General features: G+C 44.0%; 9 protein-coding genes and 6 long non-coding RNA genes across 46 annotated transcripts in view; 7 read left to right on the top strand and 8 right to left on the bottom strand.

The window, feature by feature from the left end:
• Window positions 1-144,847, top strand: part of RUNX1 (RUNX family transcription factor 1) — a 174,336-nt gene extending 29,489 nt beyond the window's left edge. For 2 of the 6 annotated variants that reach the window (XM_080562436.1, XM_080562438.1), the window contains 6 exons: window positions 73,614-73,867; window positions 78,059-78,215; window positions 94,487-94,591; window positions 110,828-111,019; window positions 136,283-136,444; window positions 139,308-144,847. In XM_080562436.1, the coding sequence (XP_080418562.1) occupies window positions 73,614-73,867; window positions 78,059-78,215; window positions 94,487-94,591; window positions 110,828-111,019; window positions 136,283-136,444; window positions 139,308-139,801 (1,364 nt within the window). In that variant the 3' untranslated portion in view covers window positions 139,802-144,847. Of the gene's footprint in view, window positions 1-37,955; window positions 38,316-71,855; window positions 73,868-78,058; window positions 78,216-94,486; window positions 94,592-110,827; window positions 111,020-136,264; window positions 136,445-139,307 lie in introns of those variants that run through there. The other 4 variants (XM_080562441.1, XM_080562437.1, XM_080562439.1 and 1 more) reach the window with 4 other exon arrangements.
• Window positions 38,324-70,939, top strand: LOC308180615. The gene is made up of 2 exons (XR_013941078.1): window positions 38,324-54,465; window positions 54,498-70,939. It is a non-coding gene; the product is annotated as an uncharacterized lncRNA (long non-coding RNA).
• On the bottom strand, window positions 126,711-132,034 carry LOC308180614. Its single transcript, XR_013941077.1, has 2 exons — window positions 130,352-132,034; window positions 126,711-129,376 (listed from the first exon to the last, which is right to left on the bottom strand). It is a non-coding gene; the product is annotated as an uncharacterized lncRNA (long non-coding RNA).
• A 6,559-nt stretch (window positions 144,848-151,406) lies between the features above and the next one.
• Window positions 151,407-166,604, top strand: LOC308180571 (uncharacterized protein). Of its 3 annotated transcripts, none has more exons than XM_080562507.1 (5): window positions 151,407-151,458; window positions 159,366-159,489; window positions 161,394-161,428; window positions 161,616-161,742; window positions 165,830-166,604. In XM_080562507.1, the coding sequence occupies exons 1-5, from the start codon at window positions 151,435-151,437 to the stop codon at window positions 165,862-165,864; spliced, it is 345 nt and encodes a 114-aa protein (XP_080418633.1). In that variant the 5' UTR covers window positions 151,407-151,434; the 3' UTR covers window positions 165,865-166,604. The 3 variants fall into 3 exon arrangements, with proteins under 3 accessions (XP_080418633.1, XP_080418632.1, XP_080418631.1); XM_080562506.1 differs by lacking the exon at window positions 151,407-151,458 and adding an exon at window positions 155,690-158,482 and having other exon boundaries at window positions 159,361-159,489; window positions 165,830-166,602; XM_080562505.1 differs by lacking the exon at window positions 151,407-151,458 and adding an exon at window positions 158,490-158,758 and having other exon boundaries at window positions 159,361-159,489; window positions 165,830-166,594.
• Window positions 166,605-167,413: 809 nt separating this feature from the next.
• CLIC6 (chloride intracellular channel 6) lies at window positions 167,414-196,137 on the bottom strand. Its single transcript, XM_080562416.1, has 6 exons — window positions 195,046-196,137; window positions 173,309-173,418; window positions 172,741-172,866; window positions 171,527-171,633; window positions 170,574-170,755; window positions 167,414-169,372 (listed from the first exon to the last, which is right to left on the bottom strand). The coding sequence occupies exons 1-6, from the start codon at window positions 196,000-196,002 to the stop codon at window positions 169,211-169,213; spliced, it is 1,644 nt and encodes a 547-aa protein (XP_080418542.1). The 5' UTR covers window positions 196,003-196,137; the 3' UTR covers window positions 167,414-169,210.
• Window positions 196,138-206,182: 10,045 nt separating this feature from the next.
• RCAN1 (regulator of calcineurin 1) lies at window positions 206,183-248,499 on the top strand. 2 transcript variants are annotated; one of them, XM_080562481.1, is made up of 4 exons: window positions 206,183-207,687; window positions 241,494-241,667; window positions 242,626-242,785; window positions 245,824-248,499. In XM_080562481.1, exons 1-4 carry the CDS (start codon window positions 207,478-207,480, stop codon window positions 245,985-245,987), a joined length of 708 nt encoding a protein of 235 aa, XP_080418607.1. In that variant the 5' UTR covers window positions 206,183-207,477; the 3' UTR covers window positions 245,988-248,499. The 2 variants fall into 2 exon arrangements, with proteins under 2 accessions (XP_080418607.1, XP_080418608.1); XM_080562482.1 differs by lacking the exon at window positions 206,183-207,687 and adding an exon at window positions 239,056-239,333.
• Window positions 208,095-221,005, bottom strand: LOC308180603. Its single transcript, XR_013941054.1, has 3 exons — window positions 209,577-221,005; window positions 209,186-209,240; window positions 208,095-208,190 (listed from the first exon to the last, which is right to left on the bottom strand). It is a non-coding gene; the product is annotated as an uncharacterized lncRNA (long non-coding RNA).
• Window positions 245,821-273,047, bottom strand: LOC308180607. The gene is made up of 2 exons (XR_013941070.1): window positions 272,909-273,047; window positions 245,821-253,748 (listed from the first exon to the last, which is right to left on the bottom strand). It is a non-coding gene; the product is annotated as an uncharacterized lncRNA (long non-coding RNA).
• KCNE1 (potassium voltage-gated channel subfamily E regulatory subunit 1) lies at window positions 253,765-279,812 on the top strand. Of its 8 annotated transcripts, XM_080562528.1 has the most exons (4): window positions 253,765-260,295; window positions 262,683-262,804; window positions 264,778-265,387; window positions 278,892-279,812. In XM_080562528.1, the coding sequence occupies exon 4, from the start codon at window positions 278,942-278,944 to the stop codon at window positions 279,320-279,322; it is 381 nt and encodes a 126-aa protein (XP_080418654.1). In that variant the 5' UTR covers window positions 253,765-260,295; window positions 262,683-262,804; window positions 264,778-265,387; window positions 278,892-278,941; the 3' UTR covers window positions 279,323-279,812. The 8 variants fall into 8 exon arrangements, 2 of the variants coding, with proteins under 2 accessions (XP_080418654.1, XP_080418653.1); XR_013941030.1 differs by lacking the exons at window positions 253,765-260,295; window positions 262,683-262,804; window positions 278,892-279,812 and adding exons at window positions 260,440-260,456; window positions 260,780-262,639 and having other exon boundaries at window positions 264,778-269,589; XR_013941029.1 differs by lacking the exons at window positions 253,765-260,295; window positions 262,683-262,804; window positions 278,892-279,812 and adding an exon at window positions 270,639-272,914 and having other exon boundaries at window positions 263,823-265,214.
• Window positions 279,813-293,647: 13,835 nt separating this feature from the next.
• On the top strand, window positions 293,648-301,520 carry LOC308178820. The gene is made up of 2 exons (XR_013939979.1): window positions 293,648-293,704; window positions 297,377-301,520. It is a non-coding gene; the product is annotated as an uncharacterized lncRNA (long non-coding RNA).
• Window positions 301,521-302,155: 635 nt separating this feature from the next.
• On the top strand, window positions 302,156-313,799 carry LOC308199656 (protein FAM243B). Its single transcript, XM_080604117.1, has one exon. The coding sequence runs from the start codon at window positions 305,450-305,452 to the stop codon at window positions 306,209-306,211; it is 762 nt and encodes a 253-aa protein (XP_080460243.1). The 5' UTR covers window positions 302,156-305,449; the 3' UTR covers window positions 306,212-313,799.
• Window positions 313,800-317,330: 3,531 nt separating this feature from the next.
• KCNE2 (potassium voltage-gated channel subfamily E regulatory subunit 2) lies at window positions 317,331-430,504 on the bottom strand. 10 transcript variants are annotated; one of them, XM_080604138.1, is made up of 6 exons: window positions 395,741-395,877; window positions 395,127-395,173; window positions 379,490-379,637; window positions 322,757-325,267; window positions 322,263-322,324; window positions 317,331-317,415 (listed from the first exon to the last, which is right to left on the bottom strand). In XM_080604138.1, the coding sequence occupies exon 4, from the start codon at window positions 325,247-325,249 to the stop codon at window positions 324,872-324,874; it is 378 nt and encodes a 125-aa protein (XP_080460264.1). In that variant the 5' UTR covers window positions 325,250-325,267; window positions 379,490-379,637; window positions 395,127-395,173; window positions 395,741-395,877; the 3' UTR covers window positions 317,331-317,415; window positions 322,263-322,324; window positions 322,757-324,871. The 10 variants fall into 10 exon arrangements, with proteins under 10 accessions (XP_080460264.1, XP_080460263.1, XP_080460262.1 ...); XM_080604137.1 differs by lacking the exons at window positions 379,490-379,637; window positions 395,127-395,173; window positions 395,741-395,877 and adding exons at window positions 373,869-373,996; window positions 374,260-374,509; XM_080604136.1 differs by lacking the exons at window positions 379,490-379,637; window positions 395,127-395,173; window positions 395,741-395,877 and adding exons at window positions 326,842-327,886; window positions 330,500-330,585.
• Window positions 430,505-474,254: 43,750 nt separating this feature from the next.
• On the bottom strand, window positions 474,255-520,356 carry MRPS6 (mitochondrial ribosomal protein S6). 4 transcript variants are annotated; one of them, XM_080560476.1, is made up of 4 exons: window positions 497,158-497,218; window positions 489,993-490,093; window positions 486,104-486,243; window positions 474,255-474,884 (listed from the first exon to the last, which is right to left on the bottom strand). In XM_080560476.1, the coding sequence occupies exons 1-4, from the start codon at window positions 497,201-497,203 to the stop codon at window positions 474,704-474,706; spliced, it is 468 nt and encodes a 155-aa protein (XP_080416602.1). In that variant the 5' UTR covers window positions 497,204-497,218; the 3' UTR covers window positions 474,255-474,703. The 4 variants fall into 4 exon arrangements, with proteins under 4 accessions (XP_080416602.1, XP_080416601.1, XP_080416603.1 ...); XM_080560475.1 differs by having other exon boundaries at window positions 489,874-490,093; window positions 496,930-497,173; XM_080560477.1 differs by having other exon boundaries at window positions 496,930-497,162.
• SLC5A3 (solute carrier family 5 member 3) lies at window positions 498,653-521,973 on the bottom strand. 5 transcript variants are annotated; one of them, XM_080560438.1, is made up of 3 exons: window positions 520,215-520,357; window positions 510,712-510,845; window positions 498,653-506,896 (listed from the first exon to the last, which is right to left on the bottom strand). In XM_080560438.1, the coding sequence occupies exon 3, from the start codon at window positions 506,592-506,594 to the stop codon at window positions 504,453-504,455; it is 2,142 nt and encodes a 713-aa protein (XP_080416564.1). In that variant the 5' UTR covers window positions 506,595-506,896; window positions 510,712-510,845; window positions 520,215-520,357; the 3' UTR covers window positions 498,653-504,452. The 5 variants fall into 5 exon arrangements, with proteins under 5 accessions (XP_080416564.1, XP_080416566.1, XP_080416567.1 ...); XM_080560440.1 differs by having other exon boundaries at window positions 510,731-510,845; XM_080560441.1 differs by having other exon boundaries at window positions 510,712-510,842; window positions 520,215-520,233.
• Window positions 521,974-552,129: 30,156 nt separating this feature from the next.
• On the bottom strand, window positions 552,130-560,594 carry LOC308179758. Its single transcript, XR_013940513.1, has 3 exons — window positions 560,116-560,594; window positions 559,697-559,942; window positions 552,130-553,442 (listed from the first exon to the last, which is right to left on the bottom strand). It is a non-coding gene; the product is annotated as an uncharacterized lncRNA (long non-coding RNA).
• Between the last annotated feature and the right edge of the window lie 16,122 nt (window positions 560,595-576,716).

Below are 576,716 nucleotides of genomic sequence, written 5' to 3'. Positions count from 1 at the left end.
AGCTGACAAACTGTTTGTGACACTACATTTGTTCAGCTCATTAGAATCTCAACTCCAGGAAAAGCAGCGTGCTTGGGTTTTCTTCAGCCTGGCTTAGCACCCCCTTGGCAGTGAGCAATGCTCTGTGCCTCCCGCTCCTGTGGAGCAGCAGGAACGGCCGCGGGCAGGGAGAGCAGGAGCAGGGAGAGCAGGAGCAGGGTACAGCTCAGCCCTACCAGCCCAGCTGGAAACATCACTGCTTGGAGACTCCCCAGGAATCTCCTGGCATCCAGGAAAGCTGGAGGTTGCTGTCCTGGGATGGGGAAATGTGCAAAGAAATTATGCAGCAATTTAGTGTTTCTTTTCTTTTTCTTTTCTTTTTTTTTCTTTTTTTTTTTTTTTCAGAAAGTGTTTCAAAAGGAAAACTTTTTTTTTTTTCTTCTGAAAGTTTCATTCTAGAGCTGTATTTTTTTCTGCTTTCTCTTGTGTTGATCTGCCCCAGCACTGGGCAGTGCCAGAACAGCTTACAGGTTGGAGAGCCCCTGTGCTGCCGTTGGTGTGGGCTCCACCTCTGCTGCCAGAGAGGCTCACCCTCAGGCAATTATCAGAGTAGGGGCAGAGAGTGTTTTGCTTTTCCTGTATCTAACTTCTGAGCAATAACCCAGGCTTGCTGGTACCTTGCTTGCTTGCAGAGCTTCTGCATAGGATAGCCTAAGCAACCTTGAAAAACTGGAGGTGCTTCCTGAGGAGCCTGAGCAGCAAAGCGTGCTGCAGGGTTTTTGACATTGCTGGGGAAAATGGGCCATGGGAGCTGCCCAAAAGTGGTACCAGGAGCCCTGGCTCTGCCACAGGCTCAGGTGATGTGAGGTAGCATCTCCATTCGTCTGGTCCTGCCCCATACCTTTGGTCCCATCTGTGAGGGGGGACAGCACAGCAAAGAACCTGTGGTGTCCCCATCCCCACGGCCACCACACAATGGGACATCGGCAGCTGCTGTGCAGATCAGAGAGGAGGCGAGCAGCTTGGATGTGCCTAAATATTTCACAGGGATTTCCTTAATAACTTATTTTTTGGTGAAATAGTAAAAAAGCGAGCAAGATGGAAGCTCAGCCTTTCCTCTCCATCATGGCCAAGCCTGTACCGCACACTTCTTGTTTTGCTCATCGTCGGGGGGCTGCAGGAAGGAGATAGGTCTGTCCCTGTCCCCCCGTGCCCTGCCAGGGTGCACCTGAGCCCTCTCTCCCCAGGGACAGAGCGGGGCCGCCCCTCGCCCCCAAGTTACGGGGAAGCTGTCAGCCGAAATGGAGGCATCCTGTTTGTCGAAAAACAAGCGACGGTTGCAGGAGGGTTGCGAGAGCGAGCAAACCGCAGCCCCTGCGCGGGGCTGATAACAGCCTGCGCCGCGCTTGCAGCAGTTCCGTCCCTGCTGGGGGGGCCGCAGCGGGGAGAAGAAAAAAAAAAGACAGAAAAAAAAAAAAAACGAGTGTCACTGCCACTTTCCTGTTTCGCGCTTTTTGGCCCTGCCATTTCTTGCTGTTTGGTTCTGGAACATTTTTTCAGTTGCTCTCTTGTTTTTCCCCTTGCTGTGAACAGCACAAGGGGCTGCCCCATCCGAGGGGGCACAGCGGGCCAGCGGCTCTCAGTGCAGACATACACCCTGGCAATGCCCACATGTGGCTTTCTCACCGTGGCTGGCTCTGGTGGGAACCTTTTTGTGGTGGTGAAGTGTGTGCAAATGTCTGAGGTTTCTGTGTGCAGCACTGGGAGCCCCGATGTTGTGCACGGCTGTGTACGTGGTGCTGCTTGCGCCTGCACAGCTCAGCATGTGTCAGGCTTTCAAGGTGCAAGCTCACGGTTGCATGGGCTGCAAAGGTGCTGGGCATGTGCCTGTCCGTCTGCAGGGAGCTGGGGCGTTCCCTGTGGGGCTTTCCATGGCTTAAGTGTACTCAGATTTGGACGCCTCAGATTAAGGATCAGCCATGCGCTAACATAAATTGATTTCAGTTCTTTATCCCTGACCAATGCGCTCAGGCTAGCAGAAAAGGAGTTTTCTTTCTTTAACCAGAACCGGTGTTTTTCTGGAGTTTTGCATAAAATTCATGAATATTATCAGAGTGCTCTTTCTCCCCAAAAATATCTCAGGACATGCTAGTTTAAAACCACTAGACCAGTGCTCTTATCAGCATCAGTCACATAATCTCCCCCCCCCCCTTTTTTTTTTTTCATTTGCTAAAAGATGGTTTTGCCTAATTTTTAGGAAAAAAGTCCTTTGGAAAATTGCTTCAATAAAATATCAATGCACATTGTTCTTAAAAAAGAATAATAATATGAATAATATGAATTCTTAAAAAAAAATAATAATATGCCCACAAAATGTGGGCAGCACATTAATTTCAAATACAGCCCAAACCACTAACTTTTGAATTTCACAGTTTTCCCTGTGACTTCACCCTTTTTGTTTTCGCTCCCGCGCTTCACTGCTGAGTCTTGCTGTGCTGGGAGCTGTACGAATGTATGGGAGAGTGCCCCGGGGGATTTACAAGCAAGAAACCAAATGGAAGAAAGGCGAAGGGTACAGCACATGGCCTTGCTGTACCGGCACTGTCGAAACTTTGCTTGTGAGAAGCGTGAAATGAAATGAAAAGATAAAAACGGTTTCGGCAAGAGCTAACGTCAGTCGCAGCAGTGTGCGGAGGAAGTTGGAGAGCCCTCTGACAGGCGATGCTGTCTGCAGTCACCTCTCACTCCCCACTATTACTCCCCGCCCATGCTTTTACTTCTCTCCAGCTGCAGCAGAAATGCTCCTGTGTCTCTTTGTTTCCATCCCTGCTGCAGCCCGTCTCATCTCAGCCCATACACGGGGATCCCCCCAGCTCACGCACCTCCTCTCTGATCCTTCACAGAGCCAGATCCGTGCCAGAGCCCCACTCTTGGTGGGGACAGCTCATCCCGTCCTGCTCTGAGGCCATCCCCTGCCCATGCCCACCCTGTTGTCCCGCTGTGGAGGTGCCACGGCCAGTGCTGCCTTTGGACAGCTGCCTTTTGTCCCCTCTCACTCCCCTTGGGCAAGCATGTTTTCAACTCTCCCCTGTGCCCCAGTCCTGGGAGTGCTTGTGATTTTTCTTCACCTTGTAAGTGTGAAACCCCCACAAAATCTTCCTCCACAGCTCAGGCTCCAAACTTTGCTGATAACCATGTGCTAGCAAGCTTTGAAACTGGGATCTTCAGGGGAATGAAGGCAAGCCACCAGCAGTGGGCTTCAGGGTGGCCTGCACGTCCCACTCCCTCAGTGGCTGTGAATCTCAGGGCTTTGGGCCTTCCTGTGACACCCTCAGCACAGCAGGCTGTGATAAGGAAATGGAGCTGGGGCCTGCGAGCACCTGCTGCTGCGTCAGACTTAATGACTTGATCTTATTTACTGCTTTGGTCCATTTTTCGTATGATAGAAAATCAAAGAAATTTATTTCCCCATGTCATTTATTGGAAGTAATAGAAACATACATGACCTTCCGTATTTAGTAAACTTTTTCAAGTTTCTCTTGGAAAAAAAAAAAAAAAAAAAAAAAGATTGTTTTAGGGTACAGGGTACAAAAGTTTCTTTGCTTTTTCCGAGTTTCCTTTCTTTGGAACAGAGCATACCTAGAGATCAGGGCAAGTAGTGGGCAGCCTGCTTAGCTGTTGGAGCCAATTAGCAAAAGTTGCTAAGAAGGGCTCCTCTAGCTAGCATGGCACCTTTCCTGGGCTTACTTCCTTTGCCTTTAAATATGAAGTCAGGAGGAGAAAAACACATTGGTAGCTCACCACTCCCAGCCCTGTTTCTCCCCGCCCCATGCACCCCAAAAACCCCCATGGGGACCTGCACCTGGCTGCTCTGAGCATGCCAAACCCCCGCCCGTCCCAGGCTATGGCATTGCTGCTCTCACTTAATAGGGATGCTGTTGCATTATAATAAGTTATGGTATCTTTTTTTTCTTTTCTTTTTTTTTTCTTTTTCTGGCACAAAAAAAAATGGCCTTTTGGTGCATGGCTTGCTTTTGTTGGAGCCTCTCATGTCATCTCAAAGATAAAGAGTGGAGAAGACAAGCTTCCAGGTTATCCAGCCTAAGCTTTTACTGAGGTAGAAGTTAAGAGCTGTAGTGTGCTGGTTCCAATCAGTTTTGAATGTTGAATAGGGATGCTTTTCATCCCTTCCCCTAGGTCATTCACTAGGAGAACGTATGGTTAGGGATTTTTCCAGAGCATTCAGCAAGTTTCTCTTCTTTTCATCTAGGTTGCCTAGTTCCTGTAGACTATTATGAGTGCGTGTTCGCAGCATGCAATATACAGCTATATATGCACAAGTGTGTGTATGATGTGTACATTTAGGCATGTCCATGCATTATGTGTATGCACACTGTGCTTTACCTCCTTTACACCCTAAATAATACCCCTCCTATGTTTGACACCCTCCGAGTGCTTGCAGGATGTGCTCACCGTGCCACATCCGCATTGCTCATTCACGCACTTGCTCTCTCAGCTGTCCTCAGAAGCCAGTTCCTCTCCAGCATCTCTGGCCTGGGCGGGTGGCAGTGTCCCCTGCCCGAGGGCGTGTGGAGGTATAGGGGGGCACAGCGCAGAGCTGCTGGAGAGGAGGGGAGGTCTGGTATGAGGCCAGACAGGGTGTGGAGGTTGTCCTCGTGAAAGTGCCGTTGCTGTCTGACTGCTGGGCTGATGCTCTTGCAAAGTCACGAATACTCTGTTTGATGTGCCTCTGCCATTTGCCCCCTCTTTTTCATTTGCGCCTACCCTCCCACAATCGGAGCAGGCAATTATTGTGTTATTCTGAAGTCAGAGCCTAGGAGTAGAGCAGGACTCCTCACTGAGCTAGGTGCTGCATAAGAGTAGATGAAAGAAAGCATCCCTGCCTCAGACAGCTTCTGGGTTAAAAGAGAAAACAAAAACCAGCCCAGAGACAACAAATGGATGTGCAGGCAGGTGAGGCGGGCTGCCAGCTCAGCCAGCGCTCGGGCGCAGCAGCAGCTGGTGCCAAGCTTTTGTGGGTACAAAAGAGGACTCGGAGCAGGGAGTGGGACAGCACCACAGGTGTGCAGGGAAGAAGAGAGGGTAGAGGTGTTTGCTTGGAAACGTTGTAAGCGGCTGGGTAACAGCAGGGGCAGGACGGGCTGAGCCCTTTGATGCTAGAAAGCAGGCAACAGGCAGGGCTGCCAGCCGGGCTTCGTCCCCCCAGGGAGCACCGCAGGCACAGAGCCATGCCGCCCGCTGCTGTTTCTGCATGGGGATCAGAGGTACAGAGCCATGTGCCAGGTGCTGCAGAGTTAGCAAAGCAATGCAAGTGTTTCTTTACCAGTTTTCCCACTGGTGCCAGGGCAATCCTTGGCTGTTCCTGCAGCAATGAAGTGGCTGAGCTGTGTATGGGTACTGCAAATAGCCACTGGCTTTTCCCTGGGGCCCAGTAGAGGACAATACTTTTGGCATGCCATGAGTCAGTACCTGGTACCTCTGCCCTCCCCTAAAGCAGCCCACTGGTGTCTTTATCTCTTGCTAGCATCAGTTCGGTTTGCTTTTGTTCACCCTCTCTATCAGTGGAGGAGGCTGCTCCTTAGAAGACAACCGTAGTCGGCAGCTTTGACTTCACGGTGCTGTGATTAGCTTTGATTTCATCTGGTAATTACCAGAAGTGTGAATGCCATGCTGCTTGCCCCGATGAGTTTCATAGAAAGTGAAGCTGCAAAAAGCATTAGGTTTTCTCTTGCGGGAAGGCGAAAGCCACGTACACCACTAATTCCACCACAATCATTCCTTGGTTGCTGACGATAGGCAGAGTGGAGGTATATGGGGCACTCTGCTAGGCCGCAGATAGCACTCGCTGACCTCATTTCTTCCAACAGTATTTCAGATTTATTTTGTCTTACTCCCAACACGTCTTTTTTTTTCAGCTGACAGAGCAACAAAGAATTGCAGTGGTGCCACCCCTCACCTCCCAAAACCAGCAGCTGTGCAGGAGGCTGGGCTAGAGAGCTGGTGGCGCATGGGAAAAGCTCGTGTCTGCACTTGTGTATGGGACTTCCCTGGACGGAGCACATTTTATTTCATTTTATTTTATATTTTATTTTATATTTTATTTTATTTTATTTATTTTATTTTATTTAGTTTAGTTTAGTTTTTGTCTTCTTTCTACAAATCATTTCTTTACATAAATTCAGTAATAGAGCTGGGTTAGGAAAAAATTGTGGCACTTCTTAAAACACTAGAGTTCAACCAAAGCCCTCTGTAGGCAGGTGGCAACTGTCTTTGCTTTTGGCCAAGGTGTGCTGTACGGACTGCAGTTTTGTTTCATTTGAAGTATCATCCTAAAAGGGTTCCTGGATCTGACCAAAATCCTGCACTCCAAGGGGTGTGTTCAGCTTCAGGGGTTCAAGTTGGCAAGTTCAGATCAGAGCTTCCAGTTCAAGCTGGAGGGAAAAACTCACAGATGTTGTTTGATAATTCTGATGCCCAATAGAAAAATTGCCTGGGCATCAACTGTGAACTTCTATCAGTAGGTTTTCAAACAGACCATACGGTGGTTCGTTGTCTATTCCCTAGCATCTAATTTGCAACACAAATGGCTTTCTCCTGATAAGGGTTTTCCACTCAGACAACCACAAAAGCCATTATTTGTTAACTTGAACTACTGTCAAAAATAGGTCTGCTTCCTTACAGGACTAGCTAAAGGATAGGTGTCACAATTAAACACACGTGTAATGCGTTGCTGTCTCAGAGCTAGAGCATACATTTTAAAGAGTACCTGCAATGCAAGTGCCTGGATTCTGTGAATTATGGTGAAACAGCCTCCAGAAAGCTTGCTGCTGTGCAAGGCAGGCAGCACCCAGAGCTGCACTTGGCTACGTGCCGTGCTGCAGGCGAGTGCCGCAGGTGCCCAGGTGGCTCTGCAAAGGGGATCTCGTGGTTCACCCTCCTGCTGGCACAGTTTGCCTTAAGGGAAGGGTCCCGTGAGGTGTTGTGCCCTGGAATAATTGATCTGATGGCATCACCTGAGTAAGAGAACGCCTCTCCTGTTGTATGGGAGGAAACTGCTGGGGAGTGGCCTCATTTGCCTTAGGGACAGGTGCGTTGGCTTTGTTGGGAGGTGCTGGTAGGAGCTCCCTTCTTCTGTGCACTCACTCCCAAGCAAAATGGTGCAGCTGGTACAGGGAAGAGGGTCAAATGTTTGTAGACAGAGAAAGGCATAAAAGAAGTAAAGACAGATGGCTGTAAAACTAAATGCTCTTATTCCTATTTTAAAGCAAGCAAACAAAAAGTCTCTCCGACCTCTATGAAACAGTTTTCCTATTATGCTGAATTAGCTATCTTTTCTTATCGGTATGAAATAATTCTTTCCCTAATGCAAACAATATGCTTGGTATAAGAAAAACAAATAGCTGTGAAGCTCACACTGGAGAAATTTTTGGAGGATCAGCAATACTGACGTGACTCCTCCACTTATGAATTTGCCCCTGCCTCTTCAGGTCAAGTCTTCAAATTCAGCTCTTCAGATTCCGCATTTAGAGCAGACCAAAAAAAAAAAAAAAAAAAAAAAAAAAAAAAAGCAAGTTGTAAAACCAGAGCTATAAAAAGGCAAGTGGTAGTGGCTGGATGAGGTAGCTTGGGCAAAGCTGCTCCCTTGGGAAGGGGTGAGCAGAGGAAGTAAAACCACAAAGAAAGTCAGAGGGGGCTTTGTAGGGGCAAGAAGAAACCACAGAGGGTAGTAGGTAAAAGGAGCCCAGTTTTAGGGGAAAAGGGACAACAGCAGAGGAGGGGAAGTAGAAATGGAAAAGGTGGGGAGGAGAAGAGGGGAAAAGCTGCTGAAGAAGGACCCTGGGACCAGCAGGGAGCAGGGGCACACCTTTCCTCTCAGCATCTCCAGCACAAAAATTCCCCTCCGGGCTTTTGCTGCTTTGAAGTGGGAAGCCTGAAAGAGCGGGTTTGTCTGCTCCTGGCTGCGAGGGAAAGGGTCCTCCTGCATGTTTCCTTGTACTGCATCTCTTCAGATACACAGAAAGTTTGGTCTTTTCTGTGAATACGGGACTCTCGGTGAGCTTTCAATATACAAGCCCCCAGCTTGGGTTTTGCATGCTTGTACTGACAGGAGACTAGTTCCCAGTATTCTGCCTCTCCGATGCCACAGCGTCCTAGCCAGTACAAAAAATGGCATCCTATATTCATCAGAGCTGAGCTGCTGCTTTCAGTTAATTTCCCTTGGCTCCAAGCAGCAGAAATGAAGCAGTGTCCCTTATTTTGCTATAGCCCCCTTTGAATACAATGGCTCCTGTCAAAAGCAACTGTTGTGCCGGCAGATTTGAAGATGTTTTTGCTCAGTCCTCAGGGGAATTGACAGTACAATGTCATGGAATGTACTCTGAGTGAAAATCTGTTATTTCTCAACTGCATTCCAGAAAACAAAACTGGTATACAATTTTTAATGAAATATGAATACACACAGTAGAGAATATTTACTTAAGTAGTACAAAAAAAGCCCCAATTCAAAGCTTGTGCATGGCCCCCCTAATCCAGTAGCACCTGCCAAAGGACATCCAATAACCGACTCTTTAGCTGCACCTACGCACACAAAGGCAGTTCGCCGAGCGAGACTCATGTTACAGGCCAGCTGCTCTTTAGGATCGTTAGGCTTCTGAAGGGAAAAGGGTCCAGATCACTTGTGTGGCTTTCAAAAGAGTTTATTTAAGAGTTAAGAAAAAAATATATATATATTTTTATATATAAATATATATATTTTAAGTGGGGAAGGAGAGCTAATTTGTAAGCAAGGTGAGAAGAATGACTGGACTATGATTTTATGCACCTTGATCATTGGTATTATCAAGGAGTTTTAAATATTAGTTAGTATTAGTTAGTTAATACTTTGTGAAGTCTCTGATTAAAGATACAAGAGACTCATAATATGGAAAAATAGCCAATCAGGTCCCATCTAAAATCCAGCTGGTCCCGTATTGTTTCCTACAGAAAGGCAAGCCGCAGGTACTTAAGGAAAACATGAGAAACACAGCAAATATGATATGCTTTCCCTGACCTGGATAGGGGTTTTTTTTCCTGCCAAAAACTTGCATAATGGCTTTCAAAACTTTTGACACACCCAGCTGACTGTGACTTAAATGATGCATTGTATGAAAAACATAAACCCCTGAGATAGGTGGTGCTAAGGATTTACACGGCTGGTAGGATTTCTTCAGCTCAATCTGTCCTCCATGATTTTTCTTAAGGAACGTCTGGTTTTATTTCTCAAATAAATTGATGAGTGCTTGAACGGATGTGTCCTCTTTGGAGATATGAACGTATAATGAAATTTCATGTCAGGCAATGAAAAATGTATTCCATTTGTTTAGTAGAAAAGCCTCCTTTCTTGAGCCCAACTCCTTAGAAATGGTAGCTGCATAAGAAATGGTGGCTTCAAGGCTTCAAAGATGCCAGAGACTATCTAGAGTCAAATAAACGTGCAACTGTTTGACTTCTGTGAAAAAATAATGCTAAAAATATCCTAAATATATTTATTCATTTTTTTCATTACATGTCAAGAATTGAGGTTTTTTTTGTTTGTTTGTTTGGTTGGTTTTTTTAAGACTAGTCAATGTCTTGGGGGGGGTCTTTTAACTTTCTGTGGAATTCTACGTAACAATTTTTCATCCACTTAATTCCTCCACACACCAACACAAAATCCAGTGATTGGAGCTTGCCAGCTCTTCTTTCTCTCTCTCTTTTTTTTTTTTCCTCAAACTTTACACTGATGAGGTTTAGAAAGCTATGGTCCTAGAGACAGAGATGCATGTCTGCTTTAATTAATCTTTAACTTCTCAAATTTTAGCAAACTGACAGAATACCAAAAGAAGAAAAAAAAAAAAAAAAGGAAATGGGAGAAAAGAAATACAAGCTCATTCAGTTTCTTACACTCAACAGAAGGGGGAAAACTGGAGGGAGAAATTAAAACTTTAAGATATAAATTGCTTTTTTAATCTAGTATTGAGGGTGCCCAGATGTTCTGTTTCAACATATTTCAGATGTTTTGTGAAACTTTTCTCTATTTTTGACCACTTGTAATCCCCTGCAAATCAGTATGTTCTTTAGTAAAAGGATACACCCAATTTAAACCACTTGAAGTATGTTTAAGAAAAAAAAAACATTCTGATCTACCGATTACACTAAAGAGAAGGGGGGAAAATTTCAGGGAGAGATTACGAAAAAATCCCAAAGAAGATGGTTTGCCTGAGGTTAGAAGCAAGTGAATCCCAGTACATGTTCTCCCTGGGGTTTTTAGTTGAGACACCATCTCAAGCTGTAATCCCCATCACTGAGCACCTTGCAACTTTAAAAGAAATTATAATGCTGGTAGAGTCGATGTAACAGTAACACATTCTGTAGAAAACATCGAAAAAGATGGATTGATTTATATTTGCATTAATAGCTTGAATATAAATATTAATTTGAACTTCAAAAGTTAGCACAGTAAATACCAAAGGGAGCAACAGAATCATTTGGCTGAGAAACAGGTTCCTTTAAATATTTTATTTGTTGTAACACTTCATGGTAAACACCCTTTATGTTTATTTCACAGGCCAGTGCTTAAACATGAATAATCGTGGCTTTCATACCTTGGTCTTCCTTTAGGGTAGAGAGCTCAGGTGCCAGGTATGGTGAATAACTTCACGTTTCGTGGTGTGAGGCCAAAGGGGTTTTGTTGCGCTGGTTGTTGGGTAGCAGTGCTGTGTTGGTGTGGGACCCAGCAGCTCAAAAACACTCCCCATGCTTTCTCCCTGCTGCCTGGAGCATGGTGCCGCCCCAGCAGGGGGACATGTCCTGCTGGGGACAGCGGTTTTGTGAGCAAGGACATGTGGATGCTCTCTCACTCATGCTTCAGCCCTGGCGTTTCTCCCTTGGGTTTCTGGCCATCTGGTCAGAAAGGGTTCGCACTGGATAACTGGGCATGCACGGAGGCAGATGAGCAAAATTTTCCTTGACTCTTCACAACAAACTTAACTGAGGAAACAAACTGGACATTTTCAAAGGATTGAAAATGAGGGAGCGTTTTCCCTCTTGTAGATCAAGTTTCCAGTTGATGCACTTCTACGTTCTTCAAGGCAAACAGTAAAACCGCTGATAATTGCCTGTTATTCAATGCACACACGACCAACTTTCCCTCTGAGAGCAGTGCATCTGCCTCTCAATTACCATCATCAGATTTATATTTTTTTGGACCAGTGGCTCTTTTTATGTACGTGTCTGTTTGATGTCCTAAGACAGTGAAACTTCATCTTGCTCCCTAAGCCTACCCTGTTCATAACCATTAATTATCATGCCATAATCACTAGAGCCTGTTCATTTGGCTCAACAGCATGTGCTCACTTGCTATTTAGAGTATGCACTAATTATGTTATTACTTCATGAAGAATGGGTATTGGGGTAGATGAAGCCTGTGCTGGGTCTCCAAGGGGATGCTCAGGAGAAGGCTCGGTCCAGGGGGAGCGGGGATGCAAATGCTGCGGTACGCACAGCTGGTTGTGGCAGCAGGGTCTGCGGCCAAGGAGCTTAAGCAGAGGCATGGTGGAGGTGGATGCTGGGGCAAGGGGATAAACACCTGACTGTCTGCTTATTTCCTTGCAAGGGGTTTCACTCCTTTCCCCTCGACTCCTTGGAGATGGGGGTTGATGAGTTCGGGATTCTGTCCCCTGTGCAGCTGGGAAGTGTTGAAAAGGGCTGTAGGATAGGTTTTGTCTCATCGTGCTGGTAAGCCTGAGTGAGATGGACAGACAGCGAGTGGCAGGCGGGGACCCACCACCTCCTGTTTCACTGAAGGGGAAGTGAGACAGAGGGGATAACTGCCTTCTGCAAAGTCATACGGGAAGTTCGTGCAAAGCAGAGAGTTAAAGCTGAGCTGCATGATGAGGGCTCTCTGAAAAATATTGAAAGTGGTCAAAACCAACTCTTCTTTTAAATTCCACTTCAGGTTGCACCAAACTGTAACAGAGATCCAAGTATTTTATGTATAGCTTAATGTCATATTATATTTCTTTCCACCAAAGTAGAAGAAAAAAATCCCAAGCTTGAGTGAGACCTTTATATAGATCCCAAACTTTCCTCCCTGTTTTAAGTGGCACCGAGTGTTAGCAGGACCCAGGTACCATTGTCAGAGCAGCAGAGCAGGATGTGAAGGGGGTCTGTCCCCTGGAGGCCAGGTCTGAAGACTCATCTGGGAAATGCTTTTTGAAAGTCCTGACTCAATGGCTGGACGACTCCCACCCAGTCAGGTATTAAGTGTACAGCTCAGAATTTCACGCTTGTGTTTTTGTTTGGGTTTCCAATGAGCAGCTGAGGTGTGGGCTGCAGTCTGCACAGGCAAGGTTAGCCAGAAAAAAATATAAATAAATAAAAAAGAAAAGAAAAAAGGAAAAAAGAAAAGAAAAAAGGAAAAAAGAAAAGAAAAAAAGAAAAAAAGAAAAAGGAGTCATTGGGAATTATCAGGAGGCTTCAGCTGCTCTGTTTTTAAAAGCCCAGAGTGGATGTTTTCCTCTTGGCCTCATCATGTTTTCATAGCCACTTGGAAACTCAGCACCAGCATCGTCTGCAGTGAGCCAACCTCCGCTGCTGCCAGGGCAGGATAGTTTCCTACTCTGCCTTCTTGATCGTTTTGTCCTGTGTAGTTTTAAATGACTCAGGCTATGGTGCTTCCTACCACTTCCCCTGGGAGACAAGTTTGCAGTCTAAATAGGCTATATGGTAGCAAATTTTCCTCCTATTCAGCTTATTTTTTTTCCCTTCGTTTTCATCCCTTAATGCCTATTCCAGACAGAGGCGATGTTGTTGGAGCAGGGGGAAGCAGCCAAAAGAGCTGGCAGGACTTGTACCGGCACCCCTTGGTGATGGAAAATGTGACTGCTTTTTGTAACACAGGTGCATTTCTTGGGTGCAATGAAAGGTCCTGGGCTGCTCCTGGGTACTGAGGGCTGTGACCATGTGTTGGCGAGTCAGCAAAAGCCAAGCCCCCCTGTTACCCTCTCCAGCATCGTTGTAAGAGAGTAGCAGGGAGCAAAGCCAGGGCTTTCCCTACCACAGTCTTATATCCTCTCCTTCCAACAGTTTATTTTCCTTCAGTCAGGCAAGGGGAAGCAACTTCAGGCCTGTGGTGTGCATTGGCCTGCTGTTTTTAATTGCCTTCCTACTGTGAAAAAAGTTTCTCATTCCTCATCCTTTCGATTACAGCATCACCCCATCCTCTGCTCTCCCAAGCACATCACCTAATCCCTTCCCCAGACTCTGCTCTCTGCTATAGCCGTATAAAAAAGTTACTCCAGGTCACTGGTACAGGTTTCTAAAATATTTTAGCCTGGGGGAGGGGAAAGGAAAGGTTTCTCTTCCTTCATTTCTGTACTTGGCAGATTTCTTGTTTAAAAAAAGACACAGAGAGAGAGAGAGAGAGAAGCTGTCTGAACCGAAAGGGAGGGTGTTGCTGCTCAGAGGTGGTTCTAAAAACGGTACTTTTAAAGCAGGTTTCCTGCAAGTTGTGTGCTCCGTACAGAAAGCATGTCGATGAGGTGCAAGTGCGTTGTTAGTACTGGATGGAGACAACCTCAATCAATGGCTTTGCCGCTCAGGAACCGTGCAAGCTTTCTCACAATCAGCAGTTAATTTAATTTTGTATGCAATTTATTAGCATTCGTATGCATATATTATACTAACGTACTGCTATTATAAAGCAAGGAAAGCAGCTACCCCTTCACCCCCATCTTAAATCAGACCCTCAGGCCTGGCTTTTCAGTGCTGGTTATGAACAAAGTCCAGCAGCCTCAGGGCTGGATGGGAGAACTGCAAAGCCCCTGTGGCCCCTCGCCCCCTCACCCCGAGGAGGCCGGGAATGCAAGTGGAACTTTACCCTCCAAACCCTAAAGCTGATGGGTTTTCTGGGTGAACAAGCCACTAGGTGAGCAAACGGGCTTTTCTTATTCCACCTTGCTAATTTTTGCTAGAGTGAGTCTGTGGACTGAGGAGGGCACAAAGCGTGAGAAACCTTTCTGCCTTTGCATCTATGAGGTCCTGGTAGCTGGTGAGAATCTCAGTGCAAAGCTCACGCTGGCTTTGGCTGGACTGCCAGTAAAATCAGAATTTTAACTTTGGATATCTTCAGCTTAAATGGAATATCCACTTTCAAGAGCATGACATTGTGGAAATTGTCTTAGGTAGAAAGGGAAGGATGAAAACTACAAAGTTACGTCCAACTAATTCAGCTGTGTTCAAGGGAGAGCATGGGTCATGGGGAGGGAGAGCAACCTGCTAAAGCAAAACCATGCTTTTCAAGCTGCTTTATGAACGGGAGGCTGGGCAATGACATGTTTCTTGTACTGAAGTGAGTTTTCTGTGTTGTCTGGTCTGGTCTCGGGACGGATTTACATGGCCTGAAGTGCTGAGGTTGTGCAGTATCTGTGCTCCAGGAGGTGTTGCTTGTGGCGAGGTAGGACGTCTGAGTATGATGTCAGGACACAGCTGCACAACATATTTGCAGACACGTGTACCCCTAAAATGCCCACAGGTACCAGGCAACCAGTGTGAAGAGCAGCTTTGCCTTTCAGAAGTGAGACATGGGATAAATAACCATGTTATCTCTATGTCCAGTAAGTAACCAAGTGGATGTTTGTTGTAAAATGTGAGGATTTATTTTATTTTCTTCCTCTTTTTTTTTTATTTTTTTTTCCTCAGATGTGCAGACTAATTAAATTACTCAGAGAGGGGAAAAAATCAGTTTGATCTGACTTCAATTTGACTGAAGTCTGGAACTAAAAATGTGGTGCTTTGAAAGACAGAATAAGCAGTTTCCTGAGTCATAAATTGAGTCACACAGACCCCTAATGGTGTTTCCAGGACTGCAGACAAGCTGTTGCTCTTAAGACAAAAAGTAAAACCTTTAAAAATAAACTAGAGTTTGTGGCAGATTTCCAGGGAGATTTGTAATGTCCTGTGAGAGTCACTTCAAAGGTACAGCCCCAGCCCCTGCAAGCCCATATCTTTACATGGAGAGAGTGAAGGGAAAGTTCTGGCCATGTGCAGGAATGGGAGCTACAGAACAGCAGTGGCTTTGCGTCTGGGGAAGCCCAACAGCAGTGTATGTTACAGTAAGCCTGCAGAGAGCTTAAAAATAAGGATGTTATTCCCTGAGAGGGTGGTGGAGTTTGCTGTGCTGCAGACACGCAAGCCTTTGCACATTTGTTTGTGCGCACAGTAGTACAGCCAGGCTGAGCAGCCGTGCATGTTACTCTGGCTCACGCTCCTGCAAGCTTCCCAGCGATGGACAGGAGGTGACTGCTACTTGTCTGTCCAGCAGCTATTCCCAAATAAACAGATGGACCACACTGGATGAGGAGGAGAAGCCATAACAGCTCCTGTGTGAGTGGCTTAAGGCACCTGAGCCCAATCCAGTGAGTGTTTTAGGAGTGCCTGAGTGCCACAGGCTGCCTGCTGGATCAGGGGCACCTCCGTGGAAGGAGCAGGCTGCTTTGTACCCCAGTTGTGAATCTGCTTGCTGTTCTGCACGTCCTTTGGTGTCTCCTCTTACCTCTGAAGCCAGTCCTTGCGAAAGGAAACGCATTGTGGGGAGTGGAGAGTGGGAGACTTGTTTGCCTTCCCTCTTTTATGGATGAACAGAGGATCTCAGTCTCCACAGCTATCAGTGAGTCACCCTTCACAAGCAATAAATTCACACATCCACAAGAATGCTGCTTTATATTAATGCTTTGGTGCCATTGTTGATGATTTCTTACTGTAACCTGTGCCAACACCACAAACATTCATACTAACATGGGAGCTTCCAAGCCAGTTGATGGAAAATATTTAAGATAACAAGGAGAAAGAAAATGCCAGAACAAGCCCAGAGGCTCCATCTCTAATTAAAAATAAAAAATAAAATTAAAAAAAAAAAATAGAGCAACTATCTCACATCTCTGATTTATCTATATTTTCTGAAACAGATTTGGTCTCTGCTCTTAGCTGTAACTTCTTGATGGTCATTGTCAGTAAAATCCAAGAGGAAAGCTGTGGGAGGGAGCATCTCCACAATGTGGAAATAACCCACCACCTCATCTGATTTCAGGTACATCCCATGTATTTTCCTTGAGATTATGGTAAGAATTTAGTCTCTAGAGGAAGCTGCAAAGCAGCACCTGAAATATTGTCCTCTAGTGGGTGTCCCATGATGCAAGGGGAACTTGAAGTCTTGCAGCCTGTTCCCAAGGAAGGACAGCTCTAGAAGTGTTAAGAAAGCTTTGTCTACACCATGGTGTGCACTACTGGGTTTTCAGGCCAGGGTCCTTTCTGATCTCTCTGTTGCCCTTTCACCACCACCCTCTACCCCCCTGCCTTTTAGTCCACAGTGATTACCCAGCAGCTCTGGTCTGATTATGCACACATCTCTTACAGTACCTACAGTGTCAGAGTATCAGGTGTCAAGTGCAGCTTGCCTTGGTTTTGTGCCTGGAAATAGAAATCCCAACCATACTGTAAGGGGTTTCATTTTACTTCCTTGAATACAGTACACCACTCTTTGGCAAGAGAGAACACACTTAGAGAAGAATAGACTATACACACGGATGTGGACCTGTCATAAAATTCATTTTAGTTTCCAGTTGAAATTACCCCTGCTAAAAAGATCTCATTACCATGCAGTCTGACAGCATAAAGCCCAATAGAAGAAAAAGGCCACCACCGTGAGGCTGGGGGATGGAAGAAGACGGTAGATAAACCAGAATTTGTGTTTGCTGGGTTTTCACCAAACTCCTCCCAGCTGATGCTGAAAATCACATCAGCTGTATGGCCTGGGGTGTGGAAAATGGTCACTCTGCTGGCATTGTTCATGCGGGCTTGGGCATACGTGTCTGCCTGGCCTTGCCTGATGCCATGTACCTAGCTTAACCAAGGGGCATGGGAATGGACCTTTGGCAGCTTTCACTGTAGATGGGAAGGTTTGGGGAAAAAAAAAAAAGAAAAAAAAAGCCTGAAACTGGCATCAGCCCCCAGGAAGTCCTGTGGTGGCTGTGGTAGAGGAGGACAGGACTGGAGGCCTGTGTCACCCTTGTGGCCTTAATCAGCCACAAGTCTGTTTATTAAGAGCTGGCTCATGGATGAAGGAGGTGGTGCAGCAGCTCCAGCCCTGGGGCTGTGCGTGGTGGCCTCCTGCCCTCTGGTGTGCAGCACAAGGAAAGGGCACGGGCAGCCCCTGGGCTCGGGGAGAAGCTGCCACCAGCAGGTCATGGGGTGCCCCGTGGGATGCTCCTTCCCCACATCGGGCCACACTGGATCCTGTCCAAAAGTGGACGTTTCCCCAGGTGGCCATAATGGCTGTCTGACCATAGCATGTGTACCAGGCAGAAGCACCCGGTTCAGAAAACCCTTCCAAAAAGGAGTGGCAGCAACATGCAATGCCCCAGATGAGCTAGCTGGCACCTAAAAGCCAAGTTCGCAAAGGCCTTCAGGAAACTGTCCCAATGACTGTTTGGATTTCAGTTGTATTTATGAGTCAGTCCCTAAATGCATGTTTAAGTAAGTGCAGCCACTTAAGGTATTTCAAGATGAACTTGTCAGTTCTTCTGTTTCTGTGTGGGACACACACTCCTGGCTTCGTAGTTACTCTCTGAAATGCTACTCGTGCTTTCAAGAGGAATATAAGCTTTTGCCTCTGCACTTTTCCAAGGCTCTAAGACTATTTAGGACAGAAACATTGTCCAAAGTAAAGCTGAGAAGGATTTCCTGAACATCTTAGATTCTTTCCATACATGTTAAAAAAAAATAAAAAATAAAAATGGAAGGTTGGATTTTTTCTCAGGTATGTCAACATACCAAATTAGGCCCTCCATTATTTCCATGTCCATCCATGTGCCATAAATAGGATGTGCCTGGAGTTCAGCATCCACCAGTTCACCAGTTCCCCCCTGAGTTGGCTGTAAGGCTTTGGGTGCAGATAACGGCAGAGCTGTGACCCTGTCACTTACAAGAAAAGTATTCATGTATATTCCTAGTGTTGGTGATGTCATGCAGCAGCACTTTTTCACAAGGGTGTTTTTTTTCTTCTTTTTTTTCAAGAAAAAGAAATGGATGAGTCATTTCTTACAGGCAGCTTTTTCCCTTCTTGTTCACTCATCATCAAAGTGCAAATCATGGCTTAACTATGTGCAATTGCAAATTGTTTTGGCATAGTTGTGTCTAGATCTACTGAGTTTCCCACTTGTGGGAGTCTCCCATTACTCTTTCTCCTCTCTGACTCACTTGCATGTGTACCAGTGATTTCACTACCAGCTGTCTCACTGCTCCAAAAGGTCTAAAATGGGATCTATGTATATATTCCCTGAATTAGATATAGATCTCTGCCATTTTGGCATTGTGCATATAACCTAGGATACACCTCAGCCCGTTGACATTTCATTCTTTTTAATATTAAACTTGGGTGCAGTAACTACTTTTTGCAGACTGGAAAAATAATTAGGACACACATTTCCAAAGAAGTGTGTGGAGCATTAGCCATGCAGTTCCCATTGACTCTAATGGAAGGTTCATATCTAAAGCCTTGTGCAATTGCTTTGGAAGTTTTAGGGGAATTTATTACATTGCCTACTGGTTGAGAAGTTGTTATTGGTTTAGTGGTAGCTGTAATCACTGTAATGAAGTTAGGCCTTAGGAAGAGAAGGTCAGAAAACAAATGTCCTGTAGTCATTATACTAACACTGTTAGATCAGTTTGTACAGCTGCTGAAACAAACAAACAAAGCTAACAACAATAAAAATCCCTTGCATGTATGATAGGATAATAACTATTTCAGATTTAGGTCAGTCCTGCATATCTGGAAGTTGGGCTCCAGATCAGCGTGCCAGAAGATTGCAGGTTCCAAAAATGCACAGGAAAAGGTGACTGCTGCTCTGAGAGACTTATAAAGACGTGAGATGTAAGGGGATGAGGCTCATCTCACCTAACTATCTACAAGTCAGGCATCCAGCTCAAGTTAGTCTGTTCTCTCTTCTCTAGTTCATGGGGGGAGAGGAGGGGAGAGAGGCACCTCCATATAGGGTTTGTTCCCAGCACAAGATAAGTCTCTAAGATAAGCAGGTTGAATCACCCTCTGGCAGTGCCTTTCTAACCTCCAGTGACTATAAAGGGAGCATAGTTTAGACTGGCTTAGACAAGACAAAGCTAAAATTAGGTGAGATGAATCCCACCCTAAGCTTTGCACCCAGACAAATTGCTCTACAACAGCATGGCAGGGGAATCTGAGACTGTAGGTTGGGATTGCTGACTGTTTAGTTTCCATACACTGCCGTCCCTGGGCTACCATCTTGCTCTCAGACTTTTGCCCTGCCCCTTAGAGGTCATGAGAGTCCAGTGACTTTCCTAAATTTGAATCAAGTCTACGATGCTCTTCAGCAAGTTGCATGTGTAATTGTTCTTTCAGCTGTGAAAGCTGTGATATGCTAGAAAATGGGATTTAAATAGGATGATCATAAGGATTTTTACCAGCGTTTTCCCCTGGCTTTTAAAAAAAGGAAAAGTTTGGCAAAGACACAATACCCTTGAAGATTGGTCCACCTTCTTTCTCTCTCATCTTATCTACCTCTTCTACCCTGCAGGCAAAATGCATGGGATTCCAGAGGCTGACAGTTCCTCCTTAGTTCTAGGAAAGTAGTTAATTATCTAAATCACTCCATAATTGACTCACTTCCACTACTACTTCAGAAAGAAGCCATAGCAAGGCAGTAGAGTTGGAGAACTAAGACCCGAGGAGCATAACTAGGCAGTGAAAACTTGCCAGTTCCTATCAATGTTCTTCCAGGAAACCTATCTCTGTCCACTGCTTGGCTTTCTGACTTTTGTCCCCTCATTACTAGCTACTATCTTTTGGATTAATGCCTTTTGAACCACAGAATTGCTGTCAGTATGCAACTTTGGTTACGCTTTGGACAGTGTGTTTTTAAAAACAAGAAAGTGACACTGGAAATGTGTCTCTTTCAGTGCCAGCAGTCCTAGAAAGCATCTTGTCTGGGTACTTTATTCCTCTGCTTTCACAGAGCAGCTGCCATCCACAGGAGTGTCACTAGTAAATGATGAGTGAGCTGTCAGCATTTTTGTCGTCCATGTTTCACAAAATGCTTATCTGACATGAAAATAATTCTCGTGCCTCCAGAACTGGGCTGCAGCTTCCATGATGCAGGGATTTCACGTGAGCTCCTCAGAACTTCCCATGTGGGGAGAACTGGATCCACCAGGAGAACAGTCTGTGTCTATGGGTTTGGCACCTCTGCTTGAAACCCTGGCGAAAGCTCCCCATCCCGAGTTGTGCAAACAGCAACAAAAATAGCGAGATCAACTTAGTAATGTCAGCTTAGTGCATTAGGCTCATTTGCACAGTTAGAAAACCATTTCTCTGCACTTCCTATTGTTGAAATGTTGCAGAACAAACCAAAACTTTTATTTCATGATGGAAATGGTAAGATTTTTTTTAGATCAAAGGAAGTTTAAAACTATTTGTAAGATGTCAGCATTTCTAGCAATGGAGCATATAAACAAATCAAAAAGTCGTATTATCTGAATCCTCATAAACACATCGTTATCGCTTTCAATATGCTACTTTTAGGAAACCCTAGAATGAAGGAATGGATTTACTATCAATTAATCAATGTACTGTAAAAATGCCTAGTCAGTTAGGAATATCTGTGTATTACCTGTGGTGGACTGCAGCAATAACCACACCACTCTGGAAACTCTGTATTTTCACCACACATTTTTTTAAACAATTTTCATAGTTGACTGGTGGCCAGTCTTTTCATTTTGACATTGTAATAAGAAGAGATACAGCTTAAACTTACATTTATTTAGATGTCCACATTGAGATTATTGCAGTAGCCATTTGAGGAATCAGTCATTTTTTTACAAAGTACAGTCTGAAATTACCATGTTTACTCCAGTAATGTAAGTATGAGATAGCTGTGCTGACCCAACAACTGCCTAGTTGTTTTATTTATTTTCTTATCCTATAATAGCTTTAGATTTTCCCCCCATGCCAATCCTATTTACAACGGAGATAACTGTTGGGTAACTAAGGAATGAATTTACACTGCTTGTTGAAAGTGAAAAAAGCTGCCTTGTCCTGATGTCCATTGAGAGTATCCAGAAGAAGAAATTAGACTGAAACAACTTGTGCACTCTAAGTTCACATTCTGATTGCACTGAAGTTCTTATACAAAGTCTGAGACATGTTTAAAGAAAGCCAACTGCAGAGGCTTATTAAGATAATCGCTGAGTTATCTGAAAACTTTTGGTGCTTTCCATTTACCCTTGCGTTTTGCGATATGATCTCATAAACCAGACTCAAAATGTACTTCCATTAGCACAAGCTCATTAGCAGGGTGACTACAGTGTATATATATCAATAGCCTACTGGCTACCAGGGAGACCGACCAACCAGTTGTGCCTGTCCATAGAAAACAGAAGATTTTTTGTGGCCAGCCATTTCTTTTGAAGGAGAGAAAGAAGTCTGAGTCATCTGGATTTCCTTGATCAGTCCATTTCAGTGAGTAGCACAGGGTGAATTTTGTAAAGCTTATGGATTTCATACTCAAAACATTCTGAGCTAAAGAATTACTTTAGACTCCAGATGTTTTGAATTTTCTTTGTATTTATAAAAATAAAAAGATACTTTTGTGCTTAATGAAAGTAGATAAAGCTTTCTTAACACTTCTGAAAATGATTAAAGGCTTTTGGATGCACCTTCCTTTGTACAGGAAATTAGTGGCATTTACTTAGCTTTTCCTCATATACACCAGAACTACATTTTGGCTGAAGCTCCACTTGCTTTCCAGGTCAAGCTTGCCATGTTGTTAGGAGTTAGATCCCTCTCCCTTAGCTGCAACCTTTTTCCCTACATGATATCCAGCAGTTAGAGGGAGGTGGATCGCTCAAAATAACTGCTTCCTGAATTAAATGCTGGCAGGAGAAGGTTTCCAGCTAAGGGTCCCTGTCTGACAACTGCTGGATGCCCTGACTTATTAAAGTTAGCCTGCCTTCTTTGCCAGCCTTGCCATGAGCAGAGGAGTACGTAAGGAGAGCCGCGTGCATGGGATGGAAATATTTAGCTTTTCGTTGGGCTTCTTTCTGGACACCTCTGATCAACATTTTAATGCAGATTTATGGGTTGGGAAAGGACTCTGCATGAGGTTCTGATGGTGGGTAAGGAGGGTGATGCACAGGCAGCTTCTTTTCTGAGAAGGACCTCAATCTCCGTAGCATGTCACCTGCTAAGGATCGCCCTTGCTGAACAGGACTGAGCTCACCTTGCTTACCGTGCAAAGGTGTGACACCTTTCCTTCTTCCTGAACCAAGCAGGGAGGACTGCAGCTGGGGGCCTTGAGCGGGTTTCTGCCAGGAGTAGATGCTGGTGTGGGAGCCAGTTATTTGTTTGCTGTAATCCTGTTTGTTTACAAACACCATGCGAAGCCTTCTTTCCCTGAACGCAGCAAGAATCAAACAGACGATGGTTTCTTTGATGGTGGCTCCAAGCCCCTCTGAGCCCCACTGGTGCTGAAAGATCTTGTGGTTTTGTTTTTTTTTTTCTTTGCAGCACGGTGCTATTGCTCCATCTCCTATAGTCCCTCCTCTGTTGGCTCTGGGCTCCTCTTATTTCAGCCCTAAAGGAACATAATGCCGTCTTTGCATTTATCCTGAAAAAAAGGTTGCTCCCAAGCTCTCTGGGGTACACAGATCTCAACAGATTGCAGAGCCCTGCTGAGAGCTGCCACTGCACAACCCCATGCTGGCTCTTCCCTTCTTGGGGAACCTGAGGATGACGTTAACAGGGCCTGACACTGTGCATCCCACTGAGAGAAGGAGCTGAGGATGCCCCTCAACTCTTCTTGGGTTCATGTCCAACCAGCCCCAAGCCAGGGCAGAGGAGCAGGGGTCTGTCTGCATATGGGTCACATAGATGTTAATCTTGGTTGTGCAAAAAAGCAAGTGATTTTACAAACTTGTTAACAGAATTTCTTCAGCAGCAGCATCTTTTTTGTTTTCACTAAATGGAGTTATTTGCTGGCAATTATTACAGACCGGAATAGCTGGAGACTGTAGAGTTGTATTTGCATTTTTGTTCGAGTGCCTGCACATGTACTGCACACAGTGTTCCTTGCGAGGCAGTCATTTGTTGTCCAAAAAGCTTTGCTTTCCACATCCAAGCACTAGAGCAGGAACCTCACAGAGTGACCTGGCTTTGGAGAACAGAAACTGAATGGTTGTGCTGATGCAGAGCTACACTTCATTATGATTAAATTATTATATTAAGCAAGCAAACCCCAAATCTTCTGTAAAGTGGTTGTTTTTCTGCTCTTCTTCATTGCATGTCCTTAAGACTGCATGCCAGTCATACTGAAATCTGGCCCGAGCTCAGGACCAAGAAGTGGCCCCAGTGCTCCCTGAAGGCTGTTCCCCTCTCACAGCTCTGAAAGTGGCTTTCCCATCCAGCACCTCCCTGTGCTGCTCCAGGAGCTGCTGAGCTTCACAGAGGCAGTTCAGGAATCAGATGTACTGCACGTTTCTGTTATCCCCTGACACTGACTTTAACAAGTGGTCCTTTACAAGCCTGGGCAGGTACTGGGCACGGATCTCACTGAAGCTCTACTCAAAACCCTGGTTTCAAAATGCCTAACTAGAGTCCTACCTACTCATTCTCTAGGAAACTGTAGAAAAGTCTCCTGAAGACTGTGGATATGATTTTTCTTTTTGCTAGCATGGAAAATGCAGTGTAATCTCTGTCAAGTAGCACTTAGTGGTGGAAGACAGTGCCAGTTTTAGAGGAAACAAGAAAAGATCCAGAAAGAAGGTCTTCAGCTTGGGCTCAAGTAAGGGGTTCTTCCATGGGTGCTGATACAGGCTGAAGACCAGCAAGACACTGACAAACCAGAAAGTAAACATCCTAAGTGTGGTGGGAAGATTAAATCAAGAGCAAAATTCTGTCAAAATTCATGGTTTTATAAGCAAAATGGAGCAGTGGTTGCAGCATGTGTCTGAATGGAAGCACTCCTTGCTTGGGTTTGGTTTAGTTTTGATTTGTTTGGAGGGCGGGAGCCAGCAGAAATTTTCAGCTTGCTGTTAAAAGACACACATTCTTGGCTGAACTGGGTCCCCCAATCTTTTCTAGAGTCACCTCTTTCGAAGAAATAGCATGGGGATTCCCTCCTCTGGTGTGGGAGTTTCCAAAGGTAATCCCCCCTCTCTGGTCATCAGCCGGCAGCGACGCACCAGCCAGGCTGGAAGTCTGGGCTCGGTCTTTTTTTTGGAAGGCATCAGCCCCTAACCTGAGCTTCCACATTGAGGAATAAATATTTATATTGACCTGTATCCAAAGCACATTCCTGGGACATCAAATCAGCGCCTCCTGGTTTATGGGCCTGACAAAGCGCAGCATTTACAACCCCCCGAGCGAAACAGAGAGGGTTTGTGGCACGGGGGTGTCGCGTGGGAGGTGTCACCTCGCAGACCCTGCTGGGGTCGTGGTGGGACGGCTGAGAGCAGGGGTGCTCGGCGTCAGCTGCCGGCACTCGTGTCCAGAGGGAGTAACCTCAGCAAGGCGGGCTGAGTGGGCACGTGTGGTTTCATGGCGCTGCGGGGCAGGCTGAGCTCACGGCTGCCTCGAGCGTTTTGGAAAACCCCTGGTAGTGACTGAAATGCCTGCCTTGGGCAGCTTGACCTCAAAGCCTATGAACTAGATGGCAGCAATTTCAACCTCCACTCCCCCCCCCCCCCCCTTCTCTCTGCAGCCCCTGCATGCCTGAGGTTTAGCAGCAGCTTTAGATGAGGGCTGCTTTCCGTGTTGCTGTATTTTTTTTTTTTTTTTTTCCTTCTGGGAGCCCCCAAGATCTTGCAGGGACATGAGCGCAGCCACGAGGCAGGCTGGGCTGGCTTTGGTGGGCTCTTCACGTGGTGGTGCACCCCACACAGACCCAGCTGGGCCTCGTCCCACTTCCCTGGGAAAAAACAGCAAAAAGAGGTGAGGTGCAAAGCAGCCAGCCTGGGAGCCATGCACACACCAAAGTTCAGCATCTACTACCAGTTGCGAGCACCTTCTCTGAGGGCTGGGGGCGGGAGGAGAAAAAGGTGCCTGCACCCATGATACAGCTGGCGAGGTATTCGGGCACACCATGGTTTCCCTGTCTCCCTGATGCCGGCTGTAATAAGCCTGTGCTTGCTTTCAGATCTCTCCCTCTGGATGTGGTGCCCGGAGGAGGCTTTCCATGGACCAGAGCAGACTTCTGCACAGAGCTTGCTTGTACTTACAAGCCAGCAGAGCAAATAAACTATGTTGGTACAAAGCTACGCCTGTAAATTTTTCCTCTCTTTAGGCTTTTTCTTCTCATTCTACTTTTTTTTTTTCCTTCTCCTTTCTATGAATGCATTGTGGCTGGCTTGCAGCAAGCTGTCTCTGTAGCCAGGCCTTTTCAACCTGAAATCTGAGGCTCTGCGTGAGCTACCAGCTGGTAGCCAGCATCATTTCAAGGCACACACTTTGAGCAGAAAAGACTCCTCAGTGGCATAGAATTATGTGCTTCCTTCACTGCTTATCAGGGTCGTTTTGTGCTGTGCACCTTAGCCTCATGCTGTGGGAGGTGAGGAATCAAAGACACTTGCTGCTGTCCCCTGTTTAAATATTGTGCCACTTGGCTGCCCCAGGACAAGCAAATGAAGCAAAACCTCTCCTTCATCACAGCCCCCTCCCCACCCTCCCTGCTGCACACGTGAGCCTGCTGGTGGTTAAGAGCATTTAAGTCAGATGCCAGATAAACAGCAGAGTGAGCGGCGGCACCCGTGCTGGGGGGAGCCTGTGCGCACTCATAATGGTGTCAGCACTTGCTGCTGGAGAGCTGCGAGTGTGCCAGAGCCGTGCCTGTGCTCCCTTAGGGCCGGGGCTCGGCTCCTCCAAAAGCATCTCCCCCACCTCCCCAAGGCTGGTGCCCAGCCAGCGGGTCCCCAGGCCGGCTTCTGGAGACTCAGGGCTGCAGGTGCTCATTCGGCCGGCATAGCTCTGTCCTCACCTAGCTCTCCAAATCGCCTCCAGAGGGTAGATGATGTCTGGTCTGAATAAATACACAGGAGGGGCTGAGTTTCCTGCCCCCTTCTCCCCCTTCTAGCACATCTGCGCCGGAAGAAACCTAATTTAAGCTCTGTGTCTGTGGCACAAACAAAACGGGAGCTCCAAGCCCTCAGAAAGAGCGGACTAACTGAGCAACCTCAGAGGCGAATTTCACACGTTTTCCCTTAAAATTCTTGTTCTTCTTCGTGGTTTCAGATCTCGAAGCATTTGACAAGGGGGGCAGCAATGATGAAAACGAAATTACTTTTACTTTGTAGGCTGGAGAAGTCTCTGAATGGGAATTGTGTGCAGCTTAAGGTCCTGACATTTTGGACGTGTTTATTCATTGAGCAATCGCTAGGATCGCTCCAGCCCATATATCCATCAAGTGAGCTTGCCGTGGTTTGAAGTAGGTTTATCTCAATCTGCAGAGTGTGTGGCAGTACACTGGTGACTCATAAAGGCTCAGTCCTGCAAAAGCACATGTTTAAGCACATGTTTAACTTTCAGCACGTTATTATATCTCACAGAAGTCAACGGGACGACTCACTCAAAGTCAGGCTTGTTCTCAAGCTCTGCTCAGGGCTGGAGTCAGAGAGCCCAGCACCTCACAGGAGTGAGCCCATAATGATTTTCTTTTCTTGCCTGCGTAAGTAACATTCCTGAAAACATGCTCTAAAGGATCAAGTTCTGCTACTGTTGAATAGCACATATTCACAGATAGTCTGGTTTTAATCAATCAGTGGATGACTTTGAGCACACAAGATCCCCCTTCCTATAACTCAATTTCCCATGTGTAAAGTAGAGATAATGATGCTTGCCTTGTTTGCAGAATACTTAAAGGTTTACTGAGAATTCACTCTATAAGAGAAAGGATCTGTATTTGGCTCTGAATAAATCAATATTAGCACACTCTCACAGCAGCGAATACAAAGGCAGGGCTAAGAAGGTATTTTTAGTTTTTATGTGGTTGCTGTCTCTTAGCTGTAGGCAAACTATCTTTTCATGGGAAGACTGAAAAGCGACAGGCTGAAGTTTTGTGGTGCATCTTTTAGTACAAGAACTGCAGCCCTAGGGGAATAGGTTCTCATTTTCCCTATGTACATGCATGCTAAGGCTGTTACAAGGTGCCTAAGCAGTAAAATTTAGTCTTGTTGTAAAAGAGCAATATTTATGCTTGTGATTATCAAGCCTAAAGCTTATCACAAACCTTTCCATGGAGACTAAAAATTGTAAGGGATAGAGCATCCCTGCTGCTCCTGGAAGCTGTGCCTCTGCTATTAAATCTGTGCCTCTGCTATTAAACCTGTGCCTCTGCTATTAAATCTGGATTTCCTGGTGACTGGGAGAGGTTGAACATGTTTTCCACCTTCACCTGAACAAGGCAGAATGAAATTGTTCTCTATATCAGCTACTAGGGTGGGAATGCGTTGACTTGTCCTACCTGAGGATCTAGCTCTTACCTTTAATTGTAAACTCATGAGGTTTTAAGTAAAAGGAAAAGCCACCTATGAAGTGTATTTTGAAAATGGTGTTGAAAGGATGACATTGCTACTGTGTAGTCTAGTGAGTTGACAGTCAATAATTTCCAGCAAAATTCACATTTGCATCTTTATAATGACACCTGCATTCTTTTGTTTACCCTCTTGGCTACATTTAATCCGAAAGTTTCTGAAATACTCACATTTCACTCTCAATTTTTTGTCTTCATTTATTAGCATATGGATAATTCTTGCTTTCCAACCCTGCAGATACAGTGGTTGACTCTTAAACCTGTAAGTCCAGTTTCTGTATTTTCCACATCTTTGTGTTTTCTTTTCAGTGGAGATTTTGTCTGCCATGTAAAACAAAGTGATTATTCCATCCAAATCTTTGGAAAATTCTGTTCTTTGGCATAGTGTTGTGTTGTCTGATGCTTTTTTTTTTTAAGTTTTAAATTTCTGGAAGGGAAACCCTTCCTTTGAGGAGATTTAAGTTTCCATCAGTCATGAGAAAAACTGTTCCCTCTGGAATATTAGAGGTAAGCTTGGAAGACAACGTTAAACAGAAATAAAATTCCAGATTGCTTCATTTTGAATTTCAGCCCTTTCTCTTTGGAGGGGTTATTGTTTCCAAAAAACACCTTGTTTTTTGTTTTTAATTTTCTTGGCCTTTTCAAGTTTAGTGCATTGAATGTAATAGCCAAGAGTTTTGGATATGCAGCAGATAGGAGAAATGTACAGCATCTGTCAATAGACAAACATACATGTGTGTGTTATATAGAACATAAAACTTTGTGTTGTGCTGCTATAAAAGCAAAACAATCTTGAGATGTTGCAGCACTGATTTTCCCTCTCAGTTATTTTGCTTTGACCAAAAGAGGATCGGGGATTCTTGCAGAAAGTTGTTCCACAGATAGCTTGTGAGATATATTTAGAAAAAGTTTCATGCAAGTTCTCTGCCACTTTCATAATTTGGATAAGCCTATTTTCTCCCCACGGTATCTGAACCCTGCTCCTGTGTCCGTAATATGCAGTTCAGGCATATGCTATTTCATTCAGATTTCTTTTCAATGATTCTGCAAATTACATTCTGATCTTTCTTAAGACTAGCCTTAATTCCCTTGATCCTTGAGCTGTAGGCAAAAGTCTCTGTTCTGGTAAGCTGGCAGTGATGTGTGGCTATCAGTGACTACGCCTTGTCCAATTCAATAAAAGCTGAATCTTGCATTCTTCTTACATGGGCTGACAGGGTTACAAGTTACTTTTGGGGATGGGTGTCTCTAAATAAATATTTCCTAATGCCACCGGGGTCTCAGTTCCATTGCACATGGACACCTGGTGCCATTTGAGATGCCCTGGGGTTTTCCAGTTGGCCTCCAGTTGCTGCTTGACATGGCTTCCCCAGTGGCATGGGTCCCCTGTGGGTCCTGAAGGAGGTTTGCTGTCACCATGTGGACATGCTGGACTCCTTCAGGCCTCTCAAAGGGCACCAGGCACCTACTGGGGTTATCTGAATCCACTCCTCTAGTAGTCCAGCACAGTTACCTGCTGTCAGCCAAAGACTTCATAGAGATACGGGATTCAAAGAAAAAGCTGTCCACAAGCACAGGAACATTTCCATGGTAAATCGCCCCAGAATGGGCTTTGTGGCATAGCAAAATGCCAGCCATCCTCACTTCTCCAGGTATCATGGGACATTTCATGCTGTTTCAGAACAGCTTTGCTCTCTGCAGCTCTGAAGTCACTGCAAAGTATCAAACAGCATAGAGAGAGCACTGTACGGCTTCCTTTATGGAATTGATTCCTAAATATTTACTTTGGAAGAAAATAGCCTGGTTGTTTAATAAAAATGAAAATGTAATTTACTTCTCCTTTGATCAAGCTGAAGTCAGTCACATGACAGGAGTGCTGCTAACACACGCTGTGTAACTGCTTTTGTCTATTCCCACTAGGCAGGCAGAGATTGCTTTCAGTAGCGAGGCATCCCAGCGCTTGGGCGTGGTACAGAGGAGGGTTCAAGTAATGAGCAAGCTCTCATTTCTCTCAGAAGACCTGGCAGAAGGCCCCGTCTGTTCTTTAATTACATTTCAACAGCTGTTTTTTATATATTTGTGTTTCCTTATTCAAACGTGGCTTATGAAGAAAAAAAATAGCAAATGATGAGCATGCTTTTAACCAAGAAACACAAAACTCTGCAACACAAGAAGCTGTCATGGACTAGCCAAAATCTTTCCAAGAAAAATTATTTCCTTCCCAGACCCACGTCAGTGTTGATGCCACTATGGATGTGGTGGAAACTAAACAGAGCAGGTTGGGATCAAAGAGCTATAATCCATATTGACTTGCAAAGAATCAGACGTTGTTAGTTATCAGTCCATCATACTGACAGTGAAGTAATAGCCACGGTATTGGGCCAGTGGTACCCACGGGGTGAACGAAGAGGAACAGCTCTCCAGGACATTCAGGGGGCCTTCGTCCTTAGACGTCAGCTCCTGGATCTCAGCTGTAGAGCTGTGCTTGGTTTCAGGGGAGTGAACTGCAATGCTGTCACACATGCATGCCCACACCTTCCCCCAGACATCTGCTTCCAGCTCAGCTAGGCCATGGTGGGGCAGGGAGCTATAGCTGTGAACATCACCTCTCCTCACAGGGGCATCCCCCCTGTCCCAGCCACCAGAGCCCACGTGCTATGTCCCCTCAAGGTTGTGCCAGGCAATCTGCCAAGAGGTGCTAAGGACCCTCCAGAAGATTTCTTCAAGATTGGTCACTGGTAGACCAAACTTCTCCTCGTTAATTTGGTGATGTGAGCTAAGGGGGAGGTTTCCCTACTGTGATGTGATGATAGTCTTTGCTCCACTGAGGGGAAAACTGAAAGAGTTCATGCAAAGCCCAATGTGCAGAGGCAGACTTTTTCATTACTGAAAAGGGAAAGAAGGGTTCACTTTCCTTGGGCAAACTCAGACTCTAAAGAGCAGAGACTCTAAAAGCTAGGACATGAGAGGTTGTCTTGTTCAGTATGTCACATCTGTCTTGTCCCTTCTTCACTGCCCAAAGTTGTAAAAATGGGCATGTAGGGATGACACAAGGTTCATCTTGTCTCCAGCTCTGGTCAGAAGCATGCGCTTAAGAGAGGTGTGTAAGCCTTGGCACTCATGGCCTTTCACAGCTTCTAGCTGTCAGCAGCGTAGGGATTTCCTGGTCTGGAAATTGCATGTAGACTATTGTGCTTAGTAGACAGTAAGGCATGTTCTTTGTGAACATGTTTAAACCCCTGTGAATTAATTTATAATTTGGCTTCTACAGCATCTTGTAGCATAAGTTCCACAATTTAATTATAAGCTGTGTGAAAAAGTCCTTCCTGAGCTCATTACAGAAATGTTACCTGATATTTTTTGTTGTTTTTGTACTGTGAGAAATAGTGAATAGTTGTTGCCCTCACCTCCTTCACCCTATTTATGATTTTAGAGATCTCTTTCATGCTTTCCCTTCCGACATGCAGAGCACATGCAGAGTCTTTTCTGGTCACCAAGAAGAGGACAAAATAGAATACAAAGATCTCCGGAATATGTGTGGAATAGTTAAAACAAAGTGCTGTACATACCTACTTGTGTACATAATCTGTGCAAAGGGAAATTACAAAATTGAGAAGGCTCAGTTATCTTAGTTAAAAAGCAAAGAAACAATATGTTTAGACTCTGCTGAGACTATGTAGGCAAAATAGGAGTACAGAAAGTCCTAGTCTCTGTTTCCAAAAAGGCTAGCTGTGGAACAAGTTTAGGACCAAGACGGCCAAGTTTGGACTAGATGTTTCCTACTGAGGAATGTGGTGTATAATAATACAGTCCATTACAAGTGGCTTCCAGCCCAAAGGGAATAATAAATTCAAGAATATGGTTGTCTCCTGAAAACAAAGCTGGTACTACGCTCAGAAACATAGTTGTTAATGAAATGCATCAAAACTAAAAATAACTTAGAAACAAATGTGCCAAAGTGTCAGAATCAGCTGGTGAAAAATAAGTACTGGTATTAAAATCAAGTGCATTTCTTGTGGGAGGTAAGCGAGTAACTCCATCTTCAGAAGAGCCTAATATAAAACCTCTCAGAAACATTTGCCTCTGTTTTTGTTTAAAGGGATACACTTAAGCACAGTTAACTTACAGTTCTTTGCTTTTGTTTGCACAAGTGAAAGCAACATATGTTATTTTATGAACTGCCAGACATCACGGCAGAGGAACGAGCTCTACCCCTGCAGTGCAGAATGGAAGGGGCTCCAGTGCTTACCAGTAATACCCAAAGCACTGCCGAAAGGAGATGAAGAGGACACACACCTTTCATGGCATCTCTTGTCTCATTCAGTGCATGAATGCCACTGAGCCCTTAAAATGCCCAGACCCTGAAATGCCACAGCCTAGATAAAGGTGAAGATGCAGGCAACGTATCACAGTGCTATAGCTGTGCTTTGTCCTGGGTGTTTTTGGATTAATTTCTATAACAGATTGTTAGTCTCTGCAAAAAAAAAAATATCAAAATATCCAGAGAAGATTTGGATCTGAACGTTGTAAACTGATTGTTCAAAATAACTGTAATGGATTGCTTTTGCTAACTTAGCATGACACCAACCTTTGGACTTTCTTTCAGTTCTCATTCCTTTTTAGCTTATTTGTGGAAACTTATAATTAGATTTTTCTTTTCCTTCTTCTCCCCCCACCCCAGCTGATAAAGTGCCATAAATCCTGGACATCATCCATGAGTGTAGTCATTTATGAATTTTGCTATTTTTTGCACATTGCACCATATGTAAGACAAACTAACTTAGAGGCACAGTTTCTTATTCCTGGCATGCAGGAGAGTCACTGAGAGATATCATATGGTCTCCTGGCAAAAGTACAAAGTGGCTCTTGTTGTTTGATCTACTGTCTTAAACTTAAATGCAAAATCTGATAATTGGGTCAGGCAGGAGAAGAACCTTACTAATAAAGCTCTTTTCATTTCCTTTTCCTATATTTCCTCTTTTCATCTTTTCTTTCTCTCTTTCTTGGTTGGTCCAAGGAGCTGGAATCAGCTGTTAGCAAAAGGGTTAGAAACAGAGCTCGGTTTATGGAATTGCATCTTCTCCTCAAAATCCCTCTCTGTCTGTCATCTTTCAGCATAAGCTGCTCTCTGACTTCCCTGCCAGTGGATTTGCTTATGCTCCTGGACTTGCTGTGAATGTTTTCTTAGAAATGTCTCAGTCTTTACAAAACTGGAATCACTGAATGCATAGTAAACATTCTGCACAATCTTCCCCTCTTTAAAAACAAAAATTGTGTAGGAATCTTTTTTTCACCTAGGAGTCTCTTCTATGTTGTTTGTAACAAAGACAGAGGCTTGTACTCCCAAGGATACACAAGCTAAAAGGACCCTGAGCTTTCTTTGCCAGCCAAACATCTCCATAATACAAGAAGCTGAGACCTGAGCACTCACTCAGCTGAGTGGTTTTTTAAGCGGTAATAGAGAGCTTTTGTTCTCTGCTAGGAATAGCACAGCAAGAACATTTCATGGTTGGTTTCATGGGTGGAATTAGATACTCCATGGTTGCCCACGTAATGGGATTGGCTGCATTTCCCTCCATGATTTTGCCTAAATTTCGTCAAAAAATATGAAATCTCCATTTTGAAATAGCCGCCAGCACATTTTAGAAAAGCCCTCGGGATTCTGTAGCAACCAAACGTCCGCGGCCTCCGCCTCTGCAGCAAGCTGCCTGCCAGCACGGGAGGTGTCTGCCTGCAGCTTTGTCTGCTGGGTGGCCGCTGCTCCAGACCCATCAGCCTGACGTGATTGCCACAAAAGTGCTTTAAAGTCACACAGGAGAAAGTTGCTGGAGCTGGCGATTGTTGGCCAGCAGCAACTGAGTAAGTGTTTTAATTGATCACTGATCCCCAGCTGTAGCATGTTTAGCACACAGGCTGAGAGCTATGGAAATGATCAGTTTTACACGATTACTTTTAGTATAATATGAATTGTCATTCTACTTACTGTGCTCTTAGACCTGTGACTTTCCTCCCCATCTCACCTCCAGGAGTCTTGAGAGTTCTTTTGAGTGCAGAAAACATATTTGACAGTTTGGTGAAAAAACAAAGTAGGTATTTTTCTCCTCGGATGTTGAACGCAAACACAGAAGCTCCCCAGCTGTGACCAGGAAAAATGCTCCAAAAGCTGTTTCTCTATATCCAGTTGGGTATAGAACAGGCAAGGTTTCATGGGTGTAGCTGTGCCAGTGCCCAAAACTGCATCTTAGCTGGTGAATTTACGGGAGTAATTGCTCAACTGGACTCCTTACAAACCAAATTGCCTTGCTGGATAAGAATTCCCAAATAATTCCTTGCTTGGGACAGAATCTTAGCTTAAAAACCAATGACAACAATAACAACAACAAATAACCTTTAGAAAACACATACTAAATAATGTGTATTGGAAGAGTGTATTTTTAGCGAAGATCAGCTGTACTACATTTTCACTGTGCATTCCAAGTTGAGCCTTAAATTCCGCATCTTGATCTGTAGAAGGGACACTGGAGCAGCTGGGCAATTTCATAAAAGAAAACATCAGAGCCAGCAAATATAGAGTACTTGAGTAGAAAACAAAATTAAAAAGCTGTAAGGCTCCCTCAAGATATGTGCTGAAAATGGAGTTCAGGAAGAACACCAGGTTTTGCAATTGTTAAATAAGAAGGCAGAATAATAATGCAGGGGCTATGGGGTAATTTTTAATTGTTCCCAAAACACTTTTTTCCTGCCTTTCTCGCTTAGGAGAAAATTAGACAAACTCATGCAGTGAGGAGATAAGAACACAAGCAAGGACTGTCAGCAGGGCTTCTGGGTTATTTCTACTTTTGGCAGATATAAGAGTGTGCATTTCCTTGTCCGTTTTGTGTGATGACTTAGGCTTTTTGCAGGTTTGATATTTGGTCAAAGGACCAGATCACAGTGCCAATTTTCCCCACGTATCAGCATGAAGGCCACTGTGTTGAAGCACTGTCAAGCCTCAGCATTGCTCACCAGGGAATGTGGAAAGGGCAGCTGAGTGTCATGACATCACTGAACATCTTTATTGGCCCCCATTTTGCATCCTAACTTCATCCTGCTCCTACTTTGATTGCCAGTAGTTACTTCATGTCACATCTGTAAAGGAATGTACAATCCTGATGATGAGTTGAGCATATAATACCAATACCTAACAACTACCTTGTGGTGTGCCTTTTCAGTCATTTTACAAACCAAACACCTCCAAGTAGGTCACTGCTAGAGCTGGATGAACTCCTAAGGGCAGCAGAAGATGCTGGTGCTGCTCCACAAATCTCTGCACCCTTGTCTTTGACAAGTATCTTGTCTTCTGTCATTTGGGGTTATAGCACTGTTACTGACCTCTCTTCCAGTTAAAATAGCTGTATCATTACTGGCAAGAAGAGCAGCACATTACCAAAGCAGACAGATGTGTGGCAGGCTGGGGCCAGACCTTGCAGGCAGCCTTGGTGATCCTCAAGCAGGGAGTTGAAGTGGTGGACAGGAGCCCCAAACCACCCTGGGAGCAGTGCCCAGGATTTTACACTCCCAGGAAAGCCTAGGAAACTTTGGAAGCTTTGCACATCCACCCCAAGCCATAGAGAAGTACAGATGTCTCGCATGTAAGAGGGTCTATTGGTCTTGATTTTGGGGTTATCCAAGAGCTACCGTATCACTAACTCTAGTGTCTGTCACCTCAGGGAAGCAGACAGCTCACAGACAACCCTCAAGGTTCTGCTGGCAACACAGAGGATCAGCAGTTTTGGCACCCAGGGAGGGCTGACCACGAGGCAGGTGCAGCACGGGGCTTTGCAGCTCAAGGGAGCCTTCAAGGGTGCCGTGGGCTGGAGCAGGACAGTGGCTTCCGTCTTGGTAACACTGACATCCATCGCCCAAGCCCACAGTCTTGCTGAGACCAAAAGTCCCCTGGTGGTGCTCCAGAAGGGCAGCACTGTCGTGACTCCTTCCAACCACAGTGGTCAGCTGTGCTGCAACCGCTGCACCGGTGGCTGTGGGCAGAGGAGGAAAGAGAGACAATAACAATTCTTGGTTGTGCAAAGCCTGCCAGGAATTGCATGGCTTCAATTATAACTGGCTTGTTTTGTTTGGTTTGTTTTTGTATCTTTTATTATTATTATTATTATTATTACTATTATTATTCCAGATTCACTGGTTCAGCGTTTAATTCCACCCAGAACTTCCTTTGTCTGGTTCCTTCTTGCAGACTTGCTGAAGATTGTCCAAACTTTTCACTTGCATGTGTTTACTAGTTGACTTCAAAAAAAAACAACTTTTACTTGAAAGGGCAGACGCAGTAACAGTGTTGTTTTAGTTCAAAAATAAATGTGAACAAAACTACTACTGACAGTTAACAAATATGAAATGCACTTGACTTCTAGGCTATTAAACAAGAGCAGCAAAATGTTCCCAGCAGTTGCTTAATGCAATTACTTGATTAGAGAAAGGCATTTCATTTCCTAACCGCTACAAGAATAAGCAATATAGCTGTCAATAATTTTGCAGCGAGGTCTGAGGGCTGGTGGTCAGCCTTAGACCGCATCTTTGCATGGTCATTAGTGCATATCCATCAATGCACCCAGCACAGCCTTAAGATTCTTGAGGGATTTCAGCAGTATGCGAATGACCTTTTCCTTCATCAGTTTCCAGGATGTTTTCCATTACTGAATATGCAGCACATCATAATGTTTTACATCAATCCTCCATTTAAGTCATATCATGTTATTTTGAGACAGCGTACAATCCTGGCTGCCTTTTGCATTCAGGGGTTGATGTGTAAGCGGAGTGGCTCCCCATCTGAAAGCATTGTCAATGAGCTGCAAGACCTCCAAATGCTTATAAAAAATATGTACTCTAACAGGAGAAAGAGGGATTTGTCTTTTCAGGTTGCAGCAAGGGCCTAAGGGAGAGGTGATGGTCAATCAGATGGTGTGCTCAGCACCTGGGGCAATGTTGATCCACTTCCAACTTGCTTAAAAGGTTCCAAAGGCAAAACTGATTGCGTCCCCAAAAGACAGCTTTCATCTCCTGTAACGTTTGCTGGTGAGCAAGGGTGGGTCCTCATTGGTATTTTAGTGTGATTAGGATTGCACGTCTGAAGGGCATCTCCCTGTTGTCCCCCACCACGCTCTGGTGCGTATCATGGGGTGGTCTCAGCGAGCATGGGCTGGGTCCCTTTCTGCTGAAGCACAACTGAAAAGCAGGGTCTAAGCTAGCCTCAAGTCTAACCTCAGGTGAATACTCTGAAACACAAGTAGAGTATTTGTCAGGTCTATAGCACCACCGGTTTCTGTCTGCAGACCTACTGCTGCTGCCCAGCCTGACTTGCTACTGCAAACACAGCCAGAGTGTTACACCTCCCAGATTAAAGAGCTACCAGAGCACTGTGTATAAATGGGACACAGTAAAAATGTTCATCATTATTGTTTCGGTCACAACATGTGCAGCCCAACCGAGCACTAGAGCTAGGTGCTGGTAGCCCCACAGTGGGAGGTTTAAAGAGCCAAAGACCATATGCCTACAAAACTATACATGTGTGAAATCACTGACGTCCCTTTCCCTTGCCTAGAAGGCATCTTAGTAGGTGACTGTGGGGTGGTGGGGCTGAGTAGTCCCAAGTCAGAACAGAAAAATGCAGGAGCATTTTTGTTTCCATAAAAGATGGAATAGTTTCCCTCATTCATCAGTCTTACTTAAGTCATATTTATAAATACATTCTGTCTGTGTTACTAAAGCAGACATCTTGACCATGTGTTCAAAATTATAAGTGTGAACTCATAGTGTTCTGTTGTACATAAATATTGTCTGCCACGCTGTCATTCCTCAGCTTTATATTGACGCCTTTAAACTCATTTATGGTATAAATTAATAATGCTTCCTCTTAAGGGGGCTAGTTCCTGGGCTGAGTAATACACCATGCATGGATTTATTGAGAGCATGGGGCAGGATTAAAGGCAGGATTTTTTCTCATCCCCTCTCAAGGTCCAGGTCACACGATGCAGGAGGAAACAGCCAGGCCTGCTGTAAACTCTCCACCTCACTGAACTGTAGCACAACTGAAGGCATTCATCCCAAACAGGTGGATAGCTTATGAATTTGGGGGTTAACTTCCACGTTAAAAAAAAAAAAAATAGCTAACAGGAGAGAATGCACTGTAGCAAAATGAAAAACCTAAAAAATATTAGTTTAAGGTAGTGAAAAATATTTTAGTTCGACCTGAATGTAAATGTTTCAGTTTGGATTTGGTTTACCAGTCTTTTATAACTTTTTCTTTCTTTTTTTTTTTTTAATGTAGACGTCTTCAAACAAACAAACAAACAAAAATCATCAAAATAAAGAGTCAAAGTATTCATTTTAAGAATACCTTAGTGACATTTAAAAAATCCCATTTAGAAAATGTCAAAATGAAATTAACCACTTCAAAACAATTTCCCCATTTTTCTGGACTGAATCTATATGCAAATTTTATTCAAATTCATGAAGTGGTGTTCATTCTCCTGAAATACCATCTTTCACTGGAAAAAAATCATCTTCAGCTCCGTTCAGAGTTTTTCCATGATTTGAGAACTGGGGGTGTTTCCTGCTTTTTCTGCATCCTGCTGCACACAGACACCAAGAAGACCAACTTTCTTCGCCTGGGAGCAACTTTGTTACCTCTCTAAGGTATTACGATTTTGAGTGAACTCTCCTTTAGAAATAATGGTGGCTACTTGTAAAGTTGGATTTTTCTTGGCCAAGCTGAAGCACACAGTGCAGCTTAGCTTTTGCTGAGAATTTAGAAGTTTTCAGTGTTAGGACTACTGAACACAGTTTAGGGAGATATGAAATGGAGAAGGCATCCACGCAAAGGTTATCACTAACACCCTTGCTAGCACACTCATAGGACTGTTTGCATGCAGAGGGAGCCGGTGTCCATCAGCATTGCTGCAGCTGGTGTCCCTGCCCCGCTCTTCATCCTCCTGCCTCGTTCTTACCAGGGACTGAATTACTACACGTCGGGTCCGGTGTGACACGAGGGAATTACAGCACCTCTGTCTGCGTTCAGTGTGCTGACAGAGCGGGTGCTGGCAGGCGTGGGTGGCTTTCTGCAACCATGAGATGTGGAAAGGCAAAACCACCTCTGCCCCCGATCAGCCTCTGGTGTGGCCCAGCGCGCGCACCCGCTGCCTTACCACACGCCAGAGCTGCTTTCTGATTTTACTTCAAAAGGAGTTTGAGCACATGTATTGCCACAGTTGGGGAAAAACAATTCAGAAGCACTTTCCTTGATGTGTTATTCATTCTCCTACTTGGTGTATCAAGGGCAAAATTTTCTCTTCTTTCTGATCCTGAGCGTAGATCAAAAGGAAAGTAGGTCCCATATTTGCTGTTTGCCTTTTAGGGATCCGGCCTTTATACGCATATACACAACAGTAATGCTTGCAGCCTGTAGCTGAGAAAACTTCTGTTTGTAGTAGTTAGCAAACAGGTTAACGCAGCACTCGTTTCTCTGGAAAAACAATGCCTGCGACTGCAGCCCTGGCTGTGAAATGATGCTGCACTGCCGAGATGGACAGTGGTCTTTGTGTTTGTGACTCCAGAGTTAGATGTTGTGGTGGTAGCAAAGTGTCTGCTTTTTTATTCATCCAGCTCCTGGGCCTGCAAGTAATTTACTGGCATGAGTAATTTCTCTGAGTTTGCTTTCATACAGACGTTTTTATAATATCAAACCCATATCTTGCATTCTTTGTTGAGTGCTACACTTCATATGAAACCAGTGGGGAGCTCAGGCTTGTATGGCATTTCTTTTCTCGTAATCTTTCTAGAAATTTTGCAGTGTTATAGTCTTCGGTTTCTCTTTTTCTGTCTTTCTGGGTGTGTGCACATCCATACATATATGTGTGTATGTATGCATACATATAGGTAATGAGTGCTTGTCTGAGTTTGGGTGCAGAGAACACCTAGGTGCAATGCCGTCTATTTTTCATTTGCAATTATGGAACACAAGTGCCACGAAGAGTCATATATCATGCAAGAGGAAGTCATACCCTAGGAGACTGAATTCCATGTTGCTGTATCTCACCTACTTTATCAGCTACTCCCATTGCAGATACAAGAAGTGAATGTGAGGAGAGATGCTTCATTTCCATTTCACATACCTGGATATTGCACATTGCAGTAGCACAGTGACAGTGCACTAAAGCTACTGGAATACAAAGCTGGTTGCAAGGTGGAAAAGTATTCCTTTTGTGAACAGAAACTGCATTCAGATTTTTTTAAGAGGTTCTTTGAAGGAAACATCCCCTCCATTTCTGAAGCTGGAGATATTTTGGCCGGTGCTGCTGGGTGTCACGATGTCCTCCCCATCCCCGGTCCTGTACAGGGGCCCTGCGGCAGACCTCCCCCCAGCCTGGTGTGGCAGCTCCCCACCCCAAAGAGCAAGCAGTGCGATGCTTTTGAAGTGCTGAAGCCCAGCCCATTTCAATTTCAGAGGCTTTTCATCTCTGCCTTTCAACCGCGGGGTGCGTGGGTGTATCTCCAAACACAAACAGCAGGGCTGCCCATGCAGCCCCGCCAGCCGGGGAGCCGGACAGGGTCCCCAGCTCCCTGTGTCCCTCCAGGGGTTCATTTTCCCTTGTGCTGTGTGATGGCTGACTGTGAGAGGAGGAGAAAAAAATCAAAAAGAAAACGACAGTCTGAAACTGCTGCAAATATACAGGGTGGTTGCCGTTTGGGGAGGCGGAAGGAAGGAAGACACGAAAAAAAAAAAAAAAGATATCATCCCTTTGGGTAGTAGTCTTAAGCAGACCAAATGGCTGGAGAAAGAGTAGGGGGGAGAGGGGAGAGAGAACAAACTAGAAGCCTCACATGAGGAAATGCAATTGGATGTCAGAGTGAGGGCTTTGATGTCGGTGGAGGAGATTAAATGTCCACATAAAGGATTGGACTCGGGTGGTCTGTGCTGTTTCCTCTCACATGCACCGCCGTGTGACAATTGCTTTTCAAACATTAGAAATTTACCACGTTCTAAAGCAGGACTTAAAGAAAGGAGGAAAAAAAAAGAAAAGAAAAAAGACATCAAAGAGGGGTTCGAGTGCGGTGCAGTGGGTGCATTGCACGGCCCCGGGCTTCCCAGAGATGGGGCGATGCTGCCCACGCTGCCATCACAGTGGAAATATGGCCGGGCTGCCAGGCACTGCCGAGGCCCCTCACGGTGACGTGTCCTGAAAGGCAAGGTCGCCAGCAGTGAGTTATTCCTCCCAGATCCCCAGCCTGCACTCCTGAAATGACAGAGGAGCTCACAGGAACCAGAGCAGTCAGCACATAGCCTCGTGCACCCATGTTCTCCACCTCGGCACAACAGCGCTTTGCAACACTGTGGTTAAGGGCTCCCCTAATTTTAAGCATCTTCTAAGTCATACTGCCTCAGTGAAACCTTAGCACATCGTTAATTTTCACTTTTAAGTGCTCTGCTAGGTTTCGGCCAGAGCCCCCGCCAGTTTCTCTGAAGTCTTGAGATGTGAACCACAGTAAGGGAGGATTTATTAGACTATTATTATCATTATTCCTGAGCGTAGATAGTTAGGAACACTAACTTTGTAGACAGAAGCAACAAAAAGTCCTTGCTTGCTTCCTAAGGTTCAACAAAATACACAGAAACATGCAGAGTGGGTAGTGCAAATGCCTTCCCCCTTTGGTGTCACTACTGTCAGGGATAGCTTCAAACACGGTTTGTGCCAAAGTGGGTGTAAGCAGGGAAACTCTGATCGATTTTAATGAGCTTTGGACCAAGCCTAAAAATCAGGAAGAATGTACCACAAGTGACAAACGGCACTGCCACACTCCTAAATGGGACTCTGTGAGCTGAAATTTTTTACCAGTGAAGTTAAAGTTTGGATGTGTAGTAATTTGTAGTAACCGTGGTTTCATGCATTTCCTACTGCAGTCAGCATTTTTATTCTGCTCTGATTATAGGTACATTTGCAATTTTTAAAGAATTGGGTAGAGGGTGGATTTTTTTTTTTTTTCACATTGAATAATTATAGAATATTTACTGTTGTTCCCTCAGACATTTTTGACTCAAGTCACTTACTCTGTTATTTTTTTCTTCTGCACCAATTTTCTGTAATCTGTAATTTTCTGTAAGGATCAGTAAACTTAACACTTACTTACATATATTTTGATAGAGACAAAAAGAGGAAGCATTTCCGTTCGGGAAGATAATGTCATAAAAATCTGGTTGGATTTCTATGCCAGAAAAAAAAATATATATATATATATATCCTACAGATTAAACTGAACTGTGGAATCCAGCCAGCTTTTATCAGAAAAAAATGCATATACGCTAAGCATGCCACATGCACAGCTTTTAAAGTGAATATCCTGAAGTTGTGCCAGAAAAAAATTTGCATTGATACATATGCACCTCTTCATCAGGTTAATGAACTCACTTGAACAGATAACTCGTAATATAATCCTACCGTATTTTCTGTGCAATAATGATCATGGTTAGTGAGCTTTCACACCCTGCGCAGACCCTACCCTTAGTCTACCTTAGACCGTAAGTCTTCAGTCCTGAGGAGTTTATGCCTTTATGGTAAAAGTAGTATGGACAAGTGAATGGAGTGTGGTTACTGTGGTAATTAGTTAACATTTTTGTCACACTTAGAAGGAAAGCTTTCAAATCTCCCTAACAATAATGCAACGAGGGAAGGTTTGCTCATACTTGCAAGTGAAATATTTGAGTTTATTTGATGTATAAACTCTAAAGCCTTTCTCTCTCTCTCTCTGGTATCTCGAGAATGGGTAAGATAATTGTATTGCGTGGTTCAAAATACCATACATAAATCAAAGGATTTAGCGTAGTTTTGTAGGACACAGAGACAGTCTTAGCTTACTAAGCTTAAGTTACTGCATATGTTTTTCATTAAAGAATCCAATCCCTGATCTTCATAAAAAAACACCAAAAAATCATTGTCCATAACAAAACATCAAACAATAAAATTATCATTAGCTTTCTAGACCATTACGAAATGAGAATCCCTACATTAATCTTACTGTTATTTGGTTTTAGTAAAGTGACCTTCAAAAAGAGTTTGGGTGAATAAAGCACTGAAGCATTTGCAGCGGAGCAGACAGCCTGACATTTAAGAGAATTCTCTAGTTTTACTGTAATCAACATAGCATCACACATGCAGAAGCAATGATTTTAAAAGTAAGTCTGGGAGATAAAAAGGTCTGTTGCTCAGGGGAAAGAGCTTGAAAACATTTTCGAAAACATCCAGACCGTAGCGGAAAACACATCGGATCGACTTAAGACACTAAAGTCACCAAATGAAAGCATATTGGCAAAATGGCTTGTGAAGAGCAAACAGGCAGAGGCACGTCAGCTTTGAGGCAGCTCTGAGAATAAAAATAATACCTTTATAAGCCACCTGCAAGAGCCAGGCTTCGAGAGTTTTCCCAAGCAACATGTTTTAAACACAAAAGGGAGCTGCATCTGGCTGAAGAAGCTGCAGGACAGGGAGCGAGGAATAATTGATCCAGAGGCAAAGGGGTGAAAGAGCATGTGGGGCGAGGATGCCCCTGTACCCCAGGACCCCCTGCATGCCCCTGGGCAGGGAGCATCGGCGCCTCTGAACTTAGTGCAAACAACTTCCACCGGGCGGCCCTCGGCTCTATTTCTAACCTGATTATTTATTGCTTCTGATTATTTTTAGTTACTAATGGATATATACAATAAAATGCAGTACTTATGGTGTTTAGATATGTTTAATGCAGAACACATTTAACAAGGACATTCAAGGACAGGCAAATACTTAGCACATGGCAGACCACATGTTATTTTTTCCTTTCATCTGAAGGATTTGGAGCCTAAGCTAGAGTGGGCTCTACTATTGTTAATTACGTCCCAGATCATTAAAGTCCTCTTTTCCACTGGGCATTCCCAACTCATCAGCTTCCTGCCCTTGGTGCACTCAGGTGCTGGAGCCCCGGAGCGATCTGCCAGAGCATCCTCCTCCAGGGGGCTGCCAGCCCTACCCTCGAGGTCCCTCACCGGGATTTTACATTTCATCCTTTCGCCTAAGCCAGGCAAAGACTGCCCTTGTGGAAGCATCCTCCTGGCTAGAAGTGCGGCGTGAGTTTTTGTGAGTGCTTCAGCACAGGTCTGGAAGAAACACTGAATTTGCACGGGGCTCGTAGGGGTCCTGCCTTCAGCCAGCTCTGCAGCCAGGGGAGATGCTCCAGCTGACCTCGGTTCTCCCTGCAGGTTGCTGGGCACTTTATTTATTCCTGCTCACGTTAAAAACCACCTCAGATGTGGTTGCACTTACTTGGTGGGTGAAATTGCACTTCGAAACTCCCTGTGATCAGAAATGCTCAACAGAATTCCTTGGAATGAAAAGAGCTACATAAAGGAGAACTAGTATTGTGTATACTGCTAAAATAGGGGGCAGAGGAGCTTTAAGTTTGCAGAGGCAAATAACAAGGTATAGAAAATACAACCTGTATTGGCCTATGTTTTTTTCTTCAGGACATAAAGCAATAGCAAACTTGCCAACAAATATACAATTTGCATATGGAAAGAAGCAAAGCTGAACAAAATATGCAAGAATTTACAGCAGTGTTTTAGAGCCAATATTATTATAAGATGCAGCTCCAGAGAAATACAGTTCAGTGCTGTCAGTTTTTTAAAATTTAATTCATTAATTTGGGAAGGAAGATGGACATGTACAGCTTCGTTCCAGATTAGCTCACACTGTGAAGGAATCGCTTACTTTTTTCTCCATTCAACAGAAGTCTTCTGGATCCAAACTGAAATATGAGTGCAAAATAGATTATTGGCTCAATTCTCTCATACAGCCAAGTAAGAATAATTTTCCAAACAGAAATTTAATCCTAAATAATTTAATAATATAATCTAATTGCTTAGTTATTAGACAGAACATGAACCAAATTCAGCCCTGGTATGTACAAACTTGCCTTGATTGGAATTCTACTTGACTTGCTGAAAGGGCTGGGTTTGGCTGCACTTTATTTTCCCCAATCATAATATTAAAAGTTGGTGTTCAGTTAATGTGGAAAGCTGCACCAAACCAGTGGGAAACAAATTCCCAATTTTTGTCTTGTTCTCCGGGCATAAAAAGAGGTGAGAATCATGCTATGCTTAATCTTTTCAAAAACTTCTCCTAGTCCAAAAACAGGACTCAGAGAGCCTTTCACATCTGCAATATGGGAAAATCCTACCTCCCTTCATAAGTTCAAGAAATGTTTATTTTCAGAAGTGCCTCAGCTTTTTGTTTGGTTTCTATAGGCTAATCCTATAAGGCATGCTAACACATCGAATGTCTGCTGGAAAGTGCACAGTGTTTGACCTCTGCAGAGGTCTCAGAGACTTCGGGGGTTACTGGCATCATGCCGGTGACTCTTTGCTGTCCCAGTCATCCAGGTAAACAAAGAAAAAGATATTGATTTGTGCTTCCAAAACATATGAAATCACCCCGGCCATGTGAATAAGGAAACCAGTGCCTTAATTTTCCACTTAAATGCAAGAAATTGTTCAATTGGGTACGGGGGTGCTGGGGTTTTTGCACCTGTTTAGCCAAATAAAATTAAAAGCATCCCAAACAAAAGAATATGAAAGAGGAGAGGAATCTTAAGTTTAGACTTTGTGAGCATGGCAAACTGCGCAAGCGTTGCAAAGAAAAATATACACTGGCTCACACCACTGGGACGCTGCTCGCTTGGATGGTGGGAACTGGTCCTTTGTCTGCCCTTCGAAACTTCCCCTGTGCTTTGCTGTTTCCTATCTTCCATTGGTGTCCACTGCAGACATAATATTTAAATCCAATTTATTGTCTCTTTTAAAGTCTGAAATATGAAGAGGAGGGGAGGCAGGAGGAGAGAGGAAACCATATGTCAAGAGAAGTGAATCAAAGTGAAAGTGGTGTGTGTGCGCGCATCGGAGGGGGCTAAATTTGGCCTGCTGTTTTCTATTTTGACTATTGGAAAATTTTGGTGAGATGTGGGCTTGGTGCGACGTCTGTTTGGCTTTGGGGAGTGTGTGCGTGTCCGCGTGCGTGTGCGCGTGTGTGGCAGGGACTGATGTCTTTCTTTGTGCGAAGCTGCACAGTATCACATGGGGATATAAAACATGAACACCCACTTAGAAAATTCACGCAGAGCCCACTGCACGGTATTTCGCCTCTCTTCATGCTGGTGGGTTTAGCTCATGGGGCACGTGCACAGCCAGTCTTTTTCACCATCGATCTAGTGCTTAGGAAAGCTTGCTCCAGTGATGTTTTGTGAACTGATGGTCCAAAACTGGGATGTTTTTAATGCCTCTTTATGCTGATTCCATCCTACTGCATTCATTCAGGCTCCGAGAATGCATCAAGACTAGCACCTAGGGATGGTGCTGCAGCAAACATTGCATGTGTGGCTTCCTATCCTGGTCTGCTGCTTGCCTAAAGCCGGTGACAGGCACAAGCAGAGCCAGCTCACAGCTTGCTGCTTTGGTCAGCCCTGGAAATCAGGCCACACGTTTTCCCTTTTCTTTTCTCTCCTCATCACTAGAAAGGAGACAGACACCCAAGGGTCGGGCTGCTGTTGTTTTTTTCTACTTTCTCCATATCAGCAGTCCCAATATTTGTTTATAAAATAAGGAGGGTGAGGGGGACGACAAATCTATTTCAACAGAATTTATAGTATGTTATGTATGGCTCTACTGAAAACAGAGCCTGATACTTCAAGGGTAATCAAGTGCCTGCAAACCAGCTTTTCCACCACTGCTGGCAATAATTAGCCATTCAGACTGCACTAAAAGCTGCCTGAAGGCGGAGAGACATTGCTAGTTTGGGGAGATGTTTTTTTAAAAAAATAAAAATAAAATAAAATAAAAAATCTGCCAATATTTCTTGCTGCTGTTTTTCTTAAATTTCATCCCATTTTCTGTGGCGTTTCTGAACAACCTGGAAGTTTGTGCTGCCCAAAGAGCAACACACAGTGTTTGTCAGCTTTTCAGGCACTAAAGCATTTGACATTAGTGTAGTTTCTATTTTTGTGTAAAATCCTAAACATCTGTTCCACAGGAGAGGGGTTTGCTACCAAGCACTACTGTTAGATTTCTCGCCAACAAGTTTCATTGCTTCATGTGGTTTGTGTTTTGTTCTTTAAACAGTTAATTATGTTTTATTCTTTCTTCCATAAAAGCTAAATTTAGCCAAGATCTTCTCTAATCTGAAACATTTTATGGAAATGACAGTGTTGTTAAAAAAAGCATTCTGGGTAGAGATTACAAATGTATAAAATAAGTGAGCACAGTGTCCTTTATATCATATCTCTGTTCACCACCCTATCTTTGATGAATACGGGCAAAGGCTGCTATAAACAGAGATCAAGTAGCCTGCTGTACGTACACATGTGTACACTGGGATGCTCACACACGCCAGTGGACGTGCACTCCCCACACACACATGCACCCGGCGGTTTATATACTGCTGTCAGCAGCCAGCCCCTGATTCACCGAGCTAAAAGAGGGGGGGTCAAAACCCAGCCGATGGGATTTATAAGAAAGTTTCTCAGTGTTTTAGAACAGCAGGGCTGGAAGAGACCTCAAGAGGTCACTCCATCCATTCCATGTCCCTAGAAAGAACAGCCTCACCTACATCACTGCTGGGGAGTGTCTTTTACAACTAGTCCACGGGGACAGCCAGCACGGGAGATTGTGCCTCTGATCCCTTCTGTGGTAGGGGTTTGCTGCAGCCTTGCACGCCCTGCATGCTTTCTGTGCATCCCAGTAGCTGCCAGGCATGGGGCTGTGCTGGTGGTTCAGGAACCATCAGTCTGAGGCATCCTGAATGTACATGGTACCTCTCGCATGCTAGAGCATCGCCTATGTGAGGCAGGAGCTTTGCTGTTCTTTCGAATGGCTTCAGAATTTCAGCCAAAATATACATATTTACCATAGTGACACAAAATACAAGCACAAACTCATAAACTATTGCCAAGAGTGCTGGCAGTCTTACTTATCTGGCCCTCAGCCTTTATCAAACTGAAGATAAAGTCTGTTTACAAGAAAACTGCTGAGAAATCAGACTCTAATGAGCTTGCTTAAAGCAGTGTACCAGCTTCTCCAAACATTCAGCATCTGTATCTTAAGCTGACTCCTACATGTTCCACATTTTATATGTTCCTGCTTTTCCCTGTCTGTGTGGATACAATTTAATGCCCTTGTCATCTCTAGGATGACAAAATGGGCAGCAACCACTTTTGGTAAGTGAAACGTGGGTCCCTTGTCTTCAGCCCCGATCTATGTGCCGATTCCTCCTTCTTACACTACTTCTAATTGAACTGCTGCCTTGTTGGGCAGACCACACAGTGCTGTACTCAAGAAGCAGATACTTTTATTATGAAGGTTTTCATACTGACCTCCAGCAATGTGGAAATGGGGAGTATTCTTGTGGAAAAATGTGGGAAGCTCCCTGCTGTGTAGAACCTTAAAATGCTGCTGTTGCTTGTGTGTCCTCTATTTCATGGACTTGTGCCCAGGTGGCACTCAGCCAAGGCCACCACCATCATCATTTGCTGAGAAGGTGGTATTTCCCCGTATTTCCACAGAAACCGGCATGGTGAAAGAAAGCACACCAGCCCCTGCTAGAATTACATCCCCTTATCTGCTGCTGCTGCTCCTCGGCAGTGTACGCCACCACTGCAGGGAGGGAGCCCAAATAATTTGCATGGCAGTGAGACGGACCGTGCTCATCTGCCAGGCACCGCGAGCCATCGTGTGACAGAGGGAGTGCGGGCACCACAAAAATGCAGCAGGCAAAAACCGGTGTTTCAGTGCTGTGCTGAGCCCTTGCCCCTGCTGGGTTTTGCACAAGTGTTCCCACCGAGTTCATAAGGAGAGGAAGGAACAGAAGAAAAGAGGGCTAAGTTTGCTTGGAGCAGATGGGGAACCGAGCCCAACCCAAACAGGGAGCCTGGCAGTCACCCAGGGGTGTTTCGTGAGGCTGCAGCCCAGGTTGTGTATTTCTGGGGCTGTGAAATTCAACAAAGAGCAGTGCCGCCGTTGGTCCACTCTCTCGGTGATCTTGGTGGTTTTTTTGTTTTGTTTTGTTTTCTTTGTTTGTTTTTGTTTTGGTTTGTTTTTTTTTTTGTTGGTGGTGGTGGTGATTTTTTTTTATTGATACCATTATTATCACTTTGACAAGAAAAATACACTTTGACAAGAAATGTGCTCCATGCACTTGTGGCCTGCACACTTCTTTTACTTTTTACTTTTGTGTTTCACTGGTTCTTCAGAGCTTCAGCAGCTTTAGCCACCCACCTTCAGCTCTGTGGCCTTCAGCCGTCACTTAGACTTTGCCGAAGGGCCCCAGGATTTCGGGAGCAGGGACTTTTAGTCCCTCATGATGTACACCAGCTTCTGAGCAGGAGTTGTGCTGCCTGGGTCCAGCGCAGCAGGGAGGGGAGAGGGGCCAAAAGCAGGAATATGCTTTGTCTGATCTGTGCATAGTTTTTTTCCTGTTTGATTACACATGTGTAACAGGTAACAAACTGGACAGTGTCCAGGGGCAGAATTTCAGTCCATGGTGTCCTTGACACCAGAGTGTGTCCTCCTGTTTGCTTGTGTGGGACTGTCCTCCAGCAGCAGCATTGATACCGCCTCATTCTCTTACTTGTGATTGATACTGGTGTGATGCTGGGTGGCTGTGGATATCGTATCATGTTGTGCTTCATGGTTATGGAGGCAGTTAAGCAATTTGACATTTGTATTTCTCATGTCCAGGAATCATGTTTTCCCTGCGTCCTTTCTACATGTATGCAATACATGGGTTTCATCTTACATTTACAATGAGTGTGTGAAATGACATGAGGAAAACAGGCAGAAATGCTGTGGATATGCACATCAGCACCCTTTGTTTTTTTCCAGAAGTACAATATTCCTCTGTCCTTCCTCTTTTTACTGCTTTGCATGTGCTTGCGAACTCCAGCCCCTTGTCTTCCTGGGAATTCTGTAACACGTCCGTCTGAATTTTTGTTCAGTGTTATCGAGCTTCAGCCTCAGGAATACCTGTCACATCCTGGCTCTAATTTTGTTTGGGCTATAAAATAGACCACCCAGCTGGAGAAGGAAATATTGCTATCGCCGCACTAATTCTTAAATGATTTTTTTTTCAGTACTTTGGCTCTACTGGCAAGGAGCCAAATGTGTGGTAGAGCACAAACCACTAAGATCTGCACAAAGACCACCCTTCTACGGGCAGCCCATCCGCAACACGCAAACACGAAGCAGGCTGCATCACCTGCAACACGCAGTTGGTTGTTGCTGGAGTTCAGCAGCCTGCTTTGGAAAATTCTGCACTGGGCCACTCATCTTTCACTCAATGCTAAGGTATCTAACACTGTGTTGCACTCATACAGCAGATTTCAATTTAAAGTTGGCATTAATTGATTCTTCCAACGTGCTGTAAACTTTTCCTGTCCGTTCCTTGGAGTCGCCTCTTGTTGCCCAGCTCTGCCCTGCTTTTATCTGTCATCACAAAGTTGTCGACTGCCCACGCTGCAGATAAGCTCGCCATTGTTTGCAGCTGATGTCCCGGGGCTGGGCTCTGCAAATCCCTTTTTACACAAAGCTGTTGGTTGACAGCATCCCTACAGCTTCCTATGGGGGCCTCCGAGACCCCTTGCCTGCAGGAGCCACTGCCTCCCATTCCCGGTACTGGCAGCACAAGTGAAGGCATGCTATTCCCTGTTGCTGCCACCTCGTCTGATTCAGGACAAATCCGTATGGCACATGAGGGTGGTTTGCATCGCCTCACCCCAGGAAACATTTCAGCACAATTCTTAAGGCAGTCGAGAGTGCAGAGCACCACCGGGAGAAAAGGTCTTCCTCCCCACGCTTCTGCAAAGACAAGCCATTTCCCCTGAAATTAAATCCCCAGTGAAATATTTCATGAAATAAAATTAAGTATGAAGTGCCACTTATACCTACCTTCTGCTTTTAATGTCAAGCCACAGAAAATACTGTCATGAACCTCCTTTCAAAATATTTCCAGCCAGAAAAGATTTTATTTCCTTGAGAAATAAGGAAACACAATGTCAAATCCTAAAAATTCAGATTATTTTCAAAATATTTTCAAAGAAAATTGGCTGAAACAGACCCTTTTTGCCATGAAAAGATTGAACTTGGTAAATCAGCTGATGGTAAAATGTTGCACTGAAAAACTCACAACTGACTTCTGTACAGATCGTCATCCCCACTGTATCCACCAGAAGTTAGTAACTTTGGTCTGTCACTGAATCATGCGATGGAAGATCACCAAGAAGATGACAAATAATAAATTCTTTAAGAGAAGCCACATTGGAAACTGGAGAAATTAAAATATGAATATGTTGAATCCAAAGTGCTGGCTGTTACCTTAAATCTGACATTGTTCAGCAAATTTCCCATGTTTCTATAATCTCTTCACCTTCTGTTTTACAGCATATTGTGCTCAAAAATCTGTGGATAGATTTCCATTTTTCCATTCCTTTTTGAAAAAAAATAATAATAATAAAAAAAAAATCTTGCTGCTCTGGTCTCTAGTCTCCAAAGGCTAAAACAAGGAATATACCATTTTTCCCCAATAAAAGAGTGACATAATTGAAAAGCATTCAGTCTTTTTCTACATGTGCTGATCTGGAGTAAAAACCTTTCTGTGTGTCCTTCTATGAGTTTTGTCTTTGAAATAATAAACAAAGGTAAAGGCTTCAAAGATGTTTGGTTTTCACTCTGGCTTTCACTTAGGCTGGCAAGGAAGCCCTTCTCTTTGTACTGTTTCTTCCAGATTTGTGTTTCTAATTTAAGAGGAAGTAAGAAAGTGGCACTCCGAAAGCATGGTACCAATGGTGCTCAGCACCCCTGTTCTGGCTGCCAGGAGCAGTGTGCCAGGATGTATGAAATCAGGTGTTTCAGAAAGGTGAATTGCTTCAAGATAGAATGACTGGAGCTGTTCTGCCAGTGCTAGCTATATAAAAGAAAATAAAATTGTCAAAAACTTCAGGAAATGCTCTGCTCTGAGTTGACTCAAAGCAAGTCTTTAAGACTGTTGGCAAACTGCTTTGAAAAATTATTCTAGAACCAAGCAAAACCTTTAAGATCAAAGGTTTCAGCTGACAAGGCTTTTAGAACAATTTCAAAATAAGATTAAAAGTGAAGTGTTATTTTGGGTACAAATACTTGATTAAAAAATTCCATCTGTATATTTTTCACTTTCTTAGCAAAATAAGTTGAATAATATGTATAAATTCATGAAATACCTTTCTAACCTAAATCTGCATTGTTGTAGTGGGCAAAAGATTTTGGCCTTAACATTTTATGCGGCCCTATCAAGAAGGATTTCTTTAGTCTGTTTTCCTTTACTTATCCATCCACCCTATGAGACCTATTTTTCCCTCTCTTTCTTCCCAGTAAGTATTAGCGTGGGCGATATAATACGGCGTAATCAATGGGGCCCGAGCAGCACTAGCAAGCGAGAGGAGGAACGCCATTTAACAAGGGATCGTATATCTGACATCGCCATCCAAGTGGCTGCTCTCATGTCCTCTCAGTTGTTGTGTCAGAAAATCAATCTGTGACTTCAGCAAAATCTTGATGCTTTCTCCCATCCGCAGAGGGGACCGTTAATAATTCACAACTGCTCTTCTTTCTCAAAACTCGTTAATTCTGAACCTAAATACCCCACAAAATGTTCATTACTGAATCCACCGTGGTTCTCGTATCGCTCTTCTTCTAAAGTTAAAGTAAGCCAGAACAGGTATTTTTAACGACAAAATCTCAGAAAAGCATTGGTAAACAATTCTGAGTGCTGAGATCATTTCGCAGTGTGGGACTTTGTTCTATGCCTTGTATGCAGAATTAAGTCAGCTCATACTGCAATCACATAAACAGGATGGTCTTGGTAAAGTTAATTTCCTGTAGTGGCTTCTAGATTTTGCGACAAGGCTGAGTGGGTATCAGCAGTGTTCTCATATTCTCGACACACAAAAGATAAAAATGGAAGGTTTTCTTGAGGTAAATAGGGATATAAATAGCTGTAGAAGGGTTTGTGCACCAGAAAGCTTCTTGGTTTTCTCCAGCTTTTACAGCAGATAAATAAAAGCTCCTACTTCTCCCCACAAATATTTTAACATACCATAACCATAAAATACCTATAAAAAGAAATGATTGGAGAAGGACTGGCTTGTTCCTGAACTTGTTTTTCTGTGCTGTTTTGAAGTAAGGGACAGGGGGATTAAAAAGACTGTCTCAGAACAGAAGCAAAAGAGTGTTCAACACGTGAGGCATTCTGGAACATATAAAATTTAGGGGTTTGACCTTCGGAGTTATCTGTGATGGGATTACCTATATCAAAGCAGAGATCAGAAGCAAGTAAGCTCATATCCTCTATAATGAATGAAAATATCTCCAGTAATGCCCCCCACGCACTATCTACCCAGGTCAGAGTTTTCGAGCCTTAGCAATTAAACAGAAGATTTCTAAATCTGCAAGAAAGGAGCATAATAAATGCTTCTGAGTTCTTCAGATATTGTCATTAAAGTCAGCAAGAGCTGGACTTCTTTTATTCAGTTATCCAACAGAATTTGTCTCTTTGGAACATTTTGACCACAGTAATTTATTTAACCTGCTGTTGCCACCCAGCCCTGGAGTTTATCAGAACTGGTGACTTACTGTAAAGATAAAAAGCTGCATAAGCCACCGTTAATCTCGAGACACAGGTTCTGTCTCTTTGCCTTCTGGCTTCAGACTCATCCGTATATACGTCTGTAGGGCTCATGGGTTTACAAACAGGGCAGGCAGCTTATTGTGGGGTCAGGAGATGCTCCAGTGACCTCTCTCAGTTCAGCTGTACCTGGGCGCTCCTGCAGGCTCCGTTCTTCCAGCAGCTCGGCGTGTGCTATTGTCTCCAGCTGACAGAAACTGTGTTTTCATACCTGCCGGATGTTCTAAATTTAAATACTATCAGTCTACTGTAAATAACAGTTGAAATACTTTACTCTGACAGCATTGGAGGCAGCATATGGATTCAAGTTTTAGACAACACTACATGTAAAATGCCTTTCCCTTTATAGCAGAATATATTTAGAGTCTTTTAAGCTCAGCTCCTGAAGTGAGTATGATGCATCTAGTCATCTAGCCCAATCAACAGCAGAATCACAACTTCGTGTCAGTGCAATACATTGTTAACTGATATGTCAGAAAATCAATTAATTACTTTTAAGTAGCAGTTAAGAGTATCCACACAATACTGCCATGTGAATTATTAAAGAAAGCAGGGTTGAGTTTTCTCCACAATTGAAACCCTGTCTAAGAAGAAAGTGCAAAATGCTGCTTCTGCCCTGAAGCCTAATCAACGTTATTGGGTAAGCAACAGGAACCAAAGGAGTGGTGGAAGGCATGAAGCTGGAAGGGTGTTGCCTCCCAAAGCACAGGCACCGGCAGCCTGGGATGGCTATGGCTGTTATGATAAACCCTCCCTTCCATGGAGGTACAGCAACCTCCAGATGGGAATAATGGCACAAGCATGGCTCTGACAGATTAGCGAGCAGAGCAGTGCGAGAAGGGCAGAAGGGACTTTCTGTCTCCTTCTACAGCTTCACCAAGGGACCTGCTCAGACTGTGCACCCCCCATCACTGTCTGTTATAGATTTTTGCCTGGGACTCTCCCCTGGCATGCTGAAGGGAAACATAGCCTTAGCGGGACATCATCATGAAGCTTTCTGCTTTCTTCATGCCTTGGTCTGTTGGAGATGCTACATGGGTGAATAAATCAGTGGAGGTGGAGAGGTGACTGTGAATAAATCAGTGGAGGTGGAGAGGTGACTGTGAGGGGGGATTTAGTTTGGGGTTGTGATTTTCTCTCTTGTGTTGGGAAAGCTTCACAGAGCAGGGTCTGGCAGGCTCAAGCAGGCCTAGTTGGTGTGAGCACACTGGAAGGCTGTCCCACCACTGTCACCACCAGCAAGGCTGCCTTTGCCTGTGAAGGATGCTCCTCCTCCTTCTGCCAGGAGCTGCAGGAACAATTGGAGCAGGGACGAGGAGCAAACCCATGCTCATCCTGGGTTTTCTGGGGTCTGTCCTCTCCATAACCACAGCCAGGGAGCTCCTGTACCAGAGAGGAGGATACAGCAATGTGTCCGTAGTGCTGTGGTGCCACCACTACCCAAGTGCCCCAAGCACACAGAGGGCTTGGGCTCTGGGTCATCACAGCAGCACCTGCAGCACAGACACCACAGTTTGCAGTCCTGCCTTTAACCTGGTCACCAAATCTCCAGCAGCACCTGAGGCCTGACCAATTCCTACACGGAGACCTAGGAAAGATTTCCTCTGAAAGCTAATGAGATGTGGTGTCTCTGTGGTGCCTTTTTTCCCTTGTCTGCCTGCCCCATGGGGATTCTGGCTTTGCAGGTTCAGTAACAAAGGTCCTAGTTCTGGACCTTTTGTGATTTCCAAGCAACTACCTGGTGTTGGATAAGTCTAACAACTGCCTTTTGTACTCATGACCTGTATTTGTCAAGACAATATGACGTTGTTTCTTGGGCTCCTCTTATCATGTCTGTCCTTCTGGCTAGGGTGAGAAATGCTAGGAAATTTTACACATACACACCTTTTTTTTTTTTTGTCAGAAAATATCCATTCATCAAAACTAAGACTTTTTACAGAATCCTGTGCAATGGTTTTCACCAGAAAACATCCCTCAGCTCCTGGGGCAGGATGTCTGGTCAAACCAGAGACCAACAGATCTGCCAGGCTGCTAGGTGTGATTTTATTTGGCATGTTAGCATTTCATTTGTACTGTGGCACACATGCCTGATATTGTTTCCAGTCCTTTGTTTCAAACCAGGTTAGTCTACAACTGTTGGAGTCCATGGGCTGGTTTCTCCCCTGGTAAAACGCCAGGGAGAGGAGGGGGGCTGAGCATCAGTTCTGCAGTGCTTCTGGCTGGGAGAGCCTCTCTTAATGAATTTCAGTTTTGTCTAAAGTACATGGGTGGGTGGCTTGGGGTGGGGAGTTAATGGGCAGTCTCACCTCTTCTCCCTGAAGAGGTAATTACAGCCTGGGATAGCTCCTAGCGGTGGAGAGGGATGGAAACTGCTGGTTGGTGCAGATGAAGCTTCAGCAGACATAGCAGCGCAGAGGACCAGGCACACAGAGTGGGTGATGAGTTGGCATTTGGTTGTGGCACCAACCCAGTGGCTGGGCCTGCCAGGTCACCCCAAAGCTCCCTCTCCTGGCCAGCACCAACCCGAGACCCTGAGCATCCCTGAGCCTGCAGCAGAGCTCAGCACGGGGACCATAGCTCGATGCAGAAAAACCCCAGGTGCTGTGTAGGGCATGCACTGCCACTGCTGTCTGAGGTGGCGTGGTGCTCGGTGCTGGACTGGGGCAGCTCCCCACGGCTGTGCCCCCAAGCTCTGGTTCTAGCAGGACACCAGCAAATGTGTTCCCAGGTTGCAAAGGCCTGCCTTTTTCTAAAAGTAGCCAGTTCACAGCTCTGAGATGATGACGGAAGGATGGCTCGTGTCAAAAAGGAAAAAAAAAAAAAAAAAAAAAAAGATAAACATGCTTTTTTGATAGCTTTTAAATGTCTATTAGGCAGCTCCAAAGCAAATGAAATCTTAGCTGTTGTTCCAAATGTCTCACTGGGTTTGTTTTCAATGCGGACCACATCCAGCTTCAGCATGGTGAAAGTGCACATAAATATTATCCCTATCCAGAAAAGCACAGGCGTTTGAATTTTCCCAGTAGCCATGTGTATTTTTCAGAGAAATCCACCCATGTCCATGAGTTTGGCAATCTCCTCAGAGACATGGGCAAAACCGTGACATCCCTCTTCCAGGAAAACAACCTGCTTCAGAAGGGAGTTGCTAACCACCCTGCAAAGAGGATGTCATGCTTCAAAGCGAGTTAAAGATGGTGTGGAGTGTCAAAAACAGGACGTGTGCTCCATCCTGTTTCATTCTTACTTGCCTCTTTTTTTTTCTTTTTTTTTTTTGCTCTGTGTTATGCATTTTATAATGTGCCAGTCATTTAGTTCAGTTCAGAGAACCCTAAAAATATTTCTGTTCATAAAGCGAAACTCTGGGTACTTATTGGGTAATCTCTCTGCACAGTCCGAAAAAGAGATTGACAGAGGTTGGGTCTTAAGATGGGAACTTAATGTTGTGTCCCTTTCCCAGTGTGGCTTTTTGTATAACTCAGGCCACAGAATCCCATCGTTTCTATAAGGTTACCCTTGTGTTACTAAAGCGTTGCAAGATGCGTGAAGACATAAGGGAACCCACTCATTTCACATCGTTCCTGTCTTGCCTAGCAATTGAAGTAAAGGTGCTCTAGTTAACATGAAGTTGGTTTGCACAGGTGTCCTGCAGTGTGGGGGGATGTTAAGAGCAATATATAAGAAAAAAGAAAAAAAAAACACACTGCTTTCTTTTGGGAAAACCTCCTTTTGTTAACAGGGCTATTTCTACAATCAAAATTTTGGAAAGCTCTATGGCTAATGTTTCTCATTCTGAAAACAGAAGCTGTTCATTCCCATCACTTCTCATATCACCTGCTAATGGGACGCTGTCAAAAGCTGCAGCGTTCCCATCTACTTCCATCTTATTTCAGGCTGATGTTTACTTTATAAGCTTTAGTTATATGTTTACTCTATGATGTTTCCTTTATAAGCTTTGTAAGCTCCCCAAGGGCTAATCTTAAAATTCGTACAATGCTCCAGCTGACTTCCAGATGACCTGAACACCAGTAGTCTCACTGGAAGCCCATGAAGGTTGCTGGTCTTTAGCACCTCCAGAAACACAGGTGTCCATTTTTTTAAGCAAATGCCTTGCCAAAACTTGCATCTTCTTTAATGAGCATTGGGTCAGAATGTACCGCAGAAGCAATGTTTACTGTGTATAAGTGAAACTGAAGAACACATCTTCTCTTGGCTCTCATACCCTCCTCTCTGTCCCCTACCACTTGAGGCTAACCCTCTGGCATACAGCTGAGAAGTGGCCAGTCAGACAGGGAATGCAGTTAATGCAATAAAAAACGGCTGGGTTTTCATTTGCATGTTCATTAGGCCATCTTTGCACTGTTGCACACACACACATTGTGAGTGAAAAGCAGTCCCCTATGAGGACTGCTGACTGCTAGCTTTACCTAGAATTCCAAAATAACCAAATTAAAATAAGAGGTAAGGAAAGTCTTTCACAGTCTCCTCACTTCTCTGTCAGCTACGTTATTATATTAAGAAAGAAAAGTATGAAAGCCAAATCCATCCCAGGTCTTTTGTTTAGTTTTCCCTGGAGATCCATCCCTTCTGATGTTAACGTGTATGTATCTCGCACAGCCCCATCATTTCTTATCTTTACGTAAATATCTACAAGATGCTCACGCTCTGATAGACAGCCAAAAAGCAATAGGAAAAGGAAGGTGAAAACTGATAATAAAAAGCCATGAGAGAGTGAGGAACTAAAGGTCTGTAAGTTTCAAAAGCTCAAATCTAGTGCTGTATGGAGGGCTGGAAAGAAGGAACCTCTTTGGTGTAGTTAGCATCTGAAGATAGCAGCTAGCGGGGGTGCTTTATCTGGCCCCTCACAGAGGGGCTATTGCACCTCCGCTGAGCCACTGTCTGCAAAGCCCAGGAAACATCTTGCTGTGCAGTTGATGAAACATTTGCCCGAGGTCTCTCACAGTCCTCCTGTGGCGGTTGAATAATGTCATAACCCAGGGTTGTGCAACAGTTGCTGGAGTGGAAGAGATTGTGATGTTTCATTTCAGGGCACAGGGCTTTTTGTGGGGTGGTTTTTTTTTTCATGTGTGTGTGTGTGTGTTTTTCTTCTTTTTCCATTATTGCCCTTGGGAAAATGAGCAAGTTTTTTTTATGAGGGTCTCTTTGCTCAGGCAGCGCTAAGACGAAGTTTAAAAGACAGGAGAATAACATGATGCTTCTCCTTCAGTACAAGAATGACGGACCAACAACTCCAAACACTTTTTGGATTAGGCTTTCCCAGAAGCACATTATACTTTATTTTCCATTTCATACCAGCTGTGTTGCAAGTTTTTTTGTGATCCCAGGGAATTAGAACCTGCTCTCGCAGACGTATAGGTTTGGCCATCCCTGGAATAGCTTAAGCACACGCATAATTTTCCTCTTAGGCAATGTTATATGTGTTGAAGTGTTTGTAGGGCCTATAGGTTTGTGGCCATGTGCTGACAAGTGAGAATATAATATTTAAAACCTTAACAGTGGCTTCTACTTGAAAATGTGAAATTTGGCCAGCAGCAAATCCCTAGTAAATCTCACAGCCTTTTGTCTCTGCATGCATTCCCTGATTTCATTAGAAACATCCCATCTTGGAATCTGGAAAATACAAAACGCATCACACCAGCAGCTATATGTCTAGGCAACATTTCTTATTGTCCACATGGGTGAAACTGCCACTACTTGATTTTTTTCTTCTTATCACTGGCTGTGAGGACCTCTCCATTTTCTAGGAGGAGAAATAGATTACAAAAGTTGAAGTAAAAAAGTACAGGAAAAACATTTGATATCTTAGCCAACTCTTCTCTCCTTTAATGGAAAAAATAGTGAGGGGTTCACCATGTGAGCTACTAAGCATGCAGGGTTGTTACAGCATTGCAGTACACGGGATGCTCGGTAAATCTGCACTGCACACTAGGATACGCTTGTCTGCCAGCTGCCTTTCTCTCTCTTTCAGCAACTGCAGCATTTTGGCATGCTTTGAGAAACAACTGGACTAAACTTTGGAGTCTGGTGAAACGTTTTTGAAAATCCCTTTACCTGTCTATCCATCCATTTCTTCATTCATCCGTATACCTATTAATCTCTTCAAGAGCACTCTATGAAATTGCTGAATTTCACGCTTGGTGACAAATGCGACAGGCTCTTAAGGAGCATATAGCAACTCGTACACTTCTAGGAAGGATTATTTCCTCTTAAACGCTAGAAGACTGAGATGCATATCACTTTGCCTACATATGAAATTTCAAGCTTTGCAGATACTGACTCATGCTTACTGATTTATCAGAGCATAGCGGTTGACTCTTGTTACCATTTCTCACACGTGTTCCCATCCCAGGGATGTCAGTGCAATTATTTCCATGTGCAGGGGAAAAGAGAGCTTAAACTGCCTGGTATATTTACTGAAAAAAAAAAATCTCTTTGTAATCAGGGATGTTCCCATGATACCACTGTCTGGTGCTAATGACTGTAAAATACTGTGAGCAGGAGAAGTCTGCAGAAAGAGTCGGTACCAGTGTTGTTACTCTATTTACTGGTTGTAGACCCTCGTACATCTGAAGCAGGACCTCAGCTGAAACAGCAGGAGAGCAATCCACTGCACGATACCAACCTGGTTTCTAACAGCAAAGCTCTGAACTTAAATCTTCATCCGCTTCCACTCTAATTGGGCAGAGAAAAATCATCTGAGGAGCTAAATGAAAATTACTAGCCTATAAATGCCTGAGGCAAAAAAAGAGAGAGAGGAGAGAGAGAGAAAGATGGGAAGTCTCATGTGAGTTTGGTTAGTGGGGGGGGAAAAAACCCCACGTACTAAGTATGGCTGCATGTCATTTTTCAATTTGCTCATGTTAAATAATGATCTCTAGGGCAGAGAAGGAGTGGAGTGAAAAGGAAGAGCTCTCCCCTCATCTTGTTTAGTTTGTGCTCATCTTTTGCAGTGTCTGACCACTGCAAGGCTATCATATAAACTTAATCATGAACCACGGGCAGTTTGGTGTGTCTTCTCCTCTCTCCTGGACCATGTACCTGATGAGGAAAAACAGAGCAGCCCCTGGCTTTTTTGGTAAAGACTTCTTTATCTTCCTTTTCAAAAGTTTTTTTCTTTTCATTAATGCGATAAAAATCTTCATTGTAAAGTAATAGAAAGTATTTGGTGGAGAAAGCTTTTAAGGCAAAATAGTTTCTGTTGGAGCAAAATAAGGAAATCCATGACTGTGTGCATGTGTGTGTATTAACTTCCATGAGACAGTTGAATACCTACAGGAGCTTTCAGTGGTCTGTTAAATATGTTGCAAGCCTCTTTAACTGAATCAGTTTCTTCAGAGGAAATGCTTCAAAACAGTTTCCATTTGAAACGCTTGGGATGGGGGTGCTGCAGGGGCAGGAGGGTGTCCTGCTGCTGCTGAGCACGGGGGTGCAAGGGGATGGCTGTCGGATGGCAGCTACTGCTCCGTGCTTTGCAGTCCTGCAGAAGCAAAGTGATCGTGGAGGACAAGGTAGCATGAAGAGATGTCAGCTGTCTTAAGTCACGGGGTTATTTGTGGATTTGTACAAACTAAAGGCTTTGACCTATACACTAGATGTTTTTTTAATCCCTCAAAGATGAGAATGAAGTAAAAATGCTCCCATCAGAATTTCAGAGGTAACTTTTTATCACAAGGATATTTTGTTTAAAATTATACAAATTTTAATAAAACTTTGCCAGGTTGTATAGACCCTGCTATTGTCCATTATTCTGTGCCTCCACTGAGAATGAGATGCTGCCCTTTCGGCAACATCGGCACCTTTTGCACAAGCAGTGTGCCAGAGGAAAAGACATTATACCTCTTTTTTAATAAGTGACATGTTACCAAGTTTGTTTCTTTTCCATAATCCTGGACTTGCTTTCTGCTAAATATGTATTGAAATAAACAAATTGGTATAGAGGTATGAAAGGGTTGTACAGCAAGCTGATAATTATTGTTATGGTTTTGATTTTTAAAGCTCTGATGAAGAGGAAAGGCCAGAATGGAAGCTGGGAATGAGGGAAGGAAGTTACATTATTTTCCATTCACTCTCAACGATTCCCTTGCTTTTCCTATCTCACTCTGAGTTTTAGCAACCCTGGTGGCACCTTCCTCGGGGGGCTGCTGCTAGCATTCACTGTTGTAAAGTCTCAGTTTGCACCTAGGCAAAAGAACAGATTTTCTTCTTACGTATAGTCTGTGAACCCCTTGAACTCTGAATTCCATTCGCCCTAGATCAGTGTCAGCTTGAGGGGATTACACTTTGCTTCTGTTGCAGAGTATTTTGGAAGAGGACATTGAGTCATTCTGCCATATACCTAAGTGCTGGACAAAGCCCAGCCCTGGGGCTTTGCCACCGGAGCATTTAGGCACGATGTGCCATTCCCTGCGTTGCTTCCGAAGAGAATCACACTTAGTGAAAGCACTGGGAAAGCCTGGCACGCTGCTGCAGGCTCCGTGAGGCTTCTCAAAAACAGCCAAAAGAGTGTGGCATCATTTTACTGACCTGTCCACAGTACTACAGCCCATACCTAGAAAAAATCTTCATATCCTGGGTTTACCTACTGCTTGGTAAGGTATGGGAATTCTTGGTGGTGGCTATCTTTATGGTAGCATCTGAGAAATTAACATCTTAATCCAAGAAGATGGATTAAGTAAGTGTCAATTTATGGAACAATGAGAGAAAAGTGTTAGGACACAGGATCATAAGTCATGGTTGGTGTTTGTGCACTGTGTAACAGCAGTACATAAAGAAAGCTCTAGTAAAATGGTCAAGTTAGAAATACTTGCTATATTTTAAGCTGTTTTTTAACAGATACATATAGTTCTCACTCTGAGAGACACCGAAGAAAACTCTCTTTTGATACTATAGGTAAAACAGAGTGTGAAATGAATATCACGGTACTTGGTCTGAATAGTGCATAAACCAAATGAGCAACTATCTTTGCATAGTATTGTCCCGTGTATACTTGATTTAGTGGCGATAACTCACACCTAAAAAGCATGTAAGAATGGTTTGTGTTGGCTAAGAAAGGCTTACACATATTGCTACTTCTGTCTGTTACCTAAGAAAGCTAAAGCTAAAACATTTACAATCCCTAATTTCATAATAGTACAGACAAACCAAATGAAAAAGAGATTAAAATACCATGTTGTCTTTTAAATGAACTTGCCAGTTATAGACAGCACATTGTGCCACTAGCTATCATGGGCAACATCTGTAACTGGAAAGCAGTAAAGGAATGTGATCATAAGCTAATCTTGCTAAGCTTTTCTCACTCTACAGCAACTTTCCTTTTAGAAGAGTTGTGTATGGCAGCTGGTGTTCAGGGAGCCATTTATTACGACTTGCTGCCTTGGAAAGAATATTTCCTGCTCTCATGTGTTCTGTAAGGTATATTTCAGGGCAGATTTGCAAAGAGACTGAAGTTAAAGGCCTGGAAGTATAGCTTTTCTTCTCACCTACCTTGGCACAAACCAAGGCATCACAGTTAGACCTATAAGCAGAGGCCCAGGCCCAGGCCCAGGGAGGACTTTGCCACCCGATGTCCTCCTGCACCCCACCAGGTGGCCGCGGCACATTTCTTGGTGTCTCAGCGGGGTGATTTTGGCTGCTCCCTCCCTCTCCCCGCAGCACACGCTGCTCCCTCACAGATCTCATCTCGGGCAGATGAGCACGGAGGCTTTGATATGAAGTTGCACCTTATTATGACCCGAGGGAGATCTGCGGTTGAGATCAAAGGTGGTAGATGACATACCTGGTAAATTAAAAATGCTTAAGAAAAAAACCACCCAAGAGGAGCAGCGATGATTTCCATTAAAACAAAGTATCACTTTTGTAGCAATTATTTACATGTGTTTTAAGTCCAATTCCCTTAGGTGAGAGGTGCCAGACTGACAGTCCGGGACGTATCGCCTCTTCCCTCGGCAGGAGCGGCAATGCCCATCCATCCAGGTCCACCCCATGTCAGGGCAGCCCAGTGCTGGCCACAGACCTTCTCCCTCCATCACACAGCACCCTGCAGACCTCCTTCCTCCTGCTCACCTCCTGTGTCCCACGAAAGGTGCCCAGGAGTAGTTAAGCCTTGGTGTAATATCTGGCACTGGGAATGGGATGGAGTCTGCCCAGTGTGAACTGGTGCGGGCCCATGTGAGCAGAGGAGGTCTGTCAGACCTTGTAACAGCCCACCCCTAGTACCACTGCATCAGGGCATCTGGACCTGCTCTAGGTGATCCGTGGTGCTTTGAGGGTAGGCTTGGGGCCATCTGAATATCCTGAAATTGTTCTGGGAAAGGGTAAAATTTCAGAACTGGAAATAGCCTGTCTTGAACATGAGTGTGTTGAGATGTCCTCATTTAGCCAGGACTCACAGCCAGAGAAGGTTCCTGCAAGCTTTTGTATCACCCTAAGAGTCTCCTAAAGCAACCAAATTGTAGAAGGGTTGTGTAAAGCAGTTTGGTGGGTTTAAACTCTAATCATAGCACCAAAGCAAATAGGCACTGAAAAAGATACAAAAAAGAATGAAACAATTTGGAAAATATTCTTGTAATTAAACTAACAAAAATAAAACTTAGGTAAAATTGACTTATTGTGAAGACAATCATAAAGAATAAACCCACTGAGTGATTATGGTGCCTTTGGCTCTGGGCAGGACACACTTTGAATTCAGCCTGCAGACCTCCTGCTTCCCCTGCTCATGCCACTGTGGGCTTTGCCATGTTAGGTGTTAGAGCAGGGCAGCATATCTAGGTGTACTTGTCATTCACAGACAACCCGAGAAGGACATACAGAGAAAGAGCCCAAGACAGAGTTATTTCATCCAGTACAACCAGGTGTTGCTGCCAGTCGGTCAGCAGAGGTGCTGCTCTGCCAATGTTTAGCCAGACAAGCTGAGCATCGGGACGTTTCCCTACAGGGCCATGGCAGTTCAGTATGGGCCCGCACGAGCACGCCCAAGCCCAGACCTGCACGGTGCGGGCAGAGGCATTCGCAGGTGGGATGCTAATCAGGGAAGAAACAATTTAGGAGATTAGCTTGTGGCTTCATCTCTGGCTGTGAGAGGGCATTAGCGGTGCTGTGCGTGGTTAACAGCGCCTTGGTGTTTTGGATGGGCTTTTCTTCCTCCGTTCCCGGTTCAAACAAGTGGTGTTGATCGAAGTCCCAGGCATGATTTGCCCATAAGCAAAATCCTTTTCTGAGTGAAGGCCTTGCTGTGTGTTCATTGCAGGTTTGGGGAGGGTTGAGTATGAAGTGTGGTGGTGAGTGGACTGCAGGCTGGTGGGGAACTCGCGTGGCCTCCTGCAGCTGAGACCAGCCCTATGGGCTGAGATGGACACCGTCAGAAGCCTGGTTTCGGGCGAGGAGCAGCTTCTAGACAAAGAGACAGGCACGAGGTGCCTGGGATTTGCTACTCCTAATCACCCTGAGACAAGGAGTTTCATACGAGCTGTGGGTTGAGGGGCTCCCCGTGTCTGGTCAGCAGTGTCTGTCCCACAGACAACCCCTCTGCCACCACTGTCACCGGTGCTGAGGATCACATGTCAAGTCCATCACCTGCATTTCCCAGAGGGATTTCCCGAAGGAAACTGGATCCACTTCACACCACTGTGCTGTGGTATTGCCATGTTTAAAGGAACAAACTGGGTGCAAGACTAAAAGGCAGTTTCCCTCTCACCCAGTCTCGCTAAGCCTAAGCTCAAGGTGCAACAGCATCTCGCTGTGCCCCTCTGCAGTCTCCCTGGGGAAGTGGTTTCAGTCCTTTCTTAATGCCAGGTCATTGGGTACCTATTGCAAATGCTCTGCAAACTCACTGCATGGAGCACTACCATGTGGGCAAGCAAGGGCAAAGCTACCAACATTTCCCCCACCATCCTTGAAGAGCTCTAGGAAAACGGGGAAACAGACAGAGAGAGATACAAGCTGTCCTGACCCTTAAAAACAGGAACAGGAGGAACAGAGAAGCCTTTCCTTCACTGAATGTCTTCACCAGTAATACCACCCGCTGATACAAGTGCTACAGTGTCATACTGGGAATAATGTCATTATTTTCTTCCTGACTGCCTGTTCCATCATTCTAGCCTGTCAGTTTCTAAATGGTGAAAGTAGTGCAGGAATAAGAAAAAAGGAAGCAGTTAGCATCCTTATTTCTAGTTTTTAACTCCGGTCCACAGTGTTGCAAGACCACAGCCTTCCTTCTGGCAAGCCTGGGAGGAGGGAGCCTCCTTTGGAAGCTGTCTTTCTTCCCCTCTGTTACGTGTCAGGAGCTCCTTTTCCTGAGGATGGAAGCGTGTAACCCTGTATTGTGTCTCCACCTCTGCTTGACCTGAACAACCAATCCCTTATTTAGAGGGAATGAGGAAGGACATGTGGATTTAAAAGCCTTTCTGTCTTAATTTCACTGTTTCAAATTTGGGCCAAATTTAGTAGCAAATTAGGCTTTTGTACAAAGTTTTGATAACTCTTATTCATTTGCTGAAAACAATATTTATGTCACAGATTTGCCCTGTAGCTGACTTCTTTACTGGCGGAACAGGAGCCTCCCAGTAATGAGGCCATGGATAATGTCCCACAGCTTCTCCAGTCAGCGGCAAAGTGCTCTGGGGGTGTGTAGGGAAGGAGCTTTATTCCCAAAATATTTTGAAGGTTTCAGTCTCCTGCTTAGGACCCTATAGGAACTTTGGCAACCATTTGTAATTCATACTTACTTTTGACTGAAGATGAAGCAAACCAACCCTGAGTGAAGCAAGCCCATGCCAAGTTATTTGGAGCAGATGCAGCATGCATGCTACCACTACATTTTGCCTATTAGCATCATACATATAGTGCTTTTTTTTTTTTTTCTTTTCTTTACCTGGATTAAGTGTGCTTAGCAGCCTGATTCTCCCTTTGGTCAGTCACCACTAATTGCAGGAAGAAAGTCTGGGGTGCTGGAGGGGAACCTTTACCTGCACCACTTGGCTCCTAGCATCAGCTGAAGCACCACGGGGGCCTCTCCGATGGTAGTGGAGCTGTCTGGAGCACCACGGGCTGTTCTGACAGCCGAGCAGCAGTGCTGCTGCAGCTCCTGCTCCACGGCATGCCCTCGCCCTCAGAGGGGCAGGAGCAGGGAATAAAGCAGTTAGGTTAATTCTGTGCAATCAGTGGAGTCCTTCTCATGCCAGGGCTGTTCCCTGATGTCCAGGCGGGTTGGAGTTACTGCTCCTTTTAAGTGTCCTGCAACAAAAGGGAGCTGATCTCTTTTTATTATTATTATTATTTTACTTTTTTATTTTTCCATTTGCTGGTACAAGGTATCTGTAGTGTTCCTACCAGAGCAGAAGATCAAAAGCCCAAATGTTACAATTAGTGCTGGAGGTTGTTATGATGTGAACCTGAGTATATAAAATGCCACAGAAAATACTAGGTGTGGGTGATGTTATCTGCATTAATCTCGGCATGTAATGAGCATAGTATAATGGCACACAATGTGTATTTTTTAAGTCTCCAAACCAGCGAGTACTTATACCAGATGGCAGCTTTTCAACAATTTCCATTCCCTTCTCCACCCCATACTCCCAAGTATTTCAAGTAATTGGCTTCTCCTCTAGGGATTAGCCACAGTAGAATCATATTAAATGACTAATTTTCCTCACTTAGCCTTTTCTCCCCTCCTTTTAATTTTGAGCTGTGCAGAGAAAGAAATCATCCAAACGCTCTGAATATTTGTTTGTGTTTGTTTTTAGAAGCCCTCCAGAATGGCCTCAAAATCATTTGGGCTTTTAGGTCAGGCAGTACATCCCTGCGCTTCTTGGCTTCACTTCTACTATTTCTTAAACTTTCCCCTTCAAGGTGCTTGTCAAGCTCTGACTTGAAAAGTTCAAGTGATGTTGATTCTGCAGCTTCCCTGGGAGCGTATTCTCCTGCCTATTTGATCTTACGATCAACGTTGCCCCTGCTCTTAAAACTGAACTCGTTTTACTTCAGTTGGCATCTGTTACTTCTTGTCTTATCATTTTTAACTAATGAAAACAGTTCCTCCCCTTCCTCTTTATAGTTGTCTTTCATGTACTTGTAAACCGCAGTCATGCTGTCCCCTTGGCTTCCCTTTTACCCCAAATTATATGTATGTATTTAATTCCTTTAATCTTTCCTTATAGGTAGTTCCTTCCAGACCTTTAATCACTGCAGTTGCCCTTCTCTGTAATCTCTCTCGTTCACTGATATATAGCCAATAACACCGTGGCCAGGACTAAACCCGTTGCTATCCCTGGGATTCAAGTGCTGGGAAAACAAGCCCGCTTGCTCCCTCGGCTCTAGATGCGACCCTGCTCCTCCAGGAAGCTTCTCCCTTTTACCGTGCACCATTGCACTGAGTAACCAGCTTGCATTTTGGGGAAGGATCCTACATTAGGACGCATCCTAACGGCAGAGTCATGCATTTCACACACCCAGTCCACTGGCATGGGGAGGCAAGCCACTGGAAGGTATTTTTGCAGTGGCAACTTTAACCCAGTCTCCACTCCTACTCACAAGCTTGCCCGCAGCTGCATTGACACAGGCTGCTTCTGCATAACTTCATGGCCATTATTAATCTTCCCTTTGAGGAAATGGGAAATGGGGAAAAAAGTTGTGATGCAGAAGAGTCCCCAAGGTGGTGGCACTGGCAAGGTGCTACGGCAGCCCCGTAGTTGTGCCCCCCATGTTCCTGTGCATTGAGATCGTGTCCGTGCTGGTCCTTCTGGGGCTGTGCCCAGAGCTCCCGAGCTCTGAGCTCCTCCTTTGGCTGCTGCTTTAACTCATTCCTTCACCCAGTGAAGCCCTTGGAGGACCTGCAGCCACCTGCAGGCCTGCAACGCTGGGGTTAATGCTGGATGAAAATTCATAGTTAGCCTCCCCTGAAGGTTGTCCTTCTCCAGGTGCACCCCGCTCCCTGCCCATTGCCACCACCAGCCGATGGTTGGACTCGAGAGAGACGCAGCGCTCTGGTTTGCACATTCTGAATGGTCAGGGAGGAGAAATGGTGAAAGGAAGCTCCCTTCTTATGTCAGACCATGCCCTTGTCATCCATGCCTCAGGTAACGTGCCTACTATTTAGGCAAATCGTTTCCCACATCCTCAGAGTGGGCGTTACGTCCACCCTCTGAAGTATTTTGAGTGACAATACTGTGGATGGCTTTTCCCTATTTGAAAACTTGGGAAATTTTTCAGTGGTCAAGTTGGGTCACAAGTAATCAGATGCCCAGACTACAGGTATCAAATGAAAATGTGGTATTTCATCGTTCATCACAACCCCTCTGCTTTGTATAAACCGAGCTGCAGCCAGTTTTCCCTCTTCCAGAGAGAATAACCTTGGATCTGTTAACAGAGATCAAAAAACCCTGCGGGGTTTAGGCACTCCCCCCTCCCTGAAACAGAGCAAAGTTACACACCACACACCTGTGTAGTCCTGGCCCACTGAGCCAAATTCCCTGGCATCACACCGGCCATCTCACGTCTCTTTCTCGGTGGCATCATACCTGAGCCTCATGTGCTGGGATGAAACATTCGCATTTCACTGCACGAGAGAGATCACTGCAGGAAACAAGGAGCACCTTACCTTTTTACTTGCAGGCAGCTGCTTTTCTCTGTCCAATGTTTAATTACTGGAATAATGAAACATTATTCCAGTACCAAAATAATTTAATATATCACTACAGCAATTGTTTCCCTGTCAGTCACTGGAATTACCCGTGATGGTAACTGTTATGCTATAAATACTTGCAGGGGCAACTCAGAAGCCTGATCCTACAGATTTAATTTCCAAGCATTAACCCCCTGATTCACCACCAGCAGAAGCAAGGCACTCTCACACCACTATATGTATCTTCAGGAGGGCCTAAATACTTATATTAAATTAATTCAGGTGCAAGCGGTAGGAGCTGACCCACCGAATAATGCCATGTTAAGCCCAGATGTTAAGCCCAGTGCGTGCACGATTGCATTCCCTGATGAGATTTCTGTTGCATGCAGCAGGAAGGTTGCTAAGAATGAGGTTAGGCATGTTTCTAATTGTTGGCAAGATCAGGGTCTGTAGCCAGTTCTTTCGGTTTGCGTTCACGTTGTGTGTATGCCAGCTCCGTTATGGTCTGCATTTTTTCTCCTCTAACAAAACGTCTTGCTGCCTTCCTCGTTCAAGTTTTCTCTCGCCCTGCACAAATTCAAACCATTTCAAACAAGTGTCCACTTCTGCCTGTTTGGCCAGGGAGTGTCTGCATGTGCGGTGAGGTCAGGCTCTAATTCTCCCCTTGCAATTTAAGCTGTTTAAAATTCATCCCTAAATTGTTGCTCCCTCTCTCATATTTCCGAAGCTTTTGCTTTAACTGTGTTATGTAAAAAGCTCGGTGCTTTGTGGTCTAGTAATCCCGTATGACAGAGGCAATGCATGGTAGATAGAGATTCAGTTGTGGTTTGTTTACGGCCGTAATAAATTGATGTCAAAATACAAACGTGAGCAGTGCTGTATGTGAATGGGTAAAGGTGTAATACCAGTTGTGATTCCAGCTTCAAAGGGATTCTTGCACAAAGGACTGACTGTCCGAGCGCAAGTCTTGGCACTGGGGATGCTGAAAAGTCTTAGCATGTGAGAAGAAATACCGACTTTAAATACCCTGCCTCATTTCCTTACTTTGCCTAATGACAGGTATCCCTGCAAGCTGCTTCATTCATTAATTCCCATTCTTCCAGAGTGGCTGCTCAAGATACAGTAAGGGGGTAGCAAATCCCTGTGAGAGCTCTTCTCTTTGTCATGCAAAAAAAAAAAAATTATAAGGAAGATGATAGATTGTATTAGATTAAAAATAAATAAATAGACACCTCCCCCCACCTGTTGTAAGTGTTAACGGGTATGTAAAACAGATAGCTTGATCTGCATTGAAATATCATCTCCACTGTATTTTCCCTTCCTGCCCTCTCTTACTTAACTCCTTAGCTTCCCTTGGTGAAAGCGTGGTTCTGTGCAGTTAAAAAACAATATGGTCACCTTCAGCCGAGATTAAAGTCCCTCACCTCAGCCCTGGTAATGCTGCTAAGTTAAAAAACAAAACGTAAACTAAGTTACAGAAAAGTGTAAGCATGGAATCTTTTCTCCGTCTTCTGTTAAACTGGGGCATTTTGTATTTTTCAGACCATTCACGTGTGTAATAGAATGGCTTGATTTTGTATTTATATGAAGCTCAGATTGAGAAAGGATGCAAAGCACTGAGTGGGATTTATAGTTCATATATTGATTAATTTAAACAGAAAATACTCCCTACCTCTTAACTAAAATAGAAGAAGCAGAGCAGAAAGAAAGAAAAGGGAAAAGGGAAAATAGAAAAGGGAAATGGAAAGGGAAAAGGAAAAAGGAAAATGAAAAGGGAAAGGGAAAGAAAAGGAGAAAGAAAAAGGAAAAGAAAAAGAAAAGGGAAAGGGAAAAGAAAGCGGGAATAGAAAAAGAAAAAGGAAAAGAAAAAGAAAAAGAAGAAAAAGAAAATAAGAAAAAGAAAACCCAAACACTATATGCGTATTTTAGCGTTTTAGGCTATGTATATGGATGTGTGCGCATCACTGAAATAGCTCTTCTTATCTCTGTAATGCCCGTAAAAAGTTATCAGCCACTAACACACCCCAGACGGCTTCCACGCGGCAGTTTCCACCAGCCACTCGCCCGTACAATTTTATTTTTTTCTCCCACCGGCAGAAAACATCTCCGCAATAACTTAAACCCGAGGTTAATTTCCAACAAGCGAGCGCTCGGCGGGGCGCAACTGGTGGCGGGGAGCGCCCGTGCGGGAAGACGGAGTTAAAAAAAATATATATGTATAAATAATAATGATAATGATAATAATCACAGAGACGCACAGGCGTGACACGGGGGGCTTCCCCCCGCCGTGCCGTGCCGATCGGAGCCGTGCCGAGCCGGGCGGAGCCGTCCCGCAGCCCCGGTCCCCGCGGCGGGCGGCGGAGCGCCGAGGGCAGGCGGCGGGCCCCCTCTGCCGGCCCCGCGGCGGAGCTGCAGCGGGTGCGGGTACGGCCCCGTCCTCGTCCCGGGGGAGCCCCAAGCCCCCCTTCCCGGGGGATGGAGGAACTCCAGCGCACACCCCCCAGAAAAAAATAAAAATAATAAATAAGTAAATAATGATAATAATGATAAAAAAAAAAAGGCAGCCACGCCATCAGCCCGGTGTAACGTACCGGGACGGGGCTCACCGGGGAGAGGGGGGGAGGGGGTCTGCGGGGGTCTCGGGGACCCGGAGCCCTGCGTGCTCGGGGGCGCGCTCGGGGGCGCGCGCCGGCCGGGCGCTGCCCGCACAGTAGCGACGGCGGCGGCGGCGGCGGCGGCGGCGGGCGCGCCAATTCCGGGAGCCCCTGGCCCGCGGCCGCGCCCTGGCTGCCGGCGGGGAGGGCGCTGATTGGCCGCCGCGCCGCCCGTATGCAAAGCAGCCGCGGGGATGACATTCCTCCGCGCGCCGCCCGCCGCGCGCCTCCTCCATTCATCCCGGCGGCGCGCGCCGGAGCCGAGCGGAGCCGAGCGGAGCCGAACCGAGCCGAGCCGGGCCGGGCCGGGCCGGGCCGGGCAGACCACGGGGGGCAAAGGGCGGCAGCGAGCCGACGGGTGCCGGCGCCGTGGGAAGCTTTGCGAAGACCCCGGGAGCTCCCCGCTGTGGAAATGTGCTTTATCCTGAGCCGTCGTCTGGGCTGGAGGCTGTGACTTGTGACCCTGCCTGGGAACTTTCTCATTTCGTTGGCTTTCATTATTTTTTTTTTTCCTGTTTTCTATTTTTTTTTTTTCCCCGTTGCTTCCTCCCCGCCTGGGGGTTAGCGGCTCTGCCCCCACCCGCTCCCTTGGGTGCTTTTTGCCATCGGGTGTTTTTGGCTGCCGCCGCTTGGCCGGGTGCGGGGGCTCTGCCCGCAGCCAGCCCCCATCCACCCCGCTGGGGAGACGAGCCATGCTTCCCAAAGCAGGCTTCCACCTGCTGCGGTTAAAGTGTTGGTAAGCAGCCGGCTCCTGCGGCCGGATTAGAGGAAGGCTGCCTCAGATACCGAAAAAAAAAATAATACTAATTGGCAATGACTTTCGAAGTTGTTGCAGGCTGTTGGTTTGTCTGCTGAGGGGAACGTGAGTGAGAGAGAGAGAGCGCTGTTGCACACACAAAACCGCAGGGAGAACCCACAATTTAACCAACATCCCCAAACCCAACTTCTCAGATGTGGACCTCTCAGCCTCAGCGCTCGTGAGCGGCTGCAACCTTTCCTTGCGTTCATGGCAGGCGTTATACCAAAGACAAGTGCACAGAGAGAGATCTGAAGCTTGAATGCCATGCACTGAGCTTTTTATTTTTCTTTTTTATTTTTTTTTAATTTTTATTTTTTTTTCGCGAGAATTATTGAGAGGTCATGCCATGAGCACTCGCAAACCAAACTACTGAAGCCGATTTCCAAGGCTGCTTAAAACCAAAACCCTGCAGAGAACGTTAATGGATTCCCGGCGTGGTTAAATCCTCCGCAGATGATACTGTAAATGTTTGATGAAGCGCGGTGTACGTGGTGTGTGTGTGCCTGCGTGGGTATGTCTGTGCGGTGCCAGCCGGCTGACCTTTGAGCACAAAGCCCAAAACCGACCCCGCGTTTCGCTGCTTGTAAGAGCGACTTTCGCCTCCGCAAGACGCTGATGTGCTCCGCTTCCCCCCGGGACTGTAGAGGAGCCACCTGGAAGAAAGCGCTAGGCAGCTGCCTCCCCGGGAAGCCCGGCTTTCTCCTGCTCCCGGCTTTCACCCCACTCGCGTAGCTTTTGCTGGGGAGCCCTCCCGGAGCGTGCCCTGCGGGAACTTTTGGCCACGCCAAAGCCCTCAATGCCCGGGCGCGGCGGTGCGGCCCCGCACCGAAGACCCTTTCTCTTACTGGATTAACGCCGCCTCTGCCGCGGCACCGGGAAGCCAAGAGTTAAGTCTCGGCGTGCTCGCTGCCGCAGCCGCGTTCGGCAAAGAGGAGAGAGAAAAAAAAAAAATTAAACTTTGGGGACTGGCGTAGAACCGAGTTTCCCCCGGGTGCTCAGCCCGTATCCGTTTATGTTGGTCCCCAGAGAGCGGCTCGCCGAAGAGTTACGCTCGCTTGGCTGCTTGGTAAGAACTCTGTGGAGGTCCCTCACTCAACAGGCTTGTTGTGATGCGTATCCCCGTAGATACCAGCACCAGCCGCCGCTTCACGCCGCCCTCCACCACGCTGAGCCCGGGGAAGATGAGCGAGCCGCTGCCGCTGCCCGGCGCCGAGCACAGCGGCGCCCTGGCGGGGAAGCTGCGCAGCGCCGACCGCAGCATGGTGGAGGTCCTGGCGGATCACCCCGGGGAGCTGGTGCGCACCGACAGCCCCAACTTCCTCTGCTCCGTGCTGCCCACCCACTGGCGCTGCAACAAGACGCTGCCCATCGCCTTCAAGGTACGTCCTGCCGCCCGCCCGACAGCGCGATCCTGGGGGGCACGGGGCGGCCGGGGGAGGGATGGGACCCACGCGGCGGGGACGGGACACGCGGGACCCACGGAGGGGACGGGACACACGGGGGGAGACGGGACACACGAGGGGGGACAGCCCCGAGCCTCCCTCCCTTCGCCCGCCGCAGCCACCCGCGGAGCGGAGCGGGTGCGGGCGGGACGGGCGGGACCCCCCGGCCGCTGCCTCTCTCCCGTAACTCTGAAATTTTTTTTTTTTAATTAAAATTAAATATATATATATGTATATATAAATGTCCAAACCCGAAAAGTTTGGCCGCCCAGGGGAGCAGATGCAGGCGCTGCCCATCGCGGGCGGCCCGGAGCTCCGGGCAGCAGCCCCCGGTGGCTGCGGAGAAAAAAAAAAAATAATAATAATTATAACAAGTATATATTTTTATTATTATTACTATTTGGGGTGGTTTGAATAGTAAATCTCGGGGCCTACCCTCCGTTGCCTCCTGCGGCCGCTTCGTTGCACATCCCTCCCTCCCCCGGCCTGCTTTCCCGTTACCCGGCTTGAGGCAAAATTCACCCCCTCCCCTTGCTCGTTTTTTTTTCTTTTTTTTTTTTTTTTTCCTTTTCTTTTCCCACTTCGGCCTATCTCTGGCTGAATACGCTGCCCTTCGTGCTACTGCTGTAGCCGTGCGTCCCAGACGGGGAAGAAATAAGGTAATTGTCCCCTCGTCACCCCGTTCTCCCAGGAGGGAGCCCCGAAAGCCCCGGGTTGGAGTTGGGACGGCTGATGGGGAATCGTCAGCTTTGTGCTTCCCGCTCCCGTCGCTGCTGCACCCCACTGCCTCGGCACGGCTTTGCTGAAGGAGGGCAGCCCCCGGTCTTTCTTTTTTTTGGGGGGGGGGGGGAGGAGGAAAGGGAGAGAAGGCACTCAGCCCGGCTCCCGAGATTTTGGGAAGCGCTGCTTTAGGGAAAAGTTGTGCCGTGTGCGGAGAGCCTTCTGGTTCCCGCGGAGACAAGTCTGGGGGAAGGCAGGCACTCATCGGCAGGGCCAGTTCCTAAATTCCCGCGTTCCTGTTAATTAATTCCCTGTCACCCACGCAGCGGGCGAGTGCTGCTAATTGCTCGGGAAGCTCTCCTGCTGGAAGGCACAGCCGCTGCGTGCGAAACCCCGCTCCTCCAGCCCCGTCCCCGCATGTGCCCGCTAAGGGGGATCCCCCGCAGCCGGGGCGGGGTACTGCCACGCGTGGCCGTGGCCGGGGGACACGGGACACGGGACAGCCACCGCCCGACCGCAGCCTCGGCTCCCGCGGAGAAGGCGAGAGCGAGCACAGAGATGCGAGCGCGGAGAGAAAACCCCCAAAACGGGAGAGCCTCCCCGTAGGGCCGGCTGAAGGGGATTGCGAGGAGCTCCCGACCCCACAACCGCTCCCCTGGAGGGGGACCCCCCTTGCTGCCGGCGTTGAGAAAGTCGCGACTCAGATCGCGAGGCGATTCGAATCGTAAGAGAGTTTGGATCGTGCCGAAACGAGACAAGTCCGCTCGCTCCCGGGCTGCCAATGTCTTATTCTCACCTGACACCCAAAAAAAAAAAAAAGAAAGAAAAAGAAAAAAAAAAAGCGCTGAGCTTTATTAAGTGTTTGCTCACAGATATTGCATCGCTATGAAGAGGAAGAGAGAGTTTCCTCTTCACGTTTCCTTATCAAAATTCACTAGTTCTATTCGATCTGTAGGATCAGAGTATTATTCCCGACCAAAACGGTCATCTCCGTGCATTACTTTTTTCTAAAATAAAGCACGATTCTCGGAAACTTAGAGAAAAATGCATAACTCTAATAAGGTGCCGTACAGATTCATTTTCCAAGCGCTTCTTGGAAATAATCTAAATCTTAATTTAAAAGGCCAATTTTGTTTGATTGATGCACCAGCAGTAAGTAATTCAGATAGCTGTCAATGCTGCAACTTCCCACTTCTCTGGAAATCCGTATTTTTAAGAGTGCAACAAGGTACTAGATAATGCCAGTCACCAAGTCCCAACTTATCTGTTTAGTCTTTTTTCCAATGTAAATGTTTATATTTCTGCTTCTACTGTTTGTGACTTTTAACTCTAGTTTCTTTTCCTCACTCTGCATTTTTTTAGAATTTGTTTCTAATATTTTCTTCGCGTTTCTTATCGACAAGGTTGCCTTCAGTGTAATTTGAAAATGGTGGTTTTAAATATTTGTTTGGTAAGAGACAGCTGACCCTGGTTTTGTGAAGGTTTTTTCATCCCTAAAAATGCTAGCAGGTATTTCCTTAAGTGAGCAGGCACGCATTTGCATCAGAGGGAGGCGAGGGTAATGCCCAGGTTTTCCCCTTTCTCTTTCTTCTGTCTTTAATATACGTGCTTGAATTAAGGTTTTCTGATAACTTCCTATGAACCGGGAAAGTGCATCAGGTTCACGGCGGCTGATCTTGTGAGACAGCGTGCCTCGTTACACAACGCTCTGGAAGAGAGAATTTATTAGATTAAACGTTTCGAGCAGGGACTATTTTATGCGAAGATCAGGGGAATTGGAAAAGCAGAATGCTGAGCACAGAACAGGCCACAGGAGCAGCTTACGGCACGCAGAGGAGAACAAGAAACAAAAGCGTGAGCCGCAGAGGAATGGGAAAGAGGAAGCTGAAATATATACGTAAAGAGGGAATTTTGACACAGTGATTTTAACTTCGTATGTGGAAGTGAAAATAAGGGTTATAGGTGACAAATGACACTGAAGTGAGGGAGGCAGCCCCTGTATAAGGAGAGAGTCCAAAATACCCGTGGCTGAGGACCCCTGTCTTATTGGGGGAAACAGTTATTACTGGGGAATAAGCATCAGAGACAGATTAAGTAAAGGGGCTGCTGATCTTGTTCAGAAAACTAATAGCAATCAGACCAGGCTGTGACAAGTTGGAACCAATTATAACTGCATGGACGTAAGCTAGAAAATGCTAAGAGGAAGGAAAAATATCAAGCAGCAACTCAGAGGACCTGGTGCAGGACTACTTCCTCTTAGAATATGTAAAAGAGGAAATAAAAACAAGCTAGAGCCTTTTTTCCTCTTTTTTTTTTCTTTCTTTTTTTTTTTTTTTTGGTGATAGTGGTGCTGAGATCACTACTGCACTACTGTAGACTTAACTGGGGGAACTTCTTAGCAAGAGCAGCAGGTTCTAAGAAAAACTATGACAGAGGACCCGATTCAAGCTCTTACTTTTGCCAGAGCAAATCAAGAGATACTCCAGTCATCCATTCAATGCAGGGCAATAGCCAGGTAAAACTGTGTTGAGAATTCAGTCCTGCTCAAGTAGACAAGATAAAATTAAATTTTTATTAGTTTTACCAGTGTGAATGTTGCAGATACAAGCCAGACAGATTAATGTTAGAAATCCATACATCTCCCAGAGCATCATGTCAAAAATGCAGTGAATCCTGCGTTCCTGAATATTTGTTTGATAGATGCTGGTGCTAAGGAGCTACAATGCAAGCCTTTAGAACGAGGTGAAAGCGTCTGAGCTGTTGCAGGTTTCATTAGTTCAGATTGCAATTTCCATCCACCAGGCTACAGCTGAATTCTAAGTCAATGATTTGCTTTCATGCTTCCAAATGAAAAAAAAAATTGTTTAGTAAGTTGCAATTAAACATTCGGTTGAGGCCTGTTTCTTCATGCACTTATTCTGAATGTATGTATTCAGATAGGGGTGATGAGCAGAGAGAGAACTGGTGCAACTGTGGGGAATTTGACCCTCAGAGTCCGTGAGATGATTGCCTTGGTTTTGTTTTCTCTTGAATTTTACATTTACATGACTTTGCTGTAGCTTAAAAGTAGTGCCGCTGATGTAAATCAGGTCAAAATCAGTTCCTGTTACTTGAATTTGTTTATTGCCAATTACAGAAGTATATTTTGGAAAGTTGATTTCATGTATTTTTCATGCCGGGGTGCCCATTATACTTTGTATTTCGGGCGCGCATCAGTGTAAAAATGTGGCCGTAACTCTGGAAGGTAGTAGTGGAAGTGATTTCAGTTTTCCCCAAATGGCTTTTAGTCCCTGTTTATTTTTGTTGTTGCCGGTCTTTCCTATTTTATCACATTAAATTGTTGGTAATCTGTGCCTGAAAATAAATGTCGCATAAGGAAGCTGAGGATCCTGCGCTTTGATTCCATAGGTGGTGGCCTTGGGAGACGTGCCCGATGGGACGCTGGTGACGGTAATGGCTGGAAATGATGAAAACTACTCCGCAGAACTCAGAAATGCAACAGCTGCCATGAAAAACCAAGTAGCAAGGTTCAACGACCTCAGATTTGTGGGTAGAAGTGGAAGAGGTAGGTATTTGTTCACAGCTGCAGTTCAGTCATCTTTACCAGCTACGTCAAGTTCTGGTTACGCGAAGAGAATTTGAATGCGGGGTATGTAGAGTTTTCGACAGTAGGGAGATCTGATTTAGGCCAATTCCAAAGGTACAGAGCCAGCTGTGTGTTTTTCTTGTTTTCTTCTAGCCTGTCCTCCATGTTATTTCAATTTTTATACAGTAAGTTCTCATTTAAAAAAAAATACCATGCTCAGTGAACCTCGTTTTGACTACAGAATTCTCCCTGACAATTTAGAACAGCACAATATTACGCATGTTTAAGTTTAAATAACATATTTTCAATTTAAAATAGGAATTGTCAGCTTGTGTAGAGAACCGTGACTGTCTCAGGGCTCACAGGCAAACTCTGGAAAAGCCAGTCTCTGCAACAGCATGAGTCGACCTAAAATTACAAATAAAGCCCACATAGATCTAATTTTTTTTTCCAGCTCCATCACAATGTGATTAAGGGATAGGGCACTTTTTCTGACCTTTTTTCTCTGGAGTAGACATAGAGTCATATACAGTAGGCATTTAATGTACTACTACTGCAAGGTGCATAGGATGGGGTAGGACAGAACAGAGCCAAATAGATGAGCTTAATGTCAGACTTCCTGCATCTCTGTGATAACCAGGAATTACTGGTACAAATAGAAAAGCATTATGAGTCTGAATAACAAGAGTCAAAGCTGACTTAGACTGTAACTATATGTAAATGTTGTTAGAAAGCTGAAAATAGTGTCTCGCATGTGCAGTTCACGTATCGTGTGTGTAAACAGGCGTGCAAAGCGTGATCCAAAAGCCCGTAACATCGACAGAAGGACCCTTTGTAGTAACTTTGCTCTTTGGCTCAAGCCCATAATCTTGAAAACCATAAATTCCAAGCAATCGTGTTTAGGTTTCTGTTACAAGATTATTTGAAGCACTCCTCCTGCATTACTGCCCTTGCTCCTGTGAGCGGAGTGCCTTTGTGTGGCCAGGGTGGTTAAAGCAAACCTACTGAAACCGGTGAGCTGCTGCTTGGAAAAAGCACAGAGAAACAATCGGCCTCTCTGGTTTAAGGTCAAGACTGAAAAACTGTCACATCTTCCATGTGACTTCGTGTGGTATTTACTTATGTGTTTTCCTTTTGTCTAGTTTGTATCTTCAAGTAAAATCGGAACATAACATCACGGTGTTCCAAAGACAACATTGTTGTTTCGGGACAATTCAGTGCTGTAACATTCACAAATCAAAGCGATAGTATCTACAGCACCTAAATAGGTTTCCTTATACTGCCTTTTGGAGCAATTTGGGAGCTGCTGTCTCTCACGACCAGATTGAATACCCTGGGGTACGCTGACCCTTTCTCAGCACCTTCCGCTCCCATGTAGGCACTCTTTGAAAATCCGGGCCATGTCCTGGTGCATGGTGGCACGCGTGGCTCTTACAAACACGCACTGACTTACAACAAGCATGCTTCAGGAGCATTGCAAAGGTGACCCACTTCTGCTCTCTTTCTCAAAACCTTTTACTCCCAGTGGCAGATGGGTCAGGCTTTAGGCTGAGGAAGTCATTCTGATCATACGCAACAGCTTCTATTTGCCTTTGAAGTCAAATGCATTTGAGGATATTCTTCCAGTGTAAATGCAGGCTGCAATTTTGGAAGAACATGGTGCCGTGGAAACACGGATGCAAGCAGCAAATACATTTTAAGTATAAAATACCCATCCAATCCCTCAGTATCCAGCAGCATTTTTAGGTGAGGATACAGAGGGAGATGTCTTTTAAATCATGTTGTTTGGGCTGTCTTCAAAATGTACTTGTTGGAAAACACCCGCAGCTGAGAACGTAGCTTCGTAATGCTAGCAAAGAATAATAATAGGGTAATGCAGAGAAAATTATATCCATTTACTGAAAACATGAGAGATGCTGTAATGTCTAAAAGTATCAGTCATTAAATGTGTTCATTTGTTATATTAAAGGTTCCACCTTTTCAGTAAATGGAATTTGCATTATGATTCAGAGATGACTGTTTAGAAGATTCAAATGAATAGCTGGCAAAGTGGCTGAGAAGCTAATAAAAACAAACCTGTAGTTCAGTTCCTGGCCACGGCAGCGAAGCTAGGAATCACAACAGTGAACTGTGGGATTTTCAAGGTCAAAATTCAGCGGCGGAGGGAGGGAAGGAGGAGGGGAGAACAGTGGCTGTTCGTGCAGAAGGGCTTTGAGGGGTGCCTCGCTCAGCCCCTTGCCGGCCGGCACTCAGCCACAGACACATGTGCGTGCGGGCACAGATGTCCTGCGTTGTGTGGTGCTCTGGTGCTCGGGATCATCTCAGCAGCAGTGGTTTGGGAGCACTGCATGCTGTTAGTCAGTCTCGGAGGTCAGATCTCCCAAGCCCCATTGGCCGCCCATCTTTGGAGCCAGTGACTAATGTATGCCTGTGTTTACTCCTCTAACAGGGGATTGTTTTCCAAAGGTGTGGATTGTTTGCATTTGGTACATGATTTCTGGGGTGCTGTTCTGTTGAATTTGTATAAAGCCTGAAGCAGAAGGTGGCTGCTTCAAAGGGCATTGCTTCCTTTGATACTTCGCTAGAGGAAAATTAACCGAAACTTTGTTTGCTGTGTAATATTTGAGTTTGAATAAGTTCAGTTGCCACCAGTGATAATGTGATGCCAGGAATATTATATGAATAGCGACTGAAAGTTCACATCGGTTGCAGTCATAGTGGACATTATTTGTGTACCTTGGGTGATTTAAAATCACTGCTGGAGAATAAGGAATGGCTTTGCTGAGTGACAGTCCCGGTCCGTGCCTCGATTTCTTTCACTACATGTCGGCTGCCGCTCAGCTGTAAACAGCCCCATTAAAAGCCTTGCGGAACTGTCGGCAAGCCACTTCCCTCTCGCTTTTAAAAGAGGGGAAAATTGTCATTCTTGATAAATGGTTTAAATCTTTTTCTGTGAGCTTTAAATGAGCAAGGTCTAGCAAGACGACTGTTTCAAATGCCCTTGCATAAGACTATTGTCCCCAACCCCATCATAGCACATAAGTGGCTCTCCTCTCACCATGAGAGAGTTACAACAATTTACTCCATTCAGAGGTCTGATCCTGTGCGTCTGTCAAAGCATGAACCAAATATTGGCTGCAATTTAAAGAACTGATTAGTGTTTCGCTGCTTATTTCCTATTTACTAGCAAGCAGTGGCCCTGTGCTGCTCTGGCTGTGCCTAGAGTTCAGAATTGAAAAAAAAAAAAAAAAAGCACTTTATTTTCTTGACACCAGGACTGGGAGCTGAGAATATCACAGGTCTCCTGAAACAACGAGATGTTGTATAAAAGCAATTTGGCTGGCTTTCCTGAACAAAACAGATTTACATTGGAATTGGCTGGGGCCCAGAATTACTATTCCTCACCCTAGTTTGAGAATGCTACTGGGAAAACCTGCCTGTCTGGCTTGTAAGCCCGAGTAAGTAATTTCTGAAAGAAAAATGTAGTTTAAAACTTCAGCCAATCTCAGCCCCTCTTGCATGATTACATGGTTAAAAAAAAAAAAAAAAATCTTTATTTTTCTCCCTCCATTCATAAAAGTTTCAAACTTCAAAATGCTGCTAATGCAGAGTACCCTGTTTTCTTAATGTATAATGAACCAGTTTAGGTTACTATGATGAAATAAATCCAATGCAAAAAGCCTGGCACCAGGGAAGTTCATTGGATAAAACTAAAAATAAATAGTTATTTTGGAGAGGGCAAGCTTCGTGGCTCGGTAAGCATTACATATTTTCCTCATGGAATCATTAATCCCAGTAACTATCTTCTTTGTAAACGTAACGTTAAAAAACAACAACAACAACAACAACAAATAAACATGTTTTCCAGATGAAAATAATTTTTAATAGGTTATCATAACAGTAGCTGATGGGGAAGTGTCTTGGCTTGCTGCAGAAAATCTCAATCTAAAGCTGAAATCTGTAGCTGCAGCTTCGTGATGCAGCTAGCTTTCCAGCAAGGCCTTTTTAAATACTGAGTTTTGGAAAGAACTGAGCATTAACCCCACATATATATATTTTTTACCTGCTGTCAGGATTAAGCATATGTGAATAAATTTAACGATGTTTTTTTAATTTCTTCGTAGCCTAGGAAGTACCCCTTTTTCACAGGAGTAGCTGGTCGGAGAATATAAGAGGGAGATTACCAAGCATAACCATAAGTTTCTGCCTTTAGAACTCTTCCTTCTGGATATAATTTTGGGGAAGAAAAATCAGTTTAAGCTGGAATCTCAGAAATACTTAAAACACAAAAATTGCTGGCTGGATCCTGAGTCCAATTATTTTTATTGGTCTTCTGAAGTCAGAATTTTGCTCCTTCTGTGTAGCTTCAGCTTGTGCTTGTGTTACTTAGGCATTTTGTTAAAAATTGTTTTATTTTTACTTAAGTGCATTCGAAATTATAAAAGTATGTGCAAAACAGAGGAGGATGCTCTTCAGCAGGGTCGTAAAATCAGTATTAAGCAGCCACCCGGGTCCAGGTCCAAACCATTGGAATGCTTCAGGGGACGTGGTATCAGATACTGGAGTAACAACTCGCCACACTTGCCAGATGAGACAAAAATAGAAGAAACGCAGCAGAAATCATCAAAGCTGAAAAAGGGACAGTTGGTAGAGCTGCAAAACAACTGCTTAGTGATACTTCAGGCTGAAGGGTGTGCAGTGGTAGCGGATGCGCTGGCGGGAGGTTGTTTGGTGCTCTGGCTGGGTGTTTGGGGTACAAATTGATTTGGTTACAAATAGGTTTGTATCACAGGGCTTCTCTCTGTCTACCCATCAGGCCTGAGTGGAGAATTTTTCTCTAAAAGACAGAGGCTGGAAGTGATCGTTTAGTTTTTGAGTTACTTAGGGTTGCTTGGACATGCCGTTAATTTTATCAGGTCACCGTGCAGGCGTCCAGCGAGCGGACTCCTGACGGGTCAGTGCGTATTTCGAGTCTGACAGCACGGGTCGCCGTGCGATTAATTAGCAAACGCAGCCCTTTAAGCAGGACTGCTGTCCCGGTGCAAGCCTTTGGCAGAGGCTTGCTGGTTGGAGGAGGCGGGGGAGACGGCTCGCGTGTTACAGGCGTCCAGCCCGAGTCGTCTTCGGTGCACTCCCGGTACGTGCAGCCGTTTTTCTATGAATTGCTGATTGTGTAAGAAAGTATATGATACAGCTCGGCGAGGGTGTCTGGACTGAAAACATCATGTGGTCTGCGAGGCTGAGCATGACTGGAGCTATCTTTGCCAGCTCACAAACACTCTGCTGGGTTACTTAAAATTTGGTCTGGGCAAAAGAACTCTCAATCAGAAAGCGTCAACAGGAGAAAAATAATGGCAGAGTGATTTTGAGAACTTCCTGTCTCCGGGAGCATTACTGCTGTAAACAGTGACCATGCCAAGTGCTGAACCACTGCCCTCATTCCAATAACAATAAATCTATTTTTTGGTTGTGCAGAGCTGTGCTTGTACATTTTTTAAACTCAGGGTAACGATGAGGATGAGGCAGACACTATCCTCCGAGCATTTTCTTGTTTTCTGCAATGATAAAAGAAGTTGGGCTTACCAGGATACTGCCTCTGGAAGACAAAGTACCTCTCTAGATGAAGAGGTTACATAGTTTCAAGTGATCTGTTTGCCCTTCAACTTTTATTTATTTTTTTCGTTCTTTTTGTTTTGGTTTGGTTTGTACTTTAGTGTGCCTCCTTCAGTTGAGCTGTTTGAGTTCTGGTAAAAAAACATTTATTTTTGTGTGTAGGTATGTATGTATGTACGCACCTATGTTACAACCCAAATAAGAGCTTCTGTTCTGTGCTCAAAATGAGATCATTCTGAGATATTAATTAGGACCCGGGCTTCAGGGCTGTCTAGTGAACTTCAGATGACTGTCCTATGGCAAGCATTTCTTGTCAGCTCACTCAGCCTTAGCAGAAGTGAGGATGCTGCAAATTGCTGTCAGGAGAGCCTTCCTTTTCCAGCAGTCATGTGCATAAACCCTCCTCAGCCTGAATCAGTCTCTGTTCCCTTCCCAAAATCATTTAGCAACAGCAAAAACAAAAACAAAACAGACAAACAAAAAAACTTTTTTACCTTGATGCTGACTCCCCACCTCTTTCACTCCCATCCTGTTTCTCCCTTGTTTTCCCACCACACTGTTTCATCACAACTTTCTCAGCCTCTTCAGACTGACCCCATTCCCTTCATCTGTGTCTGCATCCACCTCCGTCTCTTGGCCCCTGTCCTCTGCTGGTGCTCCTCCTGCCTCTCTCTTTTGAGACGGTCACTGAGAACCCCTCGCAGGGACCAGGCTGCATCCAGCAGCACCAAAGCCCTGAGCTGCTACTGTTTATCACAGTGGTGCCTGTGGGTGAGGCACGGGTTGGGACTCATGTGCCAGCCTCTACAACCGGAGCTGGGTTTGGCCTCCAGCATGGTGCTAGGATGGAGGAATTAAATTCCTTCCACCCTCCTCCCGCGGGGAGCTACCTCCCATGCTGTGCAGGCATGGCAGGGTGGAGAGGGCCGAGAGGAGAGGCGAGGAGGAGAGCAGCAGCTGTCCCGAAGGCTTGATGCCATAAGAGCTCTTTAGCGGGGCGGTGCTTGGAGCAGTGCGTATGCACAACATCAGTTCCCTGAAGTTTAGGGAGGAACTGAAGGAAACGGTTTGGCAAGGCCGCAGAGTTTCCACAGGCTAGACTTTATGCACCACGGCTCCGACAAAGCCATGTCCATATCTGAGGCCTCAGAGGCCGTCCTGCTCTTGGAAGTCGTCTCTGGTAGAGCTTGGCAGGTCCCAGGCTCATAATGGCAGCGTTATCTCCCCGTTGCTGACGGCATGGATATCCATCAAGTGACCCCGGACTTCTGCCGAGCTCTGAAATCAATGCGCATTGCATTAGTGTAATGACAGCATGGAGGAGTCCTTCCTCCAAGAAAATGAACTGAGAGTAAACAGTCCCCATGTGCACTCCCACGCTCAGCGAGCTACTGACGAAGCGACTTGTCAGGCTGCCTTTCGGCCTTCACCTGCTTTGGGACACTGCAGACAGAAGTCCCTCCTGCTACAGCAGCAGCGACGATAATTGCTTGCCGTATTCAGAGCAGCACATTGCTCTTCCAGCCATCCCACACCTTACTTGTTCCCTGTGCCCGGTGCTCTGCCGGCAACCACACCAGTAGGCCATCATCTTCATGGCTCTGTAGGGCAAGGAGTGTGTTTTGTCCCAGCTCCAGCGGCGTGCCAGAGCAGGAAGGTGTGCCAGAATCAGCCATCACAGTGAGGTTTCCGCACTCTCAGGACTGACCATGCTGAGCTGCTCCTCCCTGGGGGCTGAGCTCGTGGCCGTGGTGCAGTGGGGATGGACAGCAGAGGCAGCACCCTCAGATAGCCAGCCACAGCTTCTGCTGCCGGGCTCCAGCTGTATGGGGGCACCGAGGGGTGTAATTTGGGGCTTAAGCACTTAAATCAAACCCGAATCCCACTTCAGGCAGCTAAATCCTCTTGTGAATCTGGGCCTTAACCTTTTCATGTCTGCCTCATCACCTGTAAAGTGTGGGTGATAATTTCTACCTCAAAAAGCTTATTAATGGCTTGAAATTATAGCTGGGTTAAGGTCTATTATTAGGCTTAAGGATCCCAAGGCATTCTCTGCGAAAAGGTGGTAGGTGGTTTTGCAGTTAAGTCATCTCATTTTGAACCGTCCTGTCCATTTTGTGTCCCCGGTGCTGTTTTCTTATTTCCCTGAGCTATTAGCGGTGACACAGTGCTCTGCTGAAAGATGGTGTTTATGTTCCACCTGAGAGCTGGACACACTTCTGGAGGCAAAGACACTTCTGAACACTTGTTCACATATACCCCAGCCTCTGGTATAGGGAAGCACTGCGTTTAAAAAATCCCTGATAAATGGTAAGCCACAGCCTGAAAGCAGAGGTTCAGTTTTTGGAGTGGCCAGTTCATACGGAGTGTCTAAAAATTCATATGGAGTTTCTGAAAGTCATCTTTGGGGAAAAAATAGCTCTACTTTAATTTCACCCTCCATAATTTGTGCTCAAACAGCTCAGGTCTTAAAAATATCGTAACAAGAAGCACTACATTTTACAACTCAAACTTCAATTTCTCTGTGCTGACACTCTGGTGCAGAAGCCAGGCAACCCGTAGCATCTCATTCTTCCTCTGCTGTAATTATTGTCTCCACCCAAGTTCATAAGAATTTTATAGTGGTTACTGCAGCAACTCCACTTATAGTTAGAGGCTGCTTGACTTTTCCATTAAAAGGTCTTTCCTCTGCTTCCCCCCACAACCCAGCGTTTTAATGCTTTAATCCATTTTGCAAACTTGATCCGCAGGCTTTCAGTCTAAGAAGGCATCACACCCCCAAAATTCAGTTAAAACAGGTCACTCAGGTTGTCTTTCAGAACAGGATGGAAAAACACTTTTTTTTTTTTATATTGTCAGACACTGTTGTGTCAGACTCTGGTGCCCATGCTCACTTGCACACATATGCTCATCACCTCCATCTCAAAGCCTAAACGCTGGTGTGTACATTGGACATAAACCTAAGCAAGCTAAAGTACAAATAACGTTCCTGCTGGCCAAATTCCTGCCACAGCTTGAAGCAGTCTCTCTTCAGAAGTTAGGCAACATGACAATATAGGGGGCATTCCTGGTGGTTTTGTGTATTTGTGGAGTGTTGACATTGCTATACAAAAGTGACTAATGTCTAAGCTACTACTGGATGTCATCTGAAGCTGACTGCTGCAGGATCCCCTCTGTTCAGAGACCTCCTTCCTGCGACCCAGATCCCAAATTACTTGTTTGTCTTGTGTCTTCAGATAGTTCATTTGTGCCCTTTCCCATAAGCTCAGAGATGTCCTCCTACCTGCTTTCTGCTGCAGCTCCCTTCCTGATAAATGTCCATGACCATATCTAAACCTGCTGTCTCCTGCTACTGAAGCACCACCATTTTGTCTCTAAACAGAATAAATTGTGCTTTTATGGCACATTCACAGCATTTGTGGGACGGAAAAATAACATGAAGGTAGTAGAAGTAATAACCTGAGGGAATCAGATTGAGATTGGCGACTAGTATGTAACATTTTAGACATCAACACAAGTTCCTGAAGCAGAGAAGGGCCACCAGGTGCCTTGCAGGCAGACATTGGAGCAGCAGCAGCAGTGGCTGCACTTTTACACACATTGCCAGACTGTCGACGAAGGGATTAGCACAGAGGCCCCTGCGAGGCTGGAGGAGGCGGTGGCCGGTATCATCATGACAGCACATGGGACTGGGAAGTGAAACCCATCATCAGCACAGAAGTGAAACTGCCTGCACACAAGCTCATCAAATTAAAATGTAAACAACTGGCCAAAAAAAAAAAAAAAAGAGAGAGAAAAAAAATGGGACAGTTTTAGTGAGCTGAGTCCTCTCTTGCAGCTCTTGAGAGCGTGAACGATCCTGTTCATGCAACAGAGAACCACTCTTCTGAGGGTTTCAGATCAAGTGCTGTGTTATTTGCTACAGTAATGGGTAAAAAGTAGCATTCAGGCAAAGATGTGGTTTTTGAACTGAGGGTGACACATTTCTGGGGTGCTTGGGGCTAGCATTTTTTGTTTACTCCAGCTGGAAGGCAATTTCCTTTTTTTTTTCTGAGGAAAGGGATCGATTGTCAGTACCTCTTTAGGAGATCAAAGTGTAGGGGAAAATCAGCTTTAGGATCTGCTACCTTCAGGGGCCCGAGTCAGCCTTATTTTAACAGCTGTAAGTTACACTGAGCACAGAACCAGCTTCTGTGTTGGCTTGCTTAAATATTTCATGTCAACAGCATGCGGGTGTGGGGTTATGTTTTTAACTTATGAAATAAGAAGATTGTTGGGGACAGTCCTCAGAAAGGTGTCAAGGACTATCCTTATCACCCAGATAATGCTTTTAAGGTAAATTTAGATGTTAGTACCTGCTCAGGTTGGCAGTGCCTCTATTAACGTTGCTCGATTTCGGTTACGTAATTTTGGTTGCTTAACGTGGTTCCTGTGTTGCCCTAGGTTAAATGTCGTGCATATGTTTCACCAGCATAATGCCTTGAAATGATTTCACCTGTGATACAACCTTTCTCCAGCCTTCCAGCACAGGGAAGTCGTGGTGAATAAAGGGTATGGAGAATGTGTGGGGAGGAGAAGAGAATGAGGTGCATGTCTTGCCTAAGCACTCGGTCGTGCTGCAGGGAGCTGGGAGGGAGGCAGAAGGGCAGCAGCATGTCTGCTGTGTCCTGTAGCAGCAAGGATGCTCTACTCAGCTTTAGGGAGCTGCTTGTGGCTTTTCTAGCACTTCCTGCACAGCAAATGAAGTAGCTCATGGCTGGGGCCAGGGGTAGAGCAGGGCTGCTTTTGGAAACTTGGCCCCATGTAAATCCAGAACAAAACACCTATTGATTTATTTAATGGGATCAAGTTTTCATTTGGGGTAAGTGAATGCCGTGTAAACACAGATATAAGAACTTCCTGGAGTGAGCCACTTGACAAAAATTTTCAAAAGTGTACCTTCATGCTGACCCAGTCTGGTTTGGCAGGAGACAGGTGGGTGTATTTCCCAAATCTTGAAGTTTCCACGCACACCCACGGAACATCCCTATAAGTATGCAAACAGATCAGTTGCCCTGCAGCTGATTTGCGTGCACAGCTCTTGCATTTCTTTGTGCACCCTGATTTGCTGACATCTCCCCATGTGCTTATTTATCCATTTGGTCCGTTGTTCTGTCGTGGTCAGAGTTTGCAAACAATTTACAGTGCAGTAGCGGATGAGGTTAATAACATTTTTTTTCTTATATTTAAATTAGGTGGCATTTGTGGTACTGATGGTAAACAAATTACGTTCTTTTTTTGATGCCGCTTACTTCAACTGCAACTCTTTTCTGATGAAATAGCCACTGGACCAAGCACAACAGGCAAAGCTGCATGCTTACCATGTGAAACTGTAACTGACAACAGGGCAAAACAGTTATCATCCAATGATAACAGTAGTTGTGCAGGTTTATTTGCAATTGGAAATACAATTTGAAGAACTACAAGAACATTTCACTCATATCATGAACAACAGTCAACTAACGAAGTGTCAACTTATGTTGGCCTGTCTCACCTTATTGATTACCTTTGAATTATCCAGCTAACAAAGTATAATGTGGCTTAAGTGATAAAAATGACAAAATTTCGCCTAAGTGAATAACAATCAACAGCTGAGAATGAATATGTGTGCATGTATTGCATCCTGCTCAGGGATACAGACAGATATGTTATTAAAATGCAGTAGGCATCTTTACTTTGGCAGATACCCAAAAGATGTTGTGAGAAATTGTAAAGATGTATAAAATTGATCATTTAGCATGGTTTAATAAAAGTAAGTACATAATCATTAAAAAGTAGAAGCTGGATAAAAGATAGTATCATAATCATTCTTACTAGAATCTGGAAGTCTGTCACTAATATCATAGAAATGTCTGTAATATAATTTGTATTGCATTTTTATATTACATTTCATATTTTGCCATCCATACCTTCTGTCCTTGTCAGCACAGGCATTCTTATCTCTTTTCCCTTTTCCTTCTTCTTTTTATCTAATATTTTACTGTAATGATTTAAAACAAAACACAACAAAACAAAAAAACTCTAATGACACATCTAAGATCAGCAGAAAAAAATGCCAAAAGAAAAATATAGTAAATGTGATCACAGCATCTGATGGCATCCCTTTCTTCCTCCCCACCATGTGGGCAGACTTCTGAAGCTTTAACTCCATTTTCATTCTGTCCTCATTTGGCTGACCCTTCTTCAGTGGAATCAACGGATCTTTTTGCCTAAGAAAGAGATAGAATAAAATGAAAAGATAAGTGTGAGGGGTGGTTTGTCTTCCCTAAAGTGTGTCTGTTCTCATTCCCCCTTGCGTCTGCCCATGCCACCACCTATATTTTAAGCATGCCTTCCCACCCCCAGATCCATCTGGCCATGACACGGCTCAGGGATGACTAAAGCAGCACGCAGGAGCTTCATGTGACCGTGTTGTCACTTGAGATTCATTTTCCCCCCTTGGTTCCTCTCGGACATTCCCAGGGGCTGCACTTTACAAGCCTATTGCTCCCTCTAGAGCCCTTCAGCCCCGTGCTGGGTTGTTCTGGGAAACCACTGACATAAATCCCTCGTCCTGCCGGGCATGAGCTCATGGCTCTCTTTGCTTCCAGACTCGGTCAGATGGGATGCAGCTGAATATTGCAGGGCAGAGCACGGGTACAACACCTTCGGATGCTTGGGAACTGGAGGCTGATCCTTCCCATTTGCTGGCCCAGGAACAGCATTGCTGGGCAGGCACTGGCCGACATTATGCTTTGCGCTTCCTCTTAAGTTCTTACAGCTTCGCACAGCATCCAGGGATCTCACAAGCAATCCTGTAAAGTCATGAGCTGGGGACAACAGACTTGAGCTGTCAAATCAGCAGTAACTCTCCAGGGCACTGTTGGTAGCCTGGTCTCTAGCAAGCCCTTTGGCAGTCTCTGGGTATCATTTCAAAAGTCAATATTGCATTTTGGCCAAAAAAGCTACTGTTTCCATTATTTTTTTTTTTCTGAAAGGGTACTGACATTAATGCTCCTGCAAAATAAATGTTACCAGGCAATTTTTCCTACCCTAGCTATGTGGGAATACTTGATGGAAGCAGTGAGTCCTGTGCTCTACCCATAAACATACGACAGTACGTCTGATGCCAGTGGGAAGGGTTTCCAAAGGCAGCACTCTGTCCCACATCTGGAGAATTTAATCCTTGTGCTCATCAGGTGCTCTGTGCCTGACATTAGGAGCTGCCAGGGATAGCTGCAGAGAGCAGCACTCTCTGAAAGGACTGGTGGACCCCAGCGAGGCACGGCTTGGTGTGGGCATCACCCTTCAGCCCTTCCACCATTGGCACAGACTCCCATGATGATACAGTAGTGATCAGCTTAGACACGTTGAGGCACACATCGTAGACCCAAAGTAAAGGTCTCAGATTTTGATATTAGTCAACGAAGGGCTACATGCTGGCTTGCTGTCACCACTGGGCCATAAACAAATTGTCATCATGACTGTTTGAAGCATCTGAACCAGGCCAGTATTTCAGAAGGTCCTCCTGGGGTATGTGATCCCTCTTTATACTCACTAGAGAGGTCAGTCTTTCACTTAGCCTGTGTGAGTCAGCTTTGGAGGCACCCGTTCCTTCCTGAGCTGAGCAGAGATGCACAGTGCTCAGCATAAGTCTTCTGCCCTTAGTCAGGAGGTCCAGTTACATAGAAATTAGAAATCATGGCATCTACTATATCCTCCAGTGCTAGGGAGTCTGAATATGGCCTGCAGTGACTAATCTGGTATTATTTCCACCAGTATAGTCTGCTGCATGTTGTATATCTGTGTGTGTGTGTGTGTGTTTGTGTGTCTGTGTGTGTGTGCTGGTGTATAGGTATATTATGCAAGGGTATGCTGAAAATAAAAATTTGTCTTGTATCTTGGCTGTATCATAATACATAAAAACAAGGAGGGGAAGTTTATTGTCATGCTGTCATCCCAAAGCAGGTACACCCATAAAACATATATTTCACTAACAATACCTCCAATCTAAACCTGCCTTTGTCAACCAGGCACATAAATGATGAATAATGTAGAAGCTATGAATAAAAATGATAAAACCACTTAATAAAACTAAATGTAAATGAAACAGAACAACCAGAGAAAAGCACAGCCAGAATTATTGGTAAGCAGCAACGAGTGACACGTAGGTTTATGGTTATATAGCCCTGTGGTTAACCAGTATGTGGTTAATGAATAGTCTTCTGTCAACAAGAAGTAAGCTAAGTATCTTCCTGCTTTTGCCAGCTTGTATCACAGACTTATATTGGTTCTGAGATCTCTGTTTTGTAGATCTTGAAAGTAACTTTGCTCCCCTCTTCTTTATCCTGGTCTTGTGGACTGATAATGTGGACACATCGTCCTTACAGTTCATAATTCTAATGTCTTTTTTTTTTTTCTGCATTTTTTTTTCTATGTGGAAACTCTTCAAAGGCCTTCTAAAGAAACAAATAGACTGTATTCTAGCAAAACAGCAGAAGCACCTTAGCTAACGCATCAGCAGTTGTCAAAAAATAAACTGTGAACAAGATGGAAGTACTGCAGATTAGTAAAGGGAATAATGCATATTTTCAAAGTCTCTCAGTCTTGGTGATCTAAGTGTTGCATCTAACAATATAGGGAAACTACATATATATATATTTTCTGTTTTGAAAGAAGAAAGAACTACAGGTGCCTCTCCGATGTTAGTTAAGTCTAATGCTAAGGGTGTTAAAGCTTGTTGGAAGGAAGCTTATTGAACTTTATTACTGATGCCTCGTAGAAAGATCTGGTGTGATGGTGGAAAAAGAATAAAAAAGCTTTATCACATAACCTGGTATTAAAAAATGTCAGGAACACCATGATCCTTGGTCAAGGTAGGTGTAGGACACAAGAGTTGGGGTCCAAAGTCCCTGAGACAGTGATCTAAAATTACTTTTGCTTCAGCTGGAATTCTTTTGATCTCGGGGACTGCTTTCTAGTAAGAAAGTGGAGGTGCAAAGATAGTGGCCTGGGATCTGGGAGGTTTGTATTTCAGCTTCTGTTTTCTCAGGGCTGTGATTCAGGATTATTGTCGGATTTAGTTGCAGCAGCCAAAGTGGTTAGCATCGCTGGCCACAGGCTTCCTGTGAGATCTTGGCCAAGACACTTTATCTGCCCACAGTTCCTCATCTGCAAAGTGGGGAGAATACCTCTCTAATTCAGAGGGATGCAATGAAGACAGTTTCCAGTAATAACTATGCGTGTGCGGTGCGCTCACTGTGCTGTTGATGCAGACCATTAGCACCACGGTAGGAATTGCATTAAGAGAAGTATTGAATTGCAAGTAAATGTGCATAGGGAGGGGGAGAATATTGCTGCTCGAGGCAGGCATTTATACTTGTATTTACATTTACATTTATATTTATTTATATAGATAAACCAAGCAAACTATAGGAGTGGGAGGTCTTAGGAGGGAAGAAACTCCTCCTTCAGGAGGACTGGAGCCAAGCGATGGAATGAGCAGGCAGAGCTGTACGGGAAGGGCACAGCATGTGTCCAAAGGAGAAGAACCTCAATATTCTTACAACAGTTCCTGGTTATCTAACTTGAGGTGATGGCCCTTGATGTCTCTGACTGATAATGAAGATTTCTGCCAGTGTCTGAATCCGCCATGATGCTGAGATAACGATGCTAAACCTGCTGACAGCCAATGTTTTTACTGCTGTCCAGGCCAAAGTCGTAATGAATACATACATGAGGTCTTATCAAAGATAGAGAAAGTTACTTCTGTTACTGAGGAAATGCCTAAAGTAATGCTGGCATTGGCCAAAAGCAAATCAGAGGTAGCAGGATTTGAATGCATCACAGTCACAAGGGGATACAAAACCATCCAGCCTCCCCAGCAGCCATCCAAATGAGCACTTTTCAGAACTCAGAGCTGTGGCATGCACACAACAGTTTTGAAAAGGCCTTCACAGTTTTCTTACTGAATAATAGAGAAACTGAGCATAATGCTCCACTATGTCTTCATAACATGTTTTAATTCTCTGCGGACAGGCAGCGGGGATTTTTTATTTTTTCCATTCCCTTGTTTCTTGGCATTGCAGTAGCAGATTATTTTTAAAGGGTTCATAATATGGAATTGATCTAACGCTAGCTTCAACACCAAAGCACAGGATTTTACGATCTGCCTAGGGGACCTGAGCACCCAGTTCTCTTTAATTTTAACAAGCACTGTTGATCAGATTCCTGTGGCAGTTTTGGAAGAGTCAGCCACAATTTCCAAGCCTCTCTGAACTAACAGCTTTTAGAAAGTACAGATAGTGCACCAGTAGTCAAGTAGATCAGATAAACTACAACTGTTAGGGGTAACCACCTTATTTTACAAACAAAATATAGATCATTTACATATAAATTAATTATTATTTTTTTCAAATGCTTTGAGCGGTTGCCACAGAGGGAATGCATCCAGCAGCAGACAGTGGTGAGGTTATACACCACGCTGTCTGTGCTTGTATCTGTCTTTAGATATGGACAGTTGAAGTGTTTTGGTGCCATTTGGAGTGTTCTGGTGCTATTGGAAAGGACGAGTACACCTTTTCTCGACGTATGTTCAGTAACCTTTTTTCCTGTTGCAGGGAAAAGCTTCACGCTGACCATCACAGTCTTCACGAACCCTCCACAAGTAGCCACGTACCACAGAGCCATCAAGATAACAGTGGATGGACCTCGTGAACCCAGAAGTAAGTGAACTAACAACAACATTTGCAAAAGGTGACGTTGATGGTTTAGTACAGGAGTTCCTCACCAGCCACATGAAATGCAGCAACATCCAGTGCATGTGGAGCAGTGGAGGTGCCTCAAGCCAAGGCTGTCCCATGAATGGTTTTAATTATGCCTTCCTGAAGCCTTATTTTTCAAGGGTGCCCAGCTGATCCAGAATATGAATTGCATTGCATTTATGAAGTATCTACCCAGGGATGATTTGGATCATACCCAAAAGCTGACAAAAGGGATGCTGGTAAAAGGTGGGCAGTGTATACCCTATGCATCATTTCTTGCTAGCCTCGCCTTTCAGATGTTAAGAGGGTTTTAAAGCATTGGAAACCAATATGTCATTGATCCAAATTTTCAAGCTCAGCCACCCTGCGAAAATAAATAAATGCCTGAGAGAGGACACCTGGTTGCTGCATTGTAGAGTTCACTGTGCCTCGTTCCTTGGTATAACTTGGGAAAACAGTAATTGTTGAGAGTAGTGCTTCCAACAAGCAGATGCAATTACCCCACTGGAACACCCATTCTCACAGACAGGCAATCTTTCCTATTTTTTTTTCTTTTTTTTTTTTTTTTAAGAATAAATTATAAGGAGAAGATGAATGATTTGGTATCTTCAGGGAATTGCCCACACTTTTCACACACGCAGTTGTTTTTGTGAGGTTGAAGAGGGAAGGTTGCTTTGTTTGGGATGGAAGTGGGGTGAGGGTGGAACAGATAGGCAGATGTAAATGCTCCTGCAGCACATGCTCTGCCTGTTACCAGAGGCAATCCTTAACCTCAGTCACTAGCCCGTGTGTGGAATTTTCATATTTTTATCAAAATGCCCTGATGCAAATTGAGGTTTGTGGTTAGTTTTTCACTCCTCCTGCACACTTGGCAGAAGTTCTGGCTGTTGCTTAAGTGGAGTCGTCCCGGGAGAAGAGAGCAGTAAGATTCAAACACCCACTAGAGAATGAGACTTACGGCTCTGGGCTACTTAATTGAGTGGTGGAAAAAAAGAATGATTTGAAACTTGAGTTAAAATAGCTTAGAAAACTCCTATCTTTCATGTACATTTTCTTCCAGAGCCTTCATTTGTCTGAGTTGTGTCGTGGTGCTGCATATATTTAATGGAAGTTTCTGCCCTATATTTTTTTGGATGTGAGGCCAGACTTTAAAACAAATACTGCTGTCAGGGCAAGGCTTCTTACTTAGTTTGCATTTGTTTTTCTGAAAATTGTGGTTGGATTGTCCGTGAAAAATATCCCCGGTGAACAAGGCAGCTGTGCACATAAAAAAGATATTTGTATATGCGAGCTACTGATTTGCATATGCAATTACCTGGGCATGTTCATAGTTTGCACACAACAAATAAGCATTAGTTGTTTGAATATGAGCCTGCTAGAATAGTAAGAAACAAAACCATCCTGCAGGCATACCTACTGTTTTAAATCAATTCTTCAGTTGCTATAGTAGTTAATATTTAATAAGATTCTACATTTTAAAAAGGAAGTAGAAATATAATACATTCTGAAGCAACACATGTATCTTCCTGACTCAAATGTATATAAAAGCTTCCTTGTAAATGATTTCACTTTGTCGTAAGCAAGTCAGAGGTACAAAGGACCTCCATAGTCGAGGAGGCTTTATGTGTGTTGTGAGCAGACGTCAGCCCCCCACCTTGGCAGGAATGCACAGCTCCTTTTATCGCTAAGTCACTCATGACACAAGGTAGAAGGGATTATGCTCCTTTCACTTGTAAGTGGGCTGCAAAGTCCTTCAGCTTGACTTCCCACCAGGGGGTTCTGAACTGTGGTGGCTGTTGCAGTCAGTCTGGACCCTGCTGTCCTCCTGGTACATCTGACTGAAATACGGGGTGGCTCGGAGGGATGTAGCACGTGCTGCGAAGGAAGGAAGAAATAGTACCCAGTGCTTTCGCCCTTCCTTGTTCCTCACATGTTTGGAACAACCCTTACCTCAGTTTTCCCAGCTAGCACCACGTCACCAATTTCTAGTAATTAAACTCAGAATTCATTCTCTCCAAGTAATTCTTGTGGCTCTGAGACAGTTCTGTCTGTTTTGGGCTATACATTTCTTTTTATGCCCTCGCTCAGTGGGTGTATCCTCTTCTGCACTGACCCGATTAGATCAAGGTGCATTTGCAGCCTGTACAAAACAGGGTTGCATGACTGCTACCTGTACAAACTCACGTGTAAGATTTGTGGCTGGTCATATCAGCACATGCATGCTGTGTCCTGAAAAGCTTTGAAATGATATCAGCCTTCTTGCATTCAGGCAGGAATCAAAATAAAAACTGCTAGATTAGAGGAGTGTTTCTTGATTCAGTGATCAATATTTGGGAACTTCCGTGCCTGGAGATCCATGACTCACTCTCTCTCCTGACCTGGAGGAACTGCAGAAATACTGAGCTGTGTTTTCTAAGATGTCCTGATTCGAAAGAAATCTGAGGAAGGTAGCAGTGGGATCAAAATTAGATACTGCTTTCTTGCAGACCTCTGGAAAAAAAAAAACATACTCAACTCCAAAACAAACTCCAGCAACTTACTTTTAATTCATTTACTTTTTTGTTGTTGTTGTTCATAACAGTTGCAGATAGACTGAATCTAGTGCCCATGTTGCCTGTAAAAAATACTGGAAGTTAAGGTGCCATTTTTGAGGGGAGAGGCAATCTGAGACAGAATTCAGCACTTCATACCAGGACAATTTTTAGTTACTCTGACAGGTTGTAAAAATACTTAAAACAAAACCAAACACCCTTAGACTGATTAACTTAAGAAATAAGAGAAACACTTTCTTTCTTTTGTCTTCTGAGAATGATAGATTAAGAGCAGTTTCTGAGACAGAATTAGAATGGTTCTAAAACCATTTTTTTTAATGAAAAAGGACAGCCTCTTCAGCTATGCATGCTTGGGGAAAAGAACTTCAAAATGTAATGCAAAGCAGGATTTCAAGACATTTTGGGAAAGTAGAAAAATACTCAAATTAAAGGCTCCAAAAACAAGTGTACAGAGCATGGACGTTTTGGCTCACTGTCATGTGTGGAGATGTCACGATATGTGATGATAGCACGGTGTGTTTCATCACAGGTGTGCACCTCCCCTGTCTGCAGAAAGGCCTGGCTGTCCAGGTTTTCAGACTATGGGTTCTTGCATTGTACATTAGGTCACAATGTACAAAGTATGGCCAATTCGTTGCCCAACAGCCTATTTGCATGTGTAACTACCACGCAGTTTGCATTTACAACTGTGATAATTACTTGTGTGCATTATTTACACCATTGCCTTTTTTTTGCCATTGAATTTCTGACTGTGCCTATCCAGATGATACTTCTCATCAAATTGTCATGGTATGTAGAGAGAGCCAAGGTACTTAAGAATCTGGCTCTTCCTCCACTGCATTCATTATGTATTTTTAAATCTCTTTTGAACTTAGTATTTTCATTCTCCAGCTTTACAGAAGTGCTTATTTTCAATTTTTTATTTTTTTTATAAAAAGAAATGATACTGCACTGTCAGGGAGAAGGGCAAGATGACCTAACCCATCATTTTCTTCTCCAACTTCTATGATTCTATGATTCATAAAGCAATTTATGTTTTTATGAGCTAAGTCCATGGGGGAAATCATTAGCAGTAACCAGATCAAGAGTAGTGCTCCTGATGAAAATACTTTTGGTTGGGAAACTTGGTAGAAATAGTATGACTCTTAAATTAAATATTTCCCTTAGGCCATTTGACCTACTGTGTATGTCTGCTCAAAAATTAGGTTTTTCTTCTTTTGACTGCTTCTTTCTGTTTTTCTCATTGAATTGTTTTAACCTACATAACTCTGAAAAAATCACTAATGGACCAGGTGCCTGGAAACTTTGCAGAATGAAAAGGCTGCATAGATTTAGCCCTGGTGGCCCTGAGCTGTCCAAGGTTAAGCTGTGCATTAAATGTGATTATCCCATATTGGATATGTGGTTTTCCCAAAAACATTTTTTGCATCCTTGTATCAAAGGGCATGATGCTGCAAAACAGAGAGAGAGAATAATTTTGCTGAGCAGGGTTGGAGAAGGTGCTTTAAGAGCTGCTGGCCCAAGAAGTGCCTTTCCAGGGACAGAGGTTGGCTTTTGCCTCCCAGCAGAGTTAGCCATGAGGTACACACGTGTGGTCAACCACAGTTGAGGGCACCCTCAGATCTTGGTCTGAAGTGATCCCTGCTTGCTTGTGAAGTTCCTGGGGAAACCCTTGGCCTGTAGCTGCTTGGAAGGAATGCCTTCACCTTCAGCTTCTCCTGCAAGGAAAAGCCAAACTGTTCTCCAACCCCGTCATCTTGGTGACCTGAAATAACATGAAATGCCTTCATTTCTTGCTTTCTGCTGCAAGCACCTCCATCTGCTGGAAACTGAGACTAACATATACCAAAGAACAGTTTAGAAATGGTGAGAACATGAGTCATTGTGGCATTGGAAGACACCCACCACATAAATTTCAGTGAAGGCTTACCAGATTCTTCCACTCACCTGGAGATGTACAGTGCTTAAAGCTACTCAAAAGTAGAAAGTATGTAGAGGGAAATGTGGCAGTTCAAGCTCCTTGTCTATATAACATGTCCCTGTACTGAAATGCGAGCGTGGCTGGGACTCTCTTTGCCTTTGCTAACACTAGCTGCATGCCACACACTCCACAGCACACTGCCCTCTGAGGATAGGAACCCAAATGTGCAAATCACTTTTTAAAAATCTTGGCTAAGACACTCACCCCCGAGAGGTTCCAATCTAAATAAATCTTGTGTAGACAAAAGAAAGGGATGGGCTGCAAGCAGAGCTGGTGGCGGAGCAGTGCTGTTTCTCTGCGTGTATTTGTAGCCCTGCGTCCCATTGTCTCATTGACACTGCCTGGTGAGTGGGTGGACGGGTGCTTAAATTATGAGCATGCTCTGGAGATGGCTGTAGTCAGCTTGTGCAATGGTAACGTGCAAGCCTACAGCAGCTGTGTGAAGTTACAAAACATTTCTAGCCCGAATTCGAGCAGCGTGACTTAGTGCATCACTGTCTCTGAATGGGTTCATGTGTTGTTGGTTGCCTTTGCATGCATATGTGTTCATCTCTATAGAGCAATGGATCCAGAGCAAGACCATCATACATTATAGGACCATTGTATAGCTTAGGATCATCTGACTTTGGATGTTAAAAAGCAGGCTACACAACAGAACCCACTGCTCCTAAAAACAGTGTTGTTTGTTCTCCATAAGATATGCAAAGGATTACAAAACATGTGAATGCTCAGCATTCCCTGGTGATGGAGGCATCCTTTTTGTCCTACTCAGCATTTCCCTTCTGGTTTTAATACCAATATCCTTGAGGTTTTGTGATGTAGACACTTCCTTTCAACCTGGAAAAGACGGTTTGGGGATTATTTTCCCTGGCATTTATCAGCCTCACTGCTGAGTCAGTGAGGAGAGTTGATGTTAGGTAACATGAGTAGGGAACTGGTCATTTTAGCCTAATGAAATTGCCAAAATACAAAATCTTGTGTCAAGTATCGCTATACAGACTGCTTTTCTGGGGGTGTGGTAGCTCATATATTTGCTTGCCTATTTATTGAGCTGTTTCTTTTAAAGTTAGATAGAAGTGTTGACAATACAAGCTCCTTCCTCACATTAAGCAGGTAAAGAGAGGAAATCAGAGTTGTTGTGGGGTAGGCTAGGAATGGCAATACAACTAGCCTGGTCCTCTAGAAATTATATTTCAGTTCCTCGTTCAAGTCACTTAATCCCACACAGCTCTTTTTCTTTCCTTCTTGAATTACGGTGATTTTAAATTGAGAAGAGGTTTGTAGGTTGTTGTGTGGTTTTTTTTCATTTCTTTCACTTTTTTTGTCTTTGCCAATTTATTTTTTGCATTGAATATTCATTATTTTATTGCTTAATGGCTGAGTGGCTGCAAAGACTATGGTGAGTATTTTTAAGTGTTTACCTATGTTTGCATGATGGATTTTCAAATATATCCAGTCTTGGTCTAGCTCTGCTGAAATCAGTGGGAAAGTCCTCTGTAGCTGTGACAAAAGCAGAATTAGGTGATTGTATATTACTTCGGAAAATGCTTCCAAAGCAGCCAGTAGGTCTGACGTTCATTACAGGGTTGTGACTATCTGCTGGTCTGGTCTCCACTGAAGACCCTAGCTCATTGACATGCCAATTTTCTTTCCAGTGAAGTGGGTTGGTGGTGCTCTAAGTCAGAGAATTGTGAGTCTGGGCCTGAATCCATCCCGTTGTCTTCAGCAAGGGTGGCCTTTCAATGGCAGGCACAAAACGTCAGCAACTGAATGGTTTGCAGCAGCTGCCGGGGCCTTGCATGAGCTGGGGAGTGGTGGATTTCTAGTTCAAACCTGCTGGGGTTTCGAGGGTGTCATATAACCCCTGCCCTTCCTCGAAGGAGGTTAGCCAGCCAAGCGGTGCTGTTGGAGCATCTGTTGGCAACCCCGCTGCCCCATACAGGGCTTGCCACCAAATGCCTGCTGTGCTGCCAGCAACAGAGGCAGTTTCATTCAGGGGTGCATGGGAGGGCAGCAGGACGTGAATGCAGGCCACCTCTGCAGCCTGATCCCTTCCACCCCTCCTTCAGCAGGATGCCACAGGGAGGGAGGTCTCCTCCTCAGGCTCCCGTGGGAGAGAGGGGAGGGAAAATGCAGGATGTGAACCCTGGGAACTGCAGCTTCCACTCTATGCAGGAGTGGTCAGGCACTCACGTTTGCCAAGCGAGCTTCTGGCATACAGAGCCTTTCTGAGGCCTCAGTTCTTGAGAAGTTGTCTTTCTTAGGGATTTAACAAAATGAGCACTTAAGAGAAATGCGGGATCAATCGTATGGCATTTCCACCCGTGCTGCAGTCCCTCCTCACTTTACCTGCCCTGGGTTATCTGAAGGTGCAGCAGTCCCATCCCTGTAGGCCCGTGTGAAAACACGGCAGGTTTTTGCTTCATCCTCTGTCACCCATTGTAACGAATGCAAAAAGGGCTTTTGCTCTGGATCTCAGTTTGTGCCCTTGTTTTTGCTTGTCTTTTGCAATCAGGAATTGTAATGAGTAAATGCATTATCTGGTAATGTTGTTGATGAATCTTGGTCAGACTGTCCGAACATCAGTGCTGCATGGGTCATTGCAAAGCAGGAGGGAAAGAATTGCTTGGGAGAGGCTGCGTCCACTGATTTCTGAATCGTAGGAGAGAGTTGTCTGTATCATTACAGCACGTTGTGCTTGTTAATGTCCAAAACATATCCTAAGGAAAGGGAAGTATGGAAACATCATCTCCCTTGCCTTCTTTAACTGTGGAGCAGATAAGGAACAGCTTGTGAAAATGGGAGGAGACGTGAAAAAGTATTTAATCAGCCACAAATGAAAAGTCCATACTTTTTTTTTTCATCAGCATCAGACCTTTGTTCTTCCCTGGCAGAGTGGTGTTGTTTGAGCCTATTAAGCAAAATGCACCAGGCCATCTTCTGCAGGCTGACCAGTCAAGAGGAGTCAGGCTGTGTCATAACCTCAGCACATAAAGCTGCAGAAAAAAATTTAGGCGACCATGTTGATTTAATTATTAAGGATTCTGTTTGTCTGAGTCCGTCTGCCTCTCCTACCTACACCCTGCATTATGGGCTGTTCTTCATTACCTGCTCTACCTATCTTCGCAATCTAGCCGCAAACAGTTTTGGTTGACCACACCACTTCCCTCTTGAAAGTTAATACTGTTTGACTCATTCTGCACTGCAAACACCAAGCCAAAGAAAACAAGCCAAAGAATAACCTGCTTGTATGCAGTTTGGAAACTTCTCAGAGGCCCTGCTTTCAAAATGCTATACAGTAGCTTACTATATCTCCCTGCAGCTGCAAAGAAAATGAGGAAAGCAAAAAAAAAAAAAATGGTTCAAGAACCTAAAATAAAGACTAGGCAGAACTGCATGAAATTTATGAGCTTTCAGTGAACTGCAGTTCTGTGTAGGCACAATGGAGCATTAGTAGAGAGGAAGGACTGCTTAGTAACCTACAGATAAAAATATTCAACCTCATTTATTTGGAAAAGCAGGTATTTTCAGCTATTGTGTGAAAACACCAGTCACCAGCCTTGTTAAAAGCAAAGGTCTTCAGTTCAAGGGAAGCACATAGCCTGGGTACATTTTTTTTTTTTGGACAGGAGCAAAGTTTTTCACAAGTCTTCAAAGCCTGTGCAGTCAATATCCATGGAGGGTAAATTTAGTTTTGTGTTGACAGATTCCCCTGCTTTATGTAAACAGTGAGCCATGGGACTTGACCATTAAGTTCTAGGTCTCTTGTTCAGCTCTATATGAGGCTGAACTGGGGAGTCTTTCTACTATCTGAAGATATTTCAGTAGGCTGATGAACTGAGTTTCTGCCCTTCAGTGCTACTGTGTTGGTGCAACTCACTTTTCTATGCATTTGTCCTCTCAAAGGCACTGCAAGGAAGGCAAATGCTAGCATCCCTGCTTTGCACAACTCTGGCTGAGAGGGTGGGGGCCCAGATTCATCCCACCTAAGTCTGTGCATTTAATTAAGGTGCCTGAATTAGGAAGCTCATCCCCTGCATTCAGTGGAGGGACAACCACCTCCAAACAGTGGATCAGTCCTTGCTGTCTGAGGCTTCTGTTTCTGCAGCTTTTTCTTTGGACAGAGGTCTCTTTTTGTGCCTATGTTTTTCTTGGTTGCTGGCTTAGTTGTTGGTTGGCTGGTTGTGCTTCATTCTGCACCTCCTCTCTCATCCATATCTTCAACTATTATGTCTCAGCCCATGTCTGGAGGGTATTCTTATGGCAGTTTGTACGTGTGGGAAGATGCAAACTATAAAGAAACAAAAGAGGCTTTTGGCAATGTGCTGCTTAAGTTGGGAGTCATTCAAACTTTATCAAGGAGTCAGGATTTCTGGATCGTATACATCAACAAGGGGGAAAGGGAAAAGAAGGTAAAGGGTATAATTTTGCAGACTAATTTAACTTCCATGAACAACTTCTTCCCTCAAAACTCCTAACACACACTTCCCTTACTTTTACTTCACTGAAGTGACCTAATTCCTGAAATGAACCCACAGAATAATTGCATTTTGACAACAAAAATCGAGGGCACCTGTATGTCAGGATCATCATGGCAGGGTGGATACATGGCAAGAAAAATAATTGTGGGGTTTTGTTGTTGTTTTTTTGTTGTTGTTGTTGTTGTTAGGATTTACGAAGAAGCATGTTTGTGTATTGCTACTTGTTAGTACAGCACGAGCTGTACCGGCAGAGCTGGAGGGGAGAAAGCATCTTTCCTGTCTTGCAGCAATTTCCAAGATTGCTTTTACTGGCTGTTGTAACTCAGGATGAATGTGAGACTTCTCAAGTGTTTGTCAGGAGCAGAGAGGTCCAGCCCTGAGCAGCCCATAGTCTTGCCCGTAGTTGTGCACTCAGCATGCCTGGCTGGAAGGAGGATGACCAAAAGGCCCAGGTTTTGCTTTTTTTTCCTGGATGGGTGCTTTCTTCACCCACCATTCCTGTTCTCAAAATGTGGGCTCTCTCACTGCAGCTGGAGAATGAAATACGGATAGAAATGGGGGGAGATGGGCTCCCAGCCTATATTTAGGGCTCTCATATGGAAAATAGGAAAATGAAGTTCATTTTTTATTGCAGATCAGGCAAGACGGACTTGATTCTGACTCTCCCATCCTGGAGAAGGACTCCTTGTTAGAAATTTGTAGCTTCCTCTATCCATAGCATCTATTTGTGAATTGTTTTTGTTTTTTTTTTTTAATGTTGTTTTTAAAAAGAAGCCGTAAGAAAAACAATATCGCTGGGAGTATTTAGCTACTTTTAAAAAATGTAGGAAAAAATGTACCCCAGCTGCTCAGCAGGAGCTGCCAGCGTGTGTGTCGCTACTGTGCAGTGAGTGTGGGGTGAGGAACCTGAACAGAGTTGCCATCAGCTGCCTCGCATTTCCCACAGGCGAGGGTCTGCACTGGGGGAGCTACTGGAGAGCAGCAAATGGGCCGCATGAATCCTGGTGTGCCTTCTTGGCAGCACCGGACACTTGTTTAACATACAGCCAAATTGGATTATCAAGTGGAAAAATTAAATGCTGAGCAAAGGATCACACCTGAAATGTCTAGTATGTCTGCAGTTACTGAGAGCAACAAACAGATTTTCCATAAAGGCACGGAAAGCCCGAGGTTTGCCAGGGAGCTGATAGAAGAAGTACAGCTGGAAACATTTCCTGGTGTCAGTCCGTCTGTATTTGGCATTACGCAGTGCTGGCGTTATTTGGTGTTCGGTTTTTGAAGGGCATCTGGATGTCAGGCTGTTCATTGTGCCGGGGAATGGTGCATGTGCATAATGTCCAGTCTCATTCATGTGTTTCCCAGTACCTCGAGCCTAAGGTCAGGTTGGGTCCGATGACCAACACTGATTCTGCCAGTAATTACAGACACAACACAGAAATGTTTAGCATAATATCCTGTCTGCCATGCTCTTCCTACTGTCTGGAAATAAGGCTTTCCCTGCACGGTACTTAAGAAAAACAGCCAAAAAATGTAATTGCTGATGAGTCTATTTGAAGCTCTAACTGCCATCACCATTATTTCTCCTCACTGCAGCAATATTTTTAACTGAGGAGGAGGAAAACATCCTACAGTGTGTCTAGTTCCTTTTTTAGGAACATTTTACACTATATTTTTAACACTGTACAAGAAGTTGGTCTGTTCCAGTGCTGTCCTGCAATGATCTCTGTAATGCCCAAATGTGGTATAAGTCCTTTCCAAACCATGGAGGCTAGGGAGGAAACCACTTTTCAGGCTGGTTTCATTTTCAAGCATCACTTTCTAGAATCCCATGGGCTGCCATATAACAATGGTTAGTGCATACATCTCTGCAGGATCAAGTCAGGTCTGCTTTAAAACACAGTAAATGGTGTTATATTAGTTGCTGCTCCTGTGCAGATAGCAAATCAGGGGAAAAGACTGTAAATTATTTTACAATTGGGACATTTGGGACATAGAAAAATATTATGCACTTAAGGCACTATTTCCATTGTTAGCAAAAAATGTGTTGTTTTTTTTTTTTTTTTTTTTCCAGCAGGATGGATGATTTTCAAGCATTTGCAGTACTCAGCTTTGTAGTAACGTAGAAGTCCTATACTTTAATTCAGTTTTGCTTGCAAGATTATATTATTTTTGCACTAAAAAGCATGTGCTCCCTTCCTACAATAATGTGAAAGAGCAGATTTTCTTCTCATTCCTCACTACGTACAAAATAATTGGATTTATTTTAACTCCATGGTACAAAACAATGTTTACCACTTTATTAGCTAGACACAATGAAACATGGCTTATTTTCTACCCAGCTAGAGCTGGAGCCAAACCAAAGCCCTGCACACAAACAGCCCTGAAAACTGGAGATGCTTGGATCAAGTTCCAAAATGGTTCCAAAGTGGCAAGATTTCATTAAACGAAAGCATTGGGTCTGGTCAGACACTCCCCACTTTGGCAAAGCCTGAACAGATATGACATTTTCCCCTTGGATAAACCACTTTTTGGGTTGCACAGGTTGCGAAATCCTCTATTTCCATCCTTGGAAAAAGGGATGCAGAGGAGTGAGAGGGAGGTATTCTGCTCCCTTTGGGGACAAAGGGCTCTGCTTAAATAAGCTCCCCTTGTGCTATCCACACACACACAAGTACAATCTGCTGATTTGGGGCAGAAAACTTGTGCATTATATACATGAAAACTTGAGGCTTCTCTGCCTGGTTGTGTCTCTGGCCCCAGGTCTGTACCCTGGGGTACCTCCAAACTGTGAGGTTTGTGCGTGAATGGGAGCAAGTGACAGAAGAGTGTGCTTGTCTCATCAAAACTGGAAAGAAAGAAAGAAAGAAGTGCATCAATTCACTACAGCAGTCTCCTACCGAGCATACACAGGAATTTCGGTAGCTTCGTCGGGCAGAATGGGAGCACCTAGGGCCTCACACCTTTCCTGGATGTGCACAGGATGGGGGCTGCCAAGACACGTCGTTCTGGTCGCTTCCATGTCCAGAGCTCCAAGCAGGTGGCTGCTGTCCAAGCCGAGCGCTCCACAGCCTCTTGAAGTCTATAAAACTGCGTTTCCCTCCCATTAAGAGGGAAAACACTTTCATGTCGTGTTGCTGTAAAAGTACCAGAAAAGCTAATGTTTTCTCTACACTCCTCATTTAATATTCTGTGTAAAAAAGTCTGCCTGACCTCAGTATTTGAAAGGGATAAGGAAAAAAGTCCAGAAGCTCCCAAGTTTATTGCCACATTTATTCTATGGAAAACCTCCAACTCTGCAACGCCAGAGAAGAGGGAGCAGAAGAGCAGGAGGCAAAAATGCCATCTCCTCTTGTGGCAACTCTTCTCCCTCACCCTGCCTGGTGCTGGGAGTGGTGGCATTAGGTGCACGGCTTTCCCGTCTGCCACTCTTCCTCAGCGTTCCTTACACGCCTCTTCAAAGATGGGAAAGGGGCTGGGAAGTTGCCTGGCAGGAAAAGACCTGGGGGTGCTGGTCGACAGCCGGCTGAACATGAGCAGGCAGTGTGCCCAGGTGGCCAAGAAGGCCCATGGCATCCTGGCCTGTATCAGAAGTAGTTGGCCAGCAGGACCAGGGAAGTGATCATCCCGTTGTATGCAGCACCAGTGAGACCACACCTCGAGTACTGTGTTCAGTTCTGGGCCCCTCACTACAGGAAGGGTATTGAGGTACTTGAGCGTGTGCAGAGAAGAGCAACAAAGCTGGTGAAGGGACTAGAAAACAGGACTTACAAGAAGCAACTGAGGGAATTGGGGTTGTTTAGTCTGGAGAGAAGGAGGCTGAGGGGAGACCTCATTGCTGTCTACAACTACCTGAAAGATGGTTGCAGCAAGGGGGGTGTTGGTCCCCTTTCACAGGTGACAAGTGTTAGGACGTGAGGAAATGGCACCAAGTTGTGCCCGGGGAGGTTTTAAGGATTTCTTCTGGAGGAGGGTGGTCAAGCATTAGAATGGGCTGCCCAGGGAAATGGTGGAATCCCCACCCCAGGAAGTATTTCAGAGCTGTCTGGATGCGGCGCTTAGAGACACGGTTTAGTGGTGGACTTGGTAGTGTTATGTGATGGTTGGACTTGGTTATCTTAAGGATCTTTTCCAACCTTCATGAGTCTGTGATTCTGTGAAGGCTGGTGTTGCGAGCGCAGTGCTGAGCTAGGAGGCAGGCGTCTGCCGCAGGTTCGCTGTCTGACCACAGGCAGGTCACCTCATTTCTCCATGATTCAGTTTTCCACCTGTAAAATGGGGATAATAATAGCCCTGTGCTTTACAGGGGTGAGCCGAGGACAACTTGCCTGCTCTTTAAGCAAGATATTTAAAGGATAACTTCAAAGTAAAGCTAATAAATGCAAAAATACAAGTCACCCTAGCAAAGCTCTGCCTGTGCATTTATAGTGGCTTGGGAAAACCATTTGTATTTGTTATATTTTTCTGACAGAGTTCTTCAATTTCCTACCACAAAAACAGGTTCAGTGCTGCTACCTGCAGCAGCCGGCAGGGGAGATAAGGTTGGATAGGTCTTTTGATTGGTGGTGGGGGGTGGAAAGTCACTTTTGGAGGTGACAATGTTTGGAGCTACAAGCTGAGGCACCCTCCAACAGTGCCCCAAACTGACAAAATCTGGGGCTGGGCAAGGGCAGGCGCTTCGCTTGGTGGATGGGCGATGCAGACTTGTGCGGTGGTAGGCCTGGGAGCAGCGTGCCCCGTGGTGGCCTCGGGAGGACGCTGCGCCTTTGGTTCATTCATTAATTCAGGCACAAATGTAGTGCCTGGGCGAGCTTCAGAGGGGAACGTTAATTGTTGCCTCACTGGCCTGAGCACAGCTCTTAGCGCAGGAACTGCTCGCCCCAGTGTGAGGCCGCAGGGCCGTGGGGTAGTCTGGGGCCAGGCCGGGCCGCCGCAGCGCGGGGTGCCGTGAGGGCAGCGCCTGGCCGGCAGAGGAGAAAGCAGGGTACGGGGAGGTCAAACTGCTGGCTTAAAAGCAGAAAATGGCTGACGTGAATTCAAAATGAGGAATAAATTACACTGGGGGTATGGATTTGGAAGGATCTGAGTCTTGGCTCTGCAAGCCCTTGGTTCAGCCCGCTGAAGCTTAAACTAATCCAAATGTATGAGGTATTTTACACATCTTGTATGACTCCGCATGTTCGCATTCAAGTCCGGTGTCAGGAGCCTGAGGCTTGGGGCAGTGTCCAGCTTTGCACTGCTGACAAATGAAGCGTTTGCTCTTGACCCACCAAAATGTCAGATAAAAGTCTTTTTCGTCTTTCTCCCCCCTGCCTTCTTTTTTTTTTTTTTTTTGGAAGCTCTAATGGGTCTCTTTAACGATGAAACCACTGCTATATAATATGTCTTTTTATATTTTAATTTTTTTCCCCCTCTTGGGATAATTTATAGCACAGTGTGGAATCTGAGACAGTTCAAGCTGTGCCAAAGGGCCTGGCAACAGGAAGAAATGCCGAGCCACTGCGATTTGGAACCATAATACAAGTTATAAAATTTAATTTTAGAAATGCAGCTACTGGGAACTGCTTTTAAATGTACGTTTTCCCCTTAGTGTATAAAATGGTCCTGTGTCTTGATTAAGCTGTTAGGGTGGCATGAAAGAGCACACTGTAGAGGAAGGGACATACAGACCTTTTCAGAGATCGCTTGTTGCTTATTCACCGATATGCAGAATTGGAAGCTGGGTGTTTATAAATGTTTAAACGTTAAATACTACAAGGACATGTGGATTATTTGGGGAAGTTTTGTGCCAGTCTGTTTCACTGCTGCAGCCGCGAGCTCATAGAGGACTTGCCACAGGAGCAGCATTGGCCATCTCCTTGTGTGGAGGGTTGAGAGATGCACAGAGAGTTGCCAAAGGCAACTCTTTGTTGAAAGACAATGAAAATCAGGAACGGACAGACAGAAAACTATGGTATTTGGCAGAAAACATGGATAATGCCATCTTCTTTAAGGGAGCAAGTAGAACTAAATTTGGCCTCTGGACTTGACAGTGGAGATATGTTCATGTCAGGGTATCAGTGCCCTTTCCTGTAGGAAAACAGGAGAAGGGACAAGACACAAAGGTTCGCAAGGAAGCTGATTTCTTGAGACAAATGCAAAGTGTGGAATTGGGACTGGGGGAAAAGGAGTTATGAGACATCTTTAGCGTATGCTCTGTACTCAGTCTTTGAGGTTACTGAGCAACGTGGCATTTTGTGACAAGGCTACACATGGGATCCCAGAGCAGAGAGCACTCACGGGCAGCAGTTAGAAATGCATTACCTTATTCCTTGCATACTGCTCATTGCTGCTAGCTAAAGCTTATCTTGAAACCAGTCCTGCTCATGACAAGACAAGGTCTCTGCCCTTCCAGCTGAACCTGGCCATGCCTTGATGCTGTGCTGCCTTCCAGCTCCTTCCCTGTTCCCCCATACTCCAAGGGCTGCCCTAGGGCATGCAGGTCCCCATAGTATGCACATGGCCAAAGCTAACTCCTCTGTGCACTGGCCTGCACTGTAATGTCAGCACCTGCTCTCTTAGAGTCAGATGTCTGGTGGGACCTCGTGTTTTGGAAACTCCACTAAGGGAGACTTCATGGCCCGCCAGCTGCAATTCTGCCAACTTCTGGTGTTTCTTGCCTACCTCTGTCTATAAAACCATTGCTAAAAGATCCAAAATTGGGATTTGTTTGGGTTTGCTATTTTATAGCCCCATAGTACTTGTCTAATTATGGTACTTCACAACAGTCTGAGATTGAATTTCTGATGAGTTACTCCAATGCAGATTTAGCACAGGGGCCACCACAACTTTCTTCCTTTTACTCATCCCAGCAGACTTTCCTCCTTCCGAAAATGCTTCCTGTCCCATTCTGAGGTGCAATAGGAAGGCATTGCACTTTTCAGTGGACCTGTTTTTTCAGAGTAGGCCATCTTGGGCTGCCCTGTGATATGGTTTCAATGTATGACTTGTTTGTGTCTCATGTTCTTGCAGAGAGGTGGTTTCAGTTTAATTTCAGATAGCTGCTAGCTGGTTAGGTACTTTGTCAGTGGATGAGGTTTTTTTTTTTTAAAAAAAAAAAAGGAAAAAAAAGAAAAAAAGAAAAAAGTCAATAGACCTCATGTATCAGTGAGATTTTCTGATCTTTTTCCCCCCCCTCCCACAATAGGACATCGTCAGAAACTAGATGAGCAGACAAAGCCCGGGAGCTTGTCCTTTTCAGAGCGCCTGAGTGAACTGGAGCAGTTGCGTCGTACGGCCATGAGGGTCAGCCCACACCACCCAGCCCCCACACCCAACCCACGAGCCTCCTTGAACCACACCACTGCTTTTAACCCTCAGCCTCAGAGTCAGATTCAGGGTAAGTACCCAAAATCCTCCCCCTGCTCGCCCAGCGCCTGCCTGGCCCTGCTGAGAGCTATGGGGCTCGGAGGCGTTCCCCCCCTTGCCCCTGTCTCTCTTTTTGGCTGTCCTGAGACACACGGAGGCCTTGCAAGTCTGTTTTCTTGCAAAGGTACATTATCATAGGCCTTTTCATATGTGTAGGTGTATTTCCTGATGGGTAGCTATCAATTAATTTTGTGCTTGAATGAGAGAGAAGTGATGTCAATGCCTTGCTTTGACCTTTCCCAGAGAGACAGCTGCAAAGAGAATTTTACAAAGTGCTTTGTCCCCTCTTAGAGACAAGATCTAAATATGGGCAGGCTGGTTTGAACTTATTTCTGGGGCCAGTGCTTATCCATTGGGTTGTATTTGAACGAAAACCTGCCAAACAGTGACTCTGGAGTCCGATTTCCTCTGAGATGCAGGCTTGGATGATGCCAATGAAACCAAGCAATTCAGTTTGAAACCTTATCTGCCACTGCTGGAGTTGAGTCTGTCACTAGTAAGATCAAATCTGCTACTGAAATCTGCTGGAACTTCGTAAGCAGAGAATCAGGTCGCTATGTAATGATAGCTGATAACACACTTTGCACAATGCATATCAAGGTGCAGGTTTGTAGTGAGATGCCTCCGAAGCGAAGGTGCAACATGGTACTTGTTGTAGTAAGAGCTGTTCCCAGTGGAGTTTTCTTCTGCTCTTCTTGTAGTTGAGGTTCTCTGCTGGTGCGCTGGGGGGAGAGGGTTACCATCAATTCCTGCAATAAGTTCTTTTTTCAACATTTATTTTTTAAAACCAGAGTTACTCGTTGCATACAGAGAAGGTTATCCCTTGCAGAATGCAAGGCTTGCTGCGTCTTTTTATTCCCAGGACCAGGAAGGTCTTTGGCCCAGTGACAGCTACCGCAAACCTGTTGACTTCACTGGGAGCAGAACCAGGCAGTTTTGAGAAGCTTGGGAAATAAACCAACACATTGTCATACATTGTATTCTAGAACGAGGCAGGGAAAAAGCAAACAAGCAAACAAAAAGGTGGAAGGACTACACAGTGTCCCTTCCTGGGTCTCATCCTGCACCTCGCCAGCCTCCCTTGGTTTTCTGATCTGTAGAGCAGACCACGTTGGGATTCCCCTCCATGCAGCTCAGCTCCTGCAAAAGCAAATGCCCGTGCTGTTGCGGCTGCTCGGCAGCCTGCAGCTCCGTGGGTGGAGGTATCGGTCGCAGACGTGCATTCCTCGACTTCTCGGGAACACTATATGCTTAGCAGAGTATCGGGTTCAGCAGTGCGTATCCCCCTTCCCTTGTTCCATGTGGAGGTCCCTCGCTGGGATGGCTTCACGCCCGTCTGGGGGCTCAGCTGCTCTCTCCAGTAATATATTTAGTACGTTGCTCTGCTCTGCTCTTCACGAACACGGTTTTAATGAGTTTTACCTGTCAATGTAGCTCGGAAGGCGGTACCAGTTGAACTGCTGGTGTTTCCTCATCGATACCCTCCTCAAAGTTTCCCCTGAGTTCCCCTTTGCTTCTGCCTCCCCAGTTTAGATGTTATCCTAAGACGCCCCCTGAGCAACTTGCTGAGGCTGCAGTCACTACTAGTGAAATAACCCTAAACCCAAAGCCTCTTTGATGTTGACTCTTTCTGCCGCAGGCACCTTTTGGCTTGTAGGGCTCGTCTTCATCCCACTGTTGCAGCAAGGCAAAAGGGCTGCAGTGGCAAGGAGCTCCAGCGCCATCGCGTCTTGCTCAGTGTTCAAAGTAGGGCTGGCTTTTGGGCTGGTCTCATGGGAGATCTCTAGGGAGTAAGGGTGTTTTCATGCCTTTTATTTTTACTCAGCAGCATCGTGTTTCAGAAGGGAGGCCCCCAAAATTAAATGCTTCTGACCCTTTCCACCCTATTGCCATACCGGCATGTACTTCTTCACATCCTGAAACACATTTATTAAAACTCTCACTGAAGAGAGTATGGGGTGCTTTGTATATGGCATAAGGCACAAAAAGCCCATACATTGCTAGCTTCTCAGTAGTAGCATTGCGCCGTGCTTTAACTCACGCTGGTATGAATCACAGGCTACTCCTCTGCTCATCCAAGTCCAATTATCTTTTTTTTTAAAAAGCAAAACTAACTCAAAATAGACATCTCAGACTAGTTCTTGGATTTAAAGGGGCAGGTTGCCATGCCACTAAACCGCTGTTTATTTGTTGAGGTTTTCATCTATAAAAGGATTGAGGTTAATTTTAACTTCCTATTTTACCAAGTCTTGAATTTGAGCATAAAGCTGCTTGTGTCATGGATACAAGTCCAAGCAAGTTAAGAGACCATAAATTGCTATAATCGAGTTTTATGCTTCTTTCGTATCACAAAAAGCGAGCAAGTACACCTGTTCATTTAAAAGATCTAACCATAACCAATTCACAGACAAAAGGGGAACCGAAGGGGAGAGAAGGCTTCCACCACATCACACATGTTTTAACTTGAAAGATTACTTTGTGCAAGTACCAAGCGTATCATGTCAAAGGATTTGACCTGCACTCGCAGAGTAAGGAAATTCAGTTAGAGCTCAAACGCCAGCTAACACTTCATCCTTAACTCACCCCTTCCTTTGCACAGAGAGGAAAAGAAAATAGAGCTATGCGAGCTACTCTGGGTTGTTATTTATGAAAGTTTAGGTAAAACCCTCGATGAGCATTGAAATTTATATGTGCCATAAATGTAAATCTCTCTGTGTATACATTACAGTTGAGTTTCTTCTAATACCAGTCTAAACCAGACGGTAAATACATAATTACTGGTTTTACAGTGGTTAGTGTTAACTGGAGTAGGTAGATCCATAATTCAAGAGTTTTAAAAATATGAATTTATATGGTTCCTTTATAGTACGATTTTTTAGGGCCAACAGAAATATTTTAAAGGTGTAAGTCATCAGCCTGAGAAGGTATTCTTTCTGAGGCAATAACATTGAGCTAATAAATAACATAAGTAAATTAGGGCATTAGGAATATCATCCAAAAATGTGTACAATTAAATAATTCCAATCTTTTTTTTTTAAAATTAGCCCAAGAATGCTTCCAACTAATGATTTATTAATTACCCATAGGTTAGAAAAATAAATAAAATAAAGTAATTTTTCCTGTCTGGGGAAAACAAACAATCATTGTAATCACGTTAAGCTGCATGCTTCTGTTTCTGTTTACGCTTTTATAGCCTTAAAAATATTTGAGCTTGCTTGCTCACTTTTCTTCTTTTTTTTTTTTTTTTCAATTTTGTAATCTTATATGTTAAGTTTCAGCTGGGACCACGCTTTTATGACCAAGTCTAAAATCTCTGGAAACAAGAGTCTGTAATAAAATTGCTGACAGATCTTTAACCAAAGCAGAGAACTAGCACCAACAGCAAAGTAACAGAGATCATGTCGAGATCAGCTCTTTGAATTAGCAAGAAACATAAAGACAGAGAGATTATTTTGTTACAAGCCAGCCTTTTGTCTTCCTCCAGGTGCAATACACTTTGTTGAGGAGACATTTCAAGGTCCTTGCTATCGTAATCTCTCTCCACCAAAACCAGCCAGAGTTTATCAGGGTTCCCATGAACCAGGGAAACGCAGTAGTGGAGTCAAGGGCGGTGTTTAAGCGTGGGGAATTAAGATGGCTTTATTCTTGCTACAACTGCATCCTGCCCCAACTTTTAATATTTCCACTTTTGAATCGGCTTAGCAGGCCATAGGTTAATAGAGCCAGAAGCGCGTGCAGGGCAGCCCTTCCCAGAGGCTGGCAGCAGGCACAGGGCTGTGGCTGTGCCTCCGTCTTTCATTGCTGCAAAATGCAGTTTTTAGGAGCTTTGAAGAATCCTAGCTGGTGTGCACACCTCTCCCTGCCAGGACAGATAAACAGGCTCCCAGGATCCCAGACTCGCCAGCCCTTCCCCTCGTGCATTGCTAAATGCCTACATTTTCACGTTCTCTCAGGCCGCGTCTGCCTCTCCCTGTTGTTCCCTCAGCACACGTATCTTCATCATGTTCCCACTTGACTAACCACCTGAACTCTCCATCCCAAAATACACTGCCCAGCACGTCAAGCAGGTGCCACCAGAGCTCAGCACCCTGCCTATCAGCACCTCTCCCACCTTCCTCAACCAGCAGGGTAGCGTCGGGTGGCCACTGGCAGCCCTCATGTCATTGCCAAGCAGCGTGGCCAGGGATCCAATGCCTCGGTGCTTTTTCCTGGATATGCAGAGCTCGCCTCCCCAGCCCCACAGTAACATTTCTGCACCATTAGGCAGGCTGCGTGAATTTTGTGAGCGACCAAGGGACATCCCTTTTGATGGAGACACCGGGGGTGGGCAGCCAACGTGCTGGGAGCATGTGGGGACAAGGCAGGAGGACACCGTGAGGAGAGGTGCCGTGGGCCCAGAACTTGATTGCCACGGCCACTGGGAGGTCGCAGGAGGTTTGCTGAACGAGCGGTGTTTTCACAAAATATTTTGCTAAGCTGATCTGTTTAGCTGGAATATTTCCAGCTGGCTCTGTCAAAAAGGAGATTTTTTATAGAGAGAAGTATCTTTTTACTGAAGGTACAATACATTTCTTTGATTCACATATATGTCTCAGCAGATAATACTTTAATATTGCCGTGAATAACCTCAGCAGTTTTTCTTTTTAAAGGGTACGGTGTCATCAGTAGCAGACTCACCCTGCTATTTACTTGTGTCATAAACCAGCTTGCATATGAAGAGATGTGCACACTGCTGTGTGAACCAGATTAGCTTACTCAAAGCAATTCTTCTCTCGTTCAGTCCAACAGAACTCTGCTCTGGGGAAAAAATCATTCCTCTTTCATGGCCCCTCCTAACAAATATAGGTGAACCTCCTACTGAATGGTGTCTGAGTCCATCCTGTAGCTCCACAGGCGCAGGTGCTACCGTTTTTGTCCAGAGCTACTCGTGTTGACTAAACTGGAGAATGTTTTAGGGAAGTTTGTTCAAAAGCATAAACTAAAAGGAAGTATCAGAAATGTGACACTGCCATTTGCAGAAGCAGAAAAGTAAGTTGTGTACCACTTCTGGCCAAGCAAGACTTCTCATTTTGTGTGAAACTAACACCCTCCATATCTTAGAGAACATTCACGAGGCTGTAGTATATACAGAATGTACTCTACATAATAGAAAAAGGTGGTTTGTAAATATCAGTATGGCAAAGATGTATGCAAGAGGTGTGTAATATAACTAAATAACCTTCAGCTTCACAGCACCCATTCTTTCTTGGCTGCAGCTCTTCGCGTTGCTTTTCACTTTGCCAGTTCACCCCATGTGGAAATCAGCTCCTTGCAGCGAGATGCATGGCTTTCATTTGATTTGCAACGTTCTTAAAACCAGTTGGGTCCTCTCCAAATATTAATTTTGACAGGGATAAAATTTTGTTACCGTGACGCATTACCTCTGCCAAGCCTTTGCTTGTCTGCAGGGCTGGTTCTTTGTGACATAAGAGAGGGGTTGTTATAGCCAGAAGCAGCCCAGAAACAAGAGCGGTCCTGAGGAACTCCCTCCATTTGGGGTTAGAAACATTTATTCCACAATCTCCTCCTCATCGCCTTCTCACCCGACAGAAGCAGGCCACCAGTTTTGCCATAGGTGGGGTACTGTATTCAGAGCAAGATAGAGAGTTTTAAAAAAAATCTCAGCTGAGGTTTGGATAAAGCCATGATCATCCAGTGTTCAAGAGAAATTAACTCAAATGGCACTGGGTGCAAAGGGGGCTGTTAGAATAACAGGAGGAACGGAGACCTTACTTGAAGAAGAGATTAGCAGAGCCAGGTTTAGTCAGGGCACCAAAACAAAGGCTGAGAGGGAAGGTAATTGCAGTCAATAAACACAGCAGAGAAGCTCAGCACCAAGGAGGGAGGAGCACCATTTGCGTCAAAGGACAATGCTGGCTTGGGAGCAAGTGGTTATTCTGTAAACTAGCCATCAGTGAATTTAGCCTGGAAATTGGAAGATGGTTCCCATGTATCAGCACAGCCCTGGCAGCCTTCCAGGGGGGTGATTACTGACAGAAAGATGTAATTTAAGATGGATCTTGCTATGTTATGTAAGCGCACAATATAGGATGTGGCTGGGCTGCTCTACCCCGGAGATGCTTTCCGGGCCCATATTTTGTTCTATTTGATCAGTTCCCTGCACCTGTGGCTTCACCAAGGCCAAACGAGAAACATTTCATTCTCCAGGACAGGCAGTGGGAGGCTCAGGGATGTTCTCAACGCTTTGCTCTGTTGGATCTCAGTGCTGAGACAAAGTCTTTGCCTGCAGACTCCCAGTGCATTCCTGGCTCCCACCTCCATCGCCAGGTCTCCAGCACTTCCCAGGACAGATCTCAGCCAGGTTCCCAGCGACAGCACCACCAGCACAACCTCCATTTCATGCCATGTGCAGGTAGCTGGGGCTGCAAACCTCATGCCTGGCCTGCTGAGGAGAAGACTTTCCCAGGTCGAGGTGGCAGGAAGCCGTCCAGCCACGAGGTTTCATCACCTCCAGCCACAGCTCACAGCCTGGTCCCAGCCAGGGCAGAGCAAGGTGAGGAAGCGAGCTCCTCGGCGCCTGCCCCGGGGGCACCAGCCTTGTCCAAGAGCTCTGCCTGTCTTCCTGCAGGCAGCTCTCGAAAAGAAAGGGCTTGAAACTGCTCAGCTTTTTCATCAACTTAACGCCCTAATGGAAAGAGTTATGTAATGGTGTTTAATCCAGAAGATTTCCAAGTGTCGATATATTTAAAAGATACCAATCTTCATATTCCAATTGCCTGGCACTTCCTGAGATTAAAAAAGCAGTAGATAAGGCAGCAAATATGTTCTCAGTCCCCAAGCAACATCTCCACTTACACAAATTTTCCTTCTGTTTTTGTTTTTTTTTTTGTTTGTTTTGTTTTGTTTTTTCCGTCCTCAGCATGGAGCATCCTAGAGGACAACTTTAACTAAAGAGAGGGAAACCTTGGCTTTAAAGCAGAAGGAAAGGAGCTTAGAGATCCCTGTTTTGTTCTAAGGTTTGTCCAAGCCATTCTCCATACCACTTGGCAAGCTGTTTGGAACTTGATGTTTCAAAAAGTTTTTAGAAAAATTTATCAAGATTTTTTTGGTAATGGCCAAGCATCTTGGCCCTCGAGAAATTAGTGACAACTACTGAGATGCCTTTGGAAATGCCTGTAGCTCTCTGGCTGAATATTTTGGGCACTGATAAAATTTGGCAGCTCATGCCCAACCAGTTTTATTTTTCATTAATCAGTCCATGTCTTTTACCACATGAGAACAATGTCGAGCTGATGGATACTGCTAAGAGAAACAGAGCTTGCAGGTAGGAACAAGTATCCCTGTTCCAGCTTTTAACTTGCACAGCGATTCTCTCTGTTTTGCTTTGGTCTGCCATTCCTGAATCAGTAAGGCAAACTCCACGCTCCGTTATGTCGCTGCAGAAGCAGAGACACCCTTTGACGCAGTGCTGGACTCTTGTAGGTGCGTTGAAGTTTCCAGCCCAGGGCGAGTGCTCTCAGTAGCTACCGTGATGGTCAGAGACAAGAGTGAACTCCCTGGGCTCACTTCTTGCTTCTTTGGCTCTCCCATGGCACAGCAGTGCTGGAGGCACCTTTCCAAGGTCTTGCCTGCCCATTTTGGGCAGCGGAGAAGTCTAAGCATCTCTCAAGAGCACAGCTTTCATGCAGCCTCCTCTGTACCTCCATGATGTTCCGTATCTGCTGTTGAGGCTAGCTGTGTTTCTGGGCTCTCCTGCTTTTCCATGGGAACACCTTATCCTGGCTCACTGCTTTTCTTGCCAAGCACCAAATCCCACCTGTTGCATTGGCGTGCTGAAGTCGTCTAAAGCAAATATCCCTGCCTGCCCCAGAGGCAGGTGCTCCCAGTGTCATGAACCTTGGAGGGCAGCAAGTGGCCATGCGCTTGATAGCATTTTAACATTTGAGGCAGCTACTCCTTGCTTTTGGGGTTATTCCTGACTGGCCCTTGAAGCGTATTCTTGGCCTTTGAATAGCCCAATTGTGACGAAGATTAAAAGCTCTGATTGCAAAACTCTGGTAAATAAAATCTCTCTTAGTTCTTTACTGACAAATCCAGTTTCTTTCCATAGCATTCTCTGCCTTAATCCCCTCTTGGCAGAACATGACATGTTTTGATACCAGAGCTCAAATTACCTCCCATGGTAAATAAAACAAACAAAAAATAAATAAGAACTCCTTACCCTAAAAACAAACACCCACTGAAAACAGCTTATTATTCAGCTGATGCTGCCCATGTGCCAGAAGATACCGCTTTGATTTTGTAATTGAATGTATTATTTTCCCTCAAATACTGAATTGAGCCTTTCCAAACCTGAACCGCTGGGGGGTTAGAGCAGAGCCATCTAGAAAACAAAGAAGGAAAAATAGGAGGAGAATAACACACGGGTTAGTCCATAAGCCCAGGCAGACCTGAATCCACCAGACCTTCTCATTTTTCTCCTCCAAACTGCCTCAGCTCAATGGGTCTGTGCGTGGATCTCCCGTGGGTTGTGGTGCAGATCTCTGCCTTCTTCACCCTTAGGCTTTTATCCACAGGGCAGGGGGCTTCCTTTGGAGCCCCAAGTGCAGGCATGCCCTTGCCTCTTCCACTGCCCTGTCTTTAACACAATGTTACATCAAGCAGGTCTCTAATGGTCCCATGTGTGTAGAGGGTTCACAGGGCTCCTCTTGCATGACTGACTACACAATACACCATTAGTAAACTTATTTATATGTGTTCCCTATGTGTTCAGTATATTGTGACCACTATAAAAGGAGATTGCTCGCATGCAAAGAACAGTGTGCTTGGATGTGCTCTGTAAAACAATCAATTATGTGGGGAAACACACATTATGTAGTCAAACAGATGATTGCCTCCGTCTGAGCATTTTCATTCTATATATACATCTCTTCACTTAAAAGCATTGAAAAACAAAGGCATGGGAAATAGATCCATTAAAAAATTGTGGTTTTGCTCTGAAGGTCAGCTCGATTTCTGACAGTAAATGCCTAGGCCTTTTTCAGAGGTTTACTCCGTTTATCTGTACTGGGCAAGATAATCAGTTCAAGATTGGTGATTCTGAGAGCTTCAAGGTTTTGGTGCTCAACCCCAGGCACTTTCAAGGAGCCTGGATTTCTGCAAAAAGGGATGCTTTCAGTGTCTTTGATTAGGTACCCAAAAATGGAACAGGATCACTAGGCAGGCTTTATAATCTAAACCGTTGTGGTTTACATCCTTTGCATTTTTAAATAATTACAATTACCAGAGCTTTTAGGAATCACTTGGCTGGTTCAGGTTCTTATTTCCTGAGGATCAAGTTCAGGTGATCATTACTAATGAAACATAGTTCAGCCAAAAATCATTCTCATAGCAAAAATTTACATACTCCCTGCTTTATTCATTGATAATTTTTCAGTATTCAGAGGTTGCTGTGGACTACTATATTCTTTGAACTGTAGAAAAGACAACATTTAATCAGAAATGTTTGTTTTATTATTGTAATGCTGATTTAGAGCCAGCTGAACTAATATGGTGTTTATGATGATTTGAGTTATCACTGCATATGCTTACTGAAGCACATTTAATTTTAAAAATCTCAACTCCAAATGATGATCCTCATTTTGCAGGAGAGCACGTGAATAACTGCTCAAACAAACAGTCTCTTTGATATCCTTGAGACCTATATATACATGAGCAATTTTACATGCAAAACCATTTGCAAATTCAGACTTGGTATTAATTACCTAATGGGAGAAGGTATCAACCAGAGAACAGTTCTGCTCTGCCATACGTTATAAAAGTGAGCACTTGTATTAACTTGAAAAAGAACCACACAAAAGGGACTGAGACGTTTCAAATGAGTGCAAACCAAGGCTTGCCAACTGACGCTCACCTAGGTACAACTGGATTGCTAGCAGATTGCCATTGCTCTGCAAACACTGTTTTGAAACCTCCTCTTTTCAGCTTTTAAACACATACCTGGGCATTTGTGCCAGGCTCTTGTGGCAGTGGCAATCCCCAGCCACCGCCTTGCAAGCCCTCTCCCATTGCCCAGGTAAGCCCTGCAGATGGATGTGGCAGGGGACCAGCCTGGGACCTGCAGCCGTGCCAGGGCCAGGAGTCAGCCCTGGCCCCAGGAAGCCTCTGCCCATGTTGGGAAATGCAGGAGCTGAGCGAGATCCCACAGGACACAGGAACTAGAGCCACCTGGTAGCAAGGTTTGCAGCCATCCCCGTGGGTCACCTACCTCCATCCCCAGACCTGCTGCAAAAACTGGGGCAGCTGGAACTGAGCAAGGGCAGAGGAGGCTGCTGCAATGAAACAGCCACTAGTCAGGGGCTTGGTGCTCAGACCTGAAAGCCTGTGGGGAGCATGCATTTCATGTGCCACCAGCGCAGCTGCACGCTGCTCTCCTCATACGGTGTGGGAGACCAGGGCAGGCTCCACCATGAGGAGCACAGGGAGAAACCAGGCAGAGCAGAGCTTGCCAGCAGCCTCAGGCACAGCAACAAGGCAAGGTCTGTCATGGGTCACCCCAGCATGACCGAGGTGGCGGGGTGGCATGTGGGATCGGTCCTGCGTGTGGCTGAGCCACTGCCTGCACCCGCACTGCCCGCCCGTGCCCTCACCGGGTGAGTAACCCAGCCAGACATAGCTCAGGGACCGTTGGGGTGAAGCAGGTGAGAGTAGTGAAGGCAGAGAGGAGAGAGTGCAGAAACAGGTTTTCCTGGAAAAGTGAAGGAAACACATCCTTAAAAAAGAAAAAGAAAAAAAAAAGAAAAAGAAAAAAAAAAAAAGAAAGAAAAACAGCTGTGCTAATTCTTGTGCTTGTTCGATCATGTTCAGAGGCTCCTGAACTCCCAAGGAAGGAGAATGGTTTTGTTTCTTGAGGGTGGTGCACACTGAAAGCGTGTCCATGTGATTTCTGTATTTGTACATTAAACATTTCCCCAAGATGTAATTCCTTCCCTCCTGTACTTGGAATAAAGCAACTTTACAAGAAGTCCTGACTCCAAACAGCAAGCAAAGGAGGGCTGTTGGGGCAAGATAGGGCAAATGTAAATGTGTCTGAGCTAGCTGCTCCACCCAGCCTCTCATCTTTATATGAAAAAAAAAAAAATGTTTCCAATAACCGAAACAGGCAAGGTCTGATCCGCACAGACGGTCTGCAGGCATCTGCCCAAGAAGCTGACGGTTGGCTGGTACATCCTCATCTGATTTATGTTGTGTGTGTGTTAAGCCTTAAATTGTTGAGTCTCTGGCTGGCTGCAGTGGTATTACTGGATGGTTGGTGTATGTTTTCAGCTCACAGAGCTGGCTCTGATACTGGGATTGCTGGCGCTGAATCAATTCCAATCTCACACCTGTCTGAGACAATGAGGGCCTTGTTGCACACATCTCCACCAAAGGCTGTCATACAACTTATTTTTCACATTTGAAGAAGGAGGAAAAAAAAATAAAGGGAGGGCTGAGGAAATGCTGTCTCCTTACAAGACACATTCCCAATGCTTTGAGGCAACATGCCCCTCTTTTCTTCAAGGGAAAACAGGTTTACAAAACAAAGGCAGTGGAGTGCTTGTGAAAAGTATAGCTTGATCCTGGCAGTTAAATGTGACTAAGGCTTGGTCTCTGAGGACTCACGCTGTAGGCCCATGCCTGGTGGATTAGGCATGGGAGATGGGCACCTAGTTTTTCACAGACTTTCTGAGAAGTTTACCTCCACATGGGTCAGCACTATTAATAGCTCCTTATCAGTTTGCCTAGCACCTGTGTCATTTACCCAGCACCGCAGGGCCACTTCTTGAGATCTTGGAGGTTGTGAAAGGTGCCAGGCTCAGATGCCAGCGTGGCCGAGATCCTCCACTTCCTGGCACTGAAGTGGCTTGGCCTGGGTGGAGGATCAGCCTGGCTCCAGGCACCATTAACTCCTGAGGTGAAGACAGGAGGCCGATTTTTGTCTCAGTCTCTGTCTTTGCTGTTGTGCTCTCCCTTCACCCACTCCTCCTCCAGTTCCTGTGCTCGGGCATCTCAGATGCGCATCCTCTGGAAACTCCGTTGTTGGCCCTCTCTTTCAAGGTGTTGCATCAAAATGAAGTCAGATTTGTTTCCTAGCTCTCTTCTGGTTGGGCAGTACTTCTGGTTGTAACCCAGAGCCCTTTCCTGACCTTTCTGTTGTGCCCTTCTCCCACTGAGGTGAGTGGCAAGGCAGGAAGGAGCTGTAGGCCTGTCCCACACAGGCTTTTCTGCACCAAGTATGTTAATGGTAATTTTTCACCAAGTCAGATGGGAGGTGTTTGGCTGAGCATTTCATTGGAGCAGGAGTTTGTACTACTGCTGAAACAGCCCCAAAATGCCAGTGGCCTTCCAGACTCTCTCCATGTAGCTGTTTGCCACATATAAGCAAAGGCTAGCTGGGCTTCCTCAGCTGGCAGATGTGCTGCAGCGCCAGCAGACGTGCACCACACAGCTCTTGGTGACCGGGGCCATCCCTAGGTGTAGAAGACCAGTTGTGCTTTCCCACATCCTTTTTTTTATGCTTTCCCTTCTACATCCCGATCCCCTCCATTTTTGCCAGGGCCACTGCTGGTCCCACCTCTGTGGCCTTGCAGGCAGGGGTAGGAGGGCAGCCCGAAATGCAGAGCAGCTCACTCATCTTGTTCCTCCTCCTCCTCTCGACTCTTACCTCATTCCTTATCCCCAAAACACCTTTTGAGGAGGGAAATAGGAAGGGGAAAGGGCAACACGAGAACCCTGCACACGTCCAGGGAGTTTTGAAAGGCACAGAACTAGACCCAGAGACAGATCTCCAGCCAGTGCAAGTTGGCATTGCTCTACTGAGTAGGCCAGCTGAGGATCTGCCCTTGCACCTTGTCGGGGTGGTCTTCAGCATAAAAATAAATGATTAACCGTGCAATGAGTGAACATAAAGACAGATGGTGAAGTATACTTCTGTTGGTACTTGCACGCCTTTGTTTCAGAATACAGAGAAAGGCCCTGCGGTGATGAAATGCAGACAGGAGTGTGATGTTATCTCACACCTATAAAACTCGCTCTGAGTCCACTGGTGGCCACTATCCAGAACTGCTGAGTTCAGACACACTCGGTTGTACTAAGTAGAAATGGCACTTTCAGTCTTTAGTAAACAGCATTTTCGCCCCAGGGCCCAAATCCTTCAAACATTTGCCTAGGTAATTGTCTGTTTTTGCCTTCTAGTGTCTCATCATTAGCTTATCTGTAAATTCAGACTGGCTAAACGAGCATGTGAAGATGGGGGAAGAGCTGCTGGAGGATGGGGGAATAAACCATTCCACATTTAATTCACTGGCAGGAGAGGCTAATGCAAGTGCAGCTAAGCAATCATTTTAGGATCACGCCGGGGAAAAAATGAGTAATACGGCATATTAATTTGAACAGATTAAAGAGCTGCACACATAAATGGAAGAGGTTTTTGTTTTGTCTTACTGGCGGTTCCAAAATATCAACAACTGCAAGACAGCAACAGCAAATTTATTATTTCTGTTTGAACTTAAATGTATTGTTCCAAGTGTTGCCTTTTTTTTTTTTAATTTTGAAAATGTAAATATATTTCAATTACAGCAATTTCCGAAGTTTTTTTTTCTCTGACCAAGCCAGATCTATAACCCAAAATAACTTACTTTCTTGCCATCACATTGGATTTTTAAGTTAAATGTAAAAGCCTTTGTTTTGTTTTATTCTTACTTGTGTTCTTTATGAAAGAAAACAATTATTTAATATTTGATTGCTTACATATTAAGATTATGTTTAGCTTTGAGACAGTTTCTGAAATGGAAAAAAGTTCTTTTTGCTTATAATAATGACTAGTGATCTTCCTCTCCATGCCTCAGTTATATAAAGCTGCTCAGTTCATCACGTGCAAGGGAGTTTAGCTGTGTTTAGCTAAGTCTCTAAAAACTTTTTGATGTGTCAGTGTTTTATAAATTCATAACTGCCAACAGAGAGAACAATAATTTTACATGATATTTCTGAGCAGGCTGGCTGGTCACCTGGTGCAATTTGAAATGAGGTTATAGCAAGCAGTATTTTTCAAGTCATTCCAAATTAGTTAGTACAGTAAAGGTATAGTGGTTAATTTTTATGATGGTTTATGCAGAATGTGAAACAAGGCTGCTATTTTTATCAAACATCACACATCTCCAATTCCCAGAAGAAAAATTCTTCAGCCTGGCAACACAGCAGCTGTTTGTTTTAATACTGCGAATTACTTTTTTCTTCCATACCGGGCCATTTTGCAACACTTGACATGTGTTGACACTTCTTTTCTATACTGGATCAGTTTTCCTTGAACGCCGTTCCTCCTTACTCCACCCATCCTGCTAGCACCACCTGCACACAAACCCGGGCTTACGGTCGGTCTTTTACAGGTCGTGGGTACACATTCGCTGCCCTGCGGGGAGTCGGGGAGCTTCTGGCTGGCATCTCACTGAAGTGAGAAGCACTTTTAGCCTCACGGCTTGGCTTGTTCCACCTGTACCTTTTGCCCTTCGGGTTTAGATCTGGCCTGCTCTGAAATCAAGCAGGGTAATGTTTAAATACATCCCGCAGAGCTCACACGCAAGCTGAGCCAAAATGAATGTATGCCTTGAGCAACTGCGGAGAGGGGTTGAACCAGGAGACGAGTCCTTAGCTTCCTTTTAGTCCTTCTTTAATCCCCCGGCTGCTCTCCTCTGGACTCCCTGCTTCACCAGAGGGCCAGGGGAGACGTCCTCAGGCCACCCACCGGTGCCACAGCTTGCGTGGGATCTGTGACGGCCGCCAGTGCAGGACGATGCATTCCTCGGCTAAACAGGAAGTGCCAAGGGATTTCGTACAGGAAGCAAAGCATTTCTTAAAAGGTATTTTAAATGTATTTCTGGACTGAATGCCCCTGACAATCCAGTGAGTTGGGGCTTTCAGCACATACTTCTGGGCTTAACTCATTTTCCATTTCGGTTTTGCAGATCTCCTCAAAACCAGCTTGACAGTTTAGAGGAACAGATCATTTAATAGAGTTTCCAACAAGTCCATTTTGGTTTAGTACTATAATGAGCAACAGCTTCTTAGCTACCTTCTTAAAAATAAAAAAATAAAAAAAAAATCAGTGCATCATTCTAAATCAAACTCACATTGCAAATATATGTTCGCATGAAGAAGACCTTACTTCACCTTGTAAATCAAAGCTGCACTCTGGAGAGAGGTTTCATACCACGGGGCTCAGTATCATTTTTCTCAAGGTGACCTCAGTTGTTAAGTATGAAGGTTGCATTTGATATGTCACTTCCTTTCTCTAAGTCAAAAAAAAAAAAAATGAACCCGTATGTCTTTAGATCATCAGAGATCTGCTTATGACCAAAAGTTGTTTTAATCCTGATTTGTGTTGGCATTTAAAAGAGTCCAAGCAGATTTCGTTTGCCACCCTGAATAAAAGTTTGGAGGGTGATACTCTGCTGCATGTGTAGAGTGCCCCTAGATGAATTCTACTTTATTAGTTTATAGGCTTTCTTCTGCACACTTGGGATGAGATCATGAAAGTGTAAATGGCTGTTATCTTCAAAGGCCTCTTTTATACTGACAGAACTCCACCTTACTGACTTGTATTAATAATCTATTGCAATCCTAATTAGTTCACATCAAGGTCAGTGTTTTGTGGTGGATAAAATGACTGTAAACTCCAGAGAGCAAGTTTTTTCTTCCAATACTTTCATGTGGAAAAAGGGGAGGGAGCACTGAAAGTATTAAAAGAGCGAGAGAGGGAGAGATTGATGAGGACTTTTTGTTTATCTGTAGGCTAAAGAACTTTAATATGGTGTAATTAGCTCACATCAGCAGCAGCAACCTTTAAGATACCTGAGGCCACGCCGTAGTCATTCCTTTATCACTCTGTCTCACGGTTGACTGCGGAAACTTCCTTGTTCATCTCTGCTCCTTCATTTATGGCATTTGTTTTCCAGCGGGAATAATCCGTTTTTCATCCTGGTGTTTAATTGTCTTGAACTGTAGTCAGAGAGCAAGGGAACACCTCGCTGTGCCGTGAACTCACCACCGCCCTTTTGAACACCCCAAGTCCTGGTAAGGCAATGGCTCAGGGGCTGGGCACCAGGCTATCAGAAGCCCCTCAGGACCAGCAGGGTCAGGTCCAGCCCCCTGGCATTGCCCTAGAGGGGAAGGCACAGGTAGTCCTATGCCTGCAAATACTGACTCAGTGCGACTTCCAGGTCCTGGCCCAGGAGATACCTTGACACTTCCTTTCGTCTTGTTCCGCCCATGAAAGAGAAACTTTGGAGGTGTAACCAGGGTGGGATTCATTTCACCCAGCTTGAGACATCCGTGTTTTGTGTGTCTCCATCTGACACAGTTGTCTGGAATCAGCAACTAGGGAGGGAAACAGCTGTTCCTCGGGTGTGATTCACCTGGCTTGGCTGAGATGTCTCCCTTAGCTGCAATGGCTTGCTCTCCAACAATGTCTGTTTTGCCCTGTTGGCAATAAAGGGAGTCTAGACAAGTAGCTCAGAGGTAGACACCTACATTGTAGATCTCTCAGGTGGGATGAATCCTCCCCCAAGAGCCAGGCCAACAGCAGGCAACATTACACGTTGTACACAATTAGCACCCTACTGCTACGTCTGCGTTTCCAGGGCATGACATACCTGCCCAAGGCAGGCTGAAAGCAGCATTTTCTCCTGCCAGCATCAGGGCAGTGAGATGGGCTGATGGACCTGCTTCTTGGGGAGCATTGTGCCCCACCTGAGCCCTGTGCTTCAGGTAGACTGCTTTCAGGATGTGAGCTAACTAGGATAAAGTGGATACATCCCCCCCAAGCTGTTTTTCCAGGTGAACTTTCCCTGCCGGGGTGACATCAGGTAATTCATATGTGCTCTGACTCAGCCAAGTGCTGAGCTCTGTGCCCTGACTACTCTGCTGAGCTGGAGCCTTGCTTTCTGCGTGCATCAGTTCTCCTCCTGCTAAAATGAAGGTTGTAATGATACCCTTCCTCGGGGGGCAGTGTGAGGATCAGGTAATTAATTAGCTGGGAGGCTTTCACATACTAGAGTGGTTCAGGGAAAGCGAGGTTCAGAGAGCAGCAGCCTGCACCTAGAGCAGCAGACAAAATCAAAGAACAATCAAAGAATCATTTAGGCTGGAAAAGACCTGGAGAGTGGGCAGCTGGGACAGGATCAGGGTGTCTCTCCTGTCAGGTGGAGTTTGCCATGTGGACAGGTCAGGGATTCCCCTCCAGACTCACAGAGATGAGATTTCTAGGTGTGGGTTTACCAAGACGGGTCAGGGAGCGCTCCCAGGAGCTGCCATGCCATACAGCAAGTAGACAAGTGCGTGCGTGTGTGCGTGCGTGTACACACGTGTACGTGCACACGTTGTCATCCTGCGTGCCTTCCCTCTCCACCAGTCCCACATCTCACGACCTCCCAGGCTGGGCACAATGGGACAAAGGGTGATGTTCGCCCACCGCCGCCACCGGTGTGCTATCTGTCCCTGATTCCCTCGCTGTTTCAGTTTGTGCCTTAGCAGTGTGCCTAGAGATAGGGGAAAACACCGCAGCGGCATCGAGTCTGGCTGCCTGTCTCTTACAGAGGAGCCAAAAGAGTGGAAGGTCAAGGCTGAATTCCTTTATTTCATTCCTTGTTGATGCGGGGAGGGAGGGAAGAGGAGGACAAGCGGTGGAATGGAGTCTCCCTCTTGAACAAATAGCTGCAGCTCTCCGGGGTGACTCACACCTTGCAAGACAAAGAACAATGCATCCTTAATTTGCAAATCTCAGCTTTCCAACTTCTGTGTGTCACTGGCACCGAGAGACTTTGCAGTTTGCCCATAATGCCATCATGTTCTTCAAAGCAGCAGTGACGCCAGCCCAGAAGGAGTGTGCTTACTCAGTAGGAGAGATGGTTTATATTTCATTTGAGCAGCTTATGTACTAACCTGCTAGGACAGCACATATGCTGATTGTGAAATCAGAGTTTTCACAGTTCAGTATTTGGAGCTGTCTGCACTTCCTGATACTGGCACCAAGTTAGCAATGAACCCTGAGTACTTTTTTGGGGGCCCCCTCCCCACAATCACTTACCATTCCTAAAATGCCACTTTGGTGCTTCTTCACTGTGTGTTGTGCGTATGCAGTTCTGCTAGTCCAGGCAGTTCATTAAGGAAGCTTTAAACTTGAAGGAATATTCATTGCTCCTTCTGTCCCCAAAATACACACAGCAGAACAGGTGCTTTCTTCTGCTGCCTTTGGTAGCACTTCCAGGCATCTTAATATCACCGGAGCGCTTAATTGCTTGAAATGGACACAAAGAGAGTGAAGGAAATTCAAACAAATTGTTAGGATGCACTGATTTGTTTTTTTCTCTTTCCTGCCATCAATTTCTAAAGAAAAGCTAAAGAAAAATGTTCATATAAGATTTCTGTTCTGTTGGTGTGGTCAGCACTGGAGGACTGATATGCTGAAAAGCACTGACAGATTTGCACCATTTTCTTCCTCAAGACCCTTTCTAGCACAGTGTTGAAAAGAAATGAGCTAACTTGCTAATCCGGGCCACAGAGAAGACCAGGGGGGGATAGGTTACACATAGAAACTGAATACAAGGGGGAGCAAAGAGCAAAACTGGTGCTCTGCACCCCAGCACCTGGTTACACCACTTTGTGTCCGTGGGTTCTCATGGCCTTCTTTACTTGATCCTTCTCAGGGGTTGGCACCTTCCTGTATGTCCATGCTGTACCTAGGATACTTTGGAAGTTCTTTGGAAGTTCATGGCAGCTAGAGCCAACAACGTCAGCAACTGGTTTGGGAAAGGTTTCTGCTTGAGGTTCATATTTGTCTCCTTTAGTCTCCAGAGTCTGATTCCTCAGTATGGGGAAATTCTCTCCTTCTCCTATCCCACAGGAGATTTTTTGGAAGCTCAAATGCCTCTAGATTTTCTCTAGCCTTTGTAATACCCCACAAAACCACAGTAATATTGAACTAAAATGAAAACAAACACAGGTAGGAGGTCTCTGCCAAAGATCTCTCTCTTCCAGAGAATAGCTGGGGATTTGGGTGGGTTCCCCTCCCCATAACTTACACAATTCCAGGCACACAACGTGTCCGTCACTGTTGTTCTCAACCAGAATAAGTTCCGTCACCTGTTAGCAACCCAAAAGGGGCTTTACAAGGCCGCGGGGAGGAGTGAGTGCTCATCTCCTATAAATTTTCCGTGGAAATTAGAAGGCTTTGAAAAACTTTGCCTGGGGGCAAATCAGAGCTCTCACCCACCTCGATGAAACCTCCTGGCTACTGTGCTGGGAGGTGGTTCTGCGGTGCCACAGCGGTTTCCACAGCCGGGCACACGGAGGGAAACCACCCTGCAGGCTGGAGTCGCTGCTGGTGGAATTTTACAGTTGGCTCTGTAATTTTCCAGCTCCTCGTGTTCCAGCGCTGAGAGGTACGAGAATACCAGCCTTGTGCGGCGGCTGCCACAGCTCCTGCCACTGCTGCTGCCAGTGATGGACTTATCCTTTGGAAAGCCCCCCTTAGTTACGCTACTGACTACTTCTTCCAGCTGCCGGCAGATGACACCTTTTCACGGTGCTGTGTTAGTGTCCTGGTTTCAGTCAGGATAGAGGATTTGCTGGGTCCCGAGGGAGGGAGGGAAATTGAATCGTTTCAGGGGCACTGCTTTAGAAAAGGGCTTGGTCAGACTCACGCAGGAGTGTGCGCTGCTCACACCTTCACCTGAAACTGCAGGGGCCAGGGAGGAAGAAGAGAAAGCAATCGGGAAGAAGAGTCAGGGAGAGACAGGCAGGTGAAAGATGCTGGAAAAGGGGGGGAGGAGGAAAGGACGAGCAGAAGGTTTTAGGCGGGCGGTATCTTTCTCCTGAGCATAAAGCTGCATGGAGTATTTCTGTGCTCGCAGTCCGTTTCCCCTATTAAGCAACACACCTCTCTGAATGAGCAAGTCCAGTCAGGACCATTCCTGCCTTACGCTCAAAGGAAGGCAAAGTCACACTATAAAAACTGTTTCCCTTTGGAAAGATTAGCAAATCAGACTGGGGAGGGGAGGCAGACGAATCCCAGACTCAGAAAAGCTGTTCAAAGCATCTAAGGATCCTGCTCTTCCCTTGTCTGCCTCCGAGTTGACACCAGGAAACTAATCCCAGCTTTCATTCACCCCGTCTCTGCCAGTTGCTGCCTTTATAGTGCTTGCCAGGACGGCGGGGGAATTGCAAAGCCCGGTGCTATGCGACTTTCGGGGTTTGTTGCGTATGACTGACAGAAATTTTTGCAACTCGAGAAAAAAGCCTGGCAACAGCGGCGGCTGTTTCGCAACGCATCTTCAGCTCGCCACGCCGAGGACGGCGGGATCCTCACCGATGCAGCCAGCGGCTAATTAACCGCTCGCTCCTCGGGGCCGGCTTCTTCATCTCCCCTGGCCGGGGCTTTGTCAAATCCCTGGCAGAAGGCGCTCTGTCCCCGTAGCGATGCTTCCCGAGGCGGAGGGGAGCTCGCAGGGCAGCTGGCAGGGCAGCAAGGGGAAAGCGGCGAGGCGTACCTGCTGCCTCGCAGGCCGCTGCCGGCTCCCGACGCGCGCCATCGCCTCCTGACTCACATCCTGCTGCTCCTCGCGGCGGCTTCCAGGAACACGCTGTATCATACTGGGATTTGGCCCCGCGGCCCCGCTTGGCTCAGAGGCAGCGGTGTCTGACCTGCAGTGACACGCCGGGAGCCGTCTCCCTTGGCCCCGCGAGCGAACGCAGAGCGGAAGGTGTGCGGGAGCCAGCCCCATCACCGGCGGGCGGGTTGCCCTTGCGGCTCGCAGGTGCAGCGGGACCTGCTAGCCGGTTTGAAGGGGAAGCGTGAAGCTTGTGACCGGGCTACAAGGCATGAGTTTATGCTCGAAACACGCAGCCACCTTCTCGACAGCCCGCTGTGGCTCATTACATTCATCACACAGCGCAGGTGAGGGGATAGGAGCGAACGCCTTGACTGCCATCCCACGCCACGCCGTGATCCCACTGCCCCAGCCCCATTTACACCCCGGGGTGCTGTCCCCCACCTCTGCCCCCATCCCACCCCCCAGGTCCAGCCGGTGCCGCGCCGCCCCCTGCCGGTGCCTTCATCACCCCGGGAGAGATGCTTCCCCGCGCCCCGACGCCGGTTTCGTTCACCGACCGAGCGTTATGCAACGTTTGTAGAGCTTAATTGCGGGTTTAATTTTTTTTTTCCCCCTCTTTTTTTTTTTTTTTTTTCAAACGAGCCGAGCGCAACCTTCTCGTGGCAATAAAACATGACGAGGCTTGAAGGATGGTTCAGTGCTTTCTGCTTAATAGCTTGTTAGGCATGAGGCTAGAGGCCGAGAGCTAGTGACTAGGCAGCAAGGTGTGAATTATTGCACCATAATTCTCGCCCTGGAGTGGTTTATTGCAATTAATAACTGTTTTCATGTTTTTAAATACATTTTCTCACACCATAAAAAGCAGAAATGGAAAGTACTTGCTAATGGGAGAAATACCGGGAGAATTGGGCACAGCTCACCGACTTCCTTGGGTTCGTGCTATTTTGATCTGCTTTTAAATGATTTTGGAGCCCCGCTTGGCTTTAACACCGTGTGGGCCCAAAGCCCTGTTATTTCCCTTTGTTGAGGCAGCTCTCCCTGCAAATCTCTTCACAGATATTCGGAGCTGGGAAGCAACTCCCGTTTATTTTCAGGGCATTTTCACCCAATTCACTTCAGCCACGCAGATCCATACATTTGGTTCCCTGCGGCAGGCTACTAATTTATGAGATGTGCACTTCTTTGTTTTGAAAGCAGAAAACAGAAGAGAGCAATACATTCAGAAAGGGTTAGTTGTCTTTTGTGTGTGTGTGTGTGTGTGAGTAGCCTAATCCTGCGGCAAATTTGAATCTGTTCCAGTTTAATTTAGGGTAAGCTGAAAGCTGAAGGAAAGCAGATATCACAAAAAATACAATATTCTTTGAGACCCCTACTCCAGATCCTACTGAAGCTGTTGGAAATGCAGACCTCGCCCTGACTGGGAGCCGAATCTGCCTCTCAATAGTGAAATGCTGCCATAAAAATGCTACTCTGCAGTGATTCTTTTCTCCACTTGTTATTAAACAACTGTGACGGTGATGCCTGGGGTCAGCCAGCATAACCTGCTTTCATGTGTGTATGTAACATAATATGCTATATTAACATCCCTGAATAGATTGCAACTTAACCAACCCAATGTCAAAAAAAAAGCTGATCTTTAGTATCTAATAGCAGATACAGGGACTGGGAATACAGGTAACAAGATGTAAAATTGATCGGTAGTTAGAACTTTCACTTAAGAAAGACTTAATGGGATTGTGAGATTAATAATGGGGGGTTCTCTGGCTGGCTGTCACTGTTTCAAATACCCCAGAGGTTGGTAATGATAGCAAATGGATGAGGCGGGTCAGATACCCTGGTAGGCTCTTTCCGGATGTTAGTAGACGTGTATTTGGTCCATTATCCAGTTTCCAGTCGGGACACAGCATGAGGCTAATTCTAGTCGCACCAGAAGAGAAGAGATTGTATTTCATTTTAGTCCTGTCGGTGCTTAGTAAAGCTGTGACAAGGTCTTGCTTCCCTTTCTGCTACTGCAGCTGCTGCTGCAGCATTTCCTGCATCTTCTTCCCCTCGTTTGTATGCTTATTGCACCGGGGGCTGTTTTATGGAGTGGGATGGAGTTTTATGGAGTTTATCCTGTGGACGCTGGGCAAGGTACAAGACAAGCCCGTAGCCTCTGTCCTGAAGAGCCAGCGATGTAAGAAACAAGAGAAAAGTGGCAGACAGCTGCCCTGCCAGGCAATGGAAGTCTGCGACAGGAGAAAACAGACAGCATGTTCTCTCCTTTCAGTCTGAAAAACAAGGATGGGCGGCAGCACCACCTTCGCAGCTATACAGGTCCCTCTGGAGGCAGTGACTTTTCCCCTCTTCCCTTCAGTGCTAGGAGCTGAGGACCTGAGAGCAAGTGATAAAATATTTCCAGTCAAAGGCGCTCGGCTGCAAAATAAACAAGAACAAATACTGGGGACGTGGCCAACTTTAGGATGTGCTCCACAACTCTCCTTGTTCAAAAATAAAGCTTCCCTGCAACCACAAAACAAGCAGAACGGGAGCAACGTGGAGTTTCCTCCCTCCTGAAAAGGCAGAGAAGCAGAGAGGCCGTGGCCCCGACTGGAACTTCCTTCTGCAGCGGCAGCGTTGGACAAAGCCCTTGAGAGAGCGGTGGCGGAGAGGAGCCTCTGGCTCCTGCGGCGTCAGCCTTGGCGGGACACGCCAAGGACTCCCCGGGCTGGAAGACAAAACTATGGAGCCTCCAGCCCGGGCCTGGGGACCTCCAGCACACGTATCGCAGCCCCAGCACTCGGCTGAATTGCTGAACTGGGATCAGTGGGACTGGGTGCTGAAATAAGGCAGGCGCGATTTAATTAACCCCATTTTGGAACCGAAGCACGCGGTGTCGTAGCATTACAAAGCTTACTCTGCCGAAGGTTTGTGGTATTTATCCTAATGCTTCCCCTGGAGATTGAATTCCCTTGTCTGTTTCCCCGTCACCTTTAATAATCACTGTCCATACATTAACAGCGAGATGGTGTTACAGTTCAGAATGCGGCAGGCTTTGTGCCTATGTCTTTTTGTTTGTTGCTACTAAAGCCCATTTAATCCAATTGGATGTTGCTTTTAAAACATGCGTCAACTGAATTTATTTTTAAGGAAGTCTGCCTAAAAAAAAAAAAAATTAAATATTGATAATATCTGATTTTGAATATGTTAGTCAGCAGAAAAATCTTTAGGAGACTTAAGTTTACTCTGCAAATGCCTTTACTAGTTATTTTTGAAAGGCTTGGAGTTTTGTATAAATCTTCCTTTCTAAAGAGAGGAAACAAACAAAATGTAAAACTCATCTCCATAAAGCACAACAAAATAATAATTTCCAGATGGGCTTTCTGATGGAAGATCAAAGTCCTTCATCTCAGACTTGGGAAATTTCCCTTCCATGCTGGTATCAGTTTTATCTGAATGCAGTCCATCCAACATTTGCTTCTTTCAAAAAGGCAATTAGCTAGATGAAGCTGCAGGAGACTGCTCTTAGTGCTGAAGAAAATGGAAAAAGATTTTGCTAGAAACAGTAAAAAATATTGTGGGTAGGGAAGGGGGGTGGATTGTTTCTCACTTTGAGTTGTACAAAAACTAGACATTTCTATACACTCAAAAATGCCAGTTTCGTATGCAAATATTAAATAAGCAAAATAGAGTTATTTCTACATTGGTGTGACTGGTTTGGACAAACTCCCTGCTATGCATCTTTGATTTCAAACGTCTTGGGGCTAGAAAATAATAGGCTAGTGTTTTTCCCTATTTAAGTAAATGTTTTACGCATCTATGCGGTTTGGGATTTTGCTTCCAAGCACCAGAGACTTCTCCTAAAAGCCTGTACTTGCAGAGCTTCTGCGTTTTCAGCTTAGCAGTTCCAGTTTGTGCCAGGGTTTCTGTTCCCCAAGTTCAGGCACTGCTAGTAGATGCACCCCTCCCTCTGAATTGTATTTCTTTATTTTATGCATAATGCATGTGAAATAGATGTACAAAATGCCTCTTTCTTCATTAAGGCTGGGATTTTCAAAAGATGGAGGAAGACAAAATCCCCAGTCCTAGCCATCCAATTCGGAATCTGCCTTCTGGAGGAGATTAGTCTCACTCCCCTTCTCTGTCTCTCCGTCTCTCCCACACAGACACATTTTCATCTTGTTTTTCTCTCTCTGCGTACACGCTTGCACAGAAGCACTCACAGTTCGGTATTTTTGTCTTCATGGTGCCATGCAAGACATGCTTTTTTGGCAAAAAGGGCTGTGAACGCACAGCCTGAAATACTAATGCATCCCAGAAATGAGTAGTCTTTCACCTCGGAAAGCTTAATCTCAGCTTTCCCTGACCGGTTTTCGCTGCCTACCGACAATGGGAGAAAGCAAAAAGCTTCACAAGAAAAAAAATCAACCACTCAAAACTCCCAGATGCAGAAATAGTGTTTTAGAAAGCAATTCATCTGTCGGGGGATTATGGATCTGAAATGTAATTACGTTGGCATTTAAGTTTCCACGTCCACCACGCCGTTTGGTTCGCATACTGGACTGCAAAGTGTTACCCTTCAAAACAGCCTATAGGTCTCTTTCTCATTGCAGACACGAGGCAAGTACAGCCGTCTCCGCCGTGGTCCTACGACCAGTCCTACCAGTACCTGGGCTCCATCGCTACCCCCTCGGTGCACCCCGCCACGCCGATATCACCCGGCAGGGCCAGCGGCATGACGTCCCTCACCGCAGAGCTTTCCAGCCGCCTCTCTGGTAAGCGCCTCAAAGTCAGTGCCCTGCTCCGGGTCCTGCTGAAGCCCCTGGCTGATGCCCAAGCAAAACGGGTGCTGCGTCCTCATCTGCTGCCACAGCTTTTCCCCTGTGCCATTGAAGCTTGTGCTGGGCCCTCTGTAGCGAGCCTTCCCTAATGGTTTTCTGGGATTTGTGCAAAGAGCGAGGGAGTATGGTTTGGGGCCCAGCATATCGTTGTTGAAAGAGAAAAGAACAGGAGAAAGTAGCACTTTGAAGACGTCTGGAACTATTAAAATCATTTAGATAGCCGGGGAGCTGTCGTATCTGCCAAGAAATGAATGCCACAGATACTTCAGTTCTGTTTCCTCCCCTCACTCTAAATTCAGACCAGAGTACAGCAGATTATGGGTGGACACGCTGCATGCAGGATAGTATTTTTTGACATTTTAAGTGTTGCGCTGTACTGTCTTGTTACATCTTTCTCAAATTGTACTACCGAGCTTTACAAGCCAACATAAAAATATAGCGTGGAAGTGAAAGCTACCCCCGTGGCTTGCACCATACTCAGCTGACCATATGCTGACTCTAACCCCACATATTGAACCAATATGTGTGTGTTCAATAGCAGGAATTTTCCTAAAATGAATGAGAGCCATATAATCCAAATTTGCACATGGCTTTTTCAAAAATATCTTATTTGGCCGCACATATTGCTCTCATTTGAATAATTAGGGCTTCTTCTAAGATCAGAGGGAACCACTTAAATGTGCTCCAGCCTGTCCTGTTGTTGTCATTATAAAACCTGCTTTGGAAGAGTCAAATGGATGATGCCCACCAAAAGAACACTATTTGTTAGTGCTGGGTGCTAATTACATTACAGAGCTACCAAAAAAAAAGCAGGAACCCTTTCTTGGGGGGGGGGGGGGAAGAAAATTTATTGTTTAAAAGAAAAAGTCCATAAATATCCACATTTTTCACTGAAGCACTTTTTTTTTTTTTAATGAAGACTTCTTTTTAATTTTCCCCCAGCTCTTTCTGTACATGGAGGCTCATCTCTACAAATCTTGTTTTTTTTTTATAATGCTTCTGAAATATTACCTCTACATTAAATGGCATTCATTACTTCCAGAAAAATATTTCAGTGCTTTCTCCCCAACCCCATTACTGTCACACATACGTGCTGCCTATTTAAATTCCGCATTGTCAAACAGACAACAAGTCTGAGGGATTTTAGGTCCTACCATCTAAAGACATGGTGCCTCAAAAGAAAAAAGAAGGCTATGGGACATACTTGAAACACCTTGACATTAAGTTTTGTTATTCTGCTGTTTGCCAAACGGGGCAGAAGAAACCCGCGTCTGACAAGTGATGTGTCTAGGCAGTTTCAAGAAGTTTGATTTCTTTCTCAGGAATGAGGTGTGGAAGCACCATTTAAAATCTGGCAGGTTGTCAGATGTCACCTTCAACCTCAGCTATCCTTAACCTCCCGCCATCCCACACCATAGCATATCTTGCTGTGTTAAATCTAAATGTGCTTGGGTTTGGGGGAAGAAAGTGTCTTCAGGGGTCCCACTGATCTTCTAGAAAAAAAAATAAATAAGGAAGGCAAACTCAAAAAGGAAGCATACAGCATGCGTCAGAGCTTTTCTAAGAAATTTGTAGAAATTCATCAGTGTGTTGGCTGCGCGGCTGATGAGCTTTCAGAGCTTGGCGCTGGAGTGTGTCTGCTCTAGCTTTAAAACCAGTCAGAGCCAAGAGCTTTGTTTTCTCTCTGCTTCTTCTCATGAGTATTTCCTTCAGCGCATGGCTCCTGCCGACTCCACGCCTTGTCTGACAGGAGAAGTTGTCTTCTGGAAAGACTTTTTTCTTAATTATTATTGTTATTTTAATCATGCATTGCTGCCAACTCTAGGGACTGACACCTTCCATTAATCTGAGTCATGATGAAGATCCTTTCTAAAGAGGCTATTATCTGCTCTTCTTGTTTAATCCTTGCACACCAGGGAAGGAGATGGTGGGACTGGGCATCCTTTCACTGATGTCAGACAAAGCGGAGCAGAATTTGTCCATCCTATAAAACTTCTGCTTAGCAGGATGAGGAAGGTTTCTAGCACAAATGAAAGGGGGAAAAAAAAAGCCCAACTCCGAAATATATAATTCTGCTTTAAAAATGCATTGCTTTTTTATATCCTCATTAGAGCCAAGATTTTCAGAAGTTAGTAACAACTGTGTAGACGTTATATGAAGACCCAGATTCAAAGACCTTAAATGAACCTGATTTTTCTTGACTTTGGTAGTGTCGAGAGTCAATGTGGAACTGTGTTCCTAAGTGCTAACAGCTGGGCTAAGCCTGTGTGTGTAGACCTTGCCTGTGTATGTTTGTGTACCCGGAGGACAATGTGTGCTCCAGGGAGCTTCCCGTTTGAGTCAGCAAATAAAACTGGGAGCAAGGAGAGACTATGCAGAAGCCGGACAATTTGTATTTAGGTCCCATCAGTGTCCCTGGTGACTCATGTGATTCTGAGCAAGACAGATCTGCATCCCCATTCCCCACCCAGCCGCTGAGGATGAGGACACTGGATCTGTAAACAATTGTATGTGCTGTACGGTCTTTTAAGAGCAAGCGCATACACATACAAAACAAGGTGAGAGCTTGGCACTCCTCTTTAATTGCTGCTTTACTGAAATTAATCCAAAACATCCAGATCTGCAAGCACTACAGTGACTGTGTTAGAGATGAGGTGAGGGACAGCTCTGTTCTTTCCCCAGCAGCACTGCTTTGGCTAGCTGTAGAACAGGGTTCAGATGTTGGTTATCGCCGTGAAAAGGTGAACTTCTGCTCCGCCAGCTTAACAGCTCTCTGCCTTCCTTCCCTGCGATCCAGGTGCTTCCGATTTGACGGCATTCAGTGACCCCAGGGTGGGGATCGACCGCTCCTTCTCCGCGCTCCCTTCCATTTCTGATCCTCGGATGCACTACCCGGGAGCGTTCACCTACACGCCGACGCCCGTCAGTTCGGGGATAGGAATCGGTATGTCTGCCATGTCCACGGCCACGAGATACCACACTTATCTCCCGCCTCCGTACCCCGGCTCCTCTCAGGCCCAAGGCAGCCCGTTCCAGACCAGCTCACCCTCGTACCACCTCTACTACGGAACCTCGGCTGGGTCCTATCAGTTCTCCATGATCTCAGGGGGAGACCGGTCCCCCCCACGCATCCACCCTCCTTGCACCAATGCTTCCACGGGATCAACACTCCTCAACCCCAACCTTCCCAACCAAAGCGATGTGGTTGAGGCAGAAGGGAGCCACAGCAACTCCCCGACTAACATGGGCACCACAGCAAGGCTAGAGGAAGCGGTGTGGCGACCATACTGAATGCATTTTAAGTAGTCATGGGCCAGGACTAACGTGCTTTCGATTTACCGATGCCCGTAGGTATCCCATAAACACCTGTCTTGCTTGTGGGCCCTGCCATGTTCATACATCACTTCCAGAAGCAAACTCTCCAGAAGTCAGCGCTCCCAGGAGCGGTGGCGTGTGTTGGCCAGCCAGCTGTGGGGCTGGAGAAGCAGCGTCACGCCAACAAGGTACCCTCTCGGGGGGCTGAGCTTCTGGAAAGGAGGACGTTCAGGTTGGTGGCCTGTAGGTAGTGAGGGTGGGTAGGAAGATACCCAGTTTGTTTCCAGGCCCGTGGCTTTCAAACGTGCCCGGGCTTGAAGGTCTCCACAGCCCTAAAGAGTTTCAGTTCACTTCTATTTTTAAGACTTAAGACCTAAAAGAATCTTAGTGAGTTTACTGCATCTTACGGACATATTAACTATAAGGAAGTATAGGAAGATTCCCAGAGGGAAACTGTGAACGCTTCTGTTTTAGCAATGCTGTGAATGAGAGGTTTTATATGTTGGACTTCATCCTTTCTTTTTTTTTTTTTTTTTAACCATGTTGTATATTCCAAAGAATATGGAATTTTTTATTGCTGTTTTTTTGTTTTGTTTTATTTTGGGTTCTTTTGTTGTTTTTGTTTTTGTTTTTTTTTTGGATGCAACTCATCCTGCTTTGCATCTAATTTGTTTTATTTCTCTTGGCACCTTATAAATTGCAAAAAAAAAAAAAAGATTTTACTTTTTTTTGTTGTTTTAATCATGCTTGCTTCTTTCTTGCTTTGTCAACTGAAAGAATCAGCCCTTTTTCAATAAGTTAATTTAACTTTTTTCTCTTGGACTTTTTTTTTTTTTAATACAACGGCTACAGCCTTGGGTCATTTTCAACTACTGTACTACTTTGATGAATTCATTGATATTTATGCTTGATATTTAGACTTTTCTTATTTGTTGATACTATTATTATTTAAATATGCCTATATTAAAAAAAAAATCAGCAATTGCCTTTTTTGGTAGCAGCCAAAGTCAAATTTATCACATTGAAAAAGGCTGGAAAAACGATGGGTAAAGTGACCTCCTAATTACCTAGAAATATTGTTTACAATTCTCCCTTTCATTTTACTCAGCTAACTGGGCTCTGAGCCTCAGAGGTGTGTAGATGCCCTGTTCTCACTGAAACGACTGATGCACCAGAAGCCCCGTGAAGGCACTGTGCCTCCCCACCCAGAGGAGTCATCTCTCCCCACCCTTTCCTCACTTTTCCTTCGTCACCAGTGGTGATGCTCAGGATCAGTAATCAGGAGGTACATATACCATAAGGCAGACTCTATATTCTCTCAATTAAATACATCCTCATACGGTCCCACTCTGCTGCTGGGCTTCTCTGGGCTTCCTAAGAACTCCAGTAGAGGCCTTATACATAGTCTTTCAAATCAAAAGGCAACACACGGTTAGCATGGCAAGGGTGAAGTCCTGGCTCTGCTAGAATCAACGTGAGACTTGCTCCTGGCTCAGTGGAGCCAAGATTTCTGTGCAGTACAAGAGCCATGTTCCAGCCTACTGGAAAATAGATCAAGTCATGCATCGCAAAATAGCTCGGACTGAACAGGGTTGTCAAGCTCATCTGGAAAGCAGGCCAGCGAAGAAGGGGCCTTAACGGTTCCTCTGCCACCAAATTCTGAGGGAAGAGGAAGGAGATTTAAAACTGGTGCACAAACTAGTCTGTCCTGTAGCAAATCTGCAAGCCTTATTCTAACAGCATGTTAATACAGAGTCGTCATCGTTGCCCATCGTTACAGCACAAACATATCAGATGTCACTGTAAAGTTTATGGCACTATTTTATTTGAGGGTTTGGTCTGAATGCAGTTGTTGTACTACTCATTAATTGCAAACTGCTGATGTTGACACGTGTGCGTTCCAAATGATCTGATTATTATTTAATGTACCTCTTAAACGAGTGAAACAATTGCAGGTCAACTCAGAGAGTATTTGAAAGCAGGACTTCAGATCAGTGTTTGATGTTTAAAAAAAAAATTAAAAGGATTCAAATTAAAAAGATCCTTGGCTGCAGGCAGCAAAACAGCTGGACTTATTTAAAACCATTTGTTTTTCAAGTTTTCTTTTTTTTATATATGATTTTGCTTCTTTGTTTAAGACAGATGCAGTAGCACTTTGGTATTGAAAAGTTACAAATTGAAGAATTTACATTGTCAATAAGGTCATTTTTGTGCAGAAAATAGGGAGTGTTTCAAGAGATCTCAGCAAAAGTTCAAAATGGTTCTGTTAAAATACATACATGGCCCTGTGCTTTTAATTTTGCATAATATTATTTATCATCTTCTAGAGTTTGCTCTGAACAAAAAAGGCAGAAAACATCCAAAAAATGATACCAGAACAGTTAAAAATGCATTTTGGAAGTATGGAGACCTTGCTGAATATGGAAATAGAGAGACCCTACCTGTTGTGACATTTTACATAGTTAGAACCTCACCTCTTCAGTAGCCTAAAAAAAAGTCCTTCATCACTAAACAGTAGCTCTGTTGCAGAATTCATCTTACACGTTCTCTGTCGCTGTGCAATTAAAACCATTGCTGACCACAGCTTTCACATCGGCCTTGTGACCGGACCACCCAAGTCCGTAGTGCTGCGAGTGGGAACCCAAAAGTGAGGGTGAGGAACCACAGGGGAGCTGGATGCCTCGGCTCGCAGGGCACGGCTGCGGGTGGCCGGGTGACTTCAGCCTGGAGGCAGAAATGAGGTTGGTGTGGTCAGTGCACTCCCAGGCTGGTCTCTCGCCACAGCCACGACTGCTCTCTGCTATAAAGCCCGTTTCCCATTTTAGCCCTTTGTGTTGTGCTGTCTGCTTCTGAAACCGAAGCATCAGAGATCCAGAAGAACATGGCATCTCTCCGCCGGGAGATCAGGCCTGATACGTAATGTTTCTGATGGCTATGCATCTGCTGTCTTCATGCTTGCCTTAAAGCCAAACTTTAATTTTACACTCCCTGGTGTGAACAGTATGAGAAAGTGCAGAGTTGGCCACCACACTTACCTGTGTCTTTGCTGAAACGTAACCAAAACCTGGGATTTCCCAGCCCTCACTTGTGATAATTGCCAGCAGCTAAACTCCCGAGTCTAACCTCTCTGTGCACGTCAAACACGAAACAAAGCAGTGCCCTCTTCACAGAGGAAAACCTAGGTTTATTATTCCTTTTAATTAGTCTGTTTAATCACTGTGGGCTACAGTGTATTCACACAAGTGCTTATGAGACACCACAGTTTACTCAAATCTCTATTTTTCTAGCCATCCCGTGTCCCACTAAGGACAGCAAAGATCTCCGAGGCTGTAAAAATTCTCTCGTGACATTCCTCTCATGTTTTAACAGCACTTAGCAGGCAGAAAGAGGACAGTTAGGTGAAACACTTCCGCCATTCACGTCTCCAAATTATAATGTATGAGTATATATTTTTATATATATAATATATATATATATTTATATAGTTTTATCATCCCGGTTGCTGAATGGAATCCAAAAAGCACTGCTGTGCTTCCCTTTGCAAGTCACAGTCAGCAGAGTGCCTTAGGCTCCTTCCCCGACCGACACGCAGCTAATGGCAGGTTGTGTGTTCCTCTCACAAGACACAGCCCGTTGTCCAGAGGCAGCCTTATCAAACAACTTCAAAGTAAATACAGGGCCCAGCTCTCAAAATTGTGCCCCTTATTTTGCTCGTAAACAGCCTTTTTGCTCACTTCCAGAGTTCCCGATACGCTTCCAGAGCAACGTCAAGGAGCTTTAGTGCAAAGGGGAGGCAGACGCAAGGAGCATCACCGCTACTAAGGGTTTCATTTGTAGAATTATGCCAAATGAGCTTCTGGAAAGGAGAAAAACAGTTTCCTCCAAATGGCCCACAGTCTTTGTCAGAGTGTTCCGAATTGCCTGCACTCTTGAAACATTCATTACTGCTTTCTGGATGACCTTTTCCATTTGGGTATTTGAAGATTCAGGATAAGTGGATCGTTTTCAATTTGAGCAAAACACTTTCTTGTTTTCCTGCATCACAACATTCTCATATTTTATTTTTGTTAACCTTGCTTGGTCAGTACTGATCACTCGGCATTTTTCTCCTTGTCCTAAGAGGGTTGCATCAACAGAGTTACTTGTATTTATGTATGTAAATAGATTTCTAAAGCTTCATAGCAAAATATTTAGTGCTTGTAATTACTCCGCGTTTTTTTTCATTTTCCTGTGTTTTTAATGAACTTACCTTTGTTTGCTTAAATACTGTAGTGAGACTTATTTCTTTCCAAATTAGTTATTTTAGGCTTCAAGATTAACTACATTTTATTCACTTTTGTAAACAGTTATAGCATGGTCTCTATTCAACACTCTTCACTTTTTTGTGGTAGGGGAGAAATGAATGTGCAAAAATCTGTGGGTTATTTGTGGTATCCTGGGTATGACAATTACACCTTTCTTTCAAACAAAAACTAAACTTTCAGTCTGAGGTGGCAGTATGGCAAGTCTGAGGGGAGGACACAGTGGGAGATGCACTCCTATCAGAATGGCATCAAAGTACATTCGTTCAGCATTTACTGGATCTGTTTACAAACCAGATGCTGCAGCATACTGGAACAGTCACATTTTCCTTTGACACTGTCATGCTGAACATTTCCAGAAGGGGAAACTACCAGGTTCTGGAAGTTTGCTTCTTTGTTTTTGATTGCAGGGGATTTTTCTTCCAGGGGGGCGGGAGGGAGGCTGCTGTTTTTTGGAACCAGATAGGAAAAGAGAATAGAGTAGATTTTTCCCCCACTACAGGAAGTCTCTAGATACCACGTCAGAGTAGACTCTTGCTGTACATAGGGATGGCTGTGTCCAGCGCCACGGGAAAACTCATTACAACTAGCACGCAGAGCAGCTGGACTGCTGCGTTAGTTCTAATGAAGACTTTCTTTCTTTCTTTGTACCACAGTTTCCTCTGTAAATTCAATATCATAATTAGTGTGAATGACAAATAAAATGTTTGACAAGTATGCACATTGGCTTGCTGCGTTCTTTCATCAGGAAGAAAACTGTCAGAGAGAAAGTAACCGTCAGAAAAAGGATATTGACAGTGTAGCATTCACAACATCAAAAACACATTTCCATACTTTTTTTTTTTCAATTGATTTCTTTTTTTTTTAACATTAAGTTTTTAACATTAAATGACATTTTTTCTGCTGTGGGGTGACCTGGCCTGCTATCCAATAGGATCATCAAAACAAGACTGAAATGAGACTTTGCATGTACAGAAGCCTGATAATTGAATTACAACTCCATCTTGATCAAATTTGAATAAACTAAGATTTTCTCTAGCTTTTATTCTTCTCCCTCAATCTTTTGCTTCTTGGTTTGGATCCTTCTTGATATTGACGAGTTGAGCCTTACTTGAGGAGCACCAGAAGACTTAGTTTGAGGTCATGCTACTTATGCTACTTATAAGATACACTGGTGTTTGTTTGTTTTGTCTTGAAATAAATAATGGAACAGTAGTGTTACATTAGTATGTAGTAAAACATTAATATGGGGGAATCAAGCTTTCAAAATGAGAAAAAAAAAAAGAGTCAATACTGAAAGCTCAATCTGAAAGCCTCTGTATCTATACATACATATATATATAATCTTCTAATATTAGCCTGACAGAATATATTGCATTATATAAAGAAGCTTTCAGTAGTATCCTTCTATACAATAATGTATACATACAAGGATTAACTTTCATCTACTACTCTCAGTGAAAAACAAGCTACAAAGCAAACTACTACAGCTATAATTTTTCTGACAACTTGTCAGGTAGCATTCCATCTCTCAAATGATAACTCATATTATCTTTTTAAAATTGGGATCAAGAGACTAAGAGAAAACAGTTTCTGAATTCCAGGTACTTAACTTTCTAACCTCTCTCTAACCTCTTCAGGCTGGGCTCACGCATACCTCTGACACGGTTACTGCTCAGTATGACCGCATGACATTTCTTTCTGGCACAATCCCACGTTATCCCAACAGCATTGCACTTACATTTTTGCAAGGGCCTACCACAAAGATTCTTCTCCCTGCCCTCTGAAACCCAAAAGCACTTTAGAGGTGGATGCTCAAGCAGAGCACATTCTAATTTTGTGTCTTACTGGAACACAACAGGAAGGGAAGTTACAAATAGTGACATCAAAACGACAACAACCACCACATCAGGACCCTGGGCAACTCAGCAGCAAGATTCGCCCCCGCCCCTCTGCCCTCCGGGGAGCTACCCCCGGGCATCCTGGAGGCCAGGAGGCTGGGCCATGCCTTCTGCTGGCAGCTGGGAGAGGCCGGCTCGGCCCCACCTTTGGCTGGTTGAGGGGAGGAAGAGGGAAGGGCAAAAAGGTGAGGAAGACAAAGGCTGGAGGCTGCTGTTTGTGACAGGAGGGGCTGGCGAGGGTGAACCCACAAGGCTGTTGACTTGTTGTTATACCTTACACCCTGACTGACAGCTTTTGATGGCCTTCAATTACAGAGGCCATTGTCACGGGTGTTCTCCCACACTGCTTTGTTTGACTTGTGCAATGAGGAAACATCCCTCCCTGTGGAGTCAGGCCCCAGAGCTGAAGCAGCTTATTACTCTCAGCCTGAAAGGCACTGTACGTCTCAACACAGCTGTCCTGGAAAGACAACACAGGTGTGTTACCTTTGGCTTACGTGGCTTTTTTTTCCCTCTTTTCAGTGGCTTGTCACAAAAGACAACAGGCACGGATTAGTGGCACAGCGCACTGTGCCCAGGAGTTATAGCCCTTTTTCTGAGCAGGCACAGAAACGCCGGGTATTGGTGCAACGTGTGTGGTCACAGAACTGACAGCGAACTCCGCATTAGCTGCTCCAAGACAGACCTTGTTCACAGCATTCAGAGCTTATAAGCCTATCACCACTGCCACTGCTACGTTACTGGAAGACCTTGCGATGACACTGTGGTTTCCAGACATGACTAAAGCATGACTCAGTCCAGCGCTGTGAAAGGGCCAAAAATATAATTTAACTGTGGCCCCATATCTTTTTACAACACAGAGCTTTTTACAGGTCTATAAGACGCTTTGGGAGCGTGCCTCAAGTGTTACTTTAGGCGCCCCCCTCTCCCTGGAAGACAGCACCTTTATCACTGTTTCGCTCTGCTGCCGGCTCACATTAACTTTGCCTCCGGGATGCCGTGTGGAGCAGAAGTCCTAACTGAGTAGGCAGCATCTCAGGGAAGGAATGTCCGAACTGCAGCTCATCGCAGCTCTCGCCTGCTGGGGGAGGGAGGCACAGTGTAGATAAAAGCGTGTTTAACCCTGAGGAGAAGGAAAATAAAAGCTCGGAACCTGCAGGTCTTCATTGGAATGTCTAGCTACTGAATTAGGAAGCTTGTTTTCTGGTTTTAAGTTACAGGGACACCTAGAAGTCTCCCAGACTGGATTAGTCAGCACGAGTCACTGTCTGGGAATTGTTTGGGTTTGCGAGAGAAGGATAAAACAATTTAGAAAGAAAATCTAATACACAGATTTAAAACATAGCCTGCTTTCAGAGCAGGGAGGGGGTCAGGGCTGATTTGTAGGCTTTATAAAACGCTGGTTCCCAAGGCCAGGAACGCTGTCAGAAGATAGAGACCTGCTCCTTGCTGATGCAGAATTGTTTCCTGTAGCATGTAAGCAGCGCCTCTGGCTGTTTTACTTTCAAATGCCCCAAATACAGGAACGCACGCAGCTTCTCTGTGGAAGCTCAGAGGGCAGCCTTACTGCTACCTGCACGCTGCACTCTGCTGCTGCACTTGCTGCGTCCTGCAAGCTGCACTCGGGGCAACCTCCGCTTCAGTCCCTAAGGAGCTCTCTGAGGTCTGGGAGTGCTTCATGTGGCCACCAGGTTTATGCCCACTGGCTGCATAGTCCCACTTCCCCTGTTTTCTCAAACCAGACCCCCTCGGGGTCAAGACCCCCCAAGTTCAAAACACAGCTCTGGCCCCTGTCTGCAGGGACACCACAGGTACAAGGTGAAACCCACGCCACAGAGCTCAGCCCCGTTACTTCAGTGTCCCCTAACACCAACAGCTGCCCAGCCTTTTTATACAGCCTTCTTTGAAGGATCCCAGTGGTTCAACAGCACTATGTTATTGCATCAGGTGAGCATTGCATCCACACAGACATGGAAGTCCTTCAAAACAGGCTGAAAATCAGCTAATTGCCACTGGAATAGTAAAATCCCTGTGTAAAGACCCTGTAGCAAGCTTCACCCTTCCCCTCCTAAAAATTTGTGATAAAGAGTTGCTCTGAATCAAGGTGATATGGATCATTTTACATGTTGAATATATGTGCTTCACTTTCTCTATGTAAAACATTAAATTTGCAGGGGGGGAAGAAGGCATTATTATTAAGCTACTGTCATCCCCCCTTTCTTTTTCCCTCCTGCTCCCTCCACTCACACATGCATCTCTGGTATCTCTCCAGCCTCCTGCAGAACCTCAGTGACGTCAGTCCACTCTGGGGGGATGTGTGAGCACAGCAAGCCAAATGCCAGCACAGCCATCCCATGGGCACTGTGATTTGGGGGCTGGATGGGAGGAGGAGTTCCTCCATTTTGGGACAGAGAGACACACTTCCCAAAGTTTCTGCACACAGCTAAAATCTGTCCGCGTGGTCCTGAAATAACGTTCAGTTGTATCCTTTTGAAAATGCTGAAACCAAAATGATCCTGGTTGCCAAAGGCTGGAGCCTGCCAGCTTAGCTGGGAATCCTGGGCCTTGCAGGCTCCTTGCTCTGTGGGAAGCAGGCAGCGCTGCTGGTGATACGGGTGGGGTGAGTCAGCATGTTGCATCAGTTTATCAGAAATATTGCCAATCGGCTCCAGGTATGAGTGGCCAAAAGCAAGCTCATCCTACGCAGGCATTTTGGCTGTTGTTCACTGCTGCTGTTGGGACTGTGCCTGTCATCCCATGGGTTCACCTGGATGACCTTGCAGACCTGAGTCCAAAGGTGTTAAAGAGGAAGATATTTTGCCTTGTAGTTCTCCGTTTGCAAATGGGATCTCTTTGAAGTTAGAAAGACTGTTTTGTAATGCCCTGTAGACTTCCTAACCTCCCTGGGTCTTTAAACATCTCACCTATTGGAAAATATTTGTGTCCCTTCTCATTGTCCTGTAGCCAAGCTTGACATTTTCTGCTTTCTGAAGTCTTACATGCACATTATTTCTTCCTAAGACATCAAACTTTTGGGGTCATGCTTCTGTTAGTTCTCTCAAGGGTGAAGTTAATAAATGAAGGGTGAATCCTGCAAAGCAGAGGTGCATTTTACCAATAAACAGAACGCAGGAGACTTTAATGGCTGGCAGACCATCCTGTTTCAGTGACTGGCCTATAGCTGAACTGGCCATAGGCAACATTTGGCTTCAGCTGCTGTCTCCGGAACAAACACCTGCCCGTGTCCTTCCTCACCCTTAAAGAGGTGGCTTTTTCTCATTTGTGTTTGTTTGCACTGCTTCCTCAAATAAGGTTAAGTCAGTCCATAGCTGGGAACCAGAGAGGTCAGAAAATGGGGAGGGAATGAAAAGGAATAAAAATTATGAAAATCACGAAGCATGATTTGAAAGATAAAACTACAGGTATGTAGCCAATTTACAAGGCATGCTTGTTTTCCATATATGCCTCAAGCAATAGTCTTTGGGGCAATCTTTGTTGCCATGTCTCCACTGCCGCCTGTCTCACAGGAGATGACTACTCTATGACTCTTCAGTGTCTCTTTACTAGATTTTAAAGTCTTAAAGATGCATCGTTCATCCAGATCTTGCCATAGCATATATGCAGTTATGCAACACAGTCAAGAAGTTTCCAGGTTTCCATTCAGCCAGTGTGGCTGCATTAAGACGAAGAAGGTGTCACTCATTGAGGTCCCCTCCTTGGGGGTGGTGAATTTCGCTGCTCTTCAAGGCTTTTGATACAACAGTGCACTGAGACAAGAGTGGGTGGAAGAGAGTCACTTCTGTGAGGGATATTTTTGTGCCGTGTTTGCAACGTCTGCAGGTGTATTGAGGTTTGCCTCCCACAGGAAGCCTGGTGGTTTCAGGAATGCAGCTATGCGTGAGGGAAGAGTGAGTTGTGTTTGGTCTGTCTTGTGGGGTGGAAGAGGGGCAAGTGGGAGGTCAAATTTATTCCAAATCTTAAAATAAGCAAAAATTGTGTTTCCTGTCTGGTATTCCTCCCACCTGGATTTTGCAATCAGGATAGAGAAGGAGGATGTAGCAGAGTTCTGCTAAAGAAAATTATTTTTTTTCATTGTCTATTAAAGAGGCACAAGAACAGTCCCCAAAGTGTGGTTTCTCCTTCCAAAGCAGGAAGCCGTAACCGGTCAAAAAACGGAAAGTTCTGAAGTTCTGTTTTTTATCCTGGTAAAACAAACAAATCACTATATGTTAGAGCTAAACCACCCGAGGAAACAGGTTCTCCTCTGTGATGCCAATGGAGATGGATGCTGCAAGGAGAATAACCTCGTCTTCTTACAGTGATTGCTCAGCACCTCTCAGAGTTAAATTCCTCAAGTGTCTCCTTTCTTGTTTGTACCACGGCTCACACACTGGAGCTTTATGATCTAGAGCTCTCAGCTGCTGGTAATAACCCATCATTAGAAACTAACACAGCTCCCACAAGTTGCTTATCTCCCTGCCAGTTGTTACGTTGCTATATTAAATGCAGCTATTCCTGTACTTTTCCCCCTTTCCTGTCCTATGGAACTGTGTTTGTCCATCTCAACTGTGCTCTTCCATCACATCTAGATCGCGTCCACCCCTGTGTGGTGTCATCAGGTGTGTCTCTCTTTCAAACAAGTCCATGTGCCATACAGGCACCTGAGAGCAGGATTAGGGGGTAAGCACCCACTGAGACAGTAAGACGTGTCCTGTCACAGGTGCTGCTTCAGAATTTAGACTTATGTTTGCCGAATGACGTAACTTAGCAGTGAACATACTTGACCGAGGATCTGTCCCTGGCTTTTTCACTTGCCAGTGGCTGTAGCAAAAGCCCTTCTTCCCTGTGCCTCCTTTTCCTCATCTGTAAATGGGTGTTGACACTGACCTTCTTGGAGAAGCACTTTGAGCTCCATTGATGAAAAGGTCCATGGAGAGAAGCCTTGTTGTTATTGTTGTCTGCAGATTAAAAACATGCTCATAAATCATCTTTCAGGGATGGTAAAGCAGGTTTCATTGGCTCTGGAGCTGGGTGACTGAACAGAGAAGAATTTCCTTCTTTGGCATTTTCCCCTAGTTTTAATAACTTTGAACTCTTGCTTTAGATCTTGTTTACATTAGGCTGGTTTAGTAACTGTGTGTCTCCCTCCAGCAATTGTCTCCTTCTTCCCCACCTTCCTCAGGTATTTGGTTTAGGTACCAAACATCTGACTCAGGTCTTCCTGGAGAATGGCTGAGCCAGGGTGCATGGAAGAGGGAATCATTTTTCCCTGTTTGTGAGTAGAGGGACTTAACGGGGGAAGGAGGCGGAGGCTGTGTCATGGAGGTGGGCCCTGGGAACATAAAAATCTGGGCTGTTACCACACCCGTGTGGCCTCTTAATGAAATGTTAAACGCAAACTCCACCGATGGCCCGTGCTAGGAGTGTTCAGGTCAGAGAATTACCATGGGTCCTTCTATGCCTTGCAAGCTATGAAGCAAGGATGCCTGCCTTTTGGGGTCGGGAGGGGAAGGGAAGCTTCTTTGAAAGCAGCAGGTCGCTCAGGGCTTGTGCTGCCCTGGGTTTCGTACAGAAGCGCATTTATCACGGTGTGGCCTGCAGAAGTCAGTCTCCATCCACCACGAGTGGCAAAGCTGCTTCTTTTTGCCTTTGCTTTTGAAAGCAAAGGGCTCACTCATCCCAGCCCGAGCTGCCCTGCCGGAGCAACCCTTTGGCTCTCCGGCTCCTCGTTACACCACGGGCCCGACCTGGCACCCTGCGTGGCGTGGCGGGGACCCCTCGGGAGCTGCCTCCCCGTCGGCCTGAGGGGTGCCTGCCCCGCGGAGATCGCTGCAAAGAGCCCCCTCGCCTCCCTAGCAAGCCCCAGGAGGCCACCCCCGGCCCCGGCCAGCTCGGCACACCGAGCCCAGAGGCCGCTAGGGGGCCCCCGAGGCCGCCATGGGCCGCCCGCTGCCCCCCGAGCCCGCGCCGGCCCCGAGGGAGCCGCCATGTCGGGCGTGGGGCTGCGGGGGGAGGCCTGGGAGGGTGGCCCCGGGGGCGGCACAGGGAGCGGGCAGAGGGCCCCCCCGGTGCCTTCCTGACCGGCAGGAGAGGGGGTGTGCTGGAAGGGAGGGTTAAATGAGGATACCGGGGTGGGTAAATGAGGATACCGTGGTGCCTGAGTGCATGCCTATCTGCTTTGGAGCCGAAAGATACCTCAGAGATACCTCAGCCCTTCTTCACAGAGACGTTTTGGGTGCCCGGTGATGAGCTGTGTTAGGAAACAAACCGAGCCTTGTCTGGCCTGCCTGGGTGTCAAAGAAACCTGTACACACATAAGTAAGACTCGCCCCCAGTAGCCGCTTACCTCCACAACACTTCATGGCCAGGAAATGGGATCAGCTAGGCTGGACGTCATTTTTTACATTTTATCCTTAGGGTGCCCTTTCAAAGGGTTATCGCCCTCCATGGGGACCTGCAGTGCTGCAGACCCACAGAGCAGCAAGAAACTGGCATTAAACAAATAGGAATAGTTGTCTGGCATTAAACCCAGCGGCACCTGAAAGCGGAGGCCACCGAGCAGCATTCTGCTGTTTGCTGGGAATCTGCAAGCTGTTTGATACGCTGTTAAATCAATAAGGGGAGAGGGGGGAGTTTGCAAAATGTGTTTGGTGTCTGTGAGCTTAGCGGATAGTTTCGTGGTTCACATGGTGCTGGCTTGCAGGATTTAAATTGGAAAGGTCATTTTATGAAGTAGTAACTAGGTGTCAGGCTTGGGGAAACTAGGCAAGAGCGAGAAAGGATTCAGCCATTCACTGTGTCTCACTAACCCGTAGCCCTTCAGCTCAAGGGGGCTGCAACCAGGCACGACCAGGAGGGAGAGAGATATGTTAGTGGAAGCTGTATGGCAACGTGCTTTCCCTTCTGACAGAAGGGAAATTTTAAAAAGCCATTGACCTTGTCTGCAAGACATTTTCGCCTACTGTGTTCATTGCTGCTGGATGAGATTTTCAAAGCCATGCCAAGGGTGTATGTAGCTGTGTATCTCCTGTGGAAACGGGTGGAATACGTCCATCTGGCGTTTCTTTTAAAAGTTTCAGTCGCTGATCCTTTTCCTCGCTTCTTCGTCAGGAAAAAACTCGGTCGCCCACTCTGCCACCGCGTGGGGGACTCGAGCAGTACAGCTCCGGGGAAGGGCACCCGAAACCCTGCATTGCAGGGGGGTAGCAGGGGATGGGAGTCCAAGGAGGAGGCTCAGAGGTATAGCTGAGATGGGGTGGATTAATTCAGAGCGCCTGATAATTGCAGGTCTCTAAATCTGAAGAAAATAAAAATTCTTTTCTTAACTTAGCTTTCCTATAAGAGGCTTTTCTAGCTAGCTGGATACAAGCCTGGAAGAAAGGTGAACAGTATTGTGCCTCTGGGCTTGGACCTTGTAATTACGGGCCATTTGGAGAGAAATCCTGACCCTTCCAGACGGATGGGCTAGCTGCAAGTGTACTGATCAGACAACTGGGACAACTATCAGCAGACAGATCCATAAAAGCTTACGGGGAATAAATTTCAAGAAGTCATGATCAAAACTGTCAGGAGCCATAAATGCATCCAGATGGGGAATAGCTCAGAAGAACTTCCCATTGCCACATCAGAGATCTGGAAGCTTGGAAAATGTTGAAAGTTGACTGTAATATGAGGTTCAAAGCTAATAGGCTGGGTTGTCTGCAGTGTTGTATTATGGCTGTAATCTCAGCAACACACCAGGCGCCCTGGCTGGCTGATAGGAAGCCTTCTACTCCAGAGGCAAGCTGATTCCTAGCCCTCCAACAATATGCAGAATATTAGTGCTCATTGCTAGCCTCTCACTCTTTCCCATCCAAACATTTGGAGTGCCAAATGCTTTGTCATGCTTGAGCTGCGAGACAGCTTGAGCCCTGTGACAGCATGCTTCCAGTCACATCTGATGAGCTATCCTCCAGATTTATGTTTCTTTCAGTAGAATCCAGCCTGATCCGAAGATGGCAGGAAGGTACCAGACAACAAACGGGATTGTTCAGCAGTGTTTCTCAGACTTTCTGGTATTTTATCTTCTACATGCTTGGCTGGCCATGTACCGTCTGGCCCTGAGGGTGCTACCAGGCGCCCAGTCCTGCCCCAGCTGAGCTGCAGCTGTGCTCATCTCTAGCTGTGCTGCTGGCCCTACAAGGATGGGCCCTGGCCCTGGCTCACCCCCTCACCTGGCTGGGGCTTTTGGTGGGCCCTGCTAGCAGCTCTGGCTCTGCCCGCTGCCTTCAGACCCTGCAGGACGGCACCCGTGAGAGAGGGCACTGCCTGCACTGGGGTCACCCTTTCCTCCCAGCTCTGCATTCCTTAGGGATCAGATGGCCCTTCCTGTTCCCTGACAGATACCCCGAATAACAAAAATCACAGCTAAGATAAAAAGTCCAGCAAACAACGTCTTACATCAACAAGAGGCATTTGAGTCAAAGACCAGCTATCTTTCCTGGCATGGACATGTGTTTTTTAACTGAAAGTACACTACTATTAGCGCTCATGGGCTCTGCTGAGAGGTCTGCAGAGAGGTTGAGGGCTCACCAGATGTGGTGGCTAAATGGTTCATGAGGCAGAGTAACAGTACTGAATGAGGGAAGCTTCTACTGCTGTTGGCCAGGTTTGCTTGTCTCCAGAGTCATCAAGCATCACCTTTTGCAAGGGTTAACATGTAATTTAAACTAAGATTTATGAAATCCTAGAAAAGTGTATAGAGCTACGCAGTAATAATCACAACATGGTAATGAAAGAAAGTTGTGGTCTTCATGCAACATGGTTTTGGCTGGTTGGAACGGGAAACATAGATAATATTCAAGTATCTTGAATTTAGTGCTAATATTTATGTGGTGCAGTTGAAAGACCCATGAGATTAGCCCGTAGTATTCAGAGGAACCTAAGTAAAACAGGCACAATGAGATCTTCCCACCCAGTTTCCCAAGAGCCTTGCCTTTGCTGCTTGGTTGAAAGCATATGCCCAGAGCTAACTATCAGTGTTGTTTCTGATAAGCATTGGGCTAAGGAAAGGCAGGACCTACCACTTCCCTTCCTGGGTGACTTGCCAGGGTGCCTGCAGAAGAAATTTTTAAAAGTGAGGGCTGTTGCAGAACCCCTTATGCCCCTTGTCTGAAGCACTGATACAGACCGAATCCTCCAAAACGTGCTGATAACCTACCAGCCATTACTGTAAGGCAGGTTGCATTTCTTTTAGTAGTCTTCTTTGGATGCTGTGTTTCATTGTCTTGTTTAACTTTTAAGGGCTAGTGAGTTCCTAATGTGCATGTAGTCTGAGTGATTGTGTCTGCGTGAAAGCAGGTGTATGTTCCTTGTCTTGACCTAAGCCTTGAAAAAGAAGCTGTACAGTAAATTACTAAATGAGTATATTTTCTCGAGGCTACATGTTTTCACAGGAGAGAATGTTTTTTTACTGGTAGAAGAAAAAAAAAATCACCTCCTGCATACTGAAATTCCATCTCTCTCTCGTTTAGATGTGCCTGTCCCCAATATATAGTTAACTAGGTATCTCAGAATTATTCATGCACTTATCTTCATTGCTCTCCTGGGCGTTAAATAGGCATGAACCATAATTTTAAATGCTGTAAATTCAGACAGCTGCATAATAACTAGGAGCAAATCTTGCCAGTGGCCAGAGCCATACTAGATGCAGGCCTGGGCAGCTCCTTCATCGGGAGGTTGCAGAAGTGCTGAGGTTTCTACACGGAAATGCTGCTGACCTGAGCCTCCTGTACAGCACCAAAAAGGGCCCCTGGCTGTGCAGCCCTGTTTGCAAATGTGTTGTCAGGAGATTTTTTTTTTGCCATTTGACAACTGTCAACCTTGCTTTAACGTAGGGCCTGAAGGAGAGAGCAATTGTCTCCCCAGCTCAAGGAAATCCAAAAAAAACTGAGGAGTCCTCCACTGACTTCTGGTAGAGACGAGGGGAGATAAATGAAACGATCCGATGGGCAGGCCTGAGACATGTTTGTTTTGCATCTGTTATTTTATTATGTTTGGGAGGCATTTCTGGTAAAAAGAGGAGCCTAATTAAGTGGAGGAATGTTTGTAATCGTAACCAGGGATAGAAGTCGGAGCCAAGCAGCTACGCTTCAGCGTCCCTGGGGTGTGTTGGTCACCCTCACCAGGGCAATAGCTTCCAGAATTGGAATGCAAAAGTTATAGCCTCAAAAAAAAAAAAAAAAATGAAACAGCAAACCAAAACCAAAACGGCAGAGAGGCAAGAAAAAGGCTTTGATTTAAAGTTTTCTTTAAAGGTTAATGCAGGGCAGAATGCATATAGAAGTTTTCTCCAAAGTGAGAGACAAGAATTGGGTTAAGGGTTTCCTGAATGCACACGGATGGGGGTAACCCAAGATGTTGCATGCAGTCTAGCCCCAAGAGCTGGAAAAACAGACACTGTAAGCAACGCTAGCTGCAAAGTGAGTACTGACAAGAGGGAATGGCTAATGGAGCCCACAGCCTGGATCAGACTTTGCTGCTGAGCAACTTTTTACAGTCCTAAAATGCAAGTGGGATATTACTGCAGGGGGGCGGGAAGCAACTGAGCCTCAGCATCTGAGAGCCTCTGAGAGCTGAGCCGACCAGCTTCACCAAAAAAAGACGAATGTGAAATAGTAATAGTAACATACCAGGAGCTAAATACTGTCTCTTATGCTGTTTATATACCTCTTTTTTCTCCTATTAATAAAACATTATTTATGAAGTCAACTGAGTCATGTGTGCAAATGAAGAGAATTAGCTTGCTGAGCACCAGAAAGTTGAGTTTTATTTTTCCCAAGCTTCTGGATGGGCATCTGAGTTTAGAAGTGACCCCTAGGATTTGAACTCAGCCCTTGTTGCCAGTCAAGTCCTGGCAGAAAGGTTATACAAGTAAATGAATTTTATCCTTCCTTTCCCTGCCCAAGGCCTCAAACAGCATCTTCGGTTACATCCAGGCTGTGTGGTATCCTGTCAAAACAATTCGCTAGTCTCTTTCTTGTGGTTTCCTTAGCCAAAAGCACAGCCAAAACCTGTCCGTACTCAGATCTGACCATTCGCCCTAGCTTTGGTTTCAGGAGACTGCCAACAAACAGGAGGCAGTATCACGCTGAAATGTTGGCTCACCTGAGGGAGTCACAAGTGGCAGATGAAAGGCTGACAAAACAGCCACCGAAACCACTTGGAGAAAGACGGAGCCAGATGTGATACTGTTTGTTTAGACTCAGCCTTGAATGAGTTCTGGGTGAGGAGATGTGGGCAGGGTGAATTCTTCAGAATTAAGCTACGGGGCATCCTTCCTCAGAGAGAACTGGGTCATGGGCACCCCCCAGGGAGGTTTAGCATTCTTACCTTCAGCAAGAAGACCAGTCCTCTCCCCAGCTGTGTACTTACAACGTGTTTTACACATGCTGGGAAAAGGACAAATTTGTGGTGATGGCACCAAAGAAGAGAGCTGTGCTTTCTTCCAAGCACTGCTCTCAGCCCTTTCTTCTTGTTTGGGGAAGCTCCCCTGGATTCCCCACTTCTTCCCCTGCACCTGAGATGCTCCCCTGCCCAGGAGAGGAAAGCTGCTGTTTGTGAAGTAGAGAAGCCCCATTAGGCAGCGGGGGAACCCGATAAGTGGACATACGGAGTTAGGTACATGCACTGCAGTGCAGCCCTGGGCTTGGAACAAAAGGCAGACTTTTGCCCAGTCAAATGTCAGTGCTCACTCTGAGCTGTTTCCCTCTCCCCGGTGTAGTTCTGGGGCTCTTCCCCATGTTGCGCTGCCTGTATGCCGGGGAAGTACAGCCAGGGTGTGCTTTTAAGTTCAGACACCACTCTGCTACTGAGAATGCCCCTTGGAGCCTTTTCTCTGGCTTCAGGTGCCTCTGACACACAGGAGGAAAGCTCTTGGCGATCCCTCCCTGCAAGCTGAGGCAAGCTCTTGAACCAGCAGCACATCACTCCCGCCCCGCTGCCGGCTGCCAGCAGTTGGGTGATTTAGCCCTGCTTCTGACGGATTCATCCAGGCTGATTTCACCCCTACCTCATGTTTCAATTCAGCCCCCAGGAGGACCTGACTGAGTTTGGAGGCTTTGCAATTTATCCAGCTCCTCACTGTTTGCTGTGCTGACAGCTGGCGTCACCGGCGTGTTTGAAATCTGGGCTGCCCAAGTAGCGCTCCCGATTCTTTTCTGCACCTTGACAATGCGAAGCCAGGAGATCGGCCCCGGGCTGCTGTTAGCGGTGACCACGCTCAGCCCCAAAGTTTGCGCACACGCGTTTGAGATTCCCCTGTTCAAGCAGCGATGACACCCGGTTAATGTGTTTGCTCAGGCAGAGAAAAGGCTTCTGACGTTGGTGACTCAGTTACTAGAGTCAAAGCAAACCACAGAAAGCAGAAAAAGACGCATCGCCAAATGTCAGAATGCAGGCTGCTGAAGTGGAGTTGGGTATGGAATTTGTTCTCCGGGTAATGAGGAAAGACCAAGGGTTTATAAGGCAGGGGATGGGATGGTTTGCTCGGCCAGAGAGAACATGCACACGAAGGAGTTTTGCCAGGCTTTGTAGAAAGGCACCCACCGTACAGGCTTAGGCACCCAGAAGATCCTGTTTGACCACAATGGCAACTACCGTGCTGGCTAATATCCTTATCGCTGCGGTCATTTCAAATGCTTTTCTAGCAGCCGCTTCTCCTGCCATGCCTGCAAAACCAAAGCTTCCAACAGGTAAGGTCTGCCTCAGGGCAGCATCCCGGTGCCGTCCTGCCGTACGTCCCGTTCAGATGCCAGTCTCCTGTCGTGGGTGTAATTGTTCGGTGGTCTGGTTGGAAAGATGTAACTTCACAGATGTAACTAAAAAAAAATGAAAAGAAGACTTTAGTAGTATGATAGGGATAACTAAGATATGCAGTGAGGTATTATCAGGTGGAGTAACTCTCATAGCCCCACAGAGGAAACCAGCTTGCCAAAGATGCTGCATTCCTTTTAACAAACCCTTTTTACTATTTAAGAATGTACCTTTTTAATTTTAATCATTTAATTATTTACTATATTTTAATAATATTATCTAATTATCTTTATTTTAAAATATAATTTAATAATATATTTTTATTTTGTGTACTAATCCTACGTACTTTACAGCCAACTGCCACTAAGCTGAGCTATACTAGAGACCTGTAACTTCAGTAAGTGCTAGGCTACCTTTTTGAGGTAAACATATATAAACAGGACAATTAGGTGTGCAACCAGACTGTCAGTATGTAGGTACTATTTTACACATGTCATTTAGGAATATCATAACATTTCTTTTTTGTTTCTCACAAACCAAGCTCAGAGGCAGATGTCATTGGAGATTCCTGTAGCTGATCAACAAGAAAGGATCCTGAAATTTTTGTCAGTGTTTGATGCACAAAAAAGTGCCAGTCCCATAGCAGACCCTAAAATCAGTGGAATCAAAGGTAATTATCAAAAAAAAAAATTTCTCTGGAAATTTGCAAATCTGCTACTGTTTTTGCGAAGACAAAATGTTTTAAATAACTAATTCTGTGTATGCTTTTTTCTATAATGCATGTAAGAATCCTGTAACAAAAAGTGTCAGATATCTTTTTGAATGGGTTAAAAGTCTTTTTTATTTCTTTGACTGTTTTTAAGTGTGTTTTTCTAAGGAAAGGATAAGACTGGGAGTTCTGTATGTTTGTCTGTATGTTGGGACAGGGCTTTTTGGGAAGGAAAGGTGAAACAAGAAAACTGAAGGAAGCTTCAGCCTTACACATATTCCCTAGCAAAATACCTTGATTTGACTGAAAAGGAAATGACGACACTTACCTATTTCAAAGACTCTCCACTAAAAGGTCTTATAAGCATGCAAGTTTTCAGTGTGTTGGAAAAATCCAAAAATGGAAAGAAAAGCAAGCTGTAGAAAAACTTACTGCGAGCTATGTCGTTGCAGATGTTTTTGAGTATTTTAATGACACCTCATTTATTGATGTTGGTTCTGTATATTTTACTTCTAGTACAATTTGCAGTGTCATTCAACACTAGTGACACAGCATGACTCAAATATTGAAGAGAGAATAGTATCTGCAGGGCAGAGGTCACATTTCAACATAACTGGAAGCAAAAACACAGTCAGGAAGGTGGAGGGATTTAAACAAGAGGCAAACCCACAAGCCACAGAATTTCCCTTGACATTTATTTGGACCAGTCATCTTTTGCTTTCAAATCTTAGAGGAGATTCAGTTTCTCTTACTGACACTTGTAGGTCATGTTCTAGCTTCAGAAGGTGAATGCTTTCTAACCTGACTCACGTATACCATTGTTTCATGCTACAAACGAGTGTTTCCTCAATACATTCTAGTTTCTCAGATCTACCATCTGCCTGGTTCAGATCCTAAACATGGATTTCACTTCAACCATTAACTTAGTGTAAGTTCCATATCTGTCCATAGTCCTCTCATAAAACTTTTCCACAAAGTAACAGGGAAACCATTTTAACTTAATGAGAGCTGAAAGTGTGCAAATGGAAACAAAGAACAGGATTTATGTGCACAGTTGATGCTAGCCTTATTGTTAACTGGGCGTGTTAAAATGAAGAATGTAAGCCTGTGAGCACTGAACATTGCTCTAAATCATGGCATGAACGTCCTGCTGTGAGAACCAGCATTGAATTTTACTTGTCCATAAACAATACAAATCCAGTGCAACAAAACCACCCAGCTAAACCCAAACCAAAAAGAGAAACGTTGGCAGCTTTCTCGGGTCAAATTTAGTACATGTCTTGATACTAGAGACTTTCGTCTGAGTTTTATGGCTTATCTTTAGGCATATAAAGAGCCTGTCCACTCTGCAGTCAGACAAATAAGGCTGTGGTGATCCTTGTCACTGCCAGAGCTGCTACATTGCCCAACAGGGTTTTCTGACATGTATTTATTGTGAGCAGGCAGCTCTGCCTGAATTGATGTGGGTTTATGCTTGCAGGACACAGATTGTCCTGCAGGTGTTCTTGTACCAGGACAATTTCAAAGACCCTTCAGGGCATAGAACTACTTTCCTGGAGATTCAAGTCAGCCATGTGTATCTTGAAAGGCAACTTTTGCCTAAGTGAAAGAATGGGTGAGGTTTTACAGTAGCAAAGCAACTGGTTCAGCACAGAAAAATACAGCTAGCACCCCTCCAGAGATGTTCACCTTTGAGGGCTTCATGACAATGCTATATTTATGGAAAACTGAGTTGTGGGAAGAACCAGCTCTGCTAATTTTCTGCATGGAAGCATCTCATCAAATGCGGGTCATGCTGACGTGCAGGGAGCAGAATCATCACCTTCCAGAACAGCTTCTAACTGTCTTCCCCTTTTGCATTTCAGCTTACGACAAGACACATGGAAAGAAAGTCGAAACGGTGAGAACAGGCAGCTGTGTGCTTTCCGTTATTTGTTACTCTAGTTGTTGTTTAATATCTGTACAGTTCTCATCACTGTACAGTAAAGCAAGCTATGCTGTGTTTTGTGTTCCCTGGATTGCTGGTGTTCTCAGTTTCTAAAGTCTGCCTCACTGACATTGCCCTACCTGTGTATTGTTTTGGACAGGGAGGTGTAAATGAAGGTCCATCTGATCCTCCAGCTGAACCGAGAAAGGACCTCCCGGCAATAAGTCCTCTACATGGGAAGAGCTTCTGGATGCCTGCACTGCCAACCTCCTGGAAAATTAAGAGAGGTGGGACTTAAAGAGTAATGCTGTACCTTGTCTATATTGTTGCTGGGTCATTTTGGTACCATAGCTAGAGTTGCAGAAGGTGATAGAAATGCCTAATTTAAAAAAAAAAAGCCTAGTGTAACCCATAGCTTGGTCATTCAGTTTCCCCTAAAATGTACCCACAGGTGAGAAATCAGTTCAGTCTCTAGAGCCATCCAAACTCTGGATTCATGCTAATCACGACAAGTGTTGATGACGCTTACAATAAATAAGAACCTATCTGGGCCATGAAAACCACTGAACAGTGATCAGAGAGTAGACATTTTAGTCATTACCGAATTGAATCAGATCTGACCTTTTATTTCCAAAGAGAAGAGCTATACAGCTCCCCATGTTCTTATAACAAAATCTCTTTTGGGAAAGCTCTCCCATGCTTAGACTTTAGTATGAGACCTCATTTCACCACAGTTTGCCATATGTCTCTGGACATGAAACATTTTGTTTGTGCCTCCTTCAGTTCTGTGGGTATGAAATGAGAATAACAGCCTTCCTTTTGTGACAAGGGTGCTGTGGACGGGAGCATACTTCTGAGACAAACTCTACAGCAATGGGAGTGACATAGAAGTTTGGCTAGAAATTAAATATTTTGACATTTTTGGCATGAAATCTTTGGAGATTGTTTTTTAAAATACATCTAATTTTTAACTGGCTTTCAAATGTTTTAAAATGACAACTTCACAAATGAGATGTTTTTAATCCAGATGAATGATTTTGAATGAACCACCATTCAAATTTATAATTTCATGGCAAGTTCTTAAACTCAAGAGGAAAGAAGGATGTTCCATTTACAACTTCTCCCACTCCTATTTTGGTCATGTAATTTCTCACAAAATTAAGTGTGGTTCCTGAACACTTATAAGCATATTCTTCAGAGAGGCAGATAGACACACAGAGAAGTAGGAACGCAAAGCCTTTAAGGCACTGTGTATTGTGTGCATGTACAACATTGTTTATACAAGGCATGTGCAGTACAAACACTACCTATTACTCAGAGAGAATATCTCCCTCCCCTTGTCTCAGTTTACCTCTTTTTAATTTCTTTCTTCTTTCGTCTTCTTCTCTTCTGCTTCTCTCTCTACTCCTTGTCCCTCCTAGTTCTTGAGCTTTGGATTTATATTCATGGTAGATGTATAAATCAGTAATTTAGTACCTAACTAGCAGTTCATAGCCCTGAGTGGAAGTGAGAATCCCAAATCACATTTTTGTTTTCTATGATTTGCAATTAATTACTAGCCTTCTGCTAGTATAGAAATGCGTGCAAAGCAGAAGAGGAAACATCTACCTCTTCAATCTCTCCCAATTTTTAAGTCAGCTCATTTTTCCAAAGTTGTAATTCATGATTTTTGAAGCTGAGAATGATAGCAGTAGATGTACTTCACTTCAACTTCGTATAACACACATCTGAAGTACTGGAAGATTTACAAGCCAAACAACAAGCAAGAAAAGACTATAAGCTCAAGTGAGCAGAGCTGTGTTTCGGAGCTTGTTACATATTGATCCCTTTTTCTGCATGCTGAGTACCCCTCACAGTCCTGCCCAAAGCTGTTCTTAGGTGGAATCTCCTGATTCTGCTCCTCTTACAGTAGGGTTCAAGCACAACAGAAGCCATTCACCTCACTTGCTCATAAAACTGTAGGGCCAACTGAATTTGTGACCCCTCTGTCTGTATTTCTGTAGGACCTAGGATTGCTTCTAGCTCGAGGTGTGCACTTGGCCCCAGCTGGCATGAGACCTGCGTGAGCAGCTCCGCTGCATGCCCTAGGTAGAGACTGTGCTGCTTATGCCAGGGGCAAGAAACCCACTCCTTGAATGAGGAAAAGGAGGATGCAGACTAAAGCATTCCAGTGTCTTCCCGCATGTACCTAGGAACAACACTTAACTGGGTGAGAACCACCTTGCTGTGGTATTAGGGGTGTGTCTACCCAGCGCAAGCAGGCTGTTGTGGATACCTCCACTCAACTTGTGAAGCAGCATACTCTCACCTAGCCAGACTGTCAACTTGGTGAAGAAAAACAGGATAACGTAGGCTCTTGGGACAGCTGAACCAGGTTAGAGCACCGTCACACAAGCCTGCGGAGCTAAGGTGACTAACTGGCTTCAGGAGGGTGCAGGAACGAGGACAGCAGGTGTAGCTGCTCTCACCTCTTCAGAAGACACAGTGGAAACCTGAGCTGGAAGTGTCACCCAACAGGCTGTGTTTCAGCAGACCAACTGGTTTATCGGTTCACTGGTGCAGTTATCTGGGTGTGCTTTTGCTAAGGCACATGCTTTATCTAGAATGAGATGGGAGAGGGAGGGAGGAGGTGGGGACAGGCCTCCAGTCTAGCTCAAATTACATCCACAGTGATGGGGGCTTTATCAGAAGAAATTTTGCTGATACCAGCAGAGCAGCAACCTTTAGAAGGAAGTGTACTGATGCCAGAGTAGTACTTTGCACCTACACCAGAAGGTGTTACAGCCAATATTCATACTCCATGGGCATATCCTTGTCATCTTGCATCTTAGCTCAGGCATCCCTAGGCACCGAGGGGCTTGTAATTCTATCTGCTACAGCACAGTTACGTGTGAGGCACACAGAGCCTTGTGTCAGGGCAGTGACACACAGCATCCTCCTTACAACACGTGAAAGGTCTGGCTCCTTGCAATCTCTGCTGTGAGTGTGGCTTCATTACCTGCAGCCATTTAAAGCTATTTCAATGTCCTACAGAGGAGTGAGCCGGAAGATCTGTCCTGTGGTTATTCCTACAGGCAAAGGAGTAGCAGTGTTTTCACCTTCAGAGACCCTTTCTCTTCACTGCAGATCATTTGAGCAGAGTGAAACTTAGTAGCTTGGTGCTGATCCTAGTGTTTTCAAAATAAAGAACAAGAAGTTGGATGAAAGCAGCTTTTCAAATATTTTTCAGCAAAAGAAGGTACAGATTTGGTTTAGGTCTTGTTTTGCTTTTTAGTCTTGAGTTTAAAAAGAAGGTTTGTTATTCTGTTGTTTCTTTTTATCTCTATTTCTTTTTTCTCTTTTTCTCTTCTTCAGCATTTCTACCTCTTGTTTTCCCTTTTTCATCACTGAAGAAAAATAAATTGAAATAAAATAAAATGGAATGATAGAAGGGAGAATTCCAAGAAAAACAAATGCCCTCAGCTTTTAAAGGGAGAATTTATTTTGACTTCAGTTCATTGGTTTCATTTAATCAAGAGGTTGGATAATTTACAAATTTTGAAACAAGATTCTTGTTTCCTTTAGTTCATTTTCAGAAGAGATCTTTTCTGTTTGCATTCTGCTCATCAGTAAAAACTTCTTTATCAGTAAGAGTCCAGTTTAGGCCAGGACCTGGAAAAACCTTGCTCCTGCCCTTCTTTGCAGTTCCTTGATGAAGGAAAACTGAATGCTGATCTGAGCCATGTGTTAGGGAATCCACAAGGCTGTTTTACACCACAGCTCAGAAGCAGGGCCTACATTTGGACTCTGTCACCTGAGAAAACCAAGAGTAGTTCAGGAACACGCCAGTTAAGGCTGCTGACTGGGAAATGTAGTAGTGAGCCACATGGCAAACCTCTGCTCTCCAAGCCCTGCCATGTATCCAGGGTATCTCATCAGGAAACTCAGTTTTTAGGGCAGCAGCCTCTGAATAGCTTTTAAGGGTCCATGGGGTGCATCTGGGGAGCTGAGAGCGACTGGGTGCTAGCAGCACTTGGGGTGGCTGGTTTGGAGGGAAGTTTGCAAACCTAGTCAAAGTTCTACCATGCTTTGGATAGTTTCTGTTGATTTGACCTTTCAGGGTCACGCCTCACCTTAGCAGTTGATTACTGATTCTTGACAGCTTAGAAATAACCAGCGGGTGTGGCTTTTAAGCTAAACTTCAGCCAGTTGTAAGGAGCTCATGAGAATTAGATGTTTGCTTATACTGAAACAAATAACATGTTGATACGGATGATGGATACCAACTTGCTTTCATGAGGTTTAGTTTTTCATCCCTTTGAAGCGATTTCAAAAATAGAATGCATTGGGGGAAATATGTTACAATTAGTTACCCTGCATTTGATATTATTTCAGCTTGCTTTTGGAAATACTGCATTGAACGCAAGTAGTGTTTAACCTTCAAGTTGATGGGTCACTCTGAAGACTGTATCTAGGATACTGAAGCTGACAATGAAATCTTCAAAACCCGAAGAATTTTCTACACAAGTGCCTGAAGAGCAAATAATAAAGTAACTGCCTGAGTACATATGCCTTGCGTATAATAGATGTTTAAAAGGGAAATGTAAACATTTGTATTTGAAATGATAAAATAATAAAAACAAATTTTGTACAAGCAATACCACAGAGAAAACTACTTGTGCTAGTAAGCATTTGGAAATCAGTAGCTCTGTCTCCACAAACATGCCTTAAACTAATGGAACATAATCTCAGCCCTGGCATGGGATCAGGCACTACAAATCCATGTCTAGATATTTCATCCATGTCCAGGCCACTCTGACAGGTGGTGATATTGTTAACATTTGCTTTCTCTCGCTCTTTATCTCATCTAATTTATTCTCCAGCAATTTGTTTTTAAAAATATTTCCATGGTCTTTTAAGATAGAATAACTTGAATGTGGGAAAAGGCTTTTTCTTAAAACAACGTGTTCTATTAGAGGGGCTGGAATCAGACCCTCAAAACATGTAGCGGATATGGCTTCATGTACTATGGGATTATGAGAGCACTTTAGATCACCCTACCCCAGGGCAAATGAGGTGAGTGCAGTTTTCAGATATGCTGGGTCATTTCTGTGACATCTCTACCAGCATTTTCTTCCTGTGTTGCCTGAAATAGCAAACACCAACCATAATGTGCTGGTTTAGGTAGCATCATGTGTGCCCAGCAATCCTTTGTGGAAGGCTGGAGCCATGAACAGCTTTTGCATGACTAAGAGGAATAAGGAAACCACAGAACATCAGATTTAAAAACTTTCGGTGGCCACAAGCCTTCAATCAAATATCCTTCCAAACAATACCAGATTTGAAGGGGAAAAAAAAAAAAACTCTTCTGTTTGCCTATATTTCACTCTTTGCTCTCACCAATGTCCAGGCATGATTTGGAGATAGGTGCTGTGCCCCACAACCAGTGTGACCAAACTCTTTCCGGAAGGTAAAAAAGAGCCATATGGATGTGAAGCAGATGTTACTACATGCTCTCAGGGCCAGATAATAGTCCAGGCTCTGTTTCATTAATTGAGGGTAAACAGCCATAGCTGCATTTATATGGAGAAGTAAGAGGCCAGGAGCAAGCTTGTGCACTTGGACTGATGCTAGAGCCACCAAGCAGCGAGGACAGCCTCTGGCTGCTTGGATTGTCCTAGTTTGATCTTTCCCAAACCAAACCATGACACGTGTGGCCAGCCCCAACCAGAGGGCATGTGGTTTGTGCCAGGTGTCCCTGAGGTCAGGGATCACGCACTGGCCCTTGTTATTTTATTGAGCAGTGATGGGCACGGTCAGTTTGCATTGCTCCCTAGGTATGTGACTGCAGGTCTGTGACACAATTCCTCCAACACAAACCAAAGCTGGGTTACATTTTGCCTCTTAACATCTAGGCCACTGCTGCAAAGCATCTTGCCAGGAAACTACTAAGGAAATAAAGACAGAACACTGCTCAAATTATTTATATATTTGTATATTTTCTGTTTAAATTTGTAAGGCATATGAAAAGAGTATACAGATTTTATATTTTATATATATTTATATATATATGTATGTATTTGAAAATACAAAGTAAGTTAGTAATATGTGATGAGTGACTGCTCAGCTACCAACCCCAGCATGTAAATTCACCATTGAGATTGGGAGGGGAAAGGTATTGTGCCTGTTTTCTCTATAGAGGAAACTAAAGAAACTAGAGAAGTTAAAACTGTGTATTTAACACTGCTTACAAATAATTGTGATAGGACAACTGCATAAGAACTGTGTAGTGTGAAAGAAGAAGCCACCCAGACACAATACACCTGACTCCTATTATTACCCTAAATAATGCATTATTATAAAACAAGCATACGTTTGACACGGGCAAAGATGAACAACTATTTTGTACCAGCCTTTTGTGGATATAGGTGCTACAGAGGCTACTTTTAGCCGTTTTCACATCTATTTTGTACATACAGGCAAAATCCGTCAGAAGGAGACTTCCAGGTGACCTATGTATGACTAAAGCACTGCACCCTCTTGCTGAGAGCCTGCTCAGCAGGAAGCAGCCGCGGATGTAAGTTTTTCACAGTCCACACATCTCTAGCAGTGCACTCCCCGATGCCAGCCCAGAGGGTATTTCTCACCAGCACTGGCCGCCCTGAACACAGACTCACGTGAGGCTGGAAGGGTTCATCCAATCCATCCTCCACCTCAGGCAGGAGCTACGTCTCTGCTGTACCTGAGAGACACCCAGCAATGAAGTCCTCATGACCGCCTGAGAAAATCCAATATCCAGGAGCACAACCCAGAAAGGGAAGCGTAAAAGGACTATTTCCTTCCTTACAGCCTCACCCCCTCTTTGCTTTCAAAAACCAAAAGGGAGTCAGGGAAGGATGACGAGACGACATCCTGCACCAGTAGCAAATGAAAGATGTTCACTCTTATGTCTTGTGACAACCAAATCTCTCCCTTATCAAGTATTTATTATCAGATAGTCCACAGGCCAGTGAGTCTGTGTTCCTCTCTCGGTCTGGGAGCACGAGGAGTGGAGAAGTACGATGGGTTACGCAGCCCTGAGAAAGAAGGCGGGATTTATTTATTTTTTTTCAATTAATTCTTTTTAATACCAAAGACAATTCAGGCAATCTGAGAACAAGTTGTTCTTTGTTGACCTGCCCTGCAGGTCTCTAGCACAGAGGAGAGGGCTTCTGGGAAGCCAGGTGTGGTCCCACCTACAGGCTGGCCTTTCTCCTGGATTAACCAGGGTGCTGCCTGCGTGCCAGCTGCTGGCGCGCGGCCCTCTGAGGCTTGCGGGGAAGCAAACAGAAACCCTCCCAGTAACTGCAAAGTTTGGCAACAGCTGTGAAACACAGAACAGAGGCAGCAGTAATGACAGGTTAAATATGTGTCAGAAACAGGGCTATTTTTTTTCTTAAAATTCAGTCATTTAGCATAAGTCACTAGTCTGTAACATTGCTGTAATTGTGTGACCTAGTCTGTTTCCCTAACTTCAACAAAGTATTGACTGATGCCTTTAACTTGGAATGCAGAACACACATTCATGTGTACATATGTCTGTACAGACACACACACACATACTTACATAATTTAAGAATGAACAAATAATGCTACACAATTATTATAAAAGACGGATTGGCCAATAACAGAACTTAAAATTACACTGCAGAACGTATGCTGGCTTTTTTTTTTTCCCCATCTTGGCTGGTGCCCATCTAAATCTCCGTAGCAATGAAGAATGGAGACATCTTCTGTTTACTTCATTCTCTTTGCAACATCCAAATATGCATACTCAATTTCTTGATCCGCAGGACAAGTGTTTGTAAATTCATCTCTTGCATATGCATTGTTCAAGTATCTTGAGATCCCTGTCATTTCAGGTGGAAAATCAAAATTTCTATATTTCTTCGCAACAACCTTTTATTAAAAGGAAAAAAATATACATATTATTACACACGATCTGCAAATAACTGAATCTACTCTTCATGAACATTTTTTTTTTCAGCGTGCAACAGTGTCATAATATGCAGTGTAGGGAGGAAATAAAAGGAAAGGAAAAAAAAAAGACGTGGGATGAAGAAAGCTAGCTAACAATCTAACTCATTTAAAAGGATTTAATTCGTATAAATATGCAGAGCTATGTGGACCAGCAGACAACACCTGGAAGAGATGCAGCTTAAAATATCATAAACCTGAATTAACAGAGTAATCTTACAATAATAAACTGGCTCACACTTGGAAACTTTCACTGCCAACAGAAAGGGAAAACTGGAATTATGATACTAGATTTCAAATGGCTGGGGAAAACTACTGGATGACACCTAATACCTCCTGGTGGGTCAGCAAGGATGGTTTGACATTCATCCTCCATCATCCCTGAAGGCAATTCTCCTTGCACTGGCTCTGCTGACCCCTGCTACCTCTCATGTGTCACTATGTATGTGCCCGAGCTGTGATGGAGCAGCAAAGGCTTTCTCCCTTGCTGCTATCGCTGGAATTGTTTCAACCAGGACACCTCTTGGGAAAGTTTTCTCTCCTGAAGGTGTCTGAAAACAATTCAATCCACTCTAACAAAATAATAGTCGAGGAAGAAAGTTTCTGAAGTAACTTTATTTGTATGGAAACCAGTTAAGTTTCCAATGTGGCCATTTCCCTTCCAGAAGCTGGTTGGCTCCAGGGCAGCCTAGGGACAGGCTGTAACAATGCCCAGACATCTCGGTCACCAGAACTCTTAAAGGTGGGAGAGACAGAGTGAAATTTCAGCTTTTGCTGGCTTCTTGAATTAGCACAGACAAGATCATTTAATCTTATTGGTCTGTGGCACTTTGCATGTGAAATGCAAACAGAAATAACTCCCTACCACACTGAATATAGTACTCATTTAATACTTGTGAGAGGCTTAGAGAAAGAAGTCACAGCCCAAATATGAAAGCAGATATTCTAACTTGTCATCAGTTTGAGGATCTGCCCAGCTGTGCTGTAATGAAACGGCCTTGTGTATTAGCACTCCAGCTACTGTGTGGCCTCAGAAAAGATAGAGGGCTCCTCTCTCTTTTAGAAAAGAACCCGAGCTTCTACGTTGCTCTTCTCTTCAGGAAGCTGAAAAGCAAACGCAAACCTTAATTATGTGGAGCTTTGGTAGGAGGTTGCAATCCGCTAAGGTGAGCTCATCTCCATCCAGGAATTTCCGGCTGGAAACAGTGATCTCCTCAGTGCTGTAAGCATCAATTTCATCGGGCAAGGGGCTATTTAAATAGTTGTCCAGCTTCCTCAGGGCCTTAAGCAAAGATTTTTCCAAATCTAGGTTAAGACAATGAAAAGGTCATTCAAGCCTGTACCAAGGTCTCTCTGACACCAAGCAGAAAGTCGACTCCTGCATCCTGTCTCCTGGCACCAACCCAGCTCGCAGATACCCGGCCATGCCAACTCCTGCAATTCCTTTATCCTAAGCTTAAAACTTAATGCTGGGATAAGAGCTGTAAGCAGCTAAAGGGGAGTCTGAGAAAAACCAAACGGGGTCTGCGTTACCAGAAACAGCCAGGGTCAGCAAGGGCTGGCTGCGGTCTGCACAGGAGGGTGGTGCAGGACTGCAGCTGCGGAGGGGGAGCTGGAGGACAGAGGAGATGAGTTACTGCATGTTTGTGAGGTTCTTGCTCTACAGAGGTGTGTGTGGCAAGGTAAAGCCACGGGGCTGGAGACTTCAGCATTTACACCAATGGAGGAGAAAGGCAGCAGGAGGACAGCAGGTGGCAGACCTGAAGCTAGGGTCACAGCTCCAGCAGGCTGTGCTTCCCAGGGGCATGGGAAGGTGCAGTGTTGTGGGCCTGGGAGCTGAAGGAACTGGGAGCAGCTGGAGTTGGCACTCCCACGCCAACAGTGGTACCTGCCCAATTTTGGGAATCCCCAGATAACAGACTGTATGGGTGCATATTTCCAAAGCCTTTATGCTCTGGAAAAGGACTGCTTTACATCAGATGTAACTGGCATGTCTGCAGCACGGTGTGCTGGAGTTGTACAACTCCACTTTCTGCCAGTGACTACCAGGGCTGGTGGAAGGACCATAGCACCTACTTTCATTAGCATCTTTTCTTGGGTTCTTTATGAAGGCAGAGAATTTTGCAAACACATCATTTCCTGCAGAGTTAGACTCGGGGTGTTTTGGTGCAAGTTTGGGATACCTGAGGAATTAAAAGAAACAAGAGGAAGTTATGGACTAGCCTTTATTTTCATCCCCACTAATTATTTCATATACTTTATTTAAACTGCAGCATCGTAATATATGGCTACACAGGACTTTCAAAGGGAACCTCCCTAAGCTATAAACCAGTTAGCAAGTGTGAATTTCAACCGTGTCTAAACCATGTGGCTCTCCTCCTTCTCCTGAGGCGGATGGGAGATGATTGTTTGTGCTGCAAACACCATCCAAGCAATCTGGTGCCTCTTCTAGGCTGCCTCAGCCAGAGGTGAGGCTGAACGGAGCCCGGCTCCTGCCATGAGGAGGAGTGGAGGGAAAGTCCCTGCTAGCACCAACTGCTGCTCCTCCCGGCCTCCTCGCCTGTCCTGCTCATGCATGAGCAAGCTTGGAGTGGCCGGGCCAGCTGCTGTTGTTGCCAAAGGCAGAGAGGAGGGAAAAAGTGCAGGGGAGCAGCTGCTCACGTAGTTTATGTCAGGTTTGGCTGCTCAAGAGGGGAGCGCTGCTGAGGGCAGCTGCTGTCCTGGGGGGCAGAAGGTGCCTGTGTGGGGGGCATGATGCTACTGCTGGTGTGCCTGGGGAGAGGTGGGGATGGCTCCTTCAGTGGGAGGGACAGATCTGAAACCCAGCCACCAGCACACATGGAGATTAACCCACCCGGACACTCAGAACGAGCTCTGACGTTCTTTGACCCAGGACTCCTGCAGTGTGGGAGGCTTTCACTGCTGCTTCCTTTTAGCTACCTGCTCCTGGTAAGCCAAATTATTTGTACAGTTTGAGGAGGGAAACCTCAAGCAAACACGAGTAGAGGAAAAGAGGTCAGGTTTCTGCAGCGGTATGCAGGTTTCTGCATATACTTGCTGCAGGAGGGCGGATTTCATGCCTTGGGAATGACTGTAGTGGCACAACAGTAAACCCGGGGTGAAGGCAAAGGCAGTGAGAAGAGCACAGACGGCATCTCAGGGCTACCCCAGGACATCCACCATGCGCTGCCAGGCCTCCCCAGCTTTCACCCAGACCGGAGGCACCGGTCCTACCACACCTTGTCACAGCTGGGGCTACAAGAAGTCACACACACACATGAACACGGTACCGGGGTGGTGCCAGCTTTTCTTCCAAGAACTCCTCAATCTTATTGACATCAGTTTTGACTTCACCGTCAAACGTCATGAAAGGGGGGTTTGTCCCTGGGGCGAGGTTCTGCAGGTCAGCGGGTTTCCTAGTGGGAGGAAGGAGGCTGGGTTAATTGCGGTGGGGACCACGCTTTCAACTCACTGCAATGAACTGCTTCAACTTCAGAATAACAGGCTAATATACGTCTTGCAAAACACAATGTGGCCAGCTGCCTTACACTGGCGGTGTGAGAATCAGCTAGCCCTTATCTGAATGCACCCTGAAATGCTACAAATTCAGGTTTGTGTTACAGAGACCTACTGCAAAACAGATTAAAATCTCAAATGCTTCAAAGGAGTTGGTCCACTTCATATCAGTGAACCTGAAAGAGGTATCGGGCATACAGCCTGTTAGCACAACGCCAAGTCACAGCATAAGTAATGTGCACTAACTTGCGTGTGTGCACTTCAAATCAAAGACATTCTTCCTTGTAAATCACCATTTTGGTAAAGCTGTTCTAAAAATGAGAACTCGTATTATGATCTCACCTTTTCAAGTCCACAGTTGTGACATTAAATATGACACCCTTTAGCCACAGGATCATAAAGAGACGCTGAGAGAATGGGCAATTTCCAATACTTTCCCCATCACTGCCAGCCTACAATTACAAAAAAAAAAAAGTATGCATACATCTGTGATAGCGAATTTTGATAACAGATGTAGTAGGGAAGCAGAAAATCCAGATCTGCTCTAAGTACATATAGCATGTTACTCATCTCTGCTAATGCATATTTTCATGCAAAGTTTCTTTACGTCCTTCTCCAAACATGCACACAGGTATGATGAAGACTCCTGTCATCTTGGAGATGTATTTTTCCATTAAAGTGCGTAATTATAGTGCCACAAGTTAGAAAACAAACTTGAAATCGCAGCAGTCCTTCCAGAGGAAATAGGCTCTACCTCATTTGTCTGTGTGAGCATAAATCTACCTGAGTCACTGCAAGATTAAAACAGGCTTAAATCAGTTTATGATCACAGGAAACAAGCGCAGAAAGATTTACCTGTGTAAATTGAGATGTAACGTCCAAAGCACTTAAGGGAATAAACAGAATAAATCAAATAATTAAGAGTTTCCAACTCAACAATCGCGAGGGCCCCAGGGAAGGAAAGGGAGCCGCCGAGCAGCCGACCACAGGGGTCTCCGCGCTTTGCTGAACCGGGGGCTAAGGAAGCCCGAAGGCTGCACACCTCAGGCTGACACGGCGCTGGGACGAGCACGCAGCGGTGGCATAGGCCTTCTACCCGCTACCGACCCAGGGCTCCCAGCTTTAATGCTTTGGTGTGTCCCCAGCCGAGCCACGCAGCCGTGCCTGCCCCTCCCGGCCCTCTTTCGTTCCCCCTGTGTGTCACGGCACTGCGAGAGGTTTGCCACGCTCGTGTGGCTGCTGCGGGTCACGCCAGGCTTCACACCGCGCTGCTGCCGGAGCTCAGAGGCCTAGTCCTTACACCTTTCATATCGTTCTCCTCAGGTGCAGTTCAGAAACCTATCTTAAACATAAGGGTACAGAAGTAAAAACCCAAGCACGTCGTTTACTTAGTTAATAGGTTAGTTCACGAATGTTTGTCGACCATCTTTATATAACCAAACAACACAGACACGAAACCAGTTCTGCCTGCTCCTTCGCCCTTCTCACTGCTATCAAATCAATCTCAAATACAGCGAAAAGCTTTCCCCACACACACACACACACACACACTGCAGTTGGATTGCTTCAGGTCCCTCACCTTCACGAAGAGCTCTATGTCTGGAAACGAGCACCTGGTCTGGAGCAGGCAGATCTCTGCCCCGCAGCTCGAGGGATGCGTGAGGAGCGATGCTCCTGCGGCTCGACCCGCGCAATGGGTCGCCATTTCAGCCCGCGGGATCCTCTTCTGATCGCCCTCTGCCTCTAGCACTGCAACAACTGACGGTTTTCTCAGCAAGGAAGAACAAAATAGCCCATTGCCTCGCACAGTGCCAGAGAACAAAAACTTTTGGAAATGCTAAAACAGCCGGGCCACAGTGTTAGATGGGTGCTGTTTTGTAGGTGGCAAAAACGAAAGCTGGTCAAAAGCTACTATTGTGTTTTTCGTCCTACACGGAGCACTGCTTTCCAGCGCTGCACAGCTTCAGACAAGAATAACAATTAACTGAAAACTACTGTGCCCTTCTTAATAAGAAGGAGACTATGTATGCTGCTACTATGTACTCATAACTGACCTAAATATACGACACCACCATTTCATTTCATCCTGTCTCTCGTGTCATGTTTCACCTACCCTACCCTACCCTGGGGAAAAAAAGGGGTGAAGAGCCAGCAAGACCCCACAGTTCCTGCAGTGGTCCCCCCACTTTCAGCCAGGCAGCAGAAGCAGCAGAGGGGGGATATCATTTCAGAGCACTGCCACAACCCCTTCCCACCGTTCCTACAACTGATTTGATATTTTTATTCAGCCTTTGATAAGAAAAAAATAAATAAATTATCCCATCAGGGTTCATGCAGCGTTCAGAAAACTTTCCAGAGGGCCACGTGGTCAAGAAGTGCTATGTGACCAAGAGTTGCAGTAGGTGAACTTTTCCTGATCAGTTACTGTCTTCTGCTGGCCATTAAATACTGAAATTTCCGCTCCCCCTAACTTTGCTGGAGCTAAGGAAACGAGGTTGTTGCTCTGCGTTGCCCCACATCACCTTGGTGACAGCAAATTTCAGGGAGGCAGACAGCAGCCCCAGCCTGCTTTTGTGGGGAAACATCCGTGAGGTGGAGCCAGCGATGCAGACCCGGACAGACATGTTACCATGACAAATGCAGAAGCAAAGCCCTGAGTCCCGGTTTGTCATTAACTGGAATGACAGAAAGGCCACCAGGAAGCTGAGGGACTGGCAGCCTTGGAGATGTTACAGAAGCAACCTCCTGCCTTGTTTCTAAGTGCAAACTTTTTAACTTCCATGCCTATTTGTGAGGAAAATTTACTACAGCACTACCATTTTTTGTATTTCACAGTGGATAAAATTAACAAAACACTGAGGAACTGAGTAAAACAAGGGATTAAGCACTGCTGATTACAGCAATGACAACTATAACCACCAAGACAGTTGCTTGTTCATTTGGTACTTTCTGACTACTTCTACAGGTTGGTTGTGATGGTGCTGATGAAGTCCAAAAGGCTGCTGATCTTCACATTTGCTGCTGTATCTCCTCCCACGCTGCCCACAAGGGATGCTAACAGTGCACTGCTATCTTAGCTGTATTTTGTGCGGTGGAGGTACCACAGTCTCCAGTGAAGCACTGCTGGGTTTGCCCAGCTGTGCCATCTCCTGTGGTTATGGTAAGCACTTTGCTTTTACAGCGGAAAATAAATTCACAGAAATGATGATGTTACCCCATTTCTGATGTGGCCATGACACAGGGGTGTGTCCCCAGGAGTTGCTGTGTCCAGACTGAGGATGGTAGGCAGATTTTTGTGAGCTACTCAATCAAAAGCCTCAGTTGCTGAAGTGCCATGGCAAGGGAGGCTGCAGACATTTGGGTAGGCACAGCTGGGAAGCTGGCATGCCACATCTGGCCTTTGGAAGTTGAAAGTCATTTAGACCCAAGGAGCTTCAGCTCTGGGTACCAGGTGAAGGGAGGGCACATTTCTAGGCTCCAGCTCAGCCATGTCACAGCTGATGGGGAATACCTATCATTTGCTTTCAGTTCTGCACAGCTGGAGGCAAGTGACAGAAAGATTACAGTAGCCCACACAATAGCACAAGCAGTTATTAAACCTTTTCCTGTTGTAGCAGCGACAGGCGGTCTGAGATGACTGCAAGACCTTGAACACTAAATCTGATTCAGAACTTGACACAGTTTGACCTGGCATCTCAAAGATGCTACAATTTCCTATAACCTTTGCTGAAAGCCCATAACATGAATATTTTGGCTTACTGAGGAAGCTAGGGTGAATACAACTAGCTAAAATGACTTCAGGTATGTCAACTTGCATTTTGGCTCCTGGGAGACAACTCTGTTCTCCTAACTCATCTCATCTAATCTGGGGAGCTACAACTCCTACTGGACAAAAAAGCACCAGAGACACATGCCAAAGGTGTTTGTTCAAGTTCCCAAAGAGAGAGTCTGCCGCATCGACTCAAAAATCACGAGTCAGGACACTGAAATAGCTTTATTGCCACCTATCAAGCAACACAACAATAGCTGAGCCATGCCATCATTGCACAATAATGTACTTTCCAACAAAGTAAGGGTGGCAAGGAGACTGGGTCAGTATCTCACCTTGCAGGAACATGATACAACAGTGGATGCCCACAGATTAATACAAACAAGACAACAGCACAGCTAGGAGCACTGCAGCCCCAAAGCAAAACTCCATGAATTTTTCTCCACAGCACATTCAGGGATGCATTACTCTGTGCTAGGTCTAAGCACAGGATTTAATTACACTCCCCGACTGCTATGCTCTTGGATGACGCAGGGTGAAATCCTAACTCCAGCAAAGTCAGCGGGAGCCTGGCTGCTGTTTCAATGGACGATTGTGTTTCCAGACTGGTTATAACCTTAATAACCAGGCAAACGCCAGTGTAATTGCAGGTAATGCCACACATTGGCCTCCACATGCAACTGTTGTGACACTCTGCTAACATCCACATCCTGCTGGATTTGGGGCTGTCCTGCTGCTTAAGCAGATGTCTAACCAGAGCCTAGAGTAAGTGGCATTTACGCTATAATTGTGATCAGTCAGGAGGTCAACATGCCTTTTCTAGTAATACTGAGATTTAATGAGTTCATTAATCAAACAATTATGACAAACATTGCTGCGGAGGAGAAAACTTTCAAGCTGTGCATAGAAGCTTTCATTCAGAGCCCTAGGCAGCAATTGTATATTGTAGCCGTATCGACTTATTACAGCTCTGCATAATCCCATAACCATGTGCCATTACTTAATGAGATTATTAGCTGACACTCCCTATTTTCATTCATTTTTCACTGTTTAACGCTCTGTTCTGTCTTTTTTTTCTTTGCCTTGTGTTTGTTTTTTATTTGTTTGTTTTGTGTACTGAGTCTTACTCAAAGAAGCTGGGAAAGGGAAGAGCTCTCCACACCCTTCTTTCCCCAAGCTTAAACCCTCAGGTAGGAGCATCATCACGCCACAAGCTGATTTCCCTAGGCAGCAAGACCTCGTGCACAAAACATTAGAGAGTGTCGCAGAAGAACTACACTACCTTGATCCAGCAGTTCTGCTTTCCTGAGCAGCCTTAAAGAGGTCACTTGCCTCTGCATCCTCATCCATAGCAAGAGGATAATCACAGTGACTTTACTGAGAAGTCACACACAACGTCCTTCATAAACAAGTAGTTTGGGCCCTCCCTGAGCTGCAGTTGCTCTGCCCCTGGAACTGCTGTAAGGATTCCTTTCCTAACAGTTCCTGTCCAAACATCTCGGGAACGAGGGTTGTGGAGGTTCTTCTATTGACCTCAAATGTCCTGTGCCTCCAAAATCTTGATGAGTGGAATTTGTTTTTCCTGGACTTTTTGTTTCCTGTTGAAGGTTAAGCATGGAAGAAACAGTTCAGAAGGAGCAGAGATGACTTTTATTTTGCTTGTTTTTATATAACTCTATAATCCCTTTGAAGCTACAATAAAAAGGAGAACAGCGAGCAGAGCTTTTGTTTTCCCTGAAAGCTGAACTCCAATTCTATTTTTCCTTCGGCACGAGGGAGCTTAGTTACTCCTGGCCCGTAATGACGCTGGCCGAGAAGCAGGCTCACCCAGCGAGCGGGACAGGACCACCGCCAGCCAGGAGACACGGAGCTGCCTGCCTGGGGCCAGCACCCCACGTCTGCCCCTGCCCTCCCTACCACAACTCCCCTGCATGTTTTTGGCCTCAAACCCCAGCTATCAGACAGTTCTGAATGCTCTTCCTTCTCGTACCACGCTAACAACCCCCCTCTCCTTTTTCACGACACGCTTGGTGTCCCCTCAAAGGACAAGAACCGTAGGCACCCTGTTCCAAACTACAACTACTGCGCATTGGGCCCAGCGTGGGAAGCAGCTGTGAGGAGGGTGCGAGCGACCTCAGAGAACAACAGCCATTTAGCTTTAATTCCTTCCACAGACTCGCTTGTTCTGCCCTGGCAGGGATTAAGCGAGCCCAGCGCATTCCTAACGCCGGCTCTTGGTCTGGGCTGAGCGCCGCCGTGCCAGCCTCACGGCCACGCTGTGCTGAGGGCTCTGTGGACGCAGTGGCAGGGCAGGAAAGGCTCCTGCTATGGTGAGCTCTGCTTCACACCCTGCTGCACCACCGGGACAGCCACTAACTTGGCTGCAGGACGGCCAAGGAGGAAGGGGAGGAGGAATGCCAGTGCTTTCTGCTCCTCCTGAGAGGAAATCCCACTGCCCAGTGGTCCTCCATGGAGGGCCCGAGCCTGGGCAGAGCTTCAGGGCAGGAGCAAACATCCTTCCACTCGAGCTGCTCTGCTAACCTAAAACTTATTCACACTGAAGCACGGGTAGAAGCTGAAATCATCCGTCTTTCCTTCCTTGTTTACACTGCTTCAAAGCAAGTCAACTTCTGATAGCATCTCGCATTATCCTGAGCTGACAACACCCACTGTTAGTTAGGTCACCAAAGACCATTTGCAAGGCAACTTCACCAGCAGTGATGTCCGCAGACCTTGGGAAACAAAGCTGCCTGGAGCACAGGCAGAAGGATGGAGGAAAGCAGTGTGATGAGGAAAGCAGTGTGACCACGCTCCCACACTCCCACTAGCGCAAGACCTGGCAATAGCTACAGAGAGGCACACAGCTTTGACTGCAGTGCAGCTTGCTGCCATTTATCTAGAAGAAGAAGTGTCTCTAGACATACCCATGTTTTGCTGTCATTCCGTGACAGATATATTGTTTTAATTTTTAAAAAGTGTTTCTACTCCTCGAGGGTACAAAGCATGGTTTCTGCTTTTGATGCCTGCTACAGTATTCATGCAGACTTCTATAGTACTGCAACTCTGAAAAAGGCAAAATTTGAAATATTACTCTGTTAAGAGTGCCATAAAAGTATAGTTACAAGTCAGTCTGGTTCACTGAAGGCAAATCTAATACACTAAGGTAGCGCATACCATACACTGTGATGTGCACAGAAACACCAAATGCATGTCATTTGGATAAGCTCGTGTTCAAACCAAAGCTTTTTGTGAGGAAGAGACAGATTACCTGGAATCTTCTCTATTTAAACACTGTGTTCACTGTGTGCCCTAGGGCTAGGGCACAAGCATCCAAACACTGAACTTTACAGAATTGTTTTGATGCCACCTACTGGACTTGAAATGAAAAGTCTTGACTTGCTCTTGGAGCAATGAGTAGAAGCAGCCTCAGATGTTGTTAGCACATCGCCTCTGCAATGAGATTCCTTGCTTTTTGCTAACGGCACTCTTGAGATTCCTTGAGATGCTGAAATCGTACTTGTAGGCTAAGTTTTAAAACAAAGCAACTGTAATTTAAAATAATTTCTATTGTAATAGGAAAAATTAAAAGTTTTGCCACTAATTATTCCAGTACTTTTAAATGGTCATGTAGCTCTGCCTATCTGCTGTCCAACACTTAAAACAGATGTTTCCAGACGCTGTTCAGTTTCTCAGCCAAACAGCAGAAATATGCATATTTTTAAAGTGTAGCCATTAGTTGAGATTCCTGCACGAACTGTATTTTTGGTACTCACCAGGGTAGACTCGTGTGTGACATCCCCAACAGTGCAACTCAGTGAGGAAGTTGTGTTAGACAGCAACTGGATGCTTCAGGAGAGAGACTTATTTCCCCTTTCCTTTCTCATTTAAGAGCAAAATGAGCATCTTCATTACTGAAACTATGCCATATGGATTTTTGTTTTAAAAATAAATGCATCTTATTTTATATTTAGAAATATTACAGACGTGTATCTTTTATCTTGAACAGTATTACAGGGTTCAGACAACACACAACGTACTTAAAGGATTACGACCATGAATATGCAAGTTCAACAACACACTGTCCTAAACCCTAATTAAGCTTTTGGGTTAAGGAGGCAACAGTAAATGTAACTACAAGCTATCTGCTAAAAATAGCTTTGTTCTTTTTTTGTGTGTGTGCGTGCTATAGTAAAAAAAAAAAAAAACAACACACAGGATAAGGAGGGAACAAGTAAAATAAGTAAAGCTTTCTCTAAAGAACAAAAGGGTGTTTTGATTTTCCCTATAGTCTTCTTCAGTGTTACTTGTGAGATCCCTTTTTCCTGCTGAAGCCTGCCCCTGCTGACTTAACTGCAGCAGGGAGCAAATGTGAGTGTTCACCTTCCAATACAAGCGACTTCTACTACTGCATCAGAAGAAGAGTGTCTGTGGTGAACTCCACTTTGGCAGGGAGCACGGCCCATTTCCACGTGAGCAGGAATGATCCTCTTCTCAACCCACTGCCTTGCACAAGAAAGAACTATTTGGGGCTATGAAGACCATCAGAGCTGCAGCCTTCAGCTAAGTGTAAGACAAGACCCTGCTCTATGCCACCCCTGGAGTGTGTGTTTGGGTGGTTCAAGATATAGTCTCATTGTGAGATCATTAAATGCAAGACTAAAATGATCGCCATGACCACTCATCCAAGCTAAACCATGCTGACATGGGGCAATAGATCCCACAGAGCATGCAAAATTACTAATTTGGACAACCAGCTAAAAAGCAGACCCTGAGGCCTCTAGAGGTCTTCCTCCTTCCCCCCTTTCTCCTACTTCTCTCTCAAGGCACAATCAGCCAGGGCATTTAGGTATCCCTTTAATTTTTAAACAAGCAAATTGGCTGCAAATAGGGCAGGTCCTTTAAGTATTGTCTCTGCTAAACATGCTCTTGAATGACAACCTGAAGCGCAGTTAGTTACATAGGATCAAGTAGATTTCTTTTTGTTGTCAGAATAAAGCAGCCGTTTTCATTTTAAGTCCTGCGCACTCAACAGGGGAGGAGAAATGACAAAGTAAAGCACCAACTGACTTAACATCTCAATGATCCAGTCTGCTAATTGACCCGCTTTGGTACGGAAATGTGTTGAAAAGGGTAGGTGACCAGATTAGCAAACTCCACAAACGCCGAAAATACTTGGGAGACAGAACTGCAGGAAGGAAATCTGGAGGAGGAGGCAGCAACGTGCATGCTCTGGACATCTAACTACTTGAGCTTCTACTACCCTGAAGGGAAGAGCCTGGTTTTGTCAGAGACATGAAAACCTCTCCATCCTGGTCAATGGTGCCACACACTGCAATGCAGAGTCCCGTAGCATAGAACACAGTATGATAAACCAAAACCCAAGTGTCTTCTAGAGCAGCAAGGCAGCTGAAGGTGATTTGAACCACTGGGTGTGCTGAATTTACTGTTCACTTCCTCTTCCTCACAAAAATGAAAGCCTGAACTGGTCCAGGAGGGAGCCTTGGAGGTCCTGTCAGGCATTTCAACAAAACATAAGGGTGAGTTTCAACCAGAGAGACGGTGGAGAACTATCTGATGATAAAACACAGCCTGCTGATGGAGCCCACGGCCCACCAGTGCTTTTTTGAATAGACTCAATACCCCACAAGCCAATAACCCTGAGCACTGGGATAGTGGAAAGGAGATAAAAAAGGGTATAAACTGTACAGCTGTTACATGCTAAAGCTGGAAGCCACCTCACACAGAGTCAGACAGAAAAAACAGATCTCTGGTCAGTGGAGACAGAGAGAGAGTCACTCCTCAAGGCTGATTCATCTTGCCTGTCTCAAACACCCACCCACTTGGGATGACATGCCCTTTGGCAGCACTGCTTTCTCAAACTACTGCCCTAAACAGCCCCATATAGTTTAGGCATCCATTTTAACTTAGGTGAGCTGAAATCCACCCTAAGACTACTCACCAGCTACAGATAACCGTTACTGCAAAAGTAACACCAGAGCACGCCCCATACCCAGCATGTCTGATCCAACCGTCTGATACAGCTTTAGGGAAAAGGCAGCATCTTCTCAGGTTACATCAAACCAGGTACCCCCATGGAAAAAAAAATAAAAAAAAAATAAAAACCACCTATTTTGTCTCAAGATGAGACTTCACCCCCTTCAGGAGGAACTTAGATTTACTCTCCACTGGGACCTCAATGTTTCTTCACCCTCAGCATGGACACCACTCCAAGGACAGGACAATAGCAAGTGTCATTCATGCCACTGAACACGTCTTAGTGCTGATAACACAAGTAGCAAACTCTAGGGCAATGATGGAAGGGAAAGCTACTGCTCAGTGAACAGCAACTATTATCCTGAACAAACAGGGTTTGTATTCCAAAATCACTGAATGCTTCTTTGGAAAATGAAATAGATTGTGGCTGTGATATCTCTGATAGTGAGATCCAGGCTATCTAACCAGATGTCAGGCATGATAGGATGCTGTTGGCAATGAAGAAAGTCCACGTTAGTCCAGATCAGCCAGACAAGCAAACACTGCCAGAAGTTACCCTCTTCTGTGCAAGAAGAGAGCATTTACTGCAAAATGCCATTTTATTTAAAGTGAACTGAGCAAATCAGTGCAAAAAAGGTGCTGACACTGTATGTTTGATACAGGCTTACAGCAATGGTGGACACATGCTAATATGGGCCAGTATTTGCCCACTGGCCAGGTAAGACTGCCCAACCTAGAGGAGACAAGGAGCACAAGTATCCCAGCAATGGCAACTGAAAATCCACACCTCAGCCCAGTAGTCACACAGTGCAATGGCAAAAGGCAACAGAGTCAATCTGTAATGGGACACAAGCCCTGAGGCACCTCCAGGATGGAAACAAAACCCAGGATGGCTGCAGCAGCAGCGTCCTTGCCAACAGCGAGCACACCCAAGCAGCAACCCAGGCCAGCAGGGCTCAGAAGGCTCACCTTATAAAATACTGTGTGGATTAAAGCTTTTACCCAAGGCTAGGCCAAAAAGAGATGCCAAGGGAAAAAGAATGAAAGGAAATGAGCATAGGTGAAAGAAGGTAAAAGGAATTAACTTCTCACCTGCACAGCTCCAACTGACCGCAGGACACAATTAAACTGGGTTTTGGGACTACAGAGCATAAGCAGTAGGCTAAAGTTTGAGCCTACCTAGGAACAGGACAACAGTTCAGATATAACTCTCTACTGTGTTTTTAATGATGCAGCTGTACATTAGTGATTATCTAATTATGAGCTATGCAGCTATTATTACTGATAATACAAGATGGTCTGTGTCCTGGAGCAGGGCTCTTCTGGCATTCATCCTCAGCTCCCACCTGAAAAAACCATGAAAGCCTTCCCACCTCATGTTTTAACATCCAAAGCTTGGGCAACGTTTGTGTCTCATGGACCGGCCACCTATCAGCATTTCACAACGGCTTGCAACAATTGCATTATTAAGGTTCTTTACATTCTGTTAGGTTCCTGAAATTATACTAGTTAGATCTTTCTTTCTTACAGTACTTGCATTACTTTATTATGACTACTTTGTCTTATTGGATTTCCTAATTTATATGTTCGCTAAGGCTCCTTCAGAATGAGTTTTCCAAAATGCCTTGCTTTTTGCTGGAAGTGGTTCTCTGAAGTCTTTTGGTCCTGAGTTCATGCTGAGGGATTAACAGTGCACTGGAGTTTCTTAGCAGGGCATTTGCCTCCATCCTGCTTTTACGTAGCGAACAGCGGTCACAGCTTAAAGGGGTTGTATACACATCAGGAAACTCTAATCCTCTCTAGACGGCAGAAAGGAAAAGAGGTCTGAAATTGCTGCAATTTCCTTTGGTTTCTGTTCTCTCTTCCCCACTACATGCCAGCAGCCATTTTGGGACAGAGAAAACCTCCATTATTCTAACTTTTAATACTTTATTTACTTACTCATGGTCTGCTGGTTAAGTAATTACTGCTGAAATTAACTTAATTACTTAGTAAGTAATTAAATGCTTTTGATGCATAGACAGAAATTTTCCTTCATTAAGAAGTAACTGTGTGGCAATAAACTTTTTACCTTTGTCAAGTTGTTAGGAATAATTAGACCGACGTAACAGGTCTGAAAAACACTAAAAACAATGCAGCCCCCTTTTCCATTTTAATAACTGCATCTACAAAACTGATTAAGTGATAATGGAGGTATTAACCAAATTACGTTTAAAAATAAATAGATTAAACAGAAGCTATTTCAATTCAAAGGTTAACGTTGTTCCAAAAAGTTACAGGCATCAATTTACAAAAACTTATAATGACAATAACTCCGGAACCACTATTAAGTACAGAACGTGGCATTCAATTTTAAGGAGCCAAATTATTAGACCTTTCATTATTATTACTATTTTAGAAATGAAAGGCCTAAACTCATTTCTGTTATTTACAAGAAATGCTAGCTTACTTTTGATTTTGCTACTCACAACCTGCCCAGTATTTCTACTGAGCAGCAGGCCTGCCAGCACTCAGGCCTTCCAGTTCTGACCAAGTTCATAAATAAATGAACCATTAAACGATAATTCTGTAAAATAAACAACACAGGAGACTACAAGTGAAAATTAAAATACACATTATCCTGTGATACATTTATAGAGACTGTGCTTTTACTAATATTAACTCCTATTCAAATTAAGGGGTTTAAAGATTAAGCCTGTGTATGTATGCCTTCTTACAAGGGGGAAGCATAAAACAATCCTGCAGTGTTCCTGCTAGCCTTGGACAGACCTGTAATGCTGTCAAATGCATTTTCAACAGCAACTGTGGCTCTTTACAGGGCAGTGAAAGGCAGCCAACAGGTACACTTCAACAATTCCTAAAATCCAATGAAATTACATAGGAAAAATGCAAATTACAGATTTATTTCCTCATATCTTACAGCTACCTGTGCCAGGTCTGCAAATAAAGCTACTATGGCACTCAGCATAACCTGAGACAGTGTTGTGTCTGCTTTCAAGGTGAAAAACCATGAGCACATCTTGTGATGAGAAGGCAACTAACTAAACATAAGGGACGCCTGCACCTAGCTACCTGGAATCCATAGCACAGTAAGTATGTCGTAACAGCACAAAAGCAATCAGCAACCAGGAATCCACTGCTTTGCTAGATCAATAAGGTAAAAATAAATAGGAAAATTAACATGTGACTAGCAAAGACTAAAAATCTTGGGCTACAAATTAGTAGGGCTTAAACGAATCTTGCCCAGCTTAGGAATACCATTATCCTACACAAGTAATTGTCACGTTGCATTAGCTATTCTTTATTTATGTCTCATTCAAGATAGCATTACTTTCAGTTATCATGTACTATAATAACAATGGTAATGAATTATATGGGTATTACTTGTGTAGAGTGACTGAGATTTTTTCAGGCTTTGTAAGTAATCATTGCCACTCCTCCTAAATGGAAGCCATTTCATTTTAATGGCAGATGTGACAAAGCCTCCATTATTTTTTAAAACTTTTTTACAAGCAATAATAATAATAATAATATGGGTGTTTTATTGAGAAGAGGTTTTAAGCAGAGGCAAAGGGCAGCAGCTGCGCAGGTGCCCCCGTCACATCCCCATCATCTGTTAACCACAACAGAAATACACTGGGTAATTAATAATAAAAAAAAAAAAAAAGCCACAGCCCTCCGAAAGATCACTCCTCCTAATCCTTACCCACTCTCACTTTAACATTCTTACCCATAGTTTCAAACAGCCCCAGCAGCCTAGGAAAACCTGGGGCTTTTAACTGAAGGCAGGTGAGCACCTGAGCTGCTGAGCCCTGGGGAAGGCTGCCTGGCTGCAGACAGTAGCTGGCACCCTGCACCTTACACCAAGCAGCTCAAACACAAATTTCTTCTTGCTATGAGTTTTGCCTGCAGAGTTCTTTCTGTCTGTCTGTCTGTGTGTAAGAGGAACATTACCAGGTCACAAGCACACAAGCAACAAACCAAATGCTCTTAGCTATTTATCCTGTTACAAGAATTATGTTTAAATACCTCAATGCTATTTCTAATCCGTATTTAATAACATGGCAAGATGCCGGTTGAACATTCTACATTGAGACAAAAATCTTATATCCTTTTTAAATTCTTACAGGGAATTACTGCAACAAAAGAGCATTATATTCTCAAACACATTATAGGTCTGGGAAAAACAGATTAACTGGTATTTCAGTGACACATCCTGTTTTACACTTCACTGTAGGATACTTACCAACACAGCCCTGCTATTTCAATCTAAATGCAAAACACATACACACATACAAAGTATCCGTAATTTGTACTGTAAGCAAATAAGTAAATAAATAAGAAATAACCAAACAAATAAGCTACTTTACGCAACTCTAGGAAGTGGGTGGATGAAGTCTTGGTGAAGTGCTTGAGAAAATAATTTTCCACTGGTCTTCCTAATTCTGATGTTTAAATCAGAGGTGAAGGTGAAAGGTGAAATGAGGGATTTATTTTTGTGGTGTTGTCTTCCCCTTCCTTTTTAACGGTATGTGATATTTTGGCCCAAGTAGAAAAATAATTCAAATGACCAGGTAAAATATTAAATAAAAAACCTGTCAGCTCCAGTGGAAACTGGCTAAACTGGGTCCCAAAAGAGCTGTCAAACACTGGACACCAGTAACAGCAAAAATCCAGGGGCTCCAGCACAAGGGCTGTACTCGGCTCCCTCCTTTCCCAGTAGAAACCCAAATTCAAAGCCAAGCCTCATCCTGCTCTCCCCACCACCTCATTTCCATTCACAGCCCTCTGGAAACTGTGAAAAACACAGCACTGCTAATCCAAATACAGTTTTAAAATGTATACTAAATGCACCATACTGCAAAACAATCAGCCCCAGTACCTACAGCGCCTTGCTCTGAGGAATGTCAGCGCACACCCCTACATTTTTAAGCCTTTAGGGCATATTCGGATCCTGTTCCAAGTTTCATCTGCCACCATTTACTTTTTCAGAAAGCTCAGGTTCAGTAATAGCTTTTAAAAGTAATTTCACAGAATTAATTACCACGTAAATGTCAATGATTCTCCAAGGCACAAAGGAGAGTTTTTCTGCAATCTGAGTAAATGGTTAACTATTCCATTTTAGTAATTTAGTAATAAAGGACATGCATTTGTGACTCCAATCCTTCTGCCATTTACTTCATTCCATCACAATTACATTTCCAGTCTAAGCATTCAAATATATGCTGAAATTTCAGCATATAAGGAGGAGAAAAAGTGGGAAACACTACCTTTACACCTCTGCCTGTGACCTTTCACAATAATCACCTCTCTTGGAGGGGAAAAAAAGGAGAAAGGCAACTCCCACTACTAAGCCAGCCCCCTCGCTGGGGCAAACACCACTTCAGGTATCTCCTTTGTGCAGAGCTGCTCCGGGAGCATCATCCCAAGGATGGGCTCCCATAGCCTTTTCAGAGGGCATGTGGCACAAGCTGCCACTGCTTGGTTTGGGAAGCTAAGGATTTTTATTAGGGAATTAAAACGATTTCCCTCAGCGCCCATGTTATTGAAAGCAACTGGAATGTAATCACTCCTCTTGCTCAGCCTTTTATCAGTAAATAATCAGACACTGCAAATGGAAATGCATACAACTTCTTATCACAGCGTGACATTTTATTATCTGGGCAAGAAAATAATCATGCAACCTTCACACGGCATTGACTTACACCCCACGGCTGGAGCCCAAGGAGTGAGCAATTCCTTGCTTTTTAAAAGTAGCAGTAGGATCTGTTTAGGCTGAGAGACCAGGAAGCAGGATGCAGTCAGCGATGGACCACAAGCAAGTCTGCTTGCTTCAGCTCCCCGTCTATAAAACGTACAATATTTCCTTTTCCTACCTTACTCCCTTTACTATCTCTGATGAGGAGGGTCTTTCTTCTGCAAAAATCGTACAACCACCAATTCAAAGTGACTTTACCTGAGATAAACGTCCTAAAAAAAGTGTAGCTGTATGATTAATTTCCATTATCACTTCCCCTTCAAAATATATATATATTTTAATAACCTTAAATATACCCTTGCATGGATCCATACAATAAATAGCACAAGGCTGTAAGAAAGGCCAAAGCACCAAGCCTCACACTAAGCAGGCAGAAAAAGAAGTCCCAAGCACAGTAGCACAGAAGCACCTCAGGCAGCAGTCACCAATGTTTCCAAAGAAGGCTGCAGCAATCCCACGGGATTTATGAACAAAAGGTTCGCTTTGACAACCAGGGACAAGGAAAGCTTCCAGCTCTGCCCCTGGTCCAGGAGGCTGGTAAGATCAGCCTTACTATGATGGCAAAGCTCAGGGAGAAGAGGCGGCATGGCTGGATTTTGGGCAGCAGGCTCATCTCATCACAAATTTCTGCTGATTTCAGAGAGCAAGAAATACAGGGTGGGCCCGTAGCCTGAATCAAGAAAAAGTGACCCCTGGCTAGCAAAGGGCTTAAGTGATTTTAAGCCTATATTTAAAGAAAACGCATGGTGAGGTGCTTTACTGAATCAGTGTACTGAGAATAAATAATAATATGAAAAGATCTAGAAAGTAGCTTTGAAGGCATTTACTTTTTTCAAGCTTTTTTTTTATTTTTATTTTTTGCATAAAGCAAGCTTGCAAACAGCAGAGATCTGCAGTTGCACTGAAAATAGATGCTTACAGCTTGTACAATATTATATGCACATAAAGTTTCAGGACTTCAACACAGACAAAAAGGGGACTCCAAGAAGTACGTCTAGATTTTACCACCCCAAAAAAAATCAAAAATTAGATGCAACATCCTCACTGTGATCTGCTGGACTGTGTTTTTGTAGAACAGGATTTGGACTACAAGCTGTCAGACCTGACCGCTCCAGCCAGCATGCCCCTAGGAGCATGGTGGCAACAAGGATTTTGGTGTGGTTTTCCAGGCTATTCCTAAAGTCAGCGGCTCCAAGGAACCTTGTTTCTTCGCAGCAGCCTAAGCCCTACAAAGGTGACAACCTGAACTGCCAAAAAGGAAAGCATGAGAAGTAACTATGAGGAAAACCGCATTCAGAAAACATGCTTAGCTCTTTCAGAGAAAAATATTGATATTATTGCCTTTTTAACAAAAGCCTCTAAAGCATGACTTTACTGAAAGCAAAAAGGCTGTTGAACGAATACTTGCATCAAGTGCAGGTGCACACAGAGTAGACACAATAAATAACCTGAAGAGTTGCGAAAGGACTTCATAATGCCAGGTCCTCTTAAGCTGCATCAGGGAACCCTAATTTGACACATTCCAGCTGGGAAAAGAAAAGAAAAAGGTAGCTGAGAAAAGGCAAATGCCCCTGGGAAGCCAGCCAGTTTCGTGCTTTGTAAGACACTCCCGGAAACAGAACCGCCCCGCGTGTTTTACCAAGCACACCTCCTGACCTGCTCTGGTACTTGGTGTACAGCTGTATATATTCAGAGTCAAAATCGCCCTACAAACAGCAAACCAGCCAGCAGCCAGGAAAGCGGGGCCGTTCTGGTTCTGCAGGGCAGCCCCGCACGGCTCGGTCCCGGCCAGCTCCAGCCAGATGCTGCTTTCGGCAGGTGGAGCACACGCGGTGCTCCTGCCCTGCTCCACCACGCCGGCTTTCCTCTGAACCACTTCTCCCTCTGGTTCTAGGATAGCTTTCCTTACTCCTCGGTTACAGAAGCAGACAGGTCCCATAGCCAGCTGTATCAAAAAGGATGGCGGGGGGGGGGGAACAACATACAAGCTCCTGCTTTCTGAGGAAGGTACACAAGATGCAGTTTGAGAAGGATAAAAACTGAGCGAGAAGAAAGCAGGGGTGTGCTCATCAGGGAAAATACGGCATGGCTTTGACAGAAGGTGAAATGCTGTTAGGGATGGGGGGACAGAAGGGAAGGAGCAGCAGTCTGGTTCTACCGTTGCCCAAACCTCATCAAATGTGTCCCTGCTCATTCCCCAGCAATTTATCTTACTGTAGCATTTCACCAATCCAACACACATCTTTGGCAAGCTCTGGGCAATTCCCTTTGCTTGGATAAATACGCACTACCTAATTTTCCCCCAAAACCTCTTTTAATCCATAAATAAGGATGCAGCGTTAACTTCCCACATACACATCTTTGCTTTCACCCTCCTGAGTCCATTTCAATCCTGACTTCCTACAGTGAATCTACATTAAGAAGGCAGTATTTTCTTTTTGATATTTTCACTTCGATACAGGATGTCAGCTATTCTTCTTATAAACCATACCTATCTGGCTTTGACTCATTACACTGATGAGCAAAAAATCAAAATCTGAAGTATAAGTACCTACTCAGTAATTATACTGTAATACTTGCTTACATCAAGCATCAGGTACAGAACAGAGTCCATTGAATGGGAATACAGGCTACGATGGTTTTTTTTTCAGGGACTTAAACGCCTGCTGTCAATGGACTTCATGGCTCCAGCTCTGAAAGCCCAGAAATTCAATTTTAAGACAGCCTTTTTGTACTTTAAATGGAATTTATATATGAGCTACAGGTCCGTCACATCACAGAAAATGGGGTTGGTCCTTCCCTAGCATGTAACACACTGCCCCTCAAGTCAGATACGTTAACTGTGGTGTATGGAGGCACTTGCTATTTCCTCTGTCTCCAGTCACAGCAAGGCTTCTGACACTTTAACTTTCTGGTTTATCAGAAATTTTGATAATTCAGCACATCTCTAAGCGTGTTTGACTGACCTGACATATCTCAAGGAATGGTGCAAGGAAATTCGGTATCAGTGAAGTAACCTTACTCCCTGCTAGGGATAAAATAACTCTCTGAATGAAAATAAATTACTTTGATTTAGAGACCAAGAATGTCACAAAAACTGGGTGAAGCTTATTACTTTTTGTTGGATAAAATCTATTACCTTAGGCTCAGGGGCAGCTTTTACTACAAAAAAATTTAACCCTGAAACTAAAAAAAAACTGTTTTGGAAGAGTAATCTCAGAGAAGACCTTGTGCTCAAGCCGGGTTGTCTGGCTGCTTGTGCTCAGCACTTACAGCTAGATTAGTATCCCCAGAAATCTTTGGAATGATGAAATCTGTAGTTGTGATTCTGGTGTTTAAGTTGTCCATCTGTAAGAAAATTTAAAAGTGACTGGTAGATAAGCTTGGAGGCTTTTGGTGGTAGTGTTTTTTGTTTAATTTAGAAATACTCTTAAATCCTACATAACTTTTTTAATTGTTTAAAAATAACTGAATATTACACTAAATTCAAATGGAAAGATAAATATATGTCATTTTCTGACAAATTAAGGGCTCTTGCCATGGAGGGGGGAACGGGAAGAGAACATACACATGCTTACTCTTAGAAGACCAGTGTCCTACGCAACCAGAAAATATATCTGAATGCCCTTCGCAAACACTTGCCTTTGAAACACCAAAGCCATCAAACATCACTATCTAAAGGAAACACACGCTATGTGCTGTTTCATGGGAAAGTGGAAATCAAATAAGTACCTGGTGAAATGCTTCGATACGGTGTTGCCCTTACAGCCAAGGAGTCTTTTGCTGTTCAGCTTCATTAAGGGCACAGTCTAGTTGCCTAAAGACAAAAGTCTGCTGTCTTTGGGGATGCCTTAGAGTAGCCTGTCTGGCATCTAGCTCCTGGTCCAGAAAGACATCGTCCCCCACAAAGGCTGCTAACCCTGCTAAGTGCTCTGGTATGAGATCTCTGCGTTGAACCCTGGCTGTCCAAGTTCAAATTAAATAGCACCCCATAGCAACCCAAATCAGCTTAAAAGCACAATTCCCAACACCCATTCTTGTGGAGCTGGCAGGAACTTTGCCGCCCACCTCACAGGGGGAGGCACGAGAAAGCACAATCGTCACGATATTCAAACACATGCAGGCAAAATGGGAGCGAACCCATGCAAAGCAGCAGGAAGCAGGCAAGGAAAAAAACCTCCATGGTTGAAATAACAAGCTCATGATCAACAATGGTAAAAACAGGAAGCAAATGCTGCGACTAGTCATCTTATAGTTGGATCTGAAAAAGACCCGCTTACTTTCTGATAGTGATGCTTCCGTTTGTTACTCTCAAAAGTTTATTACTGAAAGCACAGCAAGAAATTTAATTGCTTAAAAATAGCCAAGTCTAGCATAATGCTCCCTAGCCAGGAAACTGAGGATCATTCAGTCACTGTCACTATATTTTTTTCCTCATTTTTCTCCTATTATGGGGCTTGCTTTTAACATTACTCTCTATTTGTGTTGCGCTGTCAAATGATGGCACAGACCTCCTATCTCAAGCACTCTGCGTGCAGGCACAGATAACAGGCAGACAATATCTTGGCCACTTACAAATAAGCCAAAACTGAGCAGGCAAATGAGCAGAAATAGGGACAACAAAGAAACTAGGACCATATTTAACTGGACAGACAACAATCCAACTATCTTAAACAGCCTAATCACTGCCCAGTTCCTATGAGCACAAAAATAGGGAGCAGAAGGGTGAAAGAGGTCAGTGGCACTTGCAAAGCAGAGGTGGGTGTCAACACCTCAAAAGCATTTTGAAATCACAGACAGGCACGTAATACTGATTTAATTGAGCATGAGCAGTGGGGTGGCAGGTGTATTAGCAACATGCATGTGAAGGGAAGTGTTTCGGGCTGGAAATGAACATTTGCATTTGGTTTGGATCATCATCTCACTACCTTAACTTTTGGGTTTTAGGAGTTGTTCAGCAAAGAGCATCACGCCTGTGGACCAACTGCTAAGGTCAGGCATAAGCACTCAAAAATCCCCACATGCAACAGTTCACGCTGTCTCACTTTGGAAACCACTTTCCTCCTTTCTCCTATCAAAATTCAGCAGCAGCTATTAAAGCATAACATTGCGCACGTGCTCTTAAAACCTACTTCAAGCCGCTACAGAGAACTTCCAGTCCTTTTATACCTCCTTTCCTTTGCCAAAAGACAGCGAGAGCATCTCCAGGTGACAGCAAGAGCAGCAGGAACCGCCTCAACAGCAGAACAGAAAAATGCTTCCCATTTCCCAGCACTGCCAGCCCGGCACATTTTGGTCAGCAGGGAGATGCTGAGCTCTCCCATAAGGTTTTTTTTTTTCCTTAGATGTAACTGGACAAAACTTGTGCTGATATCAAACTAAAAAAGTTTAGCTCCCAGATGAGGTAAAATTTTCGAGCTTCCTAACACTTCTCCACTGAGATCATTAGAAAAGCAGCTGCAGTGATCTCAAGGCATTCGTAAGTTACTAATGCTACGTCAGTCATGTAAAGGCTCCTCCTGTTTTTCTTCATTCTAAAATATTTTCAAAAAAAAATAAAAATCCTTAATCCTAATTTTAGGGACTGCAGAGTCACAGCAGATACTCTTATTCTTATCAGAGCCTGCTCTCTAATTTTGGCTACGTTCTTCCCTAAAGAGTGCACCCAGGTCCACCACCACACACACGGACATCATAACTTTCGCCCTCTGCCACGCTCCAGCATTCACTAATGGGCATACGGGTACGAAACAGGCACAAGGGCGATACACAGGCAAGCACAAAGTCACCTCAGCCAGGCTGAGCAGTGGCAGCCCCTGCTGTTTGACGCACAAGCACAGAGTTCAGCCCCTGCTACTGCCCAGAAAGGCACCTTTACGCCGCAGCATCCCAGCCTGGGCTCCCAAGGTCTCGCCTAAACCAGACAGCACGTTCACCAACATCGACCATCACCATCGGTCATCTTTCTGGTACCATGAAAACGGCAGAAATTATTTTAAAGACCATCACAATTTTTTTTGACTTTTTTGTCTATTTTCCTCTAAAACACAATCTTCCCTGCCCAAACACATGCAAATCGGACAACTGAAAGGGATGTAACGTTGCTGGGCAGTTTATTGACCTTCTGAATCCAAAACTGTCCAGTCTGGGGGCAGAGGAGGCTCTCCCAGTTCACCAGAACCGAGATCCTTGCGAACGCTTTCCATTTAAACCTAGAGAAACCTCAAGTAATGCAGCACGGAGCTCATCAGGGGAAACTCTGGGGGAAGCCACCTTGCAGGTCAGGTCTGTGCCAGTGGGATCGTGCGGTCCCACAGCTCTTGGGGCTGGGGGTGCAGGCACCGTGACCGAGTGGGGAGCCCAGCCCCGTCCTGTCCGCACCGAAGCGCGGGAGGAATGAGGGGTCAGAGGCAGGTGTATTTGGGGCATTAACAACCAAATCGCCTTGCCTGGGCTGGGGTGGTGTCTGCCAGATTTAAACGCAGGATCTGCCCAGGGGGTCCTGGTGAAGGGAAGGGTCACCAACCCGGGGATCCCCACCAGCCCCCCGCACCCTACCTTGATGAAGAGGGAGATGTCGTGCTCCTGCTTCTCCTCCTCCTCCTCTTCCTCCTGCTCCAGCGCTGCCGCCGAGCCCATCTCGTCCTCCTCGTCCTCCGCCCGGCCCCGCACCCCGTTCAGCCTCAGCCCCGCCGCCTCCGCGCCGCCTCCCCCTGCCCCCGGGGCCTCACTCTCCGCTCCTGCCCCCGCCGCCCCCGGGGCCTCGGCTCCACTCCCAGCCTCCGGCCGGGGCTCGGCTCCGTCCTCGCCGTCCGGCCCCGCGCCCCCCGCCTCCCCGGGGCTCTCGGGAGCCGCCTCGATCCCGGCCGGAGCCTCCCCGGGGCTCGCCCCCGACGGAGCCTCCTCTGCGGCCGCCTCGGGGCTCGCCCCCGACGGGGCTTCCACCCGCTCCGCGTCCTCGGGCTCCGGCCCTAGCGGGGCCTCGTCCCTCTCCGCCTCTTCGGGGGCTGCCCCGCGGGGGGCTCCCCCCTGCACCTCCTCTCCCGGGTCTCTCCCCGCCGCCTCCTCGGGCTCCGCTCCCTCAGCCTCAGCCTCCAGCACCGCATCCTCGGGGGCCGGCCCCGACGGGGCCGCCGCTGCCGCCTCTTCGGGGCCCGTTCGCAGCGGGGCCGCCTCCTCCGCCGCCCCCTCGGCCAGCACCGAGCCCTCCGGTTCCCCCCCCGGCAGAGCAGCACCGTCCTGGACGGGCTCCGGCTCCTCTACCCCCGACGGCTGCTGCTGCCCCTCGCCGGGGCTCTCCTCCCGTCCCCCGGGGGAGCCGCCGTCGGGGGGCTCCGCGGCCTCGGCCGGCTCCTGTCCCGCCCCGCCGTCGGGGGGGACACCCGGGGGTCCGGCGGGGGGCTCCGCAGCCCCTTCGGGGGGCAGCTCCGGCTTCCCCGCCGCCGCTGCGCCTTCCTCGCCGCCCCCTGCCCGCGGGAGGTCGCTCCCCGACGGCTGCCCCGGGCTCTCAGCCATGTCACCGGGACCGGGACCGGGACCGGGACCGGGACGGTGCCACCGAGCCTGGGAGCAGCGCCGGGCACCGGGGGGGGCCGCGCCTGCGCTGCAGCCCCGGGGGCGGCCAGGGGGCGGCAGCCGCAGGTGTGTGCGCTCCTCCCCCGGCTTTCAGCCCTGCCCGCCCCGCCGAAACGCTCCCCGGCCGGGGGGGGACACAGGGAAGCGGTGCTGGCCGCCGCCCCAAAGCCGCCCCGACCCCATCCCGGGCATGGAGCAGGCAGCTGGGGGGGCCACAAGGAGGTTTGGGGCAGGGTCATCCCGCAGGAAGCCCCCCCCCCCGGTGACAGGCAGCTTGTCGCCCTCGTGGGGTGGCTTTGCATCAAGAGGACAATCAGCAGGTTCGGGTGGAAGGGTAAGATTCAGCACGGGTTTGCTGGCAGGCAAGGAGAAGTGGTTTTGTAGAAGGTGCAGCAGGCTCCGGTCGGGCTTCCCTCCGAAGGGCGGCTAGTGGCGCTGGTTTATGGTGCTCGGTGAGCTGAAAACATCCCTCCTTTTCTGCTGGTAGAGAAAACAGTGGATGGGAAAGTAGGCTGACAAGAATGAGGTAGCATCTTTAAAAAACACGCTTCTATGTACGTGTATCTGAAACCACCGTGTGGAAAGAGTGGGGCCGAAGGCAGGATTTTGTAGTCGGCAGACAGAAGACGCAGCCGACAGGAGATGGGCAACACTGTAAAATAAATACTTCAGTCAGAGGAATGCTTGCTCTGATAAAAATAAACAAACAGGTAAATAAATAAATACTCCTGCAACTGTTTTACATAGAAGTTACGCCCGCCCAGAGGCAATTTCCCAGCAAGACAAAGGAACGGGGAGATACAGACTGACTTGCTGGGCAGCCGCGATCAGAAGGGATGCTTCTTGAAGGTTTGGGCATTTCGGAATGAAAGCTTAGCCTTTGGCAATGGGGGTCTTGCAGCTGGACCCATAACAAGGCAATTATTTCACTTCTCTTGTGGGTTCTGACATCAGTAGACTGACACATCTCAGTCGTCTCTATTCCTACCCAGATAATCCTGGTTTACTCATCCCAACCCATGCTGAAGGGTTCCTAACACTTGGCCCAAAGGCTGGCCACATCCCCCATGTGCAATATTTTACAAAGTTTTCAGAGGTGAGACAAGACACAAGCATTGGCATCCTTCATCCAAAGGTGGATGGGACAGCGGCAGGAAGGATGAAGGCTCACCTCTGATGAGGGTTTCATGGTGGAAAAGAACAGCAAAGCAACATCTGTGACGTAAAAGTGGTGGGAATTTTGCAGGAGACATGACTGAGGGTTACAGATGTAACTACCGAAGCCAGCTGCCTGTTTCATAGAATCATGTAATGGTTTGGGTTGGAAGGGACCTCAAAGACCACCTGGTTCTACCCCCTGCCATGGGCAGAGACACCTCCCACCAGACCAGGCTGCCCAAAGCCCCATCCAGCCTGGCCTTGAGCACCTCCAGGGATGGGGCATCCACAGCTTCTCTGGGCAGCCTGTGCCAGTGCCTCACCACCCTCATGGTAAAGCTTGTCTCACAGTTAATCTGAACACTCATCCTCATCATTTGTCTGAACACTGCTCGTGTTTGCACCACCTGAGACGCTGGCTCCTGCTCCCAGGCCCCACGAGCTTGGGTTTGTTCAGCTCTGGTGGCTGACATGCCCCGATGGTTGGGCTCCCTCCTCAGCACGGCTTCTGCTGGCTCGCTGGGCTGCCTGCTCTGTGCGTCCTCTTTTTGGCTGTGCCTGGATCTGCATCACTCCTCTAAATCCCTCTGTTGGTCTCAGTTTCAGTTTTCGTTAAGGTATGAGCTTGACATGGGACTTGCATCGTCATGCTGTTTGATGGAGCTACATGAGCAATGAGTGTCTCTCCCCAGTACTCAGTCCCTGGAGAACACCAGTTCTCTGTTTTTGTCTGTCACCTGCTCTGTGGCTCTTATTACAAAACAAAGTGAGGATTTCAATGCCAGTGAAAAAAATCTTTCAGTGATAATTACTGGCTCAGGAGTTGCTTACTGCCGCCTGCTCTGCTTATGCCATGACATCCATATAGCCAGCAAGAGAGACAAAATAGGAAGAGTCGGGGGACAGGGTAAAGAAGGACAAGGTGGGCATAGATCAGAGAAGAGGCAGCCAGGTGACACTTCTGGAAATGTGCCATGAAAATTAGCTCTGTCCCAGCAAAGCCCTGGAGCTTCAGATCTCTGTTGTCCTGTGCTCTATGCATCCAACACTTCCCCTCTCAATTACCCAACGATTACTTAACAATTAATCTCCCCTGCTTCACACTCCTTTACGCTGTCTTCAAGCTCTTTATGTCCCATCTGTTTCTAAAATAGGCCCCCAGCTAATAAATATTATTTTCTCAGTTCAGCTCCAGCAAGGATTACTGCACACCTTCTTCGCTTAAAAGCCGGCTGCAGGTAATTAAATATCGCATATGTCAGACATTAGTGAACAGCACGAAGATCCCTTTACAGTCTGTTGGTGAACACGCTGTACCCCTGGGGGTTATCAATTAGGCTGTACTTGCTTGGATTATTGTCACTTCCTCTGCTTCCCTGACTGTGCAGTGAGTTGCGGATCCAGGTTACCGTTTTGCAGCCTGAGGTAAGGGAAAAAAAAAATGCCTTTTGCATTACAAGGGAGCTGCCAAACACACAACAGCCAAATATTTAATGGTTCACTGTAACACAATGAGCAGAGAACTGGGGTAATGGAGCCAGCAAGGCATTTTTGCCTCCCTGTGCAGGCTGCTGCCTCACACAGCAGCCTGCTCTGCCTGTTTTCACTGCTGGCTCTGGCTGGGGTTGTGCTGTTTCGCCAGGTGGGCTCATCTGCTCGTCCACACGTACCACGTTTCACAAGGGAAGACGTGCATCCCCAGGGCAAAACCTGTCTGCACACACTTTGGATTTTGCTCGTTTCTGCCAGATGCTGAGTAACTAATGTTGCACTGAACTCGGTGGGAAATACAGGTGAGTCCGGAAATGGAGTGGTATTTTCCAATGGTATTGGAAGACGATGATTTTTAGCACCTTCAAAATCCATTTTTGTCTCTCTGTTCTTTCTGTCACTGGTTCCTTAAACCTCTGTCAAAAAGGGGTCTTTTTGCTGCTTTGTGCTTGGCGGGCTGCTCCATCTGCCCCAGCAAAATTCAGAGCAGGAGACACCTCTCTGGAAATGGCAGCGGCGTGGTGCGTGCCGGGGGGATGCCATCTGCATGCTCTGAGCTCCCCCGCACTAAGCTGCTTAGGGGCGATCGGCTTCCTCCCCAGCTGCTTACCCGCAGCCTGCTGGGGAAGGAGCTGGGTAGGGATACGTGCAGGGGGGACAGCCTACATGCAGGGGCAGAGGCAGCGTGCTGCTAGTGTTGCAACAAACCAAGCAGCAAGGCCAGCTCAACCCTCACCTTGTTGCTGACAGCACGTCTTGAGCAAACTCAGGACCTGCTCTCGTTTTGTTGCTACTCAGGGCCTCTGCCCATGTTTTTGACTCTGTTTGGGAAACCCCAGGCAAGCTTATTTCACTGAACTCCTTCTCCCTCATCACTTCCAAATGCCTTTCAGCCATGGCCATGCCCTGCCTCATGTGCCGTTACTTAGGACATGCACACACCACTATTTAAAGGACCATCACGATTTGCAGGTGATTCAATAGGATTAGAGAAATGTTTAAAGCTAAGAGTCTTTGTGAGGATCTGGGTCTTATTGAGTAACTGTGATTTCATTATTGTCACCCTCATCGTTCCTCCTTCTGTTTTCTGGCGCACTGATTGTGGCACTGGATTTGGGGCGTGAGTTTTCCAAAGCGATGAACTGTCCCAGCTTCAGCTGAATCTCTTCTCCTGAAGGCATCTGAAAAGTAGTCCTTAAAATATAAGTTATTTGGAGAAGAAAATATGCCCTTACTTCTTTTGCAAAGCACCCAGGATGTATTACTGCCCCAAACTCAATGAACTACATGTGGTGTTCCTAAGGTTTCTGTTATAAATGCTACTTTTCTCACACTGTCCTGCTTTATGAAATTGCATAGGAAGCCCTAATCAGATCCATCAGAACATTTAACTCAAAGCTTCTTCTAGGGTCCTTCTTCAATATTAATAATGTATCTAGAATTTCTTGACCTTTCTATTATTTTAATTCCTATTACATTAACCTGTTATTTATTCTATATTAGTTCCCTATTTTATTATGACTGAAGTGTCTTGGAATAATTTCTTAAAATGTAATCCCTAATCACGATTCATTTGATCTTTTTATACTCTAACTTGTGTTTTAAATTTCAGTTAACCTTTTATAGCTCTTAAAAGCTTTTTTCCCATGTAAAATAGGATCACATTCTGTACAATTTCCACTTGCATTTGGCCTTTAATAGGTTCCTTCTTTGCAAATCTGAGATAATTTTTTAAATAATAATAGGTTTTAGAGTATTTATAGATTTGGGAATAAAACAGAATATTACAAAATACCGAGCTGATATAAAAGCAAGTTACATGTGCAATTGAGAGATACATTTATCATGACCAGTGAACGGTAATTGCACATTGACTGTTATACTTACTGGTAAATTACTCATTAGAAAATCACATCTCGTCTATATGTAGCTCTCTATAAATTAATGTATAACTTTCACTTCAGCAGAATTTTCAGAAATATTTTTATACACTGTGATAGCCTTGAAAATAATTTTTCATATAATCAATATTCTATGCTTTTGTAACCTTGTAGTGAGAAGAACAGGTGATCTCCAGAAGTCCTATTTTTCTTTTGCTACATTCCAAAGTAGAATTCCCATGACATCTATGCAGCTGACTTTTTTTTTTTTTTTTAAGGAATGTTTAGTGAAGCTGGTTTGGGCACTTAATCCTTTAAAAGTGATAACAAAGGGTAGAAAACAGTAGAAAAAGACATGCACAATCTGCCCTGGGACAGAATTACACACAGTTTGCCCTGTATGAGTCCTAGTCTATTTTTCACTAATATCCATTTTATTTGCATGCAGGTTTTGCCACAATCATTCTCTTTTTTCTTTTTTTCTTTTTTTTTCTGTTCTTCTTCTTTTTCTCTTTCTTTTTCTTTCTTTCTTTTCCTTCCTTTTCCTTCCTTTTCCTTCCTTTTCCTTCCTTTTCCTTTTCCTTTTCCTTTTCCTTTTCCTTTTCCTTTTCCTTTTCCTTTTCCTTTTCCTTTTCCTTTTCCTTTTCCTTTTCCTTTTCCTTTTCCTTTTCCTTTTCCTTTTCCTTTTCCTTTTCCTTTTCCTTTTCCTTTTCCTTTCTTTTCCTTTTCTTTTTCTTTTTCTTTAATTTTCCTTTATTTTTTTATTTTTCCCAAATTAGGAACTGAACAACTTCTGTTGTTATTGTATTATATTTATTGTTCCTTTTCAGAAGTGCTTCCCCACAAAACCCATTTGTTCTACAGCACTTGTAAATGGGCTCTGCAGTAAATCAGTAACCAGGCTTCTTATTACTGATTGCTCCTGAAATAAATGGCTCATTTACCTCTACGGTGTATTACTCTTTTCTACCTAATTTAGGAGTTGACTTACCGGAGCACAGTTTAAAAATCAGTAAGAGGTACAGGGTAACCTGCTGTGATAGTATAATGAAGAGCACACCATTGTTGGATCTGGGCTGTACCCAAAGGTGGCAGTGACCTTGGGAGTCCAGCTGTGCCAGGTACAGTGCAAATACAGGCACCTCACTGTCTCACTGAGGAAGGGTGGCAGGAAGGGAGCATAACGAACCAGGGGAGAAGAGGGAGATTTGTGTGAAAGAGAAGAGATTGTGCAGATAGATAGTCATTTAACAAAGCCACTGATCTGAATCAGTTGCACGTGATTTGTACATTACCTACTGCTTCAAAGACTCCCTAACAAGCCTTACCTTCTGCACCTCAGATTTGTTCTTAGCCTCCCCCTAACATCAAGGTAAAGAAGCCTTAGGTTCACTGCATTTATTTTATTTAATGACACTTTATTTGTATGTTTCTTCTCTGCCCTGGGACAATTCCTACTCTTCCAAACACTAGTGGTTCTGAAAAACACTCCAGCTAATTCTGCTTTTCCTTCAGGCAGAAGGAAAATAAAAACATTAAAATAACATTACACAATGTTCTATAAAAAACATTACACAATAGGGGACAGGGAGGCTATGGCCCTGATTTCTTATTCTCACTACTGTGGTTTCAGCATCGTCAGTCTGCATAAGTTAAAGAAGAAAAAATAAAAATGGATGGTGTGTTGTTACCTTGTTTGGTGCTTAAAAGGTACTGGTGAATGCAGTGAACTAAACTGCTATCAGAAATAACTCCTTAGGTTGTGCTGTTAAAGACGTTTTGCTATGAGAGCCACAGTCATGAGACATTTTCAGTCAATGCAACTAGAAGTAGCTAATGGACATGGCTGTTGTGATACAGGCCACAGCAATTCCTTTTACGCTGTTTGTTGGCTACCAAGACCAAAAACCATGCAGACAAGCGACCTAAACAAATTGTTCTCAGTCAACAAAGGATCAAGCCCATGGCAGTGGTGTTACGAGATGCATACTTGCAGCGGTGAGGCCTGTGGAAGGATATCCAGCTGGAGTACGCACGCTCAGGACACCAGGTTTGTGGGGCTGGGGTGGCTGTGGGTGCCTGGGAGCTGAGCTGCAGGCACCCAGCAGGCAAGGAAGGTGGGCAGCAGGCTGCAGGGTAGCGGCAGGAGCTTTGCAAGCAGCATTGATATTGTCCAGACCCTCATGGGCTGCTGATGCTCTGGAAAAGGGGATCCCTGGGGTTGCCTGGAGCAAGTCAAAGGAAGGAAAGGGAGCATGCTGAGGAGCACCATGGACCAGGCGTGAAACCCCTTTCGGCAACCCCAAAAGGAGCTCTACATCCTGAGAGATTTGCAGGACTGGATCTGCTTAGCTGAGCAAGAAGAATAGTGAGGAGGGGCTCCAATATAAAACACCAAGTACTGGGAGAGGTTTTTATTACAGCAAAGAAAAACATAGTAAGAACAAGTGGTTATGAGGGAGAAAAAGGCAAGTTTAAGCTAGAAATTAAACATACCTCCAATAGCATTTAACATCAGAACAAATTGTTATACAAGGGAACTTTCTTTATATCTACTTTCTCCTTGGAGCATATGGTTTCCTCAAGCTGAACTTAAAGCAAAAAGAGTGAGGTTTTATATGCTTTACATGTTCACTTTAAGATAACTGGCTTGCTTTAATCAGGCTCAGATCTCGCTCTGTCTGTGGGAGGCTGTTTTAAGGGGAACATGTCTATATATAAGAAAGTAACTGAGAGGGGCTGCTCAGCAGATAATGAGCACTTGAAAGATGTAAATTTAAGACTTCACTGAGGTGGAGTTTAGCAAAACCTCCTAAAGAACATGGGCTCCAAGAGGGCTGCAGGAAATGCAGGAGGTAAAGCTCATGGGGAAGTTTGTGAAGGAGCTGCCAATGAGTGAAAGATCCTCCTAGTTGTGGGGAGGAAACTGAGACGGGCATTTCCCTTCTGACAAATGAACTGGATTTGGAGCAAATGCACTGAAAAGTGACTGGCACAGGTAAGGTATGAGAGACTGAGAACCCCTTCCTCTGTCCTTGTTGATAAAGAAGACTCCCACAATTTAGTGTTGTTGGATCAGTTGAGCTTTTATGAAGCTTGTATGATCTAAAAAGAGAAAATTAGTAAATATCTAAAATACCATACACTGGTGTGTCTTGCTCAACTGTGGGGAAAGTATGAATATTATTCAGGTTCTTTTGACTGTGATTTAGATTCAAACAGGATGATTGGGTTGATTTGAGCTTTGAAGTCTCTAGACACACTGGATATTTATTATTGTAAATCTAGGTGGTTATTTGGACAAGGTTTAAGAAGTCAAGATTTTCAAAAACAAACATGAGCAAATAACTGGTAGTACAAGTTTTTTAACATCAATGTAAGCATGTAATTGAGGATATGTGCTTTTACTTTCAGGATACTTGCAGGATATGGGAGTAATTAAAAAACATTTTAATGAAAATGAAACTGTGTTATTGATAGCCAAAATTAATGTTGAATAAATATACATATATTAGGCATGCATACCATTTTAAAAGTCTACAGCCAATGAATGATTGCAGTATCATGTTCTGAATAGGCTTCTATCCAGGAAGAATAAATCTAAGTCTTCTGAACTACCGTCAGTGACACCAATACCATGTGTTTAAACTGCCAACTACATCTGTCTATATGCAGCTGCTATATAGGTGCACTGAAAATCTATTCCGAGGAATATTAAACAAGCCAGTGGTTTGCATTAGTGTTCAGGAAGTAAAGTCACCCACAAGCTGCATGTTCAGTCCTTCTCTGAACATTTTCCATGTAGTTATAATGAAGTTCTGTGTAGGGGTTTTTCTATTCTATTCTATTCTATTCTATTCTGTTCTATTCTATTCTATTCTGTTCTATTCTATTCTATTCTATTCTATTCTGTTCTATTCTATTCTATTCTGTTCTGTTCTATTCTATTCTGTTCTATTCTATTCTATTCTATTCTGTTCTATTCTATTCTATTCTATTCTATTTTTTTTCCATGCTGGTTAGATAACTTCTGTTCACTTGAGAAGTGAGGATTTCAGTATGCAGATACGTGTAACAAAAATAGCCCTTTTGAGATGCTTTGGGCCTCTCTTTCTACCACTAGATGGTAGTGTATGTTGTTTAAAACACCTGAACAGCACTGTTCAAGTGTATATTTAGTGATTTGTTCCAGGAACTTTTTTTTTTTTTCCTGTGTGTGAAGAAATCTCTACCATTAATCACTGTCACTCACATTAAATATGTGCTCCATTCTCAGTATTGAGCATTGTGGTTAAGATCTCATTTCTCTTGGCTTACCAGCTCTTTTAGTCAAAAGCATATATTGCATTCTCTTCACACATAACAGAAAGAGGGGAGGAATCCGTCATTAAACATTAAGATTAGGAAGATTCAGGTTTAATTTTTCTTCTGAAGTCCACAACTGAATTAATGCCAGGGCGGTGGTGGTGGTCACTTCATATTTGTGTTTGCTGTATTTCTAGAATGCCAGCAATGCTTGCTTTCTCTGAATTGTCTGCCTGAACTTTTCAGCTCTTTGGGCAGATAGGTCCTCAGACTGCAGCGCTTGGAACAATGTGATAGTGATCTCGGTTGAGCTTCAGGTGTTCTTATGATACAAATATAATTAATGACTTATTTTCATCCACAAATTGACACCTGGTTGCAATTACCAGCTGGGGGTGGCTTATGCCATTAGACCAGTAGTGGCCAGATTATTATTTTTGAATGGCTTTCATAACAGTAACATGGCAGACTACAATCACGGGAATTTGTTGCTGGCAGGTTTTGCTTCTCATGTGAGAGCTTTTAAATACTCGTAACAGAAGATTTTTGTTCGGGTTCCTCAGGTGAGGTTTCTGTAGAGGGCTAGGACTCTTGAAACAGAGAGTACAGATACTTGCTCCTTTGAGAAGCTATCACCACTCACATCAGGAAGCAAATCTGAGAGCATAGAATAAGATTTAAAATATTAGCTTATCTAGAGATTGAAATGTTAGCTCTAAAAAGTTTCAGCAAGTTCATATACCTGACCTTTTTTATAAGATACCATTTGTTTGAATTTTTGTGAAAAATGGTGTGAAAATATACAGACCTACATCACTTAGAGCAATCAGTCACAAAAATACGCTGTATGTAAGATGTGTCTCTCTCTGAGAAAGGCTTGAATGGATTACAACAGACAGATTATAATGTCTGAAAAAAATTGTAGGAGGGAAGGAGAAGGCAAATGATTATCTCTTTGCCTGGCATTTTTTGCCTTGTTGTATCCTGCAAGATCTCATTAAAATTGACTGAGACCAGTATTTCATCATTTTAAAGTCTTTGATCTGTTGGGAAAAAAAAAGGTCAGCAATGCTAACTAAAGATAACAGTGGTTATCTCAAGTAGTGAGGTTGTTGTCTCTGCTGTAAACTTTGCACAATGCAAATCAGTAGGTAGCACGTAATTTTCAACCCTCAAAATTGTTTCTTCGGATGTTCTTTACACCACCAAAATATTGCTGTATTTTGGAAGAAAAGATCAGTAAAAGTATGTTACTTTGAACATCATTAAAAATATTTGCCATACCATATTTTAAATCATTTATTAATGTTGCTCAACAAGTGACCCATTGTAGCCTGCATTAATATGTTTATAGCCTGGTTACAAAATCCAGTCCTGTGTGTGGCACAGTAAATTTTTTTACAAGTGCACGCTAACATATGTTATGTATAAAAATATAGTTAAAATTGCAATCTAGAATACTAGACATTCTGAATTGAAACTTTTTTTTTCTGAGCCTCTGGATAGATGACACCTGATGACAAGATCACTATGTGTGATGACACTGCTTTCTAAGTCCTGGGAGTTTGAGCTGTAATGTAAATGACAGTTGCCTCCTCACTCATGTCTATGAGAAGTTTCTTGGAAATTGAAAATGAGAATAGGATTAGCCCCTCAGCTTGCTAAAAGTGGTGTTCTTGTGGTAGCCCTCTTTTGGTCTTAGTGAGAAAACAGCTTTTGGAGGGATTGCACTTTCCACTTTCAGACCTGCTTTCTTACACACCCCCATGGAAGTCAAATATTGGGTTAATATTTTGCCTGCTATCATCCAACAGCTTTTCACTCCTTACTACCTTTAACTATTCTGCACTACACTTCTACTAGGATAGGATGTTTGAGGTCGATATGTGAGTATCACGGTAACTTTCTAAAAAGAAAGAAAAAACTGTCATCTGAAGTTCACTTTTAGGTCTTATACATGTATATAGCAACATATTTTGGGGTATGTAAGAAAAGTGTTTGTCTAGGTCAGTTACGTTGGACTAAGCAGCTCAGCACATCAGGTAAGCTTTTGGCATCTGCAGTGTCTGACACGAGCAGCTCCTTGAGCTTAGCTAAGAAAGGTGCAGCTGTCCCTTACAGACTTTTGTCACTAGGAAAAAAAGAAAGGCTTTAAGAATACGCCTCCTTCAGGTCCAAGGTAAGGAGGAAACGACACGACACCACACAACTCTCCCAATAGCGCTACAAGTGTTTTTTTTTTCCCCCTCGGCTCTGGAACACAATGAAACCCTTTGCAGGACATCAAGCGCTGGCCAGGTAGCTCTGGGGACAAGCAAGAGAAACACGAGGCACTCGGTGGTGGCTGACCGACACCCCTTTTTATTCACATTCAACGCCCCTCAGGGCGGCGCTGCCCTCACTCAAGATGGCGGCGAGCAGCGCCGCGCTCCCGCGGGCCACCTGTTGTGGCGGCGCCCGGCGCCTATAGGCTTGCGCGCGGGGGGGGCAGGAAGGCGACGGTTAAACGGCCGCGGGGGGGGACCAACGGCCGCCGCCTCAGCCGGGCTCCGCCCCGCGGGGGCTCCGCTCACCGCCGGCCATGGAGAGCGGCGGCGGCGGGAGGGGCCCGGCGGAGCCGTCGCCCCGGGAAGAAGACGAAGAGGAGGAGGAGGAAGAGGAGGCGCTGCCGGCCGAGGCGGCCTGGAGCTTGGTGGACGGCGCGATGGAGGCGGAGGCGCTGGCGGACCTGCCCACCGCCACCATCGCCTGCAACCTCGACCCGCGCGTCTTCCAGGAGGGGCCGTGCCGGGTGAGGGCCGCGCCGCCGCCGCCTCGGGGCGGGGGGGGGGGGGAGCGGGGAGGGAGGGTTCGTGAAGGCAGCCCGAGGCGCCTGGTGGGGCGACAGGCAGCCTCTGAGGCGTGGGGCTGCCCTGCGAGCAGGCAAAGGGAGCTGCTGGGCATCGCGAGTGGGTCTGCAGCGCCCGGCTTTGTTTAAAAAGCCAGCAGAGAGGGCTGCACGCCGCTCTGCCAGAGCAGGGCAGGGTAACAGCAGGTGTCAGAAGGCTGTTGTAAGCTGCCTGACAGATCCAGGTCTAATAAATAGATATAAACGCTTCAGGATTGCTTCTCACCTCGTCCGTGGCTTTCCTGATGGAAGTTGGATTCAAGTCGAGCTTACCTCCTCTTACCTGTCACACCACTGACCAGAATTAAAGAATCAGTGAAGCCAGCATTTCTCTTTATTTTTACACCCCTTTTTTCCATCAAGCTCTTATTTTCTGGTGCCCTTGATACTGAAGGAGATGTTCATTTCTTAAAAAAGATCAAAATGAAACCGACTTGAAAAATAAGGCAACAAATGTACTGGTTTAAAATCCTATTACAACAATTGGCTGTCTCTGTGAAAAACAGAGTAGATATAGCAGAGGTCCAACAGCTCAAGGCTACTAACAGTTGCAATGCATTAAAAATGAACTGGAGGTTGGAGTACAATGTAGCTGCATCATCTCTATTACTTTCTAAAATTATTATCGAAAACTTTTAACAGCAGCGTAATCCTGTGTCACTCAGGGCACCTGCTGCTAGGAAGGGAATGGCACCTTCACAGGGATTTATCCTCTTTAATTCAAGTTCACTCCAAATGTGCTTAAGAAAATATAATGACTTCTAGTATCTTCAGTTGCTGGTGGTAATAGTACTTTTCTTAGGTGAATTCTATAACCTTAAAGGGTGTATTTTGAAAACACAGATATGACAACGTAAATGCATAATTACATGAAGGATCAGGACGTGTCTAAACACTTAAACCATTTTTCCGTCTTTCTGTTTTAATTCCAAAGACTCTGTCTCCAGACACTAAGCTTAGATCAGAGCAAAGTCTTATGCATCACTGAAATGGCAGTCTTTTTTTTTTCCTCCTTATTCTTTCTACTTATTTTTTCTTGCCAAGAGTCACAGCAGGTAGGAATGCAGATTAATCTCAAATTTATTTCCTATTGTTTTAATTAATCATCTTGGTGTAAACTGTCTCGCCTTAAACAGGGATGACAATATGCACAGTTACTGCAGCATAGCTGTTGTTCTTAATTCTTCTCCGCCTTAGGAATTTAATTTTATTTTGAACCTCAATAAATATAGTGTTTGTGTCCAGCAGGGAAGAGAAATCTTTCTTGAAGTTTTATAAAGAATGTTGAGGTACTTAGTAGGTGTATGCAGACTTCTAATAGATTAAAGAACAGTTCTTACTTTAGCTAACTGAATCTCTGCCACTAAAGTGATTTACTGAAGAGATGGGGTGAGGCACTTACTGCTCTCAGAGATCCTGGTCTGGTTGGATTGGTGAAAGGCAGGTTCATCGTGCTGCTGTTAGTTAATATGAAAAGAGTAAGGTTGTATTAAAATGCACCTTCTGTGCATGCATTCAGTTTTACATTAGGAGTTACTAATTCTGGTACCCAAGAAAATGAAGGTGGTTTTGGTCTAGAGTGATGACTTAGCGTCTGGAATAGATTATAAGATGATAACTTTACTATACTTAAGGAGCTACTTTTAAGAAAACTCAGTTTATGGAAGAGTCAAATTTGCTCTTACAGGATTTGCAAACAATTGCATTAAATTTCTTCTGTCATAAAGGAATGAATAAACATATTGCAAAATATAGCATCGCTAGAGATAGCATTTTTATAAATATTCTGTTACCTTTGTTGAATTCCATGTGTTTTTGAGAGTTCTGGAAAAGGTAGGAAATAGCGTGAATGTAACAGTCTTAAAATACCTCTTCTGCAGAGTTGGATTTTCTCTTGTCTTTGGTAGGCCCCTTTAGTAATCCTGGATTGCCCTATTTGAGGAGGGTTGATCCAATCAAAGGTGAGATGGGAAACGGCTGGCAACAACTATTTCCATTTTGCCCTCCCCAGTCAGTGATTTCTGCTTGTGTAAAACTCCTTCCTCCTCAGCTAGGGGTGAGGTAGGGCAGTGGCTACAGCATTTCCTTAGATTACCATTGCCACCAAACTGCTTGGGCAGAGATGTTTTTAGAAGTGAGAATGCGCAGAGCAGGTTCCCTAAAATCAGTGATTTGCTCTCAGAATGCATCACTGGGCCAGGGGTGTTTTATTTGTTTTTGGGGGTTTTGTTTTCTTTTGTTTTGCTGTTCATGCCATGTTGAATTTTCACAGTTTTTCTGGACAGAAAAATATTGAAATAAGCACTCAACAGTGAAATCCTTTTTTTTTTTTTTAATGATAAGAGTGGCACAACAAAACTGAAAGTACAGAATTTTAAGTCTTGGAAATGTTGGTTGTCTTTGCTCTTTCTTTTTTTGCAGTTGAAATCTGATTTTGTTTTTTTGGATAGGTTTTGACATAAATTTCTTTAAAAATACACCATCTTCTCAGGTAAGGTAATAGCACTAGTAAGTGATAGTTTCTTCTCTCCTGTATTCACATAGGAAAGAATCTGACTTTTTGGAAAGCCATCCATGAGGTATTTAAGCATCACTTCCAAAATTTTCCCTAGAATGTCGAAATACATACTCTCAAGCTTTTTCTAACTCCCAGTTGGAGAAATTCCTGCAGACTCTGTATCCCCTTACCTTTGCTTTCACAGATGTGTGTGGTAAATGATCTCAAGTAAAAACACTTTATCTGATCTTCAGGTTGGCTAATTACCTTGGAAAAAATTCTATTCTGACTTCCTGAAATGTCTTCTACTCCTTCCCCTGGCTTTTCAGTAGTTTTAATGTTGACTTTATGCTTGAGAAATTGTGTTTTTTTTTTCTTAAAGCAATATTTATTCGTGCAATCTGCAGATGAGTTTGATCTGTCGTAACTGTACTATTACTGATTTTAAAATGAGCCTGTGTACTCATTTAAAAGCGTCAGTAGCTAATTACCAGAGCCAGCAATTGTTTTTTTGCCTATTTCCGTCTTCCTCAGCCGGTATGCATTTTTTCTTTTTCTTTTTTTTTTTTTGTGTCAGTGGAGGACACTTGAATGTTTTAATAGAACTTCCACTGAGAAATAGCAAGTGCAGAAGGTAATAGCTTGCTTGTGTCTTGTAATCCTGGAGGGATGTGGCATACTTCACTGATGATTCTAAACTTCAGAGCACGGCCACTGGGGGGCTAAATAACTTCATTTATGCCCCAGTAGTCTCTTGCTAAGTAGGTTACCTGGGTCTGCTCTGTCAGGTTTCCATTTCAGCTTAATTGTAGACAAGTATCACTCATTTAATTTGAGGGGATTAAAAGAGGAACATAAAGTTTCTAGAAAGAACTCAGCTTTGGGCTACTGAGGAACTAGTTTTGGTGGGTTGTAGTGTGGAATTTTCTAATGGGGGCAGGGACAGATTTTGGATACAGCTGTTTTCCTTAGAGTGGGTTGAATTCCTTTCATTACTTTAAGGTTCCTCTAATTGCCTTAGTCTACTAAATCTCGCAAGTTACTGCAAAGTAATGAATGTAGCAGGTTTCCCTTAATTAATGGAAAACCCACACTCGTAGATAACAGGCTGTTAAATCGCAATAATAGTTTTTCTCCAGAGCTTGCTAGAGAATACTTCCCTGAAAGCTGAATTTTTAAAGGAACTTAGCTTGACTGCTTTCCAGTGCATTAGTAGGAGGGAGCCGGTCTCCTCCACCCTAGGAGAGAACATCTGCGTCCTCATGTAACCTCCAGTGGCAAGCACGGGTAGAACTGGCTGTGAAACAGCGCCTGATTATTTTAAATAAATCATAGTTGTGCTTGAAGATAAGGCCTGAAAAGGTCAGAATTCTCTGCAGCAGTATAACCGAGAGCAAAAGCAGTAATGGCAGATATATTGCATCTCGTTAATGATTATCATAGCCTTGAAAGTCTAGTCTTCCTTTAGCTTTGTATAGGTTTAATATGGAAAAACTTGTTTGTGAATTGATCTGAAAATAAACTCATTGTTAAATGAGCCATGCCTCTGGAAACTTTTAATTGACTTTCAGCCTACTGAAATAATCATGAGATGTTGAATGTATTTTGTATTAAATACTTAAAGAATTACTTCTGCTTTACAGGAAGTTGGTCAAATTTCTCAGGAGTATTCACAAAACCTTCCTTACAGAATAGTGCTTGGGTTTTCTGGTAATCTCTTCCTGTCTCAGTCGCATGCCTCATTAATCCTTTTACTTAAAGTTTGTTAATCCTCTTAGGTCACATTTAAAAAAAAAAAAAAAGCTTATATTTTTGTGGCTACAGCACTGGTTTTGGTGAAATGTTCCCTTAATGGGAACTGTCTGAAATTCGTACTTTTCTGTGCATGTTTTTGAAGGCTTTCATTCTTTATGTGCTGGTGCTTTTCCTCAAATCATTTTTGTGACTATGTTCATAATTCTATTTCGTTGCTTTCCAGGAAAAGCCGAGGGTTAAGATTGTTGTTCAAAATCCTATCCCAATGATCTGTTTTTACATTGAACAGTAAAATGGCTAAGGATGATTCAAAAAAAAATAATCTTCTGGTATGAAAGTTCTTGCAGTAGAATTAAATTTTCAGAATTATTTAGGTGTTGTACTTTCAGATGATACAGGTTTATTCTGCAGCTATTAACAGGTTAAGGCAGACTTTTGAGTGACTTGAAGTCTGGAGACCGTATAACTGTAGCGCTATGGCTGACGTAATAATTTCTGATGTTACAGTGGAGCATAATACCATGCTAATGCAGTTTTATGGCTTCTGGGATGCATCTAGTCTGCTAAGTGCATAGGCAGAACTTGTTCATGTCTTGGCATCTGAGGACAAACGTGAACTCCTGAGGGTCGTTGGGATATCTCACCTCCACAGCTCCTGAGGGTCTTTGGAAAAACTTTGTCTAAAAAGCTGGCATACTCTTATGAATAATATGAACATTTTATACTAAATATATGGTCTGTATGGAAACTTCAGCAATAGTCATGAAGAGGTGGAATATTCAGTGTGTCTGTTTCGTTTAAGGATGACGTCTTCGGTCTTCCCACTTGAGTAGCTTTTTCTGGCCTGTGAGCCCAGAGAAGGCTTTCTAGTTGCTCTTCCCAGTGCCCACGTGGGATGCTGCTTTCTTTGTCATCACAAAAATGATTTGAATAAATCACCTTTTGAGCTGAGTACTCTTATCTTCAGCTGGTGTAGAAGGGTCTGAAGAGACTATACAGCACAACGAAGTTTGTTAAGCAGTGCTTGACTGCTTTTTTCATAGACTTGGACTTTGAGGCATTGAACAGCAATTTGAGTGGCTTCCTTCCATACTTATCTTTCTTGTGAAAGTACAGGTAGTGCCATGGAACAGCAGAAAGGGTGATTTCACAGGGGGAGGGAGAATTATTTTCACTTCTGTAGATTTTTGTCCTCAGGGCATCTCAGAATGCATCATACATGAATACAAGTCGAAGCTTTAACATAGTGAGCTACTAACAAGAGAGCCCTCGTGCTGCAGCTTTCTGTGTCATGGTCTAGAGAGGAGGGATTCGGGAGCAGTCTCAGTTCTATAGCACACTGGGAACATTCTGTAGATCTCCTAGGTCACGTGGAAAGCATAAAATACTTATTTCTACATCCAAAGTCCTAGTACTAGTTAAGTCCTTAAAGTACAGAGATCATCCCATTCCTCGAGCAAACAGTGCAAATCCTTTTATATGTAGAAATAAAAGGGAAGTATGTCACTTATATAATATGTTAGGGAAAGTCATACATACAGGGTGAAAATAAGGGTAAGCAACATTCAGATTTAGCATATTTGGCTATAAATGGAAACAGTTTCAGTAATGCTGCCTGATATATGGCTGTTAAGTGGCTTAAAAATACTTTCGCAAAGTAAAAATAAATATCGTAAAATGGTCATTAATAGCATAGGTGTTGTAGATATTAAAGAAAAAAATATTCCTGTGTGATCTAATACTCTAATCATTAACCCCAAGTCATTAAAAAAGACTATGCAAAATTTGTGATACAAGTTTAAAAGCTTTAATTTCCCTGGAGAATCTCATGGAAATTTGGAAGAGCTCTGTCTGGTTTAAATCACCATGCTCTGGTCACCCCAACAAGTCCAGTGTACATTAAAATGCTGTGGAGTACATTTCCTTATGTTCTTTGTTATCTGTGTCTTTCAGGAACAAATTAAGGTCTGTTCTTCAGAAATACCAGCACAGATGTGCCCATGTAAAAATAACTACAGAATTTAGATGTGATACAAACTTGAAACTCATTACAAAAACCTCTCGACATTATAATATTTGCTGGTATAAGCACTAATGCTTATGTTAATTGGTAATGACTAAACTGTCCTAAGCAAAATAGGTTTAAAACGGTAATAAAAGATGGTCTTTTTGACCGCAGTCGTAGAGAAAGCTTAGGTCTCCAGCAGTTTGTCACTGAAAATGGTTGTTCAATTGGTCACGTTTTGATTAAAAATGTTTGTAAATGTAAATTTTTGTCTAATATTGGTCTTTTAGGGTCATAAGTTAGTATCAGAATTGAAAACGAAAAAATGAGTAAAATGTTTGAAAACAGGTACACTGTTAAATTCATATATAGCACATAATAGAAATAATGTATTTTTTATTATAGTGAAAAAATATTGTAGATCCTTGTGTGTACGTTGTTTTTGTATTTTTAAAATAGTGTTCTAACAAACAGCTGGGATGCTAGGTAGCTTTAGTTGGGATTGGTTTGGTTTTTAACTCTTGCTCTAAGCACTACCAGGTATAAAGAGTGTTACCATACTTTAAGCTTTACATGGAGATGCTTCTCAAGTTAGTGAGGGGGAAAAAAGATTTCTTTGTTGACATTGCTGCATCTTCTGATAAAAAATCTGTGAGCTGTTTGACACCAATGTGTCAAGTAAAACTGAGTGTGAAAGAACACTTTTTGAAGCCTGTTAATGTTTTCTGTGGATTACTTTATAAAAATATTAAAGTCCTGTTTTTCAGTGAGACTTCAAATTGATGAAACGCAAGTTTGAAAACCATGATGTGGAGATTCAGGGTTGCTGTGTTTGTTTTTTTTCCCCCCTCAAGACTTGATGCAGCTGATGGTAGTAGTACCTCAGAGATGGACCCAGCTGAGACTCTTGTCAGTAGCGCAAGGACTTCGCTTTGTCTGTGGCAGAAGCTTTCTACACACCTCTGGCCTGAAGCAACTAGGAATGGCTTTATAATTAGTTACAGGTTTTTCCGTTCAGATAGCCAGAATGTGCCCCCACCTCCCAATGGAAACTGTATTTTTTTTTTTTTTTTAAGTCTGAAGAGATCATTCATGCAGTATTAGTTATTGTAACTTGGTATTCATGAAGGATTTGCAGGCTTCTTTAAAAAAAAGACGTGGGCTACATCAAATTCTACAACCGGAGTTTGAAGGGTAAAGGCTTCTTGTTTCCATGAGAGAGGGGAGGTGTGGGAGTGAGCCACCCTGTGGAATATTTCCAGCATAGAACATATGCTGGAAATACATTAGTGAAGCTGAAATATCCAGCTGTCTTCGGTGAACCTGAAGTTGGGAATGAGGTCTCAAATACAACTTTGTGTGTGTGTAATGCATAATTAAACCGGGGATCTCATTACCCTAGAATGTTAGGGAAGCCAGAAGCCTAATATTAAGAAAGGGGTGGGACAGATTCATGGGTGCCATTGAGCACTGTGATCAGGGTATATACCTTGATCCCCAAAGTTTGTGACTTGCTGTTGCAATAATTAAGTGGGAGAAGTTTATATTTACCTGCCTTTATATCTTCTTTCTCTTCCTGCAAGCATTTGTTACTGCCAGAGATAACTAGGAGGGCTTTCTTCTTACTTCATTAACTACATAAGTTACTTATTACTGGTACCACTCATAAAAGCAGAGCTATCGATACTTAGTGTGTGCACTGGATTTCATTTAAAAAAAAAAAGTATCCGTGTTATCTAAGATAAACTTCACTTTGTTGTAGATTTTCAGATAGTTCAGAAGCTAATAATTGGATCGGACACAGGTAACTGAATTGTTTTTCCTTTTTTGAGGTTTTCTTTTCTGGAGTTATTTTGATGTTGGCAAACTTCCTGGAAGGAAAACATACTCCTAGCTACCGAGCTGAGTACATTGCAAACCTCATGAGTTGGATTTCAGTTGCTTGTTGTTCCTGAAGTACAAAAGATATTACAGAAGTACAAAAGCCACGAGAAACAGTGAGGCAATGTATCGTTCTGATGAAGCTGTGGTTTTAGGAGGAGTAAATGTGACCAAACTGCCCTATTAAGAGAATGAAGTCAGAGAGAGTTAAAAGTACTGTGATTACTTTTTCCTATCTGTATTCAGCATGGCTGAAGGGTGTTTGACTGGATAAACTTGAGTCATTTGGCAGAAGACTGGCAAGGAGAAAAATAAGGTGCTTTTGGCACTTCTATCTTGAAAGCTACATTGTAGTTGCCCTATTGAGAAGCTGCAGAGAGCTCTCTTGAGGTATACATAGAAACTGTCATAAAACCTTAATGCTGTAATGGGTGTGTGTCCTGTATTTCAGCTGCAAATAGCTGTGCTGGATTGTATGTTAGCTTTGTGCGGAGATAATGGCGAGATAAGTATTGTTTGGTCACTGGATTTATTTGTGTGTATGCATCACATACTTAATGATGATGACCTTGGTATCCTTAGAACAGAGTCAGACTTTGACAAGAAATAGTTCTTTAGATGCTGTATAGGTGAGTAAAAGAATCACTTTGCTATTTCATCAATGAAAGAAAATATTCTGGAAGCTTCTGGGAAGGTTTGGGCTTGGTTTCAAAACAAGGGACTGTCTGAATGCGAAGTACTTCTAAAGATTGGGCTGCTTTCCAAACAAATACTGGCTGAAAGGCATGGAAAATTGTTCTTTTTTCTTTCATAGAGGTGCTGTTTCCGTTCTCTGTGGAGATAGGAAGCTAATGTAACAGAGCTGGTGAAGTGCCAGTAGACTCAAGTTGTATTGTTATAAGAAATTGGTTTTTTCCTGTTTCTGATTTTGTAGGTGAAGAAGCCATTCATAATCCATATGGTTAAATAAAAGACATCATCTGTGAGATAACTATCCAAGCCCCATCCCTGGAGGTGTTCAAGGCCAGGCTGGATGGGGCTTTGGGCAACCTGCTCTGGTGGGAGGTGTCCCTGCCCATGGCAGGGGGTTGGAACCGGATGGTCTTTAAGGTGCCTTCCAACCCAAACCGCTCTGTGAAAATAAGAAAGGGAAGGCAACCCAGCAAATGTAGGTGTTGTTACGAAGTGTATTAAGAACAACTCCCATCTGTGAGAGAAGTTTGATAACTTGTTTGGGACTGGGGGCTTTGCAGCAGCAAGTTGCCTGTTACTGCAGAAAGTTGAGGCTTCTAGTTGTCTAAAGTGGGATTATGTATGCAGTAGACTGGGTTTGCCCAGTTTGGGGAGCAGGGTGAAATTAAATATGTGCAAAGAAAGAAAAGATGAGGTAAGAATTAGAATCTGTACGTCCTGCAGATTGTAATCTTATTTAGTAAGAGAAGTAAGTTTTCTCGCATCAAGCGGGACGTACATACTTGAAGGATGTGCACAAAGCTTGTGTGCATGGCTTGTGTATGCTTGAAGGAATCAATGGGAACCCACTAGTGGTATTTGTCCAACTTCTGATGTATGTGGCTGCTTCTTTGCAGAATAGTTTTTTAATCAATTTCCTGTAGTTAGACTTCTTGGCACTTTGGCTGTATCACTTCAAGCTGATAGCAAAGATCTGTTGGCTAATGGAAATAGTGATTAAGGGCTTGAATTTTCCTGAGGCTCCAGGGTGATAGTGAAACAGCTGCTGTTGCAGGCAGTGGAAAGTATGAATAACTCTTGCCTGGGGTTGTATAACCAAAAGAATAATCGGATCAGAGACTAGGTTAAATCATTGTGACTTCTGACTGTTAAAAATGCTGTTAGCCCATGTGTTCACGCCTCACTACAACATATAATTTAACAACACTAAACAGAGCCCACCTATTAGGCATGAATAGATAGTCTTTGCATCAGGAGTCAGATACTTTCCACTTGAGAAACCGAGTGTGGGAGAAGGTCATCTGCCTGAGAGGTGTGTAATAACTTCAAACAAATTTTGAGTTTCTTTGGTATATGTCAAGCAAGTTTTAAAAGTGATATTAGTAACCTAGCCGACAGCAGATTAAGTGCATTAATTCTTGACAGGAGATGTTTGGGGGAGAAATTGTTCCCTAATTAACTACTTGAGATGCAGCTATGTCTCTTGTTTCTTCCTTGGGAAGCTGCCAAAATAAAAACTGTGTTCTTATCAATACTGGAGTACAACGATGAAGTTTTCATCTCCCCTGCTGAGAAAAAGTGAAAGCTACATACTTATAAAGCTACAGGGGAAGCAGTCTTCTGAAATGCATGAACTGTATTTGTTTTTAGCAATGTTATTTGAAGCAGAAGTTTATAAACAAATGCTGTGGCCTTGAATATTCAGGAAGTTAAAATGGTTTCAGGAGTTATTTTCCGATAAGTCTTTTCCCCCTTCATCTAAAACAGGTGTGTGTTTCACATAAAAACAGAAGTGCATCCTAAAAGCTCTATTGTTAGGCACTGCAACAGCTTTAAGTGGCAGTGTTTTTGTTTTTTTTAACAGTAGTGTTTCAATAGCAAAATTACCATGAGGCATCAAAGGTTAGGTCAGATGGTCATAGGTATTTCGCATGTTCTTATTGCCAAGATATTTCCATAAACAGTTGAAGTAATCCAGCCCTTGTGTTCCTATCATATGTCTGCTGCACAGAAAGGGTTAGTTACATAGCTTGTCTTCAAAGTTTGTGAAGCTTCCTATTTGGCTGGTAAAAAGCTGTAATCGATATTCAGTATGTTCAGAAATATAGGTTATATAATTTATCACACTATGTAGCATGTCACTAACCTAACATATCTGAGAAAATCACAGAATATTAGACACTAAGCTTACAAAAATGCATTTGATTGAAGATAAAATCCAGCCTCTTTTGTGGCTCGTTCTGTTATCTTTATCAGAATGTTTGAAAAATGCTTTTGAATCTTCTGGGTACGCTTAGTGTGTTCTTAGAAATACAATCGCTAATTGCAATTGTATTGTTCTTCTGCTACCCACCCAGAACATTCTTTAAAAATATTTTGAAACCATCTTCCATTCTTCCTTCCCTGACTCCAGTGGAAAATTTCATTCTTCAAAGTTCACAAAATAGCAGCCTGCTTCTCAACAGCTCTGTGGTTTTCTAAAGACTCCTGAGTATAACCTTTTTCCCCTGACTTTTATTTTTCCCTTGTTCACAGGGAACATAGTAAAAGAGTGGGCAGATGAGTGCTGTAGAATACATAACTTGTACTCGGCTTTGAGAATATCTTTCATCTTGAAGTTAAACAAATACTGTTGTCTTTCTGTTAAGAAGGTCCTTAAAGCCCCAGAATCCATGCTGCTTTCATATGGTTTAGTCCTCTTCTTCCCCCTACCTTCCTCTTCCTTCAAGGAGTAGTTTTGGCATGAAAGCTGCATTTTTTTTAATGTTAATGAAACTTCTATGATTAACTATCTATTCAATTTAATCAAGATTATGGTCATATCTTCAGTTAGTATTACAGAGCTCACCTGCCTGCCATAACTGGGGGGGTAGGAGGTGGAGGGGAGATAACTTGGGGAAAAAAGATTTTTTGGGACAAAACCTATTTTTACTTGTTGGAAGTGACAGCTAAAGATGGAAAGAAAAGTGACTAAAATAACATTCTACACACTTTAAAAAAAAAAATAATCTTAAATCCAAGGTAATATCTAGATTTAGTTTCACCTGTTAACAATATTTTTTTTAAAGCATAAGTTGTTACTTAGGTAAAATCTGGCACATGAAAGTGACTGAATTATAAATATAAGGTGTGTTAAGTGTGTCAGAATAACTGACAGCATGCAGCAATGAATACTTGTATAAGCAGAAATGCTCCAAATGACAGCTAACTTCAATTTGCTACCTGAAAACGATCTTTTTTACATCTATAATAATCCTCTGACCCCTTAAATGATGCAGTCCTGAAGATGCATTAAAGGCCTGAAAGATATATATTTATATTCCCTAATCAAAAGGGACGGAGCACTATAAAGTTCTGTGTAAGATTCTTAAGTACTAATGAGAGTCCATTTGTCCTTTCCATAGCATGCAAAAGTTTAGGTATAACATCATGCCATATTAGTTTTGAAGCATTTATCTCTGAAAATGTTCTGAACTAGCTTTTTATTTAAAAAGTGGACTTCAGGTAAGTTAGGAATATTTTAGGGACCATCAGATTATAGATTCCTGCAGACAAAGTTGGTGTGGAAGTAAATGGGAATAGTGAATAGTCAAACCCCGCTGTAACTTGCAATGCGGAGACTATGAAGAGCCTCAGATGACATGGCAGGGACCTGAATTGATGCTGTTGAGTGTCCTTTGGTCTCGGAAGCTGATGACAACACTAGTATCTGTTTTGGTGGCGGGGAGTTCTTTCCCACAGTTAATTGGTTGTCGAAGTTATTTGTAGTAGATTTAGTCTCTTAATTGCCATGCTAAGTAAAGAAGCACAAAATTTATGATGCTTTAAAAAGTACAATCAAACATCACTTACGCACAAATCCGAGATCACAGAAGAAACAGACTGAATGTAAGAGTTAACTTCTGATCCCTTAGAGGCTAATCATAAATTGGAAAACAGAAGTTACTTAAGTTTGTGAGTCTGCGCTGTCTTTGCTTCCATGTCTGCCTTTCACAGGGTAAGCCTAATTTAAATTCCAGAAGCTCAGTTTGAGACCTATGGTTTAACCATAATTGTTAGGAGTGTAGTTGCTCTGTCACTTAATCCTTAAATATTGCCCAAGTATTTTTACAACAAATCTATGCTTTAAAAAGGAGATAAAGGATCTCCTGAAAGTAAAGTAAAAGAAAAACAAAAAACAGCTGCAAAACTTCAGCGCACGATGTAGTACAAGCACTTAAACTCTCCTCAGCTTGTGCTAACGCAGTCCCAAAGCCGAGGTTGTGTCAGGGAAGGAGCCTGGGTCCCTTTCAGGCTCCTGAGCACTGGGGCAGCTCTCAGGCAGGAGAACCTGCTCTGTGTGGCACTGAGGATTTGATAGAGCATTGAATAATAGTTTTTTGGTTTTTGTTTTTTTTCTTGGAAGGTCAGCCATGTTCTTCATGAGCAGTTGGACATACCTAGTAGGAGGGAAGGCTGAGAAGTTTGTGTGATACCCCATGAGAGTCTGGGGGAAATAGTACTTGGAGCTGTAAATCTAAAACCAAAGTATGACCACTGGCAAGTAAGTGCTATAAAAGGCTTAATGTGGCATTCCAACCAAGTCATCCTAATTCTCCATTCTTGAAGTGGATAATCTTATTTTTTTAATAGATTGGATGTGAAACACCAAAGCTTACTGCTGAACAGACAGATTTGATTGCATTTATTTTATTGGAGCTTCATCTATCTCAGACAAAAGGAGTTACTGTAATTGCTACATCCTGCACTTGTTATGTGATTACAGATGAAACTGCTTGCAGTAGAGTAATCTAAAAGAATTTTCCTTGGTTTAGCAGTGTAATGTTTTGTTGTTTTTTTTTCTCCCTCTCCTATAAGGAAAAACATTAAAGATAAATCAGCTTGCAGTATAAAACTTCCCAGGATATGTAACTAGTAGTTTCTGAGCCCTAAAACAGGCAGCAGACTTTCTTATAGCTGACAATGTGATATCTCTTGTAAATTCATAAGACCGTGGTTTCTTAAGAGACCTGCTAACATTTTCCCCCCCACCACATCTTTTTTCCAACACATATCTGTGCTCATTATTGTTTAATCCCTCCCGCTTGTTTTAAGTATCACTTTATTGTGCTGACTGTTCTGGTGAGTACTTTGCATTGCATATTGTCTAATTTGAAGATTGTGTAATTATTTTGAATTTAAATCTACAAAAACTTTGTAACATTCAGGTTGCATAATGTAGAACTGGAAATGCTTGTAGGCTTACTGTTCTTGACAGGTTTTGAATGTCAGCTGAAATTTTCCTGATTGGCTTTACAAACAACCAAGGTAGTGCTTTTCTTTAGAGGCTGTCAAAATTAAGTGACTTTGAGAAATGACCCATGCTTAAAAATAGCATTTATGAAACTGTGACTCCTAAAAGAGTATCTACTAATTGTATACAAACCGTTTTAAGGAAGGGTATAGGTATGTTAGGTGTTTTCACTCACAAATTTTGTGAAATAAAGCAAAAAAGCTTTCTGCAGAAGTACTCCAATCAAAACAATTCATCTGGAAAAAGTGATAAGCCTTAACTGTTCACATGGGAAAAATGTCTTTATTTCTGTATTTATTGAAATGCTAAGTACGCAATCCCAGTCTTTCCTTTGACTAGGACTTTATTGTTGCAGTAACTTAATGAAGTTCCTCAGAAATACCTTGGAGAGTGGCAGTAATAGCAAACAGGCTAAGAATAGCTTAGGGCAGCACCCTGAAGGGAGCTGTCTGCCTTTCTTCCTTGGCCTGATAAAAGGCTTCATGGCTGAATTTTCCATAAAAGTGTTTGGGGAACTATGAAAGCAGGTAAACAACAAATTTCAAAGCAGTATGAAAACCTGAGGAGTTACCTCCATGTTCAATATCCCACTGAAATTTCAATATTGTTTAACTTTCAGAGGGAAATAAGCTTCCAGCACTATAAGATTATTCCTATTTTGATAGCGCTTTTATTTAGATGGGTGGTATCGTGTTTCTAAAACCGATAAAACGAATAAAGCTTAGAGCCTAAACACTTCTGGTAATTTCAAAGAAGGGCTTAATGGAAAGTGCAATGAAACCTGCCTGAAGCAAGTAGTGTAAAGTTCCCATAAAAATGAAATTTGTAAGTCAAACTCAAGCCAGAAGCAATGTGAGCAACGCTGTGTCAGACTGTCTGGGAAGGGAGAAACTGGGTAATCGATTGTCCTGTTGCACAGCAAAGAATGGCTGGTGAGAAGAACCAACCTGTTGCACAGACACAGCAACCCACATCTAAATGGGAAACAAGGTTACATGTCATTTCACTGTACCCGGGGCTTATCTGCATACTAAACAGAACTACAGTCCCTTAAATTTCTTAATGATCATGGGAGGAGGTGAGGGTCCTGGGAACTACTTTGAAGGCACATTTGTTTTAGTAAGTACCCTCCAGACTCAGGCTTGACCAGAGGAACCAGATCTTTGATCAGGTACTGAAGTCAGCCCCACTGGTGTGTAATGTGTTGAACTGACACCAGGAGGGATTTTAGGAACCAGTCTGGCAAGCAGTTTCAGAGAACTTGTAATTATTTTTCAGTCCCTCTATGTAAACAAATTATTTGTAGTCTTGTGACTTCCAAGAAAAGAACAAACTTGTGATTGAAGATGTGAGTATTCAGGGAGGCTCTTCCTAAATTTCCTTTAAAAAAAAACAAAAACAAAAAACAACTGTTTCCTAGGGCATCTGTGACTGGAGTTCCTGTAAATGAGGTTACTTAGAAAATTGAGTGAAATACATATACAATTCTTTATAACATTTTTGAAGAAAATAAGCATATAGATTTGCATTAAAATAATTTTAATCAAACTACTGCTATCCCCCTTCCCAGTTTCTCTAGGCTGGTCTCAGAGGGTTTTGTAGAGAATGTTTTACAGAGATGCTCCTCTTAAGGGCCCGCACAAATTTACCTTCATGTGGAACATCATTTTGTCCTTAATCTTGATAGAAGTAAGTGTCTGTAATTACCATACTTCTATATGGAAGTAAGAAAAATCATTGGGGAAACTTCCATTCCTCTCATGTGTGTCTATGGATTTGGGATTCGCTTGTACGTACTCGACTCCTTGGTTTTCCCCTCCCACACATACCGTGATAGAGAGTAATGTGTCCAGCTATTTAAACACAGCAGCCCTTGTTGGGTTAATGGAGATGGCATTAGGTCTGCTGACAGCTCCGCTCTTCTTCGAGGCTTTTTTTTTTTTGCAGGCACCGTTTGTATTTTCACTGGTACCGACCAGCCTCTGGCTTTTGAGGTTGCCATGAAATCGACTCTCAACCTGTTCTCAGTCTTCCCTTCATTTGTATTAAACAGTTAAATTCCTATTTATTGATGGTTTGTGTTCCACCCCCACCTCCCTATAATTTTGGTGGTGACATCTAAATAGTGATAAATCCCTATTAAGAGGAGCTTACAGATAAGGACTTGATCCTCCTTTCATTTGGGAAAGTGGCAGTGTTACGGCATTAACTTTAACTGGGAACAGAATCAGCATAAAATAGCGATGTCAGGATCAGGACAGGCGAGAGAGGATAAAATGTGCTATTAAAGGATGTACTAAGTCTGGTTACATGTATAAGTAGAAGTGCGTGTAAGTCTAGAGTAACTGGTCAGAAAAACAAGCGCATACGCCTTTCTCATGATAGCAGTCATCCTGGGCATAGGAGTGCTTGAGTTAACAAAAGTGTATTTGGTAGGATGAACTCATTAAAAAATGCTGTTTGCTTTTAAAGAGTCTTGAAAATCCACAAAATCCACAGTTAGAAGCTAGACAATGAAAATATACTACTTTACATACTGTACAGACTTTGTGAAATGTTTTCCAGGAAAGTAGAGTACAGCCATGAATCACTTATGGAAAACCCAGTGGAATGAATTAGTCAAATATTTGAGTGACCAGTCTTTGCCTTATGCTATCAGGAAATAGTGCAACTTTCCATGATTTTATACAAATCATGGGGCACAAATGAGAGAAGCTATAGTTAGAATAGCAAGCAGTTACAGTTGCTGCTCTTTGACTTTCTTACGGCATTTCTAAAAATGCTTATTTTGAACTAAACTTAATATCAGATGAAAGGTGTGGATACTTCTGAGAAATCTTCAAATATTTACAATGCTCAGAGAATTCCTCTTCTTTCTTCTTCGAACTTTCCTCTTTACCTGTGTTTCTCCATTGGCATAATTTAAGATGGGGGGCCCACTTTTGCTCTCTTCCAAACATGTTACTTATCTTCTCTCCTTTGGCTCTCAGGCTTTCAGGATAACAGCTAAGCAAAGTCAAAGTCTGCATGGTTGAAACAACTGTGGAAATGAAGTCTTGCACATCAGTACTCAACAAGTTTGATAATGTACCCTCACCTCGGTGTTGATTACTGTTCTTAGTGCTGTTCAAAGAACTGGCTAAAATTAGCATCCTCATATTCAGTCCGTTGGCCAAAAGTTCCTCTGCTGGATGGTGGTGAATATTTCTCTTAATGTTATCACTGTAACTTTCAGCCAACTTCTACAGTCTTTCACCTATGCAAAGGCATCAAGCGTGTGAATTCTCAGTTTTTGCCCTGGCAAGCGTGATCAGAACAGTGTTAGTGATTACGGCATTACAGCACTAAAAGGGTACATCAGAAATGCCAGAAAAAAGTGCACGTGGTGAGGAAGTACAGCTTTCAAGCTTCCTTGGAGCAAATCCTACAGCAGCTTTTGTGACTGTGCTTGCTGATCCACCAGCCTGTTGGGAGCTGCTGGTGTTGGGAATGGAGTTGCTTGGAGTTACTGACACCTTTGCACAGGTGTGAAGCTGTGAGTGTTGGCTGATTGACAAGTCTCACTCCTTGCTGCTTCCTCCAGCTTGACAAGAGCTGGTTCTGCCAAAGGTGATTGCATCCAAGCTTTTTTAGGGGGCTGCATGGGAATTGTTTGTTTGTTTTGTCAGCAGCACCTTGTGCCTGGATATATTCTTGGTTAGACCAGTTTGGTCTAGTGGAATATGTTCTGTGTCTTGTTGTTTAGTAAGTTAAAGCCATTGTATTAACTCTTCGGTTAAAATACACCTGGAGAAATTTAATGATAAGAAAGGGCTCTGAAAATAGATGTAACTGTTAGCAGTACAAGATAGCATTGCACTAAAGACTGAAAACAATCTCCTCCCTGTCTCTGTATAGGGAACCAATTTTGAAGCTACCACTGCACTTCTCCATCCATTTGGATTCTTTTTTGTCCTAAATTTTTGTATGCTTGACCAGATAGCCACTCCCAATTCTTTCCGTCCCTTTTGGCCTTCGTTCTTTCTTAAAATGCAAAGCACACGTGCTATGCTAAATGCACTTTTCAGATCGTCAGTTACTCACTGTGCATCTCAGTCTTTATATGCAGTCAGCTCATTTTTGTTTTGAGCTCTGGCAACTGAACAGAAAACAAGACTTCTTTTTTCTAAGGTAAACTTAGTGGTTTTATTTCGTTTTTATAGTGTATGGATTAAAGAAGGTCCTAAAGCTTGCAAGTTCCTCTGTACACTAGGCACGTTACACAGATTGCAGAACAAATGTCTGTCTTACTCTGCATGTGTGTTCTTGGCTGTCACCTTCCACAAAGTTCTGAATCCTCCCGTCTTTGGGTGCCATGGCATACGCTGGTACTTGTTCTAGCTTGTCTGGAAGCTCACAAGAGCTGCCTGGTTGGCTTGTGCCAAGCTGAATAGCTAACAACCAAGTTTTGCATGCTTCTTCCTTGGTCTTCCAGCTCTCTCCCGTCCCTGGTATTTTCACACACATTTTTATTTAATCACAAATGCTGTCCTTTAAGCCTTCATCCTTGTGTCATACTCGATTAAAACTTACTAGGAGGCTCGAGAGAGTCTATTTATTTGACCTACTGTCTGATGACTTTGAGAAAACTCTCCCTATCAGTTTAAGGGACATTTTTCTTCTGTAGATTTGTCCTTGCATGAAGGAACTCTGGAGGGGAAAAAAAAATGCATTGTTTATTGTGTGGTTTTTTTTAAACCTTGAAAGATCATTCTTTAAAGGATTAAGTAATGTCCTGAGGAGACTATCTTTGAATGGTCTCTGAATATAGGGTTATAGGCCCTTAGCAATTCTCCTAGTGAATGTAGAGTACTCCTCAGAAATTACTGCTCTTTATGATGCTGTTTGCTAATGACTATTTCCTGCTTTCCAGGTGAGAACAAGCTTTGTGGACTTTCTACGATACCTCCTAGGTGTACAGCAGCCATAAATATTCCTTGCACTGCTCTTCTGTTTCCCAAAGAGACACCAGCTACTCTAGGCTGGATGGTGTGTAGCTACCAAGTGCTGGCTGGCTTTGAGGTGCAGATGAGTGGGATGGCATTCTAGGCTGATCAGGCTTTTTGGTAGCCTTATGTGAACTGGCGATAACTGCATGTCCTGGTTGCTCAGTTCAGATTAACACCTTCATTCCATAAATATCACTTCTCAAACAAAGTAGGGGAGTTCTTTTAGATTTATCTGTAGAAGGATCTGTTCTCTCCTCAGCAGGTTTATTCATGACCACTTCAGTGGTGCTGCACAGGAGTTAAAGCATTGGAATAGCTTGTTTATATAATCCATCCATATGGACTGACAGAATGCAACACAGATCTTATTCATTTCTCATTTTGTTTCTTAATCATAAAAATATTTTCTCAATGAAACAAACTTAAACAGAAGTTGTTTATCTCTTCTAGAGTACTTGCTATGTATAAGATCCTAAGATACTTTTTTATAAGTCCATTATTCTGTTCAGTCGTTGCAGTTTTTGCAGATTTTTAAACATTAGTTTTCAGCACATCAAAGTCACTTTTCAAAGCAGAATGATGTTTTTAATATGAATAGCAAAATAGCTACCAGTGAATATATTGTATGAAAAATGTTTTTCTTCCAGAATACTTGAATGAGGGCAAAATTGCAATCCATTTACAATGGATTGAGTAAATTCCTTGCAGGAATAGAAATAGGTTGCAAAAAGCTTTTAAATTTTGGAATATAGTTGCTACATTAAAGTTTTCTGAGTGTAGTTGGTTACTCAAGTACTCTGTTGTGGAATTTCCAAATTACGGCTTTCATGTTACCCGTCAGTGAACAGGAATTTAGTGTTTAATGATTGGAAATGGAAGTGTAAGTCATGGATTTTTCCAAGGAAGGAATAAGCACACTGTAGGTATTTATTTTTCTGATGGTTGGCTGGAAAACTGTCACACACTTGATCCGTAAATAGCCCTTCTGTGATACAGCACAGCTCTATATATTCTATTTGAACATATGTAGGCTACAGAATGTAAGCATGACAATTCACATATTTTAAGCTCCTCTTAAAAAATCTTGTAAGAGTCTATCCAGTTAAAACCACTACTTTCCTTCTTGGCAATGCTTTTGGAATCTGCGTTTAAAAAAAAAAAAACACATTAGTGGTTATACGAATTTTTATCCTTCAGTGGAGCAACTGTGGAGTGGATAGCTTCTGTGTGCAGACAAATGGCTGAATTCAGCACTTGGCCTCATAGAAACCTTGCTGACGTCTATAGGTGATGCACACTTCTGTGGTCAAAACTTTGGATGCATTGGTATTATGGCTTTCTGCTGAAAGGACATACGGCTTCAGGGTACAATCTGTAGTTTCGGAATTCAAATGCATGCTTGTAATTCTATTAAGAACTCATTTGAGTGGGATTTCTTCTTTATTCTCCTTTTGAAACAATAGAAATAGATGCGGGCAACCTTCTGTGGAATTCTCTTCTGCCATGTAACAAGTTATTGAATTAAAATCAAGGAAAGCAGAAAGTTGACAGGCATTCACTGAAGTCAGATTGGGTTGCAATTCACATATCTTTATAAAGTAAAATTTTTAAATGAAGGGAGAAGAAAGAGCTGTATCTTTCAAGAATTATGGATTGAACAGTAAACAAAAGTTGCAGGTTTTGGAGTCCTTTTGAGGAGAGACTGATTGTTCCAGACTTCTCTGTGCAACTTTTTAATTCAAACCAAAGCACTCTAAAGGTAATCAGACTGTAGGCAAGCCAGTAGGCTACTTCAGCAAATGTCATCAAAGAATAATAATAGCTCTTGAAGATTTTGCATCAGCTGTACTCCATCTGTGAGGGGGAGTATGCATAATGACACCTGTGTATTATCTTTGGATGTAAGGCTATACCCAAATTCTCAGAAGTCTACAGGAATAGCATTGAGGAAACATCTTCATGACCTCTCTTTCCAGAATGACCCCTTGTGGTGGTTTTACTCGTGTGGGCGGCCGAGCTCCACCACAACCGCTCTCTCACCTCCCCCCTCCTCAATGAGAAATGGGGAGAAAATACGATGAAAAGGGCTCAAGGATTGAGATAAGGACAGAGGGATCACGCAGCAATTATTGTGACGGGCAAAACAGACTCAGCATAGGGAGACAGTGAGATTTATTGCCTATTACTAACAAGCTAGAGACATGAGAAACAAAGGAAAGAAACCAAAAGCACCTTCCCCCCTCATCCACCCTCTTCCACCTCCTCCCCCCGAGCAGCACAGGGGAATGGGGGAATGGGGTTATGATCAGTCTATAGCGCTTCTTCTCCGCCGCTCCTTCTCGGTCACTCTCGTCCCCTGTGCTGTGGGGTCCCTCCCACGGGATGCCGTCCTTGCTGAACTGATCCGGCGTGGGCTGCCCACAGGCAGCAGCTCTCCAAGAACTGCTCCAGATATGGGTCCGTACCACGGGGTCCATCCCCCAGGAGCAAACTGCTCCAACCTGGATCCCCCACGGGCGGCAGCTCCCCCCAGACCCCCGGCTCCTGCGTGGGCTCCTCTCCACGGGCTGCAGCTCCGGCCCGGGGCCTGCTCCTGCGGGGGCTCTCCATGGGCCGCAGCCTCCTCCAGGCCACATCCACCTGCTCCACCGAGGGCTCCTCCACGGGCTGCAGCGTGGAGATCTGCTCCGTGTGGGACCCATGGGCTGCAGGGGGACAGCCTGCTCCACCGGGGGCCTCTCCACAGGCCGCAGGGGACTTCTGCTCGGGTGCCTGGAGCACCTCTCCCCCTCCTTCTTCACTGACCTTGGCGCCTGCAAGGCTGTTCCTCACTCCTCTCACTCTCCCAGCTGCTGTGTGACGCAGCATTTTTTTTTCCCTGTCTTAAATATGTTCTCACAGAGGCTCAAACAACATCACTTATTGGCTCAGCTCTGGTCAGCAGTGGGGCCCTTACCAAACATGGGGCAGCTTCTAGATCCTTCTCACAGAAGCCACCTCTTTGGCCCCCTGCTACCAAAACTTTGCCACGTAAACCCACTACACCCCTCTTCCCAGAAGCTCACAGGTTGAGTGGAGGTAGCAGCTTGCTGTGTAGGGGAATGGGAGAGTAAACAGAATGCTGCTTGCAGCATGGCCCAAGCTGCCTTTTGTACTTTCCTTAGCCTTGGAGTATGTGCTTGGTTTTGGAGTATCTCCAGGTTGCAGAATTTGTCGACTTATTTTCAATAAAAAAATGCAGGTGGATCTGATGATAAAGCACTGTTTAACCAGCCGTGTTGAACTGATTTGATTTCCCAGATGTGATAATGAAAGTTTCATTGCAGCTTGAAAGACCCAGTTCAGTTTGAGTGTCATCAGATAAGACTGACTGGGTTTTGTTTTCCACCATCAGATGTCACTTGTGAAATTTTCACTTAATATGTTGTAAGATATGTCATCTTGCAACGTACTCTGAAATTGAGGAGTAAGGGTAGTGGTGTACGTCATGCCAAAACAGAGGTTGGTGGCATGCAAGTAGCTTCCAAAATGATCAATAGAAATGACAACTGGCTTCAGAGTTTTCTTGCATTAAAGACCTTTGGAACTCTGTCCAACTAGTTGAGGAGAAATAGCCATCATAGAGATCCTTGTTCGTAGGTTCAGAAACCACTGAAAAAGCTATCTGGCTGTACCAGAACGGATTTGAAAACTAGATTCATCCTTGGTTGCTCAAAGAAAAGTAGTTAGGCTTCTTAAATTGGTTTATCTGAAGCTTTAATAAGCAGTGATTCATGCTTTATAATGGTAACTCTTGATTTAGATGTTGAGTAGGGAGAAAAGATAAGCTGACGGATTCATTCCTTCTGCTTTTTCTCCTCAGTATTGACCTTTTATGATTACCTTCTTCATTACATAGAATGTGCAATGTGAGATAAAAATTATCTTGGGTTCTTTGGTCTGTTTAGAAAAATTTCAGTGGATATGGTAGGATATTGCATCAGCAGTGCTGTTGTCCTTGTAATCCTTATGTGGTGGTCAGTGTGTTTCCTAAAACCAGAGAGCCAGACAAATGTTTATCAACATTCTGTTCTTTTACATATTGCTTGAGATCAAGATTTTATTCTGGTGAATGTATTGCTGAAAAAAAAAAACCAAAACACTAAGACTGCCTTTGACATTTGAATCTGGATCATAACTCTGCCCAATTATCTCAGGATTCTGCTTTTTAAAGTTCCTATTTTATAAAATATATCATGTCTTAATGTATTTATAAGTTTACTTACCCAAACAGAGTTGGGCTTTTAAAATCGTAAATGAAATTGAGGTTTGGTGTTCTGTTGGCAGTTTTCATTTATGTTGTGCATGCCTCTTCCAGCTCCAGGAGGGTATGCACTTGCTACCTGGACACCTGGATGTTGGACAGCTTTGACCACCCTGGCTTCAGTTTGATAGGGTTTGAGTAAAATATTCTGAGTTGTGGAACCGAGCTGTGTTACTGTTGGATCCATTACTGGTATTTCCCCCCTGCTTTACCACGAGACATTTGGAGAACCTGGTTCCAGTGTCTTTGTTTACCTCCTTTCTTTCTCATAAGCTGTCACAACTTGATTATCTATATGCATGAACTTCATTCCTCATCGCTTCTTGTCCTGGTTGCTGTTTTTACTTACATCGTTATACATCATTATCAAAATTTATATATGTAAAGGCTAGCACTAAAGGTTCATTTCCTCAAAATTTGGTCTCTGGTATCTAGAAGGCAAGTGGTTTGAAGACTAGTGTACAAGCCCAGCACCAAGATACCCTCTAATGCCCCTCAGCTCACTCTATTGCGTGGGCGACATGTAGAGGCAGCATCAGAGTGCACCACTCCAGCTGTGGTTACTGTCAGAGTATGTTTGACATGTTTAAAGAATGCATGAATCCAACATTAAGCATGTGCCCTATCTCGTGGACCTCTCCCTCGACTGAATCTGGCTTATAAATAACTTTACAGCTGTTCCATCTTTACAAAACAGGGCTCATCTTCAGAAGGTGCCCCCTCACAAGAAACAATGAACTGAAAAGCCAGTTTTTGTTTTAGTAGCTGACTTGTATAGCATGTCTGAAATAATTCAAGAGAGCAGGAGACATCCTGCAAATCCACCTATCCATTAATTACTGTATCTTTTTTCCCCACACTAGTATTCAAATAAATAACCTTGAGAAGGACAGACTGATGATGACTTTCCTATTTATACTGGTAGGAAGAACACCTCATGCTTCCTTTATTTCGTAGTTACAGTGCTTAGAGATATTACTTGATAAATTGGGGAATGGGGGGGCAGGTGGGTGGGCTTATTTTTTTACAAGTAACTTCCTACATTTCTGCAGTAAATTGTTTACAGTTGCTTTTCCTAGAGTATGCAAAAATGAACTTAAACAGATTGCTTTAAAAGCCCTTCTTTTTCAGTTGATAACAGATGTAGATGATCTCTGGAGAATTTTCCTTTTCCTTTTTTTAAATCTCCACTCTGAGGAAAGGATTAATATAGATACCTATATTTATAGAAGCCTTCAAAAAGTTTAAGGAAAAAGGGAAGAGTAGTTTAAGGATTTCCTTCCATTTCCATAGTTAGCTTTTTCTAGTGAGGCATGTGCATCACTTCCATGAGTTACATTGTAGCATTGTCCCCATCACCATCTCTTTCCCCTTGCTTTCTGAAATAGAAAGAAATTAGCACTCTGTCTGCTTCTGGCCATGGGAATGATCGTATTTACATTTGTCTTGGTTAAAGAAAGACTATCATTGTGGTCTTTCAGTTGCCTATTTTTTTTTCTTGTGTCCCCCTATCTTCAAACATGTAAGGGATTGACCTGTAGTATTGCAGAACAGTCCTTTCTAGGCACTTTCATCTACTTCTCAGCAGCAGCTTGTCTTCACGAAGGTGTTTTTTTGAAACCAAACTTTCTCTTGGGATGGGGAGGGGAGGAAGGCAGAGGCAGGGGATGACGGAGGAAGTCTTTATGATTGACCTCACAGTAACTTTTTCCTTCTTCTCAGCCCACCTGCCCAATTACTGCAAAAGGACTTCATGTTTCATGATACGTTCTTTCTAGGGTATGGAATTAAAATGAATGAGTTTGAGAATGTATACTGAATAAATTTGGAGAAATAGTGGAGTTCTCTGAAAACTTATTTTGATTGGCTTTTGTCCTTCTATAATTTTAGGTATATAAAGTTGTTTCAGTCTTGATTTTTTTTTTAAGGGTGTGTACTGCACATAATGATGCTGAATCTTCATAGCTTTTCTGCTTACTTTTACATAAGCTTTTCTTAACGTTTTAAAAAATGGTCGCTTGTCCCTCTATGTTTTGCTGTTTGGAAGAAGAAGAGATTTCCTTGGAACAGCTAAGTCCAAAACAGAGGCGATACCAGATACCACACCCCATGCATGTGGCCTTTGGTTTTTATTGTCAATTGAGTCTAGCCCTGTCTATCTGCAAGAAGTATGTACTGACGTAGCAAATATGATACTGATGATTGCATTGAACTGGTGCTCTTAGACAAGTTTTTAAGCTTAATTTCTGAAAAATTGCTTTTTATATCTGAAAATATTGTCCAACAGTTCAGTTATATAGACATTGAATATCTTTTTTTAAAGACATTCCTATATGGTGCTTGGCATAACTTGTACAGACAAATAGGCTTTTCCCTTGTCTGCCCTCCTGTATGGCATCAGATGCTTATATTTTAAAGCTGCATGAATTTTTGTCTCTACTTTTATGGCTGGAAATTGTGACTAAAATACTTGTTCGCATATGAAATAGCGAATGGTCATGTGTCTGCTGTTCCACATTATAAACAAAGTTAATGAGAGGAGTTGATGATGACAGTCTTAACTCCATGCTTCATGCCCCTTTTTCCATTTTGTCATTGTGTGGGTGTTACCTTAATACACTGCACGTAGCTCTGTATAATTTGGAAAACCAGTCTGCGTACTTGCATTGCTCTGCTCTCTGTGATTTCTTTACTGTAAATACATTTGCGGATGTTCTTGTACAGTTTATTCTCTAATACCAAAGACTTGTTTTTTACTTGTGGAGTACTTCTCTGCTAAACATACTAACACAGTGTGTATACTTCCTTGTAATATCTTTCTGATAATCTTAAGAATGAGTAGAACAATGAGTGCACAGCTCCACAAAAGCAGAAGAAACTGTCCGTTAACCTTTTCAGCTGTATGATAATTCTCCCATATGCTCCCTGCCTTTCTCGTACATTATACTTGTGTTTCTGATCTGGATTTGCCTGGCATGGGAGAAGCTCGTACAGCTCTGTCAAGGGCTGTGTTACTGCCTGACTGCATGAGGTGTGCAGCCATTTCACTCTTCTGCATTGGACATGAAGGTTGTCTGTCTCCCAGTGCCCAGCCTAATGTAAGGATTTTGAGGAGAAAAAGAAACAAATGTGATTGATCTGCCAGTTGTTTTCACTTGATAATAAATCCTGCCAGACTTGCAAAAAGAAATCATGTCCATTTTTCCTTTCAGTCTTCATGTGGGGGGAGATTTTTTTTTTGTGTGTGTTCAGAGGGGAGAGGTTGGGTTTTTTCATTTTGAGTAGTAAAATGAGACTAGGTTACTGTACAGATATGTTAAGTCAAGTGACCTAACTCACTGCCCTCACCCTTGGCTTTTTGGGTGAGGCTGTTGACATTGTGACTTCTCTTGCTCATCAAGTAAGCTTCCAAGCAAGCCAACCAAAAAAAAATAAAAAAACACAACACGAAAAGCCTCTACAGCAAAACAACCTACCTCTTGAATCCCAAGGGCAGGAACTGAAGGTTTTCTAACAATAGAGAATGTTACTGTTTCCTGACTGCTCTGTTAGTTTGCGGAGCACCCTAAAAGGTAGTTGAGAAAAACACAGTCAAGGGCATATGCTCGCTACTTATTTCAATGGGTCTCATTTCGAGACTTTTTGGTTTTACCTGAATGAATTTTCAAGTCAACTTTAGATTAGTGTTAAGTTCCAGAAAGGATCACTTAATACATTTTCACGTTCTCTCATTCGCATCTGTCACACGCAGATATCTAGATGTCCTGCTGCTGCATTGGCAAAACAGTGTAGGCTAGTAGGGTCAGTCTGCTCTGTGTGCACTAACACACACCTGAATTTTAACTTCCTAAACCTAGACATGCGTGGGTAGGTCTGGAAGTTGTTTGTAGTTTACTGTCTGCCCCCCCCCCCCCCCCCCCTTTCCCAACCACTAGGATAATGAAACCAGTAACCGAGATTATTCATTCTAGATACCTTCAAGGTGTTTATCCCTGCCCTAAATAAGGGCGAAGGCAAGATAATTAACGTGAAGACAGGAATAGAAACTGTATGTTTGATAGCAGAAGATCAGCAAGTATATATAGTGGGAGTGCAGGGACTCCAAAAGGAGCACCCGCCAAGGGTAATTGTAGAAGTATGCCAGTGATGAGAGAGAAGAATGGACTACATTCTGATTTATAGCTCGTACAGTGGCTGTTTTTATTCGCTTACAGAATAGCCAACATGCTTCGTTTCATCTTAATTTTCCTTCTTGGTTTGTTAGCTTTGATGTAGATAGATATTGGCAACATAATCACTTTTCTGTGACTTGCCTTTTTTCTGCTTCTGTGGTCTCATTTCCTCCTCTGTGCCTTACCTATCTTATTGCAAGTAGAGATTAAATAATAGTCAGTAATGACACTTGATCATTTTGTGTTCACACTGTTCCATATGCCCATTTGAATCCTTATTTCTCCTTTCCCTCCTCCCAGAAAAGCAACTTTTAAGAAGGGTCTGTTAAACTTCTTTGCCTGGGACGTGCTACTAATGGAGCATCTGTCAGGAGCTATTGAGGTTAGGGAGTATTTAGTGAGCAACTCCTCTGCAATTTTTAGAGGCAGAGCTCAAATTTTAAAAATGAAGCTCCAGAATCTGTGTCTTTCAATGCAATGGTGAACTGTGAGGAAGCAAGTCCAGCTGTGTTGTCACTTTGCCTGAATCTTACCCATTTAGTTTTTCATTGCTGAGTACAGCAGCATCCTATTGCACCGATGAAGTTTGTTACCCATACCCTTGGTCTCTTTTCTGTGTCGTGGTCAGTAGGGAGTCTCAAAGAGAAGACAGAAGCAGCAAACTCCCTGAAGATGAGAGAGGAGCAAAAAAAAAAAAAAAAAAAAAAAAAAAATCCTACTCTGATACTATCAGACCGATGAATCCACAGTGCTGATTGTCATGCAGTGTTCTTGTTCCAGGTAGTTCATTGTGACTAGCAAACATTACAGGGCTTGATCACCACAGAGGAAACATTGCAACACTGTCAGAATTTTGTAATGGTGCTTTTGTAACTTTGGCTTCTACAGTAGATCTCAGGGGTCTCAACTTAGTGCTGTTGTGTTATTTAGTTAAATGAAATGGGTACTGAGAGTGAGAATATACATATTTTTTTCTTTGAATGAAGGAACCCTTTTGTTTTGTTTTTAAGCATTCAAGGTAATTTATTTAATCCAATAATTGAAACATTGTAGACTGCACTGTTCTAACAAAGCATAGCATTAAGGGTATTAGGTTTTACTTCAAAGTGTTCTTTTTCAGGTTACTGGTTCTGTTTATTCTGTATTGTGAACGGGGCTTCCGTATGTAGTCATTATCATTTTTTTAACCTGAGTTGTATCTTTGAGTGACTGGTGACACAACCTTACCAAAAAGTAATAATAACAATGCGTAAATGGGGCAGACTACAACTGGTTTCTTTTCTTTGCATTTGAAACTGATAAAGTAAAATTCTACTGCATATCAGTGGAAGAGCCAATGTTTATTTTGAATTCAGAGAACAGTGTGAAAAACTTGTTTTCTGAGGTGTTAAATGTTCTTAAAACTGGTCGGTGTCTTCAGAGCCAGCACAGTAATACCAGCAGGCTATGGTCCTGTTTTAAATGATGAAGTTAGATCTGAAAAATGGCTGTAGGAAGAGTTGTAAAGTCATTTTCCATGCACCTTATCCTCGGTAAGATGTAAGTGCCCTTGAGAATAGTAGCAATCAAGCGTTTTTATTCTTTGTGGGATTTGGACCCAAATGTAAGTTGAGTTACAAAGGGATTTAAGTTCCTAGAATCTACCTGCTCTACTTTAAGCTGAGTCCAAAATACAGCTTTAGAAGACCTTTACAACCACTGGACAGCAAGGAAGCTTTGCCATGCTCAGCTATATAAAGGTCTGCAGTGAATTTGCCAGAGGCTTCGTTCTGTTGAGCAGCTTGAGAACAGCCTCCTCGTGTGTCGGCCCTGTGAGGCTTCATAGAAGCAACATCCTTTCCACCTGTCACCCACAAGTCACCCAGGTAGCCTCAGAGTGCGCCAGATGACTCTGACTCAGCAGCAGGTTATAGGGGGGACCTTTACTTTCTTATCAGTAGCTGTAGCATTCACATAGGATGTGGGAAGCCAGTTTTCAGTTTCCATGTATGCCCAAATGATTCATGGCCATGTTTTCCAGATGAGCATCCAGACCACTGGTCCACAGACTTGTGCTTGGCGCTTCCACTTCCGAAGCCTTTAAGACACTTGATGACCTAATTCCAGGGCAAGAGCAGTATTCAAGACATGCTCTGCATGATTTTCTGTGTTAGCTCAGGTGGTTTGCCACTCAGCGGGATGGCCTTTTATGAGTATCTGCCTTCCTGGGTGCAGGCGGTGATCCTGAGAACTCAAACCAGTTCTTGCCGTATATGTGCCAAGTGAAACCTCAGAAGTGTTTGGTTGATACTGCAGTTTCCTGCCCTATGCTCACCAGAAGATGGGATGCAGCATTGGTTGTTTCTCCCACCCTTTCTGTCCTTCAGGCTCTTGCTATGTACGCTGGGTGCTCCTGGAGTGACGGAGCCTTGTTATCTCTTACTTCCTTCTAGGGTTTGAGTTTAATCTCACCGACAGCATCTAGGCCAGTTGTTACATTGTCCTTCCAACCAGCTCTTTTACTGGAGCTGAGCTTATTTTAAAGTAGGGGCTTCTAAGCAGAGGTACTAGGAAGTAGATCTTGAGTGGTCTTTCACACTAAGGTAATTTATATGCCAAGGTAACTTTGCAGCAGCAGAGAGTTTGACTACTAAATGAGGATTTTGGCCTGTGGCACAGTAAGCATCCTTAACTTCTAGCTAGCAAGTAGAGCCTATGGAAATCAAGAAGGCTATTTATGTGAATAGTTACGCAGGATTAAATATTTATGAAATAAGGGTTTAAATTAATGACTGTTTATTGTTTGTGAGAGTTTCATAAAAATTGATGATTCTGTGATAGCCTCGTTTTATAGTCAAATGAACTAAATGCACTTAGAAATTTGACTTCATTATGAATTTTGATCTAAAGCTGTGTGGGAAGTTTCCAAGTAGACTGGAAAATCATTAAGCTTCAGCTTAAATATAATGAATTACTTTAAAATGGTAATGATTTCTTTTTGGGAATTGTTCTTGATACTTCTTGGGAAATGTTCCGAAACCAGGATACAAATCCATGAACCAGTACACGTTCAAAAATGTAGGTTTCATAGCTCATCACTGCTATTGGTAGTTCAGGTTCTCTCTTAAAACCCTGCCAGTCGATTTCTGATGAAGCTGTGTTTATTTAAATAAATAAAGAAGTTTGCTTATGGGGCTCATACTGGGTTCTTAATAAAGTGGGAATGGAAATTAAATCCATCTAGTTGCATTGGAGAAAGCTTCAAAATGAATTCTCGCTGTAATGGGGAAAAAGTATTTTCATAGATCAATGCCTCCTAATCTCTAAATTTCAGCCTGTGTATTTTTTCCAAAAAATTACTGAAAGCTATTGACCTGAGGGATTTGTTTTCCGTTCCAAAGTCTTGAAATTTTCCTCCTGGCTAATTACAGCCTATTACTCTAGACTTTGGTCCTTTAGCAGTAACATTTTCCATCTTAAGATGGGTTGTCCCATTCCAGTGAAGAGCATGTTGTCTGAGTGCTGAATGGAATTACTACCAGTGGAAACTATGCTGCAAGAGGCTTGATAAAGCAGCTGCTGTGCAAACCTCAGCTGCTTTTTCCATCCTCCCGAGCGCTGGTAATTAGCATAGGGAAGCTGACTAATGTGCTGACGTCACCTCTTTCCAGTAGAAGCTTACATTTTGTTCCTGACTGCCTCAAAGCATGCAGGACTTTGTTCAGGAATTCGCTGTCACATACAGGATGCTCTGAAACCTTTCCTTTTTTCTTTTTTTTTTTTTTCTCTGAGGGGCCGGACTTGTTTCCCTTATAAACGCTGCCTGCAGAGCCAGCGGCTTCCTTAAAAGTAATTGGTTTCTGCTGGACGGCAAGTATCGCTTTAGCGAAGCACAAAATGCATTTTAGAAATTTTAACTACAGTTTTAGTTCTCTGATTGCCTGTGTGGCAGATAGTGATGTCTTCAATCAAGCAGAAACAAGGGTATGCTTTATCTTTTGCTTTATTTATATGGACTGCTGGAATGTTAAAAGTCTAGAGGTGCTGTACAAAACTGTTCAGCTTACCTCGATAGCTTGTTGACTTACAAGAAAAAGTCAGTTAAATGTGAGGGTCTTGGGTCTTGCGAGTCTGCAACGGTACGCTCTGATACGAATGAATCTCAGTGTGGAAATTATTAGATCTTAAGCTATGTGTTTCTGGAAAAAGATCAGAAGTTTACCTTAGACGTTTCTTGTCTGTGTAATGTATTCTTCACTTTCATATGTGTTTTCAGCAATGTTGAGATTATAATTTTGGTTGTAAGATTCTTGTAACTTATAGCATATACTTTTTCTGGTGTTTTTTTTGGTTGGCACTATAGTTGTTAATAACAGTGTTAGAACTATAAGTTCTCTCGTATTTGTATTTCCCTGATTAGAATTAGTATCGTGTAAGTAACCCAGTCCTGATACAGTCAGTTGTTGATTGCTAAGATACCTGAAGTACAAAAACAATATTTTGTTCATTATCATACTGTTACCATGATATTTATGACCTATATAATTTGCGCACGCTAAAAAACTACAGATATTGCACAACTCCTGCAGGCACTCTGAGTTTAAATGTTGAATGTGAACTTTGAAATGCAATTCAGCATGGGTTTCTTTTTTTCTTTCCATATGACACATGACTAAGACTTGAGAAATGCAGGCTTAGTTTTCATGGTTTCATCCAGCTTGCTTTCCAGTACAGTAAGTTAACAAATACAGGCTTTCTGTGCAGAGGGTCCTGTTCTTGTCTCAGATTTCACTTTGAAGCTTAGATGTGGCTCAGCAAGAAGTAGGACAGCATTGGTTTTAAAATATCTTCTCAAATATCTTTGAAATATACTGGTTGCGTATATAGCTGACGAGTTTGTGAAACAGCTCTTCAGAAAGGAAAACAAAGTTTTGAAGTAATTACTGCTGCCTTATATAATCTCTGTTGCTTTCCCTACTAGTTCAAAATTAGCATTAAAAAAAAGGCATGCAGTTCTATATATCTCTATATTTTGACTTCATATTCAGCTTCCAGTAAGCTTTTATGAAGATAAGGTATCCGAAATACCAGCATGCTTGATCTGTCTCCATCTCTGAAATAAGGCTTGCAACTGATTACTGTGTCCTAATGTGAGCGTGAAACACTTTGCAAGAGCATGCTGACTTCACAGCTTCCCGCTTTTTTCTCCTCCTTTGCTCTGGTGTCCTCAAGTAAGAGTGGAAGTATGCTTTATTTAAAAATAAAAAATAATTTAAAAATTCTATATGGTTTGCATAGATGCCCTAGGAGCACAAACATTAAATGTATCATGGAGATTACCAGCTGTTGGTAAATGTGCTTTAGTCTTTTCACACAGTCAGTACCGCAAAGTAACTCAGCTGCAGATCTATGAAGCGATGAGGCTTTGGTCCAGTTCCTACACTTACCGCACAGTCAAAGCAGAAAGTGTGTCAAAGGCCCTTCAGGAGCTCTATGGTTAGTGCTTAGGACTTTCTAGAAGAGCGAGTGGGAGCCTTCTTAGAATTCAGTTCCAGAAACAGAAGAGGCTATTAAAGCAGTGCTCAGTAATATATTTTCTTACCATGCATTTTCCTAAGTGAAAGTAGCAGCTATTAAAAAAGGCGATGTTCGTGAACTTTATTATGCATGCTGAGTCACTGAAGAAAATTGCTTTTAGCTTGCAAATAAACTTTTTTCGTTTTTCTCTATTAAAACTGTTGTGTTGGTTTCCTTGAAAATTACTCAGACAAAGGCATGCTTGGCAGACTTTTTTTAAGGCCTTTGGATATTAGTTTTGTAAAACAAGCATTTCTTTTCAATATCTTAACAACACCATTAACTAATATTTCTACTATGTTATCTAATCAGATGCTTCTTATTGATAATTAACTGTTTTGTTAATTAAGATGTAAAAAGCTTCTATAGAGGAAAAAAGAACAAACAAGTAATAGGTTAGAAAAGTTTCAAAATAAATAAGAAGAAAAAGATACTTGAGCTATAATGAATACACCAGTACTCAAGAGTGTTGATCTCCCCCTCCTGACAACTGCAATTTATTTCTGTATTTCTTTAGAGAAAATATACAGTGCTGTGTGTTGACTTTCTTTGGTCCTTTCTTTTCAGGCCAAATTTGAATCGCTGTTCAGAACATACGACAGAGATATCACCTTTCAGTATTTTAAGAGCTTCAAAAGAGTACGAATAAATTTCAGTAACCCTTTATCTGCGGCAGATGCTAGAGTCCAGTTGCACAAGACAGAGTTCCTTGGAAAGGAAATAAAACTGTATTTTGCTCAGGTAGGTCTCCGTGATTATCCTTGCAAGGTACTAAAGCGTAACTTACTAGTGGTAAGCTTCCACAGGTCTCCTGTCATGCTAATGAACGCTTAATTTTTCATTTTGGTTAGAGAATCACAGGTTGTTCCAAAGCTACAAGTATGTGGAGGCTCTTGACTATTTTGCACTTATGTCTCCTTTTGTATTGCTTAGATTCCCTTGGGGAAAGAGTAGATGACAGTGATCAGCATAGTCAAAGACAGAATTTACGGGGTGGGGAAAGCCAAGCGTGTTGGCCAGCAGTACACACACAGAAGAAAAGAATGCTCAAACAGTATGTGCGGGAATCCAAAGTGTAGCAGTATGTGCTCAGGACTCTAGCACATGTTTGTACTTGAAGGTTGCCGTCAGTGGAGCTCTCTAGCTAGCTAGCTTCTCCTGCTAAAGATGTGAAACTGTCTCAGGTTCTGGTAATCTGGGTGCTTTTTGGTAGCTGCTGCTTATTTTCCTCCATAAACTTAATGGGAAAATTAATCTATGTGTGTCTGTTTCAGATGTCAATAGGGACAGTCCTGAAGGAGCCAGTTTATTTATATACCTTCTAGAATTCTCACCACTCTCACTTGTGGTAATAAGTTTCAACACCATTTGTCATTAGGCCTTAAAGCCCATATCCAGCTTCCTCCTACTTCAGTGTTTTAAGGACAGATACTTTCTGGTGAAGTTTCTGTAAAACTCCATAATGAGAAGACGTAGATGTACACACCTCATTGCATGTTTCATCAGAGTTAATGGATGTGGTGGCTCATCTGTATTTTGTATACGGGGTCTTTCATATAGCTCTCTTCAATAATACTGTTACATGCTGCCACCTTGAGTGCCTGTTACAGCATAACATCTGGCCAACGTTAAAATTCCTCATTAATGATGAATTCATCAATAATAGTGAAATAACTTTATTTTTTTATGCTTTTTTCAGACTTTGCACATTGGGAGCTCGCATTTGGCACCACCGAATCCAGACAAACAGTTTTTGATTTCACCTCCTGCTTCTCCACCTGTTGGTTGGAAGCAAGTAGAAGATGCTACTCCAGTGATTAACTATGACCTTTTATATGCTATCTCCAAGTTAGGACCAGGTAAACAGCCTTAGAAACACTCAAGTTTTGCTCAAGTAAAACACCTTTTCAGCTGAACTTCTATAATTTTTCAAATGAATTACTGTTCACCAATTAAATGTATAGTATCAGAAGAAGTAAGCTGTGGTTTCTTATACACGCAGTAACTCCACAGGATCATTTGAAGGGCCCACGCCTCAACAATATGATGTTTTGTGATTTATAGAGAGCGTGAATATTGCTTCAATAACATGTTAGCTTTTTCGCCAGAATTTTCAAGAAGTAGTTTCCTAAAAATAGAGGAAGTTGAGTAGCCTTCTGCAGAGACAGGAAAGTCCTGTTTCAGATGAGGACATTAAAACAGTTAACAGTTATGTAGCTCTGAACTAGAATTACCTTCCTGCATTCTGAGATAGTTTTCCACCTACACATACTACTATCTCAGTGTCAAGCTGGTTTGAGGCACTAATTTTCTTTTGGAATTAAGAGGAAGAAGTTTCTGCCACTCCCAACTCCTTGGTATTTTCATCTTCTGCAGTTTACTCAGTTTTTGGCAGCTTTGAGGTTGCTTCAGCCTGGGAAGGAAGAATGTGCCTTTCCATCCCTCTCTGTTTAAATTAGAGGAGATAACAAGAATGCACGCTTACTGTTTTATTACCATTCATTTCTAGTGCTGCCTTGTCAGCTGCTTGTCATTTCATCTGTGTAGGCTGTTGATGCATCTGTTTATTAAAAATACACAGCACCACAGATAGGAGAAACAGTTCTACCTTGTATCTGTGTTTTAAACCAAATATTACGTTGATACAAAGTTCCATTAAACTGAACTAACTTGTATTTTAAGCATGCTTCAGGGATTGATATGACCACATTCCTTGATGTCATTTTATATCTCAGTTAAAACAACTTAATGAGAGTTAATGCAAATTTAATTTTCCACAATTTACAGTTTGCAACTCTGATTTAACCTGTTTGCAACTGTCCTATTAGGTTTAGGAGAGAGAACAAATGAATATATTTAGTAGCAGCATCAAAGAGGACATAAACTATAGTCTGATTTATTTTACCGTAATATCTTTATATATCTGTTTGCCTACCAGCTAGGGAACTTTTATTACATCAATAGGAAGGGGGTGGAAAGGAGGATAGAGGAGAACTTCTACCTCCTCATGCATCAATTATGCAGTAGTGTGTTATGGTTGTCTATGTAGCAGCTTATGGCCAACTGTATGCTGGTGAAACCCCCAGTTCCTAACGAAAATTATGTGTCTCAGACCACTAGTGAATTACTCTTACCTGTGAAAATTCATACCTTGCAGTCTGTGGAGGGATAAATATCTATGCTTATGCTAGGATAAAAAATGGGGTAGATTATTGCAAGTTTTTAATAAATAATAAATTTTAAATAGTGTTTGAATGATAATGGCCAGAAAAATTTATAGGAAAAATACTAAGTTAAAGTGAAGGTATAAAATGGTGCCAAAATCATGTTTATCCAGAACCGTGTAAACTAAACAGATAAGCCTGATTAGGTCTTTGAAACAATTCATCGAGAATACTCCTGACGTACTAAATATTTTTATCAAAGATTTTATTTTCCTGAAATCAGTTTTTGAAACAAAAGTCCCATAAGATTATGCTCGTTGGAATAAAAGTCGTTTTGGATGAAGCACTTGGAATAAATAGTGTTACAGCTTGCTGATCCTGTGAAAGCTCAGAGCTTGCTCGGTGGATGCTGCTTTCTTAGCTACAAGCTTTCCTCTTAAATTGTATCCATACCAAAAAGAAATTTGTATGTCTTAAATATTTAAAAGTTTAGTAAGTAAAAGCTGGTGGTTTTTCCCCTGCAAGTTCTGTTATTAAGATGCCCTACGGTAAGCTTACTGGCAGATCTGCAACCCCTTTCTCCATGAGATTTTTCACATACATAGTGAATGTTAAGCCCTATAAAACTCTACCTGTTGACTCTAAGGTTTATTGGAACTTGGGCTTAATGACTCAGTACCAAGGACCCAGGTGCAAGCAAGGGTTACTTCAGCACAATGGTTTGCATGTTTTAGAAGAACTGTAGGCAAGAGCCTTTTCCTCTATGGAACTGCTGCTCTTGCCAGTTCCTGCTCCTAAAGTGCTCTAGGAAACAGAGCAGAGACCACTTTAGAGCCTCGGCATGCTAGGGCATGCAATTTGTCACAGGTGTTAGCTCTCAGACAGCTGATCACTGAAGTGGTCTTAGAGGAGACTGTTTTCTCCATTGAGAGGTAAAGAATATAAAGAAACACGGAAAAAAAAAAACATAAGGAGAGCTCATCAGGGAAGTGGTGGAAAGAAATAGTTTGGTTTTCCCCTGATCTAACATAAGATTAAAATTATTTAACATCTGGTTAGATTTAAAAACAGTTATTAACCTTGTGGTTAAAAGCGGAGTTCAAATCAGTGGTCAACCAAATTGGTGTCATAGTACATCTGTACCCAGACTGTATTCTATCTCCGTCTTTCCCCTTGTGATGCTTGTGATGCGTGATGCTTGCTGTCTAGCTCTTGCTCCACAGAATGCCAGAACAGTTTTAAAGCACCTCTGTGTGAGGTGGGTAAAAGCGCATCCAGCTTTCTTAACAGCGAAAGCTTTAGAGGGAAAGGAAGATCCTGTGGTTTTGTCATCACTGAGGAAAAATAAGTCTGCATGGTACAGTGAATGGATAGTCTTTGTATGCTGTAAAACGACCAAAAAAAACAAACAAACACCACACACCAGGAAGTCTTACGACAGCTCACATAGAACACTTTCTTAAATGCCTAGGGTAACTTACTTACATTCTCATGTAATAAAGTAGCTGAGCGCTGTTGCTTTGGAAATAGTACTTAAATACTTCTGGATGATGAATGATGGTTAGCACAGATGTCTGTGACATCTGATGCTTTGTGACATCAGGCTTTTAGTCATCGATGTATTATACAAATAGCATTAAAGAGAACAAGTCTTTTCCTTTTAGTAATTTCTTTCATACTTTTCTACAAAATAGATCATTTTTAACCAGTTTTGCTAATATTTTAATTTTCAGGAGAAAAATATGAGCTACATGCTGCAACTGACACTACCCCTAGCGTTGTTGTCCACGTATGCGAGAGTGACCAGGAAAACGATGTGGAAGAAGAAACAAAGAAACCCAAACCAAAAATTATTCAGACAAGAAGGCCGGATTATACCCCTGCCCATTTAAGTTGAACTGCCTTAGTATTTCAAGGGTTACAAGTAGGTGTGTTCAAGGGAAACATTTACTATGGAAACGGCAGGTCACAGGTTTGGTGGCAACAGCAGCAGTTGTAGTAGGAGAAATTCCAATGTAAGTTTGCTCAGAAAAAAATACAGGAATTTTCATCCTTATTTTTGATGCTGCAGGTCAATAGATGTCACGGGTGTATTCCCCGATCACTGGGAATGAAGATAGGCAGAAGACGACATTTTGAAACCTAACAAGACAAACTGTGGGTTTATTTTTTGGGGGTACTGTAGGCTTTTACATTATAAAGCAACAGGGAGAAGCTTTCTTTGTTCTGTCTCTCATAAATCCTCAAACTAATAGGCTAGTCATTGTGTGGCATACATAGCGATAACAGAGGTGGTTTTAAAGGTAAGACATTGGGAATTGTAAACCTTTTTTCTTATAATAGATTTTGTGCATGTGTATTCTTGGTCTTCTGAAAGTAACTTTGCATTATTTTCTATAGTTTCTCACATGTTTTTGGAAATCTGGGAAATTGTTTAAAGTATTTATTATCTCAGCATCCCGGAGTTACTACTAGATATGTATATACATATATATTTATATTTGTTTTTATTGGCACTCAGTTTTCAGCAGGCATACAATTTATTTGGCACCCTACCTTGGTGCTATGCAACTTGTGCTATTAAAATTTTACTCTTTTAAATGCCTATGTAGGGTTTTGTCTGGCAAAGTTATAGAAAAAATGTGCAATAGGAAAGTTGTTTAAATAAGTTGATTTTAAATTATTTAAGCTTAAATAATTTATATCTTCAATAACATTTGTTCAGTAATCTCGACTTTCTCATTTGGAAAAAAAAATAAGTATTCTTAAATGTATAAATAAAGTTAATGTTGCATATTCACAGCAATGTATTTTTCCAGTGAAAAAAATGGTAATGAATGGAGAGTAATGAGAACGCTACTCAATATGTGAATCTACGCTGCTGTGAACAAAGGTCTAACAGTGATTGGAAAATTGCACACACTGTGTAGAACAGCGAAGCGAGATGGAGTGCCTTTTCCTCATTCATTCCTGATGTGAACTGTTCTACAAGCTGCACACTTGTATCTTTTTCTACTGGCTTTCTATGTCAATAAGAATATACTTTCTTAGCTTTGCTTCCAAAATAAGCTGGTATTTAGAAATGCTTAATGCCAAGTAATGATGCATACTTAAGTAATGGGTATACGTGGGAGAAGCTTTTTTTATATGTTAGTGTTTAAAGACAGTAGCTTATCACATACAAGTTTGGTGGAAGAAAGATGGCAGAAGTGTATTTTCTTATTTGTTTTTTAAAATGGAGATCTTCACTTTGAAATGGATTTCAGTATTTTTTTTAAGAGATAATAACTGATATCTATGGTAAAATATCACAATTTTTAGGGGATGTTTGAAGCTTTCCAACATGTTTCTAAAAATCAAAAGTTTGGTTCTGTCAGTTCAGTTTTGCCACAGTTGGTCTGAGGATGAGTTTTGTAGCTGGAGTTAATGTTTTAAAAAAAAATCCATTCAGTGCCATTTGAAGCAAACATTAATTTAAATACCCAGGTTCACACCTCATTTTTAAAATAAAATATTAGTGAAGCAAGTTGTGTAATGAAGCCATTCCCAGCTGTGGTGCAGTGTAAACGTGGATTATTGAAGTCATGTCATTATACTAAGTAAAACAAAGATCGATATCCTGTGACCAAAGATAAGAGGAATATATTAAACTTTAGTTATGACCTTGTTCTGATTGTTTCAGTTCACAGGGCATACCGAACACTGACAATTGGTGTCTATCTTGGACCTAACTCAAGTGGTACACTCTCCAATTTAAGGTGCTTAAGGTTATTTTGCTTTTTTAAGGTATAACAATCAGCTGGATACATGTTCTGCTTATTAACACCCCAAAATAAATAAAATGGAGAGGAAACCTTGTAAGCTTGATACAACTGTCTTTAAGCCTTCCCAAGACTTTTTCCATGTTTCTAAAATTACTGCTGGGCTTAGGGTGTTTTACTTCTTACAGTTTGAAATCGTTGAAATCATTTTTGTCCTCTTTCCATTTTTATATGATTACCAGTCAAAGTATTAGTTTTGCATTAGAGACTTAGTTGTTGCTCTGCTTTGTAGCGATACAAAGAAAGCAGTGCTGATTTTCAAGTAAAAGTAAAGAAAGCTAAACAAAAATACGATTTTCCCAGTTTAGTACACTGCCATCTGCCTCATAAAGGTGGGCACTGGAAACCATGGATGGAAGACTTGGGATGGCTACCCTTCTGATGGTAATTGTAAACAAAGATGGTGAGACAGTAACTTGCCTGTTTTTTCTGGTTCTGTATCTTGGCTTGTGCCACCTTCTGTTATCGTTACTACAGTATATTGCTTGCTCTGTTTTTTTAAACATTCAAATGAATGCTTAGTTGGTATTTTATACAATTGTATAGTATGGGGCATATTTAAATTAAAATATTTTGTCTTCTTGTAAATGTTGTGGTGTTTCTCCATGAAACTATTTGAAGATTTTGCACCAAAACATGAACTTAAAGCTTCCAAACATTGTTGATTTGAATAAGGTTAGAATATTAGAATATTGTTCCATCCTTACCAACAAAATGGATTTATTCACAGTGAAACACTTCCCAGCCTTTTGCTTAAGTGACTTGTGTGATCTTGATGCAAGTCTGAGAATCTACTAGTAAATTAAGTGGTCCAAAATATTGCGCTTAAAAACTGATTCTTCTATGCCTAAAGTTGATGTGCTTCCTAATAACGATACCAACGTTTTACTATTCTATAATAATCCCTCTGCGTTCATATTATCTTTACCAGTTTTCTTCTACAGCACGAATAATTCTATATTTAAAGCTTTTGGAATATGAAAATGTCAATATTTCTTGGGCTTTTACCTGGTAATCCTATGTCTCTGAGTTGCAAAACATATACAAAAATGCACTGAAGGTTTCACTCAGTATGAAACAGAAATTCACTCATGGTGCAGAAAGGAGTTATTGATATTAATGCTGGTCATTCTTCTCAGTACTTATGACTGGGAAGTATTGATGTTTTTAAGTAATTGTCCTATACAAGGAAATGGTTTGAAGTAGCAGTTCTGTTGCTTATAAATAGCAGGCCCATCCAGGGGAATTCCTACATAGGCTAACAGGCATAACTTGATCCTTAAGTGATCTAACAAAAGATACAAGGTATTGTGCAATTTCAAGCAACAGCAATTGAACCATCCTATTTTACACAGATAATCTCTAATTTCATTTCTTTTGGGGATGTACAACTCACTGTTTTATTATTTGCATTCTGCATAAGGATAGCGTCCATGATCGTATAAATGTGGAAGTAATCATTAGTTGTCATTTATCAAGACTTGTCAGTTTAGTGATGCGCATTGCTATCATCAGGTTCTGTATTTGTGCATGCATTACTGCATTAATGACCTTACCAAGGTGAATTCAACAACTTGTAAGACTGAAGTTTGTTTCTTATCAGGGTGTTGTTTTTCAGAGCAGCAGTAAGTGTAGTAACTTTGATATTTGAAATACTGGACAAGTGTATTAGTTGTTCATGTGTAGTCCAGACTTGTCAAGGGTGGGGAAGGAATGAACTCCAGCAACTCTCTCATACCATTTTAACAGTTACAGCATGGGTTTTCCCCTAGGCATAATCACCTGCCTAGTCAAGTTTTGTTTTGTCACACTAGAAAGAACGTCTTGGGGGAAGACCAGTTCTTTAACTTGAAACTGTGATTTGTATCTATAAAGCTGGCTTGCTAGCTGTGGTATGTCCAGAGCCCTCTCCCACTTCCAAACATGCTGTGGTAGCAAGGGGTAGGCCCTTACTCTAGGCATGGGCCAAGTTCAGAAATTCACTCAGTAGGCTTAGCTGTTGCACTTCCTCTATCATCTTTGCTTTTATCCTGGATTATGTCCAACACGCTTGAGAGGCATTTTACAGAAAATTATGCCCACTTAACGCTTTTATTAATTCATGTTTGGATGTCTAAAAACAAGACTACAGAGCAACCAATAATAATGAAGACAAGATATTCCCCAAGACACTGTACTCTACCATGATAAATCAAGACCAGAAAAGTGACTCAGCTGATAAGTAGTCAATGGGATGGACCTGGCAGGACTGGATTTATCTTCTTTGACAAAATTTCTGTTGATAAGTAATAACTATTCCACTTGAAACTTTTGTCATTTACCTGGTCTGTGCTTATGTGCACAAATTGCAGCATCTCAGTCACCTTGCTTGCTTTTTTTTTTTTTTTTTGAGTAGCTGGCAGTTGGTTTTTAGTGTGGTACACTCTGAGGTATGAAAAAATGAAATGACAGGAGTTTAAGTATGAAAGATTAAATAGGTGGAGAAATGCTCAAAGTGGTACTTGATCACTTCTGGCAGTTGTGTTGTCACCCATTCTCTTTGGGACTTTCTCCGTCTGAAAAAACAGCCCAAGAAGCTGCAGTTCTTCCTAATGTTGTTTTTCTGCTCTCACCTGTCTTCCTCAAGATGCCATTCCCTCTGTTACCAAAACATTGAGGGTCTCTGGGTGTTTAAAAGGGTTTCCTGGGTCTTCCTGAAACACTTTTTATCTGAGGATAGAGCTCAGTGTCTGTGGCTTCAGAACTTCGCTATAGGCTTTACAAGGGTTTTTACAAAGGTCTTTGCAAGCAGCATAGCATGGGGGGAGCAACAATAGGAATTTTTTTGTTTATTCTTCAGTCTAACGCTGCTTTGGCTATCAGCTTTTGACTCTGTCAATAATAACTTTCATAGTTTCAGTGATTATGAAGATGTAGCTTGCAGGTGGTAGGTGGTTGTCCTCAGAGAGTGAATTTGGTTTTGTTGGTTTTTGGTGGTGGTGGTTTGTTTTGTTTTTGTAGCTTTGTTCCATTTTGAAATCTTTCTTCCACTACACATCTTTTTTGCCCTTCTACCTACATATTGGAGTTGACTTGATACTATCTACCAAGCAGGGCCGTTACCTCCTTGGATTTTATGTATGACTTTGTTTGCACCTGCCTTCATATTCAGTGTGTATGTGTCCTGCCACAGGTATGCACCAGGCACTTATTTTATTTGCAGTTTCATTACTTACACATCCCACTTGCATGAACTTTTCCAACATTCACCTAATGCTCAAGGTGTCTTGTTTTTTGTTAATCCTAACGAAATTACATCTGCTTTTCTGTTTGATCTGTGTTGCATGTCTACCACTGTCATTTATACATGTTTAACCTTTATTTCTTTTACTGGTGTAGGTTGTTGTGCTCTGTTCTGGTGCTGTGCATCTGTAACTCTGGCCAAGCCATAATCAATTCCCAGGGTCACATACCTTCAGTACTTATGTAGGCCTGGAAACAAGGCAGATTCCCATGGGTGCAATGCTGGCCACTTGGTACTGTTGTCCAAATCTCTGAAAATTTTGAGGTGTTTTTCCCTGCTCTACCACTTCCCAAGTCCAGTGAAGAGAAGCTTGTTCAAGGATAAACAAATGTACAAAGAGCCCTAGAGTATAGACAAGAGTTTGACTCATAGCTCTTCTTTTTCCTTCTCTCTCTCTCCACCTTTAATTTTCTTTTTAACTTGTTACAGTTTTTAGTCAAAATATACTCTTTACATAATGCTCTACTTTGAGTCTTTGCATTTGATATTGAGGGTTTCTGTGGGTAACCAGTCACAACTTAGATGTTTCCATATTCATTTTCTTGAGTGCCCCTAGACCCTCACTGCTTTAGTTAAAGGTTTTACCAAAAGGGCCCTGCTGAGGTCTACTGCAGATCTCTGGAGAAAGAAACAGAAAACTTGTCTGTCTTTTCTTTTTGTGCTACCTAGAGTTATGTCTCTCCCCTAAAGTGCCAAAGATGAGAACTCACTGAATATTTGGAGCTACTTCAGTATCAAGCCTTTAGGAATACTGGAGAGGAAAAGTTATCCTTAAGTGTCATTCAGGTAGACATCACTATTATTTCACTTGAATTTCCTTTATGGGAGTGTGTTGTACCTTTTGAGGTGCTGAGGGATGCCTCTAGATCCACATCTGTTCTGGAGCTCCTCTTCGATTTCTCTGCCTCTGTGCATTGAAGTGGTTGAAAGTTTATCCTGTGGCCTCTGCCAAAATCCTTTTGTTACTCTCCTCTTTCCATGACATTATAAACCTGCGTCCCCTGATTCTTAAGATAGTTTTAACTTATTATTTGGTAGTTCTTCTAAGGCTGTAAAATGCATCTTTCAAATCCTAAAAAGCTTTAAATAGATTTGGTGAAATCACCTTCGTGATGTTTCCTTACAGTGTCTGTCTCTTAACAGGAAAATTAAGTAAAATAGTAAACTGTAACATTCAGACACTAAATTAGAAGATGATCTTCTTGTAGCAAGTGGCCATTTCTGGTTACATTGTTACAGGTGTTTTCAAAGGAACTTATTTTTTATGTTTCACAGACATTCATGCTTTATTTTCTGATCCACAAATGAAATTAAATATGGCTCTTGTGAGCTACTAATTCATATCAGGTTGTTTCAAGAGATCCAGAGAAATTTTATAAACTAGAGACCTTGAATTAGGTTATTGCTTGGAGGTCAGCTTTTTTTTGACAAAGCTATCAGAATTATTTTTAAACAACTTTTTGTTGTTGTTGTTTGAAAAATCATTAAAACTCACTACTTAGGATACCTGAGTTTGATTTAAATGGTGCTTTCACTAGGGATCTCTTGGAAAATAACGAATTAATCTTGTATGTTCTCTAAAAAGAGATTCTGAATCCGTTTTTGTTTAATTTCCAAGATGCAGTTGTTTGGGTTGCTTTTTTTCTCCCTTTTTTCTCTATTCCTTTCTTTTTCATTAACTGCTTTGCATGCTGTGTGATTTGAGTAAGAACTTGGATCTGAACTTTCATGTAGTTCTCAACAGAATTTTGCATATACATTTGGGGGAGGGTGGGGCAGGGGGAAACTTGTATGATCAGAGCCTTAAAGCATAATTAAGTTGGTGTTTAATTTAGATGAATTGAAAGAGGTACGTGGAGGTGCCCAATAGGTGGAGCTAAATATCAAGCAATGCCATTGCGTACTACTGGATAAAATTAAACGAAAAACTCAACCTCCAGCTAAGGCTCCCATCATGGTAGCAGATGTGGAAAAGAAATAACTTCGCTACCGGGCTGTGAAAGTACATTGTTCCTTACCTCTGATCCCTTTGGGATGTTGCTTGAAACATTTCTGTATCGTATACAAAATTTTGTAGTGAAATACTTTTTAAAGATAAAAGTGGTAAATTGCAGTGTGGCACACCTGGTTCCCTGCTTGACTTCATTGGTACCATTCATGAGAAAAAGTTCACATAGGCAAAGTGTTTAAATCCTGATCCTAAGAAATCCTAATCCTAAGCAATCAGGTGAGAGCGGGTTACCTGCTGGAAGTTAGCTAGCCATTAGTTCAGCTTGTTAGGAGGCCACAGGGGTGCAGCACAGGTTTTGAAGGCTTTCATATCTGTTGTGCACTTTGTGCTTCATAATCTCTAAAATGCCCATCGCCGAGGATGCCATATGTCATGGCAAGGTTGCTTCCAGTACTTGGGTAACTTTGTGCATCTCTGTATGGGTATCTCTGTATGCAAGTAAGCATGCAGACCGTAAAATGGGATTAATCCAGGTGACGAAGCATTTTGTATGTTTGCTGTTCGTGCTGCGGTGTAGCAGTTCCTATGGAGAGAAGCTTCTCCCTACAGGGAAAGAGAGCAGAAGTAATTACTGCAATGCACATAACAAGAAAAACAAGTTGTAAAAGGCTGGCGTGCGTTGCAGGCTTGCAGAGATGGTTAATGCTTCTAATTTTGAAGACTTCTTTATATTAAAACTTTTCAAACTAGTGTTAATCCAAATCCCGTATTTAAGTGAACCATCTCAAAGGAACTGTAACCAGCAGTGAAGCTATGTGTTAAAGGTGGGGTGTGATTTTATACTAAAGGATAGAAACAGCCTGGGATGTAGTTCTGTAGGGGTTGCTTTATCATTCTCCCTGCTAGCTGCCCTGGCTGACCTTTGTGCCGTGTAAATGAGAGTAAAAATTGTTAGTGTTACCTGCTGTTAGACATGTTTAAATTATTATAATGAAAAACTCCAAAGGGATTTTTGTCAAATTTTCTTAAAACTGCTTGCTTTGAAGGGGCACAAAGAGCACATATATTTGTGTCCAGTCAGTTTTCACTGTAAAAGGTGAAGTTCAAATACTAGTTTATATATATATCAAGTGATGCTAATTCACAGGGTGTATTTGATTTAGACAAGCTCATCCAAAAGCATTTCTTAATGTGAGTTATGGCCAGACTAATCCAAAAAGCAGCAGCTACACGAAGTGCTTTTAACAGCCATGTGGATTTTGTCTTTTTCCAGTATTGGAGTTGAATGGTGTTGGATTGTTAAAAGTAAACTAACGATCAATGTATTGATTTTTATGAAAGCTGCAAAAATACATGACTTGGCATAAGAAGACAGTTGCATACCCTAGCCCTTTATACCTCGTTTTCCCCTCCTGAGATTTTGCCCATACTGTAATGGGGAGTTTGATCACGCCAGCATGGCATGGCTTGAAGCAGCAAGACATGACTGAAATGGTTCAGGTGCTGAAGTACCTCCGGGTAGAAAGCCAGGGTATTCACCACCGGTTTAGCTGGTGCCCCCTGCTCAGTGAGGGCAAACAGATCAACAGTCAGCTGGCATTTCACCAGTGAAAATCTGTGGAGACAGCTCGTTTATTCCTCTAGAAAGTGACGGATCTTTCAGTGGTTTTAGTGTCGTCTTGATATCCTCAGATATCCTATGTCCTGCTCATATGTTCCAAAAAATGATGTTTCTGTTCTTTTCAGGGTTGCAGAAACGGCCAGCCGCTGAACTAAATGCCGCATGGAAGTTTTTGTTCAGCCATGTAATTACTTCTCAAACTTACCTTTTAAATGATTTGTGTGTACTTCGTACCTCATTCAAAGGAGGGAGAGCATGCAATGAGAATATGCACGCTAGCATATCTGTTGTGAGAGGGAATTACAGCATCTTCCTTGTTCTGATGCTGAAGGTCAAACCTATTGCATGTCATAACACGCACTATTCTGGCTGAAGGCAAATGGCCTTGTTTGTGTTGAAGGACACTTGGAAGGAGTTCTATTTTCGTAAAGGGAAAAAAGTGCTGCAGGGAAAAGTCTTGCCTGTGATTGCTTTTCCATTCTGCGTAAGGTGGCTCTTTCTGAAACAAGGTAGCTGCCCACGCTGTCTTAAGAAGCATATCTAAGTGCATCTTAGATAGATTGGAGTTAGGCTTGTATTTCCTCAGCTGTACAAAGAAGTTCATTTAGAGAGATGAAAACGGTTTTCAAGAAGAGCTTTTGCGTGCTGCAGTGCATTCCTCCAGATGTTATTTTTCCATGAGATTTCCTACTTTGAGATTTTAGGGAAGAGGAGGTGGTGGTCAGACTGAGACAGAGGGAAGAGAGAGGGAGCATAATGTGGTAGAAAAGGTGGGAAAAGCTGGAGGGAGGACCTAAAGAAATACTAGGAGCAGGTGAGCTGATTTGCAATTAGGAAACGGGGGGGGGGGGGCAAATGAGAACATAGAGCAGCTGTCAGTAGTGTCTGTTGTTGTTTTCCTGCAGTATTTGAGATGTTTGTATGATCTGTGACCTGACCCAAGGCACTGTGTGGGGAAAGGAGAGAGCAGGGCTGGTGTAGTGTTCCTCTGCCTAGTCTGGTTCCTAGATGAGAAGATGGTTTCACCAGATCTCACCTAAGACTCTGCCACCATCACTTCCCCTGTCTGGGTTAGTCAGCAGAGCGGCCAAGTGTCAAGTGTCTCAGGTTGTGCTGGCATTTGTCACTCTCTCACTTCTGCCTGTGTCCCAAGCAGGATGGCCAGCAGCAACCGCAGCTGTTTTTCTTGGTCACGAGAGGCTCACCTCAGCCCGGAGCATGAGGCAGCCGGAGGCCTGCCCTGGCTAGTGCCAAGCCTGCATGAAGTCACGGGGGAAAGGAGAGGCAAAAGAGGTTCCTGAGGCTGAACTGGGAGTCTGGGTATGGGAAAGAACCGAGACAAAGAACCAGAGTTTGACCTGGACGTCAGAGCAAGCTCGGCTCAGATTTCATCTCCCTCTACTCCTCAGTGCCCCCACGTACACCTCCTCGCTGTGGAGGCAGCAGTCCTCCAGGTTCTTTGTACCCACCTGCAGTACATCTGTTCCCACAGAGACTGCCATGCTGATTCCAGCAGCTGGCCCTTCCTGGCACAAAAGCACGTCATCTCCCAAAACATGCTCCACAGCACCAGGTTCCTCGTGCAACACCAAGTGCCTCCCAGCTCCCTACCGTCATCCTCGTTTTTGAGGTTCGCAGCAAGTAAGCCTCTACTTCCTCATGCTCCAGTGGCACATGTGCAATTCACTGACCTCGCTTCACCACTTGAATGTGAACCAAGGGGACAGGTCGAATGACCTTACCAGTCATGGTGCTGATCAGGGTCTGGTTTTCAAGGTTCAGCCAAGCACAGCCACGGTATTCTTTTAAGAAGTACAAGCAAATGTAATTTCTTTGCTTATTTTTAAAGTTTTAAGGACTCAGGCATTTTCTGGGAATTTTTGTTTTATGGAGACAATTCACTCTGATAGCATGTACATATATATGCATGTTCTACAGTGTATATCTGAGCTTATCCAAAGGACTGGATCAGAGGTGTTGCCACATCTGAGGAAGTGTGCTCAGATGCGGCGCGCTCACAATAAGCAGGGGAATGCTAACCGAACTGTGCTGGAGGACTACAAGAAGGAGTGAGAGCTTTTACCGCCTTAGATCCCTTGAGGAAAAGTGAGATGAAAAATCTTCAGGCTAATGAAAATAATGTGGTTTATGCTGCTTGAAATCTTCAAGAAAGGAGAAGGGACTGTTGTATCAGACAGTAAAGTCTTGGATTCATTTGGGTGAGTCATGGCAAGGTACTTGGTTTGAAGTCTCAGCTGTACAAAGCAATACCCCAAGCAATTTGACATGTAACCGTGAGTTTTCTAGGTACCTTCAGCTCTGTATACTCCTTCTAGGGTAACATTACAGAATGGAAACTTTGACACAACCTTAATTATAGGCTAGTGCTGCTGTAATATAGCTCCTGTAGGTAGGTCAAAAAGCTTCCTGAGTGTAGTGCGATGTCCTGGTACGCGCTTCCTGAGGAGCAGCTCTGATGGCTAGCTGCTGAGTAAGGAGAGTGTTAAGCAGTCAAAATTTTTACATGAGATTAAGAAGAAGGTGCATCGCATTAGGCTGTTAATCCCTCTGCCAAATTGTGTTGTGTGGGAGAGACATTTAGCGAGAACTTTCCATGCTTTGTCAGTCTGTGGAATCATTCAGGAAATGAATAGTACTGTTTGGGGGAGGGCTTGTTGGTTGGTAGTAAATACCCAGTCCTTCTCCATGGAGCACGACAATGAATTAACTCACCCACATGTCCTAGAACTTCCTTCTGTTCTCAAGGGTTTCCGAAATAGTACTGCTCAGTGCTTGATCCTTGCCTCCCTTATGTGACCGATGTCTTGCTGGAGCCGTTTTGGGGCTCATTTTATGCACAGCCCGGTTTCTGTGTCAGAATGTCAATAAGGAAGCAAGGTGTTGCTGTGTTGTTTTAGGGGTTTGTTGCTCATCGGGTATTAGGGTTGTTGAGAGCCGTGGAAGATGCGTGGGCTGTGTGGAGGAGGGAAGAAGAACCGCTCAGATTAACAGCTGTGATTAATTGTTGTTCACAGTGACGCATATGCTCTGCAAACACCAGGCTCACGAAGGTCTCTGCCTCAAGCAGCTCTGAGCTGCAGTGTGAGCAGAGAGGACATCCAAGCATGTGAGAGAGGACACTGAGGAGGCCAGAAAAAATAAGTCACCAGGCGCAAGTAAGGTGTGGAGGACAGGGCAGGTACAGCCTCTTCATGAATCCCTGTCTGGTACCTATCGTGAATGGATCTTCTGGTTAGGCCTCTCCTAATTAGGTCTTTAAAAGACTTTTCAGATTCAGACTCTGGTTTAAAAGCTGGGCCCTATTCTAACGTGTATTTGAATCTGTCTAAATCCCACTGTTGTGCCACTTGTGCAGGCTGGACTGCAAGAGGTGGTGGAAACTGTAAGAAGTACGGTCTGGCAGAGGATGCCAGAGCTGTTCTGTTCAGCTGCAGTGGATGCCTTCCCCTGCTCAGCCGAGGCATGCAGAATAGCTTGCACATCTAAATAGCTGCTGGCTGCTGGCAGAAAAAGAAATGCACTGAAGAGGCACATTTGCTCTGTTACCCACTCATGACAGCCCGAAGGTAGCCAGAGGTGCTGTCGCCTGTTACCTAGGGTGAGAGGGAAGCGGGAAGGCTGCCACTTTGCAGGTGTTAGTCAGCCCGCACAGCACTGCTGTCCCCAGCCCTTGTAAAAGCAAGCGCTTCCGCAGCTGACACTGCAAAATCGCCGAGCCTGGATCTGGAAATGGCAGGCTTCTGCCGATGACACCACAGCTTGGCTGGCTATAAGGCTGCTTGGTATCTGCAGATGCTAGCTATTTTGCTTCCAGACTTCTCAATTTCCCCGTGCTCCACTTGATTACGCGTTGCCAGATGGCGCAGCAAATCCTGCACCAGCTCCACAAACAAACCCCATGAAGAGGGCTGCAGACAGGAACCATGTGGAGAATTTATACTGCGGATGTCTTGGGGTCTGGCCAGGTATGGGGAGCTTCCAAGAGAAGATGATAAATAATGGCTGGATGCAGGAGAGATGCCTACAGTGACTCTAACGAGGGCAAAGGAATAAAGGACATTTTATTTATCACAGAAAATCAACGTGGCACAGAAAATGCACATGGCAAATGTCCTACGTTCCTTGAACACTTCTGTCATTTTGTGGTTTTGTTGGTGGTTTTTTTTGGTTCTTTGGTTGTGGAGCTTTGTGAGGTTTTTTTTGAGTACCAAAATATCCAGTTGTAAAGTGGATATCCACAGGAAAGCAAGTTTCCTCTGCTCTGTGACTTGCGGAACAGCTGGTTTTAAACATCTATTACAGGTAAAAATGATATTTGGCAGTGGCGAAGCTTTTAAAGTTCTTTTTAAGTAACTTGGTAGACAATACAGGATGATGTTTTGATACATGTACGAGGTCTGTTCACAGAGGTCCAGATTCTTCTTAAGCTCTGTGTCCCAGACCATCCATCGCAGCAGTAATATTTTTGGGGTATTACCAGAGCATCCTAAACGCATTAGAAATGCGACCGCATTAAACACCGGAGCTCATCTGCTGTTGAATCGCGTCAGCACTGGCTGTCGTGGCGACACAATTAGCCGGCTCCATCTTAGGTCAGCCTTTGCATTTGGGTGAGGTCCAAACCTGCAGGCATGTGAGCATCCAGCCTCCTGTGATCTTTTCCTTTATCAGCAAATCAGATGCCCGTGTTGCGCCTCTTAAAACGGGCATCAAAGCTCTACGTGGTGAGGCAGATGGATCCTCAAGCACAAACAGCTGCTCTCAGATTTTTTTTTCCATTATCTCCCAAGCAAGAACATAACTTTCCCGCTGGGGAGGTGGGAGGAAGGGGGAGGGTCTCTGCACTTTCCCAGGCCCCTGGCGTGTTCGGACTCCCCAGCTAGCACTATTAACCCAGCAGGCATCAAGCATTTACAACTAGAAGCCGCACTCACAGCTGCTGACAAAAGATTTTCAGGTGGTAGAGGCTGAACTCGGCTGCTTGAAAGCCTTTTAACTAACTTGCAGATCCAGAACTGCAAAGTGTTATTCCCTGCCATTCCCGCTAGTGCAAATCCAATTGCATGAGTATTAAAAAAGGAAAAAAAAAAAAAAAAAAAAAGTACGTGGACAATTTCATCTGAAGATTCTCCAATGGGGTAAAATCCATTTCCTTTGCTCTTCAGCACCTCAAAGGGCCAGGACTGGTTCCACACAATTTACACACACACACCCTCTGGTCTTCAGCTGCAGTGTCCTTGCTGCCAGGTGAAGGAGCGTACTGCAAGCATCTTAATGGCAATTACCCCTTTTCTTTGATTCTCTTTTTCCTTTTGATAATTATTTGTTGGTACAGAATATGGAGTGGAAGAGATGTATCTGCGGTTGCAACCACAGAAAATGGTGATGGATGCATGCTTGAAGCCCTTGTGCTCCAAATCAACATATTTCTACTGATTTAACGTCAGTTAATAGGACATTATCAAACAAACTAAAACACCAGGGGATTTTTTCTTTGACGGCAGAACAGTAAGCTTTTGTGCTCGGTTTGCTCTGGGCGGAGTGGGGGGGAGCGTGGGAGGGAAAGCACTCTTTCCCCTTTTCAGCTGAAAAAAAAAAAACCAACAATTATTTGCCCTCACCTTGCTCCAAACCCAGGTTGCTTTGTTGGCCAATTGCTGTTTGGGCAGGTAGGTAAACTCAAACCCACCCTGCGGAAGAAACGTAGGAAAGTTTTGGTTTAACACATCTGACCGGCACTCAAAACTGGAGGGCTGGTCCGGCAAACCCAGACACTTTCCAGAGCACGTGGTGGTGCTCTGCAAGGAGCGGGGCTGGGGGGCAGCCCGTGAGCTCCTCCAGGGGCTGGCTGCTGGGGTTGTGCGAGGTGCTGGCAGAGGGAGGCACACCTTGTGGCATCTGGCAAAGGCACCCAGCTCTGCTTTTGGAAAAAAAAAATATAAAAAAAAAAAAACACAAAAAAAAAAAACACAACAATTTTTATATTTTGCAGCCAACTGGATCGTGCAAGTTTGGTGTAAAACGCCCTTCTTGTTTGGAGGTACTTCAGCACCTAGTGTCCTGCCTGGCTTTCCTCTTATATAAACAGAGCAAGAGGATCGTGTCTGACCAGAAACTTTGGGCATGCTGTTTCCCCTTGCCTGGCAGTTGCTTTTGCCTTGCCTGTGACCTTTGTGTCAGTGGGAGTCATGCCTACCAGCAGCAAGGTGCCTCTCGCTGGGCCTGGGCTGAATGCAGCCAGTCACAAATGAAATCCACATAAACATCGGCCCTTTGAATGCATTTTTATAATCTGTAAATTTGATGATGGCCATGCAGCAGAAAAGAAACCTTTACACAGGAGGCTGAGTCGCGTGGAAGTGCCCGGGCAGAGCTGCAGCAGTGCAGGGTGGTGGGAGATGTTATGGGATGCGGTTCTCTCACCATCTGGAGCCTTTTCAAACATGGAGCATTAGTGCAAAGAGAGCATCTGTGGCTCATCAGTGCCTGGATTTGGTCTTAGCCTTTCTATCGTTGCCCCTAAACAGATGACCTAAGACCTGTTTGTTCCTCCTCAGTATCCTGTGATTCAGTTTGTAAAACAACATATGCAGAAAAGTGATTTTAGAAGCAATCTAAAAGATGAATTTTGTACTGCTGCAGTGACAAAATGGTGACTTGTGTTGTCACTCCCTGACACACAGTTTCTTGTTTGGTAGGTTGTGAGGTTTTTTTCAGCTGTCATTTGTGGTGATGTTGTTTCCTACACGTGTAAATATTTGCAAGGCAGTTTGACATGGATCATAGTTTAAAAGAGAAAAAGCTTATGAAAAAAAAAAGTGCAAAAATAACCCAAACTGCCTCTGAACAAATATATGAAGAGTCATAGGCATCCGTTCTTCCCCCTGAGGTCTGTATGCGCCTCTCACCAGCATGCCCTGAGCTGTGGCAGGGCTGCTCTGCTGCTGCCTGGGCGCAGAGCGCTTGGCACCAGGAGCTCAGGGTCCAGGACCCACAGGGAGATGTGGGGCTCCCCAGGGCTGGGGGGTTCAGGCACAGCTCCACGTGCTGGAAGGGAGCAGGGGGTCAGTTTGGGGCAGCTCCTGTCCACTGAGCAGGTCTCCGGTGGAGAGGAGGCACCCTGCACAGCAGCGGTGACGGGGCGCAGAGGCTGGGGTGCATCACGTCCATGGGGCACCTGGCCCAAGGGGACCCCAGTCCCTCTTGAGTGTTTGGGTGCTGCAGCTTTCATTAAAAAGAAAAGCAGAGGTATCTCGGTTATTTTTTCACTTCCTGGGTATGTGCTTGCCCTGTCATTTTTATTAGAAGGGGCAGGCTCAGTTTGAGGTTGGTTTGTTGTTGGCTTTGAGCAATTTTGATGTCCTGGCTCATTCTGTAGTGTGACAGCAGCATTCAGATCACAAGCACCTATTGATATAACCATGCAGATGAAATCAAAAGAAAACGAACCATAGGAAAATGTCCCTCTTCTATAGAAGCCTGAGTGAGTCTTGAACTGGTGATGTAGCATTAAGATGAAATCAGGTGTGATAGAGTAAATGAAAATATTGCTTTTATGCTCCTGTTTGTCCAGAAAGCTTTACTTTAAGTCACACTTTTCTGTTTGTTTGTTGGTGTGTTTTTATTTATTTATTTATTTATTTATTTATTTATTGTGAAGGATGAGAAACACTAAAGACATTAAAGACCCACCTTGCTAGAGCAGAGCTAAGTGGAGAAGAGTTGCAGCCAAACAGCATCTGTAACATCTATGACAAGGATTCAAGTATTCATCCACCTCCCAGCTGGGGTCATGGCAAGCCCCTCGTTATTCCCGCTGCCACAGCATGAGTAAGCAGCTAAGCACAGCCAGGTGAGAGGGCAATGCCCAGCAAACATTTGTTTTCTCCTCCCAGCACTGCTTGGTGAGCCCTGCTGCTTCTGGTGCCGGCCAAAAGTACCCAGGACTAAGAAGCTAAAGCTTCTGGATAGTTTCCTGAGGTCCTCACTGACCAGGATGTACATACGACACTTGCAGGTAGTGAATCATTGGTGGTTATAATTCTGTACAAACAAGAACCCCACTTATTTATTTATTTTTTTTAAACATTTAGGGTAAAAGGTGGCACTAACTGGAGCTTTTTGATATGAGTGTTGCTGGTCATAACACCAGAAAAAACAATATCCTCTCGGTGAGACCTACTGGAAACTATTTGGATGGTACATTAGTTGCATTAATACAGTTTGAGTAATGGATAGTGTTTGGAAACAAAACTTTCCAAACGAAGGGAATAATGTACTATATCTGGTGCAGGAGCTGAACAACAGGAATTCACATTTTCCATTTCCTGGTGCGGAACAAACAAAGTAGGCTTAAAATTAGTAAATCTGTTAGTCACTGCATTATGAATGGCGCGGTCGAGTAAAGCCACGGCTTAGGGAAAATGTTTGTTTTAGCTACATTTCTAAATAAAACGGTCCTGCTGTTTGGCATGTGGCACACCTTAGCAGGATGGAGCATTTGACATCTCACATTTGAGCATCTTCATGACTGGGGTTTAGGATCAGGCTTCACAGGACTGGGACGTACCCACTCAAGGCTCTGTGGGCTGCTGCTTGCCATGGCTCGATGGGAAGCCAACAGCTCCCACCCGGGGCTCCACTGCCACGCTGCTTCTGCCACGGTGGCTTTTTCAAAACCCTTATGTTTCATGGCAGTTTGGGATTTCAGTAAAGGAAGTAATTTCGTGTCTTCCAAAGCATTTTGGTCCTGATCTGAGAAACTTTATTTTTAGCTATCAGCTTTTCATTTAATGGCAATACCTTCTCTGAGGACATTTACTATTCATAATAAGAAGGAGGATTTAATGAACTCCATCCCTTTTACAACCGTTTTGGTTAAGGTCACCTCACTGTTCGTTGAGGTGCTGCTCTCCCCAGGCTGTGGCTGAGCACGGCTTGTCCCAGGTGCCACAAAAAGCGTGGGCAGCTGAGGTCACTTCTGTCAGCCCCGGGTCGGAAACAGAGAGGGCTTCAGCCCCGCTGCTGGCTGAGAAAGAATGGAAATTATGAGCTTAGCAATAGTCCCTTATTTAAAGCAAGAGGAATGTGTGACGGCCTGATTTAAGGAGGGACAGTTTCACTCCGTGTCTAGCCTATTGTTACGAGTGGGAGGGAATTCAAAAAACTAAGCAGGCTTGTTTGCTTAGGAGGGAAAGAAAGAAATGCCTGAAGTAACGCAAATATGCAGTGTGGGGAGAAAATGTCCACATATGCACAATTAAAGCGTGAGTGTATAAATGCAGACACAAATCCCCAGGGCAGGAGAGGAGCAGGGGCAGGCAGGAGGCAGGCAGTGTCCTTCATTCAGCAGCTCCAGCAACAAGCCAGCCACCCTTCTGGAGGCGCAAAATTTCTGCTCTCTGCATGTGTGTTTGGGTGCACTGAAACTTCTTAGGGGTGGAAGTTGTGTGGGTGGGGGAAGCAGGACCTCTGCAGTCTAACAAGGACCCTCTTCGGGGATGGCAGCAGAAGAAGATTTTTTGCTCTCTTGCCAGTCCAGGAGCCAGTGGTGTGGAGTAAAAATATTTCATGGCCCTTAGGAAGCCACCAGCTTATGTGGGTGTACCTTTTGCAATCACGACTGTCAGCCCGTCCCATGCACAAACCACTGCGGGACCCACGTCCTTTTCCTGTGCCTTCTGCTGAACCAGCACTGCTGGTGCATTTCTGCCTCCCTCTTTCTTTTGTCTGCACGAAACAAAAACTAACCAAAAAAACCCCAACCATGCATGCACAAGAAGCCAACAACAAACAAAAACCAGGCCAGCGTGCTAAGGAGCTGGGTTTTAAGGCTGATGGTATAAATATTGAGAATCATCAAGCCATTTATTTCAGGGGACTGGCGCAAAACTCTTGGGCTGTGTTTCAGTATCGCTCTCCCAACGCTGCCTTTGACCACTAGCCACGCGAACCGTTAGTTTACGTGTTCTTCATTTCTGCCTTTTTCAGCAGCCTTGGGCTCACGTCTCCAGACCGCCGGCAATAAAAGTTGGAGCGCAGCGCTGACAGCATATCTACCACAACTCATCTCTTTCCGCACGTGTTCGAGGTTCGCTTTCAGCAATGTCATTAGGTGGAGCTGCAGCCTCTGGCACTTCTTGGAAGCTCCGTCTCTGTCACTCATTAAACGCACTGAAGAGGGATGGTAACCTCAAGATAGATTAATTATCATCATTGCCTCAAAGTATATCGTGCCCAAACTCTGTGAGAGGTTTTCTAGGTAATTAAAAGATGAGGCCCCTGCAATGAGGAAGTTGCAATTAAAACTCACGGTGCTGATATAGGAAAAGAAGAGGAGTTGCCTTGAAGAACAGAGCAGTAGAGTTCGCATCGGGCTTCATTTCGCTGTTCTCCTCCTCGCCGTGTATTGCAGGCCCTGCTCTGAGGTAAGGAGTTAAGTGCTGATCAAGTAAATTTGCATAACTTGGGCCCATGGCAAGTTTAGTTATGCTTGCAGGTAGGCTTCTTCCATCCCACGCCAGCACAGCCAGCTCCTAACCCCCACGCGTCACCAACCTGCATTCCTGCACCTGCAGGCAGCTGGGGACACTCACTCCAGGTAGGTAATATCCAAGAGATGATTTTGTTTGAAATGGAGGAGAATTAGTTGGTAATTTTGGTAAAGATGGGATTTCTCATCCATCAGTACTGCAGCCTGCTTTACAACTACCTGAAAGGAGGCTGCAGCAAGGAGGCTGTTGGTCTCTTTTTTCTCAGGTGACAAGTGATAAGACATAAGCAAAGGGTCTCCAACTGTGCCAGGGGAAGTTTAGGTTGGATATCGGAAAGAATCTCTTCCCAAAGAGGGTGGTCAAGCATTGGAGTGGGCTGCCCTGGGAAGTGCTGGCGTCCCCATCCATGGAGGTATTTAAGAGATGTGTGGATGTGGCACTTCGTGACATGGTCTGGTAGGATGGTGGAACTTCTGGTGATCTTGCAGGTCTTTTCCAACCTAGATAATCCTGCGATGCTGTGCTTTTCCTCCAGACTGGAGAACAAAATGTCAGCAGCTGTGTTAACACTGCTGGGTATGGCAGGGACAGGCACTGTGTATGATGCTGTAGGGGATGGAAGTGGCCCAAGACATGCTGCAGTAGTGTTGCAATCCTAGAAAAATTTGTGGTCTCCATCTCATCGTTTGCAATGCCCTTGTGGTCCAGAGGCACTGCATGTACTGCATCAGTGGGCTCAGCACAAAGCTGAAATGTCCCAACGGAGGTATGCCTAGTCGATGCTGCCTCTGTGTTTGTTTTCCCAAAGACATTGTGGTTAGGGAAATGTGCAGATTTTTTTTTAATGTGTTCTTAGTTTGTGCAGGTTGCTATTGTCTCTAATTTCAGCAAGGTGCAGGGAATCATCTAACAGCGTGTGATTCAGTGCAAGGAGCGCCTGCTGCAGCTGGGGGGCTGTACCAAGGGATGCATAGCTTGACACCAGTTTCTTACCAATTTTCCCTAAATGCCTGCTCTGACCACTGTAAGGCAAAATACCGGGTTAAAAGAAATGACCAGTTATGGCTGTTTTTATGTAGGAGCTGGTCAATGTTTCCTGGAAGAAATGATTCACAGCCTGTGCCTTTGCTTCAAGGCATTTCAGATGCTGTGTGCCCTGTCAGATGTTCATGTCTTCTGAGTCAGCCCACACCCTTTTGCTTTTTCTCCTGTGAAATGTGTGGCAAAGTGAAGAGGAACCTGGCGGAAAGCGCTCCAGGTGGAGCAACACCACTCTCATGCTGCCTTTTTCTGTACTTTCTGTTCCTAAGTCCCGGGACTTTTATTTCCTTCTACTTGGTTGTGATCACAGAAGGAAGATATCCCACGTATGCTCGTGTACTAACCAAAGAATGATTTACTCTTTGGATTATAAAGCTACAAACAAGTTGTTGCATAGCCCAAACAGCTACCTGATATTCAGGGCTTGGTGGGATCCTTTCAAGCAAAGAAAAACTGGGTGGTGTTGTTCATGCTTGCTTTGTCTGGTTTAGGTTGCAAATATCGAAAGCTTTCCTCCTTGAACCGCAGAGGTGCTCAGCAGCAGGCAGTTTGCTTGCTCACCGTGCCCACGTCGAGCTCCCCCTTCCCTCTCACCTCACAGCATGGGGGGAGCCCCACGTCTCTGCTTGCACTGGGGGACACTTCTCTTGCAAACCACCAACCGCCCTCATGAGGCTCTTCTGCTTTTCTGCTTCTGGTGAGGACCTCGGTTAGGCTGCCAGGGCATAGCTGGAGAAAGTGTGGCCAGCTGTGGGTCAGTGAACCAGAAACACAAAGCATCTCAGGGCTCCTGAAGGGCAGCAGTGTGTTCACACTGCCCGCATCTGGTGTTTGCTCAAGGGATTAAAAAAAACACCATAGCAGGGAGATATGTGTGCCAGCTTCTGCGGAAAAGCTTATCTATACCTGCTGTAAAACACACATCTTCTTTAAAAGAAGAAAAGAAGAACAAAAGAGTCAGGAATAGCACTGCCTTTGAAAGCCTTCCTTGATAATGCAGCCAAGGCTGGACCTTACATGCAAGCGCAGGAAGCTGTGGGTGGCATGTGCGAGGACATAGCTTCGATTATTTTATCTAAATGACTGGAAAGGTATTTTGCTTTTTTGCTTCTCAGGATGCAAGGTTTCCCTTCCCCCACGACCTGGCTCCTTTTCTGAATGAGTGCATTTTTGAGAATGCCTTTCCTAGCACATGGAGGAGCCTCCTCTCACGACCTTAACCTAGCAATTTAGTGCAAATTCTTGTGAGATTGGAAGGGGCGTTTGAACAGCTATTTCTTTCTGTACCATTAGAGAATCTTTGATCTTGCTTTCTTCTGGCAGTGCTGCCAGCAAAACTCGTTTCTGAGCATAAAACGTCTCTGCTTCTTGGTGTACGGGGAGACCTGTTGATAAAAGCGTGGGCATAAAATGCTCCCTGAGGTGGCTGGATTCAGAGGAGGAAAAGCCAAAGGTTCAATAGTGTCGTTGCTTAAGCAACGTACTGCTAAAGGAGAACAATGCAAACCTGTCAGGTTTTCAATACTTCAAACAACAGGAGGATGAATAAGCCTCCAACAATGCAGGGATTCTGTTGTGGCTTCCAAAAACCCTTCCAAAAATCCTTCCTCGTGGATCATTGCCGATACAAACCCTCCTCTGCCCACAGGCGTTTGGGTGTGCAAGAGCAGCTTTGCTTGGAGATCCTACCATTAATGACTGGACTTTCGAATACTGGGGGGTCCAGAATGTAACCTTTGAGTTTTGCCACCTGATTGAGCCAGGATTGTGGTTTGCCAGGATTTTTCCCAACCCTGTCATGAGGTGGGATAAGCAACAATGACCCCTGTCCAGTCATCTGCTCTCATTTCTACTTGGTACGTCCTGAAGCCTGCACTGGATGTGTGCACACTCTTCAGAGATGTGCCTTTTTTATTTCTTAATGAAATCTGACATGAATTTCGACTTCTGTGCGCTACAAAGGAGGAGAAAGTTTACAGTGTTTTCCACTCACTAATTAGTGTTAACATGACACCGGCATCAAAGTATGGAGGTCTGCAGTGCTTTTCCACTGCACTGTTTTATAGACACTTTGCTCATAATGGTTTATTTTTTATGAGTATATAGCTTTTGTACTTCTACCTGGTTTAACTGAGAACTTCAGACAGCATCTTTAAATCCTCCCTCAAAACGCCTGAAGTGCTATTTAGCTGTACTTTGCTCGAATTAATCCTTTATTTTGAAAGATGTCTGTAGCTTCACTTTCTTTATACCTTCACAGCAAACAAGCACCTCATCCCGGGTAGACAACCTGAGGAAGAAGATGTGGAGAGCCTCTTGCACACATGGCTCCTCCTGGCTGCACCTGGGACCTCCCTGCTCTCCCCCTGCCCTTCCTTGACAGTGGTTGAGGAGAGAAGGGCTTTCGGGGCTGTGATCCCAAACAAAGCAGTCACCTGGGTGAGCACAGGACGCCGAGGTGCCCAGCCTTGCCTGCTGGCTTCCCGAGGAGATCCGAGGACCATACCAGAGTGGGCCAGCAGACTGGGTGCTGGGCATGTCAAATACAGGCTGGAAGGGATCATGCTTCTCAAAATGGGGTTTTGATCACTCGCCTTTAGCTTGCTGGCAGTAATGCTGAGGTTACAGGGGTTATATCGGAAATGAGAGATAAGGGTTTGATTGCATCCTCATGAGGCTGCTAACCATATCACCCACTTTCCAGGGCAGCGCCCCACAGGCTGCCCGGGGTGTGCCTGCACGGCTCTAAGGCTTCTCTGATTCAATGCACAAAATGAGGAAAATGGCTTTTTTTTCCCCCCCTTTCTGGGCAAGGAGAGACTCATCTGGGGCCTCCCACACCCTTATGACCTTGTCCCGTGCACGTGGGGTCAAGCAGGCGTGCTCGCTTTCTGCAGGGCGGCTGCAGGTTGGCAGCAGCAGGGCACCAACGTGATGCTGGTTGGTTCCGGGGGGGATGCGAGCCCCTGCTGGGGCACCTGAGCACCTTGAGAAGGCCGGCACAAGTGAGGAAGTGAGGCAGCAACTTTTTAAATTTTCTTTTTTTTTTTTTAACTGCAACTTTGTATGGGACAATGTGCCAAGATTGCCTGGGAAACCCTTGAGAGGCTCTCAGACCCAATCCAGTATTTTAATGAGCAAATATTCTGAGGGAGGCAGAAGTGAGCAATTTCTATGGAGGAACTACGTGGGGTTGTTGTTTTCTGTCTCAAAGATGCAGAGGGAAAAGGATGTAGAGGGAAACAGAGAACCCCTATATAAATGGCATTTCCACCCATGCAAACAACATTTTTAAAACATCTTTTCACAGGACTGAGCATTTGTAGGGGAGCCTGGTGGGTAAAGAAAAAAAAAATCCACTGGTTTTTATTTACCAGACTCAACCTATTTGAGGACAAATTATTCACAGTTTGTTTAAAAAGAAAAGGAATTAAATATTTGGTAAGCAACGTGCCCTGCTGCTGGATGCCAGCGCTGCCAGTGGCTGTTGAGATGCTACCAGCTGTTTGCCCAGCACCGAGCAGGGACAAGGTGCAGATTGCCCAAAATGCTGTCATTGGAAAGGGGTAGGAACTGCCACACAGGTCCTGCTGGAGCTGATGGCCACAGCCTGCTCTCGGGAGACATAATCTGGAGCGTATGTGAATTTGTAGCTGACTTGTAGCACTTGGTGCATGGTCGGAAGAGCAAACTGCAGCATTGGTCACCACTAAACCGAATTTTCCCTGTCTGGTCATTAAAGCAATGATTGCTTGCTGATTGGGGATGACTCATCTGAATCACCACCATAAAAATGTAACGCTCCAGCCTCTGTGCCTCTACTGGCATCCAGGAATTACTCTTCAGTGCAAGGGAATTGAATTTAACCTTGTTGTGGGGGTTGGAAGTTTCTCCATCCAGTGTCTTTTCCAAATGCTGCAGGTGTCAGCACATTTTTAATATAACATTGTGGGGTTTTATGGTCTAAATTGCATTTCGTTGGCAGGCTGCAAATTGCAAGCCTACTTCTGCAGCTGGTGTAAAGCCACGCTTTGCTGCAGCTGCACTGCTTGGCACTGACTGCGGATCTGACCTGCGGCACTGCTCCTGCTTCTGCAGCCAAGTGCAGCTCTGCGTTGCTGCCGTGTGATAGCAGAGGTCGTGCACACGTGGGGCAGCAGGTGGTCCACGGCCTGGCTTTTGGGAGTTGGACGCACTTGAGTTAGTGCTGGGATAGCAGCGATTGAATTAGTGTCGCTCTCTTGGCCAGGTTCGCTAAATGTTACGTGCAATTCTGGTACTTTGTTTGTTGACTTTACAATCTAGCTTCATTTACAGAAAGCTCATGCTGTGGTTTTCCTGGAAACCCATCCTTTGCAAGATGGATGTATCACCCCCATTCAGAGTCACTTCCATAACATTTGGGCTGAACCAAAGTTTTTCCCAAAGGGGCCAGCCAAGACCCATTGGGGTCAGCCAAGACCCAATGGAGACATTTGGTGGGAAGGTCCTCCAGGGACAGGGGATGAAGCTGGAGCCCCGGTTTTTCTCCCCTCCTCTCGGCCAGCCATGAGGAAGCAGAGGTGAGCTGAGCCCAGCTCGGGTCATTGCAGGACCAAAGGAGATCAAAGGCACCTTCTGAGTTACTTTTCTTTGCCCTTTCATTTCTGCTCAGGGCCTTGACAAGCAGGCCAGAAACACTCTGAACATTAGTTTGCACAGCTTCCCAGTGATTTCCCCTGGTTTTGAGGGATTAACAAGGTACATATGGGAAACTGCCAAAGATAATGATCACCGGGACAGCAATAAGTTAGACTTTCTCTCTTAATGTGAGAGAGCCACAGCAGCAACCTTTCTAAGAAAGAGCGAAGAGTCGTTGAAAGAATAAATTATTTTCTCTACTTCCCGTACCTTCTTCAGCATTTCTTTCCTCAAAACAACACTGAGACCAATTTATAAAATTTCCCTACCACCACCAGAAAGATGGATTCAGGAGATCTGCAACCTCCTGCGCTTGTGAAATGTCCCTTATCACCTTCCGGAGCTGACCTGTGCTCACTTTCTGACAGATCCAGTCACTCCACATGTCATCATTACGGTGAAGAAAATGAAACCTATGGCTATTGATAGATCCAGAAGGGCAAAGGAACTTCTTGCCCGGAGTGGTGTTGTGGCTTTGAGCCTAGCCTTTGTATATTGCCTTTGTTACATTAAAAAAAGTAATCTCCCTGTCAGGTCCAGCCAAAGTCAAATAGAAGTTATGTGGATGTGACTTTAAAAAATAATGAACTAATGGAGTTGGTCTTGTGAAACAAAGACAGAGTCCTCCTCTCCATTGTAGCAGAGCCATGGTTTGATGGAGGAAGTGAGATCCCACACAGACCCTGAGATCTCTCGAGAGCAGCCCTTGTGTTGGCTCGCTCAGCCCCACACACCCATGAGGTCCCTTTCCCAGTGAGAGCGCGTTCACATGTTTTAACTTGAGTTTGGCAGATGCTGCCCCAGCACAGACCAGTCGCTCTCAACGGCCTCTCGTCCTTCGTGCCAGCAAGGGAAATAACATGGAATCGGGCTGCTGTTGCTCAGCCTTGGCTCAAAATGCCTCCCCTGCATCCCAGCAGCTTCCTCTCCGAAAGCAAGGTCACGGCTGCCAGCCCATGCTGAGACATTCTCTTTCCCAACACATTCCTGGTCGTTCCGCCACGGGAAGAGGAAGTGAAGTGATCTAATTTTCTCCCAAATTTCCCCCATGAAGAGGAAGCAGGGCCCGACTGCTTGCTCCCTGCTGTCACCGATGATGCGCGCTCTCCTCTTCCTGCCCCATCTCCTTCTGGACCCTCTCCAGTTTGGGGTGCAGCTTTCCGTGCCCTCACACCAACCAGGAGCCGAGGGGGGCACAGGCAGGACCCTGTCCTCACCAGCCACAGACACAGTGCCCTAACCCTATTTTCAGTCCTGCATGGCCAGAGGATTTGACCAATTTGTTTATCGAGCAGCACACTGCTTCCCTAATTAGCCACTGCCCACCCTCACAGCATCTCCCTTTAACAGCCTGCTCCTTCAGTGGGACACAGCAATACCCCAGGCAGTGAAAGCACAGGCTACATCCCTCACCCCTCTAAGAACAATGAATGGAGCTCCTGAAAGCAGATGTACAGCCCTGGGGAAGCTGGGTCCGTGCTATCCCACACCACCAGCACCCTCCGCATGTGTTTAAATTCAGCTACCTTACAAAGCTAACAAATTCACTTTGTAGCTTCCAAGTGTGCATTAACGAACCTCCCTTTGGCACTTCCCGAATGGAAAGCAGCTCTTTTTGGGTGATGGGTGGGGGTCAGACGATGCCTCTTGGAGCAAGCTGTTTGTGCTGGGCTGAAGGTGCAGCCCTGGAAATGCCTCCCCTTGTGCTGCCTCCCCTGCACCCCTCAGCAGCACCCACCAGGGCTGGGTCCCCCCCGTAGGTACCCCCCAGCACCTCCCAGCCCAGCACCCTTGGCCAGGCTGGTGCCCGCACCCTGCAGCAGGAGGCCGGCTCCCAGCACCCACGCCACGGGCTCCTGCCCTCCCCCAGCCTGGTGAGCCCGGGTGTTTTCCTGTTCGCCTCTTACCTTTTGCACTGATCCCGGGGACGACGGGGACAGTGACGGCTGGGCTGCTGTCCCTGCAGGAGCCAGGAGCCAGCCTCTGCCCGGAGACACCCTGGAGGCACCAGCCCAGGGGCTTCCCAGGGCTCACACCTTCCCCCTTCTCCTTCCCCACCAGGGCTGGAGCCCTGCACCCAGCTGAGCTGAGCTGCCAGGTCTGTACCGGGCTGGGGACGAGAGCACGGGGTGGTGGAAAGCAGAGAGGCTCCAAGAGGCACGCCGCAGGGCTGAGCTGATGGAGAAGAAGAGGCAGCAGGGGTTTTGCCTGCCGGTTTTTGTTTGCTGTTACAGCCGTGCCAGTGTTTGCCTGCTCTGCTGGGCTGGGTGTGAGCCCAGGGCAGCCGCATCTGGGAGGATAAACCTCACTGCTTGTTGTTTGGGGTGGATGCTGGGTTTTCCACCTCAGAATAGTGGGGTATGTACACAGTCCGTGTAAGGGGTCTGGGCTTCTACGCGGTGCTTTAGAAAAGAAATGATTGCACCCACCACGTGAGAGTTGCATTTTAGAGTGATGCTTTCTGAAGTGGCACTTTTTGAAGTGCGTTTAGAAGTGCATTAAAGTGCATTTAGAAATGGTGCTCAGGCAGGTAGAGATGGGTGGCCTGAGGACTGGTCCGGAGAGGCTACAGAGGTGTTAGAGAAAGCTGGGGGTTGCGGAAGGTGTGGGCATCTTGTGGATACCTGCAAATCCATCCTCACAACCCTGCCTGCTCTGTTGTACCATCTCAGTGGTACAACACTCGCAGTGTCCCGGATGCTGCGTTCTTGCACTGATTTCCAGGAGCTGGAGGGGGGAAATGGGTCTCTCTCTTGCGCAATGCTCTGGCCTCCAGAAAGTTAGTTGTCTGACCTACCCATCCCTGTAATGAACAGGCAGGGAAATGAGCCGGGGAGGTCAGTAGATCCATTGCTTTATAATGTTGGAGAAGCTTTATAATTGCTTTACAGTGCTGGGAGGTGGGCAACGTGCTGTGCTAACTTTTGCTGCTGGTGTAGCACAGGCTTTTCTGTGCATTATCAGCTCCTGACAAGCTGCTTCTGCAGTATATTTTAAAGGCAGATGTGCCTCTGGAGTCCCTTGGTTAGTGATGTTCTTGACAGCAAGGGGAGAGAGATTGCTGGAGACATTTGCTTGGTACAAATTAAAATAGAGGTCTTTTGATTTATGAGAGCTGAAGAAACAGTAATGGGAGAAGAGCATCTGCCATATAACATCCACCTCTGTCTGCGTAAGAAATATCACATTTTAACCTTGGCAGGGAAGAGAAGTACCGCTAGCCAAAGCAAATCCGCTTGCCCACATAGTGTTGGAGGACAAAATTCCCACTGGGCTGGGTCACGTCACCGAGGTACACGACATGACAGAAAACCACCTCTTTACTTTTTAAGCCCTAGCGGTCCACTGGGGCCCACCAAAGCTCAGCTGCTGGGAGCCAGCCCCGGGCAAAGCGGAGGGGGCTGCAGCTGGTATCCCCGGGCTCCAGCTGGGCTGGGAGCCCCCCATCCACGTGCAGAGGCAGCCGGGCTGGGGCAGCAGGCTGCAGCCTGCCTTTCAGCACACAGACCCGCTCCCTTCTGCCTTTGTTGGGAGCCCCCCAGGTGCAAGTCAGTTCTGATGTTTACAACGTAGACAGAAGCGATAATAAGTGCCAGATGCTCGGCAGCTGCTAATTGCTCTGCTTGAACTCCAGCGTCAGCCTGCAGCTCTGCAGTGGCACCCCCGTCACTACGCCACCTCCTCAGCAGCGGGGACGTGACTGCCACAGCTCCAGCTGCTCGGCTGTGAGCACTTGGATGTTCAAGAGATCAAGACGTGGGAGTCAGTCTGTCGTAGCATCGTCATACTGGAGAGATGTGGCCTCGGTTGTGCCCAGGGACAGCCCCTGGGCTGGCAGGGAGATGTGACATGAGTGGGGCCTTCCCACACTTACCCACACACCTCCATCCTCTGGTTGTACAGCATGTCCTGCTTCGTGGCTCTGGGGGTAGCTGGCTCTTCCTGGGGCTCAGCCATCTCATCCCTCCACCACAAGCAGCCTTTTAAGCCAAAGGGCCTTGGTGCAAGACCTCTGAGAGGTCTCCATTCCCTTCTCTGTCCTGTGCCCCACAGCTCTTGCCCAAGCCAAAGGTATTTGGGCAAGCAGCAGGTACTCCTGTAGGAAGGGTGGGAGGTGCTGAGGAGATGACCAGCTTGAACAGACTCTGGTGTGCTTGGGCATGAGCAGAGTGGAACTTGATCTTCTCTACACTTGGGGCCTTTTGGGGCGTATGAGTGAAGGTGGCGATGGATTAGGGATGTCCTTTTTTTTCCCCACTGATGAAGCCTCACGGCTGCAAGTAACAGCCCACCTCTGTGCAAGTAAATCCCCGGGGAAACCTTTGCATAGAACAACAGCCAGGCTAAAGGCATGCCAAGTCATACCAGCCAGCAGACAAAGAAAGCAAACACTGTCCTAGGATCCTCCGATTTCCACTGAAATTGGATTGAATGCATGGTTGTACACCTGCTGAGAACCTGTTCATTTATAAGCAATATTTTAAAACTCTTTGGAAGGGGCAATTAAGCTACCTTCAGATACTTTTCCTTCTTCCACTGATTGTAGAAACTGCAGGCCATCCCCATCTAGCCAGGGACATTTATGGTGTAGACCTGTTTCCTAGACCCCTGCTTTTGGTCACTCCTCAAATCCAGAAACCTGCCTTTGGCATCTTGCCTGATGTCCCAAACCCACCCTCTCCATGGAGATGTGACTGGGAGGAGGTATCTCTCCATCTCCCACCATCTGCACTGCTGAGAAACTTGGGATTTGGACAGAAACTTGCACTGAGCCCTCCACTTTTGCTTTGGAGGTATATGTATGACCTGTATTCAGCGTAATGAATGGAAAAGCAGCAATGCACCTGGGAGCAGGATGTGGCTCAGGCTGTTATAAACCTTAGGGAATTCCCTTTGAATTGCTGCCCAGTGAAAAAGTTTCTGAACTGTTAACATGTTTGCTCCGGGCAGTTTTTAACACCAGATAGTGAACTGCCACTGCTCGGTACTTGTCCCCCCAGGCAGATAGGAGAGGTGACCCCCTGCCACACACTGAAACCTCCCATAGAGTGATGTTGGATGGGGACCACCAGCCCAGGTGGATTACAGGTGTGCAAACCAGCTCTGACAGATCTTGGGGTAGGCACAGTTTTTACAATTTTATTCAGAGAAACTCAAAGGAGCCACACAAGGGGACTGGGACAGTGATGGTGATTTGTAGCTCATCAATATACACCTGGGGAGAGTGTAGAACACAGATTTTGGGGGTCAGTGAGATGTGACCATCTGTTATGGGATAGACCAGTGACAAGCAGCTCTTCTCAGTCCTGTGTAGCACAGCTCTAAACCAGTCCCAGAATGGATTTCAGTGGAGTTGAACAAGGCTCGTGCAGTGACGGGTGAGGCCTTCAGGCCTGCTGAAATTTCAGGAGGAGCCTTCCTCCTTGGGAACCAGAGTGTGCCTCTTCCCCCGCTTCACCTCTCCTGTTATCACTGTCCGCTGTGGTTATGGAGATGGGGCCGGTCCTGCACAGGCAAAGTTATTGCAACGAGTTGTTAGCAGTTTTCCATTTTACAGTGTTGACACGTTCTACACAGATAGGAGGAGTAATCTTAGATAAAGGTTTAAGCTTCTTTTTCTCTTCCCTTCCCTTTTAAAGGATCTGAAAGCAGCTGTGAAATGTGAATAGATTTTAACTATTGAGCTCAAGCTGCCAAGATGTTATTTCCTGTAGCTTTGACTCATGCAACTGAAGAAATGAGTTGGATCAGAATATTGTTCTGTATGGGGGATTTTGTCTCCCTTTGCCACCCCCAGGCTCAGCTCTATTTAAAACTGAAATACCAAGGCATATTCCCCTGTGTGCTCATTTTTCCTGCTGGCGAGGCACCTCATGGCAGGAACTGCTTGGAGTGGTGTGAATCTGAGCCCGCAGAAGCCTCACTTGGGCTCCCTGCGGTCACCCGCTCACCAAGGGAAGGAGCCTGACTTCAGCTGGTGTGGGCTGATGCCACTCGTATCCCCCAGGATTGCATGCTGAGGAGAGCAGAGCTTTCACCACAGAACATACATATCATCCTGAGCTGGGCATCTGATTTTCAATGAGACCCAGCCGCAAATCCATGACCACACAGCTCAGAGGTCTAGTAAAATGTTTCAGACAAATCTGGAGCTAAAATCAGCGTAGGCAATTGCATTAGCAGTTAATTTATACAATTGTTTGGTCATATTCATGTCTGAATTGATGGCATACTTCATTTGGTCACAGCAACACAGAACACAGTAGATTACTACTCTCCATGAGAATGACAGGAGGTCACAGGACCAGTGTCCCTTTCTCGCTTCCTCTAACTCCGCTTCTCCTTCAATTTATGCTATTGCGAGGTGCAGACAATTCAGAGAAGCCTCCAGACACATCATATCCACTGCAGTGTCATTACCGGCAGCTGGAGGCTGTGTGCGAAGCAAAACTCCCTCTTGCACAGAGGTCCTGCACAACATCTTTGCATCATTAATGTTGGGTGTAATTGCTGCCTGGGTCTTTTGGTGGCTTTCTGCCCGAGGGTTCATTTCGTTCTTTATGTATTATAAATGAATATAATATAGTACTTCTTTAAAAAAAAAAAAAAAAGAAGAAACAGAAAGGGTAGGCATGCTGGAGAAGCTTTTGCTAGCATGCTGACCTGCTGTCACAGATTTAAAACTGTAGAAAGCACTGACAGCCATCTTACGTTATTACAAGATTGCTGTCACAGAAGTCACCTTGAATAACAGTACCTTATTCAGACATGCTAAGGGCGAAAGCAGAAAGAAACTGTTGTCTTAATTTTCTAGGGATATTTAAATTAAGCATTGTAGTGAGATTGTCAGTCATGCTACCTGGCTGCTGAGGCTTTGGGACTGCAGTGCTGATAGGGCTGCTCTTGTTAAAAGATTCACAGCTGGCATCGAAAGGGGAAAAGGACCCACAGAGTGCCATGGCTAGGAGGCTTTGAGTGTCCAGGTGCCTCTTGGTGTAGCCATCTCCTGACAAATTCCTGATCTGCAGCAATGCCGGTGGAAGTCCTCCTAACCTGCCAATGACACAGAGGTTGCACAGCAATTTGGTTTGGAGGAGAAAGCCATGAACTACCTGGGGGAGGCCTGTCTGCCCGTGAGAGGGAGGATGCAGGGAGATGCTTTTCCTTTCCAGTCAGCAACAGCCACTGCTGGGCAAGAAGTTGCTACATACTCCCTGTGCACCCCTTTCCTTGGCCAAATGGGGAGTTGCATGAAATAAGGTTGGGATATATTTCTGTCAGGTGTTTGTTTGCTCGGTCTTTGCATGGTGTATGCGCTTATGAGGGCTGCAGTAGGAAGGGAAGGCTCCTCAGTGGGGGTGGACATGATGTCCTCGCTGCGGGTACTCAGTTATTTCCACTGCAGATCAGGGAGAGAGGTTTTGTTTCCAGATTCAATCCTTAAGCTGCAGGTAGAGGAGAGAGGGCCGAAGGAAGCCACGATAACAATCTTCAAAGCCAGAAGCAGTTGCTGCGGTGTGGGAGTGAGACACTCCTCACGCCTGTAGGCCTCAGGGAAGAAGTCATGGGCTGTAAGGGCAAGTGGGTAGGCCTGGGCTGGGGGCCTGGGTGAGCGGCCAGCTGCTGGGGTGGAGAAGCACTGCAGCAGTGTCTGTGGAGACTGAGGGCATCACACTGTGGAGGGTTTCTAAGACAAATATTTGCAAGGGATGGACTCGTCCTTGCTGGCCTTGCTTGGCAGGAGGAGGTGAACGGGACCTTGCAGCCCCCCCCAGCCATCCTGCCTCTGTGTGTGCCCTCAGACAGCTTCCTTGGGGGGGGAGCCAGTAAAGGACACAGAGGAAACTATGTCTTGGCTGATGGCATGTCCCTGGTTGTCTTCTTTTCTAGAAAAGCTACAACTAAGAAGGAAAGAAGCGCAAAGGACAGAAGAAAAAAAGATGTTGGTGCTGTCTAACAACACAGCCCTGAGCTCCCTCCTCTCTAAGCTGCTTCAAGATCAACTGGAGCAGACCAATAGCTCTGCCCCATCTCAGGTTGGCAGTGGCAGCGGCAGCCTTGAAATCATCTATGTGCTGATGATGGTCGGCCTCTTCGGCTTCTTCACAGTGGGAGTCATGGTGACCAACATCCGCGCCAGGAGGCTGGAGGACTCCCGCGACCCCTACAACATGTACATCGCAACAGACATTTGGCACAAGAAGGACCAGGAGTATTTTCAAGCCAAGCTCATAGAAAATTACAAGCTCTGCTGTGTCTTTGAAAACCAGCTGGCCGTGGAGCAGCCGAGCGCGCAGATTCCCGAGGTGAAGTCTTCCTAGCAAAATGGGAGAAAGGACTGAACTTTGCATGGGGACAACCCAAGCAATACCTGCTATGAACCAGGCTAGCTGCCTTCCCATCTGCAGAGCCACAGGTGCTGGCCTAGGTTAGGCTGATCAATTGTGAACTCACAGTGAAGCTGATGGGTTTGTGATGGACCTAGTGCTGCAAAAGTGCTCGACCACCTCCTTAGAGCCACTGTAAGGTCAACGAAGAGGGGACACAGCTGATAGGAGTATTGTGGGCTCATCAGCTTCACCTAGTGAAAAATGTAAATGTTGGTGTTGCCAGCATGAATGCTTGCAGTAGTCAGTGTAATTAAAACCAATTTGGATGAAACGCAAGCTAGAGACTTTAACAGCCAAGTATGGTTTAGGCAATTATTTTCAAGTGCGACCATTGTCTTCCAGGAAGAAGTAGCAGAAATATTTCCTTTGTATTTTTGTCCAGTGTAGAATAATCATTATATGCATTGTACAGTGTTGTGGATGACCCATGTCTCTGAGAATCATTCACATCTTTCAGATAAAATTTTAGAAAAAGATTTCCTTTTTTTTTTTTTTTTTTTTGCTAAAAGCAATTTCTGTGGAATAATGCAGACTTCAGAGGGAATTTTTTAGTGACTGTCCCTACTTCCCATCAGGTCCCCCCAGAGCAGCCTTGCAGACTACTTGTGTTTTTCCTGCTCTTGAATTGAGGTTGGTCTTAGCAGCAATATCCACTCTTGTACAAGGACTCAGTATCACACAGGCCCAAGCGTCTCGATCACATTTAATTATTGCACAAGACCTAGGTACTAGCCCTTGGTTGGAAAGTGAATTTCCACACTGTGAAAAGTAGTTTCCCAAAATCTCTGCTATTTAATCACTGATGCAGCTTATGTGACTGCTTCACTTGAAACCTGTGAGACGTTCCTCTAGCTCCCCAGATCAGCCCCCACTCAGCAGAGCTGTTTATTTCTTGCAGTATCTGACGTGAGGTCCGTGCCAGGGAGGTTTTCCTGCCCATGGCCTCCACACACCCTCCTTTCATGGGCCATGTCCACAGAGCTGCAGGGGGAAGGCAGCAGATGAACTTAACTGCTGTGGCAACAGGTATCAGCTGTCTCTGCTAAAAGGCAGAAATACGTCTCCCCTGGACATTGCATTGCTCAAAATAGCAACCCAGCCAGCTTGAAGCCTGTTGTCTTGTTTGGGATCAAAGAAGCAATGGTCTGGGCTGGAGGGGACTTTTATTTCTGCTCTGTAGATACACATGCCATTTTTAGCTACTGGAGAGTGAGAAGAATTGGGAAAGGCTTGAAAGAAAGTCATGCAGAGCAACCACTTCAAAGGCAAGGCAAGGGCAGAGCAGGGACAGATCACTACACAAGTATTTGGACAGGCAAGGGATGCAAGTCAGAGCATATTCCCTTTCCACGCATAGGTACTTCTTTAGCACTGCACTTTCATTAAAGTAGTATTCCAGCAATGTTTATGTTCCCAGAATACTTGAACTTAGAACAATTAAAAACACAGAGTATTTTTAAAAATATATTTATGTGGTGCCTACCGTTGAGCTGAGGGCAAGGTGAATGTTTTAAGTGCCTTGAACAGCTTGGAAAATCTCCATCAGTTTAATTCTCTGAGTCACTTTTTCCTCTGGAGGAATGTAGACCAAAGCCAGGCTTTGGAAAAATGTTGATTTCTTGGCTTGGGCATTGTTCTTTTTGGTTCTCACCATGCAGCCTGTATATTGCTTGCATTTCCCTCCCCCTGTGAGAGTGCAAATGCTCTTGCTCGTTGGCTCTCCAGGTGCAGGCCTGTGCAGCATTGATGAGAATGTTTAAACTTGCATTAAAAATGGCCTCCATTACATTAAAACCTTGAACATTAAGCATTTCAAAAGGGCTACCTCCTACAGCTCTCCTTCCACTTCAGGTGCTTTCAGGCATTTTGTGCCAAGGCACTTGTTGGTCACCTTATTTTTGTAGCTCTGGTGCAGTTATTTGTGACGAGGGTGATTGACAGAATTACTTAAATTCCATCTTTTCTTTTCTTTTTTCTTTTCTTTTCTTTTCTTTTCTTTTCTTTTCTTTTCTTTTCTTTTCTTTTCTTTTCTTTTCTTTTCTTTTCTTTTCTTTTCTTTTCTTTTCTTTTCTTTTCTTTTCTTTTCTTTTCTTTTCTTTTCTTTTCTTTTCTTTTCTTTTCTTTTCTTTTCTTTTCTTTTCTCTTCTCTTCTCTTCTCTTCTCTTCTCTTCTCTTCTCTTCTCTTCTCTTCTCTTCTCTTCTCTTCTCTTCTCTTCTCTTCTCTTCTCTTCTCTTCTCTTCTCTTCTCTTCTCTTCTCTTCTCTTCTCTTCTCTTCTCTTCTCTTCTCTTCTCTTCTCTTCTCTTCTCTTTTTTCTTCTCTGCCATTTTATTTATTATAATAAGAGGGGAAAAATTATGCCTTAGTCATAGCATTTTCCTGTGTAACTAGGTTACAAATCACCTTTCAGCGCCAGTTATAGATTCCTTCTATGGACTTTCACATTACCTTTCAATCTTTTCAGTTGTCCTTTCTCCCATATATTTTCCACTTGCACAAAATAATAAAATATTAATTACAAACTGCGCTTGTGGCCTCCAATGTTTTTTATCCTGATCTGTTTCACAAGCTCACAGAAAGAGCACCAATTCTACTTGTTGGGCGCCCACTCACCCAGCCCATTTCTACACCCTTATTAACAAGGTCCAGACCTGGGTGCTAGAATATCTCCCAGTACACCTTGATCTGGAGAAACACCAAAATGTCAGGGACAAATTCCTCACCTCAGGTGAACTCCCAGGGTTTGCTATACCCAGGACAAGATTGACTCCAGTGTTAGGTGCAGCGATCCTGGCAGCAGCCCTTGGTCATGCATTGCACACAGCTTGCAGCACCTCCACATTGCAGGGGGGAGCACCTCGTGGATAGGAATGAGGGACAACTTGAGGGCGGCAACCTGTCCCGGGGGGGACCTGAGTTCAGGTATACCCCCAGAAATGACATCCAGCCTGGAAAAATGGGAGAAATAGCTTTGGGGTATGAGTCCCCCCAGCAAGGGAGAAAGGTCTTGTGGCTCTGCACAAAGCATTAGTTGCCTCCCTGCTCGAGCATCCTGGGATGCTCTATTGATGTAGATTTTTAAGGCTAGAAAGGCTCATTTTGATCACAGAAGAGATATGAGTACATATCATGAGATCTTAAGGGTTCAAGTCAGCCAGGTCTCTTTCTGTACTCTCCTTGAAAAAGGCTCTAAAATCCCTTTCTCGATTATGTAATAACAATGTTGGAGATGTGAAGTGTGAGCCAAAGTACAGAATCTTTTAGGGCTTCTACACAATTGCCACTTTGTCGTTACAACTGACTAACATTGGAGGGCTGACACAGGGCCTGTCTCCAACTTCATGTAACAGGAGAGAGAGCATCGGCTGGCCAAGGAGTGCCTAGAAATGTGTGGTTAGTTCACTCATTCATCACCTTTGCCATATTCAAAAGGCCAGCAGCAAACCTGTTGCATAATTATCAGCACACAGCGATCACATTTCCGATTTCCTGCTTGTTGGGGAGAAGGAAGAAGCTTAAAGTCATTGGGCAAATACTGTACTTTCTTTGGCCCCAAATTCAAAAGTTTTTACTCAGGAGACATAAAATACCTTGGGAAACTGTCAGAGGTTCATTTTTCTCAAGTATTCAATATCCCGGGCTTCATCATCTGTGGCTTATTCCAGTTGGTAGCTTTGCTGCTGGTTGGCCTAATGAACGTACCTCCAGGCACCTCCAGGTATTGCTCTCTGGCTACTTATGTTTTATACAAATAGCACTATGTAGAAATGTCAACATTACATGGAAATGGCATGCTGAATTTAAGCCCTACATTGTTAACAGAGATGTGATGGTAACGCACAAAGGTCTCAACCACAGTCAAAGCCTTAATACGAAGATATTTTGAGAAGTTTTGTAGAGTTGCAGACTAATCTGGAAGTTGTGTTACAAAACCTACGCGTATAAAATATTTATGAATGACTGTGGTACAGCACAAATGTGGACAAGATTCTGCATTGTATCTCTGGGAGAGAGATACACGCCTGGGGGGAAGAAGCTCCAGGGCAGTTTTTCATGAGGTTATGTGGCCACAAGATGGTGGGTGGCCAAGCTGTCCCTCTTCTTCCTTTTACAGCCTGCCTTGGAAACCTGTCCAAGTTGCCCAGACTCTGGTCAACACTGTGACTGCTACAGCTTTTGATCACACCAGCAGAAATCCTTAGTGGCAGTATGGGAGATCAGACCCTTGGTACTAAGAACTCCATCTGGAAAATACTTCACAGTGAAAAGCAGCCTGAGTGTGCAAGTTTGAAGTGAGCTCCCCCCACCTCACTTTATAGTTATCAGTGTTATCTTTATTTGCAGTCGGTTGGGTCAGACCTGCTACACCGGGAAACATGCACAAAGACTAGTAGGAGGAAGCCGATAAAAATAGAAGATACGAGCAATCAGAAGTAAGCAGAACGTTCTTTACAGCTGATAACTGGAATTATCTTATATCATATTTCTATGGCATCCTGTTTCATTTTTACACGTCGTTATCGTATAAGCCAAACTCACTCCCTAATCTCCTTATCCAGCCGGAGCCATCAGCTACGCCTGTGAAACCTCCACGAAGCCTTTCTCAAGCAATTGCTCAAGGGACCAGCACAAACGCGATTGCTTGTCAGAGGAGGCTGTGAAAGGTCACGCTGCGTTTCACCAGCGACACACGCAAGAGTCTGTTCCCTGAGACCAAAGATGTCCTGTCCTCTCAGCTGACCTCATGGACAGGTTCAAGCAGAGGAACAGTCCTAGGCAACTGCCTTCACGTGGCAAGAAGCAAAGGCCCATGCCATGCCAGAATACTCAAGCAAATTACTTAATTCTTGGTCGTTCTAGGGCAGGACTTGCAAGGACAGTTTCATCCTCAAGCCATCCTTCAACGGCATTTATGAATGTCCTTCAGATAAAATAAAAGGAAAGATGCATATAAATATAGATGGAAAATGCATGATACTAAATCCAGAAGTGAACACAGTGACTGTATGATCTGATTTAGCAAAAGAAAAGCCACAGACTCTAATGCAATACTTTCTCCAGCAGGCCCAGATTTTCTCTTTGGGCTATAGTGCATTATTGTCAAACGTACACCCAGGCTTGCTGAAATAATTCCTCTTCTCAGTCCACAAAATCCACACATTGGGCCAGGGATTACAGGCCTTCCAAGACCAAGAGCCGAGCAAAATAAAATGTGACACCTTAATGTGAGAGCACTTACTCTAAAAAATGCTTAATTCAGTATTGTTTTCATGAATTTGTTAGCAGTTACATGGCAAGTGCACCACACAATCCTAAACACAGCTGACCTTTACAAAAATACATCGTTTGATTTTGGCCAGGGATTCCCAGTGTGTTATAGTTCTGATTATTTTTTTTAGATGCAGTGGCTTTCTTACTTTTATATGAGAAAAATATGACTCGTTAGCCTGAATGTAAGCATTCATTCTGATTTGATCCCAAGGATCAGGGAGGGACTCAACACAGCACAGTTACCTGATGTGGAGGTCATGCCTCTCTGTGGGGCACAGCCCCATCAGCACTATTTTTTCTGCCTCCCCACACCAGACTATTCTCCCTTCTCCAGGGTTTTCCCTCCATAACACAACCTCTAGCCTTCAGACCTCTCTCCCCAGCCTCCCAAAGGCTCACAGGTCCTTGCTCAGCAGAAATGAGCATAACTCCTCTGCCTTGGCCAAAGGGGGCCATATCAGCGCAGAATCTAAGCCATTGTTCCCAGAGTCTTTGCTCCTATTTCCTTTTTCCTTATGGCCTCCAGCTTCAAGTGGCAGGGTAATTTGTCAGGGGAACAGTTGATTCAACAGCTGTTCTGGTTCATTGTTGTGCACATAAGCCTCAAATCTGTGGTTTTTATTCAGACCCATGGCAAAAGCAGGTGTAGGGACCTCCAATCTGATGGGACTTTTTGCCCTAGCTGTATTTTCTCAAGCATTTATTATCCGCTTCTCACCTAACAATGCAAAACAAATCTGGGAAAAGAGTGCAAACAATAATCTCATACCAAGTTTGCACCTGCAGGCCAGATCCCTTCTCCAGGCTGCTTGAGCCAAGCTCTCCCCACAGGTGCCTCTGCAGCTCCACTCCCAGAAGTTCAGTTCCCTGACCCTGAGCTGCATGCAGAGAGCAGAAAAATAAAGTATAAAATCCTTCCCATTTTTATACCATTTTCCACCTTAATATGCAAGAGTTGTGGTGCAGCAATGGCATACTCATTGGTTAGCCACCCTCTACATGCCAGGGATCCACAGAGATTTACCTTCAGGCAGCCCGTGGCAGGGTTTACACCTAAAATGAGCTGCCTGCTCTGCCTTGATTTATTTTCTCTCCCCCCTAAAAAAAAGTAAGATCTCTCACCTTAGCAGCAATAGTCCAATAGACAGTCCATCCATATCCTGACATTGAGAAAAGGATTGCAGCAGAATGAAAAATGTAAGTTGAACAAAAGTAAGCAGACAAGAAACATACTGCTTCATGCTAATCAAAGTTTCCAGTGGTGATGACAAGCTCACTGCAGAACATGGGCAATAACAAAAGGACCTTCTTCCTTTACAGCAGATTATTTAATTCATATGTGCAAAAATATTTAATTTAATAATATTATTAAATATAATAATAGTTATATATTATTAGTCAATAGCACCTTTTCTTTTGGATTTCTTTCTCCTGATCTCTGTTCATAGAAATCACCGACATGCAGAAATTGCCAGCCCCCTTGAAGCTATGCCCAGGCACAAAGAATGTCAAATAGCCAAGCCGAGCTTGCTGGGGCTCAGGGGGACAAGCAGGAGTAGTGGCAGCCTTCAGATGAGATTTGCTGTGTTCTCTGACACAAAGAAAAACTTCTGCAGGTAATTTCAGGTCCTGTGCCACAGAACTTGCTTCAATAGGGTCTGTTCCTAGATGTTCATTTTAGAAACCAAACTTCTAGAAGTGTTGCTGTGAAAGGACACTTGGACACCAGCTGCTGAGCACCAAGGGTTGGCGTGGCAAACACAACACTTTCCTTCTCACCTGTTCCCTGAGCACCCACTAGTACAACTACCCAGGGGACAGCAGGGGTAGGTAGATACTTGGTCTGACTGCTGGAGCAGATCTTCTGATTTTAGATGAGGATATTTTTCCTCTTTCTCACTGTGTCTGTACAGAGCACCCTTCATCTCAAGGACAGGCTGTCCCAGCTCAGATTTCTGTCCTATTTTCTTCCTGTTTCCCATGTACCTCCAGGGGAATATGACTACATCTGCCATGGCTATGTGGGGCAGCTCATTTCCCCGGAGATCCTCCTGGCTAGGCTTGGGTGGGAGTAGAGCTAACAGCAATGTCTCTGTTGGTGGCAGTGCTGTCTGTCATTAACAGCAGCAGGAGTGGGATGTCACCCTCCGATTTGGATTCACCAGGGTCAAAGACAAGGGCATCACCTTATCTTACAGTTGCCACACCTGCAAGGGAGCTGGTCTGATCTGAAGAAAGGCGTTATATGGTGAAAACTGATACCTCATGATCAGATGGTATAAAGGAACAAACAGAACTACCTTGCCATGGTGTGCATTGCACACTTTGCAGCACAGCCCCTGGATGCCACAGCAAAACTGCATTAACAGCAGTGGCAAGTGCTGGGCAAGTTAAAAGGCAGTAAATCCACCCAATAACTGCTCACAGGGACCAGCAGCCACGCACAAACCCCAGACCTGCTGCCCAGCTCTCCCCCTAAAACAGCCAGGACCCGAGGCACTGAGAGATCTTGCTTCCTTTCTCCACCTCCAAGCAACTTCCCTCTTCCCTCTCAAGATTCCTTCAATGAGAACTCATAGGTGATGCATTACCCTGCCTCCTCTTTATTTTTCCTCTTTAGTTATCCACAGGAGCAGTTGGCACTTTGGGGAACCTGCAGAGGACTAAGCAGTCCGTGAAAATTTAAAAAAGGGATAAAAGGGATGTTGTAACCTGGCTGTGGTTTTATTGGATTTGTTTGTTGTTTTATAACATGTTACAGTCTCCATTCAACAAAGCAAGCAAGCACACACCTACAGTAGGGACCAGACCAGTGTGCACCAGTCGGTACCTTACTGCACAAGTGCATACTCACTGCCTCTTCTGAGGAAACATTAAACCCTGTGGTAGGCTGTTCAGTCTGACACGTTTTATCTGGAGATCTTCAGAGGAGGGAGAAGAGGAAATGAGCAATTACAGCGGCTGGGACAACATGGGGACAACCTGTCAAACTGCCTGGTCTTCTGCCATTGTGTGTGCCCTCACCCTGGGTGCCTCACTAAATCATGGCCCTACACAAACACTCCTCCTTTGTTGACACCTCCTTCTTCCATTTTGGGGACATTATGGACAGAGCTTGGATGGTTGCTCCCAGCTTGGTTTAGAAGTGTCCAACTCTAGGTCAATATCCAAGAAGCTCACCATAGCAATGGTCCAGAAATAAAGCCCTGACTGCTGGTAAGGCAGCAGAAATGGTAACCACATCACCACGGCTACATCTCTCCTACTGGCCGCATTCACAGGGCAGAAAAACTGATTTATGTCCCCTTGCTGTAAGCCCCCTCCTCTTCCATGCAACCTGGTGGTTGGGTGCAATCAGGAGTGAAGCATGGGAGAAAAAAAGGTCTTTGTGAACTTTCATGGGCATTATCAGCATTCTCCAGAGGTGGTGCTGCTCTTCAGCATCCTGCTGTACTTGGGTTTCCTCCTCTAGCTCTTCTCCTGTGGGAAGGACACTGCTGTCTTCTGGTGTCACTGACAGCCAGCAGTCACCACCGCGGGCTGGCTCGGGTTGTCCCAGGGTGATGTTGTCCCAGCAAGAGCGCCTTAGTGTGTAGACCGTGGTGGAAACAGGATGTGAAGCACAGGATGGGAGTGGCAATTGCTTTTATTGCTGTCCTGAAGGTGATACTACTCAAATCATATTACCATGTGTTTTGGATGGGAGCCAAAAACGTGAACATTGGACCACAATAAACGTGGATCTTTTTGCTTCCCAGGCACAATTATAGGGCAATAGCTAGAATTTTACTGCCAGTAGGTGAGTCACAAGTGGCAAAACCTAGATGTGGTTCTGAGACAACCGGCTCCTGAAGTGGTTACAACTGCACAGAGACCGCATGTGAAGTGAGTCAAGTGATGAAGTGCAGATAGGTCAGCAGTGCTTTGCAACATCGTTGTCTGAAGCACGCTCCGCTGTCGGAGGACGGGCCGCCGCGGCCCTGGCTGCGATGGCTGCCTCCCAGGGATGTGTGGTGCTCAGGCAGCATTAGAAAATTAAATCTGCTGGCAGAGAAAGGGTCTGAGAAAAGTGAGGGATCCACAAAAGGTGTGGAGGCCTGCTGTGTTGGAGTGTGGAGAAAGCTAAACGCTTAGAACAATCAGACAATAAATGTTGGAAAAGCTAAAATAAATAAATAAATAAAAGGAAGAAAGTGAAGAAACAAAGGAGAATCTAAACTTATCTGCCTGAGACTTTCATCAGAATCACTCATTAAAAATATGTCTAATAACATTGTTTTTGCAGTCTGACTCACTGCATATCTCACAGACAGCAGAAGGCCCTTTCTTTCTCCTGATGTGTTCACTGTGCAGACAGCTATTCAGGGTTTGTTCCTGTTTCTGAGGAGGAACATCTAAAGATGCTGTAGGAAAAAAAAAAAAGAAAAAAGAAAAAAGAAAAAGAAAAAAAAACAGTTTTAAAAGAGCGAAACGTGCAACTGGGCACAAAGCAGAAACTCCTGAGCACACATGCCAGCACCATGCTGCTTTCCCTTAGCCCCTGTGTATGAGCAGGGCTGCAACAGTGCTTTGCATCAACACTCAAGGGTTCAGACAAGCTTTTTCTCACACCTACACTTGGGCATGGAGAGAGAGAAACAGGTCACCGGAGAGCCAGGACTAGCCCAAGGCCTATTGCTGCAACAGCAGAATGAAAGCTCTGGCTCATCCTCAGCAGCAGAGGCTTGGGCAATGCAATTCGTGACATGCTGTGACCTGTGCGAGAGGCTCAGTGTGCTGCCTTGTGCTGGGGCCATTACCTGCAGCCCTCACCCTCAGTGCTGTGCCTGCTGAAGGGCCTGGAAGGCCCCTGCTCAGCACCAGCCAGGAGGCCTTGGCCATCACCAAGAGGAAGCTGGGAGGAGGACACAGCAGATGGTAGCCCTGCCTAAGCAGGGTCCTTGGAAGGGTTTTTCTTCATAAAGTAGCTCTGTCCTCTAACAAGTCCTCCTCATCCTCTGGCCAGTAGTAAACCCAAGGAGGGCTGATGAGGAAGACACGCGCCTAGGCCTCCCAGTCTTGGGGATAGTTCATTCCTAGAGCAAATACCTGCCAGGGCATGACCCAGATTTTTTTTGAGGAAGTCACAGGGCTTGCATGCAAGGCACCACATGCGGTTGAGGTCCTCAGTACCCCACTGTCCTCGATGACCGGTGTGGTCTGTCTGCAGGACTCAGCCACGTGAGGAAGGCTCCGTTACTCATCTTAGATCCAGACATTCCTTCATCCCACTTCCTCCGAGGCAGGCAGGTCACTCTGGCTCAACAGGCAATGTTGCTTGAAGACATGATCCACTTTATTTCCCCAACGGGGATGTGAGCATGGAAAACAAGCTCGCACATTGCAGAGGAAAGTGTGCATGGGAAATGCTTTGAGTCTGAAGCTCGTTTGGGCTCGTCTAGGTGCTTCAATAGCATGCTGAATCTTTCATTCCTGACTTGTTCCCACCCATTGGATTTTAAAGACATGTCTGCCTGTCTTGGTAATGTGCTTCCAGGTGTCCGTGGCTCCTGGAAGCAGAGAGCACAGAGACTGACTGGTTCAATTTCCACCAGCCCCTGAATCCCCCTCCAGGGTTTTGATTCTCACTGTAGAGTTGGTGACACTAAAATTCAAGAACAGTGCAAAAATATGATTAAAATATCTTTGCTAATTTGTATTGTTTCCTTATATTGTCTTTAAAGAAAAATGAAACTTCAGTAATTAAATTGGGCCCATGTGAACCTAATGAGGTTCAAAAAGGCCAAGTGCAAGGTGCTGCACCTGGGTCAGAGCAATCCCAGACATGAGCACAGACTGGGAGAGGAACTAATTGAGAACAGCCCTGCAGAGAAGGACTTGGGGGTTCTGGTGGATGAAAAGCTCAACATGAGCCAGCAGTGCATGCTTGCAGCCCAGAAGGCCAGCTGCGTCCTGGGCTGCATCAACAGAGGGGTGACCAGCAGGGCAAGGGAGGTGATTGTCACCCTCTGCTAAGCTCTCGTGAGACTCTACCTGGAGTGCTGCGTCCAGGTCTGGAGGCCCCAGCACAAGGAGAATGTGGACCTATTAGAGTGGGTCCAGAGGAGGGCCATGAGGATGGTCAGAGATGATCAGAGGAGCACCTCTCCTGTGAAGACAGGCTGAGAGATGTGGGGCTCTTCAGCCTGGAGAAGAGAAGGCTCAAGGGTGACCTTATTGTACCTTTTCAATACTTGAAGGGGGCTTATAAAAAAGATGGAGAGCAACTTTTGGCTCAGCCAGACAATGACAGGACAAGGGGAATGGCTTTAAACTAAAAGAGAGGAGGTATAGATTATATGTTAGGAGGAAATTCTTCACTCAGAGGGTGGTGAGGCCCTCACACAGGTTGCCCAGAGAGGCTGTGGATGCCCCATCCCTGCAGGTGTTCAAGGCCAGGTTGCACAAGGTCCTGGACAACCTGATCTAGTGGGTGCCATCCCTGCCTATGGCAGGGTGGGTAGGACTGGATGGACTTTAATGTCTCTTGCACCCCAAGCCATTCTATGATTCTATCATTCTATGATAGTAAGAGGATCAGATCCTCAGCTGATATGCTTTGGCCTACCTCCTATAAAGATGACGGAAATATCCCATCTTATTCGAGGGTCCATATACCTTCACTGAAAGACTGTCAGAATTAGTTCTTCAAGCCCTTTTGCTGTGTTTCTGCTCCAAACCCATTCCCTCCTCCTTCATACCTTTCAAAAGGAAAGGTGCTGCCTGGCCCCAGCACAGACTTCTACGGCTGTGGGTGGAGGAAGGAGGTTGTCACCATTAGGCAGGTGCTGAGTGCTTGTTCCTGCTCAAGGGACAGGGCTGTGGCTGCCCATCTTTTGCCATCCACACCACAACGGGATCCAGCACTCCCACAACTTCCGTCCTCCCCCTTACCTAAACATTTAGGCTACCCCAGCCCCTTCATTATCTTTATAGCGAATTGTATCTGAATGCTTCCTCCAGGTGACGTGGGATCATTGCAGTCCTGCTTTGGGAAGGACAAGAAGAGATCCCACATCCTTTTGCCCTGGTATGACTGATGGGGGAGTCCAACTTACAGCACTTTTACTGTTGTCACATCAGAGGCTGATACTAATCACAGTCATTAGAAAGCAAGACCTTCTTGAGGGCAAGTTGTGCTGAGAGATGGACCCATCAGCCTTTGGGGCTACCTGTCTCTCCCCATTGAGCAAGGAAGCTCCAGACAGAGTCCCAGGCAGTGAAGCAAACCCCAAACAGCAAACTTTGCTGTATGCTTGAGGCTGTCCCACTCATGATCCCACTTTGTTCAGGGCATCAGATGGACTTAATCGCCAATGGGACTACTATCAGTGTTTATATTTATACGTTTGCATTTGATTTTGTTTTCAAGAAAAAGGGGCCATCAAATCTAGGGAAGAGGAAAGAAAGGAGACTTTTGCTTCACCATGCTCTAGCTAGAGGCTGGGACACAGCCAGCCTGTGTCTCTGGCTCAGCCTGGTGCAAGGCAATACAGACAGGCCAGTGGGTGTTTTGTGCTCTCCACAAGCTTTTGTCTCATGGATGGCTCGTGGCTTTAGACCGGCAATGCTCTCTGTACCACGTTTTGCTCCTGGAGATGGCAGTTAGCTGTGCAACATCCCTGCAGTCTGGCAGCAGAGCAGGTTATGCATGGATGGGGGGAAGCACATGAGGGACCTTCCCCAAACTCTCTTTCTCCATCCGCTTTGCTACCTGGGAGCCCTCAGATCTGCTTTTCTCCAACCAGTAGCTCTCTGCTTCTGATTTTCTTCCTATTTGTGGCTCTGCATTTGTTAGCCAGAAGTGCAGCTCAACTAATGAGCTGCTGATGCTTTCAAAGCAGTGTGCGTTATCCAGTGAAAATTAAACTTGGAAGAAAAAAAAAAAAAAAAGAGTAGTTTGAACTGAGTCCCAGAGCAAGATTTATGATTCTGTCTGACTGCAATTTAATAGCAATAGCTGCTGCTGCTTGCAGACATACCCTGCTGTCATGGGGCCCTGGTTACCCTCAACTTAACAGTCCTGCTCCCTCCTGTCTTTTGGCATGGAAGGAAACCAAGCCCACATTAACATGAGCTTTCCTCTTCCCTGAGGTGCCTTCAGTTTTGTTCTTGTTGCACAAAGCAACCCCAGGGCAGCAGTCATTTGCGACTCCCATCACAAAGCTTGAGTTAAATCTGAAGTGTTGCAAGCCGTGGCTGGTGTTATATGTTGATCCTAAAAAGAGACTTAATTGTGAAGGGGTGTAATGTGTGCTGTTTTGCCATGTGGAGGGTGTATGAATGGAATAAAACACCCATGCCCAGCTGGCAGAACAGGATATAAGACATTGTGGCAGGAGGACGCAAGATGGAAGATAACAAGGTTGCTTCATCTGACATCCTCTTTCCTATTCCCATCTACTTTCTTTCCCCATCCTTTCACCAGAAGGGTAGAGCAGGAAGAACAGGGCTGTAGGTGTGCACTACGAGCAGACATAACTGCCTAGCCTCTTCCCTCTGTCACGATGAGGTGGCATCAGGCAAAGGCATCGGGGGGGAACAGGGACACAGACACTTTCTTTCCCACTTCTGAGACCTGTTGGCTTTTCAAATGACAGATCTTGGACAAATAACCAAAAATCACCCCAGGCTAACATCTTCTCTTACACGGGCTCTGTCCAGCAGCAAGCACCTGCCTGGAACAGCCTTCATGCTTTATTTTGCCCAGTATTGAGGCAACTGAGTCCTGGTCAATGTTATCCCCATCCCCTACAAGATGAGGGAACACAAATGACCCCTTGCCTGGAGCCCCCATGTCCTACAAGCCTCATATGCCCATAGTATCCTGTTACCATATTATTTTGGCGACACTCCCTCATGCATAATGTGCCCGTGATTACTTGCTAGAGGCGAGAAGCCACTCCTCTCCTATGCTCCTTAAATAGTTAAATGCTTTGGTCAGCTGGGCGCAAGCCCGACAGCTGAACGAGGTGCTGCTCCCAAGACACAGCCAAGTCTGCATGTAAGTAAGCTGTTCGAGCAGGTACATTTCATAGCTCTTGGTATGTCTTCCTCTATGTAGTGATAAGTAGGCATTGTTTTAAATTTTCATTTCAATTTTTCCAGTATTTTGGATACATCTACTGGATCGTTCTTTTTCACAGGTGCTGTCCTCTGAAAAGCAGCTCTGCTTATCACTCAAGCTGCCAGTTGTTTTTTGAAAATTACCTGGTTATGGCATTATACATGTAGTTCTGTGGGTGTTTTTATAGCTTAGTGAGTGTGTGTGTAGGGAGAGAAGTATGTGGACACACATCTGTGCATGTGCATTTTTGTTCATGGACTTATGCCTACTTAGGAGACAGATGATAGTGCGTATTTATGGTTGGGGTGTGTGGAACACCACTTTGGACATATACAGAAAACAGTTGAAATGGGAAAAAAACAGCAACAACAATGACAAAAAACAGTCTTTAGGCTATGGAAAAGTGGAGAGGGGAATGCGTAGAAAGGGGATGAGTCCCGTCATGGAAAGAAGGGTTGATTTCTAACCTATGCACCCAACACAAGTGTGGGGAAGAGGTAACTATACAGACGGCTGAAGTCTTGAGGCATGCTGATGTGTGGGGGACGTGAGGGTACATGTGTCCATAGACCTGCGACACACAGCCTTATTTATACAAAACCACCTGAGACCTCTTTCCTCTCTTCTAGAGGCCTGGTGTGGCACAACCGCAGTCACTAATCCTTCTCTAGTTGCCACCAAAGACCTTACCCTAGGCTTCTTTCTCACTTTTGGGTGAACTCAGGTTCTGCCTTTCCATGATGTTGCACTCGCGCTTGGCCCCCACTACCTGCCGGTTAAAAATTCCCACTGTATTGCTGCCTGGCCTAAGGGGAACGTGGTGGCTGTTCAAGTTAACAAGTGATAATCTGCCCTTTCAGCTTGTTATGTCATTTGCCTCAAGCCTTTCATTATTGTTTTCTGAGGATTGGTACCCACAGCGTTGTTTTTTTCTGATGTATTTTGTACAGAAAAGCATTAAAAATTCATAAATGCATCCTCCCCTCCTAATTTTTTGTATGAGCAAGATTTTACTATGATGAGGAGGCACGTGGCTCAGCGATACCCATGCCTGCAGACCCTTTAAGAGCCAGTCCAATGATGTTTAGCTAGTTGCACTTTTTTAGAGCACAAAGCACTGTATCCTTTCAAAAGCAGTGTCTGAGGAATTGTGTGGAAAAACACTGTGGTTTTATATTAAATTTTTGAAACTCAGCAATGTGCATGCATCACAAAAGGATCAGCCCTGCTCCTGTAGTGGCAGGAGTCATGGGAGCCTGCGCCAAGAGACCAGGAGGGCAGTGCAAGGCTGTGGTTCCCAACCTGAGGTCATCTTCCAGAAGGTGAGAGCGAAGGTCCATCCAGCCTGTCCTTCCCCTTCATGCAGCCAGTTAGGAAGTTTGCCTGTGAAAAAGAATAAGGGCAAATGGTATAACCCTGAACTTTGCTCCTCTCCAGGTACTGCAGCTCATCATGGCATTAGCCACAGAACCGATATGTGGGGTGTGGGAGCAACAAAGAAAATCTTATCAGAAAGTCAATCTACTTTCAGTAAATATTTTTTTTCAGAGTAAAAATAGCTACTGTTGAGGCATATATCACTTTTCTTCACATTGTGTCCCCATGCCCCCTCTGGAAGGGGAACACCAGGGCACATTCCACTCCTGCACAGCATCGTGATCACCAATTTCTACTGCAGGCAAGCAGATGTAGCCAGACACACTTTTTAATCTATGGGGAGTTTTCTTGCATCTGTCTTGGAATCTGGAGTGAATTTTGCCTTCTGTTTTTCTGTGCAGACCGAAAAATCTTGATTAGCTAAGGGCTGTACTCTACATGAACCATGTGGTCCCAAACACCCACTTTTGTTGCAGTTCCTGATGTTCCCCGGGCACATCTCCAGTTCCTGTACTGTGGTTGTAAATCTCTGTGTGTGTCTCTGCGAATGGGTCCCGCATAAACTCTGTGCTCAACTGATGTAACCGCTTGCAGTGGTGATCTGGCTATTAATAGATGCCAGGCACACCAGTCACCACCCAGCCAGCAGAGTAAACACCTTCATTAGAAGATAATAGTTGCAAGAAGGAGGAAACCTAACCAGGAATAGCTAGCCTTAATTATCCAGGATGTTCAGGCAATTTCAGACACCGGATCAGTGGTTCAGCACTCAGGTGACCGGTTCATCCTAGCTGGACAGAGAGGAAATGCCTGCCTTCCCTGAGTCAGGAGCAGGGAGCTCATCCAGGTGCGAGCACAAGCAGAAAAGATCCATCACCACCAGTGCCTGCTCTGGAGAGAGAAGGGAGGGAGGCTGCCAGATGGGGATGATGGGTGCCCTGACCCAGGCCATGAGCTTTTCCAAGGGTTACGCTCGTTTTAATCCTACCAGATATCTCTTGGGTGACCGACAGGCAGAGTTGCTCTGAGGGAGCTTGCTCTAGTGTCCATCAGAAAATATTATTCCTAATTAGCTCTTAAACAGTTTATTGAAAAGATTTATGGGAGCGGCCAAATCTTCAGGTGTTCTAAATTCCCAGAGCTCTTTACTGCAATACGTGGGGTTGCATCCTCAGTTTGTACAGAGCCTTTCCAACAGGAGAGCTCCCCAGGTTAACCAGTGCTAGCTGCAAAGCAATGAAAACAGCAACACGGAGAGTGAATGGCTTTAAATTAGTGGAAGTTACACATTCAGGATAAAACTCTTTGCTTCTATTTACAGCTGGGCAAGGCCTTACGGGCAGATTTACACAAAGCTTTTCTAAGATTAACACATACTTCCCGAAGAAGGGGATTTCAGAGAACCAAAAATTACCCATAAATTTGTATCAAATTTGGAATATTCTTGCTGCCAAAAGTAAAAGCTTACTATTTGGATGTGGAATTGGGAGAAGGAGTCAAAACTTTTTTATCTTGAGGTTTTTGAAAATAGAATGACTTCGTGGTTTGCTTAGAGGCAATGTGTTAAGTTTTTCTTGTGCTAAAAATGACTTTAAAAAAAGCTCATAAAGAAAAAGAAGATGACCTCACAAAATGTAATTTGGCAGTAAATTGTTTCTCTCTCGTTTCCTTCTCAGCAAGATAACAAACTTACATAAATTTGGATTTATTTAGTTCCTCCTGACAGCTCTTTCTCAGTTCAGCATGTTTTACTGGGGGTGATTTAGAGCTAGCAGCCCTTCCACTCAGGAGCCGGAGCTTAACATGAATACTGCCCTCCTCTCACCTCGGTGGTGTTGTTGTTTGCATTGTGGTGGTACCTCGGAGTGAGCCGTCCTGTTTCCTTTGGGATAGTCACTGGAATCGTCAGTGTTAGGTGTTGCCGCATCCTGATTTGGATGCTACGTCACCAGCAAAACAAAGCCAGCATGCAGGAGTAGCATGTGCCCGTGCATGTGCGTGCATGTCTTTTTGTGCGGGTGGCAGCAGTGTTTAATTCTCTTGGTTCCTGCATTGGCTCCTGCTGGCTTTCACAGCAGCTCCATGCATGTAAGCCGTGCAGCTAGAGGACAGCCAAATGCAGATAGACACTGTTCCTCTCCTTTGCTGTGTAACTAAGGCCTGAGCTAGAAGATGTGAAGGACAGGAACGCGTTAGCCTGCTAAGTTGGTTCTTCTGCTCTGTTTTGTTTAGCTTTTGCAGCCAGAGTGGAACCAGAAGATGGCTTTCAGCAACCACACAAACAGCAGTTCAGCCATGCCAGAGTTACTCCACATGCTTGTGGAACAAAAGAAGACCCGTCGCTTCAATAATTACAGCAACCCGGCCTTAGAGATGCAAGAGGAGATAATGGCCTCTTTTTATATCCTCATCATCGTTGGCTTTTTCGGCTTTCTTCTGTTTGTCATGATGCTCAGCAACATCGTTTCCAGCAAGCCTGAAAATTACATTGACTATCTCTATTCTGGGAAGTTTAACCCTCAGAGAAGCAAGGTGGAGCTTCCAGGAAAGGAGAGCAAAGACACTTTTGTTATCATTAACAGCACTGCCTTACTGGAGCTGCAAAGGCACAATGGTAAATACAACACTGGGCCTGAGGCACCAAGCTCAGATGCAGTTCTGAGGAATGTATAAAAATGGTTTCTTTTTTTTATTATTAATATTCTGTTGTGCCTAAGGAGCTCAAACAGGGATAATTTTTTCATCCGTGAAAGCAAGAAAGGAGGAGCTGTGCCAGGAAAGGTGCAGACTGGTCTTGTGCAAGCTTTCCACATGAATGCTGTGAAGGTACCCAAGCGCAACGTGCAACCTGTGTTATTTCAGCCCTAGGCCTTTGGAGAAGAGGCTGGGAATCAAGTCCTTACTGGTCTATCTCCTTCATGGCTGCATTTATCATGTATTTTTATAACCTGCCTCTCGGGAGAATGGAAGCTCTTCCTTTTCATGCTGTTGCTTCAAGCAGGGCCAGTACGCTTCCAGCTGGGGCATCATTGTTGTGCCTGTTTGCTGTTATTAATTTTTGTTTGTTTATTTATCGGGGAGGAGGGGCTGGAGCTACGCATGAGCCCACTGGGAGTGTGCTCTGCAAGCAGAAGGAGCAGCAGCTGCCTCCACGTCCGCACTCCCCACCACGCCGGGCACCCAGAGGTGGTGACAGGCTGACCCACAGAAGACCCGTGAGACTTGAACTCGTGTGCTCGCTCCGCAGGCTTGGTCTGCAGCGGGTTTTGGACAGTGGTCGTGCATTTCTCAGCAGCTCTCTTCCTGCACGTTGGACCTTTACAAAAGCTCAGGACGACAACGAGGTGGTCCCAGACATCCTGATGTCTCTCCAGGGTCCGTCACAGGGCCTACCTGGCCACCATCAGGGCCTCCCAAGCCTCAGCAGACACACGAAGGAGTGGCTTACCCACCACACAGCTCAGGGTTGTTCATCCCATGTCCTGCAGAGCCCTGGCACACAGGGGTTCAGGACAGTAGCTATGGGGAGACAAACGTCAGCAGTGAGCTTCAGCTTTCTATTATTGGTCCATGCATTGGAAAAATCTCTGGAGTCTGCAAATCAAAACAATCAGAAACTGCTGGTGCAGGTACTCTGAGAACACGAAGACATATTGTAATAGCTGCAAAAATCCTATAAAACCCTATAAAATTTTGTGCCTGTGGGGTGGTGTTGCTGGTTCCACTCAGCTTCCTTTGTGTTGCTGCATTAGCTTTTTGCTATTGATAGGAAGAAAGCTCTCAGCAATTTAGTATCCTAAAAAACATTTCTTCCCTTTTCTCCTCTCTAATTTTTCTTAAACAGGGCGTTCCTGAACCTGTAGCTTCGTTTTGCTCTTTTTTAATGTATCGTTAGCTGCCATGATGTAGTGTTGTTATCATGGGTTTTGCCACTGTTTAGTCCAGGCCAATTGCCTGGAAATGATTTACTTCGTGTGGTCCATATCCTTAAAGGGATTTTCCACAGCCTGATCTCGTAAGACACGTTCCAAGGCTGATACTCCCAGCTGATAGCCAAGATGAAATCCACACTACTTTCTTGGCTTTCCACACTCCTTGCTTGAATTCCAGAGATTCAGCTTTCCAACACAGACATGTCCTTTTTTGGACAGGTGAATATTCCCCAGACACCATCTCCAACAGAGACCAATTAGGCAGTTCAGATAGTTTTGGACCCCATTACCTTTGGCTTCATCACTGCGTCTGGTTTAATAACTGCTTGGCTTGAGCCAGGATCCACTATTTATGCTCACTGCTCCTGACTGACTGCACTTGGTAGCCACGCTCCCATTATTGCAGCTCAGCTATTCAGATCTTAAAAAAAAAAAAAAAAAAAAAAAAAAAAAAAAGTGAGGTGTTTTGAAGGTGGAAAAAACATTTGCAGTTCCATTTGTTCCTTCTGCTCAGTGTGAGTATTTTCCACAAGAAGGCAAAAATTGCAGTCCATTTTGAAGAAGGATCAATTTCTGCCAGCACTGAGAAGAGACTTTAGCCTGTTTCCTTGCAGTGGTGACAATTCCTCCTGCTTTGTAGACTCATTTCATCAATTTTATAGATATTCAACAGTCCAGTCAAATCTCTTTTTCCATCACAAATGTTAGAAATAGGCTTCTGACATCCATCACCCCCATGAGGTTCTGTGCAGTGAAATTTCACCTCCTTTAGCAGTGGCTGCTGCTTTTCTTGTCACGTTGATGCAAGGGAACCACCAGGCTAGAGGGTGAACTCTGAAGCCCTGGGAAGTACTATTTGCCTCCCTGCAAACTCAGATTCTGAAAACCAAGTCATTGCTAATGTATGACAGAAATTTTGATCGATATCCCCTTCCATGTCTTCTTGGGGAGAGCCCATTCCTGCTCACACTGGTAATCAACTCTGGCTGTCTGGGTCTGGGGGTGAGGTGAGCCTTTCCACTCCCTTGCTTGCCATGCTCGAGTGTCTCTACACAGTGTACTGAGAGCTTGAATCAGATTTTAACCACTGGTAATGGACCCAATGTCTCCGTCCCCTTCCCAGACCCAGGCACACCCATCAGCTCTATGCCAGCCCCATACCAGGGTGAGATCAGAAGAGTGATCCTCTCCCTGTTCTCTGTGAAGAAAACCTCTCATCGAGGTATTTTTTACCAGGTTCCTTCCATCTGGGTGTCTGTGGGACCAGGAACTCGAAGTGCCACCTGAGCGCAGCTTCAAGCTCTGTGCTGGGGGAGCTTTTGCATCACCACTGACCTGGGCCATACTCATGAGGGAGGCAGTCTTCCCGAACATTTTTGGGCCGTGGTGGGTCAATAGGGATGGGGTGCTATCCCCTTGTTCTGGCTGAGCAGGGACAGCATATTTCCTTCTTTCTGGTGGTCCTGGAAGGTTTCTAAGTGCTACAAACAGTGTCCTGCCTTGCAGAGCTCCTCTGTTCTTCATCCAGGTGGTCAAGTGCCAGTTCACTTTGAAACACTTTTCCTTTTCTTTTCCCTTCCCCACTTCAAGGAGATGCAAATGTGTGTACATACAATTTCCACCATGAAATCTAAGAGCTTCTGCTCCTAAAGATGCCCCATTCGTACACATTCCAGGCAAAGGTGGCTGTGTATTTCTACTTAGCAATGTCTCCGATACCAACAACAGGAAAGCTGCTAAAGTCAGCTTTTGCAGAGAATCCCTAATGCTGGAAACCAAATTTCATCAGCTTTCACAAGGTGCATCACGGATCTTTGTGGGAAACCTCTGGCAGTTGTACTAATTCTGTTCTGAGAAGTTTGGCACTGTTACTTGAGATATGAGCTTAATTTATTTTCTGAAGTTTCCACTTTTTTTCTGTGTTTCCACCCTTAGGACATCTTTGATTTTGGCAAGTGCTTCTCTTATTGGTTCCATCATAGATTGAGAGCTAAAATTACACACTTTTGGAAATTCTATTTTGACACCAGAAATACTACTTTGGAGTGAGACTTCAGCTAGTGTTCAGGACTTCATCAGTCAGCTAGGAGGGAAAATGGATTATTTAAGTTGGGCATGGTATTTCTCAGAAAAAAATAATTTTATTTTTTCTCGTTCCATGTAAGACTGGAAAAAAAGCCACCACAGATTTCCTGTAGAATAATATTCTCAAGTATTGGTTTTGGGGAAAAAAATGAACTTACAGGACATTTTATATAGATAAATATAAAATGTTATATTTCAAAATTTTCAACTTAATTTAAGCTGCTATACTTAATACATCAGCAGAAACATCCACTGTTTGCCTAACATCATGCCTACTGTCTATGTGTATTTCATTATGTTCCATATTTCATTATGTTTTCATTTTGTATTTTAAAATAAAGAGTGTGTGATGATTTTTAGCTTGTGTAAACGTGGTGAGTGGTAACCTAACAACATAATTACTACTGAAATGGGTAATTGGTATGTACTGATAATTGGTATCCTAATTGCCTCATTAATAGGGACTTTGTTCATGGGTAATTGGTAAATTTGCCATTTAGCTAAGTGGTACACTGGAATTCCGTGAAGCATCAAAAAAACTCACTGAGGGGGGTCAGGCCTCACCGTCCTTCCTGGGCATCCCTGGGGAGTGCTCCACATGGCACTGAGCCCACCACCCATGCCCACAGGCACCCGGGGGGCAGTCACCCCTATCTGGTGCAGTGTGCTTGGGGTGTAAGGTGCAACGGCTATGCACAAGGAGGATGGTGGTCCCAACCACAACCTTCAGGGCACTGCCTTGCTGCCAGAGGCAGAGCTCGCAGGTGGGGCAGCAGGGCAAGAGGAGAAGGCTCTGGTTCAATATTGGAAGGATGAGGTAGTGATCGGAGGTGTCTTTTCCCAAATCCTAGATGCACTTCAAGGCAGGGGCTATGTCCATGCATTTCGCACTGTGTGGCTGTGTTAGGGAATGTCACAAGTCTGAAACTGCAAAAGGTAAAAAAGGTCCCTGGCCCAAAGTGCTCACTGTCTATGTAGATAAGGACTGGGAGAGTAAAGAGGCAAAAAGTAACGGAGCAGACTAAATGGAGCATGGAAAATAAAATATGTGGTTTTATGTCTTAGCCTGCTGCCTTATGTCTGCTGCCCAAGGTTTTGTATTTTTTTTTTTGATAGTATTGAGATGTTGAAACCATAAATAATTGTTTCTAAAGCAGGTTAACAGATGGTTTTCTGCCATATACTTGACTGGAACAGAGGGGAATCCAATTCTCAAATAAATCCTCTGAAAAGGAAAGGAGAACAGTTCATCCCTCTGGTCTCACTAGGTATCAGCGGCTAGCATCATATTTAGTGTTTTTGTAACCACTTAGGTTCAGACCAATTTTATTAGGGGCTGAAGGAGACAGGGCGCAGTGATGTCACCTGACAGGCTAGAAGGGACACTGTCTTCCTGGGACAGCACCAAAATGCAGTGGAACAGACCTCGCCCATGCCTAAGGCCTCACAAGCAGAAAGGCTGGTTTGAGCCTCCTTCATCCATCTTGCCAAGTCCCATCACTGTCACGTGAAAGCAAAAACAGGCACTAAGCCTATGGCAGCAGAATTCATCCCTCAGCATTTGACTTGATGCTGCTAAAATACAAAAGCCTGGAGAGTTAGAGGAGCAGTTTCAGGACTGTTCACTACGGGGAACCTGAACTGAGGAACATCAAACCTAATTTTCCTGGGCAACCTCAGTTGTACCTACATGTGTAGTCCGGTTGAGAGGAGGATCGTGCTTTTGAAGTTCATCTCCTGATGGCTGCATTCATGCTATCGACAATTGGAAGGTAGTTGAAAAGTAAGAGAAACAAAAGGGACATGCCCACTTTGTGCCTATCTGAAGGGTGGCATGCTCCAACTCATTCGCAGTTCAGTAAATCCTCCTCGGGGAGAACAGAATGAAAAGACATCTTCAATTTAGGCAACAAGGGATATATATGATCTGCAGATCCAGTAAGTGTCACGGATGGGTTGTTGGTCTCAGGCACAAAGGAAAATTATGGAATTAGATTTCTTTACAGGTAGTTGTTTTGACACTTTACAGCCAGCTTCTGAACAGAGGTGTGTCTAAAACAACACAAAGGCCTCTGAACATGTGTGCTTGTCAAAACTAATAAACACTCAATAATTCCAGGACTACTCATGTCAGGTAATGCTTCTAGTATGTATTTAGTAAGGACAAAAGCTAACACTAGAAGAGCACATCACTGTGTGAAATACTAACAAAGACGGATCAATATTATTTTTTTGGTATATTCTCATATGAATATAAACTGCAGATTCAAGAGGGTTTTTTGGTTGTTGTTGTTGTTTTTCCATATGTTTGCAGTCTGAATCTGCCATCATCTTGCATCTGGCTAACAGTCAAACCATACAGGCTTCCTTCTGGGGTTATACCCTCAATCTTTGTTGTGATTGAACCTGGCATACAGCTAAACACCACATGGCCATTCACTCACTCCCCATCCTAGCAGGATGAGGAAGAAAATTTAAAAGAAAAGTGCAAGAACTCATGGGTTGAGATAAGGACAGTTTAATAAGAAAGAAAAAATAAATAAAATGAAAGAAAAGGGAAAAACAATCAAACAAAAACAAGAACAACAACAAAAATAAACAAAACAAGTGATGCACAACACAATTGCTCACCACCAGCTGACTGTCCAGCCAGTCCCCAAGCAATGGCAACATCCCCTCTTCCCTCCCCAGGCCAACTCCCCTGTTTTATTATTCAGTGTGATGCCTGTGGTGTGGGACATCCCTTTGGTCAGTCTGGGCCAGCTGTCCTGGCTGTGTCCCCCCCAGCTCCTGGTGCACACCCAGCCTGGTTGCTGGCAGGGCAGCATGAGAAGCTGAAAAGTCCTTGACTTAAAGTAAGGACTGCTCAGCAGCAAGTAAAACATAGGTGTGTTATCAGCATTATTTTCCCTCTAAATCCAAAGCACGGCACTATACGAGCTACTGGGAAGAAAATTAACTCTATCCCAGTTGAAGCCAGAACAATCTTATATCAAATTTCCAGAGTTCTGATCTCCACGTGATGGTGCTAACATGATGTGACCCATCACTCATCTGCCTCAGCAAGAAGAGCATGTAGACAGCTGAGTTAGTCCCCACATTCCTGCTCACACATATTTTGAATTCACAGTTTCCCACTGCTTCAGGGGAAAGGTGTTAAGAGGACAAATGTTCTGGAGAGAATGACCTGTACCATGGGGTATCTTCATTTGCTGCCACCTTTCACTCTCAGCCTTGTAGGTACAGCTAAGTGTGAGCAATTTACCAGTCTTGCTACTGACAAGCTTGTTCCTGTGGTAAAAGTCTGTGTGAGTATCTACGGGAGGAGAAAGGAGAGGTAAGAAACCAAGCAGGTCAAAATAGTCTTCACTTGTGTGTCCAATAACACAGCATGAGCAATTTTCTTTTTTCCCCACAGTCACTTCCCTTTCTCTAAAGGGGTTGCTCACCTTTGGATGGTGTTGGTGTCAGGCTCAACTCAGGTCCCTCAGGGGTTCATCTTCAGGGCCAGAACAAAATGGAGAAGTGGGTGTACAATGTGGAAAGCTAAAGGTCTCTAAAAAACAGATTAGTTCTGAAAATACATCACCCTGAAGCGAAGTCCAAGGCATCACTGATTTCTTCTCCCTCCAAGGCCTGGAACTGGGCAAACTGAACATGGTGGACCTCATACACACGGCTTCAGTGTTGGGATCCAGGCACCCTGTGCCCCTCACACGCAAGATGGGGCAGCACCTTTCTTGCTGCCAGAACCAGGCCTGCCCTACAGAAAGGCTCATGAGGGCATCCAAAGGTCTACCTTCACCCAAACCCACAGCGTACTCTTCCACCCAGGGGTTATCAAGGCCTCATCTTCTGTGAGGCCACCTACTTGATAGGGAAGGAGAGGACAGTTACTGCTGGTCTCAATGCTCAGGCAGTGGTTTGTTCTCTTTGCTTACTCTAAGCAGCTCCTTTCTCCACATGCCAACCCCTCCAAACCCCTTTTGGAGGTGTCTGGCTCTTCCACACTTATACAGGGCCCAAGCACCTGCCCAGGGCTGTGAGAGGAGCCATGATGTTCAGGATGAGCAATGTCCTGATGAGAGAAACCGCTCGCTGCTAAGTTGCATCCTACTCAGCCTGATGGGACATTGATTTCCAAGACTGGGTGCTTTCTGATCAGCCCCGTGGGAGTCCCAGGGCTGCTGCTGGTTGGGTGTGACACCGCAGGTACCACCAGGGCAACCGGGTTCATTGTGAGCTCGGCGGCTTCCTACCCCAACTCTCTGTCCCTTGAGATGCCAATATGCAGCGCTTCACAAACCCGCTTCTCAGGCACGTAATTTCCAGGGGCTGCTTTGATGCTGCTTCAAAGAAACAGTGCTTGCAGTATTTAAGAGCTCTGAGGGCTCTGCAGCTTAATGGTTTCAACACTGTTTTTTTAGGGGAAACAGATATTCCAGAAAGTCTTATTACAGGAGAAAAAATTGCCGAGGAGACCAGCCTGCGCTGGCCAGTATGGACACTTGTTCATGCTGGCAGCAGCCAAGGGTGGGTGCCCTGGAGGTACAAACTGCTATTAAGAGATGAACTGCCCATCCATCAGCAGAACGGTGTCTTTCAGGAGCTGTGTGATTCTCTGACCATGACCTATGGGAAATGCGTAATTGTGACAAGAGACAAAAGGCAGCCGACACATGTTGAGGCAAAAGACGGCAAGGAGCAGGAGACAGAAACTCTGCCTCCAGTTCCACCAGTGATCTACATGTCTGGCATTAAGTGTTGCCCCAAGACTGCTAGAGCCAATGGCCATGAGCTTCTCATTGCGCCTTCATCTTATAGCTATCTTTCTCCAATGGATGTTGCTTGGTCTTCTTTGAAATGGTTTATTATAAACAACAGGAAGGACTTTGCCCTGAAGTCTGTTGAGACAACTCACTCCTATAGATGCATCCTCTTCAATGACTTGATTACTAAAGGAATAGAGAAGATGACCCCAAACAAATGGAAGGTAGCGATTAACAAAGTGAAGAAATGGGAAAACTACTACCTTGACACATTTTCTTAAGTATTTCTTCCTACAGTCATGCCTCAGATGTGTTTTGATAGTGGTTCCAGCTCTGTTGAGCCCTTCCCTTCAAAGGATATAAACTTAAAACAAAACAACCCACCATGCCAGTAGTACTAATAAAAGAGATCACTTTAAATTTGAATGTTACATTTCAGATGTATTCCAGGACTAGGCTAATAAGTTCTGTACTTGCACTGAAAAGGGACAGTTAATTTGGCTTATTGCAAAATGGGATAAAGCATGCCTAAGGCCCAGGTTAGCCTGCCTTCCGGATACATTCCTCTGTCATGGGAGTCTTGAGACCATGCCACAGAGGGAACTGTCCTCAATTTTGAGAAAGACTGGGCTGCAAAATGAAATCTGTAGGTCAGGCCCATCTCTGACCCCCATGGAAGATCTGCTCCTGAACAGGGAATACGCTGGACCATGACTGATGCTAGAGACCACAGCTTAAGGAAGTCAGAAGAATTTATTGCGACTTGCCCATAACTTAGGCATTAATATCTGTTATCAGCTCATTATGCCCAGTAGTTCATTAAGCCTAGTGCCTTGCTTCTAAAAATGCTCTGCAATAAACATTTCAATGTCAGGTAAATCTTTTTTTTTTAAAGGGAAGTTCCTTTCTGAAGCCTAATAATTAGTAGTCGGTTCAGGCTTTAAAGCATGAAGAGTAGTTTGGTCTCTCAGGATAAAATATAGCATTCATCATTGCAGATTTTCCCTATCCATGACATCAATTCACTCTTGTTTGAATCCTACTGGGCCCTGAGATGCAATGATTTCTCACAGAACTGAGTTCAAAAGATTATTTACGAATGATGAAAAGTAGTGCTTCTTAACATCAGTTTTAAATGTGTTGCTTTTCAAGTTCATTGAATACTTTCTTGTTTTTGTAAAGTGGCTCCCAATTTACTTTCTCCATGTAGCCAATTACTTTGCATGTGTTTATTGTGTACTTTTAAGACAGAAAACTAAAACCATGAAAACATAAATAAGTTATAAGATGATTCACAGGTTCACTAAAACATCTCAATGCACTGAGGAAAAGCTGTGCAGTTTTTCTACAGTGTGTGGAAACAATCTAAATGAGCATTGTAATTTGGTGTGGCAGAGAGATATCTGAACAGGCAGTCTCATTTACCTTCAGAAGAATCTACTCATATCATTCTCTAAAGCTGAGATATGAGTATACAGGGGAAAATAACCATCTTTTCTCAGCATCATATTCATCAGCAAAAACATCTGTTCATTTTTATAAACACAGAAGTAGCACAGAATGGAAAATTAAGTGCTTCAAATGCAGGGCAGTGGGGGAGAAAAGGGGAGAGACTGGAGAGAGGCAGGAAAGTTTCATTTGTCATGGTATCACGGCCCCGAACAAAATTTCATATTGGCTTGAAACAGAAATTTTGCCACTAAATATCAATGAACACGAAGTGGTGTGAAATCAACATGAGAAAAGAAATAAGTCCAATACTTTTTTACAGCAAAAACGTGCAGTAATTGCACACTAGCTTGGTTTTCTTAAGAAACATACGATGCACAACTCATTTTCACAATGACTTTGTTTACCTTCACATGATGACACGGCACTATAATGTTGGCATGAAGCTGCGGACACGGAGTGCTAACTCCAGCCATTGTCAAATCAGCAGAAACCTGAGGACTTCACTGCTCTATTCTGGATTTACACAAGAAGCAGTGAGACCAAACATGAACAGAGCAGAGTCCCACACCGATTCCCCACTGCAGCTCAGCCCTATGGGTCTCTGCTGCCACTGGCTTACACAACTGTGGGTTCAGGGCTACATTGCAACACTTATTTGCTGCTAGGGTGTGTCTGCTGCCATCTGTAATTCACAGTGAGGACCACGGGACCAGGTGCAGAATCACCTGCTTTCCAGCTGTCTCAGCAACGAGTAAGAACCATAAGGAAGTAACTTCTTGACAGGAATTTATCAGTCTTCCCTATTTCATATTCTCTAGTAAGATGAGGGTGAAACCTTCATGAAAACAAGCACGAGGAAAGAAGGGTTTGATGGCACATCTTCCAGAGAGTGAGGGAAAAACATCCTTTGCCAGCCAAGGACCGTGAAGGGTTGAGGAGGCCTCGCCAACCGCCTTCACTCTTCCCAGCCTTCTCCTGGGAGGCTGAGGGCTGGTGAAACTTTTCTACCCAGTCATATTTAAAGTGAATGGAAACCTGTGGGCAGGAAAAGAACTAAGTTGGAAACCAAATGAACTTTGGTATTTTGTATAAAGTCCTCTGAGATGAGTCCTCTTCTTTCTTCTTCCCTCCCCCTTTGCTGCTGTATAAGGGTAATTACAGCCCATGTTTTCTAAAAAACTTTGCAGCGCTTTGTACTGAAGAAAAATATTGTGGCTCATGAAGTTCTGACTCAACTGGTAATTTAGGATGACAAGCAATTCTTTTAACATATGACTAAACAATCTAATAGGAGGATGTTACCAAATAGCACGCACCTCATTCAAGAGCACTTGAAATAGCATGCATGAGTCTAATATCTTCTTGGTAGGATTTTAAATAGCTATTATTTTATTAGGTAGCTCTTGTATTGAGGCCCAGAGTGTTTGACCATTGCAGGATGTCAAAGCAAACATCTTTGTTCCCATTCCCAACCTTGTGACTGAAACACACCACTAGAATAAAACGATTAAAGTGTCTTTGCATAAAGAAGAGAGGCAGATGCAAATGCGTATGTTGATGAGGCAGCTATAACAGATGTCCCTCTCTTCTAAGCTAGCTGGAATGCAAATCACCTGAATTTTCATGATGTCTCATTGACTAATTACTTCTAAATGCTTTTTCAAGCCTCATCTTCATGGGGAAAAAAAAAAAAAAAACTTTTATTTTCCTCCAGTCCATGAGGCAGGCCTGTAATGATTGGCTTAACGCACTTTTTTCCCTATTTTCAAGTCTACTCTCCTAACAATATGATGCAACCCGGAGCACAGATGGGGCAAATGCACTTGGACCAAGAGCCTACAGAGGCCCAAGTCAAGGATGTAATGGTGGGACACAAGATTTGAGCTTCATTGGCAGAGCAGGCAGAGTGGAGCACACTTCAGGCCGTGTATGAGAACTGGGAGAAGGCTGGCCAGGCAGTGGAAAGACAACAGCTTTCAAAGCTCAGCCTCTGCCCCTGTGATCCTGTTCCTTGAAACCTCCTGCTGAAGTGATCACACAAAGATAGAAAGGCACAGGGGAAAGAAGGAAGACAGGGACAACATTCCATGAAAGAAATGCAAAAGAAAAACGCTTTAGAAAACAAATATACATAAGGGCCAGACTCATTAATATGACTTAAATGCCACTTATCTGCCAGTGTCTGACCTTTCTTGTTGGCTAGCTCTAAGCCTCCTCAAATCAGTGACGAGGCCAGAGGAATATGAGTCACACCAAATCAAAAGAGCCATAGGACTGGAAAAGTGCTACACAAACAGAAGATGAGGCACTGGAGAGCAAAACCAACCAGTATAAAGAAATCGAGGAAGAAAAAAGGACATTAAAAAAAAGACACCCGTGTTATCTTCCTGGGGACTGAACGGGAGCAGCCATGCACATTCTTTGCTCTGTGGCAGCCATCTCAAGAGCTTTTGGATAGACTGGAAACAGTCTCCCAGTGAGGCACAGCCTTTGATGCCATTACAAACAGACATTTTCAATAGCTCTTTTATCAGATTCAAAGTGGGAGAAATTGATGCCATATGGAGATTCACATGAATACATGCCTAATCACTTACTTGTGCCCAAACAAACTTTTTCTCTACAGGAACATATGAGAAGTCCATTGCTATGGGGATAACTATTCTGGCAGCTATCAGGTACTCCTGTTATGAAGTGGAAAAGAGGCAGCTGGTGCTCTGATTATACCCATGACAGAAGTTTGATTCACACATATGCCAGTCAAGGTCCAGCTGAGCCTAAACGATATGCTGAGCTTGCTCCGGTAGCCAAAACGAACCAGCTCAAATAGCCAAAGTCAAGCTGTGTAATGAGGTAGGTTGTGTACAAACATGCATCCACCTCTGAGTCCCTGAACCAGGTGGCCACTTACAGCCATCCTGTCTGGAAGTGGCTTCTGGCACACGTCAGGGTATGTATGTGTGCGTGTGTGTGTGTAAATTCAGGTTCCAGAAATTTTACTTGATATGTCTCCACCTACTCATGTGGGTTTGACACTTGCACAGCCATATAGATTGGTTCATTTTCCATGTGATCAGACATGAGACTTTTACAGGGCAGTCAGGTTCCTCGAGTGAGGTCTACCAGTTTCTCCCTAAACTTGACTTGAAGGCTGAGATTAGTAAATAGTTAATGAACAGGGAGAAGAGGCAGCAAGTAGATGTGTCTTTGGAAGCAGTTCTGGGGAGACTCTGGACAACTGGGCCTGGTGAAGGCCAAAACAAGAGAGGTATGTGTCAGCTTAGTCAACTAGTTTCTCCCATGATGGAGCTGGAATGGATGCTCTGAGCGCATGTCACAGTGCTCCTCTAGGCCAGGGCAGGTCGAAAGTCAGCAGGTTGGCAGAGATTCTGACTGACCCCACAACTGCTGAGCTCCTTCATGCTGGAAGAGCCCTGTTCCAGCAGCCACTTCAGTCCTCTCTCTCAGAACCTGTTCAATATTTAGTGTTTTCCTTAAAATTCCAACAGCTAATTTATTTATACATGAGGATTTTGTCTTTTGTTTAGAACCACACAGCCTTCACGTAAGCAGAAGAAAGCCTAAAGATGCAAACACTAATAGCTTTAAACAATTATTTTGTCAGCCTTCTTCAACTTGGTAGTAGTGACAACAACATCCAACAGTGAAAGACCTGTGCAAGCGAGGTGCTGCCTAAGATTAAGTTGCCCATCTGTACAACACGAGTGCTCTTTTTGAAGAGAGTCATTTTGGGGAACAGGGTGGGTGAAGGAAAGAATTTGTAGTTCTGGAGGCACCAGAAGAGTGTGACCTAGTTCACTTTCTGAGATGGGAACATCTACAAAGGAAGCCTGTGTAGACTACCTGCTGTCCAACAAGCTGCAAACTCATGCACACTGTGCACTTCAAGATTCTCTCTTCTTGCTGCCTCCTTTTGCTTGCGGAAACTCAAATGAATTCTCTATTCTCCTTGTAAACTTGCCTGGACTAATCATATAATGCTTCTTTCAGTAAGAAACCAGGCTTCCAGATCCCCATCTGGTTTCTGAACAGGAAACAAACAAATCTGAGCTGCTGTCTCCCCCCAGTGTCAGCATATTTTCTTGTTCAAGGCTGCCACTGCGGCACATACGATGCCCAAGGGTAAAGAAATCTGCTGTAACCTACCCAGTGAAAGGAAACACAGGTATGTTCTCCTTCTTGGTTGGCCTTCGTAGCATTGGCCAAATCTCTGTTCTGATATACCAGAGATGAAAAATTGGTTCAGCTTTGGGAACAGATTAGATCTCTTCTTATTTTTGAACCTGCAGGATGTCAGCCTATGAGACCCATTACAAGCTCTAGGGGTTGCCTATACTGTAGTGCTACTCTAAAGTCAAGGAAAAAAATGTCCAGGTTGAAACCAGACCTGAAGTCTTCAACATACAAACAGGTTTTCTGATATGGCTGTAGATGCAAAGAGGTGGTGATGTGGAGGACTTCTGAGGAGACGCCTCATAACTGCTTTTTGTCTGTGTTCAATCCAGGAACAAAAAAAGGGTTCCTTGTGTTAATTCCATTCTTGCACATGTTTAGCACGTTAGGGTAAACGTGCCCCCCAAGACTTTAATGCCAGTCTTCAGTTCTTTGGGTGCTAAAGGGAGCTCAATTGTTTTGATGCTAAATGACTTGCTTTAAAGGGAGATTGTGTGCATCTGGTTCTGCTTATAGGGTAGCTGTATTGAAGGGGATAATAGCTCTGCTTTCAGGTTTTTTTTTTTGTTTGTTTTTTTTTTAACAATCTTACTTATTGGTCTACAAAAATCTACGCTTGGTTGAGATTCTAAAAAAATCTAGTGAGGCCAATATTCAGAGGCAACCCATGACTGCACGGAACCAACACGCTGCTTACTTTTGAGTCTGGAAAACACTACAAAGGCCTGACAATTTCCTCTTAAGGTTTGGGCATGTGGTTTAGCTAAACTTCTTGGTGTGTTTCCTTCAACGATTTCCCTCAAAGCTGTTTAATGGAAGTGGTTAGGAGAGTCTGTCCTCACTGAACACCGCAGAGCCATTTAATTACATTACCACTCAGTTCCATGTTTGCATACACAGACGACTGCTGAGACAGTGGAGGAAAACAGTTGATTTACAATGGTACTGAGAATTCCCCTGCCAGACAGTCCTGACACTGCCCTAGGAAAGATACTGCTCTATCTATCCCAGAAACAGGTTTCTGCAACGCTTACATCCCCTGGTCACCAAGGCTACTGCATGAACAGTGAGATTTTAAAAATCGCTGCAGTTGATGGTGAGTAACCCAAGCACACCAAGAGCTCTCTGAGCACTAGTCGTATCAGCTGCACACGTAGTCAGATGACGCTTGTGGAACGGGCACTGCGGCAGAGCATCCTTGCGTGACCACACCAGGCACCTCAGCCTGCAGCCACAGGGAGAGGGCAGGAGCGAGCTATACCAGAGGCCTCCCGCATCCTACTGGGCTCCCAAGGCTTCTCCAAGGGCCGTCCACCTTGGCTCTTCCCACCTCTTCACTATCCACTGTCAGATTTCAGATTCATCTTCGTTTCCAGATGATACAAGGATCTGGGAAGTGCTTTATAATGGAAATGTGAAGGTGAACATATCGGTTGCCACTGCTACACATGCCTAAAACTTTACTTCTGTGCAAAAACAATATTCTGTTGATTAACTTACCATGACCAAGTTAGCTTACCCTCCCAGATCTGGTGTTGTTGAACATGCAGGAATGGCTAATAATGGTAATAAAAACTGTCTCTATCTCCTAGGCTGAGCAGCAAATAGAGAGCCATACACAGTATTCAGACACTATACAAAGCAAAATAATGCAAGACACCTCCTATTATTAAACTTCACCAAAGGTTTTCATACTGACATTGTGATTTGCATTATTCTAAGGTAAATCCTAGGTATGGAAAGTGTTTTGAAAAAGACCTGCCCTGAAAATCTGCTGTGTTGGGTTTGTTCATCCAGATTTAACAAAGAGCCCACAAGTCCCAGATTTACACCCCTGTAGGAAGCAGTTGCTCTGAAGAAGCTGCACAGAGACATCCCCATTTCCTTCTGTCTGTCCATGTACCCTGCACACATCCATGATGCACTCAGTGCTATCTCTTTAAAACCAGCCTCCTGCTTTCAGCTAATCTTTAAAAACTGCCTCCCCTGCAGCTCCAAACTGTAGCATTTGAGTAAGCAATAATCAAGGCCTTTTTTTTTTTACAAAGTTTTTTTATTGCATAAATAGAGGCTTAGTTATTTTGCTGTACGTATAAAAAGTTGAGATACAGTTTAAGTGAATGTTACTCTTGAGGGTTTTATTCCTTTGACACATCCTTCATCTACGGGAAGCCTTCGTTCTCCCAGGAAAGGAATCCAAGCAAGCTGCCAAGTGTCAGAAAATCTGCAGGGTGGGGAAACAGCAGTGAGAACAGCAGGCATGATATGCTAGCAGCACATGGGCTAAATCTGCCTGCCCACGTGGCACGCTGCAATCGGAGCTGATCACAGCTCCGCAGTGCTGACACGGGAGAACATTTTTAGGGCAGGAGCATTCACCCCTTCTCACAAACCCATTATAGAAAGACACGCTGACAGTCCTAGAGACAGCAGAATTTAGGAAAAACTGGGCCTCCTGTGGGCCGTTCTGGGTGACCAAGAGGACTTTGGTTAGAGATGCTTTAATGCCAGTCATTCAACAAGGTCAACGAAACATGCCAGACCCACAGGCCCTGCAGAATGAGCTCCTTACCCTGGTGCAGCAGTCCTTTGGGCTATGGCCTCTGGCAGGCAGAACTCTCCACGGCCCAGTGCTGCACACAGAGCACAATAAGGTCTCCTCATTAAAAGCAGCAGGCTTGCTCGTTCACAGGGCAGCGTGCCCTTGTGCCCATCTCCCATTTGTTTATTACTAAAATTCCATGTAACTTACACTGTCCGACTTATTCAGCATAAGCTGAAAGTAATGTTCTCACAACATTTTCCTGTGGCTAGCTAAACTGATTTACAGTAAGAATTTAAAATGGCAAGTCTGCCCAGACACGAGTCCTCAGTATGATGTAAACAGGGGACTGAAAAACACCTTTGTATTTGCTGTTTTTTGCCATGCGAGTGAACCACTCTGTTCCCATGGTTATTGCCAGGCCCCATTTCTAGTCACAATTTCCAATCCCTGTTGCCCGAAATAAGACAGTGATAGGTTTGAAATCAAAACTAGTAAACATTTCTAAAAACTGAGACTCTCTTCATATGTCAGGTGATGACCTCAAAAGGGGAAATTAAGTTTTCTGGCTTAGTAAGAGTAACATTATATCAAACTCCCACTGAGTTTACAAAGGGCAGGCAGGAATAGAATTCCCATTTTGCTTCAGAACAGAGAAATGTGAAATGAATTGATACAAAAGTCACATATCAAGCAAGTCTGGGAACACAATCTTAGAACTAAACCACACTTATTTTGCTAATGGATTTGATCCAATCAGGCAATGATTGCTTAAACTTTGAAAATAGTGGGAAAGAATCCAACATAGGGAATGAAAACTCAAAACTTTAGAAATATAGTTATGTCCATTTAGCATTTTATGCAGAAAGACGTCCATTTTTCACAGTGAAGTATGTATGATGGGTGTTACATTGTATAACCTGCAGCACTTCTGTTACCTAGAGAAGCTTCATGGCAGGAAATTTGGCCCTTTAAGCTGAACTATCAACAATTTGTCATGTATTCAACTAACATGGAATGGCTGATTCTTTTCTATCTTAATTATGTGACTTAAGGCCAAGGAGTCTTAATACGTCATTCTGTCTGGCATAACCTCTCATGCATTTTTTGCCCCAATTTAACCATCTCTTTATGGATCAGGACTTCCTGTGCAATTGGTCAGGCATAAAAATTCAAGGTGATTAAGAACAGAAAATGAATATTGTGCTAAAATCCCCTAAGCCACAAACAATGGCTGACAAGTTGTTTGGTAGTAACTGCATTTCTTACAAAGACGGGGCATGATATGGGTGTGTAAATTAGCTGAAGCATCACAGGAAGCAAGTATTAGAAGGACTCAGATAACTGTAATAGTTCTAACTGCACAATCCAGATGTATCCAAGCCAAAACATAATGGGATTAATATAGCAATGTCATTATCAAACACCAGGATGTCAAATAAATTCTATACCTGGGAGACTCTTCAATCATCCTTCTTCTCTGCTTCTCTTTTCAATTTCTCTTCACGTTCCCTCTTCAATTTTTCTTCAATTCTTTTGCTCTGGTACATTTTTACGCCAGCAAACGCCAAGCAAAGAATCAACGTTTTAGCTGCCAAAATGTACATCAGCAGTGGGAAATTCTCCAAAGCCTGAAATACAAAACAATATATTTAAGCAGTTACTGGAACACTTGTACAATTACAAATTATTCTACAGGGATGCTATATAGCTTCCTACAGCAATGGCATTATTCAAAGCTATGGTAATGTTCCTCTGTTGACACTTTTTTTTTTTTCTGTAGGGAATTTTAAACTAGGTATATAGTCCAGGGGGAAGGGCAAAAACAGGTTCACTTTACTCGAGTTTTTGTATGAAACTCTTTTGAACAGGTCTTTGTCACTTTTGTTTTCTTTACAGCAAATGGAATATTGGCAAAACCTGGAGCTGACAAAGGGAAAGAATTAGGTATACTTGTAAAAGATAAAATGCTTCTGAATAATTCTGATATGCGTGATGGAACCATGCATATCAGCTGTCAGATAAGGTTCCTGAATATACTTCTGTCCTCCTAGAAATTTTAATCTATGGGAGTTTTGCAATTAACTTGCCCAGCTATAAAAGATATAGATAAATCCCTTCAAACTCAGAAATAAAAAGGACACAGCCTCCAATTATCCAGTTTCAAGAGTTTTTAATGCCTGGAACCAAAGAAATTGCACAACATATTTCTATGTTATAAAAGCGTGCTATTGTAAGTGCATATGGAGTGGAAAATAAGATGCAAATGGTATCAGAATACCAATACAACGAGAGCTGCACAGGCGCTCAGTGAAAGACGTCAATTCCAGAAGGATACTGAAGGTACATGAACTTCCCAGCACACTGGTTCAAAGAGCCACCTGGCCAGCAGGACCAGTCCAGCTTTTCAGTGGTGCACAGTAGGTTCACAGTGTAAGTCCTCCCTTGGCAAGCCTCCCAGTAGCACCCCCGTACCCTTAGGAGGCCTTCCAGCACCTCATAAAGCTGTTTGGCCATTGTCAAATACTGAATTTTAAAAAGCCTCACATCCATACTCCATTAGCATGTGCCTTTAAAGTCTGCAAACGAGAGGCTCTTATAACGCAAGCTGCATGCTACTTTTGACATCAGGCCACTCCACTCTAATTTTGCAAAAACCACCATTTTAGTGGCAATCTCTTTAAACTGCAGCTCTCCAACACCAGAGAGGTAGAGCCAAGGCTTGTGGTTAGCTTTGCTTTTATGACAAATGGTCTAATTGAACATGTTAAAATTGGTAGTGCACAAGGTACTTGCTCAAACATTTCTATGCCTTACATGCATACCCTGCAGAGTGCTTATGGCCCCAATGTACTAAAAGATACAGTGGAGAAACCACCCTCCGGTAACAAAAAGAGCTGAGGAAAGAACAGCCAGAGAAAAGCCTAGCAAGAGGAAGGCCAGGAGGAGCAGAGGTGAGCAGAGCAGAGCTTGCCTACAAAATGTGATGGCCAAACCTTCAAGTACGTCTGGCAGAAAAGGACACCAACATCGAGTCCTCTGACCCCACGGTGCAGAGAGCGTGGTGGTTAAGCCACCTTCACCTAGGCAAGGGAAGCATCTTTAAACACAAGACCTACCCAACCACATCTCAGATCCATTTCCTTGAAAGAGCAGAAGTTCACTGCTTTATGAACGTGAAACACCCTCACCTTCCAGTTAAACGCCACCATCTTGGCTGCGGACCGATCCTGCCTGTCCAGCACCCAGCACCGATGAGCGTCACGCTTCTAAAGGCACAGACCAGGGCAGGAGCATCTTGAAGAAACGGAAATTAAAAGAAACGGTAATTAAAAAAAGAATTAATCCACCTGTTTCTACTCAGCATGTCCACCCTGCACCTCTCTGAGGGGCTCGTAACTGCAGCACAGCAGCCGGCAGGGTATCTGTGCCACGTGGCTCGGGCATGACCTTCGTGGGCCTTTTTGGGGCTGAGTGACAGGAGCAACGCCGATGTGGGGTGCTGCTGAAGGACAGGGGGTTGACGGGCACCGGGCAAGTGCTGCACTTGTGCACAGGGGAGGCTGTGCTTTCACTGCACACAGCACATCCCGGCAGCTGCCCGACCGAAAGCACAACGCTGGCCGCTTTCAAAAGCCTGGCGTGTGTGCACATCGATCCGCCTCACTGGTGGCCGAGATGTAGAGGACAGAAGCACACCCAGAATTGCTTCTTGCGTTTTTTAAACCCATCTGCCCTGTTCAAAGCCTGAATGCCTAATGGATCCTGGTATATATTACCATTTCCCAACTCCCTCTCTTTTGCTCATAAATTAATTTTTCAGTACAGCCCACAGCAACACCTCAGAGAACCAGCCAGTCAGCAGATCCCTCAGGTGGGCAATGTACATTTCAGAGCTGAACTTTGGGACTGAGAAACGCCCTAGGGGATGCCAACGGCTGCAGTACACAGCTGCAACATTGCCCTCTGGTCCCTGCTGCTGCTCCAGCAGTGCTGATGCCGTTTCAGCTGCTGGATTTCAAATTAAGCACGCTTCCCTGCCTGAGCACCTCAAGGGATTTCCTGCATGTGGAACAGCAGAGTCACTGCTGGAAAGCATGAGGATGGCTTAGTCCAAACCTCTACTGGCAGCTGGGCTGAGCAAATCACCACCACGCCTCAACAGCTGCTTCTGACCCATCTTCATGAACAGGGAGTCGAGGAAATGCTCTTTCAGCTCCTGTGCAGCTCAGCTAGGCTCTTCACAGGTACCCTTATTTCTCCAGCTAGGGGTATTCCCTTCTCCCCTATTCCCCCAGCTGCGAAGTCCTCACCCTCCGGTCAGCCATAACCAAGGGGGGACACCACTGCGGACCCCAAGCAGGGGTGGGAGGTCTGTCAGAACAGACTCGCTCCGTACATAGGTGCGCTCTCCCGGTGCTTCTGCGCTTCACTCCTGGCCACTGCCCACGCTGGAAACAATGTGTTTTCTTTTTCCCCACTAGTCCCACAAGAGCTGGTCATCCTTAGCTGCCACACTGCTCAGGGAGCAGAGGGAAGCCCTTCTGTTTATCCCAAAGAAGCCCTGAGAGGACCATTCCCAAGCTTGAAGGTGGTAGCCCGTCTCACACCACGTGGCTCCATGCACATCATGGGGTGTTCCAGGATTATATCCCACCAGGGCAGATTCACGTCAGGATTATCAGAAGCTGTGAGGTCAGCCACTGTTACCAGGATCTAACTATATCTGAGCAGTAGTGTGGTCAACTTATTTGTCATTTTGTATTTACTGTGCTGACCCTGAGTTGTGCAGCTCCCTTCTCCTCTTGACAAAATTTAAGGGTAGCCATAAAGTAACAAGTCAGTAGTGTTTCACCTTCAAAATAATAATAAAAAAACAGGCATTCAGACTTCTGATGCTTCTTGCAGAATTTCAGCAGCCAATAAAATTTAAAGTCCTCTGCCAGATGGTCACAGCCAACATCACCCATCAGAGCAGAGTCTGGCTCTCAGCGCACGGTCCAGATTGCTACATGCTTCTCAGGGAAGCCCAAGGTACACAAGCCTGGCCTGATGTGAAGAGACTTGTTGTGGTTTAACCCGGCTGGCAGCTAAACACCACACAGCCGTTCGCTCACCCTCCCCCCTCCCTCTCTGGGATGGGGGGAGAGAAACGGGAAAGTGAAGCCTGTGAGTTGAGATAAAGACAGTTTATTAAGACAGGAAAATAATAATAACAATAATAATAATAATAGTGATAATGGTAATAGTATTAACAATAATAATGTGTAAGAAAACAAGTGATGCACAATGCAATTGCTCACCACCCGCTGACCGATGCCCAGCCTATTCCCGAGCAGCCGGCCCCCCCACCCCGGCCAGCCACCCCTATATATTGTTTAGCATGACGTCAGATGGTATGGAATACCCCTTTGGCCAGTTTGGGTCAGCTGTCCTGGGTCTGTCCCCTCCCAGCTCCTGCTGCACCCCCAGCCTGCTCGCTGGCAGGACAGAGCAAGAAGCCGAAAAGTCCTTGGCCTGGTGTAAACACTGCTCTGCAACAATTAAAACATCAGCATGTTATCAGCGCTCTTCTCATCCTAATCCAAAACATAGCACCCTACCAGCTACTATGAGCTACTTAACTCTGTCCTAACTGGAACCAGGACAGACTGAACTGCCCAAGTGGTGTATCCTCATCTCAAAATCCTGACTTCGGTGGGGTCTTCATCGTCAGCCACAGGCTTCACTCTTCTCCTAAATTGCTTTAAATTCTGTGATTCAGTTGGAATCAATTTTGCAACACGTTGTAAAGAGGCGTGAATTCAGCCATTCAAACACATGCCAGCATCTGGCGTATGATGCTGAAAATGGAGTCTTAGTGATTTTTACGTACAGAAAAAGGTTTTGACTCAGCAAACGTTATGCGAGCCCATCTGTGGGGTCTGATTGCAGGGTACTGTCCCACTGGTGAGAAGCAGCACATAATGCGTATCACAGTGTGCTCTCCTGCAAATGCTTGTTTGCAAGTCGATTATCTAAACATTCAGCACAACATTTTAATATTTCCGCTCTGCTGAGACACAAGCCTGAATCTGCCTTGATTGTATATCCACTAGGAGTAGCTGCACTGAAGTCACACAGCAAGGGAAGCAAAGAAATTATCCCTTTGTTCTGAACTGTGGTGTTTTAGTCTAAAATGCTTTCTCTGAGAGCTGACACTTTTGGTGGGCTGTCTTTACAGTGTCATCTGCGCTTGGAACTGAGTGGGGAAGCCACCGCTCTCTCCCTGTTGCATTCCCACATCCTGTACCACCAGCCTCCAGTGGTCATGCACTTCTCCCCACTTCTCCTCTTGACCCTTCTGGTCTCCATCTTGAGTCAGATCTTATTAAATATAGCTGAAACCCCAAGACAGAAAAAAAAAAATGGGTGGAGCTGGGTCATAGGGTGGAGAGGAGAAAGTGGAAGACAAAATGGCCAGATTCACTTCACGTTGAAAAATAACGTTTGTTACCACTGACGTTGTTAATTCAGAAGTAAAAAGCTCAGACACTGTACTTTCAAGGTTGTGATATCTTAAAGGCAAGCAGGCAAATAAACAGCTGAAGTTTCATGTTTGCCTTTTCAGAGGCAGATAAGGCAAAGATAGGAGTTCAGAACACATCTACAGTCAGGCATTGTTCGTTCCCCGAGAAAATACAGGCTCCCTTAACAAACACAGCACTACCGGGAACGGAGAGCGGGCCCCATGGAAGGTCACTATTACCTTCACTCAGAAGCAAGGAGGTCTCATGCCGAGCCATGTGAGAAAGAACTGGGAGCACTAGGCTCTGCCTGAAGCTCTGCCAGAGACTTCATAATCTATCCATCACATACTCATATGCTCCTATGCAGGGCAAGGATAAAATGACATCACTCTCACACGTGTCTGCGGCCTTCTTCCCTGTGACTGCACCTCGCTATCACCAGCCTATTTACACTCAGACCTCTGTGAAGCAGATCAAACTACTGCAAACAGGAAAGGGAAGAGAGAGTCTGCCTGTGCCACACACCCCAGCGCTGTACTGGCAATCCTCCGTCAGCTCCAAATGCTGTGAGGTCTACCGGGTCCAATGCCAACAGATAGGGTCACCAATGCAGCACTAGAGGCTCATGTCCTCAGCAGGGCTATCGAGCTCCCAGGGAGGGCTGCACCAATTCCCTGAGCTAGCTTTTAGCTGATGCCAGCCCCAGGATCTCTGCCCAATGCTGTGTTGTGCAACACAGACCACCCCGGACAGACTGACTTGGGCTCCAGTCGGATGGGAAGTCTGTGGTGGAGCACAGAATTGAATCCAGATCTCTCAGCCACTGAATTATAGCTTCACTCCACCACAGCAACCACATCACAGCCCAGCCACTCACGCCATTGTTTTCTTACGCAGCAGCAGAATATCGACTGGCCTGCATGCTCCAGAAAACTTCCACACAGGCATCCGGGTGCTCGCAATCCCACTTGAGTTGTCTTGGCTGAATGTCTCGCTCAGCCTGCCAGTAACTCCATCTACTCAGAATGGGACTTGAGATATTCTTCTGTCTGCTGGGGGTTTCTGAGCGCCTCCTTCACATCCACTTTGTGGAAAGCTGTAAAAGTCACCAGCCGGAAGGCCTCAGAAAGCAGCGAGCTACTTAAGGTAACTGATGCATTTAAAATAGAGTGACGGCTGAATATTCACTAAATTAGAAAAGGGACATTTCATTACACCTGTCTCTTGTTGCTGCTTTCTTTAATGCATGTTTTTCAGGAAACAAAATGCACGCTTCCCACCTGGACAGTCACTGGAGGATCTACCACTGCCTGCTGTGACATGCATCAGGCTTTGCACCTGGAAGTCAGGATCAAGCCTCCTCAAAAAAGGGAGACTGCTGGGTAGAGGGAAAAAGTAGTAATATGGCATGGCCCAAAGGCTACTGAGAAACAACGTGGAGGCAAGTGGAAGCCAGAGCTGCTACACTAAGAACCCATCACAAACCTGTGTACAGTTACAGCCTGTATGCGTACATATAGGTTAAGACTCCACTCCATAAAAAGGCCAGTGTAATCATTGTTTAATACGGTAATTCCTAAGCTGTCTTCAACTCTAGGAACATCACAAACACAAAGCCATACAAGACCTTCATACCTGAAGAAGCTGAAATGAAAATACGAGTGATTCCTCGGGCAGCTCCTCACATGCTCCAGCCGCTGTAAAGTAAGCACAGAGCAGACGGGAGGTGTCACTGATGGCACCCGGATAAAAATAAAACCGATTCAACACCCAAAACCATCGGTGGCACATCTGCACCTCGGCTCGCCGGCCGTCACTCCAGCCACGTAGCTTGCTGCCACCCCTCCCCAAACAGCCCTCCGACCCGAGTGGCATTTTCAACAAGCGATTGCTTCAGATCCCTCTGCGATCTACTCATTTCCTCCAGCTCTCTTTACGAGGACGACCCCGGGGAGGGCAGGACGGCAGGCAGGCCGTGGGGCCGCAGCAGGGCTGGGGTAGACCAGGCCGCCCCGCGGGGCCCCGGCCCGGCCGCCGGCGGGTCCCGCCCGGCCGCAGCCACCCCCTGCCCCCGGCGCCGGGCGAGCGAGGGAGGGCGGCGGGGAAGGCCCCGGCCCCGCGGCTCGTACCTCAGCGGGCGGCCATGGCTGTGGGCGGGAGGGACTACATCTCCCAGCAGCGGCAGCGCCCCGCACGGCCGGCCCTGATGGGGAAGCGCCGCCGAGGGGTTAGGATGTGTAGTTTGTGAGGGAGCGGTGTGCTGCCCCAGTGCCGAAACTCCCCGAGGGGCAAGGCTTTGCTTTCGTTTTCCTGTGAGCTGTTCTTAACAGCCTGGGGATGTGTGCTAGGGGGTGGCTGCGTCCCTTCCTGATACATTTGAGCTAAAGCAGTGCCCCCGTGTCCCAAGCCAGCCGGTGTCCTCGTCCACAGTTTTACTGGTCTGGAAGCAGCCAGGAGCAGGGCACGGCCAGCGGTGGAAGCTGCCAATTATTTCTGATGTAGCTGCTGCTGAAAACGTTGTTACACCCGGACACTTTCTCTGGGCACATCCCTGCCGTCATACCCTGCCAAAAGCCACATCCTTTCCCCAACCACACCACGTGTGTAGCCAGATGGCCACCACGGTCCCTCCACCTCATTGAAGACAATAACTGCACCCTTAGAGCCTGCGGGCCACAAGGGCAAGCAGTAAGGAAAGTGCTTCCACTCACAGGTGGGGCACAGCCCTAAAGAGAGCTTCAGGGCTGGCAGACACCCACGGGTCACCCATGGGGGGCAGGAGGAATAGGGACACGCTTGGTGGGGAGAGACTTACCAGCAGTCTGTGCTAGGACCTGACAAACCTTCACTAGCACACATGGTCCCAGATAATTAAAAGACTTGTTATTATTATGCCAGCTAAAGGCACATCTGGAGCACGACAGCATATGCTGTGCCAAATCTCAAGACCAGTCTCCCAAACAAGCCAAAGCTTCCCAACAAAAGAAGCCCTTTTCTTTTTCATTTCTTCTTAATTTGAGCAAGGCAAAATTGTCAGGAATGCAGTGGCAGGCATGGCTGAAGTGTTTCAGCCAAAACTTTCTAAAAACATACAACAAGCCCACACAATCAACAGCCAGCAAGGAAGCTTTAAGCTTAAGCGGTTTAAGTCTGGCAACATGAATAGGAGCTGAACCCAGAGCCGTACAGAAAGAAGTGTGTTTTAATACCAGAAGTGTTACCAGCTCTGCTTCTAATTTATTCCAAGAGCCAACATTGTGGTACTTTAGCAGCACAGGAGAAGATAAACCATCTTGAAAATCCATTTCTCAGCCAGTGCAAAGCAGTACCCAACGTGGGAAGCCCTCAGAAAGCACATCAGTGGGACAGCCTTGAAAGCTGGGCATAGAAATCCCTCTTCTGAAAGACACACAGCAGGAGCCCAGTGGTTTGCACTAATGAGTTGCATCCCGCTAATAGGGATGTGATCAGTGCCACCATCACCCAGCTTGCATCCCAGATCGACAGATCACTCTGGAGAGACAAGGAGCAGCAGAAGATTGAGCTTGGCCAGCTATGGACTTGAAGAAAGATGCTGAACCTCTAGAAGCTGCCCTGCACAACCAGGACATGCTCCTAAATGAGACTGCTAGTCTAACTGCACTTCTGCTATAAACCAGGCCACCTCAGAAGGCCTTGAGTCAGTCTTTGCAGCCAATGAATAACAACATCAAAATAGGAGCCAGATCATTAAAATAATTGTTTGGCATGAATGCGTGTAGATATAGGTTACCTCCTGTGATTCATACCACAACATATTGTTCAATGAATAGATAGAGGTTTTGATATTTTATTGTACAGTTTCATGTTATTTTTAAGGTGGGCTTAAGTCATACACTTTGGATCTAAATCAGCACTGTTGACCACTTGAAAATTCATAGTTATTTTGTGGCCTGTTATTCAGTAATCCAGATCTGTTTCTGGATTTCAAAAAAATGCTAAAAAACCCAGGTTATTCTTTCTCTTGGCTTTATTTTCCTGAAGAACAGAATATCAAAGCAAAGCAAAATTATGCAGTTCTCTTGGGTGTTCCCCAGAGCAGCCATGCCAAATTTCTCACAGAAAGCAGTCTCGTTGATTTCTTCAGCAGTCTGTTCCAGCTTGACCTGTGTTAAGCTAATAAACAGTTTCACAACTATGTATAATTTCAGTGAGTTCCCTACATGTGGCTTAATGATTTCCTCATTGCCGATGCTTCCAAAACGTCAAGGTGATCCAGGGCTTGTTTTGTCCCTTGCACCAAAGTTTTCATGGATCACACACTTGAGGTCTTCTCGATTGAGAACCTGGCTTTTATACTTCTCACCCCAGTCCTCAACAATGTACTGATGATAAGGGTCATGGGAGTGCTCTCGCCTCTTTGACTTCACAGTACTCACCAAGATTGCCACAATAATGAAGGAGAACATACCAATCATCACCATCAGATAAAGGATAACATAGTCAAAGTTTTCAGCATCAACCTTGGCTTGCAGTTCATCTGCTGCTTTTGTCATGTTTTTCCTCCAGCCGTTCATGTAAGTCAGAAAAGTTTCCTTGAAAATATCTTCCACTGCCCAAGTGAAGTTCCGTATTTCAGCCATCCTTCCAAGTTACAGGTACTAAAGACAGCATGATATTTATTTTAATCAAAGATCTATAATATAGCAATTACATTGGTTTGTTTTGTCTTCATTACGTAAATTAAATAACAACACCTGCCACTTGCTGGTGAAAATGTAGTACCAATTTTAGAGCAGCTAGAATCCCTATCTCTGAGTGACTCAACATGTTCAGAGACCCAAGGAGGTCTTACTTCTTACTCAGGTCATTTTCAGTCTGTTGGAATCCAAAGATGCCTTGGTGAAGTGCAATGAGCATGGGCTCACGTCACCCACATTACAGGGGTCCGGGCACGCTGACTCCCCTACTGAAGTGAAACACTGCATGAAGAAAATGCATTTCACCCAGGAAAAGACAAGATACATATTGGGTTTTCTAAGGGGCAGCACAGTGCCACTCCAAGCAGTTGCCCAGGATCTCTCTGCAAAGGATGTAACCGTCCTTGTTTCCTCTTTGGTCTCACATGTTAAATCTGGTGTGAAGGCTGAGTAGTGCTGCAAAGCCATGTCTCTCCTGCCCCTGTCCCAGCCCTCCAAGCTTGTCTAGTCTGACCGAGCTGCTGCCAAGAAAGCCATGAATCAGGTCTCCATCCCACATGAGATATCTCCCTTCTGCACAGGGGCAAGGTTGTCCCAGTTTTGTATGGACACGGTGCAGATACCCCTGCACCAGGGCCTGTTGGGATCTATTGTTTTCAACGATCTTTGTCTAAGGCTGGATTTCAGTGCTGCTAGCAGAGGTGCAAAAGGTTGGGGAAAGACACAGCTGAGGCTCCTAGCCCAGCAACCCTTGAGCAGAGCAATAGGGTGGGGAGACACCTCCTCAGCAACTGATTACTTAGCCCAAATAGTCGCTTTGTGCTGATCCATCTGGCCCCACTCAAACTGAGCTGGGTCCAGGGCAGAAACTCTCACATAACAACTCCATTGAAGGAGTTTCTCATTTCTTAAGGAGCTCTGAGAAAAGCTGCTGTCCTTTTCTGCTTTTTCTACATAAATAGGAGGGTATGATTGGGTTGCCCCCTGCTAGCCTGCAAAAAGCAAAGGGTTTGCTGTAGCATTTCAGTCTGATCCTCCTGTATAACACCTGTGCTTCATTGCTTCAGCCCAGCCAAATCCTACAACATGTGGCAAAGCTTCCACAAAAAGTCTTTCAGTCTCATTGTAGTCTTCAAGCAATGATAAGTTTACTATAGCCTATGGTAAGGGGTGATGGATTTTCATCACTAGTACGAAATTATCATGCCTTTTCAACTTGAGTACAGCAGTCTACCTTCCTCTGCTTCTTGGACTAGCCTTGCGATATCCTCATGCACAGACCAGGCATGCACATGCAGAGAAGCACACTTATACACATGCACGTATATATCTGTACGATTAAACACACACACACTCAAACATGCAGGATAAAGGCAATCTAATGAAAGGAAGCAAGATATAAGGAAATCCAAGCCCAAACTGTCTTGAAACTTTTTTTTTTTTTGGTGCAAAATCTCTCTGCTTGTTCTTTCATTCAGAATGAAAATTACTGTGCTTTTTCAATAGGAAATAAAGAATTACCAACAGAAACTTACCTTCCCTGTATCCTTCACTAATAAGATTCACGGTAAAAATCAGGATTTTCAAACTCCACTGGATAATACAGTGATACTCGCAAAAGGAATAGAGGTATCTTAAACTTCAAGTAGCCTCCAGCCTGCCACAAGGCTTTAAGCACTAAGTAAGTGCTTTGTACTGCACACTTTATGTTTATATTAAATTAAATGCTAAATCTAATCTCACCTGGAAAGTCAAATATTGGCTGACAGCTTACATCAGTCATCCTGTCAGATGCTGAGTACTACTCTTTATGCTTATTACTGCAATTTCATATATTGTAAAAAAGCACTGTTGTGCTTTCTAGGGGTAACTCCATGGGTTTACGACTTGGCCTTTTCTGACCCAAACAAAAGAGTAAAGATATGTTCTATAAAATAATGATAATAATAGTAATTCCATTCACTGATATGGACACAAGAGACTGAGCACTGATCAGGCACTGTAAAAGGCCTGCAGGGCTGTTAGCACCCAAAGGGAAGAATTTTGTACTCCTTCACTTCCACAGGGAGCTCAGACTTAGGTCTTTATTTCTTTTTCTGGTCTCTTTATCTTTTCCTTGTTCCATGTTTCCCCTGTCCTTTGCCATAACCAAGAACATGGCCTTTCTCTCCCTTTCCGCTGGATCCTCCACGTTTTGCTTTTCCATTTCTTTCGCCAGGGACATGGTTGTCAGTGACCAACGCCTCCATGAAACCTATGCTGTGAGAAGCTGCTCCCCCAACACAGCCAGGACCAGCTTCTCTGAGATGTGCTTTTTGTGTACCTCACTCGTGATCTGGAGCGTGAAAAGACAAAAATCCACATTAAAAAAGCAGAATTAATTAATGTTGATTTTATTTCTCAGCAAATATGCTGACACCTCACTGAAAGTCAGTGAGTCACACCTTAGTGAAATGAGACAGCTTCAGTTTTAGTCAGCAGTGGTTCCTGGCTGTGATGGGGAGATTCAGCAGAAGGGGATTAGGGTGGAGATGCAGACATCCGCAAAGTGCTCCACAAGCACATGGGCAGGGACAGACTCTTTGTAAAAAAAAATTCTTCATTTTCCAGGTAGACCCGCCTAAGCAATTTGCAGAGAAAACAGTTTCACAGGTAGCTCTGCTTTGAGGAAGATAAAGCAAACGTGGACTACCACTGAATCAACAGCATACATCAGAAAAAGGGAGATATGATCCTGGTGCTGAAAAGTGCTAATCCCCGAGGAAGCCCCGCTAGTGCCGTGCTAACATCGTCATGGTTACTGCTGTCATTTCTTCCGGATGATTTTCTGTGCACAAACACCTCCCAGCATGGGGGTGAGCTGCTGGCAGCGTTCCCTCTCTGATCCCCCACTTCTCTCTGGCAGTTTCACACATGCCCTCCACGAGGGCCCTCGAAGTCAGAATAGCTGGCAAACTGCTCCTCTTTGCCTTGGTGAAACCCCTAAACCAGAGGAGCTACTTCAAGTCCAGCCCCCTGCGTTGTGCAGCAGGAGATGTGCCCTACTTGGTCCTGGCTGTCTGCAGGCAGTGGGAGCCTCCCAAATGCAGGGCCGTGAGCTGAAATGTGGGAATGGGAGAGGAGGCACAGCCCTGGAGGTTAGGCTGCAAGCAGAGTAGCTTGGGAACTGCTGCCCTGGGCTGCCAATAACCAGCTGAAAGGATTTATTGCTTCTTCAACCAGCTTCTTCTGATGTCTGTTCCTGGCCAGTCCTGCATGGCTAATACTTAAAAGCATACGCTCACACACGCAGCCATACATACGTATATAAAAGATGCTTGTTGTGTAGCAGACATGGAGTTTAACTGCCTGCTCTGTTCTCAACCAAGCAAGAAGAGTCCTTGAATAATCCCACTCTGCTACATGTCCCCCTGAAGGTCACATTTGCTCGGGGTTTGTTTAGTCTCTACAGCAATGGGGTGATCAAGGACAGGCAGTGTGAAACTGTTGGAAAAGAAGGAGGGGCAGCCAAATGTCTTGGTTAAGAAATACAACTGCTGTAATACTGGTCTCTGTTTGGGACAGCAGTAATAAAATGCTCCTGTCCTCAATGGAGAGAGGTGGGAACGGCAGGTTGAGCCTCCTGCGTCCACCCCAAGAATGGCTAGGTCATGGCAATCACGTAAGGTCCCTGATGACTGGAAAAAGCCAAATGCCATCTTTGTGCTTGAGAAGGGCCATGACGGCCCAGGGAGCTGCAGGATGCTCAACCACACCTCAGACTTTGGGAGGATTAAGGGGCAAATCTTGCTGGAAGCCGTTACCAGGCATGTGAAGAACAAGATGTGATTGGAAACAACCAGCATCGATTTAGCAAGGGCACAGTGTGACTGACCAAGCTGATTTTTTTCTGTTATGAGAAGATGGGAGGATGGTTTCAGTGGATGAAGGCAGAGTGGTGGTGTTTACCATCTGTAGGATTGGAATGGGATGCTCAATTTTCTCTGTTTCCTATAGAAACTGAGATTTACAGAAGATTATTAATATTGACCTTTGTCACACAAACTGAAACATTTCCCTTCATAGGAGCTTCCAGTATGCTCTGTCACTTTTTTGACAATTTTTCATTAGTTCTTTCCCCGTATTATTTAAAATAAACAACCAAACTTTACACTCTAGTTTAAATCAGCAGCTGATATATTTATACACGAGTTATACATTTTTCTTCCCTTCCCTTCCCTTCCCTTCCCTTCCCTTCCCTTCCCTTCCCTTCCCTTCCCTTCCCTTCCCTTCCCTTCCCTTCCCTTCCCTTCCCTTCCCTTCCCTTCCCTTCCCTTCCCTTCCCTTCCCTTCCCTTCCCTTCCCTTCCCTTCCCTTCCCTTCCCTTCCCTTCCCTTCCCTTCCCTTCCCTTCCCTTCCCTTCCCTTCCCTTCCCTTCCCTTCCCTTCCCTTCCCTTCCCTTCCCTTCCCTTCCCTTCCCTTCCCTTCCCTTCCCTTCCCTTCCCTTCCCTTCCCTTCATGTTAACCATATACAATTAATGAATTATAACTTAAGATCATTAATTATAAAAGCTTAATTCTTAGAAACAAAATAATATAGCTCTTAAGCATTGTTATTGGAGAGGTAGGAGTATTCTCTAATACTTATCTATGCAATTTTTCTTCAGTATTTCTTCTGTTCTGGTTAAATCATAATATTGTACCTATTCACTGTGCCTCTCAGACCTTTGTATACACAGGCTTAACCCACAATCTTTTCAGCCTTTAACTACTGATATGCTATACTGTTAACTACTGATACATAAAGTGCTGATAGCATTTAATTAGTATCCCCACTGCTTCACTTTTTACCTTCCTGATACCCCTCCTAGATTCCTTCTGTTGTTTACACATTTGCTTAATAGAACATTAGTGAAATCAGCAATTCTGTCCCTCGCTCTGGCTGTTTCTTTTCAAGCTGTTGTTCTGCAGAGGATCACCCAGTAAAACAAAGAGACCTACCAAGGCCATTAGGTTATTATAACTTGTCTTTAACTGTGACTGCCAAAGTCTTTCCTCCTAAGATTACTCAAGATTACATCTGCTACTTACATTTGAACTATTTTTTCACAGTGATTTTTCTTTATAATCCGTTTTTTACTACATCTTGGGACATTTTCCAGCTCTTCTGGTTTATCTTAACAGCGTTGGCAATTAAAGATGCTGCCTCCTTACCTTACATTTTATTTTGCATCTGTTCTTCTAAGTCTTGTATCTGTTTTCCGCATTCTTATGAAGAGCCTCTGCAGTGGGCCAGCACGTGCAAGCTACCACCTCTGCTGGAGCTTAGACTTCCACCTCTTAAACATTTAACTCTTCTGCCTCTGTTTGCCATTCCCGTAAACAACTCATTATCACTTCATTTTCTTTCTGCATTCACCCCATGCACGGTGGATGCTATTTTCTTGTCCAGTGCAAGGGAGTAGGAATTTGTACATCTTTTCCTCCAAATATTATTGTTTTCAGCACAACTAGGCATTTTGACGTCTTGCCCTGTATAGGTTGGATTTTCTTTTTAAGCGAGGAAATCCTTTTGCAATTGTTTATTTCTTATGTAACCGTTCTTCCATCTTTCAGGGAGCAATGTTTGCAGTTTTCATACTTAGCCTATTTTCTTGGGCCTTTGTTTGCTCTAGGGCAAATACATTTGCTGGTTCAACAATTGTGTTATTCTGCTTTTGTGTGAGACCCTAAGTCTTAGTTGCTTGTCATACCTATTTTAGCACTTTGGGTACATTTGAAAAAGTATTAACTCCCATCCCTTCACACAGGATTTCTGACCCTGTCAGTTCAGCAGAGAGGCAGCCCACTGCTGCCTTTTTCTTGAAACCCTTGGTCAGATTCAAGATAGCTTACAGGCTGGCCAAAGGTTCAAACCCCGGCCATGGTGAGGTTTAAAACAAAAGGTTATCACAGAATCATGAAATGGTTGGGGCTGGAAGGGACCTCTGGAGGTCACTTGGTCCAATCTCCCTGCTCAAGCAAGGCCACCAGGATCAGGGTGCCCAGGACCGCGTCCAGATGACTTTTGAAGATCTCCAAGGAGGGAGACTCCACCACCCCTCTGGGCAACCAGTGCTCAGTCACCTGCAGAGTAAAAAAGTGCTTCCTGATGTTCAGACCAAACCTCCCATGCTCCATTTTGTGTCCATTGCCTCTTGTCCTGGCACTGGGCACCACTGAAAGAGCCTGGCTCCATCTTCTCTACACCCTTCCTTCAGGTATTTGTCCACATTATACCAGATGCAGCAAGCAAGTAGCAGGGTTCTGAGTAAGAGGTAAAAATCCAGTTTCAGATATTCACCCACTTACACACATACAACCAATTATCTGCTGCCTGTTCGCAATCATAGTTTAAGCTGTTTTTCCACCTCCGACAACCAGCAGCCTCAAGGAACAGCGGTCACCGGTTTTAGTCCAGCTGGCAGAGAATTACTCGTGGCGTTCCTCAGAGATGGATACCAGAGTCGGTCCTGTCCGATGGCTTCCTTCGTGACCTGGGCGATGGGACAGAGGGCTCCCTCACCACATGGGCCAAGCTGAGGGGAGCAGCCAATCTGCTGGAAGGCTGGCCACTCTTCAGAGGGATCTTGACAGGCTGGTGACATGGACGGACAGAAAACATCATGAAGTTCAACAGAGAGATGCTCCTGGGGAGGTGCAACCCCATGCTCCAGTGTGCAGGCTCGTGGACAACAGCTGGTGAGCAGCTTTGCAGAAAAGGACCTGGGGGGCTCCTTGTGGACCACAAATGAGTCAGTAGTGTGCCCTCGCAGCAAAGAAGGCTGGCAGCATCCTGGGCTGCATTAGGCAGACCATTGCCAGCAGGTCAAGGGAGGTGATCCTTCCCCTCTGCTCAGCCCTGGTGAGACACAGCTGCAGCGCTGGCTCCAGAGCTGGGCTGCCCAGTACAAGGCAGCAGACCCCAGAGGTTCCCTCCTGCCTCAACCGTTCTGTGATTGTGTGTGCCAAACTTGGGGCAATCTGTTCATGCACATGTATGGACGGGCACGGAGTAATAACAGCTGAACCTGGCCCAAAGATTCTGGAGCCAAGTTTTACACAAAGTCCACTAAGAGAGGTCTGATGCCCCCAAAATGTCCATAGATGGTAAAAAAAAAAAAAAAAAAAAAAAAAAACCTCTAAATATGGGACAAAGTCTGTGTCTAAAGATCACTCCCTCCTCACATCAGAGACCTACATCAGGGTGCACTATCCTTAATGTCTTGTATAGAAACAATGAAAATAGCGTGGACAGTGGAGAGGGCCACCTGGAATGGTCCTTTGCAACTGAAGGAAAATATGCTTGGCAAACTAACATTTTCCAGTCAAAACTGAAGAGAGAGGAAAAGTATTCAGGAGGAAAGTGAATTTTAAACAAATTTTGTTATGCAGTACAAGTGTAAGCAAGGCTGTGAGGAAAACCCTTTGTGTCTGTGAGATAAGAGCATATCTCATCAGGATGCATTCAACAGTGAGGGACTCAAGCCTAAGCAGTTTCTCCAGCTCTGAAAGCTTGAAAAAACAACTGGGCAGAAAAAGCCGGGTCCTGAATGCTGTCTGTGCCTGGTGCTGGGACTGCAGAGCAGCTGAGATACACGCACCTTCCACCCTGCCAAGAAAGGCATTGCTTCCCTCAGCCCAAGCTGCAGGGATGGAGAATTCATGGCCAGGCAGAGACTGCAATCATTCGGCTTCGTTGCTATGGTTTTACGTGTTGCTGTTCCAAAAGCTTTAGATGATAAATAAGGGTGGTGCCTGCACATAGCGTTTAAATGAAAAAGCAAACACTAATAATTCACCCTGTCCGATGCTTAGCTTCTAGTGACTTCGGGAGATTCACTCCTCAGCCTCTTTGAGGTCACCTTTCTGAAAGCAGGATGGAAAATAAACACCTTTCCAGACAATGACCACCAGGACAGCATTTGCACCCTCACAATGAGGGTAAGATAGCTCTGAGAGAAGCATAGTCCAACGTGTGGGAGAGCAGCTGATAAATTCAAAGTGCTTTTTGCTATTCCTCATAAGTATGCCCATCTCAGCCTTGGTGAATGCTAGCTGTTAAGTGATTCAGGGTAAGTAAGATTCAGGATATCTTACAGGCTGGCCAAAGGTTCAAACCCCAGCCATGGTGAGGTTTAAAACAAAAGGTTATCACAGAATCATGAAATGGTTGGGGCTGGAAGGGACCTCTGGAGGTCACTTGGTCCAATCTCCCTACTCAAGCATGGCCACCAGGATCAGGGTGCCCAGGACCTCATCTAGATGACTTCTGAAGGTCTCCAAGGAGGGAGACCCCACCACCCCTCTGGGCAACCTGTGCCAGTGCTCAGTCACCTGCACAGCAAAGTTCTTCCTGATGTTCACACAGAGACTCTTGTGTTCCAGTTTGTGCACACTGAACCAGTGCTACTGGTGGTATGGAGCTTCCACTGTCCCTTGTGCCCCACTTTTATGTTCTTAGGTTTGTCCATTCTCTTGACTGATTTCTCCATTTAACAAAACCTCCCCGCCCTGTCTGTTGAAGTGGAGGGAGAAGCAAGAAAGCAGGTAATAAGAAAAGTAAAAAAGCATGTAGAAAATAACCTGTTCAGTGGACAACGCACAAAACAAAGGCAAGGTTGTAAAGGCCACCAAGTATGCTCCCATCAAACCTCCTCCTCTTGGGGCAAGGGTGCTATGACCTGATGGAGCTTCAGATGATACAAGGTAAATAAAAAGGGGAGGGCAGGGATCATTCAGAGCCTTGCTAGGAGGTTCTGGAAGGGTCAGAAGAGAAATAATGACCTGCTGCTCCCAGGGTACTCGCCTGGGTGTCCCTCTCTTGCCACAGAAGGCTAGATGAAATTTTGGGTGATGCAGAATAGCCAACCGTAAGTTGTAGCCTCCTGATGCATCGGAGTGGGCTTCAGCCCCAGGTTTTATGACACCAGTCACAGGTGAGAGGTGGATCAGGACAGATGTGCATGGGTGCTTAGCCCAGCTTTGGCACCAGCTCTCCCATGGGCTGCCCCTCCAGCACAGCCCGGGTCATAACTGGGCTGGTGCTGAGCTCCTGGCTCAAGGGAAGTCCACAGAATTTGGAGGGGAATTTGAACAGAACAAAGAAAAGAGAGTCTGAACTCCAGCTGGAGTTACTGCTGATACCCACTTTTGCAGGGCTCGATGTCGTTAACTCACATGTCTACAGACCTATGGACTCGTTGCTGAAAAGTGGCACATACGAGTGAATCATCTGTTTTCATAATTCCTCAGCAAAACAAATGGTCTGATTCACACGGTCAGGAGAGTTCAACCATTTCTCCAGAAGGGTTGCTGAGACTCCTTAGCAGGAATGCTTTTCTAGGCACATTTTTAAATGATGCTGTTCAGAAGGGAGAGGACTGAAGTGAGGGATTAAATCTGAGCCTTCCCTGCCGCCTTTGAAAAATTACAAGACACTTCAGGGCCTCTCAAGCTTTGCTGGAAGCATTTCCTTGCATTACCTCCCCACAGCCAATCTGTTATACGGCCAGTGGACATATCTGAACAGACAACTTCACCTCTAGAGCTAAAGCCAACTTTAAACCAGTTTGCAGCCACATGTAAAAGACTCTGCCTCGCCTCACAGTTGATCTCTCCTCTACCAAACACATTTAGCCAGCGATCAGGAGAAGAAAATGGGAATTAAAGTGCTTGCCCAGTAGCATGCCTGTTTCCCCTCTAACTAGAGCCCAGCACAATACTTAATGCAGGAGCAGACAAGGAAGGCTGAAGAAGAGTCCTGAGAACTTTGCTTCTTGTCCCATGACACCTGAGCACCTTTGTTATTAGCAGGGTCCAAGCACCAGCACCCCATGCGAAGTGCCCACACCATGTTACCCTGCACAGGTCACACCAGTATGAGCTGCTATCATCCCATGGTTACTACAGCTGGGCACAGCTTGCTGACAAGCTCAATGTTTCACAGAAATGTCAAGTTAGATCTAGAGCTACTGTGTATTTTTGGTTTATTTGAACTCCACCTTTGCATATTAAAAAAGTGTTGTTTATTTTTCTGAACCTGTTGGCCTGGATATAACCTAGTAGAGACGCTCATTGGTTATACATGGGACCTTAATAAAGCTCTGTGATCATGGAACTAGTTGATACTGCTTACATAGTGGTAATGAAAAGGGAAGCAAAGGCCAAGCCAAGAGATTTTACTGAAATAGAAAAACAGTGAGCACCCTACATAATTCCATGCAATGGTATCATCTCATGAGCCTATCTCCACTGTCAGAGTACATTAAACTGACATTTATTTTTGCAGGAAAATCTCTCTTTTACAACAGTCCATAGAGGTCACTGAGATCAAAACATATCTCAAGGCCTGCATCACCCCAAGAGCTCTTAAAAAGTAAAGAGAAGCGATCGTTGCAAGTCCAGTGACAGGGAAGGAAAACAAGTGAGTCAGCACATGAGGTAAGAAACACTTACTTATTTAACCTGGTGCATATTGCACACACATAGGCACGTTTCTTGTTTCCTCGGCCTTCCTTGACCTTGGGCCCATTTGCTTATATGGCTGCAGTCCAGCTATGCAAACTGGCTGCACAATCTGCCCACCGTCAGCTCCGACTCCAAGAAAAAAACCCTCACCACCAGCACAGCAAGCAGAGGAAAACCACATGTGCATGTATGCATGGTGCTGGCATCCAGGCACTTCTACTGACTGCATAGTGTTGCCTGCACCATCCCTGCGAGGTGCCTGCACCATCATGTTACAGCCACCAGACAGGCAGGGATGTCCTGGGCTGTCTAGGGGTGCAGGCAGGGCTGCCAGGAAGGTGGCAGGCATGGGGATGTGGCATCACAAGCACCTTGTGCTGGGCCACACGTCTTCATACCAAGTACCCCTGGAGTACTGAGTCCAGTTCTGGGGTTCTCAGCCGAAGAGGGACATGGGCATGGTGGAGAGAGAGACCAGTGAAGGGCCGCAGAAATGATGAAGGGACTGGAGCACCCTTCCTGTGAGGAAAGGCTGAGATGGCTGGGACTGCTCAGCCTGGAGAAGAGGAGGTTCAGGGGGATCTCATCAATGTATACAAATACCTGAAGGGAGGGTGCAGAGAGGACAGAGCCAGGCTCTTTTCCGTGGTGCCCAGTGGCAGCACATGAGGCAATGGGCACGAACTGGAACCAGGGAAGCACTTCCGTGCTGTGCAGGTGACCGAGCACTGGCACAAGTTGCCCAGAGAGGTTGTGGAGTTTCCCTCCTTGGAGATATCCAAGAGATGCCTGGACATGGTTCTGGGCTCCCTGATCCTGGTGGCCTTGCTTGAGCAGGGAGATTGGGCCAGGTGACGTCCAGAGGTCCCTTCCAGCCCCAACTGTTCTGTGACTGTGTGTTTCTGTGGGGTGGCAGAGCCCCGAGGATGGCTTCTGGGCCCAAATCTACATCACCACTGCCTTAGGTGTAAGAACAAGCATACAGCTGCCCTGTGTAACCTCACTACCCAAATACATAGCATCCAGTTTCTCCACATCCTCTCTGTGGCTCCCCAGCCTCTCCATGGCACTGGTTTCATCTGTTTTATCACCTGCTTCACTCATCTGCTTTCAATTTAGGGCTCTCCCCTCAGTGGGAGCAGCACATGCTTACTCAGTGAGGCCTTATCTGGTTGCCATGGGAGCCATCATCAAGAGCCTCCTTTCCTCCCAAGCAGGCCCTCCAGTAACTTTCCTACAGCAGAAGCTCAGTCAGCATGGGCCCAGCAGCTCCTCCGGTCGGAGGTGTTCTGTGGCTGCCCGGTGCAGGGATGCCCAGGACAGCTCTAGCCATGCAAACACCAGCAGCCATCCCCTAGGTAGGGGGCCTGGTCCCCAGACAACACTTTTGAGAAGTTGTGCAAGTGTGGTTTCAGACATACCGTGCACTGCACAGCTCTGTGAGCGCTCCCGGGATGAAGGAGCTATGCAGCAGCTACAGAAATGGCAGCAGCCTCTTTCCAGCTTTCTGAAATCAGCTGGAGCCTTTCCCTTGCCATTAATCTCAATTTAGGGAGGTAAGTCGGGTGCAGTTAAGTGCAGCCTTGTTGGAAGTGGCTCTTACATACATGTCTAACTTTAAGCCCATTCCGCTGCTCTGGATAAAGAAAATTTCCTGAAGCTGAGCCTCCGCCAGAAGCTGGAGTGGGTCCAAAGAAGGTTATTCTGGGTGAACTGCCTGAGGGATTTCAGCAGATAATTTTGTGCGTCCATGTAGCACCCTATCTGGAGAACAGGAAAGCAATCTTTTAATTGGATTCCACCTGATTAATTGCCCTCTTGGATTTGCTAATGTCCAGTGCTCTAGAAACCATATTCTGGCATCTCCATCAAAGGCTACAGTAAAAGCTTCAATAGAGAGCCATGAAATGTTGCTTCATTTTAGATTTCAAAAATACTGTGACTATGGTGTCAAGGAAAATATGCTGAAATCATTGTGGCATGGCATGTGCATTTATCCCATCAAAATAATGGAAATGCTTTTTTGTTCTGCTTTCTTTTAGTTTTGACCCTATATAGCATGCATTTCCTCAGACTGCTTTCTTCGAGAAGGCTGAGTTTAGCATTTCCACTGCTGGGTTTCACTCACCCTTCCTGAGATGGGAGAAAGAAGAAATAACCATTTTCATAAAAACTCCTTCACTTTTAAAATAAATTAGATTTTTCACAGTGCCCAAGAACATCTGCAGACCTGCATTACCGAAGCATGCATACCTTGTTCTGTGTGTAAGTGTGTGATTGTTACGGTTAACTTAAGAATGTGTTCACAAAATTTCCATCTCATGTTGATACCATATCCTGGTTTTACCTTGACCCAGATCATTCAGAGGTCTCATCTTCTCATTGGGATGACCACAGGCCTCATGCTGGTAGGACGGGGATGAACCTGCCCACAGCAGTATGGAAGGCACCAGGGCACAGGAGGCAGAGTGCAGAGGGCAGGCTTGGGTCTCAATCCCATGAGATCTCTAGGATAAGGAGTAGCTCCACAGTCCAGGGCAAAATGTTGAATCAAACTCCTGTTTTATGCTGTTCTGCAGGGAGGGCCATACCTCATGCACCTGCAGTGCATGCAGAGATTTACCTTTACTATTACTCCTCCTCCACCACCAGAGCTAGCTACCAGCTCAGTGTTAACTGCAACCCTCCAGCCCCAAAGCAGCACGATACTGGCTTAACCTGAGCTTGTACCCTGACATGTGCAACAATTCACTAAGTACCTGCAGTAGCATGTGAACTATGGGACTAAATGTATCAGCCACCGAGGTATCTATACACTGGAGGAGAGGAGTCTTAAGATGACAACGTATTGTCTAACTAAGTGGTTTCCTAGATCTTCATTTTAAAGTGGTTAGTGCTATTGTAATAGCAGAAAAAGGTTTCTAATGCAAATTTCAGATAAAAGTTGGCAGTTTCTTCCCACAAACACTAGAGTGAATAGTCTGGAGTCAAGTGGGTGTTTATTTGTCTGCTAGCCACCTCCTCATCTGCTCCAGATTCTTTCAGAGCTGACAATCTTCAGCTTATTGTCCTGGAGAGCTGGGAATCAGTAGGGCGCAAGGGACAGACTCCCTGCCTGGTTTTGAGCATACATATTTCCACTCAAATTAGCATGAAAGGCATCCCAGGTTAAAAAAATAAATAAAAATGACCCATCTCTGTCTTTCCTACCACTGACGTTCTGCAGCCTGGTGTTACAGCTGCTAAACAAGGACCTTTTATGGGATACTTTAAAAAGTTGTTACTGGCTGATAATCAAAGGCCCTTTAAAGAAAAGCAGCACTGGAGGTAAGGGAAGAGCAGATGGAAAAGCATACACAGGAGCTATCACAATTACAGAATCCATATGATATAATAGCAAATGTTTTGCCATGTAATGCCTCATTCACAATAATGATGTGAGGAAACTGTCTTTCAATGGTCATGAAAGAAAACAATTCTCAGGCAGAAGCACCATCTGCTGGTGGACACCAATTTTATTACTTCACTTGGGAAGTTTACGGTAAAAACACTTTAAGCAACTACCTGAGAGATTGTTAGAGGTGCCTAGGAGCTGTCTTTGAGACCTTAATCCAAGTCCTAAATGTGATATTTATCCACTTTTCACGTCAAATCCCTCATGGCACTGTGTTACTCCAGGCTCTAGCTGAGAAGCTCCACAAGCAGGTATTTGCTTTGACAGAAGCAAAAGGTTTCTTACATTTGGAAAAGGATCAGGCTTTCGGTCTCTTCTCACTTAAGTCAATATGAGAACTTTCACTGCCTCCCAAGTACCACAAGAGTTTCTTCAGTGACAGCAGGAGATACTTCCAAGCCTTGGGCTACAAACCCAGTATGTCTCCCCATTTGTCTATAGAGGTTTTCTCAATAAATGGAAATTGCTCTCTGCCCAGAAACATGGCGTAAGGGCAAAGTACCTTACAAGCTTTCAAGAAAAGGTTAAGAAACCGGGCTATGTTTTGCCCAGTGGATATACTGAATGATTAAAAATTTCCTTACATTTCAGTCCAAAGGAAAGGTGAAAAACACTGTGCTGTATGTTATACAGGAAATGGTTAGTGTGCTTACAGAGGCACTATTTTGAGTTAATTTCATATGTTCCTTCATTAAAAATTTACTCCAGTGGGTAAATTGAGACCTGAGATCTCAGTGCAGCATGATGAAGTCACTTCTGCTCCTGGCCTTCAGTGAAAAATTGAGGGGTTCCTTACAGCAAATTGCTTCTTCTCCAGAAGGACCCCAAACATTCCAGATCCAAACGTAATAATGTACAGGGACTGGCTGAAGAAAGTCTTGAATCAGAGGGGTTCCTATCTCTGCGGTTTTTGATTTTGCCAACCCACACTCAGAAAGATCATCATCTCCACAATTAAAGTAAAAACACAGTTTCCGTAGCTTGAGGCTCACCTAGATTAATTTCATCTTCTTGGAGGGGAAGTCTCCAACCTTTCAGCAAGGAGACTCTTAAAACCGATCTGCAAAACTTGTGGGTTTTTGTTGTTGTTGTTGTTGTTTTTTCTGCTTTCTCTAGTCAGATTTTAGTTTTGATAAGTAAGTGTTCCCATTATAGCTAAGAACTATCCTAAAGCTAACACACCAGATAAGTGCTCCGTAATGGGTTGAAGAGAGTGGTGAGTCAGCTGTGCGACCACTTATCAGGAGGACCAAACCTGCGGGGAGAAGATCACTCACATTTCTTACTTCAAAGGCTCCATATCAGACCGTATTTGGCACACATTTCAAAGCCCTGTGCCTAACCTGGATCTCTGGCTAAACGTCATCATAGAAGACAAGGAAGCTGATTAGATATAAAAATATCTGTGTCTTTGGAATGCCTGCCAGTGAAGCAAAAGTGGATTTAATCTCTTCCAGAGACATGTTTTTCCAGAGAGTAGAACAATGAGATGTCCCTTGCTTTTTCTCTCGGACAACACGGAATACCAGAGATGATTCAGGCCCCTCCAACCCCAGCTGGCATCGTTGCTCTAAATACCATTTCCTATTTGAAGGGCCAATTGCAGTCTTATTAAGGTAGCAAACATTTTATCTTTCCCTTCAGATATCAGGCCAGTAGCAAAAGTCATGGTCAGCACTCTATGGTGACCCAAAATGGGTTCCTCCTATTTCTTTCTGTCTGCATCTGAAAACTATGAGACAAAGAAGCAGACCATGAAGAAATGGCCATGAAGAAATGGCCACAGAAGAAAAAGTGATTCTCTCCCAGGATTAAGCTACAGGCATTTTGCTTATTTTTCTTGCACTGATAGATACACTTCTGTCTGGAAGTCTCAAAGTTGCTTTAAGCACAAGACCAGCTCAGTCTTAGAGCGAACGCTCTTTTTGCTGGAATCTTTTGACAAACTCAATGTATTTTAAAGCTCTATCTTTTTAGAAGATATTTGCTGAAAATACAGATACAGCTTTGCTCATGTAACACTAAACAATCTGGAAGCTTCCAGACGCACTGCATGTGGTGCGAGATTTTCTTTAACAAGTTGGAACTTTGAAGGGAGCTTTATCTCACCAGGCAGGAACAGCACGAGCCGTACCCTGCAGCATCTCACAGCTGATGCGAGTCTGAGGAAGGGTGAGAACATTACTTCTGAAGGACACAGACACATACCACCCAGAGACAGAGCCTGGCTACCCGCACGGAGCAGGCTCTAGGTATGCCATCCCAGGAGGTCCACATCTGCAGGACTGCACTCTGTGCTCTCTCTTGCTGTCTGTGGGTGTTTTTCGGGTAACAGGGCCACCATGGACCCGAGCAGCTCAAATTAAAGTATTAATTTGCTAACTGCATTTCAGGAAAGGAACTGAAAACATAGACTTTCAAGAAAAATGAGGTGTGTAATACGATTAAAATCAGTGGGAACTAGTTTTGCTTTGAGAAACTGAGCGAGTGTTTTTTATAGTCACTGAGTGACTCTGACGGGACAGGGGGCTGAGCCTAGGTCTTCTCAGCTGTGGCTGTCTCTGCTCACCCACTGACCCCTGATAACTTTGCTGTAGAGAGATTTACAAACCCTGTCCTCCACATAACCTGCATCAGAGTTCTCATTCTTACATAATGCCCCACCTTACACCTAACATCCATGCTACCTGGATGATGAAAGTCTGCCTGAGAGTCCCCAGAAATCTGGCAGTGTCCTAGAATTGCCCTTGCTCTTTTAAACAAGGGTCCCTATATTCACAGGTAAGCAGTATTTTTAATTGGTCATTAATAACACATCACAGGTGGTTGAAGTTCGCTTCATGAGATGAGTGAGGACCAAAGGCTCATCTGAACAGTCCTGAACTTTGTGAAACTAGAGATCACATACTGTATCAGGAGTCATTAATAATGGATTGAAACCAACTCTCCCGTTTAACAGGAGGAATTCAGGAGCTCAGAGCCATCTTTGTGATAGAACCTGATCCTGATTCATATCACTGTGTACCTGAGCTCTTCCTAGGTTAACCATAATCCCAGAACAATGTCCCTGGTAATTTTTATGGTATCATCAACTGTAATCAAGGAAATGATTTCTAATGCATATGCAAAATAGGGTCTAGAATCACAGCCTGTACAGCATCACAATGACAAGTAGGCAGAACACAGAAATCCACTTTCACAGAGTATTATTATTATTATTATTGTTATTATTAAATACAGTTGCCTTCCACCCCAGACAGAACTCTAACAGTTCATCTTCCTCTTGGAAAGGGAACGGAGGCTCAGGTTGGTGTGCGGGAAGGGGGAGGAGGAAGCACAGGTGCAGTCTGCATGATGCCTGGGCCACTGAGGAGCTGTGAGATGGGTCTGTCAAAATCTCATCCAAACCTAAAGCCCTTAAGTTTCAACAAGTTGGTGATTTCCTTGTTTTTTTTTTTTTGCCGTTTCTTCAGCCAGCTGCCATGGTGATGGACCCAGTCCACAGAGGGGGTGCTAACACAATACTGCTGCTGTGTTCTGGAGAGCACTGCATGCTCCAGCGTGGCATTTTCCCTCTGCTGCTACTGCCAGCTGCTGCAAGGGGGTTGACGGGAGCTCCTGGGTGCACATATGAACAAGTACAAAGAGAGGTTAGCCCATGGTCATCAAAACCATGTGCCTCCTCAGGACTTGCTCTGATTCAGAAATCCAGACAGTGGCACCCACAGTAGATAAGGATAGGTCTGGGCTTGGCCCACTGGAGTTAATGAAGAATTATTTGCTGACACAGTAACCATATGAGCATCCCTCTGGCTAGATGATAAACCATAGGGAGTGAGGGATCGGTTGCTCACCTTCAGGTTTGAGGTATGTATTATGTATGAGTGATCTACTGAAGATGGGGCCTGAATCTAGGGGAGGCTGCAGAAGTTCCCGTGGAAGCGTAGATGTAGCTGTAAGCACGCCGAGGACACTGAAGTGTATGGAAGAGGCCAACTTTTATGGGAATAACTCCGCCAGTTAGGTTAGTGCTCACAGAGAGACACTTGCACACGTGGGATTACTGTGCAGGCAAACCCCGAGATGAATCCGGTACCATTTACAAATGGAGCCAGGCAGAAGGATACATGCCTTATGCTGGCTGAAATGAACTTAGCCTTTCCTCTGAGTCTGGCTGAGAAGACCGAGGGCAAAGTTATCAGGAATCAAAGTGCAGAAAACTGCTTCGATATTCTTCCTGTTTGCAACCTGGTCAGCGTCAAAGTTTGGCCACCCAAAAGTCTGGAGCCGACGGCTGGGTAACCCCACGAGTTGGCACTTCTATCTACTCGCCTTTGGTAAGCCACAGATTCACCTACACTCTTGCACTCTGACTATATCCAGACAGCAAAGGAGAAAGCCAGAGGCTGAGCTCATGCACGTCAGGTGCCGTTTTCGGGAGTGACCACACCGTGTCCCCACAGAGCTGCACTTCCATCCCTCCATCCACCCGCAGAAAGGCTTCCAAGTGGTAGCTCATCTGCATGCCCATAAATACACCCCCCTCCAGCGCTGCTGTAACCCCTACTTATATGGTTAGAGCTGGCAGGAAAATAGTTCTGACCTTCAATTGCTACCAGTCCACTCAGTCCAGGCCCGGTGAGGCGAGTACATAAAAAAACAGCAACATGTAAAGGTCAAAATTCAAGGTCTGCTGCTCATTACTAAGAAATAGCACCAGAAACCCTCCTCATTTGCATAAAACATTTCGTGCTGAGATCTGAAACGTCCTGAAAACAAAGGTAAGCACCACTAGCCGCATTTCACAGATGGAAAAGCGAGCCGATGGCCAAGACCACACAGCAGGCACGCAGCAGACCTGAACCAGATTAGGCTCCTGGCTGTCTAGTATTGCCGCGCTGGACCACACTCCCAACCCTGTGCGATAAGGAGACAATGTGGGGTTTTGTTTTCCCAAACTCTGGAACGCCAGAGTTGACCATCGTGTATCTGAAAGGGCAGAGCAAGGTGGGTCGTGACACCTTACCTCCTTCCCTTGCCCTTTCGAACACAGCATGACTCTTCAAAAGTTGAGCAATTCAGGGAGGACATGGGATCCTCTCATCTGCAGCCAGGCCTCCCACCCACCTGATACGCAAGGGTGTGAACACTAGGGTCAGATGAGGCCCGTATCATCTTGCTAAAATGGGGAAAGGGGTGGGGAGAAAAGGGGGAAGAAGTACGTGTAGGACCATGGTTTCACAGTGAGAACCATCAACAGCTGCCAGGTACACAGAGATCCCTGGCCAGACTGTTCACTGGGAGAAAGGCAAATTCGAGAGCAGTGACGGGCAAAAGAGAACAAGTTGAAGGACACCTTCAAAGCCAAGAGCAAGAGCAACAATTTTCCATAGGGAAAGATACTTCTGCCTTGATTACAAAGATTTTCAGGAAGCCCACAGACAGGAAAGCCCTTAGATGAGAGGAAGATAACTGCTCACCCACCAGCAGGTTGCAGCAGATTTGAATTAAAACGCACAGCTCTCAGAGTGGCATGTCAGCACATCCCTGTGACAGTGGGCCTCATCTCACTACAGGTACACCACCAGCCAGCAATAGTCACTCTGTGGCTCAGATCGTCATTTCTGGGCAGCAATATCCAGGGTCAGACAACCAGCCATATCTCAGCAAGGCACTTATGCTGTGCCTCCACCTACTGAGGTCACACCACCAGCTCTTCCATCAGTCCATTTAGCATCAAGGATTCTGCTAAGCAGTCATCCAATGATGCTGCCATCTGTGATGCTCCAGAAAAACCTGCTGGGAGTTCCCCTATTCCCCAGGATGACCCCCCCAAGATATGACCTAAGGAGCAAAAGAAGGGAACCAGTGAGTCTGGTTTTGATCAATGTAATTGTATGTTGATGGATCATGGTGGAAGAGCCCGACGGAAAGCCATGGGACACAGCCCCAGAGCTGCAAAAGTGGAAAGCCAGAGGATAAACTCCTAGGATCAGATCCAAACACAAATGCTCACTCTCTCCATTCCTGCATAGGCCTTCAGCTTAAAGGCACAGCAAAACACGGACTCCTGCCCTGCACACGCCATCCTAATGGAAAAGACTGTCTTACTTGGGAAAATTGCAGTTGCCCTACCTACCTCATCTCATGTGAGCAAGTTGCTTCAGTTTTACCCCTAACGGTATAACCTGTTAACTGTCCATCCAGGCCTGAACTGCAGAGAAACCCTGCGTCCTGCCTTCCCCAGATGACCACCAGGCAAAACCTTGGCCACTGGAAGCTCCGCACAGGCCATGGAATGCGTGAGGGAGCGCAAGCAGCTCTGAAGTGAAGCGGCACGCAGCAGCAGAGTCTACACAGTGACTACACGGGGCTGGAGGACTGATACCACAGGAAACGGCTGCACTGCTGTTGAACAGCAGCACTGAAAGACCTTCCTAGAAGAGAGCAAAGAGTGGGACCGTAGCTACCATGTCCAGTGGGATTTCTTCTTTCAGGCCATCTCGCTCCTGCATGGATCAGCATATTTCTGTTTTGGTCAGGTCACTCCATAAGCATGCTCCTTGAGGCCCCATGTCTATGGCTTCAGGAATTGAAGCCAGGCAAAGTGTTTACAACATCAAGGCTGAGCTAGAAGCAATAAGCCATCAGGGTCAGGGAACTCCTTGAAATAGAGACAGAAGGGCTCCGTGCTCCATGCGGGCCCTGGGGCTCTGTTTCAGCTCCATTGTTTTATAACCCTCTTGATTTTTGTAATTTTTAGAGAAGGATGCCTCTTGCGCTTTCTTTTACAGGTTCTGATTCTACCGACCATTTAATGTGTAAAAAGGGCAAATAGCTCTTAGCCCGGAGTCACTGCCATGAGCAGAGGGTTTTTAGGCCTAACTTTTATTTTGGTTAAGGAAAAAGGCCAGGCGAGCATGTGGCTTGTGATTATGCTTCCAGCCTTTCTGCCAGTATCATGACCCATCTCTTATGGGTACAATGAAGATGAATGATCTCAGGGATTGCAAATTGCCCCAGTGATCAACGAGGAGCTTTTTTTCTCCATTTGGTGCCTAATTTGAACTGTCTTGATCCCTTCCCTTCTGATTAAGCAAGACATATGTGGTGTGAGGGAAGGGGAAGGGGGGGGGGGAGAGAAAGGAAGTGGGGAGATCTCTGTGCCAAGCCTGTCACTGCTATATGTCCTCTCCTTACCTTCTCCCTCCCCATACCAAGCCTGGGTTACGACAGCTGGAGTCGCTCACCACTCTGAGCTGGTCCCCAGTGTGCAGGGAGGTGCAGTGGGAAGAGGACTGACCAGCCTGCACATTTCCCCTGGCCATGCGCTGCCTCCACGGAGCCAGCGGTCCCAAGAGCCCTGTATAATGCGAGCTGGCTTTCAGGAATGATTTCTTGCCAGGAGCTTCTCTGTGTGAGGCCAATGCAGTTTGCTGGTCCATGACCACAGGAAAAAGCTTTACACTTGACAACCAGAAAGCATTTTTACAACACACACCCTTCTCTGGACTCACTGACCTGTAGAAGGGCCCTTACTTCTGTCCCTTGCTGTCTCACCCCATGGGCAATGTATCCCTGCCATGTCCCATCTCTGCCTCTGGTTGAGCAGGACTGCTGCTCATCCTGCAGCAGGCTGATGAAGAGGCTTTCACCTCAGGGTGCAAGCTTTCATACATAGGAGAGGGACTTAGGAAGAAGATGAACAAGCAGGCAGAGAGGTGGCCCCAAAGCCAGCAGAGCGGGTTGTCAGCAGGTTCATGGTTCAAGAAGCACATGGGTGGCATCCTGTGGGGCCAGCTCTTGGGAACCAGCACATGGGTGGGGACACTGCTTGGCATGGGCCCTGGCTCATGGCCACAGCTCACCAACCTCACTCCATCTACCCTCATGGGACCACAAGCCAAGCCTGCACACAGGCAACAAAACCCGGCAAGGACAGCAGGATGTGTGCACTGTGGCCTCTCCAAGGCACTCATCCCTTGTGGCCTGGGGATATGAAGAAGCTGGGGGTTTTGGATGCCGTGTAGGGCAGTACAGCACTTTTCTCCATGGGAATCTCTTCCCCCAGATCATGGCCAAGGTCAAGGCAGGCCTTGGTCAAGATCATGGTCATGGACAAGGCAGGAGGAGAGCTCTTAGGAATAACGCAGCCTGGCCAGATCCACAGAAGCTGAGAGCAGCCATCTCTACCATGTCCTAGCTTGCAGTCACGCCAGCAGGCATGGCAGCACCCACTGTCTTGGTGTACAGCTGAGCTCCTCTGCAGCTCTCAGGCACCCAAAGCCACATTTGGCAGGAGCTCAGGATGTGACTGAACTCCTCATGGTCATCTGGGTGGAGGCAGTGGATGGTCACACAGCACTGATAAAGATGAAAGCAGAGATAATCACACTGTGGAGACCGATATCTCATGTCAATAGTTGAGAGTCAACATTTGGCACAGGTAGCAGATCGAGGACTTCCCAGAAGCACAGGCACAATGCACACAGCTGGTGCTTCTGACTCGTGCACGCCAGGGCCACCTGCAGTTACCAGAGGGGCCCTGATACAAGAAAACCTTTTGTGACTGCCATATTCAGGGATGCTATAGGGTAACGCATGTCCTGCCTATGAGCTCAAAAAGGGGAAGATGCTTTCCCATGTCCAGGGCAGCAGGAACAGAAGAATAATCCAGCTAGTGTGTGGTGCTGCTGACCTCCACACTGACACTGGCCACACTGCAGTGACCTGCTGTGGCACACAAATGTGGCAGCATTGTTCTCCTTACCAAGATCCATGGCAAAAACAGACAGCAGGCCTGCTCTGCAATATGGTCATGGGATCATGGGATAATTCAGTCTGAAAGTGACCTCAGGAGACCATCTAGTTCTGCTTTGCGCTCAAGCATGGTCAGCTAAAAAGTGTGTGCATCAGGCAGATATGTTGGGACTGAGGATACGTATTAAAGGGGGCTTGCATGAAATGCTACAGGGGTTTGTAGGAGAAATGCCACATGCTATGGACTGTGGTTCCTGGGGACAGATATGATGTTCTAGCCCTTCACTGGAGCCCCTTAAAGAGCAGTGTAGGTACAGCCAGAGCAAGCTACATTTCTTCTTTCACTGCTCCTGCTCTGGAATTAGTGCAAGAATGACTTACCCTTACTGAAAACACATGGTTTCATGGCTGCAGGACTACCTCTGTCTCTTCCCCACTCTGCTTTCACCAAGCACATATCTAGTGGCAAGCCTCCTACCAGGGTTCCCAGCTACAACTTCTTAGCACTTCCACTGCCATCGGAAGCTACAAGTTTTCAGCTAATTGCTAATGACTGTTCATTAAGGCAGGTGACTTAAAAGTGTTTTCTCAGCAGTAGAAACATGATATTGAATTTTAAAGCTTCCAACACTCTCTGTGCATGTCTGCATCCCCAAAACTGTGAAGAAACTTGTACCTTCATCTCACTTAAAACTTGTGATCTGTCTTGGTCCTGAGTAAACTTGGCTTCCTCAGCCACCCAGGCAGTGTCTGTCAGTGATGTCTCTGTGACTGTAGCCTGCCCTTTCAGCAATGATGACAATCTTACTGGCTTTTTTGACTTCTGTGTTGTGTGGATGTAGCTTCTTTACAGCTTGCAGCTCAGGCATTATTTTTAAGAGTTCCTGATAAGTCAACTAAGAATTTGCCTGTCTGGAACTATTGTATTTCTTTCCTTCTTTATTTCCTTAGTGTCTTGACTATTAAGCTAAGACAACTTATTCATGCAGGTAATAATCAATAACCAGATGTAGTCACACAATAATTATATCTATAGCCAGGCTTCATGTAGGATTCACAAACTATTACAGGCCAGCTCCAAGCCCCAACTTAAGGAAATAGAATTTTTAAAATGACAGGAGAAAGATACAAAATATTTTAATATCACTCAGTTCTCGTTGTTTAACTGGGCAAAAAACTCCTTTACACACAAACTTATATGCATACCAAGAGAGTGAGTTAACACAATTAGAAATTTAACTTTAGCATTTCCGGACTCTCAGGGACAGTGCTGTTAATACAGCTCCTAATTCTGTGCTTGCATGGGAAAGAAGGGACAAAAATTAATTGCTAGTAGTTGGGGTGACTGGTCACTTCTGCTCTGATCCCACAGGCTATTGAACAAAAATAGTCCTATGTAGACACCAGGAGCCATTGAGAAGAGTTCAAAAAGCATGGTCTGTAACATATGACTGGACTCAATTGATTGTGCCTGTCAAATTTCAACCCCCAGCAGATTTACTCTCACCCTTCTTAGAAATGTGGTTAGACGTTTTTCTTCCCAAGCTGGAAAAAATGCATTTTTTTTCCACTCTCCCATAATGTAAGTGATTAGAAGTCTTTGCTAAAACTTCCATTGAGAAAGGCAAATTTAACCTCCAGGCAAATTTCAAACAGGGAAAACTTCACCTCCAAAGGTGTTTTGGAAAATTATGAGAGTGTGAAAAATAGAGGCTATAATGGAAACTATTTCTGCAATAGTAGGCAAATGATTGTATTACCATATTGGATTTCTTCTCCACGCTATTTTGTGTTTCAAGCCAACCCTGAAACGCACAGTGCACCAAAGACAAACAAAGCCAATAATGAACTGACCAAAATTCAATGTTATTCCAAGAAACATAGTTGAGGTGAAGTAAGTTATGTGGAATGGAAGTTGAGGTTAAGTGAACACAAAGACAAAGGAATTTGCGCAGTTTGGGGTATGTGTAGTAAATATCTTTGCCTTTGCATCTGGTACAAATTGGAGATTGCCATGCACAAAGTGCATACCCTGGGCCAAAACAGTGGTTGGTCTTAAAAATATTTCAATTGTCTTCGAAAACTAAATATTGTTTCTCCAGGATTTGTGTTTGTGTAGCTTCAAGATATTCCATAGGGAACTCTGTACGGTGCCAATGTTAAGATAAAATTACTATCTGAGGCAGAACTGAAAAGTTTAAAAGACTCCTGTACCTCTGAGTCAAGGTCCCTGATGAGACCCACATAGATAGCCCTTCCAGAAGAAGGTGTTGGTTGAGAAGTGCTCCCCAGTCCACCTTCCTAACAAACTCCCTATTTTGTAAGCTTTCTGTTTGCTGGGTTTTTGTTTGTTTGCTTTGTCTTGTTTGTTGTTTTGTTGTTGTTGTTGTTTTTTAAACCATGTTCACTGCAATTTGTTTGTTTGCCTTTCACTATACACTCCTTCACTGGAGGGGAAAGGAAGGGGGAATGACTGTAAAGATCCATAAGCACTGGCCAAAATGTTAATTCAAATCACAAATCCCTTTTAGCTGCACAGCTGAACAGAGAAATTTTATCTTTCCTTGGGCTGAGCGCTCCTGACTCTGCTGTTACTTGTCCTTTTCTGCTTTGCAGTATTTTTTTTACTTCACAGCATGAACTGTCCTAGGATGAGTAGTCAAAGAGATGCTTGGAGCCAGAACTTTGGGGCTCATACATGAGACAGGGACATGGAGAGAGAAATCCCGTAAACCTTAGCAAATACAGTATGGACACCTGCATTAAAGTACTCACACTGGGCGAGAAACAAATGCCTTTAGGGTGTGACTCATCTGGCCTAAAGTAGATGACTGATTTAGGATAAGATGAAATGTGCTCTGCAAGTGCTTATTTGTCTTTATTGACTTCGAAGGGTATGCAGGGTGACTAGTCCTGCTTTAAATGCCTGCATTGTCAATATCAGCACGTGATCAGATGGATCCTAGTGCTACTTTCTGGTGGAAATGGGGACAATGACCGCATCTAACAGACAAGGTCCTGATTGTCAGTATTATCAACCAGCATGTTACTATTTCCAACTTACGTTCCTTGCTTGAATGCTAGAAAAAAACTTTGAAGCAAAAGAAGGCTGTGTTGGCTAGGTAAAACCTGTAAGTTTTTATATGAAACTATGGGACATTTCAAAATGATTTCTTGATGATTTCTTCAGAAAAACAAGAATCAGCATAACCTGTTAAAATGACTGCATTCATTGCTGTAGGAACATGGACTCTTGAGCTCTGAGGAGGTAAGAATCTGAACCCAGGAAAAAAAAAAAAGAAAAAAAAAGAGAGAGAATTTGTACAGAACATAGAAAGACAGAGTGAGGAGAAAAGAAAAAGATATATGAGAGTAAATAAACCCAGGTATAAGACAGAAAACCACAAAGAAACATGAAAGGTCTGTCTCCAACTAAGCCTTCCCTAGTTTAAGAAATCTCATTTACAGGAGCAGAAACCTCACAATCTGTGTGAGGAAAATGGCAGTGTGCTCCTAGCATGTAGTACTGTCATCAGAGACCAGAGGGTTCCCCATTTGCTACTGGTCTTGAATGTCTTTATCAGCCACATGGGACGTCAATGTTTTTTGAGATCCAGATGATCTTCTTTTCTTCTCACTGTGCCCAGTACAGCTCCTTCTTCCTATTTTAACTGTTTCTGTAATTTTCTTCTGCACTTTGTGGGTCTCAAAAGCTATCAGACTTTGAACACAACCCTACAGTGGATTCCCTTGTCCTATACAATGCTTAACTCTCCAACCCCTTCCTGACAGGAGAGGCAATGCTTCATTTCTCAGCTCAGTAGGTAGCTTCCTTGAACCCTCACAGGTCTGGCCATCGGGCTTACAGTTATGTCCAAAATATTTTATTTTTCCCTGTTTCCAAGAATTAAGAATCCCCATTATTAAAAAATGGGTCACCTGGGGATCTGCCTTTATAACTGCCTGTTTCTACTTCTTCCTTCTTTTGTTCCCTGGGAACATAGGACGCTGCTCCCAGGCTATTCTCCTTTTCACGCCTTTAACCCTTTGCTTCATATTTGCACACTCTGATGTTTTCTGGCCTGATCATGCTCACGTGCATGTATTGCTCTCAGTTACAGTCTACTTTAGAATGGTCTTTTCACATCCCTGGTCACTGTCTCTTCTTTCTGTGTTGCTACTGCTCTCTTCATACAGGGTATCTGCCATTTTAGTGGTGGAAAGCTCTTTTCTCCTGGTTCCTGGAGCACAGCGGAGGGGTAATAATGGCTGGAAGTGTCATTTTCCCCTCTAGCCTTCACCTGGGCTTAAGATGCATGCCTCTTCCACTGCAAAGGCCAAGGAGATCTTGCCTCTCAGCTGAGTGAGGCTGTAACAGGTCACTGTCCTTCAGGTCAGTGGACAGGCTGTACAGAAGAGAAACCAGGATCGGACACAGTATGATTCTCTCTCACCTTTTCCCTCTCTTGTGCCCAAGACTCTCTGTGCTGACTAGCTGCCAACTGCAAATTTGCATTCCCTAAGCCCCTCAAGGAACTTGGCGCCTTGTTTCCATGAGCGGATAACTACCCAAGGCCTCGAGAAAGCTGTGTTGGTTGGACAAGGAGCAGAACAGCGGAAGCCATTCCTATGGACAAACTTGTGAAGGACTGGAAAGAAAAAGGGCTGATTCAGCTTCACATTATGTTGGTCAAGGCCAAATTCTGCCTACTCACATCCATGCAAGTTTGTGGGATCTGTGAAATTCGGCACAGTGCTCTGCTTCGGTGAGGCGCAGGATATAAATATCTTGGTTTAGGACTGGAAAGACAGACAGACAGATAGAGGGTTTGCACTTAGTTTCAGTGCTGCAACATGAGCTTCCCCAAGGAGCCAGTCTGAACATAGAAAAGTTGGCCACTGCACTGAAAGATAAAACGGTGAAGAACTTACATGGCTTGTAATGACTTGACTGAAGCCAGATGAGAATTTAAATGCTATTTTCCTGCGAGCCCATCTGCAAGGGACTGCTGGGATGCAACACATCAACTTTGGCCCATCAATACTGAAGTTCTTCTGAAGCTGTCTGGCCCACATTCACTCACTGGTTAGCTCAGCCATTTCTAAGCCCAGGAAAGTGCCAACCCACCTCTGCCTCCAATTCTCAGAAATGTTAGCTAAACAAGATTCAGAGAGCATTAAATTGAGAGCAAAATGAAAACAGAACTGAGCAGGGAAAGGAGCTTGTTGTTGCTAACAGGATACAAGGCAAAGAAATCTTGATTTTTATGTCTACATTTTTTATAAAAACTGCTTGTGAAAATGTATGAGCTTTAAGATTATAATGGTTGACAAATAAAAATTCTGACACAGTAATTTATGCTGCCAGTTGCCTGTCACTGAAGTCCAGAGAAACTTTGCACAGGTAATCATTCAGACAGTGGTGTGGCACTGGAACAGTTTGCCCAGAGAAGCTGTGGACATTTCATCCCTGAAAGTGTTCAGGGCCAGGCTGGATGGGGCTTTGAGCAACCTGGTCTAGCAGAAAGTGTTGGAACCATAGGGTTTGGAACCAGGTGATCCTTAAGGTCCCTTCTAGTTCAAACCATTCTATGATTCTTTGATAAGGGAAAGCAATGGAAATAAGGCCATCGTAAGAAACCCACCATGCAAGATTAGCAAGTCCACTAAATTCAGGTTTGTGCACTTACAGCCTCATCATCCAATGAACCTGTACGTCCTGGCCAGAGTCTCACCTGAATTGCTCTTTACTGCAACTTTACATTATGAGTACCAATAATCAACACTGTTCTACCTGCAATATAGTTAAAACTATACTGTCACTACACCTACCATGAGTAGGGGTAGATAAAATCATGATCTGAACAATGGCAACCATGAAATGCTAGCACCTTAAGGAGAAATTTTCAGTGGCATGACTGCCAGGTAAATGTTTAATTCCCTCTCATTTTAGTGAAAGCTAGGCAGCAAAACATATGTTTGTGCCTTTGAGAATCTTCGCTGACACCATTACTATCACAAGAAGAAAAATTAAGGGTACAAAGATGGGTACACATCTTTGCACATGTGTCTTCACCTTCGTATATCTACCTTGTGTTGGTGGCCCAGAAGAGTATATTGAAGATATAAATGTCTGAGGTACAAAAGGATTGGATTTTATCTTTACCTTCTTGAATTCTCCACTGTTCTGAAGACAAAAATCATTCATTTCCTGCTTTTTTTCCCACTACTTTTATTGGAATTACAGTGTCTCTACAGCTGTTGCAATGTAAAATAATACCATTTCCAAAGAATGAGAATGTCTATGCCAGTTCATTGCTGCATTTCTAATCATCTCATTTTGCCCTGCATGTATATGATTTAGAATTCTTTGTGGTGCTCTATAAATGGGTCTCCATTAAGTAAGCCATAAAAATCTTTTAACCTAAGGTCAATATTTGGCTTACAGTGACTATATTTAAATATGATTAGTGGAACTCTGTATTCTGATTAAGCAATTCCATATAAAGTAAACTCACTGTAATTTAATTTTTTTGAACTGTAGGCAGAGTATGAGATTCACATTTCTTCAGTGAAATTGTGGGGGTGGGAATGTGATTTGATTACAAGAGTAAATATAAGATCATATGATTGAAAAATTAATAGCTTCCCTGATTCTTATTTAATCTGTTAAAATAACTTTAGAAAAGGCTCAAGGCCTGAAGTATTTGACTGCTATTCAGTAAACCAGCCAAACAGCTCAGTCCCCCATGGAAAATCCTTGATTGACATTCTGCATGATAACTGAATACTTAGGTTTTCATCCAAAACCTTTATGCAGCATTTTCTTACTCATTCTTACACATTTTGAACAGCTGAGAATTTATTGGGCTTCTGCCTGTTGAAAAAATTCTTGTGGATGTTTCAATGGAGTGTTTATTGTTAACTGAATTCAGGCTCCAGGGACAAGTAATATTTTCTATCCTAGATAAATCGACACTGAGAAATGGACAACGTCACAACTGAGTCCCATCAAATAGAGTACAATAGGTCATTCACACTTGGTGAGGCAAAAAATGTCTACGAAAGCCCTGTGGGAAAAAAAAAATCTATTACACCTGAAAGTTATAAAGCAAATTTTCCCCAAAATTAAACAGTAATATGTGAAAGAATCATTGAAAACTTGGCTTAAAAATCTTTGTTGCGTGAGTGCAGAACATATAAACTATTCAGTATTTGCTGGTGGAAGATGGAGTGCTATTCCACTGAGATAGCAAACAAAAATCTTCTAGGTCACTCCTGAAAATAACTCCTGTCTAAAAGAGCTGAAGGACAGAGTTCAAATGAGCCAGTAGCCTGAAGCTGATTTGCTTCAAGCCCTACACATCTTTCTGTTCTCCTTCACGTATTATTCCCATCTAGGTTATAATGATAATGCACCCTACTGCAGAAGACTGAGTTGAGTTTGTAGTGATTTCTTCTGGTAGAACCTCGTGCCTCAAAAGGTCATGGGCAATGCAGTATTCTGGATTGCTTTAGGTCAGAGCTAACCATACTGAAGGCCTGTGGAGAAGTCTGCAATATTCTCAAGTATTTCAGTATTATCAAACACATCTTACCTTTAAATGCACTTCAGCAAAACGACAGAGATTCCACGGTGTTTCTCCATAGCCTTTGTGTGTTTAAGACATGGAGGCTATGATAGTAACAGGGTTCCAGAATAATCATAACAAGTCACTATCAGAAAACAAGGATATGTCCAGAGTTAGGGCTAGATCACCACAGTGCTGAACAAGGCAGAAACACACAGAAACAAACACAGAACCTTCAGTCATCATTCAGCCTCAGCATTGTGATTCCTTAAGGATCCTTCAGCATTCAGCAAGTAATAATGTGTTACCCCAGGCTGAGGTAGAGCTCCCTGTGGACTCAGACATTTCTTCAGTGCAAGGAAAAATGACAGCGTGAGCAAGTGTTGTTAGAAAATCTTATATGTAATAAAGATACACACTGCTGTTAAGTCTCTGGTGAGGTCTTAATACCAGCCTCACTGTCAATGAGGGCTACCTCTGCAGTAGCAATGCCAGGCTGCTTTTGTCCTAACAGGGGGATTCAGTTACAATCTCATCTCTGTTTGCATGCCCTCTAGAAGTATTTCCTATAGAGCAAGCAGATAAACTGGTAAAAGACTGCGATTATTGCTCTAGCGCACTCCATGCTGCCTTCATGCACGCCACACATGGCAGAGCACTGATCTTCCCAGCTACACAGCCCAGGACACGGGTTGTGGACACAGGCTTACCTGTTCTAAGTTAATAAAAAATTAAAAATAAAAATAAAAAAAAATGCAGCAAGGTATACGACTGCTCAAAGAGTTGTGGAGTCCTCAGGAATGGCAAGTTTGTCTCAGGGATTGAACTGAGCCTTCCTTTCAAACTCCTACCTTTCAAATGCAGAGGCTGCTTCCTCTTATGCAGATGCCATGCCACAATTTGACACAAGGGTAGGGTTCAAGATCCATCTCCTCTCTAGACATCTACAGCCTGAGGATACCCTTAGGAAAGTATCCCTCCTCAAAAAGCTGAAGATATTTGCTCATGACTTGCAACTATTTTTTCTGACACACGTTATGTGTCATGAGGATGTCCCCATGACATGGGACAGGTGATACTCCAGGAAGGCACATATACGGACTATCTGCAGCTGCTGAAAGCCATTCATTTTCTGCTTCATTTATGTGTATCTTCCACCTACTCAAATTTATACTGAGGGTCAAATAAATACCTGGAAGAGCTGGAGAAGGAGAATGCCACCTCCTAAAATGCCCTAACACTGACCACTTCTCTTGCCTCTACACAGGGCAAATTTAAACAGCATAGATGGTTTGCTGGATCTGAGACTGCCTCTAGCAGTGATCAGGGGTTCATTGGTGGAAAGAGTGTAGGAAACAGCACATACACCACAGTCCTTTCCCTAACACACCTGCATTTCTGGCAATCGGTGATTTACTGTTTGGACTGGGGCTGTAGCCAGTGTTTATTAGCTACAAACAAACCTGTCCTATGTGTATTTGTTTTATCTGTCTTCTAACTGATTTAAACCTTTGGCCTCCACAGTATGTTGTGATGAAGACTTTCACAACTTAATTACATACATTGCATTAAAAAGTGTTTCCTCTGGTCTGTTTTAAAACCTCTGCTTGATACTTTTATTAGCTTCTCCTTACTGCTTTTATTACAAGAAACAATAAGTAATCTTTCCCTTTTCCTCGTTCTTCATAGTTTTATGGACCTACATTACTATCCATCACTTCTCTAATCCATTATTCTCTTCTACTACAGAAACCATTCTATATTTCTGATCAGTTTTATTGCCCTCTCTTCTTTCTTTTTCTTGCTATGGTAACCAGAACTGCACATAATGTATTTGAACAGAATCATAATGTATTTATTGTTTTGTTTTTGTTCCTCTCTTCTTGTCTCTCTTTTTGACCATCACTGAACACTGAGTTGGCTTTTCATGGAATTATCAGTGACTCCCAGCCTAATTTTCTGAATAGCAGTAGCTCAGTTAGATCCCACTCTGTTCATAGCTAGGGTGTTTTTCACCCCCCATACGTACTATCTTGCACATGTCAATAGTGTTTTTCATATGCCATTTTATAACTTGATCATGCAGTGTTGTCAGGGCCTTCTGAAATTCCTTGCAGTTTACTTTGGATTGTGTAAAGCCATATAGTAGTACCACTTGTATAGGAAAGTCTGTGAAATTTCACCACAGGTCACTGATAGGTGTGATGGGCAGCACAGGTCCCAGTTGACATCCCAATAGCATTCCTCAGGCCAGCTCCCTCCTCAGGGAAATCTGACAATTTTTTCTTAACATTTTTTCTGTCTTTCCATTTTATCCAATGAACCATTTGTTTTGTTTTGTTTTTTAACAGTGTATGGTGAGTGGCCTCATCAAAAGCTTTTCAGAAATCTCCATTATCCCCACGCACCATGGCTCTTTATTCCACCAGGTGTGGTGGTGACAGAGAGCACACTGTAAGCACCGTTTCAACTGTTTCCACTTGTCTTCCCTTTGCACTCCAGGGTAAAAGCCATCTAGCCCTGATACTTCCTTACTATTCATTTCATCAGTTGCTTGTTCAGCTCCTTCTCTTGATGTTTCACTTTCATGTGTTTTCTCAGGTTAAGATAGCATCCTGCACGGGAACTTCCATATGATCCTCTACAGAAAACATGAGCACCATAAAGTTCAGTGCTATTGGTGTTGTGAAACACCTCTCCCCATTTCTTCAGATAGTCATACAGATTGATTCTGAAAGCCCTCCTCTTGCCACTGGAATGTAAAATCAACAGCGAAAGGATTGCTGTCCCTAAGGCCACTCATTCCCCACAGGACACCCAAGGCTGTTCTTCTCTGTCCCTGCATTAGCATTAGCAGACAATCTGATGTACAACCTTTGTCTTTTTCACTGGCTTTTCTACAAAAGAACAGTCATAAACTTATTTAAGCACTGTACTCCTGTTATCATCTGCATAAACTGCAAGAACTAAACCTTAGCCATGAAAAAATTGCTATCCCCTACCTGTTGGCCAAACAGCTGCTGTAATTTGATTTCTGCTTTTTTCTTTTTGGTTCCTATTCTCCTGGAGAATTGCTAGCTATTGCTGAAATTTGTATTGTGCCTGTTTTTATTAATTCATCAAATGCCAATGAACTGGTTCCTCATTCTGTTTGGCCAGCTGTTTCATATAATCTGTTGTTACAACTGGCTTTAAAAATCTCCCAGGGGGAGCACAATAACTCAAATTTGTCAGATCTGCAGTAATTCATGAAAGATGCTTAGTATGTGGAAATCCACATTTCTTAAATGCAAGTATCAAGATATCAGTCCTATTGTTGAAACCAAGATGTGATTTCCAATACAACCCACTTGTCACTTGCAATTCCCCTGCCCCTCTTCATATTACTGAGTAGCCTGAAATTTTCTGCGTTTTGTCTGTCCAGAGTTCAATGTATTTATTTTTAAGAGAAAATAAAATCTGTTCAGATAGAACCAAACAATCAGAACAATTAAGAAAATCACTCGGATGCTCCTTGTACTTGGATAACTCAAGAAACATTTTGCTTAAAGCCTCACATTTGGCACAAGTTTAGGAGGAATGTGTGGTTTGCCTTGATATAAGAAATATGGTAATGAATGTTCAAACATTTTCTACTTTGTAATTTGTAATTGTCCTTACTGGTTTAGCAATAAGTATATAAGTATATGTTCAGAAATTTTTTAGTTATGGTAATTTGACTGCAACACAGACCTTTTTGTTATCTTACTTGACTCAGGAGTTACATAAGATGTCATTTGGAAACCACTGTCTAGCATTATACAATATCAAATGCATACACACTGAAGAGAGTCTCAATATTTTCTTTATAGAAGCCATGGCTCAATGCCTTTTTCCTATACCATTCTTACCTGCACAACATCTCCATATAAAATAATTTAAGATAATAGACACAAACTGCAATGTGCAATAACAGATTTTCAAATCCATTCTGGTGGTTATGAGAAGTGTAGTTAAATGCAATTCGAGAGACAATAATTGGTTCTTTCATAAAAACAAACAAAATAAAAATTTGATCCCTGATAGCCTAAAACAATACAGCATCAATGAACAACTAGTTCTATCAGTTTAAGCCTGGTCTTAGGATTCAATTGGTTTCAATATGCTTGATATCATCAACCTGGTGGCATGATGGAAGTTATGTTTAAGCGGAGATCACCTAAAAACATCATAAGGTCATCCCTGCATTGCACTGGTGGGCTTCAGAGCTAGCTTAAAGCACACTTCTCGTCCACACTACATGTACTTCTTGGAGAAACCACACTTGTGCTGCCTGTTGGACACCTGGCCTGTGGCGTGCTTCATCATTCCTGCATGCAGCCCACTGAAAGAAGAACCTGGGCTCCAGCTCTGGCCACTGACTTCAAACTCTTCTGCTTTAGAGAGTCAAAAGTCCACCCCTGCAGCCACATGCATACCAGCATGTGGGCAGGGGGCAAGAGCAGGTTCAGAGGCAGAGCCACACAGAAGCTGATGCTGGCCCTGTGGCCACATGAGCAATGTCAGGCAGAGGACATGAGTGATGTCCTCACGGTCAGAGCTGGCACAAGTAGCCTTAGACTGCCCACCTTCACATGGCTGGCAGTAGAAAAAATATCAGCTGTGTGCAGTGGAGCTTCTGCCCTGCTGGATAGCCCAGAAGCAGCTGGTTAAAGAAACCAAAGGGCATGCCCTAGCATTCCCCTCCACAACTACAACAGTGCTTCCAATCTGCACAGTTACTACCCATGCAGCAGCCTGAAATGCAGATGAAGCAGATGTGGACACGCTTTCCTTTAGCCCTGATGTCTAATCCTGTGTGTCCTAAAGGAGACAGACTCTTCAAAGCACCCAGCTGCTGCTCCAGGGTCCTCTGCATAACTCAGTGCTCAGAGAACAAGGAACATCTTTTAGCTTCATTACTAGTAGGTAACCCTGCTGACTTGAGAAGCAGTGAGATCCCTGGTTTAGTCTCCTTGTGGGAATGACTGCTGACAAATAAAACATAGCCAACTTGCGGTTAAAGCACAGGATCTTTGCTCTATTCCTGGAATTGCAGCAGATTTCCTGTGTGGCTTTGGACAAGTCACGTAAGCCAAAATATTCAAACCTGTGGCCAAGCCACTGGGTGCTCAGCAGCTTGAAAATCAGGTGTTTGTTTGTTTGTCTAAGTATAGATTTAGGACCCTTATTTTCAGCAACCACTTCTTAAAAATCTTTGACCTATATGTCTCTGGTTCAACACCTATATGGCCATGTTATACAGCTAGTCAAGCATCCCGCCAAATTTTGGGGAGAGCACCATGTACCCTGGCTGTCAGGCCAATTATCTATGCATAAATTTAGGTACCTGTCTTCAGTTTATAAGGCTGATCACATGGGGACTGATCTCTCTGAGCCAATAACTTTCCACCTACGAATGAAGAGGACCCAGGAGCACACTTCTATTGCTTCAGGCCTTGCAGAGACTCAGTGTGTAATAGGTGGAAATGCTCTAATCCCTTATCCAAACAGAGAAATGCAAAAAATGATTGTTCCTACTGATGTTTATTATGCCTCTGTAATTACACTTGATTTTCAACCATCATTGAATATCCCTCTTGTGTTTTCAGTGGTGAAAAACTCAACACTTGCTGGGCAGAAAGGTCTAGCAGTTGTTCTCACCCTGAAAATTAACCAGAGGCTTTTTCCTAAAAAAGGAACCCCAGAACTCGCCTGCTAGGTTTTCAGTCCCACAACTCCCCAAGAGATAAGCCTTCTGTTAGGATCCAATCACCAGCAAATATAATCTAAGACCTTTTTAAACAGAAAAATGCAAGGTAGAAGTCCAAAACCACTAATTATTTTTCATTCCCTGTTTTAAATAACCTGTCAAAATAAACAAATACCTTCTAGGCTGGGACTTGCTATGGCAATTTTTAGTCTTGGCTGAATTTTAACAGCCAACTTATAACAACAATACACCCTTATTGGCAGTGGCATGTATGCTACCACGGTAAAAATATTTTCAATGTGCAGACACTGTATGGTATTTAAATAGAAATATCCTTTTTATTTTTGCTGACAGACTCCTTAGGCAAAGCTGGATGATTGGAGAAGGAGAACTTTTATTAGCATACCCAGCGGCCAGCTGGATGTTGTGTTCAACACTCTGTTCTCACACAGAAGGGGGTTATCAGGAAGAAGGAACAGAGTACCTAAGCTGAATCCCTATTAAGACCTGCACAGTACAGCCTAATAGAAGATACCAATATGACGCATTTCACATTTAGAAACTTCCCCTGGAGGATGGAGGGCAATCATTTTTTCCAACATGCATTAGACCTGGTGAATATGTGGTAAGAAGCAAGTACAAAAGCAGGTGAAGTTTCTCAAAATAGTGGTGGTGAGTGAGATTTCCTAGCAAAGTGGATTAAAAATCCAAGGGAATCTTTAAACCAAATATTGGCTTTTGTAGAACAACAAAACCAGGATAGTGTTTCCACTCAGCCATAAAAGTTACTGCGGTTGTGTAATCATGTTGAGTTGCGGCCTTAGGAGAAGTTATAAAGCAGCTGCAGCAAATTAACTTTTCAAAAGTTATTATGGATTGGACGGAATCTAGAAAATTCCCCCATGTTATTTTTTTTTAATAGAACTGTAAAGTGAACAACTGTGGATGAGATCTCATCTCAAGCCTCTCACCCTGTGCAAGCACTAACCTGAAGACTTCAAGGAGAAATGAAGCCAGCAGCACCCTATCCTCCAAAACAGACACCTCCCTCTCAAAAATGGATGGATATATTTTTTCCCCTCTCTAAGTGCCTGATCTCTGGTCCCCAGAGTTTAGCCAAAGGAATCCCACAGTAGGGTCCTGGTAGACCTTAAACAAGGTATCCATTTCTGGGGTGATCTGAAATGTCTGGCTCCTGGCAAAACAACTGGGGAGCCTCATGTCTGAAAAAAGACGGGTATGAAACATCAGGGAGAAAGCTGCAGGAGGGTTACCACAGCTGGTAGAGGGACTTTCTGGATTCACTAGGCTGCTGTAAATGGGAAGTTGCTGGTTCTTAGGTGAAAAGACAGCACTCGAACACATGGCTCCCAGCAAACCCTGAGCTCAGCCAGCAACACCCTCTGGCCTCTCATGGAAAGAAGTTACCATCACTCAGTTAATAGGTGGCATCTTGACTTTATAGGAGGAGGCAGCTGCCGTCCTTAGCTGAAGTGTAATCTGGAGAAGAACTTCCCAGCCTAGCAGAGCACCTTGAGGCTGACAAGCCCTGGGTCTAAGTAGAAGACAGAAGGTGCAGAAGACAGCAAGAAAAGGAAACAACGGTACTGTGTAAGAAATTGTGAAGTAAAAAAAAAGAAGGCATTGGCATCATGGTCACTTCAGTCCTAAGTATTTGAACTACAAAATTTGTCATTTTGGAGATTAACAGACTCCTGGACCAAGCCATGAGAAAATCACACAGTAATAGAAATATATGGGGTGGGTGGGAAGCAGAATAGTGGAAGAGAGCAGCATGTCTTGCTGTTTGAGCCGAAATCCTTACAACCGTTCCAGTACAAATACCTTTCATCTTACTACATAAAAGCTCTTGAATTAGACCTTAAAGAAACAAGTATCCTTCTGGACAAAATGTCCAGCATGCAGCTAGATAAATACATGATACAGTGGGTGAACAACTGGTAGACAGTTTGAGCTCAAAGTGTTATATTAAATGGTGGCCAGTCACTAGTGGGGTTCTGCCCGGCTCCATTTTAGGGCCAGTGCTCTTCAATGCTTTCATAAATGACCTGGATACAGGACTCAAATGTATACTAAGTTTGCAGATGATACTAAATTAGGAGGAGCTATTGACTCCCTTAAGAGCAGAGGCCTTCCAGAGAGATCTTGACAGACTAGAGGGCTGGGCAATCACCAACGTGAAATTTAACAAGTGCTGGTTTTGCACCTGGGACAGGGCAGAACACTTAAAAACAGGATACATAGCATTTCCATGTCTTTTCAAAGCCAGCTAATTTACCAAATCTTAATGATCTGACCGCTTATAATAGTAATACGAGGCATACACAATGTTTCAGACCTTCAGAGTGTTCTATCGGCATAAATTAATGACTTCTCACCAACACTAATGTGCGATAGGTACATATTTACACAAATAGGGTAACCAAGACCCCACTCAGAGTATATTTATAGTGACCAATTTACATTCAGACGTGTTAGACTGCATTCTTGCCTGATGACAGTTTTTAGATGTGGCACAATTTACAAGTCATTGAACTACAGACATACTGTTGTGGCATTGCTTCAAATATTTCCAAGTATTTACCCCAACAATTCTGGAAGGAGGAAGCTAGGGTTATCCACCAAAGAACTTGAATCAGCACACAGATGCCTTGCATATAGAAAAAGCTTTTGCATACAAGAAAGCTTTTGATAAAGTGAGAGCTATTTTTAATATCCACAGATGGGCCTCATCCCTTTCCTAGAGGCAAATAATGATAGAGGTGGACTGGGGGACTAACAGAAACTAGGGGCACTCTTCTTTGTAAATTAGTTTTAAAAATGACAAGAAATCATTAGAAAGTAAAGGGGTTCAAAGTCCATCCCCTCTTTGTACCTATGTTTCTTAATGTCTTCCCTGTTTCTGTTTAACTTGCCACTTTTCTGCGACAGTGGCTGTCTCTTTCATTGTGCTTTTACCCAAAGGAAGGGTAAAAGCCTTAAAAGAGACTCTGAATTAGTGCCGGCCATCTGGTCTACAGGTCCATAGCAGCATTTGAACTGCTTACAAGGGATCTGGGAAAAGTGACTGAGAACAGCTATCAGTATGCTTATGCTATGTTTCACCTCTGTTAAAAAAAATTGTCAGTGTCCACTGTCAGAAAATGCTTGACAACACAGCTGTAAATGAGGTAATGAAATCTATCAAAATATCAGCTGACCTACTAAAGGACACAAGATCTCCTCACAGACTTTGCTTCTCACACCACAAACAAAATTACTATGAAAAAAAATGTTTCCTGGTACCTGCTGAGTTATGGATTTCTAAAACACCAAAAGCAGAAGGTGAAAGAGGTTACCCTAGGGTGATCTGAACATCTCTACCCTAATTAGAAGACAGGGACAAACAAACCTGAAAGATGCACGTATCAACCACACATGGCATGACAGCCCCTTGTAACTCAGAATTTGACTGTTTTTCACCTCTGCTGGAAGGAATTCCCCCTGAGATCCTAAAATACATCCACTGCACACCTCCATACCCCATCAGTTTCAGAGTCTTCACTTGATTGCACACACTTCCTGTCACTTCTGGCCCAGAAAAGAGGACAGAAACTAATTCATTTGCAGGATCTGTTTTGTATTGTTTGCTCTTGATTTGTTTGGCATGCAGAGGGCAGTATTTTCAAAAAGCCTCCGTGACACTACAACTGTTCTCTAATGAAATGTCAGTGGGAACTTTACCACTGACTTCATTGGGAACAGCCTTAGGTCAATGCTAGGCTCTTTCTGGAAAAAAAAAAAAATAACCCAGCAAAACCAACAAAAAGCCCTCAGTCTTTTTTTTTTTTTAAAAAAAAACGATGTCTTGTGACTCTATTACAGAGTTATGCCAGTCCAAGGGAGGCAGAAAAAGAATGTTCTGAGACAAAATGCAGAATCTCCTCTAAATATCAAACACAGAAAGCAGCTAGTGACTTGCCATTTTTAACAGTGTATAATCAGCAGGAAACTGTCACAGATGTCCTACATTCTCCAAACAATGTTTCAGTTTCTCTTTCCCTTCCAATCTTTTCCAAGAGTCCCCCTCACCAGCTTTCTCTTCAGTCCTCTGCTAGGTTGCCCTGGGGTCTTTGTTTCCTTTTAAGCACACCCTATTACATATATCCCCTTTAATACATCTAGGTCTCCTTTCCCCTTTCTCACTTTCCTTCATACCATCACCTTAACCTTGACAGTATTAATTCAGGTTACTTCAATTTTTCATCTCAGCGTAAGCATGTAATTGTGTTTAAATACCTGTACTATCCTCATCTGTATGGATAATAGTTTTTATTTCTACAGTAGTCCAACAAGGATGAAATAATTTCCAACTAATGCCCATTGGTGTTAAACCCACAAAACCACAAAAAGCCTTTCCCAAAATGAATACCACTTCCAAATAATTTTTGGAGAGAAAATAGATGATTCCATTGATAGAACCTGGATTCCCTGTAATGCTTTCTTACACTTGCTATAGGCCCAATCCAAAGCTCATTCAGAATTAGTGGAAGTTTTCCATCACCATCAAAGGAGTTAGGATTGCATTATATCTTGTTACAAGAAAATTTTTGTTTTCTCCTACATGAACAGTCTTGTTCTCACTAACTCCTACATATTTGTACAGGGTGTTGTATCCTCACAAGGGGTGTTACACAGTAACAAGAAGAATTTTAGACATCAAATATACCTTCCTTAAAGCCCATTTATTGTTTTTGGAAAGTGCTCAGTTCCTTCAATTGTTTTCCTGTCAATAAACGTTCACTGATGAATATGTTCTCCATGCTGGTGACAGATTTCACCTTTAGTGCAGACAAACAGAAAGGTGGTGAGACCATGCAAACTCAACTGCTGCTACGCTTTATGCTAGCATGAATGAAAGGCATTTTGATAAGTGCCACAGTGTTCACTCCTGGCACCGAACAGCTCAGTAGCTGAGATCGTATGCAAACCAGCTGCTCTTCCAGGTGACATGTTCATTGTCCCTATAGGAACACTCTGCATCCAAATCCCACGCAAACATGCTGCTGGGAACAAAGCTGGCTTGTCTCCATAAAACATTCACAGTATTGGAACAGGAAGCTGATGCATTGTGTGCTATATTTTTTCCTTTACATTCCAGAGAAAAATATTAGAAAAGAAGGAAGATGTGAGCCATTAAGTCTACAGCGCAACCACGTTGCAGTCAAGAACTGAGAACAAGAGCTGATCACCAGCTTCAAGACCTGACAGTACAGAGGAAAAAAAATAATAAAAGATCAATGGCTATGGATTGAGTCTTCATGGCCAGACCTCCATCTGCTACGTGTTTGGGCTACTCCAGTAAAATCAGGCCAGGCTATAGGTTTCTTATGTTCAGGCTCACTCCCAGTCATTTTAGTGATTAACAAAGCACACAGGCCACCACTTTCCCGGAGACCTAAAGTTGCCAGATACCTGAATCCGTCTGCAAATCCTGGACTGAATATGTTCAATGAGAGCAGAAAATAACTCTCTGCTTTTTCTGCACACTGTCCGTTTTAATAAACAGAGTTCCTACAAAAGAATCCCCCTGTGTCACCAAAGAAAATCCATATATGCCTCTTCTAAGGTGACGTTGTTCATGAATGGCACCTGTGTGCAGCCAGGGTTTTCTGCCTGTTACAAAGAGCTCCTAAGCTACATATATTAAAAAGCAGTTTAAAAGCAAGAAAACAGCTTGAAAGGAGTGAAGGCTTAAACAGAACACTATCTAAAGAATCACTCATGCCAGCTCAACAGCTTTTATTACTCCTGCGTCTGCTTTCTTGCAGACTCAGAGGAGTAGAAGATATGGATAATGGCCACTCATAGCTTATATTTTGCCCTCAATCAAAAAACTTCTCTATCTGTTTTCCATTTTTCACCAAACAGCCAAGCTCCTTATGTGCTTGCTGAAGGCAACTGCCCACTTCTTACAGAAACCCTAAAAATAAGACGCAGTGGTGATGCAGTCATACATAAACAATAGCTTGTTTTACAGAAGAACTGCTCGTTATAGACTGTTTATAAACCAATCCCAGACGTCTTTTCTTACACATACATCTGCATATAGTCATCAGTTTTGGCAAGGACAGCACAGAGCATGGTAAATCAGAGGCTCACAGACTATCTTACTGAAATTTATAATTGCAGAGGGCTTTGACATGGCTTTGACTGATAAAAAGACCAAAGTAATGTTCCTGATATATATGAAGTTTCATCCATTTTGAAGCATGCCAACTAGACTCCTGGGCTCTGCAGTCTCTCTCTTCAAAGGAGGTGTCTTCAACCTGCTCACCAATGTGAGCATAGCGTACTGCTATTGTCGCAGCCAAGCTTCCGTTGCAGAAGCCCAGGGAGGAGAATCTGAAAGGGAATAATGAAGTGACTTCACAGGTTTTCCTGGGACACTCTTCCACTAGAGAAGCACTATGTAAGAAAGCAGAAAGAGCACTGATTACAGCTCTAACATTGCCATTAGACAACAAGGCAGATGAAAGATGACATTACCAAACATGATGCCACAAGAATAAGAGAGAAAGACAACTCTCCATCAGAACAGCGTGGATAAGTGTATCACATGTAGCAGGGAGTAAGGCTCAATGTATGGGTTGAACAGATAGGATCAGCACACTGAACACAATATTCCCTATATTTTTTGTTGACAGAAAGTTATTAGGCACGTTGACATGTAGTGTAAGGCCAGGAAAAGGGTGTTGCAGCACTTTGTGAGGTGGAATAGTGGGAAATGGACTAGCAGATACTGGCCTCACAAAAAAATTCCAGTATGGTCATATTATCCATGTTTAAGTGTCCATCTCTTGTCCTCCTTTCATAATTTTTTCATCCAATGTCTACATTCAGCCACAACTGGCAGGCAAACAGGCATCTCAAAGATAGAAAATTCCTACACTGTTCATGCAAATAGAGGGCAGGCAGAAGACTGAGACCCTAGAAGATCTTTTGCCTTGACCACACCATCCACTGTCTGCAGTATGAATTCACCTTTTATTAAACCTCACATGAGAAAGAAAGAGGCCATATATGTGATCCAATGGCCTAAGAGCTTCCATCAGATACTGCATCTTCCTAAATACCAAAGTCAGCCTTTGGATTCAAACCCATCAGAAACAGGATACAGAAGTTCAAAAATTCATGGCATAGGATAGCAATGTCTGTACATTAAGGATGGTTCACATTAAAGATGGCTTTATTCACATTTTCCTGAACCTCTCTACGCCTGAATGCCCTTCTTCCACCTAGAAATTCTTCCTATTTTAGGACATTTTGGGACATTTTTAGAACTTCCTATGTTTGTCTGGATTTCTGGGCCTCTGGAAGATGCAGTGAGACCTGGATAGCAAAGCTGACAGACTTTTGCATATCACAGATACCCTCACTATATTGGCACACTCCACTGTACAGCAAAGGTACCTGATCAGTACCTTGTGCAGTACACGTATCTGGCAGGTAGACCCCATTTTTCTGACCCATATTGGAGATGCCTGAACAACTGTTTAATATCTTGTCTTCACACACAGTAAAAGTCCCATATGTTCTGAAAACGTTGGCTTTGTCAAGCATGCGCAGAACATCCTGTGCATCCTGTACTTCCATGGGCTAATTCTGAAACCACAATATCCATATTACTACACACAGAAAACCTCAGGAGCAAATATGTGAGAGCTAAACACGTCTGGCAAAGAGACTCTGGAAGATTTTTACTTAATCTGGAAAAAAAAAAGTAGAGACTTAAGCAACAGATGAGTAGAGGCTGAAAGTGATGAAGGCAGAGAGAAGGTGGATAGGAGGCCTCTAGGAGTTGTGATGAGGACATTAAGAGTCTGGGCCCAGCGATACCAAAGGTAAGGTGGCTCAGAGCCGTTCATGAGGAGACGCAGAATCACAGAATGGTTTGGGTTGGAAGGGACATTAAAGACCACCTGGTTCCACCCCCTGCCATGGGCAGGGACACCTCCCACCAGACCAGGCTGCCCAAAGCCCCATCCAGCCTGGCCTTGAACACCTCCAGGGATGGGGCATCCACAGCTTCTCTGGGCAACCTGTGCCAGTGCCTCAACACCCCCAAGTAAAGAATTTCTTCCTTATATCTAAGGATCAGCAACACAGGCAGAGAATTATTTGGGGCAGACGGATCTGGCTTACTGCCTGTTCTCCATTACCTCCAGTGGAAAAGTTTTATGCATCAATACAGCAATAAGGCATAATCAAAACAGGGCTATGTGATATAAGCAACCTCTGTAAGCCTTTTAAATAAAAGATTTGAGTTGCAGGGCCTCACAGAGCCTACTCACCACTCTGCTGGCATTACCACCTAGCAGCAGCATTCCCAGCCACCACCAGGCAAGCAAGCAAGCAAACAAACAAACAGCTGCCATGTTCTTTGCATTGTAGATGAACTCAGAAGAAAATACAGCTGCAATTAGTTGGCACGCAGCTGTTGAATTAAATCTTTTACTGCCCAGCTAGTAGAGCACAGAATTATGGTTTATGCTGGATTCGAAGCAAGGGGCACCAAAGAAAGGGTTAACCCTACACCTGTGTGCATGTTCATAATGTGTATTTTTTCCTGAACACATTATTAGTCTGTTAGCTCATTTAGAGACCATAATGAAGTCATTATGATGCCACCAGTATATTTTGCCAGAAAGCTGGCAATCTTTAATCTGCTTCCTCTACAGCATCTCACAAAGGAAGGGAGAAACCAAAACACTGATTTCAACTAACAATGCATTTATGTGTAGTGCTGGGTCCCAGCACATGCTGAGAAGAAAATTCTTTTGTTTATTCCCCCCTCCTTCTGACAGGCTTTACACAACAAGCAGGGCACAGAAGATTCCTCAGTGCAGCAAAAAGCCACTCCACCTTTTACATGCTTTTCATTTTCTCTGCACCTTCCTTTGACCTTTCCTTCAGATGAGGCAACCAAAGATTAAGTTGAAAATTCTTTGAAAAAAGACATGGGTAATGAGTTGCTGTGCACATATGCAATCCCCATAACTGCACGCTGCCGGACTCATGCCTTCTTGGAGAGACAACAATATACACTTAGCAGAGATTCGTAGAGTAAGTGTGCTATGAAACAATGGTTGGCATGTCAACAAAGAGGATTTTCTATAGGAGTCAGGGGCAGGTAGGAGACGTGGGTGAGGACAGAGACAAAGAGGAGCCAATCCACCCCAGGCCAATTTCACACTCACCAGGGTATGTGCATTTACAAACAGGGGGTAAAAAACACTTTTGTCTATCCCTGCTCTTGTTCCCCTATTAAACAAACCCCACTGATGTTTCAAGCTCGCATGGATAGCATTCAAGGCAGGTGTCCATGAGAGCTAAACAAGCTGAGTTTTCCCAGTTAGCGATGGGAAACAGCTGAGCTACATCTATCCAGCCTGCCATGCATGAGGTAACATAAGTCTTGTATAAAAAACAGAGAGGTGAGTAGGTTGGGAAGCTGAATCTAAGGGTAGAGAGCTACTATGAGTGTTGTCTTTTCTAAGGGCCCAATCCAAATTCCAATCAAGCCTCTCACTACTTTCATCACCTGAAAAGATATTTTAGGTGGGAGGTAATTTTACTCTTACCAACAAAATGCTGAAAAACACCAATTCAATGACTTTGTCAGAGTTAATTGCCAGGTGTTCAAGTCTCTTGTTTTCTGCTCACTATCAAGTCCTCCTGAAACTCCAATTCAAACTGCTTTCCTCAGACAACAGTAACTGAGTTACTAGATGATACCCCACAGCTGTAATTTCTCACAAAAGCTCCCATCAGCCGCATCCAACGGCTGACAACAACACAGCAATGTTAGCATAAAGCTGGGGCACCAGCGTACCTGACACTGCCATCCTGTTTCAAGTGGCAAATGCCTGCAGTGCAGCTGATACCTTCCTGTGACGGAAGCCTGCAAACCACCATTTCGAGACAATATCGTAGTGCTAAAGCACTGGCAGCACAGCTGAATGCCAGCAGGGCTACTTGCTTTTGGTAGATGGTGCACAGCTGCCAGCAGCTTGCTGGCACGCCACAGCGATCTGAGCATCCCCTCCCAGCACACTGCTGCATCATGGCCCTGAATTATGACTCTTTTGCTCTCCTCCAGTGCATTGACGGTGCACTGGTGAGAGACTTATCAGTGGGTCCTAAACACTGATAAAAATGAAGATGCATGCTCATGCTGAGGGAGCAGGAAGCACTGAGGGGCCAGGGGGGCACTGTGAGCAAGTGCAGATTGAAAGAGGAAGAGGCAATGAGTATACTGTGGGTTGCTTTTCAACAAAGCAAATTATTTATTTTCTCTAAATTTATATGTGCCACAAACTGCACAGCTAGGGGACTGTGCTCAGATAAGACGAAGAAGAATAGACTTGGAGTTAAAACATGTGAGCAGAACCAGACAATGACTCTCGCAAGTGGCTCTGACCACTCAGCTCACTGGTGGGACCTTTGGGTGGGCTACTTGAAGCTATAGCCTCCCAGATAAAAGGGCACTCCAGTGTGGAGGAAAGGAGAAAGCCAAGGATGGGGGCATGTTCATCCTTGATCACTTGGGACACTCAGCACTGTGTGTGCGTGCTGTTCATATGGCAAAACCCTGGCATTTTGCCACTCCCTGTGGTCACATCTAGCTCTGAGAGGCCCTGACAGCTTGTGGGCTCCCCCACGCTGAGACTCCAGTGCCTGGGCATACAGGCTCCTCACAGAGAGCCTGGGGACAATTAGATGGCTCTGGGAGGTGGTCTTGAAAGCAAATTAACTGAGACTCAGAGGAACAGAGCTAAGTGCCTAGGCCCAAGCAACCGAGCAAAACATGAGCAGGACATCTGCACCCCCACCCTAGATGTTTTCTGTGCTGTGTGCTTTGAACATGGTCCCAGAGCCACTGACCAATACTGGAACTGCCAACGTGAGGCAAAGAGGCCTCATCACCCACTCTGTGCTTAACAGCAGGGAGTGCTGAACTTAGCACTTACATGCGAGACGTAAGCAGTAGATCCATCCGGTGCACCCTGAAGTGATAGAGATACGCCACACATTTTCCAAGGAGTCAGTGCAGGAGGAAAAACAAAACAAAAACACGATTTTAACTAATAATACAAGGAGCTCTTGTGCTGATTTATCTTATGATCATACAAAACAGGGTAGCACCTTTTGGCTGTCAAGGCTGACAACCAAGCAGCTGGAAGCTCTCAGGAAAACTCAAAACCTGCCAAATCAGCGTTTTCAGATGGGAATAGAAAGGGGGCATATCCAGGTTGGAAAAACAAAGCACAAATAATAGCAGATGTATGACAGCCCTTTGGAGTACTGAAACTGGGACTCCTATTGAGGAGCTTTGGCTTTGGCTGAGGAGCTGAGCTGCCCTGAGCCACAGCATAGGAGAGAGGCACAGCACCCTGGTGCATGTACAATGGTCAGACAGTGGTGGAGTGCTGGCTCTCTAGTTACCAGAACCAAAGGAATAGATTTAGGTGCCTGAAGATCAGGAACATCCTCCAGGCTGAATTCCCTGTAGTTATCTCAGCCCACAGTTCTGGGGAACCATTTCAACACTCTTCACTCCCATGCCCCCCGGCAGCACCCGCAAATGACACTACCTGCCATGGATTTTACCAGCAGTCAGACACCCAAATACTGAAGTGATACAATCAGCAGTCAAATGGGAAGAGTCTTAAAAGTGCAGGGAAATGAAGACAGACCTCCTGAGGCCCAGGTTGATCCCCTTAATCCTAAATCAGCTTTCTGCTATTTATATATATTCATTACATTAATTATTATTTCCTAGCGCTACTGATTAACAATAAAATTTGCACCAATTTCTTTCTAATCCTGTTAACCATGAAGCAGGTTGTTACTATAAACACTTCTAAGTGCACTTACTTTTAATTTTATATAAGCTATGTATATATCCTATAGTATGAATATATCCAATGTATATTAGACTTTAATTTTATATCTATACACATCCCTTTCATTCAAGATCATGTGAGTGCATGACTTAGCCAAATGTCTTAGTTACTGCGTCATCTGTAACATTTCTAATGCTAGTATCTCCTAGGCTTGATGCCAGGTGAGTATATGTGTACTCTGTATATGTGTACTCATTCAGTAGCACAAACATACAGGAAAGAGTTATCTGTACACCAAGACCGTGTATGTTGAAAAGATCAAACTTCAGTCTTCTCCTGCGGCAAACTTGGCTAAGAATACTCTACATTTAAAAAGAAATCAAAAATGCTGCTTGAAGAATTACTGAAATGTCAAGCAGCATATGAAAGGACTCTGTTTTCATGTCATCTCCATGCCCTAACTCTTTTCACATCCCTCAGGATTATCATTTTTAAAATTGTATTTAAAAAAAAAAAAAGCTCAGTCATCCTAAGTGGATAATTTAAATGCCAAGTTCCTGCCTGGACTCACATTTTCTAGCTCAGTATTAAATCATTGAAAACAGATTGAATGGGGTGCCTTGTTTGGCAAGCATTGCTGTTCACCTACCAACAGAACTCCAGTGTGGTCCTCTTCTGCAGGCATTTACCCATTGCCTTGACAGAGACTACTCAGGAGAGGAAGAACATTTCAGGCCTGCTGCGTATCCTTTTGTCTCATCCTGCTATTAAATCTCTCTGGAAAAGAAACATCAGCATTCTGGAAGCTGATACTGTAGAAAATTCTGTGGTCCTTTGGACCCCATAAGTGCCAATTCATGTTTTGCTTACAGAAGCAAGAAAATGGCTTTTTCCTCTCAAATAACATAATAATTGCTTTCTCCTTTTTGTGCACAGGACATTAAACAGTTGGACTTGTTTGTCGTACAAGATCAAATTAAAGAGAGCATGACAAGTTAGTGTGTGTCTTCTCTAAAGAATAAGAAAGAACTGGTGCTTACGTTCTTGCCAGCTCCACCCACTTGTCTACCCTGGAAGGTCCAAGTGCCATTTCCAAAGGTGAGGACACCCTGAAAGGTCCAAGTGCCATTTCCCAAGGTGAGGGCAGCTCACAGGTGCTCTCCAGTCCTGGGAATGGAGACGCGATTTGCCTCACTGCTAACCACAGCTAACCATGGCCACGCATTTCAAGGGTGGAAAAGTACTCCACCAGCATTCCTGCATCTCCCTGTTCCCACGTCTCTGCGCGTCCTCCCACACCACACTCCCTGCAAGCTGGATCCACTTGTAGTTTCCTCTGTTTGGAATTGGAAAGCAAATATTCCCCTTGGTCTGCTCCCAGCATAACCACTACCAGCTCCAAAGTCCTAGTTAACTTCTGCTGCTCTGTCGAAGCAGGATGTTCTTCCAAACATGCAGCAGCTGATCCAGGGGGTACAGCATATCCTGCTGAAGAGGAGAAAAACAGACGCCAGACTTTCAGCTGCATCAATAGAGGTAGTTGTGGTTGCAATGCCATTGCAAGCCCTCCAGGCTTAAGCATTTCCACAGCAGGTTCGTAGTGCCTGGGCAAGCCTCAGCACCTTGAAGAACCAAGGCTAGCTGCACACTGAAGTCCAGCAGCATCCCAGCTCCATGCCCGTTTTATTTGGAGCTCCACAAGGAGCTTCCCAGCACTCTGACCTGCTGCCCCATCCTTCTCTCAGGAAGACTTTTATGACCTGCCCCAGATGTGGGAAAGGAGAAAGGGTGGAGGGAAACAGCAATGGCGAAGAACAGAGCGGGTATTAATATCCTCGGTGATGTCTGCACTTTATTTTCCCTTTTAATTTACAGCCTGGCACTTCAGCTGCAGTTGCTGTTTCCCAGATTGCACCTGGTTTGGGAGTTAAAAAAGAATATACTTTTTGTTTGTATTGGCCCGTAGGTCAGACTTGCTTGCTCCAAAGTTTGTACTAGTTATGTATGTACATGTGAGTTTAATAAAGTTTGTTGTCTGTTTAAGCTCTGTTGTTGTCTACTCAATTGTAGGGAAGTGGGAAGCTGTCACTATGCCAGAATTTTTCTTATTGAAGTCTAACAAAACAGTGAGCAATCTAGACAAACCAATAATATAGCACCCTGTGTCCCCAAACCAGCACGCACTAAGAGCTTCATTAAAATTGATCTTGAATTCAGCAAGTAAATCAACACTCACCCAAGACAATACATTAAATTAATCAGGCACAAAATACCCCATACAGATCAGCAGGCCAAATGTTTTTCAAAAATAAGTACAACTGCAACTTTCAGTTCCTGGTCCATATCAAAGTACCGTGATGTTTCACCACAAAGCAGCACATATAATTAGCAATCAATTACTCATTAAAATTGCCCCATGAAGCAAGCATGTGAGCACACAGAACATCTCTAATTCCCTTTGGCTCACTGGGCTCTGGCCTGATTTCATTATAAAAGCACTTCTGGGGTGTGCGAGAAGGCAAAAGAATTGGTCCGGGCCCAGGGCCCACTTCCTTGGCTGGGAGACTTTGTGGTGGGCACAGCCAGCCATGGCCACGAGCGCTGGCTCCCTTAATGCTCCTGGGGGCTAAGCCCTCTCTCCTGCCAGCCTCTACCATCGGCGAAACTGCCTCTTCTGCACAGGCCTCAGATTTCCTAGGTGCAGCTAGGAAATGTCATCTTAGAAAGAGAGGATGAAATGATGGCCATTAAGCTGGCCCAGCCTACCGGTGCCTGTGTCACTGGGATAAGGCCCACCTCCTCCTGGCTGGTAGATGCCCAATCTCCCAGACCTCAGTGCCATCCACACCACCATACAGCCCCACAGCAGCATTGCCCAGCAAATCCTCCCCCACAAGGAAGGGGATTAGTGCATTTGCAACCCTTTGAAGGGCAAGCGAGGGCACCTATGCCACTTGAGAGCCCTATCCCCTGCCATTATTTCCAGTATGCTCCTTCTCCTGCCTGCTGGTACATGACCCTCAATCAGCATCCCTCATGGGCAGCCTAACACTTGATTTTCCAACACCAGGTGGGGTATCCATATTTCTAATGTAAGATTTCCAGAACAGCCCCACGCTACATACCCTACTCCTGTGGTGTCCATGGCTTTTATCAGCGAAGGGATCCTCCAGGTGGGGAAACCCCAGGAAAAAAAACAACAGCTTCTCATAATCCCTGCAGAAATGAATTAACTGAGTGACACACACAGGGGCTGTAAAACGCGCACACATAAAATAGCCTGATCGCTACAAAAACAAACAGTGTTCCTCAGGGATTAAGTGTACTGTAAGGACCCATTTCTGAGAAATTACACCAGAAAATGAATCGATAACTATGAATTAAGACTGTGGACATCCTTCTTTACAAAACATGTAGTCTTAAGAAGTGTTGCTGCTCTTTAGCACGGCCCATCAAGTGGGGGTGACAAGGGTTCACCTGCTACTGGGGGCTGAACTTGTGGGTTTGGAGTCGCTGCAGGCAGCTTTGCAGAGCACTGGGCTGTGCAGGTGAGCCCCAAGGTGCCAGGAAGCCTGCTCAGACCAAGGGCTGGTAACGTGGGTTGAAACACAGCCGCCCAGGGAGCATTCAGGAAAGGGAACTCAGCCAGATGACTCATGGTCTTGTTTTATGCCACTGGCTTTCAGATAGACACCAAAAGAAAAAAAAAAAAAGAAAGAAAAAAAAAAAAAGAAATATATTGGCACCTCATTTGCTAGGAGAACAGCCTAGAAATATTTATGATTAAAAGGAGTGATTGAGCAGTGACATTCAGTGTTTCCATTTTTCAACAATTTCTGTTGGTTTTTTTTTCTCCTTTTTTTCTTTGTGGTCTTTGTAAAAACACCAGAATAATAGCAATTTATTAAGAACTGGCATTCACTCAAAATAGTTTCCCTTAATGTGAATGCTCTTACTGACATTGTAAAATTTATTTACAGTTTCTCTTTTTTCTTCTGTTCATTGTTTGGATGTACCATAGGACACCAATAAAAAAGGTTATTTATGCTAAACAGATGTACTGTGAAAAACCAGATGCAACATGGATGATAACCAGCAGCTGGGCAGGCCCTTGCAGATAAGCTGCCTTTGACTATGGGTTTCTTTCATGCCCACCGTTTTTACAGCAGCTTCTCTGTCACTTACACGGAGGTGCTTAAGACAGAAGTCTAAGTCCCCATTGACTTCCAAAGTCTAAGGAATAAATAAAGTGAGCATCACATCCAAAGTGCTGTGCTTTCTGAACCTCCCCACGCCTCCTAATGCCTTTCCCATTTGGGAAAAAGAAAAAAAAAAAGTGTTTAATACAAAGCAACATGAACACCCTAAGATAGTCTATGGAAAGCTGAAGTGCTGGATTTACCTCAGACATATTCATCTCCAGAGCTGGTCCCTCTGGGCCAGATGGAGAGTGTCCTGACACTGCCTAATGCTTGTAGACAAAGCAAACACATCATTTTTTCCTATTCAGAAATGGTGAGACAAACACAAACAGCTTTCTCACATCAAGATGCACTCAAAGTGCATCCTGCGGTGCCTCAGGTGGACGCAGGCCCACACTACAGTGCTTAAGATCAAGCAAGGGACAAACACATGAAACCACACAGTGCTCAGGGCTGCCAGACACGAGCTCCCTGTGCAGTTGGTGAAGAAGGATGCAGGAGGCATGCTACAGGTGTGCTGCGCTGGCTTCACAATTTCTTCTCCCCTTTGACCGCCTTGGGAGCCGTGGCCTGGAGAGTAGGTGGTCTGAACCACGCATCACTCTCTCAGCCAAAGACATCAAAGTAGGCAAGCAGGATACAGCTGGATACTCCTACTTTCTCCTGAATATGAGTGGTTCCTCTGGCTCTCCCCACAATTCATTCCATTGACATTGTTCAGTTCTCATCCTATAAAGCATTCATTTAACTTAGAGGGGAAGAAAAAGTCAATTAAAAGGAAAAAAAAAAAAAAAGAAGTGCAACAATAAATTTTTAACATATTGTCCCAAACAGAAAGCTGGACCAGGTGCAGGCTCATGATTAGGATCAAGTGGTGGGAAGAGATCCAAAGCGTTCAGCTGAGCTGATTGCAGAGGCCTGGCTTTGAAGGCAGTATACAATAAAGCAACTCATTAATAGCTGGACTTTCACCTTCTTGGCAATAGATGAGTCATGCATTTGAGAAGGTCAGTGCCTTGGATTTTAAGAATGGAAGAGAAGATCAGGATCATTTAGTCTGTGTTACACAGGACATAGAATTTTCTTTCTGCATTAAGATACCATGAGGCTAACGCTAGTCTTGCATACTAGTGATTTAGTACTAGCACTTCTGCATGATCTGGCCAGAAGGGAGCCACTGACCCAACCTACAGCTAAGTGTACAACCTCAGTAACAACAGTACTTTTGCTAAGATCTGGGTATTTGTTGCTTTTCTTATGTTTCTCACTTTTTTCAAATGCGGCCAAGCTTTCCAGTTCGTAAAAGAGATTCCATAAGAGCAATCTGATCCCTTGTTTACAGGATAGTCCCTGTCTTTGCATTATCCCTAAAGCCTCAGATCAGCAAAGCAATTAACCTTCTCAGAAATGCTCTCAAAAGCACAAGTAGTCTCACTCTTTTTCAGCACATCACTTGCTGTCAAAGCATCAACAAAACAGGAGAAACAGTTCTTTACCGTTAGAGGTAATTTGAGCCTATTAGGGGAGCAGCCACAAGAACATTTTGACTGCTGTTTTCAAAGCACAGGGAAGCAACTGCTTCATTGCATGATTGGACCAGGCAACAGAACCCGACTGCTGCAAAACTGGGCTTTCTTGAGAGCTTCACCCCGTGTCCGATGGGGAACGTAATGAATGCATGTGGTGTCTAGGCTTTTGAGGGAGACACTCACAAAAACTAGAATTCTAGTGTATGCCGATATGCTTGACACGTGAGATGCACTAGAGAGAAGAATGAGGGGGTTGTTGGGAATACCAGAGTAATGTGGGGAAAAAAAAGCTCAAAAATGAGAGCCATGGAACATTTCTATATCCTACCTTGCCAGCAAGCACCAGCCTGCTCTCAGAACAGAATTGTGTTTAAATATGTGTTAGCATGTTGCTTGGGCAGAAATGATTGATAAATTTTCTTGAAGCCAATTAAGGGGAAAAAACAGATAGGACCAAACAGTGCTAGGGCCTTCCTCTCCACAGAAAAGAAAGAAGCATCCAGAGAAGCTTCCAAATAATACATTTAGTATTGACATACCTCTTCCACCAACTCAGTGTGGGTGCACTGGAATGACTTTGCTAGCTTCTATCATTTCTCTTGCAAGAAAGATCCTTGTAAACGAAAGAGAGTGTCTAGGTGACAGAGTTCCATATATTCACAGCTTCGTATCTTCTCCTTCAAAAAGCTTTGGAGAGAGAAAATGCAGATCAGCCTCCAAGTTGCATCTTCTTTCCTGAGGTAGTCTTTTGGCCCTTTGTCTCAATACTAGGTTTGGAAGACATCTCTACCCCCTTGAGAGAGAAAAGAAAACCATAGGCTTTCCCAGAATAACCACAAGCTTCCCTTCCCTAGAGGAGAAGGAGAAGGACTCAAAACCTCTAAGATTGTTTTAGAACTTTTATGGCGCTTAGCCAGAAATTTCAAAAAGGGTTCATGTGGCCATAAATCAACTGAACTGGTCAATGTGCAGAGACAACTGACCAAAAGACTCACCCAATGCTAGATGATTCACATTTCTGAGAAAGCCATGAAACAAAAGATTTTGCCTTAAAAAGCAATGGGTTCCTTAACTTTTCTTAGAGTCATAACATACTGCATAAACTTTCATGATTACAGGGACCAGCATAGCTGTATTAATGAAGAAGCTACTTTAAAGTATATGCAGATATTTCTTTCAGTGCTGGCAAAATGACAAGTACACACCAGGTGACCAAAACCTCAACATCCTACACACTTAGCCAAAAAAAAATCTTGCACAAATATTCTCATAAACTCTTCCGCTCTGCTAAAAGATAAAGACTAGAATCTTTTTGTCTGGTATATCTCCTATTCCCATGGATTTTTATGTCAGGAAACTCTATATTTGTCTCCTTTCCAAATGAGTTCCTTTTCTCATGACTATGGAGGCCATTTTTCTGAGGCAGAACTAATGATTCTGCTTGTCTCAATTTATATTTTAATTGTAATTGACTTTTAGAGTAAGCAAGGCCCTTCTGAAAAATCAGTAGTCTTGGAGACATATACGCTCCAGATGGATGTACAAAGGGATTTTTTTTTGGAATAGAAGAAATATCTTATCCCATTTATTTTTTAGGAATAAATATAGACACCAGCAGCAAGTGCTAGGGACTTTCAAACATGCTGAAGTATCCTGTATTCTGATTAGATTCTTCACTGCTTGTAGAAATGCTGTGAATTAGGAAGAGGGAACTCTCACAATGTTTTCTAAATGTGCTTGGCTGCTCTTAGATGGCAGACTCTGTCTGTTATCCTCGACTCTGCTGTCCTCAGGTAGAGTACCCAGTGCTGTATTTGAAACATTTTTGAGGAAAACATCTTTATGCTCCCCTCTCCATTCTGCAGAGTGGCAGACTCAAGTTTCCAGATGATCTTCAGAAATCGATCACTTATAACATCAGTGGCCCAGTGACTAAAACAGCTTTTACTTCAGTTTTAACTAGGAAAGACAGGTGTTGGTAAATGTCCTGGGTATATCTCCCTTGAAGAAGTGGCTGAATTATCTAAGCAATCAAAGATATCAGCCAGCTCAATGTCACATCTCAGTAATGTAACTCACACAATCCTGTGACTGGAGATGCTCATGGAGTCTGTAAGACACTCTCTGTTCTGTGGCGCCCTGGTAAATGGTGTGAACAGCAGATGCATACTAAACAGAGTACAGTTCGGGCCCACACCATATGACACGTGACCACAAGGTCTGTGAAAGTAGCTCAGGCTTAATGTTTAGACATTACCTCCTTTTGAGGTATTCTGGTTTTTGGTAGACCAGTATCCGGATCATCCTGGCTTACGGCAATTGAAATGCCTTCAAAGATGCTATTATTGGTCCTTTCTGGGTCCTTCCTTACCTAAAAATCAAAAAACTGAAGACATCCATCTATGAAAGCTGTATCCTTCATTCGGTCATCAAAGCATACCTTGAGCACAATTTTTGTCAGTTGGGTTATATCATTACACAAAACTTTGCCTTACAGGCAGATAAGCTGACCAGTTTGTAGACGGATTGCTAGTAGGTTGACAATTTTAGGGCTTCATGCAGTGGTGATGCAGGACTTTGTGAGATAACTTGAATGCCTCTATTTGTTTTAAACATCCTATTCAACCTCTGGTTATAACACTTAGGGAGACAGCAATGCAAACGCATAGGTAAAGAAGCAAGGAGTTTTACAAAGCCACACATCAAAAACTGGAACTTCAAAGATCAGCTTCAGAAAAGCCATGTTGATTTATAGGAGATGGCCCACATGTATCTATCTAATGCAATCTACTGTCCAGGAAAGACATAGTATGAGGTAGTTGAGCAAGATAGTAGAGCACTCGGAGTCAGTTACCCAACAACACCCTTCCAGTTCCAATATTCCAAAATTCCTTGAAGCTCCATGAAAGACCTGGGGCAGAAAGCTTAAACTTTTGCAAAAAGGTTCATGCTCAGCTAGTGACTATAATAGATAGACACTTTGGAGTGTTTTTATTTTTAAACGTTGCCCTCCACCACCATGAAGCTAACCAGTTTGTAAGGATCAACAAGTCAGAGTAGGCATCTCCTGCTCCATGAACAATGCGGTTAGCTCTGCATTACAAGGTTTCACTAGTGCTTTTTAACTACTGTGTGCTTTTCTAAATTGAAGACCAGACACACTGGTCAGCAAAATGAAAAGACAGAGCCCCAGGCAGTATTCAGTTCATAAGTACCTGCCAATTTGTTTTGCAATTGCACTGTTATTTAAAAATGACAGTGTTGAATTAAAAAAAGTTTCAGCTGGGTATGGAACTTTGCAGCTCCATGGCAGATCTGCCAGGGCTCTCTATCTGCCAGCCCATAAAACATTTTGTGATTGAGCATGCCAATCTAAATTAACTGGATTTGAGGTCAAGTGGCATTCACAGCTGAATGTGGTGCAGAAACCCTGAGAAGGAACAGCAGCAATATCCCCTATACCTGTAAAGCATACTGAAAATAAAGAAATAAAAATTCAAAAAAAGGAAAAATCCACTCGCTGTTCTCATGTTCTTTTTTATGAGGTTGAGCAATATTTATTTGAAAACTGTAAAACCACAAGTACTTGGCATCTGCCCTCTTTGATCGCAGCATAGTTTAATGTAGGGCAGGGGCATCATTTAGCTGCTTTTAGCAAAGTTAAAATTGGCCCTTTGAATCATTTCATTTTTTCTCTGAAATCCATCTGTACATGGATATGCTGAGCCACCACTTTATGTATAAATACATATATATACACCTTCTCACATTTTTTCCTTGGCTTTCCAATACTGAGGAGAGCCAACTGAAGCCAATAGACCAACCACTGGCAAAAATGACTGAAATGTCATCAGCATACAACGTGGCCACAGATGTATCCCTTTGCTTCCTTCTACCTTAGTTTGCAAAAATGTCTGCATGCCATCCAGCTCAAACACAGGTACTAAAGCTTGATTAACATCTTTTCAATAGATTGAGATCATCATATAAACAGTGCTTGTAAAAGGTCTGATGTACAGAATCATCATTATTTTATCAGGCCAAGTCCTGACATCATTGCAGTTTTCCATTGAGAGAAGAAAATGATCTTGGCTTCAACAGCAGTTTTGCCTCATTAAGGGCTGAACCAAAACACACTGAGACAGGACTTCAGGATCTGTCCAGAGATGATTTACTCTTAGGACAGACAAGTTGTACTAATGAATTTCACCACAAAATAGCTTTGTTTCAATTTCATCTATCTGCCACTTTAGTAGGCTACCCTATTGCAGGTTGGCCAGCCTGCACAGCTATAAACAGTGAGGCGGCCTGTTCCTTTGTTCAAAGGGAAGGCTTTGTTAATGGACTGGATCTAGAAACAGATGATCACTCGACTCATAGTTGCTTGTTGCTTGTCCTCTTAAAAAATTATCCTGGGCCATGGATGATCTCAGTGTAAAGAGCTCTTCCCACCTGGGTCTTCACTCTCTTCACAGCTTCCAGCAGGGCAAAGGGTATGACCAGAGTGCATTTGTATTTTAGCGAGCACCAACTCCTGAATGGTTCTGTTCTCAAGAAAGTCATTTCATCTAAGGAATGACCTTCAACAAGCGAATGCCATTTCATCTAAGTAGGTCGCTTTGTCAGCAATGCTACAGTTTTAATGGAAATGTTTCCATTTCAAGACGAATGTTCCATACCCTGATGGTTGTGGTACTGTGTTTGGCACATGGAGTCCTAAATTCAAGTCACCCAGATTGAAGTGCAGTAAAGGTCTGGAATGAAAAACGTCAGCGCTGCTTCAGGCAAAGCAGGGACTTGAAACCAGATTTCCTGCATGCCAAGCCAGTAACTCAACCATCAGGCTTTGGATCACACAGGTCTTGTCCATGGGCCAGCCAACCCTGAAAGCAACTGTGGGAAGAAACTTCCAGTCCTCTTCTAATCACTGCAACTGGGAGCAAAACGATTTTGAATTTCATGGTATCTGGCTCTACAACCTTGTCTCCTTATGAGCTATTCCAATACAAGCTTCTTCAGTTGAGGGCCTGGATCACTTAAGTGATTTCTTCCTCGAATCCTGACAGAGATGAGGAATATTAGTACTATTTTTTTCTTGTCTTATAACATGTTCACTGCATGGCTTCCATCAGATTAACTTGGACTACCCAGATAGAACCAAGATTTTTATTGTTGTTGTTGTTAGAGCTGGTCAACCAAATCAATGAATTTCAGTTATATCACAACTATTTCAGTATGATGGAAATTTACTAGTTTTCAAATATTCCAAAAACACTGGATAAAATCCAGTAATATTCGAACACCTGGTATTGGAAAAACACAACCATTAGAACCAGCAAAGAAGAATTCTTGTAGATACAGGTCTATGGGTTCCATGTTTGTGCTTTCTAGTAGAAAGTAGATCCTGCATGGAATGAAGAGAAAATCATCACCATTTTTGGGTGACTCATGTTTTGAAGTGCTTCCATCCTAAGTCCCTTTGTCCTTCTGGCCAAAGAATTAGTCAGAGTGATGCACAAATTTATCACTTCTAGTTGCATTGCAACAGTCCAGTGCATCTATTTTGGAATAGGAGAGATCATGAAAGTCACATAGATAATCTCTTGCGTGAGATTTCCAGGTACCAATAAATTAGAGAGGCCAACACTTCCACTGCATACAGATCTTAGCAACAGAAGTGAAGCTAGTTTTCACATCCTTCTCCTTCACTGTTTTCCACTGTATGCATTTGTTTATGTACACGTCCCTTTAAGAACTGAATTTTGAAAGCATGAGATACTCACATTCATACATAGTGTTAACTGAACATATTTAACACTACTAAAATTGTCAATGTCTCAATAACAAAGGCCTAAAATAAGTACATGAAGCTCAAGCAAAAGAATAAAGAGTTCAGTTTATTGCAAGCAATACCCATGTTTAACAGCGAACCCTGATCATAAGAATAAATATTTATCTCCTGAGATCTTTTGCATCACTGGATAAGCAGAAATATCCCTTTGCTATCTAAGAATGAAGGTGAGCTGCTATAATGTTTGTCATCTTCCGTGCTATGTTAAATGGGACAGATGGATCAATACTTTGTGCATGAGGGACTGTCACTACTCATTTATTTCCTGTTTATCTGCCAGACCAGCTAAACCATCAGCTAATACACAAAAGAAACAAGACAGTATAAATGGTTGACAAACTGGCTGGCTAATGAAAACCAAGCACTACTTCACCCAACCTCGCAGCAGCCCCTACGCAGCACTGGGGGTGCTTTGATTCGGCACGCTGAGATGCAGGGAACATGCCAAAGCCAACTTGGTTCTTGCTTGCCACAAGCTCCCTGTACAAGGTGTAAGTCAAGGGGAAGTGGACAGTGCTGTTAGCAGTACATTGATGGATCCTTTCTTCTGTTGATTCTGCAAGGTGAGTCAGCAGAGACTCTAAATCCCACCTACAATCTTATTAAAGCTCTGCAGCAGGGTAGTCAAACAGTGTCACTTTTGAAATGAAAATGAAGACCCCAGAACTTCAAACTTATCTGGACATGGAAGACAGAGCTACCACTTTTACTGAGCCAGCATGATCCTCTTCCCTTTAAGCTCTACCTCTCCTTGAGTCCCTGGTCATAAGCTTGGGAAACAGGGATGGGCCTCATGTCCAGCTGGACTTGTCATGATCTCCATGGAATCACCCCATCCATTTGATAATACATATCCAGAGTTACCTCCAGGCTTTTGAAAATGTCTGTCCTTCCCCTAAGGCTGTGAACAGGCCTCCTCAATGCCGAAAGGTTCATAAATTGCCTGGGCTTTTCTCACAAAAAATGGGGTTATTGAGCTATTCCCAATGGCCCTGCCAAACCTGTACTACTACCCATACTAGTAGTACTAGCCTGTATCTGTACTGCTAGCCATATCCTCAGTGACAGAAGGCAGCACTGGGACCACCTGATAGTCTCAGAGATATATAAGGCTGGGTTGGCCCACATGGATCTACGTCCATATTAGAAGGGAGTACAGTGGTCTTGTTTTTCCTCCACTGGCTGACCTTCTCAATTTCAGAGGTCAGTTGCCTCCCCACACTCTCTGCTGCATGTAGGCCCACATACCATACTGCTACCATGAGAAGATATTCAGTGACTCGTCCAAAATATCAGCAGGCAGCACAGACAAACAATCAAGCAAAATATTTTCTCTCCCACGCTAGGCTCCTACCCCATCAGAGGCAGCTTCCAGGCCACCCACCTACTTCAGGTTCTCCTGCCTGTCCCTTGCATCCTGCATGTCCCTCTTGTCAACCATTCCTGTTCCTCCCTCTCAGTCCAATCCAGCAAATACCTAACAAATTCCTGTCGGTGCTGGAGAGTTGCACAGGGCTGACTGGCAACTGGCAGATATTAAAGAGAGACAGCTGCAATGGAAAGAAACAATAAGTCCATTAACAAAGGCTAGAGTACCCTAAAAAGTCATAGTGATTACAAAATTTAAGGCTATTCCAACATACCCAGGCTATCACAATATACCTGGTATGTTTTTACAAGGAGAAGCCCTGATATCAGGAGAAAAACTGCACCAGAATTTGAAAGGGTGGCCAGCAGCCAAGTAAGAATATACAGACACTTAACACTTCTCTGTTAAGAGCAAGGGCAGCAAAACTATAAAAGAGTTATTGCTAGTTCAGTGGGTTTACAGCACAGAGAAAGCTGTTGCTTTTCTGTCAGGATGGCTGTAAAAGAAAAGCCCTTGAACAAAGGAGATGGAGCGATGCATGGATTTTCCTGAGGTGGCAGCAGCGCATCTGTAGGGCACTGTCCCGGCTGGGCCAGGACATCCACCACATTCCCTCAGAGAGCACCCACCCTCCTGGGCAGAGAGAAGGGGAGATGTCAGAGCAAACCCAACAGCACTGCTCTGCAGGGAAGGCAAGGAAGGTAGCTCGTGGTCTGAGTGGGAAGGAAACCAAGGAAAGTCAGCTCCTCAGACACAGGAGACACAGAAAAGCCTGAGGATGCCAACACAGATGAGGTGGTGGTGAAGATGAGAGGGGGTGGGAGGAGGGAAGGCTCAGCCCAGAAACAAGATCTCCACAGCTGGCCAAGACACTGATCCCAGCCACATGATGCCTGCGTGGGAAGAAGGAGCAGGAAACAGGGAAAAGGGTGGTCCCAAAAATACCTGGGGGGACATGAACAGGAACAGTCACCAAGATGTAAACTCAGGTGTGCATCTCCAGCTGGTCTGGTAACACACTGTGCACACACACCAAGCTTCCTCCATAGCCAGCATAGGTCATTTAGCCCCATCTCCACTGAGGTACAGGGAAACCACCCCCTGTTTATCAGGGCAAGAAAGAACACGTGGGCAGGGCTTGATAAGTTGCTCTACTTTAGTAGAACTTTAAGTAATTAATATGTCCTTGTTCCTATATTGTAGCTTGAATTACCCATAACAGGTTTCATCAAAGGGGTGTAGCATTCCAGAGAAAATACGACTGACCCTGGATTCTTCAGCTACAGTCAGACAGGCCTAAAAATGTGAAATAACAAACAAACAAGCAAGGAAACAAACAAACAAACAGAAAAGTCCTTACAGTTTTTTGGTTGCTTTGAGAGTCCTGGAAAAATAGCAGATAATTCAAGGAAGGAAAAGAAAGTTTATAAACCATTGAAAGTAAAAAGCCAGGCAAATACTACATGAATACCAAGCCAGAGTGGGATTCATGTCTAGAAAGCAAGCTACGATTTAATCATTTGCTGTTACTATAATTTGAGTTGACTTTAGTAGGCAGATGACCTCTCTATAGTATTTGTCATATCCTTGCAATCTCCCAATTAGCTGCTGCTGCCAATATCTAGCCCAGGTGGCTAAATGTATAAATCAGCTCTTGACTTAATCACCAATTACTTGAAAATCTTTTGTATTGAAACTGTATGTGCAGAGACTTTGTAACTAAACAACATCAACAAAAAAGGTCTGGAATATTCCTAACCATTTTGTTGTGCTTCCAGGTTAGGGAGAGAGAGAGAGAGAAAGAGAGAAAGAAAACAAAAAAAGGAGGGGGAATTAAAAACTAACATTAGTCCAAACCCTTAGAGAGCAACATGTAACAGCTTGAGACAAGAAAAGCATGCAGAACTTGGCACTGAGCATTGTGCTACAAATCAAGGAACATACACTTGAACACATTTCCAGATCTCCACGCAAGAAAAATACCTATTGCCCAGGGGGGGTTAGCTGAAAGGCTCCCAGACTGCAAGACACATTTCCCAGAGAAAGCCTTTAGCCAACAACCAACTCTTGAAAATGCAAGAAGTAACCCTGGGAGCAGATCCAACTCACAACATTATGGCAGGAATGGTACCTAAATGCTCACAGACCATGTCAGAGGCAATATAGCAGAAAGCAAGTCTGCTTTGAGAAGTTAGATGCACATATTCCCCCTGTGATAAATGCTTCCAAGACGTGGAAGAAATAGACAAAGGAATACTTACATATTAGCTAAATACTTATTTATTAGTTAAATACTTATTTATTAGTTTTAGTATTTCCTGCTGTCCTTTTTGACCACTGCTAATTGAGATTCAACCCTGCTGCTCATGGCCACTGTGAATCTGTTCACAGCTTTGTCACCAAAGGAAGCACCTCGGCCAGTCTCACCCAAATCTCAGACTACCACCCACCCGGGTCAATAGGGAACAGCAGCTTTTCTCAGCCCTATGATTCAGTCACTCTGATTTATGGTCCTAACAACAACATAGGAAAGCGGTTTTTTTCCTTCCCCTTTTCTAGCCCATCTTAGCTTTTGAATACAGGCCTTACTGAGAGGCAAATCCCACATATTTCTGAGGCCTCACACGCGGTTTCTTGCCTTCTGTAAGGAATAATGCTGATATCCTTGAGCTCCATGTCAGAAAAATGAAACACTTGGGTCATTAGCAGATAATATAACAAGTTATGTGGTAGCAACAGACATCTTAATTATGGATGCAAAACCACCACTGAGAACTTGTGGGGAACAAAACTTGTGCTGCTACATGAGTGCTCCACTTCTTGTGTGAAATTTATAGATGTGGAAAATATGTTCCTTGGACCACAAGAAATTCTCAGTTCTGGGTTCCTTTCAGAAAAAGAAACCTGAGAAGACCCAAACATTTGCCATCTTGTTTAACATGGTTAATGTAGATACTAAATGTGATTTCAAGTCAAGAGATTTTTCAAAGACTCTCCAGGTACCATGCCAGAAATGGCTTAAAGCTGGGTCAAACTGCATGAACAGAGGTGGAGTGAGACACTTTACTGGAGGAGGTTGTTATGCTGCATCTAAGGAAATTGCCTCAGAACTGGGATGTCGAGACAGGCATTAGTTTTTGGTGATTGTCCCACTGGCAAATATTGCCAAGCAATAGTCAACACACACCAAATTTATCCAGGAGGAGTATTTTTTCGCCCACATTGTTGGCATTGCAGGTTTGAAATCCAAGGCAACCAAGGGTATCAGTAGAGGAATACGAAGATCTATGGCCTGCCAGAACAATTCTTAACATTCACGGCCAGCTCCTGGGAGATTTACATGGCTCCTTTCTGGGGTATTAGCTAGCCTTTCCCACCACATCTTACTGGGGACACATGGGGCACAGAGCCTCCACGAAATCTCTTGGGCTACCACCACTGCCAGATAAATTCATCTGGCTTACAACCGCACCCGGGTGCTGACTCCAAGAGGCTCTCAGGAGAAAGAGGGAAGCCAACACAGGCCTCTGCCACGAGAATACTTCTCACAGTCTGCTCCAGCAGAAGTAGACCAAAGGCAGCTATTTCATGGCAGCTTCCTCCATTTCTGGATGCTGCTTGGGACACATGGACATGCCCAGATGCACAGGCTGAGTAACGCATGAGCAGCCCAAGAGCTCTCCATGAGTATGAGGGATTGTTCTGGATATTGCAAGCTACAGCTTACTGAGCAGCTTAAGGTTATTTCGGCCTGCCAGGCTGAAAAGGGTGCATGCCACATTTAGAGCTTAAAGAGCATTGATCAAAAGCAGCAAGCATGAAGCTCTTGTTGTCTGCTTGGTGTTCTGAACAAGTCTGGGCAAACTGGCTTCTCCTACAATGTGGCTGGCTGGGAAACCACAGTTCTGACCTCCTTCCTCTGCATCTCAGAATGGGTGATAGCTTCAAAACATGAGTTTGAGAGAAAAAGACGATAGCATCTTTACTCCAAATGGCTTCTGCATGGGATCCCTAGGCCCTAGCTTTAAATTAGGGCACAGAAGTTCACAGCCACGTTTATATGTCAGAGAAATTTTCTCAGTGTCTAGCTTAGGTCCCAGCTGTGGTCACCTGGGGATGTTCCTCAAGCAGGTGACACCAGCAGCATATGGAACTGGCATAATATCAAGCAAAAACAAAGGCAAAATTAAAGAGAGGTGTTAGAGACAAGGGGTATATCTGCCCTGCACATCACAAGCAGCTGTGGTGGTTCCTGAATGACCCTAAACAATCAGGTGTTGGTTCTGGCAGAACAAAGCTCAACCAGAACTAACTTCAGTGTTTCACTGCCATTCATATTTCACGATCACCCTATGGCTCACAACTAGGACAACTAAGTTCTCCTTCAGTGCCCTCCATTTCAAGCTTTTAGAGGGTCTCAGGCAAGCTCTCAGAAACAAGACCCCTCACTATGCAGTGAAGTTAGCCAAGTCAGACATGAACAGAACTGACAACTTAAGAGAGGTAAGGAAATACTATGGGAAATACATCTACTGACAGATGAAGGGGTAGGTCTGAATTCATAAATGCCCCCAAAAGGCGCTAATTCCCTTTCTACGATTCATGTTTAACTAGGAACAGTAAGAAAATCTGTTTTATATGCTCACTAAGCAGTAAAAACTATTGTGAAAGGATGTGAGAGGGATTATGTGAGATACAAACACATTTTCTTAGCCGTGTGGTGTTCATGCTAGTGTATCAAAGGAGTTACTCAATGAATTTGCCATGCCAATAATTTTTCCTTCATTGTGCGGGACTGGAGGAACTGCAGTGCTAGAGGAAAGCAAAATACAGATTTTCAATAAAAGAGGAGGTTCTATTATTACAATGGGCAGCTTGATCTTGTCTCCTCCTAAATGTACATATTGTGCTTTCTACAATGGGCCCTGATCGTGGTGGGGCTTTCAGATGCCTTAAAAAATAAAACAACAGAAATGACTAGCAATTAACAACAAATTGAATGGTCCCCAAAATTACCCCCTCGTAAGTCTGACTACTGTATCTAGCAGTAATGGAATAAATATCAAGAAAAATGAATTACTGAACATCTGGAAAATAACAGATTATTGAGCAATAAATGGCACAATAAATCTGGTCAAGAAAGATACGACTGCCTTTTTTGACACAATAAAAAAAAATGACTGCAATATACTTTAAGCAATACAAGTATTACAGCTATATTAGCTTCTCAGTAAAACATTACTTCCAGTGCCAAATATATTTTGTGGTTTTTTTTTTTTTTTCACAAAAATTGAATCAAAAATTATTTTGGGGGGGCAATAAATAATTTTAAGATCAGAGCTGCTAAAGGATAGGAAAGAAAAAGTAATAAAAGCTAGCATCATGTAAAATATAGGGCTAGCAATGCCTAAGAGGTCAGTGTTAGAGCATGTGCTGTTTAACAGTGTATTTCATTTTCTGCCATTTAGATCTTTCCTTCACTCTCCTTGTAATACCAATTGAGATTTGCCTGAAATATATTGCTCTGTGTTGATAATTCCATTGTCTGCAGCTGAGGTTCAGAAGGCAGGAAGGAAGGGAGGGAGCTATTTATTCTCTCACTCTATAAATTCAAATAGCTTCTGAATTTTTGCATAATGCTTAGCACTTTTTAATCATGACCTGGAAAGAGAGATTCAGAAATGAGGAATTCAAGCTGGTATTATTACCTTACCTCACACTTACATTGCCTTCCTCAAATTACCAGCCATAAATCCATCCAGAGCTAGCCCACAACACAGCAAAACACTTGTGCATATGTTCAACTGTTGGTACAGCCAGTAGTCACTGAACTTAAGTAATTGCAGTTACTCTTGGTGGCCTTTTGATATCAACAGGTTGCATTAGCTAGTGAGAACTCTCTCCTCTCTGCAAGGTCACAAGAGAAGGTGTCAAGACATCTATCACCTATGGGAGAGAGAAAACACTGCTGTGGATTTTGTAAGTAACCACTGAGAGGAATTGGGAGTATTTAAAAATACGTGAAACAAAACTACAGTAATTGCACTGTAAAGAACAACCCATCCTCATGCAAACCTGGAATGAGAGTCCTCAAAGATGTGGTCAGTGTGCAATCAAGGCTGAACTATCTTTTACAACTCGAGAAAGAAAACCTTCCACAAAAGGCTACACTGTCTTCTTTCCCTGAAGGGAAAAAGTGGTATGTGAATCCCTCTATGATAAAACATTCAAAAAAGAAAAGCTGTGTCTGTTTTTCCTCTATTTATTAATAATTTGATTTATGGGAGTTTCTAAAAATAAAGTACCAAAACTTATGACTGACCAGTGCCGGATGACTTTCTTTCTCATGTGGAAACTTGAAAGTGATTCTTTAATTATTCTGTAGTATGTGAAATTCATCGGACTATTGGCAATAATGTAAACCACTCTGCTCCACAGGGATAGTTATTTGCTTTTTACCAAACTAAGATGGGTAGCTGGTGAAAAACAAAAATGCAAGGTCATTTGGTAGCAACATAGAAAATGAAAAATATTCCCTGTAAACTTAAAGAGATAAGACAGGATGGCTAGGCATGTTAGGCTGCTTTGGCAGCTGACTGAAATAAAGGAGATTTTTGTTGGCTTCTTACAAATACAGCAGTGGCTTATCCACAGGACTCAAAGCAAGAATGGCAATATATTCTTGACACTTCAGTTAACTAGCAGATCATAATAAAATCATCATATCATTTCAAATCAATCTGAAATAGTAACCTTTTCTAGTATTTATTTGTAGTAAACCTAAAGACTGAGGATGAAAAACATTGCAGGCCAAGTGAGATGTTTAATTTGACCAAAAGGGAGACAACTCAATTTTCTTTTAAATAAAATTCAAGCACACTCTGAACTATTTGTTGCTCTGAATTTCAAATACAGGAATGTTTCAGTTTAGGACAGTTGAAGTGAAATGTTTCTCTTTTTTCTATTTGGGGTTTGTTTGTGTTTTTGGCTAAAGGAATTGGGTGAATGTGACATGACACTTCATGAAGGATGTGGGAATGCTAAACAGAAGTAAAAAGAGGGCCTGAGAATGATCCTGCGGTTGGCAAAAAACTCTTGCAGTGGCAGGCTTAGGGACCTCATGCTATTCGGCTCACAGGAGGAGAACACAAATAAGCCATAGAAAAAAACCGAGTCTTTTAATCCCCATCACCACAGCCACAGCAACATTCAGTGGCTGGGAGATGGATCAAGCTGGTCGGGAGTGGTTCAGGAAGAAGCGAAACACAGCAGCACCTGAGGAGACCTGGGATTCACGGATCCCCAAGCAGGTGTTCCACAACGGCACAAATTGGGACTTGGCCAGAAGCAGCCGGGATGTCTCAGCCCCAGGACTAAGACAACTCCCACTTGCCCACAGCATGCTGGTGCTCACTCTGCTAGGGTCCCTACCCAAACTCATCAGCATTCCTTCCTCCATGTTGGTGTCACCCTTGCAAAAGAAAGGATGAACTGCTGCATCTGCTGGAACAGCTTGTTTTGTGGGTTTACACCAAGTTAGAAGTGGCTGTATGGTCAGGGAACACATTTAAGCTTCTGCCCAGTTTCTGTTCCTGTAGCCACGAGCCATGGGCATGACCATTTCACTTAACTGGCTCCTTCCTTATGTCCTTTCTGTGATGTCAGACGCTTCCCTTCTATTGGAACCCATGTGAGCACGCTGGTAGTGCATGATAAACTTGGATGTTATTAAGTTTGTGTTTTGCTGGAAGAAAGTGGGGAGAAATAGAAAGCCAGTTGTTTAAAAAAAAAAAAAAAAAAAAGATGAAAATGGAGCAAGGAGTGGGTATAACAAGAATCAGTACACACAGATCAGAATGATAGAACAGCCCAGGTTGGAAAGGACTTTGAAAGATCATCAGGTCCAACCTTTCCTGAAAAAGGGAGTATAGATGAGATTATCTAGCACCCTGTCCAGTCACATCTTGAAAACCTCCAGTGATGGGGACTCCACTTCCCTGGGGAGGCTGTTCAAGTGATCAACTCTTCTTACTGCAAAAATATTATTTCTTATATTAAGGTGAAACCTCTCCCACTGCATCTTGTACCTGTTGCCCCTTGTCCTCTGCATGTGGAAGAGGATGTGGAGATGTCCTCTCCTTGGGAAGAGAAGACCATCTATCCCCTTTGTAGCCACTTTTTAAGCACTGGAGAACTGTGATCAGGTCCCCCCTGAGCCTTCTCCTCTACAGGGTGAAAAGACCCAACTCCTTCAGTCTTTCCTCAATAGGGCAGGTTCTCCAACCATTTGATCATCTGCATGGCCCTCCTTTGGACCCTCCCCAGTCTGTCCATGTCTTTTTCGAACATGAAAGAAAAAAAGATGAGGGAGCAAGACGGAACCTGTCATCTAAAAACACAGCGTACCTACCATATGTAGGGCGTGCATTTCTGCCAGCATAGCTCTGAGGAAGTGTTTTCTCCCTCACACATTGGGCTTGCTTTAGCCACGGGGTTTTTAATTCACCACTGCCTTGAAGAAAGAAATGGATGAATACCACAGTGGTAAAAGGCTCACTACTCACAAATCCCAAACTAGTTTGTGATTTGCAAAACCTCAAACTCCTTGAAGTTCACTTCTTACTGCAGAGTGACTCACTTTGTATAACAAAGTCTCAGTATAATAAAACCTGTATTAAGCTATTGTAGCTCGTAGCCGAGCCAAATCACTTTGCCAAGTTGCTCTTAATGCTTTTTAAATGAAAACACATACCAAAAAAAAAAAAAAAAGAGGAAAAAAAAAAACACCAAACACCTAGAACAAGGGTCAGTGCAGCATTATAAGGCAGAGCAATGCCCTGATGATGTAAAGAAATTCTGGTGCCTCATTGCCTTTGAGAACTCAGGCACTGTTATTAAGTATGTGAACAAATTGTTACTTGCCACCTTGAGGTGAATGCTTCAGGTGTTTCACTACCTTTCTTTTCCAGACGTTACACTACTGGACCTCATCAGGAAGAGCTCCTGAGTTTATAAAAAAAAAAAAAAAGAAAGAAAGAAAGAAACACCACAGTTTTTTGAAGATAACAGCCCATTCAAGTCAACAGAAAACATAATTCTGAATTTCTCCTGATTGCACCTGAATGAGGCTGAAACATGTTTTCTGCTTTACTCCTGCCCAGACTCAAGGCCCATTCCAGCGCACATCCAGTTCAGGGAGCTCCTGCACGTACCTACAGCAGCACCCAGTTGCTCACACCTACAGGCCTCCAAAACCCACATAACCAGCACCCAGAGGTCTTGCTTCGCTCCAAGAAATGTCTTGTTAGGCAGGTAAGCTGCCACTAGGGAAGCCCTCTCTTTATCGCAGAGCAGCTTAATATCAGCAAGAAGCCTCACACTGGACACCTTACAACATCTCTATTAACTTTCTTTTTTCCTTTTTCTTTTTCCTTTCTTCTGTATGCACACATTGTTCTAACACTGGATAAGGTTCATAGCAAGAACCTGTAACACACAGCTGAAACTGCTGAGACTTCATTTTCTGTGTGAAAAATGTGTAAAGCTTTCCCATAAAATAATAATTCTTACCTTTGGAAGTACCCTCGCTCCTGCTCTAGCTGTGGGACAGAGCTCAGCAGTTCCTCCAGACCTCCACAGGATTGCTGGTAGTGCACAGAGAACTTCAGCCAGGCCACATGCAATGCCAGGGTTATTTTGTCATTTCATTTGCCAAAAAGAATGCTTTTTATTTCTCTCATCGCTCGCTCTCAAAAGTTCTCAGTTTTGCAGGGAACACAAATCCCCGTTAGCAAATGGGTGTGTTATGATCAGCTGAACAGACCGTAAGGAATAAATCAGAGGCAGGTGAAATCACTTGTATTGTAGGTGGGATAGGTTCATTCCCAGTTTACCCGTAGATATAAGTCGTTTTTTTTCATGGCACTGATGCTCTGGAATTTCCAGGAATATCCTCCAGACCAAACAGGGCTGGTGTTCAGGCTTTAAAATGGATGCCTACATGAACACAGCCTTGTTCCCCTGAAGTTCACCCTTCGCGAAAGGAACCCTTCTTTCCACAGCAGAAGGAATGGTCGGCAGGTAAGGACAAGGGCTTTAAAATAGACTTTATCGCTACAAGGTTATTCTTTCCCCTCAGTCATCACGGAACAGAGGCACCACGAAAATGCTGCCTTGATGTTTACAGAGCAAGGCCCCAGCTGTCAGTCGGTCAGCTTGCAGCTAGCCCTGCACGTACATTTCTATGCAAATAGAGCAGGCCAGTGCCTAGCATTAAATGTACAATCTCAGTCCTTCCTTTTTTTAATTTGCTGCAGAGAAGCCTGAGGTGACCAGCCAGATGGTAAATTATTACCAGTTTGGCACCAAAGCTTGGTTTGGTCTCCTAATAGAGCATTTGTCATGGTTACATATTGTATCATGTTCTAATTCATAACACAGCTACGCCCATCTGCGAGGCCAGATTCTGCTCTGAGTTACACAAGAGTAACCCCATTAACTTCAGCAGCGCTAAAGGCACAGGAAAGAGCAAAATCTAGACTTTGTTCACCTATGTTTCAAAAAGCCTTCAGATGCACCTAGAAAAAAGTGCACGTACATTTGCTGAGTCTAGATGGTATGAATGGGAAATAGATGGAAACCCTTTACAGTCTTACTTGGCACAATCTGAATTCAACAAAAAATTTTCTTCATTTCCAAAGAAGGACTTTTATCCTGAATGACACAAACAGATATTCATTAACTATATATTGGAAGTCCACCTTCCAATAAGACAAAACCAAAGAAAACCTGCAGTTACAGGATAATGTCTGTTGTTTCCTGCATACAAAATATACAGTGATAAGGTTTAGTCTTGATAAACCAGTCCCTGCCAAAGAGATTGCAGCAAGAGGATGTGTATGGCATCAGTATTCAGGGCCCTTTGCTCTCCTGGTGACAGCAGATGTGTTATAAAATGATGATATTCACATGATCGTTTGCTTGTTTGCATGAAGTAACATTTTTGGTCTGTACAATGTGTAATCATAGGAGATAGAGGGGACTCAGATGACAACATTTGGGACCACAGCAACAAACCTTCAATGTGTTATCCTAGGGAAGCACCAAGAACTGCACATCCTCTCCCACGCCCAGATGAGGGGAAGGCAAAATCTAACTCTGTATTCAGACTCCTCTTCCAAAGCATCCAACCTCAAGATAATTCTTTTGGGAACAGACTGAGACTTTTCCACAAACATGAGCATTTCTTGTTTCAGCAAGCAGTGTTCCTCTATCAAGGCTTTTTTTAATTTGTGTGCATCAGCATAGCTCCACCTATTCGAGTGCCAGCTATTTCATCTCAGAATCTCGGATCCTCTGGTTTATATATAAGGAGAGGATCAGAAAAACTGGCTTAGGCTGAGCCTTGAGCAGGTAAGGATGGCTTGATATTGTCATCAAACATGGACACAGGCCTGGAGAGGAGTGCTGAGTGAGTGGAAGCTATTGCATTACAATCTAGTGGATTCCCAAGCAGTAAAATCAGTAAACCTTAGCCCTTGCCAAGTGTCAGTTTGCAAAACTGAAAGGGGCAAATCCTTGCAGTGGATAGGATCGAGTGAAAGCAGCACAGCCTCACTGTTGCAGGGAGCTGCCCAAAGTCATCCATGCAGGACAGCCGCTGGTATGGCACCGCTCTGCCTCCCCAGGTGGGACAGCAGCCAGGAGGCTGGTTTGCAGTCAGCATACGTGTCAGCAGAATGGCCTTTCAGACAATGTCCAGAAAGCTTCCAAAACTTCCAGTGGAATTACATTTAAATGTGTTTGGAAAAGTATGTGATTAATTGCAAGAAAGCTTGGTGATATCATCGTGTGAATTCACCATTGTACAATGTGCCATTAACTTTAAGTTCCGGTGAAAGAAATATGGAGAAATTGATTGTCCATACTGCACAGAACAATTGCCTTCTAGTGTAATACCTTGGTATGTTGGCTTTGTTTTTATTCAAAAACTTCATCTGGGCTGATGCTTTTTTCAAACCTGCACAATACCCCTGGGAAATATTTGTAAGACCAGTAAAAAAAGGCAAAGGGTATTCCTACAGTTTTTGTACCATCCAAGAACTGAACTGCCAGAAGAACTCCTGTTTTGCCCCAAAATAATTCCTTCAAGAAAATGGCCTGAAAAAGACCACCCATAACACTGAAGGACAATGGGCTGAAAATACAGCTGACATCACCAGTGATTTTGTTAACTATGTATTTTGATAAATATAACTCTGCAACTTGAAATAACTGGAAAGTACTGTAAAACTGAAAGGACCTGAAGCCCAACTAAATGTTAACGTAACACTGAACTATCTTCTATCAGAGGTTTTTTTGTTCTTGAGAAATCATTTATTTCAGAACTGAGGAGCAGCCAATTTGTAGTTCAATCAGGTGCTAAAGAAAATTAGATAAAACAATTTTACGCTTATAAGACTATAATAACCATAACCCCGGTGATAACATTTGTCTAACTAATTCAATCTGTGCATAAGCATCAATTCACATGCCATAGAAACAAGTCCACTTACAGATAAATCTGTATGGGATGAATGGGAAATAGCACTGGAGACTACTTGGGAAAAGTGCGATTCACCTTACCTCACTTGAGTCATCTACAGGAAGCACAACACTGCAATATAGACTGTTACATTCCCATACAATTTGTACAGAAAGAGAGCAGTCCAAAAGGCAGTCAAACATACCCAAGGAGAGAGTTAAATCTCTATATTGACCACCAGAGAGTTTCTAATCAACTAACATTTACATGGGTAGCTAACATTTAAATGGTGATGCAGAGGTGAGATAAACACTACCTGAAGTAGTGTGCAATTTTTTCTCTTTGAAACTCCTATGGAGATTGGCAAAGCAAAATGTGGCAGTAAAACGTTGCCATAAATTTATCAGAGCTTATGCTGCTAATATTACACAGAGCAAGAAACCAGTACAAACTGCCTGCTGCTTGATTTTTTTCTCTGAAATGTGGGGTAGAATCAGCACATGCCGGCCACGTACTGAGTTACAGAGAACGTTACACTTCCCACATCACAGCGAGATCTCTAACAAACAGTGTGGCGTTTTTCATGTCCACTCACATACCCTGCAGAAATATGGTTTCCTTCTGAGCCATATCCTTTGGCCTTCAGGTGGTCAGGTGAAAGATAGCATGAAAACAGGCAAGAAGGGCAGATAGCCTGGCTTCCTTGGATTTTGAAAGCGGTTGAAGTCACAGTAAACAGCACTACAACTGCAGATTTATTGGATGGACTTATAAAATAATAGCATCCTCCAAAATTATTCTTTGCAAAAAAGTGATTCATAATCTCATGAAGTATGAGGCATTCCTCATGAGCATGAGGTGCTGGATTTCCAGTGGATCCAACAATGACAAATTACATTTTCCAGTGAGGTGCCTGAACATATCAGTAATGCAGAATTTCCTAGAAGTCTCTAAGAAATTTGAATTGCTGACTTCTCAGGAAGGGTGTGCAAAGATTAATGTCAGAGGAAGGACAGCTATGACAACTTCTACCGTCTGAAACTTGGCTTCAGTTAACACACAAGAAAATCGTACAGAAAGCAGAAACAGGACTAGAAAAAAGGGAAGAGGAATACAGAGGCAAAAGGGTAACTAAGCCTAAGACAAATCAGAAATTGAGGGGAAAAAAAGGAGTAAAAACTAAAAAGGAAAGGAGTGTAAGAGAATAAAGAAAGATAAGTGAATGCAGAATCACAAAGCACGCAAATGAACAATGAACAGATGCGAAGAAAGAATGAATTGCTGGACAATGACCAGAAACATATCTGAGAATTGGGAAGAGGCAGAACAAGGAAAGGAAAGAAGCCAAAAATCACAAGACTGATGTTTTTATCTTCTTTGTTTGTAATTGTACTGCAAGAACCTGATTTTTTCTCTGAACTAGTAGGAAATCTTGCTGAGAAACTGCAGCCTCCAGCTAATGAACACCATACCTCTCGGAGGTTCTTCTGATGTTAATCACACACCAGTACATCCCCTGTTCTTTCAGATACGGTTCATACAGATTTTCTCTCCACCATGTGAGAGGCTTCTTCTAGTCCCCAAGAGAGGTAGAGTAAATACGATAGAGCTATACTTTCGCACTAACAGAAATAATGAAATGTGTGCAGTAGGCTACTCATACTGCAATGGGATTAGCTCTGCCCTGTATTCAGTTTTACACTACTGAAGCCCTCTGCCCTCTTTAGCAGGAAAAGATCCCTCTCCTGTGACTCTCAAGCTGCAGCTGTAGAAACATAATTACATGCTAAGTAACCTGTTCTTTTTTATTATTATTTTAATTCAGCCTGTTTTTGTCTGTGTTATTTGTAAAGTAATATTCCTCATACCATTATACCCTTCCCATTCACATTACAGAAGGATATCTTTGTTCTCTTCTGTGGTTTTCTGCATGCTGGGCAATTGCTAGCTCAGCATATTAAAAAAAAAATGCCTACATATATGAACACATGCACTTAAGCATGATACAGAGCTTAACCATTGTTAACTTTCCTCAGATTCACACTAAACAGATTCACCTTCCATCTCATGCTCTACCAGGAGGATCTCCTTTGCTTTCAACCAGCTTTTTAGGACCTTATTTCTATGGGGACTCAGAAGGTCGTTTTGAGGTCACAAAATGCCACTTTAACAGACAATGATTGGGGTTTTTAATAGTCCTTAGCTACGGTTCCTCTGGCTTTACGTAAAGCTAATTTTTTTTTCTTTGACAAAAGTATTTATACGAGAAAACTCATGAGGATACATAAAAAAAAAGAGTACAGACTAAATTTCTGTGCAAAACATGCCAGCAAGCTCTGACCTCATAGCCAGGGCCCCAGGGTTAAGGCAGATGAAGATATCATGTGACAGCACATCCCTTATCCCCCCGCGGCACAATGTTTGTCTTCTAGCATCTGTCTCTGGACAATTGTGTAATGCAAGGCAATGAGGTGTCTGCAGGATCCGCGTCTCTGGAAGCGTAACCGCAGTCTCTCTGCTTACAGCTTGCTGGGCTTTATCAGGCCCAGCATTGCGAGCTTTCATCTGCACTGCACATTACTTCATCCTTCAGCCCAACGCACAGCTACGACTGTACTTCTAAGTGACAGGCTAAATTAAGTTCATGATTTTGTGTAAAACCGTAGTGATCTTTTTTATGTTTCCAGCTGTTTTTTCCCTCTAGGTATGTACCAAAATCTTTCTCCTCTTTTGAGGACTTGTGCCAGGCACTGGACAACCAGCCAGGCCAGCTTCAGCGAGGTCACAATACCAGTACTGCTGAGGGACAGCATGTGGAAAAGGAGGGACAGAGCTGTGGTGGCACCCTGAGGCCACGTGGCAGGTCCTGTCAGCCAAACTGCCACACCAGTGTCCCCAACCACACCACCTCTCCAAGGGAAGGAGGCCACAACAATGACAGAGGTGGCTGCCTGAAAAGCTGCTCACATCCCACACACCCACTGCCAAAACTCTCCCTTCACGCCTACACCTCGCAGGATGGATTTCCCTGAGGGCTTCCCTGTTTCCTAAACAATTTGTCCGCTAAGACGATGCAGCTGCAGCTACCCTGGTTTGTTCAGCCAGTGCACCTTGTGTTAGGTAGCCCGACATCAATGTGTGAGGGGGAGAGATGGGAGAGGAGCCACCACGAGCACCGTGCGCAGCAAGTGGTGCTGGCCACAGCGCGGCGTGACCAGCTGCAGCACGCAATACACGTGTTCCCCCAGCGATAGACAAAGAACAAAATGTTCCAGCGATACGGTCGGTGATGCAGTTGCAAGGGCCTTGGGAGGAATCACTCTCATGAAAAGCTTTCATGGTATAAAAACCGAATTAGGTTTCAGTCCCTGAACGGTGGCCTTGCCAGTGTGTAAATGTAGCATCCAAAGCACTGTTGGCTCAGCAGCGTTGCAAATCTTCCTGACTCGAGCAAGTTCCTTAAGAGCGAGGCTGAGACTCATCCCTTGTGCAGACCTACCCCCATGCCACATTTGCTCACAGACAGTCCTCCTATCATTCAGTAGGTATTTGGACAACTCATGATGTTCATGCAAGTTGCTTGAACAAGGTTGTCATAAAAGTTGCAAAACATGAATCCTGACAGGCAAAAATTTCACCCCTAACCAAAAAAAAAAAAAAATCACTCTAATGTTCTCTGCTTGTATGAGTATTAGGTGGTACATTTTCTTTTTCTGAATCTGAAATAATCTGCATGGATACAACCCCCATTTAAAATAATAATCAAGGTGGAATGAAAGATGTGAGCAGTATACAGTGTCTCCAATGAAAGGCAGCCATGCTGGGACATAAGTCAAAATTTGGAAGACAGGTCCTACTTTTTCTGTCTGAGATAGTTCATAAATCCCTGCACCACTGAAATTAGAAAGTGAAGATGATGAAGATTAGCTTGGACCAAATTATATATTGTTCAATTTGGCCATTTATTTGCTAAATGCTTCTATAACATGGCTGCTATCAAGAATATCACAATTCTATCAGTTTTATGTGATCTAACTGTGTGGGGTTTCTTGTAATTATAAAGACAGTTTAAAAATATAAGTGGAAATCTGGAAATTGTCACTTGCTCAGAGCCAGACATACATGTACATATCCAGCTGAACTAGAATTTAGAAGGGCTATTTGTAGTCTACAGCAAAAAATAAAGCAGTTATTTCTTACCTGTGGTGAGTATTAATTAGAATAAGCTGAATCAGTTAATTCAATAAAAAAAAAAATCACATTTTAAAACCTGATCCTTCCCCACCTGCTAAGAATCTTTTTAAATACATCTTTGCAATGATTTGTGTGTGTGTATGCGAAATGTTACTCTAAACTAGTTTCAAGCAGAGGTTGAGACCATCTGGCTTATGCTCAAAACAACTGAGACATTCTGTAAAGACTGGACAAACATCAAGTTCATGATTTTGCAAATTTCTTGGGCTACACTTTTTCTTTTTTCCTTTGGGGAGGAAATCCAAGATGTACCTTAAATTTATGAAACCTCCTGTAACTGTCACCTTGTTTTATAAAGTATCATTATATTTTCTTAAAAAGATTACAGCTATCAATTTGCAGCTAAAAAAAATTATTCTAGGATCTCAGGACAGGAGAAAAACCTTGTAGAGAAGTGTGGTTAATACATCAACCATAAAACACTGTTTATATCAGGCCCAATTCTAAACTGGTAGATGATTTTAGCTGCAATTGCTCTGCTACAGACAATGAATTTTTTTTTCCCCTTCCACAAGGTTTTTATCATGATTTTTTAAGGAAATCAAGCTTATGTATTCACACAAACTACCCATTTTCACTGATGTTTTTTGAAGCAATTGGCCAATTTGCAAAACTTGACAGAAGTTTCAAAGATAATAAATTCACACAGTATTTCATGAATATGGGTAGACTAGTGAAGGAGTCACTTATATTAGTGTGAATTACTACAAGGTATTATTAGACACCAGAGAAACCACACACACACAAAAGATGCCTCAGAGGAAACAATTCTTCCTGTGTTTAGTAGGTCAAATAACCACTTGTTTGTCCCGCCACAATTCTTATTTATTTTTTAAACAGAGAATCATTCCCTAACCTCTTTGTGCATGCCTGTGTTTAAAAAGTACGTTTCTGTGCTCCACCACCAACATATCGAAGTATTACAATATTTCTCTTAGAGTGAGAAGGAAATGAAATTATTCCCATCAGACCATGGGAGCTGGGTAAATGCAGGGATGGCACAAGCTACCCTCCTTACCAGGCCACCTCCCTAGTACTTACAGTCCCATTTCGCCCCTTTCCTTGCACTTGCTGAGGCCCCCTGGACAGAGCAATGCAATTGTTCGGCATGGGTCAGTGCATGAAATTCTGGTTAAAAAGAAAAATAAAAAATCAGGCCCAGTTCCAACATCCTCTGAACTAAAAAGTCCTTGATTAAGACATGACAGCATTTAGGTTCCTGGCGTGCTGCAAGCATGCTTATCATAATGATGGGAATCTTCTCAAGTGGTGTTTAAGGATACTTCCCCCGTGGGAGCTTGTGAATGTGATGATCTCTTAACAACAGGTAAACTAACATAAGAGCTTGTGAGCTTATGAGCACAGGAGAGGGTTGTGCATCTGCTTTAGTCGGGCTGCTAAGAAAAACCAACAGCTTCAAAGGTCATTCACCCTCAATATTGTTTAATACTACCTTAGTGCAACCTTGAGCTCCTTTGGCCAGTTGCTTCGGTTGCCACTTGGAGTTTCTAGTATTGATTTTGTGTATTAACTCTTTGGGACGAGAGGCTTCTTGTTATGTTTGGTGGGGTGTTTGTGTTTATACACTGAGAAGTTGGTCCTCGAGAGGATGTTCGCCAGCTAATAATAACAACGACAGCAGAACTAACCCTTGACCTGCAATATCCCTCTCAAAACCAAAACACAGCATTTACAGGAAAGAGGGAATTATAACAGAGAGATCATGAAGGACCAGAGCGGGGAGGTCATGAGAGACCACAGAAGGATGTGAGCTTGTAGCACACTGGACAAGGACAGATATCCCCTTGCTTCAGTCAGAAGTCTGTGGGGAGTTAGGACTCCCAGGACAGTGGCCACTTTTTGCAGAGGCATCAAAAGAATTTCTTGTCACCCTGCTCATCCCAGGAGAAAACAATGTAAAAAAGGCAGGTTGTTCCTCGACAATTTATTAATGGTTGGAGATGGAGAAATGCTAATTTCTGCAGCAGCATGACATATCTAATACATCATGGACATATTAGAATGAGTCCAGAGGAGGGCCACAAGGATGATCAAGGAGCTAGAGCATCTCTCCTACGAAAACAGGCTGAAAGAGTTGGGGTTGTGCAGCCTGGAGAAGAGAAGACTCTGGGAAGACTTTACAGAGGCCTTCTAATACCTAAAGGGGCCTACAGGAAAGCTGGGGAGGGACTCTTTGTCAGGGGGTGTAGTGATAGGACAAGGAATAATGATTTAAAATTAAGAGAGGGTAGATTTAGATTAGATATAAAGAAGAAAGTTTACTCAGTTTACTCTGAGGGTAGTGAGGCACTGGAATGGACTGTCCAGAGAAGCTGTGGTTGCCCCAACCCTGGAGGTGGTCAAGGCCAGGTTGGATGGGGTTTTAAGCAACCTGGCCTGGTGGGTGGCTTCCCTACCCACAGCACGGGGGTTCAAACCAGATGATCTTTAAAGTCCCTTTCAGTCCGAGACATTCTGTGATTCTATGAAATGTGTGGAGAATACCTGTAAGCAGGATATCCTTTGGGCCTGCCATCCAGAGGCAAGTAACAGGAAAGACAGGTTTCACTAGAATTAAAAGAGCTTTCCAAAGGTGTATCTCCAGTCCTCTTACTGTCTCAATGAAGTGCAAGAAGTGGAAAAGCTCTTTTTAGTCTGTTATTTCAATTATATAAATTCTTGCAGTGCTTAAGTATCAATACAAGAAGATCCACAAATATCTTAGAAAGATGACACTAAAATAAAGAAAATGCCTACAGTCAAAGAGCTACCCTTTCGTTCGAATCCTGTCAGACAAAATGTAGTTTTGTAGTTTTTATCCTTTCACTGATACAAGCTTGAAAAAAACATCCAACCATGCACATTACCACAAGCTGAACTGTAAGGATCAGTATGTCTGAATGCTTAAAGTGCACAAATGGATAAGCATTCCCTAACTTACATGGAAGGATAGAAGAGTCCAAGATGCAAAAAAGCTTAAAAGCAGACCAGTGTTGGTTGCCTAGAAAAGAAGACTGATTACTAATCAAGAGTGGAATTCAGTTTTTAGCAAAACATTACTGATTGAAATTTGGATTAGCAGAACTGTTGGCACGTACACAGGGTCTGTCCCTGGACAAGACAAAGGTACAGCCCTTCATTTCTGTGAAGAGCTCATTTACCTGAGGAGACCGTTGGCTTTCATAGAGCTGCTTGTGCAAAATAAAGACTGGCCTTGTGTAAGAGTGGGGACCCACACTGAGTCCTGCAGATCTCACTGTTCAAATAGGCAGAGCTCTTCTGTCTCATTGATACATGAGGGAAGAGCATTCACATGAATAGAGGTGAAGGTATCGCTTCCAGGGTTGTTCTCTGTGGGTTGTCATGAACTGATGATGCTTAGCAGCAGTTTTAGAAAATGAAGTTAACAGATTTTTATTTTATTTTTTAAGTGATGTTGCAATTTCCCCCTTGGTCAAATTTAACAGGCTAAGAAATATTTCTTAGTGAGACAGTAAAATTTCTTGCAATAATTTTGTTACAGATTAAAGGTCAAGCCAATAGCCTTATACAAGGCAGCTGAGGAACTAGTGAAGCAACAAAATTTGCAAAAACTATGCTCTTGGTTTTTGTAAGGGCCACAAATTCAAGGGCTGGAACTTAACATACATTCAGTTGTGCATATATACATATAGCTTTTCCTAGGAATTTCATCAAGGTACAAAATCAGACTAGTGAAAACACTAAAATGAATCTAAGAGTCCCATATTTTCTTGACTTTGCTACCTGATTTAATAGACTTATAATTAGTATACTTACTTAACAAAAATAATCTTCCCAGGTTTCCATCACTTTCATTTCAGTTTTTCACCATTGTGATATTCCTCCTGGCTATTATTTGACATGCCAATAAAAAAAGCAGGAGTACAATAGTTTTCTTTGTGCTCCTCTCTCTTAATCTGCAAAACAGATGCAGTGAGTGCACTAGCCACTCCACATTGCTTTCAGCAAAAAACATAACTTTGGCAGGTTAGTACTAGTTAAGGGGCATATGGTTTGCTATTCTCTGTGGAAAGATAGCCGTAAGTCAGCCAGCAAATTCAGATTCTTATAATTAACAACAGACAAACATTTGGCTAAAAATTCATGAGGATTTTTTTGTTTGTTTGTTTATTTTGTTTTGTTTTTGCATGACTTTCTAACCATTTATCCTCTTTTTTTTAGAAAAAAAGAAGAAAACCCACACAACTATGTGATTGATGGAGCAAATTATGTTGCAATTATCATAACGATGTCCTTGTTATTGTTTCAGAAAAATGTTTGTTTTTTACTACCACCCTCCTCTGATTTGACATGAATTTAAAGATGAAATGAAATAAATCTAGATTATTATAAATCATAATTTGGGGACAGTCTTTTTTGAGTGAAGCCAAGCTGGCTTGTACTTTGCAAACCAATCAGCAAGAGAGAATAAAATACTTGACTAGGCTGATATGAAGAAGCTGACTTTAGAGTCTAGGCCAGCTACTGAACTTGCATATACTTTCCATTAGCTTTCAGGGGAATCACGTATGTGCTTCAAGAGCACAGCCTACCCTATTGCATTAGGTCTATTAGAGGAATTATGGAGCTTTAAAACTTCACGCTGCGAGGGACAAAGCACACCCCTAGCAAGAAAAACATGCCACTTCCCGACCGATAGGTTTGTGGCATCTGAGGCTCAGCTTCAGAAAAGCACTTAAGCATATGGAATTTTTTTACACCTCGGCGTAAGACCAAGCAGGAGTTCAGCAAAGCCCTTGAGCACACACTCTGCTTGACACACTTGCCCACAAGCCTGGCACAGTCAGGGCACAGCACCTCCAGAAGGCACGGGCAACATGCTTCTTCTCACTTGCATCGCTGCAGCCTCTCTTCACTTAGCAAATGGCAGCCTTTAGCAGACGAGGGCTTTCGTCACAGGGGAACCTGTGTCTCACTGCGCCAGCACAGGCTTCCAGACCTTTATGGAGCCATGACATTTCTGTTACTGGGATGCTGTTGAGGCTGGTCGGTACCAAGGGACCTAAGGGAGCTGGGGTGGGTGCTAAGGTCCACAGCAGGGACCTGCTAACCCAAGCCTGGGATTTCTGCCTGCAGAAGGCCTGCAGATTTCACAGATTCTCTTCAAGCTCTGTCTGCACTACAGAGATGCCTAGTTGGGCATTAAACACTCAAGGCCTCCCAGCACAATGGGCAAAAGCGAATGTTGCACCCGCAGGAATGAAGACTTACTTGTTCTTGTTCCAGAGAGCCGTAAGAACCTATGGCTTTCCTGTGGGAAAGCGTGGACAAGCTCCCAGGCTGTAGGCACAACGATTGAGCAATAACGCTCTCCAACAAGCTCTTCCTGCTGCTGTCAAGGGGATGAGATCTGACATTGCCAGAGGGCAGAAGGGAGGGTGTCCTCTGTGTCCTCACCCTCCCGCTTCTGCCCTGAAGCAGGAGCCACCCCCTCCTCATAATCCAGCTCCCACCTCACCTCTCAGGGCTCAGGCACAGGCACATACAGCAGAGAATAGCCATTTTGCTGCTTCCCCACCCAGCTGGCACCCCACACCCCAGGTGGCTGCCTGCTCTGCTCACCAAATTAACCCCCATGGAGCTCTGCACGGGCACAGCTGCAGCCCTCCAGTGCCCAGGCAAGCTCCCCAGTGCCTGCTCACTGCCTGCTGTGGCCACCTGCAGCAGCCCCACGTGGTGTCCAGCTGCACGGCGTCCCCCAGGACCATGTGAGAGTCCACAGGAGGTAGACAAGAGAGTCTCTCTCCAAGAAAGCATAAGACAGGGGACAGTGAACTTGGGGTCCCCAAAGAACCTGTGCACCTTTGCAAGATGCTCCACCTTCTCTTCCTCACTCAGTTGAGCATCAGGGGAAGTTATCCTCCTTTAGGAGAAGCCAATTCCAGTCCCACAAGGCTGGCACCAGATGAAATTTTGATTGCACACCAGCAGCAAATGTGGTTGAGTTTCTCCTTTTATTTTTATTTATTTTTTTTGCAAGCCATATGCATCCTATATGCTCAAATAGAGACTAGCAAAGCAGAAACTGACTGCCACTGATGTTTCAGAGCTCTGTCACAGTGATAATAACAATTAGCTTCTTTCATAGGCATTTCTACTCTGAATATTTTAATGATTAATAAAGATTTGGTGCAGTATTGTACTTAAAAGTACAGAAGAAAACTGGGAGAACCTAAGAACAGCCCACACTAGCTCAGAGCACAAGTCCATCTAGTCCAACACCTTGTGCTGGGGATATCCAACAGCATAAATCTAGGGAGAACAAGAACAAGAGAAGCATCTCAGTGTTTTTATCAACTTCAGCCTTGTACTGTAAGTGGTAGGTAGACACTTTTCCTTGCTGGCACTCCCCATAGACCAGCGTGTCCTTGATTCAGAACGATCTGGGAAGACCAGGCTCCTTCCTTCTCAGAGAAGATTTTTTGCCAAGGAGCAGCTGGAATAAGCCATCCCAAAAAGCAGTGTCTCCCTGTGATTCTCACAAAAAAAAAAAAAAAAGTGAACACAAAAGTTGGTGACTATGACTAAGATGAACAACTGGAAGGGATGCTGGTAGCATCAACCTGTTTTCTTATCATTGGACAAGGACAAATCAGGCATTGCCCACTGCTTGGCCTGACGTCTTACCCCAGGTTCAGTTCAATCCTTTCCTACAAGAGGGCGATGGTCCTACCTCTCCAGACTATAGCACACAAGTGACTCCCAGGGAGAAGAAAAACCAGGTGGAGCAGTTGGAAAGTTCCAGAGCACACGATGAGCTGGTAACCATGTCTGTGAAGGTTTCTTCGCACTCCAGTTATCTCACAAACCAAAACTTTAAGTGTTTTGTCACAGCCCGCCTACAGGTTCCTGTTACAAAAGCCAGAACTTAGCAGTCTGAGGTTGGAGCTGGACCCATGCTAACACCCTTTCTTTCTGGAAAACTTCAGGCCTCGCTGGCAGTTGCCTGGCCAGTCCATCCCTCTTCCTCCTGTCTGACCTCCTCTTCCTCATGCTGTGGCACGGCGTCCCAGCATGCCAGTACTGGTGTTACAGACCTGCACAAAAAATGGTTCATTAAAGTCAGGCTGCACAGACTCCTAGTGCCTTGCTGTACATCAATAACAAACATAAGTCACATTCTCAGTAGTGTGTTAAGAGAAAAGCGAAGTCAAGATACTGCTATTTTTTTTTTTTTTTTTTGGTTTGCCTGCTTCCAAATACCTAATAATAAAATATTAGGTACATTCAAAATGATTCACATGGAAACTGGATTTTGAAGGAGAGAGGCGCACAATTACTGTGCAGTAGAAAAGGCTGCCCTCATGATTTGTTAGTTCTGGAAGCAAAAGACAACAGCTAGCACAGAGGAGTTCTGGTCCCAGCCTACGACTCCGGGGCATGCCTGTAATACTACTAATAAATAATCTTGAGCATATTGCTGAACTCAAATTTGGGTCCCAGGAGCTCTCCCAAGTTCTCCCTCCACAGCAACCTTACAGTCCCCATAAAAACCTGGCTAGCTCGGCTATACCCATCTTTCTCCCCAGGCCTGGTTCCCACTGCTCTGTAAGAAAACATCAGCCTTATGCCCTCAGCCTCTGTCCCCCTTCTCCTCTGCCATTTCTGCTTACGTCCCTTTCTCAAATGCTCCCCTCTGTCCATTCAGCTCATCCTCACAGCGACCTGCTCATGTTAGGACTGGGTGACAAGTGAAGTCCACCTCAGTGATGCTTGGTCACCAAACCAAGCACATCTGCTCCCAATGCCTAGCCTTGAGGTCAGTAAGAATTTTTCTCCCCAGAAAGCAGAAATCTTTGGGTTATCCTCCATTCCTCTGTCCCAACAAAGGCTGTCCCCTTCTCAGTACAATCTGGGTATTTTTACCATGTCAAAACCTTACTACTGCAGGAATTGAGAACGCTGATGGTCCACTTGGCCAGACGTGATGCTGCTCTGTGACACATTGCACTCTGAATGTTTTTGGTGCAGGTCTGTTACAGGTAGCAGTTTTCAAACTCTGGTTTGCAAAGCCTGTTGAGAGGTTTGTCTGTGGAGAGAAGCCTTCCCACCTACCTTAAAGGGGATCCACAAAAGGACATTTTACCTTCCCTATACGACACTTGCAAATCAGCAAATCAGCACCTCCACTGCAAAGTAGTAGGGGTCTCAAAACTGGAACAGCATGAAGACTCCAGCACAGGAGGCTGGGGGTGGCTTGGACACATGGCTGATAAATGGTAGGAGAGACTGCTTCTGAAGTAGCAGGTTGTATGGTTCCCTGATGTATCAGCAACAGCTTTCTATTTCTTCCACGCTCACAAATCCCACCAGGTATCTGGAAACTGACTCACTCCCCTCCTTTTCCCTGTGCCGAGCAATTGTAAAGAACCAAAGATCCAGAAAGTACTTCAAGAAAATTAGAGGGAATCGTGAACAAACACCGACTGGGTTATAAACCGAAAATCTATCGTTCTCCTGAATGACGGATGGTGGAAGGCAATGGACTGAGAACATGTAGGATTAATTTGCCTTTTCTCGAGCTGGTTAAAAATGATTTGTTTAGAAATGCTGCTGCTTGGGGAAGGGAAAAAAAAAAAAGATTTTTTTTTTTGGTGGCACCTTTCGTTTTTGGAAAACCTTAATTCAGGCAGAAAGCAGTGGCAATCTGCCTGCAACACAGCTAGGCCCACACTGCAGACGTGCCAGCTTTGTGCCTGCAGGACTGGCTGCAGCACCCCAGCGCTCTGCACCTTTCAGCAGAGAATCTCAGCTCTTCTCCAAACACTGCTGGAGTCGAGTGGTGGAGCGTTTGCCAAAGGCAAAATGAGAACAAAAAGCCCTTCTCTGTCCGGCCACTCCCTGCCTGCCTCCCTCCCTAAGTGCACAAAAACAGTAATTCTGTGTGTGAATAAAACATGTTTGTTTGTGTACTTTTGGACAGCGGAGCTGCAGAATTCAGCTAAATACACCCCTGATCTGTGAGAAACGAAGCACCAGTGTTCTCATTTCCCCCCTCAGCCATCCCTTTCGACAAACTTCCCCTTCTGAGCCATCCATTCATTTCCCTGAGGCTACGCTGTTGCTTAAAAGTAATGAAATCTTCAAAGAACGGTAGAGTAAACCTGTTTTGAAGAAACAGAGAACAATTCTGGAATGACCGTGTATTTGTCAAAGCCGAGTAAGTCCAACACCACGAATTTCTTTCCCTGACCTGCCTTTGTCCATTATTCTTTGTCTTAGAGTGAGGTTTTCCAGGGCATTGCTACACTTTGTGAGGCCATGCCTAATTTTTAGATGCTGGGTTGCCATGGGGAATTCACAGCATCCAAGATACAGGGGCCTCAGTTCCCACAACGAGGCATGAGAGCAGCACGCCTTCAAGCAAGAGCCACAAAGTGCAGTTTGCTGAGCCAGCCATGGGAAATGCCAAAAACACGGGTACGTCTCAGCCTTGTCCCTCCCCAGGACTCGGATGCCATCAGGAGTTTTCAGAAAAGTCCTCTCCCTCCCAAGGCCAGCTAAAAGCTCAGCAGTATCAGCAAGACTGAATTTTGCTGCCCCAAAACTAAGGAACATGCAGAGGTAAGGGGCAGATAAAGTGGCGGTGCTAGTGGAAATTCAGGGTTTGCTGGTCCTGCTTCCGAGGAAGACAAACGGGCAGTTGTCACAGTCCCCAAAACCCAGACTCTTCCCTGGAGAGCAGCAGCAGCATCCATGCCCAGACTTTCCAAGGCTGACAAAGAAGGGAGCGGGGCGGTTTTGCCCTCTCCTTCCTCCCACATAGGCTGCTGCCATACATACCTCTGCCTGTGCCTGGTCTACCTATTCAATATACGGTAATATTACAGCTTGCAGCCAGGTTCCTCTCTTCTAATTATGGCCTGAACATCTGGGCTGGGGGCTTACAGGGCATGTCTGTACTGTCAAATGCAGAAAGTGACTGATTGTTAGCTCCGCCCAAGCCAGAAAAGTGCAAGCTGGTGCCAGTCCCAGCCCCATGCCACCACTGAGCATGGGACTGCACCTTCCTTGCACATCCAAGGGCAGAGCAGGTCTCCCTACCGCCAGCACAGCTCTGATCCAACACGTAGAAATGCCTCATAGGACTGGCTCAGGTCCCTCCAGCTTGGTGCCAGCACGGAGCTGGCATGGCACTGACCTTCCCTGCTGACGCAGGCATATAAGCCCGCGCTGTCCCCTCACCCTTCCTGCCCAGTTTGGCTAACTTTGCTGATGCTGAGCCCCAGACACAGCTCCAAATGACATCTTAAATGCTTTCTTATCGGAGAGGCAGATGACCACAGAGTTCAGCTGCCTCTGTGGCAACTCAGCAGGGGAGCTAAATTCTGAATCCAAACATTTACACCGAAGCTGAGGTAGCCGTGTCCCACCTGGGACATAATCGAGGACTTTCTCAGCATTTCACAATGGATGGCCCACAACAGTGAGATACATTGCTCTGCCTATATGTACACAAAGACATTGGTTTGGATCAATCAGCAACCAGGAAACCTATCATACGGCCGATTTTCAGCCACTGGCCTGAAGTTACATAACAAAAACACAGCATTCATTTAAGCTTTTCCATAATATAGGGGTGTGTGTGTAGAGAGAAGGGGAGGGGGGAACCAAAAACAAATAAGTTATTCTTGCAGATTTGATGAAAGGTTCATGGGCCAAACAGTTCTGCATGAAACCCAGTAATTTTTACTTCCCTGCTTAAACTTGAAACCAGCCAAATTGCATGTGGTTTGTGCTATTGCTGTGAACAGCTTACATGGCCATACTAAGATCATTAGTAATTAGACTATTACAGCTATACATTAGTTAATAAACAACGTGAATAATCATACAAATGTCATATTTTGGTGCCAGAACTTGACCAATACAAATAAATTCAACAGTGTTTGGCACAACTGAGCATTCTAAGAATTTGTACATAATCTGCTTTTTTGCAAACCTTTTCAGAGGGAGCTATTTACATGGTAAGCATGTTTTTCTTCAAGAGATTATACTCCTTCCAAGTCAATTAACTACATTCCAATGAAAACAGGGAGAAATTTAAATAAATGATACTAGCATGTTCATAAAGAAAGAGAGAGGGAGAATGAGAACACAATGGAAACTCTGAAATTGTGGTCACTTAAATAAAAACCCTTCTGTGCACAGCTGAAAACATTTTCTCTCCTAAAATACTGACATTTTACCATGGGAGAAAGAACAAGAGCATTAATCTTACAGGGGTTTTCACTTGTTTTGGTTGTCAGAGTGTCTCTGTTACTGCCTCACGTTATGATTGCCATATTAAAGTCATTAATTACACAATTCAGTGACAGAACAATCAGAAAAAAAAGCAAGAGAAGTCCTCTGTGGAATCAGCACTCAATAAACTGCAGGGTAAAACAACAAGGATCAGGGTACAGCAAAGATGAGGATAAAGCAACTTTTCCTTGCTGAAGGCAGCACTGACCTTTCCAACATCTTAGTTGAGCAGCTTCTCTTAGTATTAGCCCACAGTACCACCTACCATAAAAGATGAAGATGGGGCTCCGCAACCCTTGAGGCAAGGTGTTTATAAGGCCATTACACAGGAACTTTGATGAAGAGGATGAGATCAAAGCAACATGTCAAAAGCAACTTGTAACCCCCCAAAGTCCAGCTCACTTTGATAGCTTCTACTGCTGGTGACCCTGGCCCATGAAGAGCAGCTGCCTCTCGAGTGAAATTCAGCAGGGAGCAGTTCCACTGTAGCATGAACAGCTAACAGGCTAAAGGAGGAAAACACAGCAATGCACATACCAGCATCTTCATTACTGAGGAGTGAGAGGACTCAGTCTGAAAGCACTCATTTACTTTTCTGTGCAGTTATATCTGAACAAAAAGGAAGATCCGAACAGCTCAATTCCCTCCCTCTCTGTGCCTCAAATCTACCAGAGGGGAGCCAGGCTGAGCTGGGAACACTGAGTGCTCGGCTCTTATTCAAGTCAGTGCCTTCACATCTCAGTAAATGCCCCATGACATGCGGGCATCCTCTGAAGATAAAGCATTTGTACAAAGCCAGGGCTGTCAGAGTCCTTGAGAAGGGCTGTCTCCTGTCTGTCACACGGAGAAAACCACCAGTTATAAAGCAGGTCTGGAAATCAACAACCTGTAGTGTGGTCACTGTGTACTCAGAACTCACAGGATGTAATTTTGGTACTTCAAATTCCATACTTGGATGCATTTGTCCAACCCTCCGTCTTCAATAGAAACCTATCTGCCTATACCCAAAGGCAGAGCCAGCTCTCACATTCCTCCTCGTCACATCGATAGAGCATAAGTCATATTCAGATGTCAGAAAGAGTCTATCCACACAGAGCTTAAAAATAATAATAAAAAGAATAAAAAGAAAAACAATTTTACAAGTCTGTCGCAGGCCAAGTCCAGCCCACTGCGTTCTACGTTCATCCTGTAAGGAGCCCCCACTGAAAAAGGAAAGACTACTGTTGTTGTTATTATTTCTATTCCCTTAACACTACAGATCAGGGCCCCTTTATTTTAGGCACTGTACAAACAAATTACTCAAACAGTCCTTCCCTCGGGTGCTCCCCAAATAGGAGCGCCTAAAATCTTTCATTTGTCTAGACCTCCCACTTCCTACAAGAATATGGGGATTTCTGAATGTGAGAAAATAGCTGAAGTTCGTCTTCAGCGAGCTGAGCACTGGCAAGGTTAGAAAGAAGCCTCCTCTTGGTTCATACATCACACAGTGGTGGAGCTGCTTCTCTGAAGCATGTGGTTCCTGGTTCTAATCTCAGCTGTGGTAACGACCAGCGTGTTCAGCTACTGCATGAGAAAGTTTGCTAATTGTCAGTGTCTGTGCTAGCGCCTGACAGATACAGCAGATGTCATGGCCAATTTTCAATTATGTGCAGAAATGAACTGCATACCCTGGGAGAAAGCAGAGCTTTCAGGATTCCCCCCGCCCCGCCAAATCTTAGGTGTTTCATCTGTGCGCCAATAAGCAGCACTCACATTGAATAACAGATTAATGAAAAGCTCTTCCCAGCCTGAAGCTTTATCAGGGAACTTTAAACACCCTTCCCTCTCTTTCGCACTGACTCTGTTGTCTCCCACAGCTAAGATGCAGGCAGGAACTCAAGACCCTGAAGAACAGTGCTCTCTTGACTGCTAACAGCTCTAAGAAATGACTATATATAACTGCTGTCTGTCACAGCTGTGCATTTCATAGCCTTACTGCCTGTTCAGTAGACAAATGTCCTCTGTTCTTGCCCAGTTCCCAGACCCAAAGCCACCTTTCGACACAAGAGCTGAACTTCAGCATCTTGGTTCCAAGGACCTTTCCCTAGGCTGCTGTGAGTCTCTCTCCTGGCCAGCTTTAAAGAGATGGCAACCCTTTTCTAGCCAGTTTTTCTTGATCACCACAACAGCAATTAGCTGAACAGTCTTCCCGAATTTCTGCGTTATCCTCTTGTTTTCTAAATCAGATATAACAATGTTTCCCAGAGCTGAAAAATATCATAGACCAACCTATAATTGCCTTTTGACTTTGATGCCTACCAGGAGCAAATCTTGACTAATAGGGTTCCTAGCAATTGAATTCTACCTTTTTGTCTGCTTGCTCTCCTGGTAGGCTGCTACAAATGGAGGTTCACTTCCCCTGGAAAATCACACAGCTGTGTGAAGTGTTCTTAGCCTTCTTTCACATCTCTGTCCGTAGAAAGAAGTCCAGCTGAATATCTACAAATTGGCCTGCTGTTAATTTATCTTGGAAAGTCTCATGTGGATATGCCTGGAACCTAAGTTTTCTCGGGTCCTCAGTTCAGATGGGGACCCTTTTTTTTTCTCTTCTAAATCTCATGTCAAGAGTTCGAGCCAAATATGGATATATCTTATCCTACATCCGGATCTAAATAAAAACTGTGCTACAAATCATATTTCCAAGATTTTTCTCTTCAAGCAACTTGTCTTTTTTTTTTCTTTTTTTCTTTTTTTTTTTTCCTGAGGGCACATTCTACCGCGCTATTAGAGCTAGTTTCTATTAGGCTTGTTTATGGAAGGAGGAAAAAATTAATGACAACATCAGAGAGATTCTTTGGTGAGATCCTATTTACAAAGTGTGCCCACAAAGTCCTATTTCCCAGAAAGAAAAAGAAAAAAAAAAAGTAGAAACAAATGACAGCAGAATATTTTCTTGCTCACAGTTACTAAGTCTCCCCCTTCTGTCAGTTCTGCTTTTTCTCATGATGACACACATAACCGTTTCTGTCTGTTGGCTTTCTTTTTCTCATGTGTACAGAGGCTGCCTGTGATTGTAGACCCTCCATTTTGCAATTAGAGAACGTCTCAGCCCACATTTCTTACCTTCTGACTAGGCCTCATCTATTTTTTTCCTCCCCTTTCACTGTGCGAGGAGCTTACTATGGAGCAAAGATTTTGCTTCAAGGCAACTAGTAACACCTTGCTATAAACAGCTCGATATCACATGTTATATTCTGTTTGCATCTTCTGAGGCCATAGTTCATCCCTCAGTCATGTGAACGCTCTGCACTGCCAGGTCACGTAGCAGCTGAAGGCATGGTTGTGTGGGCAGGCTGTGAACGGTCGCTGCTGCTAGCTAGATCACACAACAGCGATTTTGTGCCATGGACACGCTGCCAGAAGTGTCCCAGAGTGCCTCATGTGCCTCAGCTCCCCGCTTGCTTTTGTGAACAACAGTGAGACAGAGAGGCTTGGGGCTTGATGCTGACTTTGTACCTGCTTGGACTGCTCTGACTCTGGCTACCCTGTAATGCCCAGCTATTATGAATCATGACAGTTTCTCCAAGATTGCTTCTCTGCTATTTCCACAGCCCTTCCGTCCCTAACTACTCGTACTCCCTCATCACTAAAACATTTCCTGTAATGTAGCTGCTCGGGCTACATCAAGGGCACTTCTGGTTGCCCAGTATTTCACTGTGTGTAACCTTTTGTATGTACCTCAGAGAAGCTGGGTCCGGACCTTTCTCAATTCCAGCAGTAGGTTTTTGCCATCCTTCTTAGACAACTGCTTCAGATCATGCCTGTGTGGACACGTACAGGCAGAGCTCAGGTCTTCTCTGCTCTCCAGGATGGCTTCTTGGCTAGGTGTGCTAATGCAGCTATTTGACTTCTGGATAGAAGTTAGCCTGTACCTGCCCATGAAGATATGCCCTCTGCCAGGTTTTATGATACTCTCAAATACAAGCCTGGAAAAATAAGCTCTACCTTGCATAGTTCTCCTTAGTACCATTTCCAGGACCAGCTCCAAGAAGCAAAAGCATCCTAGGAAAACCCAATACGCTGTATTTCCCAGAGATCCCATCACCTCCATCCTGCTGTGAAAGGAACAAAATTTTCCTTCACGGTATCAATCATCTTGTTGTTGTGCATAAAAACCTCTGATTCGGGATTCGTCTACTCCAAATGCAGGCTTCCCCCAATGCAGTTGCCAACCGCTGAGCTAGGCTTCCTTTGTAGTCAGCCAGCTGAGGTGCTTTGCAGGGCATGATTCATCCCACCCTCAAGCAGGTACCAAAATTAGGGCAACAAAGTCCTCAGGGGAGCAGCTCTGGTGTAGACACCTACCCCCAGACTTCTAAAGTTCAGTAACATGAATCCCACTTCCAGACACTTTTCAGATGACCCAGTTTATCAACAACTGTCACTTAGCAAAAAAAAAAAAAAAAAAAAAAGCAGATGCTCTAATCTGTACTTTCATTTCTCTACTTTTATTGAAAACTCCAGGCTTGTACCACAGAAGTCTGGGAAAGACTATCCTTTCAGATTGCACCAGGGGCTTAATAAGAATGAAAACAGCTTCACAACACATCTGGCTTCCAGTTTGAGAGCTCACCTGGACCTCTGTCATCTGATTTCACACATAGGTGCGGTCCCAAATCAAATATATACTTAATCAAGAACCTTACAGGACTTTGAAGTATATATTTTATAGCATTTCAGCCCAAACTAGCTTCTATTTACTTAATATTACTGTTCAAACAACTCCCGAGACATATATGGAGCTTTACAAACACATAAAGCAGATAGATCGCAGTCCGTGAAAGCTTTGATTCTAAACAAAACATAGCAGCAAATGAAGACAGACTGCTGTGTGGGAGCTGAGGAAACGGTTACAACCAGCAAGGCTAACTTCGTATAGACTTCACATTTAAAAAAAAAAAAAAAAAAGTTTGCACATTTTTCAGTTGATATTTCTGGGCCTGGTATTTTATGCTTGAAAAGCTTCTTCCTGACCTGTCTGGTTTTATTTGCATTGAACCATTTGCTTCATCAGAGTTTCCCAAGAGACTGCAGGATTGTCGTAAAACTCCCCGCCACTCTATTTTAAGCAGACTATCAATGCACTTGAGTGTTCAGACTATTAGGGGTTGCCTCCACCCCTGCTAACAGGCAGGGAGTACTGACCGCAGGCTCCTCTCAGGTCATCTCCTGTGGCGCGTTGAGCAGCAGCCTTCCTCGGAAGACCCCCCTCTGAGGAGGACAGGAGAGGGGAATTGCTTCTCAGCCTGCTGAGCTTCTGCACACAAGACACAGCAATCTGGCACCTCATTTACCGCTTGGGACAGGCACAAAGGAAGCCTGGAGCTGCCTTGCTGGATGCAGCCGAGCCTCAGTGGGGCATGCAGATGTCCGCACCTCTACCTCTCTCTGCACCACCACAGCTTGCACTGACCTAGCATGGGGGAGCAGGAGAAGCACTCACACCAAGGCTGTGTCTCTCTCCCTGTGACCCTACAGGCTGATCCCAGACCTCTGGGCAAAATTGGGGATGAGAGGAATGAGATGAGGAAGAGGTCACGCTGCCTCCTGGCCCCAGACCTCTGAACGGATGGGGTGGGTGGCTACAGCCTAGATATGATTGTATGATCTTTTTCAAATATATATAAGGTAAAAAATATGTTTATTGGCTGCCTGACTAGCAAGGAATGTCTTCTGCCATTTTGGCCCAGTTCGTCTATCTCCTCTCTGCACCTTCAATATTTCCTGATCATCTAACCTCTGTTTTCCACATCTAATTCTATGCTGACACACACTGCCTGCAACAGCTATTCATCGACGCTAAATTACTGCTCTTATTCTCACCCTAATCTGTCACTAATAGTAATTATATGTTACTTCCTATATCACCTTATGCTAAATCCTGAATGTAGGCCCACTAAGACAGTTAGGATTAAATGATACCACACCTATCAGACAGCCGTTGTGTATACATTGCCACACACATGCACGGTAGGGTGACAGTCCCTCTGCTTTTCCCCTCTGACCTATCCATGCCTGTGTGCCTTTCAGCTGGTGTCCAGCAGTGCCTCTGCTGAAGGACTTAACATGCAGTGGAAGGGGTCCCTCTGACCACCATCCACAGGGCCAAAACACCCGCCAGGACTTCTGCTGTCACCACACTTCAGGCAGTCCCACTGATTCTCCTAACGATGGTCAAAGCCTTGTAGTGCCTGCCCACTGCTGCCACCCATAAAACACAGGGACGAAGCTCCTCTGTAGTCCAAGGACTATCGACCACTGGACTTCCCCTCAACCTCCCTTTAGGGAGCTTGCAGGGGAGCCACCAAGAGAGCATAAGCTTTTTCCACTCGTTGCAGGAGGGTGAATTTTATCTCTAGTGCTTGCATACTGTAGAGTGGCATAAATTAAATCAAAGTGGAGCTGAGGAAATCAATTAGAGTGGAGTCTCTGCAGGATTTAGATGGTTTGCAGTAAATAAGGCCTGGGGCCACGCACTGAATGCTGAGAATGAACCAGTAATAATGAATTGCGACCCAGTCAATGAGGACCATCCGGCCAGCACACTAAAAGGGGACATCATGTCACAGAAAATAGAGCACATGAGCATGTAATTGGAAACCATATCGCACTTGCATACATGCAAGCAGCTGGAATGGACAACACACAAGCAATTCAATTCTTCTTCATAACTCCTGAGTGCTTTACGTCCCAGTCTTCACATTTTCTGGTTTCTTAGATTGAAGATACCAATAAAGTGATAGGGCAGAGACTTGTTAACCATCAAAATTACCTTCATCAAAAACTCAGCTCTCAGAAGCAGCTAATGAAACCGCACTCCTAAAGCAATCACAGAGTATTCAAAATAGGCGCATGGGAAGTAGCTCATGGAAATGTACTGGGCTGGAGCACACAAAGTGTGCCTGCATAGCCCCTGGGGAAAGCACAGTTACACGCTGTGTTGCAAGAGAGGCTGTGCTCTGCGGAGAGGTAGCTCAAAAATCAGCACAACTCTAAATTCCTTCATGTGCTGCCATAGTACCTTATTGTGGAAACATATATGGATCTGCAGAAACTTATTCCACCTGCCTCAAAGGAACTAAGATATACAGTGCGAGCTTTTAAAGGCTGACAATTGTAGAACATCAATAATTCAAAACCTGTGTATGACTCACACTGCCCAACCCATCCCCCTAAGGTTACTTTTACTTAATATTCACAGAAGGCACATTGTTATTTCTTCTTCAAAAAAGTCATGAATAACTTACCATTCATTACCCAAGCACTTTTTTTTTACAGCTGACTTTATCGAAAAGAATAAGAAAGCATAGAAAATGTTGATTCCCCAACCTCTTAAAACCTTCCTAGTTTATTGTTATTGAGCATAAAAGTATTATTCAAAAACTTTTAGTTTGCAGAAGATTACAGTTTTGTTTGTTTGTTTAAAGGGCTCAACTTTGTTTTGTATTTGTTTTGTAAGCAATATCCACCTCTGTTCCTAAAAATGTAATCCAATGAAAAAAAAAAAAAAGGCAAATACCAGACTAGATGAACATTTGCATTTACCTACAAACTAATATATCAGAAATCATTCTTCAGACTACCAGAAAAACGTGGACTGATAAATTCTGTTACACTCTGCTTGGCAGAAGATGGTAAATTCTCAAGCGTTCCACCTTGGATCATTTTAATCGTTTCAAACCAGGGTGGCTTCCTCTACCCATTATGGGAAGCAGTGATCTCTTACTTACTCTTCCACGGGATGAGGTGGAAACTGTCACCAGTCAGCTGCTGGCTGGCTGCTCGTGAATCATGCATGAATCTGCTGGGAATGGCACCTTTTTAAAAGCAGCATGAGGCTTGTCGCTGGTTACCACAGAAACACAGTGATTTTCCCCAGATTGGTCCACCTGGTTGAGATAGAACACACTTCTAAGAGGTTTTCTTCTGGTTCCAAAACAAGTGATGGAACTAGGTTGGGCTTGGGCATTTTTTTACCATCAGCAGCAGCCAAAATGGACCCCAAAAAAAGGGGCCTTTCTCTTAGCCCCCAGGTGCTTATTCTTATCCCATGCTGCTCACTTCTTCCCATTATCCCATGTGCTTGCAATGTCATGGTGAATCAAATGTGAACATTTATCTTTCCTTTTGGAGGGGGGAGACTTACTTGGACCAGTAGTCAATCCAGTTACCTCTATAGCCTTGAAAACCCTCGTGCCAGTGTCTCTGAGAGAGGAGTGCTGTGGGAATTGAAGTAAGCGACGACACATGGCTGTTTCAGTTGCTGGTTTCTGCTAGTGTGAAATGAACATGAAAATAAGCCCTGCCCCACAAGGCATAGTTCTTTGCAAAAATCAGCAGTTGAGTGTCACATCAGCTACAATGCTTGGTTATAAATATTCCCTTTTCCATTTTACTCCAGGTTAGGGCACTAAGCACCAGTTTCCCCCAGTGTGTTTCTGCTCTGGGAGAGGGGGCCTGCTGTAGCTGCTGCAGTGCCAGATGTCACCCAGGCTGACCTGCAGCCTTCACACAGAGCAATGCAGTGAGGAGATGTTGACCAGGGTCCGGGCTGAGCTGACCAGCCCTACCTCCTGGGCCCTTTTCCTTTGGAAAGCCTGAAAAGGAGAGGGACCTTTGCTCCTCCACGAGGCAGAGAAAAGGCCTACCAAGTTTTCAGCTTGTCCCCTAAGCCAAGCACGCACCCTGCTCTAAACCTTCTTCTTCTCCAGTGCTACCCTAACTGAATTTTCCCCTCTTCAGCGCCTGCTGTGCCTTGTCAGTCCTCTACTGACACAACTCCTACGTCAGCCCTTTGGCTCAGAGCAAGCAGAGCTTTCTGCTAGCTGAACAAGAGTTTATTGAGGACAGTGCTGAAGTAGCCCTTCGCTCCTAATTGACTTCAAAACGAAATCTCATCCTCCGGGACATAAACATTCTGCAAAACTCTCTCCTAAAACAGAATAAAGACTGCAACAGAAAAACAGCAGCAAGCATCAACACTAAACTCAGAGACCAACTGACCAAACAAATTTTGTCAATGGCAAAATGCAAGTGGGCAGCTCGGGTTTTAGCTCTCCTTTCAGCTGCCCAGAACCAGGCAAATCTTGGAGGTTGCAGAGGTGCTCTACAGCAGCAAAGATGGGGACTTGTCAGGTCTCTGGTACCCCAGCAAGTTACATCGAATAACATGCCACCAACATGTGCCCCCACAGGCTTGGGAATGATTTTCTAAGCAACTGTGACTTTATTTTTTCTCCTACCATCACTAAAACCTGCAAGTACATATAACAGTACCGCTATAAATATAAGGTAAATGTAGCTAAGCAGGCAATTTACAACTCTACTAGCTGCCCCCCTTTTTTTTAAAGTTTATGAGTACATATATATATATTACATATACATCTATATAAATACACAAGTACATATGTATACTCACATATATATATATACTTTCTTTCTAAGCAGTTACACTATAAGCTATATTTCTAAAAAAGCCCTGCTCCACAAGGCGTAGGCAAAAATCAGCAGTTCAGTGTCATATCAATTACAATGCTTGGTTATAAATATTTCCTTTTCCATTTTACTCCAGGTTAGGGCACCAAGCACCACTTTGCTCAGTTTAGACATTGATGTTTAGCTTCAATGAGGGAAAAGTAAAAGCAAGCCACTTGAACTATTGTACTGAAACCTGGCCTCGTGTCCCACTACAAATTCAAAAGGAGAAATTTAGCAACAATCTAAATCCAAGCTGCCCAAGTCTTCTCTTTTCCCTACAGAGTGCCAATTTCTCACCTCTTCTGTTAGCACTAACAACCAAGCAGAGAGCTCAGGGAGCTGCCTGAGCTCAGAGCTGCCTGTGATCCCAGCTCCAGGTTAGTTTTCCAGTCCGATCATCCCTTCATCAGTAGCACACCAGTGGCCACATGGATGTTGGGGTCCCCTAGGGTGGAACATCTCAGCGGACTCAGAAAAATGGGAGCCTTGACAGAGATGAGCTCAAACTCCTGTTGGGCAACAGTCCTCTTGTTGTTGAAGCTGCTCTGCTGTGTGTAAGCTATTCCTGGGCCAGAAGGACTCAGTACCACAGGAGTAGGTGGGAGTCCTTAGCATCGAGGAAGGACCACAGAACCACCTGGTATTTCAACACGGAGTACAGAGCAGGCAGGACGCCTGGGTTGTCACATAGACAGAGGTGGGACACCAGCTTCAAGGTGGTTTTTAACCAGGCAGAGGCACCCCTCACAGCCTAACAGTCAAAAAAAAAAAAAAAAAAAGAAAAAACAAAACCAACAAATGCCCATCTCTGCTACCACACCTGGCTTTAGGAACGGTGCCATTGCCCAAAATACATGTTCAGAGGAAGCCATCCATTACTAACGCTTTCCTGGTGGCTGAGACAGCATTTTCCAAATTATGCAAAGGAAGGAAGGAAGAGAAATAGCCAGAGACTTCATTTCAGGTGACAATCCACAAAGAGCAGAGGTGAGCGACCCTGGGAGCACGCTGCTGATGGATATGCACGTGGAGGTTTATGTGTGTGCATGGCCAGAGCTCTGCTCTGCTCTGCCTCAGTTATTTCCAAAGCCTTTGAGCACTGCCTGTTATGCCTGCTTTGAGCCTGTGGACTCTTAAAGCCCAGCCTAGCAGTGTGCAGTGCAAGGAGCAGTGCATTCACCAGATTTTAAAAATAATGCAATGCATGCCTCGCGCCTTTGCTTGAAAGATATCTAAGTGCTTGATAAATATGCATGAACCAATCCCCGGTGTTGTGCCAGAGATATTCTATAGACTGTGCTGAAGCATGTTCCCAAGAGTGAGGATCTGCAGAGGCAATTCACAGTAAAGAAGCATTACTAATGCCTGTTCTTTCCAGTTCACCTTGAGAAACGGGACATAAATACTGTGATGGTAGCTCTGTCTGGACTGTACAGGCAAAGCTACCATCCTCAGAACAGCACAGTAAAGGAAGAAGCATTTAGATGCATCTCTCAGGTTTTTTTATCTCCTGTGAAGACACAGCCCATCACTTTTTCGCATGTACAATGCCCTCTATTGCTCCTCAAAGTATGCTAAATCACATTGCTGCCTCTGTTGATTAGTAGAGACGTCATATGAGAGCTTGTACTCAACACGCTGTTGCACAAACCCAGAATTATAAACAAAACAAGTTTCCAAATCATGACATCAAGCAGTTCAGCACCTACCTACCCAGCCAGCTCTCTGCCTCTGCAGTTAGAAAGTGAACAGGGCAGAGCTCTGAATCTGGAGAGTCTGACATTGCAATCAAATAGGAAAAGATCCGTTCTGTGGCTAGGCAGTCAAGTGTGTGAGCCTGGCAGAAGAGAATTAAACAAGATTGGGGTGTAAATTTACATTAGTTGGAAGTATAAATCAGGCCTGAGACACATTAGGCAGACACTAGGCCTGTAAATAATGACACATGCACAATAAACAGACTCTTGGCAGGAGGCTGCCCTTAGGACACAATGGTAAAGGCTCCTGAGATTTGATGAAGGAACAGAAAATAACCAAAAAGGCAAGGGAAATGCTATCAGTCCCCGGCGTGTATAAAATTGGGTACTAAACAGATCAGAATAACCTTGAGGCATGCAGGCCTCCCTGATCTTTCTCAGCTTCGCAGCTGCCCACGTTCCACTTGCAAAGCTGTAAATAATGAAACGAAGGCTCTGAAGCACTTCAACAACAAAGCAGCTTCCAGGTATCCTATCAGCAAGAGCAGTTTCTAGTGTTTATCACAGAGACGGAACCGCAGAAACGTTGCTCAGGCTTAATCTCATTGGCCACTATAAGATCAAAAACAAAACCAATCTCCTCTATGCCTCAACTTCAGTAAGTTGACTGATTTTCTTTACATTTTTGAGTCCTTTTCGGAGGTGGAGAGAACTAGAACCATTCCAGTTAGTAGTTAGTCAAAACACTGCTATCTAGGATACTAGGGCATGGATGCAACATTTACATAAATAAGACGCTTTTTACTTTTTCCCCAGAGATTTGTATGTTGTTTTTGTCCTCTCCAAACTCAAGATGATCATCACAAGGCTTATTTGGTCAGCGTTGTAGAGGAAGAAGGCTTTTGACTGGTTTGGGAATAACTTCTAGGCCACGGTTTTGTCACGGAGGGACAAAAAGTGGGTGATGTTTCCATGTGCATCAAGACTTCCATTGCAGACCTATGCTCAGATGAGAAAGTGAACAGGAATGAAAGGATGCCTGTACAAGGATGAAACAGCAGGCAAAAAGCACTAGAAATATTTGTGTTTATGCATGCATAGGACCTGGCATCCCTCTGGCTCGCTGCTTCCACAAGACCCTGTACGCCCGGCATGGCCTACAGTGTCAAACGAGTATCTGCAGAGCAATTAGATTTAAAACTCCTCTCACAGTGTGTTTTGGCCAAGCCTGTCGCTTATGCCATGACTGCCCTCCCAGTCAGGAGGGCACTTTGCACACTGGCTCTGTCTGTCCATCTATCCTGCCTGCTGCAGGCTGGGGAGGGGAACTGGGCACAGCTTGGGCCTCCTGGATGCACAGGGAGGAGAGAACAAGGGGAGGGTGCTTCTGGCTTCTGCCACCAAGGCCAGTGGCTTTCACCCCTGGTAGCATAAAACTCATCCAGTGTTACTTTTCCCCATCCAAAAACTACATCACTTTGTGAATCTTGGCCACTTCCCCCAGGAGGCAGGGAGAGAACTTGCATTGCCAAGCCAGCGTTCATCTGCTGAGACCCGGGCTGTTTTTCCTTCGCCTCCTACCCTCTGCATCACTGGCAATGAACCTCCTCATCTCGGCAACTCTCCAAGCAAAGCTGCAGCCAGCACCAGCTTTGGTCTATGCACAACTCGTGTGCAATCGGAGGCTGAGATCTGGAGGAGGTCAGCACGCTCAAGCAGCCCATGTAAATATAAGTGCTCATCAATCCTCATATAAAGCAACAGGGATTAAGCTGAAGTTGCTGCTTTATCTCTAATCCTCACCGTCTCCCATGCTGAGGCTGACTGTCATAGCCAACTGCAGTCTGTACATACTTTGTGAAAACAGATCTCCACTGCTTGCTGAGCTCTACTGATCCAGTCTGTCTCTCTTCCTTTTCAGCTCCCCACCACCACCCACCATGTACTAATACCCCTTTGTAATAATCCAGAAAACTTCCCCCGTCTTGCTCTTTGGCATGCTTTCTGGACCACTAAGAGCCCACAAAACAGCCTTGCTGTCTCAGTTTCTGTGCCTAGCGCTACAGCATTCCCAAGCAGCTACCTATAAAGTTCTGCTCAGCTTCCGAGGTCTTGGTCTGAAGCATGCCTGAGTGCCGAGTTTTCTAAATCCATCTACTGACTACATGCGACTGTCAAATTTCAAGAGCTGCTAAGCAGGCCAAATAAAGGCAATTTATCTTGGAAAAAAGAGCAAAAGGCATGCCCCTGACACTGTGGCATCCCATTGCGAAATCGCAAGCATGGAAACACCAAAGAATCTCAGCAAAAACTCTGGAAGATTTTTACTTTTTTTTTTTTTTAATGCGGTGTGGACAAAACAACAATTTTCTCTATCTTTGTTCCTGGAAATGACTGAGCTAATCTAGGCAAATCTTTCCCAAATACATCAATCTGAAGTGGATACTTGACCCAGGAAATACCTACTAAAACGGTTCAAGACTGGCAAAGTAAAAAAAAAAAAAAAAAAAAAGTAAAAAATGGGTAGGTCTAAACTTTGGAAAATGCTGGGAGACCTACCTGTACTATATATGTGCATATACACAAGGTGCCACAAGGGAGAATAATTCATTTTTCAGTAGCAGGCGTCATCCTGCTCTGGCACTATTTAGGTTCTTCTCTAGTTTGTCTGGCATCCAAACTGCCTCCTGGGGTAGCCAGAAAGGTTGGAGCATGTCCAGGTTTCACCCGCACTGGCTGTCAGGATGCTCACGAAGATGCGTACTCAGAGGTAAGGGTTGCTGCCAATGCCCACAATTTAGAAGTAGCTGAAGTGCCCCAAAAGCTAGGAGGATGGACTGTCTTGAAAAACAGAGAGGGTTAACACACTGTTGGTTTTCTTTAAAGTCAGGCAGAAAAGTAACATTTTTCTCTAGGACAGTAACAGCTTCTAGGGCAAAGAGAACACATTGCCTTATACCCAAAATTTCCCAGGCACTATAATTAACAATAGGCCTCTGACGAGCTATCTAAGCTGTATCCAGCTGCATCCCAAATGTGAAACACTTGCACAAGTGAAAATTCAACTAGAACCTTTTTTAACTCCCATCCAGAATCTACATGATGCCCCAAAAACTGGGACCTGGAGCCACCACAACTACATGCCTGTGGAGTCCCCACTACACTCTTCTTTCCCATTTCCCTTAAAAAATCTTAAAGAGGAAAGGTTTCTAACTGGTATGACTGGTGTGAGTGTTTAAGATAGAGATTCTGTTTGGGGGAGAGATTCCCCCTGCTGTCCTCCTTCCACAGATTTCACACTTCTTTCTTCATGAGGTGTTGCCCTTGGTATACAGAGGGTGACCTGACACTTGGAGGTTCAAGTTTTGCTGCACTCCTAGAGATGCCTCCTTCTCACACCCAGGTGAGGTTGCATAGAGCCAGAAGAAAAGGAAAGACTGAGATTTTCAGCATGCTGGCAGATTGCATACCTAACTTCATGCAGTTTAAGCAGCAAGTCACCCCTTGGAGATAACGGGCAGGCTGGCAGCAGGAGGCAGTGGAGCAATCCACGTGTGCACGTGTTTCAAACTGCATCCAAGTCCTCATGCATTCAGTTATTAACATAGTTTTCAGCAGAGCTGGACTGGGGATTCCTCTCTTTAGCAGCACTGTTGTGACAGCAGATCAGTATTTCCGAGGAAAGTCGGCATTCGGCTTTGATACTTGTTAAATGTCACAACAGCTAGTGGAAATAAGAAAGCAAATTCCCCAGTCAGGGAAAAGGGGAGATTGAACTGGAGTTACCCCCCTCAAATTCATATCTCCACTGAAGGAAGTGCTTGTGTGCTTTACAAAAACTCCCATGCATTTGCTCTCAAATCTTCCTCACCTCTCATGTTGTGCACTACACAAATTTATAGATCTGTTTTTCTCCTATTTATTTTGTTTAGCATCCCATTTCTAAAGAGCAGCTTCACCGTGCATAATGCAGCAGCTGCCAATATGTCACTAGCATAGACAGCCTTGTTTTCCACAGGGAAGTGTGTGTAGTCAGAAAGAAACGAAGCATCTAAAAATAATGCCCTTAACACTCTACATGCAGCTGGTTTTCTCCAATTTTCCACTGGCCCGCTGCTGTATGCTGATGACAGTGTAAGAGGAGATCAGAGAGCCAGCTCAGTACTTTTCCATGGAAGGACGAAATCTCTAAGAATAACAATTTATCAGAGAAGCTGTGTCTGTTTGACCTGGCTCATTTTCAGAGATTAGAAACCAAATAGCTCACAATGTATTGTGTTGACTTTGTGGGGTTTCTTATCTAAGAACTGATTTTCATGTTTCATCAGTTCTCAGGGGGGGAAAGAATGCACATCTGTCTTCCAAAGTGGATCAGTGAGAGGATAATAACAAATAATGATAACTTACCCATGTGGAGTGCCTTTCATCTTAAAGGATCCCAGAAATGCTATGGTTTGTGGTCCAGTCCTGAACTGCTGAAGTCACTGCTGATTTCAGTGAGAGCAGAAGCACAATCTAAGACAGGGCAGTATCACTGCAGCCCTGCAGGTAACTGGCCAGCCTGTGTAAAGCCCCATGTATATCACTGGGGAGGTAAGTGTTTTAGCTGACAAGTTATACGCACATTCCTGGTTCGCTGGGGCTGAAAGAGACCTTATGCAGAAGTAACCACCAGCCCTGGTCTTCCACATTGCCAGGTGAGCAGGGAGGTTGAAGGGAGTGGTAGAGAACTTTGCTGTGACAGAGGAGACAGTCATGAAAAGAGTTTGAAAAACCTGATCATTGCAGAAACTGACGGGCTCCGTATCACGATCTCATCTATAGAAACGGTCACTGTATCTCTGGCTAGACCTTTACTAGCAAACTGCATAGTGGCAAGGCTCACACATTGACCCTGAGGCCAACTGGCACAGACTGGCCACATCTGTGCTATTGAACACTCTTAGCCTACAAATCAGGGCGGACACACTCAAGCTGCCTGTTGGGAATGGTCATTGCACTGAGGAAGTTAACACCATGTGCTGCTAATGTTTAGGTGAGCACTGGCTGCCCCCTGCCACCACCACCCTAGGAACTACTAAATTATTAACTTAATAATTAAAGAGTAGGTTCAATCAAGTTACAGTGCCTGGGCCCAGGCCCCTTATTTCTGTAGCCCTAATTTTACTAATATAGAAATAACTAGTGGCTTTAACAAAGCAGTGTCTCATTTGTTGCTGGAGTGGCCTATCCTCAAAGATGTGGCCATGCACAAAGTCAGGGACAAGCTGGGAAAAGGCTAAAATTCCTTGCAGGTATTACTGGGCAAAGCCCTGCTCCCATGCAAAGCCAAAAAAGTGGAAATGAAGCAGCCAAGGACGTTTGTGGAGTACACCAATGACATGAAAAAGCAAAATCCTTGACCCAGCAAGACCCACAGCACATACAGGACAATTGAGTGATCGGATGCAGCCAGCTCGGGTTTATGAAGGGCAAGCCCTGCCTGACCAACCTGACCTTCTTCTACAACAAGATGACCCACGCAGTAGATGAAGAAAAGGCTGTGGATGTTGTTTACCTGAAGTTTAGTGAAACACATGACACAGTTACCCACATTATTTTGGAGAAACTGGCTGCTTGTGGCTTAGGACAGGTGTACTGGCTAGATGGCTGGGCTCAGAGAGTCACAGTGAATGGAGCTCAATCCAGTCAGTGGCCAGTTATCAGTGGTGTTCCCTGGGGCTCAGTATTGGGGCCAGTTTTGTTAAACATTTTTATCAGTGATCTGGATGAGGGGATCGAGCACACCCTCAGTAAGTTTGCAGATATTACCAAGTTAAGTAGGACTGCTTGAGGGTAGGAAAGCTTTGCAGAGGGATCCGGAAAGGCTAGATCCATGGGCCAAGTCCAGTCGCATGACATTCAACAAGGGTAAGTGCTGGATCCTGCAACTGGGTCCTAACAACCTGATGCAGTGGTATAGGCTTGGGAAAGAGTGGCTGGGAAGTTGCCCAGCAGAAAAGGACCTGGGGGTGCTGGTCAACAACCAGCTGATATGAGCCAGCAGTGTGCCCAGGTGGCCAAGAAGGCCAACAGCATCCTGGCTTGTGTCAGGAATAGCGTGGGCAGCAGGACCAGGGCAGTGACCATCCCATTGTATGCAGCACCAGTGAGACCTCACCTCGAGTACTGCGTTCAGTTTTGGGGCCCTCACTACAGGAAGGATATTGAGGTGCTCAAGTGTGTGCAGAGAATAGCAACAAAGCTGGTGAAGGCAAAGGCAAACAAGACTTATGAGGAATGATTGAAGGAATTGGGGTGGTTTAGTCTGGAGAAGAGGAGGCTGAGGGGAAACCTTATTGCATGCTACAGCTACCTGAAAGAAGGCTGCAGCCAGGGTGGTGGTCTCTCTTCTCAGGTGACAAGTGGTAGGATGCAAGGAAATGTCATCAAAATGTGCCAGGGGAAGTTTAGATTGGATATCGGGAAGGATTTCTTTCCAGAGAGGGTGATCAAGCATTGGAGCAGGCTGCCCAGAGAAGTGGTGGAGTCCCCAGCCCCAGAGGTATTTAAGAGACGTGTGGACCTGGCACTAAGGAACATGGTTTAGTAATGGGACTCAGTAGGTCAGGTTGATGGTTGGATCTTCAAGGTATTTTCCAAGCTAGATGATTCCATGTCAGATTCCACTGTTGGTTACCTGTGTGCACTGAAAAGCATTTCCCTCCACATACGAAAACATGTGTATTAATCTAATGAGATGTACATTCCAGCTCTTTCCCAACTTAAGCCTTCATTACTTTGATGACTCAGAAATACCAGGTGCAACTTCAAAGGAATGATTTCGGTAGGTTGTTAAGATATGATCTCCATATTAGCTCTCAAGGATACACACATTAAAAATATAACGGCAAATGATTAAAGTATCAACACATCATTTGAGTGCGTGGAAAAACTCCTCAAATTCTCAACAGAGAACTGAAATAAAACCACCTGATGTTAGTGCTGAAGAATAACAACATCAGGATTCCCTGGGAGGAGGTTTGCTGAAGTCCCCAGCCAGCCTAAGGGGCAGGGGAAAGGTCTTTCCCATCTCAGTGGACATCTGTCAAACAAAATGGGATACATTTTCAAGGACTGTGCCAAATTTAGACGTTGTGTACTCCTGCTTGGCTGTTATGACCACTCCAGAGGTCACGCAAAAAGAAATATTTCTCACAGCACAAACCAAAGTGAAGCGAATTGCGTAGCAACCTACTCTTTCAAGTATAGTACAGGCTTCTCCATTCCCTCCAGGAAAATCCTGTCTACGTGCTATGATGCCACATCCCATCTTGAGTGCTAAATTTGTCCAACACACAACATCTGGGATATTCACATGTACACGAAGAGCCCTGTCCTGTGACACAGTGGGAGGAGCCATGTGGAACCACACTTGCTCCGAATGTTTGCCAGGCAAAATAGCACTGGGCGCTATATATAAAAATGTGCAATTTAGAGGCCCTAATCTGCTCCTTCTTAAGGTGATGGCAAAATTTCTACCATCTGCTGCAACTGTTGATCCTTCAGGAGACCTTCAGAAGAAGCAGCAGTGAGGCTCTGTCATTGTGTTGGCAGCTGAAGCTCACACCATGGTGGTAATGCATACAGCCTGTGGCCAACACTCACACATACAGCTGCTGCAAACACCTAGAGAGGGAAACCCCAGTGAGAATTACAAATGAATTTATTCTTTGCCAAATACTTACGGCTCGTATCATGAAGTCTGCAAAGGATTTTACTGCTGCCCACGAGGGATATGGCTCCTTCCTCATCTAGCAGTCCCTTTCCAGATGTTTCTCCGACACTTTTCTATACTCTTTCTTTCCAATAATCTTGTTTTAAAATCCCATGTAACCCCAAAAAACTCAAAAAGCATCATACTATGCTTGAGCACAAGTCAGGCCACAGCATAGTCAAGATACACTCAGGCACGAATCGAGGTTGTATGGCAGAGCAGGTAAAGATTGCTCAAGTCAGTCTCAAGAATACTCCTTCCTTTCTTTACAAACGTCTATCAGACAGCAGTTTCATGTATTTTCTGTTAGCCTCTGCTCATCCAATAAATATATAGCATGGTATGAACCCTGGTGGTCCCCATGCATTCAGAAACTAGAAGTACCTGAAGGGTAAAGGTTCATTAAGGTGTCCTCATACCCCTACCACGTTGTTGGTGTTTTGCCACTTGTTTTGGCCTCCACAGGGTCAGCTCCTTATATCCCAGCCCAAAGCCCAGTGAAACCGGGGGAAAATGTCTGAAGCTGATGTCTTTGCTCCAGAAGAGATACAAAGTGATCTAAACTGGATTAAGAGTGGGCAGGCTGGAGAGCTATGTACTTTGAAACAAGTGGTTCTTAGCACATTTGGGTTTGACCATTACTTTGTGCCATTTTAAAATTAGATCAGCCAAAAAAATGTGTTTTACAATCAGACTATATTTATTTTGTTCTTTCATGTTCCAGTATTTTATAACGAACATGTATGGCCCCAAAGGCAACTCTATTTTAAAAAAATCTACTTCATAGATCATGGTTTCTGGGAGAGAAATAGAAAATAATAATAATAATAACTTTGATGTCCTATGGCCTAAAGCAGAATTCTTCGTGAGATACACTCCACTACAAAGAAAGGAGCCTTCTGCATCTCAGGAAACTATGAATGAACATACAGCTTTTAACATACACAGCTTTTTAACATACAATAAAACTGATGTTGATTGAAATAGTCCCACGGTTTATGATGTGTCTGAGTACATAGGACAGCCACAGGACACTGCATGATAAGGTCTACACTGCCAAGCGAGGAACTTCATTTATAGTATTATACACCAGTCTGGCCCTCATCTTCTCATGAACTTCCCCAAATATTAAACAGGCTACACTGTGTTTCCTTGGTTGTAAGCATGCAGGAGAATGGGGGGAGAAGAATTCTCCTTTTGCAGGGTTTTCTCCCAGATGTACTACTCTAAAGGCTGGTAGAGCAGAAACATTTCCACCCTTCAGCATAGATGGCAGGTCCTCCTGAAACGCCATTGCTACCAAACTGCAGAGCTGGGAAAATCATTATGTTTCCCCACACCTCCACATCTCTGGCAAATAGCCTTGGCTGTTTGGTCTGTGCACTCGTTCAGCCAGGGACTGCTTCCTCCAAAGTGTTTGTACAACACTTGGCACACCAGGATCTCCAGACACTCTTGCAACACAGCAACCGATAAGAATCACCATCATGCCCCAAGCCTGCCAGGGCAGCTTCTGGGGTTGTATCCAGGAGCCACAGTTGTGTAATGCCTCCACGTTTAACTGTTATGACTTGAAATTTCCATTCAGAGCATGTTAGGCAGCATTTGGGGGGAAACAAGAAGTACCAACTTAGATTACACTTGGAAGCTCCTAAGTAGGACACAGAAGTCTGAACTTTCACCTTCACTCTGAGCTCATGATGTGCAAGCATTTGCCTTCTTACTCCAAATTTTTCTTTCATCTTAGTTCGCACATGGAATTGGGGTCGTCTGTAGACACGAGGTTCTTCTTTTACATCTACAGTTACCAAACTCAGCCTTCACATAGAAAAAAGGATACCTCTACACTGCGATAGAGAATGCTGCCATTTGCATGTATTTCACTTCTTTCCAGGCAGATCCATCTACAGCCCCTTGATTTCAAACACATACCTGGGGAGGTGTCTCTTCACATCTCCTAGAAAGGGAAAGCTGAGAAGCCTCTAAAGTTTTCTGACACTGTAGGAGCACCTCTATTCCCAAAACAGCCTTTCCCCTGGCTTGCAAAAACGCTGTCACCAAAACCCTCCCTCACTTCCCTGTTCCTTAGCCCTGATTCAAACAGGGAAGAGGTCAGCAGTACACAGCTTATTTGGCCTGGTGGTGTAGTCCCTAAGAAAAGCATCAATATCCTGTTTGGGACAGAAGACAGGTCATTCTTCTGCCACAGCACTTAAAGCTAATAGAAAAAACATACAGTAAATGCAGTAAGTGTAATCCCCAAATGAGGGATGCTTTGTTTGAAATATTTCTTAGGTGACTAGGAAGAGCAGGACTAAATATAGCCTCAGTACAGAAATGAAGGTGGTGTATTCACTCACCCTGTCTCTAAGAATCTGGAAGACTGGGGAATAAATAAAAAAGTTTGAAAAGTGAGTGAAAGAGTCCCTGACTCCCTGTGAATCTGTCCCAGAACTGGCACAATAAAAGTATATTTAAAAAGCAACATTGTTTACAAGCAGTGTATAAATGGAAAAGAAGTCAAAAATCTTCTCACAGAGAGAGAAATGTGACAAAGCACCTAACCAGCCTGGGTCTGTACACGTTTTTGCTCTAATTGTTTAACAGACACAAATACATAAATATCACCTGATTTCTTAACTGGGCAGTAGAAAAACTACTTGGCCCAAATCTATAACCCTGAGCAGGACGTAATTTCTCTTGAGGACAATCTAGTGGAGCAGGCTGAGCCTCCTTTGCCATTTGCAAGGCCCATGATGTTTATTTGCAGGACTACTACCCTCAGATTAAATACTTCAGAGATTTTCCCCCCATCCTCACTATGCAAAGCTGTGCCAGAGCCTAGCAATCATGTGCAACTCTGTAATAACACACTGGCAAATTCACAATGGAAGCAAACCATTTCAATCGGGAATCAGATTTCATTTTTAAGCATCCAAGAACTTATTCATCCAGAAGAAAAAGAAACAAATTTCCCCAAAATTAGGAATCTGCTTACTAAATAAGAAGTAGTATAGAACTAGTAGAAAATACTCTTAATTGAAGAAAATGTGGTGGAATAGTCTACTATTAGCCTTGCATTATTGTTGGTTACAAGAGAGAGAGAGGCTTTGGAAATTAATTTGTCCAAATGTCATTTTCAGCTGTGTGTGTGCAACCCTAGTGAGACGGATATCGCAAGGATATGCTGTAGGGCAGGATTTAGACAACCCAGTGTAGCGATCATCTCTTAAAGGTGATGTCAACCTAATGTGTACATAATTTCAGTCATATGCACATCACTGGTGGGACAAATTTCTAGACTAGAATACCACTATAGGAAGAAAAGGCAGGAATAAACACAGATATTCATCTGTCCTCTATCAGATAAGTCTCAAGGAAAGGAAAAGATGGCTTCGTTGAACACCGGGTTAAAAATAGAGATGAAAAAAATGGCACCAGTATAATCTTAGAAGGTTACTAACAGCCACTTAAATAAGGGAGAGAGAGATGAATTATCTTTTTCTTGAGCAAATATCAAAAAGACCTGAAGACAGTATCCTAAAGTACATGGCTTTCTCTTGGACAAGCAGTACAGTGGGACAAGTACCCGCAAAATGCTGACTGCAGATTTTTTTTTTTAAGGTGGAGGAAGATGTTAAGGCTTGGCTATGCCTTTTGTCCAATTCCAGTTGACTGACAAGTGACAAATTGAGAGATAATTTGAATGAAGTGACAGAGTTTGGTATTCTAAGAAAAAAGGAAATATGAGAGCAGCAGAAAAGGAATAATAGATCTCAGGAGAGCAAGCTTCACTAGTCAAGCAAGTGGCTGGTAGAGTCTTCCGGGAAGATAATTGGGGATTGCTGTGAGATAGCAAAGGATACTATATTGAATGTGCAGTGGCAAACCACAAGAGAAGGTTTCTATTTCAAAAGAAATGTCTTGATGCCACCTATGAGCCTGCAATGCAGGGATCCTCAGCGACCAGAATATCAAAAAGAGCTTGTGCAAATAATGAAAGCAAAAGCACATAACTAAGTGGAGTGGAACAGCATAAAGCACATATGAATAAAAATGAATGGCATGTGACAAAGGATATAAAGGCAACAAGAAATAAATTAGAAGAGTAAAAGTAGTACTTTTCCAAGCAGAAAAAGAAAAGAGAAGACAGATGTAAAATATATGATAACATGCTTCTTTCAGTATTCATGAAAAATGTTAACGATGACTTAGTATTAAACATGTTAATTGCAAGGTAGGTCACAGTGTAGAAAACACAGGTGAAAAATATTTGGATAAATGAAGCATGTTCAAATCACGAGGGTCTGAGGAAATACTCCCTCACATGATAAGCAACTAGCTGCAGTAATCTGAGAGTCTTTAGTGATCACTTTGAATGGCTGGTAGATGGAGAACACAGTATTTGTCTTTCAAAAAGGATGGGGGAATTACACACCAGTCAGCTAAACTGCCTTCTCTGAAATCCAGAAACTCTTATTTAATAAAAATACCATTTTCCAAGTACCTATAAGATGATAACAATTATACTGGTCTTGTCAAGAACAAATCGTGTTGAACTAATATAACTCCCTCCTTGGAAAGGATTACAGACACAGTGGATTAAGGAACATAATAATACAAGGCATTGTTTGGCTGCTGGATGCTGTCTCACATTCTTCTCAGCAAGTAGAGGTGGTATGGTTTAGGTCTAACTCTGGGTCTGCTGGGGAGGAAGCACCAGGACCCTTCCGAACCCTGCCATGGCATGGGTTGTGACAAGGCATGAGAGAACTGCCTGCTGCGTGCTATGATGCTGAATCCAAACTTGCTCAGAGGTACTGTTGAAGTCCACAGTTCTCTGACTCTGACATCATGGAAACACTCATTTTTTTAAATGAAAACACAGCAGAATAATATTAAAGGAGGGCTCATCAGGAGTTAGGTCCTGGACCTGCATAATATGGGGATTGGAATTTCCTAAATATAACCACCATCCAACAGCTGGATTCAACTGCCTCAGCTGGGTTTGAATAATCCCTCTGCTTAAGGAAGGAGAGCAGAATGGGGAGAAAGATGATGAGAATATAATTATTTATACATTCTCTCTTGCAGAACCAGGAGGACACTAAAACATCTCTCAAGCAGCGGTTCAAGATTCCCACCTTTTTTTGTTGTTGTTTTTCCTCTAGTGTTATGGAGCCACTTCGACTTTCTATAGCTATATTTTCTTTATCACCCACATGGAGTGGTCGCTGTGTTCCTCTTTGCATTGCATTGGCTCAGGTTACTCTCAGCAACAGACCAGAGCCAGACAGGCAGTTGAGCTAGAAGACAGATGGCCTTCTAGGTCCTTACACAGTCTTGCTTCTGCAGCAGGGGAGCTGGGAATTACTTAAAGAAGGCTTGAAGGGAAGCGGTAAAAGATACTGTAAGGGCTTGAAGGGAAGTGGAGAAAGATACTATGAAAGTGAGAAAGAAAGATTCTGACTATGCCAAGAGAAGCGTGGGGCTCTTAGACAAAAGGAAGAGGGGCTAGGGGAGGAATGATGATGTTGTGGGATGAGGATGGCTTGTGAGAGACAAAAATGCCAGAAACAATAGAGAATTCAAGGGGATGTGTAAGGAAGACAGCCAGCAGACGCACATTCCTGGGGACGGAATATTTTTGGAAACCTTATTTAGCTATTCACAAAAAGTTTACTTTTTTTTCTCTCATACACACAGAAAAATACACAGGTGGTGCACACATAACAATCTTATCCAACCTTCTCATGTTAATAAATACATGCAGCTAATTTCACATATCACAATGCTCTCAAAAAATATCTGAATTATGTTTTTTTTACCCAATCCATTTTCACGCAAAGGGTGATAGCAACATAGGTTATCTTAAAGCATTCCACTTTGAAGCTGGTCTCCCTGGGCATACCATATGGTCAATGGACAGAGAGAGGTTGCTACAAGAGGAAACTGAGAGCATAAGTCTGATTTACATGTCCAGAATCATGCTGGGGAGCAGGTTTTCTTTCTGGATTACACAGACAGTCTAGGAGCTAGCCTTCTGAATGAGATACCTAAAATTAGTGTAAGTATGAAATAATGTGTTTCAATACAACAATGTGATTGGTTTAAGAACCCACTTGGAAGTTCAGGTCGTTTTAATATAGAAAATATATGTGTTAAATAAAAATATTTTAATACATCTACATTCTTCTACAGAATTTTTCAAATTTTCACCATGAAACTGTAACCCCTCCCCGAACTATTTTCTAGTTTTCTACAATCAAAAAATATAACTCCAAAAATTCAGCTAGTCAGATGACAGCTAGCTGCTTGTTTTAAGTTCAGGTTGCCATACACAGGAAGATTTTTAGTTCTCAGTTTTCCTAACGTAAAACATAAAAATATAATTAAACCCAGATATTTTAACCAATGAAATTTCCATTTTGGCTAACATGATGGTACTCATTTAAACGTAGAAGAAAAAAAAATAAAAAGCATTTCAGCTTAAAAATTCCACTAAAAAACTACTCTGAAGAGGTTTCTACTGCAGGCAATGGTGCAGTATGTATATCTAGACTGGACAGGAGAGGAAGAAGTAGATGCTTTGTTTTGGCAATGTACTTAAGCATGAGCAAACTCTGACCATACAAGTAGTTCTGATGAGAACACACACTGCAGGACTTTGAAGTTACACTAGCTAATCATAATATAAAAAGTCCTGGCACAAACACCTTTGTGTTTGCTGTCCTTGGAAATTGTCAATTAACGTGTTTAAAATGCTGGTTTGCCTTACAGTTTCAGGCTGGCTCATCTGGCAGCCACTTACTCATCTAAGATGCTGAATCTTCTTTAAGACCTGAGAAGAGGATAAGCATAGATTTATTCTGTCATTTAGTGACACACTTTCTTAAGACAGATTAATCTGCTGAATGAATGAGGAGCCTTCTGTAAAAAATGCATATTTAGTTTACTGGATAGATAAACCCAGCTAACATTTGGAGAGCATTAAGAAGGTCAATTAATTGCTTTGCAATGGGAATTCGTAACCAATTCATTGGTGAAAAATAACTTTATTGTCATGATGGAAGGCCAAATTAGGATAATTCACATAATTTTCATCAGTAAAGATGTTTTGAGTCTGAATAGAGATGTTTTTATAGCTAGTAAGAACATCATGTGCATATAAATAGGCAAAGTTTCAGCAATTCTAACTTTAGTTCTTGAATAATAAAAGCTAAGTAGCTACTTGGTTAAAGGTATTTTTTAGATAAGTTAATCCCATTCTGTGTTCTGCAGTATTTCACATGAACTATGACTACTGCAGGCAGAAAGGCCAGTCCAGCTCCAGATTAATCAGTAATACAAAAGAGATGAAAATACTTGAGAGCTAGTCTTTGCAATTTGTTAAAGTCAGCACAGAGCCTTAGGGGTGTTGTAAAAAGTGCATGTTGTTCTTCCCTCTGTGATAGTTTCACTCCCATTTAATTATATTAGATGTATATCTTATAAATATATATCTTACCTTATCAACTATAATTGATATATATCACATCAGTTATAATATAATTGCCCACAAAATTATGGTGTAGTCAGGGCTATGGACGTATAATAACATGCTAAGGTATCCTGAAGACCCACAAATCAATCTGATGTCAATGTGAGCCTTTAGGTGACCAACATGGTGCCTAACTACAAAGGGACTTGAACCTACAGCACTCAACATTGCAGATGTTTAAGGTTTGGGTGCTGGGCTCCGCAGTAGGATCCCAGCATTGGGCTAGGCAGCCAGGCTCTTTATAGGGTGCCTAGGGATCTGCCCTTACAAAAGGATTCACAAGAGTTCATTCAATGGATAACAGATGCTCTAGATGGCTCAGAGGAAATGCCAAGGACATATATTCAAATCCTACATCCAACCCCAAGGCTCAGATGCCTTATTCCAGGCTGTATGAAGTACTTGCCTCCAAACCACTCCACTCTCTGACTCCTCCACTATACTGAAGCACCTTGGCATTTTCTTTCAGAAAGAGCATGCCTAAGTCACCCCTTTCTTGCACAGGGTCCTACTGCTGTCCCAGACAGTATGTGGAACAGATGGAGCTTTCATCAAGGGATCTGGGGCCTGTTCCCCCTTTCTGGTGAGATTCTGACCTACCTCTCCCACATGAGCATACTAGCTACTAGGCGAATTTCTCAGCTGTGTGGATTGGCCTCTTCAGGGATAAGTAAATTGGGGGAACAGTGGAACTGGTTCAGCCACAGCCCAGTCCCACAGCAGAGCACTGGGATTGGTGTGGAGCCTTCCCCTTCCAGCCTCTGAGGTACAACAGGGCTTCCCTTCCTCTCTGCTCTCTGAAGGCTGTGGTGTGGGGCTCCTAACAGTCAAGAAGCAAGCCTTCCCTGTTACTGTCAGCGAAAGACAGGGTTTTGAATAACACAGACAAAAACTGTGAGAAAAATAATTCAGGATGCTCAGTAACTATTGACAGTGGGATCGAGTGCACCTTCAGCAAGTTTACCCATGACACCAAGCTCTGTGGTGTCATTGGCACGCTGGAGGTTCAACAAGGCCAAGTGCAAGGTCCTGCAGTTGGGCCGGGGCAATCCCAAGCACAAATACAGGCTGGGTGGAGAATGGATTGAGAGCAGCCCTGAGGAGAAGGACCTAGGGGTGTTGGTGGATGAGAAGCTTGACATGAGCTGGCAATATGTGCTGGCAGCCCAGAAAGCCAACTGTACCCTGGGCTGCATCAAAAGCAGCGTGGCCAGCAGGGCAAGGAAGGTGATTGTCCCCTCTGCTCTGCTCTCGTGAGATCCCACCTGGATCTCTGCATCCAGCTCTGGGGCCCCCAGCACAAGAAGGACACTGACATATTAGAACAAGTCCAGAGGAAGGCCACAAGGATGACCAGAGGGCTGGAGCACCTCTCCTGTGAAGACAGGCTGAGGGAGCTGGGGTTGTTCAGCCTGGAGAAGAGAAGGCTCCAGGGAGACCTTGCAGCGGCCTGCCAGTACCTAAAGGGGGCCTACAGGAAAGCTGGGGAGAGACTCTTTGTTAGGGAGTGCAGTGATAGGAAAAGGGTTAATGGTTTTAAACTAAAAGAGGGTAGATTTAGATCAGATATAAGGAAGAAATTCTTTACAATTAGGGTTGTGAGGCACTGGCACAGGTTTCCCAGAGAAGCAATGGTTTCCACGTCCCTGGAGGTGTTCAAGGCCAGACTGGATGGGGCTTTGGGCAACCTGGTCTAGTGGAAGGTGTCCCTGCCCATGGCAGGGTTGTAATTAGATGGTCTTTCAGGTCCCTTCCAAGCCAAACCATTCAATGATTCTATGAAAATCAGACTCGAAAGCACCTCAGGTGGTGTGACCAAGGATACCAGCCACATCTGAGACTTAGCCTGAAGAGTATTGCTCACAGTCAAATAATAGGTGAATTAAGCAACCTGAAGGCTAGAAAATAGAGAAAGAAATAATCCATCAGGGCCAGCAGGCTGGCATCAAATAGAATTAACTTTTTGAAATATATCGAAGGGGGAGTTACAAAATCTGAAAGGTTTCCAAATGCAGAATAACATTATAAGGTATTTTACAAAACAAACTGAGAAGAACATCTGACCCACAGGACTCTGACCCCAGAAATCACTCTTCCAGGAGGCAGGCTGCCTGATGAAATCTGTGCTTAGGCAGGTACTTTTTTCATCTGTGTGACTTTTCTGCAGACACTCTCCTGAAGGTAGATCAGAGCATCAGGATTAGCTGCCCAGGAAGACGCCTTCTGTAGAGAGAGGCAGGAAGGAGGAACAGCACAGATGGAGCCCTTGGAAAGTGGGTGTCTAGATAGGTGTAGTATCTAGGGAGAATGAGGAAGAAGGGCCTAGATACATCTAGACTGTAAGGCTAGCTGGACTGAGACCAAGAGACATCCCACAGAAAAAGTGGTGCTGGATACAACTTAGATGGACACAACTAGCCCAGAGGGGTCTAAAGGAGCAGACTGGTGAGTATTCATCCAAGGGTGCCTGTCTGTGCCTGCAGTTCAGACTGAGAGGCTCTGAACTGATGGAAGTCAACTGGAAATAAGACATCCTGGGACAAAGAGCTCTTACTTCCGTCCAAGGAGTTTTTAGAATTGTTTTCAAATATTACTGCAGAAGCTGGTTTCTAAATTTTTAAACTATTAAGAAAACATCATCAAGCCAGAAATATCAAATAAATGAATGGCAAAGCCATGACTTAGCATTTTTAGTAAGAGTGACTTGATGTCTGAATCTCTTTCTTATGATGCCATACTCCTAGCTCTTCAATCCCTCAGCCTGCATTTCAGAGAGCAGAAAAACAACAGACTGACTGCAAACAGAAAAAATTTAACACTGCAGTACTCTTTCTTTCCTTGCTGTAGGACACATCACAGCTCTGAGAACTGGGTTAAACAACCGTATATGCTTTTAACATAAAGGAAGGCTATGCCAAAGGGCAAATGATCAATAGAATTGTATTCTCTTCTGCTTAAATGGCTAATGATGCAGTACTAAATTCTGATTCTGCTCTCACAAAATTCAGAAGCAAGTCTCTGTTTGAATGAAGCAAGAGGAAACCTTGAGAACTCAGTAAGGCTTATGTACTTGTGTTCACTGAACCTGTAAAGCAGACCCAGCACACAAGTCGAGAAAAGTAAAGCCACATTCAGGATTGGATTGCTTGTCCTAATTTTTACTTAGAGAGGCATAAAGAATAGCCAGAAGATTAGCCAGTTCGATGGTTAAAAGCTACAACACCCTGCCAATGTTAGTTCTCCCACTATTACTGTCTTTGCCAGCAGTCTAACGATGGGAGATTTCCTCAAATATGCTACTGTAGACTCAACCACAGTGTAAATAGTTGGGCTGCTGCTCCTCTGGGAGAGTCAGCCACGCCAAGAACTGTCGAACAGCAACAACCAAGGTGGATGGCTCTCTGCTCCTTCTTGTTCACAGCAGTGCTGGACAAGGTACAGGGGATTAAACAGGTCTGTTACAGGGCCACTACAATGCTGTAGTCAAGCACGTTCCTCCTGCTTAAAACAACTGAAATGAGCAAAAACAAAATAAAACCAAATCCAAAGAACTGCATTAATGTAAGTACCTCATGCTTAAAAATTGTACGTAAGTACACACATAATTCCAGCAATCACAGGAAGAGAGAAGCCTTAGCTTTTGGGTAGCCAGACCCTCTTTTATCTCCTGTTCTGTCTACTCTTCAGCCTCTGTGGAAAATGTAGCAATCTTAACAGAATACTCTAAGGCTGATGACAGGGTAAGTGTGTGTGGGGCAGACAGAGATTCATCTACCTTCAAATCAGCCTCTTAGCATAAAGACCAATAACAGCAGTGCTTGAAGTTTCAGCTTTTCTCACGCTTAAAAGCATGACTTTAGCAGATAACTTCTCCCTGCCCTGTACTAAAAAGCGACAGCATTTCCTCCCTATTTAGCAGGCTTGAGAAGTGCCAGGTTAAGCATTCTAGAGGATGGAGTTGTCCGTGGAACCACAGACCAAAAAGACTGATTCTCTGGCCAAGATTTCTGCTAAATCTCCATCTCCGCATGAACTCCTTATCATGAAAACAAATATTTTGTGATGCAGTATTAGACAGGCACTAGTAGTTTCTTTGCCATTTAAGAAAAACTGTTTACAAATGCAACAGAAGATAAATGACCTGGTTTTCATTTCCAAGGAGGTTCCTTTATAGATCTCTGTAGTTGCCTAATAGGGGCTTAAATATAGTTTATACCAACTAATTTCCATCAGATGACACAGAAATTTTAATATACATGAGAACCAGGTCTGCAGGTCCCCATCCTCCCCCCCTTCTTTATTTGTACAAGAAGATTATTACTTTTATGTTTGCTTGCTGTAAACGACAAGGACAATAATGTAAATAGACAGGGCAGTAGGAGAGTACTTAGGGAAGATGTAGCAAACTCATTGTTTGCAGTGATTCTACTAAGTTCAAAAACAGGCCTAGCAATTAATTTGCTTTGATAGAATCATGTTTTTCGTTACACTGTTCCACATATTTAATTATGTACTAATCCACCTCCAAGAAATCAGAGTGAGCTAAACTAGAGAACCATTACCTAAAAACATGACCAGGAGCCAAGCATTTGAAATTCACTTATTGATACAAAACATAAGGCAGACTTCCAGCACAAGCAGTCCCTGGGGTTTAATCTTAAGATCTATAATGAAAAATCTCTTCTCTTTGCAACTGTAGTCTTTCATCTCTTCCCGGGAGGGAGCAATCATCTTCCCAAGCCCTCCCTTGTGGTCCTAATTGTCAAAAGGGAGTCTCTGTGTTGCTGAAGCTCTGTAAGGCTAATGAATTTACTGAAGTAAAGATCATATCTGACGAAGACAGACTACTGAACTACAGCAGTTTACTGATTCCCAGCAACATGTTCTGGGCAAATCACCTCCAGTCAAACTAACATCACCGGGAATTTACTGGTTAGTTTTCATGAAAGCAGAGTTTGTCACTAGCTTAAGAGACACTGTCAAGTTAAAAAGATGTCAGTGTTTCATACAGGGAAGAAAGTTGCTCCTCACTTGGAACAGAACACAGACTGTTGCCCAAATCAGGGCTGGAAGATTCATTAGGAAATTGGCACACTTTCAGAGAGCAGGATGACCGTTCTCTGGCAGGTAGGATGGGGCGGATTTTGGTTCATCAGCTATTTGTCTGAAGCTGTGGGGAGGATGGAGTGCTGAAGTATGACTACATTGACACTGCAGATTTGCAGAGGGCCCACTGAAGTGGTCAGGATGGTGAGGGGATGTGAACTCCAACAACACAGCCTCAGTTGCTGCAAGCCCAACTGTTGGCATAATTACCCTGGCAGAACTGGACTTCTCCCAAGATTTCTAGTTGCCCTTGGCAAAGGAGAGAAGCTTGTTCCTTTAATACCTAGCAGAGTTATAGCCAGCCGTATTCAGATAGACCCTGAAGGAAATGTTTGATGTTCTGCAGAATTCCTTCAGGGTCGGGATTTTTCCTGTCCAAGACAGTTTGGTCAGAAGGCATACATTTACAAAGCTGCACAGTCGATCCCAAGCTTTCTTTCTGAGGAACTAAAACATTCTGGATGGAAATTGAAAATCTGTGTGCCATCAGGCCATCAGTACAGTATTTTCTGCCCTGCAAACTTTTCTAAGCCCAGCAAGTGTTGCCTTAGGCCAGCAGCCAGCCAGGAAACAAGCCAGTTCAAGACACTAGCACCTTCAGCAAACTCAAAGCCAGTTCTCATCACGAGTATGAGATCACAAGGAAAAAAAGAGGTGAGGCTTTACAGTAACAGAGTGGAAGCAGAGAAGAGGCTGTCTCAGTCTTCAAAGCTTCAAAGAGACCTGCAGAAGCCATTGAGAAGTCTATGTGTGACTGTAGCTAGCAAAACAAAACAGGACTTATGGCTATATTCATGCTACCACTTTGTGCTGTAATACCTTAAAAAAAAAAATGAATAAAGCTTTCAAGACTCAGTTTTTACTGTCAGTGAAAGAGGAAGCATTTAGCATTGACCAAGAAAGCCACCTGTTGTGATACACAAAGCCCATTTCCTTACATTGTTGCCCTCTCTTTGATAAAAACTGCGATAATTTTAAGTGGGCTTTGGAGGCACGGACACTTCAGACCAGATCAGTTTATGCAAGGACACAACACAGCCACTGGACTACCCCAGTCCCACCATAGCCCATCACCAGCGGTTCAACAAGGGGCAAATTCTCCTAAAGGAACACATTTCAGAGCACCTCCATGACTCAGGTTCCTAAAACATTTCCACCCAGGACAAAAGATGTGAAAATGTAACAGAGCACATCCATTTCAGGGTCAGAGAGTACTTTTACATGGCAGCGTTGAGTGCAGACCTCCTAAGCCACTGACTGAAAGCCATGAGGTTGGGGTAAGCACTGAGGACGTCAGGGAAGAGCTCTTTCAATATCCACAGAAACTAATGCAACAAGCAAGGAGCTGCCTAAGTCAGCCAACAGTGCAGACCCACAAAGTAGCTGGTTGCTTAAATCCCACGCCCACCCTAGAAAGCTGGCACTTTAGAGAGGGCAGCAATGAGGCATCTCTCCCCACAGAATTCATAGCCCTAAATCCTCTCCTAATATTTGGCACTTACACCCATTCATCTGGAAATGAAAAAGAAAAGAAAACTGCCAAGAATGGAAGTGTCAACATCCCATTTTCATCATTTGGTTATTGCACACCTCCAGGAGGTGGTAGCCACTGAAAGTAGCTACCTAGATCTCTATTTTAGGCCCAGGTAGCTAATATTGCTGTTATATGGCTGAATTTAACCCTTGGTACTCAAATAGCCGTAAAATCTGGACCTTAAAATTCTGAGTTTCTCAGAAGTCAACAGAACTATGATTCCTACATCCTCTTTGAAGATGGTTATTAGGGCCCAAGGTCTGGTGAACTGAAATGAAAATATTTAGTCCAAGATAAACAACTAGATTCCCCTCTGGTCAGGGTATACCTCCAGGGATACCTTCAGATATTCCATCCCATTCTAAACTACTTTTGAAAGAAATAATTCATAATTTTGGTTTGCTACCACTTTATAGCAAGGATAAGTATACAGCTTTTATACATTTGCAGAGCTGCTGAGCAGCAGCTGGGAGGCTCAAGAGACTTAAAAAGAAATTCATTTTCTAACAGGATTGTCTGAACAAAGGTTCAGTCAGACTCATCAGTCCACAACTGCTGAATTAGATCTGATAAATACACCAAGGTAGAGTCTAACAAAATAGCAATAGGATTTGGAAAGTGATGTTCAGCTTTTGCAATCCTGTGCTGTCTGGCAATCGGTGTCCAAGAAAGCAGAACTGAAGGGTTTTCTCTGGAGTTGCTTTTATTTGCTGATAGCCCAGATATAGGAAAGAGAGGCGTCAAAGAGCAAGGAAGGCTAAAATCCCCCCATCCACTGCCACACACACATTTGGAATGCAGCTCAGCAGGGAGGCTCCCAAAATCATTGTTGGAAGAACAAAGGCAAGTTTTAGATGACAGACATTTCAAACAACAGAAAAGTTTGAGGAGACCAATAAGAATAACAATTAGAATGGGAAAGGATTAAGTGGCCAACAGAAAACAACAAAAGGAAAATTAACATCTTTTCAAAAATCACAAAGCAACTTCAAAAGCAGGGTAAGAACAATGAAAACCCCAAATTATGCACAGTTTAGCAGAAAAGCTCACAAAGAAGTTAAGTGACTCCTGCAGAGAAAGGGTGTGGGGAGATCTTATAAAGTTACCAAATTCCAAACAGGATAAAAAAAAAATTCTCACACACATAGCCTGGTAGGCAGCCAGTACCACTCGGTGCCATGATTTTTGACCGCCAAATTCTAAAATGCATTTCTAATGCTAATAGTGTTACAAAGGGGAAAGCTAGGAAATGAAACAATATTAACAAATTCCAACTGGGGTTAGCAGGAATGGCCAGCTAGTGACACAGCAAAGTATATCTGTGATAACACCTTGCTTTTGCACGCACATCATCTGGACATACTTTAACAATTTGGGATGAAAGTTTATATGACAAGCACTAAACCAAGGTGGGATTCTCCCTGCTGTTTGTTTTTAAAAAGCTTAGCCAAAATCATTGCACTCTTTCCCAGAATGAGATTTGGAGGTGATAAATTATCTCACCACTGAAAGCAAAAAAATCCGACAAACTTTCCTCTAAAGAGCGTTATTACTCTCATATCATTGGAGAAAATGATAATATTTAGCAGAAGCTTAAAATTTTGCCTATTTCTGTTATGGCTGTACCTTCTGCCATAAAAGCCCAAGTGAATTTGGACTAATCATAAATCTCACAAGAAACCACACTTCACACACCCTTAGAAGAGACTTCCTCAATTTCGGCAGCCAATGTTTCTGGCAGCTCTGCTCTCTCTGAACCTGCTCCTTCCACAGCTCTTAATGCTGTTCAGACCGTAGATAACACCAAGAAAAGCCTGCAAAGGCTGCTTTTAGCATTTCCAGGCTGGCATGAGGCTGGGCACCAGACCTGAGAACAGGAGACAGCTCTGCTTTACTGATACTGCCCCTGCTGGCGTCCAACAGTAGAGTGACTCAGGAAAAAGGACTAGGGAGAAGAGAAAAAAGAACACTGACATTCAGGGACAGTACTGGGAGGACATATGAGAGAAATTATGACATGGAGTTGGAGGAAAGGACTGGAGCACGTTGAGAAAAGAGCTATTTGGATTAGGAGCTGGAGCCAACATGGGGCCACGAGGCAAAGAGCTTGTGACTGGCAGCCACAAGGGTGAGGGGGACAGGATCTGGCAGGGGCAGGAGCTGGAGACATTGAGGGCAACAGAAATAGTTGAAGGGGAGACACAGGAACGGACGTGGAGTTTAGAGGCAAGGAGAAAGACACTGGCAGCGAAGGACTGCACAGAGGCACTGGGAGGGGAGCAGCTGGGGAGAGAAAGAGGACAGAGAAGAGGAAGTGAGGGGAGTCAGATCTTACCGATCTGGTGTCAGATGTTACTGTTGTCAAACACAACACAGAGCAACATGAGCCTGTTCAGGCAAAGAAACCGAGATAAGAAAGGTCTGGGGACAGGAGAAGACCAAGAATAAAGTAGAAGCCCAAGGAACAAGAGTACCATATACAAAACTCAGCAGATGGCAGACAGGCCTGTAGCGCTGAGGCAGGACACAAATAGAAAACATGGGAGAAGAGAGGCGTATCAGACAGAAAACTGGAGTATGCAGTGCATCAAAAGTAATTCCTGAGGGATGAGAGGATTACAAATTTACCCAGTGAGGAGAACGAGTAGAGCCACAGGATCAAGGCAAGGCCTTTGAGAAGCAGAGACTGGGACTGGGCAGGACGGTGGATCGGCAAAGAGAGGGCCTGAGGATGGACGAGGGAAAGGTGAGGAACATGAAGCAGCACCAAAGGGTCGGCACGTAGCTGAGCACTGAGCAGGGCAGACCGGGAATAGCAGCCGTCTACTACTCTTTGCTAGTGTAAGTGCACATGCTGCAAAGATACCTGCACAGCCCAACATCCCAGCCTCAGCATTCAGAGGATTGGACACAGGACCACTTTCCCTGTCTTTCTAAGTAACCAAGGCATTTGCAGATAAAATGACTGTGTTCAAACTTGCAGCTTGTGGTTGCAGAACCATCATTCACCCCTCTTATAACTCTGTGCTCCGATACAGCTTTTAATGGCAATCACGTGCTGTTTTATTTCAGCCCCGTGTCTCAGTCCACACATGGAATTGGCACACTCTCATAGCAAACACCCATTCAATAGTTTGTTTTCCCCTAACTTCATTGACAAACATTATCTATGTCCCTCAGTTCGAATTGTCTGTGAAGAAAGTCATTACCTCTCACAGTAAATTTCCTTTAGCTTATATCCTTAAATATAGCCTCATCCACTTCCTTACTTATTTCCTTCTCTGTGGCACTCACAATGTTAGCATTTCCAAGGCCTAGAGACTCAACAGTGTTTTTTTTCAGGAGCCCAAGAATGCAGACAGATGTTTAAATAGAGTTTTAAATAATTAGGACCAGCATTGCTGGGAGTGTTTGGTATACTGCCCTAAATATTTGACTGTATTTGAATAAACACCTTTGAAAAACTGGCTCTCTGTGCTTGCACAACATCAATTCATTTATTTTCACAACACTTCCCGGAGGGCAGGGCAGACAATATTATTCCCTCGTTAGGAAATTGAAGCAATGAAAGTGTCTGGTCAGAGTGGATGCCCAATTTGAAATAGGCAGGAATTGCTTTCTGTAGCATACTATTGGCAGCAGTTCTGCATGCGCCTCAAATGAGCCCCTAGGCTTGCAAGTAATTCAGGAAATAAGGAACACGCCATTCATGACCACCTGTGGCTGCATGAATGATTGTCCCAGGATCACACAGAGGCTTTGTGGCAGCGAACACGGACAACAGCCTAGCCCAGAGTAGGCCAGCGTGAGGCTTTTCTTTACCAGGCAGCTGCCCTTCCCGCACCCACAAGCCCATTTTTTGTACCTTCCAGGTATTCCTATTTCAGCAACAAGCGATGAGACTCCAGGCAGCAGTCTCCTTCACTACACCATTATTATTCATCTCTGGAGGAATAATCCTATCCTACAGACGGTATTCTGTTCAAAAACCCTGCGTGATCCCATTGTATGGCGCTGTATATTTGCACAAGATAGGCACGTCAAGGCAGATAACACAGCGCCGAATCTGGCCATGCCTGACTTCTGAGTGAACAGGAGCCTGTGTGCTTAAACCAGCCTTTGTTTCAGAGCTGTGCACCTCACAGACTGGACGTAGGCTAGAGATCCTGGACAGCTGGTTCTGTTGCCAGCTGTACCACCAGACTGCACAGCAACTGTGGCTAGGTTTTCTAGTTCCCCAGGTCTCCCTTTCCTCTTTTGTGGAATAGGGACATCAATATTGACATAATTTGTAAGCATTTTGAGAACTATTGAGGAAAGATGCTAAGAGAGAGTTAGGCATTATCACTGACATTGTGCATAGCAGGTTTGGTGTGCAATCCATACATACATGCATTTTAAATGGCTGCTGGAGGCAACACACCAGGCTAAACAGAGCACTGTTTGGGTAAATCCTAGATCCAGGTCTTCAGGCAGCTAGCTCATCATCATGATTCTGGGGCCTGAGGCCACAGATGTATGACATATGAGTTTATGCTTCAGTCCCAAGCTGGTTATGACTACCATATGATGAAGATGAAAGCATGAGTTAGAACAGCAACAACCAATGGAAGGGTATAAAATAGTGCAAGAAAAATGAGTGTATCTTGCTCACTATGCCAGTTTTGCCAACTCCTACCCACTACTGGCCTGAAGCTTACACCGTGGTTGAAATTACACATGACTTGTTCTTAGTCAGCAAACAAGCTGTGTGCATAACTGATCTAGATGTCAGGATAGCTTTTTCACAGTTATTGTATGTGACACATCTGAGCCAACAAGTCTGGTGTACAAAGCGGGGAGAACGAGCTCTCAGAGTAAACAGAAAACTAGCTTAAGCCTTTGGGTTCAGAAGCTTTTTCTTTTTTTGACCTATTATGCCATTAAACCAGCATTGCAATGATGCTTAACCCACACTTAAACTTTGCGGCCAATTGCATCAAAAATTGAGATTTGCTCTTGATGGCCTTTTTGAAGTGCAAAGCATCCTCAGAGAGCTTGCCTCTAGCTGACACGGATTGCACTGTGCTGTATCATTAGAGATTGGTCAGAAAGAGATTTAGCTGCAAGTTTAAACTTCAAGAGTAATTTAATGAAGGACTTCCATTCTGATACTTTGTTTGAAAAATACAGCATGAGTATGCACATTCGTGTATGATGATACGGTCACACTTCACATAGCAAACTAATGGCACTTTTCTAACTTACTACTCTCTGTAAAAAATGTTATTTTCTAGATTTCAATTTTCTAGATATAAGTGATATTAAAAAAAATCATTTGAGTTGATGAGATTTAAAAGCAGGATTACAGAAAGGTTGAAAAACTCCAGTCAGCTGGAGAAAGTAATTCGCTACTCAACAGATTTGTGCTTTGCTGCTGATCAGAAGACAGTAATACCCACATTAATATCCACATTACCAAGCACCGTAATACCACACAAGAGCAACAAGCGCACACTTGATGAGATTACAGTTCCATACATTTGGAACTGGTAGAAGGAAATAATTCTCAAAGAGCTCCAGAGCCAATCTGGGGAATTTTCTGCAACAGAAAGCCATTGTGATAAATAGCACAAGCATCTCTTTGAAAAGAACAGGATCATTCTCTGGACGCTAAACAGCTACGCTAGTGAAGATAAGAACAAATAGAAACACACACATCCTTTCCAAGGACAGCCTTATTTTTTCAGTCTTGTCTGTGGCCTTCAGTGAAAAGAGGCAGCTCCAGAAATAAAGCACTAGTCTGCTGCTGTGGTAAGTCCATATTCATGCCTCTAAGTAACCTAAAGTTTCCATTGTCTGAGCTTGGCAGAGAGCTAGCCTCAGGCAGGATTCAGGCCTCTAGATAAGCTTTAGGTCAAGACTGAATCAGAGGCAAAGTGTTTATGGAGTTCAGGGACTGCAAATCCCACAAACAGTCGGATGAGAGTTCACGTAAATCTTAAATCTTATGAGATCACCTTTCTTATAAGTTTGGTGCCTTCTTGGGCTGCGATGGCATGAAAATGGCTTCAAAAGAAAACTTCTGAATACAATGCAACCCAAAATCCAGTGGGCCATGCCTGGTATTAGGAAGTGTTACTCAGCTGAACACTGCTGCTCATGACCAGAGGGGCAGGATTGAGCCTAGCTCATCTAGCAGAGGCCAGCTCACTTTGGCCAGGCAAAAGGAGGAGGAGAAAGGGTAGCCAAAAAGCATGATATTCACACACGTTCACCTCAGCACCTGCAAAACAGTCACAACACACCCTGCGCAGCCCACCAGAGGTTTGTCAGCCCCTAGCTAGATATCGCACCCGGGCAGAATATCAGTTAGCCCTGCTCCCTAAACACAGCTCCCTCCCAACTCCTCGCTGCTCAGCCGCCCCGCCATGCGGAGCAAAAGCAAACAAAGCTCAGCAGGGAGCTTCGCCACACGCGGGTGCAGTGCCGAGGCCCCCCAGGAAAGGCAGTTGCATCCCCTGCGAACTGAACAGCACTTCCCAGAGCCTACAGATCCCCTGCGCCCCGCCACATCTGTTTTTCACAACCTGGTTTAATCATCGCGTTGTGTATATGAGCGAGGGCCAAGGAGGGACAGGGATGCTGTGCCGCCCTCGTAAATGCATCTCCATCCCAGAGAGCATTTCTGTCATATCACAGAGATTTACAATTTTCTTTTCTGTTGGAAAACACATCTATTTCTTAGCAGCACGAGGCTAATTCCCTGCCTTGCTGCCTGCAGCTAGACTTTACCACGTTTTACTACACTGGGCTACCCATTTTAATGCACTGACAGTTTCACTTTCTCTGCGCAGTGTGTGTTTTTGAACTCGCTCCACAGCATGCTGCGAAGCAGACAAGGGAGGAGGGAGGAAAGAAGGAAGGAGGGAATGAGGGAAGGTGGTTCAGCCCCGTGGAAATGTTGCACTTCCCTGGAGATTAAGCTTCTGTTTTCTCAGTAGTCCCAATAAGGGAATCTAAACTTTTAGCAGAGCAAATCTTAAAATAAGATTACACGTACCGCGCTGTCCCAGCCAAGAACACTACCACTGCTCAGCAGCAGCCCAGATGCACTGGCATAAGTTCACACCAACTTGTGGTGGGTGCAGAGAGAAGAATAACTGTTTGTGTTGTCCACTTGCAGCTCCTCCATTACTCATAAGCCCCAAGAAAACACCTCAAGGGGCTGTTCTGCATTATTTGCTTAACAACATAAATGTGGATGGCACTTTGTGAAACAAGGGAAGGTCTGCTTCTCTGTTGCAAGAAATACCCATCACAAAGCAGCAGAGCCCCCAACGATTTCAACCACGAAACTGTTGTGCCCAGTAGACCCAGCTTCAGCCCACACCCCTGCCCTGCACACCTTACAGGCTTGAGCCTGCCCTGTGGTGTTTTAGCTTAGGCTACTCGAACAAACACCAGCTACTGAGCTAAAACCCTCACAGCCCCTTCCATTAGCCCACAGTAGGTCACCTGGCAGGATGGACATCCAGAGCATGTAGCTGGGTTAGCTCAGAAAAGCACTTGGGGGGAAAAAAAAAAAAAAAACCAGCAAGTTTGTAGTCCTCCATTCATTTCTACTCACTGCATTGACTGAGTCATATGCAGTCAGTTCCCAGCTAATTTCCTATGTTCAGCTAGTTGAAAACAATCCAGACTCAACTTACCCACTGTACCCTTGCAGTTCCCACATGCAGTCTATTACATCAAGGAAACATCCTATGGTTTCATGCCAGGGAGTACAGTTTCTGGGAAAGATGCCACCACTTCTTCTAATCAATTGTTTTAAGATGACACTACTTCACCAATGGCTGAAAGTGCCACTCTTGGGGACATATGAAAATAATTCCTTCATTTTTAGGTCAAACATTGCCCTACAGCACCGCACAGCCCACATTACAAGAAAAATTGAAGTGAGAAGAGGCCCTCTCTGGTATTGCGACGCCCAGAACAGAGCACAGAGCTCCTAGTGTGGTCCCATCTGGAATGTCCTTTAATATCCAAGTCAATGAGGTTTCAAGTCAAGAGGATTAGCTTAATCCAACTAGTCCTCCCTCCTTGGGGGTAAGGGAGGGGAGAAGTAGTTTAGATTTCAACCTCAAGTGATATCTCATTCATTTAGAAACCCCCCAGCTAAGAGAGGGGATATAAGGCCTGAAATTTCTCACATTAAAAAAAAAAAAGGGGGGGGAGAAATCCAACATTAGCAAGCCATAATCCATTTGCCATGAGAGCTATTTATCAGGCCATAAAGAAGGAAGGAACAGACTAATTCAATTTTGCCTTAGTAAAGTCTCAGCTGTAAGGGCAATCTGAGGTTGCCATAGGTTTCCTACTGAACAATGTGAAATGTTCAAACAAGATGGACAGGGGTGTGAAGCCCGTGGTCTGAGGAGCAGATTGCAATACCTGAATCAGCACCACTTCCCTCTACTACACCCATTTGGCTAAGGACTAAACAAGGTACACCTTATTTGCACTAGATCCCTCTGCCTGCTGAGCCTTAATTAGCAGCTGAGCGTATTCAATAAAGCTGGGATCAATTATCTCAGACCACATTCCCAGGAATTAGATCAAAAGACACACTGGTACCTAAGGAGGGCCAAGGAGGAAGAGACGGAGTCAAAATTACCCACTTTGTCCTGCAGCCCCCTCTGTTTGATACACAAATAATCTACAGCAGCAAGGCTCACGTCCACCACAAAGCTGCAAAAACCCTTTACCCTGGCATCAGCAAAAATGTGCAGAGGGGGCAAAGGATCTGATGGAATGACTCCTTTTGAGAGACACCTCATCCCTGGCAAACTCACCAGGAAGAAGTGCCAGATCACATTTGTTGCCAAAGGGTGTCTTCACTGCAGAAAATTTCCAAGTCGGGCCAAAACCAGAATTTTGTGAACTGTCTTTTTGGTGCCCTGCACCCTTGAGAACCAGGCCACATCTGCTGACAAAGAAGTTCTCATGCACACAAGCAGGGCTTCGGCTAAGCTGCTCCAGCAGGCAGGTTCATAATTAGCCAATTTTGTTTTGATGTTAAATATGGCTGAATCAAGGAGTCAAAATTTAGGCTTCTTTTAAACAGCTGATGCACTTCTTGATTTCACAGGCTGCAAAAGATGACAGGAAAAATGCCAGCACTACAATAACTTTTCAGTAAAGAATCCAGTTCTTATAATAATACCTGCCTGAAGATTCCCTGTTGCTGAGTACAAATGAGATAATAACTCAGTGAATTGTTCACATATAATCAGCCATCTAATTGTGTGTGCAACTGCCAGGCTGGAATATGCAAATATACCTGCAAAATGAATATGTACGATCTTCAAAGTGAACTTTAAAAGTACTGTGGTGACAGGAAGCCAGTAAGGTCTAGTGCCAAATGTCTTCTACGACCTTATCATGAGAATAAATGGCACTTAGTTAAGGAGTTCTCAATCCACTTCTGACCATTTGACTTTGAGGTGACTTTTCCTACCTACTAAACTGCCTTCCCAACACTCATCCTTCACGCTGCTGTGAGACCGCGTGTAAAATGGGGCTTCGGTAAAGTTCTTCGTCAAGGTAAGAGCACCAGCTCTGCTCCATCTCCTGGACTAGTTCAGAAAGCTGGTCACCTCGTTTCAGTCGCAAAGCAGCTGACAGTAATTGCTTGTTCTGTCTTGCTTCTAAGCAAATGAGAACAAGGACCTAAGGAACAATAGAGTAGAAATGACACTTGTGAAACAAGCATGTTGTAAGTCCTAGATAATCAACTATGACAAATGCATTCATAAATGTATAATTGTTACATGGAGTGCAAGGGGGAGGGGGTGGGACTGGAGAGGTACTGTGTTCAGACTCACAAATCATTGAAATTAGAGAAGGAAAAGTAACAAGCCACCTGGGGCCAACACAGAATCATCACCAATGAGAGTTCATTAATAAAAGGCCCTAAGGAAACAACATATGGCTAAATGGGAAGATTCAAGAGGCTATTCAGGCCAGGCTAACATGCAGTTGCATGTTTGGAAAACCACTCGTAATGAAGGCAAAGATAAATGACTGTGAGCAAAAAACAAGAGAGAAATCAGAACAGCCAAAATTGAGTTTGAAAAATAAATATTTAAAACAAATCAACTAGAGGTCCTTTAAGGCTTTGTCTGTGTTAGTGCTTCAGTTCAGATCAGCAGCATGCTTTTGAAGGAAATCTCATCATTTTCACTTAGTATGTTTCGTTCACATCTCAGAGCAGACAAACTGGATTCTTGTTGGATGAAATTAAACCAGAAGATGCACACTAGGAGAGCAATGAATGTGCTGCAGATCTGCTCCTACTGGACGTCACTTTGTGCTAACATTTACATAGCCTCAGTGTCTCCAAATCTTTAAATGAGAATCTGAAATGAAGTCTGAACCGAGAAATGTGTGAAGTAACCTGAGCACTCACTCAGTTGGGGAGCCTTTAGCAAAACAGTCAAGGTAAACACTACATTTCTGAAAAGCTAAAAGACTCCTTTGCACCAATCTTTAGCACTAAAGATGTTGAGGAGGCAGGTAACTATCCAAAACCTGCATTTTTCAATAGAGGTTCCAGCTGACTAAGTGATGAATGCATCAATAGTAGTGACTTGTGCTAGGGCACAAGAATGGGCTTAAAGAGCACTCACTTTCTGTGTTTACCCTCTTAAGTCTAGGGGCAACTTCTGTGTGAGTCAAGTCAGGTTCTTAAAGAAATAAGTAAATTCATTGGAAACATTCCCTGTTTCAACAGCTGGGGAGACAGCACAGGTTTGTACCTTTTTTTAAGAAAGCTTTGGAGCTGAGTTACAGACCACTAGGCCTCACAGCTTAAAACAGTGTAAAAAGAGAGCAAGAGGTCCCCAGGAATATCACTTAGACATGATCATTTCTAACAGAATGGGTTTCTGTCCTACAAAAATCATGGGTCATCAGTTTCCTAGAATGTAGGAGTTAAGGCACTGGAGAACTGGCTGACAAAGTTTTGCAGGTACTCAAAGGACGGCCAACAAAAGCCCTGAAGAAGTCACCATAGGTGTGGGGCAGATGTGGTAGAATTGCTGAAGTTTAATGAGGCAGTACTCAGCTGATCTGCAAAGCATCTCCATGCCATCGTAACACAGTGACTGTCACTCAGGTGTCCATGGTCTGCAGTCACAAAATGATCCTAGGCTGTAAGAATGGGTACTCCCATGCAGAAAAAAACTATCTAAAAGCAGGAAACAACGACATGAAAGTTAATAGTCAATTTTTTTCTCATGGCTAAAGGTGGCAATGAGAGTCTTCTGGTGCCACACTAGGTCTGCTGTCTTTAAAGACAAGCGCTGATGACCTGGAAAGGTAAATATGCAGGGAAGCAGCAACATTTCCAAACAGTGTACAGTTATCTAGGTTAGTCAGGCAATAAGATTTTCCAGAAGGATGGACAACAGTTATATGATGCCAAGCAAAATTTAATGCTCATGAATAATGCACAGTGCAGGGAAAACTGCCTTTCCTTGTTGCAGGGAAAACTGCCAGAACTTCATCAGCTCAGCAAAGGGCTATGCATGCCACTTCAGATGAGTCCAGGCTACCCTGACTCAGGGTTTGAGTGCAGTCAAAACACTAAGATGTTCTGGCTGTAGATGTAGAAGAAATGGCCTGCTGAACAGCACAGAGAGATTATCGTTCCAGCTTCCTACCTAAGCAGAGGTACAGAAACAGCAGCAAAAAGGCCCTGATCACCTCATTTCAGAGGCAGCATCACAGAAGCCACTACAGGTCACTGCACTCCTGTTGTCCTCTTCCATCTGCCAAACTCAGTCAAAACAAGCTAAGTTATTTTAAACTGTTTATACAATAGGGTTTTGCTGCCACAGCAGACGCGCTCTGATTGGAACAGGTTAAGGGGTATTCACACAGACGACTATGCCATCAAATCAAGAAAAAATAACTTTATGTAGTGAGGTTTGAGAAATAGCTGGGGACAGGCTTGGAAGTGTGTGAAGGGGTCAAGACAGTATTTCTCTGCACCATAAACAGGACAGACTGACAGTACCCAAAAATTGCAAGGCAATTCTAATATAGCTGTTCAATTATCTAACACCAATAACTGTAAGTACTGTTAATGCTTTCTAATGTGATGGTGGACAAAATGTTTTGAGTTCTGGTCTTATGAATCAATCTTTCCAGGCCTACTGTGGTAAATGCTAAGCCAAGAGGATCCAGAAGAGTAAACTGAGAGCATGTTCTCATTGAAATCTCTTCTTGGACGTTCTGCAAGGCATTAGTGACTTGTCCCAGCTTTAAAGCACCCAAGGGTAAAATGCTGACAGTCACCAGAAACTCCAAAATGTGGCTAAGGTTAACGGCTGCCGAGGTGACGCTCACCTTCGCCTCCTCTCGCCACTCTACAGGCAGCAGACAAGTCGCGGCCCCACCACACAGAGGGGAAGCTAGTCAATCTTTGGGGACATTTTGGCAGCTGCAAGGCCATATCTGTTGAGATCAATAGCTTATTTCCCACATATGAAGAGGGCCTGCAAACGTCAGCACTCTCATTAGCTTATGCTGCACGGGAGCTATCTAATGGACAGGCAGAAAGCAGTTCGAGTTCACCAGGCACTGCCACTGGAGAAGGATGGAGAAAGAGTTAAAAGTAGATAGACATTGGCTATCACATGATACTCCAATTTCTCTGTTCTCAATGCTCACATTTTTTGGCCACAAAAGGATACGTACGTTGAAATTGTTTGTTTGGGGGTGGAGGAAATGGGTGTTATGTTTATCTGCAACCATCGCTCTCACACAGCGTGTATGTACTTGTTCTTTTAGCCAGGAACCAGTATGCCCAAACAGTCTTATGAACACAAGTAAACAAAGCTTGAAGTTACTTAGGCTGTGCTTACATGGTTACTTGAATCAATACAAGTCTGTGCTGCCACTGTCTGAGTCTGCTTGGCTCTTGTGTTTACCCCACAGCACATCAGCACACTTTTGCTCGCTCTGCCTGGGGCCTTCATGCACCAAGAATTCAAGAAGTCAGATAGTGATACACATGAGGGAACTGATTTATCTGTAAACAGATCTTTTCTCTTGTCAGGTTGGTTTTCAGACAGATCAGCTTGGCACGGTGTACGACTACACTGGCATTAATACCATGAGTATTCACTGGAAAGGAGAGGACGGGATTGTGGTCGCCTTTTCAGCAGAATCAGCCTCTTATGTGTAGGCTCATATTTGAATTCCCTTACTGTCAAAAGGAACTTAGGCACATATTTAAAACTGGCCTTGTGTCTCAGATGCTGAATAGAGCTTTGTAGTGGTTTTAAATTCTACCATAAATAAAACTCTATTGTACTCATAAAATCTCTACAAGCAAGTTTCAAAAAAGTAAAATTCTCCATGTATGATGGCTTCTAATATTATGCAATATTGTTGTAGCAGCATAAAGTCATAAAATACGAACACGAACATGACCTGAGATCATCTTGTGACTGTAGTTCCAACAACATGCATTCATTTCAGAGCTGATTGAAACTCAACTTTTCTCACTGAAGTCTGACATTTTGAAATTTGGTTTTGATCCAAGCATGAAACCAAATGTTTCAGCAATTTCTCAATAAATGGACAACCTAGAGGGGGAAAAAAAAAAAATGTTAAGAGGCATGTTGTTTCCAGAGTCAATTTCAGGACTTAGAATTTTAATTTTAAAACATATTCTATTTTATGGAAGTTTTCTTACTTCATATTTTCCTGATATTCCATGACTAATCAATAGAATTATGCACTGACTAATACTGGCATGTCATAATATGACATATCATAATGTAAATACCGTTCTATTCAACCAAAAAGCGTTATTTTTAAAACCATTAAGGGCAGTTGCTGCCTCGTACTGATCAAAACATCTTTTTTTCTCTCATAGGATAGTTTGATGCTTTGACACAGAAAGAAAGGAAGATGAAATATTTCAGTCAGCACTAAGCAGAAGCTCCTCTAAATTACATTTAAAATAAAATAAAAAATAAAATTTAAGTGATAGAATGTTTGAACTGCATGTCATACTGTATGCACTACATCAATGCTAACAGCACATACAATATCTAGAAATAGTTTAAAACAATGAAAAATACAAAATAAAGCAATAAAAATACTTTGAAATAAAAATAACATTACAAGTATACAAAATTATGTTATTTTTCCAAAACAAAATGTGAAGCAGGAGGAAGAGAGTAGCAATCTATTTCATTCTGCTGCAATTTTTGAGCCCAAATCTGGCTCCATCTTACTGATGAAAGCATTTTTCTTTGAAGTTGATAGAATCACTTCTGTGAGAATAGCAAAAAAAACACAGGCTCAGAAAATGTCTTTCTCAAAGAGAATGAAGGCATTAAAAAAAAATTATGTCAAACTTTTTTTTTTTAAAAAACACTTCTGTGTCACTACTAATTAACAATCACACCTTACCTTTACTTTTTCTCTAATAACCTTCAGGTGATCTGGAATATACTGGGAGTACACACGAGTAATTTGTCCCAGTATTTAAAATGCACAAAATATCTGAATTCAGTGAACAGTTTCTACCTGACTTTTTACGTTTGCAGGGAAACATTTTTCCGCAACATCTCTAGCTTTGCTGATGCCTGTGCAATGGAAGAAGAAATCCCGACATGGTGTGCACCCACTCCAATTTGCACACAGCGACCCATCAGGGACCTGCCAAAACTCCAACAAAACATAAAGCTGGAATTTGCAGCTGTGAAGCATGCAAAAGAGACAAATCAGCCTGTGAGTAGCAGTCACACAGAAGCACATTCCTCACTAAAGATAAGGCCGCCAGCAGCTCCTCAAAGTCAGTCCCAGGCCCATGACTAAGTAACGCTTTCAAATATTGGCATTTTTCGAAGAGTGCTCAAGCATTTCTGTTGCCTGAACCACAGGGCAAATTTTATTCGGGTGGGTTTCAAAGAAAAAGGCACGGGTTTCTGTGCAGGACCTCAACATTTGCCATTTGCAACACGCACAGTGGCATGTGGCAGCCATTACATCCGCCAGGACCATTAGGCCCCCACCTGTCCCTCAGGCCCTGACAGGACTTATTTAAATGGTGCCCTAAGCAACTAAAAATATAAATAAATAAAAATAAACATGTTTTAAATCAGGTTTATTTTAAATTTCAGGTCCAAATGGGTGGACAGTAGATCCCAAAGTCCCCAGAGTCCCCACTGTTGGGAAGCAGCCAGCCAGGCCTCACTCACATCATGGCCACCTCCCCCTGTATCTCTGTGTGCTCTGAAACCACCATATGCCCAGGACACCCTCCTGCTGCTGGCTGTCCAGCCCCATATTGGAGTGAACATCAAGTTTTTGGGCATGGCTGTTACCACTCTTCGTGAATGGTGTAGGGTACTGGCAGGGAGCAAGTCAGAGTTGGTTGGGTGCTTGTTTTCTTTCTTTCTCCCCTTTGCTGACAGCCTGAGATGTTAAGAAGCCTATTTACATAAAGTAAAGAAATTCTCCTAATGAAGAGTGGAAGAGAGAAAATAGCTTCATCACCAGAAGCAGCCCCCTGCTGTGCTTGAGATTGGATTTGGAGAGTCTGCTCCAGATAGACACTGCAGTGGGCTGAGGTTGGAGACGGTGTCTGGCAGTAAAAACAAAACCCCACAACTTCTCAGGGGAAATAAATGTTGGAAGCTGGAGGATATTAAGATCTGTATCTTAATATTATGTCTGATTTAACAGGAAAGCATCTCATTAATAGTTGGTGGCTTTATGGGAGAAGTGTTGCTTATGTTGTAACATCTCCCATCAGTGCAACAAATCTTACCCTAAGTGCAGCTGTGGACATAGAGTAATGATGGGGACTTTGTTTCACAACCTGAGAATGACAGAGGGAAGGTCTGGCACCTGCTTTCAAAATAAGCAGTTAATTTTATGTGTGTGTTTATAAAGCTCATACAGGTTATGATGGCACATGCTCAGATGCAGCCTTTCACCTCGAGTGTTTTTCAGTTTTACAAACTTAGCTGGTTCTGCAAATCTGTATATGCACACATGCACGTTAGCTCATTTCTGCCTGTTCCTGAAATGCAGCTGCCCTGTAGAGGAAATAAAACCTTTTTTTTAAAGCATCAGTGCAAGGCAGGAGATAATTTACGGAAAATAACAACATGCCTTTGTGCATCTTCATTGCCCTTGTTGGGACACAGCAGCTTTTCAGTATTCATCCTACAGAGCTACACATGCTGCTTATCTGAACATGCATGGCCATACTGGAACCGTACTGACCCAGACTTCATGCAGGGACTTAGAGGATGCTCATGTCCTGGCTCTGTAAGATACATAGGTAGCCATTCCAGTGAAGCCACATATCTGCATGCCTGCAAGGTTCTAAATTCCAGATATCTCAGGCTGAACAGCTTACAGACTCAGAGTCGGATGAACTCTCTGAAGAAAAACTAATAGGCATAACCACAGTTACTATTGCCTGCTTTGCGGTGGGCATTCCTCAGCCTTAAAAGCTTCTCAGACCACCCCGATGCCAGTCCCTTTCCAGACAATTTTCCATACAAGTATGGAAGCTGAGTGACCCTTCCCAAAGCACGTTCCCTGTTGTAGTTAGCTACAAGCCAAAGCGTGATCCTCTGGTCAATTGTCAGTAGACTGGGACAGCATCTTCTACAGCTGGCTGAAGAAAGCAGAACAATGCAGAAATGGAGTATCACAATACCAAGAACGAAATGCTAGGCAGGTGTGCATAAGCCAGCAAGCAGCTTTAGGCATATAGGCAGTGAATGGGCAGTAAGTACAAAAGCCAGAAAACACAGACACATGTTGCTGTGGAAAGGCCTCAGAAGACCATCAGAACCTGGTTTACAGGCATTGGTGCCCAGATTTTGGTTAACTTAGTACTGCTGGACAAGCATTTGGAAACATTTTGCTTTACAGTGAACCTAAAGCTCTAGTATCTGTCCCCAGCCAAGTGCACAAGCCTAAGCTTTCCAAAAACATGCCATGAGTTTGGTGTAAGGAAAGAGTCTCCAGTGTAGAGGGAAGCGATCCGTGGCAGGAGAGTTTTGCCTAGATTCAGATACCTGGTCATTAGGCATAAAATCAAGAGCCTAGCCTTCTATCACCATTCAGGTTCTTGCCATCACACTTTGCTCCGTGTCCTTACCTTCTTTAGTCCAACCGGCAGTATCCCCATCTGCAGAGGATGGGGTCTTCTTGGCCACACCAGCCCAAATGCAGCAGCCTGTCCTGGAGGCTGACAAAGCTCTTTGCCAGCAAACTGAAGGTAGTGGACCACACAAGGGACTTCTTAGTCAGGCAGATCTCTCAGCTGTAGTAGTAAATATTCACCTCTAGTCACCTGGACTTCATCCACACTGGCAAGATGGCTCTCCTGGAGTTCAGACCTGAGCTTGGAGGCCTAAGTAGCGTGAGTTGGCAGCATCAAATGTGCCCATAGAAGAAGAGCTTGAGTGTAAGCTAATCCTTCCCTGCACCTAACCTTTCCTACCCAGAGAGCAAATTGCTGCAGTCCGGGTACAGGACAGAAAAAAGTCAACACACAGGGAGTGTGAAAAGGGAGTTCAAGCTCAAGTGTGAACGTAAGGCCTGAAATAACTAGGCACTGCATATGTTTTCTGTGTTTATGCTTTTTGATCTCAAACAATTTATGGATACCTTAGGAAATCAAATCGAAGAGTGATGAAGGCCATAATTTGGATGATTGTTTTCTATAATTTCTTTCCTCAGTCGCTCTTGAATTTTCTTTTCTCTGATTAGAGCACTTGGTTGTTTTAGTCAAGTGTTTCCTCATACTATTTCATTATTTTCCTTTGCTTTGAGTCTTGCCATTTTTTTCTTTGAAAAATATCAAGTTTAGCCACCACTTTCTCCCTTAGTCCAGGCTTTGAATCTTTTCTTTTACTTCCCCAGATTCTCTCCCTTTTTCTCTTGTTAAATAAGATGTCTTGCCTTCTACTGACCCTCCAGGGAAAGACTCTTGGAATGTATATACTTATCTGCCGTGTATATATATACAAAGCTGCAAATAAACTTAATATCTGTACAAATATAGATAACTTCTGAAAAGTGTCTAATAAAACTGTTCACTCTAATGGGAAGCTGTACATCAAATAAATATAATCTTGAGCAGTGTAAGACTTACAAATGAGCATTCTTACAATCACAATTTGACTTCTGTTGCTGAAGGTGATAGGCATAGTGCCCTGGGCTGCCTTTGTTCTGGGCTTATGCCTTCCACTTCGTGCTTCTTCCACTCTTCTACCAGTGGAGGACGTGGAGAATCTTGTCTACAAGAACAACACCAGAGACAGTATGAAGGGTATCAAAGACAGTGGGCAGATCTGGAAAAAGCCAGTACCTAAAAATCAATACATCAACATCTCATCTCACCCTTTTTTCTACTTTTTTTTTTTTTTTTAAGGTCAATGGGGCAAGGAGAATATGCATTTTAGAAAGTAAATCTATGTATTTCTCAAACCCCAAAGTGGGAACCTGCCTTTTTCAAACAGATGGCAAGTTGTAGGAAGCTGGGCAAAAACAACCCTCGTATTTTACAGTGTGAGTGATTAACCAGTGGAAGAGGCTCTCCAGGGGAGGGACTAGATTAGCTTTCACTTGAAATCTTCATTTCAAGTCTGGCTGCCGTTCAGAGAGAGAATCTATGCCAAACCGAACTTGTTGGGCCAACTCATAACTGTTTGGAGTATGGCAGTAAGTAGAGCCTGTGATAACCAGTAGATTAAACTAAATGATCTAAGGCACTTTCTGGCCCTTGAGCTGTCTATGACTCTATGATGCCAGGGGAGTGAAGTTCTAAATGTTTCAAAGACTTGCTGTGCATCTTACCTGATCCACCATAATTTCTGCAGAAGACATCTTAGCAGTGTTAAGACAGAAAGTTCCTCAGACAGCTCACTAGCCATGGATAGTAATAGAAGAGCTCAGTTAGAAGAAGTCTGAAGAGAAGAAATTAATTCAGAAATGCATGAAAAAGAGAGAAGTGTAGAATATGTGAAAATTAATCTAATTATAGGAAGACACCTGGAACAGCTTGAAAATCAAGTAAGTGCAAGTACCTTTGAATTGCAGTTTCCTACAACAGCAAGAGGAGTGATATATCCTGTTTGAAACGGTTTGTTTCCTGACAATAAACCTCAAACTAAAAGATATACTTGAACTTCTTTATGGTAAAACGTAGAAAAGGTGTCAGAAACAAATGGTACCGGCTTATTAGAAATCAGAAAAAGTCTTCATCCTTCCCTAAGCATGCCTACAAACACACAAGCCTGGAGAAACCAGCAGGCTTTCCATAAACCTCAGAAGGCTCTCAAATGAACTCTACAAGTTAATTTCAGATAGTGGACACACATAGCAAAGAGGAGAAAACTCATTAAACTTAATTGGCCCACCCAGAGAGTCTTTTCTATGCCAACTTTTTTTTTTTTTTAAAGAACTCTGTTCCTAGCACTGATAGGTATCAAAACAGGTGAATTCTCAGTGAGAATTTCAAAGATTTTTATTTTCACCTAGGTCTAAGGAGAAACTGACATCTGGAGGACATAATTGGTATGCAGTGACCTGCTAGACTTTATTTCCAGGATTAAAAAAAAAAGAATATTTTTCTAGAGGTCTTTTTGAAAGAACTCTGCAGAAAGCTCTGATTTTCAGACCTGGATGCCATGAAGCAAGTCCTGCAAATTTTCAGGTATGTGCTTAGCTTTTTGCGAGTAAGCAGTCAGACTGAAATCAATAGGGGAATCCAAAGTAAATAGATGTTTTTCCCCCAGATCCAAGAAAAAATCAGTGGAATAGGAATACACCAAAGCATATGCATGTGTTTCCAGGAATGAGATACCTTGCTGACCATTTGGACTTCTTAATTTTCATCGTTACAAAAATACCTTAGCAAATACTTTTGGTAAAGCCATATACCATGGACTCCAACTGGCTTCAGTAGGTTGGCCACATTTACCATTAAAAGAACCCATAACATTTCTGTGGATTCTCACATGAGGAAGACCACTATTGTACTTTTTTAAATGCCAGCATTTAAGGACCATGTAATTCAAATCATAATAACACTCAGAGGGGGCTCTTGCTCTTACCAATTCATTTTCACAATGCAATTAACCGGGGGTTTTAGACCACAGCTGTTTTTAGAGTCCCCAGAGGTCAACAGGAATGTCACATGCAGGAGCGATTGCAACGCTGTGATTTACAATCCTCTTCACAGTCATCGGCCCTGCTCATCTCAGAGCGATTACTCAGTGCCAGCGGAGGCTGTGGAGAAGCCAGAAGCACAGACCTACACAAGAACTGCTGCACTTCTCAACGGTGATTCACCCACTGCGCACAGAAAGCCTTCAGAGAAACTCTCCACAGCCCTTCTCAACTGGAAGGACAGGCTGCGTCTGCGCTGCCATGTCGGCGCCCCTTCCCTGACCCTCCATGCTGTCCTGGCCTCAGGCTGTCTGTGGGGATATGATGAGAGCCCCTCCACTGGTACGACAGGCTGGGAACCTCATAAGTGGCTGTCCCAGAGCTGCCCAAATCCCTTACACCCGCAGGATAACACAGCACAGGCCAAACCACTGCACACCCAAACTGCTCGCTGTCCCACCACAGACAGCATGTCTCCTCCAAGGTCCCACGTCCCCCCGTGCACCAGTGCATGGGGACCGCAGCGAGCCTGGCACCCACGATGAGTCCCACTTGCTGCTTGTCCTCAGCGAAGACCACACCAGCCACCAGGCCAACGGGCTTTCTCCACCCACATGGAGCCCAGGCAGTGCTGGCTGCACAGTGAGTCCCTCCAGGCACCACACACACGGTCCTGACACCATTTTGTCACATACAAGGCCATTGCTCCCCATCTTCCCCATCCCACACAAGCCCTCTCCACCTCCCTGGATCCTAAGCTACGAAGCCAGGGTGAAGGAAATGTTGGATGTGCTGCTTAGGGACATGGTTTACTGGGTGATATTGGTGGTAGGGGGACGGTTGGACCAGATGGTTGGACCATTTTTGTCCAAGCAGAGGTAGCAGAGGATGGTGAGGGAGCACTTCCTGGGAGGTGGAGGACAAAGGTAGGTGTAGCACCAGCCCTCGGTGGCACTGCCTCTCTACACACTCCATAACCCTATGGTATATACATAAAGCGTAACCCTATGGCCCACGCCTCCATGCGCGTGGAAGAGCCACCACGTCACAGCTGGTGCAGCCACGGCTGATCTGGAGACCAGAGTGGGAACCCTGGGGTGAAAGTCCCTACGGTCAAGTAGCTGAACGTGACCCAGCGTGCCAATGCCCCACCTTCCAGCTCGGCCTGCATACGGCACAACAAACAAGAGCCTTGGGGTCTGCAATTTCTTGAAAACTGCTTTTCCAGCCGAAGATTACGCAGATTTTCCTTCCTGATGATAGTCCTCCTTTCTCTGGCTGCGATCCTAAGCTCTCCTAATGCAGCTCAGATGAAGCTGACCAGCATCACGAGTGCATTGGATGATTTTTTTTTGTTTCGTTTATTTTTCCCCCCTTGGCTGGGTGTAGCTGTTATGTAATTTTTTTTCATCAATATAGGGGAGGGCATTATTTATAGGGGATTACAGGGATTACTAAAGCAAACCATTTGCACTTTCCAGTGGCTGGTACAACTGGCAATATCCTACCCTGCCTCATAGTTAGCAAGTTGGAGGATCAAACAATTTTGGTTTGATTCTCCTCCAGCGTGCTGACGCAGCACAAGTCTTGTGTCTGCACTTTGAACAAGCTGGGCACAGACCCATACCCACCAGCTGCCTCCAGTGCTCCTCTGTGCAAACACAGATTACTTTGGGGCAGGAGGCAGGGATGCGCTTGGTTTTTCCCCCCCAGCATTCCTACGTGCCGCTGTGGCCTGTACTTAGCACGGGTCCCTTCAGCTTCTCCACTCAGACCCTTTGCTCCTCTGCCGCCTTTCCCCATCGCCCCTTTCAGCCGGTGTGGTCCGTTATGACCACTACTTCTGAATGAGATACTCAACCCCATTCACCCCTCCACAGCACCGCTACGGATGCTAGCATTTCTGAGGTGCCTACCTCCTCGACATTTAAGCAGCGAGTGTATTTCTTGCATGACATTCCCACTTGCTGAGCAAGAGAACGGGAATGATGCCCATGCGTTAATAAGATAATAAACATCCTGCTCTTTACATTTTCCCCAGCCATCTTTCACTCAGGTACAAATGCGTACAGATGACACAGATTACGTGTGACATTTTCATTCTGCCTGTCACACACAAAAGCAGTGGAGCAGACAGCCTGAGAGATCAGAGGACGCCACAAAAAGCCTTCTCCACCCTGCCTCACCCCACGGCTGCATTCAAGGTGAAGCCAGCCCTACCAAGGTGGCTTGCCCTTAGGAGAAAGTAAGTCTTACGGTCAGGATGCCTCTGTTCCTACAGAACTCAGCAAGAGGCCTCTTACCGACTCAGTGGAACCGCACTATCCCCCAAAATTATCCCCAACGTCAATGTGTTGAAGCTTTTAATAAGCCAGAATTTCTGTGTGCAAGTTAGCACTCCCCAAACAAGGTTGGCTTGGCAGCCTAAGCACAATGCAAAAATAACAGGGATGAAAACTCTCCCAGGTTTACAGCGAACATTACCTCCCCTTAAAAAATGCTTTTAGAAGGCAACCTTGAATACTCCAGCACTGGAATCTGTCAATGCATCACTCCCCCTCTTAGCCAGCACTCAGTAAGTGGTGGCTCTCCCACTCCTCCGCAGCATTGCACAAAGAGCTGTGCACAGAGGAGCGGCGTTAGCCTAACGGAGTCCACCAGCTGCAGCCTGCCTATGCTTAAGGGTCTGTTAGAGCAGCACTAAGAAAGCAACACATTACGTAGGTCACAGAAAATAACACATTTTTAATCTTCCCTTTGTGCAGCAGTTGGGAAAATGCATGTTTTGGCTCCGCATCAATTCGCACTTCTACAGTTATCTGAAGCTCAGAATTACAGGAAGGACAAAATAACAATCCCCTTTTTAATTTCCCTTGTTCTGTTTCAGTGGGTGTAGGGATATAGCACCAGTCCCAATGAATTTATCAAGAATCTCATTTGCTATAGCTGTGTTATTCTAAATGCTCTTCAGTCAGATGTTATGTGAAAATCATGCCAGCCACAAAGTTTGAAAAAAGTGAATCATAAAAGCTCAAAAGTCTAAAAGGCCAAAAAAAAAAAAAACTCACATTTGAATCAATGCTCATTATTTTTAAGCCCATGATTACATGCCATGACTTCAAAATATCTGTGGGGCTTGCCTCATGATTTTTGAACATTTGTGCTGGAGACACTGGCAGTGCTGGACAGATCCTAAACGCTACTCTGAGAAGGAACAAAATGTGGCAGATGGGTTAAGTCTCAGGAAAAAAAAAAATAATCTGTGACTTTAACAGGACTGTTTGAAATTTTGAAGTCTTCCTTCACAACCGTGTGGCAACTTACTAAACAGAAACTGATCTCCGGGTCAGTGGGAGCAAATCGCTGCGTGCACAAACTTCCTCGGGTCAAGCTGCACCAGGGGCTTTGCAAGCAGAGTGCTAAGTGCTTTGACAGTGCAGTGTCCTCCGCCTGCTGAAGAAAGCAGCCCAGTGCAAGATTCAGCTGAGTGAGAGAGAGAAAATCGGGAAAAATGAGTGACTGAACATGTGCCTAAGATCTTCACCATGAAACCACTTGTGCTCGTTTGTTTGCTGAAGGTAGGACAGAGAACAGAAAACATTTCTGAGGCAGGAGAACTGCCAGTGGTTACTTTAATACTTACCAACCACAGCGCATCTCCACAGTCCACAAGAAAAACAGAGCATTTAGGAGTATAAAACTACTCATTTATTCACTTGGGAACATAATCAAAGGCAGGAAGAGCTTCATTATCAGATAAACAAAATTTAAGGTACTGGTATTCAAATTGTTTATGCCTTTGGGAATGCCAAAAGTGAAGCTTGACATTTTATTATTTTGCCACGGTCCAGCAGCACCGACTCTCCTGGCTCTCCACTGACACCACATAGCATCCTGAAATTTTATTCTTGGAGATGAAGAGCCCAGTGGGACTGAACAGCTATCAGCTACCAGAAAGGCAAAGTGAACCCCCAACACATCTCAAAGACGTGCTGAGATCTCCCCTCTCTCTGTAGGGAGAATTTGCGACTGCTCAAGGTATAGTTAGGGACAACTCGGGCTGCCCAAAACCAAAACTGCTCCAATCTTCTGACATAATCCAATGCCCATTCTGGCATTTATAGCTACCAAGAGAGAATGCACACACTGTTCTGCATTACTTTCCTGAAATAGCTAACTACCAGTCTGGGTGGCTGACTGGGCTAAACAAATTGCAACCCAAGACTCCTTCCTCATCCTCCCCCACCCAATCCCTATTAAAAAAAAAAAAAAAAGTTCATATTAGAAACTATCAATTATGAAGAAAATAGTACACCCAGTTAAGAGCCAGCTATTCAGCAGACCTTTTATAAATAAATCCTGCTGCTGAGAAAGCACGAGTGCTTGTGTAACCACGCACCAGGCCTGCAAGTGCTGCAGCGCTTGTGGCCGCTTACTTCAGTGGTCCCTATTTCCATCCCGAAGGCAAAGATTTTCAGTCTTCCCCCTTTGCATGTTCAGTACTTCAGAACAGAGGAGAACTGGATTGGTAACATCTCCACGTGCTTTGTTTTGTGGCGTGCTGAAGACTGCTGTCTCTCAGAGCGGGCACTGCTACGTTTCTTTGGGGTCAGCTGAGGCTCCAAGAGATTCACTGCTGCTGATCCGTTCTTGGGATTAGCTGGGCTCAGGCGCCCAAGTCTTCTGCTCTTGGCATCCTCTGTTCAGATCAGAAATGGGACCCAGAGACATGAAAGTCCGGCTGACCTAAGGTCCTAATTCTCAACAAGTCACATCACACGTCCCGTAGATAATAAGCTGACACGCTCACCCCTAATGAGCATCTAGGGTTTTCCTACTGAACGCAGGCACCTACATTGAAATTGGAACAAATTAAATGCAAGATTTAATACTACGCTGAAGGGAATTGAATAAAGACAAACATACAACATCTGTATGTGTACAACCTCTGTTTTCAATCTTCTTCATTTTGTGAGCCTGAAAGCTTATATACTCCTTCTATTCAATTGAATGACAGGGCCCAAAGTCCTAGACAGAGGGAAATTGGTGTAAGCTAGATTTGAAAGCAATTTTTTAAAAGAAGAATTAAGCATTAGAGTAACAAACTAATACACTATTCGGTCACCTAAGCCAAAAAAAAAAAAAGTGGGGAGATGTGTAGGTGAATAGCTTGCAGAGGTGGTGACAAAAGGGGGAACCTGTCTTGTTTTACATAAAGAACATCATTTTTTTTTGTGCGAATACATAGGTGTTAAAAACAATGAAGCACTGATGCCACAAAACACTGAAACCATGAAGGACGATTGGAATCTCGGTTTGACTTTAAGCTATAGGTTTTCATTTGCGTTCTATTAAGAAAAACTTGAGAAACTTGAGTAAAGCACATTCTTTAAAGCATTACATTTTTTCCTCTTTGTAGTTTGTGCTTTCTAAGCTGACGGTCTGAACTTTCAGTGGGCCAGAAAAAAATGGCAGCTCAGGGATCCCAATTCATAGCACAAATGTTCAGTCCTACAGCTCCTCCCAGCTAAGCTCACACCTGTATAGAAGGAAGATCTGCCCTACAAGCAAAAGTTATTGATACGAGGACCTCTGTCTGGAACAGGCACTGGTGCACAGCAGCCACATGATCAATACTGGCAACAGCTACAAAAAAAGCGTACCTACTCTACTAAAGGTGTGCTTTTTTTCCAGGAAATAAGAGATAAAATGTGACAGTCTGCTCTTAAAAGAAAAGCAGATTTAAAAACAGGAAAAAAAAAATCAGCAAAAAAACCCCACACGTTCACATCTCCTCAATACGGACATACAGAAAGAAAATTTCCTTTCATTTTTCTACCTTACTTTTTCCTTAAAAGAAAAAACTCTGAAGAAAAGCTAGTTTAATTTCCCCCTGAAGTCCTGTATCCAAGAAGATGAAAAAAAAAAAAAACAACAGCATCATCCATGAAAAAGAGCATGAAGAAACAGCACGCTAGAGAGCTGTCACACCAATGAGACCCGTCATGTTTCCCTGGGAATCTGACCTCAGCTGCTGGGCTGGCCCTCCCTTTAGCATCATTTAACATTGGAGTGAAGGTTTCTTGACGAAGCTCATTCAGGTAAAGAACACCCTCTGTGCTTAACAACAGACTGATGTCAACTTCATTTTTCTACAGAAATTACCATACACACACACCTTCAGTGGGATAAAGGGCAAGTGCATTCCTCAGTAACATGGGGGAAAGCTGGAGGTCCTCTACAAACTACTGAATTCATGTCAGACCAGCAGGAGGTCATATGACAGTAATACAACCTTTCATATGCATTGCTGTTTCTCCTGTTTCTTATGTGAGGAGAAAAAAAAAAAAGACAAAATATATGTCAGGATCTTTTTTCCTGACATTTTTCTCAGTTTGAATGTTTGGCCAGGGTCTGGTTGATAGTGAAATAAAACATTTTTTATTCTTCTGTTTATATAAACTCGTGGTTTTTTCTCTCACGTGCCACTGGAAGTTCTTGGCTTTTGTAGAGAGAATAATTCTTTACCTGAACAGAGTTCTGATACGACCTTAAAGAAAAGTTTGGCACATCTTTTGGCAGTGTAAGCTATTTTTTCTTTTATATATATATATATATATTTATATATATATATACACACACATACTTTAAGACCAGAAAAGGAGTCAAGTTTTATTATTAATCACACTTTTATTACCTTTTTCCAAAAGCAAGCAGAAAAATCCTCAAACAGATCACATACTATACTGCTACATTACACCGTAGACTTCTTAATCTCTTATGTAAATACACATTCTTAAGTAATCTGTCTTTGGAAAAGAATGCTATTTTGAGCATTCTGATGATGGATAAATCTTATCAATGTAATGCTCTAAGGGAAAAGAAAATCAATTTTCAGAGTTGTCATATATCAAAATAAGCAAACAGATTAAGTCTACTCAAGTTATTTTAAACAAAAAAGAAACCTCAAATGTTACAATAACTTAAGATAGTGTACTATACCACACACATAATATGGCTAAAACTGATAATTTTTGATGGACATTGGTTATCACAATTGTATTCAAAAGCAGGACTAAAAAAATCTTTTAAAAGTTTCAAACATGCAATTTAAAATATTCATTTCTTCTTGGCAGTTAGTTTGTCTTCAAAGTTGACTGGGATTATGCCACTGCATTCTTCTGTCTTTGATACAGGATGTTTTATAAAAGCACGTCTAATTACGTCAATATCACGTCCTAAATGATCCATCATGGTCGATACAATTGAAGGTGGGGCCTCTAAGTCTACCAAAAAATACCTGCAATGAGAAACACACATACACAATAAAACAAAATACCTGTACTACAACTTTAATTCAAATAGCTGTTCTGTGGGACTTCTTAAATGAAAAGTTGTATTTTTTCCTTAAATTTTTCTACCAGAATTGTTTTAAATAAAAGCTCGGTATTATTTTGATTTCAAATATGAAGAGTTCAGTTCAAGCAGCTTCAGTCTGAACTTTTCTTTGTTGCACAGCACTTCTTACACAAGGACATTAAAGAGACCTTACTCGTCTTGTACCTGCTCCATTCATCTACGCACCTTGATTTGAACAGTTAAAAAAAAAAAAAAGGTAAAGTGGCACATTCACTTCGGTTACAACACTTAAATCTCCTTTGAATTCATGGCATTGTTTCTTTGGGGAACAGATGTCAGTGTGAAGCACCTCAAGCTTATGTATATATGGACACAGTTCTTTAAAGTTCTGTTTCAGAGCTGAATGTACGTTTAAAAAACAGCAAAATAAACCCCAAGAGATGGACTTATGCCAAATTAGGCACCTCTCCAATGCGAACACGGCTTAAATTTTCCATCTGAGGGCAGGAGCTGAAGACACATGTAGGAAATGCCAGCTTGCACAGTTGGCACTTGACAAGCGTACTGTCTTGCTGATCTTGGCAGGACTGAAAAGGTCTTCCTTCCACACATACACGGCACGTACAAAATGCACCGCACCAGGTAAGTGCTTCGTGTCCACCACACAACTACCTTTGACATCTACAAAGGAAAAAAAACTACCCCTGCGTACAGAAAGGAGAACGCTGCTCCCCATTAGTATCTTATGTCACCAAGATCACTTTATAGTAAGTCAGTCTGTGTTTGGCATGGCACTAACTATACTATCGTAAAAAGACACCACAACTGCCTCAGAAATCTCATGAAAGAAATCTAACCATCCACCTTGTTTCCAAGACTAACAATAATTTGAAGGCTAGGTGTGCAGGACAAAACTCACCACTCAGCTATTTCATTTTAATTTTTATGCATCCTCCTGTTAAAGCTTTCCTTTCCTTCTAGTCCACGCAAACACACCTCCCCGTGAAGCATCAGTATAACCTGAAAGTGATATCCTCTAAAGGAAATCATACTACACATTTGCCAAGGACCCCATTCCTATATCACTTAAACCCAAGCAGGATCAAGCATCACAGTTTCCTTTAAAAACTGTACCTAGCGGGACTTTATCCTGTTGGAGGTACAGATTCTTATAAAGGCAACTGTAGGGCGAACATCACACCGTGCAGTCCCCCTTGGTAAAGGCAATCTTTGAGGATTAATTCCCCAAGCCAAGAAGCTGAAGAGGAAATAGAGGAGGTGGTGTCACCAACAACGGACAGATTCATGTTTTTCACACTGCTTATCCCACATGGAGCTCTTTTTCACCCAACTAGATGTGCTGCACAAGTAACACCAAGATATACTACACACAGAGAAGACCCACCAGGTCAGCAATGATTTAAGCATCGCGTGCTGGATTGCTGCACAGGGGTGGAATCCACACGTGGAAAACGCTGCAAAGAAGCTTCCCTTCAGCCAGACATCGTAATCCCGAACCTCTTACGCAGGCATGTGTATTAATAGCCACAATTCAGGTCTGAAGTCCTTTTCAGAAAAAGCAGATTGAAGCACCGAGTTGTCACATGTGAGGGGCCCGACGGCAAGAAATGTCCCTGCAGCCTGCCTGGAAGGAACCAGTCCTCCAGAAGAGGTGCCCGGCTGGCGCGGGCTGCGTCCGAGCATCGCAGAAGCCGAGGGAGCAGTGCCAGTTCACACCAACTAAGGTGCTGCTCCTCTGACTGCAGCAGGGAGGGCTGCTACGAGACGCAGAAAAAGCTCACCTTAACAAGGATTTGGAGGAAATATGGTGGGCTTGGTCCCCCTTGCAAATCCTCACACATGGAGCAGGATTCAGCTTAACTTATTTGGAAAGCTGAGCTGCCTGTTATTTTTCTAGAGACCAGAAAACAGGAGATGTCACCTGGTTAAAAGTTTAGGGAGAGAAACGAGCTTTAATCTTGGACAATTCAGTAAAACTGTGGCATAGCAACTTCTGAAGGATGCATACCCCTTGAAAAGGGAAAGTCGCATCTTCTGTTAAAGCCATTAAAAAGCCACTGGTAAATTTAACAGATGCCACTTAAATCCTTTCCTTTGCAAGAACCCTTCCAAATTCTCAATCAGTTGAAGCTAATAAAAGGGATGATGGGGGGAGAAATTCGAGCTGATGATACACCACCACTCTCCTGCCCCCTTCCCCGAGCAGTTGGTTCACAAGAGCATTCGTTCGGATTGCAGCCCGTGCTCTTTGCTGTCCCTTTTTATTCCCACTTCTCCAGAATTTCATTTCATTTCTGCTTTCAAGTCATATGCTGCTTTTCATTGTGTTCCTAAAACGGCAATATATTTTTTTTCCCCCCTCTCAAAAGACTGCTTTGCAACTTTGTGCTTTCTCTCACATTAGCAAAGGGTGGAAATTTCCACTGACGCACTGTTGATAACTGAAGGAGAAGTGGGGGAAGGGAGGATGAGCTGTTGCAGCGTATCTTTATATGACTCCTCGCAGAATAGGTATTTTATCTGAGGGTACAAAACTGCAGTCACTGGTGACAATGCCATTTCTTAAAACAACACCCATTCCTCAGCGTAACAAGCAATGCTTGCCTCCCTGTGCCAAAAAAAAGAGGGAAGGAAAAGAGGGCCAGCATAAAAAAAATATTATTCTTTCATTAAAGAAAGAGAAGAAACTGACTGCTGCAAGCAAAACAACCAAATGCAATTGACAATGCAATTCCTGAGGAGATCTGGAGCACCTTCCCTGCAAACACATGCATTTAAATTAGCTGCCATCAGGTTGTGGGCTTTTTTTAAACCCACTCTCCATAAAGCATGCAGTAACCTTAATTTCAGCCAGCCATCTCTGACCTGATACACCACCACGCTGCCGCTACTGTTTGCGTAGTAAACAAAAGCAAATCCCAGCGAGACTTAAAGACGGGAAAAATACAGGAATGCAGGAGGGAAACTACCTCATTCCTGCGAACAAAAATGCAGAAGCATTCAGGCTGTCTAGGAGTCAGGCGAGTCATCAGGGGAGAAATGCAGGAAAATTCCACTGATTCACTATGAGACCACAGTTATTTTTGTCATCATGCTCCACTGTAAATAGAAGGATGATTTAAATACAGGAGAGCAGACTAACCACTGAAATGTACTGAAACAATGTGTTAATTGAAAAAAAAAAGAGAAAAATCATAGGATTTCAGAAAAAGAAGGGCATGCCTTTGTGTATGAAAAAAATGCCTGGTTTCATGTATCCTTTTTAATATATCCAAGCCAGAAATTGTTTGAATTTGAGTCCTGAAGTCCTATGGATGCTTGTATATTTTGCTTTCACATGGACAGTCTGTGACTTCACAGAACCCTGAAAGGCACCTGGATCAAAACTCACTTTTAAATCCTCCTGGAACATGGACTCGGAGGCTATGTTCAATGTACCTGAGGAACAGAGGGAAAAAGCACACTTACAGTGGACTTGGAAGAGGCTGTGTGGTGCCATTGTTGTGCCCAGAAAACGTCTGTATGCTTAAAGATGATAAGCTCAAACTCAATTAGCTATCTTTCCTTTAAATTTTTCCTTTATGCAGCAACACAAAGTCTAAGTAAGCTTCCCCAGTAGGAGAGTGGAAGATACAAAGGCAAGAAAACATACAACTAAAGCATCCCAGAAGGAAACAAGAAACTGTCCAGAGGAAAGCAAGCTGTGGTACGCTCATGGAAGTAGCTGGACAGTCGTTCTCACTAGAGTAATCCTCTGTTAATGAAATTGCTCTCCTACCAGAATGCCCACTTCATCTTTGGAACCACTGCGTTGCTCTTGAAGAGCAGTAGTTTGCTTTTCTCCTTGGCTCTTGCGGTCACTATTCTTCCTTAGCAGGGCAGGTAGGTGAGTTTATGCTCAGTAGGACTATCATTTTGTAGCTGGAAGGACTAAAACACGTGTTACTACTTCTGGCTTATGAAACACAACTATGGAATAGATGGAAGTCCTCTGAAAATCACAAGGACAGCAACTGGGAATATCCAGATCAAAACCAAAAGCTACTGCCTTAGTAACTACATTGTGCCGTAGCAATGACACAAATAATCCCCTATCAACCAGTACTGGGGGGAAAAAATACTGTTTTTTAAAAAAAAAAATGTGCACATTCTTCAGAAATTTCATTTGCCAAATTCTATACACAGACGCCTGTTATTAAGCTAATTAAATAACAGAAAGACATTTTGCAACATTGCAGAAAAATTCTGTTTCACTGCAAAAGAGAAACGAGCCTGACCTAATCAGAGTGTTTGAAAAGTCACGCTCACTGGGCAGCATTTGAAAAGTCTGCAGATTTGTTATGAGCACAGCTGCAGTTACACAGCAAGTATTAATTCACATTTTTTTGTTTGTTTGTTTTTTTTAAAAAGTGACTGCTTCCCACCTGACCAAGACCACTATTTAGTGCAGCCATCACATTTAATAAACATGCTTACATAAAGATGCTACAGAATTTACCGCACCAGAAATTGATGCTGGCACCTCAGCATCACAGATTACTGTACTGTGCCACTTCTACTAAAAGGCTTCAAAACTGCAAATCGCAACCTCAAAGATAAAGTGAGGAAAAAAAACAACATTTCAGGGCTCTGGTACCCAAGGTAGATGCACATTTACACATTAATGTGGACAAAAGCGTTTGAAGGAAAAGTAATGGTTCAACTCATCAATGGAGAAAGCCCCATCTAGTGGAAGAAGACAATCAATTTAGTAGAAAATACTACAAACATGCCTAATACTCAAACATTCAAACTGTGTCTGTTCTCATCCCAGTACACCACAGATCCAGAACTCCTTTTTGCTGAAACACATTAAGATGTTCTAAAATCTGAACAAAAAATCACACATAGGTTGTGCACTAACTATAAATTTAGTCTGGCAGTGTTAAAAAAAATGAAAGTTTGCATCCTCCTTCCTCTGTTTTCCTTTGCCCCTGTATGGCCTTTGGGAGCCATGAAAATCAAGTGAGCCTACCTGAGTGAAGCTACACATGTTGGTGTATTATCTGCAGGATGAAGTCCTTCAACTACATGATAGCTTGTATTTTACTGGGGAAGAGATGGTGTGTTAAAACTTGAGAATACTCCTGAGAACAACTCTGATGGGTAACTATTATTTTACTCCTAAAACTGTATCCTGACAACATGGGTTACTGGATGACAATTTAACATCTCTTGTCCTCAAAGGATATTACTCTTCCACAAGCTGCTTGTTTAAAAATGATTTGTGTAAGTATAGTTCTGAAACTAAAATACTTTACGGAAAGAGTCAAAGCTTGAGCATGTAACATAATTTACAAAGATATGTTCAGATCTCTTAAAGAACGTCATGCTCCATTACTGAAATACTCATCTTAATAACTATCTATTTCTTGTGTATTAGGCCACTGAGGCACAAAGACATTAGGTAGACTCATGCTTCTTCTTTCCTGAGCCCATGCTTTGGCAATGACCATTAAGTCACATGCCATATAATAGAGGCAAAATACAAGGTGCTTCCCCAGGAGGGAAAACTGCTTCAGACCCTAAACCACCAAGAGAAGCTGGGAGTGAGCTGTGGGAAGGCCAGGACAGCCTGTGGGAGGCACGCAGCCTTCCTCACCATCGCGGAGGGGATGCTGGTACTGAAGCCTGGTGAGCTGCTCCCAGTTCCTGGGGAGCAATCACAGCACTGCAGAGCCTAAAACCTGCACACATCCTTGGGAAAGCATCTCCTTGCTTTGCAGTTTTCCCACTGTCACACAAACATGCCCACTATGCAACTCAAATTGCAACCTCGATTTCCTGATGTCTGATCTGGTCAGGTACTGCAGATACATACATTTATATACACATTCTGTGCTACTTCGCAGATCCCAGCAATCACTAGGATCCCTGCACACCTCCAACTGAAAATTCCCCATGCACTTATTAAGGTAAGCTCCCAAAATACAACTCAGCACGTACACAAGTAAGACCTGAGCTTGCTATTTCAGAGAACAAGTGGGTTGATGAGATAACAGAGTGAACAGCAAAACAAAAAGATTAAGAGACAAGCAAGCAAATAACAAAAGAACATTGCTGTCTTTTCAAAAATCAAAGTTTAAAAGAGAAAAAGAAAACAAGCCAATGAAAAACGGGCAAATAGAACACAGAAAATGTTAGGAACAACCAGAATTATTCACAGTTTAGCTAGAGAATTCACAAATAAAGAAAGTGAAACAGTCAGAAGTGTGGGGAGATAGGTCTAAAACATTACCATGTTACAGGTAGATTAAGTAGGGAAAAGCGCGCGCACACACACAGAACAAAGTGTAAGGGGAAGACCACAGTGCTGTACTGATTTATGAAATGGCACTAAATCTGAGCACTGACCAGGATGATGCACAACAAAAACAAACTAAAAAAACCACACTAACTCTCACAACAAATCTCTAGTGGATACCAAGATATCAAATGAAAGGCAATAATCAAACCCCAATTACACTCGACCACTTTCTTCTCCCCAGAGTCCTTGTCATATCTCCTTCCAGTTTAATAGAAACCTGGTCTGCAAAAAGTCTGAGCCACTACCTTCCCAGAGGAGTGCCTGAATCATTTTTTAAAGATCTGTTTTGCAGCCTCCCTTGTACCAGCTCCCCTAAAGTAAAAATATCCGGCGTACCAACCGCCCGCCCCCAGACCAGCTCTTCAGTCCGATGCCTTGAAGCATGAAGTGCCACAAGCGTATCATTAAGGCACAGCCTGGCAAGGCCAAAGAAAACAGGTATGCCACAAAGTGCAAACCCACAGCCTGTGCCACTGAGATCTATCATTTTACAAGCAGTTGCAATATCCTCCAGTTCAGCACTGACCAAATATGCAGCAAGGGCTCAGTAATGCCATCACCAAGCCCTGGTCTAGACCCTTTATTTGAAAGCAGCTTTGAGGGATTCATTGCTTCTGTATCCTTTTAAACAACAAACAAATTCAAAGTTTAACATTCCTTGAATTCATATCCTAATACACACCTTATTTAAATCAGTTCACTTTTGTTTATTCCAGAAATAAGTACCTCCTGATACACGTGATACAATATTAAAAAAATGTGCCACTGTGTTAAAAGCAGTTTCAGTACACCTCATTAAAAATGATAAACAAGTAGAAACAAGTAGTGGCTAGCAGAACAAATATTTGGCACAAATCTATTGCCCATTAGGAGATACAGCCAGGAATCCTTATTTACATTCTTCAGCTGTTTTTTTTCCAGAGATGTGACTGCCACGGGCAAGTCACGCAGGCTCAATGCCTCAAGTACACTTCCGTACCTAACCCACGCTGGAACCAATGTGTCACATTTCATTCATCCATAAGGTGAATTTGTATTTGTTACAATTTGGTGATATGCTACAGAATGTACTTGAATCATGCTCTTAAATACTTCAAAACCAATGTTCTGCTACAGCAATTAGTACTGTGAGTTAGCAGCTACCTTGACTTCGGTTTAAAATATCGGTATAGAAACAATTTAAAAGTTTTAGTCTTCAAATGTACCCATACGGTTCTTGAAACATACTATTTTCATAATTATCTAAATTCAAAGCCTGTCAACGTTAGGTCTCTAAAAAAGGAAGGTGTTTTCTGTCAAAAGGAAGATGCGTTTAAGAGAAAGACCAAAATTTGGTTTAATATACTCTCAATGCACGTGCACCACCTGCTCAGTGAATACCATTTCCAGAGAAGAAACCAGTCAATTATACATGTGATCCGAGGTCTCCAAAGCTGCTGGTGGAGTAAAACTGTTCATTCCAGTGACAGCTGTGGGCCACAATCCCCTGTGGCAGCCTTTGAAAAATCTCAGCTTTACAGAAAATGAGAATTTTGCTGCCAATCGATCTGCAAAGTGTCCTGGATACTCGTAAATTTGTAATGTGCCTGTAACGCTGTATACCCGAGACAGATGATGCTGAAAGCACCGCAGAACTCAGAGGAAAATAATCTGTATTGAGGATACAGAGCACCTGCTTGTGGACCTACGACTATGCATTTTCTAGGTTAATTCCTTACTAAAGACACTACAAAAACCTGGTGGAGCCCAGTGGCAGCTTTGCTGTGTGTACTGCACGTCTTTCTCTGTCAATCACTCGGTTTTATGATACACTGCAAAGACTTGAACTGCAGATAAAATTAACTAAATGAAAAGATGCACAGCAAAAGGCTGGGAGAGGGATGATACTAGACATGCCACAGAGCACGTCTCAGCAGAGCTGTGAGCAGCTGGCAGTGCCATGCTGATGGCCCTTGAGTCAAGGTAAGGGGAACAGCCGAGGTAACCCTGGGCGTTTGTAAAGGAACCAGGCTGTTTAGGAAAATCACTTTGTTTTCCCATGCAGCTGAGGGGACTCAGTGCCATTCTGAGTGACAGGAAGATGGTTCGAGTAGCGATCGCTAGGGCAAGAGCTGTCTCTAAGAGATGCACTCTATTAAGCTGTGACCTATGCTATGAATATTGTACTGCCCTAATTTTCACACAGGAAAACCAGCCAGGAGGTTAAAGGAAGTAATGGATTCAGCGTGCATCCTAAGCCCACAAGCATCTCCACATCCTCAGAAAATAAACTAGCTGAAGCTCTGCTGAAAATCACCAAACTAAAAAAACAAACAAGTCCACCCCCCCAAAATGAAAAGCTCTGAAAGGTTCACCACTCTCCCCATACACACAGCCTCATTTGCACTCTCACAGAAGCCCTTTCAGTTACTTCAGAAAAAGCCCAGAATAAGGAAAAGGTGAGAGACTATACTATTCAATACACCACCTTGGTACTGAAGGGGAGACAGGCAGAATTAAAAATTCATTATGAAGGAGAAAAGATGTTAGGATTTTTTAGCGAGTACACTTACTGAACCATCTTGAAGAGCTTTTTTTTTCCCCTTTCTTTTTAATGTTGTCCTGTTAAAAAAGAGATTACTTTTACAGATGCTGTAAAACAGAACTGACTGACTTTATGAGGTGGATAAAGAACTGACTTTTCACTTCCTATTCCCAGATTGTTTAATATTCTGAGTAAGTTACTCTCTGGACCTTACGAAATATCAAATCAGGAATCCACCATATCTGTACACTGAACTGCAACCTCTCTGGCATATCTACACAAATGCATTCTCCCACATTACCAGGTACTGAAACTGCCTGCTGCTTCCCATTGTAATATCTTGTTTCTCCTGAATTTGAACTCTGAACAACAATCTTATCCTTTCCTGTAGTACCTACTTTTAATCGCTTCCTTTTAGGAAGTCAAGCAATTTAGAGCAGGGAACTCTCATATTCATATACAGAGGATCCAAATCCAGGGCAAGCAGAACGACTGCTAAATTAATTTAGAGACACTTGAACTGGGAGGTGGAGAAACAACAGTTATGGTGACATAAATCTGATGGCTTCATGCCCGTGTTTCAAAACACGATGGCAATTATTTGTCACTAAAACCCCACCTCAAGCAGAAAACAAAATGTGTCTGCTCTCAGCACTGCAAAGAAGATGGTTATTATAGTCTACTGATCCCCTCCTTCTGCTTATTAAACAGGTAATCTGTTGTAATAAATGAGTTTAGCGAGCTTACATGTCTGAAAAATAGCCTCAAGAAATGGCTTTTATTCACCTCTACATAATTCTTGTGATGTCTGGTTATGGTTTTCTCCTTTTTCTGTTTTCCCTGCTGAAGAACCCAAGCCCTGATGGTGAAGTATTGCCACCCAAGCCAAGTGGAAACTGTGATCCAAAGTGGTGAAGTGTTTCAAAGAGCTTAGTGCTGTAGAAAAAAAAGAAACTAGAAGCCAGAAGTCTCAACTTGAACATCCCAACTGAGTGGACTCTAGACCCTCTGGCTTAGCTCCCCACCTGTAGTACCAGTGTTACACCAGCTCCTTGTCCTGCTGAATCAGCCTGAAAATAATTTAATGTTGGATGGATGAGGTAATTAATAATTCTGTCTTGACGCAAGGCTTTGATTAGCTCCCACGTGCAGAGAAGACTTCATCCTAAAATGCAAAACTATCGGGATCAAGCCATGTTTTGAAGGCAATCACAGACACCATGGAGCAAGAGCACAAGACAGCCGCAGCCACGTCGCCGTTGCTTTTGGGTAAGTAACAGGCACACTGTGGAGATTCCCTCCCCTCCTCTTTCTGTCCGTCTGCTCTAGCTGCCAGCTCCCACTTTGCAGGGGAAGGAAGGGGTCGTCGGAAAAGGGAGTGAAGCTGTGAGGCACCCTCGGGAGACGACCTACCAAGGGCTTCCTAAAAGGCGCTCCCCAGGGTCGCCTCACCCCGGCCAGTGCCAGAAGGCCCATCCAGGAAGGCGGCAGGTCCACTTACGCCCAGTTGTGCTACAGGGACGAGGAGAAGCGTGCGGCTAATTGTTATTTTGATTACGGCAGGCAGCCCCTGCGCAGCACAGGTTGCTTAGCAACATTTCTCAACCCTCGCGGCGAGCCAGCATCCATTTCCATTTCGGAGGCAGCCTCAAGGAGCAACAAAACACCAGTGCGGGCAGTCGGGGGAGAAGGCCGCGGCACCTCTGCTCTGCCTCGCAGGAGAAGGCCAACATCCCATGTCCCAGCTCTCCTCCGTGGGGACAAACGGAGATGTTTCTCCTCTAAACAAGCCAGTTGTGCTTACGTGGTCATCTCTAGCTAAAGCCGTACCAAAATCACGAGTGAGTCTTACAGGATGCGTATGGTAATCAACATTTAGTTCAGATGCATTAGAGAAAAAGAATCAATCTTGCCAATTAGCAACCAGCAGATTAAGTGAGACTTTTATCAGTAAACAGCCTGTCCGGCTTGGAAAACAGTTACGTAAAAATGGCCTAACAAAATAACATTGTGTACATTGGGGAAAGCAGTCCCAACGCCTGAGCTCAGGCCACTCACAAGACGACATCTGCACACAAGCAAGGAGCTACCAGCACACAAAACGAAGCAGCACAAAACAGTCGAAGCAGAGCACGATCTGCCTCGCTGAGGCGACACACGTTGCACATCTGCTCCCCAAAAGCACGAGGAAGACCAAACGACAACAGTGGCTTATGGACATTTTAAAGGAGAACTGAAAGGGTTTTAAAGAAAAATGCATCGTGCATACCCTCCTCTTCTGTGGCGCTGCTTGTGCTTGGAGATTTTGTACGGCAGAGCCCTTTCTCCCAGGTTTTCGAGGTTCCTCACAACGGCTCCTTTCTCCATGAGAGCCTCAACAGTGCGCTTCAGCACAGCTGCGGTCTCAGGCTTGAAAAGAAAAAAAAAGAGAAAGCAGGAAATGTACACAAATCTGGTTATTCTTATTATGCGATTACAATCAACACATGCACTTGCATGGCTAAGTGCTGGAAGGGAGCGTGTAGTAACCTGAGATGGCAAAATGGAACCACTTCCTCACAAGGAAAACATTTATTTATTATTTTTTTAAAACAACAAACAGCTGACAAACAGCCAATTCGTTTGTGAATTACGGCAACAGCAAAGTTTCCACTGATTTCAGAGGCAAGCCCCAACAACAAACAACAGGAAAAAGGAAATAGTTAATGGCTTTAACTCACCTGGTATCACCTTGGCTGACCCTTGCACAGGTATGAGTAAATACACGTGGCAAAGAGCAATTTAAAGTCCCTGGATCGTTGATGCTAATTAATATTGTTCACCATGGCATTTAAAGTGAAGAGTTTGGGAGCAACACCAATCTGTGGCTTGCTACAGGGACAACAATCAGCACCGCGTTCATTTTGCATTGTCATTTCCACTGCACACACGTAATAGATATCGGACCCTTGGTTAAATCACTGCACCTCTCATTACTTTTGCACAGCTGACATACGAGCCTTTTTAAGAGTTAAGGAACTGACGTGCAGTAATTAGACTAACACGCAGAGATCTCACTCCTCAGAAAAACAAGTTTGAGGGACAGGCAGCCAAAAAGCAGTAGGTAAAGCAGATGAAATATTTTCTTGCTTATTGCATAACAGAGCTCTAGAGTGCTGAATCATTTCTGTAACGACACTATAATATCTATGAAAAATGTTAATAAAATATAAATTAGACTGTTTTGAAAACAACTGAAAACTTGGTACACTATCAATGACAAGAAGCATTTTAAGAAACAGATATCCTACAAAGAAAGGAAAATAAACAGACATCCAACTAAACAAAAACCGCACAGCTTCCTTCTCTGCTCCCTGCAACATTTCACATCAACATATACTCCCAAGTCTACTGTTTGGTGAGATGGTAATCGTTGTAAATGAAAAAGTAATGAAAGAGATGATTTTCTGAGTAGTTTGTATTTTGTGAAATCACGCCAGCATAACAATTTCACTGTCTTTTCTCAGCCAGGAGAAAACTTGTGTAATCCTTCGATCATTTCATGAAGAAGATGACTGAAAGTTAGTCTCCCGAGTCTAAAGTAGAGATGCACACCTAAGGGTTGTTTAATGTCCAGATCCCTTAGTGGAAATTGGTGAAAAAGGTGGTACCAGAATCTCACTCTATGCAGTGCAGTCCGTGCTGTGGCACGTGGAATTTCTTTCCTTTTGCTGAGGATGCAAGGTGATATGAAAGAGCCTCCAGATGCAGAGCAAAGATGTTCAACATATTACATGCTACAACGTTGACTGCTCTTTGAAAGACCCAAGCACAGATGGTCTGAAATGATTTCTTGTTTCCATGAGTTAATTGCCCTGTGGCAGTGAAGAGTCTGCACCTAACTGCTCCTATCAATCAGAAATTTTATTTCCCCCTCTCCAGCTAGATGAACTGTTTGGGAAATTTATTTTCAACATGAAGAGCCTAAACAGTTATGAGGTCAGCAAAAATGCCTGGGATTTTTTTTTTTCCAATGTACGTTTAGGTTGTGTTGTAAAACTACCACAGGGACCATACGTTCACTTTTGACGAAATGTCACTACCTTGCCAAAGTTTGAGGCATTAAAACTACTGTTTCTCACAACAGAGAAATACTAAAGGATCTCTCGTCGCAGCGTGAAAAATTAGGATGAAGGCATTATTAAGAGAGTTTTGGATTACAATATATAACTTTAAATCACTCTTTAGCTCAAAAACAGGAATAACATTATTTTTCAATTGACTTCATACGGTTGCCTCCATCAGTACTCATTAAATTTCCAAGTAAGTGCCTCTCGTGAGTAGGACCTCCTTCCCCAAATGGAGAACTCTCTTGGTTTTCCTACAACTCTTTTTGCCCTCTTGCCACAAAACAAGCTGTTCCCACAAATGTTACAGGTGTCTGAATGTGACTTCAGCTCCTCCTTCAAGTTTGTCTGGAACAAAACCAGGGTGTTCAAAACTTACTGAGGAGCAACTGAGAGATGGATAGGTAGACCACAACTATACAGGCCTCACTTTGATAGAAAAATAGGACCAAACCAATTCTGTGAAGTTATGTAGGCATTTACACATTCATGCTGCAGTTGATGATGCTGACCGACAGCTGATGGTGACCACATTAATATTTTCTCTTCCTCCTTTAAATCTCCCTCATCTCTCAAATCCTGCTGCTTACTACAACACTATGTTCAAATACCAGAGTATCCCACCAAAACAAGCATTATCCTCCAAGACTGGATTCTTAATCTTCTCTATGTGCTTATATTTTGCATTGTTTTCCATCCTCTATACGTCTGACAACTACCACCAAGCAGTCACACACTGACCTCTCTCTCCGCAAACCCTAGAAGGACAAGCAAATACTATCAGAGAAGAACTGGGAAGCAACAGCTACAGGATGTTACTACCTCATTACTTTGAACGATACTCGAGAACTAGGAAGGAAGGGTCACTGTGACACACCTGTTGGCTGACAGGACTGAAAGTGAGGAACAGAATTCTAAAAGTTGGGTGTTTTTTTTTTTTGAAATTTTAATTTAGTATACTAAACTCCACAATAGGAACATTCTTTAAAATAAGATCAGAATTTTGCTAATGAGGTACAGAGCCTGCCAGAGACACAGCTTTCAAGGTCTGTTCTGTCCCTCCTTGTGTTACCGTGGCACATTAGCAACCAAAAGCTGCAGGAGCTTACCCAACTAAGATTCTCTCTGAAGGTATTTAGTTGAAACAGAAGAGAGTAAAACAAGGGCCAGTAACTTGATATTTTTTGAATGCTGGATATCTTCCTTGATATTTTCCTTATTGTAAGAGTCCTTAGTAGTAGAAGACTACATATAAGTCATGCCATCTGGAGAGCCAAGTAAGTAGATCAGGTGGCATTTTCACAATATCTTCAACAACGAACATAAACCAAAAATTTCTTACTTTCCACCACACCCATCTTTTGTTTTACCACAGCAGAAAGTGCTTGTTACAATTTCTGCTGTTGGAGAAACATCAACAACAGCTAGAGAAAGGTAACAGCTTTGCTTTACTTGACCCCATCCTCCACAAATGCTGTAAGAAAGGGGTAAGAGCAGAGCTGAGGCTCCTCTCAAGACTTTCCCCATGAAGAACTGTTTTTCCAAGCTCCTTATGCCTCTTTTGGCTCAACTTACAGGACACAAAGGTGTGAGAAGCTGGTCCAAACTCCAGACACAGTTTTATGCTGATTCCATTACCACACAGTCTCAGCACTCAAACCTATCTAAAGCAGGAGCTGCAGGTGAGTCCCTTGTTTGTAACAGCAGCAGCTTCACAGTGTTGCACATACAAGCCAAAAGTAGGGTAACAGAGCTGCTAGTGCTAGCCACAGTTTCACGCTCTAAGAACCATACTAGAAATCTGGCTTCAAGGAAGAAGAGAAAAAACAAGAACTGCTGCCTTTGTGAAACAAGCACCGATGCAAATATTACTTTCTAGAAGGTTCTGACTTCAAAACGAGAATCTGACACTGCCCATTAGGGTTTTACTTACCCATATTAACAATGAAAAGAACAGTTTTAGGAGAGAAAGGGCAGCTAATCTAATAGCTTTAGTATTTTGTGCACTGCAGCACACCTGTAGAGCTTCCAACACTAGGCTGGGAAACATACACTTGGAAAGCAACAGGATCTGCCATTCAACTCTTCTCCTGCTGTGCATGCTTCGGTTGCAGAAGCCTTCATGGTGCTCAGGCAATTATCACAGGAGAAATCTGTCAGGTCAATGAATAAAAATACCGTTAAGTTTACTGTTGCTGCTTGTCTCCCACTCAAATAAAAAATGCTGATCCATAAAAAGAGCTCTGTTCAAAAGCGACCGTAATTGATTGAGACCTTTATACAGGCAGCTGTATGTCCAGCTGTGGACTTGTTTGACATACCCTGCAATAACAACCGTGCATATTTGAGTTAAACGGTATTGGATAAGGTTATTCTTCTGCATCCCTCCTACCCTCAAATGACACATAAGCTTTTCGTCTCTTTTGTACATGCCAACAGATCAGCACATTCCCTGAGTGGCAGCATGTCCAACATGATGTGCAGTTTCCAAACACAATGAAGCCTAAGAAAAAGTCCTATATATTTAAAAACAAAACAAAACAAAAAGAACAAGAAAAGAAAGCCACAGATTTCTACATTCAGGATTGTAAAATATTACGCTTTTTTGCAACCTCCCCATTTGTGGAAGTACTTTGAAAACATAAACTGTTGGTTTTGAAAGCTTGTCACTGTAATCCCTCTCATTCCTCCTCTCCAAAAAAGATCATGGTTTATCATAGCTTGCCTAAAGCCATCAACCAAACTATATATAGGCTAGCCTTTGCTAACCATAATATCCACAGACACAGGTTCCTTGGTTTGCCTCAGAGCCAGACCAGCTGAGGACATAGGAAATGGTATTGCCTGGCTCCCAACCCGGGAGCCACAACATTTTTTTCCTGAACAGCCAGCAGTAATTCCAGTACCACAGATACGGGGAAACAAGGAGGGGGAAAAAAGAAAAAAAAAAAAGCAGGAGAAAATGGCAGTCAGTGCCAGAATACCCATGCTGGAGAGCAGGAAGTGCTAGAAAGAGTGTGTAAGCCCTGGTATGCAATTCTAGGTCTTGTTCACCCTCCTGGGTGCATAATCAAGCCCTTTCGAATGGGTTCGCCCTTAGTGAACTTGATGAACTTCGTTAGTGAACTCAGTTCCCCATCATTTGGTCACGAGTGAGTTGCCTTATTCTCAGAGGTACAGATCTACTGAGCCTACCAAAGCTGTGGAAGGAAGATGGGGGAAGTCGCTGCGGACTTTCCAAGTGCATTTACTTGGAAAACTGCCCCTGGAAAACATAACTGAAGGACCAGGATCAACCTTCCTCACCCCTCTACCCCTGCACTTTTTAAACTCGGAGCTGCCCAGAGGAAATGCGTCAACTAGCAAGTCAAGCCCATAGCTGGCTGACCATGCAAAAACAGCAGAGGCACGTTACAAAAGACACTTTCTGCACAGGGCTTGCTGTCTCCAGAGATGAGGAATGCTGTGGCCACATTTACCAGGGTGAACCTGGTGCTGCTCCTGCCAATGCCACAAGATCAGCGGGCGCCTTTCCACAAATAATCCAGCTAAGTTTATTTGAAACGCTGCTACTCCCGTGGGCCCAGAGGCTACGCACAGCCCCATACATCACACAAACCACAGCCGCATACCACGCCCTAGGCATTTCCCCATACCTACTGCTTGTCCCCTTTCTCCTCACCAGTCTTTCTTCCGTCCAGTCATAGGGGGCAGGCTGTAACATCAAGTGCCCTTCTCTGGTAAATCCCCATAGCACAACATGGCATCACATGGTACAAATGGGCCAACCTGGCTCTGGAAGCCATTTGGTCACATTCATAGAGCACTGCCACCGCCACCACTGCCTGCAAATGCAGATAGCCTCTATGCAAACCCGAGCTGACTGATGCCCAGGTCAATCAGGCCTGTCTACACTGCACCGCTTCTTCCACGCACCCCAAAGCCACCCCAGGTCAAAGATTGGTTCAGGTAGCTCAACAGCTGTACGGTAAGCCCTTCTGTGGCTCTTTCCAGTGTATCATAAATGTCACAAGGAAACAGAAAGCTATTTAATGCACAGACTTCTTCAGGATCTCAAGGGACTGCAAAAATGGGAACAGATGGGGGGTACCCAGCCAATTGTCACCCAGGAGCAAAGCCACAAACGCATGGTAATAACCAGTGAGTACCAAACGCAGCTCCAACAACCTCTTTGTGAGGGGAAGTTATTATACACCACCAGCAGGAGTAAAAGCTATAGTACGGTTTTTATCAGCTGTAAAGAACTCGCATGGTGACCAGAAAGTAAAAAAAAAAAAAAAAAAAAAAAAAAAAGGGCAATATACTGATGACAAAGTATCCTTTGTTCTGCTGGAGACCAAATGAACGTGAACTCATCAGCTATGAAGCTACAAGAAGCATCTCTGAGATAGACCAGAAATTCAGTAAGAGCATGGAATAAAGCTTTTGTAATGTTGATGTCTCCTAAAAACCAAGGAGCCATCCGCTCAATCCTAAAGGAAAGGACAACTCTGTGGCTGGAGTTAGAGCCATCTAAAAAGACTGCACCACTGCTTCATGTCCCGCCTAGTGAGCTGGCCAGAGGGAGCTCAAGAGACAAAGTCAAAAGGATAGAAATAAACAGAACTGGCTAAAAAAGCAGCTTTCTCAAGATACCAAGGCTCTCCTCCTAACAGAGTCTTCAGTGGTAGAACAGGAAACAGACACTAAATGCCTAGTTTTAGGGTCAGTTAGGACTAGACTCAAGTTCTTCTGACTACTCACTCAGTTAATACAAAGCATTTAAAAACCAGTGGGCACACCTCTTTAAAATACAAACAAAAAGGAATCCAGTCTTCAAATTCCCTTCAATGTCATAATAGTAGCATAAAGCTGTGTCTTTTTGGTTACTAAACAGTTAAAGTTCTTCTGCGATTATTCATTGAGGTGGAAATTAAAGAATGCAAAACTTATGTTTAAAAACTGCAATTCAAAAGCAGTAAAACTGAAAAACATGTCCATATCGTTACTGAATACGTAATTAAATACTAAAAACTTATTAGTGAAAATGATAAAAACATACGTTTGTGAACTCGCCAAGATCAACAAGAAAGAAAGATGATGAACTTTACAATGAGGAACACGGGGAAGCTGGAGAGTCATTCAACTCTCGCACCCTCTCTTAGTACACAACAAGAGGCAGCAGACATATGAAAAACCAATCAGCAGATTAAGAATGGACAGCAAAGAACAAAATAGCGCTAATATTAGCAAAAAACGTACCAGGCATACAAGCCAGCTCACAACAGGTTAGTTCTTTATCTGCCTAGGGATCAAACTCGAAGTCCTGGTGCAAGATGCAAAGCTGCAATTACCGTAAAAGCATAAACAACACGGAGCAGCAGCAGCGAGTAGAGCACAACCGTTGAAGGACACGTACTGTTCAGAAAAGATCAAAGTGGTAGATCAAGTGAACAGAAAGCATGCTAGCCGTGCTGCACCCATCGTAAAAATGACCATCATGCGACTTCTGAGCATAATAGGCAGAGTCTCTGGACAGCAAGCAACAAGAACCAGGACTCCTGATACCTCAGTGGAAGTTCAGAGCCAGGCAGGGGTGAGGAGGGAACTGTCTAGGGAAAGCTGGGCATACAGCAGCGCTAGGTAGGAACAGATTTCTCTAACGATGACAGTATGATTTTCCAGACATAGAGTAAGGAACAAATGACAGAACCGAGAATGGTATTTTCACCAAACATTTATTGGTCAAGGATGCATGATACTATTCTAGAAATGGATTCAGAAAATAATGAAGTTATAGATGGCAAGTATCTAAAAGTAAGTTTGGAGGTGACCAAAATTACCTCCGTCTGAATTAAATGCAACACTGCATCTCTCCAAAAAACAGCTCTTTAATTACATTGTAATGGAGGGTAAGCCAAGGCATTATCAACTTCACCTGATGCAAACGTGAAGCAAAGGGACCTGGAGGCAAAGGAAGCAACTTTTAAAGTCAAAGTGCTGCTAATCTCTCCTCTGTCCCCAAATCCACCTTTCTTCTTCAAAGAACCTAAATTCCACAATATTTTTTAACTCAATGTTTGAGATCAAAGTTAATTTAACACTTTAGTCTCACCAGTGAACTTAGCTTACAATTAGTTCATTTTATAAAGTGTCAACTCTTATAATTTCTAAAAGGAACTCTAGAAGGTGTCTTGTAAGTCTGAATGGAACAACTTTGCCAACTATAACCAAATCCCCTGTGATGCAGGGCCATTTCAGTGGTTTATTATTAGAAACCATTGAATTTAACATTTGGATACTACTTGAGAGCCATCTTTGTTACAATGCCACTTAGAAACTTACCCTCTTCTTCTCAAATCACAATAAATTACAACACAGACTTCAATCTAATGCTCCTGATCAGCTAAAGTCTACTCACCAGAAACTACAAGTAAGCCTTGTTCTTCATGACTTTTAGATATGGAGTACATTTCATCAGGTTTACTTTATATACTCATTAAGCTTAAATAAGCTCAAATGGTAACAAGAAAAAAAGAAGGAAAAAAAAGCACATTGGGAGTTATTTCCAGAAGCCTTTTCTCCCTGGTGTTTGAAATGTGCATGCGCACACACACATTCACCTACAACTCCAATTGTTTCCATATTTGTCAGGTTTAAGATGAAAAAGCAAACGCATTCTAATGAAGAGAACAAAAAGCTAATAGTAAGAACAGAAAATGGGGAAAGTGAGAAGAACAGAAGTCTTCTCCAGTCTTGTGATACAGAAGCTGAAACCACAGTCAAGAAGCTTCTTCTACCATCCCAGTACTTTTCATTGGTAAACCTCCACCAGAATACATTAAGAGTAGATAAGTGGTTGCACAATTTGCCAATTTGGGTAATCAATTCTTGTCCCCAGAGCTATCAACTGCCAATTAAAAAAATAATAATAATAAAACAAAACTGAAACTTCTTCTGACTTCACAAACTTTCCCTTTGATTCCTCAAGCTTTTGGTTTGGAATTGCCCAGCCTCCGCCTTCAAAAATCCTTGAGATGAGCAGAACGTAAAGCCAAACTAAGCTGTTCAGAAATCTAAGAAAGACCTGCATCAAGTCATCTGTAGACAAGTATGGAAAAGAAATCCAATTCATGACAGTATTTTTAGATGTAATCAGGATTTTAAACACCACAGAGAGAAAAGTTTTGCTTTTTTCTCCTCCCCATCTTCCAATATCACAGCTGACTTAAAGCTTACTGCTTTCTTGAGAAAGCTGGTTATGGCTTCTCTGGATAAGAGGTCCTCTGGTGCAATTTTACTTGCTATGATGTTTAATAAGACATAATTCCTACAAAAATAGGTTGCTGCTGCTCTTTACACAACTGGCCATTCATACAACCTAGCAGACTTAAGTCAAGATTTACATACCTCCCAAGAACATCATCTACATTATCAAATTTCTCAAGACAAGACTAATTTCAAGTCTTTTTCTGGGTTAAGATATCCTCAGAAAAGCACTTTCTTCCAATATCTCTTCTCTCATCCTTGTTTCCATCTCCTTACTTTTCACTGTGTTGTTTGTCCATATCTCGCTCCCCTAGTATTTTCTCTCATTTTCTTCTTCACACACATTTAACTACAGCCTGGAAGACTTACAGACACTGACAGAAGGGGTCCAAAAGTGATGGCTGCTATTCCAAGGTAAGCCAAACCCATTTGTCCCCCTTACCATCAGTGTTTGAAAGGAAAAGGCTGCCTGAACACGCACAGCTAAGCAATTCCTTCAGCTGCCCATCACCTCGATTCCTTGGCTTCTGTGCAAGTCAGGGGAGGGAGGTGAATCAAACCACTGTCACATTGCTGCTGTGACTTTGCTGTCCTGGACACTTCAGGGACAAAATCAGAGGTATCGTGAACAAGAAGGGCTTCGCTATGTTGCAAACAGCATGCAACATCACAGCATTTACAACGCCGGCTGCCTCCCTGTCCAGCCCCAGATAGGTGACACTGAGCCTGGTACTTTTCCCTGCAGGGACCAGCTCGCTGTCTGACACGGCACACGCGCAGGCAGCTCAAAACCCGCAGGGATTCTTTCAGTGTAATTGCACTGGACACTTTCAGCACGCTAGGTATTTTTCAAGTCAGCTTTCACACATCTGTAATTGGGGGAAATGTGCGCAGCAGCGAAGGAGGCTGGCACTGCACACCTTCCAGAAGACAAACACCAGTTTGGGAGACAGTCACAGCTGCAAAGGCCACAGACAGTTAATTTCAACATTTCCCAGTCAAAGGCTTCCAGCCTTGGAGCTCCAACAAGAGCCCAGTCCTTGAAGAGTTACATGCAACTGTCCAAAGCATCCATTGTAGCCATCAGGTCTTGGGATATGTTCCCATGAAGCCCCAAACACTCTAGAGTGAGGGTGTACCATTAGCACCACACTAGTCTAAGTCCTTAAACGGAAGAAATGTTAAAGACTAGACTTAAAGACTAGAACAGGAGATCCGATTCCTAGTATTTAGCTGTTATACCCATCACAGTCATCCTTAGTGCTATATAACAAGTGTCAGGACTAAGAAAAACACTGAATAAGTAATAATCTTTACAGAGAGTGTGTGGAACCATGGCCGTAGGTTTAAAATCCTCCTGCTTTTGCAGAAAATTAATCGTCCTTGACTCTGAACCAGAATAGCACATAGGGTGGAAATCACACTGTTTCAACCAGTTGGCGTGCGTAAACGAAACTGAAACCTTGGCAATTTCTTGGTGAAATTCTCCCTTGCACAACATGTATATTTATATACACACACATACCTATACAGAGATATTCAAAGCTAATTTACAAAACTAGTTCCATGGTTTAGGTAAGTATTAAAAATAATTGACTAGCTCAGGGGTTATGACAGCCATGAAATCAAAGCATCACCTTATCCCTATCAGTCTACATACTCCTCAAAAAAAACATCAAAAAAACAAATTGCAAATTACACCCTGATTAAATGCACTTACTAGGCAGGCAGGGGGAAAAAAGGCACAGAATTCAAACTTTCTGCCTCGCTGATTTTCCTGGCACAACGCACACACAGCGCAAACTAGGGCAACCACATCCAAGGAGGGAGAATTCACTTTACCGCCAGTAGGCAAAGAGTACTCATTACCACCATCTCCTTGAGTTTTTCCAGTGCACCCTCAAAATAAATGCTGCTGCAGCATTTGCAAAACATGCCCACCACTTGCCTGGGCCAGGACTCCACGCCCAAAGAAGTATTAAGGTCTCAAGCATCCATAAATTGGGGGCTGAGAGAGTGATTGCTAATTAACACAAATAGAACCAGCTGGTGACAAAGGCTTCTTGAACCTCCTTTAAAATCAATGAAATGGAAAGCTGCTCACTGAATAATCACCTAATAAGCTAATTAGAAAACCAATTAATTAACAGCTAACTAATAAAAACGTGAGGGTTCCACTCCCTTACAGAAATCACAAATCCACACTAAGTCTGCAGGCAAGAAGCTCTACTTATTTTTCATTCTGAGCCCAAGCCTTCCTCTCCAGTGATGGTTCAGACTCATTCCTTTAACAAACAACAACCAAGCTTCCACTTTTCTTTTAAAACACAGCAGCAAAAGAGAATATCAAGAATAAATTTGATGGATGCAACACTTATTGCACAGCTGAAGATGTGTGTTTGGTGTCCTTAATTTTTCCCAGCTCTAAAAGATCTTGGATACCATTCCACAGGTGTTTAATCACCAGGCCTGCCCCCCTTCTTCCTGAACTTTCTCCCCTGGTCAATGAAAACATGATTCACACCACGCTTTCCATGGCTGTTAGCTCAAATATGTCATTATGGAGGACTGGGAGAGAAGTGGAAGACCTGCATTTGGTCTCCTCTTCCAGAACTGTGCCGATATTTTAATCTTTTTCATGTACAAATCACGAGCAGATATCCCTCCTAGCCCCAAGGCAAAGATCTAAGCACTGACTCTTGCAAGCTGTAACTGCTTCCTCTCAGGCAGTAAACATCATGCTCATCGTTCTCAGAGCATGACCATCAGCACAGGCTCCTTGGAGGGCTCAGGCACCAGGATTGATTCTAGATCACTGTCAGAAGTAAAACAGAAGAAAGCCACCGAGGCATATAGGCTGGTGTTGTCCCATAGGGATAGTGGCAGCACAACTACCGGTATTTAAGTATACTCTAGTACCAAGACTAAAGGTGCCTGTCCCATTCAAGAACTGCTTAATGCAGCAACAGCTGGCCTATAGGAGGGAAAAAAAAAAAAAGTGGTTTTACACTATGTCCAGCAAGACTGAGCTGCTAAATTAGGGCTCACCCCTGATTTGTTTTGCACGTAAGCTGCTGCTCTGCAAGGTGCATCAGGTGGCTAGCCTTCCGCTGCTAGCATCCTGACCTCCTGGTTGCAGAAAGAGCAGATTAGACCACCCACACACCTCACCCACAGCATGAGTTGGCCTTAAATTTTGCAGCCATATTCTGTGACCATATTTTGGATCCTTAAGATCTTGCTGAAGTTTTAAAGGACTCGGGTTTTGTTGTGGTTGTTCTCTGTTTTACTCCTCCAACCAAACACCCGTGCCCTGCTTCAAGAGGTTTGCCTTTCAGCAACAGGGGAGGTATTCTTACATAGAGATGGAAGGCTTATCACAGGCAAGAATCCGTGAGACACAATTACATACAGGTTCTCCAAAACAGCTTCACAAGTATCTATTCTGGTTTTTCCTCTATTTTTATTGAAACTTTGTACAGAAGTTTTAAACATTTCCATACAATACTTTTAGACAGGACAAAATGCCATGGTAAAGGAATGTAAACTGCAAGAAACACAGTCTGAAGTATCCAAATACTCTCTAACAAGAGTTTTAGTTTGAAGACTAATGCAGTAGGCAAAATAATATGCATACAGTATACAAAGAACAGTATACACAGGGCCAGCAATGCTAACTATGAAAATTTGCATCAGATTTACTTCAAAGATTTATAGCAATATGATAATTCTATACACTAGACCAAAATTAATTTATCATACATCGTTTCTATGACAAAAAGCTTGTCATTATGGACAGTAGCAACTTACAAGTATAATTAAGCTGTATTAATCTCATTAACACTTCTAAAACTATATTCCTACTACAATATTTTTTTCAGTATATTGTCTTATAAGATCTTAATAGACCTTTAAATAACACTTTACCAAAAGAGAGACCTGGATCCATTATAGCGATCTTATCTACATGCCCATTTGGCTTATTTCAAAACAAAACAGAAAAAAAAAAGAAAAAAAAGGGACAAGGAAAAAAGGCAGGTTTCAAATGCTATATGATATCATTTGGTTTTGGTCTGAAATGTATTTTAGTTGAATAGTTTAAAAAAAAGGCAGTTCATTAACTGGTATTTTATATAAAATCTGCAGAAAAATACAACAGCAACAAAAAAAATACTTCACAGATATTTAAAAAAACATATCAGAGATACAAGGTAAAGCAGCATCACTTTGACACTGTGCTTCAAAAATAAGATGAATGAAGAGACTGCTCTAGTGATATTAGAAAATTTGCTTTCTTCTTGAAGAAGACTACTAACATTTTGCACAGCAACTATTTTTATAACCACCTCATTTAAAAACGTGTATTCATAGACACAGAGAATTGTCATATCATTACCATTTTTGCTCAAAGTGTCTGACTTTACACAGTGAAACTGATAATGCTAAGTGTCACCAGATGTCACTATACCATGAATTCAATATTAGAACAGAAGTGAAGCAAATGCCTTTGAACCAACACCATAAAAGAAATCATAGAAAGTGTTTTGTAAACAAAACAAACCACTTTGCAAAACAAGAGAGTTCAGAGATCTCACAGTGAAATCAGAAATCCTAATTATATATGTTTACATTCTAGGACTACTCTTTACCTTAGGCCAATTAAAGCACATTAAACCATTTAATTATATACAAACATTTTCTTAAAAAAAATTAAAACATTGCACACAAGTTTGCTTTTTAACATCACGTAACAAGGTTAGTTTTATTTTCAAAACAATTACATTTAAGGGCACAGAACATACAGAATACCAAATTAACAGATGAGTATTTTTGCTTTGTTATACATGCTAAATCCAAAGATTTCCTCAAAAGAGTTAGAGCTTACAAACTCCAACTTCTTCCACGTATCCTGTTCTCTGAAAGGGAGCATCTCCCAACACCTCCTTTATCTTAGGATTTAAAAAAATATATATATAAAAAAAATAAAGCTGTATGTTTTAAAGTTGTAAGCATCTTCTGCTTTAAGTGTTCATGCAGAGATCCTTTGATGGCTCTGCCCACTTCACTGTAACCTTGTGGGAAATCCTTTCCACTACTCAGTTACAGTACTTTCATGACTTGCATCAGAAGTCTCATGCTGGCCCTTCTGGGATAAGGGTGAAAAGGGAAACACAGATTTGGAGAAGTAAAAAAAATACAAAGGGTATACTGAAGGCCATTTTAATTTCTTACAAAACTCTCACCATTTCCTTTCAGGTATTAGCAAAAGCTAACAGGAAAAACAAAAACAAAACAACAGTTTAAAAAAAAAAAAACAACCTTTGGCAGAGAATAGCTTCAAATCATTCATTTAAAAAAAATTAAATAAGAACTGTCTCCCAGAATGTACTATTAAGTGCTCACGAAGCCTTCTTTTTTTGACTTTTTTTTTTTTCTTATTTAAATAAAAGGCTTCTAACAAATTTCTGGGAGAAGATTCAAATATCTTAACAGAAAAATAAGTTAAGGGGAATAACAACAAAAAAGGTGTCATTCCAAAACAACTTTTTCAAGACTGTCATTCTAAGTTCAAGGCAATAAATAAACCCCTCACTGCAGAGACAGAAGCCAAGTGTCCTCCTGGCTCTACCCCTGCACAGCTAGCCAGTCCCACCTCGGAGGAGGCCAGTCATTAAAATTTATGGAACCGATTGTCCATTATGGGAGACACTCTGTGGTTTTACCAGACTGAAAAGTTGGTGCTCGAACCAAAACATATTAACCCGGGTTCTAGGTAGGTCATGACCAGAAAATTAGCAAAGGCATGTTTACGCTATAAAAAACCCTCAAGCAGCTTCTTACACTGTAGTCCATAACTCAAGGTGAGGTATTTGCTCACCAACAGTTTGCTTGAAGCCTTAATTTTTTTATTATTTTTTTTTTGGATAAAGTGTTTTCATTAAGTGGTTACATGCAGCAAAGAATATTAGCAAGTTTTATGACCTCTAAGACATACAAACAGAACACAATTGAAGAGGCCGACGTTAGGCAGAGAGTAGCATAGAAACGTTTTCAAGAGAAAAAACGCTGGAGAAACAATTTGCTTAAAAGCTTCTTCACAATAACAGTTTGAAAGGTGGGGGATGCTAAGTATTACTTCTTAAAGATTCTGACTGCCTGCCAATTATCACTGTGATTAATTCAGCAACTTGTTAGTTTAGCAAAAGAAAGAATATATTAACTGGAATGCAGAGTATCTCAGAATCAAGTCAAATGTTGCACTGTACATTTGGGAAGGATTGTGACTCCATATGATGGTCGAAGAATCAATTTCATCATAGATTTGATTGTAGTTAATACTGCCCAGGATACATGCATCCTATGCATTAACTATTTAAACAAAGTTCTGTTTAAACAGCAAATGGCCTGGGGGAAGAAATGCGGAAAAACAACCAGGGAAAAGACATTATAAGCAAACCACTATTCAGGTGGCAATAAAAGCCATGCCTTCAGCTTCATAACCATGTAAGGCACCCTGGAAAAATAAGCAAGGATGAAGCAACAGGGTCCCTGAGCTAACCTGACTTCACAGGTTAGGTGACAATGCATTTGTTAGTACCAGAGCCAAGAGGACTGGTCTGGAAAACCCAAGTACCAGCCGCTGATGGAAAAACATGCCGAGTTAGTAAGGGACAGTGCCTGGCACGTGAGTCTCTTTCCCTGTGCCAAATCTTACATTCTAGATCCTACAGTTTTCAAGGAGATATTGCTGATCTGACACTTATCCTTACCCTCTAAATTTATCTTTCACTCCACTATGATCAGTAAATTTTCGTTCTAGACTACTTTAACCTGCACAGAAGCAATTAATTACGTTTTGTACCTTACTTTACATATAATATCATCCTTCCCAGTTCCCCCCACTCATGAATTGAGATTCCATTAACACACTTCACATACTAGGACTTTACCTAGTACTACTGAAAAGGATTTCATTTTTTTTTCTGAATGAAGGCAGCCACACAAACTAAGAAAATGCATCTTGTCACACTGGTATTAACATCAAGACTCAGGTATGGTAACTCTCCTCTCCTCCATATATTCCAACACAGCTCTGACGCTTATTACCGTATTTCTAGTTATTCTACCTTCCAGCGGCAACAACTAAAAGTAGACAAAAGTCAGGTATCTCATCCTCCAATTAGAGTCTCAGAACTAATGTGATTTGACTGATTTCAAAACAAAATGGAAAATCCCCCACAAAACTAGACACTGATCAGTTTACCTGAAAATATGCATTATACTCAACATACTACTATAAGCTATTTATACAGCCTGCAGCTTATGGGACCACTGTAATGGAAAGCAAACTTTCTCCAACAGTCAATGGCAAGATAAACTCAAATTTCATCTCTACAGAACTTTTTCTTAAGTTTACATTATTAAATTAGACTGTGCCAAGGAGACGTTTCTGGACTCTTGAATCTACACTGTTACACAGTCAGCATGGTCCCTTGGGCTGTTTTTGGTCTGGCTGGTTACTGGTCTCCCATACAATTCCCCAGACAAGCTCAGGAGCAAAGACAGCTGCACGAATTAATTTTGGAGGCAGTTCTGTGGGGCAAGGGAGCTCGAAGGGAGTGCAGCCACTCTGTCAGCAGGCCTCAGGGCCTGACACCAAGCCCCGACTTCGTCCAGTCTGTGACTACGCATGTAACCAGGCCGTGGCCTGGCTACGCAATGGCTACCCAAGCTGATCGCTGCCAGTTTCCAGTAAGGGCAGAAGCACCTGGGCTGGGGACAGGTCCTCCTGTTTTACTGGGGGGGCAGTGGACGAAACCCCCACTCTGCTGCCTTTTGGTCTGCTGGACCCCATCGACTTGCCAGCACAGGTACCCCACAGAACTGGAGGACTTTGTCACCACCCTCTTGGAGGAGAGACCCTGACTGCCTCAACACCTACTAGCCACCCGCAACTGCCCAGGAAAAGGTTCAGGTTTTTGGGTTGTTGTTTTTTTGAGGAGTCCTCAAATGCCAGCACAGATTACTACTGCAGTTGCTCCTCATCTCCTGACACAGAATCCCTCGTGACTCATTCCTTAAAAAAGGTCTGGGAGCAGAAGGAGAAGTGGGGGAAGGCATTAGGTAAAAGGACTCTGGAAAATAAGGACCCCTTCCACCTCTTCGCCCAACCTCCTCCTCCCTTCCCACTTCTTTTTGTCCCTTTACAGACTCAGCAGTGGTAGGGCTGCAGAATATTTCCTTTTATACATACATCACAGAGGAAGAGAGTTATTTTTTGGTGTGTTTACCAAACTGAAGACATGCAAGCCTCACATTTCTCTTTCTCCCACATGGTAGAACCTATGTGTAGACTCTTCTCTACAAAGAGGCTAACCCTGATTATGTCAATGATAATACAAGGCTAAAGGTTTGGGGACAGACAAGGTTGAATATATATTCTTTCAACATACTACAAATGTCCGATAAAGATAGTTCCTTTCCTCCTCCCCCCATTGACAGTTTATCTCCAGGGTGTTTTTGTTTTTAAATACACCAATTTTTCAGTAATGGAATTAACAGTGAATTAAAAAAAAAAAAGACAAACATTTCCTTACAGGGAAAAATGACAGAAAGCTATTGACAGGTATCACATTTTAAATACTACAAGATGAGGAAAATATCATCCTGTTGTTGCCATAAGAGAACTGAGAAACTGAAATAACTAGAAGCATTGAGCAAAATTCATATGTATTAAGTTGGCCAAGGTAACACAGTTACGTTACAAAGAACAACTATACAATAATGTGTATCACAGCCTTACATTTAAAATCTTTCAACACAGCTTTAATCGTTTCAGATTTTACACATAGGTAAATGATTACTTGTTATCTTCACCTTCATGTTGACTGAACTCTAGAGCTGCCTGACTTCAAACACAGCCACCTGCCTGCCTTTGGTATATTTATACATGTATTCGTGGAAAAAGAAAAGGTTAATACTGCAAATGGGGAAAAGAAAAGAGAAGAAAAAAAGACAAAGGGGAAAAGGGAGACACCACACAACACATTCTGCCTTCAGCAGAGATAGGACAACATGTCTCAAATGGTCTCTAAATAGGCTAAAGTTGAGTTGATTTTACAATTATAGCGTAAACAATGCCTGGGTTGTGGTTATGTTATTTGGAAAAAAAATAAAAAAATCTCCAGAGACCTGTATCAACTTCTGTATGTTTAGCCATACCCTTAAAAGTTCACTATTCACTCACAAAGAGAAATAGACAAACATGAATATTCCAAGCGAACAGACACAGACCAGTCCAGTATTTAGTAATAGCTTAACTTTTGGAGTCTCTTCCAGCATTTGTAAACAAACAGTCTCTTCCTCGATCTCCCGAACAGCTCTCTTGTTCATGTTTTTACTTTTAAAGCCACAGAACCAATCTATGAATTTCAAATGTCTCTCTCTATCATCAGTTTCTTCCTCGCGCTTTTTCTCACCCATCAAAGCTGCTTGTCCGTTCGAATAGCAATCAACTGGTGTCTCGACTTCAGAGTGACTTACAGAAATCACTGGGTTGCTGTCATCTCTGCAAGTGACCAGAAGATTGATATCCTCAGGCTTAATATTTTTAATGTTTTCTTCAGATTTGCCATTTGGAATGATATGATTAGCGTTTTCATTGCACCTCAAGATGTTCTTTTCTTGCACTTTGTACAGCTCCCCCTTCGCAGTATTCTCTTTTACATTCCTGTTTCTCACAGCCCAGAAAGTGGTTGTCCGAACCTGTTCCTTTGTAGGCGGAGGCGTAAGCAGGCTTACTATAAAGGTCACAATCCCAGTGATCCAGAACAGAGCCGTAGCGACATACATGTAATGGATGTTTTTGATAAAGCTTGGCCTAGTATCTGGCTGGTTACACTCTGGAGCGCGATAGATAAACGCCAGTACCAACCGTATCGCGCCAAGGACAAACCCAGCCATTCCACCATAAAACGCCCCCTGTTCATTGCAACGCTTCCAAAATATACCCATAAGAAACAGAGCAGCCACCGGTGGGGTCAGATAGTCTGCTACCTCTTGAATATAAAGGTACATCTGACCGCCTTGCATTTCTACGATTATTGGGACCCAGGCAATGCTTATAACTACCATGAACGCCACAAAGACTCTTCCTACAATCATCAGTTCTCTAGACGTCGCGCTCTTCCGAATGAGTTTGTAGACATCAAGCGTGAATATGGTGCTGGCACTGTTGAATATAGAGTCCAAGTCACTCATCAGTGCAGCAATCATCACAGCCATCATCAGTCCCCGCAGACCAACTGGTACAAGTTTCATCACCAACCGTGGGTAGGCAATGTTAGAGCATCCAGCTCTGCTCCCGCAGACTTGAAAGCAGTGTTCTGGATTAATGCAGGCGATATCATCTGCAAACAGTATTCGTGAAATCATCCCTGGGACAACTATAATAAACATTGGCAGCAACTTTAAGAAGCCTGCCATCAGAGTGGATCCTTTGGCATGAGCAATGTTTTTTGCAGCTAAAACTCTCTGAACTATGACTTGGTCAGCACACCAGTACCAGACAGAAGCTGGGGTCTGTCCCAACAAAAATCCAGGCCAGGGAATATCTTCATCTGTTGGCTCGCGCAACATTTTAAGAGCGTCAGGCTTTGGGTCCACATTGCAGGAATCGGTAGTGGAAATGTTGTAGGTTAACAAGATAGACGTAATATTTGGTGATGCTAACATATACCTTCTTTTAACTTCTTCAAACCCACCAACCTCCAGAATACTTAAGATCATAAGTGTGAGGGCACCGATAATCATAAGCAGAGCTTGAAGGGTGTCTGTGTAGATGACAGCCACAAGACCTCCAGTCACAGTCAACAGCGCAGTCATTCCAATAAGGAGGATTACTGACAAATAGAGGTTCCAACCTAGCGATTCTTGAATAAAAAGTGCCCCTGAATACAAGTCAACTGAAAGTTTGGTGAAGATATAAAGAATTAGAGACAACGCTGCAAAATAGATTTGAATTCTATGCCCTCCAAAACGCTTGGACAGGTATTCAGGCATGGTGTACACTCCTGACCGGATGTAGACGGGGACGAAGACCCATCCTAAAAGCTGCAAAAGCATTAAGGCGTTGAATTCCCATGCACCTACTGCAAATCCACTTGCCGCTCCAGATCCTGCGAGCCCAATGAAATGTTCACTTCCAATATTGCTCACAAACAAAGATGCACCAATAGCTACCCAGGTCATAGAACGCCCTGCCAAGAAGTAGCCACTTACGGTGCTTCGATTGTATTTCCACATGGCAAAAAAACCTATGCACATTACAAGCACGAAGTACAGAGCCACAATGGCAATGTCTGCTGTTTCCAAAGAAGCCCTCATTTTTGTAAACAAAATGACTTCGCACAGCTGACGTCCACTTCTCGCCCCCCAGCAAACGTCTCTTAAGCAACACGTGAACCAGTTAACATATATCAACACTGCGGATCAAATTCTTTGTCCCTTGGTTTGCTGTCCTGATGCTGGTGGTTGTGGTACATTTACTTTCTCCGCTTCTCAAATGGAAATTTGGAACTTAGCACGCACTTTTAATCCACATTCCACAAGAGCATCAGCCTTAACTCAGTTGATGTAGGAGAAATTCTTAGTTGCAGCTAAGTTTAGTGAGGCCTACTGTACCAACCCTGCAAGGCAGCAAAGACAAAAGACAAAGATTGAATTAGAGAAGAATTTCATGAAGTAATGAGAAAAAATTTGAAGTCTAGCAAAACAATCACTGAACACCACAGATTTTCCCCCTTACATTTCCTGCTGCATTTATGCAATCCATAATACACATAAATTAAATACTTGTAAAACTAAGAAGTAATTCCTTTTATAAGTCAACTTTAACAAGTACCTTAAGAGGCGCGGCAATTCCGGACTATTAAGTGACCCAAATTCCCCAGAACAAGGCAAGAAACACAAATACATTTTTATTATTTCATTACTTTACAGTCTCTCGAGTCTATTTCTCAAGTCACTGAAAAGGCCTTCCCCTTGCAGACAATCTTAGGAAAAAGAGAAAACAGAAAGGAACTTTAACCTGGCTCATCATTTCCTGCATTTCCCTAGCACTGCACCCCACAAATCCTGATAGATCCTGATGTCACATGCATGCACTTGAGACACCAGCTGGCTGCTAGAACTAGCATCAAAGTGAGGACATAATGCTGTCAAAAAAACAACATACATTTAAGATCCCCTGGAGAATCGAGGTTATTCTGCAGGATTTAAGCAAGTTTGCACCTGTCTGGGTACAGGTTATCACAACAGGGCTACGTTTTATTCTGAAAGCTCTTCATGCATACCACACACACACACACACACACACAGAGTGAAGAAAGTCCCATTCGGCCAGATGACAAAAGCAAAACTATGCCTGACATCCAGCTTTAGGGTATTTCTGTCTTCCAAATGCCTTTTGATACCTGTACCCACATGGTTTTGGGATCCTCTGGGAGCACTCTAGGCACCAGGAGGAAGAACCAGATGGATTTTGGCAGCTTCCAGTTGCTAGGATGCCAGGAAGTGCTGTTCCCGGCACCACCCCTTTGCACACAAGCATGAAGAGGATCCCATTAACCAGCCTCAGGGACAGAAAGTTTGGAAGCCAAGCATACTCTGCTGTTCTATTCCTGAACCCCGCCAGTCATACCCCATTCCACCAAAGCACATCAGTGAACACAGGAACTGATTTAAACAACCAGGACTGCAGCACTCAAAGTGGAGGGAAGGGAATAAAAATGTTTTGCTGGCAAATAACAAAGAAGGTGGAAAAGGATGAGGGGATTAAAGAGATGCACTATGATTCCTGTCTCTCCCATGGAGAAAGGATGCTTCTATCTCCTATTTCTACATTGGAAAACATCATTTACCTATGCCCACCCAAAACCATTTAATGGGTTTACAAAGGGCTGAACATAAGGTTTTTCTGCTCCCATTACCTAATAGGCACAGCCTTGGTATTCAAGCTTATTAAGAACAGGGTCTGACCCCATTCCTCTTTCCCGCACACTGACAAAGGTTGGTACACAAATCACCAGCTGCTGTTCTGACCATAAGGTCTATCAGCTTTCTAAGTCCTACAAGCATCAGTTTAAGGTACTCCCCCTTCCATCTCACTTGCAGAATCACTGAAGCTCTGATTTCCCCTTTAATTTATCTCTGATTAATAGAAACACCTAGATAACATAGCAGTATTTGGGCAGTTTCCTGTTCAGCACCCCTGTAGCATATTCATTTTGTTAAAAGTAAATAAAAACATTACACGTTCTCAAATAGACCATAATAAGCTGTAGTTAAGGTTGAAAAACATGCGTGCACGCACCCTCTGCCTTACTTCATGCCTTACTGATGGCAGCAAAGGTGCTGACATAGGAATGTGCACTTCTCATTAAGGCAGATGCATTTTAAAAAAAGCTTACAGCAAACCACAACTTCAGCCTTAACGAGAAATTCACAATCATGTTACTTGTATGAGCTGGCTGTTTTTCAACAGTAGCTCAGAATCAGAACAAGATAATAAGGGTTCCCCAACACCACCACAAACCCACATGAGAATACAGATATTCATTCTGCGGGAGCTATAGCCAATAATGAGAGACTACGGAGACATGGCACAAAATGGACTGATTACAGTAGTGTGCTAAATTTATCGTGCTCATAAGCCTCAAGCCACAGATGTATTTTAAATTCTTCCATAGAAGAATTCATATTTATCCCCACCCACAATTGCAGCAGAAGTTAAGTGGTCTACTCCACGGTTTAGTTTAACCCAACATAAAATTCTAGACACTTCAGATCGTATGGTGCCATCAGATGCAAGTGTTGCACACTATCCTTGCTCTTAAGCACTTTCAGGTAACACTTTAACAGCGTTGCTTCTTTTGCTATATTCCCCTAAGTTTTCAAGTGCAACCACATTCTAACATTTATGCCAACAACGCAAGTATTTTAAGGGAAGTGGAAGAAGAGATATAACTGAGACATGGCAGAAAAGAAGAAAAACTACTACAAAGAGAGTCAGAATAATGGGCAAGCTAAAGAAATAGTAAGTTATACTCTCCCTCTTCTACTGTTCTGCTCTGTTACCAAAAAAATGTTGGACTTGAACTTTAGTTCACTTCTCAACATTTTCCCTGTAGGTTAATCAATGACCTTGCAAAACTATACTATATTGTGACATATATAAATCATGAAAACATTCAATGAAACTATATCTACCTGACAGAAGAGGTACCCAGCTCACAGTATGGCTATCACAAGCACATTCAATCCCTCTGAAAAATGCGTAAAGTAGAAGATGCAGCTGCCCTTGAATTGTGACGTTTCTCAATTAGGATACTTGCCAAACTACTACGGGCTAGTTCTAACCAAAATAAACAATACATGAAGTTTCTTGAGTATTTTCCACTGGAAGGTACAGCCAAATCATGCATTTTAAACAAGCAGTCTACAGAGGCTTTGTACCATCACCTTTGTAATCAACATCTGAAATATGCAGGGTTCAGCTTGCTCTAGGAGGAAGGTGGGAAGTTTTCAGTAGCCGCTAAAAATTTGCTGCACTGTCACTAAATTACTGTACTAAAGTAGCCTCTTGTACCAGTTTCTTATTAGACCTAATTCTAAAATAACCCTGGAACTTTTTTTTATTACGAAAATGAGACTCGTCCCTCTGAACTTTCAGCAAGTTATGACCTCAAGTCTTGAGAAGGACTTTTGAGACGCCCCATGCGAGTTTAATCTCAAGTTATTAGAGCAGCATACATTGTGGTACTGACAGAAAAAAAAAAAAAAAGAGACAGAAAGACAGCATTGCTGCCAAGGACTGTGAATTTTTTCCCTAGAGCTGTTTTCTGGCTGGATCGTATCAAAGACGCAAAACAATGTTTTTCCCTCTTGTGCGAAGATAGAAGGCTACAACTCTGGTGAAACAATGCTCATGTCTCTCCAACAGGCAGCCCATGCTATAAGAAAAGAAAAGTCTCAATTCCCTCAAGAGATACTAGATAATGCGAAGCAGACTGAGGGTGGGATTTTTAGGAGAAATTCATATGATTGCTTTAAAGGAAAACTTTCTCCACAGTGCTTTTCTAATAAGATGGGCCTTTAAATACGCCAGAATCAAACTGCTCTAGCCCTGAAGCAACCATTTGGTTTGTGCTTAGTCTATTTCTCTTCTTTGCAGATGGGAAGCTTCCCAGTTTACTTCCCTTTCCTCTTGCAGTCTTAATGACCAAAGTTGTAAGGGTTAATTTGAGGATACAGATGGCCACATATCACACGCAGTAGCCTCCACTCTCACTTGTTAGTGTATGAAGTATATACTTAACTTCGTTCATAGACTACAGAGTAGTTTTGAGGGTCTTTCTTTGAAATAGCATTTCTCCATTCCCACCTTTTTAACCAGGGGCATGGTAACTCATTCTAGCAGCATTTTACCCATTGAACAACTCACCTGCATAAGCGGAACGTACCCAGATTGCCAGGCTCAACACCTGATTTCTCCACGATTTCACACCTTGAGCAGGCCTGCACAACATTCAACCCCTCGAGCGTGTTGTCTGTCCTTTTCAGGCTGCAGGCTACCTGCTACAGAAACGCAAGTAAGTTCCTACCTGTTCAGTGCTCCATAGTAAACACAAGGCTGTCTAAGGCAGCCTATCTCCCAGGGAAAAAAAATAAGTAAAAAAGGAAAACCTCTATTCCATTTATTACAGCACTCTACAATACAAAAAAAAAAAAGAGAACAAAATGTTCTTCATCAAAAATTGATATGTATCAACTTAATGTAGCACATGCCCTTGAGAAAGCAGGGGCTGCTCAACACAACCCTAAACATCCAGGAACTGAGTTTCAGGACTTGCCCTCAAAAATGAGGAACTGGGTCAGATGGGCCAGGCGAGATCACACCCAAGACAGACACAGTACATCATAGGAAGCAGGCAAACTCAGAGGCAGCAGTGGACCTGTAGCATCTAACAAATGAGTTAGTCTGCAACATCATTTCCAGCAGCTCAACAGGCTGGAGTGGAGGAGTACGGCCTTACAGTTATCGGAATCAGCAGCTGCCTGGCTCAGCCTGTTTGCCACACAGTTCCAGTTTGGGGCTGCAGAGCCTACGGTTAACACTTCTGCTGCCTTGGAGAACACAGGTGCCTCTCTGTAGCACCTGTGTAAATCGCTGCCACCATAAAAGCCTGATTCCAGGTGCAAAGTTCAAATCAGCCGGCCACTCAAAGGAGTTACTACAAACATGCACTGTGCTTTTATGTCTGGGGTCTCAGGAATCACCATGCATCCAATGCTGTTCTTCATCATTTTACAGCAGCATCAGAAAAAGAAGCTTGCTCCATAATACGTTCTTTTCTAAAGGACTGCTGAAGGAAACACTAGAGAAATAAGTAACCTCACACCACACAGTTCAGCAGAAGAAACGTAGAGAGATGCATCTCTCTACAGAGAGGTGTGCTGCACTTGCCTGTCAGGAATGAAATGCTACTGTGGTCTCTTACAGGAGTAGTAACTGGAGTATCATGAGGCCAGCTGAAGCCCAGTGTGACTGACAGCATTAACATAGTAGATCGAGGTTTTTTTTATTATTTAAAAATAAATAATATATATATATATTCTCTCCCAACCTCCTGTCCTTAAAAGCATATAACTCTTCGGTTCCCCCTCCAAGTCACAAATTAAGGGGAAAAAAAACTGAGTAGAAGAGGATGCAGCTTTACTGTAGTGCTTATGCAGCACTTCCAAGCACAACAGAAGCTACAAGGCTACTAAAGGATGACAAAGCAAGAGGAAGATGGTTTATTTTCTGAAACCTACATCACTAGCAGTGCCTCAGCAAGCCACTTCATGCCACTGCCTGTGGCTTTCACATTTGGATGGCTTCTTTCCCCACAAATCCCCAGCACTGTGCCAGGAGTAACAGATTATTAGTTTCTACCGCTCCCCTCAAAACTCCACACACCTAAAAGGGAGGAAAGCAAGGACAGAAGAAAGGAGAGAGAAATTTCCTTTTTATTAAAATAGAGGGCTACCAGAAAGAAAGACCATCTGCTCCATGCCTACCTAGGCATACCGTAGTCTGCTAACTTAGGTCTTAAGGAAGACTAGTCCATCAACTCAAGTTAAACTGACTACTAGTTTAATGAAAACACGTAGGTAGGAACTTCCTCTTCTGCTTATCGGATCAAAGAACTGGCTGATGTTTACACAGGTGACAGATATTATCAGTTCCTGAAGAGAGTAGAAAGTACAGCTGCTCAGCACTGCTGAGGGACTGGACTGCTCTTCTCTGGCAAATTAGCAGAATCGTTCATGCCTTCACCAAAACTCCAGCAGATGGACACGAGGCTCAGATGCCCACAGATGGGTTGTCACTATGAGCAGGCAGCTCCTTCCCTCAGCAAGAAAACCATGCTTTCCTTTGCAACTCCAGATAGACACATGACCTTCTTCCTCCTACACAGGAACTGGAAGCAAAAGAGGAAGGAGGGTACAGAGAATGCACATGGTCAACAGTAACTAGGTAAAGAGCACAATAGGGCAAACAGGGAAAGCGAGCCATTTTTACTGGGGTGGGAAGGGGTGCCTCCTCCAGGAGACGGCAAAAGGGAGAAGGTTCTGGCATCAGGCAGAATTTGCCATGCCAGGTAAGTCTGTAAAGATGTCAGCTGATATACTATGTTGGCAGCTGCTGAGGAACCCTGAGCCTGAAGACTCAAATTCCTTCTTATGGTGGCCTATTGACGTTCAGAGGCACCGACATTTTCACTGGTGAGCGCTACTTATCTGTGGATAAATTAGTTTAACAAAGTAGTTAGTGATAAAGACGAAAAACAAGAGAATGGATGCAAGTATTTGACTTCCACAGAGGACTTGGGACCATATAATAAAGTGCATAGGACGGATGTTACCATCCTATAAAAAGCACACCATCAGAAAGCAAATGTCTCCCTCTACCACTACTCAGAAAAGATGATCTTTTTCTTTAGCTGCAAGGCACAAAGATGCAATCCAGTTGGTGGTTACCAGCACTCACCAGTAACTAAAATAACTGACGTAACTCAAATAGGAAAACATGTTGGTTCACCCCATTTGAAGAGGATTTTGACTAGGAGAGTAGGGACTTCAGAATCTACTTGAAGAAAGAAAAAGGAGCACTGGAAGTGAGAGTCACCATGCAACTGGGCAGAACAGAAAGCAATTCTTCCCAGAATTTCCCAGACTAAAAAGAAACACACAAAACACACACTCATTAAGCTTATTCAGGACTTTGCCATAATCCTAATCACATTCATGGTTGCCCACCATCTTTCAACAACATGAAGCATCACAAGTTTAATTGATAAGTGAGACTGAAGTTTCATGGACATATATAATCCTAGAATTCAAGTTTGAGGCCTTCCACCAAACTTCTTAGTCTGCTGATGGTCTTGCTAGATTTCTGATCCTTCTAAGGCATTTCAAGACACCAAAATGAGGCGTAAATGAGGTTATCTTTATTAAAGAACAACTAGTACTATTCTTTGTAATTACCTACAGTGAAAGCTACCCAATTTCTTTTAAAATAGTCTCAACACAAGAGCTTCATTGAATGCATTCCCCCTCCTCCATCCATGCTCTGTATATACCTCTGCTTTTACTTATTATTCCTTAAACGTTTGTGTAACTGAAGCACAAAGACTGGCTTGCAAGAGGACAAATTTATTAAAAAAAAAAAGGGAGGCAAGAAATAGCAGAACAGCAATTCTTGTGTAGTTCCTCCCATTCACATTTCCAGGGTTCATGACACTCTACGCCATCTGCTGCCCCATGCTTGTTTCTGTTCCCTCTCCGCACCAGGAGCGATGCATTTCTGTAGTCTCATTTCCAGCGCCAGTATTTGAACTGGTGTTCCCACAGTACGGGTCCTTAGCTTGCAAAAACCTTGCTTTGCTTTCTGAATTTTTACTTCTCATTTTTTCTGTCCCACTTCGACATGACTAGGTATATCTCACCCATTGGTCCTCCCCCTCATTGAATGCCCCCTTTCGCCTCATTCTTGCCTCTTCTGCAGCATGCACACCAGAGACAGCCCTGCTGGTCCAGCAGGTAGGCAGCTTTGAAGGGAATAACCTGGTGGTTCTTTATGCTCTCAGTTAAACAGCACAGAGGCTGATACAAGCAGCACCATCAGACAACTGTTTGCACATAACCAACATTTACACTACCAGAGATTTGTGGCAAAGGAGCTCTGAGCAGCTGCGGCTCGAAAAATTGACAACCTGCTCCGGTTGGAGTCTGACAAAAAACAAGACAAGTGACTTGATCAATAGACAACAACCCCCAAAGCAAGTTTCTGATGGAAACTGCCAGCATTACGGCTCTGGAACAAGGGACTTTGAGAAATCAGCTCCTGAAAGAATTTGTAAGACAGCAAGAACTTTCATCGTTACAGAATATACAGAAGAAAACAACTGTATACATACATTCAGACTTGAGTGAATTCAGCAGGTAAGTCTAACTGATATAATGGACATCTTTTAAAGAGTCACTCTTGAGGGTTTTTACAACAACAAAGCGCAATGACATGATTTTATCAACACAACAGGTTCTCCTTCATTCATTTTACAAGCATCTCCCTGATCACATGCACTATGTGTACGTATATCCATACACACACACAGTGAGCAAATGAAGAGATGCACAGCCAAGAGAGAACAGCATAGCGCTGAATAGGTAGCAGGGGTAAAGAGGGGAATGCTTATCTTAAGGTTTAAGCCGCCGTTTCTGCCTGCTGAAGAGCAGCTAGCCAAATCCCACAGAAGTCTGTCTGTCCCAGCACAGGCATAAGGCCCTGCCCACCGTCCTGCCTCAACACTCAGGCTCGTGGCTTAAAAGCTGAGGGAACAAGAGGTGCAGAATTAACCTGGGCATCCCAATACACGCGTTCCGTCACTGAAGAAGCCTGTCTGAACCAAGAGGCTCTTGGCTATCTTATTCCTGCCATCAGCTTAGTACTCGCTTTGGACAACTTTGCCAAATTCATCTTGCTAACAACTATCTGCTATAAAAAGGTTTAAACTACGTCGTAGAAGAGAATAATCCTCTACCTCCCCCATATCCAAGCCAGGCACATATCCCACACTTGGCAGAAACTTAAAAGACAGGCTATTCTTGGGTCTTAAGATAGAAAAACAGCAAACGTCAGCCAAGAGGGTATCATTCTCCCAACAGGTCAACTCCAGCAATTCTGACAGAAACGCTAAGGGCAGGAAACAAAAGGTTGACTGCTACAGGACAGTCAACTGCAGACCCTGTGGCTTTCCAATCTTCTTTTGGTTCCAACTATTTGGTCTTCTTTCCAGCACCTCCCCCAGTACACAAGTCCTTCCCAACCAAGTGCAGGACGGGGAGGAAGAATGTGCAGGGAAGACTGCACTCGTAATTCAGCTGCAAGAACAGGTAGGCTCACCAAAGACGCAGGAAAATAAAAACAGTACCTGCCTGCTTACTGCCCTCTTCGCTACCCCCACCCTCCTCCTAGCAGAAATCAAAAGCCCAATTGCTGCTGCTGCCTACGCAGCAACTAAGCGTAACAGTCAAGCAACACTACTGCCCATTACTTTGGCTTTCCTAAAATAGCTGAACAATCTCCAAGGCAGGTAGGGCATTTCTGAAACAGAGCAACCTGCTCAGAAGGCAACAAACAGGTGCTGAAAACGAGTCACACTGTGTGAACCCACTAGCCAGACTGAGAGCCCAGATTCACCATCATGTTAGAGAGGGGCACGGAGGGTCCCCCAGCCCAGGGCTTTGCTGAAACAAGGCGATCAGACCACGGTACGTACTGTGGATTTGTCCTTTGCTGTGGGTGAAGACCACACTGCTCATAAGATCTTGACACGCTTTCTTACTTTCAGTGAGATACTCTTCTATAAGGAGAGTCTTCAAACTGCCCAGCCACTTCAGCTGCAGTTGCAGTGCTGTCTGGCCGAGGACAGGCACCCAAACTCCACGAGCCGAGCAGCAGTGAGAGAAGCACGGGGGTCCCTGCCCACTCTGCCCCGTGGTCCCTGGTGGTCAGGGCTTGGAGCAGGGCACCTTGCATTGCCACCTGGCTATCAGGCTGCTCAACAGCAGCAGCAGAGCACGAGGAAGCCATTTCCAGCTCTTCCTTCCCTTTCCCTTCCTTCCTTCCCCAGGCTCGTTTCGGCAGGAACTCCCCAGGGAGTTTCGGCAGGATCAGGAGGGCAGCAAGAGGAAGCCTGCCTGGAAAACAACCCGTTCCCCAAAGGGAGAACTCCTGCAAATTTGCTAGCAGGTCACTGCCCCTTCCTGCTGGCGGTCCTGTCCCGCCAGAACCCCCCCGCTGAAAGCTGCTCTCCTGGGAGAAAGTTAGAAATAATTAGAAAATCATCTCTGGCTACAGAGAGTGAAGTTTGGAGCATGAACAGCTATGTCCTCACTTCGTGTCCCTCCCCTCCCCACACCTGCAGTCTTTGACTTTGGCTCTGGAAGGTTGGCAGTGTGTCTTTACACACGTCTGCGTGCTGCTGATAACCAGTAACAAGCCTGCCACCAACCTCTCCAAGCTCATCATGCTATTTGTCACCAGCATTTTGAGTGAAAAAAGCCACAGACATAGGCAAAATTCATTATTTCTACCATAAGTTACAATTATTTCACTTCACTGGCCTCACATCCTTCTTTTTCCAAAAGCATCTCCTCCTCGTACTCAACCACACAGCAATACAATCCAAATCTCCCACTGCAGCTGCTTCTCAAAGACAGTGAAGCCACAAAGAAATGCTGTGGGGTTTTGCTCTTTTTAAGTTATTTGAACTGGGGGGAGCTTTTAGGGATTTTTATTATTTAGGTTTTTCTTGAGAGTCAGAGCAGGGTCTTTGTTGACTGAGAACTCTGTGCACGAGCAATCTACAAATGAGACTTGTAGTAGAAGTCACACACCTGATCATACACTACCTACAAAAAGGGCAGAGAATGGTTGCTCAGCTTTGACTTCAGAATAAAGTCATCATCTTTTGAGATAAGTATATGCAGACAACCAGTGACAAAGTTTGAGAAGTGTAAGTTTTTCCCTCTCGCCCCCCCAGGCTTTTGGGTACTGCATTTTTTAAGGCAACAAAAGGAAAGCTGAAGAGACTGAGGAAATCTGCCAAGAAATGGACATGGGAGCATCAGGTGGGACTGCAGGGTCACGATGTCCTAGCAGAGGGCCCTGCAACCACACCGAGGCTAGCTGGATACAGAGGAGCCTTGCTGCTGCACAACAGACTGCCCCAGTCCCAGCAGAAGCCACGTGCAAGAGAAGAATGACTTGAACCCGCCTCAGACACAGGTAGTACTAGGGAGCAAGGGAGTTTAAAGCAACAAAAATGATCTGGGGGGGGGGAGTTTATTCTGCCTAGATCTACGAAAATGCCAAGGCAACTATTAAAAACAATTGTGGGCGAGGGAAACCCCGTAGAATCACGATGTTTGCCTCCGAAGAAAGAGCTGTGAAAGCCTACCAGACTGTAGCTCTGCAAAGGTTTGCGCTCAAGCTGCCAGGGAGCCCGCAGGAGTTAACAACAGTGCTAAAAGCGTAAGAAAGACAGGCTGCAGGGGCTTATTTTTTTTTGCAGGGCAGGGGAGCTGTGAGATGAGGAAGAATACCGCAGACACCAAGAGAAGAGCCAGCACTCCCTCCAGTCTCAGACTGAAGGAGGTATTAGAGCTTGCAGCCACAGCACAGAGGGACCGACACGCTAGCATGGTGAACATCTGCCTGGGGTCGTTGTATCGGAGAGCACCAGCGTTAAGAAGCAACGTAATTTATTCAGGACTGCATAGGATAACTCCAGCTTCTACAGGAAAGAAGTATGTAGTCACTGTGTAATTTCAGACTGAATTCAGGTCTCTGTATTTTGACTAATTAAAGTTAGCACTATGCTTCAGATTGTGCGTTGTTATAGGATCATTAGGATCATTTGTCAGGATGCAGCAACACTGCGTAGCATATAACCCGTACAGAAATTTTCTTCAAGTGTTTTCATTACTCAGGAAAGGCAACAGTAGTAAGATACTTTAAAAAAAAAAACAGCATGTAGAGATTAACTCCCTAGACTTTAGAACTACGACAAAGGTAGATTAGAAACAGCAGTATTCCTGAACCAAAACTTAGTGTATTACCACCGCCACAAAGGACACATTAAGATACATCTACTACTAGGAAAGAGTATACTAGAGAGTCAAAGAGAAAAAGGTTGCAGATGTTAAATCCTGAGTGCATCAATGGCTCTTTAGAAGCATTTTACAACTAAAAGCTTATCCCTGCATCTCAGTGCTCAAACACTTGGAATTAAAGATGCTTTTCACCAGCATAGCACACCATGGCATTCTTTCAGAGCAGTCAGTTTATTGGTGTCTCAGTATGTCGGATTACCTATGCCTTCTGCCCTGTTCTGCATAGCACAGTGCATCTCCCACATGAGCAGCATGTATACAGAAAGCATCTCGTCACCTTACCTACAGTTTACACGTGGACTGGGGGGACGGGGATGGAAGTCACCCTGTGACACAAGCCCGAGAGAAGCGTGTTTTGTCAGGCTGAACGCTGCTCCATGAGGTGGTGCAGCGATGCCACCAGATTTGCTCCAGTTGCCGTGTTTCTCCACTAGGGGACTCACCTGAGAAGTCTACTACAGCTTCTGCAGTTAAGCCAAGTTAAAAAAAAAAAAAGCCAACCCTGACATGTGGATGCTACATGTAAAATGAATGGAAATGTACTAGTATATGTAGCACACGTAAGGCATGAAGACGTGCTCCCATAACTACGGAAGAAACAGAGCAACGCTATTTAGCTTCCTGAGATGCTACTGCGGATAGAGGTGTTCATGTAAACAAAGGTTAAACGCAGGAGCAAACGTGTTCACACCGGGTGAGATCAGAAGGGCTGCAGGCTAGCAGAAGTGCTGCTACATTTCCACACCAGCACCGCATATTAAGCGGGAAGGTGGCAGATAAACAAAAGGCTGCAGAAGGACTGGCGAAGGACCAGCACCAGCTATTGTTTTCCAAAAAACAAACAAACAAAAAAAAAAAGGGTCCTACCTAGACAGAGATGCTTCCATTTTATTAATATTTACCCTCAGATCCACACGCACACCCCTGGCCCAGCTCCTGCCCGAGGAAGAGCATCGCGTCACCCCGCTCCCTCGCACCCCGGCTTATCGCCGCGTCGCCAAAGGCAGCGGCGGCCAGCAGCCCTTCGGAGGGGCGATACGGCCGGCCCTATCAGCGGGGCTCAACTGGTGTTACCAACGGAAAATAAGCACGCTAAATAAGCTAACTACGCTAAAAAAAATAAATAATAACAATTATTTTAAAAAATGATGTCTTGAGGCTTCCAAGGGCCAAAGGGGCACGGGGCTGGCAGCCTCCTGCCCACACCAAGGGGATGCCCGCAGTGTTGCCTCTGCTGAGGCGAGGCCAGGCCCGCTGGGGAGGCCACCAGCCGGGCACCCTACAGCACCCCATGGCACCCCATGGCACCCATGGCACCCCAAGGGGGAGGCTGAGGGGTGGGCGAGGGTCAATGGGGCTGGGGAGGGGTATGGGGGGGGTACAGGGGGTTAAGACCCTAGTGCTCGGGCTTGAGACCTGCGGGGGCTATGCTGCTGGGTGCACGGCTACCAACTCTTTTGGGGGGAAATAAGAGAAAAACAAAAAAAGATAAAAAAGGGGGAGAGAGGGCAGAGAGAGGCGCACGCGGGAGGCTGAGGCACGCTGCGCAACTCCGCTTCAAAACACGGGGGGAGGAGAAGGGCCGGGGGGGCGCCCCGGGGGAAGGGTCCGGGGCAGGGCGACAAGGGGGGGACGCGAGGAGCCCCCCGGGGGGCCGTAAGGTGCCGGGGGGCCGCCGGGCGCCGCTGGCTCCCTCCCTCCCGCCTCCCCTCCCTCACTCACCCGTTGCATGGCTTTCAGGATCAAAGCCAGTTCATAGCGGGGCATCGCAGGGCTGGCGGCGGTGGCGGGAGGAGGAGGAGGAGGAGCAGGGATGCGGAGGGTGAGCGGGGAGGAAGGGGGCGGCAGTGCCGGAGAAGGGGGGAAAGATGAGGAGGAAGAGGAAGGCGCGTCCCCAGCGGCGGCTCCTGCCCGCGCGGCTCCCAGGCTGCACAGACACCGGGGCGGGCGGGCGGGCGGCGCGGCTTAAAGGGCGCCGGCAGCTGCGCAGGCTCCACCGCGCCGCCCCCTGCCCGCCGATGGCGCCGCCTCCGCCGCCGCCGCGGTCCCGCACACGCCCGCCCGGGGGGCAGCTGCCTCCCGCCCGCCTCCTCCCTTTCCTCCTCCTGCCCGGGGGCTGCCCCGGCCCCCAGCGGGGCGGAGGGACGCGGGGGGACGCCGGCGAAGGGGGGCCCCCGAGCCGCGCCTCCCCCCTGCGGCGGCTCCGGGCTTGCGCCCGCCTTCCTCCTCGCCGCCGCTGCTGGTGCTGCAGGGAGTGGAAATTTCCACTGTGACCGCCCCCTTCTCCCCCCTCTCGGCACCCGGGACCACACGGCCATGCCTCGCAGCCCACGGCCCGGCGGCTGCGGCCACGGCCCCACGCTCACGGGTGGGGGCACGGCGAGGGGTGCCCGCGGGTGGGTCCCCCAGGTGCCCTTCCAGAACCTTCTGACATCGGCGGCGTGGCCGCGGTGCTCCTCACGGGAAAGTCCCTGCCCTTGAGTTGAGGTGTCCTCATGCCCACAGAGTTGGGGTCACTCCCCATGAATGTTAGCTTCTTTTTTTGTCTTTTTTTTTTCTTTTTTCTCGATGCAGCACATGGCCTGCTGTGGGTTGTGCGTAGGTGCCTCAGCAAGGCTGAGGTAAAATAGCATGGCCAATGGAGGTGACCCCAATGAAGGGTTACCAGACACCAGCTTCCAGCCCTGACCTTGCTGCCAGTCAACAAACACCCACAGCCCCAGAAGAGGCACGTTGGAAGAGCCTCACGGCATGGTCAGGCTGGCTTGAGAAAGATTTCTGTTCTCCACAGCATAGAAACATGCCTCAAGGGTACCACCTAATCTCACACACACTTAAGAACATCCCAGAAATACAGCACAGAGCTGGCTCTAAAGAGAAACCTTGTGCTGAGTTTCTGCCCTGGGTTTTGAAGCCCTCTTGGCCTGGCCCTGCCTATGCTCACAAGGTGGCACATCTTGCCTCTCCTCACGGCCGTGGCTCAAGGTGAGGAGGATGCAGGAAAGAAGGCAGATCTCCAGACTAAAAAACTTTAATGAGATAACTAGGATCCCAGCACCCCAACTTCTTGCTGCATACCCTTGTACACCAAGTCCATATTCTCTCCAAAATATGCTGGAAATCCCACGCCCCCTGCTCTTTTTTTCAACAGTGCCGAACCTCTTCCTCATCATTTACGTACATCTTTAACCTCCTCTTAAACCAGAAGGGGAATTCATACCTCACTCTTAATTGAGGTGTACTTTCACAAACTCAGACTACCTGCCTACAGCCCCACCCCAGTCAGAGAGGCCTCAGCTGCCCATCCCTGCCATCTCTACCAAAAAAAAAAAAAATTACCATCAACTCGGCATTGCTTGCTTTTGCTCTGTTTGCACAGTGATGACACAGTAGCTGGTAAAATGAATCCAAGATGCAAGCACTGCTAACTGAAAACTTTTCCCACAACAACTTTCAGCACAGCCAGCACTGGTAATGTTGTGGGCGTTCCTCATCTCCAAATTTGAGTTCTAGGTCATTCCCTACAGGTGCTGTGAGGCAGCACCCACAGGGGCTTTGTTTTAGGAGGCACTTTTGTGCACCACTACAAGTTGTCAGCTGTTCAGGATAAATTGCCTATGCACAGGTCTTTACACATACTCCCAACCTACACCCCCAGCTCAGGTAAACACCTGTGCTTTGGCAGTAGTTGCCAATCTGCCAGCTGACAGGTATAATTTACTGCCTGTTGGTGCTTACCACATACAAGCCTTCCCTGGGTCATTTTGCTTTGTTTTCTTTGTTGCTGGTGATGGTTGGTTGGTTGTTTTTTACGTGGCATTGTGTGGAATGGGCTTCTTTGTTGTCCTGAACAGCTGCCTGGGTTATTCCAGAGGAAATCCACATAGTCTGCAAATGGTGGTCCCCAATGGAGGGGAGAGTGCCCCCGCACCCCTGCTGCATGGACACAAATGGACAGCAGTTCCCACCGTGCTGGTGGTGGTGTAGTCACACATGAACACACGGTTCTCGTCCCACGGAATGGAACCCCTATGTCCTGCTGCTCCTACCCATGTTCTACCTGCTTAAAACGCTCGTCTTCCAGAAAATAATGAAAATCATTCAACTTCTATTCCTGAAGTCTTTCTCATGCCCAGAACTTCATGCAAATCCCCAAGTCTATATACTGAAATTTCTAGTGCCACTCAAATGTCAGTATTTAATCTCAGTTGGATATACATATATATTCACCATTCATATGCACTTTTAGCTACATTACACATCCAAGCCCCACCAATACACCTCTGCATGTGGCCAACAAAACCTCCTTCCCTTTTTGTGAACCTCACCCACACATGTCCTTCAGTGCAACATCTCAAGACCCACCAACATTCAACTGAGCCTGAGTCCATTTACATTTGGGCCTGAGATCTGTTCATGCATGCAGAAACGGTTGTGCAGAGATCTCACAAACACACTCCCAGATATGTGCTCCTGTGTATATTCTCTGAACGAGATCTCTGTGCTTGAGGGTCTCTCCATATGCATATTAGTGACACAGGTACAGTGATTATCAATCTGTGTCTGAATATCACACATATACAGGCCTCTGATTTCAGGCATCATGCCTACGTCCAGCTGTGCACACTCACTCCTGAGCCGGCTACTGCATGCATTTGTGACATCCCGTATCTTCGTGAGAGTTCCTCACACTTTATGACTTTCTCACTGCTGATGCAGTGTGTCCACTGCTACCTTGAATCTCACAAGTTTGTTCCTCAGAGTACTAACCACAAGTATCCAAGGACTGTAGGAAACTCTCATTTGCCATTTCAAAGCACACAGTTTCAGAGGAAGGTCTGAGAAACATGTAGTGACCGTGCCCTGAATACTCAGAAAGCAAACATAAACCACTCCCACCCCCCAATATTCTATTTTATTTTTAAAAAGTAATAAGTGTAAATATGTGACTTGAGAGGCCAGAGTCATGGCTTTTTCATGCTGGAGGTTGAGGGTGCTACAAAGGCAAGCTGTCCCTTCTACCTGTTAGTGTCTTTCATGGCCATCCTTGTGCCAGAGAGCAGCACGTAGAGCACTAATGAGTAACGTCACTCTTTCTAATAGAGCACAGGATAAAAATATGTCCTCATGCATTCTATATGCATATGTAAATACAAAACCTATCTTCTGAAAAAGCTTTTGGAAATGTTTTTGGGAATTCAAAAATGTCATGCGATATCTTACAGACTTCTGATGAAGAAGCTGCTCCAGTATGGTAGGAATTAAGGGAAAAAAGAAAAGAAAATGTATTGTGTGCTTTTAAAACCTGAAGATGATCTTTAATAGCCTGAGCATAACTGTATTGTGCTTCTGTGATTTTTTTCTTATGATGGAGTATACCTCATTGTGAAACAAGTACTCTGTGCACCACAGAAAAGCCAATACTCTCCTCTTAATCAAAGCTTTAATTTCTAGCTGTGATACTTCACACAATATCAACCCAAAATCAAAATTTACCACAGGTTTAGTACTAGGATGTTGCCCATCTTGAACTCCAAATCAGGACAGACTTTCAGAGGCGTTAGTAGAAAACAGAAATTGCTTGTGGAAAGAGATCTGCCATACACTGATACACTGCCAAGTGTATTTTTGTTTGCTTGTACTCGTGTTTGTCTATAGACACAGACAGGGATATAGATACAAATACAAATACAGATCCGGATACAAATGCAGATACAGATACACATGCCTCTTCTCCCTAATGTCTGCTCACCTTCTTGGCAGGGTTCGTAGCTGAGCACTGTATGCCTGCGGTAACAGGAGGTGAACTAGCTAGTACAAAGCCATCGTGGGAATACCTGCGTGGCTCTGCAGCGTGGCAGTGATTGTGGTCTAGACCTACTCCAAAGAAGTGATGGGTGGAGCTGGATCAGAGCTTTGAAATGCCAGAAGTCATCTGATCCGAGGGAGAAGATGAGCAAGCCAGGCTGAAGAGAAGGAGATGATAGTAATAGATTGAGCTGTGGGAACATGGCTCTTAGAGACATGGGCAGGGTTTTCCCTGGAGGGAGGATTGAAAGGAAACAGAGCTGAGAAAGAAATGAAGGAAAAATCAAGGAAGAAAAAGGACAAAGTCTGGGGCAAAGAGCCCAGAGCAGAGATGACTGGAACAAGGAGGAAGGAATGTGGAGGAGATCGGGATGTGATGCTCTCAAACTGGGAGTAGGGTTTAAGGAGAGGATATAAAAGGGGAGAAAGGGGAGGAGAAGTAAGAACGGATGGAGAAAGACTAGGATTCAGACAGGGCAGTCTTGAAGAAGACTAGGGTAGGGAAAGATGGTGCAGTAGGAAGTTGAATGGGCCATGCTAGAAGTGAACAGGCAGAGTCATGTACTTCAGAGCTTCTAATAAAAATGCACGTCTGGATTTCCCGCCTACCCACAGCCACCAGTCCTCCTCTGTCAGCAAATACCTGTGAATCTCCTGACAAAGTAATTTGTCTAATATTGCCCCTGTCCACACGTGGATGACAAGCGACTGCTCTTATCAGCTTCCCTGTTAGTTCAGAGTGGCAGGGCTCTGCCGTAGATCTAAAGGCTCCAGCCCTAATGACATTTACAGCAATATGATGCCACATGATGGAAGGGGTTTTCTTTTCTCTCTCTCTCTTTTTTTTTTTCTACTGTTTGCTTTTTTAAAAGCTAGCTAATTGCACATATAAAATCTGCTTTAAATGAGGATTAGGTTGCAAAATCAATACTACATAATGTGTGTAATTTTATCCTTCCTCTCACTTGCATATGCATTTTCAAATAATTGCAAATAATATAATTGCATACTATTCTTTCCATGGGGTCTATTCTACATTTACTTCTCAGGGTGGAGCTGCTCTGGAGCTATGTCAGGAGCTACATAGTTGAGAAGGCCAACATCTATAGGAGTTTTTTCACATTTATTTCAGAAAATGGAAGATGTGCAGTAAAGTGACAGTACGGGATCATGTGAAAAAGAAGGATTAACTCCTGGTTAAAACAGATGAGCTTTACCTTAGGGATGGATTCAATCCCTCCTTTGCTGCACAGTTCTTCTGTAATGCTGGATAAGTCGGTTAAACCACAGTTTTTGCAGGTGGCCATAAATTTCATGGTCCTAGTTTCTGGGTATCTGAATTGAGATTTTGTGGTCTAATTTGCAGAAGTGCTGAATGATCCCAGCTGAAACTGAATTCAGTTGGTGCTGGACGTATAAAGTGCTCTGAATGGAGGGCATAGCAATGTCTTGAAATATTCAGTTGAAATATTAACTGTCTCAAACCGAGTTGTCAAAATCTACAAAACCTTAAACTACAGATACTTCCAACCCAAGCTCATCCCGAAACCATTACACCCAAGAGGTAACAAAAAGTATTTAAGGCTGGGAATTATTTTCTGTGGAAAGAGGAGGAAGAGGAGTCCTTCTGCTGTCCAGCCGGATATCCCAGGAAGTGTCCTTCCCACCAAAATCCCAAATCCCAGGTGGTGTGGGAAGGCTGCTGTGAGTCACCTGGCCCTCTCCCAGAGACCCTCCACCACTGCTCCTTTGCACATGTGTTAATGGCTCTGCCAGACAGGACAGTGAGCAGGACAAACACGGCTACATGGAGATGGGAGTGGTGGTGGAGGGATCAGGGGGACCTTACAGGGTCCAGTTCTTCCAGACGAAGGCACTGGCTGTGGCACTGTGGAAATCAAGATGTAGTAGGGGACGAGGAGTCCCCTGGAGCACTCAGGTGGGTTTTCAGGTACTGCTGAGTGCTAGGGGGGGCTAGGAGAAAATGGGTATTGAGGGCTTAATGTGTAAGGAAGGCTTTAAACTAAAAGCCAGATGAGTCCAAAAGTAATTGTTGCAAATGGTAGCTTACCAGGGATAAAAGATGACAAGGAAACACCTCTATAAATGCATGAGCTTGTAGAAAATGACCCTGGAAAGAAAGCTTCAGAGCCCCCGTAGGTGTACTGTCAGCTTCTGTACCCCAGCTTACAGGCAGCCACTTCTTTAAACCTCAGCAAGAGGGTCATTAGCCCTCCAATGTGATCATATGCTACAGCAGACTAAGGACAAGAATAAAAGAATAGAAGGAGCCTGTAGGAATAAAATCAGAAAGGCCAAAGCAAAAAAAAAAAAAAAAAAGGCAATGTAATTAACAAAGGAAAGTGAAGGTAACAGGAAAGTGCTTCTGTACGTTACAAATTAGAGCAAAACAATGGCAAAGCAATGATCTACCCTTTGACCAGGATTGAAACCTAGTAAGAGGTGCCACAGAAAAAGCCAAAGTGATTGATGCCTTTTTCCCTTATTTCTCAGTTAAAAGAATTAGCTATGACCAGCTGACTAACTGTTAATATCTAAGGCTAAATAACAGGAAGAAAAGAACAGACTACTCGAGTTATTTTCCAGCCAGCCAGACCCGACACAACTCACGTGAGGGAATGTGGAAAACTGGGATCCTTTCCCACAACACCTGGAGAACAGGAGACCAGAGACAGGCAATGGTTGTACCCATCCTAAGAAAAGAAGAAAAGCAGTTTGAGGAGTACAGGCAGAGAAAACAGCCTAACTGGAATTCCTGGAAATACATTGAAACAAGTAATTCAACAAACTTTTCTTTTGTGTATGGGAGATAATGAATGGATAAGTAGAGGCCAACAAAGATTTGCCAGGAACACATCATGCCGAACCAAGCTGATTTTCTTCTTTGACAAGTAGAGGGCCATATGGACAATAGATATTACGTATCTTCACTTGAACAAGGCTTTCAACACAGTCTGTTGTGATTTCTTGTAAGTGAGCTAGAACAGAACTATTGTAAGGTGGACTCAGAGCTGCTTGGAAAAGAAAAAGAAAAAAAAAGAAGTGTTAGAGGAGTAATTATCATCAGTTCATTGTTGATGTGGAAGAATTATGGAAAGCAGTTTCCAGATGCCCTTCCCAGGACTTGTACCACTCACTATTTTTGTTGTGTGTAGGAAGGTGATGTATAGAGTACAGATTTCAAATTTGTTGAGAAAGTTCTGTGAGCAGGATTAGCATCTTGACTAATTGAAGAAAAGGTCTGAAAACAAAAGGAATCAGTGCAGTAAGTACAGGTGTAATCTATTAACACTTAGGCAATAAACCTTGGAGATTTTAGTCGATCTCAGGCTGACTACAAATTAACAGTGCTATACTGATGTGGAAAAGCAAGTATTGTGCTGAAATGTATAAATTGCTTAGGTGAGATGTGAGATAATTTTTCCACTCCTACTCAGCACTGGTGAGGTCTCAGTCTGGAAAATGGGCTCACTCTGTTCACTGGACTTTAGAGGGGAATGGGTGATCAGGGAAAGTCCTGAGAGCAAGAAAAAGTACTAAAAGTCTTAAGGAACTGACCCTGGAGGGAAATCTCTAAGAACTGGAGTTGTTTAGTCTAGAGAAGAGAGGACTGAGAAGAAACATGATAACGGTCTTGAAATATGTAAAAGGCAGCTGCTCACTGACAGGCAGTAAGTACTGCCCATGCTTAGAGGGAAGCAGAGAGCTTAAATGGTACCTGGAGTTAGGTTTCTGCTATGCATAAGGAACACCTTCCTAGCTAGGAGGCTAAGAAAGCCTTGCTGCCAGAAGAGGTCATTGAGTCTTTGGTGCTGATGGTTTAAAACACCCTTGAAAAAGACGTCATTGTGTTGGGAAGGGCGTACTAGACCCAAGGGCCGGAGCTTGTCAGGCAAGTGTGCGTAATAGCTTGCAGACACATATTTGAAAGGCATATGTAGCATCTGGACCTGGAGTCGTGGCACCGCGAGAGTGTCATCGTTGGGAAAAGCATCTCCCAGCTATCACTAAGCTTTGCCCAGCACATGTAACCTCAAAGGAGGGAGAAAGAAACTGGATGCAAATTTTGAAAGGTTGCTGACCCCTAGAGAATTTCTTGAGGCCTCTTCCCACCTTCTACATTTGTAAGTAGACGCAGCCTGTGCCAAAATGGCTGAATTACTGCTGCAGGGGATTCCTGTTACACGTGAAAAAACAGACATTAAGCCTTCACTGGTAACTTATCTGAATTTTTTTTCTAGCTACATCATGTGCATTTCTGGCCAAAGGAGCTTGAAATCCCATCACCTGGGAGACAAACAAGCACTAGCATTTCTCCTTTATGAGGAGACTGGAAGGTTTTGTCATGAACCTGAAAAGCTGTTTTGTTGCATCACTTTGCAAACATTTGGGAGGCAAACGTCCTTGTCCTTGTCCTGGGGGCCTGATATTCTGAATAGCCAAGCCAAGAAAGAGGAGTGAGAAGCAGCAGAGGTACAAAGAGGGGAAAACAACTTGCCTCACGTTGACACAATTGGGAGTGAAACCCAAGGCTTCCTGGTGTTCATGCTAGCACCATCCACCTTCTAGCACTGGTGTCAGGCTGTACCAGTGTTTGTTCCAATAGTTAGGTTTCCTCTACAGAGAACCCTTGTGAAGGTTGCATTGTATGTTGGCAATGGCTGCAGACTGTGTCTATTGCTGAGGCATCTTTCTAGTGCTGTGAAAGCTATAATGCAATTCTGTGAAATTAAAATGTCACTTCCCACATGCACAACGTTTCTCCCTAGTTTTACAGCTGTTTGCCATGCTCTGTGTGAGGGCATTTGCTGATAATGAATTGTGTTGTGGAAATATAATAATCTACAATGATCCACTTGTGTAATCTAGTTTAAACCTACATTCTCTCAGAGGAATCCCTAACCCAGATTAATTTAGAGGTGTGATGAGGTTTGACCCCATCACCCTTATAAATCACACAAGCAAAAAGATATGCAATTATTTTCCTATTAATGATACTGACACGTATATGCATGCTCATAATCCTGTAAATATATGATTAAAGTGGAAAAAAAAAAAAAGATAAAAATTCCTAAAGTATAATTCTCTCTCATTTCAGTGTAGCCCACCTGTCTCCTATTTCCCAGGGGAAAGCCCTGCTTCCTGGCTTAAGACTAGTCTGTTCCCAAACTCTAGTATATTGAAGCAAAGGATGTTCAGTCAGCTTTCACTTCTGCCTCTCTTCTGGGCATAATAATTTCTGCTCCAGGTTACCATTTATCCAGGTTTCCCTGGACATTTATTCTTTCTCCGTTCAAAAATTGTGTCTGGGCAGAAAATGCAGATTTCATACATTTCTCCACGATTTTCAGGTATCAGACAGCCTGACTGGAAGTGTGACTTTGAGCATGGCTGGTGGGTGTCCAACGATCATTGACTCACCTATCACATAACCACAGATCACCTCTACGCTTCATCACCTCTACGCTTCATGCACTGGGAGGCTGATGCTTCCAAGAAGCGTGAGCTCTACTGTGCATGTATTGTAGAGCTGATCAGTACCTGTGCAGGAATTCTGATGCTACACAAATGTTTTGGATGTACTGTGCATTTGCAGACCACCTAAAACACCCTGCAGAGCAAGTCTAATAATTTCAAAAGCCTCGGATTTAACACAGGTGTTATCCAGAACATGCACATGTATTTTTGCCTGAGCGATGTCCATGGATAAAAAAGAGCCTCCATAGGTCTTTGTGGAGATATTAGAAATACTGCAGAAATGAGAAACAATTAGAGCTAAATCCTAAATTACACTGTTTTTTTTCAAAGGAACAGAGGAAAGAGCAGTTAAGAATCCATTGAGAAGAGAGAGGAATATTTGGGGGAAATGGTCAGTTTACGCCAAGTATGCTTAGCAGGTGAGGAGGCAAATCTACCTCTCCCCGGGCTGCCCACCTGGCAAGTAAGCTAGCTGTGACATGCTTTACTCCCACTTTGAGATGTGCTATATATCCCACATCATTTGTTCCACAAGATTCAGGAATTCTCTCTTGGCATGACATAGAGACTATTTGTCAGGCGGCTTCTCTGGTTGCCTCTCATGCTGCCAGCCAGTGAAAGATTGTCGTGGGAAAAAAAAAAAAAAAGAAAAAAAAAAAGCCTTGCTATTAGTCTTTATTAAGGGTTTCTTTATTATGGGGCAACAATTGATAAATGTCTGTAATAAACAGGATCCTATATTTTCCCCAGTATTAACTCCAGTTCACTGTAGTTATACTACAGAGGAATTTAGTCTTAGCAATATTATGTTAAAAAAGCTATCTGGTGTCATATGAATGAGTTCAATTAGAGAATCCTAAATCTTTCAGATAATAGAAATATTCATGCATACACAACCTGCAGGAGATATGTATGTTGTTAAAACCAGAAGTTTCACATTCAGTTTTTACAGATGACTAATGCAGTTGTTACTCAATTTGTACAATTTACACTTGTGCAAGTGTATTATCCTTTACAAAGGTCAGGCCACTTACAGATGTTTAATGTTACTGATATCATCTACCTGGGAAATCAGATCACCTGAGAATTATGTGGGTTTACAGGAACAGTTTTCCTAAAATGATTGTGAAATTTCTGGTAATTTGTATTTCTGACTGGATGTCTTTTTGGTAGTGTTTCAAAACCCCGTACAAGAGGACTTCAAAACCGAAAGTAAAAGCCTGAACATCTGTCTGAATTCCCCCAAGATTTAGGGGCTTGGAATAAAATTATAGATTCATGTCTGAATCTCCCTAATTTTTTTTTGGAAAAGAAAGTTCCAGGTCTTGGAAAAGCTATAAGACAGCCTGGTATATGCTGCACTGGAATGATCTTGACCATCTGTTGGGTCTTCTGAACAAATACAGTCAATTGGGTCACAGAGAAATGGTAGCTAGCTTATAAAAGATCAGCAGCTGGCCAAGGGAGCATTGAATAGCTTGGTCTGAAGTCAAGCAGGACCAACACAGTCATGGTTGAACAGAAAAAATGCCACAGGAACCTAGCAAGCACACCAGCTTCTACCACTGTTTAAAGCACTGCCCCTCCAGTTAGCAGGGGAATACAAAATCTCCCACTTGAATCACTCCTGGTTCTGGGTGCTCTGAGGAATGCTTTCTCCAAGTTTCACTTAAGCTGTAAGTCAAAATGTTTGTATGTTCATTGGGAGGAAGAGGAATAGTTTATCTCTGCATCATTAGAATAATCTGACATAGCACCACAAAGAGCAGAAAGTGAGGCTGCAGCCTTGTCTAACTTTGCTCTTTCTGCACTTCTGAAGTCAGACAAGAAAAAGCATAACCCTGTTGAAAACGCTCAGCTGAAGATCCTAAAGTGAAGGTATTTCTCTAGATACAAAACTGGTGTTTCATCCTGAGGTCTTGCATTCAAAGGTGTCTCATAAGATTTACATACCAGAGGGATGCTGTCTGGTGACAGACCAGGATCATCTGTGACCGTGAACTGAGATTACAACAGATTTCTAAACCAATCACTCCTCCCTTCTCCTCCTCTTCGCAGATACAGACCTGCCAAAACAACTGACCCAGATCTTAAAAAAAAACAAAACACACATTTGTTCCTATTTTTGTTTGCTTTCATCTCTCACATTAATTGAGAAGATAAAACACTGTAAATGAGGTAGGAAAGAGTGTGCAGGTGGAAAAAATGACACCAGAAATTAAAGTATTACAGATGTTAAATTATCTTAGTGGATACTGGGGGAAAACACATCGGGGAAAACTACAGTATGGGATGTTTTCACACTACAAAATGCTAACACAAAAAGAAGGATACTCAGGCAATATTCTTTCTGCCCTCAGGACAGACTGATTTGGAAAGAACTTTTGTGGTCGCCCAAATGCATTTCTTTCTCCTCAAAATATTTAATTCCCTACTAAATTATCCAAATGAAGCTTTCTAGCTAAACAATGAATATTCAACACAATGATAATACCTCTGGATATTACTTTGTTTTTACCCATCTGATTCAAATACAATTATATTTTAAGTTCCCTTAAGAGAAGGAACTGATACATGCCTACCAATTTTTTTCATGGAATGCAGTATAATGAAATGTATACTAAATAAGTAATCTGCTGTCTTGGTTTTTATTATATTTTTTAAATTTACTGTAACTGAAATACTGGATTCTGAGAAAAGATTTATAGCAAACAATAAGACATATCTGTGTGGTAAATATATTCAGCTATATATCTAATTCCCATCAAACAAAATCAGTGCATGGATGTCCTATATTTAAATCATGGATATATTCAAACCAATCCACATCAAGAACTTAGTGGCTTTGGAAAAGCTAATGAATCTTCTAATAAATCTTCAGCATAACATATTTCAAGTCCCTCAGTGAATGAAGTGACAGAACAGTACAGTTCTGTGTAAGTGACAATTAAAGGCCAATTCTGCATTTGTGAGCATGAAACATTCAATTAGTTTGAACTTTTTAAAAGGGATTCTACCATGAAAAAAAAAAAAAAAAAAAAAAGGAATCGGGGCTTCTGTGTTTTTATCTCAATTATTTTTGCAGGAAAGGTGCTGCACCTAGAAATAAAAGAATATTCTGACCCCCAGACCTGATAAAACCATAGGCACTGAGGATCAACCCAGAGGTTTTTTTAATAGCTTAAGCATCATTTCCAGTCATAAAGCATGTTGCCCTTTTTATGGCCTTAATGGCATCTTAGCTATCCCATTGCTTTCAGTGAATTTGCCGAGTTAACTCAGTGTAATGCAATAATCAGCTCCGTCCCATCTGTAAGAGGGAAAAAGCTCCAGCTTGTTCAGTCCTTTTTTTTTTTTTATTCACAGTAAAGTAACAAAGAAAAAGCCTTGGGAAAAAAATGTACGAGCAAGAATATCGGAATGTGTAAAAAACAGAAGATCGGCTGTTTCTTCCATACTTCGAATAAGAACTCAGAAACCTCTCTCAGGACAGCAACTTCAAAACAGGAGACAAAAATGATACAAGCAACAGCTGAAAACAATTTGCAGCATCGTTTCTTATGGATACCAATCTACATCCCAAATCTCTGCCTTCTTCTTAGCTTTTGAGAAAATCAGTAGGATTTGCTTTCTATTTACAGTCCTGCTGGGTCTGTTCTGCAATTTAACACACAATTTAACAACACAGCAAGCCTGGTAAGAGCAAGAGTACATTGAACCTGAGTTACTAGGCACGACAAGTTAGGGCAAGCATGGAGCCTGGCAGAAGTGCACATAGCCCTCCCAAGAGCAGGAGAGGGAGCGGAGTGTACACGTACACACACATGCATGCGTTATTGTTCAGCAAGTGAGAATGAATGGGACTGTCTTTATGAGGTACCACAGTGTTCCTCAGCAGTGCATCCCATTAAAATAAGGATTTTCAGGCTTGCTTCAGCAACTACAAGTGTCTCGGAAAAAGTCATACCTTTCTTTTTTAGTGGAAGGTGATCCAGCTGTCACGTTTACCGGGACTTTCAATGCATGCAGAGCAATTACGGGGTTGGCAACGCTGCAAAAAAATGAGGTGAATCAGAACAGGACATTGCTTTCAGAACTGTATATTGTATCAGCAAAATACCAGGCTCTGTGTAAAGAAGTTATGATTAGGTAAGTCACGGAACTATTTCTATAGCAAATGTGTGTGGAAAAAAGAATATATATATGAGGAAGAAATAGCAAAACAGATGACAGCTGCAGGAAAGTAGGAAATCAAATAGCCCCTTGCAGAGATGTCATGAATGCTGATACACTAAAAAACATCCTAGCAATTCCCATTTCCGCTGGTGAAATTAGATACAAAAAAAAAAAAGTGGACACCGTGAAACAATGAACTGTATCATTGCTTTATGGGATGTGGAATTGTCTGTATTGTGTAATAAGATGTTACAAGTCAGCTAGGCAGAACAACTTGTGCTATTCTCAGCAGAACAACCCAGGACATAACAGCAACTCCTTTCCTTGCTTCTTAGCATTAAAGTCTGTGTAGTTTCCTCCCTGCACAAAATTGTGCAGAGAATATGATACAATCAGTAACTCTCAAGATCATTTCTTTCAGCTGGCACTTCTTTAATGTGCCCCATTCCCGGTTCTCATGGAAAACCTAGATTCTGAGATAGGAGATACCAAACACCTACCTCATGCTAGCAGCGCAGCAATGCACATAATTATACCCAGCGTTTTACACCCTCTTCCCCTCCAGTACTGGCCATGCAGTAGCTGACAATTCTGGCACGTTTCCATTGGCACCACCAACTACTCACGCTCAGCTCTGTGCCAACATCCCCTGATGTAAAATTAGAACAGTAACACCACATCCTCCCCTCCTTTGTTTGTTCACCTATTTAGATAGTGGTTTCAGCTGAGCCTGAGCTGTGCCCTCCCATGCACAAAGAGGGAACCAAGCACAAAGGAACCGTGCTGTCCAGGGCTCCCGCTACAGGCTGCGATAACACAGGTTGGTACCGATGGTAAGAACAACTTCTCCACGGTGGTCCCAGACTGCTGCAGACATAGATGGTGCTCAGAGCAGCATTCACTCTAGGGATTTTCTTTGCAGGCAGAAAGCCCCCTACAACACTCCTTTAGTTTCTTTGCTCGTAAAATATGTGCCAGAGAGGCTAAAGTCTCAGCTGTAGTCAATGATTAAGTGGTACGATGTTTTCCCTTACCTGGGGTACCGCTACAATGATCTTCCAGGGGTTCCTTCAACTTCAAAAGACACAGACCCTAGCAATCATCCTTATTACTGGCTGTGGTCATTTCCATGGAAATGTTATTTGTCCAGTGCTTTGTGCACGCCAGGCACACTGTGAACACAAAACAAGACAATGCCCAAACTATTTACAGGTTGGTGACCTGTGTCTGCCTCCTGTGGTGGCAACTCTACACAAACTCCAAAGGCATGCGCGCGCGTGTGTGTACACACGTATGTGTTCATGGAGGAGTTGTGGGGCCAGTTTAATTTTCAGCCAGATCAACCCCATGATTTGGCTCAACATACAGCCTGGTAGATGCTACTGTTGGCAGGCAGAGAGGGGAGGAATGAGCACGCGGGGAGGAAAGAGCAGCAGAGGAAAGGTGGGACCACGTTTCTGGTGGCAGCATAAGCACAAAACTGTGGAGCTGCACTACCAGAATCACTGTACTCATGTCTTTTTGGTGGCTTACGCTGCTATGGGTTAGCATGTGCTAACCCGTGTCTACATCCACTGCAGAGATGTGCACAGGACACTCAGGCCCTGCTCCAGGTGAGTGTAGGCTGCAGAACTGGGGGATGAACACACAACACAAAGATAACAAAGAAAGGAAAGTAACAAAACAGAAGTTCAGTCACCTGTAAAAAAACAGCAGCTCCAACCTGCATAAGATTTGTGGTGGAGTTTTCGATAGGCACAGTTGAAAGTACAATAAAATTGCACTTAGAAATGCACAGGAAGTGACAGACCTTTAGCAGAGGGGTAAGACAAAATTTGTCTGTCTTAACCTTAACTTCCAGGGCTCTAAGCATTTCTAAGTCTTGAAGCTGAGCAAACCCATTACCAGTATGAAAATGCCAAAGAAACAGGAACACTTTAATTTTGCTTTTTCCTATCTTTCTTTAAAAAAATAAAAATAAAAATAAAAATAAAAATAAAAATAAAAATAAAAATAAAAATAAAAATAAAAATAAAAATAAAAATAAAAAAAAATAAAAATAAAAATAAAAATAAAAAAAATAAAAATAAAAATAAAAATAAAAATAAAAATAAAAATAAAAATAAAAATAAAAATAAAAATAAAAATAAAAATAAATAAAAGGCTTTTACCACTTCCTAGTGAGGTTCTGAGTCAAAATTCTACCAAAATAAATAATTAACAATAATGAAATTGTTCCATATCATATAAACGATGGTCCCATATCTCATTTTTTATGTAGATGACTTATAGGTATCCTTTCATTTGACAAGGGAAAGAGGTTTATCTATATCTATAGATATCTATATATTTATATCTATCTATATAAATATCATACAGCGGAAGACTATCAAAGTTCTGAACTGAATCTGTTGAAGTTCTGGTATGTTCAATCCCCTTTTTTTTTTTTACGTAACATCACTAACAATCACTGTTTGTTGTCCACAAGGGATTTTCTGGTTTAAACAGATTCTTTTTGGCTTCTCACGTTCATCAGGCTCTGTCCAAAACGTCTCTACCCTGAAAGGATCCAAGTAATAGTTAGACTTTTTCTTGTTGTGTCACATCCAAAGATCACTCTTTAGATAGATGATCGCTGCACAACGCACCTTTCCAGGAAATCGTATGCTTTCTAATACGAGGTCTTTGTCAACAGAGCAGCTCAGCAGTTTTTCTATCTGGCCCGCATATAAAAGAATGATGCATTTGTTTCTTGCTCTTCAGCTGCTTTTACAGACGACAAACAGGTTTCTGTACTGGGCCCAGGAATAGAACAAGAAGGACTAATTTGTAATATGTAACTTGGCGTTGCGTGCTTTGAGAGTGGTGTTTGGAAGCAAAGAGAAAGCAAAAAAACAATATGTTCAGGGGAATTTTCTTTCATGTATATGTTTTATCTGCAGCTGCAGTGTGCGGAGGCCAAGTTATTAGAGGTGAACTGGAAAATGAAGCAATAAAATGCCATTAACTTTAGCACTTTAGAAGTTAGAGATGGAAATGACCCATGAGACCTCTGCCAGAAAAAGACTGCTCCTTACTGCAATAGGTATGCCACAGAGGGAAGAGCAGGAAGTGTGTGCACCATACCTTGCCCCTGCCTTTCCGTCTGCTTGTCCATCCCCTGAACTTTGCCTCTTTTCCCTCTCCCGTGTGGTACGGCGCTGCAGCAGGCGCTGCTCGGATGCTGTCATTGCCCACCCACAAATTCCACTCGAGCAGGAAGCCAGCTGTGAGGAAAAGAAAATGGACCTTCAGAAAAAAAATAATAATTAAAAAATATCTGCGTTTTCATAGATGCTTTTTAGCAAACAAATAAATGTTATAATGCAAGAAAATGAGAGGTTTTTCCTCACTGAATGTGGATGAGGGATTTAATATGACGCAAGTCTACCATCAGTGTGTGGTTGCAATATTTTCATAAGGATTTGTCCTTCAGAGATGGATTATACAACTTTTCGTATTACAGGAATGTGAAGATTAAAGATCCAAAACACTCTCTATTTCGAGTTGTTGTAATAAATGTGCCAGGAATCTGGGGAGATTTCCAAAATGCATTTTAATCCATAGTAGGCCGAAAGTTGTGTGCTGTAAGCAGTTTTCATTGTTAGGTGGAAGTAAATACAAATTACTGAAGAATCAGAAAATCCTGTTCCAACTAGCAGCTCACACAGTATTTCAATCACACGCATACATCCTTTTGGAAGGAAGGAAGGAAGGCAAAAAATCTGTGATACACTACCACTTAATGACATATTTTCAAAATCTAGATGTTAGTTTGCATATAGAAAAGCTTTTCCCACATCTTCTAAACTGCACAAATAGCTTTTCTACATGCAAACTAACATCTGCAGTGTGTGCACACCTATGCCTAGATGGTGCATACGCAGAAATGGAAGTGAAAATTGAGGCTTACAACTTTAGAGGCCAAGCTGAGGTCTCTTTTAAAGTTAGTTTTCAGGTACTCATTTAAATACGTAAGAAAGAAGAAATGGGGAGCTGATCTTTCTCCCCTCTCTGCTCTACATGGTTCAGAGTTTCCCAACTGTGTTAGATATGAAAGGGTCCAAAGTGTTAGCATAGCTAGTGTGGTGTCCAGTCTATGAGCCATACATACATCAGAGTGCCCACTCCTGCGCGTGGATGGAGGGACTTGTTATACAGAAGGCTCTGGGGAGGAGGGACAGCCATTTCACAGCCCCCAGCTACTGGGAGGCCGGAGGTGGAGCTGGCTGGTGATAACTGGATGAATTGTTTCCATCTCGTGGCTAATGACTCAGCATCGTTATCCTAAAGTATTTTTCCATCTCTACCAGCTCATCCAGCATACTTGCATGGAAAAGAATGGGGGGACTGGGAGAAGGGAGGTGGGCGGTAGAGTCTGTAGCCTTTGCTGAGTGAGCATTAAGCCCATTTTCCATGCTGCTGCTTTGCCATCGCTAGGGTTGTAACACTACAACTGTAACACCACCGATGGATTCCTGTGGGCTCCAGGGAGCCCCTCAGTGCATAAAACTTTGTCTTCAACACCAGGAAGGAATTTTAACCAAGTTGGGTGTACACATGCACATGTGCAGTTTGAAATCCACCACCTAGGTTGACAACAACAAGGGGGCAAAGCAAGCATCGACTACCCTGTTCCTGCGTTCTCCAAAATACCGTGAGTTGTGCCTCTCCACAGTACTGGCAATGCTGAGGAGAAATGGCCATGACAAGAGTGGGAGTAATCAGCGTATGTGCAGCATATACTGATATGTAGCTGCTGCAGCCCTCGTTCCCTTCAGCTGGTTCCTAAAGTAAGAAAGTGGTAGTATGTGTAGGTTTATTTTAAGTAGGGCTAGAGCACACATATAGCTGGCTTGTACACAGTCCCCTGCAAATACTGCTTACTTGGTGGGATAGATTATGTCACCACGGCCCTAAATTCCTCTCCATTGCAAAACCAAACTTGACACATAACTTCCGAAAAACGAGAACACTTCCAATAGCCTTTCTGTTGTCAATGAACTGGAGAAGTGCTAAAGTGGATTGTGGTGCCTCTCTGTATTTACTGCTAGCCTGCTGGCTCCCTGTCGCTAATGTTCATAAAGACACCCACAACAGCGAACAGTGGAGCCTTGCTAATGCCACCCACCAGCCAAATGGTATGCAGAGCTTAAGGCTGGAAGGTCACATATTCCTCCCCTTCCTTTTTTATCCCCTGTTTGGTGAAGACCAGCCAAGGAATGGCACTCAGTCACCTGCATCAGTTGGACTGAAAGGCATTCTTCCAGCAGGATGTACGCTTACTCCCTCGTCCTCAAAACAGAACCCAAAAAAAAAAAAAAAAAAAAAGATGAGCCCAATCCTGCAGAGATGTACTTAAAACAACTGATTGCTGCCATTCAAGTGTTAGGGACCACCCTGCCGATGCGTCCCACCCAGCTGGCAAATAGCAGAGGTACTGGTGGCTCCAGTTCATAGAGAGCAGAGCCATGGAAGGCCACTTTGCACCGGGCAGCTCCGTGTCCCTCTTCCCAACACCAACTGGCCGCACGTTGTATCAGCAACTGCCTTTGCGGCTGAGAACAACGCGTGCATACGCTCACAGAAGAAATCATCCATTAGCTGTTTTCTAGCTCCTAAGAGCTACCTCAGTGCGCAGTCTGCTACATGAGCAATATCTTCTAGTGCAGAGAGCAGATTTGTTGGCTGGGCAGTCATACTGCGTGTAAGGTCACTACTTTAAACCGAGCTTTTCTACCATCTGTGCTTCCCTACACTCTTAGTTAGGGGGGGCAGCCAAGGGTAGAATCCAGCTCTTAATTTAGACCCCCCCAAATGTTATATAAAAGTTATTCATCCCAGATGGACTCAGTCCCAGAAATCACTGTTATTCAAGACTTGTTAAACAGTCGCTTCTACAAATGAAGATGAATCAATGTCTCCCCATGTTATCTATTCATGTTTCCCATTCCCTGCTTCTAGGGATGTACTCGCTTAATAAAGTACACGCCCAAGGAGTAGGAAGAGCCACCTTGAACTTAATAAATAGGCTATGTTACCAAGTAAGAAAATGCAGTCTGTGCTTAATTTAAATCTGACACTTTCAGTCACTTTGCACATCAGACAGAAACAGCCCACAGAGACTAGAAAGGCTATCAGCCAAATTATCTCCTGATGAGGGAAATTAATACTTGCAGTGATTTCTAGGAAGAAAAGCAAGAAGGAAGCAAGCGCTTTCAAAAGCAGCACCCATTCTGCATCCCTCTAAGGAGGATTCACTTGAGCCTGAATTTCTGCTGGGAAACCACCCATCGCAAGTGGCACTGCAAGAACTTCTTTGGTCTGAAAATCAAATCCCAAGTATCTCAGCTTCAGAGCTCAGAAATGAGGCATCCTAAACCACAGCACACCCTTGAAAAAGTGGTCCTAAGTCAGTGCATCCTGGGGAAGTCTCAGAAAAACTCGGAGAGGAAACTCCACCTACAAGTCCTGCTCTGACGTACCAGACTTGCATGTAGGTCAATGGCATAACACACACTTGTGCTGCCTGATCATCAGCAGGACTATCAGCAATAGTAGAAAAGATGTGCATAATGGCCGTGTCCTCGCTTTTACGGATAAAACCTTGGGAAGTGAAAGGGGCAACATATCAATTGCATGAGCAAGTGCGGTATTTGTCCTCCCTTTAACCTAATGTTCTGAAGCGTGTGAAGGATTAGCATTAAGGATTGCCACGGGCCATTTGCTGCAACCCTATCTAGACAACTTCCTGAAATAAAAGAACAAATTTCAGCTTCTAGGTAGAAGCCTCCAGGCACATGAGAATATAACCAAAGAATAATTCACCACAAACGTGGGCTACGTGTAGAAATGAGACAGATTGGTGGTTTACTTAACTCAAGAAGAAAAGGATCTGAAGGTTCCTCAATTGTCTGCATTTGGCGAGCGTAACCTCACTGAGACATCTCTGATCTTACGATTATTTCCTACTCTAAACAGGAGAAAACACTGCGATTTTTCTGATAGCATTACGTGACGGCTGTGGATAAAAGATGCCTTTTAAATACCGAACGCATTACCTGGTAGACAGCTCACCTCTCTTTTCAGAGAATTAACACTGACCACAAAAAACTAAAGAAGAGGAAATTCACACATAAAAATTGCTTGAAAAATTAATCACAGGGCTGAAGCATATATTAATAAACCTAGTGTATCACAGCAAAGTGGGAAGCCCACTAGCAGTCTTACAATATCAGTCACAACAGGCTGCTAATTTAACAGGCTTCACTAATACAGAATTTGTTGGCTGTTTCCCCTTTAAGTAGGCATTTTTGCCAGTTTTTGTTCCTCGCTAATTTTGATTCCTCACTGTCATTCTCCTGATTTTTTTTAACATGATCATTTCCTAGTTATTTGTTTATTTAAATGTAACAAATCCATCTTCACAGAGTGGGTGATTCTGAATGTAGCCGGGGTGGATTGCAGAGGTTAGCTCTCAGAGTGCCTCACAGCCAGAGGCCTCGAGAGCATACCTGGGACGTCGCTGGCTAGTACTTGAAGTGACTGTAGGTGCACCTTGATGCAAGGGGTATGACACTGCAGTCTTTGCAGAAGCAGGGTACGGTGTAAATGCAAAAGCAGGAGGTGGAAAGCTGGGGCTTCTTGTTCCCTGGTGAGATAAGGGTTTGGTTGAAACAGAGAAAAGGTAAGGGAGGGGAACAGTGGTGGAAGGCAGAAGTGAGCTTAATGGGAACAGGCTTTATTAGGAGACTTAATTTTTTTACCAGGTGATGGCAGGTTAGCCTGCATTCACTGCAGTCAAGTGCACATAGACTCACTCGCCACACACAACAGCACCTATATTTTCACTTCCACAATTTCAGCCCTTGGACAAGAAGTAGTGGGACTTTTTTCCCCCCAAGTTGTGCTCCTTCCTCCATCTGAAAGGGAGCAGTGTGAAGCCAGAGGTGCTGCGGAGTCTCCCTTCTTGGAGATCTTCAAAAGCCACCTGCACGTGGACCTGGGCAACCTGCTGTGTGTGGCCCTGCCTGAGCAGGGGGGTTGGACCAGGTGACCTCCAGAGGTCCCTGCCGATCTCAACACTTCTGTGATTCCATGAATATTCGCTGTCCAAGCCAAAGTGAAATTCATATACCAGACAACCACCATCCAGGTGTTCTGCAACAGGCAGACACCTAAAGGAAAACCAAAGCGACTTGCAGAAAGAGGTACCTGGGAAGGCTTCTGGCACCCAAGAGCCTCTGAGTATCACACAGAGCAGAAGACCCTCTCTCAACTGACTAAGACAAATTCTGGGAAGGAGTGTATGTATCTCACCTATTGATGGAAGAGAAGCAGACAACAGGAAGTCTGTCACCTGCCCACAGAGGAAGAACGAGGACAAACTGATCTGCCTCCACTTCAACAATGTCTTTAATGTTGTTGTTATGCCCTCTCCCTACCTCTGAGCTCCCCCCATCATCCTGTTTCTCTCCTTTGCTGGCTCCTGATTCTTGCAGAGATGATGTGATGAAACTTATGGAAGGGTGTGCCCCACCAACTGGATGCAAGATTTGCTCCAATTGGATTTACACTGGAAAGGCGCAGGGATCTGCTCAGCTACCCAGAAACAGGGCCCTGTTCTGCAGAGCCTCCTGGTGTGGGCAGGGAGCCTGTGAAGGGTGCTCGCATTGCTCTCCAGAGCTTCGCAAGAGCTGGAGGATCCCAGGGAGACTCAGAGAAGAGGACCAGGTCTCTGTTGGCAAACCCTACCACTCAATGTGACTGTGGTGGTCTTGGTAGTCGCAGCAGAGAGGATCAAAGGCAGAGAGAGCATTCGCAGACCTTTTATTTTTTCAGCCCCGTGTCACACTGATGAACTGTATTCGCCCCACCGCTTCCAGCCCTGCCAGCAACGGCCATGGAGCAGCAGGCAGATGTCCTCGCTCCAACTTCTCTCCCCTGTGGGAAAGCAGCTGTTTTACCTACCACAGAATGTAGACTTTGTTTTTGAATAAGCTAGGAAATAACACACCAAAGGGTTCCCCTCTGACAGATGCATCAGAAAGGAACACGGCCATTTGGACCAGACATACTAGAGCGTAGCTGCTTTACAGAAATATAATCCTTTCCTGGGCTACTTTTTATTTAAATGCCTATGCCTTTGTTTTTGTTTGTATCACACTTCTGTAAGCCAGGGGAGGAAGACCTGGGCATGTAATCTGAGATATTTCTGGTACTGAGTCAAAAAAAAAAAAAAAAAAAAAAAAAAAAAAAACCAACTTAAAAATGCAAAGGCTAAGAGGGAGGATTTCATGAAAAATGGCCTTTGGGATTTTCAGCTCTCTGGTGACCCTGACCCTGGGCCTTCTCAACAGCCAGCAAGTGCAATTTGGGTTTAGTCAATACTTTGCATTCACATCCAGGACAAGTGGAGTTCAAATTCTTCCCAACAGACTAATTAGGCAAAATATTTAGAAATGCTGTAATTCCATTCATGCTTTTGCCATAACATTTAGAGAAACAACAATGCTTTTCATGTTCCCTGGTACCGAGAGTCTCTGACAGCGTGTCTATACTGGAGAAATGCATAGTGTCCCCCGTGTACGCACACTTACACCCAGGCCTTCATAGCTTCTATGGCAGAAATGACACCTACCTGCCAGCTTATATCAGTAGCAGCACCAATCAATGCACTTACACCTCAGCATCCAAACTTTGTTCATGTGGGCACACCTGAGAAGCCTTTAATTGGATTCAGAAGGGCTTGCATCTGTTCAATAAAAGGGCAATATCATTTACAGCAGCAGCAGAAAGATAATCAGGTGGGTTTATTCTCTGCCAAAACGTGCAATGCATATTTACAAAGCTTTTCTAGTTCCTTTGTTGTGCATTCTTTCCACACACCATTACAGAAAGATCATGTTAACAGTAGTGGCTGCTGTGTGATATCATATTGCCTTTTTATTTTTCCAAATCATTAAAAAAAAAAAAAAAGGAAAGAAAAAAGAAGAAGAAGGAGGAGGGAAGAAAAAAGAAAAGAAAAGAAAAGAAAAGAAAAGAAAAGAAAAGAAAAGAAAAGAAAAGAAAAGAAAAGAAAAGAAAAGAAAAGAAAAGAAAAGAAAAGAAAAGAAAAGAAAAGAAAAGAAAAGAAAAGAAAAGAAAAGAAAAGAAAAGAAAAGAAAAGAAAAGAAAAGAAAAGAAAAGAAAAGAAAAGAAAAGAAAAGAAAAGAAAAAAGAAAAGAAAAGAAAAGAAAAGAAAAGAAAAGAAAAGAAAAGAAAAGAAAAGAAAAGAAAAGAAAAGAAAAGAAAAGAAAAGAAAAGAAAAGAAAAGAAAAGAAAAGAAAAGAAAAGAAAAGAAAAGAAAAGAAAAGAAAAGAAAAGAAAAGAAAAGAAAAGAAAAGAAAAGAAAAGAAAAGAAAAGAAAGAAAAGAAAAACAAGAGAAAAGAACAAGAGAAAAGAAGAGAAAACGTGTAAATGTTAAACAATTCTATTTTGATTAGGCTGTAACAAAACCATTAAAAATGCTGCTCATCTTTGGGGTGGGGGGCAGTACAAATATTCGCCTGCCTTTTTTTTTGATTAGTGCATGTCATGATGAAACCATCACTGCGTCACGATCAGCATGTTTAAGAGAGCAGCCAGCCAGCTCCAAAAGGGTATAAAAGCCAATGCCCAAGAGTTTATAGAGTGACAGAGCCAATTCTAGTACTGATTTATTGAAACTCAAATTGGAGCACTTAGATTTCATTTCTGCCAAATGATGTTGTTGGAATGCCTAGTTATTTTCTCATGCGAATAACTGAGAAAAAAAAAAAAAAGGAAAAAAAAAAAAAAGCCCTGGAACTCTTAAAATTAAAGGCCTTCTCTCTCTTTGTCAGACTGCAACAAAACCAGCACATTTCCTGGTGCTTCTCTTTTGCCAATGCATTTTAAACCTTTAAGGTGTTGTTTGTTTGCTTTTTTTGACATAAATTCTGGCTGGGTCTTCTGGGTCCAGGTACATGCCACAGCCAGACAGGGAGGCGCGGGCTCCTCCCTTGCCCTCCTCCACTCCTGTTCTCTGGTGTCTGCCCAGTCCTGTAAACACCTTAAACAAGAGCTGGCTTCGGGTTCTACTATTTGTGCTATCAAGTGGGAAGGCATTTTATTTTTCTGAAATGAAAGAGCCAATTTATGCCCTTTTATGGACCATTTGAGAACTCGCTGCAGTGGAAACTTTTCTGCAATAAAGGTTTCCTTGTTTATGAGCCCTTTGTGTTGCGAGTTGCAGTACCACTTGTTACACTTAGGGAGCATCCTGCAAGCTCTGGTAAGGAAATCAGACCTTTTCATTCGTTCTCCCCAGGATTCAATGCATGTATTCCAACGCTGTCTTTAGCCTGCCACCAGCTTGTTACAAAGCTGGCGAAAAAAAAATCAATCTAAAGCTAGTTTTTTCTACACATGGCACGACACAGTCTCCCACAACGTGAATAAGTGCATATTTACAAAATAAAAAAAATATATCATGGGATCCAACACAGTTAAATACCTTTTATTTACAATAAGAACCCTCCTGTCACCCAAGGCTTGGTCATGTTCACTCAAGAACCACTTTCCCCAGCCCCGTCCCGTTCATATGGCCCCCCATTTGCTCCCCAGAGCTCTGAGATAAGCCAAAAGAGCTTTCACTAGCAGTAGCAGTTCTGCTCTGTGTTAAAACCAATCCCATCAGTATTGATGCTGCAGTAAAAAAGCAGTCTTTATGCATAAACTGGTCCTGCCAGATGTATTCTTGTTATCTTTTCAGTTTTGAAACAGTGTTTTTGTTTCCAATTTACAAAAGGCTTCCTTCGCTACTGAGTGAAAGACCAACCTGACAACCCAACCAGGGAAACAACATGCAGCTAACAGGCTCTATCAAGGCTGCAATAAAACTAAAGAACATGTTTGTATTTGAATTAAACAAAAAAAAAAGGGGGGGGGGGGGGGGGGGAGAGACCAAAATATCTAGCTAGCTATTTGTCTATCTATCTAATTTTAAAAACTCAAGAACTACTTAATACAGCATTACGTGGTAGGTGTTATTTTTTAAGTGGGAACATAAAATTTCAGTCAGTGATATTCTTTTGACAGTATTATTTAACCACAAATGACAGATAATAATCAACTGGAGCAGTTGGGGGTCTCTTAATACCATTAAGCTATGAAGTTGTAAAAATGACAGCAAAATAATTACTGTTGTGCTTGTTGAGTCGTAGGAGCTAAGCTCCATGTTTCCATGGATATAGAGTTTCCGGTTTATGGTTCGGTCTTTTCCTATTTAAAGATCAATACCGTGCTAAGGAGAAAGCAGGATTCAATTCCACATTTTTTTGTGGTGCCTAAACATCAATGCTGTAAAGCACAGGGCAGTCTGAGCATTCACATACAAACTGGGCTCCATCCAGCCCTCTGTTCACATGGTGCAAAGTGACTAAAAAACCAACCTAGCCACCTGGCAGAACAGCTCTGTCATGTTCAGAAACCTCTTGTCCTCCAGATGCTGAGCCTCTAGGGCATCTTTATTCCTTCACCAAAACCATGATACTGCAAGAGGTGGCTGGGTCATGGCCCCTTGGCTTCTTCTAAGAAGCTCGTAGGAGTCATACGCTACCAGCAGTAAGTCCAAGTACAGTTCTCTGATCACTGTGAGTCACTCCTTTCCTTCTGGCGCACACCCTTGCCAGCAGCTAGCCCTAAAATTGCTGTGAGGACACTGTGGCCACACGAACACTAGCATGACCGCAGGAAATCAAAGCAGAGGTTATGTCAACAGGGAATAGGCATGTGGAGGAAAGTGGTTGTATGGATGGAGATCAGCATAAGACTGTGTCCACAGACAAGGATGTGTCATGAGAGCTTTGACTTACCCAACAAGCCCTAAAGACGGAATTAAAGATGAGCCTGATGGTCACACCTCTGTGCCTATCCCACACTGGGCTCACAAAATGGAGTGGCTCATACCAGACAAGCAAATACCAAGTTATTTCTGGTTTATCCAGCAGGCTTACAAAATCAGCTGGCATTTGGTCAGTGAGGGTATTATTTATTAACGTGTTTCACATTCAGAGCAATGCTCTGCTATTCAGTATAGAGGTGCCAGCCCCGTCAAGTCAACAGGGTGCAGGAGAACAATGCAAAACCAGTCACACATGCCTCGGAAGTACACGTGCCCCAGACTGAAGAGCTTCCAGAGCTGCAACCATGACACCAGCAAGGGCAAACCAAGAGATGACGAGATCATTGTGGAAGATGAAAACAGCGAGAAGGTATGGAATACATGAGCAAAATGCAATTTAAGACCTGGCACTCGAAGAGCAGAAAATGGTGACAAAAGCTATTTGACATTTAATGGTGCTGTTAACTTGTATGGGAGCAGAGGACAGCTCAAGCCCGCACGTTGTTAACTGACCTAATTCCAGATTCTTGATAGCGCTGACAGCAGGGTACAGCACAGCTGCTCAATGCCAGCATCTGCAAGTGTGAAGAAGGATCGTGGTATTTCCCAACACTTCCTGGCCCCCGTCTGCTGGCAGCCTGGGCTGTCTGTGTCCCATCCCGGTCGGTGCCCTCTGTGCAGCACTGCCTTCCTTTCCTCACTACGTTCCCGGCCAGAGGCAGTCATGAAAAACAGCAGTTTTGAAGGAAATGGGACAGCCAGCTGGACTCGAAGTCCTTGCTAAGGGTGGCAGTTTAGATCAAGGGAAGCTGGCAGAGGAGGATGAACATTATCAGTAGCCATCACATAATCAAGGACATGAGAGAGAAATGGTTTTAGCAGTGCAGAAGGGGCTGAACTTCAGCTGTTTAATAGAGAAAGCAACCACCATGCTCGGAAACTCTGCAGGTGGGGTGACTAGACAGAGGCATTGCCATCCTAATTTGCCTCCCACTCCTGATCAGAATACACAAGCCCCTGGGGCAGCAATGGCTTCACTTTGAGCCACAACACTGTTGTGTTGTTTTTTTTTTTTCCGAATCCCATTATCACGTATTCCTACACTTCTGAGCAATTCTTTGCTCAAGCTGGAGTTTCCCCACTTTGTGTCAGAAAAAAATTTCATTGGATCTTTTCAGCCGTGGCTGAATTTTGCAAGGGCAAAAAAAAAAAAATACATCCGCAAGACGTGCGGAACCTGACAGCCCTTCCTGTGCTGTCATTGCACCAAGGAGCGCAGCCCATCACAGCGGTCTTCAGCAAGGCTGAGCGCCTGCCTCTTCCCCCTCCCCTCATTCTCAGTAGGATGTGCGTGGTGCTCAGCCACTCTGGAAAAAAAAAAAACAGGCTATTTCCACAGAAATTAAGTCATCTCTTGGCTAAATCCTATCATGTGCTGTTCAGCAGATGTAGGGGGCCTCTTTTTCCGGCCCGTGTAGCTGATCAGGTTCTCCACGCTCAAGAAAGAGCTAGCACAGAGGACCAGCTCACCATGTGGGCAAGCTCACGCAAGAGCTTACCACGGCGTGTGGTTTTGGGGGGTGGCTAGTTTATTAGGTTTGCTAGCACGACAGCTGTCTTTGGAGGAAGGCCCGGGTGTGTTTTCGTTTCTAGAACGTACTGCCTCAACCATCCCAAGGAATCTTGGTTTGGCCAGGAGGAGCCCTGCGGCTCAGGGCCTTCCAGCAGCGCTTCCTGCTCCCTAATTTGGGCAGGATTTCGCCCTGCAGGAGCAGTGCCACAGAACCTGGAGACCATTCCTTTCTTTTTTTTTAATATATATTAATATTATTTTTAAATAAGGTATAATTACATGCAGCACCCAGACTCATGAATCAGCCTGATTCTGCTGTGACAAGTTTAGCTCTGGGCGTGTGATCTGTCCTAGGAGATCACACAATTTTTCCTTCTTATCCCTTTTAATAGTAAAATACTCTTGCCTGCCCTCTCTTTCTTCTTATCTAATCATCAGCCATTAAAATGACACAAAGAATAACACCTCCACTTGCCCAAACTGTTCCGCCTGTCATTTGACATCTTTCTCTCACCACCACAAAACAGTTTCCCTGTTGACTCTCCACTCTGACATGAACCTTCTGGTTTCTTCTTTGCTTCTTCCCATGTGTGTGTGTCTAATACCAACTCGTCTACTGCTGTCCTGATCTGACAAAACAAAACAAAACAAAACAAAACAGGAAAAGAAGACTACTAAAGGCTGTATTGAAAATACTTTCTGTAGAAAAAATGGGGCTGAACAATTGTTCATGTCTACAAATAAGCTGACATTGGGCAGGTAGACAGTATGCTAACATCTGTGGTCATTGAGTTGATCAGTGTCCTTTTGCATCCTTTGCCACCTTCCTTTCTTATTGCTCTTTCCTAATTGCATTTTGTCACATGAATACATTGCCAAAAGAAAGCCTTTGGGACAGAATCTGTTTTTGTCATATGTGGCTGTGGTGGATAGAAAAATGGGATTCTTAAAATATAAGTAACACATTGCACTAATTTGTATCACCTTATGCGATGCTACATGCAGGTCAATTTTCATTATATTCCAGATCCAAGATTCACCTTTTCTCGTAGGACTTGACCTCTCCAATACCAATGTACACTATGCAATTCACCATGCGATAATTGTCTTATGACCTTGTAATTTTCCTTTGTAAAGATCAATACAGTTCTCTTAAAAGATTTTATATGAGCAGAAATACACACTATAAGCTAGTGGTTGTCTTCATCAGGCAGAATGAATACCACTCTTCATCATCACAAATAGGAAAAGATCAGATGGCAAAAGACTCAGTGTTAAAGAGTGAGTAATGACATCTGAACAGCCCTGTAGGTGACCTTTACAGCTCCTTGAAGCAAAAACGCCAGCCTGGAGGATATGTAAAATGCTGCTGAGATGTACCTTGAAGAAAAAGGCCACGTTCCTGAAATGAGGCAAAAGCCAGTACCCTCCTTAAGCACTTTCCAGCGGAGCTGAAGCATGCCCTGCTGTCCCTGCTGGGCTGCAGCCAGCGCTCGTGTGCTACCCAGAAGCTGCAGAGGGTGGAAAATCACCAGGTCTAGAAGCTGTCCCACCATTGATTTATTCTGAGGCATTCATTATTGAGCTAATCTCCGCTCTACAAAGAGACTGTCAATAATGCCCTTGGAAACAGATCTCTGCCTGCAGAGCAGGCACAACCCTACCACTTCCCCAGATGGCTGAGAAGGAGGCTCAGGCCTGTGTCCCCTCCAGCCACAGCAGAGAGCCCCACATCTCACTGCCACCGAAATGGGCAGGGGTCTTGTTTGCCTCTTGCTACCACCTCTTGGCGAAGGTGGATGAGCAGTGAGAGCGGGATTAGCAATGGGAGTAGGAGAGAAGGAGGAAGCAGGCACAGTTGTCATGGTGGGAGTCAGCCATCTTGCTGAACACCCTCAGAGCCCTGCCACCATGGGCCAGGCCTGCCGTGATGACTCCTTTGCACAACTGGGGCGTTGTGCAAATGGGCAGGGCTCAAAGGGTTGTGGTAAATGGGGCCACATCTGGCTGGCGGATGGTCACCAGTGGGGTCCCTCAAGGCTTCATTTTAGGGCCAGTCCTCTTCAATGTTTTTATAAATTATTTGGACGTAGGACTAGAAGGTGTTTTGAGCAAATTTGCCGACGACACCAAACTTGGAGGAGTTGTGGACTCGGATGAGGGTGGAAAGGCCTTGCAGAGAGATCTGGACAGATTGGAGAGCTGGGCGATCACCAACCACATGAAGTTTAACAAAAGCAAGTGCCGGGTCCTGCACCTGGGACGGGGCAACCCTGGCTATACATACAGACTGGGAGACAAGATGCTGGAGAGCAGCCCCGCAGAGAGGGATCTGGGGGTTGTGCTTGACAGCAAGTTGAACATGAGCCAGCAGTGTGCCCTGGCAGCCAGGAGGGCCAACCGTGCCCTGGGGTGCATCAAGCACGGCATTGTTATTCGGTCGAGGGAAGTGATTGTCCCACTCTACTCTGTGCTGGTGCGGCCTCACCTCGATCACTGTGTGCAGTTCTGGGCACCACAGTACAAAAAGGACGTTAAACTGTTGGAGAGTGTCCAAGGAGGGTGACGATGTTGGTGAAGGGCCTAGAGGGTAAGACATATGAGAAGCAGCTGAGGTCACTGGGCCTGTTCAGCCTGGAGGAGGCTGAGCGGAGACCTCACAGCAGTCTACAACTTCCTCGCGAGGGGGAGTGGAGAGGCAGGTGGCCTATTCTCCGTTGTCACCAGTGATAGGACCCATGGGAACAGTGTTAAGCTGAGGTGGGGGAGGTTTAGGCTGGACATCAGGAAGAGGTTCTTCACCGAGAGGGTGGTCGCACACTGGAACAGGCTCCCCAGTGAAGTAGTCACTGCACCAAGCCTGTCTGAATTTAAGAAGAGATTGGACCGTGCACTTAGTCACATGGTCTAAACTTTGGGCAGACCTGTGCGGTGCCAGGAGTTGGACTTGATGATCCTTATGGGTCCCTTCCAACTCAGGATGTTCTATGATTCTATGATTCTAACTGCATCTCGCACAGCTCCCCAGGCCTCCAGCTGTACCTCACACCCCACCTTGCAAGGGAAGGTACTCACAGTCCCACTGTCACCTTCTGCCTCAGCCTCATTGGCAATAGGAAACTTCCCCCATTGTACCAGCACACAAACAGGTCCATAGGTGCCTCCATGAGAGAAGGAGCGAGTGGGGGGTCTTCATGCCATGGGTCAGCACTCGGAGCTGGGGGCCTCCCTGTCCGCAAAGCTGGCAGCTGGCTCCCACTCCCCGGTCCATGGCCTATCTTTATGCCTTGACATACTTTGTTCTGGCCACCAACACAAATGAGAAATGGTTGCAGTAGATGTTCATCATTACCCTCCTGTAGGTTGTTAATTGTACATGACTGAAATTATAAATTGCTGCAATAAATTGTCATCGAGTTACAACCTTTGAAATGTTCATCAGTTAAGAGCATCCAAAGGATAGCCAGAGTGACAAGGATTAGGTTTTATGGCTCCTCTGTTTATGGATACAGAGGAGGCAGCATCTTCTCAACGGCATCATGTGCACGGGCTTATCTGCACCCTGGACCACCCAAGCCAATTGGCAAAGGAAAAACAGGCAAAGGAACAGCAGCAGTGGTGCACAGCAGAGGGAGTGAGCACTGTTGCACTGCACCTTTCCTTGCACATCTTTGACTCAGTGCCACGTAAAGATTTCATGAGATCTGCTCTTGTTTAACAAGATCCACTTTCGTTTAATGATCTCATGGCCACCGGACCAGCAAAGATGGCCAGGCCTGGCCTCTCTGTTCAACTCTGCCATAGCCAGCAGTCTTCTGTCCTCCAGACGAAGGAACTGTCTCTGTTGGGTTTCCCCATCGTGTGGAACAGAATGGCTGCCCTCTGGCCAGGGATGAGCTTTAAAAATAATAGCTACACTACCACAAACTATCATGAGGCATATAAACAAGTCATCCAGACATCAAAAATTGTCAAGGAACGAGTCTCCTGCTGCTTCTCCAGCACTGAAATAAAGTCCTGCTACTCTGGATTTATACCAGTTATATTTGAGGCAAGTTTTGGCCTCAGGTTTCCAAATCCTTTTATTGAATTAAGGGCAGAATTCCTGTTTCCAGAGTTTCAAATCAACATGACAACACTGGAGCAAACAAGAATAGTCTATTTAAAAGCAAGCAAACATTTTGCAGATGAAAGACAAACACTGTAGGTATTTATTAAGGCCCTAATCCAACCAAATCTCTAATCCACTTAGAAAAAGAAAAAAAAAGCTTCTAACAAGCATTTTCAAGATTCTCAAGAACTCCAAGGCATCTGAAATGCTTTACTTCATCTCCTTCCTCAAAGGTATCCCCTCACTGAAAGCACCTTGGGTTTTCTGGATAATGCTGTGGTGAAGGAACACAGGACTTTTCAAGCTTTTGCGGCATCACAGACTTAGAGATCCTCTTTGCAGCCCATTCCTTGGCCTGTTTTTTTTCTTTTCCTCTCAAATCCAGGCTGGTCTTGAAAATCTCCATTAATGGTTGGACTCAATACCATAGTTTGGTGTACTCCTGCCTTGATGTTTTTTTTCCTCCATGGCTTTTTCATAGAAAAGAAATGGAAGCTGGTGTCTAAGAATGCCTAGCTAACTTTTCTCCTAATACAGCGGTGATCTTGAAGGCTTCAGTCATTACCACTGCAAAATAATTCATGCACGGGACGCTCCCTGCATACACATGACATATCTGGAGACCCATCTTCTTTTCTCTTTCTTCATGGGCTCTTTCTGCTGTTGCTGTTAAGGAGCTGCCACTCCTCTTCTGGGACAATATGGCAGCTAATATGGCTTAATTATATTTGTTCCCATATGATGCTTTTTCATTCTTGGCCTAGCTTCCTCCAGGTATCTTCAGTTCTGCTTTCTCCAGGCCAGATCAGAATGACTGTCATGAAATCTTAGTTCTCTTTCTGTAATGAAACACAAAAAGTGTATTATTTTGGTGTCTATTCTGAAAGCCCACAAAATAGTTCTCCTCAACATAGCTGGTATGGTAAAGAATCTTATATAAAATTCAAATTTTTTTCATTCCAATTGCTTTCCTCCTAACAAAAAATGAAATTTAAGTTTTAGCAGAAAAGCTGTTTGAAGAGCTGCCTGAAATATGAAGTTTTCCGGAATTGTGTTGTTTCCAAGAAGAAAAAGAACATTTGCCTGTTTTTAGATTAGCAGAGGAATAAATACAGATGATTAAATATATCATGAGTCTGAAATTATTTTTATTTTTCTGATGACCAAATGCTGTGCGACTGGCTTTATTGTGCAAGGTTTTTCCCATTAGTTATTTTTAGGGGTTTTAGATTGTATTTTCCCCTAACTGGTGACATAATGTCTTGTTAAGACAATTGACCCAGATAAGACTACGCCAACTTCATCAGAATTGGTCTTATACATCTGGATTTTTGATATTTTGGTGGGTCACAGACCAATAGTCTCTGTGGCATGGAAAATATTTAATTTTTTTTTAGACTGCCAGCTTCAGCAAGACTCCTCCAAGTTGACACTAGTTAACAGTGACCTAATTCAAGCTTGATTGGACAAAGATGCCTGGCCCTAAGGGAAATAGTGCAAGGCAACCCACAAAATTCAAGGGTGAGGCAGAAAAGCCTTGTCTTATGGGTCAGCAAGCAACCTGAGGGAATACTGCTGCTTCAGAATATCAACAGCTATCATTTGGGGAAAAGCAAGTCACTGCATCAACATTAAAAAAGCTCCTTCAGTAGCTGACTAATCCATCATCTCTTTTCTTGCTCCAGACTGAAAAATCCCTCCTAGTGGAAAGCAGTATGCCAGCAAAACAGTACCACATCTGCTGTGCACTCCCAGCCCCTGCTACCCAAGCGTGCAGAAGACTCTGAGAGCTGAAGAGCTTGCACTGCCCTCGTATTCTTAGTATCTTCTTACTTACGCTTCTGTTCCCTAGCCTGGTTTCCCAAGGACACAAACCTAAAGTGATTATGTTGTTCACCCAGCTATTAGCTCTGCAACCCGGCTGTTTATTTCTGCCAAAATAGTGGAGAAAGAGAGGTGTCCAAGAGGTGAGGTATCTATGCCTTCCTTCTGACCTGGCAAGGGAGAGGTCTGGGACACGCTCTCCTGCATGGGACCAACAGCCAGGCAGTCAGCACACCTACGGCCAGCCGCCTGCACAGCCTGACAGGAAGAGAATTTAGGAAACCAGAGGCTGAGAGAGAGAGGGCACAAACCCACAGGAAGCAAAGGTTCTTCCTCGTGGAACAACTTCTCTCATCTTTTGTTTTAACCAGTTGTGTGGACAAACTAACCTCTTTCTTAATTTTCAAGGTCCCATGTAAGACTACAATGCAATTTAAAAAATACACTCTTAATCAAAGCCGAGGGGCAACCAAAATAACCTTTGAACTCATTATAAAACAGTCAACTAAATTCAAATTATTCATTTCAGTGTTCAGTATAGTTACTCAGGTGAGGTTTATAGCAAAACTTCATATTCTGCCTTCTAGAGTTGGGCTCAAGATTGCTTAGAGCTGGCTTTCATTTGGTGAGTTAATTCTAACTCAGTATGAAGACTGATTTGCTCTTTATTTAATAAAGTATTTTAATCCTGGATTGGTGTAGTTTTACTAATAATTGTTTCATGCTGATCATGTGTCTCTTGGTTTTATTTTGCATTTTAAAAGCATTTTAATTGCACTTCTAAAATAAAAGCTGGTACTGAGTCAGTTTTATTACGATATGTAAAACGTGTCCAGAATATTTCAGGGCCTGCTATGGAGACCAGGTTTCCATCTGACTAGGTCTCTTTAGGGAACAAGTGTTTTTATTCTGTTGTTATATTTTGGCATAAAATTTCTGGAGGCCCTGGTCCCCTCCCTCCTGTCACTGACTCACTGGCTGACTTGCAGTGCTATATTGCTATCCAACCTCAGCCTCCCCCTCCTTCCAGCCTTTCATGCTCATCCCCAAAACCAGGTTTGTATCTGGTCATCATTTCATTAATAGGATTGCATGCTGTTTCTTCTAGCAACGTCCATGGTTAGAGGGAAAAGAAAGCCACTCTGACCCTGAGAAGCGACTACTCTTTTGACTTGATCACTGTGGTTTAGTCCCAAAGTAATAGAAGCCATTGAACTCTTTGCTTTAAAATTTAGCTATAGAGGTATCTACTTCTTGAGCCTCCAGGATGGTGGCAAAGCCCTTTCAAAACTGCGTTGTTTATCCCCAAACAAGTCTGCTTAGAATTTGAGTGGTGCAGGTGTCCTGGAAAAATACACTGCTCTCTTTTAAGAAAGAAGGACAAAGAGGTATTTGAAATCTGAAGTATTATTGGACCTTGCCAATGCAAAATCTGACTGTCGATACTGAAGGAAAACTGGGCAGGGCCAGAGTATTGATATAAGTAAATTTCACGTGTCCAATTCCTCTAGCAACCCTAATGTTTACTCTAACAGAAACAGTGCCTCCAGGTATAAAATCCAACCTGGTTCTTTTCTACAGTTAGGAACAGCAATGAATGTAAACTAACTTCTTGGATACCAACAGTCCCAAGAGATACGCTATACCTGACTGACCACTACAGCTTAGGTCGTGATGCCAGAGTACAAACCAACAACCACCGAGAAGGGGATGAAACATTCAAAATGAGGAAAAGTAAACTGCATAAGCAACCTAAATGCCAGACCTTCAGCCAGAGCAAGTCACCAGTGCTCCAGTAATACCTGCAGCTCAGTTCCATCACGATGGCATGGGCACATTTTGCAACAAGCAGCTCTGTTTACGAAACTTTGTTGATGAGTGTCCAGCTGGTCATGAAAGGATCAGTCACTGCACCTTTCTGGATAAGGCTGACTGTGCCACAGCAGGCGTCTGTAAAGCTATCATGGCATGTGCTTGGGAGCCCTTAAGCACCCCTTGTCAAAGTATGTCAGCCAAAATGCTGTTGCAGAGGTTGACATGTCCTTTGCCTTAAACGCTTTTGCTGTTCATATGTGCATTATTGCTACTCTAAAGCCCTCTGCTCTGACCAGACACTTTGGCTTTAAATCATGCATGTTCAACTTCAGTAGCCTTCAACTTTACAGTCTTGTTCCAAGCATTTTGTATCATGGCTCCTGTTGGCCACTGGAGCCCAGAATCGCAGGTGAAAAGCTAGTCCACTAAGGAAAAGATGTTACTGAGGATTCAACCAGAATACTTTATTCACACATTGCTTGCCAATATAAGGCTATTTTGAACTGGTGGAGGGGTATCACAGGAAAGACGAAAACAATGTGTTTGTTTCAAAAATAACTGGTTGCACTGTTGTTTTTGTGCAGCTGAAGAAAAGAATATGAGAATTTTTCTAAATGCCTTGTTGGTGTGTCATGAAAGTAACTTCAGAGGAGTGCTCAAAAATAAGCCTAGATGAAATATTGAGTATTTACAAAATCTGTGTCTTCTTGAAAAGACAAAAGCTCTAGAGCATCAGAAAGATCCTTCACACTCAAAACCAGAAAAGACACTCTGAAGGCTCAGCAGCACCTTTCCAACATTGTTTTCCACGTTTGTTTCTATATTACGACTGTAGTACTCTGTCATTCTGATACTGCTAACACTCGTGCTAATGCATCCTTTACACACCAATATGAAGAGTTGTTTATGGTAGTGCAGCAGTTCCCAGGCACTAAGTGGGATACTTTACCATAGCAAGTGATATTTGTCCTGGTATAAATGGGCATAAATGCACTCCCACTAATGGCTATACCTCTATAACAACAACAAAACAAAACCATAAAAACCCACACTTCCGAGACAGTTGTATTGGCAAAAAAATGTGAACGTAGGCCAGTCCTTAGCAATGATAATGTTGAAACACTGGCAACTTTATGAACAGATGAATGCTCTGTTGAAAAAACTGTGACTAAGAAGACTGAAGATTGAGAGTATGGCTCAGTGGGATCTGGCTAGCACTCCATAAAACAACATCACACTTCCCTTATAAAAACCCTGCCACTGAAATACCACCCAAACATTAGAGTGCTTGGGAATGAGCAATGAAGGAACCAAACTGCTTCCCTCCTGCTGAATATAATCCTTCATCACTCACTCCCACCTCATTATCTCAGTCACTCATGGCCATGCATGAACTGCTCTATCCTAGACCACAGTTAAGCCTTCCAATACCCTCTAGTTCTCAGGAGGCGATGTATCTGCTGCTAAACCCTGTTGCAGCCCCACTTCCCATCACATCCAGGACCTCCTCCTCAAGTCCCCACTGCTTTCTCATCTGTGATCTTTTTGCCTGCCTGCTCTTCTCTACTTTTGCCAATACATGCATGCTCTCCCAGCAAACTCCTTCCAGTTTCATCCAGGAACAATACCTCGGCCCATACTGCCTCAAGTTCAACAGCTCTCAGGCACTCATCTTGCCCAAAGGTGGCTGTCCTGAGTCTCCACATCCCTCACACCATCTCATGTTCCCGCTGGCATATGCAGTCCCACACAAGACCATATAGCCTTCTCCCAGCCATTACTCCTACCTGCAGAAAACGCTTCTGGGGGCACTGACACATGTAACAAAAACTGCTTTTTCAGATACGACACATATGCTGAAACTTTAATGAAATGCTTAGAAACATAAAAGCATCTGCCAAACATTGGTTAAAAATTTAATGTAGCTGCTTATGAAAAACATAAATGTTTGTCTGAGGCAATGCTACGGACTGTTGAGAAACGTCACCACTTCATTGACTGAGTTAACTTACCAAGTTTTTTTAAGCAACGATCTGCGGTAAGTTGCTACCTCTTGCTTGAAATTAGGAAAACCAATTTCCTCTTTCATTCTAAAGTCTATTTTTTGCATTTTTATATCCCGGTGGTAGGGAGGATCTAATTAACCCTTTACATTCACTCCATTATGTCCATTCCTGCATACCTGCTTATCTTAATGTGAGCAAATAAACTCCAAAGGGGACACAGGAGCAACCACAGGACTGAGATTACTAACTCCAGAAAGCTACTGCTGTTTCCAGGACTAAAGCATGGCATGAAGATTATCGCAGAGTAGAACCTTTTGAATACATGTGATCTTTATGAATATAGTCTTTTAAATAACATTTAGAAATGATTAGAAATAAGCTGCTCTTAGCATAAAAACTGACAGCATAAGATCGGGATAATCTAGTTTGCTGCAGCCCTCGGTCGGCTGGTGCTGAGCCCAAGACAAAGCTAAGGACCCCAGGATTTACAGACATACACACAGAGTTCCTCCAGATCTGTTGAATTTAATCCAATCTTTCCAAAGCTCTCGTCTGCTACTTTATACACTCCCCACTATGTTAAACAAAATCCTTTCCTTGGTATCATACCGCGTAGGCCATTAGTCTTTGCAACTCCTTGTAAGGAGGACGCGATTAAAACATTGCAGAGCCGATCAAAACGATTGCTGACTAAAACATCTCTCGCTTCCCCACGGGATCCTGGCTGGTAGCTGCCTCCATCCCGGCTCCCTGACATCCTCCGCTCCTGGGCACAGCGGAGGGGCTAGCAGGGGAGGAACAAAGGTGGCTCCAAGCCACTTTCGTGCCTCATAACCCGTGCCAGGGCTGCTTAAGCTGTGCTGGCTTGCAGGCAGCCCCCCGGGGGCCCTGATGTCAGCCGAGAGGAACCGGTTGCAACACATGCTGGTTCCTCCCTGCCAGCTCCCCTTGGCTCCGCTCCCGTGCCAGGAGCTGGCGGGGGGTGGCCGTGCACCCCTCTGCTGGCCCAGGAGCCGGCCGGGGCCCCTGCTCCAACACTCACCGTGCAAGGCAGAGGGGCCAGCTCCCAGCAGAGGCTGTGGGCCCTGTGTCCCTGGGAAGCAGAAAGGATGGGAAAGGGTAGCAAACCTCGTTTTCCAGGGAAATTTTCCTCTAAATGCTCATCCGAGGGAGATAAAAGTCCTGTTTCCATGGCATAAACATCACCATCCCTTACCAACACTTATAAACAGGACACACAACACTGCAAAATGTTTGCCAGGGCTACTAGAGTGGAGGAATCACAAGGGTGAACAACGAGAAGCACTGTTAGTCTCACCAGTCCCCACATGTAAGCCACTCGGTTGCTCCAGCATCACCTGAAAGTATGTCTTGGATTCAGCTACAAGAGCTCAAAACATGAAAACAATGTTAAAACTCATAGATTCTTCTCCCTGCCCCTTTCCTACCTCTGTTTGTTTGCTTGGTAATGATTACTTCAGCCATTTGTGTTGCAAGATGTTGCCGATTTGGCCTTTCATTTAAAAAAAAAAAAACTCATTTTTTTGTTTGAAATGATGGGATGTTCCCTCTGTGCTCTAGCCTGGTGCCTGATGACACACACTCAGGTCCACGGCCAGCCACAGGCCGCCCACATCTCCACGTCCACCTTGGCTGCTCTGCGTGTGGCTGTGGAAGGGGGGTGGCTGCGTTTCCTGTGGGGAACGAGGACATAAACCAAGCCAGTAAATCCAATAAGGAAAACGAGATATTCCCATGCCTTAGACAGACAGAAATACGTGCAAACATAATGCGATCATTAATTTTCTAGTCAGTGGATTAGCACTCTGAATAGGTAGCGATAACATTTTCTACAGCACCCCATTACCTGTATAATCAGTCCTGGCACAGGAGGATTACAAATCCTGTGACCGTGATTACAAAGCCTCCTGATTTCTGGAAGCTCTAAGTGTCACTGATAACACAAATCTTTGTTAAACCTGTTTTATGCGGTGATGGTGTCAATGCGGAGAGGAGGAGGCAGACGAGACTCCAGGGCACAGGACGCGGGGAGGAAAGGAGTGGGATGCTGGCAAAACAAGCGTGTGCCTCCTTTCTGTGTCGATACCCAGCCTGACCAGAGCTCATCAGAATAAGTGGAAAGGCTCCCACTGATTTCAGTGAACTTTGGATGCAGCCCCAGAAGCTTCAAAATGTAAACAGACAGATAGGGGTATGCGCCTGCCAGGGTAATTTCCCCTAAATAAAACCACTTTGGCATGAGAGGAGCCCCTCAAATGCATGTCTGTGGGAGGCACACGTGGGGAAGAAAAGCAGGCCAGCCTGCTGGCACGTGGCATAGCAAGGACCACCACAGCCCAGTTCCCAGGCTGCTGGCACCCTCAGAGCCCCCAAACTCTCCTGCTGTCCCCTCAGGGTCCGTCTGTCCGGGTGGCACGTATAGCACGATCTGTCCCTCCACAGAGGCTGCTGCAGATGGGCTCCAGGAGGGAACAGGGTGAACGGACAGGGATTGCCAGGATCATGCTGCTCCTTCCAGCTCTCTCCTAGCCTCAGGAGCAGCCAAAAGCACAGCACCTTAATGATAAAGGATACATTGTGAAATCAGTGTCAACACACCTCGTGTCACGCTGACTGCTTCTCCAGCCATTCTGCACTGGTGCCCCATGAAAAGTAACAAAGAAGACTGCCCAAACATTTCGGGAGGGCTGAGAGTTTCAATGCAACTCTAGCTTAAATTGCACAATTTCTTTAGGAATTTTACATTTGTCTCAGTCGGTCTATTAACTCTCAATGTTATAATAATGGGCAGAATATTAGCAGCAGGAAAATAATTTTGACCTGCCATTAAAGACATAATGATTAATGCCCATAGTTAGCTGTTCATAGTAAACATTTTTCTCCTGCTTTCAGAACAGGAAAGTATTTCAACACATACCAGGATTCATTGTAACATCATTAATCATGATGAATTACCCTAGTATTCATTTGGATGCAAAATATAATTCCTTGGGAATTTCACTTTAGCTTAATATTAATTCGTATTTACTCTGTTACAAACTCTCCTTCCCTTTCAATCCTTCTTTTTTTTTTTTTTTTTTTTTTGCAGTTCCCCCAGGTTCTCTTGCGTAGCCACATACTGTAACATTTCATTTATTTTGTATTGCTTTCTTTAAGCTTGTATTATTTGTTTGTTGTTCTTTGCTGCTTTCACCCACTCAGCTGTTCATTCATTCCTGTTAGAAATTAACAGACTATGTCAAAAGCAGCTTGTCCTCAGTGAGAGTCATAAACGCACCGCAGCATTTCACTAAGGATACATGACAACAATACAACACCATAGCCTCCTCTCTCTTTCCTACTTCCCCTACTCTAGATTTCAGATTTTCAATCCTCAGCCCTGCAAGTCAATGTTGTACTTACACACCAAAACCTTCCCGTCTCGCACTGGTTCTCAGGATATCCCATGCTTCTTAAATTCAAGCACAAAACGTCCCAATCTTAACAAATTTCAGATCTTAAAGTGAGGGAGCTCAGTACTCTGGGGTCAAACTATGTATCTTTTCTGGGGATAGTTGCAATGACAAAATCATTCCCTCCTCCTTCAGATTTAATAGGGAAACCAGTATAAAAGTCCTTGGAATTAACAAAAACGAATAAACAACAACAACAAAAGCATGAGCCCTACACAAATTTATGCTCAAAAAGATGTCCTGAGGGCAACTACTGAAGTAATCTGGCTGGAAAGACCAAAGAGCAGATTTGTTTGAATTAGTACAAGGAAAAAAAAAAAAAAAAGAAGGAAATTTTCCATTGCCCCAGAAAAAGAGAACTGCGAATTCATCCCACTGATTTGTCCTCCAATGGTAGCTATCATGTTTAACATAAATAAAATCTTTATTCATAGCAAGCTTAAACAATATACCTCAAAATATTTCCTTGGTGCGTCGATGTGCATTTTGAATATCTGATTAAGAAATTCTTAGCCACGGGCACTACGTATTTTTCTTCATACATCATCCTTTTTACGCAACTATGTTGCGTGTCATACATTTTTGATGAATGGAATATTTACGTGAGAAGATGCTAGCAGAAACACAGGCTCTGCCATAACCGATGAGGCAGCTTGTCCACCAAGCCCCAACATCCAGCCTGGGAGGAAAACATTCCCTGATGGTACAGTAGGAAAAAATTACAGTCCGACAGAGGCCAGAGTTCTGGATCTGAAAACACACCGATTTTGAGAAAAATAAGACCCATCTCCAAAGCACACACCTGGGGCCCTTCTCTAAAGGCCCAAAATTCCAGTTCCAATTCATTCTACTGTACTTCCTTGAATATCAGGAAAGATTGACTATAGATTCGGGAAACTCCTTAAGATCAGCTTCTTGAAGCCCTTAATTAAATCATTTTATTAGAATTATTAAATACCGAGAAGGAAAATATCACATGGGAAAACTCCACACCTTATTATACAACCAGTGGGATGAATAAAAACAGCTTTTCTACCATTTGCTGTCCTTTATCCCCTACCCAAACCAATTCACTGCAGCTTTCCCTGTGAGATCCCTATCAAGGAAGAAGCAGCACACAGTGCAGCTAGTTCAGGGCTGCACATGGGCTCACCAGCCAGCAAATCACTTGGTGGTGATGCGTTAGTTTGACCTTCTCGCTCTCCTGATTCTGATTTCCATGAAACTGGTAGGAAAGAAATACCTCTGCAAACCCAGCCCCTCTATCCCATGTAGCTGAAATTAGCCACAAGGGACAGAAGTGGTAGGGAAGGCAGAGGAGAAGGACAGCGGTTACACAAATGGCAGTTCCTTAGGAAACCCAGCTACTGCTGCTAAGGACCAACATCATTCCTGAGTCACACCATGCTGCCGGCACCAGGGGGGTGTGAGGGGGCTTTGCCCTCACCTTTCCCTTCTGAGCAGAGCCCCGTGTCTCCCCTGCCACGTCACATTGCCATGTACCTGCACCGGCTGCCTTGCCAGATAAGAGCTGCTCTTCCCCAACATGTATAGTGATGGCATCAGATTGCTCACTGCTATCACGCAGCTGATCTTCAGTTATCCATAAATCGTTGGTTACCACTTATATTACACAAAACAGTGAGCAATTACTTAAATTTACCTTATGACTCATTACAGATTAGTTCATTAAGTGAATAACCCCTCCTCGATCATTACAGATACAATGAAGTACTGTACATGAGTGAATTCCTAAGTCATAATTAGGAACTCACTCATGTACGGTGTTTCATTGTATCTACACCCATCTCCCACTGCACACATTGATATTTGCACACGTAAAACAACCTGTGTCTTGTATTTGTATACAACTTGTGAAACATCAAGCTGCTGTGAGATACCGTTGTGTGGCTGTGGAGCTCACCATTTACTGGCAAGGACGACATCATTTCATAGAGTCACAGAATCATTAAGGTTGGAAAAGCCCTCCAAGATCATCTGGTCTAACTGTCCCCCTACCACCAATGTCACCCACTAAACCATGTCCCTAAGCACCAATACAATGCAAGACTGGTAAATAAATCCTAACGTTTTGCTACTCAGATAAGGACTAGCTGCAGCAAGTTTTCTCCTGTTCTGGGTTGGCAAATGCCCTGAGACATGGCAAAGGAAGCGAGATGCTGACACTAATCAACAGAGCTCTGTGAGAAAGTAGATGGGGAGTCTCCCAGATCCACTGGGATCCAAGAGAGTAAGAGATAGTCAATGCTCTCAAGACTGGATGGGTTCATGCTACTTCAGACCATCCAAAGTTAGAGAAAGCTAACCAAGATGGGCTGGGCAGTGCTGAGAAGAAGCACAAAGCTGCAGAAGAATCTTGGGCACCCACAAGTGAAGGATCCTGCAGAAAACTGAGGCAGGAAAAGTATTCAGCGTTTTATGCTTCATAGTTTTCTGTTTGTTTTGTTTGTTTTGTTTTTTAGTAGCTCAGGGTACTTGCTGTGCTATCAAAATAAGAATTAGGACCTTTTAGAATCTGTCTGACGTCTGGCATCTCTACTATGTGCTGCACCTAACACACAACCCTGAAAACCATACAGCAACCAGAACAAGGGCCTACTTCTGCTCTGGAGGGATGTGTGTCTGTGTGTTACGAGGTGTGGGAGGCATTAACACTAACTCTAAAAGGGGTGAAAAAGAGGGAGCCTCTGCACTGGAAGTGGGTGAGAGGACTTGAGGTGTTAATGACATCATGGGACATGGAGTGGAAACAAATGGAAAGTGTTTTACTACCTTGACAATTTGTTCTCGACTCAGTCAATTGAGTGAGTAAGGATGATTTGTGAGATTTAAAATTGGTTCAACCTTCAAAGTCCACTGAGGACCTAGCAGGAAACCACTCAGATTGTAGAATTCATCTCTGGTCAAAGCCAACAAGGCCAATAGCCATCTCTCTCATCCAATAACTTAATGCCAAGGCAAAGGCACATGCCACTTTGCTAAACTTTGAGCTTCCACATCTCCAAAAGGAGGGCATCACGAGGCCCCAATCTGATACCACAATATTGACAGGAGGTGAACGCTCTCCCAGCAACAGCAGCCAAAGGGCAAAGTCTTCCTCCTTAAAGATAACATCACACAAAACAGTCACGCTTTTTTTTTTTTTTAATAGACTAATGAGCTATTGTATCTGGGTGGATCACACAGCTATTGTATGAGTCATACCTGGAGATTTATTCAATTATTTTTCTCCATTAAGACAAACTGTCAATGAAGTCAGTGGGAGCTTAATCTGAAAGGGGAAGTGAAGAGTGGAACAAGAGAAACATTTACCCCCTGGCCATTTAGATCTTATTTCAGTCTTATTATATGGCTGAAAATCACCTCAGGTGGTCCATAAGGCTGAAATGTGCTCTTCTTAATGGCAGTCTGTTTCTGCGAACCCAAAAGACTGCCAATTTCTGCATGTTTTCACACACGTCTAATTTTACTCAGGAGCACCCCAAAATAACCAGGATCAAGATTAAAAGACATATGATGATATGGCCAAATGACAGCATTTTATATTTGGACATACATTTGCATCACTTATTTGGCTCTGAAGCATAGTTTAAATCTGCATTACCTTTAGTCTTTAACTTTTAAATTAATCTTCTCTTCCTTTTGTAAAGCAATGATATACTTTAAAAGGTCCAGTTCTGCTTGCACAGCAGTGGCTGGCTTTACTTTGCTATGAAAGGAGGAACTGACCTTAATGCTCCACTTGATCAAAAGTGTTTTAAAGTAAGTCTTAAAGGTCAGATGAACCAAGGAGCATCAAATAATTGCATAAGTAGCTGGCATAATAAATAGTTAACTATACACTTTCTCCAACGCACTGGTAAACTGGACAAATTGGCAGGATGCTTGTGAGCTATGTCTCTTCAATAAAAGAGCTTCCAAAACAAGCAAACTCTGCATGGTTATGTTTGTATTATTCTTGCTTAATCTGAAGCAATCTTGTTTAAAAAAGAATTGGTCAGTGCTCAGTGAGATTTCGTGATTAAAAACAAAACAAAATCCCCACAACCAAACGCATTGGGTCAACAGTCGTCCTGATGTCATTTTTCTCATTTCAATAAAACAACACCAGGAATGCCTGTGATCTGCACCACATACTTGCCAACAAACTCTGATCAATGTGCTACTAAGATAGTAAGAATAATAACAAAAAAGCAGAGAGCGAAACTGGCCCCTTTCCTGCTCCCGGTGACAGCAGAGCAAAGACCTGTCATTTGTTCCTAACAGTCAGCATGAATGATAGCAATATGAACGCTAATTACACTATTTGTTTTCTCTTTCATTTTTGTAGTTTGATAATATGAATGGCCACTTTTATCTTCAATGCCTCTCAACAAAACATTCCCTTGTTTTCATCTGAAAAACAGTGTGGGCTGGGTTGTACTGTCTCTCACCAATTTTATGGCTGTTGCAGTGAAATTACCCTCCGTTTACACCGACAGAGATGTCGGAGAGCAGTAAATCCCTACCTGTAACGATATACACTGGCATTCCTTCAATAGTGGCTGTGTAAGAGCTAGCCACAACTCCACTGGAACATGGGCCAGTGTTACAAGACATGTTGCCAGCCTCCTGGGAAACCCTTTTCTGCTTCGCTGCTGTCCCACCTCGTGGAGCAATGATTGGGGCATCTCAGCCCATCCCTGGGAGCAGGCTCCCAGCTCTACTCTGGACTTTGGGTGAGACCATCATCTTAGTTCTTGTCTTCTGTAAAACAACTCCTCACAAGTGCTTTGATAGGTCCCCCCCCACCCCCCAAAAAAAAAACGTGGTATAAGGAGAACTGTCTCAGGCAAGGAGTAATCTGAATAATTTAAACTACTTTCTCTCACAGTCATAGCTGCTTTCAGAGAGAACAAGAACCAGATACACTTGAGTCAGCTGTGATTTGCTGACCTCGGAGGATGAACTAAAAGCGATGATCCTGTTTCTCTTTGCATTTATGAAAGACATGATATCTTATAAAACAGGGGGGAGGGAACGAAAGAAAGCACAGCACTCATGCCATGATTAAAGGTTGACTAGCCTAAAATTGGATAGAAGATTTCAGTGTGATTCAAAGTGGCTCAGCCGTTTTGAAGAACTAAAGGTCTGTTGCCTCTTCTTCCAGGAAACAAGTGAGCAGTTGAGGTGCAAGGCATTTGCTGGAATTAGTGACCATCTGGGAGGAGCTGGTGAACTGAGAAATTGTGGAAGTTCATTAACTCTCATTAGCCATTATTTAGATGAAATTCCCTACCTAAAGGCTGCTATTGCTATTATAGTCTGAAAGTGAGGAGAAAAGAAAGGAAAAAAGTAAATACAAAAGACTTGTGTGTTTTTCTTTCACAGGTGATGCCACTTCAGTCAGTATTTACTGAACCATCTCCTGACAAGCACTGCCCTGCAGCCATTTGAGTCCCTTGAACCATTTCTTATTGTTCTCTCCATGTTTTATACAAAGTGTATATGAGCAGGCAAGTAAAAAAGGTACAGTTTGAGGTACGCGTATGCATGTTTATATATGTGTGCACATACATACCTCAAAGTATACGTTACGTAGTTTTTTAAAGTATAAATGGTATATGCACATATGTATATACATAACTATTTATATATGTATACATATTTACTTAATATGTATACGTATTTACATATGTATATACGTAACTATATAAACAGAAAACTACATCAAACAACGTCAAATTCTGCCAAAAGCCAAATTCTACAAGCAGGCACAGGAAGGTCTGCCACACTGGCTCACCCCAGCATTTTACACTTAAACCTAACCTGTATTTTCAAGGTGTTCCAGTTTTCAGCCCTAAAATATTGCCAGTGGAGCTGCAGATCCCTCTATAGTGATTTGATCCCCACGCCGGGGGGACTCACTTTCTTCCAACTCCTTTCAATGACTGCAGAGGAACAGTCACAGACCAACAAGAAGCTCATGACCTGCAGGTTGACAGTTGTGCAAATATACAGAGACAAATACTCGGTGGTGACTTTTTCACCCATTTGTTGTTCAGGCTTGTGAGAAGACCCATACAGGGTTTTTTTTCTTACTTGCCCATCCACCTCAGGCTCCCATTTTTCCATCTGGGAAATCTCAACAAAATGAGTTCATGCAGTGCTGGAACAGCTTGGGACTTGATTTGGGCACACAGATCAATCCTGCAGCCAAAGAGCAGGATGCTTAGCACATCCCAGACACGTTGGATTCATTGCACATCCTTTGCACAGTTATTCAACGCAGACACCGTGGCCATTTCTACGGGACTTGGGACATCTGCATGACAGCTGGGAGTTCAGAGTGGATGCTTACCTTCTTCTTTTTCTGACAGCACAACATTTCTGGGTAGAAAAAGGTATATCTGAAGGTGTAAAAGTCATGATTTTGGATTGGAAGTTGCACACACAGAAACAATGGCAGATTTTAACCGTTATGTTTCTGATGAAAATAAACAGATTCTTTTTAACATTCAGTAAACATTCTTCTCTTGAAGTCTTAAAAAATCTGACCTATATTTTCTTGTTTGACCATGCTAACAGCCATTGTTTAGTGCTTTTTCTCTAATTCATTTTACATCTAACACTTGAGCCGTTCCAGTTGTTAACCACCATCACTGTTTCAATACTACCTACAATTCGGCAGCTTTAGGATTTGTCCATACAAAGTCTTTGAAGAGAGAAGGAAACTCACAGAGCATTTTCTCCCTCCTAATAGTTAATTTATCACATCTGAAATTTGCAAGCTTTCTTCCACCCAGTCTATCAAACACCAGCACCACAAAATATTTAACAAGATTTGGATCCTGAAAAGATTTATTTCTAGACTTAACTTTAAGCAAAAAAATTACTTGCACTCTTACATCCAGGGATAGTTTTGTGTGGAAAGAGGTGTCAGAATGCCAATACATATGGCCAGGGACATTTTAGCTGATTGAGAAACACATGCTTTTTTTTTCTTTTTTCCTGGAAACAGATATGCCCATTCTAGAACTTTCTGTTCCCAAATTTAAATTATTTTAATTATTTAATTCTGTTCCCGTTTAAATTTAAGTACTGGAAAAATTTCTCCCAGAAACGGGGTCTCTATCTTCCTTCTTTGCATCAGAAGTTATTCCAGACCTCTGGCCAGCAATTTTAAGTGTTCTGTATTGATTTTCCTTTGCTGGCACCATCCAACAAGGCAGCAAAGCCCAGAGAAGGCGAGCTGAGCTCAAGGGTATTCGCAGCATTTATTGCAATAGACAGCCCCCTCGACGGGAACCCACATGGGAATGTTTAATCTGGCCAGCCGGAACAGGACAGTTAACCATCATCAGATGGAAAAAGCACTTGACAATATCCTGTAGAGAAGTATCTAAACACTGACAGGGGCTGATGAGCAAACAGATTTTCCCAGCCCTGGTTCTTGTGACTTGCTCTTCAGAGCTGTTTGTGGATTACAGCATATAACTCACAAATATTAATTTTTACTTTTTTTGGTTATTATTATTTAGACCATCTCAGTGGTTTGAAAGACACTTTAAATACAAATTGAATGAAATTCCCCTGAAGAAGTCACTGCTCATCAAATACAAGCCGAAGCTATGGGAGAAGGTGAAAACGCCTGAGAGGAAGGAAAGAATGACTGTGATAATCAGGTGCCATGGATAGCTTTTGAAATCTGAAGATGAAGAAATCCTCTCCAACCTGAATGTAGAATTTAGCATATGTTTTAGCAGACTGTGAAGGCTGGAAAGACGACCACAAAGTTCATCGAGGGCAGATTTAGAGAGGAGGAGTCAGTGGGAGAAGAGTTAGCACCAAATTATGGGCTATGTGACAGGGAGCCCGGGCAAGGAGTTGGAAACTTCTGTCCTCTTGTCTGTCCTCCTCACACCAACAAAGAGAATGAACTTGCAGGATCATCACTGCTGTGTAAACTAAAGCACAGGTTAATCCTTCAAGCTCTTCATTAATTTTTGGGCACTGCAGCTCCATTGGCTCTAACTAAATTACCTGTGATTTTCATGGGGGTGAGATCAGAATCAGACTCTCTTTTTTTGATCTAAAAAGAAAAAAAAGAAAAAAAGAAGTGTTGACTACATAAGATATATTACATGGGTGTACAATTATCTGGAATAAGACACACAATAACATGCTGACTAAAGCACAGAATGGCATCACTTTCATTGCCACGCTATCAGCAGCGGGTTCACGTTACACCTGAGCACAAATGTTACTATGCTGCACAACAGAATAATATCAAAAGCTAGATCGCATTACTCATCCAGGCTAAAACAACAGATTAATTGACACACAGTAAGCTGGCTACAGTCGTGTTGCTATTACCCCGAATCCGTACAGCTACATTCATGAATCAGAAAGATTTCTGAGACTGTTTTTCAATAATTGAGCATTCCAGTGAATTCTTAGTTAGCAACAGCATGGTGTGTTACTGCGAGATGGCAGCAACATTAACACGATTTTAAGGAACAAACAAAATGGCCCCAGCATCTATGAACTGGCAATCAGCAGCCTCCCATGTATTGGAAAAATATTCAAGAGGGTGTTACTGTCACTTATCCAGGACCAGTGCAAAAAAAATGCATGCTTAGATATTTCTGTAATGAATGTTCATCTTCCAAACCAGATTTTAAGACTCTGGTATTAAAAATGACTGACTAGAGGAAGGAGTTATACTATTTTTATTTCAATTTTCCCCTCACTCAAAAAAGGAAAAACCTCTTAAAATGCCTACATCCACAAAAATCCTCAGCGTCTATTTTCTTGTCTGCTTAGGAAGGTTATCTCTTCAAACAAATAAACAAAAAAAACACAAGATTTTCTTCATTTTTCAATTCACTGCAATTTGAAATATAAACATAAATATTTAATATAAAATATGGATAAATAAAAGTAGACATACATAAAAATAAACAAAAATGTGAGACTTCTTCAGCAATATTTAAAATACAACTTTGCAAACAAAGCCTTTGTGCATATTACTGTCAGCAAACAGGGGCGGGGGGGCTACTCTGTAACACTAAATCAACAGTGCAAGGCAAAATGCAAGTACCATTTAAAACAAACAACAAATGAAAACCATCTCAGCAGTCATTTGTAGTTCAAGCAGTAGTTAGAGGGTGGAGGTAGAAATTGTAGACTAAGGACCGATGGTGTGAATTTTGCAGGAAGTCTGATGAAGTGATCATGATGGTTCAAATAGGTTTAACTATTTTGACTAGCCCTTTAGTGCATCCATATTATCACACCTTTTATTTCAAGATCAGATTGTCTTTCAGCTAAGAACACCATTGTTGTTTTTGTTGTTGTTGTTGTTGTTGTTGAAAAACACTGGTGTTTTTCACTTTTTCTCCCAATTATATTCATTGCAAGAGTTCTTCCAGGCAAAGTAGGTGACATGTAACCTCTCTGACATATCACATTTTCATCCACAACTTTATGTGGATGAAACTCCTCCACTTCTGAATGTAACTGTATGTTGTCTCTTTTATATATACTCATGCAAGTAAAGATAGATGTAAAGGAAAGGAAAATATGCAAACAGTTTTTGGAAGAGACCTGCACTGGGTTTAGTTCTTGTGGGTTTATCTGCAAAAAGTTTGTTTTGTTAGAGTTGTTTTTACAGGTTACATTGACCCTGAGTCATTTGGAGAGAAAGAAGACTGTGATATTTCTTGTGGCATGAAACAAACCAACCAACTCTATTTCTTGCAAATCAATAGGAGAGATGGAAAAAAAAAAAAAAACCCTGTGATGATCAATTTAAGGAAGTAGAAGTGTTGCTTTTTTAACAAAATAAATGTAGTTTCACAGTAACTATAGCAGAGTTTGCAGCAGCCTCCTCCCTTACTTTATCTCAGCAGATGCCTACAAAACCCAATTACTGGATGATCTTCTCTTCAAGCCAGGTGGTAATGAAATGATGATACAATATTTCCAGCTGTTAGCACAACCTCTAACTTGTAAAAGGCAGAGACATGCCCAGAAAACACAGGCAAAAGTAGGTAGGGCTGCTGCTTAATAGTAATCATAACAATAAGATGTTAACGATACCAAAATACCGAGTGGTATTTACCATGAAACTCACAGATAGAAAAAGTCCTTCAGCTATTTTCTTTTCCAATGTCATTAGAGATTAGCTTGCTTCTTTTTTTTACCCCTGCCCAGCATAACACTCTTCTGCTTTCTGCACAGACTTAGACACTTGCATGTGTTGTACTTGGCACTGTTTCGTGGTAAGATGTAATTTATCTTTTAACTTTTGCTGTGATAACTCTCAGCCCTCAGGAAGGACTGAGACAGATTGTCAAATTTGAATTAAGACTCCGCAGAGGTCTTGCAGCGGGCGTAAATGACATTAAAGCTCCCAGCAAAGTACCTTCCTGCTGCTGAAGTTGTGGCTTTGGCAGGAACCAGGCATGGCACGCTCGCTGTCCTAGACCTGTGCTGGGTCTGGTGTTCCTCTGCCAGTCACTGGCATCTGTCTGAACAATTCACGTCTGTGCTTGAATAACAAGGGGAAGCCTTGGGCTGTTCACTCCCCTGAGGCATCAGTGAATGCACACAGTTATGGGCCTTGTAGTTTTTCACTTGGTCCTCATTCCCCAAAATATAATAGCTCCGTCAGTTGTCAAGTGCTCAAGCTGAGAAGCTTTGTGTAGTGACAGAAAGATTTGCAAAAGGAGGGTGAAATTCTGGAGATTTTTCATACACCTTAAATTTTACTGTGGCTGCTGTCAATATTTGTCAAAGCATTTTATGGAAGAAATGTCTTGCAAATAAATAAATAAATAAAACTGAGCAATCATTCAAATTAAAGTCCTTCGAGTTAGAAAAGGACAGATGATAAAAATTCCTTTTTCTCATATCATCAGCAAAAATGGCAGCAAAACCAGGACAGGCTTGTAGATGTGCCTGAAGCATGGGTATGTGAGGAATGGTATTTTACTTGGGATATTTTACTCGTCTGTAGTAGTAGTTATCACTTCAAAGTGCTACGTTCAGATACTACTCTCATTGCAAATTCTGAGCATCTTCTCCTGGGATCCAATCGGCCTTATGCACAGACAAAGACCACGGAGCCTGAGCCTTGGACACCAAATTCACTTCAGTCTGCTGTGATTTCGTGAAAAACATGAAATGGAAATTCTGCTGCTTTCTTTGTTCTGTTGATGGACAAATGTCGCTGAACACTGCGAGAATGCTTTCTGTATCGAACTGCAGTCGCTGTACCCCTCTGAAGTTCGTAGGGCAAAGACATACCGCTCTGTTGTAGGGAAGTCTGATTTCTCTGGTTCCACCATATACCCCAAAATACAGTAAGATATGCCCGCAGCAGAATGGGTTAAGCTAAAACTAAATTTCGGCTCCCTTAAATAAGAATTGTAGGACAAAACGCAGTTTTGCTGACTCCGTCAGTGCTACCATAACTGCAAGCGTAGATGAGGGGCGATGCAGCTGTTCATCTCGCAAACCGTTGTGTATTTTGACAGTGTGGTTTTCCCCTCTTGCTTCCCTCTTTGCTTTGGCTTAAACAATGAGTCTCTCCGCTGACGTGCAGAAGAAAAACACAGCGTTCAGACACCAGAAATGATCTGCTGCCTTTTACCAGCTCTTTTGCATCCCTCCCTTCTTGCCACCTGGTAACACTGTGAGTAACAATATGTCCAAAAAATGAATGTTTTAGATCCAGAGATTTATTGAAACCCTGTCCTGGGCAGACCCTTTGCAAGAGGCTCCTTTTGCCCTCGAACAAAGCAGCTCCTATTCTAGGTCTGCACACCTGAAATGTGCTGCAGATACTGTCTTTGCAGCTCTGGGTATCAGGCTCTCTGTTGTTTACCTGCTGTAATAACAGCTCCACTTCTTATAGAATAGGACTGTTTTTTTCTCTCCCTCTCTCCTTTTTTTTTTCTTTTTGGCGCATGCAACAGCTGGGTTATGCAATCATTTCGGGGAGGGGGCTTGGCAGGCAGTCTCTGCTGAAATCACACCCATCAATCTAGAAAATTGTCACCGGCGTTTGTGATACGGGCTCTCATCCACGGTGCCCTGGTGTGGAGGAGACTCAAAAAAAAATCTCCCAATGTCGGTGAAATTTCCCTCTCTTTGTGTACACAAACATGTGGTCCTCGCATCAGGATCTGCTTATACGAGTCAAAGAAGGAAAGAGGGGAGCGGGGAGGTAATCTTCACTGCCTGGTTATTTATGTATTTATTCATGCCAAAGCCAACCTGTACCCCACCTCAGGCACGGAAAGTGTTTATACCTCAGGAATCACACCCACATTTTACATACCAGGAGCTCAGCCCAGCCTGGGGCTGCTCGTGATTCCCGTGACAGCCAACGGGAGCTGCACGCGTCCACCCGGGAGGGAGCACCTCTCGACCCGCAGGTGCCGCCTCCCCTTTGCGAGCAGAAAATTAATATTTTATAGCCGAGAAAAAGAGCTGGGAACGGCCCCGCTATACCGTAGTAGCCGGCGCCGCGCGTGATGTATAGCGTGCTGCCTAGCAATGTTGCTAGGAGACACGGCACCAGCCACGAAAATCCTGCATTTGCTCGTGGTGGCTGGCAGGGTGGGCTCGACGTGACGCTTTGCACACCCCGAGCGGTGCGGGAAGAGGTGCCTGCTTCGCTCAGGATCCGTCTGCCGAGACGTCTCCTCCACCGCGCTCGCTGCGCTGATGAGCTGCATCACGATGCGCTGCGCACTGCAATAATTTTCCACTGGAAAAAAAAAAAAAATATATATATATATATACATGCACCCCTCCCCTCCCTGCTTCCTGTTTCTTAATGCTCTTCGAACCTGATTTAGAGAGTAGTGGAATTTTACAGCTGCATCCCGTGATGCTCTCGCTCTCGCTCGCAATCCCATGGCCTGGCTCATACCTCAAACTAGCCGTAAAGTCGGATCACAATGATGTGACTCACTATTATAACTAAAGATAGATCTTGTCAAAGCAGTCATGAGCCCTGGATGATAGATGTTTTGTTGTGATTTTTTTTTTTCTTTTCCTTGCTGCTCCCCTCTCTCATGGCTCCATAATTTTTGACCTTTGGAGGTCTGTCCCACACGAAGGAGTGTTTGGGTGGTACGTACGGCAGGTACGGCAGGTGCTTTTGCTGGCCTGAAGAAAGCTATGCATGGCTGCACAAAAGCAGCACACACAGAGGTGTGTGAGCACGCATGGGTCCCAGGTTGGAGTTTCATAGCTGGAGGACTCCTGAACACCACACAGGCACAAAGCAGGATGGCCACAGAAAGGAAGGAGAAGCATTTTTAAGAGGGTTTTCTTCTAAACCTAACAAACCCTTTTATTTTTTTTCACTCTTTTTGTTTTATTATTATTTTTGTGTTTCCATACCAGCTGATTTCAAGTGCGAGCATTCACCTGGAGCATTTAACGCCCACAAAGAGCAAAGCAGCGCTGGTGCAGGAGGCCACAAAGTGGAACAACCAAGACACCAACCAAGAAAAGAGGGTCTCTTGCCCCAAGACCAGCAGCTCCTGCTAAGGCCACAGAAGGGCTCAGCATCAGCCAGGAGCAGGCAAGTGGCAGGAGAGGCAAGACCTGCCCCGTGGCAGTGGGGACGTGTGGATCGTCGGCTCTGGTGAAGCTCCACAGGCACATCTCTAATAGCTCTGCGGGGCAGTCTCACCTGGCACCTCAGGAGATGTTGTGCTGAAGGAGAGCAGCTCCTGATGGTGCAAAGTGATCTGAAACCCCCCAGCCTCAGCTGCCCAAAGCTGGGGAATGGAGGATTGACTTTGATTATGCCATAAATACAGATACAGAAACAGGCAGGTGAGGGAGCTGAAGGCAGTCCTCTGTTTGGACATATTGGACCCCTGTATAATTCCACTAGTGTCAAAGGCATTACACCAGGGATAAAACCAACCCATTATTTTTAACCTGGCCATTTCCTTTCATGCCCTTGATTCGGGAAATCCCTATGCAAGCGCATGGCTTTAGTCATGTGAATATTCTCACTGGAGGCAGTGTGACTGCTCACGTACTTAAACACATGCATATATACCTGCAGGACTGGGGCCTGAAACAGCACTGGAAGGAAAGGAGAAACAAAAGTAGTATGGGAAGGACAATGTACTCTAAGGGTCTGTGAAAGGTGTCTGTCCACCTGGGGGATTACAATATTTCCAGCTAGGTTTCCCCTTTTAAGCTTAACAATTTCTATGAGACCAGCAGTACCTTTAGGAATACACTGTAAGGTATGACTGCTCTAAAGGGACGGGGGAGGAGAACAAAATATCCAATATATCATCAAATGTTCCTAAAATATTTTTTAAAAAAATCCTTTAACAAAGAAGCTAGTTATGCAAAGGTCCTTTGGGGACTGCAATCTATGTCTGTGACTTTCATAACCTTGCCCCAATTCCCTCTCCTGCACTTGCAGGGAACACCCTAGGGGGCTTCCCAGGAAGCCTCAACATACGTGCTTTTCTGCAGTGCTTCTGGCTTCACAGTTCTGCTGTTCCTCAAAAAATACACAAGCCAAATCATGACTTCCAAATACCAAGAATTATGATCTTTAACCATTGTCATATGCCAGCAGTGCTCTACAGAAATCTTCTCTCGTGTGTTTCTATCTTGCAGCAATCTAGAAGGCAGACCAGGAAAGCATCGACCAAAGAAATGTGATTGATGAATCCCTGTTACACCCAGACTATTTTTCAAATTCCCATACGCAAAAGCTCTGCTTTCACCACTTTCTGAAGACCTTTCTTACAAAGGCTGTGCACATACTACAGTGTCTGGCTGTGGAATGAAATGTAATAACAAATCTTGACCTATCAGATTTGAGCCGTAGACATGTGATCTAAACAAGGGTGACTTTCACAGATAACATACCACAAGATAAGTGGTTCAGTGAAGTTCCTGAAACCAGCAGTTACTCCGGTTTGTAGCACAGTAAATG

The sequence above is a fragment of the Anser brachyrhynchus genome (assembly GCF_964034855.1).
Source record: "Anser brachyrhynchus genome assembly, chromosome: 1".
In the NCBI taxonomy this organism is placed as follows: Eukaryota; Metazoa; Chordata; class Aves; order Anseriformes; family Anatidae; genus Anser; species Anser brachyrhynchus.
This window is presented reverse-complemented; position numbering and strand designations above follow the sequence as displayed.

Bases quoted from the DNA above. Each gene is read 5' to 3' on its own strand.
- KCNE2 (XM_080604139.1), bottom strand. From the start codon at position 325,249: ATGGCTGAAATACGGAACTTCACTTGGGCAGTGGAAGATATTTTCAAG.
- CLIC6 (XM_080562416.1), bottom strand. From the start codon at position 196,002: ATGGCTGAGAGCCCGGGGCAGCCGTCGGGGAGCGACCTCCCGCGGGCA. The intron at 170,756-171,526 runs GTAGGTGCTATG...GTCTTAACCTAG, and splicing joins AAGAAAAGATGCTAATGAAA to ATTTGGAAAAATCTTTGCTT. The intron at 169,373-170,573 runs GTTTGCGTTTGC...TTTTAATAAAAG, and splicing joins CAAAGCTCCACATAATTAAG to GTTGTTGCGAAGAAATATAG.
- LOC308180571 (XM_080562505.1), top strand. From the start codon at position 158,653: ATGGCAACTACCGTGCTGGCTAATATCCTTATCGCTGCGGTCATTTCA. The intron at 159,490-161,393 runs GTAATTATCAAA...TTTGCATTTCAG, and splicing joins TAAAATCAGTGGAATCAAAG to CTTACGACAAGACACATGGA. The intron at 161,429-161,615 runs GTGAGAACAGGC...TGTTTTGGACAG, and splicing joins ATGGAAAGAAAGTCGAAACG to GGAGGTGTAAATGAAGGTCC.
- RCAN1 (XM_080562481.1), top strand. From the start codon at position 207,478: ATGGAGAGCGGCGGCGGCGGGAGGGGCCCGGCGGAGCCGTCGCCCCGG. The intron at 241,668-242,625 runs GTAGGTCTCCGT...TGCTTTTTTCAG, and splicing joins TAAAACTGTATTTTGCTCAG to ACTTTGCACATTGGGAGCTC. The intron at 242,786-245,823 runs GTAAACAGCCTT...TTTAATTTTCAG, and splicing joins TATCTCCAAGTTAGGACCAG to GAGAAAAATATGAGCTACAT.
- MRPS6 (XM_080560475.1), bottom strand. From the start codon at position 490,041: ATGCACAGCAGGAGAAGAGTTGAATGGCAGATCCTGTTGCTTTCCAAG. The intron at 486,244-489,873 runs GTAAGTAAAACC...TTTCTTTTCAAG, and splicing joins TCTTTTCATTGTTAATATGG to CCTGAGACCGCAGCTGTGCT. The intron at 474,885-486,103 runs GTATGCACGATG...TTCTCATTGCAG, and splicing joins CAGCGCCACAGAAGAGGAGG to GTATTTTTTGGTAGACTTAG.
- LOC308199656 (XM_080604117.1), top strand. From the start codon at position 305,450: ATGCAGCGCTTCACAAACCCGCTTCTCAGGCACGTAATTTCCAGGGGC.
- KCNE1 (XM_080562528.1), top strand. From the start codon at position 278,942: ATGTTGGTGCTGTCTAACAACACAGCCCTGAGCTCCCTCCTCTCTAAG.
- SLC5A3 (XM_080560442.1), bottom strand. From the start codon at position 506,594: ATGAGGGCTTCTTTGGAAACAGCAGACATTGCCATTGTGGCTCTGTAC.